At 41.1% G+C, this 576,716-nt stretch overlaps 4 protein-coding genes, 9 long non-coding RNA genes and 3 pseudogenes across 17 annotated transcripts; 13 read left to right on the top strand and 3 right to left on the bottom strand.

Moving 5' to 3' along the window:
* The first annotated feature begins 123,457 nt into the window (after positions 1-123,457).
* Positions 123,458-448,961, top strand: LOC144299281 (uncharacterized). The gene is made up of 4 exons (XR_013365989.1): positions 123,458-123,625; positions 445,249-445,369; positions 446,104-446,275; positions 448,438-448,961. It is a non-coding gene; the product is annotated as an uncharacterized LOC144299281 (long non-coding RNA).
* Positions 130,953-137,329, top strand: LOC144299280 (uncharacterized). Its single transcript, XR_013365988.1, has 5 exons — positions 130,953-131,132; positions 133,217-133,273; positions 134,369-134,454; positions 135,055-135,267; positions 136,764-137,329. It is a non-coding gene; the product is annotated as an uncharacterized LOC144299280 (long non-coding RNA).
* LOC144299286 (uncharacterized) lies at positions 152,157-154,182 on the top strand. Its single transcript, XR_013365994.1, has 4 exons — positions 152,157-152,230; positions 153,508-153,650; positions 153,889-153,993; positions 154,081-154,182. It is a non-coding gene; the product is annotated as an uncharacterized LOC144299286 (long non-coding RNA).
* Positions 154,321-156,052, top strand: LOC144299288 (uncharacterized). Its single transcript, XR_013365996.1, has 3 exons — positions 154,321-154,390; positions 154,785-154,883; positions 155,955-156,052. It is a non-coding gene; the product is annotated as an uncharacterized LOC144299288 (long non-coding RNA).
* On the top strand, positions 157,184-162,087 carry LOC144299285 (uncharacterized). Its single transcript, XR_013365993.1, has 4 exons — positions 157,184-158,820; positions 158,921-159,076; positions 160,225-160,323; positions 161,881-162,087. It is a non-coding gene; the product is annotated as an uncharacterized LOC144299285 (long non-coding RNA).
* Positions 171,359-173,433, top strand: LOC144299274 (nebulin-related-anchoring protein-like). Its single transcript, XM_077874796.1, has 3 exons — positions 171,359-171,479; positions 171,567-171,675; positions 173,149-173,433. Exons 1-3 carry the CDS (start codon positions 171,460-171,462, stop codon positions 173,428-173,430), a joined length of 411 nt encoding a protein of 136 aa, XP_077730922.1. The 5' UTR covers positions 171,359-171,459; the 3' UTR covers positions 173,431-173,433.
* Positions 173,693-191,950, top strand: LOC144299612 (nebulin-related-anchoring protein-like). The gene is made up of 8 exons (XM_077875009.1): positions 173,693-173,770; positions 176,806-176,910; positions 177,625-177,730; positions 179,559-179,874; positions 180,591-180,695; positions 181,618-181,725; positions 189,633-189,740; positions 191,810-191,950. The coding sequence occupies exons 5-8, from the start codon at positions 180,648-180,650 to the stop codon at positions 191,948-191,950; spliced, it is 405 nt and encodes a 134-aa protein (XP_077731135.1). The 5' UTR covers positions 173,693-173,770; positions 176,806-176,910; positions 177,625-177,730; positions 179,559-179,874; positions 180,591-180,647.
* LOC144299282 (uncharacterized) lies at positions 207,059-209,597 on the top strand. The gene is made up of 4 exons (XR_013365990.1): positions 207,059-207,236; positions 207,409-207,579; positions 209,080-209,149; positions 209,510-209,597. It is a non-coding gene; the product is annotated as an uncharacterized LOC144299282 (long non-coding RNA).
* Positions 283,361-284,013, bottom strand: LOC144299268 (large ribosomal subunit protein uL1 pseudogene; annotated as a pseudogene).
* LOC144299276 (uncharacterized) lies at positions 422,476-439,519 on the bottom strand. The gene is made up of 3 exons (XR_013365984.1): positions 439,334-439,519; positions 438,285-438,384; positions 422,476-423,273 (listed from the first exon to the last, which is right to left on the bottom strand). It is a non-coding gene; the product is annotated as an uncharacterized LOC144299276 (long non-coding RNA).
* Positions 448,962-453,615: 4,654 nt separating the features above from the next.
* LOC144299283 (uncharacterized) lies at positions 453,616-459,483 on the top strand. Of its 2 annotated transcripts, XR_013365992.1 has the most exons (5): positions 453,616-453,795; positions 455,889-455,945; positions 457,037-457,122; positions 457,723-457,935; positions 459,431-459,483. It is a non-coding gene; the product is annotated as an uncharacterized LOC144299283 (long non-coding RNA). The 2 variants fall into 2 exon arrangements; XR_013365991.1 differs by lacking the exons at positions 457,723-457,935; positions 459,431-459,483 and having other exon boundaries at positions 457,037-457,236.
* A 14,325-nt stretch (positions 459,484-473,808) lies between these two features.
* On the top strand, positions 473,809-486,801 carry LOC144299448 (nebulin-like; annotated as a pseudogene).
* A 2,944-nt stretch (positions 486,802-489,745) lies between these two features.
* On the top strand, positions 489,746-496,982 carry LOC144299273 (nebulin-related-anchoring protein-like). Its single transcript, XM_077874795.1, has 5 exons — positions 489,746-489,770; positions 492,064-492,171; positions 494,902-495,006; positions 495,094-495,202; positions 496,677-496,982. The coding sequence occupies exons 3-5, from the start codon at positions 494,987-494,989 to the stop codon at positions 496,956-496,958; spliced, it is 411 nt and encodes a 136-aa protein (XP_077730921.1). The 5' UTR covers positions 489,746-489,770; positions 492,064-492,171; positions 494,902-494,986; the 3' UTR covers positions 496,959-496,982.
* A 183-nt stretch (positions 496,983-497,165) lies between these two features.
* Positions 497,166-519,654, top strand: LOC144299275 (nebulin-like). 3 transcript variants are annotated; one of them, XR_013365982.1, is made up of 9 exons: positions 497,166-497,298; positions 500,347-500,451; positions 501,166-501,271; positions 503,099-503,414; positions 504,131-504,235; positions 505,158-505,265; positions 513,332-513,439; positions 514,042-514,149; positions 519,549-519,654. XR_013365982.1 is itself a non-coding variant. In XM_077874798.1 (8 exons), exons 5-8 carry the CDS (start codon positions 504,188-504,190, stop codon positions 514,060-514,062), a joined length of 285 nt encoding a protein of 94 aa, XP_077730924.1. In that variant the 5' UTR covers positions 497,166-497,298; positions 500,347-500,451; positions 501,166-501,271; positions 503,099-503,414; positions 504,131-504,187; the 3' UTR covers positions 514,063-514,371. The 3 variants fall into 3 exon arrangements, 1 of the variants encoding a protein (XP_077730924.1); XM_077874798.1 differs by lacking the exon at positions 519,549-519,654 and having other exon boundaries at positions 514,042-514,371; XR_013365983.1 differs by lacking the exon at positions 497,166-497,298 and having other exon boundaries at positions 500,122-500,451.
* Positions 519,655-530,659: 11,005 nt separating this feature from the next.
* On the top strand, positions 530,660-533,608 carry LOC144299278 (uncharacterized). 2 transcript variants are annotated; one of them, XR_013365986.1, is made up of 4 exons: positions 530,660-530,718; positions 530,891-531,061; positions 532,562-532,631; positions 533,167-533,608. It is a non-coding gene; the product is annotated as an uncharacterized LOC144299278 (long non-coding RNA). The 2 variants fall into 2 exon arrangements; XR_013365987.1 differs by lacking the exons at positions 530,660-530,718; positions 530,891-531,061 and adding an exon at positions 532,172-532,251 and having other exon boundaries at positions 532,491-532,631.
* Positions 533,609-570,020: 36,412 nt separating this feature from the next.
* Positions 570,021-574,805, bottom strand: LOC144299447 (uncharacterized; annotated as a pseudogene).
* Positions 574,806-576,716: the final 1,911 nt, after the last annotated feature.

Raw genomic sequence — 576,716 nt, 5'->3', positions numbered from 1 at the left:
GAAAGCAAGACACTTCACCAACTATGTTTCTAAGGTACCCCAATTACAAGCTTTTTTAAAATTAAATTTTAAAAACTTTAATTTCAGTATAGTTAATATACAGTGTTAATATTCTTTTCAAGTGTAGAAATAGTCATCAACAGATGTATATATGACTCAGCGCTAATCATGATAATTGTACTATTTAATCCCCATTGCTTATATCACCCATTCCCACCCCACCCCACCACTGGTAATCATCAGTTTGTTGTCTCTAGTTAAGACACTGTTTCTTTGTCCCTCTCTCTCTCTCTCTCTCCTTTGCTCATTTTTTTATTTCTTCAGTTCCACTCATGAGTGAAATCATATGATATTTGTCTTTCTCTGTTTTATTTTGATTGGCATAATACTCTAGCTTTATCCATGTCATTGCAAATGGCAAGATTTTGTTCTTCTTTATGGCTCAGTAATATATATATTACTGATATATATTATATATTAATATATATTAAAAATATATATTAATATATATTTATTAAAATATATTTAGAAATATATTATATATAATATATAAATATATTATATATTAATATATTATATTTATATATTATATGACCATATATTACATAATCATATAAATTATGTATTATATAAATGTGTATTAATATATTTAATATAAATATATATTAATATATAAAATATATAAAGATATATTAATATATTATATATATTTTTATATATAAAATATGTTCCTGATTCATTCATCAGTCCATGGCACTTGGAATGGTTTTGTGAAGAATGCTGCAGTAAACATAGTAGTGCATGTACCTCTTTAAATTAGTGTTGTATTTTTTGGGTAAATACCCAGCCATTACTGAATCATAGAGTAGTTCCATTTTTAACTCTTTGAAGAGCTTCCATATTGTTTTCCACAGTGGCTATACAAGTTTGCATTCCCACAAACAATGCACAAGGGTTCCTTTTTCTCCACATCCTTGTTAACACATGTTATGTCCTGTGTTTTTTACTTTAGCCATTCCGACAGGTGTGAGGTGATATCTTATTGTAATTCTGATTTCCATTTCCCTTATGATGAGCGATGGTGACCATCTTTTCATGTGTCTGTTGGCAATTTGTTTATCTTCTTTGGAGAAATATCTATTGACATCTTCTCATTTTTAATTGGATTACTTGTGTTTCTTTGGTGTTGAGTTCTATCTATCTATCTATCTATCTATCTATCTATCTATCTATATTTTGGATACTAACCCTTCATTGGATGTGACTTTTACAAGTATCTTCACCCATTAAGTAGCTTGTCTTAGTTTTGTTGACTATTTTCCTCTTGACACAAAAGCTTTTTATTTTGATGTAACTCAAAGTTTATTTTTAGATTTTACTTCCTTTGCCTCCAGAGACATATCTACAAAAATGTCATTATAGCCAATGTCAGAGAAATTAGTGCCAGTCCTGCCTTCTAAGATTTTCATAGTTTCAAGCCTTACATTTAGGTCTTCAGTACATTTTGTTTACTTTTGTATATGAAGCTGGTCTGCTTACATTGTTTTACATGTGGCTGTCCAGTTATCCCAACACCATTTATTGAAGAAACTGCCCTATTCACACTAGATATTCTTTTCTCCTTTACTAAAGTTTAACTGACCATATAATTGTGGGTTTATTTCTGGGTTTTCTATTCTAATGATCTATCTGTCTATTTTTGTACTGGTACCATACTGTTTTGGTTATATTAACCTTATAATATAATTTGAAGTCTGGAATTACAATGCCTCCAGTTTTGTTCTTCTTTTTCAGGATTGCTTTGGATATTCAGGGTATTTTGTGGTTTCATACAAATTTTAGAATTATTTGTTCTAGTTCTGTGAAAATGTTATTGATATTTTGATAGAGATTGCATTAAAATTGTAGATTGCTTTGAGTAGTACAGACATTTTAACAATATTCATTCTTCCAATCCATGATCATAGAATGTCTTTCCATTTCCTTGTGTCATCTTCAATTTTTTTCAGCAATGTTTTATACCTGTCAGATTACAGGTCTTTCATTTCTTTGGTTAAGTTTATTTCTAGGAATTTTATTATTTTTGGTGCAATGCCAAGTGGGATTTTGCTAATTTCTCTTTCTGCTGCTTCATGATTAGTGTATAGAAATCCAAGATTCCTATACATTAATTTTGCATCCTGTTTCTTTACTGCATTCATGTATAAGTTCTGGTAGCATTTTGGTGGAGTCCTGTGGATTTTCTATAGAGAGTATCATGTCATCTGCAAATAGTGAAAGTTTGACTTCGCCCTTACTAATTTGAATGCCTTTCATTTCTTTTTGTTGTTTGATTGTTGTGGCTGGGACTTCCAGTACTATGATGAATAAAAGTGATGAGAGTGGACACCTTTTTTTGTTGTTCTTCCTGATCTTAGGGGAAATCTCTCAGTTTTTCCCTATTGAATATGATGTTAATTGTAGGTTTTTCACTTAAAGCCTTCATTATCTTGAGGTATGTTCTCTCTAGACCTACTTTATTGAGAGTTATTATCATGAATGGATATTATACTCTGTCAAATGCTTTTTCTGCATTTATTGAAATGATCATACAGTTTTTATATTTTCTATTATTGATGTGGTGTATCACATTGATTGATTTGAGAATATTGAACCACCCTTACATCCAAGGATTAATCCCATTTGATTTGTCTTTTTATTCTTTTTTTTTTATTTGAGAGAGAGAGAGAGAGCATGAGCAGAGGGAGGGCAGGGAGTGAGGGAGGGAATCTCAAGCAGACTCCACACTGAGTGCAGAGCCTTATGTAGGGCTAGGTCTCATGACTCTGAGATCATGACCTGAGCTGAAACCAAGAACCAAATACTTAATTGACTGAGCCACCCACATGCTCCTGATTTGGGTTTTAGCAAATGATGAATGATTTTTTTCTAATGTCTTAGATTCAGTTTCTGGTATTTTGTTGAGGATTTTTTTTTTTTTTTGCATCTACATTCATTAAAGATATTAACTTCTAGTTTCCTTTTTTGTAGTGTCTTTATTTTGGTTTGGGCATGGGTTTCTTTCTTTTTTTTAATAATAAGTTTATTTTTTATTGGTGTTCAATTTACCAACATACAGAATAACACCCAGTGCTCATCCCGTCAAGTGTCCCCCTCAGTGCCCGTCACCCACTCACCCCACCCCCACCCTCCTCCCCTTCCACCACCCTTAGTTCGTTTCCCAGAGTTAGGAGTCTTCATGTTCTGTCTCCCTTTCTGATATTTCCCACACATTTCTTCTCCCTTCCCTTATATTCCCTTTCACTATTGTTTATATTCCCCAAATGAATGAGAGCATACAATGTTTGTCCTTCTCTGATTGACTTACTTCACTCAGCATAATACCCTCCAGTTCCATCCACGTTGAAGCAAATGGTGGGTATTTGTCATTTCTAATGGCTGAGGAATATTCCATTGTATGCATAGACCACATCTTCTTTATCCATTCATCTTTTGATGGACACCGAGGCTCCTTCCACAGTTTGGCTATTGTGGACATTGCTGCTAGAAACATCGGGGTGCAGGTGTCCCGGCGTTTCATTGTATCTGTATCTTTGGGGTAAATCCCCAACAGTGCAATTGCTGGGTCGTAGGGCAGGTCTATTTTTAACTCTTTGAGGAACCTCTACACAGTTTTCCAGAGTGGCTGCACCAGTTCACATTCCCACCAACAGTGTAAGAGGTTCCCTTTTCTCTGCATCCTCTCCGACATTTGTGGTTTCCTGCCTTGTTAATGTTCCCCATTCTCACTGGTGTGAGGTGGTATATCATTGTGGTTTTGATTTGTATTTCCCTGATAGCAAGTGATGCAGAGCACTTTCTCATGTGCATGTTGGCCATGTCTATGTCTTCCTCTGTGAGATTTCTCTTCATGTCTTTTGGGCATGGGTTTCTACTGGTCTTCTAGGGAAGAGGCCTAGCACAGTGGATATAAAGATAATACTGGCCACATAGAATGGATTTGGAAGTTTTTTTTTCCAATCTCATTTTTTGGAATAGTTTGGGAAAAATAAGTACTCTTCTTTAAAGGTTTGATAGAATTTACCTATGCCAAGCCCTGTTCCCCTGGGGTCTGGCAAGACAGCTCCTCTATCAAGCTTGCTTCAGAACTACCACAGCAGGCTCCTCCTCCAGAAGGTCAGAACAAGCCCCAATCTACCCCATGTCTCTAAAGTCTCCAGTTTTATAGGTCAGCAGGTGTGGCTGGGATAGAGCCCAGAGGGCACTGCCCCACTCCTGGAGAGAAGGCTACTGTATGGAAATGACAATCTAAAACATTTAGGACATGCAGCAGGAAGATCATTTACTCTTCTCAGAGGGCTTCCCTGAGAGGCAGCATTCAGGGAGTTCCTCTCCAGGGACAAAGTAGCTGGCTCACATCATTTCACTCCCTCACTCTTCAGCATGAACACAGAGCCACCTGCAGGAAGCCACACAGGCTACCTAACTTGTTTCCAACCAAGTCCCACACCCCTGATCTCTGGAAGGACTCCCCTTCTCAGTCAAGCTTGCCTCAGTCCCAGCATGATGGGCTTCCTCTTCAGATGACCAGTAAAAGCCTCTGCCCATAGCACATCCCCAGCCAGAAAGTCCTGCAGGGCTTCGGTTCTAGTGGAAATAGTCAGGTCTCATTTAACAAGCACACCAGAGCACACCTAATTGAACCAACCACATCCTGTCCAAGGACAAAACAGTACCCACTGCAGGCAAGGAGAGCCTCAGCACATGACAATGGACAAGAGCAGAGCACCTGCAGCACACACCAGAGATATTCCCTGAAGTGCCAGGCCCTGGATACTAGATGACCTCTTCTTCATAAAGCCACTACTCTCAAAAACAGGAAACATAACTTTTTTCTAACACACAGAAGAAGGAGGTATTTAGATAAAATGCCAAAGGGACAAATTCATCCCAAATGAAAGAATAAGATAAGGCTATGGCCAGATATCCTATTAAAAGAAGTATAAGTAACATCCTTGATGGAGAATTTAAAGCAACAATCATAAGGCTACTCATTGGGCTTAACAGGAGAATGGAAGACATTAGGGGATCCTTATCACAGAGGTCCTAATTAAAAAAGAATCAGTCAGAGATGAAGAATACAATAACTGAGATTGGAAACAGGCTTAATGCAATGAATAGTAGGCTAGAAGAAGAAGAGGAATGAATTAGTGACCTAGAGCACAACAAAATGGAAAATAAGGAAGCTGAGCAAAAGAGAGAAAGAAGAATTAGGGAACATGAGAATAGATTTAGGGAATTCAGTGACTTTACCAAATGTAATAGCATTCCTGCTATAGGGAATCCCAGAAGAAGAAGAGAGATAAAGAGCAGAGAAAATTTATTGGAAGAAATAATAGCTGAAAACTTTAACCCATGTTAAAAAGGGAGGGAAACAGACATCCAGATCCAGGATGCACAGAGAACTCCCATCAAAATCAACAAGAGTGGCCCACACCAAGACATATTGTAATTAAATTTCCAAAATACACTGATAAAGAACAAGTCATAAAAGTAGCAAGACAAAATAATTCCTTGATGTACAAAGGGTGACCCATAAGGCTAGCTGGAGTTTTCTCAATAGAAACTCTTCTGGCAGACCAGGAGAAAGTGCATGTTATATTCAAAGTGCTGAATAATTCAATCAAATAAATAAGTAAATAATATCAGTGTGAGGGGAGAAATCACAACCAACACAACAGAAATACAAACAAGTAGAAGAGAATATTATGAAAGACTATATGCCATCAAATTGAACAACCTCAAACAAATGAAAAAATTCCTAGAAACTTAAAAAGTACCAAAACCAAAATAGGAGGAAATAGAAAACTTGAGCAGACCCATATCCAGCAAAGAAACTGAATCAATAATCAAAAATCTCCCAACAAACAAAAGTCCAGGACCAGATGGCTTCACAGGCAAATTCTACCAAATATTTAAAAAAGAGTTAATACCTGTTCTTCTCAAACTATTCCAAAAAATAGAAAAGGAAGGAAAACTTCAAACTTCATTCTACAAGGCCAGCATGACCCTGATATCAAAACTGGATAAAGACTCTAATAAAAAAGAGAACATGGATAGGAAATAAAATCTCAATAAAATACTAAGCAAACTGAATCCAACAGTACAGTAAAAGAATCTTTCACCATAATCACATGAAATTTATTCCTGGCCTGCAAGGGTGGTTCAATATTTGCAAATCAATCAGTGTGCTACACAACATTAATAAAAGAGAGGATAAGAACCATATGATCATTTCAATAGATGCAGGAAAATCATTTGACTAAGTACAACATCCATTCATGATTCAAAAAAAGAATCCTTAACAAACTAGGGTTAGAGGAGACATACCTTACCATAATAAAGGCCATCTATGAAAAACCCACAGCTAATATCCTCATGGGGAAAACTGAGAGCTTTTCCTCTACGATCAGGAACAAGACAGGGATGTCCACTCTCGCCACTATTGTTCAACACAGTCCTGGAAGTCCTACCCTCAGTAATCAGACAAGAAAAAGATAAAAAGCATCCAAATAGGCAAGGAAGAAGTCAAACTTTTGCTCTTTGTAGATGACATGATGTTTTACATAGAAAACCTAAAAAACTGAACCAAAAATTGCTTAAGCTGATACATAAATTCAGTAAAATCACAGGATACAAAACCAACATATAGAAATCCACTGCATTTCTATGCACCAACAATAAAGCAGCAGAAAAAGAGATCAGGGAATCAACCCATTTACACTTGCCACAAAAACCATCAAGATAACCTAAGAATAGACCTAACCAAAGAGGTAAAAGACCTGTACTCTGAAAACTATTAAACACTGATGAAAGAAATTGAAGTAGATACAAAGAAATGGAAAAATATTCTATACTCATGGATTGGAAGAACAAATACTATTAAAATGTCTATACTACTCAGAACAATCTGCAAATGTAATGCAATCCCTATCAAAATACCAACAGTTTTCACAGAGCTAGAGCAAATAATTCTAAAATCTGTATGGAACCACAAAAGATGCTGAGTAGCCCAAACAATCTTGGGGAAAAAAAGAAAAGAAAAAAGAAAAGCCAGAGGCATCCCAATTCTGGACTTTATGTTATAACACAAAGCTGTAGTGATCAAGATAGTATGGTACTTGCACAAAAACAGACACATAGACAAATAGAACAAAAGAGAAAACTCAGAAATTGACCCACAACTATATGATCAATCTTCTTCAAATCAGCGAAGAGGGAGAGTTTGACTTCTTCTTTGCCAATTTGAATGCCTTTAATGTCTTTATGGTCAACTAATATTCGATAAAGGAGGAAAGACTATCCATTGGAAGAAAGACAGTCTCTTCAATAAATGGTGCTGGGAAAATTGGACATCCACATGCAGAAGAATGAAACTAGACCCCTCTCTTGCCCCATACACAAAGATAAACTCGAATTACAGACCAATATCCCTGATGAACATGGATGCAAAAATTCTCAACAAGATACTGGCCAATAGGATCCAATAGTACATTAAGAAAATTATTCACCATGACCAAGTAGGATTTATCCCTGGGACACAAAGCTGGTTCAACACCCATAAAACAATCAAGGTGATTCATCATATCAGCAAGAGAAAAGCCAAGAACCATATGATCCTCTCATTAGATGCAGAGAAAGCATTTGACAAAATACAGCATCCATTCCTGATCAAAACTCTTCAGAGTGTAGGGATAGAGGGAACATTCCTCGACATCTTAAAAGCCATCTACGAAAAGCCCACAGCAAATATCATTCTCAATGGGGAAGCACTGGGAGCCTTTCCCCTCAGATCAGGAACAAGACAGGGATGTCCACTCTCACCACTGCTATTCAATATAGTACTGGAAGTCCTAGCCTCAGCAATCAGACAACAAAAAGACATTAAAGGCATTCAAATTGGCAAAGAAGTCGTCAAACTCTCCCTCTTCGCCGATGACATGATACTCTACATAGAAAACCCAAAAGTCTCCACCCCAAGTTTGCTAGAACTCATACAGCAATTTGGTAGCGTGGCAGGATACAAAATCAATGCCCAGAAATCAGTGGCATTTCTATACACTAACAATGAAACTGAAGAAAGAGAAATTAAGGAGTCAATCCCATTTAAAATTGCACCCAAAAGCATAAGATACCTAGGAATAAACCTCACCAAATACGTAAAGGATCTATACCCTCAAAACTATAGAACACTTCTGAAAGAAATTGAGGAAGACACAAAGAGATGGAAAAATATTCCATGCTCATGGATTGGCAGAATTAATATTGTGAAAATGTCAATGTTACCCAGTGCAATATACACGTTTAATGCAATCCCTATCAAATACCATGGACTTTCTTCAGAGAGTTAGAACAAATTATTTTAAGATTTGTGTGGAATCAGAAAAGACCCCGAATAGCCAGGGGAATTTTAAAAAAGAAAACCATATCTGGGGGCATCACAATGCCAGATTTCAGGTTGTACTACAAAGCTGTGGTCATCAAGACAGTGTGGTACTGGCACAAAAACAGACACATAGATCAGTGGAACAGAATAGAGAATCCAGAAGTGGACCCTGAACTTTATGGTCAACTAATATTTGATAAAGGAGGAAAGACTATCCATTGGAAGAAAGACAGTCACTTCAATAAATGGTGCTGGGAAAATTGGACATCCACATGCAGAAGAACGAAACTAGACCACTCTCTTACACCACACACAAAGATAAACTCAAAATGGATGAAAGATCTAAATGTGAGACAAGATTCCATCCAAACACTAGAGGAGAACACACGCAACACCCTTTTTGAACTTGGCCACAGTAACTTCTTGCAAGATACATCCACGAAGGCAAAAGAAGCAAAAGCAAAAATGAACTATTGGGACTTCATCAAGGTAAGAAGCTTTTGCACAGCAAAGGATACAGTCAACAAAACTCAAAGACAACCTACAGAATGGGAGAAGATATTTGCAAATGACGTATCAGATAAAGGACTAGTTTCCAAGATCTATAAAGAACTTATTAAACTCAACACCAAAGAAACAAATAATCCAATCATGAAATGGGCAAAAGACATGAACAGAAATCTCACAGAGGAAGACATAGACATGGCCAACATGCACATGAGAAAATGCTCCACATCACTTGCCATCAGGGAAATACAAATCAAAACCACAATGAGATACCACCTCACACCAGTGAGAATGGGGAAAATTAACAAGGCAGGAAACCACAAATGTCGGAGAGGATGTGGAGAAAAGGGAACCCTCTTACACTGTTGGTGGGAATGGGAACTGGTGCAGCCACTCTGGAAAACTGTGTGGAGGTTCCTCAAAGAGTTAAAAATAGATCTGCTCTACGACCCAGCAATTGCACTGTTGGGGATTGACCCCAAAGATTCAGATGCAATGAAACGCCAGGACACCCGCACCCCGATGTTTCTAGCAGCAATGTCCACAATAACCAAACTGTGGAAGGAGCCTCGGTGTCCATCGAAAGATGATGGGTAAAGAGGATGTGGTCTATGTATACAGTGGAATATTACTCAGCTATTAGAAATGACAAATACCCACCATTTGCTTCAACGTGGATGGAACTGGAGGGTATTATGCTGAGTGAAATAAGCCAATCGGAGAAGGACAAACATTATATGGTCTCATTCATATGGGGAATATAAACAATAGTGAAAGGGAATATAAGGGAAGGGAGAAGAAATGTGTGGGAAATATCAGAAAGGGAGACAGAACATGAAGACTCCTAACTCTGGGAAACGAACTAGGGGTGGTGGAAGGGCAGGAGGGCGGGGGGTGGGAGGGTATGGGTGATGGGCACTGAGTGGGGCACTTGACAGGATGAGCACTGGGTGTTATTCTATATGTCTTTATTGAACACCAATAAAAAATAAATTTATTTTAAAAAATAAATAAATAAAATGAAAGAGCCTGTGAAACCCTGTGATCCTTGACTTTTGGTTTGTTTTGTTTGTTTTTTTACAGATGCAACGCCCTTGCTGATAATCAGTCTGTTCTAATTTTCTATTTCTTCGTGTATCAGTTTTGGTAGTTTCTGTGTTTCTAGGAATTTATCCATTTCCTCTAGGTTGTCCAATTTGATGACACACAGTATTTCATAACATTCTCTTAAAATGTCTGTATTTCTGTCGTGTTGGTTGTTATTTCTTTTCTCTCATTTGTGGTTTTGTTTGAGTCCTTTCTCTCCCTCCCTCTCTCTCTCTCTCTCTTTCTCTCTCTCTCTCCTTTTGTTGAGTAGGCCTAGAAGTTTAATTTTGTTAAACTTTCATAAAAATCATCTCCTGGTATCATTGATCTGTTCTATTGTTTGTTTGTTTTTAGTTTCTATTTCGTTTATTTATGCTCTAATCGTTATTATTTCCCTCCTTCTGCTAGTTTTGGGTTTTGTTTTTCTTCTTTTCCTAGCTCTTTTAGTTGTAAAGTTAGGTTATTTGAGATTTTTCTTGCTTCTTGAGGTAGGCCTGCATTGCTAAACTTCCCTGTTAGTACTTTTGCAGCATCACAAAGATTTGCATTGTGTTTTCATTTTCATTTATTTCCATGTAATTCTGATTTCTTTAATTTCTTGGTTGACTCGTTCATTATTTAGTAGCATGTTATTTAGCTTCCATAAATTTGTGGTCTTTCCAGATTTTTTTCTTATGATCTTTCTAGTTTCATAGTGTTGTGGTCAGAAAAGATGTATGGTAAGACTTCAACTTTTTGAATTTTTTGAGACTTGTTTTGTGACCTAATGTGTGCTTTATTCTGGAGAATGTTACACCTGTATTTGAAAAGATTGTGTATGCTTCTGTTTTGGAATGTTCTGAATATATGTTAAATCCATCCAGTCATTGAAAGCCACAATTTCCTTGTTGATTTTCTGTTTGGATGATGTGCCCATTGATGTAATGGGGTAATAAAGTTCCACTATTATCATATAACTAATGATTAGTCTTTTCATGTTTGTTATTAGCTATTTTTTGAGTTTGAGTTCTCCCAATGTTGGGTGCATAAATATTTACAATTTTTATCCCTCTTATTGGATTGTCTCCTTTTTTATTATATAGTGTCCTTCTTTGTCTCTTATTACAGTCTTTGTTTTAAAGTTTAATTTGAACAGATGAATGACTGAACTCTACATCTAACACTAATGATACACTGTATGTTAACAATTGAATTTTTTTTTTAACAATTGAATTTAAATAAAATAAGTTGGGCAGCCCTGGTGGCGCAGCGGTTTAGCATTGCCTGCAGCCTAGGGTGTGATCCTGGAGACCTGGGATCGAGTCCGACGTCAGGCTCTCTGCACGGAGCCTGCTTCTCCCTCTGCCTGTGTCTCTGCCTCTCTCTCTCTCTCTCTGTCTCTATGAATATAAATTTAAAAAAATCTTAAAAAAAAATAAATAAATAAAATAAGTTGTGCTCGCTTCGGCAGCACATATACTAAATAAAATAAGTTAAAAGAAAAGAATATTGGGATATCATCTTACACCTGTCAGAATGGCTGGTATCAAAAATATACGAAATAACAAGTTTTGGTGAAGATACAGAGAAAAGGGCACACTCTTGCACACTCTTGGTGGGAATGCAAATTGGTGCAGCCACTCTGGAAAAGTATCAAAGTTTCTCAAAAACCAAACCAAACCAAAACAAAACAAAACAACAAAACCTTCCATATGATCCAGCAATCCACTTCTAGATCTATCTGAAGAAAATAGTCTATTTTGTTTGATGTAAGGATTACTACTCTGGTTTTCTTTGACATCCATTTGCATGATTAATGTTTCTCTATCCCCTCACTTACAATCTGCAAGTGTCTGTAGGTCTGAAAGAGTCTCATGTAGGCAGCACATAGGTCTTGGTTTGCTTTGGTTTGGTTTTGGTTTGGTTTTGTTTTTTTCTTTCACCACTGTCACCCTATGTCTTTTGATTGTAGAGGTTAGTCCATTTACATTCAAAGTAATTATTGACAGATATCTATTTATTGCCATTTTGTTATTTGTTTTGTGGGGATTTTTTGTTTGTTTCTCTCTGATCCTTTCTTCTCTTGCTCTCTTTCATGGTTTGTAGGCTTTCTTTAGTGATATGTTTAGATTCTCTTTATTTATTGTATATCTATTACTTTTTTTAAAATTTGTGATCATCATCAGATTTATATATAACATTTTCTGTAGATAGCCGTCTATACAAAATTGATGATCACTTAAGCTTGAATTCATTCTTTCCTCTTCTCCCTCCACTCCGAGTTTTAGGTATACAGTGTCATATAGTATATGCTTTATTTTGTGAAACCCCTGACTGATTTTTACAAATATACTCATTTTTATTGCTTTTTTTGCTTCCAATGTTTTATGCTCTTATGGTCTTACCTTTCCACTCAAAGAGTCACTTTTAATATTTCTTGCAGGGCTGGTTTAGTGGTCATGAACTCCTTTAGTTTTTGTTTTTCTGGGAAATTCTTCATCTCTTCTTCTATTTTGAATTATAGCCTTGCTGGATAGAGTATTCTTTTTAAAAATTTTTTTTATCTAAATTCAATCTGCCAACATATAGTATAACACCCAGTGCTCATTCCATCAGGTGCCCTCCTTAATTTCCATCACTCAATTACCTCATCCCCACACCTAACACCCCTTCCAGTACCCTTTTTTGCTTCCCAGAGTTAGGAGTCTCTCATGTTTTGTATCCTTCTCTAATTTTTCCCCACTCAGTTTCCCTCCATTTCCTTATAATCCCTTTCACTATTTCTTATATTCCCCATATGAGTGAATAGAGTATTCTTGATGCCAGATTTATTCCTTTCAGCACTCTGAATATACCATGCCACCTTCTGGCCTGCAAAGTTACTGCTGAAAAATCAACTGAGCCTTAAGAGATTTTCCTTGTGTGTAACTACCTTTTCTCTTTCTGCTTCCAAAATGTTTTCTTTATCGCTCCTTTTGCCATTTTAATTACTTTGTGTCTTGCTATGGACCTGCTTGGGTTGATTTTGTTAGGGGACCACTGCCTCTTGGATCTGAAAGTCATCTGTTTCCTTCCTCCAGATTACCAGATTAGAGAAGTTTTCAGGTTTTATTCCTTTAAAAAAGTTTTCTGCTCCTTTTCATTATGTTTCTTCTTCTGGGATCCTTATAATGCACGTGTTATTACACTTGATGGAGTCACCAAGTTCCCTAAGACTATTCTCATTTTGCATGATTTTTTTTTTCCTCTCATCGGCTCAGTTTGATTACTTTCTATTATTCTATCTCTAAGGTCATCAATTCATTCCTCTGCTTCCTCTAGCCTGCTATTGATCCGATCAAGTGTATTTGAAATTGCATTTGGTGTTTTTTTTTTTCATCTCTGATTGATTATTTTTAAAAATCTCTTTGTTAAAGATCTCACTGATATCTTCCACTCTTTTCTCAATTGCAGTGAGTTTCTTTATGATCATTGCTTTAAATCTCTTTCTGGAATACTACTTATATCCATTTTTCTTAGGTCTCTTGCTGTGGCTTTGTCCTGTTGTTTCATTTGGGACAAATTCTTGTCTCTTTTCATTCTGTCTCTCTGTGTCTGTTCCTGAGTGTTTGGGAAGTGAGCTCCATCTCCTCTTCTTGAAGGTAATGGCCTTATGAATAAGACGTCCTGTAGTGCCCTGCAGTGCAGGTTCCCTGTCCCTCAGGACCTGGCAGTTCAGGGAGTGTCTCTTATGTGTCTCACGTCTGCCCTGCTGAGGGGTCCTGGCCACTTTTTCCTTCAGTCCAGTTGTCTGAAGAGGCTCTCCTTGCCTCCTGTGGGCAGTGCTGTTCCTGGCTGGGTGCAGTGTATTTTAACAAGACCAGTGTGCTGGTTTGTTTGCAAAATGAGACCTGCTGCCACTAGAATTTCTTCATTGTGGTGTCTTCCCTACCTTTCATTGTGGAGTATTTTCTGCTAGTCTTTGGGTTGTTTTCTGAGTTATTTACACTGATGTGAGTGTTATCTAGCTTTATCCATTGGACGAGGTGAACTTGGGTCCTCCTATGCCATCTTCCCAGACTTCCCCCAGTTATGAGCTTTGCTGAAATATTCTGATTCATTGGGGGAACTCTGATCTCAGCATTGTTAAGTCTCATAAGAAAAGACTCCATTCCAAATTATTTTATTATCCTATTTGGATGATATAACCTTTACTTCCAATTTTCTAGAAATCAAGTGAGCAAGGATACAGAGTCTCCATAGTCACTGTGTAAATTTTCACTCTGTCCTCATTTCTAGTATGTAAACTGTACCTCGCATTGTGCCTTTTGCTCTCAGTCTAGAGATCTGTTTATGCTCTTCAGAGAAATCTCAATAATAAATCTTTATAACTTTGGCAGGAGACAGCATGGCAGTCATTTAGGTTAAAGAATAGGGATAGGATATGGGTCTTGTAAACAGACCTTAAAACAAGGCTCCTCTCATTAGTCTTAACTTTATCCATCCTTCACATAGGTCTTGAATTCTAGCAATCCCAGAGCCTTTTAGAGATTCTAAGGGGGACATAGTTTGACTTTACCCATTGCCAGGTTAGAATCCAACCTTCTTGGACATGCTAAATCATCACAGTCATCATCTTCCTTCTGAATCTTCCTTCTTGTACTCTGTCATGGTCAAGCATCTTAAAAATCCTTTTCTTTCACTTTAGTGGTGTTTCTTTTTTTTAAGATTTTATTTATTTGAGAGAGAGAGAGAGACCGGGACAGAGAGTGTGAAAGAGAGAGTATAAACAAGGGGAACAGCATAGGAGGAAAGAGAAGCAGACTCCCCGCTGAGCAGGGATCCCAATGTGGGGCTCAATCCCAGGACCCTGATATCATGACCTGAGCCAGCAGATGCTTAACTGGCTGAGCCACCCCTTTCAGTGGTTTCATGAGAGAAAAGGCATAAATGTGTTTGTTCAAACCACTACTTTAAAGCGAACCAATCCAACTTATCTTAGAAAAAAGTTCTGGCACGTTGGCAAAAATGTTCAGTGTCTTAAGCTCAGAGAAATGATGTGGTTGTAGTCATGCATTTCCCAGAATGCCAAGCAGGACAGCATGAAATATAATCATTTCAAAGATGCTTCTGAAATCCTTCCACAAAAACTCTATTTATTGGATCTGTTAATCTGTAATGTGTCCCAGAAGCCCTAGTAAAAGCAGAGTCCATAGACTTTTTTATATTAGAAGACTTAGCTTAGGGAGGGAAAATTTTCCATTATAAGAATAGTGATTAAATCCTGTGCCATGTGTACCAGTGTATCAGTGTCTTGAAAATCGAAATTACGAGGCACCAGTTGTTGGCTCTAACATTTAATATCTTTGCAATAAAAAATGGTACAAGATGTAGGACAGTACCGGCTGTGAATATATATGCATGGCTTTTGAATGGTTTTCAGTCACTGCAAACAGATAATTCTTGTTAAGTACACATGACATATTTCTTATGTAACTCTATGTTGTGGCCAATATGAAAGCTTTGAAGTTATACATGTTACATGAACTTTAAATATTTTGTTAGTAGGATTTCTTACTACAGGACTGAAAAGTAAAACTGGATTTGAGCAGTATGATCTTTATTTATTTATTTATTTTTGAGCAGTATGATCTTTAAATCCTGTCCAATTTGATCAAATAGCAGTTATTTCAATGTAAAAACCTTCTCAAGTCTTTTTTTTTTTTTGCAGCATTTAAAGCAACATCTGTTTGAACTTTTTAAAATCTGATTTCAAATTGATTTCCCTGATTTCATGAAAACAGCAAACCACACTTTCCAATCCTCAGTCCACAGGGGTCAGATCTTCAAATTATACTTGTGTCTAGCTGCCAATAAGTATTAAGTCAGCAAGAAGCTAGGTAAGAAAAATTAAATATTAGAGATGTTGCTTTTTTAAAGTATTGCTTTCTAGCAGGATCTACACTGGATCTACTATTTATGAAAACAAATAATAGGGCAGCCCCTCTTGCTCAGTGTTTTAGCACCACCTTCAGTCCAGGATGTGATCCCGGAGACCTGCGATCGAGTCCCATGTCAGGCTCCCTGCATGGGGCCTGCTTCTCCCTCTGCCTGTGTCTGTGCCTCTTTCTCTGTGTGCATGTAAAATCTTAAAAAAGAAAAGAAAAGAAAGAAAAGAAAAGAAAAAATAAATTATAAATAAAAAGTAACTAAACAACTTTCCCACTGTTTTTAGAGATTAAACACTGTTGCTATAAGGCAAAGTCTTCACAAACGCTTTCAGATTAATGTTGCTATAATTAATCCTTATAAAGGTGGAATTACAACAAAAATATGAATTACATGGGACGCCTGGGTGGCTCAGAGGTTGAGCGTTTGACTTTGGCTCAGGTCATGATCCCGGGTCCCAGGATTGAGTCCCGCATCGGGCTCCCTGCAGGGAGCCTCCTTATCCCTCTGCCTGTGTCTCTGCCTCTCTCTCTCTCTGTCTCTTATGAATAAATAAATAAAATCTTTAAAAAATATGAATTACAACCATAGGAACTAATAAAGAAAGCACTTTAGTGGGATTCTACTTTATTGCCTTTGAGGCTTACAACAGATTTTAAATGTGATTCAATTTAAATTACAGGTGAATATTAGCAATCTTTATCATCCATAAATAGTCTGATGTTTTGATAAGGTTGAATGACCTATAACAAGTTAAAAAGTAAGGCTTTTCAAAAATTTAACATCGTCAATCTTGCTGACTCTATCCCGGACCTAGATGTTAATTAACACATCTTTTATTTTGATCTGCTCTTTATCTTTGTTGGGGTTTTAATATTCACTCACCTTTATTAATTTTATCCTGAATGCCCATACAACGTGTTCTAGATGGAAAACAGGTTATCATTGTATACTTAAAAATAATGACCACATGATTCCTCACATCAATTCTTGCCCCGAAGGTGATGCAATGAAAGCCAAGTCAGATATCCTACATAAATTTAAAAGTCTATATTACAGGTGGGTATTGGAGAAAATTTATTTTTTATCTGCTTATCTACAAGAGAAAGAGACAGTTACCGCCTTCTCCCTCCTTGAAAGGCAGGAGAAAAACCTTTGCTCTTTGGTGACAGGATGTAAAGGATCCTGAGATCTCACTCTAAACTTTTGGGATATAAATATATATCTCCAAGGGCCAGATAAAGCCAGTGTCTCTGGCTTTTCTGACCTAAGATGGCTCCACGATTCTGAGCCTTATCTTCCCTTAAGAGATTAAGTATATACCTCTGGAGTTAGAAAAACCTGTCTGGAGTTCTCTCAGTACCTATACAGTTGTGAATTAACTTCCCACATCTTGTTCTTAGCCTAGCCTCACAGGATTTCAGCGAAATTTATTCAAAAAGCTGTACGTCTACAGAAACACAAAAATATTTCTTCATATCTCACACTCTTGATAGCTCCAATTATTGGCACTATGAACTCTTTTTTGCATTACTGATAGTGTTTCTCACATAAGTAATAAACAAGCATATACAGTCCTTCCTTTAGAAAATTCATATGTTATACATGACATATTTACTTCCTATCATTAACAAAAGTCATTTTTAACCTAATAAATCAAAGTAAGTTATCATTATCTTATTTTATCTGACAGGATTTCCAGACTTCAGAAGGAAATTTGTGAAATAATGCATAATGTTACTAAAGAGACCTTTTTAAACCTCCACCAGCAGGTTTTCCTCATTTTGAATCAGTTCATTTTTTCCTTTCACATGAATTTGACAATGACATGCCTTTTCTCTTTTTCTTTATTATAATTAACTTATTTCTGAATTTGTCATAACTATGACATTTTTGGAACAGCTAACATATTCTTTCTTTAATTAAGACTTGAAGGCTTATTCCTGCTCTTTTTAGCAGTTCATTTCATTACCTTTTTCAAATTTCTATGTGACTAAAAATTATATTTTCTAAGTTTCATAAAACTAAATTTACATTTAAATATAATTCATTTTGCAGAAAAAAATGACAATCCTTTAGAAGTATGGTTTAGTCTAGCTTCAAATGTACAGTTACAAGATTATGTCAAATGTATAAAATGGAGCATTTTTTATTAAATGTAATATATTTCTGCATAGTGCTACCCAAGCTAATCGAGTGATTACCTCTAATTCATGATTTAGCAAACTATGCCAGATTAGTCTTTGAAAGGAACTCAGTGCCAACAATAAGAAAAATATAAATATCACACAGTTTGTCCAGAAATGTTATATTTCACAGAAGGTAAAGAAGATGCTGATATATTCAATCTTATCAAACAATAGATCTTTGGCTGCAAATTTATCTTCTAATTTATCTTTAGATTCAACATTTGAAAACAATTAAGCGCTTTGATGTATACTTAATTAGTGTGATTCTAGTGGCTTATATAAATATACCAGTTGAAAATAATAACTTTTTAATAATCTTACCTGGAAACAAAATCAGTAGAATCAAAGACATGGACCTAGCTAAGTTTTATATGTCATATGTCTATTATGTAAATGTGATCATGATAGAAAACAACATTTAAAACCAAGCAATAATAGGAGTCAATTATAGATAATCAAGTATAATACATAATTCCCAAATAAATTCAATAAAAAGTTTGCTATTTTCTCTCAAGTGAATGATACACTGACATTTACTTTTATAAAATGAGGATATCTTAGTTTGCAAGGAAGACATGTACAAACACTTATTTCTATTAAGTGGTTATTATAAGGATTTGTGGATATAGGAGATCATTAAGATGTTGGATGAGTAGTTGTCTGGTCCCTGAAATTTGGCTACATAGTTATCAAATCATCTGAACACCTGAAAAATCAACCAGAAATCAGAGGAAAGAACTGCTACAACTCTACAAATAGAAAGTGACCACATTTTGTAAGACAGGAGCTGCAAAGATGTGCATCTGAGGCAATATATCTGAAGGCAAACCACAGGGGAAGGGAGCCTCCATAAGCTGAGTACCAGAAAGTGTTATTAGCCACAGAGTGCAAAATGAGAAGGTTTAGAATTTTGCCTGAAAAGCGCCCAGGAGGCAAAGCAGAATAGTATCCCAGGTGGTACAGCATGTTCTCAGGATCCTAGGGGTAACAAAAAGAAAAGGGGTGTCTGAGTACAGTGCAGTTCCCAAGCACTGGAGGGGGAGGCTGGCTGAAAATAGTGAGCCCAGGTGCAGACTTTCTGTCCAGTGTTGCTGTAAACCCAGAACTGTTGCACAGTCAGGTGACTGCTCTCCCAGCGAGGGCCCAGCAAAAGGCAGAAGCAGAGACACCCCCCTCCTTCCCTGGAGGAGCAGCCTGGGTTCTTATCACAGGAGTCCTTAAGGTTTGGACACTCAGCATGGGATCCTGTGCCTGAGATAAAAACACTGGATCACAGGCTGGACGAACACAGAGATTGGATGGAAACCAGGAGAAAAGAGTGGTTGACTGCTTTTCTGGGAGGGCTCGCTGAGGAATGGGGGGCACAAACTTTCAGCTCTGGGCTAGAGCTTGGGGCAAAACCATTTTCACCCCCCACACCAGTTCCAAAGCTGCCTACACTCAACCCAGCCTTGGGGGTAAGGGTGGTGCCAGTTCCGCCAGGGAAGACACGTGAAAATCAATGCATGGGGTACCACCTGCAGAAGACCAGCGGGAGATTCCAGCATACAGATGGGCGTTTGGTGGGTAAACTTTCACTGTGTACATATTTAGGTTTTTCTTTCTTTCGTATTTGGGATCTGTTTTTTTTTTTTTTTTCCTAAAAAACAAACCAAAATACACCCAAGATCTAGTTTATTATTCTGTTCAACTTCTGGCTTGATCTTATCTCTCTCTCTCTCTCTCTTTTTATCCTTTTCTTTTTATTTTCTTCTTGGTTTCTGTTCACTTCTGATTTGTGTAGTAAATTTTTTCTGGTGTCATTATTGCTATTTTTTTGTATTTTCTCTCTCTTTCACCTATTCTTTTATGCAAATAATGATAAGAACTCAGCCCAAAAAAGAGAACAAGAGGCACTGCTCACTGCCAAGGATTTTTTTTTTAGGTTTGATTTATTTATTCATGAGAAACACAGAGAAAGAGAGGCAGAGACAAAGGCAGAGGGAGAAGCAGGCTCCATGCAGTAAGCCCAATGTGAGACTCGATCCAGGGACTCTGGGATCATGACCTGAGCCAAAGGCAGATGCTCAACCACTGACCCACCCAGGTACCCCCCTGCCAAGAATTTAATAAATATGGATGTAAGTAAGATATTGGAATTAGAATTCAAAACAATAATTATAAAGATACTAGTTGAGCTTGAAAAAAGGATGGAAGATACTAGAGAATCACTGGAGAAATAAAAGAACTAAAATCTATTCAGGCTGAAATTTAAAAATGGTATTACTGAGATGCAATAAAAAATGGAGGCTTGCCACCCCTGGGTGGCTCAGTGGTTGAGCACTTGCATTCAGCTAGATAGTGATCCTGGGGTCCTGGGATCTAGTCCCACATTGGGCTCTCCACAGGGAGCCCCCTTCTCCCTCTGCCTATGTGTCTGCCCATGTCTCTCCTGAATAAATATATAAAATATATATTTTTTTAAGTGGAAGCTTAACCATTATGATAAATGAGACCGAAGAGATAGTCAGTGAAATAGAAAATAAAATGATGCAGTATAAAGAAGTTGAGAAAAGGAGAGACAAACAACCAGTGGATTGTGAGGGCAGAATTTGATAGTTCAACAAGAGCATAAAGCAAGACAATATTAGAATAATTGGGGTCTGAGAGGAAGGGCAAAGAGAGAGAGGGCCATAAAGTATATTTAAACAAATTATGGCTAAAGCGCTCCCCTAATCTGGGTAAGGAAACAGGATTCAAGACCAGGAGGCACAGAGAACCCCCCTCAAAATTAATAAAAATAGTTTGACACCTCAATATGTAATAGTGATTTTTGCAAATTTCAAAGATAAAGAGAAAATCCTGAGAGCTGCACAGGACAAGAGGTCCTTAACCTACAAGAGTAGAAACATTAGACTGGTATCAGACCTATCCACAAAGATCCAGAAAGGGCTAGTATGGTATATTCAAGGTGCTAAATTAGAAAAATAAGCAGCCAGGAATACTTTATCCAGCAAGACTGTCATTCTTTTTTTTTATACTAGCTCTGTAACTTTATTTTCTTAAAGATGTATTTATTTATGATAGACATAGAGAGAGAGAGAGAGGCTGAGACACAGGAGGAGGGAGAAGCAGACTCCATGCCGGGAGCCTGACATGGGACTCGATCCCGGGACTCCAGGATCGCGCCCTGGGCCAAAGGCAGACGCCAAACCACTGAGCCACCCAGGGATCCCCAAGACTGTCATTCTGAATAGAAGGAGAGATAAAGAGCTTCCAGGCCAAACAGAAACTAAAAGAATTTGTGATCACTACACCAGCCCTGCAGGAAATATTAAAAGGGATCCTTTAAGTGAAAAGAGAGCCCAAAAGTAACATAGACCAGAAAGGAACAGAAAATCTACAGAAACGTTGACTTTACAGGTAATACAGTGGCACTAAATTCATAACTTTCTATTGTTACTCTGAATGTAAATGAGTTAAATGCCCCAATCAAAAGACACAAGGTATCAGATTAAAAAAAAAAAAAAAAGCAGGACTCAAGACTCACCAATATGCTGTCTGTAAGAGACTCATTTTATTTTATTTTTTAAAATATTTTATTTATTTTTTTTGACAGAGAGAGAGCACAAACACATTGAGAGGGAGAGGGAGCAGCAAAGGAAGAGGGAGATGCAGACTTCTGCTGTGCGGGAAGCCCAGATGTAGGGCTTTCTCCAAGGACCCTGGTATCATGACCTGAGCTGAAGGCAGACGCTTAACCAATTGAGACACCCAGACACCCTAAGAGACTCATTTTAGACATGAAAATACCTGCAGATTGAAAGTGAGAGGTGAAGAACCATTTATCATGCTAATGGATATCAAATAAAGCTGTGGTAGCAATTCTTATATCACACAAATTGGATTTTAAATCAAAGACTATTATTTGCAAAGTATATATCAGATAAAGAACTAGTATGAAATATCCAAAAGAACTTATAAAACTCAACAGCTCCTTCCAAAAATAATCCAGTCAAGAATTGGGCAGAAGGCATGACAGACATTTCATCAAAGAAGACCTACATGTGGCCAACAGACACATGAAAAAAATGCTCCACCTCACTTGCCATCAGGGAAATACATTTCAAAGCCACAATGAGAATACCAGTGAGAATACCAGTGAGAATGGATAAAATTAACAAATCAGGAAATGACAGATGCTGATGAGGATGTGGATAAAGGGGAACCCTCCTACACTGTTGGTGGGAATGCAAACTGGAGCAGCCACTGTGGAAAACAGTGTGGAGTTTCCTCAAGAAGTTGAAAATACAGCCGCCCAATGACCCAGAAATTGCACTACTAGGTATTTACCCCAAAGATACAAATGTAGTGATATGAAGGGGCACCTGCACCCCAATGCTTATAGCAGCAATGACCACAATAGCTAAACTACGGAAAGAGCTTTAATGTCCATTGACAGATAAAGAAGATGGATAAAGAAGATGTATCATATTTATGTGTGTGTGTGTGTGTGTGTATGTGTGTGTATATAATGAAATATTACTCAGCTTTCAGAAAAATGAAATCTTACCATCTGCAATGAAGTGGATATAACTAGAGGATATTATGCTCAGTGAAAATGGTCAACTAGAGAAAGATAATTATCATATGATCTCACTCATGTGGAATTTTAGAAACAAAACAGAGGATCATAGGGGCAGGGAGGAAAATAAGTAAGATGAAATGAGAGAGGGAGACAAACCATAAGAGACTCTTAATTACAAGAAACAAACTGAGGGTTGCTGGAAGGGAGATGGGCGAGGGGATGGTGTCACTAGGGGATGGGCATGAAGGAGGGCACATGATGTAATGAGTACTGAGTGTTATATCCAACTGATGAATCACAAAACTCTACCTCTGAAACTAATAATACACTATATGTAATTTAATATAGAATTTAAAATAAATAAATAAATAAATAAAGTTTTAAAAAATAATTTGGGGATATAAGAAAGGAAGCAAACAAGTTCTCTCAAGAAACAGAATATATTATGAGTTAATTTCCCAATATCTCTAATCTTAGAGGAGTTCTGATGGCTGAAGTATCATTATAAAAAAATTAAAAAGAAAGAAAAAAAGAACAACTCTAGCTACTGTGTTTTCTAAGACAGGTATCTACTATTCCCTAGACTCAGCCCATCACTATGGTGATAAACTTTTTCCCTCTCTCTGTCTTTCTGCCCACCAACTATTCATTTAGCTAAGATGTTTGCTATTTAATTTTTTCTTATAATATATAAAAAATTAGTTCAAGTCTTCAGGTACATGATTATTTTCTCAATTTATTTTAATTAAAAGATGTTAACACACTCAATATTCATCTCATTATAGTATGTTATCCTTGATTTTTTTTGTGTTCCATGTAGCAGTCAGTAACTCAGGCTCACTTCCTGGATGTTGAGTCCACTCACTCAACACACAATTGAAATCTTAATTTTGTTTTTTGTTTTGTTTTGATTTTTCCATAGGATCGCGTTTTCCTTCTCTCTTTTTTTTTTTTTTTTTTTTAAATTAGGTTTTGGTTATCATGGTCACTGAGAAGCTTTAACCATTTCTTTTACTGTTTCCTTAAGAGAGAAGACATTTATTTCCCATATTATATTCTTTAGATATTTCAGTTAGATACTCTATTTGTAAAAGTCATCTAAAAAATCGGCAATGATCAGACAATCAGATGTAGGCAGTAATTTCATTTTATGCACTACTGATTATAATAAATATTCCCTTTACTCTTCTCTATATAACACCTTGGTTGGGGGGTGTAGTGGGAGTTACAACACTTGTTTACTTGTTTATATTTTCCCAGTGTGACTGAACTCAAAGTCACCAAAAAATAAATAAATAAATAATGAATAAATAAATGTAATAAAATATCTGTGAATAGCAAATGAAAGACATTCTAGTCCAGTTCTGTTGCTTGTTGAATTTTAGTACCAAATTTATGAGAAAAAAATGTATTACAGAACTATTCAGATTATGGAGTGGTTCTCATGTACTTGAAGCAGGAAATGAAATTACTATCTCCATTTTACAGATGAAGAAACCAATATAGAAAAATTAATTAAATTATCTTCATCATGCACACAGTATACACTGTAGAGCCAATCTTCAAACTCAGACAATCTGGCTCCACTGACCTGTTCTATGGAGGGTCTATGTCTCTCCAGCCATTTTAATTTCTCTGTTTTCCCTGGTTGTTTCTTTATCATGTTCCTCAATGGTCCAGGAAGTCAACACTCTTACCTTTCACTGTGCCCATGAAAGTGATTTAGGATATGACCACATTCAAGACAACACTTACTGAATTTTACATAATAACTGATTATCATTTAGCACAAACAATAGTTTGGGTTTCATTTCCATTTAAGTACACAGATATCTAGGTTTGATTTTCAAATTTTTCTATCTATGAACGTATAGACATGTAGGTTATGATTTGGAAGGTAAAGAAGAAATATAGTGATACAAAACAATCCCATAACTGAATATTAATATGGGAGAATTAGAGGGTCAGCTTTTGCATATTCTAAAAATCATGAGGAAAAATCAGATGCTCATGCAATGATATAGGCCTACAGTCCTGTTCCTACTTTTATGCTATCAAGAAACTTCTATGCCATTCCATTTCTTTTTATTCATAATACTAATAAGCGTGCACACAAACCCACACACAAAGAACATACAAAATATGTATACATTTTGCCACACAATAGCTCTCATTTTTTTTTTTTTTTTTTTTTAGCTCTCATTGATTTGAAATGTAATACTTATGTATTTGGACTCTCTAAACTTTGGATTTCTAGGTCTTGTTTAAAAGGTTATCAGTATTTTTTTTAGGTTATCAGTATTTTATGGAAGGTAATATACTGTTTAAATTTTTATACTGATACAATTAATCTCTAAATTTTAGAACATATTGCCTTCAAATACCATCATTGTTAATCTCCTGCTATTGCAGAATGACAACACATAACTTTTTAAGAAAAAGCATGTTATTATGGAAAATACATGGAAATAAGTTTGGGTTCTCACCTTTTATCCTAATACTGCTACCAACTAGCTACGTGAACCTTCTCTCTGAGCAATTTAGTTAATACTATGATTTCATTTTATTAAAAATGAAACTTGCCTACAAAACATAATAAAATATATTATGTTATGATTATTAAAGTAATGCAGGACATTTGGAGAATATATAAAAGCATAAATTAAACCATTAAAAAATAAATGAGCTATTTTTAATAAAACAGAAGCCCCAGATAATCAAAAGAAAAATACAGTACGATAATATATACTTTTTGTTTTATCTTCCTCTCTATTTTCCCTATTCAGTTTCCCTCACTCTCTTATGGTACCTTTCACTATTTCTTATATTCCACATTTGAGTGAGACCATATGATAATTGTCTTTCTCTGATTGACTTATTTCACTCAAAATAATGCCCTCCAGGTCCATCCACATCAAAGCAAATGGTAGGTATTCATCCTTTCTGATGGCTGTGTAGTATTCCATTGTGTGTGTATGTGTGTGTGTGTGTATACCACATCTTCATTATCCATTCATCTGACAAAGGACATCTCAGCTCCTTCCACAGTTTGGCTATTTTGGACATTGCTGCTATGAATATTGGGGTGCAGGTGTCAACATCAGTTCCATTCATGTATTTTTATACATCTACCTTAGTCAACTCAGTTGCCAAAACAAAATACTACAGACCAGATGCCTAAAACAAAAGGAACTTATTATGCAAACTCTGGAGGCTGGGAAGTCCAAGGACAACCAGGGGATTAGGTTCCCTGGTCAGAGTCTCCTCTGGGCTTGCTGATGGCCACCTTCCCATGCTGTCATCTCATGGCAGAAAGAAAGAGAAAGAAATCTTGTTGGTATGTCTTCTTATAAAGGCACTAACCTGATCATGATGGCTTCGTCTTCATGATCTCATCTAAACCTAATTATCTTCCAAAAGCTTCATCTCCAAATGCCATCACATTGGGGGTTAGGGCTTCAACATATGGAGTTTGAGGAACACAATTCAGTCCATAGTCTTCTGTTTCTGACCCCCTGAGTTCATGTCTTATCACTTGCATTCCATCCCAATATCCACAGAAGTCTTAATTCATTCCAGCATCAGCTCTAAAATCTAAAGCCCAAAGTCTTATTTAAATAAAACATAAGTTATATAAAATGAGTGAGATTCCAGATCTGAGGCAAGATTCCTCTCCAGTGATGCACCTGTGAAACAAGAGCTGTGCTTCTAAAATATAATGGTGGAACAGACATAGGATGGACATTCTTTTTCAAAATAGAAAAAGGGAAAGAAAGAGGGGTGATAGGTCTCAAGCAAGCCCAAAACAGAAGGTTAATTGCTAGATCTTGAAGCTTGAAAATAACCCTCTTTGGTTCTGTACTATACGTTCCAAACCCACTGGAGCAGGTCTTATTTCCCGAAGGCTCTGCTAGGCCATGGGCAAACTCCTGAGATTCCAAGAAGCTCACCTCTCAGTGTTCCAAGTGGCAATCGTCTCACCTATTGAAACCAAAACAGCCCCCTCCTCTCTCATACACACACACACACACACACACACACACACACACACACACTTTGAAATCATGAGGGCAGCTCCAGTGATCTCTAAATTCCTTGGTTCATTTTTCCCCTTGTCTTGGAAAAGCACACACAATCACATCCAAATAGCCCCATGGCCCAGCCCTGTCATATCTAAGAAGTCTGACAACCTCCCTTCACTTTATCCCGTCTCTGTCCCCTTCAGTTCAAATGCACAGTGTTTCTGATGGGATGACCCCATAATCTACTTATCAAGTGACAGTCCAACATCTTCGGTGCTGTCTTCCAGACACACTTTCTCATTTTCTGCAATATAAATAGAATTATTTATTATAATAATATAATAATTATTTATTATTAATTTATTTATTTGAGAAAGAGGGAGAGAGAGAGGGAGAGAGAGGCAGAGACATAGGCAGAGGGAAAAGCAGGCTGCATGCAGGGAGCCCGATGCGGGACTTGATCCTGGGGCTCCAGGATCATGCCCTGAGCCAAAGGCAGACACTCAACCACTGAGCCACCCAGGCGTCCCCAGATTGAATATATATATTTTAAAATAGTTAGTTCTGATTTCTTTTTATTTAATAATTCCTTCTTCAATTTATTTTTTTCTTCATGTATTTTACTAAAAGCAGTTAGGAGGAACCAAATGATTCCTTCAACACTTTAACATCCACATTTCTAACTTGCACTTCAAAACTCTTCATTATCTAGCTCCAGTCATTTCCACATATTGAGGTATTTGTTACAGCATTGCCACACTTCTCAGTACCAATATTTTAATCTGCTCAGGCTGCTATATAACAAAATACCAAAGACTGAGGGGCATAAGAAACAGGAATTCATTTCTCCCAGTTCTGGAAGCTGTCTAAGATCCAGATGCTGGCCAATCCAATTCCCCAGTGAGGACTCTCTTAGGATTGCAGAAAGCAACCTTCTCCTTTTGTCCTGTCCTGGCAGAAAGAGAGAGAGAGAGAGGAAAGCTCTTTGGTGTCCCTCCTCACAAGAGCAGTAATCCCATCCTGAAGTCCCCTCACTCATGATCCCACTTAAATCCAATAACCTCTCAAAGGCCTCAACTCCAAATAACATCACACTATGGTTACTCCTTCAACACAAAAATGTGGGGACAAAATTCAGTTTATAGCAATGCCTAATAAGGCTTTCATTTTATTTTTTTCTCTTTTTTATTTTAAAACTTAATTTTACTTCATTATAAACATGTTTACATTCAATTTTAGAGGCATAAAATTTTCAGAAAGTCAATGGTATTCCTTAACCTCTTCAATCCCACTGCGAGTACCTAAAGTTGACAGGTTGGACTGCGTTTTGTTGTTGTTGTTGTTCCACGGGCTTTATATATTTTCACTAACATAGAGAATTATGTATACACTTCTGCAGGAGATTTTATTTAATTTTTTAATGGAATCATGATTTACATAGTTTTCTATAACATTTATGTACATTTAGTTCTCATTCTTTTTTAATAGTTGAATGATAATCCTTACTGTGAATGTAATAAAACTGCTCAATCTTTCTCCGTCGCCATTTAAAATAATTTCAAACTGTTTTCAGTGTTGCTACTAAAAATCCTTATACACAATAAAAATCTTTATATACATATACTTAGAAGAATATTTTAAGCCAAATGAATATGTCTTACCCTTGTATTTAATGTACTTAATCTTTTCTCCAGTAATCAAGATGTATTTATCTCTTGATGGATAGGGTTAGGGGGTGATTAGAATTGCTCAAACAAGAATTCAAAGAGGGGGAATTACTATTGAGTTTCTTATACGTAACATAAAGCTGTTGAATCCTCAGCAAGGTAATAGATTTGAAAGATGTTTCATTCCCTCTATAGAGACAGACTAGAAGATTGGATTATAGAGTTCTATTATACACCCAGAATCCAAAGGAGGAAAATATGAAATGTAGAGATGGAAACCCAAAGCTTTCCTCTTATGCTTCACTTTTATTGTAGAGAGAAAAGGGAAAGAAGAACGGGGGAGGGTTCCCTTTCCCCCTGGAGCTGAGCTTCCAGGCATGCTGGGAGGTAGGAAGATTTATTCTCTAACCTACAGATAGGTAGGGGAAAGTCCAAATTGTTGGGTCTGATGGCAAACTTGACTGGATTTGGTAGGGGAAGCTGGTAAGCTTTTGGAAAAAAAAACAACTGTGGCTATTTCACACATGACCTAAGGCGGTGGCACACCACCCATAGTAGAAGAGGTAAAATGGAAGCCCTGTTCTTAAATTTTCAGTGGCCATATAGATCAAAAGACTTAGAAGATGATATCAGTATAGTAAAGAAAAGAATAGTAAAGAAGCCCAGAGGTATGGGAGGCCCATAAACCCTCAGAAGCCTAGAGTTAGCTTGAAGAAGCCACTTTAGAATGAGAGTCAATGCCTGGACCATCCAAATGTCCTTTAACAGGTGACTGGATAAACAAGCCATGGTCTACCTTTTAGCTCCCCAAATTCTAACACTGTTTTCTGAATCACCTCTCCCATGGCTTTACTATCTACTCTTACCCACTTTGCAGTAGCTCAAACTCACTCTGTCTGCCACTTTATTTTATTAAAGCCACATTAATAGCAACATTCAATGAATTAACAAGAATCACTTTCATCCCTCATTCCTACCTGCACAATATTTTACATGGCCATGATTGAAGTGCTCTGGCTGCTACTTCTTCCCACATAATACAGCTGATATGGCTGACACTGAGAGTCTATCTGCTTTCCCAGCTGTCTCACTGTGATAACACAGCAGCCTCAGATCCATACATAAAACTGCACATTCAGTCACTTGCTTCAGAAGAAGAAAAATCACCTTATATCTCAAAGACCAAGAAAATAAAGGTTTCTTTCTTAATAGAAAAGATTGTATATTGCTATTACGCAGCAAGCACTAGGTTGCAAAAGGACTTTACTATAGGAGACAACTAACTTTTAGGATCCATACTTTCTGCACCAATAAAATTAAAGTATGTTTTTAAAAGCATTAATTGAAAAAAATAAAATAAAAGCATTAATTGTTAATTATCAAGGCCAAATATATTAAGACAAAATGCCTCTTAAAAATGTATTGCCAGGGATCCCTGGGTGGCGCAGCGGTTTGGCGCCTGCCTTTGGCCCAGGGCGCGATCCTGGAGACCCGGGATCGAATCCCACGTCGGGCTCCTGGTGCATGGAGCCTGCTTCTCCCTCTGCCTGTATCTCTGCCTCTCTCTCTCTCTCTGTGTGACTATCATAGATAAATAAAAGTTAAAAAAATGTATTGCCAGACAAGGTATAACCTATTCTCAATATTATATTGTCAAAGGTGTTCAAGTTCACTATGGTGATATATTTAATTAGAAACACATTTTTTTATGTTTCCAGAGGTTGGATCAAAGATATTTTTTTTTCAACTGAAAAATTTGTATTTTCTAGTTCTCCACTGTCTTTCTAAATTAACAACTGTTACTTAGGAAAAAAAAGTATAGCTTATTTAAAATGAAATACCAGCATATTTTAAGGCTTGGATATTGTTGAATATAGTCATTATTAAGTCAGCCCAGCATGGAGCCCAACACAGGGCTCGGTTTCATGATCCTGAGATCATGACCTGAGCCCAAATCAAGAGATGCTTAACTGACTGAGCCATCCAGATGCCCAACAAAGTTTAATCATTTACAATTTTCAAAATGCCAGTATTTGTTTAAAAAAAAACACTGTATTATCATCATATAATGTATTACATATAAGTGTAACAGATATAGTTTTTAATTTGGCATATACTCCCTCTTCTTGTATTGCCATTTGTTGCTGGTTGCTACTTGAGAAACTGGGAATCTCTGCTTAAAAAAAAACAAAGAATTTCTTGTAAAAGAAATAATCATAACATCTAAACCACCTTTTTTTTTCCTTCCAGAGTTCAATGTTGTAGAATTTCTTTGAGAGCTTAAGGTAGTCTAAAATGGAATCATCCACAGGAAAGGATTGTGATACCTTCTTCCCACTGCTCCCAAAGAAGGGAAGCACCGGCACCCAGGGACCTGTTACAAACTCAGTATATTGCTGAGGTTGCAAAGCTCTTTTTCCAGCACTGTGGCGCTGTTGGCAAGCCCAGGGCTCAGGAAGTCAACAGTGTTCCTCAAACCCTCAAAACCATATCTCACAGGGAACTAAACGGGTTAGGTGAGGGGGATCCTTTTCTTCCTTCTCCTTCCTACACCACTCAGACCACTGATGCTAGCAGAGACCCCATCTCAGCAGACCCGAGACTCTATTTCCCTCTGTACAATGCTGATTCTTTTCAGGATCACTTCTACCCAGGAGCAACACAGTCGACAACTTCCCTTTCTTCAAGTTTTCTTCTGTGAAGGACACTTAAAATGTGCTCTTTCATAGGAAGTTCTAAGAAGCCCCGACAGTGGTGTTGGGCAGACATGGAAGGGGTCCTTGCTTATTTTCTACTTGTTGGCAGCAAGACTCTGGCCAGAGACTTGGCCAAGGGTCCTTTTAGAAGCAAATATTCATAAAATGGCAGGCTGTAGCACCTACTCCAATAGATAGGAAGGAATATTTGAGAGTGAAATGTTGGGTTTAGGAACCTCAAAGATTATTACTCCAGACAGGCTATCCATCTGAAAGAGAATATTCTCTCAGATAAGGCTAAAAGTATGGAGCCACTGATATTATTATTATTATTATTATTATTATTATTATTATTTTAAATTTTTATTTATTTATGATAGTCACACACACAGAGAGAGAGGCAGAGGCACAGGCAGAGGGAGAAGCAGGCTCCATGCACTGGGAGCCCGACGTGGGATTCAATCCTGGGTCTCCAGGATAGCGCCCTGGGCCAAAGGCAGGTGCCAAACCACTGCACCACCCAGGGATCCCTAATATTATTAATGTAAATAGGATTTCATTTTTACCGTAAGCTAGCACATGGGACATAAGTTTATAATAGTATTTCTTAACTCTAATTCTGCCCCATAATAAAGATAATGGGAAAATTTCTTGGCAGACAATTCATTGAAAACTGAAAAAAAAATAATTTTTAAAAAAGATTTTATTTATTTATTCATGAAAGACACACAGAGAGAGAGAGACAGAGGCAGAGACACAGGCAGAGGGTGAAGCAGGTTCCACGCTGGAAGCCTGATGTCCTGGGACTCCAGGATCACGCCCTGGGTCAAAGGCAGGCACCAAAGCACTGAGCCACCCAGGAATCCCCTAAAATAATTTTTAAAAATATGCAACCACAGTATAATTAATTGAAAAAAGATACAGATATGGAATCAGAAAACTCAAGCTTAAATCCCAATTTTACTGACAACTCAATGAGATTTGAACAAATCACTTAAACTCTATAAGCTCAGATTCTTGGTCAATAAAATGTGAATGTGAGTTACTATTCTGAATGTTTTTTATAATATTTAAATGAGATAGTCAGCTCTTGAAATATATATTAGTTTTCTTATCTAGTTTTCCAAACATATTGTACTTCAAAATAATCAGCACTTTTTCTTTACATTTCATGTGCCATCAGTAAGGAAATGTGTTATAGTAACACTTAGTAGTAGATGCTTAATATTTATATAATAAGTTTTAATACCAGAGTTGGAAGCAGAATTACCTGGATACCCCTGCTATATTTACCAATGAAAATATTAACTCCTACTTTGGTCCAGATTCAATCACAATCTGAAGCAACACTGTAGATTGAACTCCTTCATGCTAAAAGCACACAGAGCATTGAGCCAAAGAGTTGTAAATCTTATAAAATCATATTAAGTGCGATTAAAACCGAAACCCATGTAAAATCAAGAAGTCACTGGTACACCCACTCTCAATATCACCATGATAGAAGCCAAATTTTTAGAAACTAAAATTTTCCTACAGAGTTGAGGATTTTAGACTTCAGCTCAGATTTGGGCTGGCTTAGAGGACAATGTGATATTAGTTCAGCGACCTTCATGCAAAAAAACCTGTGCCTTCTTCACTTAGCAAGGAAGAAGGAATTTAATTAAGGTTATCTTTTAATCCTTTGAGTTCCAGCAAGTGGTGGGAAACATGGAGGGATACCAGGACCATGGAGAGAGCCCAAACATGGAGAAAGCCCAGCGTGAATCCAACTCTCCAACCCTAATCACATGCACAAGCATGTTCTCATGCCAACCCAAGATAGGAAAAAGGTCTGTTATCTGACCTGTTGGATCTCTATGCAATTGGAAGGGGAAAGGTGGTTAGAAATAAGAGAAACAGTGTGACAAATAACTGATATGTTTTTCTTTTTCCAAGTATTCTTAATAGATAAAGAAGGAAAGTAACTGCAAGTTTGCACTTGTTGCCTTAGGTAGTAGTGGTTTTTGTCTGTTTTAGTTCATTGATTGGTTTTAACTTGATGCCTGAGATGAAATTTACATAGCCAACAAACAATAAAATCCAGAACACAGGAGACTAAAATTAAGACAGTTGAAGTTTAGTGCAGAAGACAACCAATAGATAGGTAGATGATTGATTGATGGATAGATAGATACATAGACAGACAGACAAATGATGTAGAGATAACCACAAATATGCTACTTTCATCTACTGCAGACTTTTGATCATCACCCCCTCATCATGTTCAGCTAAAGGACACTGACAGAGCACCTAAGTTTGTATTTGCACAGCTTTCAAAAGGTATTTATTATATTCATCTTTTAAAGGGAGATAATGAAACATTCATAGTGAAAAAAAACATTGATATAAAATTGAAAATGACGATGTCCCTCTGTTAATTAAAGACATTTGTTTTTTTCTATGAAACTTTTATAATCCCCCTTTTTAAATCCTTTTCCATTCCTAGCTTATCATTTAGCAATGCTACCCTTAATAAAACCTGTTTAACTAAAGTTTTCATTAAACTGTATGTTGTAAAAATCATTTATCTACCAGAGTTTTTAGACATGACTATTCTGTGAGGACTGTTTTGTCAAGTTCTGCCAGTCTTTGGTTTGCTCACTTTTACACATCAAGCAATTGGTGAAGTGTCTAGTGTAGAGTTTTCCTGGATGGATGGATGGATGGATGGATGGATGGATGGACGGATTGGTAGATGGTGATGTACTACCAAAATAACCACATTATATTTTCTAGGTTTAGTCTCCCACTAACAGGATTTTGGGGACTCCCCTCCATATAGGTTTCCGAAGTTCCCAGAGGCCTCTCACACAGGTGCCCATGTTGCTCTGTTTTCCTTCCTGTTACACTGGAAGAATTGCTGATGCTCCCTTACTTACGGCCTTCTGTCCTTGTGTATTACACCCCATCCCCTCTGACCTTGTTGCCCTGTATCAATGGGTTTTCCCTCTTGACCAGATTATTCCTATCAGTTTAACAGCACACTATATTTTGTTCTCATCTAAATTAATGGTTAATCAATCAACCAATCTACTTTATTGCTACTGCCTCGATTTCTCTGTACATACAAAATGCTTTGTGTGGTCTATTACTGGTTAAGGATGATGACGGGCCCATCCCTCTTGTCATTCCCCATTCCCACCCCTGCTGACACTATTGCCTTACCTCTTTAACTCAAGGGGTAGAGAGACTATCACACATCCCTCCTAATGCTGAAAGATTCTACTCTCTTCTCTCTCCATGCTTGGTGTATAGTATGTAGTGCTCTGGCATCTACACAGCCATGATGTCCTTTTGCTCCTAAAGTTGACTCTTTAGGCCAACTGGCCTCTTGGTGGGGTGGTCCTCTGCTTTTAACACTGTTCTCTTCCTCCACCATCTTATTACTTTTTTTTTAGATTTTATTTATTTATTTATTTATTTATTTATTTATTTATTTATTTAGCTTTCTTAGGTTAGCAAACCTTTTTCTTTTTTCCCCCACCACCTCCCAGTACTGTCCACTCTTGATTAATCTGTTTCTTTGGTATGGAACCCTGGCAGTCCTGCCCCTTCCCTAGGATCTGCCTCTGCATTGTAGCTTGCTTAACAGAGCACTTCCCCTTTTTCCAAAGGTCTACATTCTAGGGTATGGGCCAAGTTCTTCTGTAAAGAGATGAACGTGATGCCAATAAAATGTAACAAGAAAAAAATAAAATAAAATGTAACAAGAACAAAAAAAAGAGAGAGAAAGATACAGAGAGAGAGAGAGAGAGAGAGAGAGAGAGGCAGAGACACAGGCAGAGGGAGAAGCAGGCTCCATGCAGGAAGCCTAACGTGGGACTTGATCCCGGGACTTCAGGATCACGCCCTGGGCCAAAGGCAGGCGCTAAACCGCTGAGCCACCCAGAGATCCCCCACCTTATTACTATCAATGAGCTCCAACAGCCCCCTCTGAAATAAAGAATATCTCCTACACACTGTGTTTTGATTAAAGAATACTGTCAGTTGCTCCCAGGTATCTAAAAGGTCAATGTTTCTCAACATCTTAAACTCTGGCTTCTTCTTGATATATTACATGAGAGCTCTTAGAGATTTTTTTTCATATTATATTGAATTTAAAATTAATCAAACATAAATAATGATAAATCTAAAATAAATACAAATATAAAAGCCATAATTTTGTTTTCAAGCTAATTTGCTGTCCGTCATCATGACCTGAGTCTCCTTAGCAGAGCATGACCTTTATACATTGTTCTACATTCTACTTATGCATAACAATCAGAAAAAGAGAGTTATTCATAGAAATGGAGTTGAAAGACTACAGGAGAAGAAGCTTCAGTAGACAAAGCAAGGTAGAGACAGAAGAGCCCAACCAAATTATTGACCGTAATACCAAATAGGTACAGAGGAATGGATACTAAAGAACTTTCAGGTGGACTTTTTTTTCCAGGCTTCAGATAAAAGGGATATGGTCATGGATAACACTATGATAACAGCAAAAGTCGTGAGCATAGGCTCTTCCTGCTTTTCACAGAATTCATCAGGTGCACTAGGTGTGTGAAGCTTGTGATCTTATAATTCACAGACCGGTACCAGCACTTCAGGGCTTTACCTTACATGGGCCCTTCTCATCTTTCTGGGGTGAAATTCTGTCCTCAGAGAAACATGTTTGTTTTTAGAAATAAAGTCTAAATAAAATGAGACATTTTTGATAACGTGTAGAAGTAAAAGTGGAGGAGCTATCATTCAAAACAAACACTCAATGATCAACTGAACAAGACATACACAAGGTAATAGAGGAAGTCAGAAAGGCATTACACTGGTGAAAATATTAGACCAATAAATTCCAGAGTGAATTATATCACATAAAATGAATACATGCATTGATACAGCAGGATAAGGAATTGTAGCACTGTACTGGCATTACATCAAATCTTGGTTTTACCAATTTTTTCTTTGAATATAGTTGACACACAACATGACATTAGTTTCAGGTGTACAACATAGTGATTCAACAAGTCTATGCTGTGCTCACCAGAAGTGTAGCTACCATGTGTCAACACACAATGCTCTTACAGTATTGCTGACTGTATGCCCTACACTGTACCTTTAATTCCCGGGACTTACTCATTCCCTAACTAGAAGCCACTATCTACCACACACCCTCACCCATTTTGCCCTTCCCCCCCCTTCCCCTCTGGCAACCATCAGTTCATTATCTCTATGTATAGGTCTGATTCTACTTCCTGTTTACTCATTTATTTTTATTTTAGATTCCACATAGGAGTGGAATCAAATGGTATTTGTCTCTCTTAGTCTGGTTCATTTCCTTTAGCATATGCCAATTATTTTAACCTCAGACAAAGTATTTTACCTTTTTGCACCAGTATTTTTCATTTTAAGTTGAATTAATACCTATCTTATATAGTTGTTGGGTGTTTAAGTGGGGTGATATATTTAAAAGTACCAGGCCGACTCAAACTATGATTACTGGTATTACTGCTGTTGTTAATTTTCACTTTTCCATATTTATATCCAGTTCTACACTCTAGAACCTGAAAAAAATTGAAGGCAATTTCAGATTTTTTAAATTTATTTATTCATGAGAGACAGAGAGGCAGAGACACAGGCAGAGGGAGAAGCAGGCCCCCTGTGGGGAGCCCGATGCGGGACCCAATCTCAGGACCCTGGGATCATGTCCTGACCCAAAGGCAGATGCTCAATCGCTCAACTGCTGAGCCACCCAGGTGTCCCGAATGCAATTTCAAAATAACCATAGTTGTACAAGCCTGTGAATATACTAAGAATCAATGAATTACACACTACATGAGGATCAATTCTACAGTGTGTATTATATCTCAATAAAGCCATTCTATACATACACATATGCACACATACAGAAGTCCATGCACGTATGCATACATATTTATGCATACACATTCTTCTACATTTATAACACACTCACTGACACTGAGGGATCCAAAAGCAGTTCCAGTACCCCCTTAGTATGTTAATGAGGAGAAGAATTTCAGGCGCAAGAAAATGAACCTGGGTCATGAGGACAAGCTATAGGGTTGAAAGGAATTCATCCTCCAAATGAACTAAAGCAGCTTCTATCCAGGCCAAATCATAAAAATGATCTGTTCTCACAGGCAGTTGTACAGACCTCACCGCCCTAAAAATTGGAATAATGATTCTGGTACTGAGAATCCACGTGTCCTATGGACGTAAAGTACCATTATGTCACCATGTGTGGCCCACAGGCCTCATCACTGATATGTACAGCAACAAAAGCAGTTTTTCCGCATCCTGCTGCTGAATGAATACTGAAAAAGCAATATGCTGCTGTTATTATTACTGTTAATCCATCTGTAACCTGTTATATTTCATCCTCAAATGACGTACGTGTTCCCTAAGCATCTGACTAGTGTTACAATATTGCATTGTGCTAGTATTTTAAGATTACTCTATAAGTGAGAGAATTATGTAGGCAGTCAGTATTTTGGTCTTGGCTTGTCATCTTATGATATGTCATGTCATGTCAGCATAAACATGTTATTTTCTTAGTTTTACTATCATAGGCTGTCACCCTAACCTGATAATAATACCTGGTAATTATGCTCCCTAGAACATGTGTCAGCTGTTGTAATTATGTCACTTATTTTAGAGTCCAAGACGGTGGAGGAGTAGGTGGCCTTAGTCTGGTCTGGTCCCAGGAATTCAGGGAAGTAGCTATCAAATCATTCTGAACCCATGTGAATTCAACTGGAAATCTAAGAGAGGAGTAGCTGCAATTCTACAAATAGAAAAGTGACCACTTTCTGCGAGGTAGGAGGTGCAGAGAAGTGAATCTGAGGCAATATATGCGAAGATAAAGCGTGGGGAAGGAGCCTCCCAGAAAGAAAGCTGGCTACCCAGAAAGTGATAGAGCAGCAGAGCACAAAATCAGAGCTTTTAGAAGTCTGCTCAGTGAGGGACACCCCTGCCTGGAAGGTGCTCAATTGGTGAAGTGGGGTGGGATCCTAGATGGGAGAGTGTGGTCTCAGGATCCCCAGGGTCCCAGGATGGCTGGAGATGACTGAGTGTGGTAGAGTTCCCAGGCATCAGAGCGGGGAAGCTGGCTGCAGTCAGTGAGCCCAAGAGTGGACTTTCAGCTTGGGATTGCCATAAACTGTGAACCCTGGCACAGTTGGCAGGGCTGCCCTCCCAAGCAGGGGCCCAGCGAGCAGCAGAGTCATGGCAAGACCCCTCCTTCTCCCCCAGAGAGGAGCGGCAAGGGTGCACACTACAGGAGTCTGCAGGGTTTGGGGACTCGAAGAGAAGTTTCATGCCTGGGCTAGTGTTTACTCAGTCACAGGCTGGGTGAGCATGGAGCGTGGATGGACACCAGGGAGGTAGGAATGATGGACTGATTTCCCCTGATCATGCTTGGAGGAGTGGGGCTCTGAGCTTTGGCTCTGGGGCTGGGGGTTGGGAAGCTGCCATTAGGACTCTCATCTTCTACAGCGAGGCAGGTGGAAAGCCTTCAGGAAACAAAAGCCACAGAGAGCAAACCTGAGCAGATTACTTAGCCTACCCTTTAGCAAGGGTGGTGCAATTCTCCCCTAGGCAAAGACATCTGATAATCAGTGCAAGAGGCCCCTCCCCCAGAAGACCAGCAAGAACATCTGGCCTAGACCAAGTTACCAATCACTGAGAACTGCAAAACTCCAGTGCTAGGGGAATATAGCATATAGAATTCATGGGTTTTCCTATGATGCTTTAGTCTTTCAATTTTAATTTTTTTCATTCCTTTTTCAACCAATTTCTTATTTTATCGATTACTTTTTAAAATCTTTTTCAATTTTCATTTTTACAATTATCCTTTCATTTGTATTTAATTGTATTTTTGTATATATGTACATTTTTCTTTCTTTGAAATTTTGAGAAGTAGTTTCTTCTAACACATGGACAAAACTACACCAAGAATCTAGATCATGGCTCTGTTCTCTTCACCTGTCTGATTATATTCTCTCTCTCTCTCTCTCTCTCTCTCTCCCCCTCCCTCTTTCTCTTTGGTTTTGGATCTCTTCTGATTTGTTTAGTGTATATTTCTCTGGGGTCATTGTTGCCATTTTAGCATTTTTATTCTCTCATTCATCTATTTTTCTCTGGATAAAATGACAAGACTGAGAAACTCACCTCAAAAAAGAGAACAAGAGGCAGTACTGAATTCCAGGACCTAATCAGTATGGAGACAAGTAAGCTGTTGGAACTAGAGTTCAGAATAATGATTATAGAGATACTAGCGGGGCTTAAAAATCATAGAAGACACTAGAGAATCCCTTTCTGGAGAAATGAAAGAACTAAAATCTAATAAAGTCAAAATCAAAAAGGCTATTAATGAGATGCAATAAAAATGGAGACTCTAACTCCTAGGATAAATGAGGCAGAAGAGAAAATTAGTGATATAGAAGATAAATGATGGAGAATAAAGAAACTGAGAAAAAGAGAGATAAAAAAAAAACTCCTGAATTATGAGGGGAGAATTCCAGAGATAAACAATACCATAAGGCAAAACAATATTAAAATAACTTGGATTACAGAAGAGGAAAGAGAGAGGAGCGCAAGGTATATTGGAGCAAATTAGAGGTGACAACTTCTCTAATCTGGGGAAGGAAACATTCATTCAAGTCCAGGAGGCACAGAGAACTACCTGAAAAATAAAAAAAATAAAAATAGGTCAACACCTCGAGATATAATAGTGAAGCTTGCAAATCTCAGAGACAAAGAAAAAATCCTGAATGCAGATCAGGACAAGAGGTCTGTAATCTACCAGGGCAGAAACATAGGATGGAAGCATACCTGTCCACAGAGACTTGGCAGGGCAGAAAGACCTGGCATGAAATAGGGTGCTAAATGGGAAAAACATGCAGCCAAGAATACTTTATTCAGCAAGGCTGGTCATTCAGAATAGAAGGAGAGACAAAGAGCTTTCAGAACAAACAGAAGCTAAAAGAATTTGTGATCACTAAACCAGCCCTGCAAGAAATACTAAAGGGGATCTTTTAAGCAAAGAGAGAGCCTGAAAGTAACACAAGCCAAGAAGAGCAGAGGCAATCTATAGAAACAGGGACTTTATATGTAGCACAATGTCATTAAATTCATATCTTTCAATACTATGAATGTAAATGAGCTAAATGCTCCAATCAAAAGACATAGGGTATCAGGTTGGATAAAAAAGTAAGACTCACCAATATGCTGTCTGCAAGAGACTCATTTTAGACCCAAAGACACTTCCAGATTGAAAATGAGGGGGTGGAAAAATATTTATCATCCTAATGGACATTGAAAGAAAACTGGGGTGGCAAACCTAATATCAGACAAATTAGATTTTACCAAAGACTGTAATAAGAGATGAAGAAGGACACTATATCATAATTAAAGGGTCTATCTGAAAGAAGAATTAACAATTGTAAATATTATGCCTCTAAGATGAGACAGTCAATTGTATATACCAGTTAATAACAAAATTAAAGAAACCCATTGATAATAATACAATCATAGTAGAGGACTTGAAAACCCCACCTATTGCAATGGACAGATAATCTAAGCAGAATATCAGCAAGGAGACAATGGCTTTGAATGACACACTTGAACAGATGGGCCGCACACATATTCAGAACATTCTATCCTAAAACAACAGAATACACATTCTTCTCGAGTACACATGGAACAATCTCCAAAATAGGTCACATACTGGGACACAAATCAGGTCTCTACTGCTACTGAAAGATTAGGATCATTCCCTTTATATTCTCAAACCACAATGCTATGAAACTGGAACTCAATCACAAGAGAAAATTTGGAAAGACTCAAACACATGGAAGGTAAAGAGCATCATACTAAAGAATGAATGAGTTAAAGAAGAAATTTAAGAAGAATTTTTTTTTAATTCATGGAAACAAATGAAAATGAAAACATAACTGTTCAGAACCTTTGGGATGCAACAAAGGCAATCCTGAGAGGGAAATAGATAACAATACAAGCCTTTCTCGAGAAACAAGAAAGGTCTCAAATACACAAGTTAATCTTACGGCTAAAGGAGCTGGAGAAAGAATAGTAGATAAGCCTAAACCTAGCAGGAGAAGGGAATCAATAAAGTTTAGAGCAGAAACAATGAAATAGAAACCAAAAAACCAGTAGAACAGACCAACAAAACTAGGAGCTGGTTTCTTGTTTGTGTTTTTACTTTTTAAAGATTTTATTTATTTATTCATGACAGATAGAAAGAGAAAGGCAGAGACAAAGGCAGAGGGAGAAACAGGCTCCTTGTAGGGAGCCCAATGTGGTACTCAATCCCAGACACTGGGATCATGACCTGAGCCAAAGGCAGATGCTCAACCACTGAGTCACCCAGGTGTCCCCGGAGCTGGTTCTTTGAAAGAATTAATGAGATTGATAAACCCCTGGCCAGACTTATAAAAAGAAAACAGAAAGGTCACAAATAAATAAAATCATGAATGAAAAAGGAGAGACCACAAGCAACACCAAAGAAATATAAACGATTATCAGAACATATTATGATAAATTGTGCTGGGGAAAATTGGACAATCACACGCAGAAGAATGAAACTGGACCACTTTCTTACACCATACACAAAGACAAACTCAAAATGGAAGTAAGACTTAAATGAGAGACAGGAATCCATCAAAATCCTAGAGAACAGGCAGAAACCTCTGACCACAGTAACTTCTTGCTAGACATGTCTCCAAAGGCAAGAGAAACAAGAGTAATAATGAACTATTGGGACTGCATCAAGAGAAAAAGCTTCTTCACAGCATAGGAAACAGTTGACAAAATGAAAAGACAACCTACAGAATGGGAGAAGATATTTGTAATGACATATCAGATCAAGGGCTAGTATCCAAGATCTATAAAGAACTTATCAAACTCAACACTCAAAGAACAAATAATCCAATCAAGAACTGTGCAGAAGACATGAACAGACATTTCTCCAAAGAAGACATATGAATGTCTTGAATGACATATGAATGACCAACATATACATTAAAAAAATGCACATCAGGGAAATACAAATCAAAAACCCCAAGGAAGTACAAGTCAGAACGGCTAAAACTAATAAGACTGGAAACAATAAATCTTGGCAAGGATGTGGAGAAAGGGGAACTCTCTTACGCTGTTGTTAGGAATGCAAGCTGGTGCAGCCACTGTGGACAACAGTGTGGAGAGTCCTCAAGAAGTTAAAAATAGAGCTACTCTATGACTAAGTAACTGCCCTACTGGGTATAGACACCAAAGATACAGATGTGAAATGAAGGGGCAACTGCACCCCAATGTTCATAGCAACAATGTCCACAACAGCCAAACTGTGGAAAGAGCCTCGACATCCGTTGATGTGTGTGTGTGTGTGTGTGTGTGTATAGAGAGAGAATATTCATATATTCATATATTGAACATTCATATTGAATTAATATATATTCATACATATATATATATGAATACTGCTCAGCCATCACAAAAATGAAATCAACCATTTGCAACAATGTGGATAGAACTAGAGGATATTATGCTAAGCAAAATAACTCAATCAGAGAAAGACAATTATCATATGGTCTCACTCATATGTGAAATTTAAGAAACAAAACAGAAGATCACAGGACAAAAGAGGGAAAAATAAAACAAGATGAAATCAGAGAGGAAGACAAACCATAAAAGACTCTTAATCATAGGAAACAAACTGAAGGTTGCTGGAGGGGAGGTTGTTGGGGGATGGGGTAACTGGGTGATGGACATGAAAGAGGGCATGTAATGTAGTGAGAACTGGGTATTATATTAGACTGATAAATCACTAACCTCTACCCCTGAATCTAATAACACATTATAGGGATCCCTGGGTGGCGCAGCGGTTTGGCGCCTGCCTTTGGCCCAGGGCACGATCCTGGAGATCCAGGATCGAATCCCACGTCAGGCTCCCAGTGCATGGAGCCTGCTTCTCCCTCTGCCTGTGTCTCTGCCTCTCTCTTTCTCACTGTGTGCCTATCATGAATAAATAAAAATTAAAAAAAATAATAACATTATATTTTAGTCATTTGAATAAAAATAAAAATAAAATAAAATGAGTAAAAATTATTTCTTACTCCTCCATATTTGTTACCCATTCTTCTCTTATTCACATATCCCAGTCCTGACTGGTTTTCTTTAATCCAGCCTGGCCTTTCCCACAACTTGCAGCTGACAACACATACCCCACCACCCTCATCTTTCTTTCTTACCTCCCCTCATTTTTAAATCTATCTTCTCCCAGGTTCAAGCTTCCTTTATGCTCCTGCATTCTATCTCCAGTTGGTTTTGGTGGTAATAAAATTTTTCCCTTCTCTCTTTTTTCAGACTAGTCAACTGATCTTCATTTTTCCCATATTGATCTGCAGTCTTCTCTAAAATATTTTTCCTCTGATACTTTCCACTCCTGGCTGCTGCAAGGAATTTTACTCACACCAATTCAGGTATTATAACATAATAAAACCCAGGGCTATTTCCCATAGCCAGCAATCTTCAGTCAATACAGGGGAAGGAAGAAGGGAAAATCCAAATAAATCTTTTCATTTGCCAAAAGGCCTTTTTCTTCTAATTCCGAATCTGCAAGTCCAACATATTAATCTGGGTCAGATTTATTTGACTAGTGTCAGTATGCTCCTGGTGCAACACTGGCTATCCAAGTAACTGCTCTGCATAACCCACCCCAAAGCCTCAGGTTCAGTCTTGAACATGTCTGACACTTGATTTTACCTTTCCACCATCAGGTTGAGCTCTGTGGGCTCCAAGCACTGTATGCTCCTGGTACCTGACTACTACATATCCTCTCATATCTCTGTGCCTTTGCAGGGGACTCTGCTGCAGACTAAGCCTGAACACAACTCAGCATTCACTGAATGTTCTATGTTTGGGACACTGTGTTTAGTCCTTGGGATAAGAAAATCACTAGGATTAAAATCCTGTTCTCAAGTAGGTCACAGTCTGGAAAAGGAAAATAGGTGCATCGAAAGTATGTAAATTACAAAAAGGAGTTGATATCTGACCCAAATATTGGGAGATGAGTAGAAATTTGTAGAAATCCAAATTCAATAGGCATTTCTCTTACTGTGCCTTGAGTTCTCTGAAGAATTCAACTTGATTTAATTCTTAAAACAAGGCCATCCTTTTGGTATAGCAGAAAATAGAAGTTATGGCTTAAGAGGTAAAGTAGAGTGAGCGATACTGAGCCATAATGAAGAGTACCTCTGAAAAGGCAAGGTCTTCCAAAGAAAAGAGATAGATCAGGAAATGGCCAAAAGAGCTGAAAGGTAACATGATGCTTTACATAGCTGTGTGCAAATGAGATTTAAAAATATATTTCAACTCATGATTTCTTTAATTGAGAAGAAATTGTACCATTAGAGAATCTCTTTTTGATTACTGTATTTATCCCACTAGCACTTTCTCTAACTAGGGATAATATTTATATTTGAGCAAAAAAATAAAAATTTTAGTGATTCTTTTCTAAAACCTTCAAGAAAACATAAATAAAGTGGTACATTTTTAAAATATGATTACTCATCTACAACAGGAAATATGATTCAAGTTTTTTATACTTAATACACGGATTATTTTATCAGATCAACCTGCATAGGCCAAAGCTGAGATGCCTGCCCTGCTGGGTGAGATATTTTGTATACAAGTTTATTGCCAAACTACCAACATAAAAGCCAAGACCCTTTAATGATTTCTTTCCTAATTTAAAACTGCTCACTCTGTTGAAGGGTTCTTACTTGATTCATATTCAGTTATTATCTGATTAGGACCATTTCCCTAACTTAAAGAAGAAATAAATCCTGAGCAAATTCAGTCAATTCTTATTCTGGTTCAGAAATCTTCAGTCTTGTCAGCCAAATGGCATCCCTTCTCCCATCTGTGTTTCTACAGTAGCTACAAAAAGCTTACCTGGCCCCACCTCTGGTTTTTTGAATGGTCCTGGGAATGGCCTCTGGTTAAAGCTGAGCCAATCAAGTCTTTCATCAAGGACTTGCTACCTGGCGATGAGGGAAGGGATTCAGTGAGCAAAGAAGCTGTGAGGTTTGCTGCTTGAGAATGCTTGATGCAACCTCTCCCACCAGGTAGGTGAAGTTGGCCTGCAGGTGAGAAAGTGGGTGGAACATAGGTGGAAAGTAAGGCTGCACATGGAGTGTGCACAACATTCCCCACCTTGCACCTGGTTTCATGGGCCCCTAAGGTTTAACTCTATCACTACACTTCCTGGTGCAGGAACCCACAATTTTCCATGTTTGTTTTTCCATGTTTTAATTTTATTTTCTTTATTTACAGCCATAAGAGTTGTGAATAATAACCATTCAAACACTTAAAGGATAATTGTATTCATTATCACAAAACCTGAAAGTAAGTTACAATCTCATACCTTTATTATATAAGGTCACCGGTACTACGATATGTTATTAGATATTGTATCTATGATTTATTTTAAGAAATTGGCTCAGATGATTATGGAGGTAGAAAATCACAGGCCAGCAGGCTGAAAGCCAGGCAGTATTTGATGCTGCAGCTTTAAAGCAGAATTCCTTTTCCAGGAAACCCTAGTCTTTGCCCTTAAGGTCTTCAAATAACTGGATAAGGCCCTTTCATGGGGCCTTGTTATGGAGGGAAATCTGTTTGTTTTTTTTTTTTAAGTCCACTGATTGTAAATATTAGCTATGTCTATGAAATTGGTGTTGGATCAAACAACCATGTACTTACTACAATCTGGCCAAGCTGGCACATAAGACTTACTATCATGCTGTCTTTATTCCACAAATATCTAAATAATTGGACAACTTTTAAGTATCTTTTTTTAAAGACTCATTTATTTGAGAGAGAAAGAGAGAGAGAGAAGGGGTGAAGGGTGAGGGGCAGGGGGAGAGAGAATCTCCAGCAGACTCCACATTGAGCAGAGAGCCTAACGTGGGGGCTCTATCCCAGGACTCTGAGATCATGACCTGAGCCTAAACCAAGAGTCAGAAACCACTAAGGCTGCATCATCTAGGCACCCCAACTTTTAAGTGTCTTTCCTGTTCCCTAATTTGGGTAAATAAAATATGTCCATAGACCTAATACTCTAGAGCTTTAAATTGAGCCTTATGATTCTGAAGCTAGTAATAAAGCACTCAGATAGTATTTATGCAATGTATAAGGTCAGCAAAAATCCCTGAAGTGAATTACATCCCTGTAGGCACAACAGGACCATCAGTGATTATTCTGAATATAAATATCAAGTATTTACTCAGTAACAGGTAAAAGCTTTTGTGTAATGTTGTTTTGCTGCTGAGCATTATAGGTAAAAACATGAATATTCCTTCTGAAATAATGAGGTGCTAAATCAGCATCCACCAAAAAATATTTTAGAGAATCGATATTCATTTATTTAATCTTGCTGCCTTTCCTAACCAACACCCGAAAGCAAGGTTACTTTAAAACATTTGATAAATAGTGTAACATCAAATGGGAAAATTAATCAGTGCTTTTCTTCTAACGCATAGCAATCCATCATGCATGGACGATTTCCTTTCTTTTAAAATGCTGCTTATGTACTACTGTTCAAATATTTACAGGTGTTCTTCTTTATATAGTGTTACTTGATCCATGGGGTGGATATTCAGTAGATTGACTTTGGATCAATAATTTAGCATAATAATCTTTAAATAATACAGCAAGACCAGAAAAAAAAGTCAGAATAGAAGTCAGGAGATGGATGTGCTTGTTTAGACCTTGGGCAAATTATTTCATCTTAAAATAGGTCAAGAACATTTGATGGAAGAAAAACTGGGTTTAAGTTCACACTTAAACTCTCGCTAGCCGTACAATCTATGGAAAGGTTAGACCTTCATTTTTTCTCCACTGTAAAACTTTGATAGCTGTAGCAGCTTTCCAGAGTGGCCGTGAATATGAAATATGAAGGCATTTAGCACAAGGCCTGGCACAGACGGCATTCAGGAAATGCAGACTAGTTTAATTTTCCTCTCTTGGTGTTAGTTTTTCTCATCACTATAATTTAGAGGATGGGCCAAATGACTCCTTAGGTGCAGTCTTCTCCCAAATTTGTGTGTTCTAAAGACTAATGATAAATTTATTTGCACTTTGAATAGTCAGTTCCATGAAGTTTTCTATTCAACTGTGCCCTTTTCAGAGAAGGCTTAGGATAAAGACCCAGCAAAGACTCCTAACGTGTCCCTTGTTAGGAGACAGTGCTATGGAAGATATTTAGTACTTTATTTATGACAGCAGGCAGCTATCTTAACTGAATTAGTCTCTGATAACATGAAAAACATGGCTTTGTAGTGAGTTGCTTTGGAGCATGAATATGTCTGGCTCCAGCTATTCCTGATTTTAACCAATGACTTATGTTCGCAAAATCTTAGTGCTTTTTCTATTAATCACCAATGTCTCTTTATAGATAGTAAAGCAGAAATCAAAGTTAACCAATTAGTCTTATAAATCAAGGATGAATGAGCCTACCTCTTTGAAAATAACAAACTTGTCCAACTACCAGGGTGATGCTCTGGTCATGGTTACAAGAACTTGGGAAAGTTAAATTAAGAAAATCATTGTGAAATTTCTGTTCATGTCTTTTGCCCATTTCATGATTGGATTGTTTGCTTCTTTGCTGTTGAGTTTAAGAAGTTCCTTATAGATCTTGGAAACTAGCCCTTTATCATCATTTATCGTCATTTGCAAATATCTTCTCCCATTCTGTAGGTTGTCTTTCAGTTTGGTTGACTGTTTCTTTTGCTGTGCAGAAGCTTGTTATCTTGATGAAGTCCCAATAGTTCATTTTTGCTTTTGTTTCTCTTGCCTTCATGGATGTATCTTGCGAGAAGTTGCTGTGGCCAAGTTCAAAAGGGTGTTGCCTGTGTTCTTTAGGATTTGGATGGAATCTTGTCTCACATTTAGATCTTTCATTCATTTTGAGTTTATTTTTGTGACTGGTGTAAGACACAAAATTTCATTCTTCTGCACGTGGCTGTCCAATTTTCCCAGCACCTATTATTGAAGAAATTGTCCTGCTTCCAGTAGGAATGTGAACTGGTATAGCCACTCTGGAAAACTGTGTGGAGGTTCCTCAAAGAGTTAAAAATAGAGCTGCCCTATGACCCAGCAATTGCACTACTGGGGATTTACCCCTAAGATAAAGATGCAGTGAAAAGCCGAGACACATGCACCCCGATGTTTATAGCAGCCATGTCCACAATAGCCAACTGTAGAAGGAGCCTTAGTGTCCATCGAAAGATGAATGGACGGGGATCCCTGGGTGGCTCAGCAGTTGAGCACCTGCCTTCAGCCCAGGGTGTGATCCTGGGGTCCCGGGATCAAGTCCCACATCGGGTTCCCAGCATGGAGCCTGCTTCTCCTTCTGCCTGTGTCTCTGCCTCTCTCTCTCTCTCTCTGTGTGTGTGTGTGTGTGTCTTTCATGAATAAATAAAAAAACTTAAAAAAAGAAAGATGAATGGATAAAGAAGATGTGGTCTATATATACAATGGAATATTCCTCAGCCATTAGAAACGACAAATACCCACCATTTGCTTCAACGTGGAGGGAATTGGAGGGTATTATGCTGAGGGAAGTAAGTCAATCAGAGAAGGACAATCATTATATGGTTTCACTTATATGGGGAATATAAAAAAATAGTGAAAGGGATTAAAGGGGAAAGGAGAGAAAATGAGTGGCAAAAATCAGAGTGTGACAAAACATGAGAGACCCCTAACTCTGGGAGACAAACAAGGGGTAGTGGGCAGAGGGATGAGTGATGGGCACCGAGGGGGGCACTTGACAGGATGAGCATTGGGTGTTATACTATATGTTAGCAAATCGAACTCCAATATAAAAGTATACATATATATGAAAAAAAAAAGATGGGGATCCCTGGATGGCTCAGTGGTTTGGCAGCTGCCTTTGGCCCAGGGCACGATCCTGGAGTCCCAGGATTGAGTCCCGCCTCAGGCTCCCTGCGTGGAGCCTGCTTCTCCCTCTGCCTGTGTCTCGGCCTCTCTCTCTCTCTCTCTCTCTCTCTCTATGTCTATCATGAATAAATAAATAAATAAATCTTAAAAAAAAGAAACTCATTGTGATCAACTGCACATAATTTTCTAAGTGTAATCCCGCATTAATTTCCAATCTGAAAACAAATGAAGAAGTCACAAAGTGTTAGCTCTTGGAGTCCCTTCACCCATCAAGTAAAACCTCCTCTAGCCCATCTTTTGAAATTCTATGTCTGCTGAGATTTCCTCGTCCTGGAGACATAGGAGCCATGGAACAGAACCACATCTCTCACCCATGGAAGGTAGGTACAGTCTCAGGGTCACTCGCTGGCCCACAGACTGTGTCCTCCTGTCACTCTTGGGTATGTTCTTCTGAAGCTGCACCATGTCATATCGTCAGTAAGTATAGTCACTGTCCACAACTCTCAAATAAATTATGCAAACAAAATATGTGTATAGGGGGGCACGTGGGTGGTTCAGTGGATAAGTGTCTGCCTTCAACCCAGTGTGTGATCCTGGAGAGCTGGGATCGAGTCCCACATCAGGGTCCCTGCATGGAGCCTGCTTCACCTTCTGCCTGTGTCTCTGCCTCTCTCTTTGTCTCTAATGAATAAATAAATATAATCTTTAAAAAATATATGTATAGAAATGGAAATGGAGGAACAGTACATTTTAAAATGGTGACTTGTGATTTGAGGGATATTTGCAATATTCAGGGGGAAGGGGGCTTGTCAGGTAGGCCACCCTTCCCCTGGCCTTGATATTGATGGCAAAAAAAGTTTCAAGGGAAAGACTTTCTTATTCACTATATGCTTCTGCTCTTGTGGTCTGTCTTTCTGAATTATTGCACAGCTGCTCCTAACCAATAGCACTTTTAAGTGTGGGGAACAAATGATCTTCCAATTTTGAAATGTCCTGGGACATTCTTTCCCAGAGTTCATTTCTCAGAATGAGTTAATAGATGTTATATATGTTTAAAGGGGGCAGTTTCCTGGGCATGTGCATTTAGTAAACATAAAAGTTTTGTTGTTGTTGTTGTTTTCTAGAACTTCTCAGAACCTAGAACATGCAGACCTTTTTTTTTATAAATTTATTTTTTATTGGTGTTCAATTTGCCAACATACAGAATAACACCCAGTGCTCATCCTGTCAAGTGCCCGCCTCAGTCATGCAAACTTTCATTATGAATATCTAAGAAAAAGATAAAGAATATTTCCAAAGTTTATTTGGCCATTGTTGTGGGTTGAATCATGTTCCCCAAAAAGATTTATTGAAAGCTAAATCCCTGGTACTTGTGAATCTGATCTTATTGGAAATAACCTTTATAGATACTATGCTCTGAATTGTGTCCCAATATTTAAATGTTAAAGCCCTAACTACTAATGTGACTGTATTTGAAGTAAGAAAGTAATTAAGGTTAACTGAGTCCAGTAGGACTAGTACCCTTATAAAAAGAAGCACCAGACATGCTTCCTCTTTCTCTCTCCTTCTCCCCCTCCCACTCCCACCCTCCTCTTCGTCCTAATTCTTCCTCCCTTCCCTCTCCTTTTCTCTCTCCACCATAGGAGGGCACAGCAAGGAGGCACCCATCTGCAGGCCAGGAATAGCACTTTCACTAGACACAGAATCTGCCCATCCCTTCATCTTGGACTTCCCAGCCTCCAAAACTATGAGAAAATAAACTTTGGTTTATGCCTCCCAGCCTATAAGTGTGTTATATCAGCTAGAGCTAAGACGCCAGTTCTAATCAAGCTACAATGAGGTCACACTAGATTACGGTGGGCCTGAATACAGTGACTGTGTCCTCATTAGAGGGAGGTTTAGACACAACCCACACAAAGGGTACATGACCTTGTGAACTTAGGGGAGGAGAATGGAGTTATGTGACACAAGCCAAAGAACATGAAGGATTGCTTCAACCAGCAGAAGCTAAACTAGGCAGGTGGATGATTAGTTTTGGAGGAAGCACAGCCCTGTTGGCACCTTGATTTTAGACTTGTAGCTTCCAGAGCCATGAGAGAATAAATTTCTGTTATATAAATCTATCCAAGTTTGTGGTACTTTGTTATGGCAGCCCTCGAAAATTAACTAAGCCATGGAAACACCTTGCTCTGTGGAAAAATCTAGAGAATTAAGAATCCATGGAAAAGTGTTGGGAAACATTGTCTTTAAGCCTACAACCCCTCCACACCATAACTGCCCTTTAAGACATATATTAGTTCCTTTAGGTTTACTCTAACCCACTTACACTCTCCCTCCTCTGAACTCTTATCATCCCATATCATTGGCCATCTTCTCATTGCTTTGTAATATTCTTGAATTATTTTATCTTAGTAAATCTTACAGCTGTCCTTGATGCAAGCTTGCAATTTGGAATTTAGCTCAACACATCCTTACATGAGCATGCCAGTTCACTCTGCTCCCACGCACTCAGATTGTTCCATCTTAAATGCCCTGTCTTTGTTCTCTCATCTCCCACTCTCCACTATCCATTTCCATAACTCTAAAGTTTTCCAAAGTCCAACTGAACTGTCACTCCCTGAAATCCCTCAGCATTCCTAGTCAGAAATAAACTCTTCCATCTCTGAAGCCACAAAGCACGTATTCCTTTGATATAGCACTTTTTACCGTGTTGTATTTGGACTGAATGAACTGGCCCCGTGTATCATTATCTGTGGAACATGAGGTCGCATCTGCTCATTTCTATGGTTTTGCTTTGCCGAGTACAATATGCAGGGTGGAGAAAAGCCCAGTGCTCTGGAACAGGACAAACTTTGCAGAAGAAAAGAAAACTGAAAGTGATGACTGGACACTTGTATGGCTAATTAGAGAGAAACATGGAAAACAGAACAAATGGCTAACTATCCACGTGAATTCACGATGTGCTATGTAAACTTCTCCAGCTCCTAAAGAAAACATCAGTAAAGTTTACGTGAATCACCAATGCAAGAATGTCCCTGTGTGTATGTGAATTGACAGATGAAGCAAAAAGCAAAGTTAAACTCTAAGATGGGTGAGAAGTAAAAATAAAGGTTATCAGCTGTGTTGAGGTTGCACATATTATTTATATGTTTTCTGTATAAACTGTAAACTACCAGAGGTTGCGGTAGTTTCTGAAGGAACTTTAGATTCCTCACAGTTGCTAGCATGATCTTATTGCATATTAGTAAACACTTTTAGTGTTCCCATGAGCTAGATGCTATAACGATAATTTGATTCTTGATGCATGAAGTGTTTGTAAGGAACAAAGATGGCTCAGGTGAATCACCCAAGTTATATGGATTATAAGTGGCAGATGAGGGTTTTGGACCCATACAATGACACCAGATCTTCCACACTTGGCCAGCTGTCCTGAGCCCCAGTGTGTAAGCAGCTGCTGAATAAGTGAAATGAATAAATATTCAATGTTTATTAAATGCATGCTGATGGATTGATATTTAGGGCTTGTTCCTGGCCTTTTTAGATAAAATCATAGGAAAAGATTAGGTATTTTCCTCCAAATACTTTCATGGTAGAGGTAGAGTATTGGCCAAAAAGAGCGGTGGTTCTGATTCTGGTCCTCATGTTTATATTCCCTACTGGAATTTCTATTGCAGCCTCAACAAGAAGCTGCTAAGAATAAGGTTTACTTATGATACGGCATAATAAGCAATGAAAATGGGTAATGACTTAATTTCCAGCACAAATCAGAAGTCTGGAGTAAAACCACAGGACCCATGAAATCTAGCAGAACCAGTCAAGTGAATAATTATTTGACTACTTGATGCAAGGTATGGGGTGAACTCTGAGACATCAGTGATTGTCATAAGTTATCCATCTTCCTTTTTTTCCACATTTCAATCACTTCAATATTACTAAAAAATAGAGGATTGAGGCAGGCAGAACATGCCCAGAAACTAAATAAATCACTAGTATAATGACTCAAAAAGGAAAGAAAAAAATTAATATAAGCCAAGAGAAATTTTGGATTAGTTCTGAAAGACAAATAATAATCAAAAAGAGGGATCCCAGGGTGGCGCAGCGGTTTGGCGCCTGCCTTTGGCCCAGGGCACGATCCTGGAGACCCGGGATCGAATCCCACGTCGGGCTCCCGGTGCATGGAGCCTGCTTCTCCCTCTGCCTGTGTCTCTGCCTCTCTCTCTCTCTGTGACTATCATAAATAAATAAAAATTTTTAAAAAAATAATCAAAAAGAAAAATAACTTAGCTAAAAGCTAACTAATCAGATTAATTAATAACTCTCCCTGCATTAGATTATTTGTTCCAATAAGGATATAGCAAAAATAAAGTGAGGGGACACTATATCTTATCTGGACCTGCTTTAGAAAGGTTTGCATAAAATTGAGAAATTTATCTTACTGATAAAATACTAGAAACATAAAGAAGGAAAAATATTTTAAGATAATGGAAATATAAATTAAAAATTAGACTCAAAGAAAATTTAGATCCCACCCCCAGGTCTTATAGCTCTGAGTTTTTCACATTAATATTATTTTCTACACTTGTACAAAAATTAATAATTACATTTAAAATACTTTTTATTTTACTGGTTTAAGTCCAAGATGTTACAATTTTCATACAATGTGTTCCACAAATATTAAGGCCTTGTTTTCAGAGATATGGTTATTAAAAAAAAAATTCTAAGGGCACATGGGTGGCTCAGTGGTTAAGTGACTAACTTTGCCTCCGGTCATGATCCCGGGGTCCTGGGATTGAGTCACGCATCAGGCTCCCTGCGAGAAGCCTGCTTTCCCTCTGCCTATGTCTCTGCCTCTCTCTGTGTGTCTTTTGTGAATAAAAAAATAAAATCTTAAAAAATAAAAAAATCTGAAAAGAGCAAAAAAGAAGAGTTGACTGAAGATTTTATTAAATAATGACTGGCACAGTGTTCTTGTCTCCACTTCCTGAAAATAAGATCACGCATTCTTGTTAAAGATTAGCTTTTTCAAAATAATGCTATCGTGAGACTCTAGAAGCTGGAGATATTGGGAGAATGTTAATCATAAGCACTCTCCAGAAGAACTAGACTCCCAGGGCAATCCTCCTTATCCAGAAAACCCTGCCTCGCTTTGTAGAGCAACAGGGATTTATTACCCACTGGACACTCACACTTCAAAATCTACTTAGATTCAAGAGGTGAGGCTGGCAGTCATCAGCCTAGGATCAAGTTAAGGACCACCTGCTGACTGTAGCATGGGTGAAGTCATTGCATGATCCTGGCCCTTCATAGTCTGAGCAGAAAAAATCTGAATTTTATCTCTTTATTGATGTTGGAGCCTCCTACATACCTTGAATATTTAGATACTGCAGTCAAACCTGTAACAAAACTATGTCTCTTCAGTTTTGTTTAATCCTAGGTATGTCACTGTTTTTGGTGCAATTGTAAATGGGATCAATTTCTTTTTTTTTTTTTTTTACTGCCTCATCATTCATTGGTGTCTAGAAATCATGCTCCTTCCCCAATGTAGATCCATAAAGTCAATCCCAGCTTATAGGTTAGACTGCAAATTTGCCCATATTTAACAATGTTGTTTAAATTCTGACCTTTCCAAACTTGAAGCTATACACATGTGACCCAGACATAGTTTGTGATTAATGAAACAATTATTAACTGTACTACGACCCAATGTCACTCAATAAAGAAAATTACTATTTCAAATCAAATTAGTAGATAAGCAGCACCTTTGAGGTGCCCCAGGGTAAGAATGAGAAGACTCCTGACTGATACTTATAAAAATTCAGCTTCCTGAGCACGGTTCATCTCTAAATAGTCTCTAAATAGATTATTTTAATTTATTTGCACAGGTTTCATATTTGCATTCCCATTTTAGGCAGGATAGAACAGATTTTAAGGCAACTTGTATTAGGGAAATAACATGTGATTAATTGAATGAATATTAAGATAAGGTAAAAGAATGTTTCCCAGGCTCATAAACTCAACTATATCTGGACACAGGTTTTACTTTATCTAAAGAAAAATGTATACCTTAAAGAGGGTGACCTGCTCATAAAAAGAAGTCAAAAGAATTAAACGTGGTCAATATTTATTGACCTGAAAGTATAGTTTTCAAGATAATTGAAAACATGACTCTCAGACAAATGAAAAGTTAGCAAAGTTGACTAAAATTTACTAATTAAGGAAACAGCTAAATAGTATCCTAGTACAAAGAATTTAAGACAATGGATATTTATTTTAAATGGAAAAGGTAATGCTAAAATAGGATTGCAAAGTTAGATGTAAAACTGGTTAATATTGATGATGATAATAATTATAGTCCAAACAACATCCTACAGTAATTATTTAATTAACTTCAAATATTGCTCCAAAAAAAGTTCAAAAACTATCTGCCAAGATGATGTTTCAAAAAGATGGCAACATAGGAGGCTCTGGAATTTCCTTTCTTCCATGGACATCTCAAATATACATCTACACACAGAGCAATTCTCTCTGAGAAAGATCCAGAAGCTAGTTGAGTGGCTCCTACATGTCAGGTAACTGAAAAGGAACTAGTATCAAAATGGATAGAAAAGGCTAAGACAAACTCTTGCCATCAATTATACCTCTGGTCCACAGTCATAAAGTCAGGAAAGAACTCCAATTCTCAGCTTCTCCCGGAGGAGCAAAGGGTTTGGAACACACATATAGCACCTCAAACTTTGAGTCTCCTGCTCAGGGTGATGGCAAGCAAAGAAACAGTTTTTAAATGCACACAGAATGTGGCTCACAGCTATAAACCAGGGCTCAGCTCCAGAGAACAGGCAAAAATGTCAACAAGGTCGGGAGAACAATGCACGAACAAAGTGAGAATTTTGACAAAGAGAGAAAATATTTTAAAAGAACTACCAGATAAAGTATTCTTGGTTGCATGTTCTTCTCATTTAGGACCCTGAATATATCCTGCCAGCCCTTTCTGGCCTGCCAGGTCTCTGTGGAGAGGTCTGCTGTTACCCTAATATTCCTCCCCATAAAAGTCCGGGATTTCTTGTCTCTTGCTGCTTTAAGGATCCTCTCTTTATCTTTGGAATTTGCAAGCTTAACTATTAAATGTCGAGGTGTTGAACGGTTTTTATTGATTTTAAGGGGGGATCTCTCTATTTCCTGGATCTGAATGCCTGATCTTTGTACACTGTGTCCTAGATGGCAGTAGAGTGTAGTGGTTAAGGGCTGAGTTCTGCAGCAAAGCCACAGCTGCCTGCACATCATGGGCCTGCCTCTTGTGTCACCCGACTGCTTCCTCACCTATAAAATGTGAACAGTAGAACTTTATCTACTTCTCAGCAATAACTGAAGGATTGAATCTAGTGTGCCTGGCACTCAGTTAATACTGATGATTATTATTCATCTTGATTCATTTTGATTTTTCCTCCATATTTCCCTTTAATGTCAAATGGTCAAAAGCCAAAAAAAAATTTTTTTTAAATAAAAATTCAGGCCTTTCTCTTTAAAAAAAAAAAAAAGTACTACCAGAAATCTCAGAGCCTAGAATGTATGAACTGAATTAAAAATTCAATAGAGAAAGTTGATAACAGATTTGATTAATTAGAAGAAATGTTCAGCAAATTTGAAGACAGGAGAGTAGAATTCATTCAATCGGAGAAGCAAAAACAAAGAAGTGAAAAAGAGTGAAGATGGCTTAAAGGATTTACATAATATCATCAATATAGTCATCATAGGGATACCAAAATGAGAAGAGGGAGAGAAAGGGGCAGGAAGTTATTCACAGAAAAAAAATGGCTGGGGGATCCCTGGGTGGCTCAGCGGTTTGGCGCCTGCCTTTGGCCCAGGGCATGATCCTGGAGTCCCAGGATCGAGTCCCACATCGGGCTCCCGGCATGGAGCCTGCTTCTCCCTCCTCCTGTGTCTCTGCCTCTCTCTCTCTATGTCTATCATAAATAAATAAATAAATAAATAAATAAATAAATAAATAAATAAATAAATAAATGATTTTTAAAAAAAGAAAAGAAAAAAATGGCTGAAAATGTCCCTAACCTAAAGGGTAAAATAGACATTCAGATTTAAGAAGCCCAAAGAGTATCAAATAAGATGAAAACAAAGATATCCACACTAAGGCACTTTATAATTAAATTGTCACAATTTAAAGACAAAAGACTTGAATGTAAACCTGAAACCATGAAAATCCAAGGAGAAAATGCATGCATAGGGATAAACTCCTTGACACTGGTCTTCGTAATGATTATTTGGATTTGACATCAATAGCAAAGGAAAAAAGCAAAATTAAACAAGTGGGACTGCATCAAACTAAAAAGCTTCTGCACAGCAAAATAAACCACCAACAAAGTGAAAAGGCAGTCTATGGAGCAGGAGCAAGTATTTGCAAATCACATATCTGATAAACAGTTAATATCCAAAATATACAAGGAGCTCATAGAACTCACTAGGAAAAAACAACCCAATTTTAAATGGACAGAGGAACTGAATAGACGTTTTTCCAAAGAAGATATTTAAAAGTGGCCAAGAAGTACATGGAAAAGTGTTGACCAGCCCTCATCTTCAGGGAAACACAGAATAAAACCACAATGAGATGTCACCTCACACCTGTGAGGATCGCTGTTACCAAACAGAACAGAGATGACTCATGCTGCCAAGGGCACAAGGTAAAGGGAATCCTTGTACACTGTTGATGGGAATGTAAACTGATAAGGCCACTATGAAAAACAGCATAGAACTTTCTTAAGAAATTAAAATTCAGTTAATTAAAAATTAACTACCATAGATCCAGCAATCCCACTTCTGGATATACATCTCATGAAAATGAAATCATTAACTTAAAAAGGTGTCTGTACTCCTGTGTTCACTCCAGAATAATCCATAAATAGCCAAGACATGGAAACAACTTAAGTATTTGTCAAAGGATAACTGGATAAAGATGAGTGGGTATATACATATACATTACCCTGGAATATTATTTAGCCTTCAAAAAAGAAGGAAATCTTGGCATTTGCAACAACATGGATTAACCTGTAGGGAATTATGCTACGTGACAGAAGCCAGAGAAAAACAAATATTGCATGGTGTCACTTCCATGCCAAATATAAAAAAGAAAAAAACCTAAAACCATAAAGAGAGTAGAGTGGTGGTTGCCAGGGCTGAGGGACGGGGAAAAATAGGAGATATTGGTTAAGGGTACAAGCTTTCAGTTACAAGATAAAGTCTGAGGATCTAATGCATGACACAGCATTTTAATTGTTAACAATGTTTTGTATTGTATAATTAAAAATTGCTAAGAGAGTCGAACTTAAGTTCCTACACACACATAAAAGGTAGAAAATCCATTGATATCTGCTCCCCCTCCATTGATATCTAATAATAGGTAAGACCAAAGTATGACCTTTTCCCAAATATCAATCTTTAAATATAAACCTGTTTCTAGGTTTCCGATTTTGTAAAAAAGAAATTTAAAAAAATTCCTACCTCATTGGAAGATTGTAAAAATTAAAGACATTACATATAAAGGGCTCAGAATCTGCCTCACATATTATATTGTTTGCAATACATATGAGTTTTAATGATTATTTTATATTATTGCCATTATTATTAGAATATCATCATTTAATTATAATGCATGTTCAAGTCCCACAAACTCAGAGTACTGTTTATTATGACAGGATATACACAAAAATATATACAGGGCATTCACTTGAGCATCAGTTTGCTTTTATTCACTTGCTGGTCCTGTTTTTTTTTTTTTATTCTTGCATAAATAATACTTCCTGTATTTGACATGTTTTGGTGACTTGATGAATAATGAGCATCATGTATATGGGTTCAAAGGTGCTCATAATACCTTATGCCATACTAATTTCTAATTCACCTCCCTAGAGAACTGGCTACTTGTACGGTATCTCAAATCCCACCTTTCATGTTGTCAACACCGTAGTATACTTGTTAAATGACAGGTCTATCATTAAGCCTTTACTAATTGGGACATAAATATGAAATATTTTTTTTTCCAATCACAGTTCCCCATGTGAATGGTATCAACTCCTCCTTTCAGACTCTTTAACTTGGACGTTTATAAATTCCCATTGTTTTGTTTTGGTTTTTTTTTAAGATTTTATTTATTTATTCATGAGAGACAGAGAGAGAGAGAGAGAGACAGGCAGAGGGAGAAGCAGGCTCCATGCAGGAAGCCTGATACAGGACTCGATTCCGGATCTCCAGGATCATGCCCAGGGCTGAAGGAGGCGCTAAACCGCTGAGCCACCCGGACTGCCCAATTCCCATTGTTTTGACTTATCAACTCATGTTCACTTACTCTATAGTATTTCTATATATTCCTTGGAAATATCATTTTGCATTGTCATCATTCTAGCCAACGACCATGTGTTCATAATTGCCCACCCCTGTCTTGTCTTGACCTGTTTGGTCAGGCTTCCCTCCTCCCAACAGGTCTCTGCACTTTGGTCCACCACACCCCTGAGGATAAGAAAGGGTTTAAATGCAAAACATGCCCCTCTTCCCATTAATGGTACAAAGAGCCTGCTGACCATGAGGACACACAACTTACTGTCAGGTCAAACCCCATCATGCTGTCTGCTCATTCTCTCTCACTTGCCAATGTCCCTTCAAAGTTTCCACTAGTCGTGTTTACTTCTGTTTCATTCTTGCATGATTGCACATTTCTGAGATCAGAATGCTCTCCATATTGTGACATCCTTTTTGGATTTTTTGTGGGGAAGTGGGTTGTTTTTAATTTTTTGTTTAAATTCAACTTTGTCAACATGTAGTGGATTATTAGTTCAGGGGTAGAATTTAGTGATTCATCAGTTGTAAATAACACCCAATTCTCATTACATTAAGTGCCCTCCTTAATGCCCATACCCCATCCCTCCACCTACCTACCTCAGTTTGTTTCCTATAGTTGATAGTTTCTTATGATTTGCCTCTCTGTTTTTATCTTGTTTTATTTTTCCTTTCATCCCCCTCTGTTCTTCTGTTTTGTTTCTTAAATTTCACATATGAGTTAAATCATATAGTATTTGTTTTTCTCTGACTTATTTTGCTTAGCATAATACCCTCAAGTTCCATCCACATCATTGCAAACAGCAAGATTTCATTCATTTTTGTGGGATATATATATATATATATATATATACACACACACATATACATATATACATATATACATATATACATTCTATTATACATTCTATTATATCTATATATCTATATATCTATATATCTATATCTTTATCTATATCTATATCTATATATCTATATATCTATGTATATCATGTCTTCCATTCATCAGTCAATGAACACCGGGGCTCTTTTCATATTTTAGTTTGTGGACATTGCTGCTGTAAACGTTGGGATGCAGGATCTCCTTCAGATCAGTATGTTTGTATTCTTTTTTTTTTTTTATTGGTGTTCAATTTACTAACATACAGAATAACCCCCAGTGCCCGTCACCCATTCACTCCCACCCCCCGCCCTCCTCCCCTTCTACCACCCCTAGTTCGTTTCCCAGAGTTAGCAGTCTTTACATTCTGTCTCCCTTTCTGATATTTCCCACACATTTCTTCCCCCTTCCCTTATATTCCCTTTCACTATTATTTATATTCCCCAAATGAATGAGAACATATAATGTTTGTCCTTCTCCGACTGGCTTACTTCACTCAGCATAATACCCTCCAGTTCCATCCATGTTGAAGCAAATGGTGGGTATTTGTCATTTCTAATAGCTGAGTAATATTCCATTGTATACATAGACCACATCTTCTTTATCCATTCATCTTTCGTTGGACACTGAGGCTCCTTCCACAGTTTGGCTATCGTGGCCATTGCTGCTATAAACATCGGGGTGCAGGTGTCCCGGCGTTTCATTGCATTTGTATCTTTGGGGTAAATCCCCAACAGTGCAATTGCTGGGTCGTAGGGCAGGTCTATTTTTAACTGTTTGAGGAACCTCCACACAGTTTTCCAGAGTGGCTGCACCAGTTCACATTCCCACCAACAGTGTATGAGGGTTCCCTTTTCTCCACATCCTCTCCAACGTTTGTTGTTTCCTGCCTTGTTAATTTTCCCCATTCTCACTGGTGTGAGGTGGTATCTCATTGTGGTTTTGATTTGTATTTCCCTGATGGCAAGTGATGCAGAGCATTTTCTCATGTGCATGTTGGCCATGTCTATGTCTTCCTCTGTGAGATTTCTGTTCATGTCTTTTGCCCATTTCATGATTGGATTGTTTGTTTCTTTGGTGTTGAGTTTAATAAGTTCTTTATAGATCTTGGAAACTAGCCCTTTATCTGATATGTCATTTGCAAATATCTTCTCCCATTCTGTAGGTTGTCTTTGAGTTTTGTTGACTGTATCCTTTGCTGTGCAAAAGCTTCTTATCTTGATGAAGTCCCAATAGTTCATTTTTGCTTTTGTTTCTTTTGCCTTCGTGGATGTATCTTGCAAGAAGTTACTATGGCCGAGTTCAAAAAGGGTGTTGCCTGTGTTCTTCTCTAGGATTTGGATGGAATCTTGTCTCACATTTAGATCTTTCATCCATTTTGAGTTTATCTTTGTGTATGGTGAAAGAGAGTGGTCTAGTTTCATTCTTCTGCATGTCGATGTCCAATTTTCCCAGCACCATTTGTTGAAGAGACTGTCTTTCTTCCAATGGATAGTCTTTCCTCCTTTATCGAATATTAGTTGCCCATAAAGTTCAGGGTCCACTTCTGGATTCTCTATTCTGTTCCACTGATCTATGTGTCTGTTTTTGTGCCAGTATGTTTGTATTCTTTGGATAAATATCGAGTACTGTAATTGCTGGGTCATAAGGTAGTTCGATTTTCAACTTTTTGAGGAATTTCCATACTGTTATCCACAGTGGCTGCACCAGTTTGCAGTCCCACCCACAGTGTAAGAGAGTTCCCCTTTCTCCACATTCTCACCAACATCTGTTGTTTCCTGACTTGCTAAGTTTAGCCATTCTGACAGGTGTGACGTAATATCTCATTTTGGTTTTGATTTATATTTCCCTGATGATGAGTGATGTTGAGCATCTTTACATGTGTCTGTTGGTCATATGGATGCCTTTTTTGGAGAAATGTCTGTTCATATCTTCTGCCCATTTCTTGACTGGATTTCTTGGGTTTTGGGGTTTTGAGTTTGATAAATTCTTTATAGATTTGAAATGCTACCATTTTATCTGATATGTGACATACTCTTTTTTTAAAAAGATTTTATTTATTTATCTGATGGTGAGAGAACACAAGCACGGAGAGTGGGAGAGACTCCCCCCTGAGCAGGAAGCCCAATGTGGGACTTGATTCCAGAACTCTGGGAACATGACCCAAGCTGAAAGCAGACATAACTGTCTGAACCACCCAGGTGCCCCGTGACATGTTTTTTGAATAAAATCTCTCCTTATCTAAGTTGGCTTTGCTTTTATTTTATACCAATTCTTACAATATTTCTTTCTGGGGCATATCCTTTATTAGATTTTATTATAGAATAAAAGAATTAATTAGGCAAATTAACTCTACTCTCCACTCTAATAAATCCATATTAAACTGTCTTTTCCCACCATCCTAAAATACTCTCATAAAAATTGCTCTAGAATATTTAACAACATTACACAAGACATATTAATGTACCAAATGTATGGTTTAATTTTGTTTTATGTGACCTCTCTGAGCTTTTGGATTATACTATACAATGTAGGGGAACATATTCTCTCTCTTTCTTTCTCTCTGTCTCACTTTGTCTCTGAAGAATACGATGTTAATTCCTGAGTTCTGGTTCTTTATAATAATCCCTTCATCCTCTCTCAATTTTCAGGTAATTGTCAATATACCCAGGCCTCATTCATTTGTGGTGTTCCTTCATCAAACATGTCTTGAAGCTTTATCATGTTGCCTAGCATTTAGATAGGAGCTACGGGTACTATTATAAACAACACAGACAACACAGGTCTTCATGTGGGGGTAAAAAATTACAGAAAGACTTGTACTTTTCTCTATTATTGTTAAATCTCCTAGGTATCCCTCTCCTTTTTAAGCTAAGCTCTGTTGCATATTTTAAAGAAAATTGTTTTTAAGATACTTCACAAAGGTTACTTCAAAAGTTCTTTTTGTCATCTACCATTAAATTAATTCTGCTTTATGATGAGTTGGCATAACAGTTTTCCTTGATTTGTGACTTTTATTCTTATAGATGTAACATTGTCACAATTATCATTTTGTGGAGTTAAAAGTGACAGAAACTAACAAAAAAGGTTAATCATAGCCTCACATTCAGATTCAGTTAAAGCACAGCTCAGGTGTTCAGATGTCATTTAGCATCTATCTTCCTGTCTGCTCTGATTTTCTCTGCAATAATTTTTATATAAGAGAATCTTTCCACAAAATAGGATAAAAAGAACAAAACCACTTCGATTATATAATCTATGAACCAAGCAAATTTCACTTAGATAAAGTTTATTTTTTGAAAAAAATCTGGGATTATATGGGCTATAAATTTGCCAATAAGATGTTGGCACTCTGGGAAAAAAAAGGAAGGAAAGAAGAAAGAAGGAAGGAAGGAAGGAAGGAAGGAAGGAAGGAAGGAAGGAAGGAAGGAAGGAGAAAGAAAGAAAAAAGAAAGAAAGAAAGAAAGAAAGAAAGAAAGAAAGAAAGAAAGAAAGAAAAAAGAAAGAAAGAAAGAAAAAAGAAAGGAAGGAAAGAAAGAAAGAAAGAAAGAAAGAAAGAAAGAAAGAAAGAAAGGAAAAGAAAGGGAAAGAAAGAAAGAGAAAGAAAGAAAGGAAGGAAAGAAAGAAAGAAAGAAAGAAAGAAAGAAAGAAAGAAAGAAAGAAAGAAAGAAAAATAGATATTGGTGCTCCAGTTAGCGGAGTGTGTGCCATTTTAAAGTCATGGGTGAGTGAGTTGGCATTAACCATGCTAGAGGCATGTTGACCAAGAGTGGAAGAGATGTAGTTTCAATGAGAGATGTGAGTCACTGTTAGGAGAAGAGAAATAAACAATCAGTGAAATGGGCACATCTGAGTATAGGGTACCAAGGTGACCCAGAGTGGACACTGCATATTGCCTTTTCCGGGATTGGTTATGTCACTTCCAAGAAAAAAGCCATAAAGATGTGTGAACTTCTACTTTTCTTCCAGATGAGCATGTGTTTTTGCACAGATATTGGTAACAGTATCTTCATAGGATGTAACAATATACAGGAGCTACAACTTTTGAACAAGTGTCTTGTGTGATGAAAATATCATTATCTTCATAACAGATTCAATACACAGGGATACTTGTTGGGACAGAAATGCTAAGATCACCCTTCCTGTTCTTAGCACTAGCGCTGCTATTCCTACACTCAATCTCAGGCCAACTCCAACTTCCACTTCAATGAGCGTCATTTATTTGCACTATAGGAGACATAAAGAAGGGTCAGAGCAAAGACAGAGGAAAAAAAGGCTGAACATACCTGCAGAACATCGCGCAAACAATTTAATTTTACTTGTATAGGAGTTATATATACAACACTATTGAGAGAGAATCCTGGAAAACTAGATACACATCAAATTTTGCAAGATCCTGAGTGGTGCAGATAAGGAACTGCTAATGATTTCTGAAGAGACTGTATAATGAGAACATCATTTTAGGAACAAGGATCTGAGAACAGCAGGTTGGTGGTAAGGGGAGAAACTAGAAATGGAGAAACGGGATCCCTGGGTAGCGCAGCAGTTTGGCACCTGCCTTTGGCCCAGGGCGCGATCCTGGAGACCCGGGATTGAATCCCACGTTGGGCTCCCGGTGCATGGAGCCTGCTTCTCCCTCTGCCTGTGTCTCTGCCTCTCTCTCTCTCTCTCTCTGTGTGACTATCATAAGTAAATAAAAATTAAAAAAAAAAGAAATGGAGAAACAACAGTTTGTTAGAATAAAACTGAGGTTGAAGGGGAACCGAATGAGTCTGGTGACAGAGAAAGAGAACAAGACAAATATCAGAAAGTTAAAGAGATAATTAAAAGGATTTAAGAACTCTCTCCATTCCTTGTAGGCAAATTTACTCCATCAGAACCTTTTATTTAGAATATCCACCTCTGGATCTCACACCCACAACTCCGTCCACTGGAGTTTTATCCCTACTTCTACCCATGGTTTCCAAAATGTCCAATGATTGTCTTATTGCTCCAGCCAAGTTACCTTTTTGACTATTCTTCTGAGGCTTCACACTCTGCTCTTCCTAAGAGCTATCATGGTATAATATTCTCATCATTCTTCTCACACTTCTCTGGAGAATATTTTAATTCCACCACCTTCATAGAAGCCCTTCCTTCTGCTCATACCTTAGACTGCAAGTTGGCCTTGTTCTATAGCTGTTTATAGTTATGTTATTGTTTTTTCTGTCCATTCTTACTATTTAAATAATTATTGTATAATTTTATGTAAAACTCTATAATCTATATCTCTGTCTATATTCTGAACACTTTCTAATCTCTACATTGACAAAACACTTCTAAATGTGTCTACTGGCTAACATATACACTAGTACTTCACACTTAATAAATCTAAAACTCAAAACTTCAGATTGCTTAAAATCAGATTTTCCTAATTTTAATCCAGTCTCAGTTAATAAAACTACTATACATCTTGTCACGCAGGTCAGAACCTAGGAATGTCATTGATTAATCTTTTTATCCTAAATGAAATAAAAGATGAAAGCATGTTAATTTCACTTCCTACACATTGCTCCAACATAACCATTCCTCTCATCATTTTTCACATGGACTATGCTATAATCTAATAATTGGTATTTAAGCATCTTGTTTTGATCAAATCAAATGTCTTCCACCCCTAAACCAAAGAGATCAATGCAAAATATGAGTTTGTTCATACCACTCTTCCATTTAAAACATTCAAAGACTGTTTATTCCTTTTCGAATAAAATCCAAGACCAAGGTGTAAAATATCCTCAAAGAAGTGACTCTACTCATGTCCAAGACTCATGACTCATTACTTAAATTTAATTAATGAAAATGTAAGTGGATTTCTTTTCTTTTTTTTTTTAATTTTTTATTTATTTATGATAGTCACACAGAGAGAGAGAGAGGCAGAGACATAGGCAGAGGGAGAAGCAGGCTCCATACACTGGGAGCCCGACATGGGATTCGATCCCGGGTCTCCAGGATCGCGCCCTGGGCCAAAGGCAGGCACCAAACCGCTGCGCCACCCAGGGATCCCTGGATTTCTTTTCTTTATGATTTTATTTATTTATTCATGAAACAGAGAGAGGCAGAGACACAGACAGACAGGCTTCCTGCGGGGAGCCCAGTGCGGGACCTGATCCCAGACCCTGGGATCACACCCTGAGCAGAAGGGAGACGCTTAACTGCTAAGCCACTCACACATCCTTGTAAATGGATATCTTAAAGATCATGGGTTTATTCTTTAAATACTAGTAGAACTTTGAAAGTTGCTAGGACAGTAGATCTTTAAAATTCTCACCACAAGAAAAAAAAGGTACTTGTCACTATATGTGGTGATAGAAGTTAATTAGGCTAATTAGAGTGATCATTTCACAATATATACAAATATCAAATCATTATATTGTACATTTGAAACTAATATGCTATATGTAAATTATATCTTAATTTTAAAATACACTAGTATACATGTAACTCAGTAAATTTCAATTGTGATTTAGATTCATCTTTTTCTGCTATATTTTTAAAATTTTTATAAATATTGTTTATTCAAGAGAGATTTTTCATAAAGTTATATATCTAGCATATTTCCTCTTGATAGTCATACTTAAAATATATTTATATAACTATCTCAATGTTATTAATATTTGGGACACCTGGGTGGCATAGTTGGTTTAGTGTCTGACTCTTGATTTTTGGCTCAAGTCATGATATCGGGGTCATGAAATCAAGCCCTGCATTGGGCTGTGCTTTCAGTATGGAGTCTGCTTAGACTTCTCTCTCCCTCTCCCTCTGCCCCTTCCACTCATGCTCTCTCTACCTCAAAATAAATAAATAAATCTTTAAAAAAGAATTTATTATATTTATTCTGGATATGAAATGTACAGCTTTCAGAAACCATCAACTATTTCAGGATTATACTATTGCAATGATAAATATACATTTTACTTTAACATACAGAATTTCAACATACAGAGGCATCTGGGTGGCTGTGATGTGCCTTAGGGAAAAATATGAGTGTGACATAAGCTTTGTTCAGGCTGAGTTACAGCGCTGTTGTCATGAGTTCAATGTTAATTGAATCAACAACACATACTAAATAAGATGTTTGTAAACAGAAACATACGTAAAACAAAGTCATGTGCTACTCAGCTGATGAAAATGTGTGACCAGAAGCAATTCACAGGAACTTAGGAGTGATGGTTCAGTTATTTACTAATTTAGTGTTTGTGAGGACTTTATAGAACATAAGTACCTTGAATAATGAGAACTGGCTATAAATATTCTGCATTGTGCTAGATTTATTATTATTAGAAGTGAAAAAGAAGGTAGTGATATTTTAGAAAATAATCATAGGGGAAGAAGCATATTTTAGAGTGGAGGTAAGAAAACTAAACTTCTCTAAAGAATTTCCCAAAGAAGGAACTGAAATCTAAAGGATATGAAAAAACATTAGCCATTATTTTGGAAAACAGATGACAGACTTATTTCTAAATAAGATTCTGTTGTAACAAGATGCTAAATATAGGAAGAACTGAGGGGAGCATCCACCAGCAGGAGCCAGATGACCATTTCATGTTTATTCCTCATCACTGATTTTTTTGACTTTATTGAGGAATAATTGACAAACATAATCATATATATTTAAAGTGTACATGATGATTAGATGTACATCTATACTTTAGAATGATTACCAAGATCAAGATAATTAACATATCTTCACTTCAGGTAATTAACACATCTATCACTTCACATAATTAACTTTTTTTGTGTGTATATGTGGTAGGAAGGCTGAAGATCTACTCTCCACAACTTTCAAGTGTGTGACACCATATTATCAACTATAGTCACCATGCTGTACAGTAGATCCTCAGAACTTATTTTTCTTATAATTAAAAAGTTGTATCCTTTGATCTATACCACCCCATTCCCCCTCCCCTGAACCCTAGCAACCACCATTCTATCCTCTGTTTCTATGAAATCAGTTTTGTTGTTGTTTGTTTTTAAGATTTCACATACAAACAATATCATACAGTATTTGTCTTTCTCTCTCTCGGACTTATTTCATTTCCAGATTCATCCATGTTCTACAAAAGGTGAAATTTCCTTCTTTTTTTGTGGCTGATTCATATTTCATTGCATGTGCATGCCACATCTTCTTTATCCATTCATGAGCATGAGAAGGTCAAAGCAAGAGGCAGACTCTTCACTGAGCAGGGAGCCTGACTCAGGGCTTAATCCTGAGAGTCTGGGATCAGGGTCTTAGCTGAAGGCAGATGCCTAACTGACTGAGCCACCCAGGTGCCCCTTAACTCACTGATTTTTAAAGTTTCTCTTTCTACATGAGGACAGCCAACCACCACCACTCCCCATCCTACCGTCACTAAATAAGATTTATAAATCATTTCATTTACGGCAACTCCCTCCACAACACACAATTCAGGAAGGTGGAAAGTAAAACCTAGAAAAAGCAAGTGATGTTTTCCAACCTCCCACACTCAGGAACTTACCTCATCAAGGGTAGGGTGGGCTTGTTATTCAACCTAAATCAGAATTCTACCAATGGGTCTGGAGTCTTATTAACATATCCAAAACAATCTGAGTCCAAGCCCACTACGAGCAAATCGTGGAGCCTGGTTTTTCCTAACATCCATCTAAAGAGACAAGTTTTAAAATATTTTTCCAGAAAAAAAATGTTGGCCAAAAGAAAATGAAAGTGGGCTTTTACATGCATACTAAAACAAAACAAATGCAAAATCCAAAAGATTTCAGGAGACCGGCAGAGAATTATATTAGAATTTAGATTCAAATGAAGGCACTGGTTATTATTTCAATCTTTTAATTATTTCCTCATCAATTTAACAGCTGATAACAGATTCAAAGCACTACATAATTAGGAGTTACCTGTAGACCCAAATTCCTGGCCAACAAATCAAAGTAATTCACACAGAGGTTTTCTTTCAAAATTAGTAAGGAAAATGGAAATTCCAACCATTGCATTACACCTAAATAACCGAGGAGTTACCATCTTCATGAGAATTTTGACTAAAATATTGAACCAGGAACCCACCAAGTTTTGTGTAGGGAAGCATTACAGCTACTTGTGAAATGTATATGCAGGTAATTCATTCTGCCTGGATTCAAATCTTGGTTTCATAACTTACTAGTTAGATGAACTTGCAAATGCGGACTGTGCGAGATGTAAAGCCAAAGAGTGCTAAATGTTAAATAAACATTATCCATTATTAATATATACTTTAAAGGCTTTTATCCAAATACACTGTTGGAGAAATATAATTTAAAAAACAAGTTTCCTCCTAGGGGTGCCTTGGTGGCTCAGTCAGTGAAGCATCTGCCTGCAGCTCAGGTCATGGTCACAGGGTCTTAGGATTGAGCCCCACATTGGCCTTCCTGCTCAGTAGGGAATCTCCTACTGGGAGTAGCTTCTCCCTCTCCCTCTGCCCCTCCCCTTTCCTGTGCACACACTCTCTCTCTCTCTCAAATAAATAAATGAAACCTTTATAAATAAATAAATAAATAAATAAATAAATAAATAAATAAATAAATAAATCTCCTCCTAAACCAGAAAATCTCTCCCTGAAGGCAGAAGACAATATTACTATTGAATAAGCATTAAAGCATAATATGATGCACATCACAGGACATCTGCTAAGAGATCGCAAAAGGCAGAAAGAAATAGCACCCTTTTATATTACTAATAAAAACATTCATTTACATACATGTTCTCAAAAACAAAAACTATCACTAGTCCTTAAGTTAGAGGACTTGACAGCACCATTTGTCACACACAGGTCATCCTAAATTCACCTGATAATGGGTGATAATATGTGTTTGCTAACTGTCTTTGTCCAGAGGAAAAACCTATCTAATATCTTTATGACAGTAGTTTCACATCTTGGAGGTAGGCACCTGCTAAAGTTAGGTTCTTATCTCCACAGTAGCTGGTGCTCTATCTTCCCCAATGGCTACATTTCAAGGAGGTGGTTCCCAGGTCATTTTTTTTTTTTTTTTACCCCAGGCCCCCTTCTCAGGGAGAGACTCACCCACCGTGCCACTCCCAGATATGTAAGGCCACCCATCGCTCTCGGGAGGCTCCCTGTGGGATGGCCAAGACACCCCCCCCTCACCTCCCACAAGTGGGCAGCACACTCACTTGTTTCGTTTTCTGTTTATTACTTGCAATCATGGTGTTTGTATAGGTTTATCTTTCCCAATTTTGTTTTCATACAGGAAACTCACGCAAGGTGCTGGGACACCCCGAGGGTGGGTAATGCTTTCTTGGGGGAGACCTGGTGAGGATAGAGGGGGAACCAGAGGGCTGGTTCCTGCCTGGGGCCTCCACCCTCAGACCTGCAGAGGCATAGGTGTTATTTAAAAATCGTTAAAGAAAATTTCAATTTACAATCTTGTTTTGTAAAGCTAGTAAGACACTTATTTAGCTTTTTAAAAAATTAATATACATTTCAAAGAGACAGTAAAAGACCTTGAAATCACAATTTTTTTAAGTAAATATTCTAGGAAAAGGGAAGGGGTGGGAAGACTCTTCCCTTATTTTCAGTTATAAGAATTAAATCTCTTATTTTTAATTTGCATTTGCCTTCATAATCTCAAAATTTGTAAAGGAACCAATATTGCTTATTTATTTAAAAATGCAGGGCAGCCCTGGTGGCTCAGCGGTTTAGCACCTGCCTTCAGCCCAGGGCCTGATCCTGGAGACCCGGGATCGAGTCCCATGTCGGGCTCCCTGCATGGAGTCTGCTTCTCCCTCTGCCTGTGTCTCTGCCTCTCTCTCTTTCTGTGTCTCTCATGAATAAATAAAATCTTTAAAAAAATTTAAACTAACATTCTACAAGGTTCTCCTTTCTGAAGTTCTATTTGATTTCTTTTATTTCTTTCTTTTTTTTTTTAGAAAAAAAAAATCAATGTTTCTGAGCCCAATAATAGCCAGGCCCAACTGTTACTCTTAAAGGTGGAATGAGTGTCATATGTTATTCAATTCAATTTAGCTATACATTAACTATAATTTCTGCAATTTTTGTCATGCTGCTTCCTATAGATATACTTTCTTATCTTCCCTTATTTTTTATGAGCGCTTTCATCATGGGCTCTGTGAGCAGTGCTGAGGGCCTCTTGGGTCTGGGAGAATGAGAACGTGAGGAGGTAAATGGGTAAAAGAATGAGCAGTTCCTGTCTTCCTTTCCACATTCCTGGAACATATTCATCGAATACATATTTCATGAGATTTCAAAATCAACACGAGATAGCTAATTTCTTTTGACAAACCTGCCAGCCCTTCTATTTCTCTCTACTTTGTACCTTGGCCTATCCTCCTGTGTCTATTAGGAGGTTCACAACTATATGTACAGAAATACTCACAAGAGCAAGCGCCTACACCCAGCTCTCTGTCTAAAATTATACAGGAAACTATTAAAATTCAATTTTAGGGATGCCCAAAAAAGCAAAGAAAAGTAAGCCGTTTGTACTAGAATACATTATTTTAAAACAGAAGACACTAAACATGTTTAAATAGATTATGGAAAAGTCATTCATAACCTCCCCTTCCCTTCTTTTCTTCAACAAACCTGATAGTGGGATGATTTGATTTACTCATCAGCACTAATATCTGACTTTGGCAGGAACAACATCATAGTCAGAAAGAATAAACCGAAACTGATGCGGTATAGTTTGGAAAGCACATTGAGAATTACTTCTCTCAGCTCAGCCTGGAAATTTGCCTGAAATTATACCACTAGAGCTTTATTCTTTTAACTTTTTAGGAATACCAATTAAAATGTATAGACCTCAAGCAATGATTGCATGAGGTTACATTTGTGGTCATGTGATTCTTAGGGAGACCAATATCACAAGATATCTACAGCAATGAAGCAAAGTGGAGAAGCAATGATATAAGTGGGTTTTCAGAGGCAAATGCACTCCTTGGGTAAGTTCTGAGGCATATGCTTTATTTCTGATGGAAAGTAGCAGGAAACCCTCAATGAGACATGTGAGGTATCTAGCACATGTGAGGGAGATGTTTCTAGTATGAAAGAGGAGAAAACAATGACCATAACCCAACCTTGCCATCTATATCATTTTGCTTTTATGGATAAGGTAATTCAGAACAAAGTACGAAAGATATATGGTCCTTGTCCTTCTAATAGTCACACAGTCAGATGAGTGGGTTCTGAAAACACTAAAAGACAAGTGTACAGAGGATATAATTTTCACTATAAAAATAAAGTAATATTACTACATTTACCCTGTAGACAAAATGGCTTAAAAGATCACTTTATATTTTCCTTAACAGATGTTTCAACTACCTTTGGAAATATTCAAGATTTAAAGGAAGTTTTTTGTGTGCTGTTTTAATGCAAAATATTCCAGGTTCATCTTACACTTTCTGAAATTACCATTTATCCAGCCACACTTGGGTCTTGGTGGGAGGAAGGGAATAGGTTTAGAAAACAAGTTATAGACTCTAGGGGTATTTTCTGGTTCTGGAATTCATTACTGCTAGGCCCTCTCAGAACTATGAAAAAAACCCAGATACATATGTTTGTACATGCTTATGCATTTCTCTATTTTACACATATATAAAACCTTGATTTTATATATGTATAAATATATACAGAGATGAATAGCTGCAATTCTAAGCCAACTACACAGGATTCAGTCTAACCTTTCTCTTTTCCTTGTAATTATCATTTATGTTTTCCCCATTGTACAGATGGAGAGACTGAGGTCTTGGGAGATTATCCACGGTCACATGGCTAGTAAGTGGTAAAGTCAGAATTCAAATCCAAGCTTTCTCACTTCAAAGCTCTTCATCACTAGACTTTACTACAACTCTAACAACAGAAGCAGGAACACTCCCCTGAGAGCTCTGTCTCTAAATCATTTTGGATGATTTAGTGGCATTCAAAATGGCTTTAGGATGCCATGCCAACTACAAATTAGACCAAAAATTTGCCCAGTAGAAAACACAAAGTCCTGTTCCAGTTCTGGTTTACAATTGCAGAAATCAAGCAAGTATGTTCATCTTCAACAACCTACAGTCTGTTATTTCCTGAAAGTGTCCCTAAATGCATTACCATTGCAGTAAAAACATAGACATAAAAGATACACTAGTGTTTTTCTTGACTTCAAACAATAAAACATTTCACAGAATGAAACTACTCACTTGGAGAAAAAATTTCAGTCCTACTTTTGAGTTCTTCATGATCCAAGCCTTTCTTTTCTTTCAGCATTTCAGAAAACTATCTACGGCCAATTAAGAATAGTAAAAAGCAAAAAAAAAAAAAAAAAAGGAATAGTAAAAAGCTGTCAACAATACCCATACTCATCTGAGTCCCTTGACTTTATGTTCATGAACTACCATTTACATTTTTTTATTTGTTTCAGTCTTTATTCTTGGAATCCAATTCTTGGAATCTAGTAAATAATGTTCCTTTAAATATGTTGTAATGCTTTCAGAATGTGGCATAAAATTCAAGGAATGCTTTGCCAACTAAAGATGATAATTTTGCTAGAAAAAAATCTAAAATCATACTATTTACTCCAAGATATGCATATATATAAAGTTTAACATACATGTCATAAATAATAGATCACATATGGCATAATTCATACTTCATATAATTGAAGGAGCAATCCCAAATGAATTACAGATAAAAATAACTTAGATGAGCAGCAGTAATTCTTTAAGTTATTCTTTCTAGTATGATTCAATCTGATGTACTTGTTTCATTTAAGGAAAATAAGTCCTTTTCTGGCTTCCAAAACTTAGTTGGTATTAATAAATACTTACTTTCACTATTCAATCTGCCCAAGAGATAGTTTAAATAAAACACAATTTAAGATCATCAAAATAGACACCAGAAATGTAAAAAATTCTTACGAAGAGATAGATTTGAAACACTTGTCAAAATTTATACCTTATAAATGCATCCTAAAGAAATATTAGCTCAGAACCTTTCCATTTTGGAAGAATGAGATAAAATCATAAAAGTGAGAGTCAAAATTGTTAAAATTGACAAGAGAAATTTTTCCTCCCCAAAGATTTAAATGTTCTTAAACTCAAATATAACCAATTCAATTCTTATGAAACTCATAAAAGAGCAGTTCCCATTAGATAAGTAAACTTTTATTTATTATATGATATATTCTCTGAATTTGCTGGAGTACAAAATAGGATCAGAGTTGATATAATATACATAGTAAATAATTCTAAATCTATGTCCCACTGACGAAGTCTGTTACCACTTCAGTTATGGTAAGTAAAATAATTCCAAGCGTGACTATCCAGCCCAGGTGAGATAAAGCCTAGTTAATACTGCTTTTCAGAGAAGAGGCAGAAAATTAGATTGATCCACTGAAAGCCCTTTTTCCCTCTAATGTTGCTGACATTGCTTAGTATCCCTGCTGGAACAAGGATTCCAGAAGTCTGGCGCAAACATGAAACATGGAAAGCATGTCCCCAAAACTGGAGATGTAGAATTTAGAAGGGAAAGCCTACTTACTGCATTGTCAGTTTGATAGTTGAGGCTCTTTCCATTTATTTTAGAATTCTGGAATCACCAAGTATCTGTTGGGTGGGTAGAGGAATAGGAATGAAGCATCTCTCTTCCAGTAGTGACACTAGCTAGGTAAGGGAGGATTCCAGCACCAGGAAACGTGGAGCTCAGAACTAGCCTTAACCTCACTGCAGTAACAGGACTCTGGTTGTTAGTTCTTAGTCATCTCAGTGTTTGCTAGACTGTTAGAATCCTTCCCTTGAGGCTGATAATTATATCATTAATACTCATTTCCTTTGCTTCATGTAGCAGCAATACAGAATTTTGGGAGCATTACTCATAGCCTGTTTCCTCCCCACCAGGTCTGAGTCACTGATGAAAACGTTCAGTCTGCCTCCATAGCCCAGAATATAAAGAAAGTTCTCTCTCACTGTGCCAGTATTAGCTTCCAAGATAGCTTCTTTCATGGCAAAAGTCCACACTGATATACAAGAGAAGGAAATTTCTTGAATCCAAGTCACTAAGACTAGATGGTTAAAATTAGCAGACCCCAACATGCACTAGTCTTAGAAAAAACAGTTTTGAGTGTAATATGGGAATAATAATAATGGTCTCATTACCTTCAAAGATTGTTTTGAGAGAATGAAATCAGATAAGACAGATTTAAAAAATCAAGGTTGAAATAATTATAGCATTACATTATCTTCAAACTCTTCTCATTTCATGATAAATATTAATTTTTTAATTACCAAACATTTGTACTCAATTGGTAAATTGTGTTTAAACTGACTAGGGGTGGAAAGGTTATCATTTTACATAGTACCTAATAAATTTAAGTAACAAAACCCACAAGGACACATATAAAATTTATGGCACATGTTCCAATATTGGTGTTAGGCTTGCACTTACCACACTCACCCCTCTATTTCATAGTATTGTGTTTCATTTTTCTCCTTTATTCCTTCTTTATTAATTCCTTGTTCCAAGCAGTACCCAAGTTATTGCTTAACTACACCACGATCTTCAATAAAAAGGTATCTGGCCACTGAAAGAATATAATTTACTCCCAGTTAAATGTGGTAACTATTGTCTTTTCTGTCTATAAACCAAATTCACAAAACAAGTCCATATATATGTAGTATTTTTTTTTTTTTAGTGGAGAAGGAAAGATACACTCTACAAGTTTTACATTACATTACCTCCTACACAGCAACGTGGTAACTTTCATGTGAGAGTAAAAACGATTTACCAAGCAACTGATCCCAAGGTAAAATAAATAGTGTGCATTGGTCCAGTTTATAAATGTTCAATGTTCAGAACAAAGAATGTTTCATGGTAAGTAAGGCTAAAGTTCAAAGTGACCTCAGGAGGAGAGGTACCTACAGTCATTCTTCAGGAGAGATGGAAAGTGTTTGGGCATTGGCTGGAAATGCCAGGCATGGACATGGTCTGCGTGAAGACACTAACCAAAGTAGCTCTCAAAGCAGCAAGTCTGGAGCCCTCAAGACCTGCTGATCCTTGGAGGAGACACAGAGAAGCAGGATGAACAAGCCACAGGCCACCAATGTCCCATTTAGAAGAAGATGTGAACTTTAAAGGCATCACGATGAACCTCACCCAGGAGAATGGGACAGCTCTAGATGGAGATGTAAACTGAAGAACTACAAGTCCTCTGGACCAGCTCCCCAAAGTCACTTGCCACAAGCTGGGCATTAGCTTCAAAACAGACAATCTCCCAGGTGGAGCAAGAGGAAAAACTATGAAGAGAAACAAGAAAAATTTCTCAGGGCAACTACCCAGATGTGGCAAACGGACTTTAAAAGAGAGAGAGAGAAATAAAAAAATAAATAAAAAATAAATAAAAGATAGAGACATCTTCAAAGCACAGGAATTATGACTGCCTGTTTTCTTTTCTTTTTTTTTTTTTTATTTATTCATGATAGTCACAGAGAGAGAGAGAGAGGCAGAGACACAGGCAGAGGGAGAAGCAGGCTCCATGCACCGGGGGCCCGATGTGGGATTCGATCCCGGGTCTCCAGGACCGCGCCCTGGGCCAAAGGCAGGTGCCAAACCGCTGCGCCACCCAGGGATCCCTGTTTTCTTTTCTTATTCTCATTTTTAAATAAATATAGAAATGAATAACGACCAAAGCCAGAGTGATAGCAGTTAAAAACTAGTTCCACTTACAAATAGTAAGAATATTCTGAGGGTTATTTCTGTATAAACTTTGAGTCTTTATCTATTTGTTCTTCTTTATTAATATTCTCCATTATAAAATCAGTTAAACCAATGTGCTGGCATGTGTCTTGTCCCACATTTGTTTATACTATGAATGAATCATGAATACTCATGATCTGAGCTGAAGTCAAGAGTAGGATGCTCCACTGGCTGAGCCACCCAGGCACTCCCAAACCACATTTTTAAAATATTATACTTATCCAAGAAAATAATCTAATTCACATATCAACTCTTCTAGGAAATATTTATGAGACTCCAGAAAAACTTGATTTTTCCGTTCTCTGGTTTGTGTCTATTGGACTTGTTGTCTATACCATGCTATGCCAACCAGTTCTGTAACATTCTATAGAGATTGGTCATCAGCCTTCATGTAGTCATAAAGAAATAAAAATTATTCTGAAGCTAAATAATATGCAATGTAAAAAAATGTAATATTAATTGTGGGTTGCTATTCAATAAATAAAAGTAGTTCTATGCAGATTTGAGGAAAAAAACTCCAAATATTCATCAACTTTGATAACCCATGACATATTATATGCAATAATGAATCTCTCTTATGGAGTGAAAATAGTCAAGTTGATAAAAGATGATCCTACGTCATTTTCAAGTGAAGTAACCCAGGAATTGTAAGGATCAGTTAAAGAGGCACCAGTAAAACCAAAGGGAGGATGTTTGAAGGAAGTAGCAGTCATCCAAATGAAAATTATACTTCATGATGGGGTTTGTGGAAAGGAGGAATTTAAGAAAAAGAATGTTTGGGGATCCCTGGTTGGCTCAGTGGTTTGGCGCCTGCCTTTGGCCCAGGGCGCGACCCTGGAGACCCGGGATCGAATCCCACATCGGGCTCCCGGTGCATGGAGCCTGCTTCTCCCTCTGCCTATGTCTCTGCCTCTCTCTCTCTCTCTCTGTGACTATCATAAATAAATAAAATTAAAAAAAAAAAAGAAAGAAAAAGAATGTTTGAGGCACCTGGGTGGCTGCTAAGTTAAGTGTCAGAGTCTTGATTTCAGCTCAGGCCATGATCTCAGGGTCCTGAGATCAAGCCCTGTGTTGGACTCTGCACTGGGCATGGAGCCTGCTTAAGATTCTCTCTCTCTCTCCCTCTGCCCACCCCTCACCCCCACCACTCTCATTCTCCGTCTCTACAGAAAAAAAAAAAAAAAGGCTTGATTTCCAGTCTTCTCCCCAAATATAGTCAGTTAAGGAAGCATTTTCATGGACATTTTTTGAATATTAATATTTGTATTACAATTTTATTTTTAGTAGTCATTGGAAGAACAATGATAGTGAACATACATGTGAACATAAATGTGAAACATTTACCTTATTCATCTTACAAAAACTCAAATAGAAGGTAAATAATACATATATGCTGATAGTGTTCAATGTTTTGACCATGATGATCCCTTAAATATATACTTAAAGATACATATTCTTAAGGAGAAATACTCTTTAAATACAAGGAATATGGTTAAATTTTTATCTGCTATTTTGAAATTATATAAAAAACCATTTAGTGTATTTTCTTTCTGCACTTAGAAAACTCACAATTATAAGAACTTCAGCTGATATATGTGAAGTGAAAGTGTTGGTTTACGATGGATGTAGCCATTTATCCTAAACAAGTCATCAAATGAAATTTAATACATTTTTGAAGAAAACATATTGCAATAATTATTACTTTGGGGAGATTTATGAATAGAGTAGTGTATCTTGCCATGAATCCCTCCCTTTTTAGTGCTCTTTTAAAATGTGTTCCAAAATAATATCAAATGTAATTATGCCTATTCCTTTAAAACTCACAATAGTGAGATAGTCACTTAGTAGATGCTCTTGGGTTACTTCAGGTGAAAATGACAAAGGATCATCTTTGGTCATTTTGGTTTGATTATTTTAACTTCATAGGATTCATTACTGCACATAATATATCATGGGTTATCACATGTCAATATTCTCTAATCTTTGAGAAATTTTAAATTCATTTTCTCAACAGATTAAAGGGAATCAAACACATTTTTTTCCACTTGAGCATGAAGATATTCGTTTCTTTCTGGGTTCCATTAGCCATTTAACAGGTATTTTCCCCCAGGAAAATAAAATCAATAAATGTCTATAATTTATTATGAAGTACCATGGCCAGATAAAATATACTTGAAGCAAAAGCTGAAAAAAAAAGTCTTACTAAAGAACAAAAGTTGGTTTTATAAACACTTTCTAGAAATGGCTATTTTTCAAAAGGAAATAGACTTCTAACCAATCTTTGCTATCAAATCCAATGTTATTGCCTTGATGTCAGGGAATGTCAAAGAAATATTCATCAAAAAAAAAAGAACAAAATAGATAAAATAGAATAGATAATCTGAAACAAAGTAAACAAAAGGGGGGAAATTGAAATCATAAATCAGAGCAAGAAGAATGAAATAATTTGGAACTGACAATTGAGATATAAAACACTGAAAAAGGGAAGTAAGTTCATATATTTCCTGACATGGTACAAAGGGCAACATTCAGAATAGAAACAGGCACTATTTTGATCAATCATTTGACAATGAGTTTATAAACAAGAATAGCAGGATAGAAAGGAACCCAAAAAGGGCCTGATAGAATTTAGGATGGCTTTCAAGATAGACCCAAAACTTTACTACTTTCTCCTAATTTTGAGAGTATTAAGTACACATTTCCCCTAGAATTGCATTTTTAAGTACACATTTTCCCAAAATAAAAAAACTAGAATAAATTCTACACATAGTAACGGCTCAATAAATGTTTGATTAAAGAATGAATTTAGAAGATCATTATATTTTATACATATGTTCATTCAAACAAGTGCTTGAGATGTTTCCCTAACTTTCAACTCCATTTTGCTGATGCTGCAAGAATCTAAATGATTGTGATCTTGACACGTATCAATAGCTCCAAAAAGGGTTTTTCTTTTCTTTTTTTAATTTTTATTTATTTATGTATGATAGTCACAGAGAGAGAGAGGGAGAGACACAGGCAGTGGGAGAAGCAGGCTCCATGCACCGGGAGCCCGATGTGGGTTTGGATCCCGGGTCTCCAGGATCGTGCCCTGGGCCAAAGGCAGGCGCTAAACCGCTGCGCCACCCAGGGATCCCCCAAAAAGGGTTTTTCTATGTGGACTCAAGGAAGCACCATTTCACAATGTCTTTGATAAACTATACAAATAATGTCTAAGTCATCTTCATATCATAATATTTTTACAAAGCATTTTTTTTCTCTATAATTTTTAGAATGTAAGTTAATAATAGGAGGCTAAAAATCTTGAATGGCAATTTTTCTTTATATTAGGAAATATTACTGTTCAATAAACAATAAACAAACCAAATAACAAAGGTACCCAGGGATTCAGTTATATTAGTTTCTGTCCAAGTTTTACTGTTAATTTTTTGTATAATTACAGGTGACTCACTTAACCTCTCCCTATCCTTCATTTCCTCATCAGTAAAATTAAGATTAACAAAACTGTCTTAATTTGGGGTTACTTTGATAGTTATGATTGCCACATACTTTTTAAAGATGAAGGCTGAATGAACACCATGGTTTTTCAATTTTCAATTCCTTCTTAATTTAAATTAGGCTTAGTTTATCATATGAAAAGATAGGCGTGAATCCCAAGAGATTTGTATTAGGGGAAATATGTTTAGGAAAAGCAGCCATTTTTTACATGATTATATAGTATGGCCCACCAGTTATATACATGTAAAACTCCTGGAAATATTTCATCAATAAGCAAATAATTCCGGGTTGTGTCTTTGTGTTGCCTGCAGAATGAAGACTCTACAGAATTAAGCTTTATATCCACAGCAAAATCAGATGTCCCCAGGCCTTTTCCTTAATTATGGACTTGCCTTACCATGAAATTGAAGGCAAGAAAGGAAACAAAACTCGTATCCTGTTACTAACAACTGGTCTAATGGCCAACCCTCAGGCCATTTACCTCTAATCCCTTAGACTATAAGGGCTCCACTAACATATCAAAGAAGAACCCCATAGGCTTGTCTGAGGGTAAAGGGTGAAAAGATACAGGACGTCTGGTCCTGGGACAATGAAAAAGCATTAAAGAGAAGGATCAAATGTGTTTATACTCCCTTGAGTCAACCAGACTTTTAGCCCAGCCCAAGGTACCTTGTAAGAGAGTCCTTGGGAAAAGAGGCAAGAGGAAGGAAGGTATCCATAAATTGTGTCTTCAGGTATCTTCAAAATAAGAAGAGAAAAGAACATGGAAAAAAGGATAAGAAAAGAAATAGGGTATGGTGTCCACTAAATTTGAGGGGGAAAAAAATCTGAGTCAGTGTCATCAACCAGAAATCCTGTCCTAATCTGGGAGCCAACAGGATGATGAAAGAGACAACAGAAACAAATTTCCCACTGGAACTGAACACAGTGATCAGAAAACAAGTGGATTATGTCTTCAGTGTCAGAGGAAAAGATAAAAAATATGAGGTGTAAAACAATTGATTTAAAAAAAAATGTGTTGATTGCAAGGACACAGAAGACATTGGGGTTGCTCCCTTAAACAAGCAAGGGAAAATCTGAGTCTGTTATTTTCAGCTATTTTGCTTCTGACAACTAAACCAGAGTGATCAACTTTACTATTATTATTATGACTGAATTTTATGGGATGCTAGGAACAAGAACAAAAAAGCACTGAATTTTGTGGAAATATGACAAGGAAAGGGGACCAAAAAAAAAAAAACGGGAATGAACTTCTATATTAAGGTTTTGTTTAGAGCCATTTATTTACTTAACAGGTGGCATATAAAAACTATATTATACTACTGAAGCTCCATGACTTAAAACTGTAGGTTTTATAATAAATTTGGACACTTTTGTTTTCTATAAAGCATTTGCCTTGTCTGCTGAATCTGAAAGTAAAATGAATTTACTTAGTTGTGAGTTGATCTCACAAGTCTATTTAGTTACAACTTCTAGTTCTCCAAACTAATTATTATGAATCCTAAAAGCCAATTTTCACCATGCTTGATGATTTAACATGCTTTATGATTAATTTTTCTACTTAGGCAATTGCCTCATCTTTTGAGAAGAAACAATTTAGCGTTAAGCGACAGTGCTTTTTCTCATGTGGCTCTCTTTAATATCTGTGCCTGGATGACTCTTGCACTTCTTATCATTTCCACTACAGTAGTCAAATATCTGCAGAAATCTGGATTCTTTTATGAATTTAACAGGGACAGAGTTGGGAAAATGAATCAGTTTGACAAATGCATCTTTATTGGATTTTATGACTTATCCATAACTCTTCTAGAGACACTCTTCGGGAGATAGGAGAAATAAGCAGAGCATAAAAATATACCATTAAAATTCAAAATGTTGGATATAGAGTGAATATAAAACATCTAAGGGATTGTACAAGTTAGGGAGAAGAGTTAATAAAAATGAAAAAGATGAACAAAGTCCTTGGAGTCAGTTAATAATAGTAAAACAATTCAACACGAGGACAACAGGGTATGGATATACATGTTTATGATGAAATTATCTTTCAAGATGCCAAATTTAAATTAAATGAAACCAGCAAAAGATTGCTTCTTATATCCTCAAACTCAAGATTGATGGAGAAAGATAGTGAAAGGATTGATAGAAGCATATGTAGCATTTGTAGAAGCATACGCTACTGCAAAAATTAATGGGGAAACAATGAAACTAAACGTTAGAGCTCTGCAGAGATGGAGAAGCTTCCAGACTCAGGGAAAATCACTCCTACCCTGATAATCAATAATGACAGTATTGTTTTCCATATGGAAAGAAAACCTGTGGTTTTAGTCATAGACTTATCATTGAAGTAAAGGCAACCAAAACAAACAAAAACCCCCAAAACCTGTCCTTTCATAATGATGAAATGAGTTGGTTAAATGTCTAAGGACCCTCCTGAAGATTTCCCACATGAGAAGAACCCTCTTCCTTTCTGAAATTTGTCCCACAGACGTCCGCTTGGATCTATGTTTTGTGTAACTGCTCTAGGTTTTCTTATGCTCATACTAAGGCAGCGCGAAGAATTCCTGACTAGAATTTTTAAAACTCCTTTTCCTTATTGAATTTATTTTTTTCTTTGTGAAAGTTAGTTCTGGGGGCACCTGGGTGGTTCAGTGTTGTCTAGTGTTTGAGCATCTGCCTTTGGCTCAGGGCGTGATCCTGGGGTCCTGGGATCGAGTCCTGCATCGGGTTCCTCACAGGGAGCCTGCTTCTCCCTCTGCCTGTGTCTCTGCCTCTCTGTGTGTCTCATGAATAAATAAATAAAATCTTTAGAAAAAAATTTTCAGTTAGTTTTGTACTGTTTGTATCTAATTACATTTCCAATTTTAAGCCTTTCTGATGGACGCAACAGACAAATCTGTAGTTAAATGTATATTTGTTATAAAATAAACCCGTTTTCTTTCTTTAAGTCACATTCAATGAACAAATACTTCAACAATACTCTAAAAGCATAGTTGCTTTTCAGTTATATCGGCAATATTAATAATTTTCAAACTAATTTGAGTTTAAGTTTTCTTTTATGCCCACCCACCAATTGTCAGGGGAAAAATATATGTAACATAGCAAGAGGGAAATTAGCCTATTATTTGCAAACCAAGGAGTGTTGCATGCTAGTACTTGTGGAAAAGAAGAAAGAAGTCTGTTGTGCTCCTTCATGTGTGAATGCCTTCACTCCACAACAGCAAATGCACCCTCCAGAAGAAGGACTTCCGTTTATGGCTCTAATCAATTTTGTCCTTATGTTCTCTTCCTCCCAGCAACAGCTACTCCTTCTGACAGTCTCAGGACCACTGGATAACTTAGCACTCTCCTTTCTCCAACAGGATTTTCTTTTACAACCAGAAGAAAAACAGCCCCTTTTAGTGGAAGACTCTGCTTTTCAGTGAGCTTTGAAATCATCCTTGTTAGGATTTTTACAGTTATTTGCACAGAAAACCCTTTCTTCATCCCCAAATCTCCATAACACTAGCCCCCTATGCCTGTGGTTTTGCCTTGTTTAATCTAACAAGAGACTTGTTTTTCATGTTAACACACCTTTCTCTATTTGTAAATAACCCTGTGCAGGGCACCCGTCCCCCCTCTAGCATGATTTTATTCTACTTGCTGGGAAATTGATTCTTCTCTGGAGAAGAAGAATACTCCTATGAAAAGCAGTTAGCAATCTTTTAGATTTCGTTCCTGAGGTTCCAGAAAGCAAGCCAGTTTACCGAGAGCTAATTTGCCAAAAGTCAATTCACCCAGTATGTACTAAATGCCCAATTTATGGAACTTCCTCTTGACAGTCTCCCACAGATGAGGGATCCCCCTTTCGTAGCCTCAGCTCTCACAGTGTGGTAGAGAAGTAAATGCAATAAACCTTAAAAGACTCTTAGCAAAATAAAATGGGAGCCAGATAACTAAACTTTATAGAGATCTTCAAAAGTTTCAGAAATCAAAAAAAAATATATGCATTGCTCTAAATGTTATAAATGTTTAAAGAAACGTGCAAATGTATCTAATAGGTCATTCAGAAATTATCCCAATTGATAAACTTGATTTTGGTGAGTTGAATTTAGGCAAATAGATTTATATTTGAAGTTTCAAGGTTTTGGGTGTGGGGGGGTATATATTATCAATCTATAATTTTGAGGTTATCTATGTGAGAAGCTAAAGTGAAGACGAGGTCATAGGGTTCTTACCCAGAATACATGCGTACACCACTCCAGGTATCTCCTAATATCAAAATCAGAGCCTCTCATTTCCCCCAGGGTGGAGAAGGAAGGGAAACAGGAGAGCATAGGGTACTTCCTTGCCCTTCCTCTGTACCTTGGGGACCACACAAGCTCCTTTCCTTGCTGTAGGAAGACTGTGTTCATGAGAACACTCATCTAGCATCCACTGCTCAAACAACTTTCCCAGTGCAAGAAGCACACAACTAGCTCAGCTCTGGGGACAAGGCTGCTTCAGGTGAGCAGAGTCCACTGGAAGCCCCCTCCCCCTGGGAGGCCAACTGTCCAGCTGAGTCCCTGGCCTACTCTGCTGGGTCTTTACTCCAAAGGATCAAGTTTGTTCCCTTGCTGGCTTTCTCTCTATTCTCCTTCCACTTCTCTAGTATCTAAATCTTAGTTCATTGCACCTTCAGATGGTGCAGTCATGTGACCAAATGCCTAGTATATCTAACTACTCATCCTACCAACCAGCGACCCTCTGTACCCTGCGCACACCAGGGCCACCCATCATGAGTCCTTAGGTTTATTCATCCATTCATTTTTACACTTTGAAGGACAAGCTTACTGTCCATCAGTTGTTACTGAAAGAGGCAATGAATTTCCAAGGCCACAGGCCTCCGCTCTAAGAGCCTGGCTGCTAGAATTTGGCTGCTTTGTATAACATTTGTTTTGGGGACGATAGACATAATCCTCCTACTTCTAGGACAAATATATCTTTTTGGTACTCAATTAAGGTGTGATAGTACTTCCTAGAAAGATGAAAGCCAGGGTATCTCTCATCCAACCAAAAATAAATGAGCAAAATCAGCCCTCTAATACCAAAATGTCAAAATATTAGCACGAGAGAATTACCATATAGCATTAGGCTAAAAAACAGAGGCAAATACTAACCAAAAAAAAAAAAAAAAAAAAAAGATCTTTTTGGTTTGCATATGGCTTGCCATCTTCTTTAGTAATTGTTTTGGTTTGAATCTTTGCTTTTTCTTCTCCTCCTTCTTCTTCTCCTTCTTCTTCTTCTTCTTCTTCTTCTTCTTCTTCTTCTTCTTCTTCTTCTTCTTCTTCTTCTTCTTCTTCTTTCTCCATCTCTTATTTTCTGACCCAAATCATACCACTCTCTCCCTTATACTTATTTCCTGAGTAACAGGAAAAATAACAACAGGAATAGTAATATATGAGCCTAATGAATATCAGGCCATAATCTTCACTAGAGCCCTCTGAGATAGATGTTGTAGTTTTATTTGCTGATAAGCAAACAACAGCACAGGAAGGATGTGTAACTTGCCTTTGGTCACACAGCAACTAAGACCAAAGTCAATGTTGGAAACTAGATGTATGTGAGCCAAAAGCCTGTGGTCTAAACTTGGTTTTTACCATCTCTCAAGACTATAAACTTGAGATCTTTTACCAACTTCCATAACACTGGAAGTAAATATATTTAAGGTAAAGTTTTTCAAGAATCATCTTTGTCAGATATGCTTTCTGTTTGCTCTATTACAGGTATGCTGCTCCAGCGAATGCACAATATCCCCCAGTGTAGTCCAATATAAGCCTATCCTATTTTTGAAATTGCATCTGAGCAGTGGATGTTTTTAGAGATAGTTTGTAATCAGCCAATGCTGGTGGCTCTGCTGGTTATGAGTGGTCCACTCTGACACCAAGAAAATGCACTCCAATTCCTTTGTTGCTGCAGAGCAGTAGCTTGGTGTAGAGCATCAACTCCATGTAGAGCATCAGTCAGAAAGGAAGAAGCAGCTATGTGACTTCCATGTCCATCCAGCAATCTCAAAGACAAGCACATGTTGAAAACACTATTTTCTGATCAACTTTCTGAAGCAGTCATAATAAGGCTTCTACTTAGAGTTTTTATTTCCCCTGGTTTGTTTAAGTGTTTCATAGCTTGGAGATGGTCACATCCCTCCCAATAAGAGAATCTGAAAGAACCAGGAGAGTCAGTAAGCGTGAAGTGGTTATGTAATTTCAATCTTTGAGGTTTCTGTTTCAGATTATTTGTGAGTGAAGGTTTGGTCCTTTTCTGAGCAACTGAGGCAGAAAATCAACATTCACTGTGTCTTCTCTCTCAAAAACTATTGTTTAAATAGTATTAGAATATGGTGCAAACATATCTACTCTTTCTTCAGGTTTGTTGGACCTGGGATTCTTCTTAGGTCATGGGGTTAAATATATGCATGGACTATAACTGATAAACTACACAAGTGTTATCAGAGTAAAATACTGGTATTTTCCACAACCAGCAATCAACTGTTATCAACAACGTCACATCAGCAGAAAAAACTTCTATCAAGATAGGCACAGTCATCTGGCAAAATGCCTAAGATAGCAGAGGAGGAAATAGAAGACGTGCAAATGAAGGGACCTGTTAACAGACAGGTTCTGGATGCAAGTGCCAGAGTAAGCATGAATGCAAGAAGAAGAAGAGATAAGAAAGAAAAAGAGGATTAAGGAGAATGGAGAAGGGTCTGCATGAGGAAAATGAGTGCAGACTCTGGGAGAAAATATTAGAGACGTGATAAAACCAGCCCCTTCTGTAAATTCATGGTCCCCATCATCTCCTTTGTTAGCCTGGGAACACGCCCTCCTCATCGTAGAGGCTGGAGTGAATATCCCTCCGTTGTGAGGTGTCTTGTAGCCCACGACCCCTTCATCCCTCTCACGTGTGAACCCTGTAAAAAGGATCCTGGTCCACTTTCCTATTCCCAGCCCTTCCCTCTTGCTGCTCCGTGGTGCTGCCATGTGCTCACCTGCATCACCACCACCCCACGGTCTTCTCTACCCATCCCTATGATCTCTCAGTTACTGCCTTACTCTCGTCCTGCAGAATTTCACACTGTTGGCTCCTCACTTCCTTTTCAAAACTGCTCATTCTTGATTTCCTCTTCTCTCCATTGTCTTCTGATGATCTGATGGCTCAGTTTGTTCTTCAAGTCTTCCTGCCTCACCCCTTACATATTGTTTCTGACAATTCCACCTTCGACCTGTGTTATTTCCCGTTAGCTTGAGGCGTGGGGATCACCCGACCTTTAACTCTCACTATATTTCCGATGAATTCCAATCAGTGACCGTAGCCCAACCATGCTAGCTCCAGGTTGAACTGCGTATGGTACACATCTACCAGTGGAATTGGCATAGGAAGCCAATTCCTTTGCCAGGTTCCTTCCTATTCTCTATGTAGGAGAGAAAGGAAGGATCAAGTGTCCTCAATCATCTGATTCACCAACATCAATGATTTCATGCCAACCAGAATTCAATTTCCTCTATCCCATCTGCAAGTGACCTAGAAAAGTTGCTTAACCCTCCTTGCTGTAAGTTTCCTACCTCCAGTGATTGCAGTAAGAACTAATGAGGAAATGCTTGTAAAGGTAAATAGCTCATTACTTGACACATAGAAAACACTCATCGTAATTATTAGTCATTCGTGTTTTAGAAATCGGGATGGGGAGGAGGAAGAGGAAAAGAAGCAAGGATACTATGGAAGTCTAATTTAAGTAAATCCATTATAATGCAGGTTTCATTTTGGGGATCCAAACACCATAAATCTGTAACCCATGAGTGAAAACCACTCAGGTAACATTATGATGGTCTCGTATCCAGTTCTGAGCTCCAGCATCTACATATCTCATGAGCACTCACACTAAGTTCCATCTGCAGGAAAGATAAAATTGGCCAAGCCAGGAGAATGTTTAGGACTCTCCAGTGTCCAAGACTCTGCATCCAAGTGATTAAGTTCCTCATGAAAGCCTTGATCCCCTTTCCTACTATTAGTGAAGCTCCACTTTCTATCCCACTGCGAAGTTCTCCCTTCCAAGAAGCTGAAGCTGATTGAAGTCAAAAGGACTTGGGTATAAGTGAACAGACAGCAGCTCTTTGCTCCCACTTTCTACCTTCTCTCCACCCAAGGGCTTTCTTCTCTCCTTTCCTTTGAAGACAGAGGTGCTGTACACTGATGAGGCAAGCCTTCAACCAACATCTGTGATGAAATTTGGAGAACTCATTTGGATTTCAAATACACTGTCTGCATTATCAGCCATTAGGTAATCTGCCAAAAATAATAAGAGATTCCTTTCCACAGAAAGAAGGCGCTAATGATTATCTTCAGATTTCTACCACTTGCTTTACTGGGATGTAGCTTGTCTCTTTTTGCTACTCCAATTTCATTTTCATGAACTCTGCTTTTTGAAGTTTTTGTCAAATAGTAAAAGATTCAAATAGAATACCATTGAAGAGAGCAGAGAACAGCAAAATAGAGTCATCACCAGCTCCTGATACATTAATTCAGGCTTCTGTCTTTGTGTTATATCCTCACCATCTTTCAGGAAGTAGAGAAAAGCACCTATACTCACACTTCCCAAGATTATGTCAGAGATAATGATCACTTGGATGATTTTCTCCTCATCTGAAGGGAAAGCTTCAGAAGTGTTCTATATTGCTACAAAACAATCAATATTGGGCAAAACTGAACTATTTGAAATAGCCAAAAAGAAGTAAGGAGTCAATTATTATTTTTTATAAAGATTTTATTTATTTATTCATGAAAGACACACAGAGAGAAAGGCAGAGACATAGGCAGAAGGAGAAGCAGGCTCCATGCAGGGAGTCCAATGTGGGACTTGATCCAGGACTCCAGGATCACGCCCTGAGCTGAAGGCAGACGCTTAACCGCTGAGCCACCCAGGCATCCCAGTAATGAGTAAATTAAACTGCATTTGGTCCCCATGAGTAGAGAGATGAACATGTTGCTTGTTTGAAAAGGGATGAGCAAGCAGAACAATGGGCAGGCACCAATACTGTGCTGCATTTGTCAAAGGCATGGGCTTTTGCAAACACTCAAACTGTGACCCAAATATGAAATGTGTAGTTTGATTGAAGAGTGGATCCTGTGAATGTTTTCTTTAGTGATAACTGGTCTATTCTCTTCTTTTTCTCTAATCTTAAAGGAAGGAGGGTTAGGATGCTTTTCCCGAACAGAACCAGTTGTGGCTTGATCTATCATCCCATATAACCCAGCCATGGGGAATCCATCTTACTTGATTAATGAGAATAATAATATGCCACTCTCCTGGAGAAAATAAATGAAATTGGATAATGACCTATCATATGATGGTATTCTGCATAGAGTCCTGCTAAAGTAGTCATTGGAATAACACCTGATAATTAAAATGTGTCTCTAGCTTAAAGAGCATAATAGTAATTGTTTCTGCCCTTTACTTTCCTTCAAAGTTCAACTTTATTTTTTAATTTATTTTTATTTTTTTATTTTTCAAAGTTCAACTTTAATTTCACCTCCTCCGTGAAGCATTCTGTGATTTTCCTAATATTGACTGTGAATTTTTCTTCCTGTAAAGATCACACGATATTAATGACACCATTGATATGATTGTTGTTCATCCATTTATCAGCGGATGGACAGGAGGGTTGTGTTCACTCTTTGGCTACTATGAACCTTCATGTGCAAGTTTTTACATAGATGTATGTCTTCCCTCCTCTTGGGTGTGTGCTTAGGAGTGGAAGTGCAAGTGTGGTAGACAGAAACAGAGATCCTCAGATATGTTCACAGCCTAATTCCCTAATCTGTGATTACATTCAGGTAAATGGGAAGGGTTGCCCATGAAAGTAAGATTGCTAATAAATTGATCTGAAGATAGATTATCCTAGATTACCCGTGAGCCCAATCTAATCACATGTCCATAAAAGTGGAGGAAAGAGACAGAAGAGGCTGAAATAACCTATTATGAAAAGAATTCAACCTAGCACAGCTTACTCTAAAAATGGGGACGTGGGGAGGACGGGCAGGAGCTTAGGAATGCAGACAGCTTCTAGAAGAGGAAAAGCCGAAGGAAGTGGTTCACCCCTGGAGCTCCTATAGAAGACATGCAGAACGTGAGTTGTGTGAGAATTCAGAGCAGTAGGATAATAGTGTATGTACTTGATAAACCACCACGTTTGTGGTGATTTTTTTGCAGGGGCAATGGGGAATAAGACACAGGTAATATAACACCTGTAAGCATAACTGCAAAGGAATTGCTAAACTTTTTTCAAAGCAGCTGCGCCATTTTGCATTCCCACCGACAGACAAGAGTTACATTTCTTCTTACATTTCTTCACCTCTTCACCAAAGCTCATTATTGCTGGTCTTTTTGAAGATAGCTGTCCTCATGGGTATAAAGTGCTATGTTGTCATTTTGATTTTTTTTTTCACATTTCTTTAGCAGGGGGAGGGAGTTTGTACTTTTTTCCTCTTAAACACCAGCACCAAGTATTTTTCTAGGAAATAAAAAAAAATGTACTTTCAAAGATAAATAACAATTTAAAAAGTAAAAGTAAGCTTTTATAAAAATATGGAAAAATATCTAAACAATTTGCAAAATTTGTCACTATCAAGAGTGGACTTTATTGAACACTGTTTCCTGCAGGAAATCTCTCTGTGAGAGATTCACTGTCTTACTGGCCCCATCTCTTTAAATCTCCTGGATTCATACTCTCTTATGTAATGTTTCAGTTTCTCTCAATAAAGAGGGGTGCCTATTTTCCCAATCCTTGTTTCCTCGTGACTTGCCAACACAATGTGGCAGAGGAGGCAGCGTGTCCTTCCCAACCCTAGGACTCAGGAGGCTTTGTGCGGTGCTGTGTGTTTCTGTCCCTCAGCCATTGCTAGGAGGATGAGAAACATGTGGAGTATAACCAAGGGTATTTAGGCATGTGCTTCAAAACTTCCTGAGGTTTTTAAAGCACATTTTCCAGATTTAAATTGTCAGTGAAGTCTTTGACTAACCAGGCTTGTTTATTCGGTATGTTAAGTTACTCGGGAAGCCCAATAAGGATAGACCTTATTAATAGACCTTAATAAGTCAAACCAATAAGGATAGACCTCAGGTTATGTTTGGGTAAATGCTCTAATTATCCCAGAGATATGACATGCAATTCCTAAAGTTTTAATATGTTCTGGTGAAAGATCATCTCTTAACATTCCAATTATTAAAATGTTACATGTCACAGAAATACCGGGATTTCCTTGCCAACTATATATGAGCTCTCATCAGATCTTTAACCATGTCCATTTCAGAGTTTTTGTCATTTGTAATTGTACTTATTCTCTTGCAAAATGTGCTTCATCTTCAAGGGGATTTATAAAAAGGACTTTTAGGACAAATACAGGTTTTTAGTATCATTAAAATCATAAAGCTAAAATGGGTAAGAATTTCCAGAACTAACTAAACTGAGGAAGATTATAGTTTGTGACTCTTGTTTGAAACATTACTGATTCTCTAATCTTTGCTCTTCCAGAATCTCTAATCTTTGCTCTTCCAGAATCTTGCTCTTAAGATATCTATGACTTACAGAAATGTGATAGAATATTCATTTTTGAACAAATTGAAGCATTTAACTTTTCTCCCTACCTGAACTCTCTGAAATTCAAGAAGTCTCTGAATATTCCTTCTTCCATAGCAACCATGTCGTTTGCATAGTTCTCCTTGTAACAGGACACCCTTGGAAACATTGGTTATTATACCAAGGCTTTGACTGGAATGTCATATTTGAGAGAGAGAAGCATAGACTCAGATATGATCAGACAGCTTTAAGGAACTGAGGTTGACTTTGACACCTGGAGCCATAAGTCCCCTTGGAAATATTGGCCTGATACCTGGTTACAGAGATCCCAGCGGCAGGTGAGTAACGACTCTTATTCCTGGCAGGTACAGGGACCTCAGGATGCTTTGGGTACCTCGTGAAGAGGAATTCCCCCAAATCTACAGGTATTGCAGGCACATCTGATGGCAAGTACTGGGCTTGGCTTCTGGCCTGGAGAGGATACTGAGAGTTCAATCTAGATTCCTTATAAAAGATTCCAGCCAAGCAGATTCTGAATCTACATGATCAAACGTTATTCTTGCTGAGCTTATAAAAATAATTAGAACAAGTTTGTTAAAATTGGACTTGTTTCACAAACAAATTAGTCTTGATTTGGCTATCTCTGGAAATGAAAGTGATTATAGAGAAAAATTGTTTCAGTAGCACATCTTTGTAAATATTAAATTTTTTCTTAAATATCTGGCTATGGCTCTCCAACTAAGGTTTCCAGTCTTCTCCCATCTCTTGAGTTAAAGTCACTAAAAACTAAAACGTCTTTTTCCTAAAAGCTCTAAAAACAAATGATGGAAAACTTGTAAAATTTCAGAGAAATTGCCACAATAGCTCATGTATGGATAATCTTCTTGCTTGTTATTCAGTGGGGATAATAACAGGACCCCAGTGGCATATGATTATTTGAACTGAAAAATAGGATTCTCCAACAATTGTATAACTCAACCATCACCTTGACCAGTTCTATGTAGCTGGGATAACAAAATCGCTCCTTAAAAGCCAGAGTGTACCCCCGCCCCGTGGGGCTAACCACGGACTTGTGGAGATGTTGGATGATCCCACTTTCCTTATGATTGCATTGGATGATGCACTTGGGGATGTCCTCATCTCCTGAGACAAGTCTTCTTCCATTTGCCAGAGATTTCTTGTAATTAGGATATTGTTAACGCTGGACCTCAAACAAAGGGGGCTTCTGGATGGTTTTATTCCTTAGTCATATTTATCCTGAAGCAACCTCTATTGATATAAAATTGCAAATGGAAGCTTTAGCCAAGTGTACAACAGCCACCTTTAACCAGACCCAACTCGTGGTCACCCACACATTCAAAGGGTGGCCATCCAAAACCAAATTGCGTTTGATATTTCACCGCAGTTCAAGGAGGCCCAGAATTAAATGACTGGCTCCTGACAGGACCCAGTGGCTCTGTTCCTCTAACTTGTGGCCACAGCTTCCTCCAGGCTGGTAGGCCACTGGATTCTGTGTTTCGCCTGGATGCACAGATATATTATTAAAACCATTACCAACCCAGCCAACCTTCCAAATTTAAAACAACGGTGGTGACCCTCTGTATTTCATTGATTTGACCGCCTAGCATCCATCTTTGTTCCCTCTTTGGGACTGGATGATGTTGTTTGGAACATGGAAACTCTTGATAAGTACACAGTTGAAGCCCTCAATGACGCTAGGAATAGTATTTCCCTATTAAAGACTAAAATAACGCAAATACATAAAAATACATAGATTGGCATGAGATGCTCTAACTGCTATACGCAGTGAAACGCATGCTAACATAACAACAGGATGCTATGTGGATGTTCCAGATTACCGCAGAAATATTTCTGGATTTCTAACTGACGTGGATACTCAAGATGGTGCTTTAAGCAATCCCTCTCTTTCCTTTTGTGACTGGTTAAAACTCCTGGACTTCAGGAAAGTTGTGGTCAACTATCAAAGGTCTTATGCAGGCTTCTCTTTCTCATAATATTATTAATCTAATTTTGTTGTCATTTCCATTGTCTCCCTGCCTGGTGCCAAGACTTTCCCAGACATGACTTCCAACTACTCAGGGAGGCTCATGTGTGTTTTCCATGTGGGATCCAACTGCCTCTCTCATTCCCAACTCCCCGATATGGTTCCTGACTGACACACAGTGACGCACAGGCAGGGACCTCTCTGCCCCTGTTCAGCAGGAAGAAGGTACAGAAGATGAGAACTCCCGCCTTCAACAACTTTAATGATTTAAGGGTCAGAATTTTTCAGGGGGAAATGATGAGGGAGCAGAAGGCCTCTGAGGACCAAGCCCAGGCTGACATTCCACAAACTCCCACTCCCAGGTGGGATGCCTGTGATGTTCCCCAGCGCCCCCTCCCCTCCCCCCGCTGGCTGCCCTAAAGCCAAGGGAAGGGACAACAAACACTTGTGTGAATCTTGACAGATTGTCTTCATTCAGCCAGCCTTCCCTTCCCCCAAGCTCGGTGGGGGTCTGAGACCACAAGGGCTCCTCAGATGTTTTCTGAGCTTGCCTTGTACTTTTTCTACATGTGCCTGCAGGCTTCTAAATTCCTCAGCACATAGAAGTGCTTTGAAATTCCCTAATGTCTCCAGGAAATCCTCCCAGGCTCTTCTTCTCTGGCTTTAGGATGGGCTGGGAAACATCTCAAGGACAGCCCCAAGCAGTTGCAAGTTGTCCCCTCCACTTCCAAAGCTCCCAGCAGCACCTGCACTTTTCCAGCCCGGATGAGGTCTGAGTTAGTGAAACAGAAACAGGTGCCTGTGTGGGAACTTCCGGTGAGAGCAAACAAGGCCACCGTGTGTGCACAAGGCAGGCTCTGCTCCTAGAACCAGGGCCAGCGTTCCCATTGGGCTCTCCATCCAGCTGGGGGGACAGGCTGGGGGCACATGGAAACATCACGGAACTTTTCTACCAGCTCGAAGTTGCCTTTTTCTGAATCCAGCAGTAATTAGCTTGGTTGCCGTAAACTTTGTCTCCTAGACTTTTGACAAAGTTGGCTATGACAGTTTCTGGATACTTTTCAACGTTTTTGTATTTTTTGTATTGGTTTAAGGGAAGTAGGAGCTGCCTTTTCTGTCATTTTTCTGATGTCACTGACATCTTTTTTTTTTTTTTTTGAAAGGCAAAATTTTATGCCCAAATCATTTATTATTGTATGGTAAAAAAAAAAAAAAAATCTGTGAAGTCATCTGTTTCCAGGGATATTAAAATGGAAATACACATTTTCCACCCTGTTCAGGGCCATAAAAATAAAAGATAATAGTTACCAATCGTGCCCAAGTAACCTCAGAATTTTGCAATATTGACAGCCTTTAAAAATTCAGACTCTTTCTATTACCCTTGTATGTCATGTTAGCCTTAAGAAGGGAATCATTTATCACAAGTATCTTATCATAAAAATCAAGACAGAAGTATGAAATAGTAACAAATATGTGATGACAAACATGTTCGAGTATGAACTGGCACGTGGGCACATGTACCCTGTTTATACCCAAGGTCAACCCTTGTGGCGAGGAGCAAACACCCAGCACGTGCACACCTGCCTTCAGGAAACTGTCTTCACTGGGTATATACAGAGTATGATGTGAGTTATGCTCAGCACTAACTGGGAAGATAGGATTTTGATCCCCTCGTTAATACATTTGAGAACAACATGGCTTTTGAATTACCAGCATTCTCTCATCATGGGCCCAAGGTTTGGATCTGCTAATGGATATTGGAGAATATTTCATCTTGGTCTGGCCACTCTCCTCCCTTTCTGAGAGAGGGGACGAGGAGGCCCGGACAGGTAGCCTGGAAATCGATGGTGATGGTTTGGGCAGGAAGAGCTGCACCCTGCCCTCTCTCGGGGCGTCCCAGGCAGGGGTGCTGGCCAGGCCCAGGGGGGCCTCAAGAGCTGCCCTGGCCTCTGCACGTGCTGTGACATCAGAGAGGTGAGACTGGCCCAGGCGACACACGACGTTCCCGTTTGTCTTCATGAGGCAATAGCTTATAGTTTTTACACCTCCAAGAAAGCTGGAGGTGTTGGCCAAGAAGGAGCAAGAGGGTGGGAGAAAGAGAGAAGATGTGTGGCATTGTCTTGGGTCATGACAGGAGGGACTGTGGAGGAGTGACTGTGAGGACCAGGCCGGAGACTGTGGAGCTTGGGCACGCACTACCTCGGGCAGACGCCCACAGATGGTCAGGTGAGCCCACCTGACAGCCCAGCCACAGTGAGTGACAATGATGGGACAGTCAGTGACGGGTTTACATGTCACTAAACAAAATCCAGCACATACATCAAAGATACTGTCTGGCCTTGGCAGAAGAGGCACTTCGCAACAATTGACAGAAAAAGAATATTTCTTTTGCACACCTGGGTACACGCTTTATAAAAGTAAAACATTCTGGACTAGAAGAAATCTTAAAGCTTGGATTTAGCCCATAAAGGAGCCCAAGCCTGGTGAGGTCAGGAGACTTCACAGACCTCCTCAGGGAGTTAGCGACCCCGGGGCCTAGTGTCCTGTCCCCACTTCACACTGTCCTCTGTCCTCTGCAAGCTGCACCACAATCATCTGTTCACAGAGAGGCCTGGCAGCAGCTGTGAAGACACTACCCCAGCTCACCAGCTTTCTCCTCACTTCCAGACTGTTCAGAACGTGCCATCTGGGTATTAGAAGCCATGTCTAGTTCCAGGCTTGCCAGAGGCAAGGAAGAGGACACATTGGTATCATCATGACTCAAAACAAGCAGTTAAGACCACTTTTGAATATTTTATCATCAACCTGTCTAATGGATACTTTTAAATTGGGTAGAAAGTCAATCTAGAATAACTGTGACTTAAATCTGAAATGACAAATGTACTTGGCAAAAATGCAAATTGCAACTAGAAAGCAATCAGACCAGATATTTTTCTAGACACTTGTTAAAAAAAATATTTTTTATATAAATGCTTTCATACATGCCATTTCAAAGTTTTATTATTAGACTGTTTCTTGCAGGTAAGAGTGAATAAAACCCTTTCCTGTCCTTCTGATTATTTGTTACAATTGTGTAACTTTGTACAGAATTGTACAATTCTGCATAAGCAGAAGTATGAGCATGTGCAAAATCTTATAAATTTTGTGCATTTTTTTGTATTTTATATCATACTAATTTTGATAATTTTTCTGATCTAATAACCTTCATTTCCTAACTTCAAGTCTGACTTTTTTCCTACTTTTAAGCTTTACGTGTTTCACATGTGGCTCCTTCTAAGCCATTCTTTCCTAAAATTGATAAATGGATATTTTATCTTATGTAGTCAATAATACTTAATTTAGTTTTCTTTTGGCATATTTCTAGAAGTCGCCTATTCATTCTACTAACCACAGGAACCATAAGTAACAGTGAATAAAAATCAGCTCATGCAAATAATTTTTATACCCATCAGGACATTTGATACTCAAAACAATCTAGTAAGGTGGAAATCATTGAAAAAATAAGAATAACAGTAGTTAACATCAGAGTATTATTGACAGGTGAGTTTATTTATCATTCTCAATTAAAGATGATTAAAAAAATTGGGGGGACTTTAAATTGCCAAGGTCAGATAGCTGATATCCCATACATATTTCAACTCAAGTGTTAACAGAGAATATTATTTTAGAATAAACGCATCTTCAACATAAACTTAAGAAAAATACTTAATGAATATAAAGTGATAATGAAAAAATTCAAGGTGACATTCTTCAATCATGAGTAGAGGGAAAAAACCTGAGTTAGCAGTATTGCCCAGAAGATGTGCGTCCACTTCTCTGATCATGCCAAGAGGCCACCACAGGCTTTGAGAGTGATGTGGTGGTAGGAGATGCTCACGAGGAAAATGAAGTCATAAAGCCTGTCCTGGGAGTACTGTTCTGAAAAAGGCAGCTATGTGCTTAGATAGACAGCTGCGAGGGCCCAGTGGTTAGATTCGAGGATATTTAACCTCTCTACATCTGAACTTTGAAAGAAGCGTGTATTGGGATCCTGCTTTGGGGTAAGATGCAGCAGGGTGCAGTATCCCAAAGTTGCCCTGCAGAACACAAATGCACAACAAAAATAAATCTTATTTTAACGACACTGGAGAGCTGTAAATGCAGCAAGGATCCAATGCACTAAATTCAGGAAAGGAAAGAGCCCTTCCAGGCACTTCCTGTCACTTTCCCTCCTTTATTTTTATTCATAAGATTTATCACTGCCCACATTACACAGGGCAGACACTTACTTGAAACCCTTACAGCCAAATATCTTTGAGAATTCAGGCGTTTTCTACCTTAGAAAAGCAATACAGTGCATATATTCTACTTTTATTGTGTGCCCCACAGGACCAGGGGCAGCAACCCCAGATCAAGCGCATTAATATTTCTGTAACTAAGATATGACTATTCACTGTAATTGTGAGGAATAAAGATTATAGATGGCCTTTTGTTGACTTAGGCCAGGAGAAGCCAGATGAATTATGCAGAAGTTTTGGTCTTCTGGGGTTTTTTATTTCAGAATTGTGCCATAGAGAGCATGGAGCATGATATTTTTATCGTTGTCATTAAATGTCCATCTGTCCCACTAAATAAATGCATGTCCTGTGGGGACAGGGACCTTTCGAATGTGAACTGTGTAGCCCAGATTCTATGACAGCCCATGACTCGTGAGAAGCTCTTAGTACATGAATAGATGACACTTTGCAAAAGGGACGCCCAGGAAACTAACAAAAAATGGAGCTGCTTTGTCAACCACAAAACAAATCTGAGTGCTTTTCATTTCTTCATCAGTATTGAGTCATGAGTAACAAGACTTTTCAGCTCAGCAGATTTGGGTATCTTGAAAAGTTACAGTCCTCGTTTATATTGAGACATGAACAACTCAAATGCTTGATGTAGATGGAGCCTGGAGAATCATGGCAAAATAACGTCTCTAACATTTCCTGCTAAAAAGAGGGAAGTAATTTCCTTGTGAAGATGATCTCTATAAGAGCTCTTCACTTAAAATGCACCAATTCTTCCTGAAGAATGGTGGTTTATAAACAGGATTCTATCAACTGTTTATGTAGTAAAATTACAAGGAATAGGGGTCATCCCAAAACAGAAATATGTACTAACAGCACATTCAGCAAGAGAAAATTGGATGAATATAAGATTCACATTGTATCCATTAAAAGACATTTCTTAATACAAAATATCTCAGCTTTTCATTCTATTGCAATCTTCCTGTTAAATTAGATCCTGAGAGGTCACAGAACTTATGCCTAAATCACACGGCACTGGAAAGTGGAAAAGCTATAGGAGTCAATTTTTTAAATAAACATAAATGAGCAAAATTTATAAAAATGCACCAATCAACGAGTCTTCATTTTACCTTCTGGGAGTGTATAAAGTCTGTTGCCAAGATACACAGATGAAGATAATGCCCGTGATGTTGTCCCCGAGTTTGCAGCACATGTTTTTCTCTTCTTAAGCAGGCAAAAATGATACAAGAACGTCAACTGCCACAAAAGCACATTTTTCTGGTAATAAGAACTGAGACAGGAAGAGAGCCAGTCTGAGCTGGTAAAGAAGTTGGGGCTTGAACAGAACTGTCACTGCTGCTCAGGGCTTGGTCAGTGGGAGCCATAGAAGGAAGTCTCCTGAGGAAGAGAAAGCATGTGCAGATGTACCACCAGCAAGCCCAGCATGACAGAAGGCAGAGGCCTAAGCCAAAAACAGCACTCAGCTCTGGTTTCTGGTGTGTCCACCTAGGGAAGGACAATACCAGAGGTTAAGCATTTACATCTCCCAGACCTTTCCCAGGTTTTGTCACAGTGCTTTGCATGTACTTACGCCCTTGCTGGATGAGCAGCCTGTAACTGAACAACCCTACTGTATATTCTCTTTGCCAACATAGCCTTCTTCTGACCACACTGATTTGGGGGATAATCAGTAGAAGAAGAAATGCAAGATAGCCTTGAAACAGTATTTAAATAGCATCATCCCTATGAAAAAGGCATCTGATCCCGTCCACATTTACAAACGTAATGCAGCGTTTGCTGTATACTGCTCTACGTACACATCATGTTGCTTAGAAAACCCAAGACCCAAGCAGAAAGCACATGATGGGAAGGCGGCAACGCAGTGAATGTGGCCTCTGGAAGTTGACCAGTAGGAGTCCCAGAAAGGCATTACTGAATTAGTAATCATAAGCAAATGACCTGATTTCTCAAAGCCTCAATGTATCTTACATGACAATTATAAATAAATCCAATGAAGCACTCAGGACAGAGTCTGGCCTATAGTTTGAGTTCAACGTGTGTCAGCTGTTGGTATTATCACTACGAATCGGCTTTCCTGCTATTTTTTTTTAAGATTTTATTTATTTATTCATGAGAGACACAGAGAGAGAGAGACAGACAGAGACACAGGCAGAGGAGAGGGAGAAGCAGGCTCCATGCAGGGAGCCCGACGTGGGACTCGATCCCAGGTCTCCGGGATCAGGCCCTGGGTTGAAGGTGGCACTAAACTGCTGAGCCACCAGGGCTGCCCTCCTGCTGAATATTGTTCAATACTTTGTAACAATTTCTAAATATTTTAAGTTTAATTAGCGACATTAAAATAATAGAATTTACTAATTGGAATTGGAATCGTCTTGTCATTTTAATAATTCATACAGTCTTATATAAGTTTCTACTTCATAACAAAAATTATTTTCAAATGTCACATCCGTTATCCTACTATGCAGGAATGAACTCACCTTTTTTACTCCTTATCTTAGAGCATGCTACATGAGGTCACCAATGTGCAAAGCAGCTCCTTCCCCGGGCAGCCCTTGCAAAACAACACACCTGCTTCAGAAACATCAATGCCAGCAACAGACCTCAGGAATTGCAGTTATTTTACAAGAAATGGGTAGCTTGAAGAAATGAGAGGTAATGAAGGTGGCTGCAAAGACTCATCTTATTTTGCAGCCAATGAAATTGCTTAAGTGTCAAGTCTGGATGTTTCTCTATTAATAAACATTTCCAATTACTGAGGAATTTGGGTATTGGCTTCAATTTGACCTTTATAGTAGAAACGCATATAGCTTCCAGGACTTGACAATAATGACAACTTCTAGAACTTCAACACGGATTTCTTAGGATCCTCATTTTGACACCATGATACGTAGGACATGTCTTGCCCAGTGGGAAGGAAACATCTTTCAGATAGAAAGCCGTTTCAGCTGCCAGAACAAAGTATGTCTCACCCTAGCAGCAGCCCTGTATGCCTCTCCTGCTCTGGACTGCTCGAAGGGGAACATAAGTGTCATGTATCCCATATTTTGAGGGAAAATCCCAACCACACACACCAAACCTTCTGACAATAAATCCATCAGTTCTCATGCACTATAATACTAAATAGAAATGAAATTTTCATTATAAGATACCAAAATCACATTATTTTCTACTCACTAATATTAACCCACAAGTCTGCCGCAAGAATTATGTGAGGATTTTTGCTCATGGTTGTGAAGAGAAGTGGGACTTATGTGTGTGGAATTCTAGGTTTCTATGACCTTTAATTATTGTTAAATATGTTGAGAATAAACACAAATTATTATTTGTGGACTTTCCTTAATCTGTATCTAACAGTTACCTTCTATGTCACTTACTACTGCAAACTGTTGAGAGATTTCCTCTTAGTTAACCTTGACTCTATCAGCATCATCTATAAGAAAAAAAAATAGTAACTAACTATAGGCATTAATATATTTCTTATTGGATTTATACTGTTAGTCCCTTTCCAAAAAAGGCTCTGAGGAAGCTAGCCTTTAAACAATTCCTTTCAATTTATAGAACAGCTTCATACGACTTTTTTCTTAGATGGTCACAACAGCCCTATGAATGAATTTCTTATTATTGTGAGAAATTTGTGATTGGAAAAATGTCTTGGAGTGGTCAAGTGGCTGGTCCAAGATCATATGGTCTCCAAATTCCACAGCCAGAACTCCAGTCAGGGTTGGCTTAATCTGGAGGCTGTACTGGATGCTTTCCACTCCACCATACCCCTCCACACATTGGAGATTAGATCTTTCCTATGTAATTAAGCTTGAGTCCATCACCAGGGACTCAGAATTACCAAGAATCTAAGAACATGCTAAATTTCTAATCATCCTACAAGCCTTAGACCTTACTTTGTCCCAAGTAACAAAGTCATCACCGGACAGCTGGCACCAAACTCTTCCAACACAGCAGCAAAACCTGCTCTTGAATCAGTCAGAAGCCCTTATGATCCTGGCTTGGGACATGGTGACCAATATATCCAAGCAGAGCTAGTAGACTTCTACAATCTCAAATTCTTCGTCTAGTACATTTGGATATGAATCTGATTGCTTCCAGCTTTGTCAGCTATGTTAGTAGAATCATTCATGACTTTAAAATCCCCCAAATAGTATGGTAGGCCAGTTCCAGGGAAATATAGTGTATTGTCTAACAATAGCAACCAAGACTGGGATTGATGAGTACAATGAGGTGCAAGAAGCTCTGGATCATTCCAGAGAAGTTTCAGATAACTTGTGTTCTTTGATTTGTCATGATTCAGGGCTCAGAACTCCCGCACAATATAGAGTCTACACTCTTTATTAAAATATAGATCACATGGATTTAGTTTAGAGGAAACTATGCTTACTCGGATAATGAACCAGTATATAAAACAACAGGATCATGAGCCAGTTTCTTGAGGATAACTTATAACTGGAAATAAATCAATTAGGGGAAATAGAACAAGATAAAATGCAATCTCAGGAGATATCTTGTTGTAATTGAAACCTAAGTCATTTTACCATGTCTAGATCTTTCTACTGTTAAGCAGTCTTCAAATATGTCTCCTCATCTAAAAGCTTCCATTGAAAAAAAATCTATGTGGGTCTACATGTCAGACAGATTTGGATTCAAAGCAGAATTTCCTAATTTCTCAGTTTGCAGAAGTTACCTAACATCACAGGATCTCCACTTCTCATCTGAAAATAAGAATTAATGTTTGTGGTTTTTAATATTATTCTATTTGTCATCTCTAGCCCATAGAAAAAAATCAAAAGTATAAGTTAGGCTATAATTTCAAGTATGAAAGTGTTACAAGACTCTGATATCTTGATATGTGGTGTCCTCAGACCACTAGAACTATGATGTCCATTTTCAGTTTTTTTCTAAATCTGTAAAATAAGAGTCTCTACAGTTTGTAGAGAGTTGACTAATGTTCCTAAAAGTTGGCCAGCTCCAAGAAAATGTGATGTTTGTGAATAAGTTTTTGGAGATCCTCTCTTTACCTTTCAAGGGGTGTTGTACCCTGTGGGCTAATCCCCAAATGCCCCTCACCTCATGTGCCATTGTGGAGCTATAAAGACCAGAAGGGATGAGTAATGCAGTGTCAACACTTCAAAGCCTGGATGGAGGGAACATCTTTATATATGACAAATGGTATGGCTATACACAGATGGCTTAGTCCTAAGTACCCTCCAGGGTCCACACATTTCACAATAATCTTTTCAAAGTAATTGCTGCCACTTGAGTAGTACCCTCAGAAAATTACCACGTTGTCAATTTATTCTCTAGCTTTTGAAATTCCGTCTCCCATTTCCCTAAGGTAACAGACTCTAATGTCTTAAATCTCCAAACATGGGAAGATACATTTGTGTTATATATTACATTAATATTTTCTTCACTCCCTTAGCTTATTTTTTAGAAAGTAAGTGTAGACTTTGGGTTCATATTAAAGGAGTTTATGATTAATTATTTTCTACCTCATTAGGTTTTCTTTTTATTGGCAAAATGGACGTCAATGTTGAAGGAGGTCTAGTAGGGTAGAGAATTTTTACACCCGTGTGCCACAAAGTATCCTCTTTATAGCTTCCTAGAAAAAGGGAACTATTTTCCTATAATGTTGAGGTTGCCTGCTTCTTTTTCAAAATCAAATTTTGTCTTAGTGTGCAGTTTGCATGTTTATCACTCAAGCACTTGATATAGGTTTTTAAAATAGTATGCACAGAATAGCTACTTAATGCATTGTTCTGTAGCACTGCCATGCTTAGCATATGGAAGGTGGTATCTGATTATTATTTTTTATTGTATTTTTATCATTGTGGGAAAGAAAGACCTCTGGTCTTTTCAGCACTGCTCCTAAACTGCAGGGATAGCAGGGTATTATTTACACTTAAGCTTTATCCCTGAAATATCTAATAAAATAAAGGAGTTCATTTGATCCTGAAAAATGTCAAATTATTAATGTCATTTTTATTCAATGTATGTAACAAATATTTGTTGTGTCTATCATTAGTTAACTTACCCTTGAACTAGAATTTGTATTTGTTTACTTTCTTTTCAAGCTGGATCACTCAATTTTTTTTCATGAGAATCCATCTCCACAACCAGGAAGGTACTTACTGGTAAAAAGTGTAAAGGGAAAAACAGCTTCTGTGAAATGACTGGATCACCAGGAGATGTGTGGCCATTAATTCAGCCCGGAGACATCCTTCAGTAAGTCAGAAACCAGATAGCTAACCAACCAGGATCATGCAGACCAGAGACACTTATTCTGTTTCTCCACAGTTCAGCTTGTGTTACTGGGAAGTATGAAGCGCTATCAGGCAAATCTTTTGTTAGAGATGATGTAAACAAATAATGCTTATTTTCTTGTTCCAAAAGAATCATTTCCTCACAAACAGAGCTTACTATTAAATATACTACACAGGGGTGATGGGTGGCTCAGTCAGCTAAGCATCCCAACTCTTGACTTCCACTCAGGTCATGACCTCAGGGTTGTGAGACTGAGCCCAGTGTCAGACTCTGTGCTCTGTTCAGCACAGTCTGCTTGAGATTCTCTCTCTCCATCTCCCTCTGCCCCTGCTCATGCTATGCTCTCTTCAAATAAATAAATAAGTAAAATCTTAAAATACAGTGGATAGTAACCTGAAATATAACTCCACATAAACTCTTAATAAGCTCATTGTACCAAATGCAGGTGCTAATATCCCTCCCTTTCAATCCATCAAAAAAAATATTATCCTATGAGTACACTGTTTGCACTAAAATTTTATATTAAGTTATGTTGGATATTCATATATGAAAGGAAAGGACTAATGATAAGAAACTGAGGAGTGTATAAAACTAGCCAAATCAGGGACACCTGGTGGCTTAGCAGTTAAGCATCTGCCATCAGCTCAGGGCATGATCCTGGAGTCCCAGGATTGAGTCCCACATTGGGCTCCCTGCATGGAGCCTGCTTCTCCCTCTGCCTATATCTCTACCTCTCTCTCTCTCTCTCTCTCTCTCTCTGCCTCTATCTCTCTCTCTCTCTGTCTCTCATGAATAAATACATAAAATCTTAAAAAAAAACTAGCCAAATCAGATAAGCCAGAGATATCTCTCATGGGAATATAGAACAAAAAAATACTTGTGTATTTGAGTCATAAGAGCAGAAAAGAGCATTCATGAGCATTTATTTATCCTTGATGTTACTTGGGGACAAGGCAATTATGTCTCCACCATCATTAGCTGGAGTATGTACAGAGCAAAGAGGAATGCCCTGTTCTCATGTTTTAGTACAGTTTATCCAGAAGACTGGAATACTCCACTCAAAATGAATCATCCTTTAATGCAAAACCAATCCTAGGAAAATTAACAGGACAACCAGAAATGTGTTATTCCAAAGACATTGCCCAAAGGCCTGCAACATAGTATATTTTCACTTTTGTTTGTAGAATGGTCATATGACAGTCAACGAAGAAAGCACCAAAGAATTGCAAATACACAAATATGAGTTAGTCACAAGTTTAATGAAGGGCTATCCAAGAAATCATATATGGCAAGTAAGCATCCCAGTTAAGGGGTAAGAATGTGATAATAGCAGTACTTTATACACATTTCATTTATCTCTCCTGACCACCCCATGAACCAATATTCTCACCCAGATGAGAACACTGAGCTTTCATAAGGTTGTGGATTTGTCCAAACTTACAGAGAATGCATAATGCAGTCACCATGGTACACTGAATCACAATAGCAACAAAAGCAAGGGCATATAACAAATTCAGAGAGATCAAGTCAACCCTTTAATGACTTTTGAAATGACTAATACTAATGCCAAGAGGCACCTGGGTGAAGCAGTCGGTTAAGCATCCTGCTCTTGGTTTCAGTTGTGATCTCAGGGTTATGAGATCAAGGCCCCACATTGGGCTCTGTGCTCAATGCACAGTCTGCATTAAAAAAAAAAAAAAAAAAAAAAAAGGGATCCCTGGGTGGCGCAGCAGTTTAGCGCCTGCCTTTGGCCCAGGGCGCGATCCTGGAGACCCGGGATCGAATCCCACGTCGGGCTCCCGGTGCATGGAGCCTGCTTCTCCCTCTGCCTGTGTCTCTGCCTCTCTCTCTCTCTCTGTGACTATCATAAATAAATAAAAATTAAAAAAAAAAAAAAGATGCTCTCCTGCTCCTCTCCACTGCATGGCCTGCATGTGGGTGTGTACCCTCTCTCTAAAATAAATAAATAAAATCTGAACAAAAACTGCCAACTACCCTTTTTTATATGGAACTGACCACAGCTCTTCCATAGTGGACAATGATACTAAAGATCAATAGATTTAAAACTCATAATTAAGTATAATATTTTAGCAATTTTTTGACTTTGGTGGAAACAGAAACAACTTCTCTCCTAAGAAATATTAGAGACATCCACATAAACACAATTTATGACAAACCATAGTACTTCTTTATAAATGTAATAATTTTTGATTTACTGACCATAAGTACTATATTACATTTGTGTGTTATTTTGTTTAGTTACCATGTGTTTTACTTTGTTTAAGTGCCATGCTTACAAGTGCCATATTATACTCACAGGGGCAGTGTACCTTAGTGGTTAAGATTAAAATAAAAAAAAAAAGATTAAAATCAGATTATCTGGACTCTACTAATTTCCAGCTGTGTATCCCTTAAAAAAAAGTCCTTGATTTCTCCATACATGTTTCCCCTTTTATAAATGAAGAAAATAATAATAATTACTCCATAGAATTGTTGAAAGGATTATATAACTTAACACATGTAAGGTACTTAGGATAGGATGTAGCCTATATTAAGGACTCAGTAAATTTTTGTAATTATCATAATTATTACCCAATCTAAATATAAGTAAGCTACATTATGATGGAGTTCTATTCTGTTTCTAAAACGTAAGTGGATTCACTAGCATTAAATAATATCGGTTATTAAAAAATAGAAGATTAGTGCATCTACAATGTACCCAAACTGGAAGTATATGTCTTGTGCATCTTTGCACATGGCATTTCTTACTGAAATCGAACCCCTGAACTTCTTTCCAATCACATAAGAAATAGTGCAGGGTATATATTAACCAATTTGTGAATTCTATCCTGATTTATTTGGGTCCCACTCACCAAACAAATGCTCCTTCTCTGCTTAACCTGAGTCACATTACACAGTGTATGGAAAGTGTTGGAGTGCATATTTTCATGTCATCTGTTGGATTCATCACATAATATTTTAACACCCAAACTATACTCTCTAGTTCACAAAACATCACAGTTGAAACCATGTCAGGGACTCAGATGGAAGAACTTTTCTCCCTTCGACTGGTTCACAGGAGCTAGCCCGGCAAGTCAGTTAATTTCTGTAGCACACATGCATGGTCTCTACAGGCTCCTCATTGGCCATAACTCATGAGCAAATGTACATTAGCTCATTGGCTGCTCTGAGGAGTTAAATTCAGAGTATTTTCACTCAGAATAAATTTTTGGCACAGTGTAGAAAAACAATTGGGTAAGACAGAGTTTTACCTGGGGTGCCTGGGTGGCTCTGTTGGTTGAGCATCTGACTCTTGGTTTCAGCTCAGCAACTGATCTCGGGGTCATGAGTTCCAGACGCACGTGGGCTCCATGCTCAGTGCAGTCTGCTTTGGAATCTTCCTCCCTCCTCCTTCCCCTTGGTCCCTCTCCCCACTTTCACACTCTCGAAATGATTAATTAATTAATTAATAACTAATTAATTAATTAATTAATTATAGTTTTACCTAACACAATTTACAGAAAAAGTGAAACTTAATGATACTGAAAATCAAGCTTGTTTCGTGTCTTAGAGTAGGCTGGTGAGTCTGAAGAGGGATGCCCAGATGGCTTTTAACTGACCCCAGCCCTGCCCTCTTGGATCTGCCCCCAGCACCTGGGAGGACTTGCACAGTCAAAAGATCACTTCAGAAAAGACTTGTTTTAGCCCTCACCTCATTGTGGGGTCCCGCACATGGTTACGAGCCCTCCTGAGTATAATATTTGACCTCTTCTCAGGCAGAAATGACTAGTATTTTGCTGGGGAGAGTAATGAATCAATACTTATGGCACTGACCCCCTTTGCCATGTCCTTCCTCATCCCTGTCCTCAAGCTCCTGCTCAGACTTGTCATCAGCACACAGCAAAAGCACTGTGGAGTAATTATCCTGTCACTTAGGGAGCAAACACAATTTTCTGTGGATGCAATCTCAGTCTCTACATGCAATGAAGAAAGTCTGAGAAGGCAAAGCTCCTGTTGATTAAGATAAAGACGTGATGATGGCTTGTTTCTCCAGGGTAACATGTAGAGTCACTACAAATGAAGACCATTAGTGGTCACTACAAATGCAGTCATTAGTGGTCAAAGGTAAGCTGCAAAGAACTGAATGCCAGGGAAATCAAGCCCATTTTTATTAATTTCCTTACCTTTTTCCCACTAAATATTATTATTAAGCTGCCAACAAGAAATCAACTTACTGTTTGATATTTCCACATTTAAATTCACCAGGAGGGAGAGAACACACACACACACACACACACACACAAATAAGGCTGTGTATTAACAGAAGGAAGGTGGCCAAAGGGAGAAGTAGACACTTTTGGGAGCCTGGACAATGTTGCTTCAGGAGGAAATTACGTCAGAAAAATGTAAATGAGAAAACATGTCTTAAGTCATCAGTAGATGAAATGCGGTTGATTATATAAAATTGAGAACTAAATATACTTAAAATTATGATTCTATTGATGTCAAAAACCAGATTCTTGAAGAAAGTGATTGAAATGAAGTTGGATGAAAATCCATTTTTAAGGACTTTTTTTTAAACCCATCAGATCAAATAAGAGTGAATGTTTGAGAAGGGATAATTTTCCTCACAAGGAAGGGACTAATTGACCTCATAGGTTTTCCTAAATATACACACTTTAGGTGTCTTTTCGGACAATATTTAGCTCACGAAGTTGATTTTATACTTAGAAATTATTTAGCAAGAGGGCCCCTTGGTGGCTCAGCGGATGAGCATCTGTCTTCAGCCCAGGGTGTGATCCCGGGGTCCTGGGATCAAGTCCCACAACAAGCTCCCTGCATGGAGCCTGCTTCTCTCTCTGCCTGTGTCTCTACCTCTGTGTGTGTGTGTGTGTGTGTGTGTGTGTGTGTGTCTCATGAAGAAATAAATAAAATCTTTAAAGAAAAAAGAAAGAAATTATTTAGCAAGTTACATTTATTTATTTATTTATTTATTTTATTGGTGTTCAATTTACCAACATACAGAATAAAACCCAGTGCTCATCCTGTCAAGTGCCCCCCTCAGTGCCCATCACCCATTCACCCCTACCCCCCACCCTAGTCCCCTTCCACCACCCCTAGTAGTTCGTATCCCAGAGTTAGGAGTCTTTATGTTCCGTCTCCCTCTCTGATATTTCCCACACACTTCTTCTCCCTTCCCTTATATTCCCTTTCACTATTATTTATATTCCCCAAATGAATGAGAACATACACTGTTTGTCCTTGTCCTATTGACTCACTTCACTCAGCATAATACCCTCCAGTTCCATCCAGGTTGAAACAAATGGTGGGTATTTGTCGTTTCTAATGGCTGAGGAATATTCCATTGTATACATAAACCACATCTTCTTATCCATTCATCTTTCATTGGACACAGAGGCTCCTTCCACAGTTTGGCTATTGTGGACATTGCTGCTAGAAACATCGGGGTGCAGGTGTCCCGACGTTTCATTGCATCTGAATCTTTGGGGTAAATCCCCAACAGTGCAATTGCTGGGTCGTAGGGCAGGTCTATTCTTAACTCTTTGAGGAACCTCCACACAGTTTTCCAGAGTGGCTGCACCAGTTCACATTCCCACCAACAGTGCAAGAGGGTTCCCTTTTCTCTGCATCCTCTCCAACATTTGTGGTTTCCTGCCTTGTTAATTTTCCCATTCTCACTGGTGTGAGGTGGTATCTCATTGTGGTTTTGATTAGTTTTTCCCTGATGGCAAGTGATGCAGAACATTTTCTCATGTGCTTGTTGGCCATGTCTATGTCTTCCTCTGTGAGATTTCTGTTCCTGTCTTTTGCCCATTTCATGATTGGATTGTTTGTTTCTTTGGTGTTGAGTTTAAGAAGTTCTTTATAGATCTTGGAAACTAGCCCTTTATCTGATACGTCATTTGCAAAAATCTTCTCCCATTCTGTAGGTTGTCTTTTAGTTTTGTGGACTGTATCCTTTGCTGTGCAAAAGCTTCTGATCTTGATGAAGTCCCAATAGTTCATTTTTGCTTTTGTTTCTTTTGCCTTCGTGGATGTATCTTGCAAGAAGTTACTGTAGCTGAGTTCAAAAAGGGTGTTGCGTGTGTTCTCCTCTAGGATTTTGATGGAATCTTATCTCACATTTAGATCTTTCATCCATTTTGAGTTTATCTTTGTGTATGGTGCAAGAGAGTGGTCTAGTTTCATTCTTCTGCATGTGGATGTCCAATTTTCCCAGCACCATTTATTGAAAAGACTGTCTTTCTTCCAGTGGATAGTCTTTCCTCCTTGATCGAATATTAGTTGACCATAAATTCAGGGTCCACTTCTGGGTTCTCTATTCTGTTCCATTGATCTATGTGTCGGTTTCTGTGCCAGTATCACACTGTCTTGATGACCACAGCTTTGTAGTACAACCTGAAATCTGGGATTTTGATGTCCCCAGATATGGTTTTCTTTTTTAAAATTCCCCTGGCTATTCGGGGTCTTTTCTGATTCCACACAAATCTTAAAATAATTTGTTCTAACTCTCTGAAGAAAGTCCATGGTATTTTGATAGGGATTGCATTAAACGTGTATATTGCCCCGGGTAACACTGACATTTTCACAATATTAATTCTGCCAATCCATGAGCATGGAATATTTTTCCATCTCTTTGTGTCTTCCTCAATTTCTTTCAGAAGTCTTCTATAGTTTTTAGGGTATAGGTCCTTTACCTCTTTGGTTAGGTTTATTCCTAAGTATCTTATGCTTTTGGGTGCAATTGTAAATGGGATTGACTCCTTAATTTCTCTTTTTTCAGTCACATTGTTAGTGTATAGAAATGCCATTGATTTCTGGGCATTGATTTTGTATCCTGCCACGCTACCGAATTTCTGTATGAGTTCTAGCAATCTTGGGGTGGAGTCTTTTGGGTTTTATATGTAGAGTATCATGTCATTGGTGAAGAGGCAGAGTTTGACTTCTTCTTGCCAATTTGAATGCCTTTAATGTCTTTTTGTTGTCTGATTGCTGAGACTAGGACTTCCAGTACTATGTTGAATAGCAGTGGTGAGAGTGGACATCCCTGTCTTGTTCCTGATCGTAGGGGAAAGGCTCCCAGTGCTTCCCCATTGAGAATGATATTTGCTGTGGGCTTTTCGTAGATGGCTTTTAAGATGTCGAGGAATGTTCCCTCTATCCCTACACTCTAAATAGTTTTGATCAGGAATGGATGCTGTATTTTGTCAAATGCTTTCTCTGCATCTAATGAGAGGATCATATGGTTCTTGGTTTTTCTCTTGCTGATATGATGAATCACATTGATTGTTTTACGAGTGTTGAACCAGCGTTGTGTCCCGGGGATAAATCCTACTTGGTCATGGTGAATAATTGTCTTAATGTACTGTTGGATCCGATTGGCTAGTATCTTCTTGAGAATGTTTGCATCCAGGTTCATCAGGGATATTGGTCTGTAATTTCCTTTTTGGTGGGGTCTTTGTCTGGTTTTGGAATTAAGGTGATGCTGGCCTCATAGAACAAGTTTGGAAGTACTCCATCTCTTTCTATCTTTCCAAACAGGTTTAGTAGAATAGGTATGGTTTCTTCTTTAAACGTTTGATAGAATTCCCCTGGGAAGCCATCTGACCCTGGACTTTGTGTCTTGGGAGGTTTTTGATGACTGCTTCAATTTCCTCCCTGGTTATTGGCCTGTTCAGGTTTTCTTTTTTTTTTTTTAAAGATTTTATTTATTTATTCATGAGAGACAGACAGACAGAAAGAGAGACAGGCAGAGGGAGAAGCAGGCTCCACGCAGGGAGCCCGATGTGGGACTCGATCCTGGGTCTCCAGGATCAAGCCCTAGGCTAAAGGCGGCGCTAAACCGCTGAGCCACCGGGGCTGCCCCTGTTCAGGTTTTCTATTTCTTCCTGTTCCAGTTTTGGTAGTTTGTGGTTTTCCAGGAATGCGTCCATTTCTTCTAGATTGCCTAATTTATTGGCGTATAGCTGTTCATAAGATGTTTTTAAAACCGTTTGTATTTCCTTGGTGTTGGTAGTGATCTCTCCTTTCTCATTCATGATTTTATTAATTTGAGTCTTCTCTCTCTTCTTTTTAATAAGGCTGGCTAATGGTTTACCTATCTTATTAATTCTTTCAAAGAACCAACTCCTGGTTTTGTTGATCTGTTCCACAGTTCTTCTGGTCTCGATTTCATTGAGTTCTGCTCAAATCTTAATTAACTCTCTTCTTCTGCTGGGTGTAGGATCGTTTTTTGGAGATGTTGTGCTTAGAAGACCTATCGAGTATAGAAAGAGCTACATTGAAGTCACCAAGTATAAGTGTATTATTATCTAAGTATTTCTTCACTTTGGTTATTAATTGATTAAAATATTTGGGAGCTCCCACATTCGGGGCATATATATTGAAGACTGTTAAGTCCTCTTGTTGGATAGATCCTTTTACTATGATAAGTGTCCCTCTTCATCTCTCACTACAGTCTTCCGGGTAAATTTTAGTTTATCTGATATGAGGATGGCTACTCCTGCTTTCTTTTTAGGACCATTTGAATGGTAAATGGTTCTCCAACCTTTTATTTTCAGGCTGTAGGTGTCCTTCTGTCTAAAATGAGTCTCTTGTAGACAGCAAATAGTTGGGTCCTGCTTTTTTATCCAGTCTGAAACCATGCGCCTTTGGATTGGGTATTAAGCCGGTTCACGTTCAGTGTTACTATTGAAAGATATGAATTTAGTGTCATCATGATATCTATTCAGTCCTTTTTTTGTGGATTGTACCACTGAACTTCTTCTTAAAGGGGAATTTTAAGAGTCCCCCTTAAAATTTCTTGCAGAGCTGGTTTGGAGGTCACAGATTCTTTCAGTTGCTGCCTGTCTTGGAAGCTCTTTACCTCTCCTTCCATTTTGAATGAGAGCCTTGCTGGATAAAGTATTCTTGGTTGCATGTTCTTCTCATTTAGGACCCTGAATATATCCTGCCAGCCCTTTCTGGCCTGCCAGGTCTCTGTGGAGAGGTCTGCTGTTACCCTAATACTCCTCCCCATAAAAGTCAGGGATTTCTTGTCTCTTGCTGCTTTAAGGATCTTCTCTTTATCTTTGGAATTTGCAAGCTTCACTATTAAATGTCGAGGTGTTGAACGGTTTTTATTGATTTTAGGGGGGGGGATCTATTTCCTGGATCTGAATGCCTGTTTCCCTTCCCAGATTAGGAAAGTTTTCAGCTATGAATTTTTCATATACATATTCTGGCCCTGTGTCCCTTTCGGCGCCCTTGGGAACCCCAATTAAACGTAGGTTTTTCTTCCTCAGGCTGTTGTTTATTTCCCTTAATCTATCCTCATGGTCTTTTAATTGTTTGTCTCTTTTTTCCTCAGTTTCCCTCTTTGCCATCAACTTGTCTTCTATGTCACTCACTCGTTCTTCCACCTCGTTAACCCTCGTCGTTAGGCCTTCTAGTTTGGATTGCATCTCATTCAGTTGATTTTTAATTTCTGCCTGATTGGGTCTAAATTCTGCAGTCATGAAGTCTCTTGAGTCCTTTATGCTTTTTTCTAGAGCCACCAGTAGCTGTATAATAGTGCTTCTGAATTGGCTTTCTGACATTGAATTGTAATCCAGATTTTGTCACTCTGTGGGAGAGAGGACTTTTTCTGATTCTTTCTTTTGAGGTGAGGTTTTCCTTCTAGTCATTTTGCTCAGTGCAGAGTGGCCAAAAACAAGTTATATTGGGAAAAGGAGAAAAAGAGAGAGAAAGAAGGAAAGAAAAGAGAAAAAGAAAAAAGAAAAAAGGAAAAAAAACGAGAAGAAAAAGAGAAAAAAAAAGAAAGGAAAAAAAAAGGGTGGGGGAAGCAATCAGAAATCAAAAACAAACAAACAAACAAACAAACAAAAAAACCCACGGGGGAGTATCTTCTGATTCTGTATACTTTAAGTCCCTTGACTTCCCCTGGAACTTGTCCTTCTAGCTGGTCTTCTGGGGGAGGGGCCTGTTGTGATTTTCAGGTGTTAGCACTTGGGGGAGCTGCTCTGCCCCCTGCCTGGTGCAGGACTCAGTGGGGGTTGTTTACCCTGTGAGGCCCCAGGAGGAACAACCACAGTGGCTTCTCTGGAAACCTGGATTCAGCCCCCACAGTAACTACGGTGCTCTCTGTCTGCAGGGCCTGGAGGCTCTGGGGGGCGGGGCCGCCGCTCTGCTCAGCTCGGGGCAGGAGCATCCTTGCTATCCTGGGCCCTCCCGGCCTCTGCCTGTCCTGGGGGGAGCCCGGATCCTGGGCTGTGTCCGGTGCCCTGTGCTCCTGGTCTGCGCTGTTGGATTCGCGCTCCCGGGCCGCGTAGCCCCCTCCGCGGAGCCGCCGCCCGAGCCCCTCCGAGCTGCTCCGGGTCCCGCCGTGCGCGCTGCAGCCCTTTCGGAGCTCGGGGTACTCTCCTGGGCGCGCAGGTGTCTTGTTAGTGTCCCAGGGAGCCCGAGGGCATCTCCGCCCTCCTGGGGTCCTGCTCCTACTCCCTGCGGGTGCCCTTCCGCCAGGGAAGGTTGGTGCAGCTCCTGCTTCTCCCGGACGGAGCTTTCCTGTCCTGGGGGCACTCGGCCCGGCCTTACCCCGGCTCCTCGCGGGGCCCCTCCCCTTTGGAGGCCTTTTGTTTCTTTATTTCTTTTTCTCCCTCCTTCCTACCTTGAGGGAATCGGGAACTCTTCTCACTGTAGCATTCCAGCTGGTCTCTCTTTCAATCTCAGGCCGAATTCGTAGATTTTCAGGATGATTTGAAGGTTATCTAGGTAATTTGGTGGGGACAGGTGATTTGGGGACCCTACTCTTCCACCATCTTGCCCCTCCTCCCTTTGTATCTTTAAATAAAAACTGTGTGCACACACGTGTGTGATGAACTACAGCTTATGTTTGCTTGTGAACCCCTCAGACCTACCTATTCTAGAGTAAGTGTGTAATTAACATTTACTGTTGGTCCTTCCACACTTTGCTCTCCTATTTCCCAACCATTTCCAACTGTTAGCATGGCTATGCTTCGCTCAAACCTCTCAGATGGCAGTAATCATGACAAGTGCTTACATAGGACATGTTTTGTGACAAACATTCCTCTACATGACATATATATTTCGCTTAATCCTCACAACCACCATATGAAACGGATACTATTATCATCTCTATTTTACAGATGGAAAATAAATCTCTCTATTTTACAGAGAAGTCAGGAAACTTGCCCAAAGTCATGCACCCAGCCGATGGCAGAGGGAGGACTTGAACCCTGAGGTCTGAGCCCGTTCTACATAATTACTCTCCTGGCCCTGTCACCAGCTCATTCTCTTTAGCTGTGACCAATAGTTTTTAATTTTGATTATTTGAAGTTATTTTCATTTTCAAAAATTCCTTGACAATTCAAATCCCAATCCTCTGAAAAGATTTTCTCAATCAAATAAATGTATAAAGTACAAAGCAGGGGTGCCCGAGTGGCTCAGTTGGTGAAGCATCTACCTTCAGCGAGATCACGATCTCAGGTTCCTGGGGTGGAGCCCAATGTCGGTCTCCTAGTTCAGTGGGGCGTCGGCTTCTCCCTTTGCCCCTCCCACTGTTTGTAATCTCCCTCTCTCTCTCTCTCTCTCTCTATGTGAATATGCATATATATATAAATATCAGAGGCCCCGAAGGGGTTGCCGGCGCGGCCCCTCAAGCTCAGGCCGCAGTCTCCGCCCCGCGGCCCCACACTCACGTCACCCAGGTGGAGGGCGTTGACCTGGGCCTGGACCAAGGGCGGCTGCGGGGACCCAGGCTGTGCGTGCGCTTCCCTCTCCGGCGCCTGGCGGGGAGGTGCGGCGCGAACCCGGCGGGCGCGGCCGTCAGCAGCGGGAAGCGGCCTCCCCAGGGCGGCCACGGCCCCACTCGCGGCCCCACACGCGGCCCCACACGGGCCGTCGCTCCCCACCGCGCGCCAGGGCGGCCCGGCCCCCTGCGTCTCCCGGCGGGCCTTGCGGCGGCGGCCTCCGCACAAGGGGCCCCGAGGCCGCCTGGGCCCCGGAAGGCCGCGCGGACGCGCCCGGAAGCCGGAAGCCCGCGCCGGACCCGGAGCCGCGTGCGCGGTGGGCGGCGACGGCAGAAGCTTCGGGAAGGCGCCCGCGGAGGCGCAGAGGCTCTCCGGGGAGGCCCCACTACCCCGACGGGTCGCCGAAGCCGGCGCGGGACACGCAGTCGTCCCCTGAGGGGTAAGCCGAGGCCGGGCCAACCCGAACCCCCGGGGCGGCGGTGCGCGCGGCTGCGGCTGCACGAAGCTCGGGGTCCGCCCCAGAGACCCCCGCACACATGCCCCGGGGTGGAGGCCGGGTCGGGGCGTGAGGGGGGCGGGGGGGGGCCCGTGGGGGGCACCGTGGGGGGCACCGTGGGGGGCGGGGGGACCGCGAGGGGGGCCGTGGGGGGCGGGGCGACCGCGAGGGGGGGCCGTGGGGGGCGGGGCGACCGCGAGGGGGGCCGTCGGGGGCGGGGCGACCGCGGGGGGGGGCGTGGGGGGCGGGGCGACCGCGAGGGGGGCCGTGGGGGGCGGGGCGACCGCGGGAGGGGCCGTGGGGGGCGGGGCGACCGCGGGGGGGGCGTGGGGGGCGGGGCGACCGCGGGGGGGGCCGTGGGGGGCGGGGCGACCGCGAGGGGGGCCGTGGGGGGCGGGGCGACCGCGGGGGGGGCCGTCGGGGGCGGGGCGACCGCGAGGGGGGCCGTGGGGGGCGGGGCGACCGCGAGGGGGCGGGGGGGGCGGCCGCGAGTCCCCGGAGCCCTCCGCGCCGCGCGGCCACCTGCCGAGTCTGCGAGCGAGTCGGGGCCTCGAGGCCTTGGCGCCCGGCGGTCCCGGCCGCGACGTGAGGCGGGAAGGCGCCGAGGGCAGGCTCAGGCCCGCAGCCGCAGGTGCAGCCCCCGCCCCCGGGGCCTCCCGGCTCCCGGGTACGTCGTCCGTCCGCAAGTGGTTTCTCGTGCTCTGCGTCATGCGGACATTGTCGCCTCTTACACGGTTTCTTTCAGGTTTTATTTGCTCAATCGTGAGAGACACAGGGAGAGAGGGGCAGAGACACAGGCAGCGGGACAAGGCGGCTCCTCGCAGGGAGCCCGTCTGGGACTCGATCTGGGACCCCGGGGTCACGGTCACGCCCTGGGCCGGAGCAAGACGCTCCACCGCCCGCACCCCGCGTCCACAAAGTTGTTTCAAATGTTGAACAGAAAAGTGTTCCTTTCGCGTCTATGCGTATAGTTGACTTTAGGTAACATGCCCCTCGTTGTTGTTTCTGAAGGATTCCTTTATTGCCGAGCGAGCGAGCGAGCGTGCGAGCAGCGGGCGGGCAGGGACGGCGCCTAAAGCAGAGCCCAAGGGGCGCCCGTCGGGGATGCCAGGCCCTGTGGGGCCCGCTCAACCCTGACACGGTGACCTGAGCCAGAACCCGGAGCCCCATCGTGCCTCGACCATTGAGCTTGAGGCGTGGTGATCGCGCTGCGGGCAGTTCAGGCGGTGGCAGGAGCTGCTTTTCCTTTTGGCGTCCGACCTGCAGGTCACCGCCCCGAGTGCTGGGATTTTCTGGATCTTCCCTCAGGCAGTGTGGGAAACAGATGGTGAGCACATAGGCCTCCCCCTTCCCGACTGATGCTCTGGGCAGCTCTTCAGGTGGACTGGATGGTCCCAATGTCAAGGCACCACGGTTCCGTGACAAATAACTCGATTTGCAGCTAAGGGCAAGTAACAAAACACAGCTTTTTTTTGAGCGAGGTAAAAATGGGATATCTTTGAAGTAATACATTCGGAGGAATTTTAAATGTCCAGCATTGAAAACACATGACCTTTAACGATCTGAAGAATCACCGTGGTTTTCCTTTTCTTATTAAGTTCCTCTTAATGTGACGGACATATTGGATGACAACGTGATTATTTCCATCCAAATGATTGGGATCCCTGGGTGGCGCAGCGGTTTAGCCCCTGCCTTTGGCCCAGGGTGCGATCCTGGAGACCCGGGATCGAATCCCACGTCGAGCTCCCGGTGCGTGGAGCCTGCTTCTCCCTCTGCCTGTGTCTCTGCCTCTCTCTCTCTCGCTCTGTGATGTGACTATCTTAAAAAAAAATAAAAATAAAAATAAATCCAACCAAATGATCATCGCCTTAGCGTCACGTTAAAAGTCAGAACGTGTCACATCCAATGGTGTTGACAGCAACACCAGAAATGAATACACACACACACGCACATGTAAGTGTGCTTAATGGTTGGAGAGGAGCAAACCCACGTACAGTGGACATTGTCCCCGGGATGTGTGCCAAACATGAAGTCACACTCATTTTTAATTTTAACGAGTTGTTTCGCAGGCAAAGCAGTGAGGCAGCCAACAGTCTGTGACTGACTTCTTTTTTTTAAAGATTTTATTCACTTACTCATGAGAGACCTGAGAGAGAGAGAGAGAGAGAGAGAGAGAGAGGGGCAGAGACACGGACAGAGGGAGAAGCAAGCTCCATGCAGGGAGCCCGATGTGGGACTCGATCCCAGGTCTCCAGGACCACGCCCTGGGATGAAGGCAGCACTAAACCACTGAGCCACCCGGGCTGCCCTGTGACTTACTTTTAAAAAGACCCAAGGGCCGCGTGTGTGCTCAGGGCTGGGGGTGGGGGGCACATGTCCAGGCCCGTGGTTACCCCCCCCCATCAGGCACTTGCCGCCTCTCCATCCTCACTAAGCCGAGGGTGTAGTTAATTAGCGGGAGGCTGGGGTGGCGTTGGACCCGCCGGCAAATCCCGAGGGGCTCTGGTGTCCTGTTACAGGCAAACCCACCCTGCGGTCCGGTCCGGTCCGTAGACTAAGGGAGCCTGGGCCTAACGGAGGCTGGGGATGTAACTGAATCAGGAACATCTTGCGCTCGCTGGCTCGATGTCAGATATGTAAAAGCTTAAGAAAAAAGATTTTTAGAAAACGTTGTAGCAGGGTTGGTGACGTCGTGCAATGGCATAAACAGGGTGGGACATTTGGTGTCACCAATCGGCAAAGTAACCTGTGCCACAAAATAGTTTTCAAAGCTTCTTAAAGTATTTTCTCATTCGAGGGGCACCTGTCTGGTTCAGACGGATGAGCACGGGACTCTTGACCTTGGAGTTGTGAGTTTGAGCCCCACACCAGGTGTACAGGTTACTTAACTAAACACATGAACTAAATAAAAAAAGAGAGTGTTCTCATTTCAGGCTCCACCAGCCCTGTGTGATAGAGAAATGTGCAAGCATTTATCTCCAGTTCGCAGAGGGCAAATTTATCTCCGGAGAAATCCTGGAGCCAAAGAGAATAGTGCAGAAAGGGCTAGAGCCACAAGGCGTGACGGGGCCCCAGGGCCGCGAGGGGGTAAGACCTTCCCTGAGGAAGACTACGGAGGCAGAGAAAGACCTAGCTCCGGCCCCTCCCCATTCTCCTCCTGAACAGAGTCCTGCCTGTGGGCCAGAGAGCCTGGCCAAGGTTGACGTTGCCTTCCAGCCTCGTCCCCTCGTACCCACGGTGCCTTCAAAGATGGGCCCTGGAGGGGCCACTGAGACCCTGAGGAATTGAAGCGCTAGGGATGTGCATTTGACACACGCAAACCTGGTGGCAGATGGAGAGGAGGTGGGGGGGCCTGCGGGGAGGCTGCGTTGACCAGCTGGTGAGCAGTGGAAGCCATGGAGAAGAGAAGCCGCCAGGGGAGAGGAGAGGTCTACCGGGGAGCGCTGGCGGTCTCAGGCACTGAGTAGATGTGGGCGCCTAGTGGGAGCAGGAGCAGGACATTGTCACAGCCACGAGGGAGGTCGGGTGCCAGGACAGACCTCCTGCAAGGGTAGTTCTCCAACTTTGGCCTTCTCGAATCTTGTGGGATACTTGGAGGGCCTATGAAAATAGGGAGGTTAGGTCCCTACCCAGCAATGTCTGATTCCAGAGGCTGGAGCAAGACTCCATGTCCACGTTTCTAGCAAGTTCCTGGGTGATCCTAATGCTGCTGGTCCTGGGATCACACTTTGAGAACCACGGCCCTAGAGGGGCAGTGTGCTCTCTCGTGTTGACCCAAGTCCTAGGAGGGAGGTAGACACAGCAGCTGGGACGCAGGACTGCAGGTGCGCCAAAGGGCGGCAGCGAGTCGGGTCCGCGGTGCAGTGACTTCCCGGTGGGGTGCCCTCCTGAGACCTAGGCAGGTGCAGGGGAGGCTTGCCTTCAGAGCCACGCCCCCTCTGCAGTGCCACCTGTTTCTGGGGACTTCCCTTCCTCCTGTTGGGGAAGGGCCGTGGGATATGTAGAGCCCAGCCCAGAGAGCGGGGAGGGACCTCAGTGGAGGTGCTCTAAGTGCAGGCAGCTCCTTCGGGGAAGGGGAGGTGCCACCATGGTGCGGCGGGCACGCTTCAGGTGTGCAGGGCAGCAGGTGCAGCCAAGCAGGGTGCAGGGACCGTCGGGTGTGCAGACGGAGGCTGCGTGGTCTCTGGCGCTCCAGGCGGCAGCTGCCGGGGCAGCCCCTGAGTCCTGAGCTGCAGCTCGGGGGGCTGCGGCTGGACTGTGTCCTGGGCGGGTGCGCGGTTGGGAGGGGGGGCACCTGCCTATGAGTCTGCGCTCACTTCCTCCTTGTGCAACTGCACAAACAGTTCTCGAGGTGAACCGAGCTGGAGGGAGCGGGACGGGGGCTCCTCTGGCTTTTCTGAGGATGCTCAGGGAACATGTCCAAGTTCCTCTTCTCTGACCATTCGCTGCATGTAGGACGGTTGTTTAGTTGTCCCCGTTCTGGAGGAACATTCTCTGCTGGTTCCAGAAAGTAGGAGCCAGTCACAAACCGCGAAGAGGGCCGGGTTCTGGGCGGGATGTGCCCTGGAGGCTGATGCATCGCCAGAGCCTCTTGCAGGGTCTCCTGTTCAGTTGCCCGGAATACCCTGACTGAGGTCGCCCTGTCCTCTTCCTGAAGGTCCAGCCTCCTGGGCACCTCAGGTGCATTTGCATTCCGCTCCCAGGCCCTCCCAGTCTCTGCAGCCCTGGATTCCTTTTTGAGATCCCTTGGAATGTTGCTCTGTCACCACCATGGGGGGTTAACCACAATGGCACAGAAACCAAAGGTCTCTGCTGCTTGTTAAACTCCTGGGCGTGTCGGTATAGATGTGACCAGTCAAGAAATCACACGTAAGGGTTTTTATATTTTTTGTTTTTTTAATAATAAACTTATTTTTTATTGGTGTTCAATTTTCCAACATACAGAGTAACACCCAGTGCCCATCCCGTCAACTGACCCCCTCAGTGCCCGCCACCCATTCACCCCCACCCCCCACCCTCCTCCCCTTCCACCACCCCTAGTTCGTTTCCCGGAGTTAGGAGTCTTCCATGTTCTGTCTCCCTTTTTGCTATTTCCCCCTTATTTTTTCTCCTTTCACTGTTATTTATATTCCCCGAATGAATGAGACCATATAATGTTTGTCCTTCTCTGACTTATTTCATTCTGCATAATATCCTCCAGTTCCATCCACGTCGAAGCAAATGGTGGGTAGTTTTGAGGCCACATTCATTTGTGAAGTACCACTGGCGATGGGCAATAAGTTGTAGATGCTGATAATTTATTTGCATAGCCATTCAATAACTGGCATAGTGGGTTCATTTTTTGAAATGATTTTTATTTATTCACGAGAGACACACAGAGAGAGGCAGAGACACGGGCAGAGAGAGAAGCAGGCTCCGTGCAGGGAGCCCGATGTGGGACTCGATCCCGGATCCCGGGATCACGCCCTTAGCCCAAGGCAGGCGTGCTCAACCGCTGAACCACTCAGGCATCCCAGGCATAGTGGGGTTCAAAGAACAATTTTAGATCGGGTTGCGGAGAGGGGAGACTAGAAGCCAAACACACAAAACATCCTTGCCTGTTCTCATTCCAGGGCAGAGATTGAGAGACATGTTGCCTCAAAGTCAGGACTCTTCTGCAATAAAACGTAAAGAAGAGCTCACACAGAAAACAAGCCTCTGAGTCCTACAAGAAATCAGGGAAATGGGTCACAGGTAATTTAACATTTTAAATCTCCCTCTTTCATGTTTATGTGTTTTTCGTGGCGTCTGACTTTAGGCAACATCAGTAGGAAGAGATCGTATTTAGAGGAAGTATTTCCAAAGACGAGTATGCAACCCAGGTGAAACTTACTCTGTTCAATATAGATTTTGGAAAGCAGATAGCACCTGGGTGTTTTGATAATTTGAGAAAGCTCTTATTCGTATCTCTATATCCTGCTGTGTTACTGGATCTGCATGTCCCACATTGAATATGTTTAACTCTGTATGCTGTATGATGTACATTTGTGATGTATTTCTGCTCTGCTAATGTGTGACTGACAGCTCTACACCATATGAAGAGAGGAGCAATTTGAAATGCCAGTCTGTATCACTGTGTCCCGCTTAGCTAGGCATTCAGGGTCCTCCACAGCAGAGCTTCTACTCTGTAGTCCTCCATTATATCTCCACATATACCTTTCTTGACCTAAACCACATCAATCTTCATTCCCCACATATGCCACAAACTTTCCCCCCTTTATGTGATTGCTCGTCCTGTCTATAATCCTGGAATGCTCTTCGTCCTGTCATTTCCAGCTCTTCAAGTCCTATCCAAAATTTGCTCCAAATGCTGTGTCCGTGCTTGGGGTTCAAGATGGCTGACTAAGCACCCACTTTTATATTCACCTTTCTCAAAATCCTAATGAATTTCATGAAAAAGTTTATTTAATAATTTTTTTTTTATGATAGTCACAGAGAGAGAGAGGCAGAGACACAGGCAGAGGGAGAAGCAGACTCCATGCACCGGGAGCCCGACGTGGGATTCGATCCCGGGTCTCCAGGATCGCGCCCTGGGCCAAGGGCAGGCGCTAAACTGCTGCGCCAGCCAGGGATCCCCATGAAAAAGTTTATAATACCAAAGGTAAATCAATAGTAACAAAAAAAGAAACTTGATAAGTACTATTAGAAATTCTATACAAAGGAATGATTGACTTATTTCACTCAGCATTATACCCTCCAGTTCCATACATGTTGAAGCAAATGATGGGTATTTGTCATTTCTTATGGCTGAGGAATATTCCATTGGATACATAAACCACATCTTCTTTGGGGAATATAAGTAATAGTGAAAGGGGATAGAAGGGAAGGGAGAAAATGGGTAGGAAATATCAGAAAGGGAGACAGAACGTGAAGACTCCTAACTCTGGGAAATGAACTAGGGGTGGTGGAAGGGGAGGAGGTGAATGGGTGACGGGCACTGAGGGGGGCACTTGTCGGGATGAGCACTGGGTGTTATTCTGTATGTTGGGTAATGAACACCAATAAAAAATAAATTTAGTATAAAAAAAGGAAGTTCTATACAAAATCTTGTGTACCGTGAAAATGAATGTTTAATATACCTATGAATTCACTTGTCCCGCTTAATGTGCAAGATCTATATAAAGAAAACAGAAAACTTTGCTGATGGATGTAAACTAGGATCCGGATGGGAAGATTAAAGTGTGAAAGTGTCAATTCTTACAAAATAAATCCATGAATTCAATGCAATCCTAAAAAACTCAAGGATAATTTTCATGAAACTTGATAAGCTATTTCTTAGTACTTCTAAAAGTAAGGAAGTATAAATAGCCAAGTGAATCTTAGATGAGTGAGGACTGCTTACCCTACAGATATCAAAACATACTAAAGAGCTATAATGGATTTTTTTTAGTAAAAGATTCTGGCAAAATTGGCTATCCACATGCAAAAAAATAAAATAAAACTCTCGTTTATATCATATCCAAGAACATAATAATTTCCAGGTAAATTAAGGACTATATGTGAAGGATAAAAGTCCCAAGTTTTTTAGAAGTTTATATATGATATAAATATATCATATATGAAGTTTATATATGATATATCATATATGTATGTTTATATATATATGTCTTCATGACCTTGTGGTAGAAGGATTTTTACTCTCCTAGTCACAAAGGAGAACCTTGATGAAGTTGACTACATGACAATTAAGAACAACTGTTCATCAAATGCCAGTACGAAAATAATAAAAAGACAGAGAGGGTGAGGATATTTACAACACACATTAACTATCAAAGGATTATTATCCAGAAAAAGAGGATTTATAGATGAGTGAGCAAAAGGCCAGCGACTTAACAGAAAAATAGGCAACAGAATTAAACAGACACTTCTCAAAAAACAATAGAATATGCAAATATCTAATAAACATATGAAAAGGAGTTCAACTTTACTAGCAAGTCACAAAATTGCAAATTAAAACCACAAGATGATACCGTTACACACCTACAAGATGAACAAAGTTTAGAAAGCTTTATCTCAAGTGGTAGCAAAGTTAGGAGGACACACAACTGATGAGAATATAAATTGATACCAATATTGGGAAGCAGGTAGCATGTTTTATTAAAGTTGAAGATGAGCATACTCCTTACTTACTTACATGGTCTCATCATTTAATTGTTTATGATTACCAGAATCAACATGCGAGAATGTTCATCTCATCTTGTTCTTAAATGACAAAAGCTGGAAATACTCCATTCTGCCTCAACAGTAGAATGGGTAAAACGGAAGTGTAGTCATACAATGGAATATTGTACAATAATAACAACAACAACAACAAAATAATAACAATCAACAAACATGATAGTAAGTAAAAAGTGAAGTTACAAAATTGCATATAGCATGAATATTATATAAAATTTAAAAACAGACAAAACTAAACGATACTGTTTAGCAATGCTTCAGGCCATGGTAAAACTAAAAATAAAAGCAAGGAAATAAATACCATCAAGGTCAGGATAAAAATGACCTTTTTGTACCTGAGTGGTCATTATATGGATGCTTTTTTTACCATCATTTGCTAAACTGTACACATAAGATTTAGATAGTTGTCTGTTTATTATACCTCATAAAGTAAAGAATAAAAAACCCAGAAAGTAAAAAAAAAAAAAGAAAAAAGAAAAAAAAACATGAAAGCCACTAGACGAACATACATGCTATTTCAATGGGTTGCTAAAAGTAATATTTCAAATTCAAATTCCAAATTCAATTCATTCAACAGGGAGTGTCAAAACTGGAAAGAAGGGATCGCCAAAGTTGACTGCAAATACATTTAAAACATCTCTATGGCCGCAGATACAACAAACAACTTGGAGAAAATATTCACAACGTCTACAAGACACAAAAGCTAATATCCATAGTATATGAAGAATGCCTACAAATCAATGTAAAAGAGATGTGGAAGGGCAGGCAATACACAGAGTGAAAGTTGCAAAGGATCGATAAGCATGAAAAAGTAATACATTTTATTAGGATTTGGTAAACTGCAAAATAGAAAAAATAATATGTAAAATGTAGGGTCATTTAAAGTAATCAGAATATAATCATCTATAAAATACAGATATACAAAACGTATTAAGCTATAAAATTATCACAAAATCTAAGAACTAAGGAAGTCATTAAAGGCTAAGTCTCCTTCTGGCTTTACCATTCTTAATGTACAACTTATCCTCATAGTCTCAAGATGGCTGCTGTGTCCCAGACATTACACCTGGGTTCTAGGCATAGAGAAGGGAAGAATGGCAAGAGGAGAACCGTACATGCCAGCTGGATTGGACCTACACATCAGTAAACTTGTACCTTTCCTAGAAGCCTAATCTCTAGAATGACACTTCAACCTTACTGGCAAAACTGTGACATAGTTTACTCCTAACTCTTGGGATTTGAGGAGGAGCATATCTTTTAAATGAAGATATTTTTGTGCCAAACTAAAATGTGGTTTTGTTAACAAGCAAGAAGTGGAACATATATCTTGCTTGGTCAACTAGTGATGCTGTGGGAAGGAAGCACCGAGACTAGTCCTTGGTACGTTGAACATGCTCAATAAACATTAGTTAAAGAAATGGGATTTTTTTATATTATCATCTACACAATCCCCCAGAATGACAGTGAAGGGGGGGACCAAGATGAGAGCCGAGCATCAGCTACAGAGGAAACGAGGGCCCACGGAACAGAAGGCTCCTTGAGATCAAGGATGAGGTGGGTACAGTGATGCCATGCTTGCTGCCTGAGGTCACTGAAAACCCTGAGAGCAGAGTCAGATACAAAGTATGAGATAGTTGTGATCCGTCTCTGGAATTGCGCTGTTCAGTGCCACCACCACCAGCCACATGTGGCTGTTTAGGTTTAGATTAAATAAAAAGTAGAACAACTCAGTTCTGCAGTCACATTTTGAATGTTCAGTAGTCACTCGTGGCTGGTGGCTTCCGTGGTGGATGGCGCTGGTATGGAATGTTCTTGTCGTTGCAGAAAGTTCTGTTGAGGATTGCTTGCCTAGAAGAATGGAGCCAAGGGAAAAGAGAGAAAGAGAAGGAGAGAAATCCCAATTTGCAGAAAAACAAACTTGTGCAGGAAAAGAAAAATAATCATAGTGTATGGGGTTCCTCTGTGAATAGCCTTTGCTAATCATAAGCATTGAATTCTGAGTTCCACAAATAGAAAGGACTTTCTGGGGAGGAAGCTGGGCTGAGATGAGGCGTATGTCTGGTAAGAGTGGGGGTTCGTAGGGAAGAGCTGTAAAGCCTCACATTCCAAGGTGGGAAGTTAACAGATAATGTCTGTGAGATATCAGAAATATCAGGAAAAAGTTACAGAGACAGTTTGTTAAATGTGTACAGACAAATCATGAAAGGTTCAACTAAAAGAGTTAAAACGATGGTCTGTGTGGAGGGAGAAAGTAGAGGAATGGTGGGAACAGGGAGCATCAATTTAGGAACAAGCCTCACAAAAACTATTTGATTCTTAATGATATGTAGGTATGATTTGATTAAAATTATAAATAGAAGAGAATGAACTGCAAAAGCAGGTGCACCTGGGTGGCTTGGTCAGGTCAGCCTCTGACTCTTGATTTCGGCTCAGGTCCTGCTCTCAGGGCTGTGAGATGGGCTCCACGCTCAGCACGGAGTCTAGTCTGCATGAGATTCTCTGCCTCTGGGTCTCCTTCTCGTGTGCTCTCATTCTCTCTCTCTCTCCCCCCCCCCCTCAAATAAATAAACCTTAAAAAAGAAGAGGAAACTGCAAAGACAAAAGCTCTGTTACAGTGCCATCTTGTGCATCAGGTCTACTCTGGTCCCCAGACAGGATACTTCTGTTGTCTGACATTTAGGGACACGTTGTCTGAAACTCTGCTCCTGGCACCTAACTTCACCCTGCCTTGCTCTTGTCAATTGTGTAGGCTTATCGTCAAACTCCTGTTGGTTCATAAATTCCTGGACAAACTACTGTCTGATTTCAGAAGTGTCACAATATTTCAGTTTAATACAGAGTAAAGCATGAAGATTCCAATAAAATGTCGTAAAACGCTAATAATAAGGGACGCCTGAGTGGCTCAGTGGGTTCAGCGTCTGCCTTCGGCTTAGGTGTGCCTTGGCCTTAGTGCTCATCCAGGAGCCTGCTTCTCCCTCTGCCTCTGTCCTTCCCTTGCTCACCCTCTTTTTCTGAAATGAATAAATGAAATATTTTAAAATGGTGATTATAATTATTGCTAATAATATTGATTATTAGCTAGAATATATATCAAATAAAATAACTATTAAATATGATAATAAAAATAATAATAGCTAATGTTTATGGAGCACTTACTACGTGCAAGGCGTGTGATAAGAGCCCATCAATAGATCAGGGATCATTTATTCTTTTTCCACGGGAAAGGTCATACATAGGACAGAAATATAGACTGGCTCTTTCATGCCTAGGGGACAGAGTTCCAGGTTAGCATTCGAGTGTCTATGCTTATTTTTCTACTTTATATGGTTTTATCCTATGTGTCATAGAAAATGGGCCTGAATTCTTTTCCGATTTAACACCATCTTTTAAAACATAATGAAGAGTAAGTCAGTTCTAGTTTACATCTGCCAATGGAATGGTGTCCTATTACACACATATCCCTTGGTCATAAAACCTGTGAGAACATAGGAAGTGAACAAGGTTTAATTGGTTTAGATGGTTAAAAGTCCTGTTCAATTTTATTTACCACCATCTGAATCACAGAAGGCGGAGAGGTACATATGTTTGAAATGTGGCAATGCTTCCTAACGTTTAGCTAAAAAAAGAACATGTTTAATTTTAAACCCATGTCAAGAAACCAGTGACCAAAAGGGGTTTTGCTTTAGTACAGAGGTTTAGAGAGAGACCAAGTCAGTGAAAATTGTCTTCAGATGGAAAATTGCTGGGTCAATTTTGTCAACTCAGTGTCATACACTCAGACTTACCTAATAGGGCATTATCTTCTCCTAGTAATTGACTGATTTAGATTGTATCTGCTTCTGCTGTTTGAAAATTGAACGCTTTTGTGCTTGTGTTCACACTCTGCCTCTAGAAGCTACCTGGCTGAATTGTAAATCAGAAGCTGGGTTACCTAGGAAAGCGGCTCGGTATTGCTAGCAGGCAGCCTTACCCAGGGAGGGAGAAGATAATCAGTAAGGTCTCCGCATCCCTTTCTGGCTTAGTAACAGAAAAAGGATGGAGCCCATTCTCTCTAATTACGCTCTGTGGCCAGCTTATCTAGGGTCACATCAACCATTTCCCACTGTCATTTCTTTTGTTCATGATTTTAGACATTGGTTTTGCCAACTTGAGGTTTCATGGATTTTATTCCTTTCTTGCACCTGTAACTTACCTGTAGCTCACCTGGGGAGCTGTACAAGAGGGAATAGGTTTACCTCCATGAAAATGAGGCAAGTGACCTTAGGAAAGCAGCTACAGAAGGGTCACAGCCCCTCAAAGACATGCTTATTTTATCCTAGATTCTTTTGCATGAATGTGGTATTAAACAGGGTTGCAGGAAATGAGAGATGAAACCTAAACTGGAAGCCCGTATGCTGGAAGTTAAGTGCAATTCCATTACGTTTGAGTAGTTCTAAGCAAGCAGTCTGTTACCCTTTATCCTTTACTGGAATTGATGAACAGCTGCTTTTCAGGGGATCACTCAGTATATTTAGCTTCTGAAATTCGAGCGACTCAGGGTCTGATTGGCTGCCGCGGCCGTGTGGTCACCTGGAGACTGGGCATCACGCTGGCTCTGCCTGGGGCTCTCGGGAGGGGAGAGTCTGGAGAGGCTTTGCTGCTGAGGAAATTGATGTGCTAGAGGACAGCGAAGGCTGCTTGGTGGCTTTTTCTCGTAATGTTCTTGCTGGAGACGTTCTGCAGCTTCCCTTGAAGTGTTTTCCAAAGCTTGGTATCCTAACTGGGGAAATCGCGATGGGAACATGACTAGCGAAGTCTGTGGCCCTGTCGCCCTCCCGGGCCCTACTCGCATCTGCCCTGTGCTGTGAGGTTAGTCAGGCCCTGGACTATCCCCTGGTTGCTTGACCCGGTGGACTTTCTCATTTAACAGAAAAAAATCTCAAAAATTTTTGCCTTTTTTTTTTTTTCTAAATGTATGAGTATGAAAAGGGCTCTAAGATCTGGCTTCCTATATATTTATCCCATCCTACTGGGCCTCATCTGCCTCAGAAGGGGCGGCGGTTTCGCTAGCTTAACAAAACTAGCCATGGTGGGGTATTGGTCTACACGGCAAATATCTTTAGGCAATGAAAGGGACAGCTGCTCCAGGTCATCATCCACTTTTATCAAGCACGTCCCACTCTCTGGCATCAACCTAAGAGGCCCCGGGAGACCCTTTCCCTAGCTCCCGAATTAGAAGCTTAGACCCAAGGCCCACGATCTTTGATGCGCTTCAGTCAATGGTGTAAACGTGTCTTGTTTTTCAGGTTTGAGGAAGGGCTACAGACACAAAAGAGAAAAATCCATACAACCCAATGGTGTTTAGGAAAAGAATAACCCCATTGCCTTGAGGTTTCCATTTTTCTTTTAAAGCTACTGACAGATTGTTTGTATGTGTCTGATTTCAAGTAGGAAAGCATTTTAGAGACCTACGGCACCCTCGTAGCATCCTGGTGCTGGCCCAAAACTAACTTCTGGAAGCCGAGCTGACCTCCCTTTAACTAATACTTTGCTTAAAAGTGTTTTTCTGCAAGTATTTAGCAATTTAAATAACGTTTCTCTGGATCCAAACTCTCGCTTTCTTACCTCCACTTCCTTTCACAACTTGAACTAAATTGATCGTGTAGCTAGAAGTAGCCATACCTGGCATGTTGCTGAGGGAATCCAGAGAAAGGCATTTGGGGCCCGAGTTCTTTAGACCTGTACTCAGATCTCTCCTTTCACTTAGCCTACAAAGATCTAGGGATGTGTAGCGTGGATACGTCTTAAATTCTTTTTTTCTGATGTTCTGATTTCAGTCCGAGGGTAGATTCTAATGTATCTTTCATTTGTCTGGAACCTGAAAAGTTTGTAGGTGCCACTACTACTCAGGGAAAATGGCAGCTGACGAAGAATATGAGGAGGTGGTGGAGGTAAGATGAGAAAAACGGACTCTGACAGCCAAGTATTTTATGTAGCGACAATCAAAGCCGTACTGTAGGTGAATCAATCATTTGCAAAATAAAATACATCATCTATTATAACTTCACAAAGCATCGTTAGGAGAGCATGAGAAGGGAATATTTTACGTTCAGTTTTACTGTAATCATGTGGGATTTAGAATTGCAAAGAAATAATCAGAATAATCTGAAAATCAGAATAATCACGATTAAGCGCTGACACAGTTATAAATTAAATTGCCTTCCCTCTGGTAGTAATGCCAGTAATACTTTGTAGCCTTCAACTTAAAAAATTCCCTTGTTTTTCTTAAAATAACGGCGTTCAGTGGTCATTGGAAGTTGTCCTCGGTGTTAGACTTGAGTGATTTAACTAGATGCCAAAAAAATGGAAGGGGCTCTTTTTCGGCATCTCATCCTCGCCATTTTGTTCCTATTACTGACCAGCAGTTGCTTAACTGCTAGACTCCCTGCCTGGGAGTGTTCACCCAAGGTCTCCCTGACCTCAGAAAAGATGTCACAGAGAATGGAATGGTGGCAAATCTGGGAAGATGGTCAGGGAAGAGTTCAAAACCAGGAACTAGCTTTAAAAACCTCTGTTAGGGGTCTCAGACATCTAAATAAAATCATACTATCACTCTTGACTCCAGTTGAAATTTGGACAGAAAGGAAAAGAAGCAAGGATGCACTAACCAATTAGGGACATAGCTCTAAAAACTATGTGGGATTTGGCACGTAAGTTAATGCCAACCATTTGGGTATTGTTGCTTTTTTATCAGCTTATTTCTAAGCTTCATCTGCCAAGGGTGAGAGTCCCACAAAGGTAAAGTTGGATAGCTACCAAAGGACTGCTTTTCCCTGGGTGCTAAGAAAATCCAAAATCGTGAATCCTTCACTCTGATGTAACATCCCTTCTCAAGTCACTGACAATGCTTTGTATGGCCAGAGGCGGGGTTCTCTGTGGCTCACCACCAAACAGCCGCCCCCAAGCGGCCAAATGCTATTTCCCATGTGATGAAGGCTGAGCCCGTCATGGAGGAACCCGGTGTCCTGCAGGAGCCCAGGCATCTCTGGCTCTGCCTAAGGACCCAGATGGGTATTGGGGTCGAAGTTAAGAAATGGTGCGGGAGCAGGGGAAGCACAAGACGGGGGACCCTGGGCGAGTCCCTGCTGATGGACTAGAGCTGGTGGCCTCGGGGCAAAGGCCAAGTAACTTGAAAGAGTTGGCTGACCCGGGGGACAGGCGGGACCCTGGCTGCAGGAGGTCTGGTCCTTGGCTTTCCCCTCTCCCCGAGCGTCTTCTTTGGTGGCAGAGAAGGGACACTTGAAGCATAGAACGAGGTGCACTGTGTGGCCTGAGAGAGCGAGCCGAGTGGCCCGCGTGCCTGTCCCGGGGGCCTGGGTGGCGGGGCCGGGACTGCGGCCCCCCGTGTCTGCGGCCACCCGACCGCACCTGCTCCTGCGGCGGGCGGTGACGCCGGGAGTACAGAGTGGCTCTGACCTTGGGTGGGGCCTGGGGCACCTTGCAGGTGGCGGCCTGGCCTGCCCGCACCTTGTGCCACACGGTCCCTGCCGCCCTCATACCCGGCCTCGGGGCTCCGTCTCCTCGCCCCGGAGGGCCACTCGTCCCTGGGACATCTGGGGGCCTTGGGGACGAGGGTGGTCTGGGTGCTGCGTTCCTCTGGCTCTCCTCTCTGTGCCGCCCTCGTCCCCGGCCCTGTGACCGCCGCCTTGTTGGTCACAGCGCGTTACCCGAGGTCCTTCCTGTGCAGACAGCAGCCTCCCGCATCGTCCTGCCGCCTCGCTGCGAACAAGGCCCTGGCTCCCAGAAGAGGTTTTCCTGGCCTCCAGGGAAATTGCCGCCCATTAACGATGCACCCGGGGAGCCCCTTCCTCCCCCTGCACCCCACCCAGGCTGGCGGCCCTCACGGGACCGCCAGCCGCCCCAAGTCGCCTGGGCTCAGATAATGCCCCTCCCTGCGGGAGGCACGCGGGAGGCGCCCCCAACTGCCGGCAGTGGACAGGGCCGCCTGCTGTGTTCTCACTGCCTCTGTTTGCAGTACTAGGTGGAGGACGCCATATACGAGGAGGTGCCGGGGCAAGTAAGGGCCAGACAGGTAAGGTGCCTGAGGTGCACGCTGAGGCCGCCAGCACCTGCCACGGGCTCCCGGGGCTCTGAGCTGGCACGCGCGGGGTCGGGGGGCAGCGACCGTTCCTTGCCTGCGCCCCACAGCTGCGGGAGCCGGCGAGAAATGCTGCCCCTGACAGGCCGTGTCCCTGCTCTTGCTCTCCAGCACACCCAGGGTGCTTGGGCATCATTCCCCACCATTCGTGGGGCGCTGTTGGCGCAGTGGGTGCTAATTGCAATAATGCCAGAGGCTGCCAGCACGTGGTACCCATCGCAATCCCAGGGCCTCGGACGGGTGACTTGCAGGGTGACCAGCAGCTTTGTCGTAGAGAGCTGTAACCTGTTGGGTGCCATCTCTGCCTTTGCCCCCGATGGTGCAACGAAACGTTACTGAGGTTTTAGCACAAAGCCTTTCCCGTGAATATTCCAAGGTGGAACTTTTTTTAGGGTGAAAAAGCTCACTCATGCTTCCTTTCTGGATAGATCTGTTTCTCTTGAGCACGGCACACAGAGGATGGCTGTCACAGGGCTTGGAGCTGCATGAGACCTAACATTTGCAGCTGCTGCCAGTCGGTTAGTTTCTCCCCATCCCTGTTTGCCAGCAACGGCAGCAGAAAGCAGCCCATCAGCAACGACCTCATGACACTAGGGGAAGTTGTCCCAGATGTCGGTTTCCTTGTTGGTTCAGCTTCCCTTTCCATAATTGATGCAAGGACTCTTGCTTTGGTAGAGATGATACTAGCTGTGAAGGAAGTCCTGCCATCACATGGATGGACCAGTTGCCTGCTTACCATTTTTTCTTACATACGGTACTTTTAACCTTGGTCCAGACCTAAACTTTGGCCTTAGTTTCTTCTGTACACCCTGGCGTAAGAAACCGTAATTTCCCACCTACTGCATGTGTACGACTGTTACAAGGATGATTACCCCCTTATGTTGCCGTCCTTATCCTGGTCCACCTAAGCATTTGTTAGCATAAATGGCACTCTAGTTCACATTAACTAACTGACTAAGCCAAAAGGATGGTAGTCACTTGTGATACTGATGTGATTCATTCCTTTAAAGTTCATTATTCTTTGCCTAGGACTGCAGGGGAGAGGCCTGAAGACCTGTGGAAAAAGCAAGCAGGTTTTTCATAGACTCATTTAGAGTTAATATGAAGTCAACAAGGTGAGCTTTATTTGATCTTCTTAATTGTTTGTTCCCTGATGCCAAGTTTGCTTTGGCTCTACCCAAACGATTTGAGAAGATTGTAAATGTTTAAGAAGATTGTGTTTCAGGATCCCCGGGTGGTGCAGCGGTTTAGCGCCTGCCTTTGGCCCAGGGTGCAATCCTGGAGACCCAGGATCAAATCCCATGTCGGGCTCCCAGTGCATGGAGCCTGCTTCTCCCTCTGCCTGTGTCTCTGCCTCTCTCTCTCTCACTGTGTGCCTATCATAAATAAATAAAAATTAAAAAAAATATTGTGTTTCTGAGTTTTATCCAACCTGAAAGTGTTTGGGTTCCTTCCTACCAATGGAATTTTAAGGCACTGTAGCAAATGAAGAGGGAGTGACCTCTTGATTCCACACCCTCCTGAGCAATCAGCATTCAGATTTCTGTAATGTGATGTATACAGTACATGGCTTGCCGCCTTGGTCTGTTTCAGACATGTTGAAGCACCCCTAGGGTGCAAGTCTGACTTGAGGTCAGGATAATGCGTATGCAACTAGATCATGCCATCACCATTTTTATTTCCATAACCATTGGAACTGCATGTCTCATTTTCAGACAATAACAGAAATCTTTGAAACTACTACCACAAGGACGACCACATTGGACTATGAACCATCAGGACCTTCCAAACCGGCATTGGTGTTGCACAGCCAGTACCAGCCAATCCAGCGGAGAGGAAGAAGGTTATCTGGAAGAAATTGGATTCTTTGAAGTTCATGACCTGTGTACATTGTACACAGCCAGAAGATGCAGGACCTCTTTGGCCCGGTGAGTTTCTAACATCTTGTGCCAATCTGGTTTTATTATAGAGAAATTACTGATCTCCAGTGACTCTGTTTTGGGCGCCAGCTAGATTGTTCTTCAACCTTGTAGGAGACAAAAACTTATCTGCAGAAACATAAGCTCTTGTGACTCTTGAATCTTCCCTTCATGTAATTCATTTGCACCATTGCAGTTTCAGAGAAACCTCCTTACTGAAATCATTCCCACAAAATAAACAGGAGGCCTATTATGAGGCATTTATTGATATTTATTCACAGTTTTCTGGCTAATCTAGAATCCTGAAGTCCTAAATACAGATTCAACTGAAATCCATTCACAGAAGCTAAAGAACACCTCTTTACACTGTGTCTGAGCAGGATGCCCCTTAAGTAGACTAGTTAAAAATATATAAAAAGGTCTTTAAGAGTCATATAGGGAAGAAGAACCTGTAGTTTAGAAAACCAGGGTCAGGTGCATAATCACCGCTGCTGAAAGTCCCCGGTCCTTAACTTTCCATGTACAGTTACGGTGCGGCCAGAGAAATGGACACACACTCCTCCGTTCCCTCAAATGAAGGCTTTGTCAAATTTCCCTCCAAACTTAGACCTCTCCATTCAGGGAGGTCTGAGGTAACGTTTTCCAGAAATTACAGTGAAGACACGGACACTCCCAAGCAACATTTGGGCCCTCCCAAGCAACATCACACTAGAAAAAATCCTTTTGCCCCCAAAGGGCCCTGTCTTTGCTGGTTACTAGGCATCTGCAGCCCCTACTGGCAGAGGGAGAGGCCCCCGACAGCAGTACAACAGGCCCAAAGCTCTCTGCCACTTGCAACCTCAGCCACTGACCATCAAAAACTTGCCATGGGCAGTATAGAGAGGTCTGACACACATGCACAAAGATGAACCTAAATCCACATGCCTTTTGGTCAATCAGAGGTTCTGCTCCTACAGATTAGACTGACAGCTCTTAGTGTTTTATTTATTAGAACTCATTGTATATGTAGCAGAAATAATAAAATTGCATTCCTTTTCAAAATACTCCATAATTCAGACTTGCCATTAATTCAGCTGGTGTCTCAGCTATCCAAGCCATCGAGATTCAGCTGCAACGTCAGCATTGAGTATTTTTGCATTGTGTTATCAATCAAATCTTTTCAATTTCTATATATATATTTTCTAAAACTGTTGAGGTTCAGGCTTTTTATGTGTGCATTCAGACAATAAAAACTTTGAATCATATTAGGGCATTTTCGAGACCATAGCTTGTAATAAAATTTCTACTGTCTTAAGTATCCAATCATGTTAGGAATAACAAATAACAAATCTATTATAATTTTTGCTGTGAATCGAGTAGGGGACAAAAAGAAAGCTGTTATAACTGATAATTGTTGGAACTTGCTGGATTTTTTTTTTTTTTTATCACAAGGGGATGAATGCATTGCCTGAAATTTCTGCTACCGTCTTGTCAGGTTTTAGGCTAATCTCTGCTATTCTTTTCAGAATAAATATAGGGAGAACTGTGAGAAAGCAAAAGGACAGCCATATGCCATCACGACGGATACACCAGAACTTCCCCAAATGAAGAAACTTCAAGATCGAGGCGGGACAAGATGGTGGAAGAGTAGGGCCAAGTCACCTGTCCCCACCAAATTACCTAGATAACTTTCAAATCATCCTGAAAACCGATGAATTTGACTTGAGATTTAAAGAGGGAACAGCTGGAATGCTATAGTGAGAAGAGTTCATTCTTCAGGTAGAAAGATGGGGGAAAAAAAGAAAGAAATAAGAGGAATCCAAGGGAGAGGAGCCCCACCAGGAGTCGGGCTAAGGCCCCAGCGAGAGCCCCCAGGGCGGGAAAGCCCTGTCCTGGAGAAGCAGGAGCTGCACCAATCTTCTCGGACAGAAAGGAGGTCGCAGGGAGTTGGAGCAGGATCCCAGAGCAGTCGGGATGCCCTCAGGCTCCCTGGGACACTAACAGAGGACCTGCACCCCAGGAGAGCACCCCACACCCCGTGGTCGAGCTCCCTAAAGGGCTGCAGCACGCGCCCGGCTGGACCCAGAGCAGCTCGGAGGCGGCTGGGGAAGAGGCTCCGCATGGAGGGGGCTGTGCGACCCCGGGAGCAGCTCAGAGGCAGCTCCGGCAGAGGCTCCACACGAAGGGAGCTGTGTGGCCGGGAGTGCAATTCCAAGAGCGCAGGCCCGGGAGCACAGGGCACCGGGGACACAGCCCAAGATCCCGCGCTCACCCCCGAATAGGCAGAAGCCAGGAGGGCACAGGACAGCAAGAATACTCCTGCCACTCGGCAGCCCCGAGCTGTGCAGATTGGTGACTCCCGCCCCTGGAGCATCCAGGCCCCTGCAGACTGAGAGCTCCGTAGTTACTGTGGAAGCTGACTCCAGGGCTGGAGAGCTGGCCGCCACCAGTATTGTTCCTCCTGGGGCCTCCCAGGATAAACAACCCCCACTGAGCATAATCACAGGCTCACAGTGGCCTCACAGGATAAAAAGGTTAAACAACTTTCACTGAGCCATGCACCAAGCATGGGGGCAACTCCCCCAAGTGCTGACACCTGAGAATGAGCACAGCAGGCCCCTCTGCCAGAAGACCTGCTAGACGGACAGGGGAAAAACAAATTATTGACCAAGCAGCACTGGAAATTTCCAGGGGAAGTTGAGGGATTTACAGTATACAGAATCAGAGGTTACTCCCTCTTGTTTTTTGTTTTCTTGTTTTCTGTTTTGCTTCCCCCCTTTTTTCTTCTCTTTTTTCCTTCTTTTTTTTTCTTTTTCTATTCTTCTTTCTCTTCGCTCTTTTTCTCCTTTTCCCAATACAAATTGTTTTTGGCTGCTCTGCACTGAGCAAAATGACTAGAAGGAAAAACTTACATCCAAAGAAGGAATCAGAAACAGCCCTCTCAAAAAAAAAAAAAAAAAAAAAAAAAAAGAGAAACAGCCCTCTCTCCCACAGTTACAAAATTTGGATTACAATTCAGTGTCAGAGAGCCAATTCAGAAGCACAATTATAAAGCTACTGGGTGGCTCTCGAAAAAAGTATAAAGGACTAAAGAGACTTAATCTAGATGTAATCAGGCTGAAATTAAAAATCAATTACATGAGATGCAACCCCTACTAGAGGTCCTAACGACGAGGGTTAATGAGGTGGAAGAACAAGTGAGTGACATAGAAGAAAAGTTGGTGGCAGAGAGAGAAACTGAGGAAAAAGAAAAACAAAAGATCATGAGGATAGATTAAGGGAAATAAATGACAGTCTGAGGAAGGCAAATTTATGTTTAATTGGGGTTCCAGAGGGCGCTGAAAGGGACAGAGGTCCAGAATATGTATTTCAACAAATCATAGCTGAAAACTTCCTAATCTGAGAACGGTAACAGGCATTCAGATCCAGGAAATAGAGAGATCCGCCCCTAAAATCAATAAAAACCGCTCAACACCTGCACATTTAATAGAGAAGCTTGCAAATTCCAAAGATAAAGAGAGGATCCTTAAAGCAGCAAAGACAAGAAATCTCTAAATTTATGGGGAGAAATATTAGATTAACAGCAGACCTCTTCACAGAGACCTGGCAGGCCAGAAAGGGCTGGCAGGATATATTCAGGGTCCTAAAAGAGAAGAACCTGCAGCCAAAATACTTTATCCAGCAAGGCTCCCAATAAGAATAGGAGAGAGAAAGAGCTTCCAAGATAGGCAGAAACTGAAAGAATATGTGACCTCCAAACCAGTTCTGCAAGCATATTAAAGGGGACCCTGTAAAAGAAAAAGGAAGTCCAAGGAAACAATCCACAAAAACTGGGACTGAATACATGTCATGATGACACTAAACTCCTATCTTTCAATAGTAACTCTGAATGTGAATGGGCTTAATGACCCCATCAAAAGGCGCAGGGTTTCAGACTGGATGAAAAAGCAGGACCCATCTGCTTGCTGTCTACAAGAGACTCATTTTAGACATAAGGACACCTACAGCCTGAAAATAAAAGGTTGGAGAACCATTTACCATTCAAATGGTCCTCAAAAGAAAGCAGGGGTAGCCATCCTTAGATAAACCAAAATATATCCTGAAGACTGTAGTGAGAGATGAAGAGGACACTACATCATACTTAACGGATCTATCCAACAAGAGGACTTAACAATTCTCAATATATATGCCCCGAATGTGGGAGCTGCCAAATATATCAATCAATTAAAACCAAAGTTAAGACAAACTTAGATAATCATACACTTATACTTGGTGAGTTCAATGTAGCGCTTTCTACATTCGATAGGTCTTCTAAGCACAACATCTCCAAAGAAACAAAAGCTTGAAATGATACACTGGACCAGATGCATTTCACCGATATCTACAGAACTTTACATCCAAATGCAACTGAATACACATTCTTCTCAAGTGCACATGGAACTTTCTCCAAAATAGACCACATACTGGGTCACAAATCAGGTCTTAACTGATACCAGAAGATTAGGATCATCCCCTGCATATTTTCAGACCATAATGCTTTACAAGAAGAAGAAGGTTGGAAGGATTTCAAACACATGGAGGTTAAGGACCATCCTGCTGAAAGATGAAAGGGTCCACCAGGAAATTAAGGAAGAATTTAAAAGATTCATGGAAACTAATGAGAATGAAGATACAACCATTCAGAATCTTTCGGATACACCAAAAGCAGTCCTCAGGGGGAGATACATCGCAATACAAGCATCCATCCAAAAACTGGAAGGAACTCCAATAAAAAAGCTAACCTTGCACCTAAAGGAGCTAGAGAAAGAACAGCAAATAGATCCTACACCCAGCAGAAGAAGAGAGTTAATAAAGAATCCAGCAGAAGTCCATGAAATCAAGACCAGAAGACCTGTGGAACAGATCAACAAAACCAGGAGTTGGTTCTTTGAAAAATTAATAAGATAGATAAACCATTAGCCAGCCTTATTAAAAAGAAGAGAGAGAAGACTCAAATTAATAAAATCATGAATGAGAACGGAGAGATCACTACCAACACCAAGGAAATACAGACGATTTTAAAAACATGAGCAGCTATACGCCAATAAATTCGGCAATCTTAGAAGAAATGGACGCGTTTTTGGAAAGCCACAAATTACGAAAACTGGAACTGGAAGAAATAGAAAACCTGAACAAGGTGATAACCAGGGAGGAAATTGAAGCAGTCATCAAAAACCTCCCAAGACACAAAAGTCCAGGACCAGATGGCTTCCCTGGGGAATTCTATCAAACGTTAAAGAAGAAACCATACCTATTCTAACTAAACCTGTTTAGAAAGATAGAAAGAGATGGAGTACTTCCAAACTCGTTCTGCGAGGCCAGCATCACCTTAATTCCAAAACCAGACAAAGACCCCACCAAAAAGGAGAATTATAGACCAACATCCCTGATGAACATGGATGTAAAACTCTCAACAAGATACTAGCCAGTAGGATACGACAATACATTAAGAAGATTATTTACAATGAGCAAGTGAGATTTATCCCTGGATGCAAGGCTGGTTCAACACTCATAACACAATCAATGTGATTCATCATATCAGCAAGAGAAAAAACAAGAACCATATGATCCTCTCAGATGCAGAGAAAGCATTTGACAAAATACAGCATCCATTCCTGATCAAAACTCTTCAAAGTGTCGGGATGGAGGGAACTATCCTCAACATCTTAAAAGCCATCTACGAAAAGCCCACAGCAGATACCATCCTCAATGGGGAAATACTGGGAGCCATTCCCCTCAGATCAGAAACAAGACAGGGATGTTTCCAGTCTCACCACTGCTATTCGACATAGTCCTAGAAGTCCTAGCCTCAGCAATCAGACAACAAAAAGACAGGAAAGGCATTCAAATTGGCAAAGAAGAAGTCAAACTCTCCCTCTTCGCCAATGACATGATACTCTACATAGAAAACCCAAACGCCTCCACCCCAAGATTGCTAGAACTACAGCAATTTGGCAGTGTGGCAGGATACACAATCAATGCCCAGAAATCAATGGCATTTCTATACACCAACAATGAGACTGAAGAAAGAGAAATCAAGGAGTCAATCCCATTTACAATTGCACCCAAAAGCATAAGATACCTAGGAATAAACCTAACCAAAGAGGTAAAGGATCTATACTCTAAAAACTATAGAACACTTCTGAAAGAAATTGAGGAAGACACAAAAAGATGGAAAAATATTCCATGCTCACGGATTGGCAGAATTAATATTGTGAAAATGTCAATGTTACCCAGGACAATATACACGTTTAATGCAATCCCTATCAAAATACCATGGACTTTCTCCAGAGAGTTGGAACAAATTATTTTCAGATTTGTGTGGCATCACAAAAGTCCCTGAATATCCAGGGGAATTTTAAGAGAGAAAGCCAGGCCTGGGGGCATCACAATGCCAGATTCCAGGTTGTACTACAAAGCTGTGGTCATCAAGACAGTGTGGTCTTGGCAGAAAAGCAGACACATAGATCAATGGAACAGAATAGAGAATCCAGAAGTGGACCCTCAACTTTATGGTCAATGAATATTGGACAAAGGAGGAAAGAGTATCCACTGGAAAAAAGACGGTCTCTTCAATAAATGGTGCTGGGAAAATTGGACATCCACATGCAGAAGAATGAAACTAGACCACTGTCTTGCACCATACACAGACACAAACTCAAAATGGATGAAAGATCTAAATCTGAGACAAGATTCCTTCAAAATCCTAGAGGAGAACACAGGCAACACCCTTTTTGAACTTGGTCACAGTAACTTCTTGCAAGATTCATCCATGAAGGCAAGAGAAACAAAAGCAAAAATGAACTATTGGGACTTCATCAAGATAAGCTTTTGCACAACAAAACCAACAGTCAACAAAACTAAAAGACAACCTACAGAATGGGAGAAGATATTTGCAAATGACATATCAGATAAAGGGCTAGTATCCACGATCTACAAAGAACTTCTTAAACTCAAGAGCAAAGAAACAAACAATCCAATCATGAAATGGGCAGGAGACAGGAACAGAAATCTCACAGAGGAAGACACAGACATGGCCAACAAGCACATGAGAAAATGCTCCACATCACTTGCCATCAGGGAAACACAAATCAAAACCACAATGCAATACCACCTCACACCAGTGAGAATGGGGAAAATTAACAAGGCAGGAAACTACAAATCTTAGAGAGGATGTCGAGAAAGGGGAACCCTCCTGCACTATTGGTGGGAATGTGAACTGGTGCAGCCACTCTGGAAAACTGTGTGGAGGTTCCTCAAAGAGTGAAAATTAGATCTGCCCTACGACCCAGCAATTGCACTGCTGGGGATTGACCCCAAAGCTACAGGTGCAATGAAACGCCAGGACACCCACACCCTGATGTTTCTAGCAGCAATGTCCACAGTAGCCAAACTGTGGAAGGAGCCTCGGTGTGCATCGAAAGATGAATGGATAAAGAAGATGTGGTCTGTGTATACAATGGAATATAACTCAGCCATTAATTAGCCATTACCCACCATTTGCTTCAATATGGATGGAACTGGATGATATTATGCTGAGTGAAATGAGTCAATCGGAGAAGGACATACATATGGTCTCATTTGGGGAATATAAAAAATGGTGGACAGGAATAAAGGGGAATGGAGAAAAAATGAGTGGGAAATATCAGAAAGGGAGACAGAACATGAGAGACTGCTAAGTCTAGGAAATAAACTAGGAGTGGTAGAAAGGGAGGCGGGTGGGGGCTGGGGGTGACTGATTGACAGGCACTGAAGGGGGCACTTGATGGGATGAGCACTGGGTGTTATTCTATATGTTGGCAAATAGAACACCGATAACATACAAATTTATATGAAAAAAGAAAGTACAAGATCAACTCAGTGAGGTGGGTGGCATTGCTAAAATAAAGGGGAGGGAGAGGTGGAAAACATGCTCACCACTGGGAATTGAGGGCTTTAACAGGTGTAGAGGAAACGAGACAGATTAGTCTGAGACAGTCGAGAAATCTAGAGGAAGCTTTGGCTATAGATTATGTGGCTCTAAATGAGAACCCCCCAGAGATTTCCAAAAGCTTGGCTAAGTAGGTTAGCTTAAGAGATGATAGGAGATGGGAAGTTTGAATTCACTGTGGTCCTCCACAGAGGAGTGCAGGGAGGCTGGAATTCCACCAGGAAAGCAGATATACAGCGAATGCAGGTGCTCCACAGATCTTTGGGGATCATAGTTTTCTACTATGATAGTTTTCTACTATGATAGTTTTCTACTTTCTAAGAGTGCAGAAACTTCACTTTGCGGCACAGACGTTGAGTCATTGGGTTAATGCTGTTTGGTTGTAAGATAACCTTTAATCTACTCACATTGGCACGCCCGTCACGAATGCTGTGCTTGATTTCTGCGGGTTAAGTATCGAATGGATGGCGATGTTGCTAAAACTGTGTGTCACGTGGACGAAAAAGCAAAGGACATTGAACATGCGAAGAAAGTGTCGCAGCAAGTCACTAAGGTGAGGTCACAGTGTGGATGTTTGGGATGCATGTGGGTTTCCTCTATCTGACCTAAGAAAACGCGACAGGCCTGATCCTGCTCGCCAGTCTTCCCTGAATCTCAGGGCATCATGAGCTCGGTGCCCACACCTGTCAGGGAGACTGCACGGATGACTGAAGTGGGTTGTCAAACCTCTGCCCTGCAACTCGGTCCAGGCAGTTGCCGTGCCGAATGCAATCCCAGGGTTGCCAGAGGCTCCTACTTCTTTTTAGAGAAGTCAGGGAGCTTAATTTTTACAAGAAATCCTTAAATTTCAAATGTAAATAACTAATCAAAAACATGGAAAAAATACCACATAGGTCAAGAGGAACATGCCCCCTCTCCAGAATCGGCCAATGACTTTCAAAGGTTGCAGCCCTTAAAAGGAATCTATGGAGAATCATGATCATGACTTAGTTTAAGAGATCAGACTTTTCAAGTAAAAGCTTACAATGCAGGGGAAGTATCGTGGGATGTTGACATGGTCACCGCTCGCACAGTCAGTGCTGGTGACAACTGGCACAAGGGCAGCCCCTCCATGAGAGCGCTTTGACTGTGAAAGACTCAACAGCACTCTGTTCTCTGAACCCTCATAGCTCGTGGGTGGCCTCAACCACGGGTCCTCTTCCCTGTCTGTCTAGGTTTTATACAAGCAGAACTGGGAAGACACCAACGATGAGTACCTGCGTCCCCCTGATGCCCCTGAGCTTGTCCAGGCAGTTAAGAACACAGCCATGTGTGGGAAGGTGAGGGCTTCTGCTCTGTCATGAACTCTGTCCTCCTCCACCTAATTCAGAGGAATCCCTGGTGCTTGTGCGGACCTGGCGCGTGGGGGCCCAGCCTTTCTGCGAGTGTCCTTGAGCCGTGTGGGCTGCAGGGGTTGTGGCTGGCAAGGGGGAACTGAGGGGAAAGCTCTTGAGTGGGAGGGAGGGTCCTGGTGGGAAGCTGAACACGTGGGGAGAAGGGAGATGTGCCGGAGACCTGGCTCTTAGAGACCGGGGCTACACTTCGAGTTATTTCTGACTATCGCTCTTACGAAATGTTTATTTCGTGACAAGGAACTATGCGAGGTGCCTCCTGCCTCCTTCCGCTTGCATTCATAGTTGTTGTGGGAAGCAGATAAGGCCCCAGAGAGGAGATGAAACAAAATCCGACACATCTACCCTCCTGAAAACATGATTTGTCAGGAGAAGCAGGACACGCTATTAATGAAGATGACTTGGACTGAGTGGAATGGGGGAGGCTATCTGGAGATTCCATTTGCCTTTGCTCTTACCCTGCCCTCGGTTCTTCTTGCTATTGATGGATGAATTCAAAATTGTGTATTTCGTATAAGTGGGAGCTCCTATCTCATAACTTCTCGCTCTTTTCTGATTTAGAAACTGTACACTGAGGACTGGGAAGCTGACAAAAGCTTGTTTTACACGTACAACGATAGCCCAGAGCTGAGACGGGTGGCCCAGGCCCAGAAAGCCCTCAGTGATGTAAGTCAAGTGCAGTCAACATTGTTTGGGAGTGTGGAATCGGGACGCTTCCAGTTAGGTCTTCTGGCCAAATGTTCTTTGCAATTCCTCTTTCAAAAAGACTAAATGTCATAATAGCAGATGAATACATCTAGAATCGTTGTAATTTATGATGTGTACTTAGATGTATAATTTATATTAGATATAATTAAACCCAATCTTGTTTTTTATTAGTTGAAGAACCTGAGTCTAAGACCTAGGTCATTAGTGGGCAAAACCCAGATTAGAAACCTGATCTTGTGATCCCAAGACCGGTGTTCTTTCCACTGTAGCCTGTGCCCTCTGTTCCCTTGGCTGGAGTTGAAGTTCTTCAGTGACAGTAGAGTGGCACTTAAAAAAAAAACCTGTTGGGATCGTAGCCATTTCCCGAAATATATTAAGTGAAAAATGTTATTGAAGGAGTTTGATTTGCTTCCTAATTTTAAAGTGTGAATTGTGATGTGTCCCCCTTTGTCTACATGAACTGACACACTTGTCCAAACATGGCTTGTGTAGTTACCCCACAAAAGCTCTTGCCGTAAGGTATACACAGAGGATATTTCAAAGACATGGAGGATATTTCAAAGTTAGTAAAAAGAAAAATCAGCTGTCTCCACTGACCAGAATTTTAGTGTCTTTTATCTTGAAAACAGTTTTAGAGGGACTTAAAAGGCCTAAGAGACTCCTTAGGTTGAAAGCTATATCCGCAGCAGAGAACTCCACTTGATTCTAGCACTTCCCCTTGTTTTGAGGAGCTTTATTTCTTGACCTCTGGATTTGCTAGAGGCTATATTGAAAATCCAAAGGCTACTGTTCTAGTCTTCAGGAGAGCACTCTTGTATAAAACAACAAGTTGTTTTTGATTCAGTTGTCAATCAGACCCCTAGAACTTCTTACATTCACTATGGACTTAACAAGTCAGTTGGCGTCTTGAAAATTACTGGGATTTATTTCCAGTGGGTCTTAGGATCCTATCTTGCCTTGTACTGGAATTATGCAGACTCATTTGATGGTGTCTCCGACTTTTGAGGTCTTGATCTTTTATTGCCTCTCACTCGATGTCATTTGCAAATTTAGGGGATATATTTTTATCTGTTTTCATATAATTCGCTAAAATATAGCATAGATTATGCTCCAGTCTTTCCATAGAGTAACATAGGAACTAGAGAAGCCATAACAAAAACTTAAGGCTCTCTAGTACACGGTACCAATTTTAATGTGTAGGGACTTCTTGCTTCTAAGTTCATTTTCTGGTTCTGTATCTTATGAATATATAATATTGTGTAACCTTCTGTATCTATGAATATGTATTACTGTGTGACCTTTATCAAGTGATCAGTAGTTACTTGTTGAAAGTCTATGCATGGACAGCTGGCAGGATAGAAAAGAAGTTTTCATCCTTTCCCTTGAGATTTTATAATCAGGCTGGTAAGATGAAATTGTTATACATGAAACAATAAGAAAACAGTTTTCAAAAATCTTAGGGAGCAAATTCTACAGTCTAATACTTGCTGAAAAGACACATGCAAGTAATTAGAGAAGGCCTCGTGGAAGTGGTAATCCCAAGGGAAAGGGCAATTATGACCAGAAAAGGCATTCCACGTAGAGAGTACACTTGAAACGAGGGACAGAGGTGGAATGAGTCTGGTGAGGAGAAAGAAACTGAATGCTGTGGACACCTCATTAGGAGGGTGCTTTTAAGGAAGTGGTGGCAGGACCTTGAAAATCAGACCAAATAGCTTTGACATGATATGGTAGTCCTTAAGAGATACCCTGTGATTTTTTGGGGGGCAAACAGTATGGTAAAAGTAGGATATGGAAAAACTTTGATGGACAATATAGTGGATTGGGACTAGGAATAATTGTGATACATTGAAGAAGACTATTTTAATAATATCATGGAATGAAAGGGAGGACAACGGAGAGGAAGAAAGGAATCTGAGGGCAATAGGTATTTTAAAAGTGTTAAGGACATTGGATATTGGAGATGAGAGAGTGAAAGGAGCCATCAAGGAGCTTACAACAGAGACTGGTAGTCTGGGTGTATAGGGGTACAACTGTACTAGTGAACGGAGGAATGGAGTTGAGATGCCTCATCCATAAGATGCCTTGATCTGGATCTTCCATTAGAAACTTTGTCCTATTGCACAGGCATAAGAACAGGACAAAAGATTAATATTGGAGAGTCATCGGAATAAAAGTGATAGCTGAGGACATGAAAATATATGAAGGGGGGGTGGAGTAGTGTATGGCCAAGGGCAGAGTTTTGGAGGATACCCCTACTTAGGACATCTGGAAAGCAGCCGGCAGAGTAATGAGAGAACAAATGGTCAGAGAAGTTGAAGGAGAACCAGGAAATGCCGTGTCACGTGAGCTCAGGAAGAGTGTCCAAGAAGATACTTAATTTCCCGTCTCCCTTTACCCATAAGATGGACAGATGAAGGGAAACCTCCATGCCACTTTGGTGCTAGGGACTTCAAACAGGTACAGTTGACCACATGTCTTGAGATACCTCAACAGAATACATAATGGAGACTGCATAGTGAAGTAAAATCTTCCCATCCTTCCTCAGAAAAACGTGGCACTTAAGATACGGGTTGTAACTTTATTGCAGACTAACTGCACCAAGCATCAGGTTCCCAGCCTGCCTATTAATACTGTTGTCCACACCATGAGCTCCTACAGTTCTTGGGCACAGAGGCTCCCCCCGCCCCCGCCGCGGGCTGTTGTTCACAGAACATTCCGCTGCCTAGGCACGGAGATCTCAACTGAGGGCTTGGGTTTGGAGGCTTTCTGTCCCCCTCACCTGTGCCTTCTTCCAGTTTCTCTGAAACCCACTTACTAGGTTTCTCTTGTTATCTGAGCCGAAACAAATATTTGGCAAATACCAAGAGAGACTTTAAGTGGATCCAGAGTACAGAATTCTAACAAGACAGAATTCTGAAGAAAGTTCCTGAGAAATGAGGACTTCTAGATCCGGTTTCTCTGGAGCTTCCTGACAGGATGCCCTACTTAGTAAACATTCATTCTGATAGGACTTTGCTCACTCTGAGGACTCGGCCAGCCATGGAAAATACCAATCGCCCTATGCCTAAAATAAAGCCTTCGCTCCTTAAAGACTGAGTAGAGGAACTAATATAACTGCATCTTAAAACTGGTCTTTTGTATCTCCATTGACCCTTGGATATTCGTAAAAGCTTTTGTTTTAGGCAGTAGGTAGACGTTGTTAGGATGGGACATAGTTAGACTTGGTTAAAGCATGAAGATGACTGGGACCTTGGAACTATCCAGCTTCTTTTTTTAAAAGGTTTTTATTTATTCATGAGAAACAGAGAGGCAGAGACCCAGGCAGAGGGAGAAGCAGGCTCCCCACAGGAGGCCTGATGCGGGACTCGATCCCGGGTCCCCAGGGTCACACCCTGAGCCAGACACATGCTCAACCACTGAGCCCCCCAGGTGCCCCAGGAACTATCCAGCCTCTGTATGTTGTAAATAAGAATACTGCCACCTGGAAGGAGAAGTAATTTGTGTAAGTCTCACAAGTGAGTAGTAGCAGAGTTGGCACAGTAAGTCTCCTAATGAGATTTCCCTCCATGGCGTCAGTATATAAAACATAGATTCAGAAATCCATCATTGAACCTTTGCTCTGGTCAGGGTCTGCCCAAGCCACGAGGGCTCCCAAATGAGAGGTTACGTTTGCTGTCATCAGATCTGACAGTCCAAGGAGGGGCAGATAGGTAAACAACCAGTCATGGCATCATCCGACAGTTCCTTCCAAGGAGCTAACGGTCACATTGAGTGAGACCCCAGGAGAAGGTCTTCAGGTCAGGGAGGGCTCAGGAGGGGATCTTGTGCTGACCCAGGGCCATGGAGAATGAGCAGCAGCCTGTAGGCAGATGGGGAGAGTCTGGAGCTGGGGCATGTTGAAGAAAGGGAACAGCAGGTACAAGGTCCACAGGCGTAAGAGGGCTTCATGTATCTGGGGATTGACAAATCGTCCTGCTTTTTTGGAGGCAGGGTTCAAGGTTGACGGAAGGAAAGCCCTGAGTAGTCAGTAGTGAAGGAAAAAGAGGGCAAGGGTGAAGGGGCTGCTGCATGCTTAATGGACATGATACTTTAACAACAGAGAGGCCTTTAGTAAGTTAAAGGAAAGGAGCTAATGAAGAGCGAGTGGTTGAAGCTGTCGAAAAAGAAGGGGTGACTGTGGACATGGCACAGGGGGCTGCTGGTGGGAATAGCAGTACGAAGGGAGAGCCAGATATTCTTAGGTTGAAAAAGTGACCCTTTCCTTTATGACTTCTGGCCCTCAGCTGCACCTGCAGGTTTACAAGTACATTGGAGTCCAGGTTCCTCTTCATGGGGACAAGACCTGTGTAGAGTTCCTGCTGACAAAGAAATCTCTCCATCTTTCTTTTTTTGAGAAATACTGTTTTGATTAAATTCCATTATGCTTGCCTCAATTTTCATATCAACAATATGTTTTCAAAGTGAGTACAGGTTAAAGGGGCCCTTGTTAAAGTACTATTTGCCTGGAGAACCCAACCAGTACATTTTATGAAACTGATTCGTTTCTTCCCAGAGTTTCTTCACTGTAAAAGTGCTCTTTTTTTTCCCTCTGAAGTTCTCTGCCCCTGGTCTTTGAGAGCTCTTTAGAGGCTGGTTTTCAGCCTCTTGTAAGTGCTCCAAATCTCTGTTGAGTTGCTAATTGTTTTGATGATGGCACTACCATCTCTCATTGTAACCGGACCCATGTGTAAGCCAAGAGGAGCACGGCTGTGCGTGAGCTCTTGAAGCGGCCCCTGTCCTCCCATGTGAACCCTTTCATAGTCTGTGCTCATGGCAATTCTCCAGTGTGTGTAATGTCTTACAGAGGAAATACCAGGAAGACTTTGAGAATATGAAAGACCAGATCTACTTCACGTAGACCGAAACACCAGAGTACAAAGTGAATAAACAAGCTGGAGTGGCAGCTAGCAAGGTATGAAGAAATGCTCTTATTTGTCATGATGGTCTTATTGTGGGTGAGTCTCTTAGAAATTTTGCTTTTGTATGTAATGAAAAAGAAGAGGGTTCTTGGGGCTCAACAAAAAGTGCAATTTGGTGGGATCCCTGGGTGGCGCAGCGGTTTGGCGCCTGCCTTTGGCCCAGGGCGCGATCCTGGAGATCCGGGATCGAATCCCACGTCGGGCTCCCGGTGCATGGAGCCTGCTTCTCCCTCTGCCTGTGTCTCTGCCTCTCTCTCTCTCAGTGTGTGCCTATCATGAATAAATAAAAAATTAAAAAAAAAAAAAAAAAAAAAAAAAAAAAAAAAAAAAAAAAAGTGCAATTTGGGGTTATCATAAGGCTACCAAATTTTTGAAAAATTTTCCTATGTCTGACCTTTAACAATAGTCAGGTATCATCTTCAGTATTTGTTAAAGGACCTTTTGATACCTGCAATTAGAAAGGTTGTGCTCTCAGACAGAAGGACCCCTCAAGAAAGGACAGCTGTCAACCTTCTCTGAATATGGAAACTCCCACACAATCTATTACCATGATTTTTCTTATTTTCCTTCAGCAATTGCTGAACATCTAGACACAGACAAGATACACAAATCCATGGATATGCTCCTATACTCTGTAGAGTAGACTTTGGTAAGAAGAATCCTGGACGTTCTAAAGCACTAGAAATAAACTTCAAAGCCAATCAGACTTGGTTGAAACCCTAGCCTTGGCCCTGCTGAGGGAGTGAAAGCAAGGATATCACACCACCAGGAAGCCATTTAGTATCCAGGTGCAAAATAGTGATGATTTAGATCAGGAGGGGAGCAGGGCTGATGGATGAAATGGACTTTGAGAATAGAGCTGACCTGGTTTGCTATTGGGTTGGATGTGGGATATGAGAAGAATGGGTCTAAGCAACTGGAGGATGGGATTTCTCTTTATTAAGAGAGAAGAGTGTGGAAGGAGGGCATAATTATTTTTGGAGGGAAAACGTGAGCTAAGCTTCCAACATGTAGGATTTGAAATGCGTTTTAGACATCGAAGTGGAAATGTTAAGTGGGCAGTTGATTGTACAAGTCTGAAGTTTCAGGGGAGATATATGGGAGGGTTGTATAAATTTGGGAGTCATCAGTATATGGAGAGTATTTAATGTCCAAAGACTGGAGGCCATCAAGGGAGCAAGCATAGACAGAAAACTCTAAGGACTGAACTCTGGAGTATCTCCATGTGAACACATCAGCGAGATGAGGTAGGAGTAGAGTGAGGAGAGAGTGAGAAGTGAGTGAAGGGAGAAAGGAGCGATCCGCTATTTAAAATGTTTCTGAATTGAAATTACCAACGTACAGTCACTTCTGCACGCACGTGAACTGCACACATGCTCACACACAGTCAATGAGGCATCAGAGGATAGATTTTGATGATGCTTCTGGCTTGCTTTCTTGAAAAAATGTGTTGGCAGTTAGGTCACTGGTGGCTAAGTTAAATGAGAGTTGTGGAGTAGCAAGTGTCTGAGACATGATACACTGCCATTATTTGTGTATGTCTTTTTCTCTTTGAGGGCAAGGACCAGATGTTATTCTTTCATGTATTTGTCCCAAGGCCAGCATGTAATGAATACCCTATGGATGTTTTTGAGTGAATAAATGAATGGGAAGAAAAATTATCCTGGAGATTTATGCAGTTTCTTTGCTGCTGTTATGAGTTACTATGAGTATTTTGTTTATAAAATGTCAAGCTGCCACTTTTCTAGAGAGAAAATTGATTTGTAGCACTATGTCATAATATCCATAATAGAGACAAGAACAAAAGTAACCCAGTTACTTTATCATTTCACTCCTACAGGTAAAATACAAAGAAGACTCTGAAAAGAATAAAGGAAAGTCTGATTATAATGTACTTCCTGCCTCAGAGAACCCACTGCTCAAGCAGCTGAAGGCGGCAGGAAATGCCCTGAGTGATGTAATAAGTACGTTCTTGTCAGAAAGTGTTTTTTTTAACTTTAGCTGCTAGAGAGATGAACTATCTCTCTTTCTATAATGACTAAATGCATACATAATTTTGCAAATAATTTAGGATTCTAGTGTAGCAGTTTCCCTGGAACTATATAACCACAGGAAGACAGGAATGCCCCCTGAGTATGATGTGTGTTAGTTTGGGAGGGGGGGTGCCTGTGGATTTAGCTCAAGGGGCAGAGAAAACCTCATTTGCTTATAGGTTCTAGTGCTTGTGCTTCTTTGGGATCCTGACACAGAAAGAGGCTTTGCAAGGGGCAGAGAGTGAGAGGTGAAGTTGTGTGTGCACCCTGCCCTTGTGTTCTTCAAGCAGGGCAAAGACAAATGTCCTGGGTTCCACAGGTTCTTCCCCTCACCTCTGTCATTCTCTGTGCAAATCTTGGCCCTAGAAACCATCATTTGCAGAAAGCACGACTTAAAAGATGGCTCCCCCAAAAGACAAACAAACAACAACAACAAAAAATAAAAGGTGGCTCCCTAAGTCTTCACAGGAGTTTCTACTTGTAGAATTAAGAGTCTGACCAATCCATAAGATTTAAAATAAAACAGATCGGATAAGTGAGAGATGCATTAAGAGACTAACAGCCCAAGACCACTTTGACTATATAAATAAGAGGGAACATGTGATCAATTAAGTTATTCCCACAGTATTAAGCTTTCCCAATATTTGAGGATTATACATGGTGTTCCCCCCTGTGGGTTAGTTATCTTTTCTTTGTCCCTCAAATTAAGTCAGCACCATAGAAATGTGTACCTGTGATTGAGGAATGAGGCGAGTGGAGTTGGAGTGGCAGGTGAGAGAGCGTGAGTGGATCTGTCCAAATAGCCCTGTTGGGAAATCAATGCAAAGCATGTTTTCTGTTTCCTAAATAAAGGTCATCTTTATCAAACATAGCAAAGCTCAGGTTCAAACCTACTTTGTTGATAAAGAGAACAATATAAATTTTTAAAAACCAAAAAGCACCATGTACAACCTCAAAACCTAACATGAGAAAGGGACAAGACTCTCACTTTATCAGTTGTGCATTTAAAATCCAGTGGTTGTTTATTGTCAGTATTAGAGCTAAATTTGGGTCATAGCTGAGAGGAAGAGTGAGTAGCTTTATCATCTGAGTTCCTGTATATACCTATATACAGGATATACTATCTGTTTGTGTAAGGAGGTTTTTTCCTTGGTGGAAGGAGGAAGAGAGAGTGTATTTCTCAACTTATACTAAACATTTTTGTGAAGGTTTGTTTCAAAAAGAATTCACTGTTGCTCAGAAGATTCCTGTCTGTTGCACCATCAGTGAAAGACGAGTCTGAGTTGAGGGAGAGCGGATGTAGCAGTCCTGAAGTACACACAAATCTCCACAACTAAGGGCTTGGTCTGAGGTAGAGTACTGGTTTCTTGACTTTTTTTTGGTGAATGTTAAAAACCTAAACTTTACAGTAATTGCTAATAGAAGAAACTTTTCATTCACTACACCCCAATATTGATTGTCAGTTTTTAAGACCGTTGACAGGATATATCTTTTTATCTTCTCCTTCTTATTTATTGTTGTTGAGAAATACAAGCACTATAATCAGTGTGGGAGTGACAAGAATCTACTTTGATTTTTTTCTTCGACAGGAACCATACAAGGAAAACTATGAAAAGACCGAGGCAAAGAGCATAAATTACTGTGAAACCCCCAAATTCCAACTTGATACAGTTCTGCACAACTTCACTAGTGATGTAAGCAATTCTGTGGTTACTTCTTCTGTTAAGAAAAGATCCATTATTCTCCCCCAATAAATACATGAAATATGTTTTGTCTTTCAGACCAAATACAAAGATTCCTACTTAAAGAATATTTTGGGACACTATGTGGGCAGCTTTGAGGATCCATATCATACACACTGCATGAAAGTTGCAGCTCAAAACAGCGATGTAAGTTCTAAGACAGTTGTTTAGCTTTCCACTTAACACATCTTTAGGGCATGGATAAAATGGTTGCATCCTTGTGTCTGATTTTTCTTCCTCGTAGAACAACTACAAAGCAGAATTCAAAGAAGACCGAGGCAAAGGCTTCTTCCCCCAGAGTATAACTCAAAAAAATGAAACAATCGAGAAGCTGGATCCATGTAAAGATGTGAGTCTGTAGTATGACCTTCAAACATCCTGGCCTCCAGAGCATCTAGCGGTTCAAGAGAAATTTAAAATTTTAACACTTTTCAAATATATGCAAGCAAGGAAATTATAAGAAACAAAATCTATCTTGTAGGTGATGAACTGTTTTCCCTAGCTGTCATCCATACTTTTCAAGAGCTAATTCTAGTTCATTTCCCCAAAGAGGAGTTATCAGAAATCTGAAGAATGAGAAAGTTTCTTGTACAGCTGCGAAAGCATCTCTAAAACACTGCAGTCTAATTAGAAAAGAGCCTTGTGTTTTATTAACTACAAGTTTCTTTTCTTTTGGGGAATGGGTTCTCCTTGCTTGGACTATAGGATTTGATTGCTAAGACTATTCCTTTTTTCCTCCACAGCACACCTACAAAGTCCATCCAGATAAAACAAACTTCACTCAAGTCACCGACTCTCCTGTGCTGGTGCAAGCCCAAGTCAATTCCAAGCAACTGAGTGATGTAAGTTCCTTTAAATAGGCAGGAAATCCAATTTTGAGGGATAACCTATCATAACTCTGTATATAAAATCCAGTGACTTGTCACATTTACCAAAAAAAAAAAAAAAGGCTAAGTGAGTGTATCAAATTTAACTTGTCTATATTTGTAATCACCTAAAAGATCTCCTTATTTAGTTGCCTTGCATCTTCTGGGATGTATAGCAAGGATAGCAGAATGGTTCTCTAAGGGGGCCTAATATAGCTTACCATGCTGGAAGGAACATGAGGTCTTTAGCCAGGCAAATCTGGGTGAAATTCCAGCTCTGTCGTTTATAACCCGGCACCCTAGGCAAATTGTTTAACCTCGTTATGCCTCGTGTTAGTTACCCTTTTGTAATTTGCAGTTGTTTTGAAGAGTAAACGAAAGGAGATCTGAGCATAGTAAATACCCTGGCCCGGAGTTGATGTTTAATACACGGTATGTCTCTGTCTCCAATAAGTTTTGGAAAATGGAGCTTTGGAGATACTTTTATCACATGACTTTTAAGTATGAACTTCCAAACTTGTGCTGAAGTAAGCAAAGCAATAAAAGTAACCTCAGTCAATTGATGGCCAGAAATAAAGTCTTCAGATAAAGAGTATTAACAAAGCATAATGTATGTGAGGGGACGTAACCAGGTTTGTTAGAACGTGTTTCTCCGGAAAGTGAGCGTTGACAATGGAAAGAGAGAAAAGGCTGTGAGTCTCAAGAATCTGCTGATTCTGGGGGCCGGTTGTGATGTGCCTGGAGAGGGAGCATATATGAAAGAGCCACCTCCTTCCAGGATAGTCCTACCACGGTGACAGACGTGCTTTCATGCAGGTTGTCAGTTGTGCAGGGTGGACTACCCTCGCTCTGGACTTCTGTATTGATCTCAACAGCATTGTCAGTTGTTAATTAACATAATGTATTTTACGTTTTATTCTATGAAATGTACCACCCGAGATTTTGTATTTTGGGACAATTCTTCTTTCGAGCTAATGGTCTCCTTTTTTGTCTGTCTCTCCATCTGTCTTTGTCTCTTTCACTCTCTATCTCTGCTGAACTACAAAGGAAAGCATGAAAGTGAAAAGTTCAAGTGCCACATACCTCCAGATACTCCTGCCCTCCTCCAGCACAAAGTCAATGCTTATAACCTGAGTGATGGAAGCTTCTATATACTATGGTATGGGATATCCTGACAACCTGTGCTTTTATTTCTGGGTTGTTTCACTGCATAAACACTTCAGTGTTAAAAATGGGAAGAACAGGGATCCCTGGGTGGCTCAGCAGTGTAGCGCCTGCCTTTGGCCCAGGGCATGATCCTGAGTCCTGGGATCGAGTCCCACATCAGGCTCCTGCATGAAGCCTGCTTCTCCCTCTGCCTGTGTCTCTGCCCCTCTCCCTCTCTCCCTCTCTCCTTCTCTCTCTCTCTCTCTCTCTCTCTCAATAATAGATAAAATCTTAAATAAAGATGGGAAGAACATTTAGCATCTGCACCATGCCCTTATGCCTCTACCCATGTATCTTTCAATTCACCTTATAAATGTGTGTAGCAATGTTGTAGGTAGCTTCATACAATTAGACAATCTCGATATGTTTTAACCAACCTCCAAAATGCCACCACTCATGTAGGTTTGACTGCAAATCATAATGTGAGATATTTTAGCCATATATTCATTTATGTCATACAATGATTAATTTTCACCCAGGACCTGTTTCTTCAGATACAGTTTCATTTTATTTACTACTCAGACGTATAATATCCCTTATTTCACATAAACGGTGCTTATTTCTACATGTAAGAGAGCTTGCATAAAAGGCATAAGGCCAGGTAGGTATCCATTGCTACCTTTCATTTTCAAAACTTAATTTTATAGAAAGTGCAAATACCCCTTTGAAGGGGAGATCTCATTTCTTCAACAATTCTATAAATAAGTCCTTAGATTATCTAGCATCAATGAGTATTGTAATGATTCAGGAAATAACCTTTCAAAGGACCTTGAGATCAAATGAAAGTGATATCTTTAGATCATAAAAAGTAAATTAACTGTAGAATATTTGGTGCCACTCTGTGAAAGGCTCAGTAACAGGAGTTAGGTATTAGTATGGTAACTAGGATTAGGTTAATTTAATGAAAGATTCTAATGAGGAGGAGAGCACCTTGATCTTGGAAAATTAGAAGCTTCAGTTTGAAGAAAAATAACTAAAATATACATGATTTTCTTTTTTTATGCATGATTTTCTATAGTGAAAATGGTTCATTTGTTTCATATTAAGACAGAGTATTGAGATACTCATTAGTCTTAACAGTATGATAATATGCATATCACCTTTGCCAATTCCTTTGTTAAAATTTTCCGGTTAGGATGTCTATAAGCAAGACTGGTAGAAGAGCAAAGCAAAGAAGTTAGACATGAAAGTGGACGCCATCCCCCTGCTGGCAGCCAAAGCCAACAGCAGGATCGCCAGGGATGGGAGTATGGCCTGGGCACCCTGGGAAGGGGCTGCCAGTAAAGCTGCCTGATGGGTGGGATCTGGCACGTGTGATGTTATCACAGGTGATGTACAAGAAAGACTATGATAAAAGCAAAGGAAAGATGATTGGAGCCCTGAGCATTAATGATGATCCCAAGAACCAGAGTGACGTGAGTGTCTTTGTAAAATCATGCTTACTTTCAGATATGGCTACATTTACTGTTTACTATAACTTTGGATGAGATGTTTAGCCTATATGAAATCTCCAATTCAGGATGACAAGTCACACACAAAAGCCCAGGAGTAAAAAATGATTAAGTTCCTTATTCTTATAACAACTCTGTACTTCGAGACATCAGTGTATATTGTAAATGTTTCCTTAATTTCTTTAATGCCCTCTGTTTTATTAGGGGGAAAATATACTAGCAATAGCCTTTTCTTTATCATTTCCTAGAAATAGATTTAATATCTCAGTATGTCATAAACACATATTCATTCCATGTAATGATCTGACTTCAGGTACTTTGCAAAAATATATATAGAAAAATAAAAGGCAAAAACTGAGAAAATCAGGCTAAAGACAATAAAGTAGGAAAACTAGATGATGAAGCATAACCTCAAGAACAAAGTATTTTAAGAATTGTATAAAACACTGATCTCATTTCAAAGACTAAAATATTAAAAATTCCTTATAAAAATTGCTTCTCTAACTCATGGCATTAAATAAATATTCCCTATCCTGTATCATTTATAAGTATGCTTGTCTGTCCTGCGTATATTTTTGGATTTCTGCACGGTAAAATTAAGGAGAATGTGTAAGAATACATGATACCTATAATAAAATGGAAAAAAACTATTTTTGCATATTACTATAAAGAAAAATATTAGAACTCAAGGAGAAAATCCAGCTTCCAAAGTTATTGTAAATAAAATGCGTTTCCATCAAGTAATGAGCTGAAGACTTTTCTGGGACTGTGCCTAAGTATTTAAGGTCCACGTTATACCTTTTACCTAATTTTGTACTATTTAAAAAATTCATTTTCCTTCAAATGCATTCAAGTGGATAGAATTACATTAAGACAAAAAAGTTGCTCAAGCAGCATTGTTATGTCATGGAATATCCTGGCTCAGCAATGTTAGGATAAATAACACAAGCGCATATATGGTTGTTAGCAGACTAGATTATCTAAGATGTGAGCCTCTACCATAGGAATACTGCCTTTTTCGCCGTATGGAAAATAAATTCTGAAAAAGTACAAAATTTTTCTTTGTGGTTAAGTATAGCAATGATGGGAATGGCTTCTACACCATGACATAGATTTTTCTTCTCTGTTTAATTTTCTTCTTCCTTTGACAGAGAGATTATAGAGGGGAAAGCTATGAGAAGACAAAAGCAAAGAGCAGGAACTACTGTGAGACCCCTAAATACCAACTTGACACTCTGCTGAAGAACTTCAGCGAGGTTGGAAAGGCCGTGGTTGCTCCTGGGGTTTGAGGGCTTTTCTACGATGTGACAAATAACGTACCTAATTGGCATATTTGTCAATATGCTTCTCTTTCAGACTAAATACAAACATTCCTATGTACAGAACGTCTTGGGCCATTACGTGGGCAGCTTCAAGGACCCATATCAAATACACTGCATGAAAGTCTCCACTCCCAACAGTGACATTAAGTTGAAGACCATTGTTCCTGTCTCTCGATGACATTCTTTGGGGGTAATAACAATCATGATCTATTTTAGTTCTTTCTCATTATAGAAAAATTACAAAGCCAGGTATGAAGAAGATAAGGGAAATGCTTTTTCCCTCAGAAAATCACACAAGAATATGAAGCAATCACGAAGCTAGACCAGTGTAAAGACAGAAGTCAGCTGCCCAGAGTTCTCCAAATGGGGTTTGGGATTCCTGTGCCATCTAGTGGTGAACTCAGCAGGAGTTTACATGCTAATGCCTAGTGGTTAGCAGATGTTAAATTTTAAATTTGGGGTGGAACTGGGGAGCACAAAAATTATTGTGAAGAAACCGATCTGTTACAGAATAGTTTGTGGTCTTAATAAAGCTTTACTTTCAGTAGTTTATGTACACGTGGCTTAGTGGAGGGAAAGGTAAGATAGATTTGTGAGAGAGGGGTGTTCATTCATTTCACAAATTTACACGAGGAGCTAGCTTATGTCAGGCACTGTCCTTGATGCTGAGAAAGAAAAGGGAACAAGGTGGGCTGCCTCTGGGGGAGCATGCATTTGAGAGGGATAAATAGATAACAAAAAACGTATAAAGAAGGAAGGTACTAGACAATGATAATACAACCTATGAAGAATGATGCTATAGGATTGAAATAGGATGAAGTGGGAGTGAGACTGGATGGGCTCCATAGGCTGGGTGCTCTGAGAGAGTTCTAAGGCAGGAATGTGCAGTCATGCCAAGATCAAGGTGAGAGCAACTAACTGGAAGAACGGTCTAAGGAGAGAAGAGCTGGGCACTTAAGGAATTGCAAAGATGAAGTAGCAGAAGCGTTCTGGAGACGGAGACAGTGGGAAGAAGTGAAATGGTAGGGGATGGGGGTGGGCAGATTCTGTAGGGTAGGGCTCATCAGCCACAGCACAGTTTAGGTCAAGTCATATGGAGGGCTGTTGTAAGGTGTCAGCCGGAGGAAGATTAATCTGGTTGCTGAATTGTGGCGGGGAGACCAATTTAGAGGCAACATCAGGGGATGGAGATTGAGAGAGAGAAGTGACAACATATCAACCAAGTTTTCAGAAAATAAATTCTATTTTTAACTGGAAACTCTTTATATGTAGTATGTATATAAACAAGAATATAAAGATCCGTTATTATGATATTTTATTAAAGAACATCTTTTCTAGCATACGTGGAAAGTTCATCCAGATAAGACCAAATTCACGGCCGTCACCGACACTCCTGTACTGTTGCAAGCCCAACTCAACACGAAACAGCTTAGCGATGTAAGTGCCTTGATTTGTGCAAGTGTGGATGACCTGGAATGCTGTGTTTATTTGAAACATAAGCATTTTCACGGGCTCATCTATCTACCCAACACTGTCATTTTTCAAGATTTAATAAGATGCAAATGAAGCTGCTTGACTGAATTGCAGCCTTGGGAAAAGTGGTATTAGACGATACTAAAAATAATATTTCTTCAATAAGTCACCAATTTTTAGTGGGGAATTTGCCCATTGGGATCTGACACACACCCAAAATAATGCATACTAAATTTCATGAATTTGAAAACAACAAAAGCATGTATTTGTGTAGGTAACAAGGCAAGCATTTCCCATTGTGAGTTTGCTGACAAAGGCAATACAAAAAGATACGAAGAGTGCAGAAACAAGAAAGACATCAGGTAGTAATAAGAAAATGAATACAGGATACCGATACAGAATTCAAACAGAATGGTGAGAGAGAGAGAGAGAGAGGGTGGTCAAGGGTGATCTAAAGCAGAACGGTCCAGCCGGGTGAAGATCGGGGAAGAGCAGCAGTGCTTCTCGGTCACACTCGTGTGGGTCACCCAGCGACCTGGTTAGAGTACAGATTCTGATTCAGTTGGTCTGGAGAGAGATGCTGACTCTCTCTCAAGCTCCTCAGCGATGCCCATGCTGCTGCTGCTAGACCACACTTTGGGCTGCACGGTGCCAGCAGCTAAGAGCGGCACAACCTTCTCAGGAAGGAAAATACATCCTGTCCTACGATAAAATGTGTTTTAGTATCACAGCTCATTTGCAGTTGGTAATGAAGTGAATGACATCGCTATACCCCAGGAGTCCTGTCAGTTCATCATGCGGCATTTCTAGCATATTAATATTTTATGCCACAAGAAGGAACAGCTAAACGCTGGCCAGTTACCAACATCACTGGCCCAGCTGAACTCGGTAAGCTGACGAGGGACAGAGTGTTGTAGGCAGTGTCTTCTCACAGCATGATCTTCTCATTGGCCTGGACCAGCCACGGGCACTGTTCTCGAGGTGGTTATTGCTGACGTTCAATCGTGCATTTGCCTTTAGCTCCAGAATTCAACAGCCTCATTCTGTCTCTATCCCCTTCCTTCCACCTATGTCAGCTTTAAATTTTTTAAATACAGTGCTGTACTTTACATTTTTAATAATCAGAATATATGTATCTTTTTGACTGTACTAGGATTTTAGTTATTTAGGATTATTTCTATTTTTGTTATTTCTCTGATCATAGAATTTAATAGACTTTCAGTGTCCGTGTCCTGAAGTCACAGCCTAAAAGTTTAGATCCATCAATGAGTTTCCCACACATACATTGTGATAGCGTTTATAAAAATGACAACCCAAACTGGATTACACCACAATCCTGAAAGAGGGAGTCAGAGTCTAGGCCTTGTAACAGACTTTGACTGGATGGATATACCATCACTTTGAGGCGTGTTTCAGAAAAGGGTAGAAGTATAGAAGTAATTCAGTCATTTATATACACTCTCCCACATGCCCTCAAGGAAATCCTGACCCTGAACTGTTTGGATATCTTCTGTTTTCCAGCTGAATTACAAAGCAAAACGTGAAAGTGAGAAGTTCAAGTGCAGCGTACCAGCAGATGCTCCACAGTTTATCCAGCACAGAGTCAATGCCTATAACTTAAGTGATGTAAGTATCAAAGCTACAGAAATCTACCATTATGTGCCCACGTGAAGGGGAAATGTTATGGGTATTTAAAAAGACCAGATTAGGAGTTATGCAATTAAACAATGGTGGCAATTGTTTCCAGAGTATAAGTGGAGCTTTTAAGGCTGAACTGCTCAGAAGGCTCTTACTTTGCTCTTCTAATTAATTTTCCACATTTTCTGTTACCATCAGAAACATCCTCTTAATTACCCTCAGCTAATCTCTGTAGCATTGGCAAGCTCCTGTGAATGTCCCATTTCACTTTCTCTAAGTGGTTGTCTTTCTACATCGTCCTTTATACATCGGCATAGCCGAAACTTTAGAGAGTTCATAGGATATTAAGAAAGCGTATTATCCTTATGTGGTGGGAGGGGAGAAGCAAGATGACAGGCTTATGAATAATTATACTATCATTTGGGAAGTATAGTGTTTGAAGGTGAAAAGAGTCTACATGTAGAAATTTTCAGTCTGTTTCTTATTGTTACTGAATGATTCTGAGTTAGATGTTGTTCTAACCATTTTTCTGCTGAAACCTCCTGTTCAGAATATCTATAAACATGACTGGGAGAAGAGCAAAGCAAAGCAGTTTGACATGAAAGTGGACGCCATCCCCCTGCTGGCAGCCAAAGCCAACAGCAGGATCGCCAGGGATGAGAGTATGGCCTGGGCACCCGGGCAGGGGACCCCAGTGACGCTGCCTGATGGGTGGGATCTGGCATGTGTGATGTTTTCATAGGTGATGTACAAGAAAGACTATGATAAAAGCAAAGGAAAGATGATTGGAGCCCTGAGCATTAATGATGATCCCAAGATGCTGCATTCTTTGAAGAGAGCCAAAAAACCAGAGTGATGTCTTTGTAGATCTATCTTGCTTTCTTTTTTTTTTTTTTTTTAAAGAGATTTATTTATTTATTTATTCATGAGAGACACAGAGAGAGAGGCAGAGACACAGGCAGAGGGAGAAGCAGGCTCCATCCAGGAAGCCCGATGTGGGACTCGATCCCGGATCTCCAGGATCACACCCTGGGCTGAAGGCAGGCACTCAACCGCCGAGCCACCCAGGCTCCCTCTATCTTGCTTTCAAGGTGACGTCCCTCTTAATATGCCCAAGGGGTTGGTAGCACGTAAAAGGATTCCATATCCATGGGCTCTATCATGTTCACAACAGACTGCTGGGAATGAACATTAGAAGTAGAATGGTTTCCCAGATTCTTGTACCTTTGGGGAGAGGTATTTCTGATTACTTGATTCTATTTCAGTTTGAAAACCGTTTGTTTCAATATGTAATAGAATATTGATTTTAATTCTCAATATTGCAATCGGTAAAGAAGTGATTTTAATTCTCAAAACTTCCTGAAAACATCACTAGATGGTTTCATATTTTCTTCTGATTGAAAAATAAACTTTAAATGATGATTTTGAAACTGTCTTTATAGTGGAAGAAAACCATGAGTCAGAGATAAAAATCTTATTGTTAATTATCATTGTTTTTTATTGACTTTAGTAATTAGTACTGGTATAGGTTCAAGAAAAATACTCCATTGATTATAGGCTCCTTTGAGCCTCTGATTAAAGACTTGATCACTCGTCTAGAAAATTGAACTTTTTCTTTTGTCTGAATTTCAGAGAATATAAATTCCCTACAGCTTGTCTATGGGCCAAGTCTCATCTTTTGGGTAAAGTTCTTACTAGAGAGGGGAAAGATCTATTGCAAATCACAGTATATGCTGTGTTTAAAAAATGATTAGAGAATTCCTTAAAGAGTGGTAAGAGTGTTCAGCATAGCTTGCAAATATTATTTTTTCAAAATTAAATAGAAGGATGTTTGTATCCTTTACTTTCATTTCAACCATGTATTCATATAATGATCTATATCTTCATTAATTCATTTTGCATGTGCTGTGTAGTCCTATGGCAGTTTAAAGCATCCCGTAGTCAGTAGTTTTCTCTAATAACTTCACGCTGATTTATATCTGTATATAGTGATCACATACATCATATTATGTTTTTTAGTAGCTCCTTATCCTTTCTCAGTTCAGAAGGTTTCATATCTGTCTGTTGACAGAACATGTCTTTATCCTATCACAGTACCCATTAGAACACGAAGCACGTAGTATCTTCGGTAAATACTTGTTAATTGATTGATACTGGTAACCAAAAGAGCTAGTCAATGATGAATCATTTTCATATACATCCAGGCTAAGAGCTAAGCTACAGGTATAGAACATGCATGGCTTTTAAAGAGAATCTTTTAGGGGATGCCTGGGTGGCTTGGTGGTTTGGCGCCTGTCTTTGGCCCAGGGCGTGATCCTGGAGTCCCGGGATCGAGTCCCGCGTCGGGCTCCCGGCATGGGGCCTGCTTCTCCCTCCTCCTGTGTCCCTGCCTGTCTCTCTCCCTTTCTCTCTCTCTCTCTCTCTCTCTCTCTCTGTCTCTCATGAATAAATAATTTTAAAAAATAAAGAGAATCTTTTAAAGCCATTTGGACCTTTGACAACATTGTACAGATATGTATGAACTGGTATAAACATGAACAAAAGAATCAAATGGTTTAGTCAAAAACACTTCCACACACCAATGCTGTGGCAACATTACTTTATCAGTTTGTTTGTTTATTCATTAAAGATTGACTTATTTATTTTATTTTATTTTTTTTTTATTTAATTTTTTTTTTATTTTTTTTTGACTTATTTATTTTAGAGAAGGAAGGAGAGAGCATGAGCGGGAGGGGCAGAAGGAGAAGGAGAGAAAAACTCAAGTGGACTCCACATTCAGCGTGGAGCCCAACGTGGGGCTCAGTCCCACAACCCAAAAATCATGACCTGAGCTGAACCTATAGTCAGACTCTCAACCAACTGCACCAATAGGCACCCCATCAGCTTATTTCTAATAAAGACAAACTATTTTTTCAATGTTCTTACATACGATCAGAAAGTTTCCATATTTTATTTTCATAAACCAAAGGCTAGATTTTACAATTAAGTGATGTTTATTCAGTGAGGGTGATTGCCCACAAAGTATTTAGGAGGAAGATCACATTCCCTAAGGGAGCTAAATGATCAGATTGTTTGCAACAGGAATTTCTACAGAAGATTCATAAGGCACATGTCTACTTGCTAGCTTGGGTCACCGTCTTTAATGCTTATGTGATTATGGGGAGATATAAGGGTTTAGAATTTTCCTACAGGCACTGGGGTAGAATTTTTCTCTCTGTTAAGGTAATTGGTTGAGTGGGCATGATGAAGCTGGGACCTTGACCCCTTGACCTAATTAGCACCCTGTCTAACATTCCGGAAAACCAGCCAGTGAAAGTGCCTTCTGAGGCCCAGTCAAGACATTTGGTTTATGAGAACACTGTAATAAGTGCCAAGGTTACTTGAATGGTTCAGTGTCACAAACTTTTCTCCTTTGAGGTCTTATTACTGCTGCAATCTGAAGCTGCTTTTAAATTGTTACCAAAATTAAACTTGGTATGAAAGAACCTTTGGGATTCTCAGTGGAGCTTATCTACTGTCAAAAGTAGAATAGTCAGGTTGAAAAACTCAGTGACCACTTAAACATGCTGTTAGAAAAGCCAAGTAGTCAAGTGGACAGCTTTATTCATGAAGTGGTCGTTTTATGAAATTAGAAGCATGAAATGATTGTTCTATAGTCTTCATCAATTAAAAAAGTACTTCTTTATTGGAACACAATTAAAAGATTAGATTACTTTGGTAAAAATAATGCTTCTTAATGGTCTTGAAAAAACCCTGTGTTAAAATAAAATGCCTTCCTGAAGTAGAAACTGTGGCCCCCTCCTGTTGTCTGACAGTTGCTCTTTGATCTAAAAGTAGATTTGATAACATATGTCCATGTCTGAGGTTTTTGGAGGGAAAGGGTTCAATAATGTGTAACAGATGAACAAATTTTAGGAAAAAAAAAAAAAACTACTCGCACGTTTGAATGTGTTTCTCTAACTCGTGTCTGTTGTTTATGAGAGATTTCTGTGCTTGTCCGGAAATTCCATTGAGGATTTATGGTAATAAATGGAAAATTCCTATTCACAGCGTGAATATCGTAAAGACTATGAGAAGTCAAAGACTATCTACAGGACACCTCTTGATATGCTCCAAGTTACTCGAGCTAAGAAATCTCAGGAAATTGCCAGTGCTATGGACTATAAGCACATCTTACACAATTGCAGCTACCCACCCGATAGCATCAACGTGGATCTTGCCAAGGAGGCTTATGCACTGCAGAGTGATGTGAGTAATCACATTTTCTCATTTCCGTTTTTCTAAGGTGGAAAAGGAAATAATCTTTAAGTGGAATGGTGTTTTTGGCCATTCTCAGAGGTGTTGGCATTGTCTTCTGTATGTAGCTAGTATGTAATGGGGAAATGACCCTTGTGGCTTGATGAGAGCATGCCCCTCAGAGTTAGACCTAGATCTAGCATGAACTCATCACTATATCCCTCCGGGAAAGCTACCAACCAAGTGTGCCGTTGAGTAGCAGCTAATTATATTCACATTGTTGTGCACTCATCTTCAAAACCTTTTCATCTTCTAAAACTGAAACTCTAGCAGTTATCTTCCTGTTTTTCCCCTCTCCCTAGCTCCTGCAACCACCCTTGTACTTGACCTGGGCTGCTCTGTAGACCATGTATATGTAGAGTCATTCAGTATTTGTCTTCTTGTTACTGGCCTATTTCACTTAATGAAATGTCCTCAAAGTTCATTCGTGTTGTAGCATGTATCATAATTTCCTTCCTTCTTGAGGTTGAATAATACCGCATTGTATGTGTATACCACATTTTGTTTGTCCCTTTATCCATCAGTGAACGTTTGTGTTTCTTCCATCTTTTTGGCTATTCTGAATAATGCTTCTACAAACGTAGGTGACAAATATTTCCTTTGAGAGCCTGCTCTCCATTCTTCTGGGTATACACTCAGAAATGGGTTTGCTAGATCACATGGTAATTCTATTTTTAACTTTTTGAGGACCCAATCTACTCTTTTCTACAGCCCCTGAACGATTTTAAATTTCCATCACTAACAATCCTGTATCATGCGTGGTTATTTACTTTTTTAATTTTGCTATGTTTCTTTCTCCCAAGTAGATGGTAAGCCTTTCAAAGGCAGGAACCAAATAGTTTCTTGATTTTTTATTCCAATTAAAAGGCCCACACTAAAGAACAATGGTTTGAAATTTGTATCTAGAATATAAGTTTTACGTACCACATATAGCCAGACAATAAGAGTAGTCTATTATTTTATTTTACTGTTTTATTTTATTCTTTTAGAGAGAGGGAATAGGGTGTGTGTGAGGAGGGCTGAGGAAGAGGGGAGAAGGGAGAGTGAGAGAGAGTCCCAAGCAGGCTGCACACCCAGCACAGAGCCTGACATGGGGCTTGATTCCACAACAGTGAGATCATGACCAGAACCAAAATCAAGAGTTGAACGTGTAAGCAACTGAGCCACCCAAGCACCCCAAGACTGGCCTATTACTTTAATGGCATCAAGTGTGTCCCCAAAATAGGAAAAATTCCAAATAGTAAGAGCCTTGTACAAGCAAATCGATTGTAACTATTTTATTTTTTAAATACTTTATTTATCTATTTATTTAAGCAGACAGTGAGCAGCAAGGAGGGGCAGAGGGAGGTAGAGAAGCAGACTCCCTGCTGAGCAGGAAGCCCGACGTGGGGCGAAGCCCGACATGGGGCTCAATCCCAGGACCTGGGGATCACAACCTGAACCAAAGGCAGACGCTTAACCAGCTGAGCCACCCTGGTGCCCCTAGCATAACTATTTTAAAGTGCATTGTTAACTGATATGGGGACACTCAAAGTTAACCATTACACATGAAGGGCAACATGTGCAAACCTATAGTACGAATAACCATTATCAAGTCTTCTCAGAAGGTGAGCAAAATTACCTACCTTCAATGTGGCCACCAGTCCTAATTTGACCAAAGAAACATAATACTTAGAGTTCCAGGGAGCAAACACCTCACCTTTGATTATCTACATATAAATTTTTTTTTATTCTTTGAAGTAGAGCTTTAAATGTAGTATTTGTCCATATTGGAATTAGAGTTCCACATACTTCCTTTCATTTGGAAATAAGGAGGAGATGGACTACATGCCAGCTAGAAGAACACTGATAACCTAAGGGCTGTTAAAATCTCCCACCAAGGAAATACTTAACATAATCTCAATGTGGGGCATCTGGGTGGCTCAGTCAATTAAGGATCCGACTCTTGATTTTGGCTCAGGTCATGATCTCTGAGTGTGAGATTAAGCTCTGTGTTGGGCTCTGTGCTCCATGTGGGATCTGCTTGCGTTTCTTTCTCTCTTCCTTTGCCCCACTGATGTGCGTGCTCTCATCATTCTCTCAGATAAGTAAAATCTTAAAAAACAAAAACAAAAAGAAACCTTAGGATATATGAAGTAAGGAAGCTGGTCAGAAATCTTAACACTGTTTTGGGTAAAATGTTAATGATTTCATGAATAAGGATGATGCTGAACAAAAAACCTGTAACCTTCCTCTTGGTGTTTTAGGTTGAATACAAGGCTGACTACAACAGCTGGATGAAAGGTTGTGGCTGGGTGCCTTTTGGATCCTTAGAAATGGGAAAGGCAAAGAGAGCTTCAGATACCCTAAATGAGGTAAAGACATCTCATGTGCCACAGAGGGGGTTGGGATTGTGCCGTGTTAAGGCCCCCAGAACCGTGGAATCACCTTCTTTTCCCTCTTCATTCTCTCATGGTTGTTACTGAGAAAAGAGCCCTTACCACATGCATGAATTATCCAGACAGATAAGCTTTACATCATCAAAATCCTTTATATTAACCATTCATGATAAAAATATTTTTGACAACTGTATCAAAGTATAATTTGCATGCCACAAAATTCATCTATTTTTAATAAGTTCATGTAGTTTTTATGGTCATCACTATAATTGAATTTTAAAATGCTGCTAGTATGCGAAAGTTTCCTTGAAAACTCCCCCTCCCATCTGCAATGCCTGGCAACCAGAGATCTTGCTTTTTGTCCCTATAGTTGTACTTTCCTAGAAATCTCTTTTGTAGGAGACTTCCTTCATTTAGCACCATGCTTTAGAGGCTCATCTATATATCTGCACATATCTACAATTCATTCCTTATTATTATTGAGTAGTATTCCTTTGCATAGCTATATTTTTGGCTGTCCAGTGGTACACATGTGGATTCATAATTGCCAGTTTTGGCAATTATGAATAATGCATAGAATGAATACTACAGAAATTTTCCTTTAACTATTATACCATGTGTCTTATTCTTGATCATTTTGAAGTACCAGATAAGTTGTTATTCAGTCTAAGAAAAAAGCAGCGATGATCTTTCACTCTAAATGGCCAGGTGATCTGACCCTTCCCCTCCGACAGAGGCACATTCCCATGGCTGTCAGGTGAACACATCAGGGAGGTTAGCCTACATAAAGGAGGGACGGAGGTACTGAGTGAAGGTTCTTGTTTCTGTTGTTCTGGGCTTTTGCTTGCTTTTAGGAAACAACATTTTATATCCTCCGATTTTTCACAAAAGTTCCTCTGAGTTGGTGGTTTTTAGATGTCTAAAGCTGAGTGATGCCACTTCATACACAGAAGTGGGATGTAGAAGATGCACAAGGGAAGAAGAGTGGGAGACTAGAGGGAGGAAAATCTAGGAATGTAGCTAGAAGGTCCCGTCGGAACACCTTCCACTCTCTTCTCTCCTGTAGCTAGCTCCTCAGTACTTTAGTGACAAGCTGTGGACTAGTCACATGGAGGCTGCAGAGCAGAAGTTCTCCCTTTCTTATAGGAACCCCTAGCCATTGCCTAATTCCCCAGTTCCTCCTCCCTCAACCAAAGAGCTGCGTTACCTCTGTTCAACTGACAGGAATCTGAGAGCCTGTTAGTGTCACACAAAAGACACTCCAAATTTCCTTGCATGCTTTTCTGATACTTTAGAAAACTTTGTGGTGTTTCTGGGTTCTGTTTAGCTAAGAGTACCCTCTTTTCATTTCATAAGCAAGAGGTAGCCTGGTTCCTGAAAGTTATCTTGGTCTGTAATGCCCCAGACCATCCAAAATTGAGCCAATTTTTGGAACATCATCTCTTGTACTGTATTCATCTTTTCCCCCAAGCCAACCAAGAAGCTAGTATCTAAAAATTTTTAAATCAGGAAAAAAAAACCCTTGTCCCTCCAAAATAAATCTCAAGGATTTTTATGTATTAGCCTTAAGTGAAAGTATTATTGCTGTTTATCTTGTTTCAATTCACCAAACAGAAAAAATGCAGCCAACATCCAGACGCTCTCAATTTTACTTCGATTGAGGATGCTCCGATTATAGTACAGTCCAAAATCAACCAGGCCCAAAGAAGTGATATGAGTGCTAATTCTATCTGTAGTTTAATAACGGAAACAAATACATTTGGTTCTAAACGTGCTGATCACCTGTGGTTATTCTGCAAACCAAAGAGACTCAGTTCCATGAGCAATTCTGTAACTCTCCCAGCTTTTCACTAATAAGGCACACCTACGTCACGTCTTCAGGGTGTTATGGATGCTACGCTGACCGTCCTTCCAGCCATTTAACACTGAAGGTCAGGGGCTTCTCTTGATGACAAGACACACTATAAGCCTATTTTTAGGAAAGACCAAGAAAATGAATGTATGCGGCACACCTTCTGGAGGAGCTACGTTGTAAGTCAGAGCTAAGACAAAAATCATGTAGAGTAAAAACCACCCCAAAGTCCCATCAGTCACCCACCAAGTGTAAGATAGATAGTGTGTGTATCCCACCCAGTTAGCCTTTTCGGTGCTCAGGGAAGTATCTGCAGGTTAACATTTTCATCAGGCCCTCTCCCGGGGCTAACTTCTGTGAGGTGCCCCTACCGCACGAAGCTCAGAGGTTCCTAGCACATACCAAGGGACCTTTGCCAAGGCTGAACGGGCACTAGGATGGGACTCTGTGCATTGCATGTGAGACCTTGAAGGCCCACAGATCTGCACAGGTGAATGTGAAGGTGACCCAGAGAACGTCTTTCAAGAAAAGCACCTCTGTGTAATGTGATCTGTTCTGAAATTATTTTCCTGTGTCGTTAAACCCTTTTCCCTCCTTTGTTTTGTTCATGCATTTCTTTTTTTTAATTTTTATTTATTTATGATAGTCACATCAGAGAGAGAGAGAGAGAGAGAGAGAGAGAGGCAGAGACACAGGCAGAGGGAGAAGCAGGCTCCATGCACTGGGAGCCCGACGTGGGATTCGATCCCGGGTCTCCAGGATCGCGCCCTGGGCCAAAGGCAGGCACTAAACCGCTGCGCCACCCAGGGATCCCCTTTGTTTTGTTCATGCATTTCTTTTCATCTCTCAAGGTAGCATACAAAGCCAGAGGAGAAGAACTTCTTCACAAGTACAACCTGCCAGCCGACCTGCCCCAGTTCATCCAGGCTAAAGTTAATGCCTACAGTATCAATGAGGTATGCACGTGAGCTCAGCTGCTGATTGCGTGTGAAGGCCTTTCTAAATGTGGCCTCAGTTATATGCAAGGGACTTTTTTCTTTCAGAATATGTACAAAAACAGGCTTGAAAGATTTGAGCAAGAAGGGCTATGACCTGAGAACGGACACGATTCCCATCAGAGCCTCCAAAGCTGCCTGGCAGGCAGCAAGTGAGGTAAGTGCCGGTGGTGGGGTCACTGGTGTGTTGTAACTAGGAAGTATGGGTGGGGTGGATTCGTTATGCAGAAGTTGCCGTGTCTGCTGTCCCCAGCACGAAATGAGTCCTGTTGAAAACTATTTAGAAAAGAAAGTTCCCTAAAAAGGTCTGAATTTTCCTGGCAGTAAGGATTTGTAGAACCTTTACTAACCTGTTCTAGTGCAACACTCTAAGTTTAAGGTCTCCTCTGCATTTTTGTACAAATTCACATTATTCTCCTCATGGAAGTAAACAAATCAGTCACTATTTAAGTCCTAATCACCTCCTGGGGGTAAGATTTTTGTCTCAAAATTTTCTTAATTTACATGGATTCCCTCTTTCCCTTATTTCTTTTTAATTAATTGCTTCCAGAGATGGATTAATTGGCTCCAAGGTCCATAGCAGTCATTAGGCTCCATGAAAGTTAAAAATTTTGTCTTTTTTCTTTTCCTTATCATACTTGTAACTATGAACTAGTTACTTTCCTCTTTGAGATTCAAATCAAATTGACTCAAACCCCTACCAGCTAACCTCTAGGAAGTAGGATACCCTTCCTCCTGCTCAATGCAGATATTCTGAGATTTGTCTTTCCATTACCTCTGGCTCCTACTTTGTACACAGTGGTTTTGCTCATGCTCACCTGGACTCTCCTGCCCTGGGTTCACTTTTTTCTGGTCTGCATGGTCCAGAGATGGAACACAGCAGTCCAGAACCATCTTTTAGTCCCCCGAACCCAAGTCCCAAGCACAACCTCATCGATGGTTTGAAATGAAGTTGACATTGCGCCGATGTAAATAAGTTACAATTGAGTAATAAATACTGGTATCATCAAAGCGCTGATGATACCCATTCCCTTTCTCTCTGGGTGCACTCTTCCAGCTCCTCCCCACCCCAACACACACATTAGCTTTCCTTCACATCTCTGCTTCTCAGTTTCCCATGCTTCTTCCAGATCTCCCCAAGCAAGTTCAGTTCTTCTCCCTTTATAATTTAGATCCAATTCATGTTTACACACAACTGGCTCTGGGTCTTCCTTTGAATATCCAAATACTCATTAAAATTCTACTACAACTAAGATAGCCAGCTATTTGGGGAGGGGTCTCCTGGAGCAGCACAATATAACTGGTAATGATTGCAGAATGTTTATCTTTTCATTTGTCTCTACCAGTGTATAAGTAGAAAGGAACTTACTACCTTGTCTCTGACATGAATTATGGAAACGTTCCCCACCCCAATCTCTCTCAGGTGGCTGAGGCAGCTACAGACAATTAAATGGGCTCTAAGTAACATTTTAATTTTACCAGGCTACATTTCAAACTATATACAAATGAATACATCTAACTGGTTGTTGAAGTAATTCCTGGGAAGCTCAATTGCTTTAAATCATAGTCTTATTGATCAGTAAAATCTTCATAACTACATTTTAAAATATACCCACTTTGTTTCCAATAGGTTCAATACAAAAAAGATTATGAAAACACCAAAGGGAAAATGGTTGGCTTCCAAAGTCTCCAAGATGATCCTAAACTGGTTCACTATATGAATGTAGTCAAGATACAATCCGACCGGGAGTATAAAAAAGACTATGAGAAGACAAAAACAAAATACAACACACCCCATGATGTGTTCAATGTTGTGGTAGCCAAGAAAGCTCAGGATGTTGCCAGCAATGTCAACTATAAGCATACACTCCATCATTACACCTATCTGCCTGATGCCATGGACCTGGAGTAGTCTAAAAACATGATGCACATACAGAGCAATGTAAGTGACACTTATTTCACAGGATAATCCTCTCCTAAAGTCAGAAAGTGCATGAGAACCCACTGCTTGGGGCACTTACTCCTTTTTTTTCCCTTTGCAATAGAATGCCTGCAAGGAAGACTACAACACCTGGATGAAACGCATAGGCTGGATACCTATTGGCAGTCTAGATGTAGAAAACGTTAAGAAAGCAGGTGATGCCCTGGATGAAAAGAAGTACAGGCAGCATCCAGACACCCTCAAATTTACCAGCACCGTGGACTCCCCAGTTATGGTCCAGGCAAAACAGAACACAAAGCAAGTCAGTGATGTAAGTACAAAAGAGGGGGCCAAGAATGGAGGGAGGAGGCTTCAACAAAATAAATAGCAGCTCAAAAGTTTAATTCTTCTGAGCCATTAATTTTCCTTTTACTTCATGTATTTTAAAATTACAATTACAATTATTTTTAGTTTGGGGGTCACCTGACTGAGTGGCTGAGTTGGTTAAGTGTCAGACTCTTGCTATCTCAGATCAGGTCTTAATCCCAGAGTCATGAGTTCAAGCCCTGCATTGGGCTCCATTAGGAATACAAACAAGAACAACCACAACAATTATTTTTAGTTTGGGCACTAACATTTTCTTTTTCTTCTATATTACTATTTATCTTCCTTTTTATAACATCTTCCTTTTTAGCTGCCTTTGAAATACTGTGTTATGGGATAAATTTGTTGTGATGAAAAAGTTCTACTCTTGTACTACACCTGTATATACACACACAAAATTTAAACTTGAATTCCAGACACTTTAACAAACTCATCACCTTCAGATCCATATTAAGTTGCATATATTTGCTGTTCGTATATAAAATACTAGTACAGGGAAATAACTCACATGCGTATATGGTTTTACTTCTCAGAATTCATCATACACAAATATTATAGAGGCTTTTGAAAACTTAGGTCTTGGGGATCCCCGGGTGGCGCAGCGGTTTGGCGCCTGCCTTTGGCCCAGGGCGTGATCCTGGAGACCCAGGATCGAGTCCCACATCAGGCTCCCGGTGCATGGACCCTGCTTCTCCCTCTGCCTGTGTCTCTGCCTCTCTCTCTCTCTCTCTCTCTCTCTCTCTGTGACTATCATAAATAAATTAAAAATTTAAAAAAAAGAAAACTTAGGTCTTGGAGATTAGTATGTTATTTGCCTGGCTGTCCATGAGCGATGTGTATGACCTGGCTAAGGTCAGACCTAAAGGGAAGCTTAGTGTGTAGAAGAACTAAAGGGACATGGAAAGCATTTATTTATTAATCCATTGAATGAACGTTTTTGAACTCCTTCCCTGAGCCGGGCATTGTATTATATGCTGATGCTATAAAGACGCCATAGATGATGAGTGGTGAGATAGATAGGAGATGACAAGGATATAAGAGTGTAAGACAAAGGCATGGATGGAACCAGAGCATTGCCACACCAAGAGGTGAATGCTACAGGAGAGGTATGTGCCAAGTACAAGAGAAGAGGGTAACCCCCCACCAAGGCTTCCCTGGCAAATAAGGGAAGGGTGCATTCCTGGTGAAAGAAAAAATCATGATGACCAACAAGAGCTAATGAACTGGAAGGACGGTGAAGGGTTCGGGATTATTATGTGATCATTGAGGATCTTGTGTGCTTATACTCTGGAGATTGTGGGGTAGGTAATGGGAGGTGTTGAAGATCTTAATCCATGGAGTTGGATTATCAGATCTGTGTTCTAAAAGATACTTCTGACCAAGAGTGCTGAGATGGCATTGATGAGGGAAGAGATGGAGGTAAGAAGATGGATTAAAAGCGCTTACAGAAACCTAGCAGAAGACTCCTTTGGACTTCAACTAAAGCACTAGCAATGGCAGAAGAGATGTGTAGAGGGTAGAATCGGTGAGACTCTGTGAATGCCTAGCTATGGTTTCTAAAGGCAGTGAGGGAATAACGTTAGCTCTTGGATGCCTAGAAGAAATTATTTAGGATTTGAGAATTCAAATAGATATCAGCCTCTTTAGACTTTGTGATACATAGACAACAGTTTACATGTGATAATCTGCTTAAAGGTTTATGTGATAAATGACAGTCAAGAGACTGGAAATCTAGTGGTTCCAGTTGTATTTTAGATTTTAGAAATCAAGCAATTTCTTTTCTATTACCAAGAGGAGGATACAATCTAAGTTCTACATCCTGGACCTAGCTGTCTTCCTGACATCTGTAAAAGGATAACATAGGGTAAGTATGAAATGGTAAACCTCTTAAGTACACTGGGTTTATGTAGAAGCGCCCTCATAGCATGAGGAAATTATTATATGGTTTTAGTGCTACAATTGTAATTGGAAAGTTTTTTTTTTTTTTTTTAGCAGAAGTGAAAGTCTCATTCTAAATGCCATTTTCTAAGAATCAAAAACCCAAAACAAAAACAAGACCGGTTTACTCCACTAGCAAAGATTGGACTTTTCTGACTTTGGTAAACTCCATTTATTCAAATTAGGGTTTTGCATTTGAAATGATTTCCATTCATCTCTAGCCATCAAAGATCACTGTTTTCTACTTTTCTGTCTATTTTAATACACGGAGTTTTTAGGTCTTTCTGAAAATGACAAAAATGCTTGACTTTTTTAAAAATAGGAGAATACCTTTGATTTTTAACAATAGAAGTAGTAGAGGGACTGTGCTGGGAATAACTCCTTTAAGTGTACAATTGAAGCATTTTATTTTGCTTTTAACAACTTTATTTTTAGAAGATAACAGCAAAGTAATGTTTGCCCTTTGGCAAATGTAAGATGACAATTTTAATTGCTGATTTTTGAGGATTTTGGGGAGTTTTGTGGGAAGAGGTCAGTGTGTGGGGTGTGAAAACACAAGCTATTGAGAGTATTTTAGTGGCTCATAACATTGGAAGGATTTCTGATAAATGACTTCAAAAGACATTTGAAGACATCTTCTAGTATACCTAGAACTTTTTCCTTTGGAATATTTTTTCTTTTATTTTAAAACATACTTTATTTAAATCCAATATGTTAGCATAGGGTATAACATACAGAGCTCATCTCACCACTGCCCTACTTAATGCTTGTTACCCAGTTACCCCATCCCCCCACCCACCTCCCCATCGGCAACCCTTTATTTGTTTCGTAGAGTTTGGAGTCTCTCATGATTTGTATTTTTCTCTAACTTCCCCCCCACACACTCAGTTTCCATCCTTTCCATTGTAGTTCCTTTCATGATTTATTCCAAATACTCCTTTTTTTATTTTTTATTTTTTAATTTATTTTTTATTGGTGTTCACTTTAAGCATTTTTTTTTGTACTCTCTGTGATACATGTTATTTTTGTGATTGCGTATTGCAGATCTTCTACAAAGCTAAAGGAGAAGATGTGAAACATAAATACACTATGAGTCCTGATCTTCCTCTGTTTCTCTAGGCCAAGTGCAATGCTTACAATATGAGTGACGTAAGTAGGGTTTTCAATGGGGTGTGAAACCCAGACAAGGTGGTACAGTAATAGAATCTCAGAGTAGGATGGGGCCTTGATAACTATTTAGGTTGGTTTCCCACACACACACTGGATGGAGCCTATCTCATGACGATGGCTCTCTGCCTCTTAAGTCGGCCTCTTCCAGGGCAGGATAATTCCAAAAGGATGTGACATTCTCCCTTACGTGGAGCCCAACATCTATTCCTCTCAAACTTCGAGTTGGTTTTCCTCATTTTGCAAGTGGAGAGAGTTATTATCCTGCAGAAAAATAAGAATGAATGAAATCCTTTTATTACAGCAGACCTGAAATTTCTAAAGCTAACCACCAGGTCTTCCCTTGACCTTCCTTCCATAAGAGTGGACAACTTCATTTTCTCTAGTTGGTCCTCACACGCCAAGGTTTCCAGAAAGAACCTTTATTCCTCTCTTCCAGATCCACTCCAGTTTCTCAGTATCCTGCTTTGCTCTGTACTCAAACCAGGTTTGGGTGTATAATTGGTGCAGCATCCTGTAATGTCATGCTACACAAGGTGTAATGTTTTGCTAATGTGACTTCCCAAAATAAAATGTACTGTAGAAGATTCCTTTAGCTTATATCTGGAAACGAACGAAACAGTCCCAGCAATTGGGGACTCACTTCAGCTGATCCATGTACAGCATGCTGACCTCCTTCTTTCCCTCATACCTCAGGTCTGCTACAAACGGGACTGGCATGATTTAATAGCCAAGGGCAACAATGCGCTAGGTGAGGCTGCACATCACTGCAGCCAAAGCATCCAGAAACATTGCCAGTGATGTGAGTAAACATTTTTGGTGAAATGTGGGTGCATTGCCTTTTAAAAAACTAATCAAATGTGTGCTTGTCTAAATGTTGCCACATTGAAAACAATATGTCGAGTTAATGACGTTGAAATTCTCCACAAGATACTGTTTTGAGGAGCTGTCATTTTTTCAAAATTCCGTGATTCTTTTCCATTGACCCCACTTGGTAGAGCTATCGTAAATCTGACAACCACTTTCTCCCCTGATTCGTAGGCCAGATTACCCCTAGTGACACATTTCCTTGACAGCCTACATTAATTTTCAGTGAGAACACCCTCCCTGACAGTAACACATTAAATTCAAATGACTGCCTGCATAATAATTGTATTAAGAAGATTGAAAAGATGATGTATAAAATGTAAGGATTTTGTAAACCAAATGGGTAAAGGTGTGGTCCATTTTTCTTGAATTTAATTTTCATGTATGTAAATCAATGCCATTTCATCTGCAATAGGAAAAGTATACACTTCCACTTCTTATCATTGCAGATCAAAAATGTCAAACAGCACACATGCCCCGTAGACTTCACTGTCACCTACTATTCTGAGGGCTACAGTTACGGTTTGGGAAAGGAGAAGAAATAAGATGCCCATGTGTGCAGTCCACAGGGGAGCTCAGGATGGAAGAATTCTACAGCTTTCCTTAGAGGTCCCTGAAAATGCGTCCCTCAAAGATGTGCACACCACGAGGAAGTACATTTCTCGGTTAAGGACAAAATGAAAGTCTAAATGTGACTTTATCATTCTTTAAGGCCTTGTGCAGGGCTCTTTCTAACATACCTAGAAATGTCTCAGTGACCCTTTTGTCTGCTGAGCTCTTGTTTATAAATCAGTGCATGCTAAGCTCTTGTTTATAAATCAGTGCATAAATGGCACGAGCAGAGTTTCTGCAGAATTTAAGTGGATTTGAGTTCTCTTCTATAAAAATTGAGGTTTTGACCTGTTACCTACCGTACAACTCTATCTATACACCATTGCTGGGTCCAGCAGTGAGAGAGCTTGGGCTGTGGAGCATTGTGCTGAGGTTTTTACTGCCAGGGGAAGCTCCCAGCCATTCCTGCCCTTCCTGTTCCTGAACTCATCGGCAGCTGCTTCAGCAGGGGGCTTGGAAAGTGGCTGCCGAGAAATGGGGGGGGGGGAAAAGGCCTGGCTACCTGCTTATGCAGTATCTAAATTGATGCCCCCTAGAAAGAAGAGGGGTTTGTTCTAACCTTACTCCAGCAGCCTGAGACAACATAGTAAAGTTTTCCACCCCCTACTCCCAAGAAAAACTGTGTGTGAACTCACAGAGTTCTTTGGATTTTCTTCTGCGTCAGTTGCATACGTATCACTCAGTCAATGGGAGCAGTAAATGGAAGGTTTTCACACTAATTTCTAACGTCCTGTGATGTATGATAACATTCTGTGGTGGTGGTGCCATATTGGATTGGGAAAATTCACAACCCTAGGAAACCAAGAGGTACTGGCCTTATGTTTGGAATGTCTTGTTGCATTAAGGATGAACATTCAGATGGGTTGTTTAAGTGAAGTCCGACATACAAAAGCATTTGTAGGATTTATAGCAAAGAAAAAAACTGGTCCTGAATTTATCATGATACCTACCTATTTCTATCCCAGCAGTGTTGGAAATAACTGTTTTCACTCTGAATATTCTGGGGCACATAGGAGTGGGCAGGTATGGTTTGGATTTCTTGTAGTCTTCCAGAAAGTCACAGTGTCAAAGTGCCTTTGTGTGTGGCTATTCTTGCTATACCTAATGTTATCAACGCCGAGGACTTTGCTAACCAAATTTTACCTTCGCAGTATAAATACAAGGAAGCTTATGAGAAGTCAGAGGGAAAGCATGTGGGTTTTAGAAGCCTTCAGGATGATCCCACGCTGGTCCATTACATGAATGTGGCAAAACTGTAGTCGGATCATGAACACAAGAGGAACTATGAGAACGTCAAAATGAGCTACCATACCCCTGGGGACATGCTTAGCATTACAGCTGCGAAGTTGTCCCGGGATGTTGTCAGCGATATCAACTACAAACAGCCCGTACACCATTACATGTACCTACCCGATGCCATGAGTCTCAAGCAAGCACACCAGGAATGTGAATCAAATTCAGAGCGATGTGAGTGTGACAGGCCCAGGAATGTTGGCACTTCAGGGGTGATTCTCTTCCTGTCTTAGTAGGCTTCACAATACAGGAAGATATTTGAGAAATGCACCTTTACCAAAAAGCATGGTAGATGATCAGGGTTTTTGCTGGCTTTGTGTTCTCCTGTTACAGTCACTGACAGTGTCTTTATTAACTCACAGGCCAAAGGTAAAACCATATTCCACTAAGTATATAAACCACCTTGATTCCCAGCAAGAGGGCATGGTCACTCTTGGCAGACCCATTTCATTGGTGACATGTAGAATGATAAATAGTATTCTCTACTCTTTCTGAATTCAGGAAAGTTTTTTTCTTTTTTTAACTAAAACTCACATTCTCATGCATGTTAATCTATGTGGTGAGTCATCTTAAATGAACCAGGGAGGTTTTGTGATTGTAGCATGATTCATGGAGAGCTGCATGTGGAGGCTATTTAATATTCAGGGCATTTCCTTCTGCAGGAACCAGATTTCTGTAAGAATCATCCTCTGTAAGGAAAGATATGGCGTCCATTTATTGTCACTCAATGAAGATGTCTTTCCCCAGCCGAAATGTCTCTCCCCAGGAATAGCCTAGGGGGACTGTCATGGATGAAATTCAAAGTTGTGGGGTTTTCAGTGAAATCACAATGAAAGCCCAATTTATTGTCTATATCCACTACTCAAATAACATTTCCCTTCTCTCCACAGAAACTATATCAAGATGCATGGAATAAAGATAAAACCAACATCACCATTCCTTCTGACATGCCAGGCATGCTGCAGGCCCCTATAAATGCCCTGCAAATCAGCAATGTAAGAGGCATAAATACGAATTGAAAATACCTTCATAGGATAATATATGTCAGCTTTGGGAGTGTGGTATAATGAAATGGACAAATTACCTATCTTAGAAATGTGTACAGCTTTTGGTGCTAAACATTTTTTCTTTAGCTTTCTATTCCTAATGCAGTATGAATGAAATTCTCCCTTTTAAATGTTAGTTTAAATACATGGCTGGGTCCCAGGACTACAAAGAGTTGGGATATCTGTATTCTATCGGTGTCTTCCTTTCAATCTTGAAAGCATTGTTCGATATCCAATGTTCACAGCTCAGTTTCATCATATATTAATAGAGAATATTGAAATACCTAGTTGAATTTCTCTTACTTGAGGGAGTATGAGGTGACAGTCTCCTTTATCTTTATAAATTTTTGATTGATCCAGAGCATTCTTGTTTGATATTACAAAGCCATTAGCTTTGTGTCTTATTTTCCACATCAGAAAGTTAAAAGATTTTAAATTATTAAGATCATATCTAAACGATAACATATCTATGTCATGTCCCTTGAGCAGGGACCTCTGAAAAGTCAAAAGGCAACATTAGGAAAAAAAATATCTTACCGGACCTTACATGAGACCTTGATGAAGCTTTTCTAGCTTCACAGTTGATTCTTAGTTTCCATGTTTTGCGTGTTGCGGTATTTTCAGATGTGTACCATATTGTGATGAAGACAAGCATTCAAACATTTACTAGGTCTAGATGTTTAGCTTTAAAATCTTAGTCAGAAGTATCCTGCACTCCATTAAGGAAATAGCCAACAACCAGAGGAACTCAGAAATCCCTGTTTTTCCTTATCCTGTCTTCATTCACATTTTGTCATATTCATATTTTGAGTACTTGGAGTATTCACTTATTTTCAATGTTTGTAAACAAACCTGAGTTTTCCCTCAACAGAAATTTTACCAAAAAGACTGGAATGAGACCAAGCAGAAAGGCTATGACTTCAAAGCAGATGCCATTGAAATCAAGCAAGCCAAAGACTCCAGAGATATTTCCAGTGAGGTATGGCCTCTATTTCCTTGTGGTTTAGCTTTTCTTGTAACGAACACAGTAGTGTTTTTAACAATCGACGAGGGGGGTTAAAAAATCTATGTAAACAATTTTATTTTGTTTTGCACTAACTAAAGACTTTCTCTATTTAAAAACATTAGAATGGGGACACCTGGGTGGCTCAGTCAGTTAAGCATCTCCCTTCAGCTCAGGTCATGATCTCAGGGTCTTGGGATCAAGCCCCATGTCAGGTTTTGTGCTCAATGAGGAGCCTGCTTCTCCCTCTCCCTCTGCCTGCTGCTCCTCCTGCCTGTGTTCATGCTCTCTCTCATTCTCTCTCCCTGTCAGATACATCTTCAAAACAATAAAAACATTAAAACCGAATGAAGCACATTAAGGTTAGCATAGATGAGGTATATGTATAACTTCTTGGTTGTTTCCAAGTAGAAGTGAAAAAAAAAACATGAAGAATCTATGCAGAATTCTTGGGAAAAATTCAGGAAACAATCTATTTGATTATTGACCAGTGTCATTTTATCCCCCAAATATTTATGACATTCTCCATAAATCTAGATCACAGTTGAAAGTTTCATATCAGACAAGACCGAAATCACATTCTATACATAAGATTTTATACTGGAGGCTTATGTATAATGCTCTCAGCAACCTTTTGAAGTTCATTTAATAGTAATTTAAAAACTTAGTCAAAATAATTATCCTACCAAGCTCCCTACCTCCCACCCTCAGCTCCAAATCTTTAAGCAATCCTGTTCCCTTTATCTGGGCTCTTCTCTATTTTTTATCTTGTGTATCCACCTGTTTCTTCCCTCTTATTTCTCATTTTTGTCTCTAAATACAGTAGCCAGTCTATAGGATCTGCCTTATTCCCAGGTGTCTCTCCCTCCCTTTTGTCCAAACTTTTCTATGTTATCCAAATATAGAAAAGATATTACCTTAGTCTAGTCCTAAGACACTTTTAGGACAAGTCTGAACAAGATGGAAACTCTTGTTCCAGGGCTTTTGTTGTCATCTAATTCAAACCAATCACCTTGCTTTCCATTCCTGTGAAATATGCGCCATTTTTACCTGTCTCCCAAACCACACAAATAACTTTTTCCTACTGAGGTATTGTTAGTCCTCTTGGGGGACCAGATAATTTATTAATGTTCCACCATTCAGGCGGCCTTTGGAGACCCATGATTACACCCACTGTGTCTTATTTTCCACATCTGAAAAATGTAATAATAATAGCATGCACTTCACAGAGATGTTGGGAAGATTAAATGGGATTGTAGTTGCTACTACTCAACTATTTTTTGCTAAAAAACACAGCAGTTTCACACGGATCAGCCTGATACATATGAAGCACTCATAATAGTGTCTGGCATATATAGTCATTGCTCAGTAAATGTCAGCTATAATTTTTTGTAATGACTCTTATTCACCATCCTATTGCCCTCCTGATTTATTCCCATTCTCTATCAAACTACCTAAAATAGCTCTATTTTGCTCAGAGTGAACTGAAATATAAAATGACTGCCAATATTCGGAAAACATTTGTTCAAAAGACCGTACTACATTATTTTCATATATCTGTTTATCTGATTTTTCACCACTTTAGTACAAGTACAAAGAAGGTTAGCATAAGCAACTGGGCCACCACGTGGGTTTCCGCACCCTACAAGATGACCCCAAATTGGTATGGTCTATACACACTGCCAAGATCCAGAGTGACAGAAAATACAAGAAAGCTTATGAGAAGTCTGAAAGAATTCCCAATACACCATTGGACATGATGTCACTTGTTCAGGCTAAGAAGTGCTAGGTCCTGGTTAGTGATATTGATCATTGTAATTATCTGCACCAGCGGACATGTTTGACAGGACAGAATGATGTGATCTGGCAGGCTAATAAGGCCTACGAACTGCAGAGTGATGTGCATGTATTTGTCACCAGACTCTTGGGGGAGACGTGTGTCTCTGTGAATAGTGTCACGGTGTACTACCTAGGGATATAATTTAAGTGGTGATTTTAATAGAACCTTACATAATCTGTATATTTCATGGTAAAAGAATCATTTGGAACATTGTTTTATGGAGGATTCCTTATGGGGCAATTCTTTTTTCTTAAGACAAAGAAAATCTCTCTTACTCTATGTAATTAGGTAGAAAATTTCAGTCCCAATTGTTTCTTTTTCCTTTTGTTTAATAATAATTTTATTTTTTATTGGTGTTCAATTTGTCAACATACAGAGGAACACCCAGTGCTCATCCCGTCAAGTGCCCACCTCAGTGCCCATCAGTCACCCAGTCATACCCACCCCCCGCCATCCTCCTCTTCGACAACCCCTAGTTCACATTTCCCAGAGTGAGGAGTCTTTCATGTTCTGTCTCCCTTTCTGATATTTCCCACTTTTTTTTCTCCTTTCCCCTTTATTCCCTTTCGCTATTTTTCATATTCCCCAAATGAATGAGACCATATAATGTTTCTCCTTCTCCGACTGACTTACTTCACTCAGCATAACACCATCCAGTTCCATCCACGTCGAAGCAAATGTTGGGTACTTCCGTTTCTAATGGCTGAGAAATATTCCATTGTATACATAAACCACATCTTTATCCATTCATCTTTTGATGGACACCGAGGCTCCTTCCACAGTTTGGTATTGTGGACATTGCTGCTATAATCATCGGGGTGCAGGGTTCCCGGAATTTCACTGCATCTGTATCTTTGGGGTAAATCCCCAGCAGTGCAATTGCTGGGTCATAGGGCAGATATGTTTTTAACTCTTTGAGGAACCTCCACCCAGTTTTCCAGAGTGGCTGCACCAGTTCTCATTCGAACCAATAGTGCAGGATTGTTCCCTTTCTCCATATACTCTCCCACATTCGTGATTTCCTGTCTTGTCAATTTTCCCCTTACTCACTGATGTGAGGTGGTATCTCATTGTGGTTTTGATTTGTATTTTCCTGATGGCAAGTTATGTGGAGCATTTTCTCATGTACTGGTTGGCCATGTCTGTGTCTTCCTCTGTGAGATTTCTGTTCCTGTGTTTTGCCCATTTCATGATTGGATTGTTTGTTTCTTTGCTGTTGAGTTTAAGAAGTTCTTTATAGATCTGGGAAACTAGCCCTTTATCTGATACGTCATTTGCAAATATCTTCTCCCATTCTGTAGGTTGTCTTTGAGTTTTGTGGACTGTATCCTTTGCTGTGCAAAAGCTTCTTACCTTGATGAAGTCCCAATAGTTCACTTTTGCTTTTGTTTCTCTTGCCTTCGTGGATGTATCTTGCAAGAAGTCGCTGTGGTCGAGTTAAAAAAGGGTGTTGCCCATGTTCTGTAGGATTGTGATGGAATCTTGTCTCACATTTAGATCTTTCATCTGTTTTGAGTTTATCTTTGTGTATGGTGCAAGAGAGTGGTCTAGTTTCATTCTTCTGCATGTGGATGTCCAATTTTCCCAGCACCATTTATTGAAGAGACCATCTTACTTCCAGTGGATAGTCTTTCCTCCTTTGTTGAATATTAGTTGACCATAAAGTTGAGGGTCCACTTCTGGATTCCCTATTCTGTTCCATTGATCTGTGTCTGTTTTTGTGCCAGGACCACACTGTCTTCATGACCACAGCTTTGTAGTACAACCTGAAATCTGGCATTGTGATGCCCCAGCCCTGGCTTTCTTTTTTTTTTTTTAATTCCCCTAGGTATTCGGGGTCTCTTCTGATTCCACACAAATCTTAAAATAATTTGTTCCAACTCTCTGAAGAAAGTCCATGGTATTTTGAAAGGGATTGCATGAAACGTGGTAATGGCCCTGGGTAACATTGACATTTTCACAATATTAATTCTTCCTATCCATGAGCATGGAATAATTTTCCATCTCCTTTGTCTTTCTCAATTTCCTTCAGGAGTGGTCTGTAGTTTTTAGGGTATAGATCCTTTACCTCTTTGGTTAGGTTTATTCCTAGGTAACTTATGCTTTTGGGAGCAATTGTAAAGGGGATTGACTCCTTAATTTCTCTTTCTTCAGTCTCATTGTTAGTGTCTAGAAATACCACTGATTTCTGGGCATTGATTGTGTATCCTGCCACACTGCCAAATTGCTGTATGAGTTCTAGCAATCTTGGGGTGGAGACGTTTGGGTTTTCTATGTAGAGTATCATGTCATCGGCGAAGAGGGAGAGTTTGACTTCTTCTTTGCCAATTTGAATGCCTTTTCTGTCTTTTTGTTGTCTGATTGCTGAGGCTAGGACTTCTAGGACTATGTTGAATAGCAGTGGTGAGAGTGGACATCCCTGTCTTGTTCCTGATCTTAGGGGAAAGGCTCCCAGTGCTTCCCCATTGATAATGATATGTGCTGTGGGCTTTTCATAGATGGCTTTTAAGATGTCGAGGAAAGTTCCCTCTCTCCCTACACTCTGAAGAGTTTTGATCAGAATGGATGCTGTATTTTGTCAAATGCTTTCTCTACGTTTATTGAAAAGATCATATGGTTCTTGTTTTTTCTCTTGCTGATATGATGAATCACATTGATTGTGTTATGAGCGTCGAACCGGCCTTGCATCCCGGGGATAAACCCCACTTGGTCACGCTGAATAATCTTCTTAATGTACTGTTGGATCCTATTGGCTAGTATCTTGTTGAGAATTTTTTCATCCATGTTCATCAGGGATATTGGTCTACAACTCTCCTGTTTGGTGGGTTCTTTGTCTGGTTTTGGAATTAAGGTGATGCTGGCCTCATAGAACGAACGAGTTTGGAAGTACTCCATCTCTTTCTATCTTTCCAAACAGGTTTAGTAGAATAGGTAAGGTTTCTTCTTTAAACGTTTGATAGAATTCCCCTGGAAAGCCATCTGGCCCTGGACTTTTGTGTCTTGGGAGGTTTTTGATGACTGCTTCAATTTCCTCCCTGGTTATTGGCCTGTTCAGGTTTCCTATTTCTTCCATTTCCAGTTTTGGTAGTTTGTGGCTTTCCAGTAATACGTCCGTTTCTTCTAGATTGCCGAATTTATTGGCGTATGGCGCTCATAATATGTTTTTAAAATTGTTTGTATTTCCTTGGTGTTGGTAGTGATTTCTCTTTTCTCATTCACGATTTTATTAATTTGAGTCCTCTCTCTCTTCTTTTTTATAAGGTTGGCTAATGGTTTATCTATCTTACTAATTCTTTCAAAGAACCAACTCCTGGTTTTGTTGATCTGTTCCACAGGTCTTCTGGTCTCGATTTCCTTGAGTTCTGTTCGTATCTTTGTTAACTCTCGTCTTCTGCTGGGTGTAGGATCTATTTGCTCTTTCTTCTCTAGGTCCTTAGGTGTAAGGTTAACTTTTGTATTTGAGCTCTTTCCAGTTTTTGGGCTACTTGTATTGCGATGTGTCTCGCCCTCAGGATTGCTTTTGCTATATCCCAAAGATTTTGAATAGTTTTATCTTCATTCTCATTAGTTTCCATGAATTCTTTTAATTCTTCCTTAATTTCCTGGTGGATCCTTTCATCTTGTAGCAGGATGGTCCTTAACCTCCACGTGTTTGAAATCCTTCCAAACTTCTTGTTGTGATTTAGTTCTAATTTCAAGGCATTACGGTCTGAGATACGCAGGGGACGATCCCAATCTTTTGGTATCGGTTCAGACCTGATTTGTGACCCAGTATGTGGTCTATTCTGGAGAAAGTTCCATGTGCACTTGAGAAGAATGTGTATTCAGTTGCGTTTGGACATAAAGTTCTGTAGATATCTGTGAAATCCATCTGGTCCAGTGTATCATTTAAAGCTCTCGTTTCTTTGAAGATGTTGTTTTTAGAAGACCTATCGAGTGTACAAAGCACTATACTGAAGTCACCAAGTATAAGTGTATGATTATCTAAGTTTGTCTTAACTTTGGTTATTAATTGATTGATATACTTGGCAGCTCCCACATTCGGGGCATATATGTTGATGATTGTTAAGTCCTCTTCTTGGATAGATCCGTTAAGTATGATATAGTGTCCCTCTTCATCTCTCACTACAGTCTTCAGGATAAATTTCAGTTTATCTGACATAAGGATGGCTACCCCTGCTTTCTTTTGAGGACCATTCGAATGGTAAATGGTTCTCCAACCTTTTATTTTCAGGCTGTAGGTGTCCTTCTGTCTAAAATGGGTCTCTTGTAGACAGAAAATAGATGGGTCCTGATTTTTCATCCAGTCTGAAACCCTGTGCCTTTTGATGGGGTCATTAAGCCCATTCACGTTCAGAGTTACTATTGAAAGACACGCGTTTAGTGTCATCATGATACCTATTCCTTCCAACTGTTTTGTTTTTAACCCATTACGGTTGCATGATGAAATATCTAAATTTCAGAAACAAATATAAACGTAAGGAAATGTTGGATTTTAAGTTTATCTGGTACATACATTTATAGATAGAGTGGTGTATACAGGTAGAAGTATATATTTTTCCTCGTTATATATGCCTCTGAAGACCTTATTCTCTCAAGTTCTTACAGATGTGATTCTCAGTAGTGCAAAAAAGGCAGATTTCAAGTGGTGAGCGCAGATGGTCAACCTTGTATAAAAACAAAACAATGTGCCATTGCTGTCATTCCACATGGGTCACTTGTCAGCCCTGCTCCAATTCCTGTAGGATTATGTGAACTTCTCCCAGAGATGTGTGTCAGAGATGTAACACCAAATATTAATATTTACTGTTGATCCTTCCATTCCATGGGACTGGCCACCCAGCTAGTTTAAATAGAGGTAGTGTGTGGCCTGCTGGCATCATGGTGATACAGTGAGCAGACTTGACTCCTTTGAACTCTGTGGTCCTTTCCTTCATACGGAACATGTACAGATCAGACCTGGAACGTTTGAAGGGTATAGGATGGTGGCCAGAGGGTTCTGTGGAAGTGATGAGAGTGAAGAATGCCCATTCAAGAACCTCTTGAATGAGAGGTTGTATAAAGCCGGAGGACTTCAAATTCACCAGCATTGTTGATACCCCTGAAGTCATCCAGGCAAAGATCAGTGCTATACAGATCAGTGAGGTGAGTGGGGTTGATGATGTGTTCGGACGTGTTGAAGAAGTCTCCATAAGAATTGTGTGACATTTAAGTTGCTACTACCAGGATTAGAACCTTGAACATTCATGTATCCAGATACACTTTCGTAGTCAATAAGTTAATGGTATCTACAGTTCAGTTACCTAGATGACACTTTGACATAGATGCGGTCGGCATCTTTATATCCTGCAGACTCGGATACCCATTCTTGAATACATTTTGAGGTCTTGCTTGTAATGCAAGTCTCCCAGGTAATACCATGATCACAGAACTGCCACCTTTTATTGCTTTTCAATCATGAGGGAAATTGAAAAGTCCAGGGATGGCCTCAATATTCGATACCATGATAGTTATTTGGGCTAAGAAAGCCAGGATTTGATTAGTGATGTGGATTATCATAGTTACCTGCAATGTAGGTTTTCCTGCCAGATGATTACATGTGACTTGATGAAAAAGGATCATTTTACTACTGTATTTCGGATTCATTTTCCAGTTATATTCTATCACACATCAATGTATTCTTCTTGTTGGAGTCATTATTGGCACCTTTTAAATAAAAACAGAAATGAAGGGGTGCCTGGGTGGTTCAGTCAGTTGAGCATTCGATTTTTGATCTCAGCTCGGGTCTTGATCTTAAGGTCGTGAGTTCAAGCCCCATGTTGGGCTCCATGCTGGCTGTGGAGAGTACTTAACAACAACAACAACAACCAAAAAAAAAAAAAAAAAACCCAGAAAATTCACACAATGAAAACAAAATGTGATCTAGATTTATATCATTCATATCTGAGAACATCCAAAGAGAACCGTTAACTGTCCCTATAATTTTATTCGTGCGGTAATTGGCCTATTTACTTATCAACCATCTCTCGTTTTTCGTTTTTAGCAGCCATTGTGTCGTGATGCCTGGGAGAGAGAGAAGGCGAATGTGAATGTGCCAGCGGACACCCCAGGGATGCTGCAGTCCAAGATCAATGCCGTACAGATCAGTGATGTAAGGAGCTACACGCTCACTTGCGTTACACAATATTTTCTGCCTAACTGAAACTTAAGTTGATATGTTCCAGAGGAAATTTAGCAAAAGGCATTTCCCTACCATTCCTTTGATTTCTAGTATTTAAACTAATGAGAAGTGCCACGTGTGAGCACCCACGTACACGGGCACGCATATGCATATGCACGTTGTGTTTATAAATAGAGATGTGTGTCCTTATCTTTGTTGGAAGGAAACATGCACTGCTTTCACCAAAAGCACCACAGAAAAACATACATATATGCAAGTATAGTATTACTTGGTTCTCTTTTCAGTGGCCCATCACTGAGTTTTCCTTTTAAAGCCAAACGCTATCTATTTTTCTCATTTTTTACTTGATTTACTGTCTCCTAATTTCTTTCTTGAAAAGAATGAACTTTACTAAATTTCATTTAAAAAACCTACTAGAACTTAATTTCAGTATGAAACCAGCCTCTTTTATAAGTCTTAACAGGAGACTAATTTTCCATGTGACTTATTAACAGGTTTTCTTACACATCAGTAAGGCTGACTCAGTGGCTCCCTCTTCAGATTAACTGTGGCATTGCAATCTCCATTTGCAGAAACATTGTAACCAAGCTTGAGAAGATGTCAAGATGAACGGTTATGACCTGCAGGAAGATGCCATCCCAATTCAGCACGCCAGGGAGATCGCCAGTGATGTGAGAGCTCCTTTTTTCCCAGCCTTAACCAATGCTAATAGATGTCATATGGGAGTGAATATTTTTCTGATCTTTAGCTTAATTCCCCATTAATACACTTAAGTAGAAAGGAGATCATCGTGATTAGTGTCTTGCTTTGAAATCGCAAAACCAAGAATAACTTGTACAACAGTTTGGTGCCCCTTCTGCATCGGGCTTGGTTCTGTTGTTCTTATGTTTAAGCGCAGGTTTTTTTTTTTTTTTTTTATATTTTATTTATTTATTTAGGATAGTCACAGAGAGAGAGAGAGAGAGAGAGGCAGAGACACAGGCAGAGGGAGAAGCAGGCTCCATGCACCGGGAGCCTGACGTGGGATTCGATCCCGGGTCTCCAGGATCACGCCCTGGGCCAAAGGCAGGCACCAAACCGCTGCGCCACCCAGGGATCCCAAGCGCAGGTTTTTATTTTCTTTTCACTGTCATCTCAAAATCATGTAATTTACAAGCACTTATAAAAATTCAATGAATACAAAAAGTTCTGTTGTTTCTTGAAGTGCAGCATACATAAAGTTTCTCCTGTGAGAATTTTAAACATACAGGATGTTCTTGTCCAGTGGATGGACAAGCCTTTTTTAAAAGTTATATGTTAATATGTGCTAGAAATATATTTTTCCATTTAAATGAGATTATAAATTTTAGAATACAACTATTTCAAAGTTTATACTTTAGTTTATTGACTAGATTTTTTTGTTTATTAAATTTAAAGTGTGAGGTACGGTGCTACTTGATTGTGGCAGAAGGTGAAGGTAGTAGACAGTGACTCAAGGTTGGGAAACACTAGATAAGCCTGTATTGGGGATTATCCAGAAGAACACTTCTTGCCTTAGAAATGCTTATAATGTGTTCATGCATGTAGACATAGAAGACAAACCAATGGGTTAGGAATCCTAAATCTTAGAGTATGGACTTCATGAAAAACAGTGCCCAAAAAAGGCTAATGTAAGGGAGGTGGACATACTTGGAGCAGACTGTTTAGAAAAAGTGAATTGAGAAACATGACTCTTCTTTTTTGTTCACGTATACCAGTATCTATGGAAAACCGCTTACGAGAAACAGAAAGGCCATTATATTGGATGTCGCAATACCAAGGAAGACCCTAAGCTGGCTTGGGCAGCAACTGTGTTAAAAATGCAGAATGGGGGATCCCTGGGTGGCGCAGCGGTTTGGTGCCTGTCTTTGGCCCAGGGCGTGATCCTGGAGACCTGGGATCGAATCCCACATCAGGCTCCCGGTGCATGGAGCCTGTTCCTCCCTCTGCCTGTGTCTCTGCCTCTCTCTCTCTCTGTGTGTGACTATCATAAATAAATAAAAAATTAAAAAAAAATGCAGAATGGCAGGCTGTACAAAAAGGTCTACAATAACCACAAGGCCAAGATCTCCATCCCAGTGGACATGGTGTCCATCAAAGCTGCCAAAGAAGGCCAGGCCTTAGCAAGTGATGTGGATTATCGCCAGTATCTGCACCACTGACTGGTCTTGCTTTCCTGACCAGAACAATGTGATCCAAGCCGGGAAAGCCCACTACCTGCAGAGTGATGTAAGTTGTTGCTTGTGCAGAGAGGACCAGCCGAGGTGCCTGAGTCATGAGCTGTTCTCTGGGGAGAAAGCCTTCCACAGCTTTGCCTGGTCATTCCTCCTAGGCCTTGGGAAAACGCAACTCTCCCTAATAAGCACTTCCCTTTAGCATTTTACCAAGTTTACTGAATGTCTACCTTACAGCTAGGCTTATTTAGAAAGTTTTATTTTTTACTCTTGGTGGTGCTACCAGAATTTTTCGTAGATTCTTGAACGTGTGCTGTGTGTTTCCTAAACATGAAAATTGCCATGGCCTCTCAATTGAAGAATGACAGGGATACTTCCTTAAAATTAATTTCAAAGGTTAGCAGCATGCTCCAAACTCACTAGTTTCCCTTAATGTAGTAGTCTCCACACTGTGGTGTTTCATTAGTTTACCTGAAATATTTTTAGATTTATTCATATTTTTTGCCCATTCTACTGGAAATCATGGGTTCTTTTAATTATTTAAACTTGGTTCCCAGAGCTTCAAGGAATGCTTTCTCCTAATGAATACATTTGTTATAGAAAAGTGTACCCATACCCATCCTTGACATGAGTTGCCAAGTGGTAGATTTAGGCCAGTTTTTAGAGAAATGTAAACTCTGCATTAACCTGAATAACATTAGTATACAAAGGAATGCATATGAATCAAGTTTCTAAAGAATGAGAAAGGGAAACTTCAAAATCTGTATGTAATCCTTTTTGAGAATCCCTTCTTTTGAATTTTGGATATCCATCATACTTTACACGCTAAAATATAAAATGTTCTTCACTAAGATAGAAATTTTACTCCACAATTCACTCCTCATATATCTTTCTAGCTTGTTATTTGTATGCTATTAACTAGTTACTAAAATATCATTTTTTATCATGTCATCGGCATGAAATCATGTCATCAGCAAAGAGGGAGAGTATGACTTCTTCTTTGCCAATTTGAATGCCTTTAATGTCTTTATGGTCAACTAATATTCGACAAAGGAGGAAAGACTATCCATTGGAAGAAAGACAGTCTCTTCAATAAATGGTGCTGGGAAAATTGGACATCCACATGCAGAAGAATGAAACTAGACCACTCTCTTGCACCATACACAAAGATAAACTCAAAACGGATGAAAGATCTAAATGTGAGACAAGATTCCATCACAATCCTAGAGGAGAACAGAAGCAACACCCTTTTTTAACTCGGCTACAGTAACTTCTTGCAAGATACATCCACGAAGGCAAAAGAAACAAAAGCAAAAATGAACTATTGGGACTTCATCAAGATAAGAAGCTTTTGCACAGCAAAGGATACAGTCCACAAAACTAAAAGACGACCTACAGAATGGGAGAAGATATTTGCAAATGATGTATCAGATAAAGGGCTAGTTTCCAAGATCTATAAAGAACTTCTTAAACTCAACAGCAAAGAAACAAACAATCCAATCATGAAATGGGCAAAACACAGGAACAGAAATCTCACAGAGGAAGACACAGACATGGCCAACCAGTACATGAGAAAATGCTCCACATAACTTGCCATCAGGGAAATACAAATAGAAACCATAATGAGATACCACCTCCCACTCGTGAGTAAGGGGAAAATAAACAAGGCAGGAAACAATGAATGTGGGAGATGATATGGAAAAAGGGGAACCCTCCTTCACTGTTGGTGGGAATGTGAACTGGTGCAGCCGCTCTGGAAAACTGTGTGGAGGCTCCTCAAAGAGTGAAAAATAGATCTGCCCTACGACCCAGCAGTTGCACTGCTGGGGATTGACCCCAAAGATACAGGTGCAATGAAACGCCAGGACACCCACACCCTGATGTTTCTAGCATCGATGTCCACCATAGTCAAACTGTGGAAGGAGCCTCAGTGTCCATCGAAAGATGAATGGATAAAGAAGATGTGGTTTATGTATACAATGGAATATTACTTAGGCATTAGAAACGACAAGTACCCACCATTTGCTTCAATTGGATGGCACTGGAGGGTATTATGCTGAGTGAAATAAGTCAATCAGAGAAGGACAAACATTATGTGGTCTCATTCATTTGGGGAATATAAATTATAGTGAAAGGGAATAGAAGGGAAGGGAGAAGAAATGGGTAGGAAATATCAGAATGGGAGACAGAACACGAAGACTACTAACTTTAGGAAATGAACTAGGGGTGGTGGAAGGGGATGAGGGCAGGGGCTGGGGGTAAATGGGTGACGGGCACTGAGGTGGGCACTTGACGGGATGAGCACTGGGTGTTATTCTGTATGTTGGCAAATTGAACACCAATAAAAAATAAATTTATTATTTAAAAAATATTACAGGAAAGTGAAAAAAAGAAACAAATGACCAAGAAAATGTAAATCCTAATTCAAAAGGAAGAGATATCTAGGGAAAATGAAAAGCCAACTGTGATCGAAATTGTGGAACCAGGGATTGAATTCTTTGTTTTAAAATTACAGTTTACACCTAATGGCACATTAGTTTCACGAGTAAAGCATAGTGATTCAACCAGAAGAGTAGCTACTATCTGTGACCATACAATCCTATTTCAACTCCGTTGACTATATTCCCCATGCTGTACCTTTCTTCGCAATGACTTATTCATTCCATAACTGGAAGCCTGTATGCCCCACTCCCTTTCACCCACTTTGCCCAACCCCCTACCCCTTCCCTCTTTATAATCGTCAGTGTTTTTCTATATCTATTGATCTGTTTCTTCTTTTTTTTTGTTTGCTTGTTTTTATTCATTTGTTTTTGTTGTTTAGATTCCAAATATAAGTGAAATCATGTGGTATTTGTCTTTCTCAGTTTGACTTATTTCACTTAACAGAATATCCTCTAGGTCCATCTGTGTTGTCACAAATGGCAAGATCTCATCCTTTTTTGTATCCTGAGTAATATTTCATGCATGCGTGCATGTGTGTGTATACATAAACCATATCTTCGTTATCCATCCATCTCTTGATTGCTTCCATACCTTGGCTATTGTCAGTAATGCTACAGTAAACATTTAGGTTGCATGTATGTTTTTGAATTAGAGTTTTCATTTTCTTTGGGTAAATACCCAGTAGTGGAATTACTGGAGCATACAGTATTTCTATACTCAATTATTTGAACAACCTTGTTACTGTTTACCACAATAGGATTGGATTCTTAATTATCCCTTTAAAATACACCATGTGCCAGGTATTGTGCTAAGCACTGAAGATCCAATGGTGAAGGAAGAGGAAGAACCAAGACAAAGTTTCAGACTTTAGGGAATTTACATTGCTAGCAAATAAACAGATATTAACTAGAGAATATCAATAAAAAATCTGATGGATGAGAAATAATGATCAATGGTGCTATGAAAAAGTGAGGTGGGGAAAGATTATCTAAGGAAATACTACATTAATAGGGATTGCAAGGGAGGACAGGAGCTGGTTCTGTGAGGAAGACACAGGGATTCCTACAGAATGACCAATATATGCAAAAGGAGAGGGCTGTGTACGAATCACAAACCAAAAAACCAGTGTGGACAGAATCCGTAGGTCAAAGGGAAGCATATAAGATGGTGCTAGATTATCCTCACCTTCTAGTCCATGTAAAGAATTTGATCTTTTTCCTAAGGCCAATGGGAAGCCATGTGATGAGAGGAATGTTGTGGTGTCAGATTTGAATTGTGAATTTTATAAAGATCGTTCTGCCTGCTGTATAGAAAACTTACTGGAAAGCCTGTTATTATTGCTTTAAAAGTCCACCCGAGCTAGTATGAGGTTACTTAAATATTATTGAAAACCTTCCATGCATCCCATAGAGAGAGAGCTCCTTCTGCATCATTCTTCTTTATGAGTGCATAGGTGCCCCGCCACAGAAAAAGCAGACTAGAACGTTGCTGGGCTCTAATGCATCCTGCTCTACACATGATGAATTGTGTTTGTCGGGCCAATGCTCAATTTTAATTAGTTTGTGGGAGGTAAAATATACCATGAAACTGCTTTCTTATCATAATTAAAGAAAAAAAACGCTTCTATCTAACTTTGTTTTCTTTCCCAGGCCATCTATAAGGCTGACTTGCAGGGTCTCCTGAAGAGTTGAGAGTCAAAAATGCTCAGAAGATCCTACTAGACAGTGTCTATCGGACACCTATAGAGAGCCTCAGGTAGACACGTATTGTTGACACACCAAAAGTTGTCCTTGCTAAGTTGAATGCTGAGAATATTAGTATTGAAAGTCACTTTTCCCCATCTATGTTAAAATTAAGTCATGCTTGTAAGTGACTGATAATTAACCCAGTAATCTCTTTGTAAAATGATACCATTGATGATTTTAGGTTTTAATATGTAATGTTAGTAGGATTGTTTTATTGTTGTTTATAAGTTTTAAACAAAAATATATTAATATTAATTTCATATTAAATTTGAGTAATGTGGAAAGCTTTTAGATGTTTTTCCTTAATATGAAAAAATTTAAGATCAGAAAAGTTGAAAGTAGTGCACTGAACTAGAAGAATTACAAATTGCAAAGTAATGTTGTTATTGTGTTTTCTTCCACAGCCAAAGCACAGAGAATTTTGGGACAAGGATAAAACTTCAGTCCACCTCATGCCAGATACTCCAGAAATTAATCTCGCTGGAGCCAATGCTTTTAATGTGAGCAATGTAAGTACCACAACAGACTCCCTTTTGTTTAGAAAGTCACCCATTTGGTGTTATGATATCCCTGGGGAGCTATTATAGGCAAGAGAGAAAAGATTGGCTGGTTGGGGATGGGGAAAACTCTTTATTATCAGTCCTCTGACCAGGGGTGAGGAAAGGAGCAGATCCCAGGCTCTGAGTCACCCAGCAAGGTCAGCGACCGACCCGGTGAACTAATGTCAACGTGACAAAATGGAGAAGAGAATAAGTTACAGGAAAGCTGAAAGAGGAATGAATGAAGAGACATGTGAACAAGGAAGGGGCATTAATGACAGACGAACACAAAATAATTATGGGAATTCTTTGCAAAACTCTATACAAATTAACTTTAAAGCCTGGATCTGTAGGGGATTTTCTTTTTTTTTTTAATTTATTTTTTATTGGTGTTCAATTTACTAACATACAGAATAACCCCCAGTGCCTGTCACCCATTCACTCCCACCCCCCGCCCTCCTCCCCTTCTACCACCCCTAGCTCGTTTCCCAGAGTTAGCAGTCTTTACGTTCTGTCTCCCTTTCTGATATTTCCCACCCATTTCTTCTCCCTTCCCTTATATTCCCTTTCACTATTATTTATATTCCCCAAATGAATGAGAACATATAATGTTTGTCCTTCTCCGACTGACTTACTTCACTCAGCATAATACCCTCCAGTTCCATCCATGTTGAAGCAAATGGTGGGTATTTTTCATTTCTAATAGCTGAGTAATATTCCATTGTATACATAAACCACATCTTCTTTATCCATTCATCTTTCGTTGGACACCGAGGCTCCTTCCACAGTTTGGCTATCGTGGCCATTGCTGCTATAAACATCGGGGTGCAGGTGTCCCGGCGTTTCATTGCATTTGTATCTTTGGGATAAATCCCCAGCAGTGCAATTGCTGGGTCGTAGGGCAGGTCTATTTTTAACTGTTTGAGGAACCTCCACACAGCTTTCCAGAGTGGCTGCACCAGTTCACATTCCCACCAACAGTGTATGAGGGTTCCCTTTTCTCCACATCCTCTCCAACATTTGTTGTTTCCTGCCTTGTTAATTTGCCCCATTCTCACTGGTGTGAGGTGGTATCTCATTGTGGTTTTGATTTGTATTTCCCTGATGGCAAGTGATGCAGAGCATTTTCTCATATGCATGTTGGCCATGTCTATGTCTTCCTCTGTGAGATTTCTCTTCATGTCTTTTGCCCATTTCATGATTGGATTGTTTGTTTCTGTGCTGTTGAGTTTAATAAGTTCTTTATAGATCTTGGAAACTAGCCCTTTATCTGATATGTCATTTGCAAATATTTTCTCCCATTCTGTAGGTTGTCTTTGAGTTTTGTTGACTGTATCCTTTGCTGTGCAAAAGCTTCTTATCTTGATGAAGTCCCAATAGTTCATTTTTGCTTTTGTTTCTTTTGCCTTCGTGGATGTATCTTGCAAGAAGTTACTATGGCCGAGTTCAAAAAGGGTGTTGCCTGTGTTCTTCTCTAGGATTTTGATGGAATCTTGTCTCACATTTAGATCTTTCATCCATTTTGAGTTTATCTTTGTGTATGGTGAAAGAGAGTGGTCTAGTTTCATTCTTCTGCATGTGGATGTCCAATTTTCCCAGCACCATTTATTGAAGAGACTGTCTTTCTTCCAATGGATAGTCTTTCCTCCTGTATCGAATATTAGTTGCCCATAAAGTTCAGGGTCCACTTCTGGATTCTCTATTCTGTTCCACTGATCTATGTGTCTGTTTTTGTGCCAGTACCACACTGTCTTGATGACCACAGCTTTGTAGTACAACCTGAAATCCGGCATTGTGATGCCCCCAGATATGGTTTTCTTTTTTAAAATTCCCCTGGCTATTCGGGGTCTTTTCTGATTCCACACAAATCTTAAAATAATTTGTTCTAACTCTCTGAAGAAAGTCCATGTTATTTTGATAGGGATTGCATTAAACGTGTATATTGCCCTGGGTAACATTGACATTTTCACAATATTAATTCTGCCAATCCATGAGCATGGAATGTTTTTCCATCTCTTTGTGTCTTCCTCAATTTCTTTCAGAAGTGTTCTATAGTTTTGAGGGTATAGATCCTTTACATCTTTGGTTAGGTTTATTCCTAGGTATCTTATGCTTTGGGGTGCAATTGTAAATGGGATTGACTCCTTAATTTCTCTTTCTTCAGTCTCATTGTTAGTGTATAGAAATGCCACTGACTTCTGGGCATTGATTTTGTATCCTGCCACGCTACCGAATTGCTGTATGAGTTCTAGCAATCTTGGGGTGGAGACTTTTGGGTTTTCTATGTAGAGTATCATGTCATCGGCGAAGAGGGAGAGTTTGACTTCTTCTTTGCCAATTTGAATGCCTTTAATGTCTTTTTGTTGTCTGATTGCTGAGGCTAGGACTTCCAGTACTATGTTGAACAGCAGTGGTGAGAGTGGACATCCCTGTCTTGTTCCTGATCTTAGGGGAAAGGCTCCCAGTGCTTCCCCATTGAGAATGATATTTGCTGTGGGCTTCTCATAGATGGCTTTTAAGATGTCAGGGAATGTTCCCTCTATCCCTACACTCTGAAGAGTTTTGATCAGGAATGGATGCTGTATTTTGTCAAATGCTTTCTCTGCATCCATTGAGAGGATCATATGGTTCTTGGTTTTTCTCTTGCTGATATGATGAATCACATTGATTGTTTTACGGGTGTTGAACCAGCCTTGTGTCCCAGGGAAAAATCCTACTTGGTCATGGTGAATAATTTTCTTAATGTACTGTTGGATTCTATTGGCCAGTATCTTGTTGAGAATTTTTGCATCCATGTTCATCAGGGATATTGGTCTGTAATTCTCCTTTTTGGTGGGGTCTTTGTCTGGTTTTGGAATTAAGGTGATGCTGGCCTCATAGAACGAATTTGGAAGTACTCCATCTCTTTCTATCTTTCCAAACAGCTTTAGGAGAATAGGTATGGTTTCTTCTTTAAACGTTTGATAAAATTCCCCTGGGAAGCCATCTGGCCCTGGACTCTTGTGTCTTGGGAGGTTTTTGATGACTGCTTCAATTTCCTCCCTGGTTATTGGCCTGTTCAGGTTTTCTATTTCTTCCTGTTCCAGTTTTGGTAGTTTGTGGCTTTCCAGGAATGCGTCCATTTCTTCTAGATTGCCTAATTTATTGGCGTATAGCTGTTCATAATATGTTTTTAAAATCGTTTGTATTTCCTTGGTGTTGGTAGTGATCTCTCCTTTCTCATTCATGATTTTATTAATTTGAGTCTTCTCTCTCTTCTTTTTAATAAGGCTGGCTAATGGTTCATCTATCTTATTAATTCTTTCAAAGAACCAACTCCTGGTTCTGTTGATCTGTCCCACAGTTCTTCTGGTCTCGATTTCGTTGAGTTCTGCTCGAATCTTTATTAACTCCCTTCTTCTCTTGGGTGTAGGATCTATTTGCTGTTTTTTCTCTAGCTCCTTTATGTGTAAGGTTAGCTTTTGTATTTGAGTTCTTTCCAGTTTTTGAATGGATGCTTGTATTGCGATGTATTTCCCCCTTAGGACTGCTTTTGCTGCATCCCAAAGATTTTGAACGGTTGTATCTTCATTCTCATTAGTTTCCATGAATCTTTTTAATTCTTCCTTAATTTCCTGGTTGACCCTTTTATCTTTTAGCAGGATGGTCCTTAACCTCCACGTGTTTGAGGTCCTTCCAAACTTCTTGTTGTGATTTAGTTCTAATTTCAAGGCATTATGGTCTGAGAATATGCAGGGGATGATCCCAATCTTTTGGTATCGGTTCAGACCCGATTTGTGACCCAATATGTGGTCTCTTCTGGAGAAAGTTCCATGTGCACTTGAGAAGAATGTGTATTCAGTTGAGTTTGGATGTAAAGTTCTGTAGATATCTGTGAAATCCATCTGGTCCAGTGTATCATTTAAAGCTCTTGTTTCTTTGGAGATGTTGTGCTTAGAAGACCTATCGAGTATAGAAAGAGCTAGATTGAAGTCACCAAGTATAAGTGTATTATTATCTAAGTATTTCTTCACTTTGGTTAATAATTGATTTATATATTTGGCAGCTCCCACATTCGGGGCATATATATTGAGGATTTTTAAGTCCTCTTGTTGAATAGATCCTTTAAGTATGATATAGTGTCCCTCTTCATCTCTCACTACAGTCTTTGGGGTAAATTTTAGTTTATCTGATATAAGGATGGCTACCCCTGCTTTCTTTTGAGGACCATTCGAATGGTAAATGGTTCTCCAACCTTTTATTTTCAGGCTGTAGGTGTCCTTCTGTCTAAAATGAGTCTCTTGTAGACAGCAAATAGATGGGTCCTGCTTTTTTATCCAGTCTGAAACCCTGCGCCTTTTGATGGGGTCATTAAGCCCGTTCACATTCAGAGTTACTATTGAGAGATATGAGTTTAGTGTCATCATGATATCTATTCAGTCCTTGTTTTTGTGGACTGTTCCACTGAACTTCTTCTTAAAGGGGAATTTTAAGAGTCCCCCTTAAAATTTCTTGCAGAGCTGGTTTGGAGGTCACATATTCTTTTAGTTGCTGCCTGTCTTGGAAGCTCTTTATCTCTCCTTCCATTTTGAATGAGAGCCTTGCTGGATAAAGTTTTCTTGGTTGCATGTTCTTCTCATTTAGGACCCTGAATATATCCTGCCAGCCCTTTCTGGCCTGCCAGGTCTCTGTGGAGAGGTCTGCTGTTACCCTAATACTCCTCCCCATAAAAGTCAGGGATTTCTTGTCTCTTGCTGCTTTAAGGATCTTCTCCTTATCTTTGGAATTTGCAAGCTTCACTATTAAATGTCGAGGTGTTGAACGGTTTTTATTGATTTTAGGGGGGGATCTCTCTATTTCCTGGATCTGAATGCCTGTTTCCCTTCCCAGATTAGGAAAGTTTTCAGCTAGAATTTGTTCAAATACATATTCTGGCCCTCTGTCCCTTTCGGCGCCCTCGGGAACCCCAATTAAACGTAGGTTTTTCTTCCTCAGGCTGTCGTTTATTTCCCTTAATCTATCTTCATGGTCTTTTAATTGTTTGTCCCTTTTTTCCTCAGTTTCCCTCTTTGCCATCAACTTGTCTTCTATGTCACTCACTCGTTCTTCCACCTCGTTAACCCTCGTCGTTAGGCCTTCTAGTTTGGATTGCATCTCATTCAATTGATTTTTAATTTCTGCCTGATTAGCTCTAAATTCTGCAGTCATGAAGTCTCTTGAGTCCTTTATGCTTTTTTCTAGAGCCACCAGTAGCTGTATAATAGTGCTTCTGAACTGGCTTTCTGACATTGAATTGTAATCCAGATTTTGTAACTCTGTGGGAGAGAGGACTGTTTCTGATTCTTTCTTTTGAGGTGAGGTTTTCCTTCTAGTCATTTTGCTCAGTGCAGAGTGGCCAAAAGCAAGTTGTATTGGGAAAAGGAGAAAAGAGAGGAGAGAAAGAAGGAAAGAAAAGAGAAAGAGAAAAAAAAGGAAGAAAAAGAAACGAAAAAGAAAAAAAAGGGAAGAAAAAGAGAAAGAAAAAGAAAGGAGAAAAAAAGGGGGTGGGGGAAGGAAAGAAATCAAAAAGCCAAACAAAACAAAACAGAACAAAAAAAAAAAAAAAAAAGAACCACGGGGGAGTATCTTCTGATTCTGTGTACTTTAAGTCCCTTGGCTTCCTCTGGAAGTTGTCAGTCAGTCTAGCTGGTCTTCTGGGGGAGGGGCCTGTTGTGCTGATTTTCAGGTGTTAGCAGTTGGGGGAGCTGCTGTGCCCCTGCCTGGTGCAGGGCTCAGTGGGGGTTGTTTACCCCGTGAGGCCGCAGGAGGGACAGCCCCAGTGGCGGGGCAGCTCTGGAAACCTGGATTCAGCCCCCGCAGGAACTCCGGAGGTCTCCGTCTGCAGGGCCTGGAGGCTCCAGGGGCGGGGCAGCTGATCTGCTCAGCTGGGGCAGGAGCGTCCTTGCTGTCCTGGGCCCTCCCGGCCTCTGCCTGTCCCGGGGGAGGCGGGATCCTGGGCTGTGTCCCGGCGCCCTGTGCTCTGGAGCCTGCGCTGGTGGATTCGCGCTCCCGGGCCGCGCAGCCCCCTCCGCGGAGCCGCCGCCTGTGCACCCCGAGCTGCTCCTGGAACCGCGCAGGCCCCTCCGCACGGAGCCTCTTCCTCTGCCGGAGCCCCTCCGAGCTGCTCCTGGGTCCGCGCAGCCCCCTCCGCGGAGCCGCCGCCCGAGCCCCTCCGAGCTGCTACGGGTCCGCCATGCGCGCTGCAGCCCTTAGGGAGCTCGGCGCACTCTCCTGGGCGCAGGTCTCTGTTAGTGTCCCCGGGAGCCCGAGGGCATCCCCGCCCTCCTGGGTCCTGCTCCAACTCCCTGCGAGCCCCTTTCCCCCGGGAAGGTCGGTGCAGCTCCTGCTTCTCCGGGAAGGGGCTCTCCTGTCCTGGGGACACTCGCCCCGGCCTCAGCCCGGCTCCTCGCGGGGCCCCTCCCCCTTGGAGGCCTTTTGTTTAATTCTTTTTTCCCCGTCTTCCTACCTTGATAGAAGCGCGAACTCTTCTCACTGGAGCATTCCAGGTGTTCTCTCTTTAATTCTCAGGCCGAATTCATAGATTTTCAGGATAATTTGAAGGTTTTCTAGGTAATTTGGTGGAGACAGGTGATTTGGAGACCCTACTCTTCCGCCATCTTGCCCCTCCTCCTCGCATTTTATTTTTTAACAACTGGCTTGGCTTCTCATATCTTCCGTGGATTTTAAAATAGCAGGTTTGCTTAGCTCCTGAAGTCCTGTAATATATCATCCTATGCATCATGTTACTCAATACATTTTTTTCAACTGAACAAACTTCTCCCACATGTATTGCCATTGCTGACAAAAGAAGTTTTCAATTCATACAGTTCCAAGCAACATCTGAATACAGTGGATATTATACCGCGGTTGTGTTTTCCTGATGTGACAAGGACACAGAGGATCGTTTTGGGTAAAGGTATGTCTGACATAAATGACAGCAATTGTGATTGTTAAAATGGCTGATGGGGAACGGCTGCATTTTGGCTTGTACATTTTTGATCAGTCTCCCGGGAAATGCACTGAATGGCAGGGTAAGATATTGTAATACCTCACTGAAGATGTCCGCAGCATGTTCGGCATGACTGACAGAAACAGAATCCTTTGGCATCCACCCGATTCCACGTAACCATTCCAAGTCCGCCTTGTAGACAGCCTTGTAGACAGATAGAGAACCTTGTAGACAGATAGAGAACCGCCTTGTAGACAGATAGAGAACCCAGAAGTGGACCCTGAATTTATGGTCAACTAATATTCGATCAAGGAGGAAAGACTATCCACTGGAAGAAAGACAGTCTCTTCAATAGATGGTGCTGGGAAAATTGGACATCCACATGCAGAAGAATGAAACTAGACCACTCCCTTGCACCATACACAAAGATAAACTCAAAATGGATGAAAGATCTAAATGTGAGACAAAATTCCATCAAAATCCTAGAGGAGAACACAGGCAACACCCTTTTTGAACTCGGCCACAGTAACTTCTTGCAAGATACGTCCACGAAGGCAAAAGAAACAAAAGCAAAAATGAACTATCGGGACTTCATCAAAATAAGAAGCTTCTGCAGGTAAAAGAAACAACAGAACTAAAAGACAACCTGCGGAGTGGGAGAAGATATTTGCAAATGACGTATCACATAAAGGGCTAGTATCCTAGATCTATAAGGAACTTATTAAACTCAACAGCGGGCAACCCTGGAGGCTTAGCGGTTTAGCGCCGCTTGCAGCCCAGGGTGTGATCCTAGAGACCCAGGATCGAGACCCACGTCAGGCTCCCTGCATGGAGTCTGCTTCTCTCCCTCTCCCGCTGCCTGTGTCTCTGCCTCTCTCTTCCTCTCTCTGTGTCTCTATAAATAAATAAATAAAATCTTAAAAAAAAATAAATTCAACAACAAGGAAACAATGTGATCATGAAATGGGCAAAAGACATGAAGAGAAATCTCACCGAGGAAGACATAGACATGGCCAACATGCACATGAGAAAATGCTCCGCATCACTAGCCATCAGGGAAATACAAATCCAAACCACAATGAGATACCACCTCACACCAGTGAGAATGGGGAACATTAACAAGGCAGGAAACCACAAATGTTGGAGAGGATGTGGAGAAAGGGGAACCCTCTTACACCGTTGGTGGGAATGGGAACTGGTGCAGACGCTCTGGAAAACTGTGTGGAGGTTCCTCAAAGAGGTAAAAATAGACCTGCCCTACGACCCAGCAATTGCACTGCTGGGGATTTACCCCAAAGATTCAGATGCAATGAAACGCCGGGACACCTGCACCCCGATGTTTATAGCAGCAATGTCCACAATAGCCAAACTGTGGAAGGAGCCTCCGGTCAAGAGCTGTGGTCTACGTATACAATGGAATATTCCTCAGCCATTGGAAACGACAAATACCCACCGTTTGCTTCACGTGGATGGACCTGGAGGGTATTATGCTGAGTGAAGTAAGTCAATCGGAGAAGGACAAACATTGTATGTTCTCATTCATTTGGGGAATATAAATAATAGTGAAAGGGAATATAAGGGAAGGGAGAAGAAATGTGTGGGAAATATCAGACAGGGAAACAGAACATAAAGACTCCTAACTCTGGGAAACGAACTAGGGGTGATGGAAGGGGAGGAGGGCGGGGGGGTGGGGGTGAATGGGTGACGGGCACTGAGGGGGGCACTTGATGGGATGAGCACTGGGTGTTACGCTCTATGATGGCTAATTGGCCACCAAAGAACCCACAAGCGCAGGCCCTCCCCGCAGGGGACCCACGGAAGGGGCGGAGCTGTGCCCGCTGCCGACCGCGTGACCCGGGGAGGGGCGCAGGCTCTTCCCTCCCACACCCCACGTGACTCAGGGAGAAGCCGCCCCTCCCGGCGCCGCCCTGGGAGCCAGAGGAAGCTTCGAGGCGCCGCGGTCAGGCTCTGAGCCTTCCGTTCCGGGCTCTTGGGACGACTCGGGTCCCCACGTCGCCATGGTCAGCGGCGGGGGGCTCCGGGGTCACCGGGCCTCGCCACGTGGAGCAGGAGCCCCGAGCCCACCTGCGAGGCCGCGGGACGGCGGGGTGTGCCGCAGCCTGGCCCAGGCTCCCCGCGCCCCCGGGTGTGACGGGACGGCGGACGGTCGGCCCCGGGGGTGCGGGCGGCGGCACCACGGGCCGGGCCGGCGGAGCCGTTCTCTCCGGCTCGAGCCGCCTGCGCCACCTGCGCGGCCTGGTAGCCTTGACCCGAGGCCCGAGGGCACGTGCTAGGCCCGGTCGCAGCCGCCCCGCCCCCCCCCCCCGCCCCCCGCGGGGCCTCGCCTCGGGCTGCGGATGCGCAGGCCCCACGGTCAGGGTCAGGGCGTCAGCGGCGCTGAATCGCTGACTCGGGAGGGCGGCCCGCGGACGGAGGGCACGAGCCCGCGCACATCACGCGCTCTGGGGAGCGTCCTGACGAGTAAGTGGTTAGCGAGGGGGACCCCGGCGTTGGACGGCTGTGCTGGGCCGGGCGCACGGAGGCAGGGAGCCGACTGGCGATCGAGAGCCCGCCTCGGGAGCTGCTGGGGAGCGGCCAGGACGCCTTCCTCTCGGCTGGTGGGCGCGGGGGATGCGGGCCGAGCAGCTAAGGGTCTGCCTGGGACCTACTGCCCAGGGAAGCGGAGTTCCCGAGAAGCCTCAACTCCCAGCCACGGCGGGTTTGCTGTGCTAAAGTCCTCCCGTTCGGGAAAGACTGGCCCCTGGGCGTGTCGATGGAGTTACCTGCATTGAGGCCCCTGTGATCTGAAATCGTCCTTAACCCTCTGAGCCCATGGGACTGAGTGGGCCAAGCCACTCTAGTTTTTTTAAATTTTATTTATTTATGACAGAGAGAGGGGCACAGTCAGAGGCAGAGGCAGGCCCCTTGCAGGGAGCCTGACGTGGGACTCGATCCCGGGTCTCCAGGATCAGGCCCTGGGCTGATGGCGCGCCAAACCACTGAGCCACCCGGGCTGCCCTCCCACTCTATTAAAAACTAAAATCGGGACGCCTGGGTGGCTCAGTAGTTGGGCATCTATCTGCCTTCTGTTCAAGGCTTGATCCTGGGGTCCTGGGATCAAGTCCTGCATAGCGCTCCTGGCACGGAGCCTGCTTCTCCCTCTGCCTAGGTCTCTGCCTCTTTCTCTGTCTCTCTCAAGAATAAATAAAATCTTAAAAACAAAACGAGCAAAGCTAAAATCTTTAGGGCACTTGGGTTGCTCTGTTGGTTAAGCATTGCACTTGATCTTGGCTTAGTTCTTGACTTTGGGGGGTGAGTTCTGTCCCCATACTCGGCATGAGGCCTACCTAAAAAGACAACAACCAAAACACAAAACCAAAAAAAAAAAAAAAAAAACCATCCCCCTAAGAAACAAAAACCCCATCAAAGTCTTTTATTTGAATACTTGCAGAGCTATCCTTCACTGAGACAGGATTTGCTCTTCTTGCCCTCTTCTCCAGTTTCTCCCCTTGTGTGTAACTGGGGCTATGTTCCAGCATAACAGAGCAGGAGATGCGCTCAGGCTGAGAAGGCAGATGAAGGTACTACACCCTAAGGAGGCTGAACGACCTAACCAGCAAGTACCAGCTTGGGGACTGTGTTTGGGACTGGATTATAGGTGCTTGATAAAGGAGAGGGGGATTCAGATTGGGTAGGGTGAATTTACTGCTTTGGGAGTATTCTTCTGAGATACAAGGTTTGACATTCTGTCAGGGACCGCAGGAGTTTGTGTGAACTTGCTACAAGGATGGCTTCTAGAAGCATGAAAGGAAGCTACGGCCCGTGCTCAGTGAGGTTGAAATTGCTGGACCCCTGACAGATGGCAGCTGAAGGCTAAACCGCTCAGGGATTGTGAAGCTGGGATACATATGATGACTTTCTAAGGTAAGAAAACCCAAGCAAATGGATATATTCCACAGGAAGCACCGACAAACACATCATTTACCAAGGCTCTAGGAATATGCTGATGAGAGGGACAGCAGCGTCGTTAAACAGTTCAGTGGTGGGGTACGTGCATAGGCCAGTGCTGACAAACAGTAAGAGTGGCTGTCATAGAAACGGATGACAGGACCCTGCAGCACTTGAGGTCAGGCGGTGGCATTGAACCATCAGAGGCCAGGTTTACACCATTTACTGTGAGCCATGAGGTTGGAGTGGCAGCCAAGGCACCAACCCACAAAGGGTTCCAGAAATGGTTTGAAGAGCCCAGTGTTTTTCGTACAAAATGGAAGGTCAGCCACCAGGAGTAGTACTCTTATTATCAAAAGAAATCAAGGCTGGATGATGGGAGGCCGAAGACGGCTCAATACAAAGGCATGATCCCTTGCCAAGTTCTAGTCAGTGTTCAGGCCTGGGACTGTCTAGTCTTTGAAGAGGAGGCCAGGTCCCCAGAACAAAGGACCATGTATGTATGGCAAGGGGATAAATATTCTTCCAGGAATTTTCGTACAGTTATTCAGCATATCTTTTACCTGTAGCTGTGCAATAAGTTACCCCAAAACTTAGTAGCATAATTGACTATTTTTGTTATCTCACGTGGTTTCTGTGGGTCAAAAATCTAGTTAAAGCTTAGCCAGATAGTGCTGGCTCATGGTATCTCTGAGGATGCACACAAGATGTGGGTTGGGGCTGTAGTCATTTGAAGGTTGAGCTGAGCCTGGGATGTCCACTTCCAAGGCAGCTTACTCACATGCACAAGCAGGGGGAGCAGCAGGCTCCCTGCTGAACAGAGAGCCTGATGTGGGGCTTGACCCCAAGACCCTGGGATCATGACTTGGGCCACCCCGGTGCCCGGCCAGTAAGTTTTTGACCAGAGGCCTCAATTCCTTGCCTCATGGATGTTTCCATAAGGCTACTTGGGTGTTTCCATGACGTGAAAGCAAGTGATCCAGGGGAAGCAAAGCGGAAGTCACAATGCCTTTTATGACCTAACGTTGGAAGTCACACATTGTAATTGTCACAGATTGTCACAGGTCTGCCTTACTCAGTGAGGCAGGGGACTTCACAAGGGAATGACTGAATACCAGGAGGCTAGAATCATTGTGGCCATTTGGGAGGCTGCCTACCACATTTGGGTAAATGTAAATAAACAAGGGGGATTGGACTCTAGGAGTAATTTGAGGAGTGGACTGGGGAAGGGGGAATATACCAAGAATTTTAATATTGTTGGATGTAGGGTCAGAGTTAACATTAGTTTCTGGATATACAAAACATAATCGTGGCTCACCGTTAGGATGGGGCCTATGGGGAGCCAAATAAATAGAATCCCAGGTCAGGATCCAGCTCACAATGGTAACCGTGTGACATTACTCAGTTTGCAGATGTGTAATGGAATAGAATGTTTGAAAATCCATGCAGAACACACATTGCGTCTTTCATTTGTAGGATCAGAACTATCATGATTGTGGAGGCCAAGTGGAGGCCTCTGTACCTGTTTCCATCCCTGGTCAAAATAGTAAGTATAAAACAATATCACAATCTAGGAGGAATGACGGATATTTTTATTACTCTTTTGTTGTTTTGTTTTGTTTGGTGTTTTTTTTATTCCTTTGTTTTTAAAAAAGATTTTATTTATTCACATGAGACAGAGAGAGAGAGGTAGAGACATAGGCAGAGGGAGGAGAAGCAGGCTCCATGCAGGGAGTCCAATGTGGGACTGGATCCTGGGACCCCAGGATCACTCCCTGACCCTAAGACAAATGCTCAACTACTGAGCCACCCAGGCATCCCTAATTTTATTCCTCTTAAGGATATAAAGGATTCAAGTGATGGTCCTTGTCACATTTCCATTTAATTCACCTGTCTACCCCTGCAGAAACCAGATTCATCCTGGAGGTTGGCCGAAATTTCCATAAATTCACCCAGATAGTAGCCCCAACTGAGGCTGCTATGCCAGATGTAGTCTCTTTGCTCAAGCCAGATTCATGACTTCTCAGGTACATGGTATACAAACATTAGTTGGCAAATGTGTTTCTTTCTATCCCTATCAGATACCGTTTGGATTCACATGGAGCAGACAACGGTATGCATTTCCCATTGCTCCAGGGTTGTACCTTTCCAGTCTGTCATAGTTCACGTACCACCTGGGTATCTGAAGAACATTGTGCCGATTTGCTCCTCTGATAGCTTGTCAATGGAGTTAGATTACAGGAAATGTCTGGCACATTGGAAGCCTTGGTAAGAAACGTGCATTCCATTGTTGGAGAAGATGCCTGTGAAGATTCGATTATCTGCCACATGAGAACAATTTTGAGTGCCCCAACAGTTGGGGACATGCTGGGTCCTATCATCCAAAGTAAAACATGAGTTTTACCACTTGAATCTCCTGCAGAGAAGGAAGCACAATGCCTGAGAGGACTTTTCAGGTTTTGGAGACAACATATTCCACATCTCAGAACACTTCTCTGCCTTGTATACCAGGTGACACAAAAGACTGCCACTTAAAAAAAAAAAGGTTTTATTTGTTAAAGAAGGAGAGCACAGGGCAGGAGCAGAGGGAGAGGGAGAAGCAGGTTCCCTGCTGAGCACGGATCCCAACACAGGGCACGATCCCAGGACATTGAGATCACAACCTGAGCCAAAGTTCCCAACGCAGGGCTCCATTCTAGGACGTTGAGATCACGACCTGACCAAAGTCAGACTCTTAACTGACTGAACCCAAAAAGACTTCGACTTTTGAGTGTATCCCAGGATAGGAAAGTTCTCTGCAGAGCAGCAGAGTCTAAGCTGCAGTTGAAAGCAGCCTTGTTACTTGGGCATAAGACTGAGCAGATCTCAGAAGATTGGGTGTATCATGGGTAGGGAACGATACCTTCCAGGAGTCTGGAGCAAACCCATGCTGTCCACAGAGGTGGCTCGGATATGTTTCATAAAGCCGTTCCTGTAATGCTGCTGGGCCCTGGTGGAAGACCGTTGGACATGACATGACCGCATGCCCAGAACTGCATCTTGTGAGGTAAGTTCTGTCAAACCCACCAAGTGATAACGTTGGTTAGGTTCCACAACTATCCACTGGTGAGCGGAGGAGTCCCACAGAGTTAGAAGCCACGGCTGCCACCTGAAGACTTTATCCTCTTTGTGTCTAGCACCGAGTTGGCAAGCAAAGGAGCCCCCATTCTTGGTTGGAGTGAATGACCCAGGTTAGGAAAGGATAGGGCTGCTTTTAAACCGGGACAAAGAAGGACGCCTGGGTGGCTCAGCAGTTAAGCACCTGCCTTCAGCTCATGGCGTGATCCTGCACTTCTTGGATCAAGTCCCACATCGGGCTCCCCGAGGGAAATCTTCTCCCTCTGCCTCTGTCTCTGCCTCTCTTTCTGTGTCTCTCATGAATAAATAAATAAAATCGGAAAAAAAATTAAAACCAGGGCATAAAGAGCAATAAGTTTGACTCCCAGGAGATTCATCCAAGACCCTCTTGGTATTCCCTTGCCCCGTTGTGACAGTAAAAAGACAAGTGCCACAACCCTTGCCAAGAGAGGCCTGGTGAGCTGGGGCTCAGAAATTTTAGAGATGAAGGTGTGAGGAAGGCCACCTGGCAACTTAGCGAGGAGGACAGCAGAGTTTGTAGGGACCTTGAGGGGAATCTGCAACAAATAATGCAGGGAGGACAAGATGAGTATCCATCATAGCCCAAGACCAGCTGCAGTGGCCAAGGCCATCATTTACTCACTGGTCTTCCTCTTCTGAGTCTTCCCCAGGATTAGAGGCCACTGGAATCTCAGGGGAGACCCTTCCCACATAGGTGAAGTGCATTCAGGCGGTGCACGTGGTCCGTTGGCCAGCAATAGATCCTGGATTTTGTGGAGGAGAAGAGGAGTGACCCATTGTTGGCTGCACTCAGAAGCCAGAGGCCTCATCTCCTCCTACCTGCTGGGCAGAGGCCCGAGGCCTTGGGCTGAGAATCTCCACAAAGGGAGAAAGCAGAAGTCAGTGTGACAAGTAGACTGTGCTTAAACAGCCACCTCAACTACAGAGGGAGGTTGATGAGGATCGTTCAGGTGCAGGTGCGCATCGGGGAGATGCTTAGTGGCTTCAGGTGGGAGCAGCTGTAGGTGGGAATGGCTCCTCCTCAGAAAGGCATTTGGGAGGAAGGCTGACAGGCTGAGGGGGAGGGGAATGGAGGTCGCCTCAGAGTGTGGGAGTTCTCACTGCCGACCTTTGGAGAACCTCTTTTCTGTGTCCTCTGCAGCCATCAGTAGGATATACATCCCTCATGAGGAGTCAAGTAGTTGGACTGACTTTTTTGCTGAGTGAGAGGGGCATGAGGGAGGGGCAAGGGCAGAGACACCCCTCTGGGTTCCAGGCATGTGGCTGTTCTTGGGCTGTTCCTTCAGAGAAATGGGACATTTCAGAAGCACAGGGGAGGGTTCACACATAGCCACTTCTGCAGCAAGGGCCCTCCTGCTTCCGAGGAGCTCTGCCATCAGAACAGTTGGTGGTTGTGACAGGGGCCTGGTGTGCCCTCCTGTCCTGCCTGCTCCATAAGCTGCCTCCCGGGCCTCAGCTCTGAGCAGGTGCCCCTTCCTGCTCATACATAAGTGGAGCATGCTCAGTTGGGTCATAGTCCAGTGTTTTGGTGGTTCTAAATGCTCACGTACCAAACCTGCCCCAGCGCATTCCCCTTGTGCCCCACAGAAGAGCAGCCTGCCATGGGATGTGAGGGCTGAGCACTGCTCCAGGGAGCAGCAGAGCAGTCGGGGTGGGAAGTAGAGGAAGGTCGGGCCCGGGTGTGGATTGCTGGCCGTGGTGGTGGTGGAGGTAAACGCATGTGGTTGTAGAGCCTCCTCGAGTACCACAGTGCTGGCGGGTGGCTCTGGCCCTCGCCTGGGGCCCTGCCTGCGGCTGTTGCTCCTGAGGCCTCGTGGGTTCTGCAATTGATTTCTGATTTCACCACCTGTATAGGCTTAGGTGTTGGCTTCTGTAGTCTGCACACTAGTTTCCCAATCCACCTTTTTCAGATTCTAAAAGTTGGCTTTTCTTGAAGAGGGGGCTAATTCATTCTCCTTGACTTTCTGGTCTTAGCTATTCCTTTACTTCATTTAGGGTTTCAGGAGGCAGCTGAGAGCACTCAGGCTCAGTTGTCCATGTGTCATCAGAAGTTCACTGAGAGATTCTCAAATGTGTCAGTCTGCTCTTGTTCCTAGAAGAAATGCTTTGTGATTCTGTTCAAAGAACGCCAATTAGTTCTTCTTAGTAATGTTTTAGTAACGACCTTTGTATCTACTTATACTTGAGATGGTACATTTTAAAGAAGGATTATTTACTTGAGATAGGACAAGCGGGGAAAGAAGGGCAGAGGGAGAAGCAGACTCCTCGCTGAGTGCAGGGAGCCCCATTCGGGGCTCAATCCCAAGACCCTGGGATCATGACCTGAGCTGAAGGCAGCCGCAGAGCTGAGCCACCCAGGCACCCCACGATGGTGCTTTAATGTTCCCTTCTCTTGTCTTTTTCTGACATTTTATGTCAAAAATTCACTAGCCCCATAAGAGGGGTTTTTTTATGTCTTCTTGATTTTTTAAAAATAATTTTCTAGTCTCTGAATTGCTCTGAGCTTGGTAGAATGTGAATAGGAACGTATTCCATAGAGCAGGAAGGAGGACAGATCTGAACTTGTGGAAAGTTGCCGTTACTGTTTTAGAAGCTCTGCTTGCCAGAGAAGGCAAACAAAACCTCAGGACCCGACCTCTTACCACTGGACTGGGGTAAGAGATGGGTTATTCTGTCCGGCTCCTTGAAATCACCTTGGAGATGGTGATGATCTTTGGGAAAGTTCAGGAAATTAGGTTTGGAACAATTTATACTCTCTGAAGTCCAATAAAGAATGGAGATGAAGCCATAATTGTTTTCCTTCACTTAGCTGGTATTAAGGGACACTGGGTGAACCTAGCAGAGAAAGAGCTGAAGATTTAGGACTAGAAGTTGTAGGATGGCAGGAGAGGTGGAGGACCGCCTAGGGTCTCACTTCCTGCTAAGATGGGTGGTTGAGGCTGAGTGTCCTGTGCCAACAGGAGGAGGCTGAGCCCTGTGAAAATCTACTTAGGCTTTTCCCTTAACCTTGTGCCAGGTTGGTGGAGATGAGTGGACAAGACCCTCTCAATCTCTTGGATCTTGCAGCACAGAGCCTGCGGAATGAGAAGGCCTCAGCTGTACGTGACCTGGAAGAGCTCCCTGTGGGCCTTTTCCCAACTCTGTCCACAGCAGCCTTTGATGGGGGACACACGAAGACTGTGACAGCAATGGTGCAGGCCTGGCCCTTTCCCTGCCTCCGTCTGGGACCGTTAAGAGATCAGTCAAGAACTCAAGACCTCTTGGAAGCCGTCCTGGATGGGCTGGAATTGGTTCCTCCTAACGCAGTTTGGCCCAGGTAACTGGAGAGTTGGGGTGCTGGTAGGGGCACAGTGAATTGCAGAAGTGGGAGCTGGATTCAGGGATGTGGAGTCCAAGCATGTGCTAGCCTCTCCTGGTGGTGCAGCATCTGTCATCATGAGGCCCTGAGGCCATTGTCAGAGTCCCTCCGTGAAGAGAGTCCTGGCATAGTTCAGAGCTGATCATGCTACTGAGGTGGTTAAGAGTGTGGCTGGGTTCCTGGGTGGTATCCCGGCAACGTATAATGTGGGGAAGCAAGGAGGGCACCTAGAAGGCGTAGTGGACGGCAGAGGGCAGGGCTGCTGGTTGGCACAGTGGTGGGTCCCCAGGGTCTGCCGCTGCTGCTGGGTCTCCTGCCGGCCCCGCTCTACAGGCCTGAAATTCCTCATGTCTGCTCTCCTCCTCATTCCCCACAGGAGATCAAAGCTGAAGGTGCTGGATTTTACCCATGACGTTGAGCACTCCAACTGGGAGGAGTGCTCGGAGGCTACTCCTGCACCCTTTGTCATCACTCACATGCTAGAAGAGCCGGAGGCGGACAAGCTGACACCCAGTTACAAAGAACAGCCTTAGCATCACCGAGAACCCGAGGAAATACACAGAGACCTTTTCCTAGGTGGTTTGTTCGGCTTCTTCCACCTGTCTGGGTTCCCCTCGTACATACTCCAGAGAGTCGAGAAGAACCATGGCGGTCTGCGCCTCCACTGTCAGACACTGGTCATTGTCCAAGTGCCATTCCTCAGCCTTGTCGAGATCCTGGGGATGCTGGAGCTGGAGACCATCCGGGAGCTGAGGCTTCATTACAGGAGTACGTTCTGCTCCCGTTCTGACCTAATCCAGTTTTTTTACCCGCGCAAGGGTAAATGAGCAACCTGGGCAACCTCATCATGAACGACATCCCCTGGGATTTCCCTGCAGACTGTTTCTTTTTGCTGAGTCCACTGGGCCGCCTCTAGAAGCTCCATCTCATCTTTGGCTGTCTCTCGGGCCAGCTGCATAAGATGCTGAGTGAGTGTGCGACAAGTCCCTCTGAAGGGCCAGGGGCCAGGATCCCTGGAGTCTTCCCTGAACCCCGCTGCGTCGGAGCAGAGACAAGCCTGGATTTCCAATCCTGTGAGGCCGCAGAGTCACTGAGGACACAGACTGCAAGGTTGAGGTCTTGGACCAGCCAGTGGCTGTCGATTGCTATAGAAGAGAAAGATGCAGGTCTGAAATTGGCCTGTCATTCACTCATTCATTTTCACGCACTCAGTCCGTGCCAAGCAGACAGCTAAGAATGGATATGAAACTCTGACCAAACTCAGGGTCTCGTCTTCCTAGAGCTTATGTAGAGAAAGTGAACCAGGATGGTAGGTTGTCAGGGTGGTGTTTGAGGGAGGGAACTGCCCCCTCACCAATGTCTAAGCTCAGCTGATTTGATGAACTCCTTCCTCTCTTTTGTGTCTCACAGACTTCTCTGTAGCCTGCCCCCCCCTACCCCCCCGAATACAGAGCTGTTCTCCTGGGGCCTGGTCTTTGAGTAAATAGAAGCATGGGGAACCATCTTCCCAAATTCTCCAGCCAGTAAAACCTATGCTTTACCATGTGTAGGAGCTATAGCTAAATTTCATTAATTCAGCCACACTTTGTGGAGCATGTGCGATAATTGTGTTGATGGGGCTTATTAGGAAGCTAAGGCTGAGAGGTGCCTGACTCCATAGTCTGCAAACAGAGAGGTCCCATGGCCAGCGGGGATGGGTTTCACTCCACACTCTGTGGTCTTAACCACTACAGAAGCCTGGCTCCCACCATGTGCATCCAGACTCGGGTAGGCATTGTGCCAATTTCTCAGGCCAGATTTCTGGATCTTTCCCAAATGTATCTAGTGGGACACTCGAGTTTCCAAGAAGTGACTGTGTCTGTCTGTCCACAATGGCCTGCAAAACCACTGGAGACGCTGGTGATCAATGGATGCAGGCTCATTGAGAATGACATCACCTACTTGTCCCAGAGCATTCGTGCCACCTGCCTGAAGGAGTTGGTTCTCTGTGGCAATAACCTGTCCCACACGGTTCCTGGGCCCCTCCAGGTTCTGCTGGGGGAGGTGTCTGGCACTCTACAGCACCTGAACTTGTGCAGCTGCCGGCTGAAGGAAGCCCAGCTCCGAACCCTGCTTGCCTGCTCTGTGCTGCTGCTCGAGCCTCCCCTCGCTCGTGTTCTACGACAATGTCATCTCCACATCGGGCATCACGAACGTGCTTCAACAGTTAGGAGGGTTGAAGGAGCTGAAGCGTGTGCAGTCCCCTGTTCCTGCTGAATGTGTTGTATACTTGGATGAATACAGGTGGGGGAAGCTCAACAGAGTGGAACTTGCCCGGGTGCATGCCAAGTTGCAGGAAATGTTGCAACCACCCCAGCAGGCCGACATGGAGTCAACTAATTCTACCTCAGTGGCCTGACAATGAAAACGCACAGCTGACCTGATGGGGAAGAGGAGCAGCATCTGTCCTGGAGCTGTGGTTGTGGATTTCCCGGATGGTGTGGCTTCAAGGAAAACTATCAAAACAAGAAAACACAACCAACGCTCCAGTGGGGACTGCTGTTTCTGGATCCAGCTGGGGCTCAATTCTTCATGAAATCAACAAGCACTGGTCAAACATGGACACTGTGCAAGTGTTCTGATGCTGCGTATAAAAGGACAACTTCGCCTGACACTGGTACTTCTAGTCTGTTTACCCAGTTTCCCTTTCATTATGCTTCAGTATTCCCACTTTGAACAACACGCAGTTGGGTGAGTGAATTCTCAAAACATTAGTTTATAAAGTGAGGTCAATGAAATGTTCATCAAAGGAATAGGTGAACGTGATACGATCAACACGGAGCGTTCATTCAACTATTTATTCAAATATTTGTTGACTTCCTGTTTTGTTCAGAAACTGCTCTCACCGGGAAGACGGTGTAAACATTCGGGGTGTCTGCTCTCCAAGAACTTAGCTTTGAAAGAGGATGGGGCCCACTAAACCAAGTCAGCAGACCCGTAAGAAAGCTGGTTTCAAAGGAGCGCTGTAAGAATGACAGATGGAATACCAGTCTGATGAGGGCTTATTGGAGTTAGGAGCACTATGAGATGATTGAGAATATGCATCAGTCTCTGCCCTCAGTTGCTGGCACAGAGCTCCTGAAACCTTGTCATTTCCTAAGTAATAACACTAGGAACATCCTCTGTTCCAGCATTTGGTCTTTGACCCCCATCCCTGACAGAGGGCTTTTGTTCTTTTAAGATTTTATTTATTCATGAGAGAGACAGAGAGAGAGAGAGAGGGGCAGAGACACAGGCAGAGAGAGAAGTAGGCTTCCGCCCAGGGAGCCCGATGTGGGACTGGATCCTGGGACACTAGGACCACGCCCTGGGCCAAAGGCAGGGTAACCCACTGAGCCACCCAGGAGTCCCCAGAGGGCTCTTGAAAGCTTTATAAATTCCCAAGTGATAAGGGTGCTAGGATCATCTTTTGTTCTAATGAGGTGGCTCAGGCTGTGCTCTCAGATGGCTCCCAGATGGGACTGGTCCCCAGAAAGATGAGGCCATGATTACGAGCTTGGAATTTTAGGCCCCATCCCTCATCTTCCAGAGCAGGGAAGAGGGGCTGGAAATGGAATGATTGATCATGCCTATGTGAGGAAACCTCCCTAAAACCCCAGTCATAGGGGATTTGGAGAGCTTCCACCTAGATGTACCCCAACACCACAAGGACAGAAACTCCTGCACGTCCTCCCCCCGCCAGGACTTCACCCTGTGTAAGTCTTCATCCGGCTCTTCATCTGTATTGTTTGTCCTTTTATAACTGGTAAATGTGTTTTCCTGAGATCTGTGAGCCGCTGTAGCAAATTACTCCAACCCGAGGGGGTGCTCATGGGAGCCTCTGATTTGCATCCAGATCAGACAAGTTGTATAACCTGGGGACTTAACTACTATTGGCATCTGAAGTAGGGCGGGGGCGGTCTTGTGGGACTGGGCGGGTAAGTTGGGATCCGCCACTATCTCCAGGTGGATGGTATCAGAGATGTGATGTGACTGAGTTCTCATTGCAGGGAAAAATCGCCTCACGCCTAAAGTGTCAGAAGTCACTTGTGTGAAGAGTAACGGAGACACAGGAGAGACTCCCAGCAGGGAAGCCCCAGGTTTTTCCCTTTGAAGGAGGTAGACAGAACTGGGGTTTTCCTTTATAGCCCCTATTCTTTTTGAGGGGGGTTGTGGTGGGGAAGATCAGGGAATTGAGGCTTCTGTGTGAACCTTCTGATGACTCATAGGTGAGTGTTGAGAAGCACCCAGATATGAGGAGAGCTGGGGACACCCCTCCCAGGCGGAGAAATGAGAGAGACGGTGAGAAGGAGTCAAGGAGATGGAGGCTTCACTTTGAGTAGTATGGATAGGTTAACAGTATTTTTCCAATCCAGGAACTTGGAATGTCTTTCCATTTATTTGTGTCTTTGAAAATTTCCTTCATCAGTGTTTATAATTTTCAGCATACGAGTCTTGCACCTCTTTTGGTTCCTAAGTATTTTATTCTTGCTGTTGTTATGGTAGATGGAATTGTTTTCTTAATTTCTTTTTTAGATATTTCATTGATAGTCTTTTGAAATGTCTCCAATTTTTATATGTTGATTTTATATTGTGCAAGTTTACTGAATTTTAGTAGGTTTTTGTGGAAAGTCTTTACACTTTCCTACATATATGATCTTTCCACCTGTGAATAGATAATTTTACTTTTTTCTTTATGACTTCTATACCTTGTGTTTCTGTGTCTTGCCTGATTGCTCAGGCTAGGACTTCCAGAACAGTGTTGAGTAGCAGTAGTGAGAGTGGAGATCGTTGCCTTGTTCTTTCAGGTTTAACGCACTGGTTATATTAGCTGTAGAGTTTTCATAGATGGGCTTTATTGTGTTGAGGTTTTAGAAGTTTTACTGAACATGAGTTGGTGTTGAAGTTTGTCACATGTTCTGCGTCTGTTGAAATGATGATGATGTAATATTTGTGTCTCATTGTTTGTATTGTGTCTCACATTGATTTGCATTGATTTTGCATGTGTGAGGCCAACTTTGAATCCCAAGGATAAATCCCACTTGGTCAGGGTATAGGACTCTCTTGATGTGCTGTTGAATTTAGTTTGTTAGTACAGTTGACCCTTGAGAACAGCATGGTGGATACGGATGCCAACAGTGAGAAATCTGTATATAACTTTTGTCTTCCCCCAAAACGTAAGTACTAATGGCATACTATTGTGAGAAGCCTTACCGACAGGAATAACACATATTTTATGTTATATGTATGATATACTGTATTTATATAGTAAAGTAAACTAGAGAAAAGGAAATATTAAAAAAAATCACAAAGAAGAGAAAATAGGGGTGCTTGGGTGGCTCCTTCAGTTAAGAGTTCAACTCTTGATGTCGGCTCAGGTCTCAATCTCAGGGTCATGAGTTCAGGCCCTGCATTGGGCTCCACGCCCAATGGAGTCTACCTTCAAGGGTGTGGGGGCACCTGGATGATTCAGTTAAGCATCTGACTCTTGATTTCAACGTAGGCCATACATGATCTCAGGGTCATGAATTCAAGCCCCAGTGTAGACTCCATGCTGGGCATAGAGCCTGCTTAAGATCCTCTCTCCCACTCCCTCCCGCAACTTGCCCACCTGCACTCTAATAAAAAAGAGAAGATAGGGTCAGGGTACTGTATACATACTTACGTGAGTGTACTGGCTCGTGACAGGAATGGTGGCCCCGAGATGGCCATGTCCTGCAGCCTGGTAGCCTTGGCTCATCAGTAGGTCACTGGGTGGGTCTAAAGGTGGCAGCAGTATCTTGGAGGTTCAGTATAGCTGCCCCATCTGCCTGCTGGTGTACCACAAGCCATGGTCAACAGCTACTGTAGCCAAACTTGAGTGTGCTGGCCTCCAGGAGGCCATGGGGCCAGGGCACCACTAGGAGGAGGAGTCCACACCCAGCCCAGGAGGGGCCCAAGGCCTGCAGTCACACCTACTGCATGGAGGACTTGGGAGGGATGAGGGCACCAGGGGTGTGGGGCTCTCTTTGCGGCACTGTCTCTGCCCTCTGGGCACTTTCTACTTTAGCCCAGCCTCCTACCTGCCAGCCCCAGGAGTTCAGCCCAATCACCCCATTAGTACATGATGTGACCTGCCCAGTCCTGGGACCTCCTGTGGTGGGCGGATGCTGGCAGCCTCACTGAGCCTCTCTAGGTACTCAGAAGGCAACAACAGATGGGACGTCTGTGCTAAAGGCCTTCAGTTTGGTCCTATGCAGTTGTAAATAAATGCCTTGTGGCTTAATGTTGGCAGCTCTTTGAGAAGCTACATTTAAGTGAACCCATGCAGTTCAACCCTGTGGTGTTCACAGATCAACTGCATATCCTGTTTTTTTCTTAAACATCTATTTCTATGATAAAGGTTACTTTATGAATTAGGTACCGTGAGATATTAACGATAAAGCTAATATACAAAAAATTGTAACAACATGGCCTAAAAAAAGTTATGTGAATGTCTCTCTCTCACAAAATACCTTATTGTACCGTACGCACCCCTTTTCTTTTTTTTTTTTTTTTAATTTTTATTTATTTACTTATGATAGTCACAGAGAGAGAGAGAGAGAGGCAGAGACACAGGCAGAGGGAGAAGCAGGCTCCATGTATCGGGAGCCTGATATGGGATTCGATCCCGGGTCTCCAGGATCACGCCCTGGGCCAAAGGCAGGCGCCAAACCGCTGCGCCACCCAGGGATCCCCGTCCCCCTTTTCTTATGATGATGTGAGGCGACGCAATGCCTGTGTGATGAGATGAAGTAGGTGAATAACGTAGGCCTTGTGAAGTAGTGTTAGGCTACTGTTGATCTTCTGATCTTACCTCAGAAGGAGGAGGGTCATCTGCTTCCAGATCACAGTTGATCACAGGTAATTGAAACCATGGAAAGCAAAACCGTGGGTGAGGGGGATTACTGTCTATCACTGTGATGCTATGATGTGGGGTGCATGTATATTTACAAGTCTTATGTTTTACTTCTGGGTTAACCCTTTTATCATTACATAATGGCATTCTTCGTTTCGTGAGACCATTTTTAACTTAAAGTCCATTTTGTCTGACATAAGCAGAGCCACCCTTTCTTTTAGTTACCATTTGCATGGAATATTTTCCATTCCTTCACTTTCAGTCTGTGTGTATTCTTCAATATATCACAAGTCTCTTATGACAGCATGTTACTGGTTCTTGTTTTATTTATCCATTCAGCCACTCTATGGCTTTTGAGTAAAGAGTTTAATGCTGGGGCACCTGGGTGGCTCAGTCGGTTGAGCATCTGACTCTTGGTTTTGGCTTAGATCTTGACCTCAGGGTCAGGAGATCAAGCCCCATGTCTGGCTCCGCGTTCAGGAGAGAGTCTGCTGGGATTCTCTCTCTCTTCTTCCTCTGCCCTTGACCTGCTCACATGCATGTGCACTCTCTCTGGAAAAATACATCTTTTTCTTTCTTTCTTTCTTTTTTTTTGTTTTTTTTTAATGAGTTTATGGGCAGCCCCGGTGACTTAGCAGTTTAGCGCCACCTTCGGCCCAGGGCGTGATCCTGGGGACCCAGGGTCGAGTCCCATGTCGGGCTCCCTGCATGGAGCCTGCTTCTCCCTCTGCCTGTATCTCTGCCCCCTTCTCTCTAACTCTCAGGAATACATTAATAAAATCTTTAAAATATAAAATAAAAAAGTTTAATTTTTAACATTTCAATAATTATTGATGGATAAAGACTTAGTATTGCCATTTTGGTTGTTTTCTTTTGCTATTGTGTTCCTTTCTTTGTCTTTTGCTGTCTTTATTATTTGGTCATTTTTTTTTATAGTAATTTGCTTTCATCTTTTGTGTCTCTATTCTGGATTTTTTTTCTGCATTGGTACCATGAGAGTGTTCTCAATGGCATCTAGAATGGTGAACCCTTCCCAGAAGTTTTCAGTTTACTTAGCCTATATCCATCAGAGGAATCACTGTGGAAGCTGTAGCCTTACAAATTTATTTATTATTATTTTTAGGTTTTTTAAAGAAATCTCTAGACCCAACATGGGGCCTGAACTCACAACCCTGAGATCAAGTCACATGTCTTCCAATTGAGCCAGCCAGGCACCTCCAAAATTTGTTTCTTAAATAATAAGACCTGAAAGTCATACTTACTCCTTGATCCATGCACTACAGAGCAGATGTGTAGCAGTCAGGAAAACATTAATGCCATTGTACAACTCCCATCAGAATGTGTCTCCAAGTGTATCGTCAGCGGTGATATTTTGAAAGGAATCTTTTTTTTTCCCCCTTGAGCAGTAGGTCTCAACAGTGGGTTTCAAATATGCAGTAAACCATGTTGTGAACAGGTGTGCTGTCATCCAGGCTCCATTTGTCGAGTACACTTAGCATAATTCCTAAAGGCACTAGGATTTTTGGAATGGTAAATGGGCTTAGATTTCTACTTCAAGTCATCAGCTGCATGAGCTCCTAATAAGGGAGTCATCCCCTCCTTTGAAGCGTGCCATGACTTCTCTTGTGTAGCCATGAAGTCCCAAATGACATCTTCTTCCCATATGTCTGTTTGGTCTCTGTTGAAAATTTATTGTGGGGCTCCTGGGTGGCTCAGTCTGTTAAGCATCCTACTCTTGGTTTCTGCTCAGGCCGTGATCTCAGGGCTGTGAGATTGGGCCTTGTGTTGGTCTCTGTGCTCGGCGTGGAGTCTGCTTGTAGTTTCTCTCTCGCTCTCCTTCTTCCCCTCCCCACTGTGCACTCACGAGTGTGCGGGTGGGTGCTGTCTCTCTCAAATCTTAAAAAAAATTTGTTTAGTGTAGGCACCCTCATGAGTTGTCTTAGCTTGATCTGGGTAATTTGTTACCGCTTCTGCATCAGTACTTGCTGCCTCACTTTGCACTTTTATGTTATAGAGATGGTTTCCTTCCTTCAATCTTAGGAACCAACCTCTGCTAGCTTCAGTCTTTTATTCTACAGCTTCCTTATATCTCTCAGCCTTCCCAGAATTGAAGAGCGATAGGGCCTTGCTCTGCATTAAGTTTTGCGTTGAGAATTTGTGGCTGGTTTGATGTTCCATCCAAACCACTAAAATTTTCCCCATATAAGTGGTAAGATTCTTTTGCTTTCTTAGGATTTATGTGTTCTCTGGAATAGCCCTTTCAATTTCCTTTAAGAACTTTTCCTTTACATTCACAATTTGGCTCACTGGCACAACACACCAAGCTTTTGACCTCTTCTCTAGGGATTCAACATGCCTATTAAGTTTAATTGTTTCTAGCTTTTGGTTGAAAGTGAGAGATGAGGGACGCCTGGGTGGCTCAGCGGTTAAGCATCTGCCTTTGGCTCAGTTCATGATCCTCGGGTTCTGGATTTGAATCCCACTTCAGGATCCCTGTCGTATTCCTGATCTTAGGGGAAAGGCTCCCAGTGGTTCCCTACTGAGAATGATATTTGGGGTGGGCTTTTCATAGATGGCTTTTAAGATGCTGAGGAATGTTCCCTCTATGCCTACAGTGTGAAGAGTTTTGATCAGGCATGGATGCTGTATTTTGTCAAAAGCTTTCTCTGCATCTATTGAGAGGATCCTATGGTTCTTGATTTTCTCTTGCTGATATGATCAATCACATTGATTGTTTTAGGAGTGCTGTACCAGCCTTGCGTTCCGCGGTGAAATCCCACTTGGTCATGGTGAATACTCTTCTTAATGTATCATTGGATCCTATTGGCTAGTATTTTGTTGAGAATTTTTGCATCCGTGTTCGTCAGGGATATTTGTCTGTAATTTCCTTTTTGGACAGGTCTTTGTCTGGTTTTAGAATTAAGGTGATGCTGGCCTCATATAACGAGTTTGGAAGTATCCCATCTCTTTCTATCTTTCAAACAGCTTTAGTAGAATCTGCATGGTTTCTTCTTTAAACATTTGATAGAATTCCCCAGGGAAGCCATGTGGCCCTCGTATTTGTGTCTTGGGAGGATTTTGATGAGTGCTTCAATTTCCTCCCTGGTTATCGACCTCTTCAGGTTTTCTCTTTCCTCCTGCTCCAGTTTTGGTAGTTTGTGGTTTTCCAGAAATGCGTCTATTTCTTCTCCATTGCATAATTTATTGGTGTATAGCTGCTCAGCTCATAATATGTTATTATAATCCTTTGTATTTCCTTGGTGTTGGTGATCGCTCCATTCTCATTCCTGATTTTATTAATTTGGGTCTTTTCTCTCTTCTTTTTAATAAGGCTGGTTAATGGTTTATCTATCTTATTCTTTCAAAAACCAGCTCCTGGTTTTGTTGATGTGTTCCACAGTTCTTCTGGTCTCTATTTTGTTAAGATCTGCTCAAATCTTTATTAACTCTCTTCTTCAGCTGGTGGAAGGTTCATTTGCTGTTCATCTCCAGCTGCTTTAGGTTCAAGCTTAGCTTTTGTATTTGAGTTCTTTCCAGTTTTTGGATGGATGCTTGTATTGTGATGTATTTCCCCCTCAGAACTGCTTTTCTGTATCCCAAAGATTTTGAGTGGTTGTATCTTCATTCTCATTAGCTTCCATGAATTTTTTAATTCTCTAATTTCCTGGTTGACCCTTTCATCTTTTAGCAGGATAGGAACTCCAGTTTGGATTGCATCTCATTTAATTGATTTTTAATTTTGGACAGATTAGATCGAAATTCTACAGTCATGAAGTCTCTTGAATCCTTTATGCTTTTTTCCAGAGCCACCGGTAGCTTCATAATTGTGCTTCTGAATTGGCTTTCTGACATTGAATTGAAATCCAAATTCTGTAGCTCTGTGGGAGGGAGGACTGTTTCTTATTCTTTCTTTTGTGGTGAATCCTTCCTCCTAGTCATTTTGCTCAGTGCAGATTAGCTAAAAACAACTAGTACAGGAAAAAGAAGAAAGGGGGCGGGAAACAAAAAACAAGAAGGGGTATCCTCTGATTTTATATACTGTAAGTACCTAGACTTAGCCTTGAACCTTCTAGCGCTGCTTGGACAGGAACTTGCTCTTCCCCTGTCCTTCCAGCTGGTCTTCTGGGGGAGGGGCCGGCCATGCTGATTCTCAGGTGTGTGCACATGTGGGACATGCTTCGCCCCCTAGCAGGTGCAAGGCTCCGTGGGAGCTGTTTATCCCGTGAGGCCTCTGCTCACTGGCGGCCCCTATCTGTCCGAGGTACTAAGTGACACTAGGAGGAACAACAGAAGCGGCGGCCAGGGCATCTCCCGCAGTAACTCAGTCTGTACAGGCCTGGCCATTCCAGGGGCGGTTGAGAATCGGTGGTTGACAATAAGTGCTGAAAATTCCCCGGTGCCAGGTTTCTGTCATGTAAACGTCCACCTAAACAAGGGTCAGTGGTGGAGTAACTAGGAGGTAGGACCAGGAGGAGGAGGATGGAGCTTTGAAAGCAGTATTGGAGTAGGTCCCAAAGGTGGTCCTGCGCATCCGTGTCGTGAGGGGCCTCGCTTTCACTTAGAGCTGTGTACCCCGCGGGTGGTGTGCTAGGAGTTTGGCGGCCGTGGGGGTCATAAGGGCCACCGTATCGGGACCGGTGCACTTAGGCTGTAAGGTTTTTGGGTATAGTTCTTGTAGCAGGACGCGATCCCCTGGGGCCAGGGCTTGGGGAGTATCTGCTGTGGGTTCCCCTGGAGTCGGGCTGACTGAGTCGCATGGGCCCGCAGGAGGGCTCTTAGAAGAGTTAGGTAAGGTAGGCAAGATAGGAGCAGAGGAGGCGGTGACGGGAAGATTTTGAGTGACCAGGAAGGGCCGCCCAAGAGAAGCTGAAAGGGACTAAGACCCCACGGCCCTCTAGGGGAAGCTCTGAGCCTTGTTAAAGCCAGCGGGAGGAGGGTGGCCAGGACGGGCGGGCTCCAAGGGCAGTTTGTGGAGATGTCCCTCGAGAAGGCCGTCGACCCGCTCTCCCTTACCCGAAGACTGGGGTTTCCAGGTAATATTTAGGCTCTCGGAGACTTGCTGGGTGATGCTGGAGATGAGGCCGGGCCGTTGTCAGATGGTAGGGTCCGCGGGAGGCCAAACCTCGGAATGATGTGTTGGAGGGCTATGGTGGCCGCCGCCTCCGCAGTGTCCCGAGGTATGGAGAAAGCCCCTATCCACCGTGTAAAGGTGTCCACTGAGGCTAACAGGTAGGGAAAGGATTTATGGCGTGGCACGTGGGAAAAGTCAGGCTGCCAGTCCTCGCCAGGTTGGTGTGCGCAGAGCTGGGGATTGGGCCCCGCCGGGCCTGCAAATTCCCCCTCGAGCGTTGACCGTGGAGCAGGGTTTGCAAGACTTCGGCGCCTCTCCGGTAACTTGTCGCACATGTGGAGGGTGGAAAAGGGGTTGTAGGAACTGGTGTAAGGCCTTGGGCCCGACGTGTAGGGACTGCCGTATGTCTGAAACGATCATGGGGGCTGAATGGTCTGGAAGAGCGAGTTTCTTTGGAATGAAGATGCAGCCTTTGTCCCTGGCGATTCCTCCCATCCTTTTGGGTGTCTGTCTGAGTTTCCTGGTGTGTGTAAGAGGGGGACTGTGGTGTGTGGAGGAAGAGGAGGGGAGCTGGTGGGGGTCTAAGGCAGTGGAGAGTTGGCTTTGTTGTTGCCTCGGGACACCAGGTCCTTGGAGGGTCGGTCCACGACAGTGGACAGTGGCTACTTGAGTGAGGTTGGGGGGTCTGAGGGTCTGGGCTGAGGGTCTCCAGTAGTTGTGAAATGAGGTGCCCATTGATTATGGGTGGTACCCTTGGTGGTAAGACACCCTCGCTCTTGCCAGAGGAGAGAATGTGTGTGTGTGTGATGAGGGAGGCGTATTTGGAGGCAGTGTATGTGGTGTCCCGAGGGGGAGGGCAGCCGCCTCCAGGACGGCATCGAGGGTAAGCAAGTACGGCGTAGGCCGCGTGTCTCTCTCTGGCCGTCCGGGGCGATGAGAGAACTACCATCCACAAAGAGGATTCGGTCAGGCTTCGGGAGGGCTTGATAGGAAAGTCCCGACGTGGAGGAGTCAGCTCCTGCAGGAGTTGAGGGCAGGAATGGGAGGGTTCTGAGTGAGTCGCGGGGGGAGTACCCACCCGCAGGAGGGGAGCAGGATTTAGACGAGAGGTTGGTGGGTGGTAGATGTCCGGGTTTTCGATGAAGAGGAGAAGATCAAGTTGGAGTCTAGAGGGGTCCAGATGAGAAACAGATTTCTGGCTCAGTAGATCTGTGTCCCAGGTGGTGAGAGGAGAAAACGGTGAGGGGCCTTGTAGAGTGAGTCTAAGGGCCTCCATATGCACAAGCTTTGTAAAAAGGAACATTGTTTGGAAGGAAGACAGGTATTTGCACTTGGGGAATTTCATACTAATTGATGCCTGAGAATTCCCTGACATATTTGAAATACTTCACCTTTACCCCTCTTGAGAAAGCATAGAGCTTAAAAGGTTAACACAAGCAAAAAATAATAATAATAATAAATAGAAAAGTTACTTACTGAAAGAAATCAGTCTTGTCTGTAAATTTTGACTTATTAAGAGATTTCCCACACACAGATGAAATACTTAGGAAGCCCTGTTTATGAAATGGGGATGAAGGTTATTCATCAGGCTAAAATGAAAGGATAAGAAAACTTTTAGGTTTTGATTAGTTTTAGAATATAAGATATTGGGGCACCTGGATGACTCAGTGGTTTAGTGTCTGCCTTTGGCTCAGGTCGTGATCCCGGGTCCTGGGATTGAGTTCTGTCTCCCTCTGCCTGTGTCTCTGCCTCTCTCTGTGTGTCTCTCATGAATAAATAAATAAAATATTTTAAAAAAGAATATATAGGATATCATTCCATGAAGGTTGCATATTGATATATCCATTGTTTTCCTGATTCGTCAAAGATTTAGGCAACATTAAGCTGATCTTATGATGTCAACTGTAAAAAGGAAAAAAATGCTAAATACTTTACTTTTAGCAGTGATATTTTGATAATCCCTTGAATTAAATATTTAATTACGCATTTATTTTTTTCATGTATTCAGTAGGTGCTTATCACTGCCTATTTCTTTTTTGTGTTTGCTTTTGTTTTGAGAGAGAGCATGCCATCGAGCAGGCAGGGGGGAAGGGCAGGAGACAGGATCTCAAGCTGACTCCAAGCAGAGCACAGAGCCTGACCTGGAGGGCTCCATCCCAGGACCCTGAGATCAGGACCTGAGCCGAAACCAAGAGCCAGACGCTGAACTGACTAGCCACCCCAGCACCTAATTCTATTTTCTCATTGTGGCCAAGTCACCTCTTTTCTCATTTTATTTCTTTGACCCTTAACTGCCATAGCATTAGGTTAATTTTAAGCATTCCAGCTGATCTCAACATGATAATTTTGCTTTCCCCATTAGCTATGGGCTTCTCCAGAAGGATAATGGCTACATCTTTTACTGAGAATAACTTTAAAAAGTTATTCTCATCAAGTAGGGAAAGGATGGGACTGTAGATAGGGGAAGAGAAGGGTCCCCAACTAGGCTCTGGGGTTTTTCAGGTGTGCAGATACTGAGACAGAACAAAGACATAGATCAGGAAAATTTAGACCACCTTATCCTAATTACTAGGGTTAAGATGTTTTTCTAAGAATTGCATTGTAACCACAGAAAAGAAAAATAACCACAAAACCTCATCAGGCCTCAAAGGAAAAGTTCACTGTAAAGAATAACCAGACCTACAACACATACCTATAGATCATAGAACCAGACCTACAACACATATCTGTGGCTCACAGATGTCACAGGAACAAAAACTCTCATGATCTATGAGCATCATATCTAGTTCCAGGCCACTGACCTAACCACCAGCGAGCTTGGTAAAGTCCTAATGAAAGGCCAGAGATGAAAAGCCCTCACTGGCCACTCGATTGGGACCACCTCACTCCTGAGAGGTCACTCTGTGTCCATGTTTAATGGAACTCTATCGCTTTGCCTGCTCTCCTTTGTGAAATTCATTCTTCGACTCTGTGAGACAAGAACCTCACTCTCCTGCTTCCGTATCACCACATGTAGGGCATTGACCGAAAGTAGTTGCTTCTTATTCCCTTGCCTCCTTTTTTTTTTTTTTTAGTGAAAACAAATATCTTTTAGCTGAGCTAAAAAATATATATTTCCAGGTACCACTTGCAGTTAGGTGGAATGAGGAGATTGTGGATGAGACTATAGGATAAAAAAGAAAATGTGATTTGTTACTCCCAGGAAGGAGTCTTTAAAACTGAGGAGAAGTTGGGATCCCTGGGAGACGCAGCGGTTTGGCGCCTGCCTTTGGTCCAGGGCGCGATCCTGGAGACCTGGGATCGAATCCCACATCGGGCTCCCGGAGCATGGAGCCTGCTTCTCTCTCTGCCTGTGTCTCTGCCTCTCTCTCTCTGTCTGTGACTATCATAAAAATAAATAAATAAATAAAAAATAAAACTGAGGAGAAGCAAGAAGAATCAATGAACTTCTTTTGTTAATGGCAGCATGGTTTACACAACACTAACATCCTGTCAGTAACAGTATAAATCCTACATATCCAGCCAATTCCACATATCCCCCATAGGTTCTGTACAGACACAAACCCTAATTACACTTATACTTACTCGCTGGGAACACTGAATTATTGCTCTGAGGGAGAGTAAGCGTGTGTGAGAGAAAATATATACGTATCTGATGATCTCAAATCCTAAAATCTACTTACCCTGGTAGTTTCTGATTTCCTTGTCATACAAGAGAGTGAACAAGGCTCAGAAGTACTGAGTGACTAGCTAAGATAGCCCTGCTAACAGGGATGGCCAGCACTGGAATCCATTCCTGGTCCGCTGTCCCCGGATCCCACAGAGTGATCTGCAGACAGTGAAGTCTTACTAATCTAAGAAGCGAGAGGTCCAAATTCAGAGCTACCAGAAGAGCTGGAAAATAAATAGGATCCCTAAATTAGGAACCCGTAAGTGGGAAAGCCGCAATATTTGAATAGAAATCCCCCTCAAGTCTTTCGGCAGAATTCTTAACTGAGTAATGCAAGAGTGTGCTTAAATTCATCACAAATAAACAATGGAAAAGCTTAGAAGTCTAAACAGAGATTTCAGAAACTCCTGAGTAGGATAAACTAAAATTCATAGAATTCTTGTCCCAGCATAATCATACCACCAGTAGTAAATACTAAGTGAAGATCTACAAGCAAAAAGGAAATAATAGATAAGAATTCATATCTGGAGGAAGGAATGATGAAACGGTAAATATATGGGTAAATATAAATAACTGCTTTCTTTCTGTCTTTAAATACTATAAAGAAAGTCAATGGTTTAAGGCGAAAGTTATAATAATGTGTTCTCAGGCCTATAATATAAGTTTAAGTTAAAGCATGACAACAGTAGTGAAAGAAATGGAATAGATTGTTAAATATGATTATGGGACAAATAGATAACAAATAGTAAGAAGAGCAGGCATATCAATAATTATATTTTTGCAGTAAAATCTCCAAAATAAAAAGCAGATATTGATAGACTAGATTAAAAGTAAGACCTAATTATGTCAACATGTTGTTTATAAGAAAAGACTTTGAATATAAAGACACAGGTCGGGATCCCTGGGTGGCGCAGCGGTTTGGCGCCTGCCTTTGGCCCAGGGCCCGATCCTGGAGACCCGGGATCGAATCCCACGTCGGGCTCCCGGTGCATGGAGCCTGCTTCTCCTTCTGCCTATGTCTCTGCCTCTCTCTCTCTCTCTCTCTCTCTCTCTCTGTGACTATCATAAATAAATAAAAAAATAAAAAAATAAAAAAAAAATAAAGACACAGGTCACTAAAACAATGGAATACCATATAAAGAATGGAAAGGAAAAGATTTTGAAAAAACATTCCATGCAAACACTAATGGAAGGAAAATGGCCTATGTTGCTATCAATGAGTTTCAAGAAAAAGAACCATAGGAAATATACAAAAGTCATTTCAAAGTGAAATCAAGCAGCAGATCATCAATAAGATCTAACAGCCCTGAATGTGTGCATAGCTAGTAACAGTGAAAATTAATAAAAGGAAAGGAAGAAGGAAACAAATGTACACTCCTAGTTGGAGAATTTAGCAATCCACTATTGGGAGTTGATGAAACAGCAAAAACAAGTAAGAATAGAAAATATTTTAATAATACTATCAGCCAAGTTGATCTCATTGGTGCTTACACAACACTCTCACCAGCTACTGTTGCACATAGTCCTTGCCAGTAGAACCATGCACAAAATAAGCTGATGTAAAAGGCATAAACAAAATCTCAATAAATTTCAATGAATTTTTAAAATATAATCTTATTTCTAAGCACTTAGTTAAATTGCAAATCAAAATAAAAAGATATCCAAACCAAACAAATATTTGGCAATTGGGCATCACTTCCAAATACCACAATCAGAAGAAAATTAGAAGCAAAAATTAGAGGTGAGAATTTTTTTTTCACTTTGAAGTGAAAGAAAATTAAAGAGAGCGAAAAGACAAAATCAAAATACTCAAAATGTATAGAATATAGGTGACACCTATACAGAGAAATGTATTGCATTATGTGCTTATAACAGCTAAAAAGGCAATAATAATCTAGAATCTAACCTAGTTTAGAAGAAAAGAGCAAATCAAATTGAGATAAGAAACAGATAATAAGCAAATAATAAAGACAAGAGAATAGATCAATGAAGTACAACACAAACGTAGAAAAATAAATATTAATTGTGAAAAAAATAGTAAAGTTGATTAAACTCTTAGAAATAATAATCATAAAAAGAAAAAAAGAAAAATATAAATTCATAATACCAAAAATGAAAGAAACCTTATATTCTGAAGACATTTGGGGATAAAGAGATTATTCTAAACATGTTTATACTAACAAAAAATTTAAATAAAACTGACAAAAGATGAAATAGGAAATATGAATAACTTCATAATTTTATTATAGCTAATACAATGTATGAAAAGGTACATCCCAAAAGAGATACTCAAATGAATCATTGGGGACAGCCCAGGTGGCTCAGTGGTTTAAGCGCCGCCTTCAGTCCAAGGCGTGATCCTGGAGACCCAAAATCCAGTTCCACATCGGGCTCCCTGCATGAAGCCTGCTTTTCCCTCTGCCTATGTCTCTGCCTCTCTCTCTCTCTCTCTCTCTCTCTCTCTGTGTGTCAAATAAATAAATAAATAAATAAATAAATAAATAAATAAATAAATAAAATCTTTAAAAAAATGAATGATTGGGACATGAAAATAAGCTCAACAGTACCAGTCATTAAGAAAATGTGAATTAAAACCACGAGATATCACTATAAACCAGTAGAATAGAATTAGAAAGACCGTATTTCAATGATACGGTGCTTCCAGAACTTTCATGCTTTGTAGGCAGTACAATTTCTTTGGAAATGATTACTTGTTTTGTTTTGTTTTTATGAGGTTACACAGACTCTTATTATATTATATGAACTATCCATTTTATTCTTAGGCATTTACCCAAGGGAAATAAAATTATATGCCCATAGGGGAACTTCTACAAGACTGTTGATAGAAGTTTTAACTTATAATACTTCCAAGTTGGAAGAAAGCCTAATTTTCATCCAGAGGTGAATCGACAAACTATATGCATGCAATGGAATGCTATTGATAAATCGAAAGAACAGACAATTTATACTGATACAGACAACAGGAATGAGGAATATACACTGATTTTCATTAATATGAAATTATAGAGCAGAGAGAGGCAATCTGTACAATGGAAGGCAGATCAGTGGTCATCTGGGGCAGTGCCTGGGTTGGGGAGGGGGTACTCATTGATAATGGACCATGTAGGAATATTTTGAGACGATGAAAATGTTCTGTATCTTGATTTTGATGGTGATTTAATATGTTTATATTTATAAAAATTCATCAAACTGCATACTTACAAGTCATTGCATTTTATTTTCTGAAAACTTTATTCAATATTGTTAAATAAAATATTTAACTATATACAAATAACACTTTAAATGCAACTTTACACAGCAATCAGGATGAATGGTCATATTTTGCTCCTTTTTTTTTTTCCACTGGAGGATTGGAAAGATAAAAAAAAATCTTTCTGGCTAAAGATGGAGACTATAGTCGGGACACCTGGGTGGCTCAGCAGTTGAGTGTCTGCTTTCAGCTCAGGGTGTGATCCTGGAGTCCCAGAACTGAGTCCCGCATCGGCCTCCTTGCATGGAGCCTGCTTCTCCCTCTGCCTATGTCTCTGTCCCTCTCTGTGTGTCTCTCATGAATAAATAAATAAAATCTTAAAAAAAAAAGATGGAGACTACAAACCTAAAGACTATATATTCTAAATAAGACAATCAGATGGATAATTCCCTGTGAGTCATTAAGCAACTAATTTAAATCTCTCCGATCCTAGGTTTGCTGAGTGATGGCTACCAGACTCACCATGTAGCAAGTACCTGTTTTAATTATTAAGCAGAACTCCATACCTAGCTAAAACAACTAAGAGTACAAAATAAGACATAAGTGTCTTAGGTCAAAGTAGTCCTCATGATGCATTCTTTACAACTAAAATATCTGGCATATGTGTATACAACATATAAACTGTACTGAAAGCCCCATTTTCAATAAAATGGGCCTATGTCAAGTACACTCATCTTTAGAGTAGAAACAAAATCTAGGTAGGAAAGCCTATAGCATGCCTTGTTCAAAGATTTTCTAAATTTAGCTGTTCTAAACTATATGATATGTATGAATGATTAAAACTCTGACCCATGTTTTCTCCGTATCAAAGTTTTTGTCTGGGAGTGAGCTACAGGAACTAAATCGAACTATTCTGGATGTGTGACCTCCATGAGCTCCCAAAGTGAGGGCTAATTTGCTAAGAATCAGGCCAGAGGAAAAGTCACTGGCCTAAGAATAAAGAGACCCATGCCCTACAATAAACAAAACAAAACAAACAAAAAAAACTCTCAGTAAGAAAAGCAGTGGCTAGCTTCATAATAAACAAATCACAGCCAATTTAAAACCTATTAAAGTAATAATCTCTTAATGAAGAATGCAGATAAACCCTTCTAATGGTTTTTGAAAAGATGTATCCAAAAAGGTTTATCAGTAACCTCAAAGTTTTAAGATGAGATAGTTCTATGAAGAAAAAGTAATGCAAGAAGGAAACAGAGCTAGGGAAGAAGAGATGGAGACCAAGAGGCAGAGGGGACACATCAGGGCAGATAGTGGGGAGGACGCTGCCCTGCCCTATGCATCACTTCCCACATACACACTTCACTGAAACCTCAAAAAAAAAAAAAAAAAAAAAAAGCAAAAACTTGCATGTTTCCAAGGATTAGTTGCTTTTTATGGATGTGAGATACACACACACACACACACACACACACACACACACATCCAGGGTTTTTAAATTACTTCTACTGAAAAGTTCAGTCACTGATTTCAATGGGATGTAGAAACATTTACTACAGGTGATGGAGAGATTATGTTGTCTCATACAAAACAAAATGATATATATATATATATATATATATATTGTTATTTATGAAGAGGATGCTACATGTTAAAATTATTAATAGTGTAAGTATAATTTTCCATTCCATAATTTCTATCATAATAATCATAAATACTATAGGCCTTCTATCTAGTTTAAATTTTTAAAAAACCAGTAAAAAGTTTAAGACTGGTGTCTATATAGAATCTTTGAGATTCTTTAAATCTCAGACGAAGATGTGAAGTAAATTATCTGTGGCATTTTTACAAAGTACATGGTTTTGATACAATATGGATTTTTTTTTTCAGGAGACTAAGTGACTAAAATGCAAAATTGGACTGAATCTCCAGTGAAAATATGTTTGAGTGGCATATGGCAACCTAATATATTCCCATTGCTTTGGAAAAATTAATTTTGGATTTGTATGCTTGTTTTCCTTTAGTCTCCACGAGCTCTGATTTGCATTCCAGATAAATCAGTCGACTAAGCATAAACAATTTCTGATGTTTGGACATCGCCCTGCTTTGTAACGGTGATGTGAAGATGGAAGAGCCGCAAATGTCTGTGTTCTCCCCGCAGCATGCCCCATTATCTGAACAGTATGGAGAGAGGAGCGGGAAGGATCTGTAATTGCAGCCTGTGACATCCACGGAGATGAGGAAGGGTGGGACTGTCCTGCACAGTTGCCCAAGCCTTGTTTCCGACTTCCTACACCACTCACTGGGAAAGTCTCCCAGGAAGGGGAGTCTTGAGCTCTGGGGAGAAGTAAGTATTTGTTGGTCACACAGGAAGACAGATATACCGGGGAAGAGCCAGAATGTTCCGGATGAGACACTAACTCCAATTTAAGGTTCCTGCAATTAGCACCTGCCTATTGACATATATCACTCTGCTATCTTCCCATAAGAGAACCCAGGAAAGATGCCAAGCCTTCCCTTGGGAATTAGCCAGGTCCTTTGTTGGTCACCAGATTTGATGGGAGTTTGAGAACTAGTGGTCTACATGAGACAAAGGGGCACTTGTCCTAACCCCTAACGTTATGTAGCTAACAGCACTGCCCTGCTCTAACAAAGTACCAAAACTTGGCAGTTTAGAAGCAACATAAATTTATCATATAGTTCTTAAGATCAAAAATCAGGATTGAATCTTGTTTGGTTAAGATGTAAACAAGATGTTCCTTCTGGAAGTTCTAGGAGAAATAGATGCTTTCCTTTCCCAGCTTCTAGCCCCCTATCTCCCATCTTCAAAGGCAGCAGCGATTGGGCCAAGTCCTTTTTAGCTGTATCACATCATCATTGACTATCCTGGTCCTTCTTGCACTTGTAAGGACAATTGTGATTGCTTTGGGCCCATCCAGAAGATGAGGAATAATCCTCCGATCTCAGGTCAGCTGGTCTACAACCTTAATTTTACTTGCAACCATAATTCCTCTTTGCCATCTGATATATCATATTTATATGGTCTGGAGATTAAAATTGGGATGCCTTGGAGGAGAGGGAATTATTTGCCTGCCACACCCACTAACATTCTAAAAACCTGAATAACTGAGTGATATGGAAAGTGAAGATTTAAAATGCTCTTTTAAAGGTTCTTGCACTCAGAACCTTGCCAAGTGTCACTGAACCACTGCCAGAGATGAGGCACAGGAGGTACAATTCATTTTAATAAGCTTCTCCTTCCCATGTAATGTATAAAGATAGAAAGCAGATGGGGGTCTGTCTAGGGCTGAGGTTGGGAGCAGGGGTTAACTGTATGTGCACAAGAGAATTTTGGAGGGAAGATGATGGAAAGGTGCTGAAACAGGATTGGGGTAGTGATTGTGTAACTATATACATTTAATTTAAAAAAAGATTAAATTGTAAATTTTATAGGAAATAAATCGTACCTCAAAAAGGATATGAAAATTTTCACTTTGCTTTCTCACACATACATTTTATTAGAATTGTAAGGCTATCATTTGTGACATTATTTGGAATTATTTGCGTATCTGAAAAGCATGAAACTGAGGCACTGTCCTTGAGATTGCTTAAGTGTGTCCATTTCTTCCATTTTTTGCTAAAATTACTCTATCTTCCCTCAGACTTAAAGACACGAACAGACATTGATATTTAAAGAACTTATAAATGTTTTCCACGATTTAGGGAAATTCTAGTAGGTGTCCTTGATGGCAAAATACAGTTCTTGGGAAAATGATGTGAAACGCCATGCTGTCATCCCCTGAGAGGGCTTCTGGAGTGTTCTGTCTGCAAACAATCATGTGAGCCAAGCACATGTAGACATCTGCTAACACTGACCCTTCTCTTCACCTGAGATGACCGAGCCCTGCCAGTGGCACAGGAACAGCAGGGAGGCATGGCAAGCCTTGATGACTATGGTTCTTTAACCATGTGCAGAAATGGCACCAAACCTAAGCCCTTTCCATGCCCCTTCCCACCTGTCCTGTCATACATTGTCAGCTACATCACACTACGCATGGATAGACGGTGAGGTTGTGAAAAGGCCTGGTGGGAGCTGAGACCCAGATCCAGGCCCACATTCCCCCACACACCATTCCAGTCTGGCTTAGTGGCAGCTGGGATCATCCAAGAAGACTCCACACCCCAACCTCTCTTGTCTCCTTATTCATAGATTTCTACTTTCTGCCCAGAATTCAGTTACTTGGAAAGGTCTTTACGTGTTACTGTGTCATTTATTCCATGTGTCACCCAATATAATTATGTATTTACTTATCTAATTAGATTTACTGTCCACGTTCCTCACCTTGTTCATTTTTATACACACAATGTGTTGTATACGGCCCAAAACAGAGTATGTTACGTACGCTACTTACAGATGGAAAGAATGGACGAGTAAATGGAAAGTGTCCGAAGGCATGACTCTGCCAGTTACTTGGTGTGGACACTGAGTAAATCGCTCGCCATCTCAGAGCTTCAGGTCCTCTTCTCTCTAAGATGGGAAAATAATAACTTCCCTGCTTTCCTCAAAGGATGACATGGGGGTGAACTTGCACACATCTAAACCTCGCAGAAATATAAGAAATTGACCTCCTGTGAAGAAAGAAAGTGGAGAAGTTAATCCAACAGAGTGATAAGATGCTCATTGTTGCAATTAGGCTACATTTACTAAACTGAGGGAAACGACTGTGGATGACATTATATAGATCTCAGCCGGGCACAGAGATGTTTCCCTCTTCCCTCTGATGTGCAGCTTATCCAGAAGTTCAGTTGGACTGAATTAGCAGTCTCCCCTCCACCCCAGGTGTGTCTCCCCGAGTTCTCCCAAGAGGTGGAACTAGGCCTCTGATCAAGCCTCAAAGGCCTTCTTACAGGATCTACGGCTCAGGAACCTGCAACCAGCTCACCGTCCCCGTATTTAATGATTGAGAGCCAGAACCTGATATCAGGACTCCAAGCCTTGACGTTAGTCACAAGAATATTGTGTAATTAAAACAATTCCACTGAAACTAACCTCATTTTTCTATCAAGTGGTAGAAAATACAGGGAGAGAGGATCTTTACGATCATTGCCTTTATATATTGTAATTGCAAATCAAAGCAAGACCAAGTCATTTTTGTAGTATCTTTTCAACTCCCAACCATTTCTCTGAATTTGCCCACAACCTATTGGTAAAGCTGTAGGATGAATTCGGAAATGGTGGGTATCAATTGTGAGAGGTAATGGCAGTTCAGAAAAAATGTTGTCTGTGTGAATTCCAATTATGGAATTCCTACCCCAGGTATACTCGGTGGCTCTGTCATTCATCTTACTTTGTGCTGCCCACAAGTCCATTGCCTAGAGGAATAAAAATAAAGGAATGCAGTGTCTTTGGTTAAGGCCTCTGAGGCAATTTTTTTATTGAATCAAACTAAGAATATCTTTCCCATTTAATGCATAATAAAAGCCACGGGTAATGTATGTCCCGATTGCTATATAAATATAGTGTATGCTATTTTCAAGGGAACAATTATTTAACCCATGATGAGAATATATATACAAAAACTATGTCAGCCAGCGAACTTTATCCACTCCATGGAGTGCAGGCTATAATATGCATCTAATTTGATATGCAGCCAATTAGCTTTGCTCAGAGTAGTCCTACCTCCTTATTGTTTTGTTGGCAATCCAGGGACCCAACGCCATCATTCACCAGAGGACAATCTTAACACTGAGAATGCCACTTGGACAGCCAACGACAGAATTAACCTAAGTCTCCACATGTTCTCTCAACTAGCCAAATTTCAGTGTAAGTGGTTCATTCTCTTCATGACATCAGTTGCACTAAAAAGTTTGATACTTGAAATTAATTATCAGCTCATAGTACATGAACTTATCCAATCACTTCCCATTGAGAAACATAGTATAAGGGCACATGGGTGGCTCAAGCAGTAAAGCATCTGCCTTTGACTCAGGTCATGGTCTCAGGGTCCTGGGATCGAGTCCTATATCAGGCTCCCTGCTCATCAGGGAGCCTACTTCTCCCTTTGCCCCTCCTCCTGCTTGTGCTCTGTCTCTCTCTCTCTGTCTTTTAAAAAAGAGAAGAAACATAGTAGAGAAATCTTAAGGGAGTGAGAAAATACTCATCAGATATTCAATAAATAATTGCTAACAAAAACTCTATTCCAGGCATTGTTTGAGGTGCTTGAACAAAATATAATGATGAAAAATATTAAGTCCACACCAAGCAGCCCTGCAATAGTGGTATAGAGTGGCTAGAAAAAACTTACTTAGAGGTTTCTGGGTACAACAGGGAATGATCTATAAAATTAATCATCCGGTTTCCATATAGTAACTGTTGTCATCAGGCTTCCTAGAATCTGCTTATAAAAGTTTCCAAAATTCAAATAATAATAATAAAACTTCCAGGTTTTCACTAGCAGCTGAAATGAACTCACTATTCCAAGAAGAAATGCATCAGTTCTATTCCCTTTCATGCAAATAAGAATAACTGTAATAAGATTTGTTGCGAATTCATAATCTCTCCTTTTATGGTTACTCTTTTGAAACGTTTACTTGGTTTAAGTCTAGACAGAACCAAAATCTCCAGTTTTTCAGTAAATTAGCCATTGGAATGTCTGGAAGAAACAGACAGATCACATCCCTTTTATAGGTCATGTCAGGATTGTGCCCAATAATGCCAGTATTAAGTAATGAATTTGGCAGTTTCGGTATTTTCAAGGTATGAGTGCTGTCCTATGTGTGCGGTGTTTAGATTTATTTCCTCAAGCTATCTCTAGAACAACATATATGTTTGAATATAGTGCTTAAACAATAAAAGCAAACAGTGATACTTAAAAGTGTACTTGCGCATGTTTCTGTATAATTTCATCCTTCCAATAATTGAAAAAAAATATATTTTTAAGATTTGATTTATTTATTCATGAGAGACACAGAGACACAGGCAGAGGGAGAAGCAGGCTCCACGCAGGGAGGCTGAGGTGGAACTTGATCCCAGGACCCCGGGATCATGCCCTGAGCCAGAGGCAAAAACACTCAACCGCTAAGCCATCCAGGTGTCCTGAAAATATTATTAAAAACTTTTAATTTGTACTGTGGAATGCTTCAAAAAATCTTAAAAAGTTGCTCCAGGTGGTTTCAACAATGATAAATTCACAGCCAATATTGTTTCATTGTGTCTCTAACTAAACTACTCTTACTACTCCCTGGATTATTTTGAAACAAATGTAACTCACGTCATTCCATATCAGTATGTGTCTTAAAGATAACACTTTTTCATCATAAACACAATACTGTTATCCCACCTGAAATAAAATCATCAATTTCTTGGGATGCCTGGGTGACTCAGCGGTTGAGTACTTGCTTTTGGCCCAGGGTGTGATCCTGGAGACCCTGCATGGAGCCTGCTTCTCCCTCTGCCTGTGTCTCTGCCTCTCTCTCTCTCTCTTTCTCTCTCCCTGTGTGTGTGTCTCTCATGAATAAATAAATAAAATCTTTAAAAAATAATTAATTTTTTCACTTTGTCAAATACCAGATTATGTTCAAATTTCTCTGAATGCCCCCATTTTTCTGTTTGTTTTATCAAGATGTAAATATAGTCTGTAACTCTGAACTAATAGTTGTGTCTCCCCAACTCTTCTCATCTACATAGCTCCCTCCCTTTATTTTACTTTTCCTTGTAATTTTTTGTGGTTGTTGTTAAAGAACCAGGTAATTTTCCCTAGGAGGTTTTCCATAGTCTGAATTTTCAGAGAATATCAACCACAGGAATACTTCTCTAAGACTGTATTTCCCATGTATTTATTGTTATATCCAAAGATGTGATCAAGTTTTTTATGGGAAAAAATCCGTAGGTATTTTGTATGCTTCCCTGAACATCCGTGTAAATTTTGTCTTTTTCTAAGGTTAAGTGCTATCGATATCATTGCCAAGATGCTCTACATCATGAGGGCTGGATAGTATTAATATCACAATTCTGCTGCATCTTCTTTATCAGCTGGGATACCTTTATTGAGGCATACTTCACTTATCAGTTATATGGTTAAACAGAGGCATAGTTTCCACACACACAAAAAGCAAAATAAATGGTTCTTTATTGTTTTCTTCCAGTTTTAAACAGTGACCTGGAGATGAATACCTTTGAGGATCTAATGTACAGCATGGTGATGAGGGTTCCTCATTCTGTATCGTATACTGGGCATTTGCTGAGAGGAGAGCTGATGTGTTCTCACACACAAGACAAGGATAAGTATGTAAGGTGATGGGAGTGTCAACTTCAATGTGGTCATCATTTCACTATATATACAGATCAAATCATCACATTGTACATTTGAAATACAATTTTATTTGTCAATTAGACATCAATAAAGCTGAAAGATATAAAATAAAGTCATGAATTGATTGTCTAGTATGATCGAAGCTAGTTATGTATCATTTTAAACTCCTGCCCTTAATCATATCTGATGAGTTCAATCCATTGCAATTATTCTTATTGATGATTGAATTATCTGCTTGGTGACAGGAGATATTTTCCACAAATTTGCCTCTGAATAGTCTTGCTGTGACCCTAGCAGAAGTCTTTGATAACTTTCTTACTACTTGATATGACAATGTGTTCTGGGATTATCTCATAAACTTCTTAATATCCTGAACCAGAATTGAAAGAAACCATTTCTCCAGGAAGCACTATTCCTTTTACTGGACAATGTTTTATAGATACTATAACAGGTGGCTAAGGGTTCCTGTGGTTGGTGGTTATTTTTCCTAGTTTTTTTTTTCCAGTGAACAGACATGAATAAATATTAATTTTAATTAGTAAAATATAAAGTTCAGGCTAACAAAAATATAAGATTTTTACTATAATTTTTGGTTTTATGTATATCATCATCTTCTTTCATTTAAAATCTACCCTCCACATCAACCTAAATATTTGTTTTACTGCACAACAGACACACATACACACATAGAGTGTAATATCTATCTACCTATCTATATGTATCAAATGTATACACAACACTCAGAATAGCAATAACAGCACTTAAAGTAACACTATCATTGCTAAAACAATTTGTTTTACTTTTGGCTTCTTACATCATGGAATACTCCACCAGGCATATCAGGAAAAGTATTGGAGTTAGAATCATTTCAAGTTACCACTTCCTGTGTGTGTTAAAGCTCCAATTTGATACACGGGCTCATTCATTCCATTTGGCCTTCAATGTTAGGTGTGTCTTTATTTAAATTTGTCTTGTAATTATTAAAATAGTAACAGGTTTCTAAAGTCAAGACTAGAAAAAAAGATGTCTTCAGAAAAAGGAGCCACTCTCCCTTCCAGCGTGTTCCATTCTTATGACCCATAGTAACCACTTTTAGATTGTTTTCTTCCATTTTGAAACATGCAAATCTATTCATGCACACACACAAGGACAGTTATCCCTTTAGGCAGCGTGCTATGCATACGGCTCCCCACCTCCCCTTCTACAGTTAATCATGGGTGTTGGAGGCCACTCTTACTCTGAATAGTCCTCATTTCTGCTTGGTGCTTCAATATATGCATGCACCACAGTTGATTTAACTGGTTCTTGGAGGATGACCATTTGGGTTGTTTCCAGAGTTAAAATGTTGCTATAACGCACAGCTTTGTCTATGTATCTTTCTGTAATGCTGTCAAGTGACAGGGGTTCCTCAGGGTGGAATCTCTGGATCAAAGGGTAACTGTGACATACTGTTAGAAATTGCCAGGTCGGGATCCCTGGGTGGCGCAGCGGTTTGGCGCCTGCCTTTGGCCCAGGGCGCGATCCTGGAGACCCGGGATTGAATCCCACGTCAGGCTCCCGGTGCATGGAGCCTGCTTCTCCCTCTACCTGTGTCTCAGCCTCTCTCCTCTCTCTGTGTGACTATCATAAATAAATAAAAATTAAAAAAAAAAAAAAAGAAATTGCCAGGTCATCCACAGAAATGTGCCTTTTATATTCTTACCAGAAATTTTAAAATATACTCACTTTCTGTTATTGATATGGAAACATGCTCAAATTCAAAATTAATAATTCGGAAATTCAAAATATAATAAAATATAAATAAAGTTATATATAACTATATCATATATAAATATATAATAATATATGTGCAAATAAATTCAAAAATAAAAAATAAAATAAATAAAAAATAAAAAATAAAAAAATAAATTAAAAAATATAAGTGAGTTTTCCAAATTCAGTCTTTTCCTAGTCTTCTTATGGTCTGCCACAGAAGTGTCCATTTGGAGATATATTATATATAATTTAAAATTCTAGCTCACGTAATGGAAGCTACAAGATAAGACCAGATGTATCTTAGACTCACTTAGCCTCACAAAGGAGTAGATGCAGCCAGTCCTCTGTGCACTCATTGAATGATGTTAACAAAAAAGTGACATGATTGGGTTCATATTTAAAGAAATAGTTCTAAAAATACCTCACATGCTTAGGGTTGCATTGTACAGAAAGAATTAGTTTGGTACAGAGAAGATGTGGTTCTTAATAGAGGTGAGAGGACTCGGGGCGCCCTGGCGTCTCCGTCGGTAGAGCATCTGCCTTCAGCTCAAGTCATGATCTCAGGGTCGTGGGATCGAGTCCCACGTCCAGCTCTCTGCTCAGTGCGGAGTCTGTTTCTCCCTCTGCTCCTGCTCATGCTCTCTCTCATTCTCTTTTCAAATAAATAAATCAAATCTTAGAAAAAGAAGGAGAAGCAAGAGGACTCATAGGTAGCAGAACTGACGGTTATGAACTGAATTGTCCCCTTTCCCCCCCACTGCCCAGATTCATATGCTGAAGTCCGAACCTTCAATGTGACTACATGTGGAGATAGGGATGCAATTGAGATTAAATGACTTCTGGGGCGCATGGTGGCTCAGTCAGTTAAGCATCCAACTCCTGAGTTCAGCTCAGGTCATGATCCCAGGGTCCAGAGATGTGCCAGTGTGGAGTCTGCTTCAGATTCTCTCTCCCTCTCTGGCCGTCCTCCTCCCCCATCAACAAAAGGAGATTAAAGGACTTCTGAGGGTGGGATCCTAATCTGATAGGATTGGTGACCTTCTAAGAAGAAGAAGAGAGAGAAGCAAACAGGATCTTCCCCTGATGCATTAAATTGGGCCCTCCATCCCTGCTCCTCCCCCCTCCATCCTTGCCCCTCCCCCCTCCATCCCTTCCCCTATTGCCCCCTACCCTCTCTGCCTCCCCCTCTCCCTCTTCCTCCCATCTTTCTCTTCCTCACTCCTTCTCTTCTTCTCTCTCTCTGTCTCTCTCTCAGTGTGTGCACTAAGGAGGCCACATGAGAACACAAAAGGAAGGTAGCCACCTCTCTTGAACCAAGGAGAGAGTTCTCACCAAGAACCAGATTTGCTGCATCTTAATCTTGGACTTCCCAGCTCCCAGAAATTAAAGATATAAATGTCTATTGTTTAAGACACCCAGTCTGTTTTTTGTTTAAACAGCTCAGGCTGATGAATGCAGTGACTGAATTACTGGATTCCATAGTCCCAATGCTCCTCTGTTCTGGGAGACACAGTGTATTCACCAGAGGAAGAGGGTGTGTGGTCCTCTCGATGCCTGCTTCCCACTCAGAGTGTGGAAGAGCCTGGAGTTTCAGGGACCCCTCCACTATCTGTCAGTTATCCTGCTGCCTCTGGGTTTCCAGATTATTGGGGTCTATCAATTCATTCAAAAGTACTTACTAGACATTTCCTACTTTCCAGAGACTATATTGCTTTTTTTTAGTATGACAAAGGCAGTCTATTCCCTTTTAGAGATTGAGAAAAATTCGTTGCTGCTCCTGGCTCACTTAAGTGTATATAATTTTAGTGCTTCCAATTTTTTCAGATATTTTGTCAATTCCATTGGAGAATGAGTATAGAAAGGAGGTAAAATATTGTAGTATCTTCTTCTACTTAGATCAAGAACGGAAGGGACTCCACACTACTGCAGCATCCCAAACTCCTCTAACTTCTAAGTATAGGAAAAGTCCATGAAATCCCATTTATTTCCTTCATGAAACTAGGGCCTGGGGATAGATTTATGACTAAGAAAGAAAACACTAATTTAAATGTGATTTTTTTATTATTAGGAAATTTGTATTTGAATGGCAATTTTCAAATTGACTGCAGACATTTGCTAGTAAGAGGGCAGTAAGTTACTTTTGCCTGGATCATCTGTTAATTGGGCTTTAAAAACCTTGGATTCTCAGTCAATACAAATTCTCATTTGCATTTTTTTTATAATAAATTTATTTTTTTATTGGTGTTCAATTTGCCAACATACAGAATAACACCCAGTGCTCATCCCGTCAAGTGCCTCCCTCAGTGCCTGTCACCCATTCACCCCCATCCCCCGCCCTCCTCCCCTTCCACCACCCCTAGTTCATTTCCCAGATTAGGAGTCTTTATGTTCTGTCTCCCTTTCTGATATTTCATTTGCATTTGGATGAGGAGTCAATGTGCATACTGGGTTCTTTCCTTGAAAAGGTTGAAACCAAAAAAAAAAAAAAAAAAAGGTTGAAACCAACATGTCCCATTGTAACTGCGAACAAGAAAGGGCCTTCCATGAGATTTGTTCCTTGAAGGACAATCATAGACTGTTATGCTTTTAACAATGTAATATCTGCTTTTATCACCTAATGAAGAGGTAGAAGTACTATATTTACAGCTCTTTCTAAATGAAAAAAAAAACATTGTCAGTTCACCTTATGTTTCCCTTTCTGTTTCCAGTGTGTTTCTACTCAACCAATGAAAACAGAAAGTTTAAAAAAGAGGAGATTAATCAGCATGAGAGACATGGATATACCAGCCCTGCCATATGGGAACAGTCATTGTGATGCTGTGATAACACTGCTCCATCAGGGGCCACAAGCTCATGTGAGACAGAGATGCCACTGTCCATCCAGAGGCTGGTGTCCCCAAGGCCAGGCGCTGGGCTGCACACAGGTGCTCATCAAGCATCCCAACTACAAAACAAGCACACAGGGAGGAGCCCTAGCACTTCACATGACTTCACATGTGCCCTTTCTCCTTTTACCATCAAGATGGTTTGAGATTGAAACTCAAGCAATGTAGAATCATAAAAAAGAAAGTTGATGTATTTCATTACAAACCGGTAGCTCTGACTTTTTTAAAACCTCAAACCTTACTCCTGGAAAGGAAAGGAAGTACTCTGGGACATATTGGACTTAGCTTTGCCCTCTGACACACCCACGATCCTGACTGAATTCTTCCAAACAGGGAAGCCCGCATCGGTCTCTATTCTTCCCACCCAGCTCTTCTCAGGGAACACCTCATCTTGGTCCTGGTAGCCAGCCATCCTCAGGATCCTCAGGGTTAAATGTAAGGATTCTTGAGATGGACCATCTGAGCTTGACTCTCGGACCCACTACCTCCTACTTGACCTGGGGCGAGTGGCTTCACTGCTCAGTACCTCAGTCTCCCCATCTGGAAATCTGGAACAATAAAAGGCAGCTAGGACAATATCAGATCAAATATTACAGTTTCCTGTAGCTGTACTTCTTGACATGTTGCTTAGAAAGAGGCTCCGTTAAATTCTGGCCTTTACTTTATCCAGAGTGTATCAGATATAAACGAGTAATCAAGTCAGTGGCATTTGAGATATATCTCCACTATACAAAGATATCTCTTCTTAGTCAAGGGAAAAGCCCCTTGGAGAAACATCTTGGGTCTGGAGTCAAACAGTTCTGAGTTACAGTCATGGTGCTACCATCACCAGCAAGGGAACCCTGTGCAAATCTATTCGCCTCTATAAGCATCAATTTCCTCAGGAGGAGAAAAGAAAAGAAGGCTAATTCTCATAATTCTTATCTCACATAGAGTTTTTGTGGGTTTTCTTATGAAAAGAACTATGTCACATGGAGGAGCTTACTAAATTTCTAGCATGTGAAGGTTAATCCATTTCTACCTGTTTTTATATCACAGACATGTTGTATATTTGAGTCTAGGGCACACGTTAATATCCTCTCCAATTATGAGATGACACAAAATATGGACAGAGAGCAAGAAGATATTTGAAATGAAAAAGCAAAGAGACTGCACCATTGCTATGTCCTCACTCTGCTGCATCTCAGCTTAGAGGAGCTCAGAGCCCTGACGTCTGTGGACAAGTAATCCCTGGACAGTTAAGAGGTCCGGAATTGTCCCTCAGTCTGCAAGGGCCTTTGACTGAGGACAGCTAACGGTCATCACCAGGTCATCACCCACACCAATATGAACCTCAGTGCCATATTTGTCGGTGCTGTGGGGTCCCTTCTGTGGCCATGCTTGCAGGCTCAGGGATTGCCATCTGGAGTCCAGTAATCGAACCTGGTCAGTCAGAAACAAGCCTGCACGAAGAATATTAGAAACCAAACTCTGGCAGCGCCACCCTGGCCAGCTTTTGCATTTATTACTGAGCTGGGAGTTGTTGAAGGAGTCATCTGACATGCACAGTGCTGCAGGTACCAAAGATACTGTGCTGAGGGAGGTGGACAGGAATACTATTCCATGGAATCTCACTGAGGCAGGGAAGAGGAATCCACATCTGAGTAGAACCTGAGACATACAGAGGGATGATGCCATATATTGTGAGGCTACCTGAAGGATAGTAAATACCTGACATGCTAGAAGATATTGAGACAGGAAGAAAACAGTGGAGATGAGGTCACCAAGGCAGCTACAGGACAGTCCATGTAAGGTCTTGTAGGTCTGGGCAAAGAGGTTAAACTGTGTACTCCATATGAAAAGAAGCCATTAAGATGTTTTAAGAAAATGATGTGCTCGAATGTGCATTTTAAAAAAGATAACTTGAGTTGTGTGTAGAAAAGGATGTTAACAATAAGTATGAAAGCAGTACGAATAGTCAGAGGCTACCTCAGTGACAATGGCCCGGCAAGGTTGGTAAAGAGAGGGATCCCATAGATGTTGTAACTAAACCTTCCTAATGGCTTGGATTTAGGGAGTGAGGAAAGAGAAGTGGAGTCCAAATCCTATATGACCATGAGCAAATGGACGAATTGAGTACAGAGATTGCAGATGGGGAAATCTAGAAGTGGGGAAGATTTTTCTTTGAGGAGTAATCCCAAGAGTTACCTTTGAACATGTTGAGACAGTAATTAGATTTCTAAGAAGAGGGTTAGATAGAAACCTAGAGAGTACTTATTTGGCTAGAAATAAATTTGGAAACTATTAGTACTCAGTATATAAAATCATGAAGCTAAATGAGATCACTCTAGGTAAGGACATGTAGGTTCTGAGAATCTCAAATATTTCAATGTTAGAATAAGGACACAGCAAATTAGAACAATATAGACTGACTCATGGAATGAGAAGGAAACGGGGAATGTGGTAATCCTGAAGCAATGTGAAGAAAATATTTCAGGGAGAAGACCAAATGATAAGACAGGTCAAGTAAGATGAGAACTCAGAAGTGTTAAGACAACAGAAAATTGCCCATTTTTATAAAAATAGTTTTGGTGGAGTGATAAAGATAAAAACTTGGTTAGTATGCAAAGTGAGCTATAAGAAACTGGAAATATACACAAATATTCTTGTTTAAAGATTTTAAAGTTTATTTTAGAGAGGGAGAGAGCAGAGCTAAGTGGGTACAAGTGGTGGGGAGCAGAGGGAGAAGCAGACCCCCCTCTGATCAGAGAGCCTGACATGGGATTCGATCCCAGGACTCCAGGATCGTGACCTGAACCAAAGACAGATGCTCAACCCACTGAGCCACCCAGTTGTCCCTATACACAAATATTTCAAGAAATGTTCTTCTAAAGGGAAACTGAGACACACATCAGCCTGGACAGTGGTGTGAGTCAAAGGAAAGAGGTTTAAGATGAATGATAATAAAAAGTTTGTATTTTGATGGGAATGATGCAGGGAAGAGGGGAAATATAAATTGAGAGAGGAGACAGTGACAAACGGAGCACTCTTGAGTAGGTATGCTTTGTTTCAGCCATCCTGCAGGTAGTTGCCAGGAGGCTAGAGAAATCCTCATGATTGCTTGTGTTTGTTTGTGAAATAAAAATTTGTCCCTGGCAAGAAGTGGAGGAAAATGTGGTTTGAGGAATTAGGCTGAGATGTGAAACAGTTGTCTCCAAGTATGAAAAGGGACATTACCAGGGAAGAGTATTAGCTGGTTGGGTAGCACTGAGGATCTCCTGATTGTTGGGATGTTAAATCAAAGGTAAGGGTGTATTATATCTTTTTAGCTTCCACTTACTTCCACATAAGTGAAAATGCGGAATAGTAAGAAATTTGGATATAACTGCAATCCTGGAATTAAAATTTGAGTATTATTAAGAGAGAAAGAATCCAGGTAGTTATGGGTGTATGCATTAGAGTAATTAATGTGACGGGTCTCAAATTGAAGAGAGTGAAGAGGAAGAAAGAACTGGCCAGGGCATAAAATAAAAGCCGTTGAGTCAATAGGTACTAGATCTTGGCAAGATCGTATGTGTTAGTGTTCACGCTAGAATATATGAGCTGGAGAAATAGGAGATGGTGTTGGAAATGGAGATTTCAGAGGCAGATATTGAAAATGACTGTGGGAATGGGAGAATGAGGTGGAGTTGAACAAAACTTTTATTGAACAATGAGGAAGAGTCCAAAGACCAAACAACTTATGTGGACGTCAAAGTCTCTTTACAGATGAATAGAATAGAATAGAAAGAATAATAATAGAATAGAATAGAATAGAATAGAATAGAATAGAATAGATCATAGAAGAGTGAAAAAGAAGACACCAAGCAAGAAGTTAAAATTTCCAGTGAAGAAGGAGGTGTTTGCAAGAATGTTAGTGACCAATCTTGACCCGCATGAGGCAAAAGTTTCTAAGGGATGGAGTTTCGTTAATGAAGGAAAAAAAATCAGGAAAGGGTGATTATTAGCATGAAGAATAACTGCTCCACCTTTGGGACTTGTCAGAAGAAAAAAAAAGACAGACCCCACTTGAAAGAGATGACCTAGACCAAAATGATTCAATATGCGAGGCAGAAGTTAAAAGTATAGAGCTTTTTGTTATTGAGTTTGGAGTTTCAGGGATCCATCAAAGTCTTTAGAATATCAGGAAGGAACAGGAAATTGAGGTAGTCTAGGGACCTCAATGTATCTTTTTAAAAAGTAATACTGAGTAAATTTTTATCCCTAAGTGAACTGTTATATATTTCTAAAATCATAATTAATGAAAAGTAAGTGGCCTCATGGAAATGTCCTTTTGATACAGTATTACAGTGGATAAAGCAGTGAACAGAATTGCACGGGTGTTCAATGTGGGAATACTCTCCCGTGTGTGGAAAATCCCTCAGAGAGAACACGCAACATTGTCTATGTTCATGACTATGAAAATAGTCATGCTGAGGTGTGAAGGTATTGAACTCTTCTTCCGTTTTTATCCAGCAAAATTTAAGGTCAACATTCTATCTTTGAATAATTGCCCCTACCCTGTTAAATATCTTCAATGGAAACAACTAGAGTCTCTTAAGGACTATATACTCAAATAGTAACCCTCGCTTTCTATAACACAGACGTAAAATGATGGAAATTGACATTTCTCACTGTTGCAATTATAAAAACTTAACCATAGGTTAAGTTGACTCTTCAAAGTGACTAGTGAACTCTTACTACTAACAGAATAGAAATAGGAATGAAGTGAGACAATGTCTTCAAACTGTAAGAAATTATGTCTAACATGAAAAGATGCTCAACATCACCTGTCATCAGGGAAATACAAATCAAAACCACAATGAGATACCACCTCACACCCGTGAGAATGGGGAAAGTTAACATAGTCAGGAAACAACAGCTGTTGGTGAGGATGAAGAAAGAGGAACCCTCTTATACTGTTGCTGGGAATGCAAACTGGTGCAGTACTCTGGAAAACAGTGTGGAGGTTCCTCAAGAAGTTAAAAATAGAGTCACCCTATGACCCAACTGCACTACTGGGTATTTATCCAAAGGATACAAACACAGGGATTAGAAGGGGCACCTGCACCCCAATGTTCACAGCAGCAATGTCCACAATAGCCAAACTGTGGAAGGAGCTGACAAATTGACAAATGATTGGATAAAGAAGATGTGATCTATCTATACAATGGGATATGACTCAGCCATCAGAAAGGATGAATACCCACCATTTACATTGACATAGATGGAACTGGAGGGTATTATGCTGAGTGAAGTAAGTCAATCAGAGAAAGACAATTATCGTATGGTTTCACTCATATGTGGGATTTAAGACACAAAACAGAGAATCATGGGGAAAAGAAAAAATAAGACAAAATCATAGAAGGAGACAAACCATAAGAGACTCTTAACTATAGGAAACAAACTGAGGGTTGCTGGAGGGGAGAGGGTTGGGGGGATGGGGTAACTGGGTAATAAGCAAGAAGGAGGGCACTGGGTGTTGTATAAGAGTGATGAATCACTGAACTCTACCTCTGAAACTAATAATACACTATACGTGAATTAATTGGATTTAAATAAAATAAGATAAAAATGTTTCTAAAATTAAATCACCCACCTCTAGTTTTCTTTGCCACTTTTCCTAGCTAATGAACACAGACAGTTCTTACATTGTTTCCTCTCTAAAACTACACGGGTATCTGTACTCCCAACATCCCAGAAAGATAATACAAACAACAACTGACTAAAAAAATTAAGTATCAGCTTAGAATCATGAATCATCAGGTCGATAGCATCAGAAAAATTCCCTTGTTTGTAGGATTTGTTTTATCCACTTGTAATAATTTAAATTTGCTTCAAAAAGTACAGAGATGTAAAAACATGTGCTTAGAATAAAATATAGTTTTAACTAAAACCTTCTAAATGTTTCACTTCAGCATGCACTGCATTTTAAACTCCTTGTTTGGGACGCGTAGGTGGCTCAGCAGTTAAGCATCTGCCTTTGGCTCAGGTTGTGATCCCGGGGTCCTGGAATAGAGTCTCCCATCAGGCTCCCTGCAGGGAGCCTCCTTCTCCCCGTACTTATGTCTCTGCCTTTCTCTCTATGTCTCTCATGAATAAATAAATTAAAACAAATTTAAATTCCTTGTTTGTTTGTATATGAGGAGTTTATACCTGAGCCAAAGTGAAATGACTCTGCAAGTGACGTTGGGGTCTAGGATTAGAGCTCCGTGAACAGTCCCTGAGACTTCATATCCTAGATACCAAGCTAATGAAGAAAAACCACAAGTTACAAAACTTGTCATTTTGATGTATTTGTGACATCAAACTCATAAGTAATACTTGCCTAAGACATTTTCCTCTTATGGGCCATAATTATTAATTGGCTATCGTCCAAAGTAATAAACACTTTAAAATATTTCATTATTTGCGACATGCGGGATGGCACATATTCATGAAAAAGTCAATACACAGGAGCACCTGGGTGGCTCGGTCGGTGAAGAGTCTGCCTTCAGTTCAGGTCATGATCTCAAGGTCCTGGGATCGAGTCCTGCATCCAGCTCCCTGCTCAGCAGGGAGTCTGCTTCTCCCTCTCCTCCCCTGCTCACACTCCTCTCTCATAATTAAGTAAGTAAGTAAGTAAATAAATAAATAAATAAATAAATAAATAAAATATTTAAAAACAATGCCAACACACTTTTGGGTACAGTGTGTGCAACAAGGAAAGCCATGGTTTGTACTCTGAGTGGTAAAGTGAGATCACTGAAGTCTGTCCACATAGAGAACCAGGCTATGGATTAAGTGCAAACTGTGGGACATACTTTGCATTATCTTTATTCACATAAAGTAACCGGATATGAAATCATTTTTAACTATGCAAGTGGTTCCCAGATTTTTAATTTTAAGTTTTATTAAGGCTTTTAGTGATGTACAAAGAAGCTTGAACTTCATTTTATCCAGTGTTTGAATTCATTCCCTTTCTAACTTTATCTTCTAAGCACCCTCCCAAACCAAGAAGTGTTTGTTGGATTTTGTAGTCTATATTCAAGCACAGAGGGGCATAAAATACATTATATTGATACATCAGGTCTATTAAATATGTCTTTACAGACTCTACTGCGCTACCTCGAGACCTGCATTGGAGGTGGCATTACTTTCTGTGTTTGTTTCCAATTACTGTTGTAACAAATTATTTAAAACTCGGTGGTACAGCACAACAGATTGATTATTTTATAGTTCTGGAAGTCAGAGTCTAAAATCAACATTCTGGAAGGAACACCCATCTCCCTGTGTTTTCTAGCTTCTAGAGACCAGTTGCATTTCTGGGCCTCTGCTCCCACCCTACATCTTCGAGCCAGCCCTTGTACCTTCCCCATTCCATTGCTGAACTCTGCTTCAATCCTGGAATCTCCGCATGATTTTCCCTTCTCTCTTGTGATTACACCAAACCCACTTAGATAATCTAATCTCAAAAAAAAAAAAAGATAATCTAATCTCTCTCAAGATCCCTAATCACACTGCCATATAAGATAACATATTCACAGATTCTGGGAATTACATAGCAGAGACCATTAAGGCCATTATTTAGCCACCGTGGGAACATAAAGATAGGGTACCATTTGCCGAAAGCAGTACCTATGTTAACAGCTGTCTTGACCTGGGTTCATTGCTGTAGTTTTCAAATAAGCAAAAATTACTTTTTCCTAGGATAGTCAGGCCATCTTTTTGACTCTCATACTTGTCGTGAATTACTCGTGTTTATCAACTATTTTAGGCACTGTGACTTTTCCCCATACAGAAAAATCAATGCTACAATATAGTAAGTAGTAAATGGTTAAGAAATATTTTTAAATGAGCTGATACTTCATCTTGAAACTCCCAGAAAAGACAGATACAATAACAACCTCAACCAGTATAAATCTCCTTGGAAAATAGCTGTTGTTAACATGTACAATTCAAATTTGGGCATTTTATTTCTGCTAACAATTGATAGCTATATTTTTACCTAATACATGATACTTGAGCCTACCATCACTTTTTCCTCGAATTTAGGCCATTAACGATTTTTCCTAAATTTTCTGGTAAAAAAAGGTATTTATTTTGAAGACAAAATTATTGTTTTAAATGCTTTATTGAGCTCACAGGTCTAATTAATTGAATCTTCAGCTTTGGTATTTAAAATTAGGTCAGAGAAAATGTCTTCAGTTATAGGTTTTATTATTAAAGATTTATGAAATACTTTAATAATTAAGCCCAAAATTCTCATTATATGGAAAGGTTTTCTGGCCAGCCTGTGCTTAACCTCCTACAAAGTTGAACAACAGAACATTCCATGATGAGCTGAGATGGTAAGAGGTGACGAGGGACCTAAATACAGGAGATGTCAGATTCTCTTTATAATTTACCATCTCCCCAGAGAGACGTTTGCAAATTCCATGTCTTCTAAAATATGACAGTAACACTTTGGGCAAATGTCATTCTTCCTCATAAGTAGTAGATGCTATAAAAATTTCAGCAAGCGATGGCCTATAAGACAAACCCGGTGCATCTCCTGTATGTAAGACCCATGAGTTAAGAAGAGTTTTTACATTTTAGTCTATAATCAATCAACATACAATCAACATACATAGAATCAACTCACATATACCAGGTAAAGGTACTGGTATCACCAATTTTAGTACTTTAAAAAAATTCTAGAAGACAAATTTAAAGCCCTTATTACAGAAGTTGGAACCAATGGAAACTGGATTGAATTTTAAATCAGTAATTATTTAGAAATATGTTAGTTGCTTAACATTTAAGAGCCAAAATCTCTCTTCTTAAGTAATTTTTATGGGAACGGGATGAGTACTAAAGATGATTGTTCACTGCTCAACCATTAAATCTTCCTGTAAAATAATAATAACAGCTGAGCTACATCCTGGAAACTGGATAAATCAGGTACTTCCGTCCTCATGCAATAGTTAAAAGACAAACAAGCAAGGATTTTCTTCTCTTTTCTTTTTTACTGCATAATTCATTTGCTGTAAAAGAGAATACTCTCATTTTTGTATGGTAAAAAGAAAGATTTTAACTGAGGTAATTCCTTCATAGACCTCAGATATATTTTAAGAAGTAGTTGTCCTAATAGATGAAAATTATACATTATACATAGATACATTATATAGAATAATCTGTTCATTGTAATATATAATTATCTACTAACAGATAGAGATACAGACATACACACAGATATAGACATATACCTACAGATATACAAAAGATACACATATAGAAATACAATTTATATAGATACAAGTTGGTACAATATAAAGATACACACTAAAGCAGCCAAAGGCACACAGATTAAACCAGCGCTAATGGAAAATATATTTTCTCTATAGAAATGTTAAAATCAAAGCTCTGGCAAGGCTGAATTAGATTGCTATTACTAAATAAATGGCTTTCAAACTTTGGCAGACATCTAGAAATGTCTGTAGAAATTATAAATAAAAAGTGGTATCACTATCTTAACAGATTCTGAAGTAGTAGACCTGGGTAGGTTCTGGTCATCCCTATTTCTTCTATTTTCATAATGATTCTGAAGTGATCCAAAGTTTAAGAAGCCTTGAATTAGAAACAATGCTATATTTGGTATTTAGATCTGTCACTGTCTCTCCATAACAACTGGAACAGAAACTCTGAGTTTGGGGTCCAGGAATCCACATTTTTTAAAGATTTTATTTATTTACTTTTAGAGAGAGAAAAAGAGAGTCCTGAGATGGAGCCCTGTGTTGGCTCTGCACATGGCTCCCAGTCTGCTTGAGATTGTCTCTCTTTCTCTGTGTGTGTCTCAAAATAAATAAAGAATCTTTAAAAACAAAAACTATACCAGATACCAGGAAATTAGGGAATTCTCACAGAAACATAATCAGAGCAGTAGACCTGAAAAAGCTTAAGTAATAAGGATAATCCTGTGGCTAAAGCAAATAAAATGATTACATAAAACATGAGTTATCAACAATCACCCTGATCAAAAGAATTACACTGAGAAGTAATTTCCATGTGGCAGAGCCCAGAAGAAAACTGAAGGACAGAAGCTGAAGCCCAAATCCAGTCAACTCCCAAGATGGGGAGCCCAACATAGGACTTGATCCCTGTACCTGGGATCACACCCTGAACCAAAGACAGACGCTCCACTGCTGAGCCCCCAGGCATTCCAAAAATGTGTATTTCTTGAACATGGGATGCCATGTAACGTCACATCGAAGAACCTGCTTTACATAGCAACAAAGATTCAATAATGGGTGAGCCCCCAAATACAGAACTGGTTAGTCACACTGCTCAGCCCCTGTCAATCTTATGGAACAGAGTGTTATAGGCACAGCCTTCTTCCAGGATGCAATTTGCTCTAGTTCAGAATTGTATATGGTGAGAATGAACGGGTGTGGGAGGAAAGAGGTTGGGGCAAGAGTGGCCTTACTCATTGTCATGTGCAACATCCCTGTTGGAGAACATGTTTCCCATCCTCACAAGTCTGGGCCCTGTAGCTTCAGAGGTCTGGTTTACTAAATCAGAATGCACAGCAAGAGTTTCTTTAAACTTAAGAAATGTGTGCTTCCTGGGCTCTTGGGACTCTGTGACAACCTAACAGGTAAGGAGCTGTCACCTTAGTATATTTCCTAGACAGTGGTCATCAGGATTGGGGGCAGGAAGAAATATGTTGACACACAAGTGACCCACTTGGGACCCTTGGGACCCCTTGACCAGCTATGCTGGTAAAAGCAGAGTCATAGCTTGAGAAGAGAATGGTGACTAGGAGCTCAGGCCTCTCAAGAAGAGGTCTGGGTGACACTACCACGTACGTCCCTGAGACCAGCAGAGATACTGAGAGTGAGAGCACTTCTGAATTGACAGAGGAGGAGGAAGACAAGCATCAGCTGTGAGCCCTAGTCTATATTCACCAGGGAGAGCTATCATTCATCCAACTATCATCCCTCTCCTAAGTGTTTCTGTGAATAAAGTCTCCCTGGAATATTAGAGGAACTATTCTCTAGATTTATGTCAGAAAATGTACCCTGGAAACACAAGGGGCTCATGATAACATCTGCAGTGCTACCTGCCCGGATTCCACCCTGGGGTGAACAACTTACCACCCCGCCATTGTTGGGTTGTTGGGGGTGCACCAGCAGTCAGTCTTCAGTTATAGATGTGCTTCAGAACTGCCTCATTTAAAATCAGCTACCCAGCCCAACGACATGTTCCCAGGTTTCTGCTCCTCAACCTTCAATATATCGGTATATTATGTGGTGGGTTTTTTAAAATTTTAAATGAAAAATATATATGCCTGCTGAGATCCTAAGGCATTAATTTTATGAGAAGCCCATGGAATCATCTGACCAGATTGCCATTTTTCCCTCTCTACAGTCATGCCATTATTGTGTGGCAGCCAGAGCATCCACATTCAATATTGTTCCTTTTCAGGCTGTAACACATTGGTCAGAAGAGAGTGTCTTCCCTAACTGGACCAATCAATCCCCGAGGATGGTCCCTCTGTCTTCCTTGTGACTGGCGCTATAAAATATGAACCTTGGGATCTCTCTCAAAACTTGTGATCTATTGGTTTATCAATAATAATCTCTATATAAGAGTATGGAACCGCAAATGTTGGAGAGGATGTGGAGAAAGGGGAACCCTCCTGCACTGTTGGTGGGAATGTGAACTGGTGCAGCCACTCTGGAAAACTGTGTGGAGGCTCCTCAAAGAGTTAAAAATAGACCTGCCCTATGACCCAGCAATTGCATTGCTGGGGACTGACAACCAAAGATACAGATGCAGTGAAATTCTGGGACACCTGCACCCCGATGTTTCTAGCATCAGTGTCCACAATAGCCAAACTGTGGCAGGAGCCTCGGTGTCCATTGAAAGATGAATGGATAAAGAAGATATGGTCTATGTATAGAATAGAATATTCCTCAGCCATTATAAATGACAAATACCCACCATTTGCTTCCATGTGGATGGAACTGGAGGGTATTATGCTGAGTGAAATAAGTCAATTGGAGAAGGACAAACATATGGTCTCATTCATTTGGGGAATATAAAAAATAGTGAAAGGGAATAAAGGAGAAAGGAGAAAAAATAAGTGGGAAATATCAGAAAGGGAGACAGAACATGAGAGACTTCTAACTCTGGAAAATGAACTAGGGGTGGTGGAAGGGGAGGTGGGCGGGGGTGACTGGGTGATGGGCACTGAGGGGGGCACTTGATGGGATGAGCACTGGGTGTTATTCTATATGTTGGCAAGTTGAACACCAATAAAAAATAAATTAAAAGGAAGAGTATGGATTTGAACCAAATGAAAAATGTGTCATCATTCATTCATGCATTCACTTTGCTTTACAATCTTTCAATTACATGGATAATATTTTTCTACCCTGGAATAAATAATTCAGTTATAATCTTCATGCATATTAGTCATTAAATTATAAATGTATTATAAATATGTATATGTTAATATACATATTTGATACATGTAAAATAAATAAGTACATTACATTGCTTTATTATTAACTTATTTTAATCTAAGAGTACTAGAATTCTCAGTTTTTATCTGAAAAGTTCCTTTCAAGTCTAATGATTTCTTTGTGTGATTCATAACTTTTTACTAGTTTCCTAACATTTTATATCATTTGAGAAATAGTCACAATTTATACTTATTGACACACCATTAAAAGTCATAAGAGAGTAAATGTTGACATGTTGATCCAATAGTCATATTAATGGATACTACTAAAGCTTAACCATTTACTGCAAAACTTTTAATAACTAATTTGTGTTCAGTTATCTATATATACAAATATATTTATTATACTTATTTATATTAGTTTTAAGTACTTATAGATTCTGCTGTTTACTTTTATCACAGTATAAAATTAAATATTTGTCTTTAATTTTCCTTAAATTGAGAGAGAACTATTCCTATTCATGCTAAAAAGTACTCATTTTTTACATTAGACTCAAAAAATGGACATGCAAACACAAGAACAAAAGCAAATGATGTGCTCTCTATGCTAAACACATGAAGTTCTACAAGAAAGAGGACTAAATCATGATTAAATGTTGTTTAAATCCTATAAAACACCACACAGTATCTGGCATAAATTTCTCAAAAAATATAGCTAACATACAATTTGAAGTCATCCAGTGGGAGGTGGGACTATTTGGATGCCTTATATCTCTTGAGCACTGCAGTGCAACTCCCAAGAGATCATGTTTTAAATTAAATATTACCTATGAATATACAGTGTGGCAGCACGGTGCCAGCAACGCAGCAGCCCTGACTGACCTCCACTTAGAGTTCTCCCATCACGGAGATCTAGGCTCTCAAGGGAATAGAATAAATCCAGAAGCTGTTTCCCAGTGGTTAAAGCAAACTGATAGAGCTTGGAAATCACGCTGTTTAAAATTGTATTGATACCAACTATGTAAAACACATGGTATGTGCTTGGTGAAAGCATACAATTGTGAAGCAAATATGAATTCCATTCTCAACAACAAATTTTTAATTGAATGAGAGATCAAAAAGTTTACATAAATGGTCACTAGATTTAATAAACGCTGTCCAAATCGGAAAAGAGTTGCACCTGCTGCACTGAGCAGAAAAATCAAGCACGGCAGGAGAGCAGTCTTGCCCACAGCTGGTTGGGGAGGGACCGCCACAGAGTCTGTAGGGATCATAAAGCCAAAGAGAGGAACTGATTTACATTTTAAAGCTTTATGGGAGTTTGCAATATTTTGTTTTTATTACTGACTTTATTCAAAAGCATACTAAAGATTGTTCCCCATCCCCAATTTGGAGCACTTTGTTAAAAACACAACAGTGAACTGTACGTAAGAGAGAAACACGTACTTATCTTCCAAGAGCAGAAGAAAGGATTCCAGTGGTGTGTTGTTTTAAGTGTATTTTCCCTGGTAAGTAACTGTAACCAAGGGAAGCAGTTATTGATCTGAAGAGGAGGGAGAGGGAGGGGGGTGGTTGTTGAAATTGGAACAAGCTGGCCTATTCCAGCTTGTAGCTCTCTAGGGCAGCAGACCTCCTCTTGCTCCGCTTCGCTCTTGTTAAAATACAGTTCAATGCTGCCTCCTAGCTTTTGGAAATGCTTTCACCTCTCCTGCACTTGCTTCCCTCAGGCCACAGTTATCTATGATCTGGCACCAGGTCCAGCTCTTGCAGAAAGCACTGGAGCAACTGCTAGGTCACAGTCCCCTTTCCTCACCTGAGTAGCCTACTGAATCTCCTCCCCAGGCCAGAAATACCATCCTTACCCTAGGACTTAAAAATATTTAAAACTAATAACTCTTTCTGTTTTTTTTTTTCCTCGAAACTTCTCTCAAACATCTAGTTTTTTCTCTTCCAGACAGTGGTAATTATATAAGCTTGAGCCTTGGTCTCATAAACTCTTATTCCAAACCTTCCCTTGTTCCTCAGTTCCAGTATCCAGGCTCCTCCCTGGCTCAGGACCCTCTGAGCCACAGCCTACACTACTACACTACCCATTGCCCTGTGTTGTTTCACCCATCAGCTGCCAAGTCTGCCCGGATATATTCAGGCAGCCTTAAAAATATTTATACTAATGAGGAGCCCAGAAATAACTTGACACTTGTGTTTTCTATGTTTACTTGTTAATTTTTATGGCTTCAGCAATACAAGCCCAGCTAATAGTCTCTGCTTTGGCTTTTTGTGAACATGCTTCTTTAAGGAATTTTATAGTCCCACTAATAAATCAAAATAACATTTAACCAAACGTATGAATGCTGTTGGCAACCATGGGCTTGGACTTAACTACCTATAAGTTTAATGTGTGATTTTGCATGCTGAATACCAACATTTCCTTGTGGTTGGGTTCTACATATTTCTGTGTGTGTGTGACATTAAGATCTTCTCAACTCCAAAGTAATAAAAGCAAATGCTGACCACATCAATAGGGAATATTCAGAAAGCAGTGTACGTTTAAAGAGGATTCATTTATCCAATTTTTCCCATTAGACTTCTGTTAAAATCTTTCCATTAATGTGTGTATGTGTGTGTGTATAACTTATAGTTTCAGTCTACATCTCTGTATTAGTGCTGTGTCAGTGCTGCGAGCCTGTTGGAGACAGAGGGCAGTAAAGTCTAAGGCTTCAAAAAAGGTTTACTTAGAATTAAAACAATAAAGGTCACAATTTACTTTGAGAAAAAAATCTTCAAGTGTTTACATACGCAGGCAGACACACACAAAATAAACCGCAAAGGAAAAATTTAAACGGCCATTAAGGAAATTATCCTTGTGACATGTTTTTGCTCTTCCCAATTTTCAAAACAATGCCATGACCAATAGAATAGAGATGATAAGTGCCAGAAGATATCATCCATGAATATGAACACAACAGTTAATCAGATCATTATAATATCCTCTTAGGCAGTCTTGCAAGAACATAAACATACACAAACTCTAACAAATGCAAAATGTGTTTAAAAAGCCCAAATGCAAACAATGCATTCTAGAGAAAAATCAAAAGAGGTATTATCTTAAAATAGCAAATTCTATAAATTAACAGCTAAATTCGTCCTCTTTGGCAAGAAATGTAAGACTTCTTTTGGATTATAAACCATTGCCTATGGGCAGCCTGGGTGGCTCAGCAGTTTAGCGCTGCTTCAGCCCAGGGCGAGATCCTGGAGACCTGGGGATCGAGTCCTGCGTCAGGCTCCCTGCACGGAGCCTGCTTCTCCCTCTGCCTGTGTCTCTACCTCTCTCACTCTCTCTGTGTGTGTCTCATGAATAAATAAATAAAATATTTAAAAAAATATATAAAATAAACCCTTACCTATCCATATGCAATTAAGAAAAGAAATACAGTTAACCTTCGAGCAACAGTTTGAAGAGCACAGGTACTCATATACATGGATATTTTTTCAATACAGGAGAGCGCTGGAAATGTATTTTCTCTTCCTTTCTATTATCTTAATAATAATTATTGTCTAACTTTATTATAAGAATACAGTACATACAGAATATATATGTGTTTTTTTAAAGATTTTATTTATTTATTCATGAGAGACAGGTGAGAGAGAACGAGAGAGAGGCAGAGACATAGGCAGAAGCAGGCTCCATGAAGGAAGCCTGATGTGGGACTCGATCCCAGGACTCCAGGATCACACCGTGAGCCAAAGGCAGATGCTGAACTGCTGAGCCACCCAGGCGTCCCTATATAACATGTGTTAATCGACTTTGTGTTATCCTTCCTTACCTTTTCTTACCTTATTTCAGTAAAGCTTCAATTCAACAACAGTAGGCTACTTGTAGTTAAGTTTTGGGGAGTCAAGAGTCATAGGTGGATGGGGTGAGTGTCATAACCCCTATGTCGTCCGAGGATGCCCTGTAGATATACAGCTTCCACCTTCCCTCCCTTTTCCCTGAGATGCACCAATTTCCTCCTGCATTTGGGTGTTTTCATGGCTGCCCCCTCCTTGTCACTGCCCTATCTCCTGTCCTTGGATTAGGATGGCCTGCGAAACATGTGTCCGAAAGTATCCTAAGACTCATGCGAATTAGGATATGTGATCTATTGGAAATAAAATGGTACCTTATGGTCTTGCTCCTTCTAGTACAACATCTGTTCTATCATGCCAAGATAAGATTTCAGCAGGTGCTTACTTTGCTTTTGAGCATAATGAATGATGGCTTTTCTGCTAACAGAATTTTGAAGGCCATTAATTTTATCTGTGCCCCCCTTTCAAACTTTCCTCAATATTAAGTTTGTACCTTTCCCTATAATCACAACTCCATATGCACCTGAATCACTGTATTCCTCCCATCACATTTATTCGGGCTCAGCCTCCTCTTCCATTTCCCAGGAGACACACTGACAAAGTACAAAGCTTTAATTTTATTTTTTTTCTTGATGGGAAAATTATGATATGATGGATAACTTACATCCTCCTTTCAGCCAGCATTAAATCGTGGACCTGAATGCTATAGCAGTTTGGAGGCCTCTCTTGTCTAGACTCTATAGTATATATAGACTTTGTTTAGAAAAAATAAGTTTAAACAAAAGACATCAAGTACAAAAATGTGATTTCATTCTATAAAATACATGCACTGTATCTCACTAGAAAAAGTTGATTAGGACTTCACATCCTCTCCTTATTTAAAAAAAATATTTTAAGGCTCCTAGAGTATGGGTCAAAAATATTAAGTCAGAGGCACTGTACTTTTCCACAAGCTTGGGTCTTAGCTTCTCAGTCTCAAGGCAGCTGGTGAAAAATAAGATTGAACAAACATGCTTCTTTCTTTTCTGTTATAATTCCCCTAAAATGATAATAATAGTGAATACGGATATAAACCTCTAGTCAAGGAGAGATGAGAAGACCAGCAGGATGAGGTAATACAGAAATACGTTTCTAGAAAGAAAGACCAGAAACAGTAACAGTAACCAGAGAAATTGGCCTGAAAAATGTGTCTTTGAGTTTGTAAGATAGATATACTCCAGATGGAGCAGGTGCATCTGACAAAAACCCGGGAGCTTTAGTTATTCAAAGTCCATTTTTAGATGCTCAAGAAAGTGAGACTGAGTAGAGACACAAAGCATGTTGCTGCTCTACATGCAGAAGCTGACCAGCACCTTTTCCTCACCAGCATCTAGATTTCTGCAGAGATGGAATAATGTGAGAGAAAAATTCTACTGAGGACAACATGAATATTTCTGGAACTGGGGGACAGTCCCTGGAGACACACATGGAGGCCAGGCCCCCACAGGGTCAACTCCACCAAGAAGGGCAGACTCCCAAGCCAAGGCTGTCCAGTGAGCAGAGAATGGGGGGAAAACCGTAGGAAGCATCCTCAAGGAGATTCAACCCATAAAACAACAACAGCATGTTAATGAAAAAAGAACAAAAAGCAAACAAAAAAAAACCTTTCTCTAGAAAATTTATAGAAATTATAAAATAAACAGTACTTTAAAATAAATGGAGGGGCACATGGGGCTGGATACTCAGCATGGAGTCTGCATGAGGTTCTCTCTTTCCCTCACACATGCTCTCCTCTCTCTAAATAAATACATAATAAATAAAATTCTTTAAAAAATAACGGGAAACAAATGTTGACAAAATTGTGGAAATGAGAGAAATAAATGTAAAACCGAGATGATCTCAGCACACCATCTAGGGTAGGAGCTAATATATAGATCCTCATTCTCATTTCTGTCTCTTTCAACTTTCAGGACTGGAATGTGTGTTCTTCAATCAGTGATCTACTTTGTATCAACTACATAGATACTCACATCAAATATCCCCAAGAAACCACATTATTAAACACTTCTCTTCTAAAAATATTATATATATATATATGTATAACACATACATACCCAATATACAAATGCATTTGCTATATGGAAAATATTTTATATACAAATTTTCTTATAATTCTGTATATATTTTTGCAAAAATACATATTTTATAAATTTCAAAATATTTATAATTATTGTTTGCAATATGCAATTGTGAGCATCTCATTAAAGGCAAATTAATCAGGCATAACAGGTGGTGAATGTTGTGTGTGTTTTGCGGTCTGTTGGACTGGAAGTCTTCTCCTCCACACACTCCTGTAGTCCATGAAGCTTTGCTGCTCTTAGTTCTCTAATCCTCCTGAAAAGGGGCATTCCTGTATATATAAGATGCAAACAAACGTGTGTGTATACACATCTACAAACATATGTATTTATACGTTTTATTCGAAACAATAATCTTGAAGACCTATGCCATGAAGATAGATGTGAACTGCTCATTAAATGCTAATTCACTTCTAAGGCCCTACTGAGAACTATGCGGAAGAGAGGAATGAAGGAAAAGACGACAATGAAACGACTACAAAGCTCCAGTGCTCTGGAAGTGTTGTGTGAGCTTCTTCCATGTGTACATGTCTACAGAACTCATCTGTGTGACACTCAACCATAGAATAAGAATTTCCACTTTTAAAATATCAAATTTTAATTATCTGAATGTGACTAAAGGACATAACCAAGGTAAGGAGTTTTCTTAATATTTTCCCACAAAATTATGGTAACTTCTGAAAATAAGTATTTCTGATATTAAAAAGGAAGCGAGACTGAAATATTGACCAAGCTATTTTTGTTTTTCTTTTCTTGTTTTAAATATTTTATTTATTTATTCATCAGAGACAGAGAGAGGCAGAGACATAGGCAGAGGGAGAAGCAGACTCCATGTAGGGAGCTGGATGTGGGACTTGATCCCGGGTCTCCAGGGTCACGCCCTGAGCCAAGGGCAGATGCTCAACTGCTGAGCCACCCAGGCATCCCAGACTAAGATATTTTTGGACTCAGGTTCATATTTCTTTCACACGTCAATACTGATGGGAAGGCATGAAAATTGAGAAGATTGCCTGTTATAATTCTCCCCAACTTCCCATCTCTTACCTTCTAATCTGTTTGGAAATTCATCATTATTTCTACTTTGTCAAATTTGGAACATTTAAGTTGTTCTCTAATGAGATTTCTCCTAAAAATTAAAGGTTATTCATGTACTACCAGTCATTTTATTCACATTCAGTTTGAACAACCTGAAGTGGATTGCATTTCATTTTAAGCAGTATTTTTCCCTTCAGAAGGGCACATGAATGCAGAGTTTTATAAAAATCTTATTAATTCTCTTTCAATTATGAAATGTAATATGCACAGAAAAATACTGAAATCATGAAGTATAATAAATGAATAAAGTCAATATCCTTATAACCATGTCAAAAAATAGGTCATAACACTAACTCCAGACTTCCTTCTCTTTCCTTTTTTATCCACTATAGTGACAAGAATGATAACCATTTATTGATTTTTAAAAAATATTCTGCAATTTAAATATGTAGCCCTAAGACAGTATATATTTTTCTGTTTTAGAATTGTATACAGATTGACTCAAACTATCTTGTTTTGTGTCTTGTTTCTTTCACTGAAACATATAATTGACAGACTTAATCCATGTTGTTTTGTGAAGTGGTAATTTGTTTCCATTGCTGTTCAGTATTCTATTATATGACTCATCCACTCTATTTTTGATGAAAATTTTTGCTGATTGCAATTTTTACCGTGCACAGCTCTGCTGTGAACATTCTTCTATACCCATCCTGGCGTCCTGGTTGGGTTATACACATGCGTTGCTTTCACTTAACTAGATAATGACAAAAGGCTCACCAGGGTCCTCATACAAGGTTACACACCACAGGGAAGTGTCCAAGAGACACTCTCACTCCACATCCTTGATTTTCCTGGTCACAAATGAAATTGAATAACTTTTCAATTCATTCATTGGGTATTTGGATTTTTTTCTATGTAAAGTGCCGCTTTTCCTCTTGGTAATCTCTTTCTCTTAATGGTTTATTTCTTCTGTTCAAAAAACAACAATTAGTTGGCTAATTCCTTCTTATCTTTTTAGATTTCCAACATAGAAAGATTTTGTTTTCTGTTATTTGTTTTTTTTTTTTTTTGAGAGAGAGAGTGTGAGCAAGCAGAGTGAGGAGGGGCAGAGAGAGAATCTCAAGCAGACACCCTGCTGTATGTGGGGCCTAATGTGGGGCTTGATCTCAGGATCCTGAGATACAACCTGAACCAAAATTGAGAGTCAGACACTTTTTTTTAATAATAAATTTATTTTTATTGGTGTTCAATTTGCCAACATACAGCATAACACCCAGTGTTCATCCCGTCAAGTGCCCCCCTCAGTGCCCGCCACCCATTCACTCACACCCCCGCCCTCCTCCCTTTCCATCACCCCTAGTTCGTTTCCCAGAGTTAGGAGTCTTTATGTTCTGTCTCCCTTTCTGATATTTCCCACACATTTCTTCTCCCTTCCCTTATATTCCCTTTCACTATTATTTATATTCCCCAAATGAATGAGAACATACAATGTTTGTCCTTCTCCGATTGACTTACTTCAGTCAGCATAATACCCTCCAGTTCCATCCACATGGAAGCAAATGGTGGGTATTTGTCGTTTCTAATGGCTGAGGAATATTCCATTGTATACATAGACCACATCTTCTTTATCCATTCATCTTCCGATGGACACCAAGGCTCCTTCCACAGTTTGGCTATTGTGGACATTAAGAAAATTATTCACCATGACCAAATAGGATTTATCCCCAGAACACAAGGCTGGTTCAACACTCGTAAAACAATCAATGTGATTCATCATATCAGCAAGAGAAAAACCAAGAACCATATGATCCTCTCATTAGATGCAGAGAAAGCATTTGACAAAATACAGCATCCATTCCTGATCAAAACTCTTCAGAGTGTAGGGATAGAGGGAATATTCCTCGACATCTTAAAAGCCATCTACGAATCGCCCACCGCAAATATCATTCTCAATGGGGAAGCACTGGGAGCCTTTCCCCTAAGATCAGGAACAAGACAGGGATGTCCACTCTCACCACTGCTATTCGACATAGTACTGGAAGTCCTAGCCTCAGCAATCAGACAACAAAAAGACATTAAAGGCATTCAAATTGGCAAAGAAGTCGTCAAACTCTCCCTCTTCGCCGATGACATGATACTCTACATAGAAAACCCAAAAGCCTCCACCCCAAGATTGCTAGGCTCATACAGCAATTTGGCAGTGTGGCAGGATACACAATCAATGCCCAGAAGTCAGTGGCATTTCTAGACACTAACAATGGAACTGAAGAAAGAGAAATTAAGGAGTCAATCCCATTTACAATTGCACCCAAAAGCATAAGATACCTAGGAAAAAACCTCACCAAATACGTAAAGGATCTATACCCTCAAAACTATAGAACACTTCTGAAAGAAATTGAGGAAGACACAAAGAGATGGAAAAATATTCCATGCTCATGGATTGGCAGAATTAATATTGTGAAAATGTCAATGTTACCCAGGACAATTTACATGTTTAATGCAATCCCTATCAAAATACCATGGACTTTCTTCAGAGAGTTAGAACAAATTATTTTAAGATTTGTGTGGAATCAGAAAAGACCCCGAATAGCCAGGGGAATTTTAAAAAAGAAAACCATATCTGGAGGCATCACAATGCCAGATTTCAGGTTGTACTACAAAGCTGTGGTCATCAAGACAGTGTGGTCCTGGCACAAAAACAGACACATAGATCAATGGAACAGAATAGAGAACCCAGAAGTGGACCCTGAACTTTATGGTCAACTAATATTCGATAAAGGAGAGTCAGACTCTTAACCAACTGAACCACCAGGCAGCCCTAAATAAATTTTTTTGAATTAATATGTAAGGGGTAATTATTGTCATGACAAGGATGATCTAAACAACTTTCAGTACTCTTTTTTTGCTCTCTGGAAACTTTTAGAATCTTCTCTTAAGCTAAATGTTCTGAAATTTCACAATGATTTGCCATAGCACAAGGTTCTGTGCAGGGCATTTGGTGTAATCTCTCATTCTAAAGGGTCATATCCTTGGATTCTAATACAGTTGATCCATATTATGTGCATATCCCATATTTAAAAATAAGTTTAGTCACTGAAATTTATTTGTACTTTCCAAATCAATACTCGGGCACTTTGTGGTTATTCACGGACATTCACAGAATAGCAGAAACTTGAGTTACTGGGCACAAACATTCCCAGTCAAACAAAGCAAAGCTCTCATGCTGTAAAAAAGTGTCCTTTTCTCACTTTATTTATTGCCACATCTTTTTTACTTTTACTTGGTGATTTAACTGTTCAAAAAGTCTCCTAAGTCTAATGTTCAAGTGTTGTGTGATGTTTCTAAATACAAAGCTGTGATATCTGTGGTTTATGGAAAAAAATGCATGTGTTAGATAAGCTTCACTGATGCATGAGTTACAGTGTTGTTGGTGAGGAGTTCAACGTTAATGAGTCAATAAGCTCCATTCAAAAAGAAAAAAAAGAAAAAAGAAATCCACCGATCAATGAGACCATTCCAGAAAGTCTGCAAATAACATCTATACTGCATGATGAAGCTACAGAAAAGAAGAGAAGGTATGAATAAGTTTGTGAATTCATGAGGTAATGACCCATTTTTTTTAAAAAGCATAGTGGATGGCATTATTGTGAAGCTGAAAGCAAAGAAAATTATAGTCACATTATCCCGAATCAGGAAAACGTTAGACTCTTCTCAGAGAGTGCTGGCTGACTTGGACATTTCAAAACGTAATGCAACATGAAAAATGTGAAACCCACAGGTGAGGCTAGTTCTGCAACCCAAAAGACAGTGGAGAAATCTTTAAAATGCCTGCTAAGTGCTATTCAGGGAAAGGGTTTTATGGAAGAATAGGCTTTCAACAATGAAGAAACGAACATAAATGGTGTTTTAGTCGATAAAATCATCATGACTAGAGGCTTGTAAGCACTTAAGCCTGTATTCCCCCAAGGAGCCCAAGTCCAGCACTCACCGACCTTCTAGAACATTACTATGGGGCACCATGAGAATCAACGACATGCATGGTAGAAGTTCCAGCTAAAACTAAGCTTTACAATTCCTATTCCAGGTTGAGCAAGATATAATATCAACTTATAACTAATGCTATTAATTAGAAAAAAACACAGCAAAGAAATAACAAGTATGCAAGATTTATAGAAGAGATCTTTATGAGATCCAATTCAGCAAAGACTGACTTAAACAAGGTTGTACACAAAACAGAGATCAAGAGAGGAGGACAGAACTTGTTTGTCAAGAGACCACAGAGAGTCTATGATGTCGGAAAGCATCTTGGGTATTTCAGGAGTCTATACAGTGATCGGTGTCAACAATCCAGTACTCATGAATCTGTTCCTGACTCAAACTTGTCCATGCACCTTGTGCGCAGGAGGCGAAGCTGCCTTGCACTGTTGAGTTTGGGGACAGCTTGCATCCATGAGAGCTGGGTAAGAGGTTTCTTGAGACCATGGTGGTGGGGAGGGGTCTTGAAACAATCCAGAGGTGTATGCTTAGTGACTGAGAAGGTGCTATCAGGACCTGGTACACTCAGTTACCCAGTAGATTTCTAATCAGTGGGTAAACAGGAAGCAGAGATAAAGAAGGCAAATTAGTGATTGATTGAGCATAAGGTTAAGAGGTGTATAAAATATAATTAAGTAGGGAACAAAACTGAACATGGAGCTAAGTTAATAATGCAACTAATAACAACTATAGTCATGCTGGTGCTTTAAAAACAGGTCCAGGAACCAAGAGTCCAGCTTCAAATCCATAATCATAATTCATCGGAATCAATACAGGGAAAGATCAATGACTAGCTCGTTATCCTGGTGGCATGTGTGAATTGTCGTGTTTGCTGTCAATGTAGCAGCCTATAGCCAGGGAATATTTCTGCTGCCTCTTACTGAGGAAAAACAATCTGAGTCCATTGAGAAAGGGGTAAGATGTACGTTAAGAGTATCTGAGAGAAAATTGGGGAGAGTTAGCCCAAGGAGCCTTTGGCAGCACACAAAGGGCATCCTAACATCTGAGCACATGGCATGCTGTGTATCTAACATTTTTTTTCTTAAGATGTTAGACCTAGAAGCAATGTTTGAAAAGTTACAAAGAGAAAAACTTCAACTAACTGTTGCAGTAATGTTAAACTTACGCATTCATCCAATAACAAAAGTGGATGCACCCAGGTAGTCTGTATTCCCTTCATTGACATAATTAATCAGATACAGAGCAGTGCTTTGTCAGGGAGGCGTGGGGGGAATCTTCCTTTGGGCACAAGGACGTACCAAAGGATGTTCAAGTTCCTCCTAGTGCTAATTCTCCACAACGGTGTATATTACACTCATTATGAAATGTACTAGTACAAGGAAGTAAATAAATAATTAGGTAATAATGTGAGTGAGCAGAAAAAAATGTCAATTAGGTAAATCTGACCTTTACTAAAACTCACTTGCTTTATATAAATAATTTGCCATGGAATTGTGCTACATTATTTGGAATAAAGATACAACTCTTCTTTTAAATATGGTTCAGTAGAGAACTATAAAGCACAACAGCATTGAATGGTGTATAGCAACAGTAGCCACAGGGGCAATTGGTAGAAAGAAAGGATGGATGCCCAGGATTAATTAAATTACAAATGCAATCACCTCAGGGGAAACTAAACACGGGCTACAGAACAAATAGTCATTCATCAACAATTGTATTTAATTAGTTATTCTAGAAGTTTAAGAGATTGGCCCTCTGGAGTTAAACAGAACTAAATTCATATACTGGTGCCACCATTTCTGGTTTTGTATCCTCATCTCTAAGAGTGACAACATGTTGGTTTCCTCATTTGTAAAAACAAATAAATAGTAATAATAACATCTCATTGAGTTTCTATAAAGATCATATTAGACAATTAATGTAAAAGACTTAGTTTAATACCAAGAAAAGAGTATAACCACCAAAAATGTTAGTAATAATAGTAACATCAATAATAGCACCACCATCATCCTAACAGGTTGGGGATAACAGAGATGATTTTGTTGAAGAGAAAGCATAAGAGTAGGTTCTTAAGAAAGGCTAAGCATCAGATATGAAATGGTAGTCAGGGAATATTCCTGGGGACCAGCATACTATGGGGGAAAAACTCATAGATAGTATGTAAGACAAGACATGGTTTGACTGCTAATCTGATGACCAGTTCTATGAAAGTAAAGTTAATAAAAACCCCAGTTTTCCCATTGGTCAGATTTATAAAAAAAAAAAAAAAGATTTAACATCTTCGCTGACTCCTCTCATTCTCTAATACTCCACAGTTGTTAAATCAGTAAGGCTTTTCTGCTTACCTTTATTTTTTTTAATTTTAATCTAAAATATATTTTTAAAACTTGGACTACTTGTCATCATCACCATGACCACCACCATTGTCATGAGAGAAATCATTTCCCACTTTATGTGATGTTTTTAAATAAACTAGGCTATGAAAAAGAAACTTATCCAAAACTTACAAATCACAAAGAAGTTCAGCAGGTCCATTCAATGTCATAGAGGATCATTGTTTAACAAGCATATAAGGAATATTTAGTTTGACCAAGATGGCCTTAGGTTCCTGTCAGCTTGACTGAACACTAGGCTGGCTCCTTCCAGAGTTTGGGCTCCTGACGCCTTTCCATAGAGCATTTACTGCAGAAAAGCTGTCATTGTAAATTCCTTCTCAGTCTGTTTTGTGATGTATGTAAAAGGTTTTTAAAGCCTCTAGCCAGTTTTATGACCCAGGAATATTTTTCTCAAGGTCCTAGGAGCCATTCTTTTGGAATATAAATTTAAGGAAGATAGAGCCTCTTTCTCCCAGTCTCTGTGAGAGGGTAGCAGTGGAACTTCAATGGGTGACAATTAGCAAAAACATTTGAAAACTCAGGGATGACAGACTACATTGATCAATCTCCACACTAACATCTTCCAGTATTTTTCCACTCAATCAGCTCAGAATTAAAACTCTTCTACTTTTTTTTCTCAGTGGTGCTAAGTGCAGACGTTAGCTCTGGCTCTCTACCTTACTGCAATAGCCTTGAATAAAACTTTCCCTGCCTATATAACTTGGGTGCAGATTTTGCTTTGCCATCCTCCAAGATTTTGTACCTGTCTTTGATTTTATTATATTTTGTTACAGTTCAGACACCATAATATATATTAACTTGTGGATTTCCCTAAACCTAATAAAGGCATCTACCAAAATCCTGGAGCTAATATTATACTTAATGATGAAATACTGAAATTTTGTTCCTAGTAACAGGAATAAGACAAGGATGTCTGCTCTGACCACTTCTATAAAATGGTACTGAAGGTTTTAGCCAGTGCAATAGGACAAGAAAAAAAAAAAACTAAAAAGTCATCAAAGTTAGAAAGATATAAAATTGTCTATATTCAAAGATGACACAGTTATAATTCTAGAATATCCTGAGAATCTAGGAATTAAGTATTGGAACTGAGAGTCAGTTTAGTAGGGTCTTAGGATTCAAGATCTGTATTCTAAAATTAACAGCATTTTATCCAGTAATAACAGACAAGTAAAAATTTTATTTTTTAATTTTTTTGAAAATTTATTTATTTATTCATGATAGAGAGAGAGGGGCAGAGACACAGGCAGAGGGAGAAGCAGGCTTCATGCTGGAAGCCCAACTCGGAACTCGATCCTGGGACTCCAGGATCACTCCTCAGGCCAAAGGCAGGCGCTAAACCGCTGAGCCACCCAGGGATCCCCACAAGTAGAAATTTTAAAATATCACTTATAATAGTGCTAAACATACCCAATACTTAGGGGGAAATTTTCCACAAGATGTGAAAGACCTATACATTGAAAACTCCCAAACTTTGCTATGAGGAACTTAAGATGACCTGAATAAATGGAGATAAATACCATGTTCATGGGACAAAAAATCAATATTATCAAGAAAGCACTTCTCTCCAAATTGACCAATAGCTTCAATGCAATCCCAATAAATATTACACCAGGCTTTTTTCTTTCTTTTTTTCACAGATGTTGACAAATGTATTCTAAATTTATAACAGAAATGCAAAGACCCTAGAATGCCATATAACTCTGTCATCTTTATCCCTCAATATTTCCTTCCCCTGTCTCTTCCATCCTTTCTTCTGTTTTGTCTTCCCATCTTTTCTTTCTGTAATTTCCATGTGACATATGTTAAATAATCTCATATTATCTTACATGTGTCCATTCTCCTTATTCTCTCATACTTGTAAAATATTTATTTCTCTTTTACATCTTTTATTTTTTTAATTTTTTTTAATTTTTTAATAAAATAATTTTTATTGGTGTTCAATTTACCAACATACAGAATAACACCCAGTGCTCATCCCGTCAAGTGTCCCCCTCAGTGCCCTTCACCCACTCACCCCCACCCCCCACCCTCCTCCCCTTCACCACCCCCAGTTCGTTTCCCAGAGTTAGGAGTCTTTATGTTCTGTCTCTCTTTCTGATATTTCCCACACATTTCTTCTCCCTTCCCCTATATTCCCTTTCACTATTATTTATATTCCCCAAATGAATGAGAACATACACTGTTTGTCCTCCGATTGACTTACTTCACTCAGCATAATACCCTCCAGTTCCATCCACGTTGAAGCAAATGGTGGGTATTTGTCGTTTCTAATGGCTGAGGAATATTCCATTGTATACATAGACCACAGCTTCTTTATCCATTCATCTTCCGATGGACACCGAGGCTCCTTCTACAGTTTGGCTATTGTGGACATTGCTGCTATAAACATCGGGGTGCAGGTGTCCCAGCTTTTCTCTTTTACATCTTTTAGTAATGACATACAGAGAGAGCTCATAAAACTCAATTTGTGCATAGGAATGAAATATAAACCTATTCATCTCTGAGAACATAAAACCAAAAGTATAAAAAACAGAGGGTAGATGTTATAACATGATAAAACCAGTGGTGGAATTGTAAGGGCAATGATCCACAACTTATCCAATGAGGAATTATAACAGCCACAGTGGAGGGTATTGGTGAGAAGAACAAAGTACCTAATTGCAATATTTGGAGTTACTGAAATAATCAATAAGAAGAAAGAATAATTTGAAAGCATTCAAGCAGGGGTCCTTTTTCCATGTTTGAAAAAAAAGCAAAATTAACAATATACCTCAAAAATAAAGGGAGTAAATGGGGGGAGCGTCAGAGTGAGAAACCCTATTTCTCACAGCTAGAATCTATACAAAATGCCAATATTCTTAAATAACTATAGAAGAGTATCATTGAGGTACCTGGTGGCTCAGTTGGTTAAGTGTCCAACTCTTGATTTCAGCTCAGGTTATGATCTCAGGGTCATGGGATGGAGTCCCACTTTGGGCTCTGTGCTGAGCAAGGAGTCTGCTTGAGATTCTCTCCCTCTGTCCCTCCCCTTGCTCTCTCTCTCTTTCTTAAATAATTAATAAATAAATATATTTTACAGATCATTAGCATTATAGAATTAATCACAAGAACTAAAAACAAACTATTGAAAGTTTTATTTATTTTATGGGAGGCTCATTTTTGGACAAAATATTAGATAAATATGTTTAATATTTAACAAATATTTTAATTATTTTAATATTTAATAAATTTTAATATTTAATGAATATTCCAACATGTATTTCTGTATCATAATTTATATCATTATGTTAATATACTGGTTCAATTTTAAGAACTGAACTGAAATAATTTATATCTATTTTTCAATGAACCAATTTTGGTATTATGCATACTTGAATAAAAGAAAAAAAATAAAAGAAAAATACGGTTTTCAAAAAAATAAAATACAGTATTCCAATAGGAAGTAAATATAATTCAAAAAATAATACTGTTTTAAAAAATCAGTCATAAGTAATATTCAGAAAGTCAGGCAAATATATATATACAATAATGTTCCTTCCTCTAATAAATAAAAAAGTAAATGTTCACCAATGAAGAAATTGTTAAATATATTATGAAATACTATGCAGCTGTTTAAAGTCATGCTTTTGAAAAACTTTAGATTACATTAGAAAAAAATGACTCTGGTAGCAGGTTAAAAATTACTGCCAAAATTTATATACACATAATACCTTAGTTAATACTTATTTTCTCAAAATATTCCAAAGAACAGGAAGCATACCTGAACATAATAAAAGGCATATGTGAAAAACGCACAGCTAACCTCATACTCTGTAGTGAAAAGCTAAGAGCTTTTTCTCTAAGATCAGAAGGAAGAAAAGGATGTTTACTCTTACTACTTTTATTCAACATAATCCTAGCCACAGCAGCCAGACAAGAAAAAGAAATAAAAGACATCCAAATTAGTAAGGAAGAAGTTAAACTGTCACTATTTGCAGATGACATGATACTTTCTATATTTGCATACATAGAAAAACCTCAAGACTCCACCAAAAACTATTAGAAGTAATAAATGAATTCAGTAAAGTTGCAGCATACAAAATTAACATATACAAATTGGCTGTGTTTCTTTTCACCAAAGACAAAGCAGCAGAAAGTAAATTAAAAAACAAACCAACAGAAAACAATTCCATTAACAACTGCACCACAAAGAATGAAATAATTAGGAATAACTCAACCATGGAAGTGAAAGATGTTTACTCCTGAAAACTATACAATTTTGTTGAATAAAATTGAAGACAATAAAAATTTAAAAAACATGCCATGCTAGATTAAAGAACTAATACTGTTAAAATGTCCATACTACCCAAAGCATTCTACAGATTCAATGTCATCCTTATCAAAATACCACAGCATTTTTCGCAGAACTAGAACAAATAATACTAAAACATGTATGAAATCACAAAACACCTAAACAGACAAAACTATCTTGAAAAACAACAAAAAAGCTGAAGGCATCACAAATCCCAGATTTCAAGGTATACTATAAAGCTATGGTAACCAAAACAGTATGATATTGACACAAAAACAGACATTGATCAAAGTGAGGACCCAGAAATAAACCCACACCTTCATGGTCAATTAATTTATGACAAAGCAGGTAAGAATATGCAATGGTGAAAGGGCAACCTCTTCAAAAAAATGAAGTTGGGATAACTGGACCGCTATCCCAAGCATACACAGCTTTCTCAAACCATATACAAAATAAATTCAAAGTGGATTAAAGACCTAAATGTGAGACCTGAAGTCATAAAACTTCAAGCAGAAAATATGGGTAGTAATCTCTTTAACATCAATAATAGAAATATTTTTCTAGATATGTCTCCTTATGCAAGGGAAATCAAAGCAAAAACAAACTACTGGGACTATCTCAAAATGAAAAGCTTTTACACAGCAAGGGAAACCATCATCAAAACAAAAAGACATCTTACTGCATGGGAGAAGATATTTGCAAATGATATATCTGATAAAGGGTTAACATGCAAAATAGGTAAAGAATTTACACATCTCAATACAAAAAAAACAAAAAACAAAAAACAAAAAAAACCCAAATAGTCCAATTAAAAATGGGCATAGGACCTGAATAGACTTTTTTTTCCAAAGAAGACGTCAAGATGGCCACCAGACACACGAAAAGATGTTCAACATTAGTCATCGTTAGGAAAATGCAAATCAAAATCTTACACCTGTCAGAATGTCTAGTATCGAAAAGATAAGCAATAGCAAGTGTTGGTGAGAATGTGAAGAAAAAAAAAGGAACCCTGCTGCACTGTTAGTAGGAATGCAAATTGGTACAGCCACTGTGGAAAACAAGTATGGAGGTTCTGCAAAAAATTAAAAATAGAATTAACATGCGATCCAGTAATTCCACTACTTGGATTTACCCAAAGAAAATGAAAACACTAATTTGAAAAGATATATTCACACCTGTTTATTGCAGCATTATTTATAATAGCCAAAATGTAGAAGCAACCCAAGGGTTCAAAAATAGATGAATGGATCAAGACCTGGCATATATAAAATGTTACTCGGGCATAAGAAAAAATGAGATCTTGCCATTTGTAACAACATGGATGGAGCTAGAGTGTAGTATGCTAAGTGAAATAAGTCAGACAAAGACAAATATCACTTGATTTCACTTAAATGTGGAATCTAAAAAAACAAAACGCGTGAAGGAACACATGAATAAGCCAAAGGGAGAAACAGACCCATAAATATAGAGAACAAAGAGATGGTTGCCAGAGCAGAAGCAGGGGATGGATGAAAGGGATGGAGGGGAGGGGGGAACAGGCTTTCAGTTACGAGAAGAATGAGTCACAGGGTTGAATGGTACAGTACCAGGAACATTGTCCATGCATTGTAATAGCCTTGTGTGGTGACAAATGGTAGCTACCCTTGTGAGCATAGCATAATGTATAGACCTGTCAAGACCCTATGTTGTACACCTGAAGCTAATGTAACATTGTGTGTCAATTATACTTCAATTTAGAAATAGGGGGAAAGGGGAGGAGGGCGGGGGGGTGGGGGAGAATGGGTGATGGGCACTGAGGGGGGCACTTGACGGGATGAGCATTGGGTGTTATTCTGTATGTTGGTAAATTGAACACCAATAAAAAATAAATTTATTAAAAAAAAGAAATAGGGGGAAAAATGAATCCCAAGGGAAAAAAATGTATGTACGTACATAACACCAATAACACACATACCTTTGACTGGATACAATCTTGCAAACAGCTATGTTAGGTGGTAAGAATACATGTGATTCTCATTTTAATCATGATGGCTTTCTATAATTCTAAATTTGTATATGATGATCATGTTATGGTTTTATAGGAAAAATAATAAAAAATACTGTGAGTGGTGTCTAGAGCTCACCATGATGCCACAAATCAGTCAGCATTTCTCATCAACAGGCCAAGATGCTATTGATCCCTCATCCTGCCAACTGCCTAACTCAATTTGGTATCACTGGGTGCTTTATGTATGCACTTTATTCACAAGACAGTGGTTAATTTTCTCAGTGAACTCTGTGTCCTTGATGTTTCTCAAGTTCTAAATTGCAAAAGAGCTTGTGAATTAGACAAGAACTAGTTCTCTGCTGTCCTGACACTATGATGCAGACTTTGAATTAAATTCAGAAGAAGCTATGAAGCATGGGTAACAATGACCTTTTTAAAATATTGATATAGAAATTGAGTTTTGTCCAACAATTGAGCTGAGAAGAAGCCAAGGAGATTTGGCAGTTAGGGAGTAAGAATCTTATTTTTTATATACATAAATATAATTCTTAGAGAAAAAAGGAAAATGAGACATTCAAATAGAAAGGCTAAGTAACAGACAGCCATATATAATTTTTTAAATATTTTGTGGCCTCGATATTTCAGGTGAACCTTTAGTTTGGACTGAATTTTGTATTCTGTAGATTATTACTTTACAAACTCTGCAATCTAGGATCTTGTGTGTGTGTGTGTGTGTGTGTGTGTGTGTGTGTGTGTGTGTTGTTTCAGTTCCAACCCATGGTGGACTGATACTTTTAAAAATATAACAAAGTATTTTTTTAAGGTTTTATTTATTTTCATGAGAGACACAGAGAGAGAGGCAGAGACATAGGCAGAAGGAGAAGCAAGGATCTGGATGTGGAACTTGATCCCAGACACTGGAATCATGTCCTGAGCTGAAAGCAGATGCTCAACCGCTGAGCCACCCAGGCGTCCCAAAATATAATAAAGTATTAGGAAAATGACCTCATGCATATGTATAATGACAATGGTAATTTCAGTAACAGTTTCCAAGTGCCTATTCTCACTTTCTAAACTCATCATGTGAGCCAGTGACAAACAGTTCACATCTCATGGTGGTCCATGACCAGCCCTCCAGAAGTACTACTCTCAAACACTCTGGACATTCTTCCTTGCACAAATTAATATACATCCCACTATTAATCTGTGTATTGAGTTTTAAAATGGTAAATTCAAAGACTACATGCATTTAAAAAACAATCCATTTGTGTCTGATACTAATCCCCAGTTTTCGAAATCCTATATAAATACCTTCACTTGAATTGAAAGTATCACTAGCTGTGGATTAAGACATAAATAATGCATATACAGAGAAATACCTTCTCTGGATAAGTATTAGCAAATTATCATTCTCTGTAGTGTCCATACATGATAACATAAAAACTAAATAATAGTTTTCCTTTATGATACATAGAGTCTTGTTCTCAGGCAATAAAAACAGGTAACCCTTTTAAAAACTTAAATGTAGGGATGCCTGAGTGGCTCACTGGTTGAGTATCTGCTTTTGGCCCAGGGTGTGATCCTGGAGTCCCGGGATCGAGTCCCACATTGGGTTCTCTCTCTGCCTGTGTCTCTGCCTCTCTCTTTGTGTCTCTCATGAATAAATAAATAAAACCTTTAAAAATATAAATAAATAAATAAATAAATAAATAAATAAATAAATAAATAAATAAAGACTTACATGTTTCCCATGAGTGCCTAAAATCCGTATACCTCCTAGGCCTCTATCTAACAACTATCTATCTATCTATCTATCTATCTATCTATCTATCTATCTATCATCTATCTATATCTATTTCTATTATCTATCATCATCTGTTTCTATTATTTATCTTTCTATCATCTATCTATATTTATATCTATGCTTCTATGTTTCTATCTACCTATGCATCTATTATCTATCGTCTATCTATGTATCAATCATCTCTCATCTCTCTATCCATGTTTCTATCTATTTTTACCACATGCACACAGTGTATATGCATTCGTATGTCTCTAGAGGATGAATTACTTCTAAAAGAAGTGCCACAGTATGTAGCACTAAAAACATGATATTTGGAGTTGGTTCTGTCCTGTGTGACCATGAGCTGGTAATTTGACCATGTTGAACTTTAATAAAATTATTATAATTCTCAAGGACAAGGCATGATCAATGGAATGAAATATACACATCCTAAGCATAGTGTTTGGCACAAGAAAACATTCAATAAGTGACAACTGCTATTACTATTATTAATACATTCACTGATTACCAGTGACTAAGCTTGCTCCAATTCAGAAATAAATATCACAGTGCCATGGACACTGAATAAATGGATAACATATGGATACAAATAATGTCTGGGATGTTCTTACAGCACAATCTCAATATAATCCCTTCAGTTAAAATATCTAAGGTTCTAAAGTATTCTTGGGAAAGGGTTGATGCCAAGTCAAGTTTCTGTATAGATAAGATGAGTCTGGTCATATTATTATATTAGAAAATAAAGAACCACTCAAAAAAGTAATAGGGATGTGCCCACGGATGTAGCAGAGATGCTCCCTAGAATAAAAATAAAATGCCACCAAGAACATTATTAGGTCAAAAACTGGACTATAAATAACATATTTGATAAAACTGTTATATCAAAGATAAATGTGCTTCAGTTGATAACTACGAGAGTACTCTTATTCTTAAGAACCACCCAATGACATATCCAGGGAGGGGATATAATTTTCACGAATGATTCAGAAAAATAAGAGTATTGTGAATACGACACTTATAAGCTAGTTCTGGTTGTAAGAGCATAGGAAGGGCCATTCCTCCCTCCTGTCAGCCAGGAAAATCTTAGGTCTTTAGAGCCACTCACATTCCTTTGTGTACAACTGGGTTCAAATCCACAACAACACACTGAATTCTCACGCTTTGAGTCTTTCTAATCCCCTTTCTACTCTCTCCGACTTCTGACTTTTAGAGGGCTCACGTGATCATATAAGATCTACCAGGGTAAGGTCTGTATCTCAAGGTTAAAGGACTTAGGACTTTAATTACAGCTGCAAAATCTCTTCATAGCAGCAGCACCTATATTAACGTTTGATCGAATGACCAAGAAACAGGAACCTGGGAGCTGGAAGGAGGGATTTTTAGAATTCTGCTTACTATAGACAGAGACAGAAATATGATGATAAATTACAATAGATTGATAAATAATGATAGAGCAAAAATCATAAAGCAAAATCAGTAAAATGTTAATAAGTGCATCTGGTAAAGTGGATAAGAATGTTTCTGTACTACACTTAGAATCTCCTTTTAAGTTTGAAATTATTTTCAAATAAAAACAATCTCAAAAGCTATTTAGAATTTTATAGTCATCAATATCATCAATAATATGTCCTAAACTATCTTTTCTACTTTTAGTGACAGTTACTTCTGTGAGTTATTTGTAAATGCCCAGGAGAAAACTCATGCTCTCCTGTCACCCTATTTTCCTCATATTCTTTTCAGGTTGTGGTGGTTGATGTATTCCTAACACAAATCATCATCATCATCATCATCATCATCATCACCTCTGGGTGGAGAGGAACATAAGAAATAGTAAAGTCATCAAAATTCTATTTTAACACTGTGGGAGATCAAAACATAGAAAGGTATACTTAGTTTATCCATGTGCCATAATATTCTTGATGTGTAAAAAATGGGATTCTTTTCCTACTGAATAATTTTGGCTGGTAATCCAAACCAAAAACTACTGATTTCAAAGCATAGCTCTGCTCCAAATACAGTTGTTGCTGAGAAGGAGCAATACCCAGCACCTCATTAGCCCATTATCCATTTTTATCCTAAAAGACAAACAACTTGAGATTCATTATGAAATATCTTTAAACTCAGCCATCTATCTAAAGTGTGCTGTCCATGCCCTTCCTCTCCTGTGGCTGAATACGTCTGTGTTTTCATAAGAGGAGGGGATTCTCCTCGTACCCCTTTCACTGTCATAGACAGGAAGACAGGCACCTCAACTTTGAGCATGATTGTGCACATGAGAGAGGTCACAGGTGGACTAGACATTGCTCAATTAGGGAGATAGATCGAGATTTGGAGCACGCTGAATTTTGAGGGACATGGGACAAAAATGTGTGACATTGTAAATGGTTTATCGTAGAAGACTCAAGTGACCTTTCCCCTTGAACCAGTTCTCACCCCTCAGAACCCTACAAAGTATGTGCGATAGGGTGAGGTGACTCCAGTAGGACTCCACAGTGTGTCAACAGTCATGAAAAAGTCAGGCCTAGAACTTGGTGGGAGGCTGAATCAGAGACTGCCTATGGGAAAGACTCAACTTTGGGGGACGCTGAGACCAGCAAGGAAATGGGTGCCCAGAGAAATTTAATGGTAAAAATAGCACTAGAACTCAGAGTTTATGATTCTGATTTCCATACAGTTTCTAATAAAGTTTTAATCTAGATAACAAATATTTTTTAAATCTTTAAAAAATTAGACTACCCATTAAAATTCAAAATCAAACCAAGCAAAACAAAGCAAAATTTCCTTCTAAGATAGTATGATTATATCAATTAAAGTTTGAAAACATTTTTTTTGTAAAACAAAGGAATTTTGGTGGAAAGACAAAATGAACTATTTTTTTCTTTTTTTTTTTTACTTTTTTTTTCTTACATTTTGTGAGCCATGGCTCATTTAGCCATGGCTAAATGTTTGCTTCTTTTTAAAGAAAAACTAAAACCCAGAAATGAATTTTCAGATGGAATTTTAAATAAAAAGATTGTTTGAATTTGGTTTGCACAAGCTGTTTTGTAATGAAATCACAAAATAAAACCCAACATTATTGAAATGTGCCTAAGCTATTAAAACACAACAAAGTTGATGTGTGAAGATGTTAAATTGTGTTAGGTGGAAGATAAAACATCTTTTCAGATTTATAACAATAAGTATATTTAAGAAGTACATTATTAATTCAAGAATGGAAAACTTGTTTAAAGCTGCCTATCAGAAGAGTCTAAAGCAAATAGACTGATATTTTTAGGGTAGTTTTTCAATTTTTTACAAGTTATCTTTTTGGAAGGTCTCCAGTATTCTAATTTGTAGAAGTTTTCCCACTGTGCAGAATAATTTAAGAATTGAAATGTATCAAGCAATTTGTTTTAGAAAATGAAATTATGTTAAACATTATATTAACAAATTAAAAGACAGTTTCTTATGGAACATTATTTTCCAAACATTTTTAGCAATGGAATCTTTCTTCATTTCTTCAATTTTTTTTTTTTTTTTTTTTTTTTTTTACGGTAGCACTAGGATTTATTAAACCGTTAGCGAAGGCACTGGGGTTTGCCCATGGTGCTCTTGATGTACAAAGCCCGGACGTTCTGCCAATTCTTCTTGAGCAAGGACACCAGGAAATTGACAGCTAAATGGATGTTGTACATGAGCTCATCTTCCGTCATCTTCACGTGGCCAACACCACTGCCAGACATAGCACCTTCTTCATCTGGAATTTGATGGTGGACTTCAATTCCTCCACTTTGGCCACCATGTTCTCATTGTAGGTCAGCAAGGAAGGGAACTTGCCAGCTTTATTCAGGTCTGGACCCAGGATTCGTGGGATCTGCTTGATCAGAGATTCTGAAGCCAAAAAGGCATCATACTTCTTGGCCAACTTCTTGACTAGTTTTTTATTCTTGTTGAGTTTCTTCAGCGCTTCAATGTCCATGTGGGGAATGTCCACTGCCTTGGCCTCATCACAGTGCTGCTGGTCCTCCAAAACATACACGGAGAACTTGGGGCGGGGGGTGGACTTAAGCCTGATGGTGCCCGAGAAGCGTTTGTCCTTCTGAGGGTCATAGTTCTTCAGGCCGATCTGCAGCTCCACCATCTCCAGAAACTTCTGGTGCTTGCACTGGTTCCCATGCAGGACCTCGTACAGGGTGTTGCAGGAGACTTTGTTTCTCATGGCTCGCTTACATTTTCCTCAAATTTGTGAGGTATAACATTAGATGCAGACAAGTCCTCAAATCATATGCACAGTCCATGTGTTTCCAGAATGGATAGGGGAGTGAGATCAGAAATAAGACAATCACCAGCACCGGGGACCTCCCCCTGCTGTGTTCAGTTACTACGTCCCCAAGGATAGTATCCTGACTCCTAACACCATAAACTAGACTTGGAACTTTATGTGAATGAAAGTATGAAATTAATTTGTGTACAGTTCTCCAATCTATATAATCTACCCCCAAAATACCATTTCTTCTAGAAGTAACTATATATACAATATGTCCTATATATTCAATGCTTTGTTGTTGTCTAAGATCTGTCTTCAAATGTTAGACAAAGTATTTGCTTCCCAAATCTATTTTATTTAGATGACTCCATTGAGAGGACACATTGTTCTGTGGGTCTCTAATACTTTTCCTCCCGTGTTCACAGGACCAGACCACCTCCTGCCCAAATCGGGACAATCCAAGCATTAGACACCCAACTCTACTTCCCATTACAACCCTATTCATCGAGACTGTTTTAGTCATTTTCTTTATTTCACAACATTATTTTAGGTATTATCCCTTCCAAAAACTAGTATTTGTTTAACAAGGATTTGTCCTGCCCACATTAGGAGATAATATTCTGGGAATTTCTAGCAATGTCACAAGATAAAGATGAAAAGTGAATTCAAGAAAGAAGAATTTCAGATGCTACTAATTTATAACTAAGAGTAGATTCTTTCTGATTTCTCATCTCACCCTGAAAATCGTTCATAGGGAATCACAAATCAGAATAATTCTCATTAGCTTTATATATTGGTTGACTGGTCACCTACTGAAGGTTGCAAATGCCTAGATCATAAGCAAAAACGATCAAATCATTCTTGTGGCATTTAAAAAATTGCCAAGATGCTCACATAAGCTGTTTCACTGACCCCACCATACTGAGGTTTCAGGACTTGAATTCTGCAAGATTGGCCCAGTAAGATCACAAAAGTTATAATTAGAACCTTAAGGTTTTTCTTGCCCTGATTCTGAATCCATTTCCTCCTAGCTTTTAGCAGTTGGCATTTCCTGATCCAAATGTACATCGATGACGCTGGTGATGAAGGTACATCCCACCAGCATATGAATGACCATATTTTTTACTAAAAATACAACTCACACCTTCAAAATATATTAAAGAATGGTTATACAAACAAAAAAAATTAAAGCAACACACGCAATTGGTCAGTTTATCTCCTGTTCATATGCATAGTCCTAAAGCCCCAACTTGGATCAACACTGGCATACTTATAAAAGAAGGAGGAGGAGGAGGAAGAGGGAACCAATATGTTCATATTTGGAGTTCTGAAGACCTGAGGAAAAATGCAACAATATTTGTTTCCATGTAGAAGCTTGAAATGTACACCCAGGGAGCTTGTCTCCATCTCAGAAGAACTTCAGGGCAGGGTAGAGATGAAGTAACGTCTCAGCTCTGAAGTGAATGCACCTGTTCAGTAAAAGCATGGACCAGCCCACTTGAGGGGACAGGGGCTTGCTCTCCGGATGTTTAAGCTGAGCAATTTAACGTGTTTAACGTGTATTTTTACCTTTCCTGATGGAAACCTTTTTCATGTAGACTGTTCAGTGTTCTTAGACAATTGTTAACAGTATTTAACGATTTTTGATGATTTGGAGTCATTTGAGGTATATTTTATACAATATTCTCAGAGGTCATCGCTTCTTGAGTGAACAGCGACGTAGTGGGATCAGAAGATCCTCTTGTGGACATACCAAATAATTAGCTAAACATGACCCAGTTCCTTTTAAGAGAAATCCAGAAACTGGATGAGTGATTCCTACCCAGGGTCCCTGAGAAAACATCCACGTGCCTAGGCAGGAAAAGCTGAGACCCACTCCTAGCACATCAGCAGGAGGGGGTGCCAGGAGAAAAGATCTGGGAGCCGACGACATTCAGCTTTCCAGAGTCCTCCAGGCCCACGAGAACAAAGCAACAGTTAGTTTAATACCCCTACGAGCACTTCCCATGGCTTGTCCTTCCAGCCTCAGCTCAGAGCAAACACCATCTGCTCCAGGTTGAATCACCGTGGTCCCCATGATAAAATGTAGTTACCACCCACCACCATCCAAAGTTACTAAGTATTATTGACTCTATTCCCTGTGCTGTACTTTCCATCCCCAGGACTTATTTATTTCACAACTGGAGGTTTGTACCTCTTAATCTCCTTCACCTATTTTGCCCAGCCCCCTTCTCTCTGGCAACCACAAATTTGTCCTCTGTTTCTGTTTCTGTAGGGTTTGCTCCTTTGTTTTGTTTTTTAGATTCCACATATAAATGAAATCATATGGTATTTGTCTTTTTCTATATTATTTCACTTAGCATAATACCCTCTGGGTCCACCCATGTTGTCACAAATGAAGATATCTCCTCTTTTCATGGGTGAGTAATATTAAATTGTGTGGGTGCGTGTCTGTATACATGTGTGTCTGTGTTTGCACACGCACACATGGCAAGCTATTTTTTTTTAATTTTTGGAAGGTCTCCATACTGTGTTCCATAGCAGCTGCATCAGTTTACATTCCTACCGACAGCACAAAGAGGGTTCCCTTTTCCACACATCTTTGCCAATACTTGCTTTTTCTTATCTTTTTAATACTTGCCATTCTGACAGGTGTGTGGCAGGATGTCACTATAGTCTTGATTTGCATTTCTCTGAGATGAGTGATGGGGAGCATCTTTCTTATGTGTCCATTGGCCATCTGGATGTCTCCTTTGAAAAAGTGTCTATTCAGATCTTCTGCCCATTTCTTAATTGGATTATTTTGGAACAGTGTTTAGCTTTGCCTCTAAGAGCTTAGGTTTAATTTGTTAGACAAGAGAAAATCACTGAAAATTTGTGACAGCTAGTAATAAAGAAAGTGTTAATGTAAGAAAATCAATATGAATAAAGAAAAATCCTTAAGATCCAGTGGGGTATTCCAGGGCTGTTGCAGTGATACAGGATTAAGGAAATGGCTGAATCATAATATATTACGCTACCATAAGGCTTTGGTAGGTACAATAATGGTATTAACAGCTGGCATTGATTGGCTTGTTACAATATGTCTGGGACCATGCTAAGTATTTTGCATATATAATCTCATGAAATTGTTGGAAGAGTCCTTCAGGATGGGTACTATCATTCTCCTTTTTCCAATTTTTTGTGTGTGGATATAAGAGAAGCACCATCCATTAGGAGCAAAATCAGCTGGGATCAGATGGAGACAGATCATAATTAGGAAAAGATAAATGACATTTTTCCTTCTTGGAGATGGGTAAAGAAACCCTAGCTGCTGGTCCACTTTGACATTTTTCTCCTTTCTATTTATGAACTTGGCCTTTTTCAGTATACCGTGCTGTGGCTGAGAAGTTGACATTCCCCTCGTTCAGGCAGTAATTGGCCTTGGCTCCTTCCATTAACAGCAATAAACATGGCTCAGAGACTGACCCAGGCCACTGCATCTTAGACTTTTGTCACAATACAGTAGAAACAGTTTTTGTTATCAGACAATTAAAATTTCCAACTGTATAATACAAAATTGACCTAGGTAGACTGTAACATTCAAATTCTATTAAATGACTTAGAAATGAGATTTTAAATAAGAAAATATAAAAATTACACACCTTTCATGGTGGCTAATACATGCAAGTTGCCACTTCGGCTTCCAATCATGACATATGTCACATTAGATCTTGCTGCTCTTTGTCCTTAGAACCAGGATGAGACTGATACTCCCTAAATAGCTAATGCTCATTCCATAGATGAATTTCGCCTGTCACTGCTGCTCCAGACCACACTAGAGAAATCCAAATACAAACCAGGTAGGACAAGTTTTTTTTTTTTATAAATAGTTTACTTGTTTATTCATGAGAAACACAGAGAAAGAGAGGCAGAGACACAGGCAGAGGGAGAAGCAGGCTCCATGCAGGGAGCCTGACGTGGGACTCGATCCTGGGTCTCCAGGATCAGGCCCTGGGCCGAAGGTGGCACTAAACAGCTGAACCACCCGGGCTGCCCCAGGTATGACAAGTTAAAAGGCAAATTTGTATGTTTTGAGATATTTAGACACACAATCCTGAAAAAGTCAATGGAATCAAGAGATATTTCCTAATGTTTAATCACTGAACTAACCAAATAAATAAATAAATAAATAAATAAATAAATAGGCTATTCCAAAAAATTGCAGCAGATAATTTGCACAGCATGCGTATCCCATTTAAGTGGGGATATTTGATGATTAAAACTAATATCCTGAGTTGACATTGCCAGAGCATGTATTTAATGGAGGGAAGCAAAAGCTTCAAGAAAAATCAATTGTAAAATAATCAATACTAAACGTCTATACACTGAGTGCATATTCATGCAAATACTAAGATTTGGTAATAAGAGCCAAAAGCGAAAACAGACATCAGCATCCATCACCTGTCTAGGAAACCCAGAAAAGGATCTCAAATAGGTAAGCATAAACTATTTGAGGCAAATTATATCTAGTGAAAATAAAGATGAGCACAGATTTCAAGAATGTTATGTCTTTTATATTTCATTGTATGTGAAGAAGGTTGTAGAATGTATATGTTTTTAAGGGATTAATTTCAGTAACATTACAATATTTTGCTTCATAATGTCTTGCATTTCATAAATCCCCTAGGACATAACATACTGATTCGAGGATTGTATGGACTGTTTCTGATTGTCACAGTCAGTATTATAGGTCCACAATCCTATATTGCACTGAGCAAATACAATAAAACAGAATCTGATGAAGAATTTCAGCATCTATTGATACCACGTGCTACCCACGTGCCAACAAGCTATGAACTGGTAGGACTGCCAAAAAGAACCAAAACAGTTGCAGGGGATAAATAATCTGCTGAAGTGTGAACTTTGAGAGAATGCACAAACCAAGATGAACCCTAGAAAAGGAAATCTGGATTTCTCCCCGGTTTCTGTTAATTCAGGTGACCAGTGTTGGCAGGTTAAGTGTACTGAATCCAGAAACATGAAGTGAGTTCAACTACAGTTACGTGATCTCAGCAGAGTAATTTAAAATTGTTCATTCTTAGTTTCCCATTCTTAGAGCAGGAAAATAATGGTATATGCCTCATAGGTTTGTTGTGAGGTTTGAATGAAACAGTGTTTAAAACACTTGAGTATATCTAGGGAAGTGTTCAGAAATTTTAGCTGCCCATGGCTGTTGATACTACCCGTGGAAGACCTCTCCTCTTTGCCTCTAAAGCACCATTTATGGGGCATTCCGGATGGCTCAGCGGTTTAACGTGGCCTTCGGCCCAGGGCGTGATCCCGGGGACCCAGGATCGAGTCCCACATCGGGCCCCCTGCATGGAGCCTGCTTCTCCCTCTGCCTCTGTCTGTGCCTCTTTCTCTCTATGTGTTTCTCATGAATAAATCAATAAAAATCTTTAAAAAATAAAAATGAAATAAATAAATCACCATTTATGGCCACTTCTTATCAACCTGGCTCTCTTTTTGTGTTCTAGATCTATAGAAGGGGTGCAAAACTAAGAAAACTAAGAAGTTAACGCTTGGCATACCGCTTTTAACCAACACACAGAGTTTATTCAGATTTTGCCTCTTCTCCCATGAACTGACACCACACTGCATTCACTTGTCATGTCTCCTTAATCTCCTCCTTCTACAAAAGTCCTTCAGACTTCCATGTCCTTATCACCATTGAAGAACACTGGGTCATTGCCTCATAGAAAGGCACTCAACTTGGGTCTATTCTAATGTTTTCTCATGACATTTTGCATTATTTGGAAGAATAGCACAGAGGTGGTGCTTTTGAGGGTACATGATGTTGATATGTTTTATTGGAGATATCGACTTTGATCACTTATCTAAGGTGGCGACTTGCAGGATTTGCCCCTGGAAGTTTCCCCTTCATAATCACTAAATATTTCAGGGTACAAAATATAAGACTATGCATATATCCTGTTTTGGCTTCAATTTTTACATGTTCTTTTAGTTCCCCTCCATGGATTTTGCCTATGGCAATCCCAATGGTGATTTTATACTTTTTCTCATTCCTTATATACTTATTAATTATAATTTTCATAGGGGATTTTTGTTCATTCCTCCATCATTTATTCAGTTATTTATATGAACTTGTGTATATTTATTTTATTCTTTGTTTTGAAATCCATGGCTATATTTATTTTGTTACTCAAGTAGTTCTAGCTTTGGCATTTGAGAGCTCTTTAAGATTAGTTTTTTAGCTCTTTTAATGCACCTCCACTTTTCAGGCACTTCTTTATATTCTGTTATCACAAAATGCTCCAAAACCATCTTATATTTTCCATGCTCTACTCCTGAAACAAACCAGTGTTCCAAAAAGCCATGATTCTTTTTATCATAAAATAGTATTTAGAAATTATGATCTCGGTTCTAGGTGTGCTCATTGCTACTGGGACATCACTGATTTACACTGTTCTCAGTATATAGAGCTGGGAAATATATGTATATATATACATATACATATACGCCAACTTGTGCACAGACACATATCCATATTTCTATACATTATACATAACTTTTAAAAAATGAATCCATATTGGTACCTCCCACTCCAGTCTAGCATGACAGGGCGTTTTCTAGCCTTCCTGTTTTCTTATTTGTAATTTCTTTCTCAAACAATGAGAAACTTCCCTCTCTTTATCTATATTTACTTATTTGTTCAGTACTAGTATACAAATAAAATAACTTCAGAATTCCTAACCTAGATTCCTAAAAACTTTTTTTTTTCAAACTAGGGTCTATTTTTTGGATATACTTCTTTTTGCCTTTTGCTTTATAGTAACCAGTCAAAACACTGTTTTCCAATGTTATTCACATCAGTTGTTGGAGTTCTTGTTATGATTTCTTCAATGAAGGGCACTGACCACATCCATGTGTTTTGTGTGGTTATGTGATTACTGTATAGTGCAGTACCATTCATTTTGCCACAGTCTGCATTCCCCTCCTCTACCAAATATAGGTTTTGGTTTTGTGTTCATTTAGCAAACATCACATTTTGTGGTGGGCAGTTCTGTAGATTTTAACAAATGTATAGAGGCACATATCCACCACTACACCTCCATCCATAAGGGTATCCTTCCCCCAGATTTTTGCCATGCTATATACAACTGCTCTCCCCATTCCCAATCCCCACAACCATTCGTGTTGTCCTCCTTACAGTCTTGCCTTTTCCAGTGTGCCATATAGTTGGAATCAGGCAAGAAGGAGTCTTTCTGTGTAAGATTAAGATTAGTTTCTGAGCTCTTTTAATGCACCTTAGCGAAATGCATTGAAGACTCATCAGTGTCGATGCGTGAATCAAAAGCTCATTCAGTTTTCTTGCTCGATGGTATTCCATTATATGGATATACTACATTTTGTGTATCCAGAGAAAGAAAAAATCAGGCCCTGAAGTTCAGGAACTGATGTTCATCGCTAGGTGGTGATGTTATTTCAGACTCGTCTGGTATTTGCAGCTGAGCTATACTGTTCTCCTGTTGACAAAAGCAATCTTACAAATATCCACTTCAGGCAGTTACTGTGCAAACCACAAAATACAAAACACTCCCTTCTCTCCCTAAATGAGTAACTACCACTTCTTTACCAATTTCAGCTTAAGCTTTCTCTTTCCTCTCCTCTCTATAGACAAGTTTTATTGAGATGCCCAATCGTAGAACCACCCCTTTTACCTATAATACTAGAGTGAACTTCGCTTTCCTAAGACTCCCCAGAATCAACCAAATCATGTCAGGTTTTCCTGACATCTTGGGCTCAGTTACCTCACAGTTCCCTGGTAAGTATTTTCCTCACTTCAATGAATAATAAAGCCAGCTTGTTCACCTGCAGGTGTGTTCCAAGTGTCTTTGTGTGAAGGCACTGACAATCCCATCATTGGCTGAATGACATGTGGATTCGTATCCAGTTTTTAGTGATTATGAATAAAGCTGCTATAAACAGTTGCTAGGACCTGCTGTATACATACAAGTTTCCATTTCTCTGGGGAATATTTCTAGGCGCGGGATATAGCAAGTGAGTGTATGTTTGTAAGGAATCATCAAATCATTTTCAAAGTGAATGTGACATTTGGTATCTTCATCTGCAATGTCTGAGTGTTCTAAAAACTCACTACTATTTGGCATGGCCAGTTTTTTCATTATGGACATTCTTCTAACTATGTAAAAGCATCTCATTTTGGTTTTAAGTTGTACTTATGTAATTATTCATGATATTGAATATCTTTTTATATGCCTTTTCATGTCACATCTTTTTTTAAATGTCTATTCAAATTTTTACCCATTTTTTAAAAAATTGGATTATTTTCTGTTTCATCTTGAAAATTCTTCACATATTCTAGATAGAAATACTTTGTCAGAAATATAACTTGCAAATATTTTCTCCTACTCTGTGGCTTATCTTTTCATTCCCTTACACAGATGTGTTTAACGTCTGCAATTGTTGAGCTATTCTTATGGCTTTTACATATTTCTGAATAATTGTATTCAGTTAGCAAAAACAATAGACTAGACATTTACAGAACGCATACCTTTCCAGGATAGTTTTTTTTTTTTTTTAAGTCTTAATCGGAAAGTCAGAGGAAGTCCTAAGGTAGGAAAAATAAGAATAGAAATTAGAAAGGAATGAAGATTAATAAATTAGTGTGTAAAATAACCACCACCAATCCAACAACAACACAACATGCCAATGACCCCCAAGAGCATGACCTACAATAGCTTCCTTTTGCTCCTAGAGGAGAATCCAAATTCATACTGTACATAGCTCCTACACACCTTTCTGCTGTCCTCTGTCACTATTGACAGATATATTACCTTTACTCTTGTCTCTCATACAAGATTGAAAGTCTCAGGCCTTCCTTTTAGCCTCTGGCTCTGCTAGAAGACCACATCCCCAGGCCTGCTTCCTGCTGTCACTTAATTGTCAGTACATAGGCATCTTTCTTGACATCCCAACAAGAAGCATCTGCACCTGCTTTTCGCTCCTGTTCACATCATCTTGTTTTATCAGCTTCATAGTACATATCACCATTTGACATCTTGCTCTTTGGTGGTCTGCTCATTGTCTTGCTCCGTACATTTATGCTCATCAGAATGACAGCTCCTCAAGAGTGAGGAAGCACTGTTGTGAGCCAGACACCAAACTCAGTGCCATCACATAATAAACACTCAGTAAATAATTGTTTAATGAATAAGTAACTGAATGAATGATTAGGTGATTTAAAAACATCTAGCACAATGCTGCATCATGTTCCTAATTTCCTGAACAGAACCCTAATAACAGATGTTAGAACACGCACGCAGTAGCTTTTACTAAGAATTGTGAGCATCTACACTCCAAAATTTCAACTGCTCAATTATTCTTGTTGTTAAAGTAATACATTATCTATTATAGTAATTAAATGAATAACTATAACACTTTGGTATCCAACGTATTAAGTGCTAACTTTAAACAATCCATACGTACTATTCAGGTGCATTTTACTCCTTTGAGACATCAAAATCACTATTTTCCTTATGTTTTATGTAGCTGTTCTAGTTTAAGATGCCTTAAAACTCAGTGATCTAAGGCAGTCAGTTAACATTTCATGAATGATATAACAGAGTTGGGATTGAAATTTATTCATTTAGATCAAGACGTTGAGCCTCTCTTTCAGATATTTTTTTTTGAATTGTTCTTTTAGTTCATTTGTCAGTTTCACCAAATGCCCATTCAGTTTTCTGAAGTGGCAAGTAATTCAAACTGACCAGTTAACAGTGAGGCACATACATTATGTATATAAAGACATTTGGGGAGACTTTAAATCATATTTTTACAGTGATGATGAATATTTCCTTTAAAAAAACACGATTTGAAAAAATAAAAAAATAAAAAAAACACAATTTAGAAAATAGTTTTAAAGATTTTCATTAGGACTCAATGAATTCATTTTTATGTCATAAAGTTGATATGTTGTCCACATTTGTCCCAAGAGATAGGATGTCAATTATTCAATCATATGTTGTCCACATTTGTCCTAAGAGATAGGATGTCAAGTATTCAATCATTCACTATACACACACAGAAGGTTAAGAGGCACCTGGATGCCTGATACATACAGTTTCTCTCCTCTTGTGTAGTTATACCTTATTTATCTATGCAACATAATCTTGTTTGTGACAGAACAAATTGAAGGCTCAATTAATAAAATTTACCTCTTTGTGCATAATCTTGAGCCAATTAATTCATCTTTCTGATTCTCATGGCCATATTAATCTTCATTCAATCTTTGACAACATTTCACACGATCATTTCAATCTGCTATAGCCCACTGATCTGGTAATCCCATATTTAGGGCTCTATACTGAAGAGTTAATAAAAGTTGGGAACTAGCATTTATAATCAAAGATATTTATTTCAGTCTTTCTGTTTGCTATTGTGAAGAATTAGAAATAGATAATAAAGAGCAGTTAATAATGCTTTTTATACACAAAAATGAAATCATATGATAAAATTGTATTTTCAAACAATTTTAATTATAGGAAATACTCATTTGAGTTTAGGTAAAAATAAATAAATAGCAAAGTGGAATGTGACATAAAACTAATCAGAGAGAAAAAAAATTTATATATTTAGAATATGAATAGGTATATATACACTCATGCACAATTTACCAATAAAATTTTTAAAATAAACAAATAATGTTAATACAGTTTTTGCTCTAGATAGTGGGGTTATGAATGACTTTAAAACTTTTTTCTTGTTTTGCATATTGCATTAAGTTTTTATAACTTAGATTTTCTACTTTAGAATTAAAAATAAAATAACTTTAAGACTCTCTCAATTGCAAAATTAATCCATTGTTCCAGTCTTTACTCATTTCATTGTGGTTTGAATTAGATCTACATAATATGACCTGGTTCATTTCTGGAGATATTTTTAAATACAGATTCCAGAGTCCCATCCCTGAAGTAATGAATCATCTGCTTTGGGGATGGAGACTGGGAACCAATGTTTTACTAAGCTCCCAGAGGTTTTAATTAGCAAACTGATTTTTAGAACAGTGATCTAAATAACAGATGCAAATGCCTCATGCCCTAATCATGGAACACCAGCGCTGGCAGGCATATTAGATGCCATCTATTACAGAAACCACAGTGTATCAGAAATTAAGTCACACAGATAAATCATCACATCATATCAAGTCTTCTAATTTCAAATACTCACTGTTTTCAATATCATGCATTCTTTTTTTTGGGGGGATTTTGTTTATTTATTCATGAGGGCAGAGAGAGGCAAGACACAGGCAGAGGGAGAAGCAGACTCCCTGTGGGGAGCCTGATGTGGACTGGATCCCAGGACCCCGGGATCACACCCTGAGCCGAAGGTAGATGCTCAACCACTGAGTCACCCAGGCATGCCTATCATGCATTCTCAAGTTAAGCCATTTAGTTCATAACTCTTATTTATTTTATTTAATTTTTATTTATATTTTTAGATTTTATTTATCTACTTGAGAGAGAGCACAAGCAGGAGTGGAGCCAGAGGAAGAGAGTGAAGCAAACTCCCTGATGAGCAGGAAGCCCAACATGGGGCTTGATCCCAGGACCCTGAGATCATGACCTGAGCCAAAGGCAGACACTTAACCAACTGAGTTAGGTGCCCCTATAACTCTTTCAAAAAGTATTTATAATTTGGTTCCTTTCCTAAAACAGCAAAAAGATGTTTGCCCATTTATTGCAGCCATAAGTGTTCTTTGAAGGATGGAATAGAAACAAAACCTCACAGCATTTCAAGCAGTTGCCAGTCATTAGGCAGTGATGACTCTTATGAATATTATCTCCTTGGGTCAAACCCAATTCTCTGGAAATAAAAAGGCTCTTGCCTTTATAGACATTCAAAACATGACTAAAAGTAGAACATGAAGTAACTAAAAGTGATCTTGATATATTTAATGTATTATTTATGTCCTATAAAGGGTATTGATAGAAAAAATTAAAAGCCTCTATCAAAATGGAAAATTTTAAAAACTATTTTCTATTTTAACCAATAGTGAATTGAAAGTGATATCCCTGACCTACCCACATTACTTCACTTGTTTTCCATACAAGAAAAGTCTCTATTATTGTAAACTTGGCAGAAGGAACTATGCTTATCAGGCTCACCTCCTGTCCATCTTTTGGAATCAGATTTCCTGCTTGCTCCTTGAGAGTATTCTTTTTGATGTTCTATGCCACATTTGTATAGGTCTGCCAGTGTTCTTCATGACTGCATAGAAAACTTAATTAAGTAATATAATATAAAATAAGACCACTTAGCTAACATATCAAGTTGTATTTCTAACCTCATCTTTAAAAACAAATCATATACTATTTTGATCTCCACATATCTGACTAAATAAATGTATTTATCTCTAACTAGTTTTAACTCTGTTGTGTGATGTAATAACAAAATGCATAATATATAATGCTATATATAATATAATAATAATCTAACATTTAGTTTTACGTGTCACTTCTTTATATCTCATATTGTATTAAAAATCATTAGAGACTGTGTATATGTTATCTATTGCTTAATGGACAAAGGACAGAATACAGGGTGAATAGATAAGAAAGAGCACCTAACAGTGTCCTGAAGGGTGAGACAAATTCTGCAGAAGAAAAATCTTAGTTAATGGACAGAAAGGGACTGTGTCTAATTTAAAGTCCTCAAAGTCTGAAAGATCATCTCTTCAGAGGAAAGATGGTGGAGTAGGAGGACTCTAAACTCACCTCGTCCCACCGACACACTTAGATAACACCCAAATCAGTGTAAATAACCCATAAAATGGCACAAAGCCTGGCGAACAGACTCTCCACAGCTGAACAAAAAAGGCCACCTCCACAAGGGTAGGAAGGGCAGAGATGCAGTTGGAAATCAAACTGACCTCCAAGAGTGTCTGGGGAAGGAGAGCTACTACAGCCACAGTGATGGAAGAGGAGCAGACCCCAGCCCAGGCACAGGGGACTCACACTAGGAAGATTAATCCCCATGACATTTGGTTTTGAAAACCATAGGGGCTTACCTGTGTGAGTTCTTATGATTAGAAAGGTTAATGCCTGAGACTTTGAAAACCAGTGGGCCCTGCTCTGAGAATGCTGGAGAGCTGTAAGAAACTGGGTTCCTACACTTTAAGAGCCAGCATAACAAACAGCCCCACTGAGATATAGCACTGAGGCAGCAGTTTGAAAACTCTAAGGTGTATGGGAGGGAGATTTATTTATTAATCTCAGAACATGTGCTGGAGGGGCAGGGATCATTAGGAAATTTTTCCAAAACCAAAAGAGCTGGTAGGTACCACTTCTTTCCCCACCTCCCATCCCACTATCTGTCTGAATACAGGTACATCTGCAAAAACCAGCACAGCACAAACACTCTCTACCTCAGCGTGTCCCACTCCCACACTCTTCTGCAAACTCCCCCTCACCTCAGCCCTCAGCAATTCTCCAAAGCAAATACAGGTATCATCTTCCTACAGTATACCAGAACACACCTTGCTAACACGGCCTGGCCCCCTCCCATGCTCTTCTATAGACATGCCTTCCACAGTTCTCTAAAAAACACAAGGACAAAGCCATGCCCACAATTAGCAAAGAGAGCCATTGCAGAAGATTGGACTGAAGGCAAATGCAGCTCAGCCACAACAGCAAGGGCACACACTACACCCATAGGAGACACCCCTGAAGCACCAGGTTCTGGTAAATGGGGGACACTGTGCTGCAAGGCACTACAGGACCTCTTCTTCATAGAGTCACTACCTGCAAGAATAGGAGAATTAGCTGACTTTTCTAACACATAGAAACAGACACAAGGAGTGAGGCAAATGAAGATACAGAGGAATGTGTTCCAAATGAAAGAAGAGGACAAAACGCAGCAAGGAAAGGGAGATAATATGCTTGACAGAGAACTTAAAATGAAGATCTCTGGAAAACTGTGTGGAGGTTCCTCAAAGAGTTAAAAATAGAGCTACCCTATGACCCAACAATTGCACTGCTGGGGATTTACCCCAAAGATACAGATGCAGAGAAACGGCAGGACACCTGGACCCCAATGTTTATAGCAACCATGTCCAGAATACCCAAACTGTGGAAGAAGCCTTGGTGTCCATCAAAAGACGAATGGATAAAGAAGATGTGGTCTATGTATACAATGGAATATTCCTCAGCCATTAGAAATGACAAATACCCACCATTTGCTTCAACGTGGTTGGAACTGGAGGGTATTATGCTGAGTGAAGTAAGACAATCGGAGAAGGACAAACATTATATGGTCCCATTCATTTGGGGAATATAAAAAATAGTGAAAGGGAATAAAGGGGAAAGGAAAGAAAAAGAGTGGGAAATATCAGTGAGGGTGACAGAACATGAGAGACTCCTAACTCTGGGAAATAAATAAGAGGTAGTGGAAAAGGACGTGGGCAGGGAGTTGGGGTGACTGGATGAAGGCACTGAGGGGGGCACTTGACAGGATGAGCACTAGGTGTTATGCTATATGTTGGCAAATTGAACTCCAATATTTTTTTTTTTAAATGAAGGTCATAAAGATACTCATTGGACTTGGGAAAAGATGGAGGATCTCAGTCAGGCTCTCAAAAAAGAGATAGAAAACATAAGAAAGAACAATTCAGAGATAAAGAACTCAATAACTGAAATTAAAAATATACTAGACGTAAAGAATATTAGATGAAACTAAAAACAGATGAGCAACCTAGAGGACAGAATAATGGCAATCAAGCTGAAGGAGAGAGAAAAATGAGAATGACAAGTGAGAATAGAAGGGAATTCAGCAACATCATGAAGCATAATAATATTCACATTATAAGGATCCCAAAAGGAAAAGAGAGATAAAAGGGAACAGAAAATTTATTTGAAGAAATAATAGCTTAAATTTCCCAAATCTGGAGAAAGAAACAGAAATCCTCATCGGGGAGCCACAGAAAGCCCCAAACAAAATCAATCCAAGAAGGTCCACATCAAGATACATAGTTACTAAACTAAAATGGCAAAAACTAGTAAGAAAGAAGAAAATTTAAAGCAGCAAGAGCAAAGAAAACAGCTATATACAAAAGAAACTCCAAAAGGCTATCAGCCAATTTTTCAGCATAAACTTTGCAGGCCAGAGGAGAGTGACATGATATTCAAAGTACTGAAAGAAAAAAAAATGTTCAAGGAGATTCGTTGAGTGGTAAGGAAAGACTGTAAGCAGGAGTATGAAAAGTAGGAAACACAAAAGCAGTAAAGTTAAGTATATCTTTGAAAATTAGTCAATGGATTCATAAAATAAAAGGTTGGAAAAGTGTGACACCATATACCTAAAATGTGGGGGGAGAAGAGTAAAAATTTAGTTTTTAGAATGCATTCGAACTTAAGCAACCATCAACTTGATATAGACTGTTATATGCATAAGATGTTATATATAAACTAATGGTAATAGCAAATAAAAAGCCGGTAATAAATATGTTAAGAATAAAGAGAAAGTAATCCAAGTATAATAACTAAAGAAAGCCAGCAAACCAGGAGAGAAGAGAGCAAGAGAAGAAAAAAAGCAAGAGATGAACTTAAAAAAATCATAAAACAAGTAACAAAATTACAGTAAGTACAAACCTATCAATAGTTTCCCCTGAATATAAATGGACTAAACACTGCAATTAAAAGACATAGGATGGCAGTATGGAATAAAACACAAGACCCATCTATATGCTGTGTGCAAGAGATACATTTTTTTACTTAAAGAGACCTGCAGATTGAAAGTGAAGGGATAGAAAAGCTTTTATCATGCAGATGGAAGTGAAGAGAAAGCCAGGGTTGCAATGTGTATATTGGACAAAATAATCTCTAGAACAAAGATTGTAACAAGAGATAAAGAGGATGCTATATAACAATAAAGAAAACAAAACAGGAAGTCACAATTATTGTGAATATTTATGCATCCAACATGGGAACACCCAAATACATTAAAACACTGATTAAGAAACATGAAGGAGGGACACCTGGGTGGCTCAGTGGTTGAGCATCTGCCTTTGGCTCAGCGTGTGAACCCGGGGTCCTGGGGTGGAGTCCTGCATCAGGCTCATGCAGGAAGCTTACTTTTCTCTCTGCCTATGTCTCTGCCTCTCTCTGTGTGTCTCTCAAGAATAACATAAATAAAATCTTTAAAAAAATAAGAAAGAAACATGAAGGAAAAAATCAATAGTAATACAAATAATAGGAGATTTTGACATCCCACTTACATCAATGGATAAATTGTCCAAACAGAAAGTTAACAAGGAAACAGTAGCTTTGAATGGCACACTGGACCAGATGGATCTAAAAAAATATATTCAGAACATTACATCCTAAAACAGCAGCATAAACATTCCTTTTAAGGTCACATGGATTATTCTCCAGAATAGATCATATAATAGGCCACAAAACCAGTCTCAACAAATTAAAAAAGACAGAAGTCATGCTACACGTATTTTGTGACCACAATGTTACAAAACTAGCAATGAACCACAAGAAAAAATCTGGAAAGAAAACAAATATATGAAAGTTAAATGACATGTTATTAAACAAGGAATATGTCAACTAAGAAATCAAAGAGGAAATCAATACACACATGGAGACAGAAGAAAATGGAAACACAATGGTCCAAAATCTTTGGGATGAAGCAAAAGGTGTTTTAAGAGGGAAGTTTATAGGAATACAGGCCTACCTCAAGAAGTAAGAAATATCTCAAATAAGCAATCAAATCTCATACCTAAAGGATCTAGGAAAAGAAGAACAAACAAAACCCAAAACTAGTAGGATGGAAATAAGATTGTAGCAGAAATAAATGAAATAGACCTTAAAAACAATAGAACACATCAATGAAACCAAAAGCTGGTTCTTTGAAAAGATCAACAAAATTGATAAACCTCTAGCCAAACCCATAAAAGAAAGAGGGGAGGGTGGGATTCAAATAAGCAAAGTCACAAATGAAAGAGAAGAAATAAAAACTGACACCCCAGATATACAAACAATTGTAAAACAATATTGTGAAAAAAATCAATAAACTGGACAACGTAGAAGAAATGAATAAATTACTGGAAACATAAAACTTCCCAAAACTGAATCAGGAGGAAGTAGAAAAATTTGAACAGACCAATAAAGAGCAATGAAATTGAATCAGAAAACAAAACCTCCCAACAATCAAAACTATGGGACCCAATGACTTCACAGGTAATTTCCATCAAACATTTAAAGAAGAATTAATACCTATTCTTCTCAAACTATTCCAAACACTAGAAGAGAAAGGAAAGTTTCCAAATTCATTCTGTGAGGTCAGATTACCCTGATTCCAAAAACACATAAAGATACCACATAAAAAGAGAACTACAGGACAGTATTTCTGATGAACATAGATGCAAAAACCCTCAACAAAATATTAACAAATTAAATTGAAAAAATATATTAAAAAATCATTCACTGTGATCAAGTGACATTCATCCCTGGGATGAATGGGTGATTCAATATTCCAAATTAATCAATGTGATTCATCACACTAACAAAGGAAAGGATAAGAACCATATGATTATTTCAATAAAATCAGAAAAAGCACTTGACAAAGTGCAGCATTCATTCATGATAAAATCCCTCAACAATATAGGTTTAGAGGGAACATAAGAAAGGTCAAATATTGGGGATCCCTGAGTGGCTCAGCGGTTTAGCGCCTGCCTTCGGCCCACAGCGTAATCCTGAAATCCTGGGATCGAGTCCCACATCAGGCTCCCTGCATGAAGCCTGCTTCTCCCTCTGCCTGTGTCTTTGCCTCTCTCTCTCTCTCTCTCTCTCTCTCTCTCTGTGTCTCTCATGAATAAATAAATAAAATCTTAAAAAAAGAGACACCTAAATTTATGAGGAATAAGTAAAAGTTCCACTATTTGCAGATAACAGATACTGTATGTAGAAAACCTTAAAGTCTCCACCAAAATACTACTAGAACTTATAAGTGAATTCAATAAAGTCTCTGTATACAAAATCAATATACAAAAGTCTGTTGCATTTCTATACCCTAATAAGTAGCAGAAAGAGAAATTAAGAAAACAATCCCCTTTACAGTTGTACCAAAAATAATAAGATATCTAGAAATAAACTTAACCAAAGAGGTGAAAGACTGATGAGATAAATTAAAGACAATATAGACAAATGGAAAGATATTCCATCTCCATGGATGAGTAGAATGGATATTGTTAAATGTCTATACTACCCAAAGCAATCTACAGATTAACTACAATCCTTTTCAAAATAGAATTAGAACAAATAATCCTAAAGTTTTTATGGAACCATAAAAGACCATGAGTAGCCAAAGTAATCCTGAAAAGGAAGAACAAAACTGGAGATATCATAATCCTAGACTTCAAATTCTATTACAAAGCAGAATATTCAAAACAATATGGTTCTGGCACACACACACACAAAGACACATCAACTGAACAGAATAGAGAGCCCAGAAATAAACCCAGGGTTATATGGTCAATTAATCTATGACAAAGGAGACAAGAATATGGAATGGAAAGAAGTCTCTTCAACAAATGGTGTTGGGAAAATTGGACAGCTATATACAAAAACGAAGATGAAGGAGAAGGAGAGGAAGAAGAAGAAGAAGAAGAAGAAGGAGAAGGAGAAGGAGAAGGAGAAGGAGAAGGAGAGAAGAAAAAGGGGAAGAGGAAGAGGAAGAAGGAGGAGGAGGGGGAAGAGGAGAAGGAGAAGAAATAGGGCCATTTTTTTTACACCATACACAAAAATAAGCTCAAAATGGATTAAAGACCTTGAGACTTGAAACCATAAAAATCCTAGAAGAGAGCACAAGCAGTAATTTCTCTGACATTAGCTATACCTACATTTTTCTACATATGGCTCTTCAGGCAATGGAAACAAAAGTAAAAGTAAACTATTAGGACTACATCAAGATAAAAAAAAGAGCTTCTGCACAGCAAGAAAAATACTCAACAAAACAAAAAGACAACCTACTTAATTGGAGAATATATTTGCAAATAATATATCTGGTAAGGGGTAGTATCCATGATATATAAAAAACTTACACATCCACATCAAAAAACCCAAATAATCCAATTAAAAATGAGAGAAGACATGAGCATTTATCCAAAGAAGACATCCAGATGGCCAGCAAACACATGAAAAAATGCTCAACATCACTCATCATCAGGGAAATACAAATCAAGACCACAATGAGATATCACCTGACACTTGTCATAATAGGTAAAATAAAAAACAAGGAACAACAAGTGCTGGTGAGGATGTGGAGAAATAGGAATGTTTGTGCCCTGTTGGTGGGAATGCAAACTGGTGGAGCCATTTGTAAAATTCTGAAGCTCCATACTGTGGAGGTTCTTCAAAAAATTAAAAATTGAATCACCATATGATCCAGTTATTCCACTATTGGTCATTTACTCAAAGAAAATGAACATAATGTCAAAAATATATATACTCCTTGTTTATAGCCTAATTATTTATAATAGACAAATTACAGGAGTGACCCAAGTGTCCATCCATAGATGAATGGATAAAGAAGAATATGTTTATATATAAATATATATATAGGGATCCCTGGGTGGCGCAGCGGTTTAGCATCTGCCTTTGGCCCAGGGCGCGATCCTGGAGACCCGGGATTGAATCCCACGTCGGGCTCCCGGTGCATGGAGCCTGCTTCTCCCTCTGCCTGTGTCTCTCCCTCTCTCTCTCACTGTGTGCCTATCATAAATAAATAAAAATTTAAAAAAATAAAAAATAAATATATATATAGAAGATTAGATAGATGATAGATAGATAGATAGATAGATAGATAGATAGATAGATAGATAGATTTAAGCATCTGCCTTTGGCTCAGGTCAAGACCTCAGGGTCCTGGGATGGAGCCCTGAGTCAGGCTCCCTGCTCAGCAGGGAACCTACTTCTCCTTCTCTGTCCCTGCCCCTGCTGCTGTGCTCTCTCTCAAATAAAAAAAAAAAAAATCTTCTAAAAAGAGAAATAAAAAATAAAAGCAGATTGCTGACTTGGCTGGATAAAGGATGAAGGCGCCTAAACAGGGTGGTAGCAGCGGGATACAGAGACCTGGAAGGAGTCTCAACATGCATAGGAAATGAAATTAATAATCCTTAGGAGAAGGGGTGAAGTAGTAAGAATGATACCCAGCTTTCTGGATGTATGGGGTGGCCCCTATCTATGGAGATGAAACACACGGGAGGATTCCACTAGGGCTAGTAGGGTATCGTGAAATTCTGGGAGCTCACAGCTTCTGTTTTAGGATAAGCTTTAAGTGTCTTTGTGACATTTTAGAGACTCTGACAGAAAAGCAGTGGGAAATTAATTTCTATTCAGCACTGATCTTCCAAGCAGCTGCTATGTATTATACTCTGTGCTAGACACTCTGGATGCAGAATAGGGAGTAAGAAGATGCAGAAAAATAAAATAAGGCAAGCTATTTATTTATTATTTTCTAAGACAGAAAGAGTGGAGGGAAAGGGCAGAGAGAAGGGGAAAGAATCTTAAGCAGACTCCACACCCAGTCCAGGGCCTTAGGTGGTTCTTGATCTCATTACCCTGAGATCAGGACCTGAGCCAAAATTAGGAGTCGAATACATAACCCACTGAGTCACCCAAGCACTTCAAAATAAAGCATGTTTTCTTTTTATCTTTTTTTTTAATCTGTCCTCATGATTCCTACTATCTCAGAAGGTTGGAATAAGTAGAATGACTAATCCCAAATGTACTGAAAAATGCTATAAAAGGTAAAGTATAAAATTATGCAGGAGATGTAACCTAATTTGAAGGAAGGGGTCAAAGAGGCCTCCTTAAAACAAAAAATAGATCTTAAATTATAAATAAATGTCATGCCCACTTGTTAAGTTTTATTTTAAAATTTACTTTCAGAATATGACCCATCAAACTAGTAAGTTATTAAGCTTTGAAAGATGCTGTAGTTCATAAGCCTGGTGGCAAGAAATCGAAAGGGATGGGTATAAACTAACTTGCTTTTTGCAATTTAACCATTACCTAAGCTGTTTATGTGTCAAAAGTAGTTTTGAATGACTTTTATCAGTTAGTTGTATAGTTCTGAGAGAGTATCAAAGATGTTATTCAAGTAGTAAGAGATAAGATTGGAGCTAAATTCTTGGAGCTTTGCTACAGAATGTAAGTCACTGATTTGGTCAGATCGACATTGTGGAGTCCTGAGAAGTGTGTGAGCTGGTAATTGTCATGGTCAGAACTCTGACATAGAAAGATCGACTTGGAAAAGCTTTCCTGACAACCACATGCTAGCCTGAGGGTGTTTTGATGTGTTTTAAACCTGTATCCATCTCACACCATTGTCTAATATTATTTTTGTGGCATGTGGCACAAAATTTTAATTATAATTATACTTCCACATTCCTTACCAATTTGATCATTCATTTCAGAAAATTCATTAACAGTGCTTATCATGAAGGCATACACTTAATTTTATTATTGATATTCATGTAGAGATCTAATAATAAAATGCAACAGGTGTGTGTTGGAAGGGGCTTTCCCCCCTTAGTTCAATGCTCAGCAGAATATCAGGAAAAATAAAGGGTGTGCTTTCTTGTTTCATGCCCAGCTAACTAACCAGAGTTCCTCTCTTAAAAGGCATACATAAGACCTTCGAGTGAGTTCCAGCACCTCTGTACACAGGCCAGAGATGATGGGAAAGTAAAGATTCTGCATCTTTTCATATGTGGCCTATGAATGAATGATTTTTAGGACTTGTCATAAAGTCCTTAAGAGATCTAGGTCAGATTCTTGAGGATTCTATGTGGTGCCAAAGGTCATGAAGTTCAATAACGTGTTAGTATTAGCAAGGATCAGAGACCACTCAGACAAGAGTGACAGCTGTGTCAATTACCACACAGGTAGGGTGGAGAAAGTATGGATAGAGTATCAAGAGTGGAATGGTATAGGTGAAGACCTGGGAGTTTGGAATCATATAAAACCTCATGAAATTCTTGCTCTCTGATCAGGTTGGACCTGACCCTTTCTTGACTTCATCAATGGCACAGAGGACAGTTTAGAGCAAACTTAAATCTCCTAACCCCTTGTATATATATATATATATATTTTTAGATTTATTTATTTGAGAGAGAGAGCGAGAGCATAGGAGCACGCTAGCAGGGGTGGGGGCAGAGAGGAAATCTCAAGCAGTCTCTGTGCTGAGCATGGACCCCAACACAGGGCTCAATCCCACAACCCTGAGATCATAACCTGAGCTGGAATCAAGAGTCAGATGCTTAACCGACTGAGCCACCCAGGTGCCCCTAACCTCCTCTATTCTATATTTAATTATCCAGGACAGGAGGAGACCTGATTATAGGAAAATCGTTTCTCTAACCATGGGATTAGGGAGATTTCTATTTTTGTCACCTGTCTTCTTCATTTAAATTTTATACAATGAACTTATGATTCTTTTATAAACAGGGGAGAGATTAATTCATTTAAGATTCCCTCTGTCACTTAGCATATATAAATATTTCAAAAGACTCAAAATTATCTACAAGTCGCTTAAGGCTACTATAATGTTAATAAATTCCTAGGGGCAACATTTTATTTTTTGAATAGTTTAAAATCATAACCTGGACAGAGTATACTGTGACAATACAAATGAAATAGCAAGCGATTTGGAAGCATTATTAATAGAATGTTTTACCTTGGAGGGAAAAGAAGAAAACTGTCTCAGAAACAAAATTAAACGATAGTAGGTACCAGAACTCTCCATTTGATTGAAAATTCTAAAATTTTGTGTTTTAAAATGTGATAAATTATCTGGCTCTTCAGAGACTCACCCAAACTATGCAATAGAACAGTTACTAGGCAATGAACTTAAAGATCCATGATTAATAGAAATGGTCTCTCTGTTTTGAGAAGAGGATGAAAACAGCATAGTTTGTACACTTGTAACAAGAACATTAATATTTTTATGAACGTACAAAGATCTAACCATTATCCCTAGTGTAGATTTTAGGCCTCATCTCGATTAATCTTCACCACAATCATATGAAGAGGTTATTTACTCCCTCCCTGTGTTACAGATATAGAAACTGAGGCTTAAAATAAATGAATGAGTTGCCCAAAGTAGGGCACAAATAGTTAAGGAGTACAAAAGGGATTTGAACCAGGCTCTAATTCTTGACCCCACTATCTAAATCACTATTATCACTTAAATGTGTAGGGAGAATTAGTAGATCAAAAAATATGTTTATTTACCATTATTTAGGATCTTAAAAAATCCATTCATAGTTGAATTGGTGACATTTCAGTGACTGATAAGTTGGAAACTCTCTGTAACTTACATGTTTACATATAAAAGTATTCATAAGTCAATGATTTGCATATGTTCTTTGCTCAAGTCATGTTTCTTCTGTGACTTTTTCTGATACTCCACTATTCCTTCATTTCTTAAAGAGTATCTCAAACTAGAAGTTCTTAAATGAAAAAAAAGAAGTTCTTAAATGTTCTTTGAAAATAGACCTGTTTTAAAAGTTGTGTAAAGATTGGAATATTCTCCATGAATCTGTAAATATACAAACAAACATAAAAACACAGTGCTTAGAATATTTCAGGTGGTTTATGGCTCCCCTGAAATGACACATAACATATAACTGGTTTGCCCAAAACACCTTCCCAAATTATGTGAACTCCTTCCCTAAAAACTGCTCAGGTTAAAAATACATATCCATTCCTATTTTAATTTTCTACCTGGTCAAGATTGTCTTTGCCTTTCTTCTCATGTTATTGTCATCCATTGGTATAAAGTAAAGATGTGAACAATGGAAAAGCATTAATCAAGATGAAGAAATAAGTATCTGAGGTCATCACCCTTGTTGCCAGACTCTTCAAAATGTATCCCTACTTTGTCAATTTTCTGAATATCTTAATATTATCAGCTGAATTGTATCTATCCAAAAATTCATTAGGCTGAGTCCTAAACTCCAGCACTTCAAAATGTAACATTTGGAGAAAGGGTTTTTAAAGAGGTAATTAAGTTAAAATGAGGTCATTAGGGTGGACCCTAATCCAAAATGAGTTGGTGTCCTTGTAAGAAAAGAAAATTTGGACACAGCCTAGTGCAGAGAAGATGATGTGAACAAAGATGGAGACGATGCCATCTATAGGAGAAGGAAAGAAGTCTCAGAAGAAAACACCCCTACTAACACCTAGATGTTGGATTTCTCAAAATTCTGAGAAAATAAATAAACTTTTTTTATTTTAGTGTCAGCCAGTCTGTTATGACAGCCCTGACAAAATAATCCACTTAACAATTGATCTTTATGTCTCTCATTATAAATACAGTTATGAAAATTCTTTTTTGGATAACCAAAGCTCAGTGTTGAACTAGATAATAAAAGTTTGGTAGCTGTCTTTTTTGTGTTAAAGGATGATTTACTTCCCTCATTTCCTAGGCTTCAGATCTTGTACCTGATAGGATATTGAGCCTGAAGTATTTAAGGTTGTAATAAGCTTTAGGTGCTGAAATGCTTAATACTACTACAGAGAAAGTATCATAGTGGGACATTTTTCAGTGCTAATTTTGAATAGGAAATAGTTTTTTTCCATTGAAGATTTTTAAATAGGACTATCATCAATCTCTGGGCAGAGGATGCTGATCAGGACTGCGGAAACCCCGTTGGCCAAGAGCACAGAGAGGAACAAAGGCTAAAGCTTCATGTAGACATTCTTGACATCAGCCAAAGAGCTAGCATCCAGAATTTTGAAAATTATATTTGAATGTAGCAAAAACCTTTCTTACAAATTCCTCTCAAAAATTGTGCTAAAAGGGAGAAAAAATAAGACAAAATCAGAGGAGACACAGCATAAGAGACTCTTAACTCTAGGAAACAAACAGGGTTGCTGGAGGGGAGGTGGGGGGAGATGGAGTAACTGGGTGATGGGCATTAAGGAGGGCACATGATGGAACGAGCACTGGGTGTTATGTGCAACCAATGAATCACTAAACTGTACCTCTGAAACTGATAATACACTATATGTTAATTAATTGATTTTAAAGAAAATAAAAAATAAAGTTATTTAAATTCCCCCCAAAAAATTGTGCTAAAAGAAAAATTTGCTGTAGCAAATGCCTCTAGGTAAGTTATGCAAGTGTAAACCAAGTATTTACCTCTCATAAAAGACTGGCAGATAAACAGACATCTGAAATAAATAGTAATGAACATGGCAATGTGTGATTCACAAGAGACAGAAGATAAATCTACTTCAGCATGGAAATATTTGCTTAATAACACTGGTTAAGGGGTATCATCTAATTTCAAGTAAGGAAAACCAGACTCATAACAAAATCTATATCCTTGATGTGTTATTACATATATATCTGAGTTTTAAATAATATATAATTGTCATTAAAGAGGATGGCAAAATTATCTTCTCACATATTCTTAAAATCCCAAGACACCTTCCAAATATCATAAGAAGATGTCAACATTCTGTCTTGACCATGAAGGCTTGTGCCCATACACGGCAAAATCAGATAAGCAGACTTCTTCATGGATTCATATCTTGACAAATGAGATAGACAAAGCAGGGGGAAAATCACTAAATGCCTGAATATGCCTCTGTGGAATCTGGAAATAACCACTGTCAATTTCATAGAGAAATGGCCCTGTATATTATAGAGGTAATTTTATTAATGAATTTATTTTCCTTAATGTTAATGAATAACTTTGAGAAGCAAAATTTACTCTCCTGTCTCAGAAAATAATGTGCATCATTGCATATTCTGGCTTTACTTAATATTTTGTGCTCTTGAACATTTTTTCTCAACTTTTCACAGTAAAAGTTCTCTACAGTGGAAAATCCGATCAAGTTTCAGTTCAGTAACCAAGTTCTCCCATTCTGATCATTTCACCTTGTTCCTAGATGTACTTTCAACTCACTTCTAATTGCGTAAGAACTCCCACATTTCCTACCAACATATCTGTGTTTAATCACAATAATGTGATTGTTAGGCCCTTAAAAACTTCAATTTGTGATTTCTTTTTAAGCTTCTTACAAATGCAGATAGGATAATGACTTGAATTAACCTTCAAAATAAGATTTAAACATTTTAGAGTAAAGTTTATTTTTTATACATTTGAATGAGACACAATGACATTTTATTTTTCTAAAGATTTTATTTATTTGACTGAAAGAGAGCGTAAGTAGGTGGAGAGGGGTAGGGAGAAGCAGACTCTCTGCTGAGCCGGGAGCCTGATGCAGGGCTTGATCCCAGGACCTTGAAATCACGACCTGAGCTGGAGGCAGATACTTCACCAACTGAACCACCCAGGCTCCCGGAGACACAAAGACATTTTAGACAAAGCCTGAGCAAGCACTAATTTTGGCATAAATACTTTACAGTCAGTCTGAATTTGTTAAACATTTCAACTATCTCAACTTAAAGCTGAGAATTTCCCTGTCCACAACTTAGGAATGTAGTTTTTTTGCAAGTTTAAAGGAAAAAGGGTAACAATTTTTTACCAATAGCCAAAGAAGGAGGAGGATGTCGAGGATGGAAACAGTGACTAACACATACTTTATATTTATTACATGCTAAACATTATTCTGACATTTATAAATATTAAGCCATTCTTTCCTCTCAACAGCCCTGTGATGAGTAACTTCATTATTTTCCTTTTGGAAAAGAGGAAACTGAGGGAAAGAAAGACTTAATAGCCTACTCAAGTTCACAGCAAGAATAGAACAAGAAATCCTCTCTATTCCCAAGAAAATCTCTCTCCAGTGCCCTGAGATATCCTCTCTTCAGCTCCTTCTGCAGGATCTGCTCTCGTGAAACTCACTTCCCTTAGTATAATGTCAAAGTCAAATCCCCTTACTATGAAAAGGTCATTAATTGCAGAGTGAATCATAAAGGTAATAAGTTTTTCAGGAAACAAAAATAAGAGAAATAGCTAGCAAGTTTCCTTTGACAACAATTTTAAAATAATCTTGGTTTATGAAAAATTTTAAATGTAAAACCATGTGCAAAAGAAATGATGCAAGTCACATTTTGTATTTCCAGATTTCTTAGTGAGAAAAAATACGGGAAACTGTTGCTCTACTAGCTATTTGAATTAAGCTGCCATTTTGATTAATCAGGAAATTTCCAATTTCTTAGTACTTATTAAAAAGGACAGGACAAAATGGCAGAGACGAGGAAAGGAGGAAGGAAATGAAGAGGGTGAGAAGAAGAGGAAACTACATCAAGTTCCCAGGGGCTTCCCATTTCTGTTGCACAATAATCAAATTATACCATAATATTCAGAGTCATAAAGAAATAGTGACAACATAAAATCTTTTTAAAAAAGGGGGGGAGGGCAGCCTGGGTGGCTCAGCAGTTTGGCGCTTGCCTTTGGTCCAGGGTGTGATCCTGGAGACCTGGGATCAAGTCCCACATCGGGCTCCCTGCATGGAGCCTGCTTCTCCCTCTGCCTGTGTCTCTGCCTCTCTCTCTTCTGTGTCTCTCATGAATAAATAAATAAAATCTTAAAAAAAAAAGAAAGAAACAGTGACAACAGTAGCAATATCTGAGAACTATTTGAATGATGACTCAAAACTAACAAAACTGAACCCTTAAGACAGACATACTCATGACTACATTAAACACTGGGTTACCATATTCTGTTATCTCTGGGGTGTGAGTGTGTGTTTTCATAACTAAAACAATATTTTCCTGTGAATTCTCCAGCTCTCACACATCAGTAAAAAGTTACTTTACTTAACTTTGGTGAAACCCAACTTTGCTTGGGGAGGCTGCTGGGACAACTCAGACTTTTTTTGAGCTTTAATGTTCAGGAAAAGTACTAGTGACAATAGGTTATCTTATTCTACCCAATGTCTTTTCCTATTCAAACACTTCAAAACAATTCTCAAACTCTACCCACTACTCCCCACACACACACACACACACACACACACACACACACACACACACACACACATTTCTTTTGGGGAACTGTTCCTCCCACACCATCCATACTCATGTCATTCTGGCAGGGCTTCTAATCATTTTATCATATTCATTAGCCATTGTAGTTATTCCAGAGTTTGGGCTGATGTCTCAAGAAAGAAAGATCTACACCCCTTACCCCACATTTTTTATACTGATTCTGAGAAGGATGTTTTCTGTGTAAGGTCTGAGGCTACCTAATTGTAACAATGCAAGTTCGGGGCTATGTGCATCCATTTCTTCCCTTCCACCTGTTTCATATAGAATCATCTGTCGGCAGTAGAGAAGTTAAAGGATGAAAAGAGTTTAGGGGCAAAAATATTAGTCAACTGCCCTAAATTAGAGGGCACACAGCTCTCCACAAAGTACCTTCACTCTTGACACCAACTGTAAACTCTCGGTTTTGAAAACCACCCACATTTTGGGGGATGCACAGAATTCATAGGATAGGATTCTCACAGTTGTGTTTATTTATTTTTATTTTTTTTATTGGAGTTCAATTTGCCAACCCAGTGCTCATCCCATCAAGTGCCCCCCTCTGTGCCCGTCACCCAGTCACCCCCACGCCCCGCCCACCTCCCCTTCCACCACCTCTAGTTTGTTTCCCAGAGTTAGGAGTCTCTCATGTTCTGTCTCCCTTTCTGATATTTCCCACTCATTTTTTCTCCTTTCCCTTTTATTCCCTTTCACTATTTTTTATATTCCCCAAATGAATGAGACCATATAATGTTTGTCCTTCTCCGATTGACTTATTTCACTCAGCATAATACCCTCCAGTTCCATCCACGTCGAAGCAAATGGTGGGTACTTGTCGTTGCTAATGGCTGAGGAATATTTCATTGCATAAATAGACCACATCTTCTTTATCCATTCATCTTTCGATGGACTCCGAGGCTCCTTCCACAGTTGGAAAGGAGCCAGAGGGCAGCCCCGGTGGCTCAGCGGTTTAGCACCGCCTTCAGCCCGGGGCCTTATCCTGGAGACCTGGGATCAAGTCCCACATTGGGCTCCCTGCATGGAGCCTGCTTCTCCCTCTACTTGTGTCTCTGCCCCCCACCTCTGTCTCTCATGAATAAATGAATAAAATATTTTTAAAAATCTTTTAAAAAGGAGCCAGATTAATATCAGCTAAGGAAGAAGTGCATAGGACAGAGTCCAGAAAGGTTACAAATGAAGGGTTTCTATTGTCCTAAGCCCCAGAATCGGTATGCATTACTCTCCTGGCACAATGTTTGACAAGATGCACAGAGAATTGCCAACCAGGCAAGCTGACCTGGGCATCAGTATTGAATTTTTTTGGATCCTCATTATGTAGGCATGATTGACTGTCCATGTGGGTGATCTCAATCTCCAAGAAGACTACACTATTATTACCTAAAGCCCCTCATCCTCAACATACACAGCAACTCACATTGTTGGTCATCCTGGCATGGCCACCCCCACCCTAAAACTACACAGGTGTGTTCCACCTCCACCTTAAATCACATTTCTAAGGCTACTCATATGATTCCCAGCAGATGAAGATATTCCTCTCAGGCATACATTCCAAGAGCCCAGTTATTACTTCCCAGAAACTGTGGACAAAGGCCAGACTTCTCTTTGGGCAAGGCTAAATTGTTTATTACCTAGAGGCCCACATACAGTGAGAAGTGAGAGAGAGAAGCAGAGAAAGAGAGCATTTTGGGGGTTCTGTATATCAGTGCTTAAAGACCGTACTACTTCTATCATTCCAAGTTACATGTCAGCAAATTCCCTAAACAAGTCTCAGTTGGGTTTCTTCTACTTTTGAACAAAAGTAAAGAGAAAGGAAAAAGTAGAGAAGGAGGGTATTTAATTGTAATCAAAGGTTACTGTGACATCCCTGCCCAATAATGGTATTTTAATATCTTTTCAGAAAGTTATTGTATAGTTGTCTGTCTGATGTACAAATAGCCATAACCATAAAACCAGTTAAGAAATATCTTGCATATAAGTTAAAAAGTGAAACAGAAATGAACTCCATAGATTTATTCTCATTATAAGAAAATAAAGTGTTAACTACTCTTATCCATTGGACATTCCTCAGTATTTCTACCCAAAAAATCAAGATTTCCCTGAATGTTATAGAGTCCTCCATGCTCCCAATAACTGAGCAACTGAAAGAATCCTAACCACTCATTGACCAGGTACCTCTTTACTGTTATGTTTATGGTCACATCACAGTGATGAAGTGTGGGAGTGGAAAAGCACCAAAGGACTTTAGAGCCTTCCTAACTGGAATGCCTGAGAATACAGAGTTCGCTTTTAATCAGGGTTGTGTGTGTCAATCACCCGAGGAGATTCTGTAAAGTGCATATTCTTTAGGTTGCACTCCAGACTTTTTAAGTCAGTGGACATATGTGTGCTGGTAAAGCTCACTCAGTAATTTCACTGTCCTCCTCAAGAACACCTGCCAGGTATTAACTGATTTTTCTCTATGTAGGCATCTCAGCAGAGATACAGAAAAACTTCACTGTGGGACCAGGGGCACTTTCAAAAGCAGTAAGTGACCTAGTGGCCAGTGTGTTGTAAGCCTTCAACAAATGTGTCTTATAAATGAACAGATAATATATAAGGAAGTTATATGCCATTATAGGGTCATATGTCATTTATCTATCACAAGCTCTATTATGAATTTCCTTAATACACAAGCAAACAATAGAATTATTGGTGCTGCCAGGTGTTTTCATCAAATCTAACGCTGGCTCTAGGATTGGGATCCTCTTCTCAAATGTTTGCATCCACAGAACATTCGAGACTCTAAGACACCTTTCAGTTCCACCTATATTCACTAATTATTCACTGTGTGTGATGTAAGGTAAAAGGACCTAGTGGGACAGGGTATGGGGTGACACAGAAGGCTTAAAGTTATAGGGCAGAGTCATGACCTCCAAGGTTTAAAGTTACAGGGCAAAGCCATGATCTCCAAGGAGCTTCCAAGGAAATCTCCAATTTCCTTCCACTGCCTGTGTCCACCCTTGCTAGATCGAGTCTGGCCTGGATAGAAAGCAAAGGGTTTATTTCCCAAAACTTCAGTGTTTTGATCCAGGAAGTGATCATGGAACCACTTCTAAGTGAGAAGGCCAGGGTTGCTCGAATTCACCTAAGTGCACTGTAGTAGACAGAAAAATGGCTCTTCCAAAAATACCGATGTCCTAATTCCTGGAACCTGTGAATATGTTAGTCTACAAGGCAAAAAGAACTCTGACAATGTGATGAAGTTAAGGATCTTGACTTGAGAAGATTATCCTGAATTATCCAGATACTTCAGAGAGGCCTAAAATAGACACAAGGGTCTTTATAAGAGGGAAGCAGGTGGAGGAAAGTACAAGAAGATGTAAGGATGAGAGCAGAACTTTGACTAATTAACTTGGAAGAGGCAGGAGGGGTAATGAGCCAAGGAACACAGACAACCTCTAGAAGGTAGAAAAGGCAAAGAAACAACTTCTCTCCTGGAGCCTCCAGAAGGAACACAGTCCTACCGACACTTGCTTTTACTCCCATAAAGTTTGTTTTGGATTTCTGATTTTTGCAACTGTAAGATAATAAGTTTGTGTGGTTGGAAGCTCTTAGTTTCTGACATTCTGTTTTGGCAGAAATTGCAAATCAATCCACTTGCACAAACTCAGTCTTTAGAGCAAGAGGCCCGAAGTAGTATTCCACACTTTGAGGAAGCCCTAGGATGCCTGTGACCCTTCCAGTGTAGAACGTTGGGCCATGACGGGCACTCATTTATACCACTTGTAGGAAAATAACACCCTTTTAGTTTACACTTCTTCTCTCTCCCTCATTCCATATTTTCTTCTATTAACCAAAGCAGCAGAACAGTGAACAGCATGTGTTTGGTTTGTTTCCCGGTGATGTTTTGCCCACCATTCACTGGCCATTCTTTATTTTTATCTTCTTTAAGGGAAACGCTCCTCTTCAACTTCTGTCTGTGTTCTCAAGCTGCTGCCGGTCCTGCTATAAAGCTCCAGAGATAGGCACATGATTCCGTGTGTGTATAATCAGAACATTCTGTACCTTGGCCTACAAGGATGGTAGGGATTAGCATGTGATCCCACTTAGTCCAGGGAAAATCGTCCTTAGACTTTTAGCTGGTGCCAAAGGAAGACTGCAGTGCTCAGGTTGCCAGGGACTTTCTTTATCCCTTTCTGAGAAATGAAAGTCATGCCAGGAAAAACCTGGGAAAAAGACAGGGAGCAGGAGACAGAGAAACAGAGAGACTGAAGCTCAGGTGCCAGCTGTGTCCAGACAACAGCACGTCTTTGAACTCCAAGTTAGGAACCTCAAAATTCAATTCCTTTCTTGGATTAAACAAACGCTGAATGTAGGTTTTGTCATTTGAATGGCGAGAGACTGACTAACACAAGTGATACAAGTGCCCTCAGATCACAGCCGTGGAAGGCAGGTTCAGGGCACGGCTGTATCTCAGGAAGTGCAAAAGATGCCAGTTTCTCCATCTTCAGCTTCAGCTTTCATGGAAATAGTCACAGGCATCCCTTCCACAAATGAACAAGCACTTATTCATTGATGCCTGAAATTTCTTTACAGAATGAGGAGTTTTGCTAAACTAGAGATAACAGCTTATCATTGAACACCATGAGAGGGGAGAAATTTTTTTTTTTTGAGGTCACACAAGAATTCTGTTTATTATGATAGCAAACACATTCATGGCATTTGACAAAACTCAGAAGTATCCCTGTGAGATGGTTTCAGATCTATGAAACTAACCCAGCCAGGATGAAGTCTTCACTTAGGGAAAAAAAGAGAAGAAAGAAAGAAAGAAAGAAAGAAAGAAAGAAAGAAAGAAAGAAAGAAAGAAAGGAAAAGTAATAAACAACCAAAAGATACACTTCACATAATAGCAAAATATAAAAATAGAAGCAAAGTGACAGAATGAAAAACACCGCAAAGCAATGGATTTAAGAAACTCTGATTCTATTCATCTCCCCCATTGAGAATGGTCCTCTTTGTCCTCTCATAGTTGTAAATGTAAAACAGGTGGGAAAATAATTAAAGAAAGGCCTTGCAAGACTTCTAGGAGGTTAAAAGGAATTACTGAAAAAGTGTTCAAATACTTTATAAATAATATTAACAAAAATATCTACTTTATTAGGCTTTTTGTCTTCCTTCAGTGAAGGTGTCCTTTGAAAATCACACTGAAAAAAAAAATAAAAAAAAAATAAAAAAAAAAGAAAATCACACTGATTCTTAATACTGTTCCAGATTCTTAGCTAGAGAGATGTTAGCTTTCCTCCAGAGCAACAGTCCCAGGGCACCCGATAACTCTGCTGAAGAAGGATGACATCAGAACTGAGAGGGGAGAAATTTATGGAGATTTCATTAATGTTGCCAACATGACTTTATCATTCAAACTTGGACACTTTGGAAATGAAAAGGGACACTAATCATCATCATGGCAATACAGTCAGGCGACAAGCATCCTGGGGTACAGGCTATGGTCCTCCTACCCAGAAAGAGAATGGCATGCAAATTGCTTTTTGTGTCAGAGGCTTGAGTTCAAAACCTGCCTCCGTCACTGATGGGTTGTGAGCACTTTTATTCCCTCATTTCAAAGGAGTGGAGATAAAACTGCCTTAAATGTTGGTGTGAGGATGGAAAGCTCTTACTGAAATGCTTACCAGCCACGAAGCCTTAGGCCGATTATTTTTCTCCTTATTAATTAAAATCTGAATTTATTAGAAGAAGGGTGGGTACTTCAGAGAGGAACTGAGACAACAGAGGATGAAAGGTGGTCCAGGGCTGCTCTAAACACCTGCTCAGCACAGATGTCTTGCCCGTGGCCCCTGTGGCCTCTCTTGAGGGCAGAGGGTGCCACCTGGAGGCTTCGCAGGTACACGAAGCTGCATTGGCACAGCTACCATGTCCCCAAAATGGGGCATTTTGTAGCAATCCCATCAAAGGAATTAATCGTTGAAACATGGGCAGTGTGCTCAGCACCAACAGCAGGGAACTCTGGCACCGTTCTGACCCATTTAAATGTGATGTGATCATCTCGAGAAAGCACCTCTCAGCAAGTCTCTGATTGCACTTTCATCCTCTTCACTGAGGTGCAAACCCCAGCTCTCCAGCCTGTAAGCTGTAAAACACTGTCTCCTAAAGTAAGGGCATATCAGAACTGTTAGCAGAACATACTGCGTTCCGACTTCAGTTCAACATCTGGCTCCCTAATTAGCCTGCGAACATTATTCGCCCTTAAAACCTTTGTTTCCTCAGCTATAAGGTGCGAATAACAGTAGTCCCTATCTCATAAATTGTTAGGAGGATGAATGGGATCCTGGATCTAATGCAGGCAGCACACCACCTGCCTAATGGAACCCGTGCTCGGTGGCTGATTATTTTCTTTCCGGGGTCCCTCCCAGCCAAAACCTTCTACGTGTAAAATAATTTCATCTAAGCTAATACAGTGGAATTTATCTAGTTTTTACAATTTTTGTGGCCATTGGCTTAACAAGCCCAGCTTGCTCAACAGAATTCTCTTTTTTATTTTTCCTTCTTGGCTGACTTGATGTGTTAGCTTGTCAACTGCTGACGTACAGACTCATGACCTGCACCCCTCAGGACAACTATTTAGCATTGGAGCAAACCTAATTATACAAGTAAGCTCAAATAAAACATCCAAGGAGAAGCCCATCTGCCTCCAAATAATCTCTGCCTCTTAATTTCATGCAGATCAGAATTTACAATGGAAATGAGATCAGTGCCTTGTGTATTTTTAGTTCAGATTGTCCAAATGAGTATATTTCTTTGGATTTAGCATGTACAGTATTTTAAACAAAAACAGTTATTTAATAGAAGAGTTCAAATTTCTTAATGTAGCTGCTCCTTTCAGCTGCTATAAAATAAGAAATTTTAATTATACGATGAAACATTTTCATTAGGAGCATCTTAAAAATATCTTTTCCAGTATAAAAGTTGTCTATTTGTGCTATTTCATCTCATTGCTCACTATTGAAAATTATTTGAAGTCCAATGCAAGTTACGTAACTTAAAATAGGTTGAAATAGTGAGTCAACGGGCAGCCCGGGTGGCTCAGTGGTTTAGCGCTGCCTTGGACCCAGGGTGTGATCCTGGAGACCCGGGATCCAGTCCCATGTCGGGCTCCCTGCATGGAGCCTGCTCCTCCCTCTGCCTGTGTCTCTGCCTCTGTGTGTGTGTGTGTGTGTGTGTGTCTCATGAGTAAATAAATAAAATCTAAAAAAAAAAAAAAGAAATAGTGAGTCAAAAAATATGAGGACCCAATTCAAGCTATTTAGATTTTTTTTTTCTTTTTGCTCTAGCCCCCACTATTCCATCACTCAACATTGATTGAGCAATTAGTGTGTTCGATCTTATGGAGTTGGGCCTGCAAGGTTCCTTGTAAGCATAACTTTTAAAAGCATAACTTTTCTTTTAAAAAGTGGGAAGGAAAACAACACAAGAAATTTCAGCATTATTTTCATCTTTTCTGTTACATTTATTATATGGAGCAAACCAGTGATCACAATTTACTCAAAATATGAAAGAATTTCTGTAGTTTTTAAAAGTGTAGAGACAAAAGCTAGTCTTTTCAAATAAACTAAAAAAGAGAAAAATCAAGGAAAATTTGTCTCTTAAGAGAGAAAAGCCCTGCAGATACACAGAACTATCCATTTAAACTCAATTTTAGAAACCCATATAAAAAATGGAAGATCTGAAATTTTGAAAATTAACTCAGGCTAAGGATGCCTTTTTTCTGGGTTAATTATTTCTTTCTTTCTTAGATATGTTTAAAAGCTAACTATACAGAGCTTAATAAATATATGTTGTTTGTGCAAGTACTTTTCATTTATGTCCATCTGACTATGCCTTATTGTACATCCACCCCAAACCTGACATTAACCTAAGAAAGATGAAACTCTGGTGGTTAGCGGAAAAAACCCAAACTGACCAAGAAATGGGTGGAACTACCATCTAATGAGAGACCATAACGGATAGAAAGAATGATGACGTAAGCATGATGCAAAGTCTATGAAGGCACAGCCAGGGCCTTATGAGCCCTATGATCACATAGTAAGACAACTGACATTTGACTGTTTGGAGAACACCTGGTATTATAAAAGGCGTTGATTCTGAAGTCAAGTTATAAAGGTTACACTCCTAAGGCCCAGATTAATTAGAAGTCTATTCTAAACAAGTTGTTTGACTTTGTTTGACCTCAGACACCACTTACATCAGTCAGTCGGGGTAGCTTTCTTTGAATTTTAACTCAAGGAACAAGGAGGGATTTAACTGTATCAAAGAGAAAAAGCAGCGGTGTTCTGAGGCCATTTACAACCTCTCTAGATGACATAAACTAGAGCAAATGTGCTGTTCCACAGTGGATCCCATGGTGGTTCTCTAATAAACCATTCAGTCTAGCAAAGCATATGTATTGATTAGGATGGAAACTGAATACAGAATACGGAAGTCATGGATGTGAACATTTTATGAGAACAGTGGGCCCCTCCCAAAGACATTTCCCCAGATGTCTAGGATAATTGTTGGTTGTTTGTCATGAGAAGACTGACCTATACTTGTAAAACATACCAGCAGATACAACTTAGTGCTCGGCAAAATTCCAGAGTCCACTGTAATGCTGTTGTCATTTGTAAGCTTGTATTCACGTGACACTCCTGCTGTTTCCCGTAAGAGTCTTTCTGACTCTTTGGATGAGACTCAAATCCAATTATGTCTTCAAATAGCTGCCCAGTGGCTGTATCTGAAGAAGAAAAATCCTGCAAAATCATTTCTACACACAGTGGCTGCTATAAAACACAAAACTCCCATTCCTCTGATTTAAATTAGAATTTCCATTACTTTGTTCTCAACGTATAAATTTCCAGATTTTACCTAATACTGTGGCAGCTTTAAAATATACTTTACTTTTCTCATATGTCACCTAGGACTTACTTATGTGATCCCTAAGAAAAGGAGAGTATGTGAATGTAGCTATATATTGCATATTTGAAAGTTGCTAGGAGAATAAATCTTAAAAGTTTCTCATCACAAGAAAAAACAGTATGCACCTCTGTATGGAGAGGGATGTTAATGAGACAGGATGGTAATCGTTTCACAATATTTACAAATATCAGTTCATTATATTCTACATATGAAACTAATCTAATGTTGTATGTCAATTACATCTCAATTAAACAACAACAACAACAACAACAAGGAGTACGGTTGATTTGAGCACCCTTCCCATTGCTTCACTGCTCACCAGTTACCCTCCTGACTCACTCGAGCCAGCACACTGTATATCAGTGTCTCCGATGAAAAAATAACCATCCGCGGCAATATAACAATTGAGAAGGTGACTTATCCCATTTCAATTTAAAAAACTGTCTTTCACGGGCACCCGGCTGGTTCAGATGGTGAAGCCTTTGTCTTGGGCTCAGGTCAGATCTCCGGGTCCTGGGATTGAGCGTAGGGTCAGACTCTGTGCTCTGCAGGGAGTCTGCTTCTCCCTCTCCCTCTGCTGCTCCCTGGGCTCATTCTCTCTCTCTCTCTCTCTCTCTCTCTCTCCCAAATAAATAAATAAAATGTTTTACAAAAAAACTGTCTTTTAAGCAGATCACAGCTTTTCTCTGAAATACTTTTTTAAAGGCCCTGAAAGAAAACAGTTGAACGAAGCAAAAATAAAGTGTGGAAAACGGTTGTAAGAATAAGGAGGATAAAGTGTTAGTTCCTTTTCTCCAATTGTTTTAGTTCACTCCTTCATTTTCTATATCCCTACTGCCAAGCCAAACAGAAAAAACAAAAAATAAAAAATATTCCAGGAAATCTACCTCCCCAGAGCCATGTGCTCTGAAGAAACACTAAAATGTTTAGTTTTGTGCAAGAAAACATGAATGAACAAAATTTTTCAGTGCTTCTATCACAATGGCACCATGACATTGTACATCCTTGCCCTTACATCTAGAAATTCCTCTACTACCACGTCCACGAGCAAAGACGTTCCTCCTTCAGAACTCAAACATTCAGTATCTCTTCTAGAAATGAGTTCTCAACACTCCATCAGGGTTTTCCAGGGCAATAAACTGACTGTGTTCACCCCCAGATCCATATGTTAAATCCTCACACCCAATGTGATGGCATTTGGATGCAGGGCTTTTGAGAGGTGATTAGGTTTTGAAGGCAGAGCTCTCAGGAATGGAATTAGCGCCCTCATGAAAGAGGCCCCAGAGAATGACCTTGCCACTTCCAACCTGGGAAGACCCAACAAAAAGGGAGCTCTCTGTGGACCAGGAAGGTGGCCACACCAACCAACAAATCTACAGGTGCCTGGGTCACCAGAGACATGACAAAACAAATTTATTTTGTTTGTAAACCACCTAACCTAGGTATATTGTTATAGCAACCTAAACAGATTAAGACCAGCAGTGAGACTAGAACTACTCATTTGGGCATCTTCAATCATAGCATTTGTATTATTTTATTACAATAATACATTCATTGTTATCTCTCCAACTAGATTATAAACTCTTGAGTAGTTTATCTTACCCATTTTTTCTACCCTAGAGTTTTACACTATACCTGGCATGGAGTTGGTATTCCATAATTATAGAATAAATTATACCCCAAAATGCGGTGAAACCATCATAATGAGCAAATTTATATTCAACTTTTTATATATATTTTTTATTATTATTTATGATAGTCACAGAGAGAGAGAGAGAGAGAGAGAGAGGCAGAGACATAGGCAGAGGGAGAAGCAGGCTCCATGCACCGGGAGCCCGATGTGGGATTCCATCCTGGGTCTCCAGGATCTCGCCCTGGGCCAAAGGCAGGCGCCAAACTGCTGCGCCAACCAGGGATCCCTATCCCTATATTCAACTTTTTAAAAGTTTTTTTCAAAACTCATGAATTGTAAACATCTTCAAGGTCCTTTAGTTCTACCCTTTGTGTTATACACAAGAAATTTGAGGCCAAGAAAATGTACATGATTTGCTAATGGAATACTCCTGTTTGGGATTGATCTCCATTAACTACTACACCACATTTTCTTTCCCCTTGTCATTAGATTTGGAAAATCCTTAAAATAATATGGAAATTAAAATCTTTTTGTCATTTTTTAAGAAATATTTTCTCATTAAAAATGATTTTTTTGAGAGTTTACCAAGAGCAAAGTACTAAACTAATCCCTAAGAAGTGAATGAAATGAAAAAAGTATAATAATCCATTGTCCCTGAGCTCAAAGTAGTCATCATTGTGGCTGAATAAAAACTCTGCTTTGACTTGTATGCTGGTTTCTCTATAGCCATTATTGTAGTAACTAAGGGAAATTATCTGGGCATTTCTTCTTATGACATCCTTAAATCAATGTCATCATGTTTACGTGTCATAAATGACATAGCTATTTATCATTTCACATTACAGAAAAAGGGTGGAATGAAGGGGAGAAAGGAGGAAAAGACAGAGGAAGGGAGGAAGGAAAACAGTGAGTTCTTTCTTTCAAGTCTTAAAATAAAGACCTGGCAGGGCACCTGGGTGGTTCAGTTGGTGAAGCGTCTGCCTTCCGCTCAGGTCGTGATCTCATGGTCCTGGGATGAAGCCCAACATCAGGTTCCTTGCTCAGCGGGGAGTCTACTTTTCCTTCTCTCTCTGCCCCTCCCTCAGCTCGTGCTCACAGTCTCTTGCATACTCTGTCTCTCTCTCAACTAAGTAAATAAAATCTTAAAAAAAAATAGACCTGGCATAGAAATTTATTTGTTTTTGTTTTAACCTGTTTTTTTTTTATTTTATGTTTGTTTCCTATTTCCTGTTCCCTTACCTCTTAATTAATTAATTTTTTTCTCGTAGCAATAACAGTCGATTATATTGCTACCCGTGCTGTCAAAATTTGTATACTTTTCTCCCTATTTGGAACTTCACAGTAAATATAATTGCTTCCTCTTATCGATGTTTACTGTTGTGTTGAAGTAGCTCATTTATATGCATATTTCCTTAAATTATTTTCTTGCTTGAGATTTGGAGAGTAATTAGATTACATTAGTTTACATCGACAAATATTAATTAAAAGAATAATTATAAAATATATTGATGACAACTCTTCCCTAAGAAACTTAAGTATATTTACCATCCAACTAATCATCCCAGAGAAATAACTCACTGCTTTCCAAAATCTGTAAATTATTGAGAAAAGAGGATATAAATATAATAATAGAATGGACTTGGAGAAAATCAGTTAGCATAACATAGTCAAAATGAGAAAAATAATTTAAAAGTCTATGTCTTTTGTAACAAATACATTGAAGTGCATTAAAATGCCATAAATTTTATTGAACTTTAGTGTGAAATATGAGAATGATTAACATAGGAAAATAATTTAACCAAGTTCTCTTTAAGTCACAAACATTGATTATATACATAGTAAGCCCTTTCTTTACTACATATTATGCACAAAATTAACCCTTATGGAAATATTGAAGGTCTATTAACTATTGTCATTCTTTTACAAAGTATTTAAGGGATGCCTAGGTGGCTCAGCGGTTGAGCATCTGCCTTTGGCTCAGGTTGTGATCCCAGAGTCCTGGGATAGAGTCCCACATCGGGCTCCCTGCAGGGAGTCTGCTTCTTCCTCTGCCTATGTCTGTGCCTCTCTGTCTCTCATGAATAAATAAATAAAATCTTTAAAAAAAAAGTATTTAAAATAGGTGGCTGAAAAGTTCCTTGACCATAACAGTTAAGGAACATAGAATGTAATAAAATAGATACAACTAATGTCAGTGAGAAATGGCACACTATTGCTCTTCTATACTATTCTCAAGTTCCCTTTTTCAAACAAAAAGGACAATGCCCAGGGTGAGAGGACACCCATACATGAGACGATAATGTTGCTGCATAATATACTTCATTGAAAGAGGCTTGTGTCTGTGGTCACACAACGGTCTCAGGCAATGCTGTGTTGTTCTTTTGTCCATGAAAATTCTTAAGATAAAATATAATGTTAATATTAACAAGTCAACCAGATGAGATTATTTCCTGGAATCATAGTTATGTATGATTGGTAACAACAGCATATTTTTCTTGTGTAAAAATATCACATTGATCCGGTATGACCTTAAAGAAATGGGATGAACTTTTAACAACTCTTCTACTCTGCTTCTAAATGGGCACCAACTTTTTACAGGCAGGGAAAGCTGAGAAAACTGCTCAGATTGCAGTAGTGCCCTAGTCCATGTGGCAAGGAGCAGGGAAAACAACAACCCAGAGGATTAAGAGAAGAGCTGTGGAAAACAGTGAGCTGCAGAGCCACCCCCGAAATCAGAACTGGGTCTTTTCAAGAAATAGTCTCCAACCTCAGAGTAGGAAGACTCAGCTAGATTTCAGAATTACTATGGACAAATGTCTCCTAGTTTTCTTTCTTCCTTTTTTTGAATGGATATGTCTCTCGTGATTATACTGCCCTGGGTGTATGTGGTATTAACAAGCTTGTCCATAGGTCTCTGGATTAAGAAGAACACATCCTGACTTAAAATATACCATAAAATACTGGACTCTTAGCCTTATTTTGTAATTGGATAAGATTCTGTGAGGACTTGAAGGGGATAAATGTATTCTACATATAAGAAGCAATAAATAATTTTGAACAAAAGATGGACTATGGCAGGTTGATTGCCTAATGCCATCAATTAATGTTGTCCCCATATCCACACACTTTGTCCTGTAAATTCATAATGCCTTCCGTTTCTGACTCTGAGATCAGCATGTGAGTTGCTTTGGCCAATGAGATATTTAAAAAAATCTACTGTAATCAGAAAACTAAAAAGCACATGTGCATTTCCATTTGCTATTTTACACAATGATGCTTGCTCTGTCTCTCTCTCAACCTCTGTCATCATCAAAGGAACAAGCAAGCCTGCCAGAAGTGTATGACAAGCACTTGGAAAAAAAAGCTGAGGTCGTTATAGACAAGTCAACAGCCAGCAGACAGCAAAACATGTGAGAGAACACAGCCAAGACCAGTTAATCTCAGCCCCGTTCAGCCCAGTACATTATACCAAGCTAATACATAGAATTGTGAGGAATAATAAAGGTGGTTGTTTTAAGTCACTAAGCTTTGAGGTAGTTTGTTAAGAAGTAATAACAACTCAAAAAAAAAAAAAGAAGTAATAACTAACTCATGTATCTTCACTGGCATCACCCGGGATTAAAGTTCCAAGCCCTATGGCTAACCCGGATTAATTATTAGACTATAGCCAGTTTCCACGGAGTTTTGTTGATTAACCCGGATTAATTATTAGACTATAGCCAGTTTCTACGGAGTTTTGTTGATTCAAACGAACGATATCAACACGAACCTCTCAGTCCGCTACCCTGATCACAGAATGTGTCCTCTACGCAGAATAACCCATTCCATTATCAATCTCCTAAAAACTGTGAGAGTAAGCACTGAATTTTCCAAAGAAGATACTAGAGGATTGTTAGCAATGCCTGAAAACCACCCTCAGGGTGTAGATTATTTCCCCTAAGATTATTTCCTCTAAGAAAGAGGGTAAGACCATTTTTATGAACAGTCCAAAAGGCATCCACTACCTCGTATGGAAAGGATTAACAAGTCTTCGAACCAGATATAGCATGAAGGTTGAGAAGAGTCTTCTGAAGACTTCTGCATCTGCAATGATCTCTATCACTCTGGAGAAAGAGGGAGCCATTCCAAATGACTTTCCCTTAAACCTTAGGATCTAAGATCCACCTCTGACAATCACTTTCATTTGTCATTCTAGGATATATAGATCAAGTTTGCTAGGAAGTTTTAGAAGCACAGTAAGTGTCATTGCAGGTGCTGGAAATGTTCTCTCTCCCTCCCCCTTGTTGAAAGCTCAGAGACAGATGAACAAAAATGTCACCACCCATTAAAATTTCAAGAATTGGGGATGGTCTCATGGCAGTTCTGGAGAAATCCAAGGGCAAGACAGTGTGTGCCCATTTCTAGCCTCCAGTGAATTCAGTGATCCTGTCTTACTAGGCAAGGGTCTTTTTCTTCTTTAGAATTTACCCATAGCCTCATTTCCATGCCCAGAGCGGTCACCTACATGGGGATTAGTAGCTCCTTTATTATTATTCTTGCTCTCTCTTTGACCTCTGCCATCACCATAAGAAAAAGCCAGCCTTCTGGAAGCATGTATGAGGCATCTAGAAAAAAGCTGAGGTCATTCTAGACAAGCCAACAGCCAGCGGACACCCAAACATGTGAGAAAACAGTGCCAAGACCAGTTAATCTCAGCCCAGATCAGTTAACCTTTGCTACACTAATTTGAACTCATCCTACAATGAGACAAGCCAGTATCGTGCTTACATGGCATAATGTTTGGACCTGGAAAAAAAAACTATCATATAAAACAGGACAGAGGTATGGACACACCCTTAATGAGTATATTCCATCCAAGAAGGGGTCATCAGGAGTGTTTCTTCTTATGGGGGTACCCTTAGTCTCCATCTACTTCATGGCCCAGGATACAGCCAGACTTCTGCCATAATCAAAGTCTCCAGAGACAAGGTTCTGATGAGACATATTACCATTGTTTCTTAGTCACTAATCACACCAGAGGGGCTGGAGCTTCCCTAATCATAACTTAAAATTCCACTGCCAAATTGTTAGAGTGCCTCTTGCCAAGTCCGATTTCCACCCCAGCTGAATTCTTGGCACTGGCCTAGAATTCAATGAGCAACAGGAGACTCACACACTTCTGTTACTGCTGTCTCCATAAATTTTCCCTGATAAATGCCGTTCCAGCACATTTAGTATGTGTGCACTCTTGCCATTTCCCCTCATTTCTATGAAATTTAGCAAGGTGAAATATATATCTGGGCAGGCATTCACTACGGCTTTCTAGAAATGGGCTGACCCCCCATCCAGGTGATACCCACCACCATTGAAGATGGGAAGAGTCCAATTTCAGCCAGATCAAAGTCCAAATCACCCAGCCTTTGGGATTTGTAGCTAAGGTATGCTCACAAGAACCAGCCCCCACTTAATTTCTAAACATAGGAAACTGATGGGGCACCAGGGTGGCTCCACTGGTGAGGCGTCTGCCTTTGGCTGGGGTCATGATTCTACGGTCCTGGGATGGAGTCCTGCACTGGGCTCCCTGCTCGGTGGAAAACTCTGAGCTTTCCTACTCTCCCTGCTCCTGTGCTCGCTCTTGCTCTCTCACTCTCTGTCAAATAAGTAAGTAAATAAATCTCTAAAAATAAATAAACATAGGAGATCGTGACCACTGAGATCACCTGAAATAAAATTCCTTAGCTGTGATTAACTGTTGAGAGAAGTCCTTCTGAGAAATTGTGTGCATGTGCAAATCTTTCTGTGTGCACACCAGCAGAGAGAGTGCGCAGGCCACGGTGACTAACGGTAGGCTCACACTGATGGCTTTGTACCCAACAGACTACCTGGAAGTGAGACACAGGAAGAGATCTTAAAATTGCCCAGTTACCCTATGAGATCAGTGCTGAGTCTGAAGTCGTAGTCTCTATGGCTTCGCTGTCCCACACCTCTGTGTACATAAAGTCACTCAAGAATCAGATGCTAAAGGAAAGTCAATGTCTCTCCAATGACACACTCTGCGGCACATGAATACAGGAAGGGTACTTCATACCATGGATCACTCAGCCAACCAATGAAAGTCCCTTCAGTACCCAAGAAACCCAACAGTAAGTATGTCTTTATGGGATTAATAGTTTCTCCTTGTCCCTTACCACATGCATAGTGAGCATACAGAAGACCCATCAGAGCCAGGTGTTTTCTTCTCTCCCTACCTCCATTTCTTCTTTCCCTTGTTCCTTGATTTCTCTTTCTCTCTTTTCCCTATATTTCATCTGCAATTTTCTTCTCCCTGAACACTCTGCTTCCAGTGATTTTTTTGCTTGCTTTCTTTGCCTTCCATATGTAAGGTATCCTCAAATGTCTGGTAATTCTTGCTTACCTCTTCTTGTATAGTGGTTCGATAAAAAGTAGATTAGAATTTCCATGTCCATGAGTGCGGTGTATTGATTATGAGCTTTTGGGGTTTCTTTTTAGAGATTTACATATTGATTGACATAACTAAAGAGAGAGAGAGAGAACAGGAGGGGCAGAGGGTGAGGAGGGAAAATCTCCAGCAGACTCCCTACTGAGCAGGGAGCCCAACTTGGAATTTCATCTTACGACCCTGAGATCACAACCTGAGCTGAAAGCAAGACACTTCACCAACTATGTTTCTAAGGTACCCCAATTACAAGCTTTTTTAAAATTAAATTTTAAAAACTTTAATTTCAGTATAGTTAATATACAGTGTTAATATTCTTTTCAAGTGTAGAAATAGTCATCAACAGATGTATATATGACTCAGCGCTAATCATGATAATTGTACTATTTAATCCCCATTGCTTATATCACCCATTCCCACCCCACCCCACCACTGGTAATCATCAGTTTGTTGTCTCTAGTTAAGACACTGTTTCTTTGTCCCTCTCTCTCTCTCTCTCTCTCCTTTGCTCATTTTTTTATTTCTTCAGTTCCACTCATGAGTGAAATCATATGATATTTGTCTTTCTCTGTTTTATTTTGATTGGCATAATACTCTAGCTTTATCCATGTCATTGCAAATGGCAAGATTTTGTTCTTCTTTATGGCTCAGTAATATATATATTACTGATATATATTATATATTAATATATATTAAAAATATATATCAATATATATTTATTAAAATATATTTAGAAATATATTATATATAATATATAAATATATTATATATTAATATATTATATTTATATTTTATATGACCATATATTACATAATCATATAAATTATGTATTATATAAATGTGTATTAATATATTTAATATAAATATATATTAATATATAAAATATATAAAGATATATTAATATATTATATATATTTTTATATATAAAATATGTTCCTGATTCATTCATCAGTCCATGGCACTTGGAATGGTTTTGTGAAGAATGCTGCAGTAAACATAGTAGTGCATGTACCTCTTTATTTTTTTTTTTTTTTTTTTTTTTTTTGCATGTACCTCTTTAAATTAGTGTTGTATTTTTTGGGTAAATACCCAGCCATTACTGAATCATAGAGTAGTTCCATTTTTAACTCTTTGAAGAGCTTCCATATTGTTTTCCACAGTGGCTATACAAGTTTGCATTCCCACAAACAATGCACAAGGGTTCCTTTTTCTCCACATCCTTGTTAACACATGTTATGTCCTGTGTTTTTTACTTTAGCCATTCCGACAGGTGTGAGGTGATATCTTATTGTAATTCTGATTTCCATTTCCCTTATGATGAGCGATGGTGACTATCTTTTCATGTGTCTGTTGGCAATTTGTTTATCTTCTTTGGAGAAATATCTATTGACATCTTCTCATTTTTAATTGGATTACTTGTGTTTCTTTGGTGTTGAGTTCTATCTATCTATCTATCTATCTATCTATCTATCTATCTATCTACCTATCATCTATCTATCTATATTTTGGATACTAACCCTTCATTGGATGTGACTTTTACAAGTATCTTCACCCATTAAGTAGCTTGTCTTAGTTTTGTTGACTATTTTCCTCTTGACACAAAAGCTTTTTATTTTGATGTAACTCAAAGTTTATTTTTAGATTTTACTTCCTTTGCCTCCAGAGACATATCTACAAAAATGTCATTATAGCCAATGTCAGAGAAATTAGTGCCAGTCCTGCCTTCTAAGATTTTCATAGTTTCAAGCCTTACATTTAGGTCTTCAGTACATTTTGTTTACTTTTGTATATGAAGCTGGTCTGCTTACATTGTTTTACATGTGGCTGTCCAGTTATCCCAACACCATTTATTGAAGAAACTGCCCTATTCACACTAGATATTCTTTTCTCCTTTACTAAAGATTAACTGACCATATAATTGTGGGTTTATTTCTGGGTTTTCTATTCTAATGATCTATCTGTCTATTTTTGTACTGGTACCATACTGTTTTGGTTATATTAACCTTATAATATAAATTGAAGTCTGGAATTACAATGCCTCCAGTTTTGTTCTTCTTTTTCAGGATTGCTTTGGATATTCAGGGTATTTTGTGGTTTCATACAAATTTTAGAATTATTTGTTCTAGTTCTGTGAAAATGTTATTGATATTTTGATAGAGATTGCATTAAAATTGTAGATTGCTTTGAGTAGTACAGACATTTTAACAATATTCATTCTTCCAATCCATGATCATAGAATGTCTTTCCATTTCCTTGTGTCATCTTCAATTTTTTTCAGCAATGTTTTATACCTGTCAGATTACAGGTCTTTCATTTCTTTGGTTAAGTTTATTTCTAGGAATTTTATTATTTTTGGTGCAATGCCAAGTGGGATTTTGCTAATTTCTCTTTCTGCTGCTTCATGATTAGTGTATAGAAATCAAAGATTCCTATACATTAATTTTGCATCCTGTTTCTTTACTGCATTCATGTATAAGTTCTGGTAGTATTTTGGTGGAGTCCTGTGGATTTTCTATAGAGAGTATCATGTCATCTGCAAATAGTGAAAGTTTGACTTCGCCCTTACTAATTTGAATGCCTTTCATTTCTTTTTGTTGTTTGATTGTTGTGGCTGGGACTTCCAGTACTATGATGAATAAAAGTGATGAGAGTGGACACCTTTTTTTGTTGTTGTTCCTGATCTTAGGGGAAATCTCTCAGTTTTTCCCTATTGAATATGATGTTAATTGTAGGTTTTTCACTTAGAGCCTTCATAATCTTGAGGTATGTTCTCTCTAGACCTACTTTATTGAGAGTTATTATCATGAATGGATATTATACTCTGTCAAATGCTTTTTCTGCATTTATTGAAATGATCATACAGTTTTTATATTTTCTATTATTGATGTGGTGTATCACATTGATTGATTTGAGAATATTGAACCACCCTTACATCCAAGGATTAATCCCATTTGATTTGTCTTTTTATTCTTTTTTTTTTATTTGAGAGAGAGAGAGAGAGCATGAGCAGAGGGAGGGCAGGGAGTGAGGGAGGGAATCTCAAGCAGACTCCACACTGAGTGCAGAGCCTTATGTAGGGCTAGGTCTCATGACTCTGAGATCATGACCTGAGCTGAAACCAAGAACCAAATACTTAATTGACTGAGCCACCCACATGCTCCTGATTTGGGTTTTAGCAAATGATGAATGATTTTTTTCTAATGTCTTAGATTCAGTTTCTGGTATTTTGTTGAGGATTTTTTTTTTTTTTGCATCTACATTCATTAAAGATATTAACTTCTAGTTTCCTTTTTTGTAGTGTCTTTATTTTGGTTTGGGCATGGGTTTCTTTCTTTTTTTTAATAATAAGTTTATTTTTTATTGGTGTTCAATTTACCAACATACAGAATAACACCCAGTGCTCATCCCGTCAAGTGTCCCCCTCAGTGCCCGTCACCCACTCACCCCACCCCCACCCTCCTCCCCTTCCACCACCCTTAGTTCGTTTCCCAGAGTTAGGAGTCTTCATGTTCTGTCTCCCTTTCTGATATTTCCCACACATTTCTTCTCCCTTCCCTTATATTCCCTTTCACTATTGTTTATATTCCCCAAATGAATGAGAGCATACAATGTTTGTCCTTCTCTGATTGACTTACTTCACTCAGCATAATACCCTCCAGTTCCATCCACGTTGAAGCAAATGGTGGGTATTTGTCATTTCTAATGGCTGAGGAATATTCCATTGTATGCATAGACCACATCTTCTTTATCCATTCATCTTTTGATGGACACCGAGGCTCCTTCCACAGTTTGGCTATTGTGGACATTGCTGCTAGAAACATCGGGGTGCAGGTGTCCCGGCGTTTCATTGTATCTGTATCTTTGGGGTCAATCCCCAACAGTGCAATTGCTGGGTCGTAGGGCAGGTCTATTTTTAACTCTTTGAGGAACCTCTACACAGTTTTCCAGAGTGGCTGCACCAGTTCACATTTCCACCAACAGTGTAAGAGGTTCCCTTTTCTCTGCATCCTCTCCGACATTTGTGGTTTCCTGCCTTGTTAATGTTCCCCATTCTCACTGGTGTGAGGTGGTATCTCATTGTGGTTTTGATTTGTATTTCCCTGATGGCAAGTGATGCAGAGCACTTTCTCATGTGCATGTTGGCCATGTCTATGTCTTCCTCTGTGAGATTTCTCTTCATGTCTTTTGGGCATGGGTTTCTACTGGTCTTCTAGGGAAGAGGCCTAGCACAGTGGATATAAAGATAATACTGGCCACATAGAATGGATTTGGAAGTTTTTTTTTCCAATCTCATTTTTTGGAATAGTTTGGGAAAAATAAGTACTCTTCTTTAAAGGTTTGATAGAATTTACCTATGCCAAGTCCTGTTCCCCTGGGGTCTGGCAAGACAGCTCCTCTATCAAGCTTGCTTCAGAGCTACCACAGCAGGCTCCTCCTCCAGAAGGTCAGAACAAGCCCCAATCTACCCCATGTCTCTAAAGTCTCCAGTTTTATAGGTCAGCAGGTGTGGCTGGGATAGAGCCCAGAGGGCACTGCCCCACTCCTGGAGAGAAGGCTACTGTATGGAAATGACAATCTAAAACATTTAGGACATGCAGCAGGAAGATCATTTACTCTTCTCAGAGGGCTTCCCTGAGAGGCAGCATTCAGGGAGTTCCTCTCCAGGGACAAAGTAGCTGGCTCACATCATTTCACTCCCTCACTCTTCAGCATGAACACAGAGCCACCTGCAGGAAGCCACACAGGCTACCTAACTTGTTTCCAACCAAGTCCCACACCCTGATCTCTGGAAGGACTCCCCTTCTCAGTCAAGCTTGCCTCAGTCCCAGCATGATGGGCTTCCTCTTCAGATGACCAGTAAAAGCCTCTGCCCATAGCACATCCCCAGCCAGAAAGTCCTGCAGGGCTTCGGTTCTAGTGGAAATAGTCAGGTCTCACTTAACAAGCACACCAGAGCACACCTAATTGAAACCAACCACATCCTGTCCAAGGACAAAACAGTACCCACTGCAGGCAAGGAGAGCCTCAGCACATGACAATGGACAAGAGCAGAGCACCTGCAGCACACACCAGAGATATTCCCTGAAGTGCCAGGCCCTGGATACTAGATGACCTCTTCTTCATAAAGCCACTACTCTCAAAAACAGGAAACATAACTTTTTTCTAACACACAGAAGAAGGAGGTATTTAGATAAAATGCCAAAGGGACAAATTCATCCCAAATGAAAGAATAAGATAAGGCTATGGCCAGATATCCTATTAAAAGAGGTATAAGTAACATCCTTGATGGAGAATTTAAAGCAACAATCATAAGGCTACTCATTGGGCTTAACAGGAGAATGGAAGACATTAGGGGATCCTTATCACAGAGGTCCTAATTAAAAAAGAATCAGTCAGAGATGAAGAATACAATAACTGAGATTGGAAACAGGCTTAATGCAATGAATAGTAGGCTAGAAGAAGAAGAGGAATGAATTAGTGACCTAGAGCACAACAAAATGGAAAATAAGGAAGCTGAGCAAAAGAGAGAAAGAAGAATTAGGGAACATGAGAATAGATTTAGGGAATTCAGTGACTTTACCAAATGTAATAGCATTCCTGCTATAGGGAATCCCAGAAGAAGAAGAGAGATAAAGAGCAGAGAAAATTTATTGGAAGAAATAATAGCTGAAAACTTTAATCCATGTTAAAAAGGGAGGGAAACAGACATCCAGATCCAGGATGCACAGAGAACTCCCATCAAAATCAACAAGAGTGGCCCACACCAAGACATATTGTAATTAAATTTCCAAAATACACTGATAAAGAAAAAGTTATAAAAGTAGCAAGACAAAATAATTCCTTGATGTACAAAGGGTGACCCATAAGGCTAGCTGGAGTTTTCTCAATAGAAACTCTTCTGGCAGACCAGGAGAAAGTGCATGTTATATTCAAAGTGCTGAATAATTCAATCAAATAAATAAGTAAATAATATCAGTGTGAGGGGAGAAATCACAACCAACACAACAGAAATACAAACAAGTAGAAGAGAATATTATGAAAGACTATATGCCATCAAATTGAACAACCTCAAACAAATGAAAAAATTCCTAGAAACTTAAAAAGTACCAAAACCAAAATAGGAGGAAATAGAAAACTTGAGCAGACCCATATCCAGCAAAGAAACTGAATCAATAATCAAAAATCTCGCAACAAACAAAAGTCCAGGACCAGATGGCTTCACAGGCAAATTCTACCAAATATTTAAAAAAGAGTTAATACCTGTTCTTCTCAAACTATTCCAAAAAATAGAAAAGGAAGGAAAACTTCAAACTTCATTCTACAAGGCCAGCATGACCCTGATATCAAAACTGGATAAAGACTCTAATAAAAAAGAGAACATGGATAGGAAATAAAATCTCAATAAAATACTAAGCAAACTGAATCCAACAGTACAGTAAAAGAATCTTTCACCATAATCACATGAAATTTATTCCTGGCCTACAAGGGTGGTTCAATATTTGCAAATCAATCAGTGTGCTACACAACATTAATAAAAGAGAGGATAAGAACCATATGATCATTTCAATAGATGCAGGAAAATCATTTGACTAAGTACAACATCCATTCATGATTCAAAAAAAGAATCCTTAACAAACTAGGGTTAGAGGAGACATACCTTACCATAATAAAGGCCATCTATGAAAAACCCACAGCTAATATCCTCATGGGGAAAACTGAGAGCTTTTCCTCTACAATCAGGAACAAGACAGGGATGTCCACTCTCGCCACTATTGTTCAACACAGTCCTGGAAGTCCTACCCTCAGTAATCAGACAAGAAAAAGATAAAAAGCATCCAAATAGGCAAGGAAGAAGTCAAACTTTTGCTCTTTGTAGATGACATGATGTTTTACATAGAAAACCTAAAAAACTGAACCAAAAATTGCTTAAGCTGATACATAAATTCAGTAAAATCACAGGATACAAAACCAACATATAGAAATCCACTGCATTTCTATGCACCAACAATAAAGCAGCAGAAAAAGAGATCAGGGAATCAACCCATTTACACTTGCCACAAAAACCATCAAGATAACCTAAGAATAGACCTAACCAAAGAGGTAAAAGACCTGTACTCTGAAAACTATTAAACACTGATGAAAGAAATTGAAGTAGATACAAAGAAATGGAAAAATATTCTATACTAATGGATTGGAAGAACAAATACTATTAAAATGTCTATACTACTCAGAACAATATGCAAATGTAATGCAATCCCTATCAAAATACCAACAGTTTTCACAGAGCTAGAGCAAATAATTCTAAAATCTGTATGGAACCACAAAAGATGCTGAGTAGCCAAAACAATCTTGGGGAAAAAAAGAAAAGAAAAAAGAAAAGCCAGAGGCATCCCAATTCTGGACTTTATGTTATAACACAAAGCTGTAGTGATCAAGATAGTATGGTACTTGCACAAAAACAGACACATAGACAAATAGAACAAAAGAGAAAACTCAGAAATTGACCCACAACTATATGATCAATCTTCTTCAAATCAGCGAAGAGGGAGAGTTTGACTTCTTCTTTGCCAATTTGAATGCCTTTAATGTCTTTATGGTCAACTAATATTCGATAAAGGAGGAAAGACTATCCATTGGAAGAAAGACAGTCTCTTCAATAAATGGTGCTGGGAAAATTGGACATCCACATGCAGAAGAATGAAACTAGACCCCTCTCTTGCCCCATACACAAAGATAAACTCGAATTACAGACCAATATCCCTGATGAACATGGATGCAAAAATTCTCAACAAGATACTGGCCAATAGGATCCAATAGTACATTAAGAAAATTATTCACCATGACCAAGTAGGATTTATCCCTGGGACACAAAGCTGGTTCAACACCCATAAAACAATCAATGTGATTCATCATATCAGCAAGAGAAAAACCAAGAACCATATGATCCTCTCATTAGATGCAGAGAAAGCATTTGACAAAATACAGCATCCATTCCTGATCAAAACTCTTCAGAGTGTAGGGATAGAGGGAACATTCCTCGACATCTTAAAAGCCATCTACGAAAAGCCCACAGCAAATATCATTCTCAATGGGGAAGCACTGGGAGCCTTTCCCCTCAGATCAGGAACAAGACAGGGATGTCCACTCTCACCACTGCTGTTCAATATAGTACTGGAAGTCCTAGCCTCAGCAGTCAGACAACAAAAAGACATTAAAGGCATTCAAATTGGCAAAGAAGTCGTCAAACTCTCCCTCTTCGCCGATGACATGATACTCTACATAGAAAACCCAAAAGTCTCCACCCCAAGTTTGCTAGAACTCATACAGCAATTTGGTAGCGTGGCAGGATACAAAATCAATGCCCAGAAATCAATGGCATTTCTATACACTAACAATGAGACTGAAGAAAGAGAAATTAAGGAGTCAATCCCATTTAAAATTGCACCCAAAAGCATAAGATACCTAGGAATAAACCTAACCAAAGATGTAAAGGACCTATACCCTCAAAACTATAGAACACTTCTGAAAGAAATTGAGGAAGACACAAAGAGATGGAAAAACATTCCATGCTCATGGATTGGCAGAATTAATATTGTGAAAATGTCAATGTTACCCAGGGCAATATACACGTTTAATGCAATCCCTATCAAATACCATGGACTTTCTTCAGAGAGTTAGAACAAATTATTTTAAGATTTGTGTGGAATCAGAAAAGACCCCGAATAGCCAGGGGAATTTTAAAAAAGAAAACCATATCTGGGGGCATCACAATGCCGGATTTCAGGTTGTACTACAAAGCTGTGGTCATCAAGACAGTGTGGTACTGGCACAAAAACAGACACATAGATCAGTGGAACAGAATAGAGAATCCAGAAGTGGACCCTGAACTTTATGGTCAACTAATATTTGATAAAGGAGGAAAGACTATCCATTGGAAGAAAGACAGTCACTTCAATAAATGGTGCTGGGAAAATTGGACATCCACATGCAGAAGAACGAAACTAGACCACTCTCTTACACCACACACAAAGATAAACTCAAAATGGATGAAAGATCTAAATGTGAGACAAGATTCCATCCAAACACTAGAGGAGAACACAGGCAACACCCTTTTTGAACTTGGCCACAGTAACTTCTTGCAAGATACATCCACGAAGGCAAAAGAAGCAAAAGCAAAAATGAACTATTGGGACTTCATCAAGGTAAGAAGCTTTTGCACAGCAAAGGATACAGTCAACAAAACTAAAAGACAACCTACAGAATGGGAGAAGATATTTGCAAATGACGTATCAGATAAAGGGCTAGTTTCCAAGATCTATAAAGAACTTATTAAACTCAACACCAAAGAAACAAATAATCCAATCATGAAATGGGCAAAAGACAGGAGCAGAAATCTCACAGAGGAAGACATAGACAGGCCAACATGCACATGAGAAAATGCTCCACATCACTTGCCATCAGGGAAATACAAATCAAAACCACAATGAGATACCACCTCACACCAGTGAGAATGGGGAACATTAACAAGGCAGGAAACCACAAATGTTGGAGAGGATGTGGAGAAAAGGGAACCCTCTTACACTGTTGGTGGGAATGTGAACTGGTGCAGCCACTCTGGAAAACTGTGTGGAGGTTCCTCAAAGAGTTAAAAATAGACCTGCCCTACGACCCAGCAATTGCACTGTTGGGGATTGACCCCAAAGATTCAGATGCAATGAAACGCCGGGACACCCGCACCCCGATGTTTCTAGCAGCAATGTCCACAATAACCAAACTGTGGAAGGAGCCTCGGTGTCCATCGAAAGATGATGGGTAAAGAGGATGTGGTCTATGTATACAGTGGAATATTACTCAGCTATTAGAAATGACAAATACCCACCATTTGCTTCAACGTGGATGGAACTGGAGGGTATTATGCTGAGTGAAGCAAGTCAATCGGAGAAGGACGAACATTATATGGTCTCATTCATATGGGGAATATAAACAATAGTGAAAGGGAATATAAGGGAAGGGAGAAGAAATGTGTGGGAAATATCAGAAAGGGAGACAGAACATGAAGACTCCTAACTCTGGGAAACGAACTAGGGGTGGTGGAAGGGCAGGAGGGCGGGGGGTGGGAGGGTATGGGTGATGGGCACTGAGTGGGGCACTTGACAGGATGAGCACTGGGTGTTATTCTATATGTCTTTATTGAATACCAATAAAAAATAAATTTATTTTAAAAAATAAATAAATAAAATGAAAGAGCCTGTGAAACCCTGTGATCCTTGACTTTTGGTTTGTTTTGTTTGTTTTTTTACAGATGCAACGCCCTTGCTGATAATCAGTCTGTTCTAATTTTCTATTTCTTCGTGTATCAGTTTTGGTAGTTTCTGTGTTTCTATGAATTTATCCATTTCCTCTAGGTTGTCCAATTTGATGACACACAGTATTTCATAACATTCTCTTAAAATGTCTGTATTTCTGTCGTGTTGGTTGTTATTTCTTTTCTCTCATTTGTGGTTTTATTTGAGTCCTTTCTCTCCCTCCCTCTCTCTCTCTCTCTCTTTCTCTCTCTCTCTCCTTTTGTTGAGTAGGCCTAGAAGTTTAATTTTGTTAAACTTTCATAAAAATCATCTCCTGGTATCATTGATCTGTTCTATTGTTTGTTTGTTTTTAGTTTCTATTTCATTTATTTATGCTCTAATCATTATTATTTCCCTCCTTCTGCTAGTTTTGGGTTTTGTTTTTCTTCTTTTCCTAGCTCTTTTAGTTGTAAAGTTAGGTTATTTGAGATTTTTCTTGCTTCTTGAGGTAGGCCTGCATTGCTAAACTTCCCTGTTAGTACTTTTGCAGCATCACAAAGATTTGCATTGTGTTTTCATTTTCATTTATTTCCATGTAATTCTGATTTCTTTAATTTCTTGGTTGACTCGTTCATTATTTAGTAGCATGTTATTTAGCTTCCATAAATTTGTGGTCTTTCCAGATTTTTTTCTTATGATTTTTCTAGTTTCATAGTGTTGTGGTCAGAAAAGATGTATGGTAAGACTTCAACTTTTTGAATTTTTTGAGACTTGTTTTGTGACCTAATGTGTGCTTTATTCTGGAGAATGTTACACCTGTATTTGAAAAGATTGTGTATGCTTCTGTTTTGGAATGTTCTGAATATATGTTAAATCCATCCAGTCATTGAAAGCCACAATTTCCTTGTTGATTTTCTGTTTGGATGATGTGCCCATTGATGTAATGGGGTAATAAAGTTCCACTATTATCATATAACTAATGATTAGTCTTTTCATGTTTGTTATTAGCTATTTTTTGAGTTTGAGTTCTCCCAATGTTGGGTGCATAAATATTTACAATTTTTATCCCTCTTATTGGATTGTCTCCTTTTTTATTATATAGTGTCCTTCTTTGTCTCTTATTACAGTCTTTGTTTTAAAGTTTAATTTGAACAGATGAATGACTGAACTCTACATCTAACACTAATGATACACTGTATGTTAACAATTAAATTTTTTTTTTAACAATTGAATTTAAATAAAATAAGTTGGGCAGCCCTGGTGGCGCAGCGGTTTAGCATTGCCTGCAGCCTAGGGTGTGATCCTGGAGACCTGGGATCGAGTCCGACGTCAGGCTCTCTGCACGGAGCCTGCTTCTCCCTCTGCCTGTGTCTCTGCCTCTCTCTCTCTCTCTCTCTCTCTCTCTGTCTCTATGAATATAAATTTTAAAATATCTTAAAAAAAAATAAATAAATAAAATAAGTTGTGCTCGCTTCGGCAGCACATATACTAAATAAAATAAGTTAAAAGAAAAGAATATTGGGATATCATCTTACACCTGTCAGAATGGCTGGTATCAAAAATATACGAAATAACAAGTTTTGGTGAAGATACAGAGAAAAGGGCACACTCTTGCACACTCTTGGTGGGAATGCAAATTGGTGCAGCCACTCTGGAAAAGTATCAAAGTTTCTCAAAAACCAAACCAAACCAAAACAAAACAACAAAACCTTTCATATGATCCAGCAATCCACTTCTAGATCTATCTGAAGAAAATAGTCTATTTTGTTTGATGTAAGGATTACTACTCTGGTTTTCTTTGACATCCATTTGCATGATTAATGTTTCTCTATCCCCTCACAATCTGCAAGTGTCTGTAGGTCTGAAAGAGTCTCATGTAGGCAGCACATAGGTCTTGGTTTGCTTTGGTTTGGTTTTGGTTTGGTTTTGTTTTTTTCTTTCACCACTGTCACCCTATGTCTTTTGATTGTAGAGGTTAGTCCATTTACATTCAAAGTAATTATTGACAGATATCTATTTATTGCCATTTTGTTATTTGTTTTGTGGGGATTTTTTGTTTGTTTCTCTCTGATCCTTTCTTCTCTTGCTCTCTTTCATGGTTTGTAGGCTTTCTTTAGTGATATGTTTAGATTCTCTTTATTTATTGTATATCTATTACTTTTTTTAAAATTTGTGATCATCATCAGATTTATATATAACATTTTCTGTAGATAGCCGTCTATACAAAATTGATGATCACTTAAGCTTGAATTCATTCTTTCCTCTTCTCCCTCCACTCCGAGTTTTAGGTATACAGTGTCATATAGTATATGCTTTATTTTGTGAAACCCCTGACTGATTTTTACAAATATACTCATTTTTATTGCTTTTTTGCTTCCAATGTTTTATGCTCTTATGGTCTTACCTTTCCACTCAAAGAGTCACTTTTAATATTTCTTGCAGGGCTGGTTTAGTGGTCATGAACTCCTTTAGTTTTTGTTTTTCTGGGAAATTCTTCATCTCTTCTTCTATTTTGAATTATAGCCTTGCTGGATAGAGTATTCTTTTTAAAAATTTTTTTTATCTAAATTCAATCTGCCAACATATAGTATAACACCCAGTGCTCATTCCATCAGGTGCCCTCCTTAATTTCCATCACTCAATTACCTCATCCCCACACCTAACACCCCTTCCAGTACCCTTTTTTGCTTCCCAGAGTTAGGAGTCTCTCATGTTTTGTATCCTTCTCTAATTTTTCCCCACTCAGTTTCCCTCCATTTCCTTATAATCCCTTTCACTATTTCTTATATTCCCCATATGAGTGAATGGAGTATTCTTGATGCCAGATTTATTCCTTTCAGCACTCTGAATATACCATGCCACCTTCTGGCCTGCAAAGTTACTGCTGAAAAATCAACTGAGCCTTAAGAGATTTTCCTTGTGTGTAACTACCTTTTCTCTTTCTGCTTCCAAAATGTTTTCTTTATCGCTCCTTTTGCCATTTTAATTACTTTGTGTCTTGCTATGGACCTGCTTGGGTTGATTTTGTTAGGGGACCACTGCCTCTTGGATCTGAAAGTCATCTGTTTCCTTCCTTTAGATTACCAGATTAGAGAAGTTTTCAGGTTTTATTCCTTTAAAAAAGTTTTCTGCTCCTTTTCTTTATGTTTCTTCTTCTGGGATCCTTATAATGCACATGTTATTACACTTGATGGAGTCACCAAGTTCCCTAAGACTATTCTCATTTTGCATGATTTTTTTTTTCCTCTCATCATCGGCTCAGTTTGATTACTTTCTATTATTCTATCTCTAAGGTCATCAATTCATTCCTCTGCTTCCTCTAGCCTGCTATTGATCCGATCAAGTGTATTTGAAATTGCATTTGGTGTTTTTTTTTTTCATCTCTGATTGATTATTTTTAAAAATCTCTTTGTTAAAGATCTCACTGATATCTTCCACTCTTTTCTCAATTGCAGTGAGTTTCTTTATGATCATTGTTTTAAATCTCTTTCTGGAATACTACTTTTTTTTTTTTTGGAATACTACTTATATCCATTTTTCTTAGGTCTCTTGCTGTGGCTTTGTCCTGTTGTTTCATTTGGGACAAATTCTTGTCTCTTTTCATTCTGTCTCTCTGTGTCTGTTCCTGAGTGTTTGGGAAGTGAGCTCCATCTCCTCTTCTTGAAGGTAATGGCCTTATGAATAAGACGTCCTGTAGTGCCCTGCAGTGCAGGTTCCCTGTCCCTCAGGACCTGGCAGTTCAGGGAGTGTCTCTTATGTGTCTCACGTCTGCCCTGCTGAGGGGTCCTGGCCACTTTTTCCTTCAGTCCAGTTGTCTGAAGAGGCTCTCCTTGCCTCCTGTGGGCAGTGCTGTTCCTGGCTGGGTGCAGTGTATTTTAACAAGACCAGTGTGCTGGTTTGTTTGCAAAATGAGACCTGCTGCCACTAGAATTTCTTCATTGTGGTGTCTTCCCTACCTTTCATTGTGGAGTATTTTCTGCTAGTCTTTGGGTTGTTTTCTGAGTTATTTACACTGATGTGAGTGTTATCTAGCTTTATCCATTGGACGAGGTGAACTTAGGTCCTCCTATGCCATCTTCCCAGACTTCCCCCAGTTATGAGCTTTGCTGAAATATTCTGATTCATTGGGGGAACTCTGATCTCAGCATTGTTAAGTCTTTTCTTCATAAGAAAAGACTCCATTCCAAATTATTTTATTATCCTATTTGGATGATATAACCTTTACTTCCAATTTTCTAGAAATCAAGTGAGCAAGGATACAGAGTCTCCATAGTCACTGTGTAAATTTTCACTCTGTCCTCATTTCTAGTATGTAAACTGTACCTCGCATTGTGCCTTTTGCTCTCAGTCTAGAGATCTGTTTATGCTCTTCAGAGAAATCTCAATAATAAATCTTTATAACTTTGGCAGGAGACAGCATGGCAGTCATTTAGGTTAAAGAATAGGGATAGGATATGGGTCTTGTAAACAGACCTTAAAACAAGGCTCCTCTCATTGGTCTTAACTTTATCCATCCTTCACATAGGTCTTGAATTCTAGCAATCCCAGAGCCTTTTGGAGATTCTAAGGGGGACATAGTTTGACTTTACCCATTGCCAGGTTAGAATCCAACCTTCTTGGACATGCTAAATCATCACAGTCATCATCTTCCTTCTGAATCTTCCTTCTTGTACTCTGTCATGGTCAAGCATCTTAAAAATCCTTTTCTTTCACTTTAGTGGTGTTTCTTTTTTTTAAGATTTTATTTATTTGAGAGAGAGAGAGAGACCGGGACAGAGAGTGTGAAAGAGAGAGTATAAACAAGGGGAACAGCATAGGAGGAAAGAGAAGCAGACTCCCCGCTGAGCAGGGATCCCAATGTGGGCTCAATCCCAGGACCCTGATATCATGACCTGAGCCAGCAGATGCTTAACTGGCTGAGCCACCCCTTTCAGTGGTTTCATGAGAGAAAAGGCATAAATGTGTTTGTTCAAACCACTACTTTAAAGTGAACCAATCCAACTTATCTTAGAAAAAAGTTCTGGCACATTGGCAAAAATGTTCAGTGTCTTAAGCTCAGAGAAATGATGTGGTTGTAGTCATGCATTTCCCAGAATGCCAAGCAGGACAGCATGAAATACAATCATTTCAAATACCCACCATTTGCTTCAACGTGGATGGAACTGGAGGGTATTATGCTGAGTGAAGTAAGTCAGTCGGAGAAGGACAAACATTATATGTTCTCATTCATTTGGGGAATATAAATAATAGTGAAAGGGAAAATAAGGGAAGGGAGAAGAAATGTGTGGGAAATATCAGAAAGGGAGACAGAACGTAAAGACTGCTAACTCTGGGAAACGAACTAGGGGTGGTAGAAGGGGAGGAGGGCGGGGGGTGGGAGTGAATGGGTGACGGGCACTGGGTGTTATTCTGTATGTTAGTAAATTGAACACCAATAAAAAAAAAAAAGAAAATAAATCACAAAGTAAAAAAAAAAAAATGTTGATAGGCATGAATACAGGATGGCCCCAAGGGCTGTGAAAAAAAAAAAAAAAAGATGCTTCTGAAATCCTTCCACAAAAACTCTATTTATTGGATCTGTTAATCTGTAATGTGTCCCAGAAGCCCTAGTAAAAGCAGAGTCCATAGACTTTTTTATATTAGAAGACTTAGCTTAGGGAGGGAAAATTTTCCATTATAAGAATAGTGATTAAATCCTGTGCCATGTGTACCAGTGTATCAGTGTCTTGAAAATCGAAATTACGAGGCACCAGTTGTTGGCTCTAACATTTAATATCTTTGCAATAAAAAATGGTACAACATGTAGGACAGTACTGGCTGTGAATATATATGCATGGCTTTTGAATGGTTTTCAGTCACTGCAAACAGATAATTCTTGTTAAGTACACATGACATATTTCTTATGTAACTCTACGTTGTGGCCAATATGAAAGCTTTGAAGTTATACATGTTACATGAACTTTAAATATTTTGTTAGTAGGATTTCTTACTACAGGACTGAAAAGTAAAACTGGATTTGAGCAGTATGGTCTTTATTTATTTATTTATTTTTGAGCAGTATGATCTTTAAATCCTGTCCAATTTGATCAAATAGCAGTTATTTCAATGTAAAAACCTTCTCAAGTCTTTTTTTTTTTTTTGCAGCATTTAAAGCAACATCTGTTTGAACTTTTTAAAATCTGATTTCAAATTGATTTCCCTGATTTCATGAAAACAGCAAACCACACTTTCCAATCCTCAGTCCACAGGGGTCAGATCTTCAAATTATACTTGTGTCTAGCTGCCAATAAGTATTAAGTCAGCAAGAAGCTAGGTAAGAAAAATTAAATATTAGAGATGTTGCTTTTTTAAAGTATTGCTTTCTAGCAGGATCTACACTGGATCTACTATTTATGAAAACAAATAATAGGGCAGCCCCTGTTGCTCAGTGTTTTAGCACCACCTTCAGTCCAGGATGTGATCCCGGAGACCTGCGATCGAGTCCCATGTCAGGCTCCCTGCATGGGGCCTGCTTCTCCCTCTGCCTGTGTCTGTGCCTCTTTCTCTGTGTGCATGTAAAATCTTAAAAAAGAAAAGAAAAGAAAGAAAAGAAAAGAAAAAATAAATTATAAATAAAAAGTAACTAAACAACTTTCCCACTGTTTTTAGAGATTAAACACAGTTGCTATAAGGCAAAGTCTTCACAAACGCTTTCAGATTAATGTTGCTATAATTAATCCTTATAAAGGTGGAATTACAACAAAAATATGAATTACACGGGACGCCTGGGTGGCTCTGAGGTTGAGCGTTTGACTTTGGCTCAGGTCATGATCCCGGGTCCCAGGATTGAGTCCCACATCGGGCTCCCTGCAGGGAGCCTCCTTATCCCTCTGCCTGTGTCTCTGCCTCTCTCTCTCTCTGTCTCTTATGAATAAATAAATAAAATCTTTAAAAAATATGAATTACACGGGACGCCTGGGTGGCTCAGAGGTTGAGCGTTTGACTTTGGCTCAGGTCATGATCCCGGGTCCCAGGATTGAGTCCCGCATCGGGCTCCCTGCAGGGAGCCTCCTTATCCCTCTGCCTGTGTCTCTGCCTCTCTCTCTCTCTGTCTCTTATGAATAAATAAATAAAATCTTTAAAAAATATGAATTACAACCATAGGAACTAATAAAGAAAGCACTTTAGTGGGATTCTACTTTATTGCCTTTGAGGCTTACAACAGATTTTAAATGTGATTCAATTTAAATTACAGGTGAATATTAGCAATCTTTATCATCCATAAATAGTCTGATGTTTTGATAAGGTTGAATGACCTATAACAAGTTAAAAAGTAAGGCTTTTCAAAAATTTAACATCGTCAATCTTGCTGACTCTATCCCGGACCTAGATGTTAATTAACACATCTTTTATTTTGATCTGCTCTTTATCTTTGCTGGGGTTTTAATATTCACTCACCTTTATTAATTTTATCCTGAATGCCCATACAACGTGTTCTAGATGGAAAACAGGTTATCATTGTATACTTAAAAATAATGACCACATGATTCCTCACATCAATTCTTGCCCCGAAGGTGATGCAATGAAAGCCAAGTCAGATATCCTACATAAATTTAAAAGTCTATATTACAGGTGGGTATTGGAGAAAATTTATTTTTTATCTGCTTATCTACAAGAGAAAGAGACAGTTACCGCCTTCTCCCTCCTTGAAAGGCAGGAGAAAAACCTTTGCTCTTTGGTGACAGGATGTAAAGGATCCTGAGATCTCACTCTAAACTTTTGGGATATAAATATATATCTCCAAGGGCCAGATAAAGCCAGTGTCTCTGGCTTTTCTGACCTAAGATGGCTCCACGATTCTGAGCCTTATCTTCCCTTAAGAGATTAAGTATATACCTCTGGAGTTAGAAAAACCTGTCTGGAGTTCTCTCAGTACCTATACAGTTGTGAATTAACTTCCCACATCTTGTTCTTAGCCTAGCCTCACAGGATTTCAGCGAAATTTATTCAAAAAGCTGTACGTCTACAGAAACACAAAAATATTTCTTCATATCTCACACTCTTGATAGCTCCAATTATTGGCACTATGAACTCTTTTTTGCATTACTGATAGTGTTTCTCACATAAGTAATAAACAAGCATATACAGTCCTTCCTTTAGAAAATTCATATGTTATACATGACATATTTACTTCCTATCATTAACAAAAAGTCATTTTTAACCTAATAAATCAAAGTAAGTTATCATTATCTTATTTTATCTGACAGGATTTCCAGACTTCAGAAGGAAATTTGTGAAATAATGCATAATGTTACTAAAGAGACCTTTTTAAACCTCCACCAGCAGGTTTTCCTCATTTTGAATCAGTTCATTTTTTCCTTTCACATGAATTTGACAATGACATGCCTTTTCTCTTTTTCTTTATTATAATTAACTTATTTCTGAATTTGTCATAACTATGACATTTTTGGAACAGCTAACATATTCTTTCTTTAATTAAGACTTGAAGGCTTATTCCTGCTCTTTTTAGCAGTTCATTTCATTACCTTTTTCAAATTTCTATGTGACTAAAAATTATATTTTCTAAGTTTCATAAAACTAAATTTACATTTAAATATAATTCATTTTGCAGAAAAAAATGACAATCCTTTAGAAGTATGGTTTAGACTAGCTTCAAATGTACAGTTACAAGATTATGTCAAATGTATAAAATGGAGCATTTTTTATTAAATGTAATATATTTCTGCATAGTGCTACCCAAGCTAATCGAGTGATTACCTCTAATTCATGATTTAGCAAACTATGCCAGATTAGTGCCAACAATAAGAAAAATATAAATATCACACAGTTTGTCCAGAAATGTTATATTTCACAGAAGGTAAAGAAGATGCTGATATATTCAATCTTATCAAACAATAGATCTTTGGCTGCAAATTTATCTTCTAATTTATCTTTAGATTCAACATTTGAAAACAATTAAGTGCTTTGATGTATACTTAATTAGTGTGATTCTAGTGGCTTATATAAATATACCAGTTGAAAATAATAACTTTTTAATAATCTTACCTGGAAACAAAATCAGTAGAATCAAAGACATGGACCTAGCTAAGTTTTATATGTCATATGTCTATTATATAAATGTGATCATGATAGAAAACAACATTTAAAACCAAGCAATAATAGGAGTCAATTATAGATAATCAAGTATAATACATAATTCCCAAATAAATTCAATAAAAAGTTTGCTATTTTCTCTCAAGTGAATGATACACTGACATTTACTTTTATAAAATGAGGATATCTTAGTTTGCAAGGAAGACATGTACAAACACTTATTTCTATTAAGTGGTTATTATAAGGATTTGTGGATATAGGAGATCATTAAGATGTTGGATGAGTAGTTGTCTGGTCCCTGAAATTTGGCTACATAGTTATCAAATCATCTGAACACCTGAAAAATCAACCAGAAATCAGAGGAAAGAACTGCTACAACTCTACAAATAGAAAGTGACCACATTTTGTAAGACAGGAGCTGCAAAGATGTGCATCTGAGGCAATATATCTGAAGGCAAACCACAGGGGAAGGGAGCCTCCATAAGCTGAGTACCAGAAAGTGTTATTAGCCACAGAGTGCAAAATGAGAAGGTTTAGAATTTTGCCTGAAAAGCGCCCAGGAGGCAAAGCAGAATAGTATCCCAGGTGGTACAGCATGTTCTCAGGATCCTAGGGGTAACAAAAAGAAAAGGGGTGTCTGAGTACAGTGCAGTTCCCAAGCACTGGAGGGGGAGGCTGGCTGAAAATAGTGAGCCCAGGTGCAGACTTTCTGTCCAGTGTTGCTGTAAACCCAGAACTGTTGCACAGTCAGGTGACTGCTCTCCCAGCGAGGGCCCAGCAAAAGGCAGAAGCAGAGACACCCCCCTCCTTCCCTGGAGGAGCAGCCTGGGTTCTTATCACAGGAGTCCTTAAGGTTTGGACACTCAGCATGGGATCCTGTGCCTGAGATAAAAACACTGGATCACAGGCTGGACGAACACAGAGATTGGATGGAAACCAGGAGAAAAGAGTGGTTGACTGCTTTTCTGGGAGGGCTCGCTGAGGAATGGGGGGCACAAACTTTCAGCTCTGGGCTAGAGCTTGGGGCAAAACCATTTTCACCCCCCACACCAGTTCCAAAGCTGCCTACACTCAACCCAGCCTTGGGGGTAAGGGTGGTGCCAGTTCTGCCAGGGAAGACACGTGAAAATCAATGCATGGGGTACCACCTGCAGAAGGCCAGCGGGAGATTCCAGCATACAGATGGGCGTTTGGTGGGTAAACTTTCACTGTGTACATATTTAGGTTTTTCTTTCTGTCGTATTTGGGATCTGTTTTTTTTTTTTTTTTTTCCTAAAAAACAAACCAAAATACACCCAGGATCTAGTTTATTATTCTGTTCAACTTCTGGCTTGATCTTATCTCTCTCTCTCTCTCTCTTTTTATCCTTTTCTTTTTATTTTCTTCTTGGTTTCTGTTCACTTCTGATTTGTGTAGTAAATTTTTTTCTGGTGTCATTATTGCTATTTTTTTGTATTTTCTCTCTCTTTCACCTATTCTTTTATGCAAATAATGATAAGAACTCAGCCCAAAAAAGAGAACAAGAGGCACTGCTCACTGCCAAGGATTTTTTTTTTTAGGTTTGATTTATTTATTCATGAGAAACACAGAGAAAGAGAGGCAGAGACAAAGGCAGAGGGAGAAGCAGGCTCCATGCAGTAAGCCCAATGTGGGACTCGATCCAGGGACTCTGAGATCATGACCTGAGCCAAAGGCAGATGCTCAACCACTGACCCACCCAGGTACCCCCCTGCCAAGAATTTAATAAATATGGATGTAAGTAAGATATTGGAATTAGAATTCAAAACAATAATTATAAAGATACTAGTTGAGCTTGAAAAAAGGATGGAAGATACTAGAGAATCACTGGAGAAATAAAAGAACTAAAATCTATTCAGGCTGAAATTTAAAAATGGTATTACTGAGATGCAATAAAAAATGGAGGCTTGCCACCCCTGGGTGGCTCAGTGGTTGAGCACTTGCATTCAGCTAGATAGTGATCCTGGGGTCCTGGGATCTAGTCCCACATTGGGCTCTCCACAGGGAGCCCCCTTCTCCCTCTGCCTATGTGTCTGCCCATGTCTCTCCTGAATAAATATATAAAAAATATATATATATTTTTAAGTGGAAGCTTAACCATTATGATAAATGAGACCGAAGAGATAGTTAGTGAAATAGAAAATAAAATGATGCAGTATAAAGAAGTTTAGAAAAGGAGAGACAAACAACCAGTGGATTGTGAGGGCAGAATTTGATAGTTCAACAAGAGCATAAAGCAAGACAATATTAGACAATATTAGAATATTAGAATAATTGGGGTCTGAGAGGAAGGGCAAAGAGAGAGAGGGCCATAAAGTATATTTAAACAAATTATAGCTAAAGCGCTCCCCTAATCTGGGTAAGGAAACAGGATTCAAGACCAGGAGGCACAGAGAACTCCCCTCAAAATTAATAAAAATAGTTTGACACCTCAATATGTAATAGTGATTTTTGCAAATTTCAAAGATAAAGAGAAAATCCTGAGAGCTGCACAGGACAAGAGGTCCTTAACCTACAAGAGTAGAAACATTAGACTGGTATCAGACCTATCCACAAAGATCCAGAAAGGGCTAGTATGGTATATTGAGTATATTGAGTATGAGAAAAATAAGCAGCCAGGAATACTTTATCCAGCAAGACTGTCATTTTTTTTATACTAGCTGTGTAACTTTATTTTTTTAAAGATGTGTTTATTTATGATAGACATAGAGAGGGAGAGAGAGGCAGAGACACAGGAGGAGGGAGAAGCAGGCTCCATAACAGGAGCCTGACACAGGACTCGATCCTGGGACTCCAGGATCGCGCCCTGGGCCAAAGGCAGGTGCCAAACCGCTGAGCCACCCAGGGATCCCCAAGACTGTCATTCTGAATGGAAGGAGAGATAGCTTCCAGGCCAAACAGAAACTAAAAGAATTTGTGATCACTACACCAGCTCTGCAGGAAATATTAAAAGGGATCCTTTAAGTGAAAAGACAGCCCAAATGTAACATAGACCAGAAAGGAACAGAAAATCTACAGAAACGTTGACTTTACAGGTAATACAGTGGCACTAAATTCGTAACTTTCTATTGTTACTCTGAATGTAAATGAGTTAAATGCCCCAATCAAAAGACACAAGGTATCAGATTAAAAAAAAAAAAAAAAGCAGGACTCAAGACTCACCAATATGCTGTCTGTAAGAGACTCATTTTATTTTATTTTTTAAAATATTTTATTTATTTTTTTTGACAGAGAGAGAGCACAAACACATTGAGAGGGAGAGGGAGCAGCAAAGGAAGAGGGAGATGCAGACTTCTGCTGTGCGGGAAGCCCAGATGTAGGGCTTTCTCCAAGGACCCTGGTATCATGACCTGAGCTGAAGGCAGACGCTTAACCAATTGAGACACCCAGACACCCTAAGAGACTCATTTTAGACATGAAAATACCTGCAGATTGAAAGTGAGAGGTGAAGAACCATTTATCATGCTAATGGATATCAAATAAAGCTGTGGTAGCAATTCTTATATCACACAAATTGGATTTTAAATCAAAGACTATTATTTGCAAAGTATATATCAGATAAAGAACTAGTATGAAATATCCAAAAGAACTTATAAAACTCAACAGCTCCTTCCAAAAATAATCCAGTCAAGAATTAGGCAGAAGGCATGACAGACATTTCATCAAAGAAGACCTACATGTGGCCAACAGACACATGAAAAAAATGCTCCACCTCACTTGCCATCAGGGAAATACATTTCAAAGCCACAATGAGAATACCAGTGAGAATACCAGTGAGAATGGATAAAATTAACAAATCAGGAAATGACAGATGCTGATGAGGATGTGGATAAAGGGGAACCCTCCTACACTGTTGGTGGGAATGAAAACTGGAGCAGCCACTGTGGAAAACAGTGTGGAGTTTCCTCAAGAAGTTGAAAATACAGCCACCCAATGACCCAGAAATTGCACTACTAGGTATTTACCCCAAAGATACAAATGTAGTGATATGAAGGGGCACCTGCACCCCAATGCTTATAGCAGCAATGACCACAATAGCTAAACTACGGAAAGAGCTTTAATGTCCATTGACAGATAAAGAAGATGGATAAAGAAGATGTATCATATTTATGTGTGTGTGTGTGTGTGTGTATGTGTGTGTATATAATGAAATATTACTCAGCTTTCAGAAAAATGAAATCTTACCATCTGCAATGAAGTGGATATAACTAGAGGATATTATGCTCAGTGAAAATGGTCAACTAGAGAAAGATAATTATCATATGATCTCACTCATGTGGAATTTTAGAAACAAAACAGAGGATCATAGGGGCAGGGAGGAAAATAAGTAAGATGAAATGAGAGAGGGAGACAAACCATAAGAGACTCTTAATTACAAGAAACAAACTGAGGGTTGCTGGAAGGGAGATGGGCGAGGGGATGGTGTCACTAGGGGATGGGCATGAAGGAGGGCACATGATGTAATGAGTACTGAGTGTTATATCCAACTGATGAATCACAAAACTCTACCTCTGAAACTAATAATACACTATATGTAATTTAATATAGAATTTAAAATAAATAAATAAATAAATAAAGTTTTAAAAAATAATTTGGGGATATAAGAAAGGAAGCAAACAAGTTCTCTCAAGAAACAGAATATATTATGAGTTAATTTCCCAATATCTCTAATCTTAGAGGAGTTCTGATGGCTGAAGTATCATTATAAAAAAATTAAAAAGAAAGAAAAAAAGAACAACTCTAGCTACTGTGTTTTCTAAGACAGGTATCTACTATTCCCTAGACTCAGCCCATCACTATGGTGATAAATAAACTTTTTCCCTCTCTCTGTCTTTCTGCCCACCAACTATTCATTTAGCTAAGATGTTTGCTATTTAATTTTTTCTTATAATTTATAAAAAATTAGTTCAAGTCTTCAGGTACATGATTATTTTCTCAATTTATTTTAATTAAAAGATGTTAACACACTCAATATTCATCTCATTATAGTATGTTATCCTTGATTTTTTTTGTGTTCCATGTAGCAGTCAGTAACTCAGGCTCACTTCCTGGATGTTGAGTCCACTCACTCAACACACAATTGAAATCTTAATTTTGTTTTTTGTTTTGTTTTGATTTTTCCATAGGATTGCGTTTTCTTTCTCTCTTTTTTTTTTTTTTAAATTAGGTTTTGGTTATCATGGTCACTGAGAAGCTTTAACCATTTCTTTTACTGTTTCCTTAAGAGAGAAGACATTTATTTCCCATATTATATTCTTCAGATATTTCAGTTAGATACTCTATTTGTAAAAGTCATCTAAAAAATCGGCAATGATCAGACAATCAGATGTAGGCAGTAATTTCATTTTATGCACTACTGATTATAATAAATATTCCCTTTACTCTTCTCTATATAACACCTTGGTTGGGGGGTGTAGTGGGAGTTACAACACTTGTTTACTTGTTTATATTTTCCCAGTGTGACTGAACTCAAAGTCACCAATAAATAAATAAATAAATAATGAATAAATAAATGTAATAAAATATCTGTGAATAGCAAATGAAAGACATTCTAGTCCAGTTCTGTTGCTTGTTGAATTTTAGTACCAAATTTATGAGAAAAAAATGTATTACAGAACTATTCAGATTATGGAGTGGTTCTCATGTACTTGAAGCAGGAAATGAAATTACTATCTCCATTTTACAGATGAAGAAACCAATATAGAAAAATTAATTTAATTATCTTCATCATGCACACAGTATAGACTGTAGAGCCAATCTTCAAACTCAGACAATCTGGCTCCACTGACCTGTTCTATGGAGGGTCTATGTCTCTCCAGCCATTTCAATTTCTCTGTTTTCCCTGGTTGTTTCTTTATCATGTTCCTCAATGGTCCAGGAAGTCAACACTCTTACCTTTCACTGTGCCCATGAAAGTGATTTAGGATATGACCACATTCAAGACAACACTTACTGAATTTTACATAATAACTGATTATCATTTAGCACAAACAATAGTTTGGGTTTCATTTCCATTTAAGTACACAGATATCTAGGTTTGATTTTCAAATTTTTCTATCTATGAACGTATAGACATGTAGGTTATGATTTGGAAGGTAAAGAAGAAATATAGTGATACAAAACAATCCCATAACTGAATATTAATGTGGGAGAATTAGAGGGTCAGCTTTTGCATATTCTAAAAATCATGAGGAAAAATCAGATGCTCATGCAACGATATAGGCCTATAGTCCTGTTCCTACTTTTATGCTATCAAGAAACTTCTATGCCATTCCATTTCTTTTTATTCATAATACTAATAAGCGTACACACAAACCCACACACAAAGAACATACAAAATATGTATACATTTTGCCACACAATAGCTCTCATTGATTTGAAATGTAATACTTATGTATTTGGACTCTCTAAACTTTGGATTTCTAGGTCTTGTTTAAGAGGTTATCAGTATTTTTTTTAGGTTATCAGTATTTTATGGAAGGTAATATACTGTTTAAATTTTTATACTGATACAATTAATCTCTAAATTTTAGAACATATTGCCTTCAAATACCATCATTGTTAATCTCCTGCTATTGCAGAATGACAACACATAACTTTTTAAGAAAAAGCATGTTATTATGGAAAATACATGGAAATAAGTTTGGGTTCTCACCTTTTATCCTAATACTGCTACCAACTAGCTACGTGAACCTTCTCTCTGAGCAATTTAGATAATACTATGATTTCATTTTATTAAAAATGAAACTTGCCTACAAAACATAATAAAATATATTATGTTATGATTATTAAAGTAATGCAGGACATTTGGAGAATATATAAAAGCATAAATTAAACCATTAAAAAATAAATGAGCTATTTTTAATAAAACAGAAGCCCCAGATAATCAAAAGAAAAATACAGTACGATAATGTATACTTTTTGTTTTATCTTCCTCTCTATTTTCCCTATTCAGTTTCCCTCACTCTCTTATGGTACCTTTCACTATTTCTTATATTCCACATTTGAGTGAGACCATATGATAATTGTCTTTCTCTGATTGACTTATTTCACTCAAAATAATGCCCTCCAGGTCCATCCACATCAAAGCAAATGGTAGGTAGGTATTCATCCTTTCTGATGGCTGTGTAGTATTCCATTGTGTGTGTATGTGTGTGTGTGTGTATACCACATCTTCATTATCCATTCATCTGACAAAGGACATCTCAGCTCCTTCCACAGTTTGGCTATTTTGGACATTGCTGCTATGAATATTGGGGTGCAGGTGTCAACATCAGTTCCATTCATGTATTTTTATACATCTACCTTAGTCAACTCAGTTGCCAAAACAAAATACTACAGACCAGATGCCTAAAACAAAAGGAACTTATTATGCAAACTCTGGAGGCTGGGAAGTCCAAGGACAACCAGGGGATTAGGTTCCCTGGTCAGAGTCTCCTCTGGGCTTGCTGATGGCCACCTTCCCATGCTGTCATCTCATGGCAGAAAGAAAGAGAAAGAAATCTTGTTGGTATGTCTTCTTATAAAGGCACTAACCTGATCATGATGGCTTCATCTTCATGATCTCATCTAAACCTAATTATCTTCCAAAAGCTTCATCTCCAAATGCCATCACATTGGGGGTTAGGGCTTCAACATATGGAGTTTGAGGAACACAATTCAGTCCATAGTCTTCTGTTTCTGACCCCTGAGTTCATGTCTTATCACTTGCATTCCATCCCAATATCCACAGAAGTCTTAATTCATTCCAGCATCAGCTCTAAAATCTAAAGCCCAAAGTCTTATTTAAATAAAACATAAGTCATATAAAATGAGTGAGATTCCAGATCTGAGGCAAGATTCCTCTCCAGTGATGCACCTGTGAAACAAGAGCTGTGCTTCTAAAATATAATTGTGGAACAGACATAGGATGGACATTCTTTTTCAAAATAGAAAAAGGGAAAGAAAGAGGGGTGATAGGTCTCAAGCAAGCCCAAAACAGAAGGTTAATTGCTAGATCTTGAAGCTTGAAAATAACCCTCTTTGGTTCTGTACTATAAGTTCCAAACCCACTGGAGCAGGTCTTATTTCCCGAAGGCTCTGCTAGGCCATGGGCAAACTCCTGAGATTCCAAGAAGCTCACCTCCCAGTGTTCCAAGTGGCAATCGTCTCACCTATTGAAACCAAAACAGCCCCCTCCTCTCTCATACACACACACACACACACACACACACACACTTTGAAATCATGAGGGCAGCTCCAGTGATCTCTAAATTCCTTGGTTCATTTTTCCCCTTGTCTTGGAAAAGCACACACAATCACATCCAAATAGCCCCATGGCCCAGCCCTGTCATATCTAAGAAGTCTGACAACCTCCCTTCACTTTATCCCGTCTCTGTCCCCTTCAGTTCAAATGCACAGTGTTTCTGATGGGATGACCCCATAATCTACTTATCAAGTGACAGTCCAACATCTTCGGTGCTGTCTTCCAGACACACTTTCTCATTTTCTGCAATATAAATAGAATTATTTATTATAATAATATAATAATTATTTATTATTAATTTATTTATTTGAGAAAGAGGGAGAGAGAGAGGGAGAGAGAGGCAGAGACATAGGCAGAGGGAAAAGCAGGCTTCATGCAGGGAGCCTGATGCGGGACTTGATCCTGGGGCTCCAGGATCATGCCCTGAGCCAAAGGCAGACACTCAACCACTGAGCCACCCAGGCGTCCCCAGACTGAATATATATATTTTAAAATAGTTAGTTCTGATTTCTTTTTATTTAATAATTCCTTCTTCAATTTATTTTTTTCTTCATGTATTTTACTAAAAGCAGTTAGGAGGAACCAAATGATTCCTTCAACACTTTAACATCCACATTTCTAACTTGCACTTCAAAACTCTTCATTATCTAGCTCCAGTCATTTCCACATATTGAGGTATTTGTTACAGCATTGCCACACTTCTCAGTACCAATATTTTAATCTGCTCAGGCTGCTATATAACAAAATACCAAAGACTGAGGGGCATAAGAAACAGGAATTCATTTCTCCCAGTTCTGGAAGCTGTCTAAGATCCAGATGCTGGCCAATCCAATTCCCCAGTGAGGACTCTCTTAGGATTGCAGAAAGCAACCTTCTCCTTTTGTCCTGTCCTGGCAGAAAGAGAGAGAGAGAGAGGAAAGCTCTTTGGTGTCCCTCCTCACAAGAGCAGTAATCCCATCCTGAAGTCCCCTCACTCATGATCCCACTTAAATCCAATAACCTCTCAAAGGCCTCAACTCCAAATAACATCACACTATGGTTACTCCTTCAACACAAAAATGTGGGGACAAAATTCAGTTTATAGCAATGCCTAATAAGGCTTTCATTTTATTTTTTTCTCTTTTTTATTTTAAAACTTAATTTTACTTCATTATAAACATGTTTACATTCAATTTTAGAGGCATAAAATTTTCAGAAAGTCAATGGTATTCCTTAACCTCTTCAATCCCACTGCGAGTACCTAAAGTTGACAGGTTGGACTGCGTTTTGTTGTTGTTGTTGTTCCACTGGTTTTATATATTTTCACTAACATAGAGAATTATGTATACACTTCTGCAGGAGATTTTATTTAATTTTTTAATGGAATCATGATTTACATAGTTTTCTATAACATTTATGTACATTTAGTTCTCATTCTTTTTTAATAGTTGAATGATAATCCTTACTGTGAATGTAATAAAACTGCTCAATCTTTCTCCGTCGCCATTTAAAATAATTTCAAACTGTTTTCAGTGTTGCTACTAAAAATCCTTATACACAATAAAAATCTTTATATACATATACTTAGAAGAATATTTTAAGCCAAATGAATATGTCTTACCCTTGTATTTAATGTACTTAATCTTTTCTCCAGTAATCAAGATGTATTTATCTCTTGATGGATAGGGTTAGGGGGTGATTAGAATTGCTCAAACAAGAATTCAAAGAGGGGGAATTACTATTGAGTTTCTTATATGTAACATAAAGCTGTTGAATCCTCAGCAAGGTAATAGATTTGAAAGATGTTTCATTCCCTCTATAGAGACAGACTAGAAGATTGGATTATAGAGTTCTATTATACACCCAGAATCCAAAGGAGGAAAATATGAAATGTAGAGATGGAAACCCAAAGCTTTCCTCTTATGCTTCACTTTTATTGTAGAGAGAAAAGGGAAAGAAGAACGGGGGAGGGTTCCCTTTCCCCCTGGAGCTGAGCTTCCAGGCATGCTGGGAGGTAGGAAGATTTATTCTCTAACCTACAGATAGGTAGGGGAAAGTCCAAATTGTTGGGTCTGATGGCAAACTTGACTGGATTTGGTAGGGGAAGCTGGTAAGCTTTTGGAAAAAAAACCAACTGTGGCTATTTCACACATGACCTAAGGCGGTGGCACACCACCCATAGTAGAAGAGGTAAAATGGAAGCACTGTTCTTAAATTTTCAGTGGCCATATAGATCAAAAGACTTAGAAGATGATATCAGTATAGTAAAGAAAAGAATAGTAAAGAAGCCCAGAGGTATGGGAGGCCCATAAACCCTCAGAAGCCTAGAGTTAGCTTGAAGAAGCCACTTTAGAATGAGAGTCAAAGCCTGGACCATCCAAATGTCCTTTAACAGGTGACTGGATAAACAAGCCATGGTCTACCTTTTAGCTCCCCAAATTCTAACACTGTTTTCTGAATCACCTCTCCCATGGCTTTACTATCTACTCTTACCCACTTTGCAGTAGCTCAAACTCACTCTGTCTGCCTCTTTATTTTATTAAAGCCACATTAATAGCAACATTCAATGAATTAACAAGAATCACTTTCATCCCTCATTCCTACCTGCACAATATTTTACATGGCCATGATTGAAGTGCTCTGGCTGCTACTTCTTCCCACATAATACAGCTGATATGGCTGACACTGAGAGTCTATCTGCTTTCCCAGCTGTCTCACTGTGATAACACAGCAGCCTCAGATCCATACATAAAACTGCACATTCAGTCACTTGCTTCAGAAGAAGAAAAATCACCTTATATCTCAAAGACCAAGAAAATAGGGATCCCTGGGTGGCGCAGCGGTTTGGCGCCTGCCTTTGGCCCAGGGCGCGATCCTGGAGATCCGGGATCGAATCCCATGTCGGGCTCCCGGTGCATGGAGCCTGCTTCTCCCTCTGCCTGTGTCTCTGCCTCTCTCTCTCTCTCTCTCTCTCTCTGTGTGTGTGTGACTATCATAAATAAATAAAAGTTAAAAAAATTTTTAAAAAAAGACCAAGAAAATAAAGGTTTCTTTCTTAATAGAAAAGATTGTATATTGCTATTACGCAGCAAGCACTAGGTTGCAAAAGGACTTTACTATAGGAGACAACTAACTTTTAGGATCCATACTTTCTGCACCAATAAAATTAAAGTATGTTTTTAAAAGCATTAATTGAAAAAAAAATAAAATAAAAGCATTAATTGTTAATTATCAAGGCCAAATATATTAAGACAAAATGCCTCTTAAAAATGTATTGCCAGGGATCCCTGGGTGGCGCAGCAGTTTGGCGCCTGCCTTTGGCCCAGGGCGCGATCCTGGAGACCCAGGATCGAATCCCACGTCGGGCTCCTGGTGCATGGAGCCTGCTTCTCCTTCTGCCTGTATCTCTGCCTCTCTCTCTCTCTGTGTGTGACTATCATAGATAAATAAAAGTTAAAAAAATGTATTGTCAGACAAGGTATAACCTATTCTCAATATTATATTGTCAAAGGTGTTCAAGTTCACTATGGTGATATATTTAATTAGAAACACATTTTTTTATGTTTCCAGAGGTTGGATCAAAGATATTTTTTTTTCAACTGAAAAATTTGCATTTTCTAGTTCTCCACTGTCTTTCTAAATTAACAACTGTTACTTAGGGAAAAAAAGTATAGTTTATTTAAAATGAAATACCAGCATATTTTAAGGCTTGGATATTGTTGAATATAGTCATTATTAAGTCAGCCCAGTATGGAGCCCAACACAGGGCTCGGTTTCATGATCCTGAGATCATGACCTGAGCCCAAATCAAGAGATGCTTAACTGACTGAGCCATCCAGATGCCCAACAAAGTTTAATCATTTACAATTTTCAAAATGCCAGTATTTGTTTAAAAAAAACACTGTATTATCATCATATAATGTATTACATATAAGTGTAACAGATATAGTTTTTAATTTGGCATATACTCCCTCTTCTTGTATTGCCATTTGTTGCTGGTTGCTACTTGAGAAACTGGGAATCTCTGCTTAAAAAAAAAACAAAGAATTCTTGTAAAAGAAATAATCATAACATCTAAACCACCTTTTTTTTTTCCTTCCAGAGTTCAATGTTGTAGAATTTCTTTGAGAGCTTAAGGTAGTCTAAAATGGAATCATCCACAGGAAAGGATTGTGATACCTTCTTCCCACTGCTCCCAAAGAAGGGAAGCACCGGCACCCAGGGACCTGTTACAAACTCAGTATATTGCTGAGGTTGCAAAGCTCTTTTTCCAGCACTGTGGCGCTGTTGGCAAGCCCAGGGCTCAGGAAGTCAACAGGTTCCTCAAACCCTCAAAACCATATCTCACAGGGAACTAAACGGGTTAGGTGAGGAGGATCCTTTTCTTCCTTCTCCTTCCTACACCACTCAGACCACTGATGCTAGCAGAGACCCCATCTCAGAAGACCTGAGACTCTATTTCCCTCTGTACAATGCTGATTCTTTTCAGGATCACTTCTACCCAGGAGCAACACAGTCCACAACTTCCCTTTCTTCAAGTTTTCTTCTGTGAAGGACACTTAAAATGTGCTCTTTCATGGGAAGTTCTAAGAAGCCCCGACAGTGGTGTTGGGCAGACATGGAAGGGGTCCTTGCTTATTTTCTACTTGTTGGCAGCAAGACTCTGGCCAGAGACTTGGCCAAGGGTCCTTTTAGAAGCAAATATTCATAAAATGGCAGGCTGTAGCACCTACTCCAATAGATAGGAAGGAATATTTGAGAGTGAAATGTTGGGTTTAGGAACCTCAAAGATTATTACTCTAGACAGGCTATCCATCTGAAAGAGAATATTCTCTCAGATAAGGCTAAAAGTATGGAGCCACTGATATTATTATTATTATTATTATTATTATTATTATTATTTTAAATTTTTGTTTATTTATGATAGTCACACACAGAGAGAGAGAGGCAGAGGCACAGGCAGAGGGAGAAGCAGGCTCCATGCACTGGGAGCCCAAAGTGGGATTCAATCCTGGGTCTCCAGGATAGCGCCCTGGGCCAAAGGCAGGTGCCAAACCACTGCGCCACCCAGGGATCCCTAATATTATTAATGTAAATAGGATTTCATTTTTACCATAAGCTAGCACATGGGACATAAGTTTATAATAGTATTTCTTAACTCTAATTCTGCCCCATAATAAAGATAATGGGAAAATTTCTTGGCAGACAATTCATTGAAAACTGAAAAAAAAATAATTTTTTAAAAAGATTTTATTTATTTATTCATGAAAGACACACAGAGAGAGAGAGACAGAGGCAGAGACACAGGCAGAGGGTGAAGCAGGTTCCACGCTGGAAGCCTGATGTCCTGGGACTCCAGGATCATGCCCTGGGTCAAAGGCAGGCACCAAAGCACTGAGCCACCCAGGAATCCCCTAAAATAATTTTTAAAAATATGCAACCACAGTATAATTAATTGAAAAAAGATACAGATATGAAATCAGAAAACTCAAGCTTAAATCCCAATTTTACTGACAACTCAATGAGATTTGAACAAATCACTTAAACTCTATAAGCTCAGATTCTTGGTCAATAAAATGTGAATGTGAGTTACTATTCTGAATTTTTTTTATAATATTTAAATGAGATAGTCAGCTCTTGAAATATATATTAGTTTTCTTATCTAGTTTTCCAATCATATTGTACTTCAAAATAATCAGCACTTTTTTTTTACATTTCATGTGCCATCAGTAAGGAAATGTGTTATAGTAACACTTAGTAGTAGATGCTTAATATTTATATAATAAGTTTTAATACAGAGTTGGAAGCAGAATTACCTGGATACCCCTGCTATATTTACCAATGAAAATATTAACTCCTACTTTGGTCCAGATTCAATCACAATCTGAAGCAACACTGTAGATTGAACTCCTTCATGCTAAAAGCACACAGAGCATTGAGCCAAAGAGTTGTAAATCTTATAAAATCATATTAAGTGCGATTAAAACCGAAACCCATGTAAAATCAAGAAGTCACTGGTACACCCACTCTCAATATCACCATGATAGAAGCCAAATTTTTAGAAACTAAAATTTTCCTACAGAGTTGAGGATTTTAGACTTCAGCTCAGATTTGGGCTGGCTTAGAGGACAATGTGATATTAGTTCAGCGACCTTCATGCAAAAAAACCTGTGCCTTCTTCACTTAGCAAGGAAGAAGGAATTTAATTAAGGTTATCTTTTAATCCTTTGAGTTCCAGCAAGTGGTGGGAAACATGGAGGGATACCAGGACCATGGAGAGAGCCCAAACATGGAGAAAGCCCAGCATGAATCCAACTCTCCAACCCTAATCACATGCACAAGCATGTTCTCATGCCAATCCAAGATAGGAAAAAGGTCTGTTATCTGACCTGTTGGATCTCTATGCAATTGGAAGGGGAAAGGTGGTTAGAAATAAGAGAAACAGTGTGACAAATAACTGATATGTTTTTCTTTTTCCAAGTATTCTTAATAGATAAAGAAGGAAAGTAACTGCAAGTTTGCACTTGTTGCCTTAGGTAGTAGTGGTTTTTGTCTGTTTTAGTTCATTGATTGGTTTTAACTTGATGCCTGAGATGAAATTTACATAGCCAACAAACAATAAAATCCAGAACACAGGAGACTAAAATTAAGACAGTTGAAGTTTAGTGCAGAAGACAACCAATAGATAGGTAGATGATTGATTGATGGATAGATAGATACATAGACAGACAAATGATGTAGAGATAACCACAAATATGCTACTTTCATCTACTGCAGACTTTTGATCATCACCCCCTCATCATGTTCAGCTAAAGGACACTGACAGAGCACCTAAGTTTGTATTTGCACAGCTTTCAAAAGGTATTTATTATATTCATCTTTTAAAGGGAGATAATGAAAACATTCATAGTGAAAAAAACATTGATATAAAATTGAAAATGATGATGTCAATTCACTGTTCAATCTTTTAAGCAAAGAGAGAGCCTGAAAGTAACACAAGCCAAGAAGAGCAGAGGCAATCTATAGAAACAGGGACTTCATATGTAGCACAATGTCATTAAATTCATATCTTTCAATACTCTGAATGTAATGAGCTAAATGCTCCAATCAAAAGACATAGGGTATCAGGTTGGATAAAAAAGTAAGACTCACCAATATGCTGTCTGCAAGAGACTCATTTTAGACCCAAAGACACTTCCAGATTGAAAATGAGGGGGTGGAAAAATATTTATCATCCTAATGGACATTGAAAGAAAACTGGGGTGGCAAACCTAATATCAGACAAATTAGATTTTACCAAAGACTGTAATAAGAGATGAAGAAGGACACTATATCATAATTAAAGGGTCTATCTAAAAGAAGAATTAACAATTGTAAATATTATGCCTCTAAGATGAGACAGTCAATTGTATATATCAGTTAATAACAAAATTGAAGAAACCCATTGATAATAATACAATAATAGTAGAGGACTTGAAAACCCCACCTATTGCAATGGACAGATAATCTAAGCAGAATATCAGCAAGGAGACAATGGCTTTGAATGACACACTTGAACAGATGGGCCGCACACATATTCAGAACATTCTATCCTAAAACAACAGAATACACATTCTTCTCGAGTACACATGGAACAATCTCCAAAATAGGTCACATACTGGGACACAAATCAGGTCTCTACTGCTACTGAAAGATTAGGATCATTCCCTTTATATTCTCAAACCACAATGCTATGAAACTGGAACTCAATCACAAGAGAAAATTTGGAAAGACTCAAACACACGGAAGGTAAAGAGCATCATACTAAAGAATGAATGAGTTAAAAAGAAATTTAAGAAGAATTTTTTTAAATTCATGGAAACAAATGAAAATGAAAACACAACTGTTCAGAATCTTTGGGATGCAACAAAGGCAATCCTGAGAGGGAAATAGATAACAATACAAGCCTTTCTCGAGAAACAAGAAAGGTCTCAAATACACAAGTTAATCTTACAGCTAAAGGAGCTGGAGAAAGAATAGTAGATAAGCCTAAACCTAGCAGGAGAAGGGAATCAATAAAGTTTAGAGCAGAAACAATGAAATAGAAACCAAAAAACCAGTAGAACAGACCAACAAAACTAGGAGCTGGTTCCTTGTTTGTGTTTTTACTTTTTAAAGATTTTATTTATTTATTCATGACAGATAGAAAGAGAAAGGCAGAGACAAAGGCAGAGGGAGAAACAGGCTCCTTGTAGGGAGCCCAATGTGGGACTCAATCCCAGACACTGGGATCATGACCTGAGCCAAAGGCAGATGCTCAACCACTGAGTCACCCAGGTGTCCCTGGAGCTGGTTCTTTGAAAGAATTAATGAGATTGATAAACCCCTGGCCAGACTTATAAAAAGAAAACAGAAAGGTCACAAATAAATAAAATCATGAATGAAAAAGGAGAGACCACAAGCAACACCAAAGAAATATAAACGATTATCAGAACATATTATGATAAATTGTGCTGGGGAAAATTGGACAATCACATGCAGAAGAATGAAACTGGACCACTTTCTTACACCATACACAAAGACAAACTCAAAATGGAAGTAAGATTTAAATGAGAGACAGGAATCCATCAAAATCCTAGAGAACAGGTAGAAACCTCTGACCACAATAACTTCTTGCTAGACATGTCTCCAAAGGCAAAAGAAACAAGAGTAATAATGAACTATTGGGACTGCATCAAGAGAAAAAGCTTCTTCACAGCATAGGAAACAGTTGACAAAATGAAAAGACAACCTACAGAATGGGAGAAGATATTTGTAATGACATATCAGATCAAGGGCTAGTATCCAAGATCTATAAAGAACTTATCAAACTCAACACTCAAAGAACAAATAATCCAATCAAGAACTGTGCAGAAGACATGAACAGACATTTCTCCAAAGAAGACATATGAATGTCTTGAATGACATATGAATGACCAACATATACATTAAAAAATGCACATCAGGGAAATACAAATCAAAAACCCCAAGGAAGTACAAGTCAGAACAACTAAAACTAATAAGACTGGAAACAATAAATCTTGGCAAGGATGTGGAGAAAGGGGAATTCTCTTACGCTGTTGTTAGGAATGCAAGTTGGTGCAGCCACTGTGGACAACAGTGTGGAGAGTCCTCAAGAAGTTAAAAATAGAGCTACTCTATGACTCAGTAACTGCCCTACTGGGTATAGACACCAAAGATACAGATGTGAAATGAAGGGGCAACTGCACCCCAATGTTCATAGCAACAATGTCCACAACAGCCAAACTGTGGAAAGAGCCTCGACGTCCATTGATGTGTGTGTGTGTGTGTGTGTGTAGAGAGAGAATATTCATATATTGAACATTCATATTGAATTAATATATATTCATACATATATATATATGAATACTGTTCAGCCATCACAAAAATGAAATCAACCATTTGCAACAATGTGGATAGAACTAGAGGATATTATGCTAAGCAAAATAAGTCAATCAGAGAAAGACAATTATCATATGGTCTCACTCATATGTGAAATTTAAGAAACAAAACAGAAGATCACAGGACAAAAGAGGGAAAAATAAAACAAGATGAAATCAGAGAGGAAGACAAACCATAAAAGACTCTTAATCATAGGAAACAAACTGAAGGTTGCTGGAGGGGAGGTTGTTGGGGGATGGGGTAACTGGGTGATGGACATGAAAGAGGGCATGTAATGTAGTGAGAACTGGGTATTATATTAGACTGATAAATCACTAACCTCTACCCCTGAATCTAATAACACATTATATTTTAGTCATTTGAATAAAAATAAAAATAAAATAAAATGAGTAAAAATTATTTCTTACTCCTCCATATTTGTTACCCATTCTTCTCTTATTCACATATCCCAGTCCTGACTGGTTTTCTTTAATCCAGCCTGGCCTTTCCCACAACTTGCAGCTGACAACACATACCCCACCACCCTCATCTTTCTTTCTTACCTCCCCTCATTTTTAAATCTATCTTCTCCCAGGTTCAAGCTTCCTTTATGCTCCTGCATTCTATCTCCAGTTGGTTTTGGTGGTAATAAAATTTTTCCCTTCTCTCTTTTTTCAGACTAGTCAACTGATCTTCATTTTTCCCATATTGATCTGCAGTATTCTCTAAAATATTTTTCCTCTGATACTTTCCACTCCTGGCTGCTGCAAGGAATTTTACTCACACCAATTCAGGTATTATAACATAATAAAACCCAGGGCTATTTCCCATAGCCAGCAATCTTCAGTCAATACAGGGGAAGGAAGAAGGGAAAATCCAAATAAATCTTTTCATTTGCCAAAAGGCCTTTTTCTTCTAATTCCGAATCTGCAAGTCCAACATATTAATCTGGGTCAGATTTATTTGACTAGTGTCAGTATGCTCCTGGTGCAACACTGGCTATCCAAGTAACTGCTCTGCATAACCCACCCCAAAGCCTCAGGTTCAGTCTTGAACATGTCTGACACTTGATTTTACCTTTCCACCATCAGGTTGAGCTCTGTGGGCTCCAAGCACTGTATGCTCCTGGTACCTGACTACTACATATCCTCTCATATCTCTGTGCCTTTGCAGGGGACTCTGCTGCAGACTAAGCCTGAACACAACTCAGCATTCACTGAATGTTCTATGTTTGGGACACTGTGTTTAGTCCTGGGGATAAGAAAATCACTAGGATTAAAATCCTGTTCTCAAGTAGGTCACAGTCTGGAAAAGGAAAATAGGTGCATCGAAAGTATGTAAATTACAAAAAGGAGTTGATATCTGACCCAAATATTGGGAGATGAGTAGAAATTTGTAGAAATCCAAATTCAATAGGCATTTCTCTTACTGTGCCTTGAGTTCTCTGAAGAATTCAACTTGATTTAATTCTTAAAACAAGGCCATCCTTTTGGTATAGCAGAAAATAGAAGTTATGGCTTAAGAGGTAAAGTAGAGTGAGCGATACTGAGCCATAATGAAGAGTACCTCTGAAAAGGCAAGGTCTTCCAAAGAAAAGAGATAGATCAGGAAATGGCCAAAAGAGCTGAAAGGTAACATGATGCTTTACATAGCTGTGTGCAAATGAGATTTAAAAATATATTTCAACTCATGATTTCTTTAATTGAGAAGAAATTGTACCATTAGAGAATCTCTTTTTGATTACTGTATTTATCCCACTAGCACTTTCTCTAACTAGGGATAATATTTATATTTGAGCAAAAAAATAAAAATTTTAGTGATTCTTTTCTAAAACCTTCAAGAAAACATAAATAAAGTGGTACATTTTAAAAATATTATTACTCATCTACAACAGGAAATATGATTCAAGTTTTTTATACTTAATACACGGATTATTTTATCAGATCAACCTGCATAGGCCAAAGCTGAGATGCCTGCCCTGCTGGGTGAGATATTTTGTATACAAGTTTATTGCCAAACTACCAACATAAAAGCCAAGACCCTTTAATGATTTCTTTCCTAATTTAAAACTGCTCACTCTGTTGAAGGGTTCTTACTTGATTCATATTCAGTTATTATCTGATTAGGACCATTTCCCTAACTTAAAGAAGAAATAAATCCTGAGCAAATTCAGTCAATTCTTATTCTGGTTCAGAAATCTTCAGTCTTGTCAGCCAAATGGCATCCCTTCTCCCATCTGTGTTTCTACAGTAGCTACAAAAAGCTTACCTGGCCCCACCTCTGGTTTTTTGAATGGTCCTGGGAATGGCCTCTGGTTAAAGCTGAGCCAATCAAGTCTTTCATCAAGGACTTGCTACCTGGCGATGAGGGAAGGGATTCAGTGAGCAAAGAAGCTGTGAGGTTTGCTGCTTGAGAATGCTTGATGCAACCTCTCCCACCAGGTAGGTGAAGTTGGCCTGCAGGTGAGAAAGTGGGTGGAACATAGGTGGAAAGTAAGGCTGCACGTGGAGTGTGCACAACATTCCCCACCTTGCACCTGGTTTCATGGGCCCCTAAGGTTTAACTCTATCACTACACTTCCTGGTGCAGGAACCCACAATTTTCCATGTTTGTTTTTCCATGTTTTAATTTTATTTTCTTTATTTACAGCCATAAGAGTTGTGAATAATAACCATTCAAACACTTAAAGGATAATTGTATTCATTATCACAAAACCTGAAAGTAAGTTACAATCTCATACCTTTATTATATAAGGTCACCGGTACTACGATATGTTATTAGATATTGTATCTATGATTTATTTTAAGAAATTGGCTCAGATGATTATGGAGGTAGAAAATCACAGGCCAGCAGGCTGAAAGCCAGGCAGTATTTGATGCTGCAGCTTTAAAGCAGAATTCCTTCTCCAGGAAACCCCAGTCTTTGCCCTTAAGGTCTTCAAATAACTGGATAAGGCCCTTTCATGGGGCCTTGTTATGGAGGGAAATCTGTTTTTGTTTTTTTTTAAGTCCACTGATTGTCAATATTAGCTATGTCTATGAAATTGGTGCTGGATCAAACAACCATGTACTTACTACAATCTGGCCAAGCTGGCACATAAGACTTACTATCATGCTGTCTTTATTCCACAAATATCTAAATAATTGGACAACTTTTAAGTATCTTTTTTTAAAGACTCATTTATTTGAGAGAGAAAGAGAGAGAGAGAAGGGGTGAAGGGTGAGGGGCAGGGGGAGAGAGAATCTCCAGCAGACTCCACATTGAGCAGAGAGCCTAACGTGGGGGCTCTATCCCAGGACTCTGAGATCATGACCTGAGCCTAAACCAAGAGTCAGAAACCACTAAGGCTGCATCATCTAGGCACCCCAACTTTTAAGTGTCTTTCCTGTTCCCTAATTTGGGTAAATAAAATATGTCCATAGACCTAATACTCTAGAGCTTTAAATTGAGCCTTATGATTCTGAAGCTAGTAATAAAGCACTCAGATAGTATTTATGCAATGTATAAGGTCAGCAAAAATCCCTGAAGTGAATTACATCCCTGTAGGCACAACAGGACCATCAGTGATTATTCTGAATATAAATATCAAGTATTTACTCAGTAACAGGTAAAAGCTTTTGTGTAATGTTGTTTTGCTGCTGAGCATTATAGGTAAAAACATGAATATTCCTTCTGAAATAATGAGGTGCTAAATCAGCATCCACCAAAAAATATTTTAGAGAATCGATATTCATTTATTTAATCTTGCTGCCTTTCCTAACCAACACCCGAAAGCAAGGTTACTTTAAAACATTTGATAAATAGTGTAACATCAAATGGGAAAATTAATCAGTGCTTTTCTTCTAACGCATAGCAATCCATCATGCATGGACGATTTCCTTTCTTTTAAAATGCTGCTTATGTACTACTGTTCAAATATTTACAGGTGTTCTTCTTTATATAGTGTTACTTGATCCATGGGGTGGATATTCAGTAGATTGACTTTGGATCAATAATTTAGCATAATAATCTTTAAATAATACAGCAAGACCAGAAAAAAAAGTCAGAATAGAAGTCAGGAGATGGATGTGCTTGTTTAGACCTTGGGCAAATTATTTCATCTTAAAATAGGTCAAGAACATTTGATGGAAGAAAAACTGGGTTTAAGTTCACACTTAAACTCTCGCTAGCCGTACAATCTATGGAAAGGTTAGACCTTCATTTTTTCTCCACTGTAAAACTTTGATAGCTGTAGCAGCTTTCCAGAGTGGCCGTGAATATGAAATATGAAGGCATTTAGCACAAGGCCTGGCACAGACGGCATTCAGGAAATGCACACTAGTTTAATTTTCCTCTCTTGGTGTTAGTTTTTCTCATCAGTATAATTTAGAGGATGGGCCAAATGACTCCTTAGGTGCAGTCTTCTCCCAAATTTGTGTGTTCTAAAGACTAATGATAAATTTATTTGCACTTTGAATAGTCAGTTCCATGAAGTTTTCTATTCAACTGTGCCCTTTTCAGAGAAGGCTTAGGATAAAGACCCAGCAAAGACTCCTAACGTGTCCCTTGTTAGGAGACAGTGCTATGGAAGATATTTAGTACTTTATTTATGACAGCAGGCAGCTATCTTAACTGAATTAGTCTCTGATAACATGAAAAACATGGCTTTTTAGTGAGTTGCTTTGGAGCATGAATATGTCTGGCTCCAGCTATTCCTGATTTTAACCAATGACTTATGTTCGCAAAATCTTAGTGCTTTTTCTATTAATCACCAATGTCTCTTTATAGATAGTAAAGCAGAAATCAAAGTTAACCAATTAGTCTTATAAATCAAGGATGAATGAGCCTACCTCTTTGAAAATAACAAACTTGTCCAACTACCAGGGTGATGCTCTGGTCATGGTTACAAGAACTTGGGAAAGTTAAATTAAGAAAATCATTGTGAAATTTCTGTTCATGTCTTTTGCCCATTTCATGATTGGATTGTTTGCTTCTTTGCTGTTGAGTTTAAGAAGTTCCTTATAGATCTTGGAAACTAGCCCTTTATCATCATTTATCGTCATTTGCAAATATCTTCTCCCATTCTGTAGGTTGTCTTTCAGTTTGGTTGACTGTTTCTTTTGCTGTGCAGAAGCTTGTTATCTTGATGAAGTCCCAATAGTTCATTTTTGCTTTTGTTTCTCTTGCCTTCATGGATGTATCTTGCGAGAAGTTGCTGTGGCCAAGTTCAAAAGGGTGTTGCCTGTGTTCTTTAGGATTTGGATGGAATCTTGTCTCACATTTAGATCTTTCATTCATTTTGAGTTTATTTTTGTGACTGGTGTAAGACACAAAATTTCATTCTTCTGCACGTGGCTGTCCAATTTTCCCAGCACCTATTATTGAAGAAATTGTCCTGCTTCCAGTAGGAATGTGAACTGGTATAGCCACTCTGGAAAACTGTGTGGAGGTTCCTCAAAGAGTTAAAAATAGAGCTGCCCTATGACCCAGCAATTGCACTACTGGGGATTTACCCCTAAGATAAAGATGCAGTGAAAAGCCGAGACACATGCACCCCGATGTTTATAGCAGCCATGTCCACAATAGCCAACTGTAGAAGGAGCCTTAGTGTCCATCGAAAGATGAATGGACGGGGATCCCTGGGTGGCTCAGCAGTTGAGCACCTGCCTTCAGCCCAGGGTGTGATCCTGGGGTCCCGGGATCAAGTCCCACATCGGGTTCCCAGCATGGAGCCTGCTTCTCCTTCTGCCTGTGTCTCTGCCTCTCTCTCTCTCTCTCTCTCTCTGTGTGTGTGTGTGTGTGTGTGTCTTTCATGAATAAATAAAAAAACTTAAAAAAAGAAAGATGAATGGATAAAGAAGATGTGGTCTATATATACAATGGAATATTCCTCAGCCATTAGAAACGACAAATACCCACCATTTGCTTCAACGTGGAGGGAATTGGAGGGTATTATGCTGAGGGAAGTAAGTCAATCAGAGAAGGACAATCATTATATGGTTTCACTTATATGGGGAATATAAAAAAATAGTGAAAGGGATTAAAGGGGAAAGGAGAGAAAATGAGTGGCAAAAATCAGAGTGTGACAAAACATGAGAGACCCCTAACTCTGGGAGACAAACAAGGGGTAGTGGGCAGAGGGATGAGTGATGGGCACCGAGGGGGGCACTTGACAGGATGAGCATTGGGTGTTATACTATATGTTAGCAAATCGAACTCCAATATAAAAGTATACATATATATGAAAAAAAAAAAGATGGGGATCCCTGGATGGCTCAGTGGTTTGGCAGCTGCCTTTGGCCCAGGGCACGATCCTGGAGTCCCAGGATTGAGTCCCGCCTCAGGCTCCCTGCGTGGAGCCTGCTTCTCCCTCTGCCTGTGTCTCGGCCTCTCTCTCTCTCTCTCTCTCTCTCTATGTCTATCATGAATAAATAAATAAATAAATCTTAAAAAAAAGAAACTCATTGTGATCAACTGCACATAATTTTCTAAGTGTAATCCCGCATTAATTTCCAATCTGAAAACAAATGAAGAAGTCACAAAGTGTTAGCTCTTGGAGTCCCTTCACCCATCAAGTAAAACCTCCTCTAGCCCATCTTTTGAAATTATATGTCTGCTGAGATTTCCTCGTCCTGGAGACATAGGAGCCATGGAACAGAACCACATCTCTCACCCATGGAAGGTAGGTACAGTCTCAGGGTCACTCGCTGGCCCACAGACTGTGTCCTCCTGTCACTCTTGGGTATGTTCTTCTGAAGCTGCACCATGTCATATCGTCAGTAAGTATAGTCACTGTCCACAACTCTCAAATAAATTATGCAAACAAAATATGTGTATAGAGGGGCACGTGGGTGGTTCAGTGGATAAGTGTCTGCCTTCAACCCAGTGTGTGATCCTGGAGAGCTGGGATCGAGTCCCACATCAGGGTCCCTGCATGGAGCCTGCTTCACCTTCTGCCTGTGTCTCTGCCTCTCTCTTTGTCTCTAATGAATAAATAAATATAATCTTTAAAAAATATATGTATAGAAATGGAAATGGAGGAACAGTACATTTTAAAATGGTGACTTGTGATTTGAGGGATATTTGCAATATTCAGGGGGAAGGGGGCTTGTCAGGTAGGCCACCCTTCCCCTGGCCTTGATATTGATGGCAAAAAAAGTTTCAAGGGAAAGACTTTCTTATTCACTATATGCTTCTGCTCTTGTGGTCTGTCTTTCTGAATTATTGCACAGCTGCTCCTAACCAATAGCACTTTTAAGTGTGGGGAACAAATGATCTTCCAATTTTGAAATGTCCTGGGACATTCTTTCCCAGAGTTCATTTCTCAGAATGAGTTAATAGATGTTATATATGTTTAAAGGGGGCAGTTTCCTGGGCATGTGCATTTAGTAAACATAAAAGTTTTGTTGTTGTTGTTGTTTTCTAGAACTTCTCAGAACCTAGAACATGCAGACCTTTTTTTTTATAAATTTATTTTTTATTGGTGTTCAATTTGCCAACATACAGAATAACACCCAGTGCTCATCCTGTCAAGTGCCCGCCTCAGTCATGCAAACTTTCATTATGAATATCTAAGAAAAAGATAAAGAATATTTCCAAAGTTTATTTGGCCATTGTTGTGGGTTGAATCATGTTCCCCAAAAAGATTTATTGAAAGCTAAATCCCTGGTACTTGTGAATCTGATCTTATTGGAAATAACCTTTATAGATACTATGCTCTGAATTGTGTCCCAATATTTAAATGTTAAAGCCCTAACTACTAATGTGACTGTATTTGAAGTAAGAAAGTAATTAAGGTTAACTGAGTCCAGTAGGACTAGTACCCTTATAAAAAGAAGCACCAGACATGCTTCCTCTTTCTCTCTCCTTCTCCCCCTCCCACTCCCACCCTCCTCTTCATCCTAATTCTTCCTCCCTTCCCTCTCCTTTTCTCTCTCCACCATAGGAGGGCACAGCAAGGAGGCACCCATCTGCAGGCCAGGAATAGCACTTTCACTAGACACAGAATCTGCCCATCCCTTCATCTTGGACTTCCCAGCCTCCAAAACTATGAGAAAATAAACTTTGGTTTATGCCTCCCAGCCTATAAGTGTTGTGTTATATCAGCTAGAGCTAAGACTCCAGTTCTAATCAAGCTACAATGAGGTCACACTAGATTACGGTGGGCCTGAATACAGTGACTGTGTCCTCATTAGAGGGAGGTTTAGACACAACCCACACAAAGGGTACATGACCTTGTGAACTTAGGGGAGGAGAATGGAGTTATGTGACACAAGCCAAAGAACATGAAGGATTGCTTCAACCAGCAGAAGCTAAACTAGGCAGGTGGATGATTAGTTTTGGAGGAAGCACAGCCCTGTTGGCACCTTGATTTTAGACTTGTAGCTTCCAGAGCCATGAGAGAATAAATTTCTGTTATATAAATCTATCCAAGTTTGTGGTACTTTGTTATGGCAGCCCTCGAAAATTAACTAAGCCATGGAAACACCTTGCTCTGTGGAAAAATCTAGAGAATTAAGAATCCATGGAAAAGTGTTGGGAAACATTGTCTTTAAGCCTACAACCCCTCCACACCATAACTGCCCTTTAAGACATATATTAGTTCCTTTAGGTTTACTCTAACCCACTTACACTCTCCCTCCTCTGAACTCTTATCATCCCATATCATTGGCCATCTTCTCATTGCTTTGTAATATTCTTGAATTATTTTATCTTAGTAAATCTTACAGCTGTCCTTGATGCAAGCTTGCAATTTGGGATTTAGCTCAACAGATCCTTACATGAGCATGCCAGTTCACTCTGCTCCCACGCACTCAGATTGTTCCATCTTAAATGCCCTGTCTTTGTTCTCTCATCTCCCACTCTCCACTATCCATTTCCATAACTCTAAAGTTTTCCAAAGTCCAACTGAACTGTCACTCCCTGAAATCCCTCAGCATTCCTAGTCAGAAATAAACTCTTCCATCTCTGAAGCCACAAAGCACGTATTCCTTTGATATAGCACTTTTTACCGTGTTGTATTTGGACTGAATGAACTGGCCCCGTGTATCATTATCTGTGGAACATGAGGTCGCATCTGCTCATTTCTATGGTTTTGCTTTGCCGAGTACAATATGCAGGGTGGAGAAAAGCCCAGTGCTCTGGAACAGGACAAACTTTGCAGAAGAAAAGAAAACTGAAAGTGATGACTGGACACTTGTATGGCTAATTAGAGAGAAACATGGAAAACAGAACAAATGGCTAACTATCCACGTGAATTCACGATGTGCTATGTAAACTTCTCCAGCTCCTAAAGAAAACATCAGTAAAGTTTACGTGAATCACCAATGCAAGAATGTCCCTGTGTGTATGTGAATTGACAGATGAAGCAAAAAGCAAAGTTAAACTCTAAGATGGGTGAGAAGTAAAAATAAAGGTTATCAGCTGTGTTGAGGTTGCACATATTATTTATATGTTTTCTGTATAAACTGTAAACTACCAGAGGTTGCGGTAGTTTCTGAAGGAACTTTAGATTCCTCACAGTTGCTAGCATGATCTTATTGCATATTAGTAAACACTTTTAGTGTTCCCATGAGCTAGATGCTATAACGATAATTTGATTCTTGATGCATGAAGTGTTTGTAAGGAACAAAGATGGCTCAGGTGAATCACCCAAGTTATATGGATTATAAGTGGCAGATGAGGGTTTTGGACCCATACAATGACACCAGATCTTCCACACTTGGCCAGCTGTCCTGAGCCCCAGTGTGTAAGCAGCTGCTGAATAAGTGAAATGAATAAATATTCAATGTTTATTAAATGCATGCTGATGGATTGATATTTAGGGCTTGTTCCTGGCCTTTTTAGATAAAATCATAGGAAAAGATTAGGTATTTTCCTCCAAATACTTTCATGGTAGAGGTAGAGTATTGGCCAAAAAGAGCGGTGGTTCTGATTCTGGTCCTCATGTTTATATTCCCTACTGGAATTTCTATTGCAGCCTCAACAAGAAGCTGCTAAGAATAAGGTTTACTTATGATACGGCATAATAAGCAATGAAAATGGGTAATGACTTAATTTCCAGCACAAATCAGAAGTCTGGAGTAAAACCACAGGACCCATGAAATCTAGCAGAACCAGTCAAGTGAATAATTATTTGACTACTTGATGCAAGGTATGGGGTGAACTCTGAGACATCAGTGATTGTCATAAGTTATCCATCTTCCTTTTTTTCCACATTTCAATCACTTCAATATTACTAAAAAATAGAGGATTGAGGCAGGCAGAACATGCCCAGAAACTAAATAAATCACTAGTATAATGACTCAAAAAGGAAAGAAAAAAATTAATATAAGCCAAGAGAAATTTTGGATTAGTTCTGAAAGACAAATAATAATCAAAAAGAGGGATCCCAGGGTGGCGCAGCGGTTTGGCGCCTGCCTTTGGCCCAGGGCACGATCCTGGAGACCCGGGATCGAATCCCACGTCGGGCTCCCGGTGCATGGAGCCTGCTTCTCCCTCTGCCTGTGTCTCTGCCTCTCTCTCTCTCTGTGACTATCATAAATAAATAAAAATTTTTAAAAAAATAATCAAAAAGAAAAATAACTTAGCTAAAAGCTAACTAATCAGATTAATTAATAACTCTCCCTGCATTAGATTATTTGTTCCAATAAGGATATAGCAAAAATAAAGTGAGGGGACACTATATCTTATCTGGACCTGCTTTAGAAAGGTTTGCATAAAATTGAGAAATTTATCTTACTGATAAAATACTAGAAACATAAAGAAGGAAAAATATTTTAAGATAATGGAAATATAAATTAAAAATTAGACTCAAAGAAAATTTAGATCCCACCCCAGGTCTTATAGCTCTGAGTTTTTCACATTAATATTATTTTCTACACTTGTACAAAAATTAATAATTACATTTAAAATACTTTTTATTTTACTGGTTTAAGTCCAAGATGTTACAATTTTCATACAATGTGTTCCACAAATATTAAGGCCTTGTTTTCAGAGATATGGTTATTAAAAAAAAAATTCTAAGGGCACATGGGTGGCTCAGTGGTTAAGTGACTAACTTTGCCTCCGGTCATGATCCCGGGGTCCTGGGATTGAGTCACGCATCAGGCTCCCTGCGAGAAGCCTGCTTTCCCTCTGCCTATGTCTCTGCCTCTCTCTGTGTGTCTTTTGTGAATAAAAAAATAAAATCTTAAAAAATAAAAAAATCTGAAAAGAGCAAAAAAGAAGAGTTGACTGAAGATTTTATTAAATAATGACTGGCACAGTGTTCTTGTCTCCACTTCCTGAAAATAAGATCACGCATTCTTGTTAAAGATTAGCTTTTTCAAAATAATGCTATCGTGAGACTCTAGAAGCTGGAGATATTGGGAGAATGTTAATCATAAGCACTCTCCAGAAGAACTAGACTCCCAGGGCAATCCTCCTTATCCAGAAAACCCTGCCTCGCTTTGTAGAGCAACAGGGATTTATTACCCACTGGACACTCACACTTCAAAATCTACTTAGATTCAAGAGGTGAGGCTGGCAGTCATCAGCCTAGGATCAAGTTAAGGACCACCTGCTGACTGTAGCATGGGTGAAGTCATTGCATGATCCTGGCCCTTCATAGTCTGAGCAGAAAAAATCTGAATTTTATCTCTTTATTGATGTTGGAGCCTCCTACATACCTTGAATATTTAGATACTGCAGTCAAACCTGTAACAAAACTATGTCTCTTCAGTTTTGTTTAATCCTAGGTATGTCACTGTTTTTGGTGCAATTGTAAATGGGATCAATTTCTTTTTTTTTTTTTTTACTGCCTCATCATTCATTGGTGTCTAGAAATCATGCTCCTTCCCCAATGTAGATCCATAAAGTCAATCCCAGCTTATAGGTTAGACTGCAAATTTGCCCATATTTAACAATGTTGTTTAAATTCTGACCTTTCCAAACTTGAAGCTATACACATGTGACCCAGACATAGTTTGTGATTAATGAAACAATTATTAACTGTACTACGACCCAATGTCACTCAATAAAGAAAATTACTATTTCAAATCAAATTAGTAGATAAGCAGCACCTTTGAGGTGCCCCAGGGTAAGAATGAGAAGACTCCTGACTGATACTTATAAAAATTCAGCTTCCTGAGCACGGTTCATCTCTAAATAGTCTCTAAATAGATTATTTTAATTTATTTGCACAGGTTTCATATTTGCATTCCCATTTTAGGCAGGATAGAACAGATTTTAAGGCAACTTGTATTAGGGAAATAACATGTGATTAATTGAATGAATATTAAGATAAGGTAAAAGAATGTTTCCCAGGCTCATAAACTCAACTATATCTGGACACAGGTTTTACTTTATCTAAAGAAAAATGTATACCTTAAAGAGGGTGACCTGCTCATAAAAAGAAGTCAAAAGAATTAAACGTGGTCAATATTTATTGACCTGAAAGTATAGTTTTCAAGATAATTGAAAACATGACTCTCAGACAAATGAAAAGTTAGCAAAGTTGACTAAAATTTACTAATTAAGGAAACAGCTAAATAGTATCCTAGTACAAAGAATTTAAGACAATGGATATTTATTTTAAATGGAAAAGGTAATGCTAAAATAGGATTGCAAAGTTAGATGTAAAACTGGTTAATATTGATGATGATAATAATTATAGTCCAAACAACATCCTACAGTAATTATTTAATTAACTTCAAATATTGCTCCAAAAAAAGTTCAAAAACTATCTGCCAAGATGATGTTTCAAAAAGATGGCAACATAGGAGGCTCTGGAATTTCCTTTCTTCCATGGACATCTCAAATATACATCTACACACAGAGCAATTCTCTCTGAGAAAGATCCAGAAGCTAGTTGAGTGGCTCCTACATGTCAGGTAACTGAAAAGGAACTAGTATCAAAATGGATAGAAAAGGCTAAGACAAACTCTTGCCATCAATTATACCTCTGGTCCACAGTCATAAAGTCAGGAAAGAACTCCAATTCTCAGCTTCTCCCGGAGGAGCAAAGGGTTTGGAACACACATATAGCACCTCAAACTTTGAGTCTCCTGCTCAGGGTGATGGCAAGCAAAGAAACAGTTTTTAAATGCACACAGAATGTGGCTCACAGCTATAAACCAGGGCTCAGCTCCAGAGAACAGGCAAAAATGTCAACAAGGTCGGGAGAACAATGCACGAACAAAGTGAGAATTTTGACAAAGAGAGAAAATATTTTAAAAGAACTACCAGATAAAGTATTCTTGGTTGCATGTTCTTCTCATTTAGGACCCTGAATATATCCTGCCAGCCCTTTCTGGCCTGCCAGGTCTCTGTGGAGAGGTCTGCTGTTACCCTAATATTCCTCCCCATAAAAGTCCGGGATTTCTTGTCTCTTGCTGCTTTAAGGATCCTCTCTTTATCTTTGGAATTTGCAAGCTTAACTATTAAATGTCGAGGTGTTGAACGGTTTTTATTGATTTTAAGGGGGGATCTCTCTATTTCCTGGATCTGAATGCCTGATCTTTGTACACTGTGTCCTAGATGGCAGTAGAGTGTAGTGGTTAAGGGCTGAGTTCTGCAGCAAAGCCACAGCTGCCTGCACATCATGGGCCTGCCTCTTGTGTCACCCGACTGCTTCCTCACCTATAAAATGTGAACAGTAGAACTTTATCTACTTCTCAGCAATAACTGAAGGATTGAATCTAGTGTGCCTGGCACTCAGTTAATACTGATGATTATTATTCATCTTGATTCATTTTGATTTTTCCTCCATATTTCCCTTTAATGTCAAATGGTCAAAAGCCAAAAAAAAATTTTTTTTAAATAAAAATTCAGGCCTTTCTCTTTAAAAAAAAAAAAAAAGTACTACCAGAAATCTCAGAGCCTAGAATGTATGAACTGAATTAAAAATTCAATAGAGAAAGTTGATAACAGATTTGATTAATTAGAAGAAATGTTCAGCAAATTTGAAGACAGGAGAGTAGAATTCATTCAATCGGAGAAGCAAAAACAAAGAAGTGAAAAAGAGTGAAGATGGCTTAAAGGATTTACATAATATCATCAATATAGTCATCATAGGGATACCAAAATGAGAAGAGGGAGAGAAAGGGGCAGGAAGTTATTCACAGAAAAAAAATGGCTGGGGGATCCCTGGGTGGCTCAGCGGTTTGGCGCCTGCCTTTGGCCCAGGGCATGATCCTGGAGTCCCAGGATCGAGTCCCACATCGGGCTCCCGGCATGGAGCCTGCTTCTCCCTCCTCCTGTGTCTCTGCCTCTCTCTCTCTATGTCTATCATAAATAAATAAATAAATAAATAAATAAATAAATAAATAAATAAATAAATAAATGATTTTTAAAAAAAGAAAAGAAAAAAATGGCTGAAAATGTCCCTAACCTAAAGGGTAAAATAGACATTCAGATTTAAGAAGCCCAAAGAGTATCAAATAAGATGAAAACAAAGATATCCACACTAAGGCACTTTATAATTAAATTGTCACAATTTAAAGACAAAAGACTTGAATGTAAACCTGAAACCATGAAAATCCAAGGAGAAAATGCATGCATAGGGATAAACTCCTTGACACTGGTCTTCGTAATGATTATTTGGATTTGACATCAATAGCAAAGGAAAAAAGCAAAATTAAACAAGTGGGACTGCATCAAACTAAAAAGCTTCTGCACAGCAAAATAAACCACCAACAAAGTGAAAAGGCAGTCTATGGAGCAGGAGCAAGTATTTGCAAATCACATATCTGATAAACAGTTAATATCCAAAATATACAAGGAGCTCATAGAACTCACTAGGAAAAAACAACCCAATTTTAAATGGACAGAGGAACTGAATAGACGTTTTTCCAAAGAAGATATTTAAAAGTGGCCAAGAAGTACATGGAAAAGTGTTGACCAGCCCTCATCTTCAGGGAAACACAGAATAAAACCACAATGAGATGTCACCTCACACCTGTGAGGATCGCTGTTACCAAACAGAACAGAGATGACTCATGCTGCCAAGGGCACGAGGTAAAGGGAATCCTTGTACACTGTTGATGGGAATGTAAACTGATAAGGCCACTATGAAAAACAGCATAGAACTTTCTTAAGAAATTAAAATTCAGTTAATTAAAAATTAACTACCATAGATCCAGCAATCCCACTTCTGGATATACATCTCATGAAAATGAAATCATTAACTTAAAAAGGTGTCTGTACTCCTGTGTTCACTCCAGAATAATCCATAAATAGCCAAGACATGGAAACAACTTAAGTATCTGTCAAAGGATAACTGGATAAAGATGAGTGGGTATATACATATACATTACCCTGGAATATTATTTAGCCTTCAAAAAAGAAGGAAATCTTGGCATTTGCAACAACATGGATTAACCTGTAGGGAATTATGCTACGTGACAGAAGCCAGAGAAAAACAAATATTGCATGGTGTCACTTCCATGCCAAATATAAAAAAGAAAAAAACCTAAAACCATAAAGAGAGTAGAGTGGTGGTTGCCAGGGCTGAGGGACGGGGAAAAATAGGAGATATTGGTTAAGGGTACAAGCTTTCAGTTACAAGATAAAGTCTGAGGATCTAATGCATGACACAGCATTTTAATTGTTAACAATGTTTTGTATTGTATAATTAAAAATTGCTAAGAGAGTCGAACTTAAGTTCCTACACACACATAAAAGGTAGAAAATCCATTGATATCTGCTCCCCCTCCATTGATATCTAATAATAGGTAAGACCAAAGTATGACCTTTTCCCAAATATCAATCTTTAAATATAAACCTGTTTCTAGGTTTCCGATTTTGTAAAAAAGAAATTTAAAAAAATTCCTACCTCATTGGAAGATTGTAAAAATTAAAGACATTACATATAAAGGGCTCAGAATCTGCCTCACATATTATATTGTTTGCAATACATATGAGTTTTAATGATTATTTTATATTATTGCCATTATTATTAGAATATCATCATTTAATTATAATGCATGTTCAAGTCCCACAAACTCAGAGTACTGTTTATTATGACAGGATATACACAAAAATATATACAGGGCATTCACTTGAGCATCAGTTTGCTTTTATTCACTTGCTGGTCCTGTTTTTTTTTTTTATTCTTGCATAAATAATACTTCCTGTATTTGACATGTTTTGGTGACTTGATGAATAATGAGCATCATGTATATGGGTTCAAAGGTGCTCATAATACCTTATGCCATACTAATTTCTAATTCACCTCCCTAGAGAACTGGCTACTTGTACGGTATCTCAAATCCCACCTTTCATGTTGTCAACACCGTAGTATACTTGTTAAATGACAGGTCTATCATTAAGCCTTTACTAATTGGGACATAAATATGAAATATTTTTTTTTCCAATCACAGTTCCCCATGTGAATGGTATCAACTCCTCCTTTCAGACTCTTTAACTTGGACGTTTATAAATTCCCATTGTTTTGTTTTGGTTTTTTTTTAAGATTTTATTTATTTATTCATGAGAGACAGAGAGAGAGAGAGAGAGACAGGCAGAGGGAGAAGCAGGCTCCATGCAGGAAGCCTGATACAGGACTCGATTCTGGATCTCCAGGATCATGCCCAGGGCTGAAGGAGGCGCTAAACCGCTGAGCCACCCGGACTGCCCAATTCCCATTGTTTTGACTTATCAACTCATGTTCACTTACTCTATAGTATTTCTATATATTCCTTGGAAATATCATTTTGCATTGTCATCATTCTAGCCAACGACCATGTGTTCATAATTGCCCACCCCTGTCTTGTCTTGACCTGTTTGGTCAGGCTTCCCTCCTCCCAACAGGTCTCTGCACTTTGGTCCACCACACCCCTGAGGATAAGAAAGGGTTTAAATGCAAAACATGCCCCTCTTCCCATTAATGGTACAAAGAGCCTGCTGACCATGAGGACACACAACTTACTGTCAGGTCAAACCCCATCATGCTGTCTGCTCATTCTCTCTCACTTGCCAATGTCCCTTCAAAATTTCCACTAGTCGTGTTTACTTCTGTTTCATTCTTGCATGATTGCACATTTCTGAGATCAGAATGCTCTCCATATTGTGACATCCTTTTTGGATTTTTTGTGGGGAAGTGGGTTGTTTTTAATTTTTTGTTTAAATTCAACTTTGTCAACATGTAGTGGATTATTAGTTCAGGGGTAGAATTTAGTGATTCATCAGTTGTAAATAACACCCAATTCTCATTACATTAAGTGCCCTCCTTAATGCCCATACCCCATCCCTCCACCTACCTACCTCAGTTTGTTTCCTATAGTTGATAGTTTCTTATGATTTGCCTCTCTGTTTTTATCTTGTTTTATTTTTCCTTTCATCCCCCTCTGTTCTTCTGTTTTGTTTCTTAAATTTCACATATGAGTTAAATCATATAGTATTTGTTTTTCTCTGACTTATTTTGCTTAGCATAATACCCTCAAGTTCCATCCACATCATTGCAAACAGCAAGATTTCATTCATTTTTGTGGGATATATATATATATATATATATATACACACACACATATACATATATACATATATACATATATACATTCTATTATACATTCTATTATATCTATATATCTATATATCTATATCTTTATCTATATCTATATCTATATATCTATATATCTATGTATATCATGTCTTCCATTCATCAGTCAATGAACACCGGGGCTCTTTTCATATTTTAGTTTGTGGACATTGCTGCTGTAAACGTTGGGATGCAGGATCTCCTTCAGATCAGTATGTTTGTATTCTTTTTTTTTTTTTTATTGGTGTTCAATTTACTAACATACAGAATAACCCCCAGTGCCCGTCACCCATTCACTCCCACCCCCCGCCCTCCTCCCCTTCTACCACCCCTAGTTCGTTTCCCAGAGTTAGCAGTCTTTACATTCTGTCTCCCTTTCTGATATTTCCCACACATTTCTTCCCCCTTCCCTTATATTCCCTTTCACTATTATTTATATTCCCCAAATGAATGAGAACATATAATGTTTGTCCTTCTCCGACTGGCTTACTTCACTCAGCATAATACCCTCCAGTTCCATCCACGTTGAAGCAAATGGTGGGTATTTGTCATTTCTAATAGCTGAGTAATATTCCATTGTATACATAGACCACATCTTCTTTATCCATTCATCTTTCGTTGGACACCGAGGCTCCTTCCACAGTTTGGCTATCGTGGCCATTGCTGCTAGAAACATCGGGGTGCAGGTGTCCCGGCGTTTCATTGCATTTGTATCTTTGGGGTAAATCCCCAACAGTGCAATTGCTGGGTCGTAGGGCAGGTCTATTTTTAACTGTTTGAGGAACCTCCACACAGTTTTCCAGAGTGGCTGCACCAGTTCACATTCCCACCAACAGTGTATGAGGGTTCCCTTTTCTCCACATCCTCTCCAACGTTTGTTGTTTCCTGCCTTGTTAATTTTCCCCATTCTCACTGGTGTGAGGTGGTATCTCATTGTGGTTTTGATTTGTATTTCCCTGATGGCAAGTGATGCAGAGCATTTTCTCATGTGCATGTTGGCCATGTCTATGTCTTCCTCTGTGAGATTTCTGTTCATGTCTTTTGCCCATTTCATGATTGGATTGTTTGTTTCTTTGGTGTTGAGTTTAATAAGTTCTTTATAGATCTTGGAAACTAGCCCTTTATCTGATATGTCATTTGCAAATATCTTCTCCCATTCTGTAGGTTGTCTTTGAGTTTTGTTGACTGTATCCTTTGCTGTGCAAAAGCTTCTTATCTTGATGAAGTCCCAATAGTTCATTTTTGCTTTTGTTTCTTTTGCCTTCGTGGATGTATCTTGCAAGAAGTTACTATGGCCGAGTTCAAAAAGGGTGTTGCCTGTGTTCTTCTCTAGGATTTGGATGGAATCTTGTCTCACATTTAGATCTTTCATCCATTTTGAGTTTATCTTTGTGTATGGTGAAAGAGAGTGGTCTAGTTTCATTCTTCTGCATGTCGATGTCCAATTTTCCCAGCACCATTTGTTGAAGAGACTGTCTTTCTTCCAATGGATAGTCTTTCCTCCTTTATCGAATATTAGTTGCCCATAAAGTTCAGGGTCCACTTCTGGATTCTCTATTCTGTTCCACTGATCTATGTGTCTGTTTTTGTGCCAGTATGTTTGTATTCTTTGGATAAATATCGAGTACTGTAATTGCTGGGTCATAAGGTAGTTCGATTTTCAACTTTTTGAGGAATTTCCATACTGTTATCCACAGTGGCTGCACCAGTTTGCAGTCCCACCCACAGTGTAAGAGAGTTCCCCTTTCTCCACATTCTCACCAACATCTGTTGTTTCCTGACTTGCTAAGTTTAGCCATTCTGACAGGTGTGACGTAATATCTCATTTTGGTTTTGATTTATATTTCCCTGATGATGAGTGATGTTGAGCATCTTTACATGTGTCTGTTGGTCATATGGATGCCTTTTTTGGAGAAATGTCTGTTCATATCTTCTGCCCATTTCTTGACTGGATTTCTTGGGTTTTGGGGTTTTGAGTTTGATAAATTCTTTATAGATTTGAAATGCTACCATTTTATCTGATATGTGACATACTCTTTTTTTAAAAAGATTTTATTTATTTATCTGATGGTGAGAGAACACAAGCACGGAGAGTGGGAGAGACTCCCCCCTGAGCAGGAAGCCCAATGTGGGACTTGATTCCAGAACTCTGGGAACATGACCCAAGCTGAAAGCAGACATAACTGTCTGAACCACCCAGGTGCCCCGTGACATGTTTTTTGAATAAAATCTCTCCTTATCTAAGTTGGCTTTGCTTTTATTTTATACCAATTCTTACAATATTTCTTTCTGGGGCATATCCTTTATTAGATTTTATTATAGAATAAAAGAATTAATTAGGCAAATTAACTCTACTCTCCACTCTAATAAATCCATATTAAACTGTCTTTTCCCACCATCCTAAAATACTCTCATAAAAATTGCTCTAGAATATTTAACAACATTACACAAGACATATTAATGTACCAAATGTATGGTTTAATTTTGTTTTATGTGACCTCTCTGAGCTTTTGGATTATACTATACAATGTAGGGGAACATATTCTCTCTCTTTCTTTCTCTCTGTCTCACTTTGTCTCTGAAGAATACGATGTTAATTCCTGAGTTCTGGTTCTTTATAATAATCCCTTCATCCTCTCTCAATTTTCAGGTAATTGTCAATATACCCAGGCCTCATTCATTTGTGGTGTTCCTTCATCAAACATGTCTTGAAGCTTTATCATGTTGCCTAGCATTTAGATAGGAGCTACGGGTACTATTATAAACAACACAGACAACACAGGTCTTCATGTGGGGGTAAAAAATTACAGAAAGACTTGTACTTTTCTCTATTATTGTTAAATCTCCTAGGTATCCCTCTCCTTTTTAAGCTAAGCTCTGTTGCATATTTTAAAGAAAATTGTTTTTAAGATACTTCACAAAGGTTACTTCAAAAGTTCTTTTTGTCATCTACCATTAAATTAATTCTGCTTTATGATGAGTTGGCATAACAGTTTTCCTTGATTTGTGACTTTTATTCTTATAGATGTAACATTGTCACAATTATCATTTTGTGGAGTTAAAAGTGACAGAAACTAACAAAAAAGGTTAATCATAGCCTCACATTCAGATTCAGTTAAAGCACAGCTCAGGTGTTCAGATGTCATTTAGCATCTATCTTCCTGTCTGCTCTGATTTTCTCTGCAATAATTTTTATATAAGAGAATCTTTCCACAAAATAGGATAAAAAGAACAAAACCACTTCGATTATATAATCTATGAACCAAGCAAATTTCACTTAGATAAAGTTTATTTTTTGAAAAAAATCTGGGATTATATGGGCTATAAATTTGCCAATAAGATGTTGGCACTCTGGGAAAAAAAAGGAAGGAAAGAAGGAAGGAAGGAAGGAAGGAAGGAAGGAAGGAAGGAAGGAAGGAAGGAGAAAGAAAGAAAAAAGAAAGAAAGAAAGAAAGAAAGAAAGAAAGAAAGAAAGAAAGAAAAAAGAAAGAAAGAAAAAAGAAAGGAAGGAAAGAAAGAAAGAAAGAAAGAAAGAAAGAAAGAAAGAAAGAAAGAAAGAAAGGAAAAGAAAGGGAAAGAAAGAAAGAGAAAGAAAGAAAGGAAGGAAAGAAAGAAAGAAAGAAAGAAAGAAAGAAAGAAAGAAAGAAAGAAAGAAAGAAAAATAGATATTGGTGCTCCAGTTAGCGGAGTGTGTGCCATTTTAAAGTCATGGGTGAGTGAGTTGGCATTAACCATGCTAGAGGCATGTTGACCAAGAGTGGAAGAGATGTAGTTTCAATGAGAGATGTGAGTCACTGTTAGGAGAAGAGAAATAAACAATCAGTGAAATGGGCACATCTGAGTATAGGGTACCAAGGTGACCCAGAGTGGACACTGCATATTGCCTTTTCCGGGATTGGTTATGTCACTTCCAAGAAAAAAGCCATAAAGATGTGTGAACTTCTACTTTTCTTCCAGATGAGCATGTGTTTTTGCACAGATATTGGTAACAGTATCTTCATAGGATGTAACAATATACAGGAGCTACAACTTTTGAACAAGTGTCTTGTGTGATGAAAATATCATTATCTTCATAACAGATTCAATACACAGGGATACTTGTTGGGACAGAAATGCTAAGATCACCCTTCCTGTTCTTAGCACTAGCGCTGCTATTCCTACACTCAATCTCAGGCCAACTCCAACTTCCACTTCAATGAGCGTCATTTATTTGCACTATAGGAGACATAAAGAAGGGTCAGAGCAAAGACAGAGGAAAAAAAGGCTGAACATACCTGCAGAACATCGCGCAAACAATTTAATTTTACTTGTATAGGAGTTATATATACAACACTATTGAGAGAGAATCCTGGAAAACTAGATACACATCAAATTTTGCAAGATCCTGAGTGGTGCAGATAAGGAACTGCTAATGATTTCTGAAGAGACTGTATAATGAGAACATCATTTTAGGAACAAGGATCTGAGAACAGCAGGTTGGTGGTAAGGGGAGAAACTAGAAATGGAGAAACGGGATCCCTGGGTAGCGCAGCAGTTTGGCACCTGCCTTTGGCCCAGGGCGCGATCCTGGAGACCCGGGATTGAATCCCACGTTGGGCTCCCGGTGCATGGAGCCTGCTTCTCCCTCTGCCTGTGTCTCTGCCTCTCTCTCTCTCTCTCTCTGTGTGACTATCATAAGTAAATAAAAATTAAAAAAAAAAGAAATGGAGAAACAACAGTTTGTTAGAATAAAACTGAGGTTGAAGGGGAACCGAATGAGTCTGGTGACAGAGAAAGAGAACAAGACAAATATCAGAAAGTTAAAGAGATAATTAAAAGGATTTAAGAACTCTCTCCATTCCTTGTAGGCAAATTTACTCCATCAGAACCTTTTATTTAGAATATCCACCTCTGGATCTCACACCCACAACTCCGTCCACTGGAGTTTTATCCCTACTTCTACCCATGGTTTCCAAAATGTCCAATGATTGTCTTATTGCTCCAGCCAAGTTACCTTTTTGACTATTCTTCTGAGGCTTCACACTCTGCTCTTCCTAAGAGCTATCATGATATAATATTCTCATCATTCTTCTCACACTTCTCTGGAGAATATTTTAATTCCACCACCTTCATAGAAGCCCTTCCTTCTGCTCATACCTTAGACTGCAAGTTGGCCTTGTTCTATAGCTGTTTATAGTTATGTTATTGTTTTTTCTGTCCATTCTTACTATTTAAATAATTATTGTATAATTTTATGTAAAACTCTATAATCTATATCTCTGTCTATATTCTGAACACTTTCTAATCTCTACATTGACAAAACACTTCTAAATGTGTCTACTGGCTAACATATACACTAGTACTTCACACTTAATAAATCTAAAACTCAAAACTTCAGATTGCTTAAAATCAGATTTTCCTAATTTTAATCCAGTCTCAGTTAATAAAACTACTATACATCTTGTCACGCAGGTCAGAACCTAGGAATGTCATTGATTAATCTTTTTATCCTAAATGAAATAAAAGATGAAAGCATGTTAATTTCACTTCCTACACATTGCTCCAACATAACCATTCCTCTCATCATTTTTCACATGGACTATGCTATAATCTAATAATTGGTATTTAAGAATCTTGTTTTGATCAAATCAAATGTCTTCCACCCCTAAACCAAAGAGATCAATGCAAAATATGAGTTTGTTCATACCACTCTTCCATTTAAAACATTCAAAGACTGTTTATTCCTTTTCGAATAAAATCCAAGACCAAGGTGTAAAATATCCTCAAAGAAGTGACTCTACTCATGTCCAAGACTCATGACTCATTACTTAAATTTAATTAATGAAAATGTAAGTGGATTTCTTTTCTTTTTTTTTTAAATTTTTTATTTATTTATGATAGTCACACAGAGAGAGAGAGAGGCAGAGACATAGGCAGAGGGAGAAGCAGGCTCCATACACTGGGAGCCCGACATGGGATTCGATCCCGGGTCTCCAGGATCGCGCCCTGGGCCAAAGGCAGGCACCAAACCGCTGCGCCACCCAGGGATCCCTGGATTTCTTTTCTTTATGATTTTATTTATTTATTCATGAAACAGAGAGAGGCAGAGACACAGACAGACAGGCTTCCTGCGGGGAGCCCAGTGCGGGACCTGATCCCAGACCCTGGGATCACACCCTGAGCAGAAGGGAGACGCTTAACTGCTAAGCCACTCACACATCCTTGTAAATGGATATCTTAAAGATCATGGGTTTATTCTTTAAATACTAGTAGAACTTTGAAAGTTGCTAGGACAGTAGATCTTTAAAATTCTCACCACAAGAAAAAAAAGGTACTTGTCACTAGATGTGGTGATAGAAGTTAATTAGGCTAATTAGAGTGATCATTTCACAATATATACAAATATCAAATCATTATATTGTACATTTGAAACTAATATGCTATATGTAAATTATATCTTAATTTTAAAATACACTAGTATACATGTAACTCAGTAAATTTCAATTGTGATTTAGATTCATCTTTTTCTGCTATATTTTTAAAATTTTTATAAATATTGTTTATTCAAGAGAGATTTTTCATAAAGTTATATATCTAGCATATTTCCTCTTGATAGTCATACTTAAAATATATTTATATAACTATCTCAATGTTATTAATATTTGGGACACCTGGGTGGCATAGTTGGTTTAGTGTCTGACTCTTGATTTTTGGCTCAAGTCATGATATCGGGGTCATGAAATCAAGCCCTGCATTGGGCTGTGCTTTCAGTATGGAGTCTGCTTAGACTTCTCTCTCCCTCTCCCTCTGCCCCTTCCACTCATGCTCTCTCTACCTCAAAATAAATAAATAAATCTTTAAAAAAGAATTTATTATATTTATTCTGGATATGAAATGTACAGCTTTCAGAAACCATCAACTATTTCAGGATTATACTATTGCAATGATAAATATACATTTTACTTTAACATACAGAATTTCAACATACAGAGGCATCTGGGTGGCTGTGATGTGCCTTAGGGAAAAATATGAGTGTGACATAAGCTTTGTTCAGGCTGAGTTACAGCGCTGTTGTCATGAGTTCAATGTTAATTGAATCAACAACACATACTAAATAAGATGTTTGTAAACAGAAACATACGTAAAACAAAGTCATGTGCTACTCAGCTGATGAAAATGTGTGACCAGAAGCAATTCACAGGAACTTAGGAGTGATGGTTCAGTTATTTACTAATTTAGTGTTTGTGAGGACTTTATAGAACATAAGTACCTTGAATAATGAGAACTGGCTATAAATATTCTGCATTGTGCTAGATTTATTATTATTAGAAGTGAAAAAGAAGGTAGTGATATTTTAGAAAATAATCATAGGGGAAGAAGCATATTTTAGAGTGGAGGTAAGAAAACTAAACTTCTCTAAAGAATTTCCCAAAGAAGGAACTGAAATCTAAAGGATATGAAAAAACATTAGCCATTATTTTGGAAAACAGATGACAGACTTATTTCTAAATAAGATTCTGTTGTAACAAGATGCTAAATATAGGAAGAACTGAGGGGAGCATCCACCAGCAGGAGCCAGATGACCATTTCATGTTTATTCCTCATCACTGATTTTTTTGACTTTATTGAGGAATAATTGACAAACATAATCATATATATTTAAAGTGTACATGATGATTAGATGTACATCTATACTTTAGAATGATTACCAAGATCAAGATAATTAACATATCTTCACTTCAGGTAATTAACACATCTATCACTTCACATAATTAACTTTTTTTGTGTGTATATGTGGTAGGAAGGCTGAAGATCTACTCTCCACAACTTTCAAGTGTGTGACACCATATTATCAACTATAGTCACCATGCTGTACAGTAGATCCTCAGAACTTATTTTTCTTATAATTAAAAAGTTGTATCCTTTGATCTATACCACCCCATTCCCCCTCCCCTGAACCCTAGCAACCACCATTCTATCCTCTGTTTCTATGAAATCAGTTTTGTTGTTGTTTGTTTTTAAGATTTCACATACAAACAATATCATACAGTATTTGTCTTTCTCTCTCTCGGACTTATTTCATTTCCAGATTCATCCATGTTCTACAAAAGGTGAAATTTCCTTCTTTTTTTGTGGCTGATTCATATTTCATTGCATGTGCATGCCACATCTTCTTTATCCATTCATGAGCATGAGAAGGTCAAAGCAAGAGGCAGACTCTTCACTGAGCAGGGAGCCTGACTCAGGGCTTAATCCTGAGAGTCTGGGATCAGGGTCTTAGCTGAAGGCAGATGCCTAACTGACTGAGCCACCCAGGTGCCCCTTAACTCACTGATTTTTAAAGTTTCTCTTTCTACATGAGGACAGCCAACCACCACCACTCCCCATCCTACCGTCACTAAATAAGATTTATAAATCATTTCATTTACGGCAACTCCCTCCACAACACACAATTCAGGAAGGTGGAAAGTAAAACCTAGAAAAAGCAAGTGATGTTTTCCAACCTCCCACACTCAGGAACTTACCTCATCAAGGGTAGGGTGGGCTTGTTATTCAACCTAAATCAGAATTCTACCAATGGGTCTGGAGTCTTATTAACATATCCAAAACAATCTGAGTCCAAGCCCACTACGAGCAAATCGTGGAGCCTGGTTTTTCCTAACATCCATCTAAAGAGACAAGTTTTAAAATATTTTTCCAGAAAAAAAATGTTGGCCAAAAGAAAATGAAAGTGGGCTTTTTCATGCATACTAAAACAAAACAAATGCAAAATCCAAAAGATTTCAGGAGACCGGCAGAGAATTATATTAGAATTTAGATTCAAATGAAGGCACTGGTTATTATTTCAATCTTTTCATTATTTCCTCATCAATTTAACAGCTGATAACAGATTCAAAGCACTACATAATTAGGAGTTACCTGTAGACCCAAATTCCTGGCCAACAAATCAAAGTAATTCACACAGAGGTTTTCTTTCAAAATTAGTAAGGAAAATGGAAATTCCAACCATTGCATTACACCTAAATAACCGAGGAGTTACCATCTTCATGAGAATTTTGACTAAAATATTGAACCAGGAACCCACCAAGTTTTGTGTAGGGAAGCATTACAGCTACTTGTGAAATGTATATGCAGGTAATTCATTCTGCCTGGATTCAAATCTTGGTTTCATAACTTACTAGTTAGATGAACTTGCAAATGCGGACTGTGCGAGATGTAAAGCCAAAGAGTGCTAAATGTTAAATAAACATTATCCATTATTAATATATACTTTAAAGGCTTTTATCCAAATACACTGTTGGAGAAATATAATTTAAAAAACAAGTTTCCTCCTAGGGGTGCCTTGGTGGCTCAGTCAGTGAAGCATCTGCCTGCAGCTCAGGTCATGGTCACAGGGTCTTAGGATTGAGCCCCACATTGGCCTTCCTGCTCAGTAGGGAATCTCCTACTGGGAGTAGCTTCTCTCTCTCCCTCTGCCCCTCCCCTTTCCTGTGCACACTCTCTCTCTCTCTCTCAAATAAATAAATGAAACCTTTATAAATAAATAAATAAATAAATAAATAAATAAATAAATAAAATAAAATAAATCTCCTCCTAAACCAGAAAATCTCTCCCTGAAGGCAGAAGACAATATTACTATTGAATAAGCATTAAAGCATAATATGATGCACATCACAGGACATCTGCTAAGAGATCGCAAAAGGCAGAAAGAAATAGCACCCTTTTATATTACTAATAAAAACATTCATTTACATACATGTTCTCAAAAACAAAAACTATCACTAGTCCTTAAGTTAGAGGACTTGACAGCACCATTTGTCACACACAGGTCATCCTAAATTCACCTGATAATGGGTGATAATATGTGTTTGCTAACTGTCTTTGTCCAGAGGAAAAACCTATCTAATATCTTTATGACAGTAGTTTCACGTCTTGGAGGTAGGCACCTGCTAAAGTTAGGTTCTTATCTCCACAGTAGCTGGTGCTCTATCTTCCCCAATGGCTACATTTCAAGGAGGTGGTTCCCAGGTCCTTTTTTTTTTTTTTTTTTACCCCAGGCCCCCTTCTCAGGGAGAGACTCACCCACCGTGCCACTCCCAGATATGTAAGGCCACCCATCGCTCTCGGGAGGCTCCCTGTGGGATGGCCAAGACACCCCCCCCCTCACCTCCCACAAGTGGGCAGCACACTCACTTGTTTCGTTTTCTGTTTATTACTTGCAATCATGGTGTTTGTATAGGTTTATCTTTCCCAATTTTGTTTTCATACAGGAAACTCACGCAAGGTGCTGGGACACCCCGAGGGTGGGTAATGCTTTCTTGGGGGAGACCTGGTGAGGATAGAGGGGGAACCAGAGGGCTGGTTCCTGCCTGGGGCCTCCACCCTCAGACCTGCAGAGGCATAGGTGTTATTTAAAAATCGTTAAAGAAAATTTCAATTTACAATCTTGTTTTGTAAAGCTAGTAAGACACTTATTTAGCTTTTTAAAAAATTAATATACATTTCAAAGAGACAGTAAAAGACCTTGAAATCACAATTTTTTTAAGTAAATATTCTAGGAAAAGGGAAGGGGTGGGAAGACTCTTCCCTTATTTTCAGTTATAAGAATTAAATCTCTTATTTTTAATTTGCATTTGCCTTCATAATCTCAAAATTTGTAAAGGAACCAATATTGCTTATTTATTTAAAAATGCAGGGCAGCCCTGGTGGCTCAGCGGTTTAGCACCTGCCTTCAGCCCAGGGCCTGATCCTGGAGACCCGGGATCGAGTCCCATGTCGGGCTCCCTGCATGGAGTCTGCTTCTCCCTCTGCCTGTGTCTCTGCCTCTCTCTCTTTCTGTGTCTCTCTGTCTCTCATGAATAAATAAAATCTTTAAAAAAATTTAAACTAACATTCTACAAGGTTCTCCTTTCTGAAGTTCTATTTGATTTCTTTTATTTCTTTCTTTTTTTTTTTAGAAAAAAAAAATCAATGTTTCTGAGCCCAATAATAGCCAGGCCCAACTGTTACTCTTAAAGGTGGAATGAGTGTCATATGTTATTCAATTCAATTTAGCTATACATTAACTATAATTTCTGCAATTTTTGTCATGCTGCTTCCTATAGATATACTTTCTTATCTTCCCTTATTTTTTATGAGCGCTCTCATCATGGGCTCTGTGAGCAGTGCTGAGGGCCTCTTGGGTCTGGGAGAATGAGAACGTGAGGAGGTAAATGGGTAAAAGAATGAGCAGTTCCTGTCTTCCTTTCCACATTCCTGGAACATATTCATCGAATACATATTTCATGAGATTTCAAAATCAACACGAGATAGCTAATTTCTTTTGACAAACCTGCCAGCCCTTCTATTTCTCTCTACTTTGTACCTTGGCCTATCCTCCTGTGTCTATTAGGAGGTTCACAACTATATGTACAGAAATACTCACAAGAGCAAGCGCCTACACCCAGCTCTCTGTCTAAAATTATACAGGAAACTATTAAAATTCAATTTTAGGGATGCCCAAAAAAGCAAAGAAAAGTAAGCCGTTTGTACTAGAATACATTATTTTAAAACAGAAGACACTAAACATGTTTAAATAGATTATGGAAAAGTCATTCATAACCTCCCCTTCCCTTCTTTTCTTCAACAAACCTGATAGTGGGATGATTTGATTTACTCATCAGCACTAATATCTGACTTTGGCAGGAACAACATCATAGTCAGAAAGAATAAACCGAAACTGATGCGGTATAGTTTGGAAAGCACATTGAGAATTACTTCTCTCAGCTCAGCCTGGAAATTTGCCTGAAATTATACCACTAGAGCTTTATTCTTTTAACTTTTTAGGAATACCAATTAAAATGTATAGACCTCAAGCAATGATTGCATGAGGTTACATTCGTGGTCATGTGATTCTTAGGGAGACCAATATCACAAGATATCTACAGCAATGAAGCAAAGTGGAGAAGCAATGATATAAGTGGGTTTTCAGAGGCAAATGCACTCCTTGGGTAAGTTCTGAGGCATATGCTTTATTTCTGATGGAAAGTAGCAGGAAACCCTCAATGAGACATGTGAGGTATCTAGCACATGTGAGGGAGATGTTTCTAGTATGAAAGAGGAGAAAACAATGACCATAACCCAACCTTGCCATCTATATCATTTTGCTTTTATGGATAAGGTAATTCAGAACAAAGTACGAAAGATATATGGTCCTTGTCCTTCTAATAGTCACACAGTCAGATGAGTGGGTTCTGAAAACACTAAAAGACAAGTGTACAGAGGATATAATTTTCACTATAAAAATAAAGTAATATTACTACATTTACCCTGTAGACAAAATGGCTTAAAAGATCACCTTATATTTTCCTTAACAGATGTTTCAACTACCTTTGGAAATATTCAAGATTTAAAGGAAGCTTTTTGTGTGCTGTTTTAATGCAAAATATTCCAGGTTCATCTTACACTTTCTGAAATTACCATTTATCCAGCCACACTTGGGTCTTGGTGGGAGGAAGGGAATAGGTTTAGAAAACAAGTTATAGACTCTAGGGGTATTTTCTGGTTCTGGAATTCATTACTGCTAGGCCCTCTCAGAACTATGAAAAAAACCCAGATACATATGTTTGTACATGCTTATGCATTTCTCTATTTTACACATATATAAAACCTTGATTTTATATATGTATAAATATATACAGAGATGAATAGCTGCAATTCTAAGCCAACTACACAGGATTCAGTCTAACCTTTCTCTTTTCCTTGTAATTATCATTTATGTTTTCCCCATTGTACAGATGGAGAGACTGAGGTCTTGGGAGATTATCCACGGTCACATGGCTAGTAAGTGGTAAAGTCAGAATTCAAATCCAAGTTTTCTCACTTCAAAGCTCTTCATCACTAGACTTTACTACAACTCTAACAACAGAAGCAGGAACACTCCCCTGAGAGCTCTGTCTCTAAATCATTTTGGATGATTTAGTGGCATTCAAAATGGCTTTAGGATGCCATGCCAACTACAAATTAGACCAAAAATTTGCCCAGTAGAAAACACAAAGTCCTGTTCCAGTTCTGGTTTACAATTGCAGAAATCAAGCAAGTATGTTCATCTTCAACAACCTACAGTCTGTTATTTCCTGAAAGTGTCCCTAAATGCATTACCATTGCAGTAAAAACATAGACATAAAAGATACACTAGTGTTTTTCTTGACTTCAAACAATAAAACATTTCACAGAATGAAACTACTCACTTGGAGAAAAAATTTCAGTCCTACTTTTGAGTTCTTCATGATCCAAGCCTTTCTTTTCTTTCAGCATTTCAGAAAACTATCTACGGCCAAGTAAGAATAGTAAAAAGCAAAAAAAAAAAAAAAAAAAAAAAAAAAAAAAGGAATAGTAAAAAGCTGTCAACAATACCCATACTCATCTGAGTCCCTTGACTTTATGTTCATGAACTACCATTTACATTTTTTTATTTGTTTCAGTCTTTATTCTTGGAATCCAATTCTTGGAATCTAGTAAATAATGTTCCTTTAAATATGTTGTAATGCTTTCAGAATGTGGCATAATAATTCAAGGAATGCTTTGCCAACTAAAGATGATAATTTTGCTAGAAAAAAATCTAAAATCATACTATTTACTCCAAGATATGTATATATATAAAGTTTAACATACATGTCATAAATAATAGATCACATATGGCATAATTCATACTTCATATAATTGAAGGAGCAATCCCAAATGAATTACAGATAAAAATAACTTAGATGAGCAGCAGTAATTCTTTAAGTTATTTCTTTCTAGTATGATTCAATCTGATGTACTTGTTTCATTTAAGGAAAATAAGTCCTTTTCTGGCTTCCAAAACTTAGTTGGTATTAATAAATACTTATTTTCACTATTCAATCTGCCCAAGAGATAGTTTAAATAAAACACAATTTAAGATCATCAAAATAGACACCAGAAATGTAAAAAATTCTTACGAAGAGATAGATTTGAAACACTTGTCAAAATTTATACCTTATAAATGCATCCTAAAGAAATATTAGCTCAGAACCTTTCCATTTTGGAAGAATGAGATAAAATCATAAAAGTGAGAGTCAAAATTGTTAAAATTGACAAGAGAAATTTTTCCTCCCCAAAGATTTAAATGTTCTTAAACTCAAATATAACCAATTCAATTCTTATGAAACTCATAAAAGAGCAGTTCCCATTAGATAAGTAAACTTTTATTTATTATATGATATATTCTCTGAATTTGCTGGAGTACAAAATAGGATCAGAGTTGATATAATATACATAGTAAATAATTCTAAATCTATGTCCCACTGACGAAGTCTGTTACCACTTCAGTTATGGTAAGTAAAATAATTCCAAGCGTGACTATCCAGCCCAGGTGAGATAAAGCCTAGTTAATACTGCTTTTCAGAGAAGAGACAGAAAATTAGATTGATCCACTGAAAGCCCTTTTTCCCTCTAATGTTGCTGACATTGCTTAGTATCCCTGCTGGAACAAGGATTCCAGAAGTCTGGCACAAACATGAAACATGGAAAGCATGTCCCCAAAACTGGAGATGTAGAATTTAGAAGGGAGAGCCTACTTACTGCATTGTCAGTTTGATAGTTGAGGCTCTTTCCATTTATTTTAGAATTCTGGAATCACCAAGTATCTGTTGGGTAGGTAGAGGAATAGGAATGAAGCATCTCTCTTCCAGTAGTGACACTAGCTAGGTAAGGGAGGATTCCAGCACCAGGAAACATGGAGCTCAGAACTAGCCTTAACCTCACTGCAGTAACAGGACTCTGGTTGTTAGTTCTTAGTCATCTCAGTGTTTGCTAGACTGTTAGAATCCTTCCCTTGAGGCTGATAATTATATCATTAATACTCATTTCCTTTGCTTCATGTAGCAGCAATACAGAATTTTGGGAGCATTACTCATAGCCTGTTTCCTCCCCACCAGGTCTGAGTCACTGATGAAAACGTTCAGTCTGCCTCCATAGCCCAGAATATAAAGAAAGTTCTCTCTCACTGTGCCAGTATTAGCTTCCAAGATAGCTTCTTTCATGGCAAAAGTCCACACTGATATACAAGAGAAGGAAATTTCTTGAATCCAAGTCACTAAGACTAGATGGTTAAAATTAGCAGACCCCAACATGCACTAGTCTTAGAAAAAACAGTTTTGAGTGTAATATGGGAATAATAATAATGGTCTCATTACCTTCAAAGATTGTTTTGAGAGAATGAAATCAGATAAGACAGATTTAAAAAATCAAGGTTGAAATAATTATAGCATTACATTATCTTCAAACTCTTCTCATTTCATGATAAATATTAATTTTTTAATTACCAAACATTTGTACTCAATTGGTAAATTGTGTTTAAACTGACTAGGGGTGGAAAGGTTATCATTTTACATAGTACCTAATAAATTTAAGTAACAAAACCCACAAGGACACATATAAAATTTATGGCACATGTTCCAATATTGGTGTTAGGCTTGCACTTACCACACTCACCCCTCTATTTCATAGTATTGTGTTTCATTTTTCTCCTTTATTCCTTCTTTATTAATTCCTTGTTCCAAGCAGTACCCAAGTTATTGCTTAACTACACCACGATCTTCAATAAAAAGGTATCTGGCCACTGAAAGAATATAATTTACTCCCAGTTAAATGTGGTAACTATTGTCTTTTCTGTCTATAAACCAAATTCACAAAACAAGTCCATATATATGTAGTATTTTTTTTTTTTTAGTGGAGAAGGAAAGATACACTCTACAAGTTTTACATTACATTACCTCCTACACAGCAACGTGGTAACTTTCATGTGAGAGTAAAAACGATTTACCAAGCAACTGATCCCAAGGTAAAATAAATAGTGTGCATTGGTCCAGTTTATAAATGTTCAATGTTCAGAACAAAGAATGTTTCATGGTAAGTAAGGCTAAAGTTCAAAGTGACCTCAGGAGGAGAGGTACCTACAGTCATTCTTCAGGAGAGATGGAAAGTGTTTGGGCATTGGCTGGAAATGCCAGGCATGGACATGGTCTGCGTGAAGACACTAACCAAAGTAGCTCTCAAAGCAGCAAGTCTGGAGCCCTCAAGACCTGCTGATCCTTGGAGGAGACACAGAGAAGCAGGATGAACAAGCCACAGGCCACCAATGTCCCATTTAGAAGAAGATGTGAACTTTAAAGGCATCACGATGAACCTCACCCAGGAGAATGGGACAGCTCTAGATGAAGATGTAAACTGAAGAACTACAAGTCCTCTGGACCAGCTCCCCAAAGTCACTTCCCACAAGCTGGGCATTAGCTTCAAAACAGACAATCTCCCAGGTGGAGCAAGAGGAAAAACTATGAAGAGAAACAAGAAAAATTTCTCAGGGCAACTACCCAGATGTGGCAAACGGACTTTAAAAGAGAGAGAGAGAAATAAAAAAAAAATAAAAAATAAATAAAAGATAGAGACATCTTCAAAGCACAGGAATTATGACTGCCTGTTTTCTTTTTTTTTTTTTTTTATTTATTCATGATAGTCACAGAGAGAGAGAGAGAGGCAGAGACACAGGCAGAGGGAGAAGCAGGCTCCATGCACCGGGGGCCCGATGTGGGATTCGATCCCGGGTCTCCAGGACCGCGCCCTGGGCCAAAGGCAGGCGCCAAACCGCTGCGCCACCCAGGGATCCCTGTTTTCTTTTCTTATTCTCATTTTTAAATAAATATAGAAATGAATAACGACCAAAGCCAGAGTGATAGCAGTTAAAAACTAGTTCCACTTACAAATAGTAAGAATATTCTGAGGGTTATTTCTGTATAAACTTTGAGTCTTTATCTATTTGTTCTTCTTTATTAATATTCTCCATTATAAAATCAGTTAAACCAATGTGCTGGCATGTGTCTTGTCCCACATTTGTTTATACTATGAATGAATCATGAATACTCATGATCTGAGCTGAAGTCAAGAGTAGGATGCTCCACTGGCTGAGCCACCCAGGCATTCCCAAACCACATTTTTAAAATATTATACTTATCCAAGAAAATAATCTAATTCACATATCAACTCTTCTAGGAAATATTTATGAGACTCCAGAAAAATTTGATTTTTCCGTTCTCTGGTTTGTGTCTATTGGACTTGTTGTCTATACCATGCTATGCCAACCAGTTCTGTAACATTCTATAGAGATTGGTCATCAGCCTTCATGTAGTCATAAAGAAATAAAAATTATTCTGAAGCTAAATAATATGCAATGTAAAAAAATGTAATATTAATTGTGGGTTGCTATTCAATAAATAAAAGTAGTTCTATGCAGATTTGAGGAAAAAAACTCCAAATATTCATCAACTTTGATAACCCATGACATATTATATGCAATAATGAATCTCTCTTATGGAGTGAAAATAGTCAAGTTGATAAAAGATGATCCTACGTCATTTTCAAGTGAAGTAACCCAGGAATTGTAAGGATCAGTTAAAGAGGCACCAGTAAAACCAAAGGGAGGATGTTTGAAGGAAGTAGCAGTCATCCAAATGAAAATTATACTTCATGATGGGGTTTGTGGAAAGGAGGAATTTAAGAAAAAGAATGTTTGGGGATCCCTGGTTGGCTCAGTGGTTTGGCGCCTGCCTTTGGCCCAGGGCGCAACCCTGGAGACCCGGGATCGAATCCCACATCGGGCTCCCGGTGCATGGAGCCTGCTTCTCCCTCTGCCTATGTCTCTGCCTCTCTCTCTCTCTCTCTCTGTGACTATCATAAATAAATAAAATTTAAAAAAAAAGAAAGAAAAAGAATGTTTGAGGCACCTGGGTGGCTGCTAAGTTAAGTGTCAGAGTCTTGATTTCAGCTCAGGCCATGATCTCAGGGTCCTGAGATCAAGCCCTGTGTTGGACTCTGCACTGGGCATGGAGCCTGCTTAAGATTCTCTCTCTCTCTCCCTCTGCCCACCCCTCACCCCCACCACTTTCATTCTCCGTCTCTACAGAAAAAAAAAAAAAAGGCTTGATTTCCAGTCTTCTCCCCAAATATAGTCAGTTAAGGAAGCATTTTCATGGACATTTTTTGAATATTAATATTTGTATTACAATTTTATTTTTAGTAGTCATTGGAAGAACAATGATAGTGAACATACATGTGAACATAAATGTGAAACATTTACCTTATTCATCTTACAAAAACTCAAATAGAAGGTAAATAATACATATATGCTGATAGTGTTCAATGTTTTGACCATGATGATCCCTTAAATATATACTTAAAGATACATATTCTTAAGGAGAAATACTCTTTAAATACAAGGAATATGGTTAAATTTTTATCTGCTATTTTGAAATTATATAAAAAACCATTTAGTGTATTTTCTTTCTGCACTTAGAAAACTCACAATTATAAGAACTTCAGCTGATATATGTGAAGTGAAAGTGTTGGTTTACGATGGATGTAGCCATTTATCCTAAACAAGTCATCAAATGAAATTTAATACATTTTTGAAGAAAACATATTGCAATAATTATTACTTTGGGGAGATTTATGAATAGAGTAGTGTATCTTGCCATGAATCCCTCCCTTTTTAGTGCTCTTTTAAAATGTGTTCCAAAATAATATCAAATGTAATTATGCCTATTCCTTTAAAACTCACAATACTGAGATAGTCACTTAGTAGATGCTCTTGGGTTACTTCAGGTGAAAATGACAAAGGATCATCTTTGGTCATTTTGGTTTGATTATTTTAACTTCATAGGATTCATTACTGCACATAATATATCATGGGTTATCACATGTCAATATTCTCTAATCTTTGAGAAATTTTAAATTCATTTTCTCAACAGATTAAAGGGAATCAAACACATTTTTTTCCACTTGAGCATGAAGATATTCGTTTCTTTCTGGGTTCCATTAGCCATTTAACAGGTATTTTCCCCCAGGAAAATAAAATCAATAAATGTCTATAATTTATTATGAAGTACCATGGCCAGATAAAATATACTTGAAGCAAAAGCTGAAAAAAAAAGTCTTACTAAAGAACAAAAGTTGGTTTTATAAACACTTTCTAGAAATGGCTATTTTTCAAAAGGAAATAGACTTCTAACCAATCTTTGCTATCAAATCCAATGTTATTGCCTTGATGTCAGGGAATGTCAAAGAAATATTCATCAAAAAAAAAAGAACAAAATAGATAAAATAGAATAGATAATCTGAAACAAAGTAAACAAAAGGGGGGAAATTGAAATCATAAATCAGAGCAAGAAGAATGAAATAATTGGGAACTGACAATTGAGATATAAAACACTGAAAAAGGGAAGTAAGTTCATATATTTCCTGACATGGTACAAAGGGCAACATTCAGAATAGAAACAGGCACTATTTTGATCAATCATTTGACAATGAGTTTATAAACAAGAATAGCAGGATAGAAAGGAACCCAAAAAGGGCCTGATAGAATTTAGGATGGCTTTCAAGATAGACCCAAAACTTTACTACTTTCTCCTAATTTTGAGAGTATTAAGTACACATTTCCCCTAGAATTGCATTTTTAAGTACACATTTTCCCAAAATAAAAAAACTAGAATAAATTCTACACATAGTAACGGCTCAATAAATGTTTGATTAAAGAATGAATTTAGAAGATCATTATATTTTATACATATGTTCATTCAAACAAGTGCTTGAGATGTTTCCCTAACTTTCAACTCCATTTTGCTGATGCTACAAGAATCTAAATGATTGTGATCTTGACACGTATCAATAGCTCCAAAAAGGGTTTTTCTTTTCTTTTTTTAATTTTTATTTATTTATGTATGATAGTCACAGAGAGAGAGAGGGAGAGACACAGGCAGTGGGAGAAGCAGGCTCCATGCACCGGGAGCCCGATGTGGGTTTGGATCCCGGGTCTCCAGGATCGTGCCCTGGGCCAAAGGCAGGCGCTAAACCGCTGCGCCACCCAGGGATCCCCCAAAAAGGGTTTTTCTATGTGGACTCAAGGAAGCACCATTTCACAATGTCTTTGATAAACTATACAAATAATGTCTAAGTCATCTTCATATCATAATATTTTTACAAAGCATTTTTTTTCTCTATAATTTTTAGAATGTAAGTTAATAATAGGAGGCTAAAAATCTTGAATGGCAATTTTTCTTTATATTAGGAAATATTACTGTTCAATAAACAATAAACAAACCAAATAACAAAGGTACCCAGGGATTCAGTTATATTAGTTTCTGTCCAAGTTTTACTGTTAATTTTTTGTATAATTACAGGTGACTCACTTAACCTCTCCCTATCCTTCATTTCCTCATCAGTAAAATTAAGATTAACAAAACTGTCTTAATTTGGGGTTACTTTGATAGTTATGATTGCCACATACTTTTTAAAGATGAAGGCTGAATGAACACCATGGTTTTTCAATTTTCAATTCCTTCTTAATTTAAATTAGGCTTAGTTTATCATATGAAAAGATAGGCGTGAATCCCAAGAGATTTGTATTAGGGGAAATATGTTTATGAAAAGCAGCCATTTTTTACATGATTATATAGTATGGCCCACCAGTTATATACATGTAAAACTCCTGGAAATATTTCATCAATAAGCAAATAATTCCGGGTTGTGTCTTTGTGTTGCCTGCAGAATGAAGACTCTACAGAATTAAGCTTTATATCCACAGCAAAATCAGATGTCCCCAGGCCTTTTCCTTAATTATGGACTTGCCTTACCATGAAATTGAAGGCAAGAAAGGAAACAAAACTCGTATCCTGTTACTAACAACTGGTCTAATGGCCAACCCTCAGGCCATTTACCTCTAATCCCTTAGACTATAAGGGCTCCACTAACATATCAAAGAAGAACCCCATAGGCTTGTCTGAGGGTAAAGGGTGAAAAGATACAGGATGTCTGGTCCTGGGACAATGAAAAAGCATTAAAGAGAAGGATCAAATGTGTTTATACTCCCTTGAGTCAACCAGACTTTTAGCCCAGCCCAAGGTACCTTGTAAGAGAGTCCTTGGGAAAAGAGGCAAGAGGAAGGAAGGTATCCATAAATTGTGTCTTCAGGTATCTTCAAAATAAGAAGAGAAAAGAACATGGAAAAAAGGATAAGAAAAGAAATAGGGTATGGTGTCCACTAAATTTGAGGGGGAAAAAAATCTGAGTCAGTGTCATCAACCAGAAATCCTGTCCTAATCTGGGAGCCAACAGGATGATGAAAGAGACAACAGAAACAAATTTCCCACTGGAACTGAACACAGTGATCAGAAAACAAGTGGATTATGTCTTCAGTGTCAGAGGAAAAGATAAAAAATATGAGGTGTAAAACAATTGATTTAAAAAAAAATGTGTTGATTGCAAGGACACAGAAGACATTGGGGTTGCTCCCTTAAACAAGCAAGGGAAAATCTGAGTCTGTTATTTTCAGCTATTTTGCTTCTGACAACTAAACCAGAGTGATCAACTTTACTATTATTATTATGACTGAATTTTATGGGATGCTAGGAACAAGAACAAAAAAAGCACTGAATTTTGTGGAAATATGACAAGGAAAGGGGACCAAAAAAAAAAAACGGGAATGAACTTCTATATTAAGGTTTTGTTTAGAGCCATTTATTTACTTAACAGGTGGCATATAAAAACTATATTATACTACTGAAGCTCCATGACTTAATACTGTAGGTTTTATAATAAATTTGGACACTTTTGTTTTCTATAAAGCATTTGCCTTGTCTGCTGAATCTGAAAGTAAAATGAATTTACTTAGTTGTGAGTTGATCTCACAAGTCTATTTAGTTACAACTTCTAGTTCTCCAAACTAATTATTATGAATCCTAAAAGCCAACTTTCACCCTGCTTGATGATTTAACATGCTTTATGATTAATTTTTCTACTTAGGCAATTGCCTCATCTTTTGAGAAGAAACAATTTAGCATTAAGCGACAGTGCTTTTTCTCATGTGGCTCTCTTTAATATCTGTGCCTGGATGACTCTTGCACTTCTTATCATTTCCACTACAGTAGTCAAATATCTGCAGAAATCTGGATTCTTTTATGAATTTAACAGGGACAGAGTTGGGAAAATGAATCAGTTTGACAAATGCATCTTTATTGGATTTTATGACTTATCCATAACTCTTCTAGAGACACTCTTCGGGAGATAGGAGAAATAAGCAGAGCATAAAAATATACCATTAAAATTCAAAATGTTGGATATAGAGTGAATATAAAACATCTAAGGGATTGTACAAGTTAGGGAGAAGAGTTAATAAAAATGAAAAAGATGAACAAAGTCCTTGGAGTCAGTTAATAATAGTAAAACAATTCAACACGAGGACAACAGGGTATGGATATACATGTTTATGATGAAATTATCTTTCAAGATGCCAAATTTAAATTAAATGAAACCAGCAAAAGATTGCTTCTTATATCCTCAAACTCAAGATTGATGGAGAAAGATAGTGAAAGGATTGATAGAAGCATATGTAGCATTTGTAGAAGCATACGCTACTGCAAAAATTAATGGGGAAACAATGAAACTAAACGTTAGAGCTCTGCAGAGATGGAGAAGCTTCCAGACTCAGGGAAAATCACTCCTACCCTGATAATCAATAATGACAGTATTGTTTTCCATATGGAAAGAAAACCTGTGGTTTTAGTCATAGACTTATCATTGAAGTAAAGGCAACCAAAACAAACAAAAACCCCCAAAACCTGTCCTTTCATAATGATGAAATGAGTTGGTTAAATGTCTAAGGACCCTCCTGAAGATTTCCCACATGAGAAGAACCCTCTTCCTTTCTGAAATTTGTCCCACAGACGTCCGCTTGGATCTATGTTTTGTGTAACTGCTCTAGGTTTTCTTATGCTCATACTAAGGCAGCACGAAGAATTCCTGACTAGAATTTTTAAAACTCCTTTTCCTTATTGAATTTATTTTTTTCTTTGTGAAAGTTAGTTCTGGGGGCACCTGGGTGGTTCAGTGTTGTCTAGTGTTTGAGCATCTGCCTTTGGCTCAGGGCGTGATCCTGGGGTCCTGGGATCGAGTCCTGCATCGGGTTCCTCACAGGGAGCCTGCTTCTCCCTCTGCCTGTGTCTCTGCCTCTCTGTGTGTCTCATGAATAAATAAATAAAATCTTTAGAAAAAAATTTTCAGTTAGTTTTGTACTGTTTGTATCTAATTACATTTCCAATTTTAAGCCTTTCTGATGGACGCAACAGACAAATCTGTAGTTAAATGTATATTTGTTATAAAATAAACCCGTTTTCTTTCTTTAAGTCACATTCAATGAACAAATACTTCAACAATACTCTAAAAGCATAGTTGCTTTTCAGTTATATCGGCAATATTAATAATTTTCAAACTAATTTGAGTTTAAGTTTTCTTTTATGCCCACCCACCAATTGTCAGGGGAAAAATATATGTAACATAGCAAGAGGGAAATTAGCCTATTATTTGCAAACCAATGAGTGTTGCATGCTAGTACTTGTGGAAAAGAAGGAAGAAGTCTGTTGTGCTCCTTCATGTGTGAATGCCTTCACTCCACAACAGCAAATGTACCCTCCAGAAGAAGGACTTCCGTTTATGGCTCTAATCAATTTTGTCCTTATGTTCTCTTCCTCCCAGCAACAGCTACTCCTTCTGACAGTCTCAGGACCACTGGATAACTTAGCACTCTCCTTTCTCCAACAGGATTTTCTTTTACAACCAGAAGAAAAACAGCCCCTTTTAGTGGAAGACTCTGCTTTTCAGTGAGCTTTGAAATCATCCTTGTTAGGATTTTTACAGTTATTTGCACAGAAAACCCTTTCTTCATCCCCAAATCTCCATAACACTAGCCCCCTATGCCTGTGGTTTTGCCTTGTTTAATCTAACAAGAGACTTGTTTTTCATGTTAACACACCTTTCTCTAATTGTAAATAACCCTGTGCAGGGCACCTGTCCCCCCTCTAGCATGATTTTATTCTACTTGCTGGGAAATTGATTCTTCTCTGGAGAAGAAGAATACTCCTATGAAAAGCAGTTAGCAATCTTTTAGATTTCGTTCCTGAGGTTCCAGAAAGCAAGCCAGTTTACCGAGAGCTAATTTGCCAAAAGTCAATTCACCCAGTATGTACTAAATGCCCAATTTATGGAACTTCCTCTTGACAGTCTCCCACAGATGAGGGATCCCCCTTTCATAGCCTCAGCTCTCACCGTGTGGTAGAGAAGTAAATGCAATAAACCTTAAAAGACTCTTAGCAAAATAAAATGGGAGCCAGATAACTAAACTTTATAGAGATCTTCAAAAGTTTCAGAAATCAAAAAAAAAAAATATATGCATTGCTCTAAATGTTATAAATGTTTAAAGAAACGTGCAAATGTATCTAATAGGTCATTCAGAAATTATCCCAATTGATAAACTTGATTTTGGTGAGTTGAATTTAGACAAATAGATTTATATTTGAAGTTTCAAGGTTTTGGGTGTGGGGGGGTATATATTATCAATCTATAATTTTGAGGTTATCTATGTGAGAAGCCAAAGTGAAGACGAGGTCATAGGGTTCTTACCCAGAATACATGCGTACACCACTCCAGGTATCTCCTAATATCAAAATCAGAGCCTCTCATTTCCCCCAGGGTGGAGAAGGAAGGGAAACAGGAGAGCATAGGGTACTTCCTTGCCCTTCCTCTGTACCTTGGGGACCACACAAGCTCCTTTCCTTGCTGTAGGAAGACTGTGTTCATGAGAACACTCATCTAGCATCCGCTGCTCAAACAACTTTCCCAGTGCAAGAAGCACACAACTAGCTCAGCTCTGGGGACAAGGCTGCTTCAGGTGAGCAGAGTCCACTGGAAGCCCCCTCCCCCTGGGAGGCCAACTGTCCAGCTGAGTCCCTGGCCTACTCTGCTGGGTCTTTACTCCAAAGGATCAAGTTTGTTCCCTTGCTGGCTTTCTCTCTATTCTCCTTCCACTTCTCTAGTATCTAAATCTTAGTTCATTGCACCTTCAGATGGTGCAGTCATGTGACCAAATGCCTAGTATATCTAACTACTCATCCTACCAACCAGCGACCCTCTGTACCCTGCACACACCAGGGCCACCCATCATGAGTCCTTAGGTTTATTCATCCATTCATTTTTACACTTTGAAGGACAAGGTTACTGTCCATCAGTTGTTACTGAAAGAGGCAATGAATTTCCAAGGCCACAGGCCTCCGCTCTAAGAGCCTGGCTGCTAGAATTTGGCTGCTTTGTATAACATTTGTTTTGGGGACGATAGACATAATCCTCCTACTTCTAGGACAAATATATCTTTTTGGTACTCAATTAAGGTGTGATAGTACTTCCTAGAAAGATGAAAGCCAGGGTATCTCTCATCCAACCAAAAATAAATGAGCAAAATCAGCCCTCTAATACCAAAATGTCAAAATATTAGCACGAGAGAATTACCATATAGCATTAGGCTAAAAAACAGAGGCAAATAGTAACCAAAAAAAAAAAAAAAAAAAACGATCTTTTTGGTTTGCATATGGCTTGCCATCTTCTTTAGTAATTGTTTTGGTTTGAATCTTTGCTTTTTCTTCTCCTTCTTCTTCTTCTTCTTCTTCTTCTTCTTCTTCTTCTTCTTCTTCTTCTTCTCCATCTCTTATTTTCTGACCCAAATCATACCACTCTCTCCCTTATACTTATTTCCTGAGTAACAGGAAAAATAACAACAGGAATAGTAATATATGAGCCTAATGAATATCAGGCCATAATCTTCACTAGAGCCCTCTGAGATAGATGTTGTAGTTTTATTTGCTGATAAGCAAACAACAGCGCAGGAAGGATGTGTAACTTGCCTTTGGTCACACAGCAACTAAGACCAAAGTCAATGTTGGAAACTAGATGTATGTGAGCCAAAAGCCTGTGGTCTAAACTTGGTTTTTACCATCTCTCAAGACTATAAACTTGAGATCTTTTACCAACTTCCATAACACTGGAAGTAAATATATTTAAGGTAAAGTTTTTCAAGAATCATCTTTGTCAGATATGCTTTCTGTTTGCTCTATTACAGGTATGCTGCTCCAGCGAATGCACAATATCCCCCAGTGTAGTCCAATATAAGCCTATCCTATTTTTGAAATTGCATCTGAGCAGTGGATGTTTTTAGAGATAGTTTGTAATCAGCCAATGCTGGTGGCTCTGCTGGTTATGAGTGGTCCACTCTGACACCAAGAAAATGCACTCCAATTCCTTTGTTGCTGCAGAGCAGTAGCTTGGTGTAGAGCATCAACTCCATGTAGAGCATCAGTCAGAAAGGAAGAAGCAGCTATGTGACTTCCATGTCCATCCAGCAATCTCAAAGACAAGCACATGTTGAAAACACTATTTTCTGATCAACTTTCTGAAGCAGTCATAATAAGGCTTCTACTTAGAGTTTTTATTTCCCCTGGTTTGTTTAAGTGTTTCATAGCTTGGAGATGGTCACATCCCTCCCAATAAGAGAATCTGAAAGAACCAGGAGAGTCAGTAAGCGTGAAGTGGTTATGTAATTTCAATCTTTGAGGTTTCTGTTTCAGATTATTTGTGAGTGAAGGTTTGGTCCTTTTCTGAGCAACTGAGGCAGAAAATCAACATTCACTGTGTCTTCTCTCTCAAAAACTATTGTTTAAATAGTATTAGAATATGGTGCAAACATATCTACTCTTTCTTCAGGTTTGTTGGACCTGGGATTCTTCTTAGGTCATGGGGTTAAATATATGCATGGACTATAACTGATAAACTACACAAGTGTTATCAGAGTAAAATACTGGTATTTTCCACAACCAGCAATCAACTGTTATCAACAACGTCACATCAGCAGAAAAAACTTCTATCAAGATAGGCACAGTCATCTGGCAAAATGCCTAAGATAGCAGAGGAGGAAATAGAAGACGTGCAAATGAAGACCTGTTAACAGACAGGTTCTGGATGCAAGTGCCAGAGTAAGCATGAATGCAAGAAGAAGAAGAGATAAGAAAGAAAAAGAGGATTAAGGAGAATGGAGAAGGGTCTACATGAGGAAAATGAGTGCAGACTCTGGGAGAAAATATTAGAGACATGATAAAACCAGCCCCTTCTGTAAATTCATGGTCCCCATCATCTCCTTTGTTAGCCTGGGAACACGCCCTCCTCATCGTAGAGGCTGGAGTGAATATCCCTCCGTTGTGAGGTGTCTTGTAGCCCACGACCCCTTCATCCCTCTCACGTGTGAACCCTGTAAAAAGGATCCTGGTCTACCTTCCTATTCCCAGCCCTTCCCTCTTGCTGCTCCGTGGTGCTGCCATGTGCTCACCTGCATCACCACCACCCCACGGTCTTCTCTACCCATCCCTATGATCTCTCAGTTACTGCCTTACTCTCGTCCTGCAGAATTTCACACTGTTGGCTCCTCACTTCCTTTTCAAAACTGCTCATTCTTGATTTCCTCTTCTCTCCATTGTCTTCTGATGATCTGATGGCTCAGTTTGTTCTTCAAGTCTTCCTGCCTCACCCCTTACATATTGTTTCTGATAATTCCACCTTCGACCTGTGTTATTTCCCGTTAGCTTGAGGCGTGGGGATCACCCGACCTTTAACTCTCACTATATTTCCGATGAATTCCAATCAGTGACCGTAGCCCAACCATGCTAGCTCCAGGTTGAACTGCGTATGGTACACATCTACCAGTGGAATTGGCATAGGAAGCCAATTCCTTTGCCAGGTTCCTTCCTATTCTCTATGTAGGAGAGAAAGGAAGGATCAAGCGTCCTCAATCATCTGATTCACCAACATCAATGATTTCATGCCAACCAGAATTCAATTTCCTCTATCCCATCTGCAAGTGACCTAGAAAAGTTGCTTAACCCTCCTTGCTGTAAGTTTCCTACCTCCAGTGATTGCAGTAAGAAATAATGAGGAAATGCTTGTAAAGGTAAATAGCTCATTACTTGACACATAGAAAACACTCATCGTAATTATTAGTCATTCGTGTTTTAGAAATCGGGATGGGGAGGAGGAAGAGAAGCAAGGATACTATGGAAGTCTAATTTAAGTAAATCCATTATAATGCAGGTTTCATTTTGGGGATCCAAACACCATAAATCTGTAACCCATGAGTGAAAACCACTCAGGTAACATTATGATGGTCTCGTATCCAGTTCTGAGCTCCAGCATCTACATATCTCATGAGCACTCACACTAAGTTCCATCTGCAGGAAAGATAAAATTGGCCAAGCCAGGAGAATGTTTAGGACTCTCCAGTGTCCAAGACTCTGCATCCAAGTGATTAAGTTCCTCATGAAAGCCTTGATCCCCTTTCCTACTATTAGTGAAGCTCCACTTTCTATCCCACTGCGAAGTTCTCCCTTCCAAGAAGCTGAAGCTGATTGAAGTCAAAAGGACTTGGGTATAAGTGAACAGACAGCAGCTCTTTGCTCCCACTTTCTACCTTCTCTCCACCCAAGGGCTTTCTTCTCTCCTTTCCTTTGAAGACAGAGGTGCTGTACACTGATGAGGCAAGCCTTCAACCAACATCTGTGATGAAATTTGGAGAACTCATTTGGATTTCAAATACACTGTCTGCATTATCAGCCATTAGGTAATCTGCCAAAAATAATAAGAGATTCCTTTCCACAGAAAGAAGGCGCTAATGATTATCTTCAGATTTCTACCACTTGCTTTACTGTGATGTAGCTTGTCTCTTTTTGCTACTCCAATTTCATTTTCATGAACTCTGCTTTTTGAAGTTTTTGTCAAATAGTAAAAGATTCAAATAGAATACCATTGAAGAGAGCAGAGAACAGCAAAATAGAGTCATCACCAGCTCCTGATACATTAATTCAGGCTTCTGTCTTTGTGTTACATCCTCACCATCTTTCAGGAAGTAGAGAAAAGCACCTATACTCACACTTCCCAAGATTATGTCAGAGATAATGATCACTTGGATGATTTTCTCCTCATCTGAAGGGAAAGCTTCAGAAGCGTTCTATATTGCTACAAAACAATCAATATTGGGCAAAACTGAACTATTTGAAATAGCCAAAAAGAAGTAAGGAGTCAATTATTATTTTTTATAAAGATTTTATTTATTTATTCATGAAAGACACACAGAGAGAAAGGCAGAGACATAGGCAGAAGGAGAAGCAGGCTCCATGCAGGGAGTCCAATGTGGGACTTGATCCAGGACTCCAGGATCACGCCCTGAGCTGAAGGCAGACGCTTAACTGCTGAGCCACCCAGGCATCCCAGTAATGAGTAAATTAAACTGCATTTGGTCCCCATGAGTAGAGAGATGAACATGTTGCTTGTTTGAAAAGGGATGAGCAAGCAGAACAATGGGCAGGCACCAATACTGTGCTGCATTTGTCAAAGGCATGGGCTTTTGCAAACACTCAAACTGTGACCCAAATATGAAATGTGTAGTTTGATTGAAGAGTGGATCCTGTGAATGTTTTCTTTAGTGATAACTGGTCTATTCTCTTCTTTTTCTCTAATCTTAAAGGAAGGAGGGTTAGGATGCTTTTCCCGAACAGAACCAGTTGTGGCTTGATCTATCATCCCATTTAACCCAGCCATGGGGAATCCATCTTACTTGATTAATGAGAATAATAATATGCCACTCTCCTGGAGAAAATAAATGAAATTGGATAATGACCTATCATATGATGGTATTCTGCATAGAGTCCTGCTAAAGTAGTCATTGGAATAACACCTGATAATTAAAATGTGTCTCTAGCTTAAAGAGCATAATAGTAATTGTTTCTGCCCTTTACTTTCCTTCAAAGTTCAACTTTATTTTTTTATTTATTTTTATTTTTTTATTTTTCAAAGTTCAACTTTAATTTCACCTCCTCCGTGAAGCATTCTGTGATTTTCCTAATATTGACTGTGAATTTTTCTTCCTGTAAAGATCACACGATATTAATGACACCACTGATATGATTGTTGTTCATCCATTTATCAGCGGATGGACAGGAGGGTTGTGTTCACTCTTTGGCTACTATGAACCTTCATGTGCAAGTTTTTACATAGATGTATGTCTTCCCTCCTCTTGGGTGTGTGCTTAGGAGTGGAAGTGCAAGTGTGGTAGACAGAAACAGAGATCCTCAGATATGTTCACAGCCTAATTCCCTAATCTGTGATTACATTCAGGTAAATGGGAAGGGTTGCCCATGAAAGTAAGATTGCTAATAAATTGATCTGAAGATAGATTATCCTAGATTACCCGTGAGCCCAATCTAATCACATGTCCATAAAAGTGGAGGAAAGAGACAGAAGAGGCTGAAATAACCTATTATGAAAAGAATTCAACCTAGCACAGCTTACTCTGAAAATGGGGACGTGGGGAGGATGGGCAGGAGCTTAGGAATGCAGACAGCTTCTAGAAGAGGAAAAGCCGAAGGAAGTGGTTCACCCCTGGAGCTCCTATAGAAGACATGCAGAACGTGAGTTGTGTGAGAATTCAGAGCAGTAGGATAATAGTGTATGTACTTGATAAACCACCACGTTTGTGGTGATTTTTTTGCAGGGGCAATGGGGAATAAGACACAGGTAATACAACACCTGTAAGCATAACTGCAAAGGAATTGCTAAACTTTTTTCAAAGCAGCTGCACCATTTTGCATTCCCACCGACAGACAAGAGTTACATTTCTTCTTACATTTCTTCACCTCTTCACCAAAGCTCATTATTGCTGGTCTTTTTGAATATAGCTGTCCTCATGGGTATGAAGTGCTATGTTGTCATTTTGATTTTTTTTTTTTCACATTTCTTTAGCAGGGGGAGGGAGTTTGTACTTTTTTCCTCTTAAACACCAGCACCAAGTATTTTTCTAGGAAATAAAAAAAATGTACTTTCAAAGATAAATAACAATTTAAAAAGTAAAAGTAAGCTTTTATAAAAATATGGAAAAATATCTAAACAATTTTCAAAATTTGTCACTATCAAGAGTGGACTTTATTGAACACTGTTTCCTGCAGGAAATCTCTCTGTGAGAGATTCACTGTCTTACTGGCCCCATCTCTTTAAATCTCCTGGATTCATACTCTCTTATGTAATGTTTCAGTTTCTCTCAATAAAGAGGGGTGCCTATTTTCCCAATCCTTGTTTCCTGGTGACTTGCCAACACAATGTGGCAGAGGAGGCAGCGTGTCCTTCTCAACCCTAGGACTCAGGAGGCTTTGTGCGGTGCTGTGTGTTTCTGTCCCTCAGCCATTGCTAGGAGGATGAGAAACATGTGGAGTATAACCAAGGGTATTTAGGCATGTGCTTCAAAACTTCCTGAGGTTTTTAAAGCACATTTCCCAGATTTAAATTGTCAGTGAAGTCTTTGACTAACCAGGCTTGTTTATTCGGTATGTTAAGTTACTCGGGAAGCCCAATAAGGATAGACCTTATTAATAGACCTTAATAAGTCAAACCAATAAGGATAGACCTCAGGTTATGTTTGGGTAAATGCTCTAATTATCCCAGAGATATGACATGCAATTCCTAAAGTTTTAATATGTTCTGGTAAAAGATCATCTCTTAACATTCCAATTATTAAAATGTTACATGTCACAGAAATACCGGGATTTCCTTGCCAACTATATATGAGCTCTCATCAGATCTTTAACCATGTCCATTTCAGAGTTTTTGTCATTTGTAATTGTACTTATTCTCTTGCAAAATGTGCTTCATCTTCAAGGGGATTTATAAAAAGGACTTTTAGGACAAATACAGGTTTTTAGTATCATTAAAATCATAAAGCTAAAATGGGTAAGAATTTCCAGAACTAACTAAACTGAGGAAGATTATAGTTTGTGACTCTTGTTTGAAACATTACTGATTCTCTAATCTTTGCTCTTCCAGAATCTCTAATCTTTGCTCTTCCAGAATCTTGCTCTTAAGATATCTATGACTTACAGAAATGTGATAGAATATTCATTTTTGAACAAATTGAAGCATTTAACTTTTCTCCCTACCTGAACTCTCTGAAATTCAAGAAGTCTCTGAATATTCCTTCTTCCATAGCAACCATGTCGTTTGCATAGTTCTCCTTGTAACAGGACACCCTTGGAAACATTGGTTATTATACCAAGGCTTTGACTGGAATGTCATATTTGAGAGAGAGAAGCATAGACTCAGATATGATCAGACAGCTTTAAGGAACTGAGGTTGACTTTGACACCTGGAGCCATAAGTCCCCTTGGAAATATTGGCCTGATACCTGGTTACAGAGATCCCAGCGGCAGGTGAGTAACGACTCTTATTCCTGGCAGGTACAGGGACCTCAGGATGCTTTGGGTACCTCGTGAAGAGGAATTCCCCCAAATCTACAGGTATTGCAGGCACATCTGATGGCAAGTACTGGGCTTGGCTTCTGGCCTGGAGAGGATACTGAGAGTTCAATCTAGATTCCTTATAAAAGATTCCAGCCAAGCAGATTCTGAATCTACATGATCAAACGTTATTCTTGCTGAGCTTATAAAAATAATTAGAACAAGTTTGTTAAAATTGGACTTGTTTCACAAACAAATTAGTCTTGATTTGGCTATCTCTGGAAATGAAAGTGATTATAGAGAAAAATTATGTTTCAGTAGCACATCTTTGTAAATATTAAATTTTTTCTTAAATATCTGGCTATGGCTCTCCAACTAAGGTTTCCAGTCTTCTCCCATCTCTTGACTTAAAGTCACTAAAAACTAAAACGTCTTTTTCCTAAAAGCTCTAAAAACAAATGATGGAAAACTTGTAAAATTTCAGAGAAATTGCCACAATAGCTCATGTATGGATAATCTTCTTGCTTGTTATTCAGTGGGGATAATAACAGGACCCCAGTGGCATATGATTATTTGAACTGAAAAATAGGATTCTCCAACAATTGTATAACTCAACCATCACCTTGACCAGTTCTATGTAGCTGGGATAACAAAATCGCTCCTTAAAAGCCAGAGTGTACCCCCGCCCCGTGGGGCTAACCACGGACTTGTGGAGATGTTGGATGATCCCACTTTCCTTATGATTGCATTGGATGATGCACTTGGGGATGTCCTCATCTCCTGAGACAAGTCTTCTTCCATTTGCCAGAGATTTCTTGTAATTAGGATATTGTTAACGCTGGACCTCAAACAAAGGGGGCTTCTGGATGGTTTTATTCCTTAGTCATATTTATCCTGAAGCAACCTCTATTGATATAAAATTGCAAATGGAGGCTTTAGCCAAGTGTACAACAGCCACCTTTAACCAGACCCAACTCGTGGTCACCCACACATTCAAAGGGTGGCCATCCAAAACCAAATTGCGTTTGATATTTCACCGCAGTTCAAGGAGGCCCAGAATTAAATGACTGGCTCCTGACAGGACCCAGTGGCTCTGTTCCTCTAACTTGTGGCCACAGCTTCCTCCAGGCTGGTAGGCCACTGGATTCTGTGTTTCGCCTGGATGCACAGATATATTATTAAAACCATTACCAACCCAGCCAACCTTCCAAATTTAAAACAACAGTGGTGACCCTCTGTATTTCATTGATTTGACCGCCTAGCATCCATCTTTGTTCCCTCTTTGGGACTGGATGATGTTGTTTGGAACATGGAAGCTCTTGATAAGTACACAGTCGAAGCCCTCAATGACACTAGGAATAGTATTTCCCTATTAAAGACTAAAATAACGCAAATACATAAAAATACATAGATTGGCATGAGATGCTCTAACTGCTATACGCAGTGAAACGCATGCTAACATAACAACAGGATGCTATGTGCACGTTCCAGATTACCGCAGAAATATTTCTGGATTTCTAACTGACGTGGATACTCAAGATGGTGCTTTAAGCAATCCCTCTCTTTCCTTTTGTGACTGGTTAAAACTCCTGGACTTCAGGAAAGTTGTGGTCAACTATCAAAGGTCTTATGCAGGCTTCTCTTTCTCATAATATTATTAATCGAATTTTGTTGTCATTTCCATTGTCTCCCTGCCTGGTGCCAAGACTTTCCCAGACATGACTTCCAACTACTCAGGGAGGCTCATGTGTGTTTTCCATGTGGGATCCAACTGCCTCTCTCATTCCCAACTCCCCGATATGGTTCCTGACTGACACACAGTGACGCACAGGCAGGGACCTCTCTTTGCCCCTGTTCAGCAGGAAGAAGGTACAGAAGATGAGAACTCCCGCCTTCAACAACTTTAATGATTTAAGGGTCAGAATTTTTCAGGGGGAAATGATGAGGGAGCAGAAGGCCTCTGAGGACCAAGCCCAGGCTGACATTCCACAAACTCCCACTCCCAGGTGGGATGCCTGTGATGTTCCCCAGCCCCCCCCCCGCCAGCCCCCCCCCCCCCCCCGCTGGCTGCCCTAAAGCCAAGGGAAGGGACAACAAACACTTGTGTGAATCTTGACAGATTGTCTTCATTCAGCCAGCCTTCCCTTCCCCCAAGCTCGGTGGGGGTCTGAGACCACAAGGGCTCCTCAGATGTTTTCTGAGCTTGCCTTGTACTTTTTCTACATGTGCCTGCAGGCTTCTAAATTCCTCAGCACATAGAAGTGCTTTGAAATTCCCTAATGTCTCCAGGAAATCCTCCCAGGCTCTTCTTCTCTGGCTTTAGGATGGGCTGGGAAACATCTCAAGGACAGCCCCAAGCAGTTGCAAGTTGTCCCCTCCACTTCCAAAGCTCCCAGCAGCACCTGCACTTTTCCAGCCCGGATGAGGTCTGAGTTAGTGAAACAGAAACAGGTGCCTGTGTGGGAACTTCCGGTGAGAGCAAACAAGGCCACCGTGTGTGCACAAGGCAGGCTCTGCTCCTAGAACCAGGGCCAGCGTTCCCATTGGGCTCTCCATCCAGCTGGGGGGACAGGCTGGGGGCACATGGAAACATCACGGAACTTTTCTACCAGCTCGAAGTTGCCTTTTTCTGAATCCAGCAGTAATTAGCTTGGTTGCCGTAAACTTTGTCTCCTAGACTTTTGACAAAGTTGGCTATGACAGTTTCTGGATACTTTTCAACGTTTTTGTATTTTTTGTATTGGTTTAAGGGAAGTAGGAGCTGCCTTTTCTGTCATTTTTCTGATGTCACTGACATCTTTTTTTTTTTTTTTGAAAGGCAAAATTTTATGCCCAAATCATTTATTATTGTATGGTAAAAAAAAAAAAAAAATCTGTGAAGTCATCTGTTTCCAGGGATATTAAAATGGAAATACACATTTTCCACCCTGTTCAGGGCCATAAAAATAAAAGATAATAGTTACCAATCGTGCCCAAGTAACCTCAGAATTTTGCAATATTGACAGCCTTTAAAAATTCAGACTCTTTCTATTACCCTTGTATGTCATGTTAGCCTTAAGAAGGGAATCATTTATCACAAGTATCTTATCATAAAAATCAAGACAGAAGTATGAAATAGTAACAAATATGTGATGACAAACATGTTCGAGTATGAACTGGCACGTGGGCACATGTACCCTGTTTATACCCAAGGTCAACCCTTGTGGCGAGGAGCAAACACCCAGCACGTGCACACCTGCCTTCAGGAAACTGTCTTCACTGGGTATATACAGAGTATGATGTGAGTTATGCTCAGCACTAACTGGGAAGATAGGATTTTGATCCCCTCGTTAATACATTTGAGAACAACATGGCTTTTGAATTACCAGCATTCTCTCATCATGGGCCCAAGGTTTGGATCTGCTAATGGATATTGGAGAATATTTCATCTTGGTCTGGCCACTCTCCTCCCTTTCTGAGAGAGGGGACGAGGAGGCCCGGACAGGTAGCCTGGAAATCGATGGTGATGGTTTGGGCAGGAAGAGCTGCACCCTGCCCTCTCTCGGGGCGTCCCAGGCAGGGGTGCTGGCCAGGCCCAGGGGGGCCTCAAGAGCTGCCCTGGCCTCTGCACGTGCTGTGACATCAGAGAGGTGAGACTGGCCCAGGCGACACACGACGTTCCCGTTTGTCTTCATGAGGCAATATCTTATAGTTTTTACACCTCCAAGAAAGCTGGAGGTGTTGGCCAAGAAGGAGCAAGAGGGTGGGAGAAAGAGAGAAGATGTGTGGCATTGTCTTGGGTCATGACAGGAGGGACTGTGGAGGAGTGACTGTGAGGACCAGGCCGGAGACTGTGGAGCTTGGGCACGCACTACCTCGGGCAGACGCCCACAGATGGTCAGGTGAGCCCACCTGACAGCCCAGCCACAGTGAGTGACAATGATGGGACAGTCAGTGACGGGTTTACATGTCACTAAACAAAATCCAGCACATACATCAAAGATACTGTCTGGCCTTGGCAGAAGAGGCACTTCGCAACAATTGACAGAAAAAGAATATTTCTTTTGCACACCTGGGTACACGCTTTATAAAAGTAAAACATTCTGGACTAGAAGAAATCTTAAAGCTTGGATTTAGCCCATAAAGGAGCCCAAGCCTGGTGAGGTCAGGAGACTTCACAGACCTCCTCAGGGAGTTAGCGACCCCGGGGCCTAGTGTCCTGTCCCCACTTCACACTGTCCTCTGTCCTCTGCAAGCTGCACCACAATCATCTGTTCACAGAGAGGCCTGGCAGCAGCTGTGAAGACACTACCCCAGCTCACCAGCTTTCTCCTCACTTCCAGACTGTTCAGAACGTGCCATCTGGGTATTAGAAGCCATGTCTAGTTCCAGGCTTGCCAGAGGCAAGGAAGAGGACACATTGGTATCATCATGACTCAAAACAAGCAGTTAAGACCACTTTTGAATATTTTATCATCAACCTGTCTAATGGATACTTTTAAATTGGGTAGAAAGTCAATCTAGAATAACTGTGACTTAAATCTGAAATGACAAATGTACTTGGCAAAAATGCAAATTGCAACTAGAAAGCAATCAGACCAGATATTTTTCTAGACACTTGTTAAAAAAAATATTTTTTATATAAATGCTTTCATACATGCCATTTCAAAGTTTTATTATTAGACTGTTTCTTGCAGGTAAGAGTGAATAAAACCCTTTCCTGTCCTTCTGATTATTTGTTACAATTGTGTAACTTTGTACAGAATTGTACAATTCTGCATAAGCAGAAGTATGAGCATGTGCAAAATCTTATAAATTTTGTGCATTTTTTTGTATTTTATATCATACTAATTTTGATAATTTTTCTGATCTAATAACCTTCATTTCCTAACTTCAAGTCTGACTTTTTTCCTACTTTTAAGCTTTACGTGTTTCACATGTGGCTCCTTCTAAGCCATTCTTTCCTAAAATTGATAAATGGATATTTTATCTTATGTAGTCAATAATACTTAATTTAGTTTTCTTTTGGCATATTTCTAGAAGTCGCCTATTCATTCTACTAACCACAGGAACCATAAGTAACAGTGAATAAAAATCAGCTCATGCAAATAATTTTTATACCCATCAGGACATTTGATACTCAAAACAATCTAGTAAGGTGGAAATCATTGAAAAAATAAGAATAACAGTAGTTAACATCAGAGTATTATTGACAGGTGAGTTTATTTATCATTCTCAATTAAAGATGATTAAAAAAATTGGGGGGACTTTAAATTGCCAAGGTCAGATAGCTGATATCCCATACATATTTCAACTCAAGTGTTAACAGAGAATATTATTTTAGAATAAACGCATCTTCAACATAAACTTAAGAAAAATACTTAATGAATATAAAGTGATAATGAAAAAATTCAAGGTGACATTCTTCAATCATGAGTAGAGGGAAAAAACCTGAGTTAGCAGTATTGCCCAGAAGATGTGCGTCCACTTCTCTGATCATGCCAAGAGGCCACCACAGGCTTTGAGAGTGATGTGGTGGTAGGAGATGCTCACGAGGAAAATGAAGTCATAAAGCCTGTCCTGGGAGTACTGTTCTGAAAAAGGCAGCTATGTGCTTAGATAGACAGCTGCGAGGGCCCAGTGGTTAGATTCGAGGATATTTAACCTCTCTACATCTGAACTTTGAAAGAAGCGTGTATTGGGATCCTGCTTTGGGGTAAGATGCAGCAGGGTGCAGTATCCCAAAGTTGCCCTGCAGAACACAAATGCACAACAAAAATAAATCTTATTTTAACGACACTGGAGAGCTGTAAATGCAGCAAGGATCCAATGCACTAAATTCAGGAAAGGAAAGAGCCCTTCCAGGCACTTCCTGTCACTTTCCCTCCTTTATTTTTATTCATAAGATTTATCACTGCCCACATTACACAGGGCAGACACTTACTTGAAACCCTTACAGCCAAATATCTTTGAGAATTCAGGCGTTTTCTACCTTAGAAAAGCAATACAGTGCATATATTCTACTTTTATTGTGTGCCCCACAGGACCAGGGGCAGCAACCCCAGATCAAGCGCATTAATATTTCTGTAACTAAGATATGACTATTCACTGTAATTGTGAGGAATAAAGATTATAGATGGCCTTTTGTTGACTTAGGCCAGGAGAAGCCAGATGAATTATGCAGAAGTTTTGGTCTTCTGGGGTTTTTTATTTCAGAATTGTGCCATAGAGAGCATGGAGCATGATATTTTTATCGTTGTCATTAAATGTCCATCTGTCCCACTAAATAAATGCATGTCCTGTGGGGACAGGGACCTTTCGAATGTGAACTGTGTAGCCCAGATTCTATGACAGCCCATGACTCGTGAGAAGCTCTTAGTACATGAATAGATGACACTTTGCAAAAGGGACGCCCAGGAAACTAACAAAAAATGGAGCTGCTTTGTCAACCACAAAACAAATCTGAGTGCTTTTCATTTCTTCATCAGTATTGAGTCATGAGTAACAAGACTTTTCAGCTCAGCAGATTTGGGTATCTTGAAAAGTTACAGTCCTCGTTTATATTGAGACATGAACAACTCAAATGCTTGATGTAGATGGAGCCTGGAGAATCATGGCAAAATAACGTCTCTAACATTTCCTGCTAAAAAGAGGGAAGTAATTTCCTTGTGAAGATGATCTCTATAAGAGCTCTTCACTTAAAATGCACCAATTCTTCCTGAAGAATGGTGGTTTATAAACAGGATTCTATCAACTGTTTATGTAGTAAAATTACAAGGAATAGGGGTCATCCCAAAACAGAAATATGTACTAACAGCACATTCAGCAAGAGAAAATTGGATGAATATAAGATTCACATTGTATCCATTAAAAGACATTTCTTAATACAAAATATCTCAGCTTTTCATTCTATTGCAATCTTCCTGTTAAATTAGATCCTGAGAGGTCACAGAACTTATGCCTAAATCACACGGCACTGGAAAGTGGAAAAGCTATAGGAGTCAATTTTTTAAATAAACATAAATGAGCAAAATTTATAAAAATGCACCAATCAACGAGTCTTCATTTTACCTTCTGGGAGTGTATAAAGTCTGTTGCCAAGATACACAGATGAAGATAATGCCCGTGATGTTGTCCCCGAGTTTGCAGCACATGTTTTTCTCTTCTTAAGCAGGCAAAAATGATACAAGAACGTCAACTGCCACAAAAGCACATTTTTCTGGTAATAAGAACTGAGACAGGAAGAGAGCCAGTCTGAGCTGGTAAAGAAGTTGGGGCTTGAACAGAACTGTCACTGCTGCTCAGGGCTTGGTCAGTGGGAGCCATAGAAGGAAGTCTCCTGAGGAAGAGAAAGCATGTGCAGATGTACCACCAGCAAGCCCAGCATGACAGAAGGCAGAGGCCTAAGCCAAAAACAGCACTCAGCTCTGGTTTCTGGTGTGTCCACCTAGGGAAGGACAATACCAGAGGTTAAGCATTTACATCTCCCAGACCTTTCCCAGGTTTTGTCACAGTGCTTTGCATGTACTTACGCCCTTGCTGGATGAGCAGCCTGTAACTGAACAACCCTACTGTATATTCTCTTTGCCAACATAGCCTTCTTCTGACCACACTGATTTGGGGGATAATCAGTAGAAGAAGAAATGCAAGATAGCCTTGAAACAGTATTTAAATAGCATCATCCCTATGAAAAAGGCATCTGATCCCGTCCACATTTACAAACGTAATGCAGCGTTTGCTGTATACTGCTCTACGTACACATCATGTTGCTTAGAAAACCCAAGACCCAAGCAGAAAGCACATGATGGGAAGGCGGCAACGCAGTGAATGTGGCCTCTGGAAGTTGACCAGTAGGAGTCCCAGAAAGGCATTACTGAATTAGTAATCATAAGCAAATGACCTGATTTCTCAAAGCCTCAATGTATCTTACATGACAATTATAAATAAATCCAATGAAGCACTCAGGACAGAGTCTGGCCTATAGTTTGAGTTCAACGTGTGTCAGCTGTTGGTATTATCACTACGAATCGGCTTTCCTGCTATTTTTTTTTAAGATTTTATTTATTTATTCATGAGAGACACAGAGAGAGAGAGACAGACAGAGACACAGGCAGAGGAGAGGGAGAAGCAGGCTCCATGCAGGGAGCCCGACGTGGGACTCGATCCCAGGTCTCCGGGATCAGGCCCTGGGTTGAAGGTGGCACTAAACTGCTGAGCCACCAGGGCTGCCCTCCTGCTGAATATTGTTCAATACTTTGTAACAATTTCTAAATATTTTAAGTTTAATTAGCGACATTAAAATAATAGAATTTACTAATTGGAATTGGAATCGTCTTGTCATTTTAATAATTCATAGTCTTATATAAGTTTCTACTTCATAACAAAAATTATTTTCAAATGTCACATCCGTTATCCTACTATGCAGGAATGAACTCACCTTTTTTACTCCTTATCTTAGAGCATGCTACATGAGGTCACCAATGTGCAAAGCAGCTCCTTCCCCGGGCAGCCCTTGCAAAACAACACACCTGCTTCAGAAACATCAATGCCAGCAACAGACCTCAGGAATTGCAGTTATTTTACAAGAAATGGGTAGCTTGAAGAAATGAGAGGTAATGAAGGTGGCTGCAAAGACTCATCTTATTTTGCAGCCAATGAAATTGCTTAAGTGTCAAGTCTGGATGTTTCTCTATTAATAAACATTTCCAATTACTGAGGAATTTGGGTATTGGCTTCAATTTGACCTTTATAGTAGAAACGCATATAGCTTCCAGGACTTGACAATAATGACAACTTCTAGAACTTCAACACGGATTTCTTAGGATCCTCATTTTGACACCATGATACGTAGGACATGTCTTGCCCAGTGGGAAGGAAACATCTTTCAGATAGAAAGCCGTTTCAGCTGCCAGAACAAAGTATGTCTCACCCTAGCAGCAGCCCTGTATGCCTCTCCTGCTCTGGACTGCTCGAAGGGGAACATAAGTGTCATGTATCCCATATTTTGAGGGAAAATCCCAACCACACACACCAAACCTTCTGACAATAAATCCATCAGTTCTCATGCACTATAATACTAAATAGAAATGAAATTTTCATTATAAGATACCAAAATCACATTATTTTCTACTCCCTAATATTAACCCACAAGTCTGCCGCAAGAATTATGTGAGGATTTTTGCTCATGGTTGTGAAGAGAAGTGGGACTTATGTGTGTGGAATTCTAGGTTTCTATGACCTTTAATTATTGTTAAATATGTTGAGAATAAACACAAATTATTATTTGTGGACTTTCCTTAATCTGTATCTAACAGTTACCTTCTATGTCACTTACTACTGCAAACTGTTGAGAGATTTCCTCTTAGTTAACCTTGACTCTATCAGCATCATCTATAAGAAAAAAAAATAGTAACTAACTATAGGCATTAATATATTTCTTATTGGATTTATACTGTTAGTCCCTTTCCAAAAAAGGCTCTGAGGAAGCTAGCCTTTAAACAATTCCTTTCAATTTATAGAACAGCTTCATATGACTTTTTTCTTAGATGGTCACAACAGCCCTATGAATGAATTTCTTATTATTGTGAGAAATTTGTGATTGGAAAAATGTCTTGGAGTGGTCAAGTGGCTGGTCCAAGATCATATGGTCTCCAAATTCCACAGCCAGAACTCCAGTCAGGGTTGGCTTAATCTGGAGGCTGTACTGGATGCTTTCCACTCCACCATACCCCTCCACACATTGGAGATTAGATCTTTCCTATGTAATTAAGCTTGAGTCCATCACCAGGGACTCAGAATTACCAAGAATCTAAGAACATGCTAAATTTCTAATCATCCTACAAGCCTTAGACCTTACTTTGTCCCAAGTAACAAAGTCATCACCGGACAGCTGGCACCAAACTCTTCCAACACAGCAGCAAAACCTGCTCTTGAATCAGTCAGAAGCCCTTATGATCCTGGCTTGGGACATGGTGACCAATATATCCAAGCAGAGCTAGTAGACTTCTACAATCTCAAATTCTTCGTCTAGTACATTTGGATATGAATCTGATTGCTTCCAGCTTTGTCAGCTATGTTAGTAGAATCATTCATGACTTTAAAATCCCCCAAATAGTATGGAAGGCCAGTTCCAGGGAAATATAGTGTATTGTCTAACAATAGCAACCAAGACTGGGATTGATGAGTACAATGAGGTGCAAGAAGCTCTGGATCATTCCAGAGAAGTTTCAGATAACTTGTGTTCTTTGATTTGTCATGATTCAGGGCTCAGAACTCCCGCACAATATAGAGTCTACACTCTTTATTAAAATATAGATCACATGGATTTAGTTTAGAGGAAACTATGCTTACTCGGATAATGAACCAGTATATAAAACAACAGGATCATGAGCCAGTTTCTTGAGGATAACTTATAACTGGAAATAAATCAATTAGGGGAAATAGAACAAGATAAAATGCAATCTCAGGAGATATCTTGTTGTAATTGAAACCTAAGTCATTTTACCATGTCTAGATCTTTCTACTGTTAAGCAGTCTTCAAATATGTCTCCTCATCTAAAAGCTTCCATTGAAAAAAAATCTATGTGGGTCTACATGTCAGACAGATTTGGATTCAAAGCAGAATTTCCTAATTTCTCAGTTTGCAGAAGTTACCTAACATCACAGGATCTCCACTTCTCATCTGAAAATAAGAATTAATGTTTGTGGTTTTTAATATTATTCGATTTGTCATCTCTAGCCCATAGAAAAAAATCAAAAGTATAAGTTAGGCTATAATTTCAAGTATGAAAGTGTTACAAGACTCTGATATCTTGATATGTGGTGTCCTCAGACCACTAGAACTATGATGTCCATTTTCAGTTTTTTTCTAAATCTGTAAAATAAGAGTCTCTACAGTTTGTAGAGAGTTGACTAATGTTCCTAAAAGTTGGCCAGCTCCAAGAAAATGTGATGTTTGTGAATAAGTTTTTGGAGATCCTCTCTTTACCTTTCAAGGGGTGTTGTACCCTGTGGGCTAATCCCCAAATGCCCCTCACCTCATGTGCCATTGTGGAGCTATAAAGACCAGAAGGGATGAGTAATGCAGTGTCAACACTTCAAAGCCTGGATGGAGGGAACATCTTTATATATGACAAGTGGTATGGCTATACACAGATGGCTTAGTCCTAAGTACCCTCCAGGGTCCACACATTTCACAATAATCTTTTCAAAGTAATTGCTGCCACTTGAGTAGTACCCTCAGAAAATTACCACGTTGTCAATTTATTCTCTAGCTTTTGAAATTCCGTCTCCCATTTCCCTAAGGTAACAGACTCTAATGTCTTAAATCTCCAAACATGGGAAGATACATTTGCATTATATATTACATTAATATTTTCTTCACTCCCTTAGCTTATTTTTTAGAAAGTAAGTGTAGACTTTGGGTTCATATTAATGGAGTTTATGATTAATTATTTTCTACCTCATTAGGTTTTCTTTTTATTGGCAAAATGGACGTCAATGTTGAAGGAGGTCTAGTAGGGTAGAGAATTTTTACACCCGTGTGCCACAAAGTATCCTCTTTATAACTTCCTAGAAAAAGGGAACTATTTTCCTATAATGTTGAGGTTGCCTGCTTCTTTTTCAAAATCAAATTTTGTCTTAGTGTGCAGTTTGCATGTTTATCACTCAAGCACTTGATATAGGTTTTTAAAATAGTATGCACAGAATAGCTACTTAATGCATTGTTCTGTAGCACTGCCATGCTTAGCATATGGAAGGTGGTATCTGATTATTATTTTTTATTGTATTTTTATCATTGTGGGAAAGAAAGACCTCTGGTCTTTTCAGCACTGCTCCTAAACTGCAGGGATAGCAGGGTATTATTTACACTTAAGCTTTATCCCTGAAATATCTAATAAAATAAAGGAGTTCATTTGATCCTGAAAAATGTCAAATTATTAATGTCATTTTTATTCAATGTATGTAACAAATATTTGTTGTGTCTATCATTAGTTAACTTACCCTTGAACTAGAATTTGTATTTGTTTACTTTCTTTTCAAGCTGGATCACTCAATTTTTTTTCATGAGAATCCATCTCCACAACCAGGAAGGTACTTACTGGTAAAAAGTGTAAAGGGAAAAACAGCTTCTGTGAAATGACTGGATCACAAGGAGATGTGTGGCCATTAATTCAGCCCGGAGACATCCTTCAGTAAGTCAGAAACCAGATAGCTAACCAACCAGGATCATGCAGACCAGAGACACTTATTCTGTTTCTCCACAGTTCAGCTTGTGTTACTGGGAAGTATGAAGCGCTATCAGGCAAATCTTTTGTTAGAGATGATGTAAACAAATAATGCTTATTTTCTTGTTCCAAAAGAATCATTTCCTCACAAACAGAGCTTACTATTAAATATACTACACAGGGGTGATGGGTGGCTCAGTCAGCTAAGCATCCCAACTCTTGACTTCCACTCAGGTCATGACCTCAGGGTTGTGAGACCGAGCCCAGTGTCAGACTCTGTGCTCTGTTCAGCACAGTCTGCTTGAGATTCTCTCTCTCCATCTCCCTCTGCCCCTGCTCATGCTATGCTCTCTCTCTTCAAATAAATAAATAAGTAAAATCTTAAAATACAGTGGATAGTAACCTGAAATATAACTCCACATAAACTCTTAATAAGCTCATTGTACCAAATGCAGGTGCTAATATCCCTCCCTTTCAATCCATCAAAAAAAATATTATCCTATGAGTACACTGTTTGCACTAAAATTTTATATTAAGTTATGTTGGATATTCATATATGAAAGGAAAGGACTAATGATAAGAAACTGAGGAGTGTATAAAACTAGCCAAATCAGGGACACCTGGGTGGCTTAGCAGTTAAGCATCTGCCATCAGCTCAGGGCATGATCCTGGAGTCCCAGGATTGAGTCCCACATTGGGCTCCCTGCATGGAGCCTGCTTCTCCCTCTGCCTATATCTCTACCTCTCTCTCTCTCTCTGCCTCTATCTCTCTCTCTCTGTCTCTCATGAATAAATACATAAAATCTTAAAAAAAAACTAGCCAAATCAGATAAGCCAGAGATATGTCTCATGGGAATATAGAACAAAAAAATACTTGTGTATTTGAGTCATAAGAGCAGAAAAGAGCATTCATGAGCATTTATTTATCCTTGATGTTACTTGGGGACAAGGCAATTATGTCTCCACCATCATTAGCTGGAGTATGTACAGAGCAAAGAGGAATGCCCTGTTCTCATGTTTTAGTACAGTTTATCCAGAAGACTGGAATACTCCATTCAAAATGAATCATCCTTTAATGCAAAACCAATCCTAGGAAAATTAACAGGACAACCAGAAATGTGTTATTCCAAAGACATTGCCCAAATGCCTGCAACATAGTACATTTTCACTTTTGTTTGTAGAATGGTCGTATGACAGTCAACGAAGAAAGCACCAAAGAATTGCAAATACACAAATATGAGTTAGTCACAAGTTTAATGAAGGGCTATCCAAGAAATCATATATGGCAAGTAAGCATCCCAGTTAAGGGGTAAGAATGTGATAATAGCAGTACTTTATACACATTTCATTTATCCCTCCTGACCACCCCATGAACCAATATTCTCACCCAGATGAGAACACTGAGCTTTCATAAGGTTGTGGATTTGTCCAAACTTACAGAGAATGCATAATGCAGTCACCATGGTACACTGAATCACAATATCAACAAAAGCAAGGGCATATAACAAATTCAGAGAGATCAAGTCAACCCTTTAATGACTTTTGAAATGACTAATACTAATGCCAAGAGGCACCTGGGTGAAGCAGTCGGTTAAGCATCCTGCTCTTGGTTTCAGTTGTGATCTCAGGGTTATGAGATCAAGGCCCCACATTGGGCTCTGTGCTCAGTGCACAGTCTGCATAAGATGCTCTCCTGCTCCTCTCCACTGCATGGCCTGCACGTGGGTGTGTACCCTCTCTCTAAAATAAATAAATAAATAAAATCTGAACAAAAACTGCCAACTACCCTTTTTTATATGGAACTGACCACAGCTCTTCCATAGTGGACAATGATACTAAAGATCAATAGATTTAAAACTCATAATTAAGTATAATATTTTAGCAATTTTTTGACTTTGGTGGAAACAGAAACAACTTCTCTCCTAAGAAATATTAGAGACATCCACATAAACACAATTTATGACAAACCATAGTACTTCTTTATAAATGTAATAATTTTTGATTTACTGACCATAAGTACTATATTACATTTGTGTTATTTTGTTTAGTTACCATGTGTTTTACTTTGTTTAAGTGCCATGCTTACAAGTGCCATATTATACTCACAGGGGCAGTGTACCTTAGTGGTTAAGATTAAAATAAAAAAAAAAAAAGATTAAAATCAGATTATCTGGACTCTACTAATTTCCAGCTGTGTATCCCTTAAAAAAAAGTCCTTGATTTCTCCATACGTGTTTCCCCTTTTATAAATGAAGAAAATAATAATAATTACTCCATAGAATTGTTGAAAGGATTATATAACTTAACACATGTAAGGTACTTAGGATAGGATGTAGCCTATATTAAGGACTCAGTAAATTTTTGTAATTATCATAATTATTACCCAATCTAAATATAAGTAAGCTACATTATGATGAAGTTCTATTCTGTTTCTAAAACGTATGTGGATTCACTAGCATTAAATAATATCGGTTATTAAAAAATAGAAGATTAGTGCATCTACAATGTACCCAAACTGGAAGTATATGTCTTGTGCATCTTTGCACATGGCATTTCTTACTGAAATCGAACCCCTGAACTTCTTTCCAATCACATAAGAAATAGTGCAGGGTATATATTAACCAATTTGTGAATTCTACCCTGATTTATTTGGGTCACACTCACCAAACAAATGCTCCTTCTCTGCTTAACCTGAGTCACATTACACAGTGTATGGAAAGTGTTGGAGTGCATATTTTCATGTCATCTGTTGGATTCATTACATAATATTTTAACACCCAAACTATACTCTCTAGTTCACAAAACATCACAGTTGAAACCATGTCAGGGACTCAGATGGAAGAACTTTTCTCCCTTGGACTGGTTCACAGGAGCTAGCCCGGCAAGTCAGTTAATTTCTGTAGCACACATGCATGGTCTCTACAGGCTCCTCATTGGCCATAACTCATGAGCAAATGTACATTAGCTCATTGGCTGCTCTGAGGGGTTAAATTCAGAGTATTTTCACTCAGAATAAATTTTTGGCACAGTGTAGAAAAACAATTGGGTAAGACAGAGTTTTACCTGGGGTGCCTGGGTGGCTCTGTTGGTTGAGCATCTGACTCTTGGTTTCAGCTCAGCAACTGATCTCGGGGTCATGAGTTCCAGACGCACATGGGCTCCATGCTCAGTGCAGTCTGCTTTGGAATCTTCCTCCCTCCTCCTCCCCCTTGGTCCCTCTCCCCACTTTCAGTTTTACCTAACACAATTTACAGAAAAAGTGAAACTTAATGATACTGAAAATCAAGCTTGTTTCGTGTCTTAGAGTAGGCTGGTGAGTCTGAAGAGGGATGCCCAGATGGCTTTTAACTGACCCCAGCCCTGCCCTCTTGGATCTGCCCCCAGCACCTGGGAGGACTTGCACAGTCAAAAGATCACTTCAGAAAAGACTCGTTTTAGCCCTCACCTCATTGTGGGGTCCCGCACATGGTTACGAGCCCTCCTGAGTATAATATTTGACCTCTTCTCAGGCAGAAATGACTAGTATTTTGCTGGGGAGAGTAATGAATCAATACTTATGGCACTGACCCCCTTTGCCATGTCCTTCCTCATCCCTGTCCTCAAGCTCCTGCTCAGACTTGTCATCAGCACACAGCAAAAGCACTGTGGAGTAATTATCCTGTCAGGGAGCAAACACAATTTTCTGTGGATGCAATCTCAGTCTCTACATGCAATGAAGAAAGTCTGAGAAGGCAAAGCTCCTGTTGATTAAGATAAAGATGTGATGATGGCTTGTTTCTCCAGGGTAACATGTAGAGTCACTACAAATGAAGACCATTAGTGGTCACTACAAATGCAGTCATTAGTGGTCAAAGGTAAGCTGCACAGAACTGAATGCCAGGGAAATCAAGCCCATTTTTATTAATTTCCTTACCTTTTTCCCACTAAATATTATTATTAAGCTGCCAACAAGAAATCAACTTACTGTTTGATATTTCCACATTTAAATTCACCAGGAGGGAGAGCACACACACACACACACACACACACACACACACACACAAATAAGGCTGTGTATTAACAGAAGGAAGGTGGCCAAAGGGAGAAGTAGACACTTTTGGGAGCCTGGACAATGTTGCTTCAGGAGGAAATTACGTCAGAAAAATGTAAATGCGAAAACATGTCTTAAGTCATCAGTAGATGAAATGCGGTTGATTATATAAAATTGAGAACTAAATATACTTAAAATTATGATTCTATTGATGTCAAAAACCAGATTCTTGAAGAAAGTGATTGAAATGAAGTTGGATGAAAATCCATTTTTAAGGACTTTTTTTAAAACCCATCAGATCAAATAAGAGTGAATGTTTGAGAAGGGATAATTTTCCTCACAAGGAAGGGACTAATTGTCCTCATAGGTTTTCCTAAATATACACACTTTAGGTGTCTTTTCGGACAATATTTAGCTCACGAAGTTGATTTTATACTTAGAAATTATTTAGCAAGAGGGCCCCTTGGTGGCTCAGCGGATGAGCATCTGTCTTCAGCCCAGGGTGTGATCTCGGGGTCCTGGGATCAAGTCCCACAACAGGCTCCCTGCATGGAGCCTGCTTCTCTCTCTGCCTGTGTCTCTACCTCTGTGTGTGTGTGTGTGTGTGTGTGTGTGTGTCTCATGAAGAAATAAATAAAATCTTTAAAGAAAAAAGAAAGAAATTATTTAGCAAGTTACATTTATTTATTTATTTATTTATTTATTTATTTATTTATTTATTTTTTATTGGTGTTCAATTTACCAACATACAGAATAAAACCCAGTGCTCATCCTGTCAAGTGCCCCCCTCAGTGCCCATCACCCATTCACCCCTACCCCCCGCCCTAGTCCCCTTCCACCACCCCTAGTAGTTCGTTTCCCAGAGTTAGGAGTCTTTATGTTCCGTCTCCCTCTCTGATATTTCCCACACATTTCTTCTCCCTTCCCTTATATTCCCTTTCACTATTATTTATATTCCCCAAATGAATGAGAACATACACTGTTTGTCCTTCTCCTATTGACTCACTTCACTCAGCATAATACCCTCCAGTTCCATCCAGGTTGAAACAAATGGTGGGTATTTGTCGTTTCTAATGGCTGAGGAATATTCCATTGTATACATAAACCACATCTTCTTATCCATTCATCTTTCATTGGACACAGAGGCTCCTTCCACAGTTTGGCTATTGTGGACATTGCTGCTAGAAACATCGGAGTGCAGGTGTCCCGGCATTTCATTGCATCTGAATCTTTGGGGTAAATCCCCAACAGTGCAATTGCTGAGTCGTAGGGCAGGTCTATTCTTAACTCTTTGAGGAACCTCCACACAGTTTTCCAGAGTGGCTGCACCAGTTCACATTCCCACCAACAGTGCAAGAGGGTTCCCTTTTCTCTGCATCCTCTCCAACATTTGTGGTTTCCTGCCTTGTTAATTTTCCCATTCTCACTGGTGTGAGGTGGTATCTCATTGTGGTTTTGATTAGTTTTTCCCTGATGGCAAGTGATGCAGAACATTTTCTCATGTGCTTGTTGGCCATGTCTATGTCTTCCTCTGTGAGATTTCTGTTCCTGTCTTTTGCCCATTTCATGATTGGATTGGTTGTTTCTTTGGTTTGAGTTTAAGAAGTTCTTTATAGATCTTGGAAACTAGCCTTTTATCTGATACGTCATTTGCAAAAATCTTCTCCCATTCTGTAGGTTGTCTTTTAGTTTTGTGGACTGTATCCTTTGCTGTGCAAAAACTTCTGATCTTGATGAAGTCCCAATAGTTCATTTTTGCTTTTGTTTCTTTTGCCTTCGTGGATGTATCTTGCAAGAAGTTACTGTAGCTGAGTTCAAAAAGGGTGTTGCGTGTGTTCTCCTCTAGGATTTTGATGGAATCTTATCTCACATTTAGATCTTTCATCCATTTTGAGTTTATCTTTGTGTATGGTGAAAGAGAGTGGTCTAGTTTCATTCTTCTGCATGTGGATGTCCAATTTTCCCAGCACCATCTATTGAAGAGACTGTCTTTCTTCCAATGGATAGTCTTTCCTCCTTGATCGAATATTAGTTGACCATAAATTCAGGGTCCACTTCTGGGTTCTCTATTCTGTTCCATTGATCTATGTGTCGGTTTCTGTGCCAGTATCACACTGTCTTGATGACCACAGCTTTGTAGTACAACCTGAAATCTGGGATTTTGATGTCCCCAGATATGGTTTTCTTTTTTAAAATTCCCCTGGCTATTAGGGGTCTTTTCTGATTCCACACAAATCTTAAAATAATTTGTTCTAACTCTCTGAAGAAAGTCCATGGTATTTGATAGGGATTGCATGAAACGTGTATATTGCCCCGGGTAACACTGACATTTTCAAAATATTAATTCTGCCAATCCATGAGCATGGAATATTTTTCCACCTCTTTGTGTCTTCCTCAATTTCTTTCAGAAGTGTTCTATAGTTTTTAGGGTATAGGTCCTTTACCTCTTTGGTTAGGTTTATTCCTAGGTATCTTATGCTTTTGGGTGCAATTGTAAATGGGATTGACTCCTTAATTTCTCTTTTTTCAGTCACATTGTTAGTGTATAGAAATGCCATTGATTTCTGGGCATTGATTTTGTATCCTGCCACGCTACCAAATTGCTGTATGAGTTCTAGCAATCTTGGGGTGGAGTCTTTTGGGTTTTATATGTAGAGTATCATGTCATAGGTGAAGAGGCAGAGTTTGACTTCTTCTTGCCAATTTGAATGCCTTTAATGTCTTTTTGTTGTCTGATTGCTGAGACTAGGACTTCCAGTACTATGTTGAATAGCAGTGGTGAGAGTGGACATCCCTGTCTTGTTCCTGATCGTAGGGGAAAGGCTCCCAGTGCTTCCCCATTGAGAATGATATTTGCTGTGGGCTTTTCGTAGATGGCTTTTAAGATGTCGAGGAATGTTCCCTCTATCCCTACACTCTAAATAGTTTTGATCAGGAATGGATGCTGTATTTTGTCAAATGCTTTCTCTGCATCTAATGAGAGGATCATATGGTTCTTGGTTTTTCTCTTGCTGATATGATGAATCACATTGATTGTTTTACGAGTGTTGAACCAGCCTTGTGTCCCGGGGATAAATCCTACTTGGTCATGGTGAATAATTGTCTTAATGTACTGTTGGATCCGATTGGCTAGTATCTTCTTGAGAATGTTTGCATCCAGGTTCATCAGGGATATTGGTCTGTAATTTCCTTTTTGGTGGGGTCTTTGTCTGGTTTTGGAATTAAGGTGATGCTGGCCTCATAGAACGAGTTTGGAAGTACTCCATCTCTTTCTATCTTTCCAAACAGGTTTAGTAGAATAGGTATGGTTTCTTCTTTAAACGTTTGATAGAATTCCCCTGGGAAGCCATCTGACCCTGGACTTTGTGTCTTGGGAGGTTTTTGATGACTGCTTCAATTTCCTCCCTGGTTATTGGCCTGTTCAGGTTTTCTATTTCTTCCTGTTCCAGTTTTGGTAGTTTGTGGTTTTCCAGGAATGCGTCCATTTCTTCTAGATTGCCTAATTTATTGGCGTATAGCTGTTCATAAGATGTTTTTAAAACCGTTTGTATTTCCTTGGTGTTGGTAGTGATCTCTCCTTTCTCATTCATGATTTTATTAATTTGAGTCTTCTCTCTCTTCTTTTTAATAAGGCTGGCTAATGGTTTATCTATCTTATTAATTCTTTCAAAGACCAACTCCTGGTTTTGTTGATCTGTTCCACAGTTCTTCTGGTCTCGATTTCATTGAGTTCTGCTCAAATCTTAATTAACTCTCTTCTTCTGCTGGGTGTAGGATCGTTTTTTGGAGATGTTGTGCTTAGAAGACCTATCGAGTATAGAAAGAGCTACATTGAAGTCACCAAGTATAAGTGTATTATTATCTAAGTATTTCTTGACTTTGGTTATTAATTGATTAAAATATTTGGGAGCTCCCACTTTCGGGGCATATATATTGAAGACTGTTAAGTCCTCTTGTTGGATAGATCCTTTTACTATGATATAGTGTCCCTCTTCATCTCTCACTACAGTCTTCCGGGTAAATTTTAGTTTATCTGATATGAGGATGGCTACTCCTGCTTTCTTTTTAGGACCATTTGAATGGTAAATGGTTCTCCAACCTTTTATTTTCAGGCTGTAGGTGTCCTTCTGTCTAAAATGAGTCTCTTGTAGACAGCAAATAGTTGGGTCCTGCTTTTTTATCCAGTATGAAACCATGCGCCTTTGGATTGGGTTATTAAGCCGGTTCACGTTCAGTGTTACTATTGAAAGATATGAATTTAGTGTCATCATGATATCTATTCAGTCCTTGTTTTTGTGGACTGTTCCACTGAACTTCTTCTTAAAGGGGAATTTTAAGAGTCCCCCTTAAAATTTCTTGCAGAGCTGGTTTGGAGGTCACAGATTCTTTCAGTTGCTGCCTGTCTTGGATGCTCTTTATCTCTCCTTCCATTTTGAATGAAAGCCTTGCTGGATAAAGTATTCTTGGTTGCATGTTCTTCTCCTTTAGGACCCTGAATATATCCTGCCAGCCCTTTCTGGCCTGCCAGGTCTCTGTGGAGAGGTCTGCTGTTACCCTAATACTCCTCCCCATAAAAGTCAGGGATTTCTTGTCTCTTGCTGCTTTAAGGATCTTCTCTTTATCTTTGGAATTTGCAAGCTTCAATATTAAATGTCGAGGTGTTGAACGGTTTTTATTGATTTTAGGGGGGGGGGATCTATTTCCTGGATCTGAATGCCTGTTTCCCTTCCCAGATTAGGAAAGTTTTCAGCTATGATTTTTTCAAATACATATTCTGGCCCTGTGTCCCTTTCGGCGCCCTCGGGAACCCCAATTAAACGTAGGTTTTTCTTCCTCAGGCTGTCGTTTATTTCCCTTAATCTATCCTCATGGTCTTTTAATTGTTTGTCTCTTTTTTCCTCAGTTTCCCTCTTTGCCATCAACTTGTCTTCTATGTCACTCACTCGTTCTTCCACCTCGTTAACCCTCGTCGTTAGGCCTTCTAGTTTGGATTGCATCTCATTCAGTTGATTTTTAATTTCTGCCTGATTGGATCTAAATTCTGCAGTCATGAAGTCTCTTGAGTCCTTTATGCTTTTTTCTAGAGCCACCAGTAGCTGTATAATAGTGCTTCTGAATTGGCTTTCTGACATTGAATTGTAATCCAGATTTTGTAACTCTGTGGGAGAGAGGACTTTTTCTGATTCTTTCTTTTGAGGTGAGGTTTTCCTTCTAGTCATTTTGCTCAGTGCAGAGTGGCCAAAAACAAGTTATATTGGGAAAAGGAGAAAAAGAGAGAGAAAGAAGGAAAGAAAAGAGAAAAAGAAAAAAGAAAAAAGGAAAAAAAAACGAGAAGAAAAAGAGAAAAAAAAGAAAGGAAAAAAAAGGGTGGGAGAAGCAATCAGAAATCAAAAAAAAAAAAAAAAAAACAAACAAACAAACAAAAAACCCACGGGGGAGTATCTTCTGATTCTGTATACTTTAAGTCCCTTGACTTCCCCTGGAACTTGTCCTTCTAGCTGGTCTTCTGGGGGAGGGGCCTGTTGTGATTTTCAGGTGTTAGCACTTGGGGGAGCTGCTCTGCCCCCTGCCTGGTGCAGGACTCAGTGGGGGTTGTTTACCCCGTGAGGCCCCAGGAGGAACAACCACAGTGGCTGCTCTGGAAACCTGGATTCAGCCCCCGCAGTAACTACGGTGCTCTCTGTCTGCAGGGCCTGGAGGCTCTGGGGGGCGGGCCGCTGCTCTGCTCAGCTCGGGGCAGGAGCATCCTTGCTATCCTGGGCCCTCCCGGCCTCTGCCTGTCCTGGGGGTAGCCCAGATCCTGGGCTGTGTCCGGTGCCCTGTGCTCCCGGTCTGCGCTGTTGGATTCGCGCTCCTGGCCGTGCAGCCCCCTCCGCGGAGCCGCCGCCCGAGCCCCTCCGAGCTGCTCCGGGTCCCGCCGTGCGCGCTGCAGCCCTTACGGAGCTCGGGGCACTCTCCTGGGCGCGCAGGTGTCTTGTTAGTGTCCCAGGGAGCCCGAGGGCATTCCCGCCCTCCTGGGGTCCTGCTCCAACTCCCTGCGGGTGCCCTTCCACCAGGGAAGGTTGGTGCAGCTCCTGCTTCTCCCGGACGGAGCTTTCCTGTCCTGGGGGCACTCGGCCCGGCCTTACCCCGGCTCCTCGTGGGGCCCCTCCCCTTTGGAGGCCTTTTGTTTCTTTATTTCTTTTTCTCCCTCCTTCCTACCTTGAGAGAATCGGGAACTCTTCTCACTGTAGCATTCCAGCTGGTCTCTCTTTCAATCTCAGGCCGAATTCGTAGATTTTCAGGATGATTTGAAGGTTATCTAGGTAATTTGGTGGGGACAGGTGATTTGGGGACCCTACTCTTCCGCCATCTTGCCCCTCCTCCCTTTGTATCTTTAAATAAAAACTGTGTGCACACACGTGTGTGATGAACTACAGCTTATGTTTGCTTGTGAACCCCTCAGACCTACCTATTCTAGAGTAAGTGTGTAATTAACATTTACTGTTGGTCCTTCCACACTTTGCTCTCCTATTTCCCAACCATTTCCAACTGTTAGCATGGCTATGCTTCGCTCAAACCTCTCAGATGGCAGTAATCATGACAAGTGCTTACATAGGACATGTTTTGTGACAAACATTCCTCTACATGACATATATATTTCGCTTAATCCTCACAACCATCATATGAAACGGATACTATTATCATCTCTATTTTACAGATGGAAAATAAATCTCTCTATTTTACAGAGAAGTCAGGAAACTTGCCCAAAGTCATGCACCCAGCCGATGGCAGAGGGAGGACTTGAACCCTGAGGTCTGAGCCCGTTCTACATAATTACTCTCCTGGCCCTGTCACCAGCTCATTCTCTTTAGCTGTGACCAATAGTTTTTAATTTTGATTATTTGAACTTATTTTCATTTTCAAAAATTCCTTGACGATTCAAATCCCAATCCTCTGAAAAGATTTTCTCAATCAAATAAATGTATAAAGTACAAAGCAGGGGTGCCCGAGTGGCTCAGTTGGTGAAGCATCTACCTTCAGCGAGATCACGATCTCAGGTTCCTGGGGTGGAGCCCAGTGTCGGTCTCCTAGTTCAGTGGGGCGTCGGCTTCTCCCTTTGCCCCTCCCACTGTTTGTAATCTCCCTCTCTCTCTCTCTCTCTCTATGTGAATATGCATATATATATAAATATCAGAGGCCCCGAAGGGGTTGCCGGCGCGGCCCCTCAAGCTCAGGCCGCAGTCTCCGCCCCGCGGCCCCACACTCACGTCACCCAGGTGGAGGGCGTTGACCTGGGCCTGGACCAAGGGCGGCTGCGGGGACCCAGGCTGTGCGTGCGCTTCCCTCTCCGGCGCCTGGCGGGGAGGTGCGGCGCGAACCCGGCGGGCGCGGCCGTCAGCAGCGGGAAGCGGCCTCCCCAGGGCGGCCACGGCCCCACTCGCGGCCCCACACGCGGCCCCACACGGGCCGTCGCTCCCCACCGCGCGCCAGGGCGGCCCGGCCCCCTGCGTCTCCCGGCGGGCCTTGCGGCGGCGGCCTCCGCGCGAGGGGCCCCGAGGCCGCCTGGGCCCCGGAAGGCCGCGCGGACGCGCCCGGAAGCCGGAAGCCGGAAGCCCGCGCCGGACCCGGAGCCGCGTGCGCGGTGGGCGGCGACGGCAGAAGCTTCGGGAAGGAGCCCGCGGAGGCGCAGAGGCTCTCCGGGGAGGCCCCACTACCCCGACGGGTCGCCGAAGCCGGCGCGGGACACGCAGTCGTCCCCTGAGGGGTAAGCCGAGGCCGGGCCAACCCGAACCCCCGGGGCGGCGGTGCGCGCGGCTGCGGCTGCACGAAGCTCGGGGTCCGCCCCAGAGACCCCCGCACACATGCCCCGGGGTGGAGGCCGGGTCGGGGCGTGAGGGGGGCGGGGGGGGCCCGTGGGGGGCACCGTGGGGGGCGGGGCGACCGCGAGGGGGGCCGTGGGGGGCGGGGGGACCGCGAGGGGGGCCGTGGGGGGCGGGGCGACCGCGGGGGGGGGCCGTGGGGGGCGGGGCGACCGCGAGGGGGCGAGGGGGCGGCCGCGAGTCCCCGGAGCCCTCCGCGCCGCGCGGCCACCTGCCGAGTCTGCGAGCGAGTCGGGGCCTCGAGGCCTTGGCGCCCGGCGGTCCCGGCCGCGACGTGAGGCGGGAAGGCGCCGAGGGCAGGCTCAGGCCCGCAGCCGCAGGTGCAGCCCCCGCCCCCGGGGCCTCCCGGCTCCCGGGTACGTCGTCCGTCCGCAAGTGGTTTCTCGTGCTCTGCGTCATGCGGACATTGTCGCCTCTTACACGGTTTCTTTCAGGTTTTATTTGCTCAATCGTGAGAGACACAGGGAGAGAGGGGCAGAGACACAGGCAGCGGGACAAGGCGGCTCCTCGCAGGGAGCCCGTCTGGGACTCGATCTGGGACCCCGGGGTCACGGTCACGCTTGGGCCGGAGCAAGACGCTCCACCGCCCGCACCCCGCGTCCACAAAGTTGTTTCAAATGTTGAACAGAAAAGTGTTCCTTTCGCGTCTATGCGTATAGTTGACTTTAGGTAACATGCCCCTCGTTGTTGTTTCTGAAGGATTCCTTTATTGCCGAGCGAGCGAGCGTGCGAGCAGCGGGCGGGCAGGGACGGCGCCTAAAGCAGAGCCCAAGGGGCGCCCGTCGGGGATGCCAGGCCCTGTGGGGCCCGCTCAACCCTGACACGGTGACCTGAGCCAGAACCCGGAGCCCCATCGTGCCTCGACCATTGAGCTTGAGGCGTGGTGATCGCGCTGCGGGCAGTTCAGGCGGTGGCAGGAGCTGCTTTTCCTTTTGGCGTCGGACCTGCAGGTCACCGCCCCGAGTGCTGGGATTTTCTGGATCTTCCCTCAGGCAGTGTGGGAAACAGATGGTGAGCACATAGGCCTCCCCCTTCCCGACTGATGCTCTGGGCAGCTCTTCAGGTGGACTGGATGGTCCCAATGTCAAGGCACCACGGTTCCGTTACAAATAACTCGATTTGCAGCTAAGGGCAAGTAACAAAACACAGCTTTTTTTTGAGCGAGGTAAAAATGGGATATCTTTGAAGTAATACATTCGGAGGAATTTTAAATGTCCAGCATTGAAAACACGTGACCTTTAACGATCTGAAGAATCACCGTGGTTTTCCTTTTCTTATTAAGTTCCTCTTAATGTGACGGACATATTGGATGACAACGTGATTATTTCCATCCAAATGATCGGGATCCCTGGGTGGCGCAGCGGTTTAGCCCCTGCCTTTGGCCCAGGGTGCGATCCTGGAGACCCGGGATCGAATCCCACGTCGAGCTCCCGGTGCGTGGAGCCTGCTTCTCCCTCTGCCTGTGTCTCTGCCTCTCTCTCTCGCTCTGTGATGTGACTATCATAAAAAAAATAAAAATAAAAATAAATCCAACCAAATGATCATCGCCTTAGCGTCACGTTAAAAGTCAGAACGTGTCACATCCAATGGTGTTGACAGCAACACCAGAAATGAATACACACACACACGCACATGTAAGTGTGCTTAATGGTTGGAGAGGAGCAAACCCACGTACAGTGGACATTGTCCCCGGGATGTGTGCCAAACATGAAGTCACACTCATTTTTAATTTTAACGAGTTGTTTCGCAGGCAAAGCAGTGAGGCAGCCAACAGTCTGTGACTGACTTCTTTTTTTTAAAGATTTTATTCATTTACTCATGAGAGACCCGAGAGAGAGAGAGAGAGAGAGAGAGAGAGAGGCAGAGGCAGAGACACGGACAGAGGCAGAAGCAAGCTCCATGCAGGGAGCCCGATGTGGGACTCGATCCCAGGTCTCCAGGACCACGCCCTGGGATGAAGGCAGCACTAAACCACTGAGCCACCCGGGCTGCCCTGTGACTTACTTTTAAAAAGACCCAAGGGCCGCGTGTGTGCTCAGGGCTGGGGGTGGGGGGCACATGTCCAGGCCCGTGGTTACCCCCCCCATCAGGCACTTGCCGCCTCTCCATCCTCACTAAGCCGAGGGTGTAGTTAATTAGCGGGAGGCTGGGGTGGCGTTGGACCCGCCGGCAAATCCCGAGGGGCTCTGGTGTCCTGTTACAGGCAAACCCACCCTGCGGTCCGGTCCGGTCCGTAGACTAAGGGAGCCTGGGCCTAACGGAGGCTGGGGATGTAACTGAATCAGGAACATCTTACGCTCACTGGCTCGATGTCAGATACGTAAAAGCTTAAGAAAAAAAAAAGATTTTTAGAAAACATTGTAGCAGGGTTGGCGACATCGTGCAATGGCATAAACAGGGTGGGACATTTGGTGTCACCAATCGGCAAAGTAACCTGTGCCACAAAATAGTTTTCAAAGCTTCTTAAAGTATTTTCTCATTCGAGGGGCACCTGTCTGGTTCAGACGGATGAGCACGGGACTCTTGACCTTGGAGTTGTGAGTTTGAGCCCCACACCAGGTGTACAGGTTACTTAACTAAACACGTGAACTAAATAAAAAAAGAGAGTGTTCTCATTTCAGACTCCACCAGCCCTGTGTGATAGAGAAATGTGCAAGCATTTATCTCCAGTTCGCAGAGGGCAAATTTATCTCCGGAGAAATCCTGGAGCCAAAGAGAATAGTGCAGAAAGGGCTAGAGCCACAAGGCGTGACGGGGCCCCAGGGCCGCGAGGGGGTAAGACCTTCCCTGAGGAAGACTACAGAGGCAGAGAAAGACCTAGCTCCGGCCCCTCCCCATTCTCCTCCTGAACAGAGTCCTGCCTGTGGGCCAGAGAGCCTGGCCAAGGTTGACGTTGCCTTCCAGCCTCGTCCCCTCGTACCCACGGTGCCTTCAAAGATGGGCCCTGGAGGGGCCACTGAGACCCTGAGGAATTGAAGCGCTAGGGATGTGCATTTGACACACGCAAACCTGGTGGCAGATGGAGAGGAGGTGGGGGGGCCTGCAGGGAGGCTGCGTTGACCAGCTGGTGAGCAGTGGAAGCCATGGAGAAGAGAAGCCGCCAGGGGAGAGGAGAGGTCTACCGGGGAGCGCTGGCGGTCTCAGGCACTGAGTAGATGTGGGCGCCTAGTGGGAGCGGGAGCAGGACATTGTCACAGCCACGAGGGAGGTCGGGTGCCAGGACAGACCTCCTGCAAGGGTAGTTCTCCAACTTTGGCCTTCTCGAATCTTGTGGGATACTTGGAGGGCCTATGAAAATAGGGAGGTTAGGTCCCTACCCAGCAATGTCTGATTCCAGAGGCTGGAGCAAGACTCCACGTCCACGTTTCTAGCAAGTTCCTGGGTGATCCTAATGCTGCTGGTCCTGGGATCACACTTTGAGAACCACGGCCCTAGAGGGGCAGTGTGCTTTCTCGTGTTGACCCAAGTCCTAGGAGGGAGGTAGACACAGCAGCTGGGACGCAGGACTGCAGGTGCGCCAAAGGGCGGCAGCGAGTCGGGTCCGCGGTGCAGTGACTTCCCGGTGGGGTGCCCTCCTGAGACCTAGGCAGGTGCAGGGGAGGCTTGCCTTCAGAGCCACGCCCCCTCTGCAGTGCCACCTGTTTCTGGGGACTTCCCTTCCTCCTGTTGGGGAAGGGCCATGGGATATGTAGAGCCCAGCCCAGAGAGCGGGGAGGGACCTCAGTGGAGGTGCTCTAAGTGCAGGCAGCTCCTTCGGGGAAGGGGAGGTGCCACCATGGCGTGGCGGGCACGCTTCAGGTGTGCAGGGCAGCAGGTGCAGCCAAGCAGGGTGCAGGGACCGTCGGGTGTGCAGACGGAGGCTGCGTGGTCTCTGGCGCTCCGGGCGGCAGCTGCCAGGGCAGCCCCTGAGTCCTGAGCTGCAGCTCGGGGGGCTGCGGCTGGACTGTGTCCTGGGCGGGTGCGCGGTTGGGAGGGGGGCACCTGCCTATGAGTCTGCGCTCACTTCCTCCTTGTGCAACTGCACAAACAGTTCTCGAGGTGAACCGAGCTGGAGGGAGCGGGACGGGGGCTCCTCTGGCTTTTCTGAGGATGCTCAGGGAACATGTCCAAGTTCCTCTTCTCTGACCATTCCCTGCATGTAGGACGGTTGTTTAGTTGTCCCCGTTCTGGAGGAACATTCTCTGCTGGTTCCAGAAAGTAGGAGCCAGTCACAAACCGCGAAGAGGGCCGGGTTCTGGGCGGGATGTGCCCTGGAGGCTGATGCGTCGCCAGAGCCTCTTTCAGGGTCTCCTGTTCAGTTGCCCGGAATACCCTGACTGAGGTCGCCCTGTCCTCTTCCTGAAGGTCCAGCCTCCTGGGCACCTCAGGTGCATTTGCATTCCGCTCCCAGGCCCTCCCAGTCTCTGCAGCCCTGGATTCCTTTTTGAGATCCCTTGGAATGTTGCTCTGTCACCACCATGGGGGGTTAACCACAATGGCACAGAAACCAAAGGTCTCTGCTGCTTGTTAAACTCCTGGGCGTGTCGGTATAGATGTGACCAGTCAAGAAATCACACGTAAGGGTTTTTATATTTTTTATTTTTTTAATAATAAACTTATTTTTTATTGGTGTTCAATTTGCCAACATACAGAGTAACACCCAGTGCCCATCCCGTCAACTGACCCCCTCAGTGCCCGCCACCCATTCACCCCCACCCCCCACCCTCCTCCCCTTCCACCACCCCTAGTTCGTTTCCCGGAGTTAGGAGTCTTCCATGTTCTGTCTCCCTTTTTGCTATTTCCCCCTTATTTTTTCTCCTTTCACTGTTATTTATATTCCCCAAATGAATGAGACCATATAATGTTTGTCCTTCTCTGATTGACTTATTTCATTCTGCATAATATCCTCCAGTTCCATCCACGTCGAAGCAAATGGTGGGTAGTTTTGAGGCCACATTCATTTGTGAAGTACCACTGGCGATGGGCAATAAGTTGTAGATGCTGATAATTTATTTGCATAGCCATTCAATAACTGGCATAGTGGGTTCATTTTTTGAAATGATTTTTATTTATTCACGAGAGACACACAGAGAGAGGCAGAGACACGGGCAGAGAGAGAAGCAGGCTCCGTGCAGGGAGCCCGATGTGGGACTCGATCCCGGATCCCGGGATCACGCCCTTAGCCCAAGGCAGGCGCGCTCAACCGCTGAACCACTCAGGCATCCCAGGCATAGTGGGGTTCAAAGAACAATTTTAGATCGGGTTGCGGAGAGGGGAGACTAGAAGCCAAACACACAAAACATCCTTGCCTGTTCTCATTCCAGGGCAGAGATTGAGAGACATGTTGCCTCAAAGTCAGGACTCTTCTGCAATAAAACGTAAAGAAGAGCTCACACAGAAAACAAGCCTCTGAGTCCTACAAGAAATCAGGGAAATGGGTCACAGGTAATTTAACATTTTAAATCTCCCTCTTTCATGTTTATGTGTTTTTCGTGGCGTCTGACTTTAGGCAACATCAGTAGGAAGAGATCGTATTTAGAGGAAGTATTTCCAAAGACGAGTATGCAACCCAGGTGAAACTTACTCTGTTCAATATAGATTTTGGAAAGCAGATAGCACCTGGGTGTTTTGATAATTTGAGAAAGCTCTTATTCGTATCTCTATATCCTGCTGTGTTACTGGATCTGCATGTCCCACATTGAATATGTTTAACTCTGTATGCTGTATGATGTACATTTGTGATGTATTTCTGCTCTGCTAATGTGTGACTGACAGCTCTACACCATATGAAGAGAGGAGCAATTTGAAATGCCAGTCTGTATCACTGTGTCCCGCTTAGCTAGGCATTCAGGGTCCTCCACAGCAGAGCTTCTACTCTGTAGTCCTCCATTATATCTCCACATATACCTTTCTTGACCTAAACCACATCAATCTTCATTCCCCACATATGCCACAAACTTTCCCCCCTTTATGTGATTGCTCGTCCTGTCTATAATCCTGGAATGCTCTTCGTCCTGTCATTTCCAGCTCTTCAAGTCCTATCCAAAATTTGCTCCAAATGCTGTGTCCGTGCTTGGGGTTCAAGATGGCTGACTGAGCACCCACTTTTATATTCACCTTTCTCAAAATCCTAATGAATTTCATGAAAAAGTTTATTTAATAATTTTTTTTTATGATAGTCACAGAGAGAGAGAGGCAGAGACACAGGCAGAGGGAGAAGCAGACTCCATGCACCGGGAGCCCGACGTGGGATTCGATCCCGGGTCTCCAGGATCGCGCCCTGGGCCAAGGGCAGGCGCTAAACTGCTGCGCCAGCCAGGGATCCCCATGAAAAAGTTTATAATACCAAAGGTAAATCAATAGTAACAAAAAAAGAAACTTGATAAGTACTATTAGAAATTCTATACAAAGGAATGATTGACTTATTTCACTCAGCATTATACCCTCCAGTTCCATACATGTTGAAGCAAATGATGGGTATTTGTCATTTCTTATGGCTGAGGAATATTCCATTGGATACATAAACCACATCTTCTTTGGGGAATATAAGTAATAGTGAAAGGGGATAGAAGGGAAGGGAGAAAATGGGTAGGAAATATCAGAAAGGGAGACAGAACGTGAAGACTCCTAACTCTGGGAAATGAACTAGGGGTGGTGGAAGGGGAGGAGGTGAATGGGTGACGGGCACTGAGGGGGGCACTTGTCGGGATGAGCACTGGGTGTTATTCTGTATGTTGGGTAATGAACACCAATAAAAAATAAATTTAGTATAAAAAAAGGAAGTTCTATACAAAATCTTGTGTACCGTGAAAATGAATGTTTAATATACCTATGAATTCACTTGTCCCGCTTAATGTGCAAGATCTATATAAAGAAAACAGAAAACTTTGCTGATGGATGTAAACTAGGATCCGGATGGGAAGATTAAAGTGTGAAAGTGTCAATTCTTACAAAATAAATCCATGAATTCAATGCAATCCTAAAAAACTCAAGGATAATTTTCATGAAACTTGATAAGCTATTTCTTAGTACTTCTAAAAGTAAGGAAGTATAAATAGCCAAGTGAATCTTAGATGAGTGAGGACTGCTTACCCTACAGATATCAAAACATACTAAAGAGCTATAATGGATTTTTTTTAGTAAAAGATTCTGGCAAAATTGGCTATCCACATGCAAAAAAATAAAATAAAACTCTCGTTTATATCATATCCAAGAACATAATAATTTCCAGGTAAATTAAGGACTATATGTGAAGGATAAAAGTCCCAAGTTTTTTAGAAGTTTATATATGATATAAATATATCATATATGAAGTTTATATATGATATATCATATATGTGTGTTTATATATATATATCTTCATGACCTTGTGGTAGAAGGATTTTTACTCTCCTAGTCACAAAGGAGAACCTTGATGAAGTTGACTACATGACAATTAAGAACAACTGTTCATCAAATGCCAGTACGAAAATAATAAAAAGACAGAGAGGGTGAGGATATTTACAACACACATTAACTATCAAAGGATTATTATCCAGAGAAAGAGGATTTATAGATGAGTGAGCAAAAGGCCAGCGACTTAACAGAAAAATAGGCAACAGAATTAAACAGACACTTCTCAAAAAACAATAGAATACGCAAATATCTAATAAACATATGAAAAGGAGTTCAACTTTACTAGCAAGTCACAAAATTGCAAATTAAAACCACAAGATGATACCGTTACACACCTACAAGATGAACAAAGTTTAGAAAGCTTTATCTCAAGTGGTAGCAAAGTTAGGAGGACACACAACTGATGAGAATATAAATTGATACCAATATTGGGAAGCAGGTAGCATGTTTTATTAAAGTTGAAGATGAGCATACTCCTTACTTACTTACATGGTCTCATCATTTAATTGTTTATGATTACCAGAATCAACATGCGAGAATGTTCATCTCATCTTGTTCTTAAATGACAAAAGCTGGAAATACTCCATTCTGCCTCAACAGTAGAATGGGTAAAACGGAAGTGTAGTCATACAATGGAATATTGTACAATAATAACAACAACAACAACAAAATAATAACAATCAACAAACATGATAGTAAGTAAAAAGTGAAGTTACAAAATTGCATATAGCATGAATATTATATAAAATTTAAAAACAGACAAAACTAAACGATACTGTTTAGCAATGCTTCAGGCCATGGTAAAACTAAAAATAAAAGCAAGGAAATAAATACCATCAAGGTCAGGATAAAAATGACATTTTGTACCTGAGTGGTCATTATATGGATGCTTTTTTTACCATCATTTGCTAAACTGTACACATAAGATTTAGATAGTTGTCTGTTTATTATACCTCATAATCAAAGTAAAGAATAAAAAACCCAGAAAGTAAAAAAAAAAAGAAAAAAGAAAAAAGAAAAAAAACCATGAAAGCCACTAGACGAACATACATGCTATTTCAATGGGTTGCTAAAAGTAATATTTCAAATTCAAATTCCAAATTCAATTCATTCAACAGGGAGTGTCAAAACTGGAAAGAAGGGATCGCCAAAGTTGACTGCAAATACATTTAAAACATCTCTATGGCCGCAGATACAACAAACAACTTGGAGAAAATATTCACAACGTCTACAAGACACAAAAGCTAATATCCATAGTATATGAAGAATGCCTACAAATCAATGTAAAAGAGATGTGGAAGGGCAGGCAATACACAGAGTGAAAGTTGCAAAGGATCAATAAGCATGAAAAAGTAATACATTTTATTAGGATTTGGTAAACTGCAAAATAGAAAAAATAATATGTAAAATGTAGGGTCATTTAAAGTAATCAGAATATAATCATCTATAAAATACAGATATACAAAACGTATTAAGCTATAAAATTATCACAAAATCTAAGAACTAAGGAAGTCATTAAAGGCTAAGTCTCCTTCTGGCTTTACCATTCTTAATGTACAACTTATCCTCATAGTCTCAAGATGGCTGCTGTGTCCCAGACATTACACCTGGGTTCTAGGCATAGAGAAGGGAAGAATGGCAAGAGGAGAACTGTACATGCCAGCTGGATTGGACCTACACATCAGTAAACTTGTACCTTTCCTAGAAGCCTAATCTCTAGAATGACACTTCAACCTTACTGGCAAAACTGTGACATAGTTTACTCCTAACTCTTGGGATTTGAGGAGGAGCATATCTTTTAAATGAAGATATTTTTGTGCCAAACTAAAATGTGGTTTTGTTAACAAGCAAGAAGTGGAACATATATCTTGCTTGGTCAACTAGTGATGCTGTGGGAAGGAAGCACCGAGACTAGTCCTTGGTACGTTGAACATGCTCAATAAACATTAGTTAAAGAAATGGGATTTTTTTATATTATCATCTACACAATCCCCCAGAATGACAGTGAAGGGGGGGACCAAGATGAGAGCCGAGCATCAGCTACAGAGGAAACGAGGGCCCACGGAACAGAAGGCTCCTTGAGATCAAGGATGAGGTGGGTACAGTGATGCCATGCTTGCTGCCTGAGGTCACTGAAAACCCTGAGAGCAGAGTCAGATACAAAGTATGAGATAGTTGTGATCCGTCTCTGGAATTGCGCTGTTCAGTGCCACCACCACCAGCCACATGTGGCTGTTTAGGTTTAGATTAAATAAAAAGTAGAACAACTCAGTTCTGCAGTCACATTTTGAATGTTCAGTAGTCACTCGTGGCTGGTGGCTTCCGTGGTGGATGGCGCTGGTATGGAATGTTCTTGTCGTTGCAGAAAGTTCTGTTGAGGATTGCTTGCCTAGAAGAATGGAGCCAAGGGAAAAGAGAGAAAGAGAAGGAGAGAAATCCCAATTTGCAGAAAAACAAACTTGTGCAGGAAAAGAAAAATAATCATAGTGTATGGGGTTCCTCTGTGAATAGCCTTTGCTAATCATAAGCATTGAATTCTGAGTTCCACAAATAGAAAGGACTTTCTGGGGAGGAAGCTGGGCTGAGATGAGGCGTATGTCTGGTAAGAGTGGGGGTTCGTAGGGAAGAGCTGTAAAGCCTCACATTCCAAGGTGGGAAGTTAACAGATAATGCCTGTGAGATATCAGAAATATCAGGAAAAAGTTACAGAGACATTTTGTTAAATGTGTACAGACAAATCATGAAAGGTTCAACTAAAAGAGTTAAAACGATGGTCTGTGTGGAGGGAGAAAGTAGAGGAATGGTGAGAACAGGGAGCATCAATTTAGGAACAAGCCTCACAAAAACTATTTGATTCTTAATGATATGTAGGTATGATTTGATTAAAATTATAAATAGAAGAGAATGAACTGCAAAAGCAGGTGCACCTGGGTGGCTTGGTCAGGTCAGCCTCTGACTCTTGATTTCGGCTCAGGTCCTGCTCTCAGGGCTGTGAGATGGGCTCCACGCTCAGCACGGAGTCTAGTCTGCATGAGATTCTCTGCCTCTGGGTCTCCTTCTCGTGTGCTCTCATTCTCTCTCTCTCTCCCCCCCCCCTCAAATAAATAAACCTTAAAAAAGAAGAGGAAACTGCAAAGACAAAAGCTCTGTTACAGTGCCATCTTGTGCATCAGGTCTACTCTGGTCCCCAGACAGGATACTTCTGTTGTCTGACATTTAGGGACACGTTGTCTGAAACTCTGCTCCTGGCACCTAACTTCACCCTGCCTTGCTCTTGTCAATTGTGTAGGCTTATCGTCAAACTCCTGTTGGTTCATAAATTCCTGGACAAACGACTGTCTGATTTCAGAAGTGTCACAATATTTCAGTTTAATACAGAGTAAAGCATGAAGATTCCAATAAAATGTTGTAAAACGCTAATAATAAGGGACGCCTGAGTGGCTCAGTGGGTTCAGCGTCTGCCTTCGGCTTAGGTGTGCCTTGGCCTTAGTGCTCATCCAGGAGCCTGCTTCTCCCTCTGCCTCTGCCCTTCCCTTGCTCACCCTCTTTTTCTGAAATGAATAAATGAAATATTTTAAAATGGTGATTATAATTATTGCTAATAATATTGATTATTAGCTAGAATATATATCAAATAAAATAACTATTAAATATGATAATAAAAATAATAGCTAATGTTTATGGAGCACTTACTACGTGCAAGGCGTGTGATAAGAGCCCATCAATAAATCAGGGATCATTTATTCTTTTTCCACGGGAAAGGTCATACATAGGACAGAAATATAGACTGGCTCTTTCATGCCTAGGGGACAGAGTTCCAGGTTAGCATTCGAGTGTCTATGCTTATTTTTCTACTTTATATGGTTTTATCCTATGTGTCATAGAAAATGGGCCTGAATTCTTTTCCGATTTAACACCATCTTTTAAAACATAATGAAGAGTAAGTCAGTTCTAGTTTACATCTGCCAATGGAATGGTGTCCTATTACACACATATCCCTTGGTCATAAAACCTGTGAGAACATCGGAAGTGAACAAGGTTTAATTGGTTTAGATGGTTAAAAGTCCTGTTCAATTTTATTTACCACCGTCTGAATCACAGAAGGCGGAGAGGTACATATGTTTGAAATGTGGCAATGCTTCCTAACGTTTAGCTAAAAAAAGAACTATGACAACATGTTTAATTTTAAACCCATGTCAAGAAACCAGTGACCAAAAGGGGTTTTGCTTTAGTACAGAGGTTTAGAGAGAGACCAAGTCAGTGAAAATTGTCTTCAGATGGAAAATTGCTGGGTCAATTTTGTCAACTCAGTGTCATACACTCAGACTTACCTAATAGGGCATTATCTTCTCCTAGTAATTGACTGATTTAGATTGTATCTGCTTCTGCTGTTTGAAAATTGAACGCTTTTGTGCTTGTGTTCACACTCTGCCTCTAGAAGCCACCTGGCTGAATTGTAAATCAGAAGCTGGCTTACCTAGGAAAGCGGCTCGGTATTGCTAGCAGGCAGCCTTACCCAGGGAGGGAGAAGATAATCAGTAAGGTCTCCGCATCCCTTTCTGGCTTAGTAACAGAAAAAGGATGGAGCCCATTCTCTCTAATTAGGCTCTGTGGCCAGCTTATCTAGGGTCACATCAACCATTTCCCACTGTCATTTCTTTTGTTCATGATTTTAGACATTGGTTTTGCCAACTTGAGGTTTCATGGATTTTATTCCTTTCTTGCACCTGTAACTTACCTGTAGCTCACCTGGGGAGCTGTACAAGAGGGAATAGGTTTACCTCCATGAAAATGAGGCAAGTGACCTTAGGAAAGCAGCTACAGAAGGGTCACAGCCCCTCAAAGACATGCTTATTTTATCCTAGATTCTTTTGCACGAATGTGGTATTAAACAGGGTTGCAGGAAATGAGAGATGAAACCTAAACTGGAAGCCCGTATGCTGGAAGTTAAGTGCAATTCCATTACGTTTGAGTAGTTCTAAGCAAGCAGTCTGTTACCCTTTATCCTTTACTGGAATTGATGAACAGCTGCTTTTCAGGGGATCACTCAGTATATTTAGCTTCTGAAATTCGAGCGACTCAGGGTCTGATTGGCTGCCGCGGCCGTGTGGTCACCTGGAGACTGGGCATCGCGCTGGCTCTGCCTGGGGCTCTCGGGAGGGGAGAGTCTGGAGAGGCTTTGCTGCTGAGGAAATTGATGTGCTAGAGGACAGCGAAGGCTGCTTGGTGGCTTTTTCTCGTAATGTTCTTGCTGGAGACGTTCTGCAGCTTCCCTTGAAGTGTTTTCCAAAGCTTGGTATCCTAACTGGGGAAATCGCGATGGGAACATGACTAGCGAAGTCTGTGGCCCTGTCGCCCTCCCGGGCCCTACTCGCATCTGCCCTGTGCTGTGAGGTTAGTCAGGCCCTGGACTATCCCCTGGTTGCTTGACCCGGTGGACTTTCTCATTTAACAGAAAAAAATCTCAAAAATTTTTGCCTTTTTTTTTTTTTCTAAATGTATGAGTATGAAAAGGGCTCTAAGATCTGGCTTCCTATATATTTATCCCATCCTACTGGGCCTCATCTGCCTCAGAAGGGGCGGCGGTTTCGCTAGCTTAACAAAACTAGTCATGGTGGGGTATTGGTCTACACGGCAAATATCTTTAGGCAATGAAAGGGACAGCTGCTCCAGGTCATCATCCACTTTTATCAAGCACGTCCCACTCTCTGGCATCAACCTAAGAGGCCCCGGGAGACCCTTTCCCTAGCTCCCGAATTAGAAGCTTAGACCCAAGGCCCACGATCTTTGATGCGCTTCAGTCAATGGTGTAAACGTGTCTTGTTTTTCAGGTTTGAGGAAGGGCTACAGACACAAAAGAGAAAAATCCATACAAGCCAATGGTGTTTAGGAAAAGAATAACCCCATTGCCTTGAGGTTTCTATTTTTCTTTTAAAGCTACTGACAGATTGTTTGTATGTGTCTGATTTCAAGTAGGAAAGCATTTTAGAGACCTACGGCACCCTCGTAGCATCCTGGTGCTGGCCCAAAACTAACTTCTGGAAGCCGAGCTGACCTCCCTTTAACTAATACTTTGCTTAAAAGTGTTTTTCTGCAAGTATTTAGCAATTTAAATAACGTTTCTCTGGATCCAAACTCTCGCTTTCTTACCTCCACTTCCTTTCACAACTTGAACTAAATTGATCGTGTAGCTAGAAGTAGCCATACCTGGCATGTTGCTGAGGGAATCCAGAGAAAGGCATTTGGGGCCCGAGTTCTTTAGACCTGTACTCAGATCTCTCCTTTCACTTAGCCTACAAAGATCTAGGGATGTGTAGCGTGGATACGTCTTAAATTCTTTTTTTCTGATGTTCTGATTTCAGTCCGAGGGTAGATTCTAATGTATCTTTCATTTGTCTGGAACCTGAAAAGTTTGTAGGTGCCACTACTACTCAGGGAAAATGGCAGCTGACGAAGAATATGAGGAGGTGGTGGAGGTAAGATGAGAAAAACGGACTCTGACAGCCAAGTATTTTATGTAGCAACAATCAAAGCCGTACTGTAGGTGAATCAATCATTTGCAAAATAAAATACATCATCTATTATAACTTCACAAAGCATCGTTAGGAGAGCATGAGAAGGGAATATTTTACGTTCAGTTTTACTGTAATTATGTGGGATTTAGAATTGCAAAGAAATAATCAGAATAATCTGAATAATCAGAATAATCACGATTAAGCGCTGACACAGTTATAAATTAAATTGCCTTCCCTCTGGTAGTAATGCCAGTAATACTTTGTAGCCTTCAACTTAAAAAATTCCCTTGTTTTTCTTAAAATAACGGCGTTCAGTGGTCATTGGAAGTTGTCCTCGGTGTTAGACTTGAGTAATTTAACTAGATGCCAAAAAAATGGAAGGGGCTATTTTTCGGCATCTCATCCTCGCCATTTTGTTCCTATTACTGACCAGCAGTTGGTTAACTGCTAGACTCCCTGCCTGGGAGTGTTCACCCAAGGTCTCCCTGACCTCAGAAAAGATGTCACAGAGAATGGAATGGTGGCAAATCTGGGAAGATGGTCAGGGAAGAGTTCAAAACCAGGAACTAGCTTTAAAAACATCTGTTAGGGGTCTCAGACATCTAAATAAAATCATACTATCACTCTTGACTCCAGTTGAAATTTGGACAGAAAGGAAAAGAAGCAAGGATGCACTAACCAATTAGGGACATAGCTCTAAAAACTATGTGGGATTTGGCACGTAAGTTAATGCCAACCATTTGGGTATTGTTGCTTTTTTATCAGCTTATTTGTAAGCTTCATCTGCCAAGGGTGAGAGTCCCACAAAGGTAAAGTTGGATAGCTACCAAAGGACTGCTTTTCCCTGGGTGCTAAGAAAATCCAAAATCGTGAATCCTTCACTCTGATGTAACATCCCTTCTCAAGTCACTGACAATGCTTTGTATGGCCAGAGGCGGGGTTCTCTGTGGCTCACCACCAAACAGCCGCCCCCAAGCGGCCAAACGCTATTTCCCATGTGATGAAGGCTGAGCCCGTCATGGAGGAACCCGGTGTCCTGCAGGAGCCCAGGCATCTCTGGCTCTGCCTAAGGACCCAGATGGGTATTGGGGTCGAAGTTAAGAAATGGTGCGGGAGCAGGGGAAGCACAAGACGGGGGACCCTGGGCGAGTCCCTGCTGATGGACTAGAGCTGGTGGCCTCGGGGCAAAGGCCAAGTAACTTGAAAGAGTTGGCTGACCCGGGGGACAGGTGGGACCCTGGCTGCAGGAGGTCTGGTCCTTGGCTTTCCCCTCTCCCCGAGCGTCTTCTTTGGTGGCAGAGAAGGGACACGTGAAGCATAGAACGAGGTGCACTGTGTGGCCTGAGAGAGCGAGCCGAGGGGCCTGCGCGCCTGTCCCGGGGGCCTGGGTGGCGGGGCCGGGACTGCGGCCCCCCGTGTCTGCGGCCACCCGACCGCACCTGCTCCTGCGGCGGGCGGTGACGCCGGGAGTACAGAGTGGCTCTGACCATGGGTGGGGCCTGGGGCACCTTGCAGGTGGCGGCCTGGCCTGCCCGCACCTTGTGCCACACGGTCCCTGCCGCCCTCATACCCGGCCTCGGGGCTCCGTCTCCTCGCCCCGGAGGGCCACTCGTCCTCGGGACATCTGGGGGCCTTGGGGACGAGGGTGGTCTGGGTGCTGCGTTCCTCTGGCTCTCCTCTCTGTGCCGCCCTCGTCCCCGGCCCTGTGACCGCCGCCTTGTTGGTCACAGTGCATTACCCGAGGTCCTTCCTGTGCAGACAGCAGCCTCCCGCATCGTCCTGCCGCCTCGCTGCGAACAAGGCCCTGGCTCCCAGAAGAGGTTTTCCTGGCCTCCAGGGAAATTGCCGCCCATTAACGATGCACCCGGGGAGCCCCTTCCTCCCCCTGCACCCCACCCAGGCCGGCGGCCCTCACGGGACCGCCAGCCGCCCCAAGTCGTCTGGGCTCAGATAATGCCTCTCCCCGCGGGAGGCACGCGGGAGGTTCCCCCAACTGCGGGCAGTGGACAAGGCCGCCTGCTGTGTTCTCACGCCCGCTCTGCCTCTGTTTGCAGTACTAGGTGGAGGACGCCATATACGAGGAGGTGCCGGGGCAAGTAAGGGCCAGACAGGTAAGGTGCCTGAGGTGCACGCTGAGGCCGCCAGCACCTGCCACGGGCTCCCGGGGCTCTGAGCTGGCACGCGCGGGGTCGGGGGGCAGCGACCGTTCCTTGCCTGCGCCCCACAGCTGCGGGAGCCGGCGAGAAATGCTGCCCCTGACAGGCCGTGTCCCTGCTCTTGCTCTCCAGCACACCCAGGGTGCTTGGGCATCATTCCCCACCATTTGTGGGGCGCTGTTGGCGCAGTGGGTGCTAATTGCAATAATGCCAGAGGCTGCCAGCACGTGGTACCCGTCGCAATCCCAGGGCCTCGGACGGGTGACTTGCAGGGTGACCAGCAGCTTTGTCGTAGAGAGCTGTAACCTGTTGGGTACCATCTCTGCCTTTGCCCCCGATGGTGCAACGAAACGTTACTGAGGTTTTAGCACAAAGCCTTTCCCGTGAATATTCCAAGGTGGAACTTTTTTTAGGGTGAAAAAGCTCACTCATGCTTCCTTTCTGGATAGATCTGTTTCTCTTGAGCACGGCACACAGAGGATGGCTGTCACAGGGCTTGCGACTGCATGAGACCTAACATTTGCAGCTGCTGCCTGTCGGTTAGTTTCTCCCCATCCCTGTTTGCCAGCAATGGCAGCAGAAAGCAGCCCATCAGCAACGACCTCATGACACCAGGGGAAGTTGTCCCAGATGTCGGTTTCCTTGTTGGTTCAGCTTCCCTTTCCATAATTGATGCAAGGACTCTTGCTTTGGTAGAGATGATACTAGCTGTGAAGGAAGTCCTGCTATCACATGGATGGACCAGTTGCCTGCTTACCATTTTTTCTTACATACGGTACTTTTAACCTTGGACCAGACCTAAACTTTGGCCTTAGTTTCTTCTGTACACCCTGGCATAAGAAACCGTAATTTCCCACCTACTGCACGTGTACGACTGTTACAAGGATGATTACCCCCTTATGTTGCCGTCCTTATCCTGGTCCACCTAAGCATTTGTTAGCGTAAATGGCACTCTAGTTCACATTAACTGACTAAGCCAAAAGGATGGTAGTCACTTGTGATACTGATGTGATTCATTCCTTTAAAGTTCATTATTCTTTGCCTAGGACTGCAGGGGAGAGGCCTGAAGACCTGTGGAAAAAGCAAGCAGGTTTTTCATAGACTCATTTAGAGTTAATATGAAGTCAACAAGGTGAGCTTTATTTGATCTTCTTAATTGTTTGTTCCCTGATGCCAAGTTTGCTTTGGCTCTACCCAAACGATTTGAGAAGATTGTAAATGTTTAAGAAGATTGTGTTTCAGGATCCCCGGGTGGCACAGCGGTTTAGCGCCTGCCTTTGGCCCAGGGCGCAATCCTGGAGACCCAGGATCAAATCCCATGTCGGGCTCCCAGTGCATGGAGCCTGCTTCTCCCTCTGCCTGTGTCTCTGCCTCTCTCTCTCTCACTGTGTGCCTATCATAAATAAATAAAAATAAAAAAAAAGATTGTGTTTCTGAGTTTTATCCAACCTGAAAGTGTTTGGGTTCCTTCCTACCAATGGAATTTTAAGGCACTGTAGCAAATGAAGAGGGAGTGACCTCTTGATTCCACACCCTCCTGAGCAATCAGCATTCAGATTTCTGTAACGTGATGTATACAGTACATGGCTTGCCGCCTTGGTCTGTTTCAGACATGTTGAAGCACCCCTAGGGTGCAAGTCTGACTTGAGGTCAGGATAATGCGTATGCAACTAGATCATGCCATCACCATTTTTATTTCCATAACCATTGGAACTGCATGTCTCATTTTCAGACAATAACAGAAATCTTTGAAACTACTACCACAAGGACGACCACATTGGACTATGAACCATCAGGACCTTCCAAACCGGCATTGGTGTTGCACAGCCAGTACCAGCCAATCCAGCGGAGAGGAAGAAGGTTATCTGGAAGAAATTGGATTCTTTGAAGTTCATGACCTGTGTACATTGTACACAGCCAGAAGATGCAGGACCTCTTTGGCCCGGTGAGTTTCTAACATCTTGTGCCAATCTGGTTTTATTATAGAGAAATTACTGATCTCCAGTGACTCTGTTTTGGGCGCCAGCTAGATTGTTCTTCAACCTTGTAGGAGACAAAAACTTATCTGCAGAAACATAAGCTCTTGTGACTCTTGAATCTTCCCTTCATGTAATTCATTTGCACCATTGCAGTTTCAGAGAAACCTCCTTACTGAAATCATTCCCACAAAATAAACAGGAGGCCTATTATGAGGCATTTATTGATATTTATTCACAGTTTTCTGGCTAATCTAGAATCCTGAAGTCCTAAATACAGATTCAATTGAAATCCATTCACAGAAGCTAAAGAACACCTCTTTACACTGTGTCTGAGCAGGATGCCCCTTAAGTAGACTAGTTAAAAATATATAAAAAGGTCTTTAAGAGTCATATAGGGAAGAAGAACCTGTAGTTTAGAAAACCAGGGTCAGGTGCATAATCACCGCTGCTGAAAGTCCCCGGTCCTTAACTTTCCATGTACAGTTACGGTGCGGCCAGAGAAATGGACACACACTCCTCCGTTCCCTCAAATGAAGGCTTTGTCAAATTTCCCTCCAAACTTAGACCTCTCCATTCAGGGAGGTCTGAGGTAACGTTTTCCAGAAATTACAGTGAAGACACGGACACTCCCAAGCAACATTTGGGCCCTCCCAAGCAACATCACACTAGAAAAAATCCTTTTGCCCCCAAAGGGCCCTGTCTTTGCTGGTTACTAGGCATCTGCAGCCCCTACTGGCAGAGGGAGAGGCCCCCGACAGCAGTACAACAGGCCCAAAGCTCTCTGCCACTTGCAACCTCAGCCACTGACCATCAAAAACTTGCCATGGGCAGTATAGAGAGGTCTGACACACATGCACAAAGATGAACCTAAATCCACATGCCTTTTGGTCAATCAGAGGTTCTGCTCCTACAGATTAGACTGACAGCTCTTAGTGTTTTATTTATTAGAACTCATTGTATATGTAGCAGAAATAATAAAATTGCATTCCTTTTCAAAATACTCCATAATTCAGACTTGCCATTAATTCAGCTGGTGTCTCAGCTATCCAAGCCATCGAGATTCAGCTGCAACGTCAGAATTGAGTATTTTTGCATTGTGTTATCAATCAAATCTTTTCAATTTCTATATATATATTTTCTAAAACTGTTGAGGTTCAGGCTTTTTATGTGTGCATTCAGACAATAAAAACTTTGAATCATATTAGGGCATTTTCGAGACCATAGCTTGTAATAAAATTTCTACTGTCTTAAGTATCCAATCATGTTAGGAATAACAAATAACAAATCTATTATAATTTTTGCTGTGAATCGAGTAGGGGACAAAAAGAAAGCTGTTATAACTGATAATTGTTGGAACTTGCTGGATTTTTTTTTTTTTTATCACAAGGGGATGAATGCATTGCCTGAAATTTCTGCTACCGTCTTGTCAGGTTTTAGGCTAATCTCTGCTATTCTTTTCAGAATAAATATAGGGAGAACTGTGAGAAAGCAAAAGGACAGCCATATGCCATCACGATGGATACACCAGAACTTCCCCAAATGAAGAAACTTCAAGATCGAGGCGGGACAAGATGGTGGAAGAGTAGGGCCAAGTCACCTGTCCCCACCAAATTACCTAGATAACTTTCAAATCATCCTGAAAACCGATGAATTTGACTTGAGATTTAAAGAGGGAACAGCTGGAATGCTATAGTGAGAAGAGTTCATTCTTCAGGTAGAAAGATGGGGGGAAAAAAGAAAGAAATAAGAGGAATCCAAGGGAGAGGAGCCCCACCAGAAGTCGGGCTAAGGCCCCAGCGAGAGCCCCCAGGGCGGGAAAGCCCTGTCCTGGAGAAGCAGGAGCTGCACCAATCTTCTCGGAAAGAAAGGAGGTCGCAGGATCCCAGAGCAGTCGGGATGCCCTCAGGCTCCCTGGGACACTAACAGAGGACCTGCACCCCAGGAGAGCACCCCACACCCCGTGGTCGAGCTCCCTAAAGGGCTGCAGCACGCGCCCGGCTGGACCCAGAGCAGCTCGGAGGCGGCTGGGGAAGAGGCTCCGCGTGGAGGGGGCTGTGCGACCCCGGGAGCAGCTCAGAGGCAGCTCCGGCAGAGGCTCCACACGAAGGGAGCTGTGTGGCCGGGAGTGCAATTCCAAGAGCGCAGGCCCGGGAGCACAGGGCACCAGGGACACAGCCCAAGATCTGGCGCTCACCCCCGAATAGGCAGAAGCCAGGAGGGCACAGGACAGCAAGGATACTCCTGCCACCCGGCGGCCCCGAGCTGTGCAGATCGGTGAATCCCGCCCCTGGAGCATCAAGGCCCCTGCAGACTGAGAGCTCTGTAGTTACTGTGGAAGCTGACTCCAGGGCTGGAGAGCTGGCCACCACCAGTATTGTTCCTCCTGGGGCCTCCCAGGATAAACAACCCCCACTGAGCCTTACAGTGGCCTCACAGGATAAAAAGGTTAAACAACTTTCACTGAGCCATGCACCAAGCATGGGGGCAACTCCCCCAAGTGCTGACACCTGAGAATGAGCACAGCAGGCCCCTCGCCAGAAGACCTGCTAGACGGACAGGGGAAAAACAAATTATTGACCAAGCAGCACTGGAAATTTCCAGGGGAAGTTGAGGGATTTACAGTATACAGAATCAGAGGTTACTCCCTCTTGTTTTTTGTTTTCTTGTTTTCTGTTTTGCTTCCCCCCTTTTTTTTTCTCTTTTTTCCTTCTTTTTTTTTCTTTTTTTCTTTTTCTATTCTTCTTTCTCTTCGCTCTTTTTCTCCTTTTCCCAATACAAATTGTTTTTGGCTGCTCTGCACTGAGCAAAATGACTAGAAGGAAAAACTTACATCCAAAGAAGGAATCACATCAAAATCCTAGAGAAGAACACAGGCAACACCCTTTTTGAACTCGGCCATAGTAACTTCTTGCAAGATACATCCACGAAGGCAAAAGAAACAAAAGCAAAAATGAACTATTGGGACTTCATCAAGATAAGAAGCTTTTGCACAGCAAAGGATACAGTCAACAAAACTCAAAGACAACCTACAGAATGGGAGAAGATATTTGCAAATGACATATCAGATAAAGGGCTAGTTTCCAAGATCTATAAAGAACTTATTAAACTCAACACCAAAGAAACAACCAATCCAATCATGAAATGGGCAAAAGACATGAACAGAAATCTCACAGAGGAAGACATAGACATGGCCAACATGCATATGAGAAAATGCTCTGCATCACTTGCCATCAGGGAAATACAAATCAAAACCACAATGAGATACCACCTCACACCGGTGAGAATGGGGCAAATTAACAAGGCAGGAAACAACAAATGTTGGAGGGGATGCGGAGAAAAGGGAACCCTCTTACACTGTTGGTGGGAATGTGAACTGGTGCAGCCACTCTGGAAAACTGTGTGGAGGTTCCTCAAACAGTTAAAAATATACCTGCCCTACGACCCAGCAATTGCACTGCTGGGGATTTACCCCAAAGATACAAATGCAATGAAACGCCGGGACACCTGCACCCCGATGTTTCTAGCAGCAATGGCCACGATAGCCAAACTGTGGAAGGAGCCTCGGTGTCCAACGAAAGATGAATGGATAAAGAAGATGTGGTTTATGTATACAATGGAATATTACTCAGCTATTAGAAATGACAAATACCCACCATTTGCTTCAACGTGGATGGAACTGGAGGGTATTATGCTGAGTGAAGTAAGTCAGTCGGAGAAGGACAAACATTATATGTTCTCATTCATTTGGGGAATATAAATAATAGTGAAAGGGAAAATAAGGGAAGGGAGAAGAAATGTGTGGGAAATATCAGAAAGGGAGACAGAACGTAAAGACTGGTAACTCTGGGAAATGAACTAGGGGTGGTTGAAGGGGAGGAGGGCGGGGGGTGGGAGTGAATGGGTGACGGGCACTGGGGGTTATTCTGTATGTTAGTAAATTGAACACCAATAAAAAAATAAATTAAAAAAAAAAAGAAGGAATCAGAAACAGCCCTCTCAAAAAAAAAAAAAAAAAAAAAAAAACAGCCCTCTCTCCCACAGAGTTACAAAATTTGGATTACAATTCAATGTCAGAGAGCCAATTCAGAAGCACAATTATAAAGCTACTGGGTGGCTCTCGAAAAAAGTTTAAAGGACTAAAGAGACTTAATCTAGATGTAATCAGGCTGAAATTAAAAATCTATTACATGAGATGCAACCCCTACTAGAGGTCCTAACGACGAGGGTTAATGAGGTGGAAGAACAAGTGAGTGACATAGAAGAAAAGTTGGTGGCAGAGAGAGAAACTGAGGAAAAAGAAAAACAAAAGATCATGAGGATAGATTAAGGGAAATAAATGACAGTCTGAGGAAGGCAAATTTATGTTTAATTGTGGTTCCCGAGGGCGCTGAAAGGGACAGAGGTCCAGAATATGTATTTCAACAAATCATAGCTGAAAACTTCCTAATCTGAGAACGGTAACAGGCATTCAGATCCAGGAAATAGAGAGATCCGCCCCTAAAATCAATAAAAACCGCTCAACACCTGCACATTTAATAGAGAAGCTTGCAAATTCCAAAGATAAAGAGAGGATCCTTAAAGCAGCAAGAGACAAGAAATCTCTAAATTTATGGGGAGAAATATTGGATTAACAGCAGACCTCTCCACAGAGACCTGGCAGGCCAGAAAGGGCTGGCAGGATATATTCAGGGTCCTAAAAGAGAAGAACCTGCAGCCAAGAATACTTTATCCAGCAAGGCTCCCAATAAGAATAGGAGAGAGAAAGAGCTTCCAAGATAAGCAGAAACTGAAAGAATATGTGACCTCCAAACCGGTTCTGCAAGCATATTAAAGGGGACCCTGTAAAAGAAAAAGGAAGTCCAAGGAAACAATCCACAAAAACTGGGACTGAATACATGTCATGATGACACTAAACTCCTATCTTTCAATAGTAACTCTGAATGTGAATGGGCTTAATGACCCCATCAAAAGGCGCAGGGTTTCAGACTGGATGAAAAAGCAGGACCCATCTGCTTGCTGTCTACAAGAGACTCATTTTAGACATAAGGACACCTACAGCCTGAAAATAAAAGGTTGGAGAACCATTTACCATTCAAATGGTCCTCAAAAGAAAGCAGGGGTAGCCATCCTTAGATAAACCAAAATATATCCTGAAGACTGTAGTGAGAGATGAAGAGGACACTACATCATACTTAACGGATCTATCCAACAAGAGGACTTAACAATCCTCAATATATATGCCCCGAATGTGGGAGCTGCCAAATATATCAATCAATTAAAACCAAAGTTAAGACAAACTTAGATAATCATACACTTATACTTGGTGAGTTCAATGTAACGCTTTCTACATTCGATAGGTCTTCTAAGCACAACATCTCCAAAGAAACAAAAGCTTGAAATGATACACTGGACCAGATGCATTTCACCGATATCTACAGAACTTTACATCCAAACGCAACTGAATACACATTCTTCTCAAGTGCACATGGAACTTTCTCCAGAATAGACCACATACTGGGTCACAAATCAGGTCTTAACTGATACCAGAAGATTAGGATCATCCCCTGCATATTTTCAGACCATAATGCTTTACAAGAAGAAGAAGGTTGGAAGGATTTCAAACACATGGAGGTTAAGGACCATCCTGCTAAAAGATGAAAGGGTCCACCAGGAAATTAAGGAAGAATTTAAAAGATTCATGGAAACTAATGAGAATGAAGATACAACCATTCAGAATCTTTCGGATACACCAAAAGCAGTCCTCAGGGGGAGATACATCGCAATACAAGCATCCATCCAAAAACTGGAAGGAACTCCAATAAAAAAGCTAACCTTGCACCTAAAGGAGCTAGAGAAAGAACAGCAAATAGATCCTACACCCAGCAGAAGAAGAGAGTTAATAAAGAATCCAGCAGAAGTCCATGAAATCAAGACCAGAAGACCTGTGGAACAGATCAACAAAACCAGGAGTTGGTTCTTTGAAAAATTAATAAGATAGATAAACCATTAGCCAGCCTTATTAAAAAGAAGAGAGAGAAGACTCAAATTAATAAAATCATGAATGAGAACGGAGAGATCACTACCAACACCAAGGAAATACAGACGATTTTAAAAACATGAGCAGCTATACGCCAATAAATTCGGCAATCTTAGAAGAAATGGACGCGTTTTTGGAAAGCCACAAATTACGAAAACTGGAACTGGAAGAAATAGAAAACCTGAACAAGGTGATAACCAGGGAGGAAATTGAAGCAGTCATCAAAAACCTCCCAAGACACAAAAGTCCAGGACCAGATGGCTTCCCTGGGGAATTCTATCAAACGTTAAAGAAGAAACCATACCTATTCTAACTAAACCTGTTTAGAAAGATAGAAAGAGATGGAGTACTTCCAAACTCGTTCTACGAGGCCAGCATCACCTTAATTCCAAAACCAGACAAAGACCCCACCAAAAAGGAGAATTATAGACCAACATCCCTGATGAACCTGGATGTAAAACTCTCAACAAGATACTAGCCAGTAGGATACGACAATACATTAAGAAGATTATTTACAATGAGCAAGTGAGATTTATCCCTGGATGCAAGGCTGGTTCAACACTCATAACACAATCAATGTGATTCATCATATCAGCAAGAGAAAAAACAAGAACCATATGATCCTCTCAGATGCAGAGAAAGCATTTGACAAAATACAGCATCCATTCCTGATCAAAACTCTTCAAAGTGTCGGGATGGAGGGAACTATCCTCAACATCTTAAAAGCCATTTACGAAAAGCCCACAGCAGATACCATCCTCAGTGGGGAAATACTGGGAGCCATTCCCCTCAGATCAGAAACAAGACAGGGATGTTTCCAGTCTCACTACTGCTATTCGACATAGTCCTAGAAGTCCGAGCCTCAGCAATCAGACAACAAAAAGACAGGAAAGGCATTCAAATTGGCAAAGAAAGGTCAAACTCTCCCTCTTCGCCAATGACATGATACTCTACATAGAAAACCCAAAAGTCTCCACCCCAAGATTGCTAGAACTACAGCAATTTGGCAGTGTGGCAGGATACACAATCAATGCCCAGAAATCAATGGCATTTCTATACACCAACAATGAGACTGAAGAAAGAGAAATTAAGGAGTCAATCCCATTTATAATTGCACCCAAAAGCATAAGATACCTAGGAATAAACCTAACCAAAGAGGTAAAGGATCTATACTCTAAAAACTATAGAACACTTCTGAAAGAAATTGAGGAAGACACAAAGAGATGGAAAAATATTCCATGCTCACGGATTGGCAGAATTAATATTGTGAAAATGTCAATGTTACCCAGGGCAATTAACACGTTTAATGCAATCCCTATCAAAATACCATGGACTTTCTCCAGAGAGTTGGAACAAATTATTTTCAGATTTGTGTGGCATCACAAAAGTCCCTGAATATCCAGGGGAATTTTAAGAGAGAAAGCCAGGCCTGGGGGCATCACAATGCCAGATTCCAGGTTGTACTACAAAGCTGTGGTCATCAAGACAGTGTGGTCTTGGCAGAAAAGCAGACACATAGATCAATGGAACAGAATAGAGAATCCAGAAGTGGACCCTCAACTTTATGGTCAATGAATATTGGACAAAGGAGGAAAGAGTATCCACTGGAAAAAAGACGGTCTCTTCAATAAATGGTGCTGGGAAAATTGGACATCCACATGCAGAAGAACGAAACTAGACCACTGTCTTGCAAAATACACAGACACAAACTCAAAATGGATGAAAGATCTAAATCTGAGACAAGATTCCTTCAAAATCCTAGAGGAGAACACAGGCAACACCCTTTTTGAACTTGGTCACAGTAACTTCTTGCAAGATTCATCCATGAAGGCAAGAGAAACAAAAGCAAAAATGAACTACTGGGACTTCATGAAGATAAGCTTTTGCACAACAAAACCAACAGTCAACAAAACTAAAAGACAACCTACAGAATGGGAGAAGATATTTGCAAATGACATATCAGATAAAGGGCTAGTATCCAAGATCTACAAAGAACTTCTTAAACTCAAGAGCAAAGAAACAAACAATCCAATCATGAAATGGGCAGGAGACAGGAACAGAAATCTCACAGAGGAAGACATAGACATGGCCAACAAGCACATGAGAAAATGCTCCACATCACTTGCCATCAGGGAAACACAAATCAAAACCACGATGCGATACCACCTCACACCAGTGAGAATGGGGGAAATTAACAAGGCAGGAAACTACAAATCTTAGAGAGGATGTCGAGAAAGGGGAACCCTCCTGCACTATTGGTGGGAATGTGAACTGGTGCAGCCACTCTGGAAAACTGTGTGGAGGTTCCTCAAAGAGTGAAAATTAGATCTGCCCTACGACCCAGCAATTGCACTGCTGGGGATTGACCCCTAAGATACAGGTGCAATGAAACGCCAGGACACCCACACCCTGATGTTTCTAGCAGCAATGTCCACAATAGCCAAACTGTGGAAGGAGCCTCGGTGTGCATCGAAAGATGAATGGATAAAGAAGATATGGTCTGTGTATACAATGGAATATAACTCAGCCATTAATTAGCCATTACCCACCATTTGCTTCAATATGGATGGAACTGGATGATATTATGCTGAGTGAAATGAGTCAATCGGAGAAGGACAAACATATGGTCTCATTTGGGGAATATAAAAAATGGTGGACAGGAATAAAGGGGAATGGAGAAAAAATGAGTGGGAAATATCAGAAAGGGAGACAGAACAGGAGAGGCTGCTAAGTCTAGGAAATAAACTAGGAGTGGTAGAAAGGGAGGCGGGTGGGGGCTGGGGGTGACTGATTGACAGGCACTGAAGGGGGCACTTGATGGGATGAGCACTGGGTGTTATTCTATATGTTGGCAAATAGAACACCGATAACATACAAATTTATATGAAAAAAGAAAGTACAAGATCAACTCAGTGAGGTGGGTGGCATTGCTAAAATTAAGGGGAGGGAGAGGTGGAAAACATGCTCACCACTGGGAATTGAGGGCTTTAACAGGTGTAGAGGAAACGAGGAGTCAGATTAGTCTGAGACAGTCGAGAAATCTAGAGGAAGCTTTGGCTATAGATTATGTGGCTCTAAATGAGAACCCCCCAGAGATTTCCAAAAGCTTGGCTAAGTAGGTTAGCTTAAGAGATGATAGGAGATGGGAAGTTTGAATTCACTGTGGTCCTCCACAGAGGAGTGCAGGGAGGCTGGAATTCCACCAGGAAAGCAGATATACAGCGAATGCAGGTGCTCCACAGATCTTTGGGGATCATAGTTTTCTACTATGATAGTTTTCTACTATGATAGTTTTCTACTTTCTAAGAGTGCAGAAACTTCACTTTGCAGCACAGACGTTGAGTCATTGGGTTAATGCTGTTTGGTTGTAAGATATCCTTTAATCTCACATTGGCACGCCCGTCACGAATGCTGTGCTTGATTTCTGCGGGTTAAGTATCGAATGGATGGCGATGTTGCTAAAACTGTGTGTCACGTGGACGAAAAAGCAAAGGACATTGAACATGCGAAGAAAGTGTCGCAGCAAGTCACTAAGGTGAGGTCACGGTGTGGATGTTTGGGATGCATGTGGGTTTCCTCTATCTGACCTAAGAAAACCCGACAGGCCTGATCCTGCTCGCCAGTCTTCCCTGAATCTCTGGGCATCATGAGCTCGGTGCCCACACCTGTCAGGGAGACTGCACGGATGACTGAAGTGGGTTGTCAAACCTCTGCCCTGCAACTCGGCTCCAGGCAGTTGCCGTGCCGAATGCAATCCCAGGGTTGCCAGAGGCTCCTACTTCTTTTTAGAGAAGTCAGGGAGCTTAATTTTTACAAGAAATCCTTAAATTTCAAATGTAAACAACTAATCAAAAACATGGAAAAAATACCACATAGGTCAAGAGGAACATGCCCCCTCTCCAGAATCGGCCAATGACTTTCAAAGGTTGCAGCCCTTAAAAGGAATCTATGGAGAATCATGATCATGACTTAGTTTAAGAGATCAGACTTTTCAAGTAAAAGCTTACAATGCAGGGGAAGTATCGTGGGATGTTGACATGGTCACCACTCGCACAGTCAGTGCTGGTGACAACTGGTGACAGCCCCTCCATGAGAGCGCTTTGACTGTGAAAGACTCAACAGCACTCTGTTCTCTGAACCCTCATAGCTCGTGGGTGGCCTCAACCACGGGTCCTCTTCCCTGTCTGTCTAGGTTTTATACAAGCAGAACTGGGAAGACACCAACGATGAGTACCTGCGTCCCCCTGATGCCCCTGAGCTTGTCCAGGCAGTTAAGAACACAGCCATGTGTGGGAAGGTGAGGGCTTCTGCTCTGTCACGAACTCTGTCCTCCTCCACCTAATTCAGAGGAATCCCTGGTGCTTGTGCGGACCTGGCGCGTGGTGGCCCAGCCTTTCTGTGAGTGTCCTTGAGCCGTGTGGGCTGCAGGGGTTGTGGCTGGCAAGGGGGAACTGAGGGGAAAGCTCTTGAGTGGGAGGGAGGGCCCTGGTGGGAAGCTGAACGTGGGGAGAAGGGAGATGTGCCGGAGACCTGGCTCTTAGAGACCGGGGCTACACTTCGAGTTATTTCTGACTATCGCTCTTACGAAATGTTTATTTCGTGACAAGGAACTATGCGAGGTGCCTCCTGCCTCCTTCCGCTTGCATTCATAGTTGTGGGAAGCAGATAAGGCCCCAGAGAGGAGACGAAACAAAATCCGACACATCTACCCTCCTGAAAACATGATTTGTCAGGAGAAGCAGGACACGCTATTAATGAAGATGACTTGGACTGAGTGGAATGGGAGAGGCTATCTGGAGATTCTATTTGCCTTTGCTCTTACCCTGCCCTCGGTTCTTCTTGCTATTGATGGATGAATTCAAAATTGTGTATTTCGTATAAGTGGGAGCTCCTATCTCATAACTTCTCACTCTTTTCTGATTTAGAAACTGTACACTGAGGACTGGGAAGCTGACAAAAGCTTGTTTTACGCGTACAACGATAGCCCAGAGCTGAGACGGGTGGCCCAGGCCCAGAAAGCCCTCAGTGATGTAAGTCAAGTGCAGTCAACATTGTTTGGGAGTGTGGAATCGGGACACTTCCAGTTATGTCTTCTGGCCAAATGTTCTTTGCAATTCCTCTTTCAAAAAGACTAAATGTCATAAGAGCAGATGAATACATCTAGAATCATTGTAATTTATGATGTGTACTTAGATGTATAATTTATATTAGATATAATTAAACCCAATCTTGTTTTTTATTAGTTGAAGAACCTGAGTCTAAGACCTAGGTCATTAGTGGGCAAAACCCAGATTAGAAACCTGATCTTGTGATCCCAAGACCGGTGTTCTTTCCACTATAGCCTGTGCCCTCTGTTCCCTTGGCTGGAGTTGAAGTTCTTCAGTGACAGTAGAGTGGCACTTAAAAAAAAAAACCTGTTGGGATCGTAGCCATTTCCCGAAATATATTAAGTGAAAAATGTTATTGAAGGAGTTTGATTTGCTTCCTAATTTTAAAGTGTGAATTGTGATGTGTCCCCCTTTGTCTACATGAACTGACACACTTGTCCAAACATGGCTTGTGTAGTTACCCCACAAAAGCTCTTGCCGTAAGGTATACACAGAGGATATTTCAAAGACATGGAGGATATTTCAAAGTTAGTAAAAAGAAAAATCACCTGTCTCCACTGACCAGAATTGTAGTGTCTTTTATCTTGAAAACAGTTTTAGAGGGACTTAAAAGGCCTAAGAGACTCCTTAGGTTGAAAGCTATATCCGCAGCAGAGAACTCCACTTGATTCTAGCACTTCCCCTTGTTTTGAGGAGCTTTATTTCTTGACCTCTGGATTTGCTAGAGGCTATATTGAAAATCCAAAGGCTACTGTTCTAGTCTTCAGGAGAGCACTCTTGTATAAAACAACAAGTTGTTTTTGATTCAGTTGTCAATCAGACCCCTAGAACTTCTTACATTCACTATGGACTTAACAAGTCAGTTGGCGTCTTGAAAATTACTGGGATTTATTTCCAGTGGGTCTTAGGATCCTATCTTGCCTTGTACTGGAATTATGCAGACTCATTTGATGGTGTCTCCGACTTTTGAGGTCTTGATCTTTTATTGCCTCTCACTCGATGTCATTTGCAAATTTAGGGCATATATTTTTATCTGTTTTCATATAATTCGTTAAAATATAGCATAGATTATGCTCCAATCTTTCCATAGAGTAAGATAGGAACTAGAGAAGCCATAACAAAAACTTAAGGCTCTCTAGTACATGGTACCAATTTTAATGTGTAGGGACTTCTTGCTTCTCTTTTAAGTTCATTTTCTGGTTCTGTATCTTATGAATATATAATATTGTATAACCTTCTGTATCTTATGAATATGTATTACTGTGTGACCTTTATCAAGTGATCAGTAGTTACTTGTTGAAAGTCTATGCATGGATAGCTGGCAGAATAGAAAAGAAGTTTTCATCCTTTCCCTTGAGATTTTATAATCAGGCTGGTAAGATGAAATTGTTATACATGAAACAATAAGAAAACAGTTTTCAAAAATCTTAGGGAGCAAATTCTACAGTCTAATACTTGCTGAAAAGACACATGCAAGTAATTAGAGAAGGCCTTGTGGAAGTGGTAATCCCAAGGGAAAGGGCAATTATGACCAGAAAAGGCATTCCAAGTAGAGAGTACACTTGAAACGAGGGACAGAGGTGGAATGAGTCTGGTGAGGAGAAAGAAATTGAATGCTGTGGACACCTCATTAGGAGGGTGCTTTTAAGGAAGTGGTGGCAGGACCTTGAAAATCAGACCAAATAGCTTTGACATGATATGGTAGTCCTTAAGAGATACTCTGTGATTTTTTGGGGGGCAAACAGTATGGTAAAAGTAGGATGTGGAAAAACTTTGATGGACAATATAGTGGATTGGGACTAGGAATAATTGTGATACATTGAAGAAGACTGTTTTAATAATATCATGGAATGAAAGGGAGGACAACGGAGAGGAAGAAAGGAATCTGAGGGCAATAGGTATTTTAAAAGTGTTAAGGACATTGGATATTGGAGATGAGAGAGTGAAAGGAGCCATCAAGGAGCTTACAACAGAGACTGGTAGTCTGGGTGTATAAGGGTACAACTGTACTAGTGAACGGAGGAATGGAGTTGAGATGCCTCATCCATAAGATGCCTTGATCTGGATCTTCCATTAGAAACTTTGTCCTATTGCACAGGCATGAGAACAGGACAGAAGATTAATATTGGAGAGTCATCGGAATAAAAGTGATAGCTGAGGACATGAAAATATATGAAGGGGGGGCGGAGTAGTGTATGGCCAAGGGCAGAGTTTTGGAGGATACCCCTACTTAGGACATCTGGAAAGCAGCCGGCAGAGGAATGAGAGAACAAATGGTCAGAGAAGTTGAAGGAGAACCAGGAAATGCCGTGTCACGTGAGCTCAGGAAGAGTGTCCAAGAAGATACTTAATTTCCCGTCTCCCTTTACCTATAAGATGGACAGATGAAGGGAAACCTCCATGCCACTTTGGTGCTAGGGACTTCAAACAGGTACAGTTGACCACATGTCTTGAGATACCTCAACAGAATACATAATGGAGACTGCATAGTGAAGTAAAATCTTCCCATCCTTCCTCAGAAAAACGTGGCACTTAAGATACGGGTTGTAACTTTATTGCAGACTAACTGCACCAAGCATCAGGTTCCCAGCCTGCCTATTAATACTGTTGTCCACACCATGAGCTCCTACAGTTCTTGGGCACAGAGGCTCCCCCCGCCCCCGCCGCGGGCTGTTGTTCACAGAACATTCCGCTGCCTAGGCACGGAGATCTCAACTGAGGGCTTGGGTTTGGAGGCTTTCTGTCCCACTCACCTGTGCCTTGTTCCAGTTTCTCTGAAACCCACTTACTAGGTTTCTCTTGTTATCTGAGCCGAAACAAATATTTGGCAAATACCAAGAGAGACTTTAAGTGGATCCAGAGTACAGAATTCTAACAAGACAGAATTCTGAACAAAGTTCCTGAGACATGAGGACTTCTAGATCCGGTTTCTCTGGAGCTTCCTGACAGGATGCCCTACTTAGTAAGCATTCATTCTGATAGGACTTTGCTCACTCTGAGGACTCGGCCAGCCATGGAAAATACCAATCGCCCTATGCCTAAAATAAAGCCTTCGCTCCTTAAAGACTGAGTAGAGGAACTAATATAACTGCATCTTAAAACTGGTCTTTTGTATCTCCATTGACCCTTGGATATTCGTAAAAGCTTTTGTTTTAGGCAGTAGGTAGACGTTGTTAGGATGGGACGTAGTTAGACTTGGTTAAAGCATGAAGATGACTGGGACCTTGGAACTATCCAGCTTCTTTTTTTAAAAGGTTTTTATTTATTCATGAGAAACAGAGAGGCAGAGACCCAGGCAGAGGGAGAAGCAGGCTCCCCACAGGAGGCCTGATGCGGGACTCGATCCCGGGTCCCCAGGGTCACACCCTGAGCCAGACACATGCTCAACCACTGAGCCCCCCAGGTGCCCCAGGAACTATCCAGCCTCTGTATGTTGTAAATAAGAATACTGCCACCTGGAAGGAGAAGTAATTTGTGTAAGTCTCACAAGTGAGTAGTAGCAGAGTTGGCACAGTAAGTCTCCTAATGAGATTTCCCTCCATGGCATCAGTATATAAAACATAGATTCAGAAATCCATCATTGAACCTTTGCTCTGGTCAGGGTCTGCCCAAGCCACGAGGGCTCCCAAATGAGAGGTTACGTTTGCTGTCATCCAGATCTGACAGTCCAAGGAGGGGCAGATAGGTAAACAACCAGTCATGGCATCATCCGACAGTTCCTTCCAAGGAGCTAACGGTCACATTGAGTGAGACCCCAGGAGAAGGTCTTCAGGTCAGGGAGGGCTCAGGAGGGGATCTTGTGCTGACCCAGGGCCATGGAGAATGAGCAGCAGCCTGTAGGCAGATGGGGAGAGCCTGGAGCTGGGGCATGTTGAAGAAAGGGAACAGCAGGTACAAGGTCCACAGGCGTAAGAGGGCTTCATGTATCTGGGGATTGACAAATCGTCCTGCTTTTTTGGAGGCAGGGTTCAAGGTTGATGGAAGGAAAGCCCTGAGTAGTCAGTAGTGAAGGAAAAAGAGGGCAAGGGTGAAGGGGCTGCATGCTTAATGGACATGATACTTTAACAACAGAGAGGCCTTTAGTAAGTTAAAGGAAAGGAGCTAATGAAGAGCGAGCGGTTGAAGCTGTCAAAAAAGAAGGGGTGACTGTGGACATGGCACAGGGGGCTGCTGGTGGGAATAGCAGTACGAAGGGAGAGCCAGATATTCTTAGGTTGAAAAAGTGACCCTTTCCTTTATGACTTCTGGCCCTCAGCTGCACCTGCAGGTTTACAAGTACATTGGAGTCCAGGTTCCTCTTCATGGGGACAAGACCTGTGTAGAGTTCCTGCTGACAAAGAAATCTCTCCATCTTTCTTTTTTTGAGAAATACTGTTTTGATTAAATTCCATTATGCTTGCCTCAATTTTCATATCAACAATATGTTTTCAAAGTGAGTACAGGTTAAAGGGGCCCTTGTTAAAGTATTATTTGCCTGGAGAACCCAACCAGTACATTTTATGAAACTGATTCGTTTCTTCCCAGAGTTTCTTCACTGTAAAAGTGCTCTTTTTTTTTCCTCTGAAGTTCTCTGCCCCTGGTCTTTGAGAGCTCTTTAGAGGCTGGTTTTCAGCCTCTTGTAAGTGCTCCAAATCTCTGTTGAGTTGCTAATTGTTTTGATGATGGCACTACCATCTCTCATTGTAACCGGACCCATGTGTAAGCCAAGAGGAGCACGGCTGTGCGTGAGCTCTTTTTTTTTTTTTTCCATTTATGATAGTCACAGAGAGAGAGAGAGAGAGGCAGAGACACAGGCAGAGGGAGAAGCAGGCTCCATGCGCCGGGAGCCTGATGTGGGATTCGATCCCAGGTCTCCAGGATCACGCCCTGGGCCAAAGGCAGGCGCCAAACCACTGCGCCACCCAGGGATCCCCTGTGCGTGAGCTCTTGAAGCGGCCCCTGTCCTCCCATGTGAACCCTTTCATAGTCTGTGCTCATGGCAGTTCTCCAGTGTGTGTAATGTCTTACAGAGGAAATACCAGGAAGACTTTGAGAATATGAAAGACCAGATCTACTTCATGTAGACCGAAACACCAGAGTACAAAGTGAATAAACAAGCTGGAGTGGCAGCTAGCAAGGTATGAAGAAATGCTCTTATTTGTCATGATGGTCTTATTGTGGGTGAGTTTCTTAGAAATTTTGCTTTTGTATGTAATGAAAAAAAAGAGGGTTCTTGGGGCTCAACAAAAAGTGCAATTTGGGGTTATCATAAGGCTACCAAGTTTTTGAAAAATTTTCCTATGTCTGACCTTTAACAATAGTCAGGTATCATCTTCAGTATTTGTTAAAGGACCTTTTGATACCTGCAATTAGAAAGGTTGTGCTCTCAGACAGAAGGACCCCTCAAGAAAGGACAGCTGTCAACCTTCTCTGAATATGGAAACTCTCACACAATCTATTACCATGATTTTTCTTATTTTCCTTCAGCAATTGCTGAAAATCTAGACGCAGACAAGATACACAAATCCATGGATATGCTCCTATACTCTGTAGAGTAGACTTTGGTAAGAAGAATCCTGATCGTTCTAAAGCACTAGAAATAAACTTCAAAGCCAATCAGACTTGGTTGAAACCCTAGGCTTGGCCCTGCTGAGGGAGTGAAAGCAAGGATATCACACCACCAGGAAGCCATTTAGTATCCAGGTGCAAAATAGTGATGTTTTAGATCAGGAGGGGAGCAGGGCTGATGGATGAAATGGACTTTGAGAATAGAGCTGACCTGGTTTGCTATTGGGTTGGATGTGGGATATGAGAAGAATGGGTCTAAGCAACTGGAGGATGGGATTTCTCTTTATTAAGAGAGAAGAGTGTGGAAAGAGGGCATAATTATTTTTGGAGGGAAAACGTGAGCTAAGCTTCCAACACGTAGGATTTGAAATGCGTTTTAGACATCAAAGTGGAAATGTTAAGTGGGCAGTTGATTGTACAAGTCTGAAGTTTCAGGGGAGATATATGGGAGGGTTGTATAAATTTGGGAGTCATCAGTATATGGAGAGTATTTAATGTCCGAAGCCTGGAGGCCATCAAGGGAGCAAGCATAGACAGAAAACTCTAAGGACTGAACTCTGGAGTATCTCCATGTGAACACATCAGCGAGATGAGGTAGGAGTAGAGTGAGGAGAGAGTGAGAAGTGAGTGAAGGGAGAAAGGAGCGATCCGCTATTTAAAATGTTTCTGAATTGAATTTACCAACATACGGTCTCTTCTGCATGCACATGAACTGCACACATGCTCACACACAGTCAATGAGGCATCAGAGGGTAGATTTCGATGATGCTTCTGGCTTGCTTTCTTGAAAAAATGTGTTGGCAGTTAGGTCACTGGTGGCTAAGTTAAATGAGAGTTGTGGAGTAGCAAGTGTCTGAGACATGATACACTGCCATTATTTGTGTATGTCTTTTTCTCTTTGAGGGCAAGGACCAGGTGTTATTCTTTCTTGTACTTGTCCCAAGGCCAGCATGTAATGAATACCCTATGGATGTTTTTGAGTGAATAAATGAATGGGAACAAAAGTTATCCTGGAGATTTATGCAGTTTCTTTGCTGCTGTTATGAGTTACTAGGAGTATTTTGTTTGTAAAATGTCAAGCTGCCACTTTTCTAGAGAGAAAATTGATTTGTAGAACTATGTCATAATATCCATAATAGAGACAAGAACAAAAGTAACCCACTTTATCATTTCACTCCTACAGGTAAAATACAAAGAAGACTCTGAAAAGAATAAAGGAAAACCCGATTATAATGTACTTCCTGCCTCAGAGAACCCACTGCTCAAGCAGCTGAAGGCTGCAGGAAATGCCCTGAGTGATGTGATAAGTACGTTCAGGTCAAAGTGTTTTTTTTTTAACCTTAGCTGCGAGAGATGAACTATCTCTCTTTCTATAATGACTAAATGCATACATAATTTGCAAGTAATTTAGGATTCTAGTGTAGCAGTTTCCCTGGAACTATATAACCACAGGAAGACAGGAATGCCCCCTGAGTATGATGTGTGTTAGTTTGGGAGGGGGGTGCCTGTGGATTTAGCTCAAGGGGCAGAGAAAACCTCATTTGCTTATAGGTTCTAGTGCTTGTGCTTCTTTGGGATCCTGACACAGAAAGAGGCTTTGCAAGGGGCAGAGAGTGAGAGGTGAAGTTGTGTGTGCACCCTGCCCTTGTGTTCTTCAAGCAGGGCAAAGACAAATGTCTTGGGTTCCACAGGTTCTTCCCCTCACTGTGCAAATCTTGTCATTCTCTGTGCAAATCTTGGCCCTAGAAACCATCATTTGCAGAAAGCACGACCTAAAAGATGGCTCCCCCAAAAGACAAACCACAACAACAAAACATAAAAGTTGGCTCCCTAAGTCTTCACAGGAGTTTCTACTTGTAGAATTAAGAGTCTGACCAATCCATAAGATTTAAAATAAAACAGATCGGATAAGTGAGAGATGCATTAAGAGACCAGCAGCCCAAGACCACTTTGACTATATAAATAAGAGAGAACATGTGATCAGGTAAGTTATTCCCACAGTATTAAGCTTTCCCAATATTTGAGGATTATACATGGTGATCCCCCTGTGGGTTAGTTATCTTTTCTTTGTCCCTCAAATTAAGTCAGCACCATAGAAATGTGTACCTGTGATTGAGGAATGAGGCGAGTGGAGTTGGAGTGGCAGGTGAGAGAGTGTGAGTGGATCTCTGCAAATAGCCCTGTCGGGAAATCAATGCAAAGCATGTCTTCTGTTTCCTAAGTAAGGGTCATCTTTATCAAACATAGCAAAGCTCAGGTTCAAACCTACTTTGTTGATAAAGAGAATAATATAAATTTTTAAAAACCAAAAAGCACCATGTACAACCTCAAAACCTAACATGAGAAAGGCACAAGATTCTCACTTTATCAGTTGTGCATTTAAAATCCAATGGTTGTTTATTGTCAGTATTAGAGCTAAATTTGGGTCCTAGCTGAGAAGAACAGAGTTCCTGTATATACCTATATACAGGATATACTATCTGTTTGTGTAAAGAGGTTTTTCCCTTGGTGGAAGGAGGAAGAGAGAGTGTATGTCTCAACTTATACTAAACATTTTTGTGAAGGTTTGTTTCAAAAAGAATTCACTGTTGCTCAGAAGATTCCTGTCTGTTGTGCCACCATCAGTGAAAGACGAGTCTGAGTTGAGGGAGAGCGGATGTAGCAGTTCTGAAGTACATACAAATCTCCACAACTAAGGGCTTGGTCTGAGGTAGAGTACTGGTTTCTTGACTTTTTTTTTGGTGAATGTTAAAAACCTAAACTTTACAGTAATTGCTAATAGAGGAAACTCTTCATTCACTACACCCCAAGATTGATTGTCAGTTTTTAAGACCGTTGACAGGATATATCTTTTTATCTTCTCCTTCTTGTTTATTGTTGGGAGATACAAGCACTATAATCAGTGTGGGAATGACAAGAATCTACTTTAATTGGTTTTTTTCTTCGACAGGAACCATACAAGGAAAACTATGAAAAGACCAAGGCAAAGAGCATAAATTACTGTGAAACCCCCAAATTCCAACTTGGTACAGTTCTGCACAACTTCACTAGTGATGTAAGCAATTCTGTGGTTACTTCTTCTGTTAAGAAAAGATCCATTATTCTCTCCCAATAAATACATGAAATATGTTTTGTCTTTCAGACCAAATACAAAGATTCCTACTTAAAGAATATTTTGGGACACTATGTGGGCAGCTTTGAGGATCCATATCATACACACTGCATGAAAGTTGCAGCTCAAAACAGTGATGTAAGTCCTAAGACAGTTGTTTAGCTTTCCACTTAACACATCTTTAGGGCATGGATAAAATGGTTGCATCCTCGTGTCTGATTTTTCTTCCTCGTAGAACAACTACAAAGCAGAATTCGAAGAAGACCGAGGCAAAGGCTTCTTACCCAGACTATAACTCAAAAATACGAAACAATCGAGAAACTGGATCCATGTAAAGATGTGAGTCTGTAGTATGACCTTCAAACGTCCTGGCCTCCAGAGCATCTAGCGGTTCAAGAGAAATTTAAAATTTTAACACTTTTCAAATATATGCAAGCAAGGAAATTATAAGAAACAAAATCTATCTTGTAGGTGATGAACTGTTTTCCCTAGCTGTCATCCACACTTTTCAAGAGCTAATTCTAGTTCATGTCCCCAAAGAGGAGTTATCAGAAATCTGAAGAATGAGAAAGTTTCTTGTACAGCTGTGAAAGCATCTCTAAAACACTGCAGTCTAATTAGAAAAGAGCCTTGTGTTTTATTAATTACAAGTTTCTTTTCTTTTGGGGAATGGGTTCTCCTTGCTTGGACTATAGGATTTGATTGCTAAGACTATTCCTTTTTTCCTCCACAGCACACCTACAAAGTCCATCCAGATAAAACAAACTTCACTCAAGTCACCGACTCTCCTGTGCTGGTGCAAGCCCAAGTCAATTCCAAGCAACTGAGTGATGTAAGTTCCTTTAAATAGGCAGGAAATCCAATTTTGAGGGATAACCTATCATAACTCTGTATATAAAATCCAGTGACTTGTCACATTTACCAAAGAAAAAGGCTAAGTGAGTGTATCAAATTTAACTTGTCTGTATTTGTAATCACCTAAAAGATCTCCTTATTTAGTTGCCTTGCATCTTCTGGGATGTATAGCAAGGATAGCAGAATGGTTCTCTAAGGGGGCCTAATATAGCTTACCATGCTGGAAGGAACATGAGGTCTTTAGCCAGGCAAATCTGGGTGAAATTCCAGCTCTGTCGTTTATAACCCGGCAGCCTAGGCAAATTGTTTAACCTCGTTATGCCTCGTGTTAGTTACCCTTTTGTAATTTGCAGTTGTTTTGAAGAGTAAACGAAAGGAGATCTGAGCATAGTAAATACCCTGGCCCGGAGTTGATGTTTAATACACGGGATGTCTCTGTCTCCAATAAGTTTCGGAAAATGGAGCTTTTGAGATACTTTTATCACATGACTTTTAAGTATGAACTTCCAAACTTGTGCTGAAGTAAGCAAAGCAATAAAAGTAACCTCAGTCAATTGATGGCCAGAAATAAAGTCTTCAGATAAAGAGTATTAACAAAGCATAATGTATGTGAGGGGACGTAACCAGGTTTGTTAGAACGTGTTTCTCCGGAAAGTGAGCGTTGACAATGGAAAGAGAGAAAGGGCTGTGAGTCTCAAGAATCTGCTGATTCTGGGGGCCGGTTGTGATGTGCCTGGAGAGGGAGCATATATGAAAGAGCCACCTCCTTCCAGGATAGTCCTACCACGGTGGCAGACGTGCTTTCATGCAGGTTGTCAGTCGTGCAGGGTGGACTACCCTAGCTCTGGACTTCTGTATTGATCTCAACAGCATTGTCAGTTCTTAATTAACATAATGTATTTTACGTTTTATTCTATGAAATGTACCACCCGAGATTTTGTATTTTGGGACAATTCTTCTTTCGAGCTAATGGTCTCCTTTTTTGTCTCTCTCTCCATCTGTCTTTGTCTCTTTCACTCTCTATCTCTGCTGAACTACAAAGGAAAGCATGAAAGTGAAAAGTTCAAGTGCCACATACCTCCAGATACTCCTGCCCTCCTCCAGCACAAAGTCAATGCTTATAACCTGAGTGATGAAAGCTCCTATATACTATGGTATGGGATATCCTGACAACCTGTGCTTTTATTTCTGGGTTGTTTCACTGCATAAACACTTCAGTGTTAAAAATGGGAAGAACAGGGATCCCTGGGTGGCTCAGCAGTGTAGCGCCTGCCTTTGGCCCAGGGCATGATCCTGAGTCCTGGGATCGAGTCCCACATCAGGCTCCTGCATGAAGCCTGCTTCTCCCTCTGCCTGTGTCTCTGCCCCTCTCCCTCTCTCTCTCTCTCTCTCTCTCTCTCTCTCTCAATAATAGATAAAATCTTAAATAAAGATGGGAAGAACATTTAGCATCTGCACCATGCCCTTATGCCTCTACCCATGTATCTTTCAATTCACCTTATAAATGTGTGTAGCAATGTTGTAGGTAGCTTCATACAATTAGACAATCTCGATATGTTTTAACCAACCTCCAAAATGCCACCACTCATGTAGGTTTGACTGCAAATCATAATGTGAGATATTTTAGCCATATATTCATTTATGTCATACAATGATTAATTTTCACCCAGGACCTGTTTCTTCAGATACAGTTTCATTTTATTTACTACTCAGACGTATAATATCCCTTATTTCACATAAACGGTGCTTATTTCTACATGTAAGAGAGCTTGCATAAAAGGCATAAGGCCAGGTAGGTATCCATTGCTACCTTTCATTTTCAAAACTTAATTTTATAGAAAGTGCAAATACCCCTTTGAAGGGGAGATCTCATTTCTTCAACAATTCTATAAATAAGTCCTTAGATTATCTAGCATCAATGAGTATTGTAATGATTCAGGAAATAACCTTTCAAAGGACCTTGAGATCAAATGAAAGTGATATCTTTAGATCATAAAAAGTAAATTAACTGTAGAATATTTGGTGCCACTCTGTGAAAGGCTCAGTAACAGGAGTTAGGTATTAGTATGGTAACTAGGATTAGGTTAATTTAATGAAAGATTCTAATGAGGAGGAGAGCACCTTGATCTTGGAAAATTAGAAGCTTCAGTTTGAAGAAAATAATAACTAAAATATGCATGATTTTCTTTTTTTATGCATGATTTTCTATAGTGAAAATGGTTCATTTGTTTCATATTAAGACAGAGTATTGAGATACTCATTAGTCTTAACAGTATGATAATATGCATATCACCTTTGCCAATTCCTTTGTTAAAATTTTCCGGTTAGGATGTCTATAAGCAAGACTGGTAGAAGAGCAAAGCAAAGAAGTTAGACATGAAAGTGGACGCCATCCCCCTGCTGGCAGCCAAAGCCAACAGCAGGATCGCCAGGGATGGGAGTATGGCCTGGGCACCCTGGGAAGGGGCTGCCAGTAAAGCTGCCTGATGGGTGGGATCTGGCACGTGTGATGTTATCACAGGTGATGTACAAGAAAGACTATGATAAAAGCAAAGGAAAGATGATTGGAGCCCTGAGCATTAATGATGATCCCAAGAACCAGAGTGACGTGAGTGTCTTTGTAAAATCATGCTTACTTTCAGATATGGCTACATTTACTGTTTACTATAACTTTGGATGAGATGTTTAGCCTATACGAAATCTCCAATTCAGGATGACAAGTCACACACAAAAGCCCAGGAGTAAAAAATGATTAAGTTCCTTATTCTTATAACAACTCTGTACTTCGAGACATCAGTGTATATTGTAAATGTTTCCTTAATTTCTTTAATGCCCTCTGTTTTATTAGGGGGAAAATATACTAGCAATAGCCTTTTCTTTATCATTTCCTAGAAATAGATTTAATATCTCAGTATGTCATAAACACATATTCATTCCATGTAATGATCTGACTTCAGGTACTTTGCAAAAATATATATAGAAAAATAAAAGGCAAAAACTGAGAAAATCAGGCTAAAGACAATAAAGTAGGAAAACTAGATGATGAAGCATAACCTCAAGAACAAAGTATTTTAAGAATTGTATAAAACACTGATCTCATTTCAAAGACTAAAATATTAAAAATTCCTTATAAAAATTGCTTCTCTAACTCATGGCATTAAATAAATATTCCCTATCCTGTATCATTTATAAGTATGCTTGTCTGTCCTGCGTATATTTTTGGATTTCTGCACGGTAAAATTAAGGAGAATGTGTAAGAATACATGATACCTATAATAAAATGGAAAAAAACTATTTTTGCATATTACTATAAAGAAAAATATTAGAACTCAAGGAGAAAATCCAGCTTCCAAAGTTATTGTAAATAAAATGTGTTTCCATCAAGTAATGAGCTGAAGACTTTTCTGGGACTGTGCCTAAGTATTTAAGGTCCACGTTATACCTTTTACCTAATTTTGTACTATTTAAAAAATTCATTTTCCTTCAAATGCATTCAAGTGGATAGAATTACATTAAGACAAAAAAGTAAAAAAAAAGTAAAAAAAAAAAAAAAATAAAATAAAAAAATAAAAAAAAAAAAAAAAAAAAAAAAAGACAAAAAAGTTGCTCAAGCAGCATTGTTATGTCATGGAATATCCTGGCTCAGCAATGTTAGGATAAATAACACAAGCGCATATATGGTTGTTAGCAGACTAGATTATCTAAGATGTGAGCCTCTACCGTAGGAATACTGCCTTTTTCGCCGTATGGAAAATAAATTCTGAAAAAGTACAAAATTTTTCTTTGTGGTTAAGTATAGCAATGATGGGAATGGCTTCTACACCATGACATAGATTTTTCTTCTCTGTTTAATTTTCTTCTTCCTTTGACAGAGAGATTATAGAGGGGAAAGCTATGAGAAGACAAAAGCAAAGAGCAGGAACTACTGTGAGACCCCTAAATACCAACTTGACACTCTGCTGAAGAACTTCAGCGAGGTTGGAAAGGCCATGGTTGCTCCTGGGGTTTGAGGGCTTTTCTACGATGTGACAAATAACGTACCTAATTGGCATATTTGTCAATATGCTTCTCTTTCAGACTAAATACAAACATTCCTATGTACAGAACGTCTTGGGCCATTACGTGGGCAGCTTCAAGGACCCATATCAAATACACTGCATGAAAGTCTCCACTCCCAACAGTGACATTAAGTTGAAGACCATTGTTCCTGTCTCTCGATGACATTCTTTGGGGGTAATAACAGTCATGATCTATTTTAGTTCTTTCTCATTATAGAAAAATTACAAAGCCAGGTATGAAGAAGATAAGGGAAATGCTTTTTCCCTCAGAAAATCACACAAGAATATGAAGCAATCACGAAGCTAGACCAGTGTAAAGACAGAAGTCAGCTGCCCAGAGTTCTCCAAATGGGGTTTGGGATTCCTGTGCCATCTAGTGGTGAACTCAGCAGGAGTTTACATGCTAATGCCTAGTGGTTAGCAGATGTTAAATTTTAAATTTGGGGTGGAACTGGGGAGCACAAAAATTATTGTGAAGAAACCGATCTGTTACAGAATAGTTTGTGGTCTTAATAAAGCTTTACTTTCAGTAGTTTATGTACACGTGGCTTAGTGGAGGGAAAGGTAAGATAGATTTGTGAGAGAGGGGTGTGCATTCATTTCACAAATTTACACGAGGAGCTAGCTTATGTCAGGCACTGTCCTTGATGCTGAGAAAGAAAAGGGAACAAGGTGGGCTGCCTCTGGGGGAGCATGCATTTGAGAGGGATAAATAGATAACAAAAAACGTATAAAGAAGGAAGGTACTAGACAATGATAATACAACCTATGAAGAATGATGCTATAGGATTGAAATAGGATGAAGTGGGAGTGAGACTGGATGGGCTCCATAGGCTGGGTGCTCTGAGAGAGTTCTAAGGCAGGAATGTGCAGTCATGCCAAGATCAAGGTGAGAGCAACTAACTGGAAGAACGGTCTAAGGAGAGAAGAGCTGGGCACTTAAGGAATTGCAAAGATGAAGTAGCAGAAGCGTTCTGGAGACGGAGACAGTGGGAAGAAGTGAAATGGTAGGGGATGGGGGTGGGCAGATTCTGTAGGGTAGGGCTCATCAGCCACAGCACGGTTTAGGTCAAGTCATATGGAGGGCTGTTGTAAGGTGTCAGCCGGAGGAAGATTAATCTGGTTGCTGAATTGTGGCGGGGAGACCAATTTAGAGGCAACATCAGGGGATGGAGATTGAGAGAGAGAAGTGACAACATATCAACCAAGTTTTCAGAAAATAAATTCTATTTTTAACTGTAAACTCTTTATATGTAGTATGTATATAAACAAGAATATAAAGATCCGTTATTATGATATTTTATTAAAGAACATCTTTTCTAGCATACGTGGAAAGTTCATCCAGATAAGACCAAATTCACGGCCGTCACCGACACTCCTGTACTGTTGCAAGCCCAACTCAACACGAAACAGCTTAGCGATGTAAGTGCCTTGATTTGTGCAAGTGTGGATGACCTGGAATGCTGTGTTTATTTGAAACATAAGCATTTTCACGGGCTCATCTATCTACCCAACACTGTCACTTTTCAAGATTTAATAAGATGCAAATGAAGCTGCTTGACTGAATTGCAGCCTTGGGAAAAGTGGTATTAGACGATACTAAAAATAATATTTCTTCAATAAGTCACCAATTTTTAGTGGGGAATTTGCCCATTGGGATCTGACACACACCCAAAATAATGCATACTAAATTTCATGAATTTGAAAACAACAAAAGCATGTATTTGTGTAGGTAACAAGGCAAGCATTTCCCATTGTGAGTTTGCTGACAAAGGCAATACAAAAAGATATGAAGAGTGCAGAAACAAGAAAGACATCAGGTAGTAATAAGAAAATGAATACAGGATACCGATACAGAATTCAAACAGAATGGTGAGAGAGAGAGAGAGAGAGGGTGGTCAAGGGTGATCTAAAGCAGAACGGTCCAGCCGGGTGAAGATCGGGGAAGAGCAGCAGTGCTTCTCGGTCACACTCGTGTGGGTCACCCAGCGACCTGGTTAGAGTACAGATTCTGATTCAGTTGGTCTGGAGAGAGATGCTGACTCTCTCTCAAGCTCCTCAGCGATGCCCATGCTGCTGCTGCTAGACCACACTTTGGGCTGCACGGTGCCAGCAGCTAAGAGCGGCACAACCTTCTCAGGAAGGAAAATACATCCTGTCCTACGATAAAATGTGTTTTAGTATCACAGCTCATTTGCAGTTGGTAATGAAGTGAATGACATCGCTATACCCCAGGAGTCCTGTCAGTTCATCATGCGGCATTTCTAGCATATTAATATTTTATGCCACAAGAAGGAACAGCTAAACGCTGGCCAGTTACCAACATCACTGGCCCAGCTGAACTCGGTAAGCTGACGAGGGACAGAGTGTTGTAGGCAGTGTCTTCTCACAGCATGATCTTCTCATTGGCCTGGACCGGCCACGGGCACTGTTCTCGAGGTGGTTATTGCTGACGTTCAATCGTGCATTTGCCTTTAGCTCCAGAATTCAACAGCCTCATTCTGTCTCTATCCCCTTCCTTCCACCTATGTCAGCTTTAAATTTTTTAAATACAGTGCTGTACTTTACATTTTTAATAATCAGAATATATGTATCTTTTTGACTGTACTAGGATTTTAGTTATTTAGGATTATTTCTATTTTTGTTATTTCTCTGATCATAGAATTTAATAGACTTTCAGTATCCGTGTCCTGAAGTCACAGCCTAAAAGTTTAGATCCATCAATGAGTTTCCCACACATACATTGTGATAGCGTTTATAAAAATGACAACCCAAACTGGATTACACCACAATCCTGAAAGAGGGAGTCAGAGTCTAGGCCTTGTAACAGACTTTGACTGGATGGATATACCATCACTTTGAGGCGTGTTTCAGAAAAGGGTAGAAGTATAGAAGTAATTCAGTCATTTATATACACTCTCCCACATGCCCTCAAGGAAATCCTGACCCTGAACTGTTTGGATATCTTCTGTTTTCCAGCTGAATTACAAAGCAAAACGTGAAAGTGAGAAGTTCAAGTGCAGCGTACCAGCAGATGCTCCACAGTTTATCCAGCACAGAGTCAATGCCTATAACTTAAGTGATGTAAGTATCAAAGCTACAGAAATCTACCATTATGTGCCCACGTGAAGGGGAAATGTTATGGGTATTTAAAAAGACCAGATTAGGAGTTATGCAATTAAACAATGGTGGCAATTGTTTCCAGAGTATAAGTGGAGCTTTTAAGGCTGAACTGCTCAGAAGGCTCTTACTTTGCTCTTCTAATTCATTTTCCACATTTTCTGTTACCATCAGAAACATCCTCTTAATTACCCTCAGCTAATCTCTGTAGCATTGGCAAGCTCCTGTGAATGTCCCATTTCACTTTCTCTAAGTGGTTGTCTTTCTACATCGTCCTTTATACATCGGCATAGCCGAAACTTTAGAGAGTTCATAGGATATTAAGAAAGCGTATTATCCTTATGTGGTGGGAGGGGAGAAGCAAGATGACAGGCTTATGAATAATTATACTATCATTTGGGAAGTATAGTGTTTGAAGGTGAAAAGAGTCTACATGTAGAAATTTTCAGTCTGTTTCTTATTGTTACTGAATGATTCTGAGTTAGATGTTGTTCTAACCATTTTTCTGCTGAAACCTCCTGTTCAGAATATCTATAAACATGACTGGGAGAAGAGCAAAGCAAAGCAGTTTGACATGAAAGTGGACGCCATCCCCCTGCTGGCAGCCGAAGCCAACAGCAGGATCGCCAGGGATGAGAGTATGGCCTGGGCACCCGGGCAGGGGACCCCAGTGACGCTGCCTGATGGGTGGGATCTGGCATGTGTGATGTTTTCATAGGTGATGTACAAGAAAGACTATGATAAAAGCAAAGGAAAGATGATTGGAGCCCTGAGCATTAATGATGATCCCAAGATGCTGCATTCTTTGAAGAGAGCCAAAAAACCAGAGTGATGTCTTTGTAGATCTATCTTGCTTTCAAGGTGACGTCCCTCTTAATATGCCCAAGGGGTTGGTAGCACGTAAAAGGATTCCATATCCATGGGCTCTATCATGTTCACAACAGACTGCTGGGAATGAACATTAGAAGTAGAATGGTTTCCCAGATTCTTGTACCTTTGGGGAGAGGTATTTCTGATTACTTGATTCTATTTCAGTTTGAAAACCGTTTGTTTCAATATGTAATAGAATATTGATTTTAATTCTCAATATTGCAATCGGTAAAGAAGTGATTTTAATTCTCAAAACTTCCTGAAAACATCACTAGATGGTTTCATATTTTCTTCTGATTGAAAAATAAACTTTAAATGATGATTTTGAAACTGTCTTTATAGTGGAAGAAAGCCATGAGTCAGAGATAAAAATCTTATTGTTAATTATCATTGTTTTTTATTGACTTTAGTAATTAGTACTGGTATAGGTTCAAGAGAAATACTCCATTGATTATAGGCTCCTTTGAGCCTCTGATTAAAGACTTGATCACTCGTCTAGAAAATTGAACTTTTTCTTCCTGCCTTTTGTCTGAATTTCAGAGAATATAAATTCCCTACAGCTTGTCTATGGGCCAAGTCTCATCTTTTGAGTAAAGTTCTTACTAGAGAGGGGAAAGATCTATTGCAAATCACAGTATATGCTGTGTTTAAAAAATGATTAGAGAATTCCTTGAAGAGTGGTAAGAGTGTTCAGCATAGCTTGCAAATATTATTTTTTCAAAATTAAATAGAAGGATGTTTGTATCCTTTACTTTCATTTCAACCATGTATTCATATAATGATCTATATCTTCATTAATTCATTTTGCATGTGCTGTGTAGTCCTATGGCAGTTTAAAGCATCCCGTAGTCAGTAGTTTTCTCTAATAACTTCACGCTGATTTATATCTGTATATAGTGATCACATACATCATATTATGTTTTTTAGTAGCTCCTTATCCTTTCTCAGTTCAGAAGGTTTCATATCTGTCTGTTGACAGAACATGTCTTTATCCTATCACAGTACCCATTAGAACACGAAGCACGTAGTATCTTCGGTAAATACTTGTTAATTGATTGATACTGGTAACCAAAAGAGCTAGTCAATGATGAATCATTTTCATATACATCCAGGCTAAGAGCTAAGCTACAGGTATAGAACATGCATGGCTTTTAAAGAGAATCTTTTAGGGGATGCCTGGGTGGCTTGGTGGTTTGGCGCCTGTCATTGGCCCAGGGCGTGATCCTGGAGTCCCGGGATCGAGTCTCGCGTCGGGCTCCCGGCATGGGGCCTGCTTCTCCCTCCTCCTGTGTCCCTGCCTGTCTCTCTCCCTTTCTCTCTCTCTCTCTCTCTCTCTCTGTCTCTCATGAATAAATAATTTTAAAAAATAAAGAGAATCTTTTAAAGCCATTTGGACCTTTGACAACATTGTACAGATATGTATGAACTGGTATAAACATGAACAAAAGAATCAAATGGTTTAGTCAAAAACACTTCCACACACCAATGCTGTGGCAACATTACTTTATCAGTTTGTTTGTTTATTCATTAAAGATTGACTTATTTATTTTAGAGAAGGAAGGAGAGAGCATGAGCGGGAGGGGCAGAAGGAGAAGGAGAGAAAAACTCAAGTGGACTCCACATTCAGCGTGGAGCCCAACGTGGGGCTCAGTCCCACAACCCCAAAATCATGACCTGAGCTGAACCTATAGTCAGACTCTCAACCAACTGCACCAATAGGCACCCCATCAGCTTATTTCTAATAAAGACAAACTATTTTTTCAATGTTCTTACATACGATCAGAAAGTTTCCATATTTTATTTTCGTAAACCAAAGGCTAGATTTTACAATTAAGTGATGTTTATTCAGTGAGGGTGATTGCCCACAAAGTATTTAGGAGGAAGATCACATTCCCTAAGGGAGCTAAATGATCAGATTGTTTGCAACAGGAATTTCTACAGAAGATTCATAAGGCACATGTCTACTTGCTAGCTTGGGTCACCGTCTTTAATGCTTATGTGATTAGGGGGAGATATAAGGGTTTAGAATTTTCCTACAGGCACTGGGGTAGAATTTTTCTCTCTGTTAAGGTAATTGGTTGAGTGGGCATGATGAAGCTGGGACCTTGACCCCTTGACCTAATTAGCACCCTGTCTAACATTCCGGAAAACCAGCCAGTGAAAGTGCCTTCTGAGGCCCAGTCAAGACATTTGGTTTATGAGAACACTGTAATAAGTGCCAAGGTTACTTGAATGGTTCAGTGTCACAAACTTTTCTCCTTTGAGGTCTTATTACTGCTGCAATCTGAAGCTGCTTTTAAATTGTTACCAAAATTAAACTTGGTATGAAAGAACCTTTGGGATTCTCAGTGGAGCTTATCTACTATCAAAAGTAGAATAGTCAGGTTGAAAAACTCAGTGACCACTTAAACATGCTGTTAGAAAAGCCAAGTAGTCAAGTGGACAGCTTTATTCATGAAGTGGTCGTTTTATGAAATTAGAAGCATGAAATGATTGTTCTATAGTCTTCATCAATTAAAAAAGTACTTCTTTATTGGAACACAATTAAAAGATTAGATTACTTTGGTAAAAATAATGCTTCTTAATGGTCTTGAAAAAACCCTGTGTTAAAATAAAATGCCTTCCTGAAGTAGAAACTGTGGCCCCCTCCTGTTGTCTGACAGTTGCTCTTTGATCTAAAAGTAGATTTGGTAACATATGTCCACGTCTGAGGTTTTTGGAGGGAAAGGGTTCAATAATGTGTAACAGATGAACAAATTTTAGGAAAAAAAAAAAACTACTCGCACGTTTGAATGTGTTTCTCTAACTCGTGTCTGTTGTTTATGAGAGATTTCTGTGCTTGTCCGGAAATTCCATTGAGGATTTATGGTAATAAATGGAAAATTCCTATTCACAGCGTGAATATCGTAAAGACTATGAGAAGTCAAAGACTATCTACAGGACACCTCTTGATATGCTCCAAGTTACTCGAGCTAAGAAATCTCAGGAAATTGCCAGTGCTATGGACTATAAGCACATCTTACACAATTGCAGCTACCCACCCGATAGCATCAACGTGGATCTTGCCAAGGAGGCTTATGCACTGCAGAGTGATGTGAGTAATCACATTTTCTCATTTCCGTTTTTCTAAGGTGGAAAAGGAAATAATCTTTAAGTGGAATGGTGTTTTTGGCCATTCTCAGAGGTGTTGGCATTGTCTTCTGTATGTAGCTAGTATGTAATGGGGAAATGACCCTTGTGGCTTGATGAGAGCATGCCCCTCAGAGTTAGACCTAGATCTAGCATGAACTCATCACTATATCCCTCCGGGAAAGCTACCAACCAAGTGTGCCGTTGAGTAGCAGCTAATTATATTCACATTGTTGTGCACTCATCTTCAAAACCTTTTCATCTTCTAAAACTGAAACTCTAGCAGTTATCTTCCTGTTTTTCCCCTCTCCCTAGCTCCTGCAACCACCCTTGTACTTGACCTGGGCTGCTCTGTAGACCATGTATATGTAGAGTCATTCAGTATTTGTCTTCTTGTTACTGGCCTATTTCACTTAATGAAATGTCCTCAAAGTTCATTCGTGTTGTAGCATGTATCATAATTTCCTTCCTTCTTGAGGTTGAATAATACCGCATTGTATGTGTATACCACATTTTGTTTGTCCCTTTATCCATCAGTGAACGTTTGTGTTTCTTCCATCTTTTTGGCTATTCTGAATAATGCTTCTACAAACGTAGGTGACAAATATTTCCTTTGAGAGCCTGCTCTCCATTCTTCTGGGTATACACTCAGAAATGGGTTTGCTAGATCACATGGTAATTCTATTTTTAACTTTTTGAGGACCCAATCTACTCTTTTCTACAGCCCCTGAACGATTTTAAATTTCCATCACTAACAATCCTGTATCATGCGTGGTTATTTACTTTTTTAATTTTGCTATGTTTCTTTCTCCCAAGTAGATGGTAAGCCTTTCAAAGGCAGGAACCAAATAGTTTCTTGATTTTTTATTCCAATTAAAAGGCCCACACTAAAGAACAATGGTTTGAAATTTGTATCTAGAATATAAGTTTTACGTACCACATATAGCCAGACAATAAGAGTAGTCTATTATTTTATTTTACTGTTTTATTTTATTCTTTTAGAGAGAGGGAATAGGGTGTGTGTGAGGAGGGCTGAGGAAGAGGGGAGAAGGGAGAGTGAGAGAGAGTCCCAAGCAGGCTGCACACCCAGCACAGAGCCTGACATGGGGCTTGATTCCACAACAGTGAGATCATGACCAGAACCAAAATCAAGAGTTGAACGTGTAAGCAACTGAGCCACCCAAGCACCCCAAGACTGGCCTATTACTTTAATGGCATCAAGTGTGTCCCCAAAATAGGAAAAATTCCAAATAGTAAGAGCCTTGTACAAGCAAATTGATTGTAACTATTTTATTTTTTAAATACTTTATTTATCTATTTATTTAAGCAGACAGTGAGCAGCAAGGAGGGGCAGAGGGAGGTAGAGAAGCAGACTCCCTGCTGAGCAGGAAGCCCGACGTGGGGCGAAGCCCGACATGGGGCTCAATCCCAGGACCTGGGGATCACAACCTGAACCAAAGGCAGACGCTTAACCAGCTGAGCCACCCTGGTGCCCCTAGCATAACTATTTTAAAGTGCATTGTTAACTGATATGGGGACACTCAAAGTTAACCATTACACATGAAGGGCAACATGTGCAAACCTATAGTACGAATAACCATTATCAAGTCTTCTCAGAAGGTGAGCAAAATTACCTACCTTCAATGTGGCCACCAGTCCTAATTTGACCAAAGAAACATAATACTTAGAGTTCCAGGGAGCAAACACCTCACCTTTGATTATCTACATATAATTTTTTTTTATTCTTTGAAGTAGAGCTTTAAATATAGTATTTGTCCATATTGGAATTAGAGTTCCACATACTTCCTTTCAGTTGGAAATAAGGAGGAGATGGACTACATGCCAGCTAGAAGAACACTGATAACCTAAGGGCTGTTAAAATCTCCCACCAAGGAAATACTTAACATAATCTCAATGTGGGGCATCTGGGTGGCTCAGTCAATTAAGGATCTGACTCTTGATTTTGGCTCAGGTCATGATCTCTGAGTGTGAGATTAAGCTCTGTGTTGGGCTCTGTGCTCCATGTGGGATCTGCTTGCGTTTCTTTCTCTCTTCCTTTGCCCCACTGATGTGCGTGCTCTCATCATTCTCTCAGATAAGTAAAATCTTAAAAAACAAAAACAAAAAGAAACCTTAGGATATATGAAGTAAGGAAGCTGGTCAGAAATCTTAACACTGTTTTGGGTAAAATGTTAATGATTTCATGAATAAGGATGATGCTGAACAAAAAACCTGTAACCTTCCTCTTGGTGTTTTAGGTTGAATACAAGGCTGACTACAACAGCTGGATGAAAGGTTGTGGCTGGGTGCCTTTTGGATCCTTAGAAATGGGAAAGGCAAAGAGAGCTTCAGACACCCTAAATGAGGTAAAGACATCTCATGTGCCACAGAGGGGGTTGGGATTGTGCCGTGTTAAGGCCCCCAGAACCGTGGAATCACCTTCTTTTCCCTCTTCATTCTCTCATGGTTGTTACTGAGAAAAGAGCCCTTACCACATGCATGAATTATCCAGACAGATAAGTTTTACATCATCAAAATCCTTTATATTAACCATTCATGATAAAAATATTTTTGACAACTGTATCAAAGTATAATTTGCATGCCACAAAATTCATCTATTTTTAATAAGTTCATGTAGTTTTTATGGTCATCACTATAATTGAATTTTAAAATGCTGCTAGTATGCGAAAGTTTCCTTGAAAACTCCCCCTCCCATCTGCAATGCCTGGCAACCAGAGATCTTGCTTTTTGTCCCTATAGTTGTACTTTCCTAGAAATCTCTTTTGTAGGAGACTTCCTTCATTTAGCACCATGCTTTAGAGGCTCATCTATATATCTGCACATATCTACAATTCATTCCTTATTATTATTGAGTAGTATTCCTTTGCATAGCTATATTTTTGGCTGTCCAGTGGTACACATGTGGATTCATAATTGCCAGTTTTGGCAATTATGAATAATGCATAGAATGAATACTACAGAAATTTTCCTTTAACTATTATACCGTGTGTCTTATTCTTGATCATTTTGAAGTACCAGATAAGTTGTTATTCAGTCTAAGAAAAAAGCAGCGATGATCTTTCACTCTAAATGGCCAGGTGATCTGACCCTTCCCCTCCGACAGAGGCACATTCCCATGGCTGTCAGGTGAACACATCAGGGAGGTTAGCCTACATAAAGGAGGGACGGAGGTACTGAGTGAAGGTTCTTGTTTCTGTTGTTCTGGGCTTTTGCTTGCTTTTAGGAAACAACATTTTATATCCTCCGATTTTTCACAAAAGTTCCTCTGAGTTGGTGGTTTTTAGATGTCTAAAGCTGAGTGATGCCACTTCATACACAGAAGTGGGATGTAGAAGATGCACAAGGGAAGAAGAGTGGGAGACTAGAGGGAGGAAAATCTAGGAATGTAGCTAGAAGGTCCCGTCAGAACACCTTCCACTCTCTTCTCTCCTGTAGCTAGCTCCTCAGTACTTTAGTGACAAGCTGTGGACTAGTCACATGGAGGCTGCAGAGCAGAAGTTCTCCCTTTCTTATAGGAACCCCTAGCCATTGCCTAATTCCCCAGTTCCTCCTCCCTCAACCAAAGAGCTGCGTTACCTCTGTTCAACTGACAGGAATCTGAGAGCCTGTTAGTGTCACACAAAAGACACTCCAAATTTCCTTGCATGCTTTTCTGATACTTTAGAAAACTTTGTGGTGTTTCTGGGTTCTGTTTAGCTAAGAGTACCCTCTTTTCATTTCATAAGCAAGAGGTAGCCTGGTTCCTGAAAGTTATCTTGGTCTGTAATGCCCCAGACCATCCAAAATTGAGCCAATTTTTGGAACATCATCTCTTGTACTGTATTCATCTTTTCCCCCAAGCCAACCAAGAAGCTAGTATCTAAAAATTTTTAAATCAGGAAAAAAAAACCCTTGTCCCTCCAAAATAAATCTCAAGGATTTTTATGTATTAGCCTTAAGTGAAAGTATTATTGCTGTTTATCTTGTTTCAATTCACCAAACAGAAAAAATGCAGCCAACATCCAGACGCTCTCAATTTTACTTCGATTGAGGATGCTCCGATTATAGTACAGTCCAAAATCAACCAGGCCCAAAGAAGTGATATGAGTGCTAATTCTATCTGTAGTTTAATAACGGAAACAAATACATTTGGTTCTAAACGTGCTGATCACCTGTGGTTATTCTGCAAACCAAAGAGACTCAGTTCCATGAGCAATTCTGTAACTCTCCCAGCTTTTCACTAATAAGGCACACCTACGTCACGTCTTCAGGGTGTTATGGATGCTACGCTGACCGTCCTTCCAGCCATTTAACACTGAAGGTCAGGGGCTTCTCTTGATGACAAGACACACTATAAGCCTATTTTTAGGAAAGACCAAGAAAATGAATGTATGCGGCACACCTTCTGGAGGAGCTACGTTGTAAGTCAGAGCTAAGACAAAAATCATGTAGAGTAAAAACCACCCCAAAGTCCCATCAGTCACCCACCAAGTGTAAGATAGATAGTGTGTGTATCCCACCCAGTTAGCCTTTTCGGTGCTCAGGGAAGTATCTGCAGGTTAACATTTTCATCAGGCCCTCTCCCGGGGCTAACTTCTGTGAGGTGCCCCTACCGCACGAAGCTCAGAGATTCCTAGCACATACCAAGGGACCTTTACCAAGGCTGAACGGGCACTAGGATGGGACTCTGTGCATTGCATGTGAGACCTTGAAGGCACACAGATCTGCACAGGTGAATGTGAAGGTGACCCAGAGAACGTCTTTCAAGAAAAGCACCTCTGTGTAATGTGATCTGTTCTGAAATTATTTTCCTGTGTCGTTAAACCCTTTTCCCTCCTTTGTTTTGTTCATGCATTTCTTTTTTTTAAATTTTTATTTATTTATGATAGTCACATCAGAGAGAGAGAGAGAGAGAGAGAGAGAGAGAGGCAGAGACACAGGCAGAGGGAGAAGCAGGCTCCATGCACCGGGATCGCGACGTGGGATTCGATCCCGGGTCTCCAGGATCGCGCCCTGGGCCAAAGGCAGGCACTAAACCGCTGCGCCACCCAGGGATCCCCTTTGTTTTGTTCATGCATTTCTTTTCATCTCTCAAGGTAGCATACAAAGCCAGAGGAGAAGAACTTCTTCACAAGTACAACCTGCCAGCCGACCTGCCCCAGTTCATCCAGGCTAAAGTTAATGCCTACAGTATCAATGAGGTATGCACGTGAGCTCAGCTGCTGATTGCGTGTGAAGGCCTTTCTAAATGTGGCCTCAGTTATATGCAAGGGACTTTTTTCTTTCAGAATATGTACAAAAACAGGCTTGAAAGATTTGAGCAAGAAGGGCTATGACCTGAGAACGGACACGATTCCCATCAGAGCCTCCAAAGCTGCCTGGCAGGCAGCAAGTGAGGTAAGTGCCGGTGGTGGGGTCACTGGTGTGTTGTAACTAGGAAGTATGGGTGGGGTGGATTCGTTATGCAGAAGTCGCCGTGTCTGCTGTCCCCAGCACGAAGTGAGTCCTGTTGAAAACTATTTAGAAAAGAAAGTTCCCTAAAAAGGTCTGAATTTTCCTGGCAGTAAGGATTTGTAGAACCTTTACTAACCTGTTTTAGTGCAACACTCTAAGTTTAAGGTCTCCTCTGCATTTTTGTACAAATTCACATTATTCTCCTCATGGAAGTAAACAAATCAGTCACTATTTAAGTCCTAATCGCCTCCTGGGGGTAAGATTTTTGTCTCAAAATTTTCTTAATTTACATGGATTCCCTCTTTCCCTTATTTCTTTTTAATTAATTGCTTCCAGAGATGGATTAATTGGCTCCAAGGTCCATAGCAGTCATTAGGCTCCATGAAAGTTAAAAATTTTGTCTTTTTTCTTTTCCTTATCATACTTGTAACTATGAACTAGTTACCTTCCTCTTTGAGATTCAAATCAAATTGACTCAAACCCCTACCAGCTAACCTCTAGGAAGTAGGATACCCTTCCTCCTGCTCAATGCAGATATTCTGAGGTTTGTCTTTCCATTACCTCTGGCTCCTACTTTGTACACAGTGGTTTTGCTCATGCTCACCTGGACTCTCCTGCCCTGGGTTCACTTTTTTCTGGTCTGCATGGTCCAGAGATGGAACACAGCAGTCCAGAACCATCTTTTAGTCCCCCGAACCCAAGTCCCAAGCACAACCTCATCGATGGTTTGAAATGAAGTTGACATTGCGCCGATGTAAATAAGTTACAATTGAGTAATAAATACTGGTATCATCAAAGCGCTGATGATACCCATTCCCTTTCTCTCTGGGTGCACTCTTCCAGCTCCTCCCCACCCCAACACACACATTAGCTTTCCTTCACATCTCTGCTTCTCAGTTTCCCATGCTTCTTCCCAGATCTCCCCAAGCAAGTTCAGTTCTTCTCACTTTATAATTTAGATCCAATTCATGTTTACACACAACTGGCTCTGGGTCTTCCTTTGAATATCCAAATACTCATTAAAATTCTACTACAACTAAGATAGCCAGCTGTTTGGGGAGGGGTCTCCTGGAGCAGCACAATATAACTGGTAATGATTGCAGAATGTTTATCTTTTCATTTGTCTCTACCAGTGTATAAGTAGAAAGGAACTTACTACCTTGTCTCTGACATGAATTATGGAAACGTTCCCCACCCCAATCTCTCTCAGGTGGCTGAGGCAGCTACAGACAATTAAATGGGCTCTAAGTAACATTTTAATTTTACCAGGCTACATTTCAAACTATATACAAATGAATACATCTAACTGGTTGTTGAAGTAATTCCTGGGAAGCTCAATTGCTTTAAATCATAGTCTTATTGATCAGTAAAATCTTCATAACTACATTTTAAAATATACCCACTTTGTTTCCAATAGGTTCAATACAAAAAAGATTATGAAAACACCAAAGGGAAAATGGTTGGCTTCCAAAGTCTCCAAGATGATCCTAAACTGGTTCACTATATGAATGTAGTCAAGATACAATCCGACCGGGAGTATAAAAAAGACTATGAGAAGACAAAAACAAAATACAACACACCCCATGATGTGTTCAATGTTGTGGTAGCCAAGAAAGCTCAGGATGTTGCCAGCAATGTCAACTATAAGCATACACTCCATCATTACACCTATCTGCCTGATGCCATGGACCTGGAGTAGTCTAAAAACATGATGCACGTACAGAGCAATGTAAGTGAAACTTATTTCACAGAATAATCCTCTCCTAAAGTCAGAAAGTGCATGAGAACCCACTGCTTGGGGCACTTACTCCTTTTTTTTCCCTTTGCAATAGAATGCCTGCAAGGAAGACTACAACACCTGGATGAAACGCATAGGGTGGATACCTATTGGCAGTCTAGATGTAGAAAACGTTAAGAAAGCAGGTGATGCCCTGAATGAAAAGAAGTACAGGCAGCATCCAGACACCCTCAAATTTACCAGCACCGTGGACTCCCCAGTTATGGTCCAGGCAAAACAGAACACAAAGCAAGTCAGTGATGTAAGTACAAAAGAGGGGGCCAAGAATGGAGGGAGGAGGCTTCAACAAAATAAATAGCAGCTCAAAAGTTTAATTCTTCTGAGCCATTAATTTTCCTTTTACTTTATGTATTTTAAAATTACAATTACAATTATTTTTAGTTTGGGGGTCACCTGACTGAGTGGCTGAGTTGGTTAAGTGTCAGACTCTTGCTATCTCAGATCAGGTCTTAATCCCAGAGTCATGAGTTCAAGCCCTGCATTGGGCTCCATTAGGAATACAAACAAGAACAACCACAACAATTATTTTTAGTTTGGGCACTAACATTTTCTTTTTCTTCTATATTACTATTTATCTTCCTTTTTATAACATCTTCCTTTTTAGCTGCCTTTGAAATACTGTGTTATGGGATAAATTTGTTGTGATGAAAAAGTTCTACTCTTGTACTACACCTGTATATACACACACAAAATTTAAACTTGAATTCCAGACACTTTAACAAACTCATCACCTTCAGATCCATATTAAGTTGCATATATTTGCTGTTCGTATATAAAATACTAGTACAGGGAAATAACTCACATGCGTATATGGTTTTACTTCTCAGAATTCATCATACACAAATATTATAGAGGCTTTTGAAAACTTAGGTCTTGGGGATCCCCGGGTGGCGCAGCGGTTTGGCGCCTGCCTTTGGCCCAGGGCGTGATCCTGGAGACCCAGGATCGAGTCCCACATCAGGCTCCCGGTGCATGGACCCTGCTTCTCCCTCTGCCTGTGTCTCTGCCTCTCTCTCTCTCTCTCTCTCTCTCTCTCTCTCTCTGTGACTATCATAAATAAATTAAAAATTTAAAAAAAAGAAAACTTAGGTCTTGGAGATTAGTATGTTATTTGCCTGGCTGTCCATGAGCGATGTGTATGACCTGGCTAAGGTCAGACCTAAAGGGAAGCTTAGTGTGTAGAAGAACTAAAGGGACATGGAAAGCATTTATTTATTAATCCATTGAATGAACGTTTTTGAACTCCTTCCCTGAGCCGGGCATTGTATTATATGCTGATGCTATAAAGACGCCATAGATGATGAGTGGTGAGATAGATAGGAGATGACAAGGATATAAGAGTGTAAGACAAAGGCATGGATGGAACCAGAGCATTGCCACACCAAGAGGTGAATGCTACAGGAGAGGTATGTGCCAAGTACAAGAGAAGAGGGTAACCCCCCACCAAGGCTTCCCTGGCAAATAAGGGAAGGGTGCATTCCTGGTGAAAGAAAAAATCATGATGACCAACAAGAGCTAATGAACTGGAAGGACGGTGAAGGGTTCGGGATTATTATGTGATCATTGAGGATCTTGTGTGCTTATACTCTGGAGATTGTGGGGTAGGTAATGGGAGGTGTTGAAGATCTTAATCCATGGAGTTGGATTATCAGATCTGTGTTCTAAAAGATACTTCTGACCAAGAGTGCTGAGATGGCATTGATGAGGGAAGAGATGGAGGTAAGAAGATGGATTAAAAGCGCTTACAGAAACCTAGCAGAAGACTCCTTTGGACTTCAACTAAAGCACTAGCAATGGCAGAGGAGATGTGTAGAGGGTAGAATCGGTGAGACTCTGTGAATGCCTAGCTATGGTTTCTAAAGGCAGTGAGGGAATAACGTTAGCTCTTGGATGCCTAGAAGAAATTATTTAGGATTTGAGAATTCAAATAGATATCAGCCTCTTTAGACTTTGTGATACATAGACAACAGTTTACATGTGATAATCTGCTTAAAGGTTTATGTGATAAATGACAGTCAAGAGACTGGAAATCTAGTGGTTCCAGTTGTATTTTAGATTTTAGAAATCAAGCAATTTCTTTTCTATTACCAAGAGGAGGATACAATCTAAGTTCTACATCCTGGACCTAGCTGTCTTCCGGACATCTGTAAAAGGATAAGATAGGGTAAGTATGAAATGGTAAACCTCTTAAGTACACTGGGTTTATGTAGAAGCGCCCTCATAGCATGAGGAAATTATTATATGGTTTTAGTGCTACAATTGTAATTGGAAAGTTTTTTTTTTTTTTTTTTTTTTAGCAGAAGTGAAAGTCTCATTCTAAATGCCATTTTCTAAGAATCAAAAACCCAAAACAAAAACAAGACCGGTTTACTCCACTAGCAAAGATTGGACTTTTCTGACTTTGGTAAACTCCATTTATTCAAATTAGGGTTTTGCATTTGAAATGATTTCCATTCATCTCTAGCCATCAAAGATCACTGTTTTCTACTTTTCTGTCTATTTTAATACACGGAGTTTTTAGGTCTTTCTGAAAATGACAAAAATGCTTGACTTTTTTAAAAATAGGAGAATACCTTTGATTTTTAACAATAGAAGTAGTAGAGGGACTGTGCTGGGAATAACTCCTTTAAGTGTACAATTGAAGCATTTTATTTTGCTTTTAACAACTTTATTTTTAGAAGATAACAGCAAAGTAATGTTTGCCCTTTGGCAAATGTAAGATGACAATTTTAATTGCTGATTTTTGAGGATTTTGGGGAGTTTTGTGGGAAGAGGTCAGTGTGTGGGGTGTGAAAACACAAGCTATTGAGAGTATTTTAGTGGCTCATAACATTGGAAGGATTTCTGATAAATGACTTCAAAAGACATTTGAAGACATCTTCTAGTATACCTAGAACTTTTTCCTTTGGAATATTTTTTCTTTTATTTTAAAACATACTTTATTTAAATCCAATATGTTAGCATAGGGTATAACATACAGAGCTCATCTCACCACTGCCCTACTTAATGCTTGTTACCCAGTTACCCCATCCCCCCACCCACCTCCCCATCGGCAACCCTTTATTTGTTTCGTAGAGTTTGGAGTCTCTCATGATTTGTATTTTTCTCTAACTTCCCCCACACACACTCAGTTTCCATCCTTTCCATTGTAGTTCCTTTCATGATTTATTCCAAATACTCCTTTTTTTATTTTTTATTTTTTAATTTATTTTTTATTGGTGTTCACTTTAAGCATTTTCTTTTTTGTACTCTCTGTGATACATGTTATTTTTGTGATTGCGTATTGCAGATCTTCTACAAAGCTAAAGGAGAAGATGTGAAACATAAATACACTATGAGTCCTGATCTTCCTCTGTTTCTCTAGGCCAAGTGCAATGCTTACAATATGAGTGACGTAAGTAGGGTTTTCAATGGGGTGTGAAACCCAGACAAGGTGGTACAGTAATAGAATCTCAGAGTAGGATGGGGCCTTGATAACTATTTAGGTTGGTTTCCCACACACACACTGGATGGAGCCTATCTCATGACGATGGCTCTCTGCCTCTTAAGTCGGCCTCTTCCAGGGCAGGATAATTCCAAAAGGATGTGACATTCTCCCTTACGTGGAGCCCAACATCTATTCCTCTCAAACTTCGAGTTGGTTTTCCTCATTTTGCAAGTGGAGAGAGTTATTATCCTGCAGAAAAATAAGAATGAATGAAATCCTTTTATTACAGCAGACCTGAAATTTCTAAAGCTAACCACCAGGTCTTCCCTTGACCTTCCTTCCATAAGAGTGGACAACTTCATTTTCTCTAGTTGGTCCTCACACGCCAAGGTTTCCAGAAAGAACCTTTATTCCTCTCTTCCAGATCCACTCCAGTTTCTCAGTATCCTGCTTTGCTCTGTACTCAAACCAGGTTTGGGTGTATAATTGGTGCAGCATCCTGTAATGTCATGCTACACAAGGTGTAATGTTTTGCTAATGTGACTTCCCAAAATAAAATGTACTGTAGAAGATTCCTTTAGCTTATATCTGGAAATGAACGAAACAGTCCCAGCAACTGGGGACTCACTTCAGCTGATCCATGTACAGCATGCTGACCTCCTTCTTTCCCTCATACCTCAGGTCTGCTACAAACGGGACTGGCATGATTTAATAGCCAAGGGCAACAATGCGCTAGGTGAGGCTGCACATCACTGCAGCCAAAGCATCCAGAAACATTGCCAGTGATGTGAGTAAACATTTTCGGTGAAATGTGGGTGCATTGCCTTTTAAAAAACTAATCAAATGTGTGCTTGTCTAAATGTTGCCACATTGAAAACAATATGTCGAGTTAATGACGTTGAAATTCTCCACAAGATACTGTTTTGAGGAGCTGTCATTTTTTCAAAATTCCGTGATTCTTTTCCATTGACCCCACTTGGTAGAGCTATCGTAAATCTGACAACCACTTTCTCCCCTGATTCGTAGGCCAGATTACCCCTAGTGACACATTTCCTTGACAGCCTACATTAATTTTCAGTGAGAACACCCTCCCTGACAGTAACACATTAAATTCAAATGACTGCCTGCATAATAATTGTATTAAGAAGATTGAAAAGATGATGTATAAAATATAAGGATTTTGTAAACCAAATGGGTAAAGGTGTGGTCCATTTTTCTTGAATTTAATTTTCATGTATGTAAATCAATGCCATTTCATCTGCAATAGGAAAAGTATACACTTCCACTTCTTATCATTGCAGATCAAAAATGTCAAACAGCACACATGCCCCGTAGACTTCACTGTCACCTACTATTCTGAGGGCTACAGTTACGGTTTGGGAAAGGAGAAGAAATAAGATGCCCATGTGTGCAGTCCACAGGGGAGCTCAGGATGGAAGAATTCTACAGCTTTCCTTAGAGGTCCCTGAAAATGCGTCCCTCAAAGATGTGCACACCACGAGGAAGTACATTTCTCGGTTAAGGACAAAATGAAAGTCTAAATGTGACTTTATCATTCTTTAAGGCCTTGTGCAGGGCTCTTTCTAACATACCTAGAAATGTCTCGGTGACCCTTTTGTCTGCTGAGCTCTTGTTTATAAATCAGTGCATGCTAAGCTCTTGTTTATAAATCAGTGCATAAATGGCACGAGCAGAGTTTCTGCAGAATTTAAGTGGATTTGAGTTCTCTTCTATAAAAATTGAGGTTTTGACCTGTTACCTACCGTACAACTCTATCTATACACCATTGCTGGGTCCAGCAGTGAGAGAGCTTGGGCTGTGGAGCATTGTGCTGAGGTTTTTACTGCCAGGGGAAGCTCCCAGCCATTCCTGCCCTTCCTGTTCCTGAACTCATCGGCAGCTGCTTCAGCAGGGGGCTTGGAAAGTGGCTGCCGAGAAATGGGGGGGGGGGAAAGGCCTGGCTACCTGCTTATGCAGTATCTAAATTGATGCCCCCTAGAAAGAAGAGGGGTTTGTTCTAACCTTACTCCAGCAGCCTGAGACAACATAGTAAAGTTTTCCACCCCCTACTCCCAAGAAAAACTGTGTGTGAACTCACAGAGTTCTTTGGATTTTCTTCTGCGTCAGTTGCATACGTATCACTCAGTCAATGGGAGCAGTAAATGGAAGGTTTTCACACTAATTTCTAACGTCCTGTGATGTATGATAACATTCTGTGGTGGTGGTGCCATATTGGATTGGGAAAATTCACATCCCTAGGAAACCAAGAGGTACTGGCCTTATGTTTGGAATGTCTTGTTGCATTAAGGATGAACATTCAGATGGGTTGTTTAAGTGAAGTCCGACATACAAAAGCATTTGTAGGATTTATAGCAAAGAAAAAAACTGGTCCTGAATTTATCATGATACCTACCTATTTCTATCCCAGCAGTGTTGGAAATAACTGTTTTCACTCTGAATATTCTGGGGCACATAGGAGTGGGCAGGTATGGTTTGGATTTCTTGTAGTCTTCCAGAAAGTCACAGTGTCAAAGTGCCTTTGTGTGTGGCTATTCTTGCTATACCTAATGTTATCAACGCCGAGGACTTTGCTAACCAAATTTTACCTTCGCAGTATAAATACAAGGAAGCTTATGAGAAGTCAGAGGGAAAGCATGTGGGTTTTAGAAGCCTTCAGGATGATCCCACGCTGGTCCATTACATGAATGTGGCAAAACTGTAGTCGGATCATGAACACAAGAGGAACTATGAGAACGTCAAAATGAGCTACCATACCCCTGGGGACATGCTTAGCATTACAGCTGCGAAGTTGTCCCGGGATGTTGTCAGCGATATCAACTACAAACAGCCCGTACACCATTACATGTACCTACCCGATGCCATGAGTCTCAAGCAAGCACACCAGGAATGTGAATCAAATTCAGAGCGATGTGAGTGTGACAGGCCCAGGAATGTTGGCACTTCAGGGGTGATTCTCTTCCTGTCTTAGTAGGCTTCACAATACAGGAAGATATTTGAGAAATGCACCTTTACCAAAAAGCATGGTAGATGATCAGGGTTTTTGCTGGCTTTGTGTTCTCCTGTTACAGTCACTGACAGTGTCTTTATTAACTCACAGGCCAAAGGTAAAACCATATTCCACTAAGTATATAAACCACCTTGATTCCCAGCAAGAGGGCATGGTCACTCTTGGCAGACCCATTTCATTGGTGACATGTAGAATGATAAATAGTATTCTCTACTCTTTCTGAATTCAGGAAAGTTTTTTTCTTTTTTTAACTAAAACTCACATTCTCATGCATGTTAATCTATGTGGTGAGTCATCTTTAATGAACCAGGGAGGTTTTGTGATTGTAGCATGATTCATGGAGAGCTGCATGTGGAGGCTATTTAATATTCAGGGCATTTCCTTCTGCAGGAACCAGATTTCTGTAAGAATCATCCTCTGTAAGGAAAGATATGGCGTCCATTTATTGTCACTCAATGAAAATGTCTTTCCCCAGCCGAAATGTCTCTCCCCAGGAATAGCCTAGGGGGACTGTCATGGATGAAATTCAAAGTTGTGGGGTTTTCAGTGAAATCACAATGAAAGCCCAATTTATTGTCTATATCCACTACTCAAATAACATTTCCCTTCTCTCCACAGAAACTATATCAAGATGCATGGAATAAAGATAAAACCAACATCACCATTCCTTCTGACATGCCAGGCATGCTGCAGGCCCCTATAAATGCCCTGCAAATCAGCAATGTAAGAGGCATAAATACGAATTGAAAATACCTTCATAGGATAATATATGTCAGCTTTGGGAGTGTGGTATAATGAAATGGACAAATTACCTATCTTAGAAATGTGTACAGCTTTTGGTGCTAAACATTTTTTCTTTAGCTTTCTATTCCTAATGCAGTATGAATGAAATTCTCCCTTTTAAATGTTAGTTTAAATACATGGCTGGGTCCCAGGACTACAAAGAGTTGGGATATCTGTATTCTATCGGTGTCTTCCTTTCAATCTTGAAAGCATTGTTCGATATCCAATGTTCACAGCTCAGTTTCATCATATATTAATAGAGAATATTGAAATACCTAGTTGAATTTCTCTTACTTGAGGGAGTATGAGGTGACAGTCTCCTTTATCTTTATAAATTTTTGATTGATCCAGAGCATTCTTGTTTAATATTTCAAAGCCATTAGCTTTGTGTCTTATTTTCCACATCAGAAAGTTAAAAGATTTTAAATTATTAAGATCATATCTAAACGATAACATATCTATGTCATGTCCCTTGAGCAGGGACCTCTGAAAAGTCAAAAGGCAACATTAGGAAAAAAAATATCTTACCGGACCTTACATGAGACCTTGAGGAAGCTTTTCTAGCTTCACAGTTGATTCTTAGTTTCCATGTTTTGCGTGTTGCGGTATTTTCAGATGTGTACCATATTGTGATGAAGACAAGCATTCAAACATTTACTAGGTCTAGATGTTTAGCTTTAAAATCTTAGTCAGAAGTATCCTGCACTCCATTAAGGAAATAGCCAACAACCAGAGGAACTCAGAAATCCCTGTTTTTCCTTATCCTGTCTTCATTCACATTTTGTCATATTCATATTTTGAGTACTTGGAGTATTCACTTATTTTCAATGTTTGTAAACAAACCTGAGTTTTCCCTCAACAGAAATTTTACCAAAAAGACTGGAATGAGACCAAGCAGAAAGGCTATGACTTCAAAGCAGATGCCATTGAAATCAAGCAAGCCAAAGACTCCAGAGATATTTCCAGTGAGGTATGGCCTCTATTTCCTTGTGGTTTAGCTTTTCTTGTAACGAACACAGTAGTGTTTTTAACAATCGACGAGGGGGGTTAAAAAATCTATGTAAACAATTTTATTTTGTTTTGCACTAACTAAAGACTTTCTCTATTTAAAAACATTAGAATGGGGACACCTGGGTGGCTCAGTCAGTTAAGCATCTCCCTTCAGCTCAGGTCATGATCTCAGGGTCTTGGGATCAAGCCCCATGTCAGGTTTTGTGCTCAATGAGGAGCCTGCTGCTCCTCCTGCCTGTGTTCATGCTCTCTCTCATTCTCTCTCCCTGTCAGATACATCTTCAAAACAATAAAAACATTAAAACCGAATGAAGCACATTAAGGTTAGCATAGATGAGGTATATGTATAACTTCTTGGTTGTTTCCAAGTAGAAGTGAAAAAAAAAAAAAACATGAAGAATCTATGCAGAATTCTTGGGAAAAATTCAGGAAACAATCTATTTGATTATTGACCAGTGTCATTTTATCCCCCAAATATTTATGACATTCTCCATAAATCTAGATCACAGTTGAAAGTTTCATATCAGACAAGACCGAAATCACATTCTATACATAAGATTTTATACTGGAGGCTTATGTATAATGCTCTCAGCAACCTTTTGAAGTTCATTTAATAGTAATTTAAAAACTTAGTCAAAATAATTATCCTACCAAGCTCCCTACCTCCCACCCTCAGCTCCAAATCTTTAAGCAATCCTGTTCCCTTTATCTGGGCTCTTCTCTATTTTTTATCTTGTGTATCCACCTGTTTCTTCCCTCTTATTTCTCATTTTTGTCTCTAAATACAGTAGCCAGTCTATAGGATCTGCCTTATTCCCAGGTGTCTCTCCCTCCCTTTTGTCCAAACTTTTCTATGTTATCCAAATATAGAAAAGATATTACCTTAGTCTAGTCCTAAGACACTTTTAGGACAAGTCTGAACAAGATGGAAACTCTTGTTCCAGGGCTTTTGTTGTCATCTGATTCAAACCAATCACCTTGCTTTCCATTCCTGTGAAATATGCGCCATTTTTACCTGTCTCCCAAACCACACAAATAACTTTTTCCTACTGAGGTATTGTTAGTCCTCTTGGGGGACCAGATAATTTATTAATGTTCCACCATTCAGGCGGCCTTTGGAGACCCATGATTACACCCACTGTGTCTTATTTTCCACATCTGAAAAATGTAATAATAATAGTATGCACTTCACAGAGATGTTGGGAAGATTAAATGGGATTGTAGTTGCTACTACTCAACTATTTTTTGCTAAAAAACACAGCAGTTTCACACGGATCAGCCTGATACATATGAAGCACTCATAATAGTGTCTGGCATATATAGTCATTGCTCAGTAAATGTCAGCTATAATTTTTTGTAATGACTCTTATTCACCATCCTATTGCCCTCCTGATTTATTCCCGTTCTCTATCAAACTACCTAAAATAGCTCTATTTTGCTCAGAGTGAACTGAAATATAAAATGACTGCCAATATTCGGAAAACATTTGTTCAAAAGACCGTACTACATTATTTTCATATATCTGTTTATCTGATTTTTCACCACTTTAGTACAAATACAAAGAAGGTTAGCATAAGCAACTGGGCCACCACGTGGGTTTCCGCACCCTACAAGATGACCCCAAATTGGTATGGTCTATACACACTGCCAAGATCCAGAGTGACAGAAAATACAAGAAAGCTTATGAGAAGTCTGAAAGAATTCCCAATACACCATTGGACATGATGTCACTTGTTCAGGCTAAGAAGTGCTAGGTCCTGGTTAGTGATATTGATCATTGTAATTATCTGCACCAGCGGACATGTTTGACAGGACAGAATGATGTGATCTGGCAGGCTAAGAAGGCCTACGAACTGCAGAGTGATGTGCATGTATTTGTCACCAGACTCTTGGGGGAGACGTGTGTCTCTGTGAATAGTGTCACGGTGTACTACCTAGGGATATAATTTAAGTGGTGATTTTAATAGAACCTTACATAATCTGTATATTTCATGGTAAAAGAATCATTTGGAACATTGTTTTATGGAGGATTCCTTATGGGGCAATTCTTTTTTCTTAAGACAAAGAAAATCTCTCTTACTCTATGTAATTAGGTAGAAAATTTTAGTCCCAATTGTTTTTTTTTCTTTTGTTTAATAATAATTTTATTTTTTATTGGTGTTCAATTTGTCAACATACAGAGGAACACCCAGTGCTCATCCCGTCAAGTGCCCACCTCAGTGCCCATCAGTCACCCAGTCATGCCCACCCCCCGCCATCCTCCTCTTCGACAACCCCTAGTTCACATTTCCCAGAGTGAGGAGTCTTTCATGTTCTGTCTCCCTTTCTGATATTTCCCACTTTTTTTTTTCTCCTTTCCCCTTTATTCCCTTTCGCTATTTTTTATATTCCCCAAATGAATGAGACCATATAATGTTTCTCCTTCTCCGACTGACTTACTTCACTCAGCATAACACCATCCAGTTCCATCCACGTCGAAGCAAATGTTGGGTACTTCCGTTTCTAATGGCTGAGAAATATTCCATTGTATACATAAACCACATCTTTATCCATTCATCTTTTGATGGACACCGAGGCTCCTTCCACAGTTTGGTATTGTGGACATTGCTGCTATAATCATCGGGGTGGAGGGTTCCCGGAATTTCACTGCATCTGTATCTTTGGGGTAAATCCCCAGCAGTGCAATTGCTGGGTCATAGGGCAGATATGTTTTTAACTCTTTGAGGAACCTCCACCCAGTTTTCCAGAGTGGCTGCACCAGTTCTCATTCGAACCAATAGTGCAGGATTGTTCCCTTTCTCCATATACTCTCCCACATTCGTGATTTCCTGTCTTGTCAATTTTCCCCTTTCTCACTGATGTGAGGTGGTATCTCATTGTGGTTTTGATTTGTATTTCCCTGATGGCAAGTTATGTGGAGCATTTTCTCATGTACTGGTTGGCCATGTCTGTGTCTTCCTCTGTGAGATTTCTGTTCCTGTGTTTTGCCCATTTCATGATTGGATTGTTTGTTTCTTTGCTGTTGAGTTTAAGAAGTTCTTTATAGATCTTGGAAACTAGCCCTTTATCTGATACGTCATTTGCAAATATCTTCTCCCATTCTGTAGGTTGTCTTTGAGTTTTGTGGACTGTATCCTTTGCTGTGCAAAAGCTTCTTACCTTGATGAAGTCCCAATAGTTCACTTTTGCTTTTGTTTCTCTTGCCTTCGTGGATGTATCTTGCAAGAAGTTGCTGTGGTCGAGTTAAAAAAGGGTGTTGCCCATGTTCTGTAGGATTGTGATGGAATCTTGTCTCACATTTAGATCTTTCATCCGTTTTGAGTTTATCTTTGTGTATGGTGCAAGAGAGTGATCTAGTTTCATTCTTCTGCATGTGGATGTCCAATTTTCCCAGCACCATTTATTGAAGAGACCGTCTTACTTCCAGTGGATAGTCTTTCCTCCTTTGTCGAATATGAGTTGACCATAAAGTTGAGGGTACACTTCTGGATTCCCTATTCTGTTCCATTGATCTGTGTCTATTTTTGTGCCAGGACCACACTGTCTTGATGACCACAGCTTTGTAGTACAACCTGAAATCTGGCATTGTGATGCCCCAGCCCTGGCTTTCTTTTTTTTTTTTTTTTAATTCCCCTAGGTATTCGGGGTCTCTTCTGATTCCACACAAATCTTAAAATAATTTGTTCCAACTCTCTGAAGAAAGTCCATGGTATTTTGATAGGGATTGCATGAAACGTGGTAATGGCCCTGGGTAACATTGACATTTTCACAATATTAATTCTTCCTATCCATGAGCATGGAATAATTTTCCATCTCCTTTGTCTTTCTCAATTTCCTTCAGGAGTGGTCTGTAGTTTTTAGGGTATAGATCCTTTACCTCTTTGGTTAGGTTTATTCCTAGGTAACTTATGCTTTTGGGAGCAATTGTAAAGGGGATTAACTCCTTAATTTCTCTTTCTTCAGTCTCATTGTTAGTGTCTAGAAATACCACTGATTTCTGGGCATTGATTGTGTATCCTGCCACACTGCCAAATTGCTGTATGAGTTCTAGCAATCTTGGGGTGGAGACTTTTGGGTTTTCTATGTAGAGTATCATGTCATCGGCGAAGAGGGAGAGTTTGACTTCTTCTTTGCCAATTTGAATGCCTTTTCTGTCTTTTTGTTGTCTGATTGCTGAGGCTAGGACTTCTAGGACTATGTTGAATAGCAGTGGTGAGAGTGGACATCCCTGTCTTGTTCCTGATCTTAGGGGAAAGGCTCCCAGTGCTTCCCCATTGAGAATGATATGTGCTGTGGGCTTTTCATAGATGGCTTTTAAGATGTCGAGGAAAGTTCCCTCTCTCCCTACACTCTGAAGAGTTTTGATCAGAATGGATGCTGTATTTTGTCAAATGCTTTCTCTACGTTTATTGAAAAGATCATATGGTTCTTGTTTTTTCTCTTGCTGATATGATGAATCACATTGATTGTGTTATGAGCGTCGAACCGGCCTTGCATCCCGGGGATAAACCCCACTTGGTCACGCTGAATAATCTTCTTAATGTACTGTTGGATCCTATTGGCTAGTATCTTGTTGAGAATTTTTTCATCCATGTTCATCAGGGATATTGGTCTACAACTCTCCTGTTTGGTGGGTTCTTTGTCTGGTTTTGGAATTAAGGTGATGCTGGCCTCATAGAACGAACGAGTTTGGAAGTACTCCATCTCTTTCTATCTTTCCAAACAGGTTTAGTAGAATAGGTAAGGTTTCTTCTTTAAACGTTTGATAGAATTCCCCTGGGAAGCCATCTGGCCCTGGACTTTTGTGTCTTGGGAGGTTTTTTTTTTTTATTTTTTTTTATTATTTATTTATTTATTTATTTATGATAGTCACAGAGAGAGAGAGAGAGAGGCAGAGACACAGGCAGAGGGAGAAGCAGGCTCCGTGCACTGGGAGCCTGATGTGGGATTCGATCCCGGGTCTCCAGGATCGCGCCCTGGGCCAAAGGCAGGCGCCAAACCGCTGCGCCACCCAGGGATCCCCGTCTTGGGAGGTTTTTGATGACTGCTTCAATTTCCTCCCTGGTTATTGGCCTGTTCAGGTTTCCTATTTCTTCCATTTCCAGTTTTGGTAGTTTGTGGCTTTCCAGTAACACGTCCATTTCTTCTAGATTGCCGAATTTATTGGCGTATGGCGCTCATAATATGTTTTTAAAATTGTTTGTATTTCCTTGGTGTTGGTAGTGATTTCTCTTTTCTCATTCACGATTTTATTAATTTGAGTCCTCTCTCTCTTCTTTTTTATAAGGTTGGCTAATGGTTTATCTATCTTACTTAATTCTTTCAAAGAACCAACTCCTGGTTTTGTTGATCTGTTCCACAGGTCTTCTGGTCTCGATTTCCTTGAGTTCTGTTCGTATCTTTGTTAACTCTCGTCTTCTGCTGGGTGTAGGATCTATTTGCTCTTTCTTCTCTAGGTCCTTAGGTGTAAGGTTAACTTTTGTATTTGAGCTCTTTCCAGTTTTTGGGCTACTTGTATTGCGATGTGTCTCGCCCTCAGGATTGCTTTTGCTATATCCCAAAGATTTTGAATAGTTTTATCTTCATTCTCATTAGTTTCCATGAATTCTTTTAATTCTTCCTTAATTTCCTGGTGGATCCTTTCATCTTGTAGCAGGATGGTCCTTAACCTCCACGTGTTTGAAATCCTTCCAAACTTCTTGTTGTGATTTAGTTCTAATTTCAAGGCATTATGGTCTGAGATACGCAGGGGACGATCCCAATCTTTTGGTATCGGTTCAGACCTGATTTGTGACCCAGTATGTGGTCTATTCTGGAGAAAGTTCCATGTGCACTTGAGAAGAATGTGTATTCAGTTGCGTTTGGACATAAAGTTCTGTAGATATCTGTGAAATCCATCTGGTCCAGTGTATCATTTAAAGCTCTCGTTTCTTTGAAGATGTTGTTTTTAGAAGACCTATCGAGTGTACAAAGCACTATACTGAAGTCACCAAGTATAAGTGTATGATTATCTAAGTTTGTCTTAACTTTGGTTATTAATTGATTGATATACTTGGCAGCTCCCACATTCGGGGCATATATGTTGATGATTGTTAAGTCCTCTTCTTGGATAGATCCGTTAAGTATGATATAGTGTCCCTCTTCATCTCTCACTACAGTCTTCAGGATAAATTTCAGTTTATCTGACATAAGGATGGCTACCCCTGCTTTCTTTTGAGGACCATTCGAATGGTAAATGGTTCTCCGGGTCTCTTGTAGACAGAAAATAGATGGGTCCTGATTTTTCATCCAGTCTGAAACCCTGTGCCTTTTGATGGGGTCATTAAGCCCATTCACGTTCAGAGTTACTATTGAAAGACAACGCGTTTAGTGTCATCATGATACCTATTCCTTCCAACTGTTTTGTTTTTAACCAATTATGGTTGCATGATGAAATATCTAAATTTCAGAAACAAATATAAACTTAAGGAAATGTTGGATTTTAAGTTTATCTGGTACATACATTTATAGATAGAGTGGTGTATACAGGTAGAAGTATATATTTTTCCTCGTTATATATGCCTCTGAAGACCTTATTCTCTCAAGTTCTTACAGATGTGATTCTCAGTAGTGCAAAAAAGGCAGATTTCAAGTGGTGAGCGCAGATTGTCAACCTTGTATAAAAACAAAACAATGTGCCATTGCTGTCATTCCACATGGGTCACTTGTCAGCCCTGCTCCAATTCCTGTAGGATTATGTGAACTTCTCCCAGAGATGTGTGTCAGAGATGTAACACCAAATATTAATATTTACTGTTGATCCTTCCATTCCATGGGACTGGCCACCCAGCTAGTTTAAATAGAGGTAGTGTGTGGCCTGCTGGCATCATGGTGATACAGTGAGCAGACTTGACTCCTTTGAACTCTGTGGTCCTTTCCTTCATACGGAACATGTACAGATCAGACCTGGAACGTTTGAAGGGTATAGGATGGTGGCCAGAGGGTTCTGTGGAAGTGATGAGAGTGAAGAATGCCCATTCAAGAACCTCTTGAATGAGAGGTTGTATAAAGCCAGAGGACTTCAAATTCACCAGCATTGTTGATACCCCTGAAGTCATCCAGGCAAAGATCGGTGCTATACAGATCAGTGAGGTGAGTGGGGTTGATGATGTGTTCGGACGTGTTGAAGAAGTCTCCATAAGAATTGTGTGACATTTAAGTTGCTACTACCAGGATTAGAACCTTGAACATTCATGTATCCAGATACACTTTCGTAGTCAATAAGTTAATGGTATCTACAGTTCAGTTACCTAGATGACACTTTGACATAGATGCGGTCGGCATCTTTATATCCTGCAGACTCGGATACCCATTCTTGAATACATTTTGAGGTCTTGCTTGTAATGCAAGTCTCCCAGGTAATACCATGATCACAGAACTGCCACCTTTTATTGCTTTTCAATCATGAGGGAAATTGAAAAGTCCAGGGATGGCCTCAATATTCGATACCATGATAGTTATTTGGGCTAAGAAAGCCTGGATTTGATTAGTGATGTGGATTATCATAGTTACCTGCAATGTAGGTTTTCCTGCCAGATGATTACATGTGACTTGATGAAAAAGGATCATTTTACTACTGTATTTCGGATTCATTTTCCAGTTATATTCTATCACACATCAATGTATTCTTCTTGTTGGAGTCATTATTGGCACCTTTTAAATAAAAACAGAAATGAAGGGGTGCCTGGGTGGTTCAGTCAGTTGAGCATTCGATTTTTGATCTCAGCTTGGGTCTTGATCTTAAGGTCGTGAGTTCAAGCCCCATGTTGGGCTCCATGCTGGCTGTGGAGAGTACTTAACAACAACAACAACAACCAAAAAAAAAAAAAACCCAGAAAATTCACACAATGAAAACAAAATGTGATCTAGATTTATATCATTCATATCTGAGAACATCCAAAGAGAACCGTTAACTGTCCCTATAATTTTATTCGTGCGGTAATTGGCCTATTTACTTATCAACCATCTCTCGTTTTTCGTTTTTAGCAGCCATTGTGTCGTGATGCCTGGGAGAGAGAGAAGGCGAATGTGAATGTGCCAGCGGACACCCCAGGGATGCTGCAGTCCAAGATCAATGCCGTACAGATCAGTGATGTAAGGAGCTACACGCTCACTTGCGTTACACAATATTTTCTGCCTAACTGAAACTTAAGTTGATATGTTCCAGAGGAAATTTAGCAAAAGGCATTTCCCTACCATTCCTTTGATTTCTAGTATTTAAACTAATGAGAAGTGCCACGTGTGAGCACCCACGTACACGGGCACGCATATGCATATGCACGTTGTGTTTATAAATAGAGATGTGTGTCCTTATCTTTGTTGGAAGGAAACATGCACTGCTTTCACCAAAAACACCACAGAAAAACATACATATATGCAAGTATAGTGTTACTTGGTTCTCTTTTCAGTGGCCCATCACTGAGTTTTCCTTTTAAAGCCAAACGCTATCTATTTTTCTCATTTTTTACTTGATTTACTGTCTCCTAATTTCTTTCTTGAAAAGAATGGACTTTACTAAATTTCATTTAAAAAACCTACTAGAACTTAATTTCAGTATGAAACCAGCCTCTTTTATAAGTCTTAACGGGAGACTAATTTTCCATGTGACTTATTAACAGGTTTTCTTACACATCAGTAAGGCTGACTCAGTGGCTCCCTCTTCAGATTAACTGTGGCATTGCAATCTCCATTTGCAGAAACATTGTAACCAAGCTTGAGAAGATGTCAAGATGAAGGGTTATGACCTGCGGGAAGATGCCATCCCAATTCAGCACGCCAGGGCTTCCAGGGAGATCGCCAGTGATGTGAGAGCTCCTTTTTTCCCAGCCTTAACCAACGCTAATAGATGTCATATGGGAGTGAATATTTTTCTGATCTTTAGCTTAATTCCCCATTAATACACTTAAGTAGAAAGGAGATCATCGTGATTAGTGTCTTGCTTTGAAATCGCAAAACCAAGAATAACTTGTACAACAGTTTGGTGCCCCTTCTGCATCGGGCTTGGTTCTGTTGTTCTTATGTTTAAGCGCAGGTTTTTATTTTCTTTTCACTGTCGTCTCAAAATCATGTAATTTACAAGCACTTATAAAAATTCAATGAATACAAAAAGTTCTGTTGTTTCTTGAAGTGCAGCATACATAAAGTTTCTCCTGTGAGAATTTTAAACATACAGGATGTTCTTGTCCAGTGGATGGACAAGCCTTTTTTAAAAGTTATATGTTAATATGTGCTAGAAATATATTTTTCCATTTAAATGAGATTATAAATTTTAGAATACAACTATTTCAAAGTTTATACTTTAGTTTATTGACTAGATTTTTTTGTTTATTAAATTTAAAGTGTGAAGTACGGTGCTACTTGATTGTGGCAGAAGGTGAAGGTAGTAGACAGTGACTCAAGGTTGGGAAACACTAGATAAGCCTGTATTGGGGATAATCCAGAAGAACACTTCTTGCCTTAGAAATGCTCATAATGTGTTCATGCATGTAGACATAGAAGACAAACCAATGGGTTAGGAATCCTAAATCTTAGAGTATGGACTTCATGAAAAACAGTGCCCAAAAAAGGCTAATGTAAGGGAGGTGGACATACTTGGAGCAGACTGTTTAGAAAAAGTGAATTGAGAAACATGACTCTTCTTTTTTGTTCACGTATACCAGTATCTATGGAAAACCGCTTACGAGAAACAGAAAGGCCATTATATTGGATGTCGCAATACCAAGGAAGACCCTAAGCTGGCTTGGGCAGCAACTGTGTTAAAAATGCAGAATGGGGGATCCCTGGGTGGCGCAGCGGTTTGGCGCCTGTCTTTGGCCCAGGGCGCGATCCTGGAGACCTGGGATCGAATCCCACATCAGGCTCCCGGTGCATGGAGCCTGCTCCTCCCTCTGCCTGTGTCTCTGCCTCTCTCTCTCTCTCTGTGTGACTATCATAAATAAATAAAAAATTAAAAAAAATGCAGAATGGCAGGCTGTACAAAAAGGCCTACAATAACCACAAGGCCAAGATCTCCATCCCAGTGGACATGGTGTCCATCAAAGCTGCCAAAGAAGGCCAGGCCTTAGCAAGTGATGTGGATTATCGCCAGTATCTGCACCACTGACTGGTCTTGCTTTCCTGACCAGAACAATGTGATCCAAGCCGGGAAAGCCCACTACCTGCAGAGTGATGTAAGTTGTTGCTTGTGCAGAGAGGACCAGCCGAGGTGCCTGAGTCGTGAGCTGTTCTCTGGGGAGAAAGCCTTCCACAGCTTTGCCTGGTCATTCCTCCTAGGCCTTGGGAAAACGCAACTCTCCCTAATAAGCACTTCCCTTTAGCATTTTACCAAGTTTACTGAATGTCTACCTTACAGCTAGGCTTATTTAGAAAGTTTTATTTTTTACTCTTGGTGGTGCTACCAGAATTTTTTGTAGATTCTTGAACGTGTGCTGTGTGTTTCCTAAACATGAAAATTGCCATGGCCTCTCAATTGAAGAATGACAGGGATACTTCCTTAAAATTAATTTCAAAGGTTAGCAGCATGCTCCAAACTCACTAGTTTCCCTTAATGTAGTAGTCTCCACACTGTGGTGTTTCATTAGTTTACCTGAAATATTTTTAGATTTATTCATATTTTTTGCCCATTCTACTGGAAATCACGGGTTCTTTTAATTATTTAAACTTGGTTCCCAGAGCTTCAAGGAATGCTTTCTCCTAATGAATACATTTGTTATAGAAAAGTGTACCCATACCCATCCTTGACATGAGTTGCCAAGTGGTAGATTTAGGCCAGTTTTTAGAGAAATGTAAACTCTGCATTAACCTGAATAACATTAGTATAGAAAGGAATGCATATGAATCAAGTTTCTAAAGAATGAGAAAGGGAAACTTCAAAATCTGTATGTAATCCTTTTTGAGAATCCCTTCTTTTGAATTTTGGATATCCATCATACTTTACACGCTAAAATATAAAATGTTCTTCACTAAGATAGAAATTTTACTCCACAATTCACTCCTCATAAATCTTTCTAGCTTGTTATTTGTATGCTATTAACTAGTTACTAAAATATCATTTTTTATCATGTCATCGGTATGAAATCATGTCATTAGCAAAGAGGGAGAGTATGACTTCTTCTTTGCCAATTTGAATGCCTTTAATGTCTTTATGGTCAACTAATATTCGACAAAGGAGGAAAGACTATCCATTGGAAGAAAGACAGTCTCTTCAATAAATGGTGCTGGGAAAATTGGACATCCACATGCAGAAGAATGAAACTAGACCACTCTCTTGCACCATACACAAAGATAAACTCAAAACGGATGAAAGATCTAAATGTGAGACAAGATTCCATCACAATCCTAGAAGAGAACAGAAGCAACACCCCTTTTTAACTCGGCTACAGTAACTTCTAGCAAGATACATCCACGAAGGCAAAAGAAACAAAAGCAAAAATGAACTATTGGAACTTCATCAAGATAAGAAGCTTTTGCACAGCAAAGGATACAGTCCACAAAACTCAAAGACGACCTACAGAATGGGAGAAGATATTTGCAAATGACATATCAGATAAAGGGCTAGTTTCCAAGATCTATAAAGAACTTCTTAAACTCAACAGCACAGAAACAAACAATCCAATCATGAAATGGGCAAAACACAGGAACAGAAATCTCACAGAGGAAGACACAGACATGGCCAACCAGTACATGAGAAAATGCTCCACATAACTTGCCATCAGGGAAATACAAATAGAAACCATAATGAGATACCACCTCCCACTTGTGAGTAAGGGGAAAATTAACAAGGCAGGAAACAATGAATGTGGGAGATGATATGGAAAAAGGGGAACCCTCCTTCACTGTTGGTGGGAATGTGAACTGGTGCAGCCACTCTGGAAAACTGTGTGGAGGCTCCTCAAAGAGTGAAAAATAGATCTGCCCTACGACCCAGTAGTTGCACTGCTGGGGATTGACCCCAAAGATACAGGTGCAATGAAACGCCAGGACACCCACACCCTGATGTTTCTAGCATCGATGTCCACAATAGTCAAACTGTGGAAGGAGCCTCAGTGTCCATCGAAAGATGAATGGATAAAGAAGATGTGGTTTATGTATACAATGAATATTACTTAGGCATTAGAAACGACAAGTACCCACCATTTGCTTCAATTGGATGGCACTGGAGGGTATTATGCTGAGTGAAATAAGTCAATCAGAGAAGGACAAACATTATGTGGTCTCATTCATTTGGGGAATATAAATTATAGTGAAAGGGAATAGAAGGGAAGGGAGAAGAAATGGGTAGGAAATATCAGAATGGGAGACAGAACACGAAGACTACTAACTTTACGAAATGAACTAGGGGTGGTGGAAGGGGATGAGGGCAGGGGCTGGGGGTAAATGGGTGACGGGCACTGAGGTGGGCACTTGACGGGATGAGCACTGGGTGTTATTCTGTATGTTGGCAAATTGAACACCAATAAAAAATAAATTTATTATTTAAAAAATATTACAGGAAAGTGAAAAAAAGAAACAAATGACCAAGAAAATGTAAATCCTAATTCAAAAGGAAGAGATATCTAGGGAAAATGAAAAGCCAACTGTGATCGAAATTGTGGAACCAGGGATTGAATTCTTTGTTTTAAAATTACAGTTTACACCTAATGGCACATTAGTTTCACGAGTAAAGCATAGTGATTCAACCAGAAGAGTAGCTACTATCTGTGACCATACAATCCTATTTCAACTCCGTTGACTATATTCCCCATGCTGTACCTTTCTTCGCAATGACTTATTCATTCCATAACTGGAAGCCTGTATGCCCCACTCCCTTTCACCCACTTTGCCCAACCCCCTACCCCTTCCCTCTTTATAATCGTCAGTGTTTTTCTATATCTATTGATCTGTTTCTTCTTTTTTTTTGTTTGCTTGTTTTTATTCATTTGTTTTTGTTGTTTAGATTCCAAATATAAGTGAAATCATGTGGTATTTGTCTTTCTCAGTTTGACTTATTTCACTTAACAGAATATCCTCTAGGTCCATCTGTGTTGTCACAAATGGCAAGATCTCATCCTTTTTTGTATCCTGAGTAATATTTCATGCATGCGTGCGCGTGTGTGTATACATAAACCATATCTTCGTTATCCATCCATCTCTTGATTGCTTCCATACCTTGGCTATTGTCAATAATGCTACAGTAAACATTTAGGTTGCATGTATGTTTTTGAATTAGAGTTTTCATTTTCTTTGGGTAAATACCCAGTAGTGGAATTACTGGAGCATACAGTATTTCTATACTCAATTTTTTGAACAACCTTGTTACTGTTTACCACAATAGGATTGGATTCTTAATTATCCCTTTAAAATACACCATGTGCCAGGTATTGTGCTAAGCACTGAAGATCCAATGGTGAAGGAAGAGGAAGAACCAAGACAAAGTTTCAGACTTTAGGGAATTTACATTGCTAGCAAATAAACAGATATTAACTAGAGAATATCAATAAAAAATCTGATGGATGAGAAATAATGATCAATGGTGCTATGAAAAAGTGAGGTGGGGAAAGATTATCTAAGGAAATACTACATTAATAGGGATTGCAAGGGAGGACAGGAGCTGGTTCTGTGAGGAAGACACAGGGATTCCTACAGAATGACCAATATATGCAAAAGGAGAGGGCTGTGTACGAATCACAAACCAAAAAACCAGTGTGGACAGAATCCGTAGGTCAAAGGGAAGCATATAAGATGGTGCTAGATTATCCTCACCTTCTAGTCCATGTAAAGAATTTGATCTTTTTCCTAAGGCCAATGGGAAGCCATGTGATGAGAGGAATGTTGTGGTGTCAGATTTGAATTGTGAATTTTATAAAGATCGTTCTGCCTGCTGTATAGAAAACTTACTGGAAAGCCTGTTATTATTGCTTTAAAAGTCCACCCGAGCTAGTATGAGGTTACTTAAATATTATTGAAAACCTTCCATGCATCCCATAGAGAGAGAGCTCCTTCTGCATCATTCTTCTTTATGAGTGCATAGGTGCCCCGCCACAGAAAAAGCAGACTAGAACGTTGCTGGGCTCTAATGCATCCTGCTCTACACATGATGAATTGTGTTTGTCGGGCCAATGCTCAATTTTAATTAGTTTGTGGGAGGTAAAATATACCATGAAACTGCTTTCTTATCATAATTAAAGAAAAAAAACGCTTCTATCTAACTTGTTTTCTTTCCCAGGCCATCTATAAGGCTGACTTGCAGGGTCTCCTGAAGAGTTGAGAGTCAAAAATGCTCAGAAGATCCTACTAGACAGTGTCTATCGGACACCTATAGAGAGCCTCAGGTAGACACGTATTGTTGACACACCAAAAGTTGTCCTTGCTAAGTTGAATGCTGAGAATATTAGTATTGAAAGTCACTTTTCCCCACCTATGTTAAAATTAAGTCATGCTTGTAAGTGACTGATAATTAACCCAGTAATCTATTTGTAAAATGATACCATTGATGATTTTAGGTTTTAATATGTAATGTTAGTAGGATTGTTTTATTGTTGTTTATAAGTTTTAAACAAAAATATATTAATATTAATTTCATATTAAATTTGAGTAACGTGGAAAACTTTTAGATGTTTTTCCTTAATATGAAAAAATTTAAGATCAGAAAAGTTGAAAGTAGTGCACTGAACTAGAAGAATTACAAATTGCAAAGTAATGTTGTTATTGTGTTTTCTTCCACAGCCAAAGCACAGAGAATTTTGGGACAAGGATAAAACTTCAGTACACCTCATGCCAGATACTCCAGAAATTAATCTCGCTGGAGCCAATGCTTTTAATATGAGCAATGTAAGTACCACAACAGACTCCCTTTTGTTTAGAAAGTCAGCCATTTGGTGTTATGATATCCCTGGGGAGCTCTTATAGGCAAGAGAGAAAAGATTGGCTGGTTGGGGATGGGGAAAACTCTTTATCATCAGTCCTCTGACCAGGGGTGAGGAAAGGAGCAGATCCCAGGCTCTGAGTCACCCAGCAAGGTCAGCGACCGACCCGGTGAACTAATGTCAACGTGACAAAATGGAGAAGAGAATAAGTTACAGGAAAGCTGAAAGAGGAATGAATGAAGAGACATGTGAACAAGGAAGGGGCATTAATGACAGACGAACACAAAATAATTATGGGAATTCTTTGCAAAACTCTATACAAATTAACTTTAAAGCCTGGATCTGTAGGGGATTTTCTTTTTTTTTTAATTTATTTTTTATTGGTGTTCAATTTACTAACATACAGAATAACCCCCAGTGCCCGTCACCCATTCACTCCCACCCCCCACCCTCCTCCCCTTCTACCACCCCTAGCTCGTTTCCCACAGTTAGCAGTCTTTACGTTCTGTCTCCCTTTCTGATATTTCCCACACATTTCTTCTCCCTTCCCTTATATTCCCTTTCACTATTATTTATATTCCCCAAATGAATGAGAACATATAATGTTTGTCCTTCTCCGACTGACTTACTTCACTCAGCATAATACCCTTCAGTTCCATCCACGTTGAAGCAAATGGTGGGTATTTGTCATTTCTAATAGCTGAGTAATATTCCATTGTATACATAGACCACATCTTCTTTATCCATTCATCTTTCCTTGGACACCGAGGCTCCTTCCACAGTTTGGCTATCGTGGCCATTGCTGCTATAAACATCGGGGTGCAGGTGTCCCGGCGTTTCATTGCATTTGTATCTTTGGGATAAATCCCCAACAGTGCAATTGCTGGGTCGTAGGGCAGGTATATTTTTAACTGTTTGAGGAACCTCCACACAGTTTCCAGAGTGGCTGCACCAGTTCACATTCCCACCAACAGTGTATGAGGGTTCCCTTTTCTCCGCATCCTCTCCAACATTTGTTGTTTCCTGCCTTGTTAATTTTCCCCATTCTCACTGGTGTGAGGTGGTATCTCATTGTGGTTTTGATTTGTATTTCCCTGATGGCAAGTGATGCAGAGCATTTTCTCATATGCATGTTGGCCATGTCTATGTCTTCCTCTGTGAGATTTCTCTTCATGTCTTTTGCCCATTTCATGATTGGATTGTTTGTTTCTGTGCTGTTGAGTTTAATAAGTTCTTTATAGATCTTGGAAACTAGCCCTTTATCTGATATGTCATTTGCAAATATTTTCTCCCATTCTGTAGGTTGTCTTTGAGTTTTGTTGACTGTATCCTTTGCTGTGCAAAAGCTTCTTATCTTGATGAAGTCCCAATAGTTCATTTTTGCTTTTGTTTCTTTTGCCTTCGTGGATGTATCTTGCAAGAAGTTACTATGGCCGAGTTCAAAAAGGGTGTTGCCTGTGGTCTTCTCTAGGATTTTGATGGAATCTTGTCTCACATTTAGATCTTTCATCCATTTTGAGTTTATCTTTGTGTATGGTGAAAGAGAGTGGTCTAGTTTCATTCTTCTGCATGTGGATGTCCAATTTTCCCAGCACCATTTATTGAAGAGACTGTCTTTCTTCCAATGGATAGTCTTTCCTCCTGTATCGAATATTAGTTGCCCATAAAGTTCAGGGTCCACTTCTGGATTCTCTATTCTGTTCCACTGATCTATGTGTCTGTTTTTGTGCCAGTACCACACTGTCTTGATGACCACAGCTTTGTAGTACAACCTGAAATCCGGCATTGTGATGCCCCCAGATATGGTTTTCTTTTTTAAAATTCCCCTGGCTATTCGGGGTCTTTTCTGATTCCACACAAATCTTAAAATAATTTGTTCTAACTCTCTGAAGAAAGTCCATGGTATTTTGATAGGGATTGCATTAAACGTGTATATTGCCCTGGGTAACATTGACATTTTCACAATATTAATTCTGCCAATCCATGAGCATGGAATGTTTTTCCATCTCTTTGTGTCTTCCTCAATTTCTTTCAGAAGTGTTCTATAGTTTTGAGGGTATAGATCCTTTACATCTTTGGTGAGGTTTATTCCTAGGTATCTTATGCTTTTGGGTGCAATTGTAAATGGGATTGACTCCTTAATTTCTCTTTCTTCAGTCTCATTGTTAGTGTATAGAAATGCCACTGATTTCTGGGCATTGATTTTGTATCCTGCCACGCTACCGAATTGCTGTATGAGTTCTAGCAATCTTGGGGTGGAGACTTTTGGGTTTTCTATGTAGAGTATCATGTCATCGGCGAAGAGGGAGAGTTTGACTTCTTCTTTGCCAATTTGAATGCCTTTAATGTCTTTTTGTTGTCTGATTGCTGAGGCTAGGACTTCCAGTACTATGTTGAACAGCAGTGGTGAGAGTGGACATCCCTGTCTTGTTCCTGATCTTAGGGGAAAGGCTCCCAGTGCTTCCCCATTGAGAATGATATTTGCTGTGGGCTTTTCATAGATGGCTTTTAAGATGTCAGGGAATGTTCCCTCTATCCCTACACTCTGAAGAGTTTTGATCAGGAATGGATGCTGTATTTTGTCAAATGCTTTCTCTGCATCCAATGAGAGGATCATATGGTTCTTGGTTTTTCTCTTGCTGATATGATGAATCACATTGATTGTTTTACGGGTGTTGAACCAGCCTTGTGTCCCAGGGAAAAATCCTACTTGGTCATGGTGAATAATTTTCTTAATGTACTGTTGGATCCTATTGGCCAGGATCTTGTTGAGAATTTTTGCATCCATGTTCATCAGGGATATTGGTCTGTAATTCTCCTTTTTGGTGGGGTCTTTGTCTGGTTTTGGAATTAACGTGATGCTGGCCTCATAGAACGAATTTGGAAGTACTCCATCTCTTTCTATCTTTCCAAACAGCTTTAGGAGAATAGGTATGGTTTCTTCTTTAAACGTTTGATAAAATTCCCCTGGGAAGCCATCTGGCCCTGGACTCTTGTGTCTTGGGAGGTTTCTGATGACTGCTTCAATTTCCTCCCTGGTTATTGGCCTGTTCAGGTTTTCTATTTCTTCCTGTTCCAGTTTTGGTAGTTTGTGGCTTTCCAGGAATGCGTCCATTTCTTCTAGATTGCCTAATTTATTGGCGTATAGCAGTTCATAATATGTTTTTAAAATCGTTTGTATTTCCTTGGTGTTGGTAGTGATCTCTCCTTTCTCATTCATGATTTTATTAATTTGAGTCTTCTCTCTCTTCTTTTTAATAAGGCTGGCTAATGGTTCATCTATCTTATTAATTCTTTCAAAGAACCAACTCCTGGTTCTGTTGATCTGTTCCACAGTTCTTCTGGTCTCGATTTCGTTGAGTTCTGCTCGAATCTTTATTAACTCCCTTCTTCTCTTGGGTGTAGGATCTATTTGCTGTTTTTTCTCTAGCTCCTTTATGTGTAAGGTTAGCTTTTGTATTGGAGTTCTTTCCAGTTTTTGAATGGATGCTTGTATTGCGATGTATTTCCCCCTTAGGACTGCTTTTGCTGCATCCCAAAGATTTTGAACGGTTGTATCTTCATTCTCATTAGTTTCCATGAATCTTTTTAATTCTTCCTTAATTTCCTGGTTGACCCTTTTATCTTTTAGCAGGATGGTCCTTAACCTCCACGTGTTTGAGGTCCTTCCAAACTTCTTGTTGTGATTTAGTTCTAATTTCAAGGCATTATGGTCTGAGAATATGCAGGGGATGATCCCAATCTTTTGGTATCGGTTCAGACCCGATTTGTGACCCAATATGTGGTCTCTTCTGGAGAAAGTTCCATGTGCGCTTGAGAAGAATGTGTATTCAGTTGAGTTTGGATGTAAAGTTCTGTAGATATCTGTGAAATCCATCTGGTCCAGTGTATCATTTAAAGCTCTTGTTTCTTTGGAGATGTTGTGCTTAGAAGACCTATCGAGTATAGAAAGAGCTAGATTGAAGTCACCAAGTATAAGTGTATTATTATCTAAGTATTTCTTCACTTTGGTTAATAATTGATTTATATATTTGGCAGCTCCCACATTCGGGGCATATATATTGAGGATTGTTAAGTCCTCTTGTTGAATAGATCCTTTAAGTATGATATAGTGTCCCTCTTCATCTCTCACTACAGTCTTTGGGGTAAATTTTAGTTTATCTGATATAAGGATGGCTACCCCTGCTTTCTTTTGAGGACCATTCAAATGGTAAATGGTTCTCCAACCTTTTATTTTCAGGCTGTAGGTGTCCTTCTGTCTAAAACGAGTCTCTTGTAGACAGCAAATAGATGGGTCCTGCTTTTTTATCCAGTCTGAAACCCTGCGCCTTTTGATGGGGTCATTAAGCCCGTTCACATTCAGAGTTACTATTGAGAGATATGAGTTTAGTGTCATCATGATATCTATTCAGTCCTTGTTTTTGTGGACTGTTCCACTGAACTTCTTCTTAAAGGGGAATTTTAAGAGTCCCCCTTAAAATTTCTTGCAGAGCTGGTTTGGAGGTCACATATTCTTTTAGTTGCTGCCTGTCTTGGAAGCTCTTTATCTCTCCTTCCATTTTGAATGAGAGCCTTGCTGGATAAAGTTTTCTTGGTTGCATGTTCTTCTCATTTAGGACCCTGAATATATCCTGCCAGCCCTTTCTGGCCTGCCAGGTCTCTGTGGAGAGGTCTGCTGTTACCCTAATACTCCTCCCCATAAAAGTCAGGGATTTCTTGTCTCTTGCTGCTTTAAGGATCTTCTCCTTATCTTTGGAATTTGCAAGCTTCACTATTAAATGTCGAGGTGTTGAACGGTTTTTATTGATTTTAGGGGGGGATCTCTCTATTTCCTGGATCTGAATGCCTGTTTCCCTTCCCAGATTAGGAAAGTTTTCAGCTAGAATTTGTTCAAATACATATTCTGGCCCTCTGTCCCTTTCGGCACCCTCGGGAACACCAATTAAACGTAGGTTTTTCTTCCTCAGGCTGTCGTTTATTTCCCTTAATCTATCTTCATGGTCTTTTAATTGTTTGTCTCTTTTTTCCTCAGTTTCCCTCTTTGCCATCAACTTGTCTTCTATGTCACTCACTCGTTCTTCCACCTCGTTAACCCTCGTCGTTAGGACTTCTAGTTTGGATTGCATCTCATTCAATTGATTTTTAATTTCTGCCTGATTAGCTCTAAATTCTGCAGTCATGAAGTCTCTTGAGTCCTTTATGCTTTTTTCTAGAGCCACCAGTAGCTGTATAATAGTGCTTCTGAATTGGCTTTCTGACATTGAATTGTAATCCAGATTTTGTAACTCTGTGGGAGAGAGGACTGTTTCTGATTCTTTCTTTTGAGGTGAGGTTTTCCTTCTAGTCATTTTGCTCAGTGCAGAGTGGCCAAAAGCAAGTTGTATTGGGAAAAGGAGAAAAGAGAGGAGAGAAAGAAGGAAAGAAAAGAGAAAGAGAAAAAAAAGGAAGAAAAAGAAACGAAAAAGAAAAAAAAAAGGGAAGAAAAAGAGAAAGAAAAAGAAAGGAGAAAAAAAGGGGGTGGGGGAAGGAAAGAAATCAAAAAGCAAAACAAAACAAAACAGAACAAAAAAAAAAAAAAAGAACCACGGGGGAGTATCTTCTGATTCTGTGTACTTTAAGTCCCTTGGCTTCCTCTGGAAGTTGTCAGTCAGTCTAGCTGGTCTTCTGGGGAAGGGGCCTGTTGTGCTGATTTTCAGGTGTTAGCATTTGGGGGAGCTGCTGTGCCCCTGCCTGGTGCAGGGCTCAGTGGGGGTTGTTTACCCCGTGAGGCCGCAGGAGGAACAGCCCCAGTGGCGGGGCAGCTCTGGAAACCTGGATTCAGCTCCGGCAGGAACTCCGTCTGCAGGGCCTGGAGGCTCCAGGGGCGGGGCCACTGATCTGCTCAGCTGGGGCAGGAGCGTCCTTGGTGTCCTGGGCCCTCCCGGCCTCTGCCTGTCCCGGGGGAGGCGGGATCCTGGGCTGTGTCCCTGCGCCCTGTGCTCTGGAGCCTGCGCTGGTGGATTCGCGCTCCCGGGCCGCGCAGTCCCCTCCGCGGAGCCGCCGCCTGTGCACCCCGAGCTGCTCCTGGAACCGCGCAGGCCCCTCCGCACGGAGCCTCTTCCTCTGCCGGAGCCCCTCCGAGCTGCTCCTGGGTCCGCGCAGCCCCCTCCGCGGAGCCGCCGCCCGAGCCCCTCCGAGCTGCTACGGGTCCGCCATGCGCGCTGCAGCCCTTAGGGAGCTCGGCGCACTCTCCTGGGCGCAGGTGTCTGTTAGTGTCCCCGGGAGCCCGAGGGCATCCCCGCCCTCCTGGGTCCTGCTCCAACTCCCTGCGAGCCCCTTTCCGCCCGGGAAGGTCGGTGCAGCTCCTGCTTCTCTGGGACGGGGCTCTCCTGTCCTGGGGACACTCGCCCCGGCCTCAGCCCGGCTCCTCGCGGGGCCCCTCCCCCTTGGAGGCCTTTTGTTTAATTCTTTTTTCCCCGTCTTCCTACCTTGATAGAAGCGCGAACTCTTCTCACTGGAGCATTCCAGGTGTTCTCTCTTTAATTCTCAGGCCGAATTCATAGATTTTCAGGATAATTTGAAGGTTTTCTAGGTAATTTGGTGGAGACAGGTGATTTGGAGACCCTACTCTTCCGCCATCTTGCCCCTCCTCCTCGCATTTTATTTTTTAACAACTGGCTTGGCTTCTCATATCTCCCGTGGATTTTAAAATAGCAGGTTTGCTTAGCTCCTGAAGTCCTGTAATATATCATCCTATGCATCATGTTACTCAATACATTTTTTTCAACTGAACAAACTTCTCCCACATGTATTGCCATTGCTGACAAAAGAAGTTTTCAATTCATACAGTTCCAAGCAACATCTGAATACAGTGGATATTATACCGCGGTTGTGTTTTCCTGATGTGACAAGGACACAGAGGATTGTTTTGGGTAAAGGTATGTCTGACATAAATGACAGCAATTGTGATTGTTAAAATGGCTGATGGGGAACGGCTGCATTTTGGCTTGTACATTTTTGATCAGTCTCCCGGGAAATGCACTGAATGGCAGGGTAAGATATTGTAATACCTCACTGAAGATGTCCGCAGCATGTTCGGCATGACTGACAGAAACAGAATCCTTTGGCATCCACCCGATTCCACGTAACCATTCCAAGTCCGCCTTGTAGACAGCCTTGTATACAGATAGAGAACCTTGTAGACAGATAGAGAACCGCCTTGTAGACAGATAGAGAACCCAGAAGTGGACCCTGAATTTATGGTCAACTAATATTCGATCAAGGAGGAAAGACTATCCACTGGAAGAAAGACAGTCTCTTCAATAGATGGTGCTGGGAAAATTGGACATCCACATGCAGAAGAATGAAACTAGACCACTCCCTTGCACCATACACAAAGATAAACTCAAAATGGATGAAAGATCTAAATGTGAGACAAAATTCCATCAAAATCCTAGAGGAGAACACAGGCAACACCCTTTTTGAACTCGGCCACAGTAACTTCTTGCAAGATACGTCCACGAAGGCAAAAGAAACAAAAGCAAAAATGAACTATCGGGACTTCATCAAAATAAGAAGCTTCTGCAGGTAAAAGAAACAACAGAACTAAAAGACAACCTGCGGAGTGGGAGAAGATATTTGCAAATGACGTATCAGATAAAGGGCTAGTATCCTAGATCTATAAGGAACTTATTAAACTCAACAGCGGGCAACCCTGGAGGCTTAGCGGTTTAGCGCCGCTTGCAGCCCAGGGTGTGATCCTAGAGACCCAGGATGGAGACCCACGTCAGGCTCCCTGCATGGAGTCTGCTTCTCTCCCTCTCCCGCTGCCTGTGTCTCTGCCTCTCTCTTCCTCTCTCTGTGTCTCTATAAATAAATAAATAAAATCTTAAAAAAAAATAAATTCAACAACAAGGAAACAATGTGATCATGAAATGGGCAAAAGACATGAAGAGAAATCTCACCGAGGAAGACATAGACATGGCCAACACGCACATGAGAAAATGCTCCGCATCACTGGCCATCAGGGAAATACAAATCCAAACCACAATGAGATACCACCTCACACCAGTGAGAATGGGGAACATTAACAAGGCAGGAAACCACAAATGTTGGAGAGGATGTGGAGAAAGGGGAACCCTCTTACACCGTTGGTGGGAATGGGAACTGGTGCAGACGCTCTGGAAAACTGTGTGGAGGTTCCTCAAAGAGGTAAAAATAGACCTGCCCTACGACCCAGCAATTGCACTGCTGGGGATTTACCCCAAAGATTCAGATGCAATGAAACGCCGGGACACCTGCACCCCGATGTTTCTAGCAGCAATGTCCACAATAGCCAAACTGTGGAAGGAGCCTCCGGTCAAGAGCTGTGGTCTACGTATACAATGGAATATTCCTCAGCCATTGGAAACGACAAATACCCACCGTTTGCTTCACGTGGATGGACCTGAAGGGTATTATGCTGAGTGAAGTAAGACAATCGGAGGAGGACAGACAGTGTATGTTCTCATTCATTTGGGGAATATAAATAATAGTGAAAGGGAATAGAAGGGAAGGGAGAAGAAACGTGTGGGAAACGTCAGAAAGGGAGACAGAACATGAAGACTCCTAACTCCGGGAAACGAGCTAGGGGAGGTGGAAGGGGAGGAGGGCGGGGGTGGGGGTGACTGGGTGACGGGCCCTGAGGGGGCACTTGACGGGATGAGCACTGGGTGTTACGCTCTATGATGGCTAATTGGCCACCAAAGAACCCACAAGCGCAGGCCCTCCCCGCAGGGGACCCACGGAAGGGGCGGGGCTGTGCCCGCTGCCGACCGCGTGACCCGGGGAGGGGCGCAGGCTCTTCCCTCCCACACCCCACGTGACTCAGGGAGAAGCCGCCCCTCCCGGCGCCGCCGTGGGAGCCAGAGGAAGCTTCGCGGCGCCGCGGTCAGGCTCTGAGCCTTCCGTTCCGGGCTCTTGGGACGACTCGGGTCCCCACGTCGCCATGGTCAGCGGCGGGGGGCTCCGGGGTCACCGGGCCTCGCCACGTGGAGCAGGAGCCCCGAGCCCACCTGCGAGGCCGCGGGACGGCGGGGTGTGCCGCAGCCTGGCCCAGGCTCCCCGCGCCCCCGGGTGTGACGGGACGGCGGACGGTCGGCCCCGGGGGTGCGGGCGGCGGCACCACGGGCCGGGCCGGCGGAGCCGTTCTCTCCGGCTCGAGCCGCCTGCGCCACCTGCGCGGCCTGGTCGCCTTGACCCGAGGCCCGAGGGCACGTGCTAGGCCCGGTCGCAGCCGCCCCGCCCCCGCCCCCGCCCCCCCCCCGCGGGCCTCGCCTCGGGCTGCGGATGCGCAGGCCCCACGGTCAGGGTCAGGGCGTCAGCGGCGCTGAATCGCTGACTCGGGAGGGCGGCCCGCGGACGGAGGGCACGAGCCCGCGCACATCACGCGCTCTGGGGAGCGTCCTGACGAGTAAGTGGTTAGCGAGGGGGACCCCGGCGTTGGACGGCTGTGCTGGGCCGGGCGCACGGAGGCAGGGAGCCGACTGGCGATCGAGAGCCCGCCTCGGGAGCTGCTGGGGAGCGGCCAGGACGCCTTCCTCTCGGCTGGTGGGCGTGGGGGATGCGGGCCGAGCAGCTAAGGGTCCGCCTGGGACCTACTGACCAGGGAAGCGGAGTTCCCGAGAAGCCTCAACTCCCAGCCACGGCGGGTTTGCTGTGCTAAAGTCCTCCCGTTCGGGAAAGACTGGCACCTGGGCGTGTCGATGGAGTTACCTGCATTGAGGCCCCTGTGATCTGAAATCGTCCTGAACCCTCTGAGCCCATGGGACTGAGTGGGCCAAGCCACTCTAGTTTTTTTTAAATTTTATTTATTTATGACAGAGAGAGGGGCACAGTCAGAGGCAGAGGCGGGCCCCTTGCAGGGAGCCTGACGTGGGACTCGATCCCGGGTCTCCAGGATCAGGCCCTGGGCTGATGGCGCGCCAAACCACTGAGCCACCCGGGCTGCCCTCCCACTCTATTAAAAACTAAAATCTTGGGACGCCTGGGTGGCTCAGTAGTTGGGCATCTATCTGCCTTCTGTTCAAGGCTTGATCCTGGGGTCCTGGGATCAAGTCCTGCATAGCGCTCCTGGCACGGAGCCTGCTTCTCCCTCTGCCTAGGTCTCTGCCTCTTTCTCTGTCTCTCTCAAGAATAAATAAAATCTTAAAAACAAAACGAGCAAAGCTAAAATCTTTAGGGCACTTGGGTTGCTCTGTTGGTTAAGCATTGCACTTGATCTTGGCTTAGTTCTTGACTTTGGGGGGTGAGTTCTGTCCCCATACTGGGCATGAGGCCTACCTAAAAAGAAAACAACCAAAGCACAAAACCAAAAACAAAACAAAAAAACCATCCCCCTAAGAAACAAAAACCCCATCAAAGTCTTTTATTTGAATACTTGCAGAGCTATCCTTCACTGAGACAGAATTTGCTCTTCTTGCCCTCTTCTCCAGTTTCTCCCCTTGTGTGTAACGGGCTATGTTCCAGCATAACAGAGCAGGAGATGCGCTCAGGCTGAGAAGGCAGATGAAGGTACTACACCCTAAGGAGGCTGAACGACCTAACCAGCAAGTACCAGCTTGGGGACTGTGTTTGGGACTGGATTATAGGTGCTTGATAAAGGAGAGGGGGATTCAGATTGGGTAGGGTGAATTTACTGCTTTGGGAGTATTCTTCTGAGATACAAGGTTTGACATTCTGTCAGGGACCGCAGGAGTTTGTGTGAACTTGCTACAAGGATGGCTTCTAGAAGCATGAAAGGAAGCTACGGCCCGTGCTCAGTGAGGTTGAAATTGCTGGACCCCTGACAGATGGCAGCTGAAGGCTAAACCGCTCAGGGATTGTGAAGCTGGGATACATATGATGACTTTCTAAGGTAAGAAAACCCAAGCAAATGGATATATTCCACAGGAAGCACCGACAAACACATCATTTACCAAGGCTCTAGGAATATGCTGATGAGAGGGACAGCAGTGTCGTTAAACAGTTCAGTGGTGGGGTACGTGCATAGGCCAGTGCTGACAAACAGTAAGAGTGGCTGTCATAGAAACGGATGACAGGACCCTGCAGCACTTGAGGTCAGGCGGTGGCATTGAACCATCAGAGGCCAGGTTTACACCATTTACTGTGAGCCATGAGGTTGGAGTGGCAGCCAAGGCACCAACCCACAAAGGGTTCCAGAAATGGTTTGAAGAGCCCAGTGTTTTTCGTACAAAATGGAAGGTCAGCCACCAGGAGTAGTACTCTTATTATCAAAAGAAATCAAGGCTGGATGATGGGAGGCCGAAGACGGCTCAATACAAAGGCATGATCCCTTGCCAAGTTCTAGTCAGTGTTCAGGCCTGGGACTGTCTAGTCTTTGAAGAGGAGGCCAGGTCCCCAGAACAAAGGACCATGTATGTATGGCAAGGGGATAAATATTCTTCCAGGAATTTTCGTACAGTTATTCAGCATATCTTTTACCTGTAGCTGTGCAATAAGTTACCCCAAAACTTAGTAGCATAATTGACTATTTTTGTTATCTCACGTGGTTTCTGTGGGTCAAAAATCTAGTTAAAGCTTAGCCAGATAGTGCTGGCTCATGGTGTCTCTGAGGATGCACACAAGATGTGGGTTGGGGCTGTAGTCATTTGAAGGTTGAGCTGAGCCTGGGATGTCCACTTCCAAGGCAGCTTACTCACATGCACAAGCAGGGGGAGCAGCAGGCTCCCTGCTGAACAGAGAGCCTGATGTGGGGCTTGACCCCAAGACCCTGGGATCATGACTTGGGCCACCCCGGTGCCCGGCCAGTAAGTTTTTGACAAGAGGCCTCAATTCCTTGCCTCATGGATGTTTCCATAAGGCTACTTGGGTGTTTCCATGACGTGAAAGCAAGTGATCCAGGGGAAGCAAAGCGGAAGTCACAATGCCTTTTATGACCTAACGTTGGAAGTCACACATTGTAATTGTCACAGATTGTCACAGGTCTGCCTTACTCAGTGGGGCAGGGGACTTCACAAGGGAATGACTGAATACCAGGAGGCTAGAATCATTGTGGCCATTTGGGAGGCTGCCTACCACATTTGGGTAAATGTAAATAAACAAGGGGGATTGGACTCTAGGAGTAATTTGAGGAGTGGACTGGGGAAGGGGGAATATACCAAGAATTTTAATATTGTTGGATGTAGGGTCAGAGTTAACATTAGTTTCTGGATATACAAAACATAATCGTGGCTCACTGTTAGGATGGGGCCTATGGGGAGCCAAATAAATAGAATCCCAGGTCAGGATCCAGCTCACAATGGTAACCGTGTGACATTACTCAGTTTGCAGATGTGTAATGGAATAGAATGTTTGAAAATCCATGCAGAACACACATTGCGTCTTTCATTTGTAGGATCAGAACTATCATGATTGTGGAGGCCAAGTGGAGGCCTCTGTACCTGTTTCCATCCCTGGTCAAAATAGTAAGTATAAAACAATATCACAATCTAGGAGGAATGACGGATATTTTTATTACTCTTTTGTTGTTTTGTTTTGTTTGGTGTTTTTTTTATTCCTTTGTTTTTAAAAAAGATTTTATTTATTCACATGAGACAGAGAGAGAGAGGTAGAGACATAGGCAGAGGGAGGAGAAGCAGGCTCCATGCAGGGAGTCCAATGTGGGACTGGATCCTGGGACCCCAGGATCACTCCCTGACCCTAAGACAAATGCTCAACTACTGAGCCACCCAGGCATCCCTAATTTTATTCCTCTTAAGGATATAAAGGATTCAAGTGATGGTCCTTGTCACATTTCCATTTAATTCACCTGTCTACCCCTGCAGAAACCAGATTCATCCTGGAGGTTGGCCGAAATTTCCATAAATTCACCCAGATAGTAGCCCCAACTGAGGCTGCTATGCCAGATGTAGTCTCTTCGCTCAAGCCAGATTCATGACTTCTCAGGTACATGGTATACAAACATTAGTTGGCAAATGTGTTTCTTTCTATCCCTATCAGATACCGTTTGGATTCACATGGAGCAGACAACAGTATGCATTTCCCATTGCTCCAGGGTTGTACCTTTCCAGTCTGTCATAGTTCACGTACCACCTGGGTATCTGAAGAACATTGTGCCGATTTGCTCCTCTGATAGCTTGTCAATGGAGTTAGATTACAGGAAATGTCTGGCACATTGGAAGCCTTGGTAAGAAACGTGCATTCCATTGTTGGAGAAGATGCCTGTGAAGATTCGATTATCTGCCACATGAGAACAATTTTGAGTGCCCCAACAGTTGGGGACATGCTGGGTCCTATCATCCAAAGTAAAACATGAGTTTTACCACTTGAATCTCCTGCAGAGAAGGAAGCACAATGCCTGAGAGGACTTTTCAGGTTTTGGAGACAACATATTCCACATCTCAGAACACTTCTCTGCCTTGTATACCAGGTGACACAAAAGACTGCCACTTAAAAAAAAAAAGGTTTTATTTGTTAAAGGAGGAGAGCACAGGGCAGGAGCAGAGGGAGAGGGAGAAGCAGGTTCCCTGCTGAGCACGGATCCCAACACAGGGCACGATCCCAGGACATTGAGATCACAACCTGAGCCAAAGTTCCCAACGCAGGGCTCCATTCTAGGACGTTGAGATCACGACCTGACCAAAGTCAGACTCTTAACTGACTGAACCCAAAAAGACTTCGACTTTTGAGTGTATCCCAGGATAGGAAAGTTCTCTGCAGAGCAGCAGAGTCTAAGCTGCAGTTGAAAGCAGCCTTGTTACTTGGGCATAAGACTGAGCAGATCTCAGAAGATTGGGTGTATCATGGGTAGGGAACGATACCTTCCAGGAGTCTGGAGCAAACCCATGCTGTCCACAGAGGTGGCTCGGATATGTTTCATAAAGCCGTTCCTGTAATGCTGCTGGGCCCTGGTGGAAGACCGTTGGACATGACATGACCGCATGCCCAGAACTGCATCTTGTGAGGTAAGTTCTGTCAAACCCACCAAGTGATAACGTTGGTTAGGTTCCACAACTATCCACTGGTGAGCGGAGGAGTCCCACAGAGTTAGAAGCCACGGCTGCCACCTGAAGACTTTATCCTCTTTGTGTCTAGCACCGAGTTGGCAAGCAAAGGAGCCCCCATTCTTGGTTGGAGTGAATGACCCAGGTTAGGAAAGGATAGGGCTGCTTTTAAACCGGGACAAAGAAGGACGCCTGGGTGGCTCAGCAGTTAAGCACCTGCCTTCAGCTCATGGTGTGATCCTGCACTTCTTGGATCAAGTCCCACATCGGGCTCCCCGAGGGAAATCTTCTCCCTCTGCCTCTGTCTCTGCCTCTCTTTCTGTGTCTCTCATGAATAAATAAATAAAATCGGAAAAAAAATTAAAACCAGGGCATAAAGAGCAATAAGTTTGACTCCCAGGAGATTCATCCAGGACCCTCTTGGTATTCCCTTGCCCCGTTGTGACAGTAAAAAGACAAGTGCCACAACCCTTGCCAAGAGAGGCCTGGTGAGCTGGGGCTCAGAAATTTTAGAGATGAAGGTGTGAGGAAGGCCACCTGGCAACTTAGCGAGGAGGACAGCAGAGTTTGTAGGGACCTTGAGGGGAATCTGCAACAAATAATGCAGGGAGGACAAGATGAGTATCCATCATAGCCCAAGACCAGCTGCAGTGGCCAAGGCCATCATTTACTCACTGGTCTTCCTCTTCTGAGTCTTCCCCAGGATTAGAGGCCACTGGAATCTCAGGGGAGACCCTTCCCACATAGGTGAAGTGCATTCAGGCGGTGCACGTGGTCAGTTGGCCAGCAATAGATCCTGGATTTTGTGGAGGAGAAGAGGAGTGACCCATTGTTGGCTGCACTCAGAAGCCAGAGGCCTCATCTCCTCCTACCTGCTGGGCAGAGGCCCGAGGCCTTGGGCTGAGAATCTCCACAAAGGGAGAAAGCAGAAGTCAGTGTGACAAGTAGACTGTGCTTAAACAGCCACCTCAACTACAGAGGGAGGTTGATGAGGATCGTTCAGGTGCAGGTGCGCATCGGGGAGATGCTTAGTGGCTTCAGGTGGGAGCAGCTGTAGGTGGGAATGGCTCCTCCTCAGAAAGGCATTTGGGAGGAAGGCTGACAGGCTGAGGGGGAGGGCAATGGAGGTCGCCTCAGAGTGTGGGAGTTCTCACTGCCGACCTTTGGAGAACCTCTTTTCTGTGTCCTCTGCAGCCATCAGTAGAATATACATCCCTCATGAGGAGTCAAGTAGTTGGACTGACTTTTTTGCTGAGTGAGAGGGGCATGAGGGAGGGGCAAGGGCAGAGACACCCCTCTGGGTTCCAGGCATGTGGCTCTTCTTGGGCTGTTCCTTCAGAGAAATGGGACATTTCAGAAGCACAGGGGAGGGTTCACACACAGCCACTTCTGCAGCAAGGGCCCTCCTGCTTCCGAGGAGCTCTGCCATCAGAACAGTTGGTGGTTGTGACAGGGGCCTGGTGTGCCCTCCTGTCCTGCCTGCTCCATAAGCTGCCTCCCGGGCCTCAGCTCTGAGCAGGTGCCCCTTCCTGCTCATACATAAGTGGAGCATGCTCAGTTGGGTCATAGTCCAGTGTTTTGGTGGTTCTAAATGCTCACGTACCAAACCTGCCCCAGCGCATTCCCCTTGTGCCCCACAGAAGAGCAGCCTGCCATGGGATGTGAGGGCTGAGCACTGCTCCAGGGAGCAGCAGAGCAGTCGGGGTGGGAAGTAGAGGAAGGTCGGGCCCGGGTGTGGATTGCTGGCCGTGGTGGTGGTGGAGGTAAACGCATGTGGTTGTAGAGCCTCCTCGAGTACCACAGTGCTGGCAGGTGGCTCTGGCCCTCGCCTGGGGCCCTGCCTGCGGCTGTTGCTCCTGAGGCCTCGTGGGTTCTGCAATTGATTTCTGATTTCACCACCTGTATAGGCTTAGGTGTTGGCTTCTGTAGTCTGCACACTAGTTTCCCAATCCACCTTTTTCAGATTCTAAAAGTTGGCTTTTCTTGAAGAGGGGGCTAATTTCTTCTCCTTGACATTCTGGTCTTAGCTATTCCTTTACTTCATTTAGGGTTTCAGGAGGCAGCTGAGAGCACTCAGGCTCAGTTGTCCATGTGTCATCAGAAGTTCACTGAGAGATTCTCAAATGTGTCAGTCTGCTCTTGTTCCTAGAAGAAATGCTTTGTGATTCTGTTCAAAGAACGCCAATTAGTTCTTCTTAGTAATGTTTTAGTAACGACCTTTGTATCTACTTATACTTGAGATGGTACATTTTAAAGAAGGATTATTTACTTGAGATAGGACAAGCGGGGAAAGAAGGGCAGAGGGAGAAGCAGACTCCTCGCTGAGTGCAGGGAGCCCCATTCGGGGCTCAATCCCAAGACCCTGGGATCATGACCTGAGCTGAAGGCAGCCGCAGAGCTGAGCCACCCAGGCACCCCACGATGGTGCTTTAATGTTCCCTTCTCTTGTCTTTTTCTGACATTTTATGTCAAAAATTCACTAGCCCCATAAGAGGGGTTTTTTTATGTCTTCTTGATTTTTTAAAAATAATTTTCTAGTCTCTGAATTGCTCTGAGCTTGGTAGAATGTGAATAGGAACGTATTCCATAGAGCAGGAAGGAGGACAGATCTGAACTTGTGGAAAGTTGCCATTACTGTTTTAGAAGCTCTGCTTGCCAGAGAAGGCAAACAAAACCTCAGGACCCGACCTCTTACCACTGGACTGGGGTAAGAGATGGGTTATTCTGTCCGGCTCCTTGAAATCACCTTGGAGATGGTGATGATCTTTGGGAAAGTTCAGGAAATTAGGTTTGGAACAATTTATACTCTCTGAAGTCCAATAAAGAATGGAGATGAAGCCATAATTGTTTTCCTTCACTTAGCTGGTATTAAGGGACACTGGGTGAACCTAGCAGAGAAAGAGCTGAAGATTTAGGACTAGAAGTTGTAGGATGGCAGGAGAGGTGGAGGACCGCCTAGGGTCTCACTTCCTGCTAAGATGGGTGGTTGAGGCTGAGTGTCCTGTGCCAACAGGAGGAGGCTGAGCACTGTGAAAATCTACTTAGGCTTTTCCCTTAACCTTGTGCCAGGTTGGTGGAGATGAGTGGACAAGACCCTCTCAATCTCTTGGATCTTGCAGCACAGAGCCTGCGGAATGAGAAGGCCTCAGCTGTACGTGACCTGGGAGAGCTCCCTGTGGGCCTTTTCCCAACGCTGTCCACAGCAGCCTTTGATGGGGGACACACGAAGATTGTGACAGCAATGGTGCAGGCCTGGCCCTTTCCCTGCCTCCGTCTGGGACCGTTAAGAGATCAGTCAAGAACTCAAGACCTCTTGGAAGCCGTCCTGGATGGGCTGGAATTGGTTCCTCCTAACGCAGTTTGGCCCAGGTAACTGGAGAGTTGGGGTGCTGGTAGGGGCACAGTGAATTGCAGAAGTGGGAGCTGGATTCAGGGATGTGGAGTCCAAGCATGTGCTAGCCTCTCCTGGTGGTGCAGCATCTGTCATCATGAGGCCCTGAGGCCATTGTCAGAGTCCCTCCGTGAAGAGAGTCCTGGCATAGTTCAGAGCTGATCATGCTACTGAGGTGGTTAAGAGTGTGGCTGGGTTCCTGGGTGGTATCCCAGCAACGTATAATGTGGGGAAGCAAGGAGGGCACCTAGAAGGTGTAGTGGACGGCAGAGGGCAGGGCTGCTGGTTGGCACAGTGGTGGGTCCCCAGGGTCTGCCGCTGCTGCTGGTCTCCTGCCGGCCCCGCTCTACAGGCCTGAAATTCCTCATGTCTGCTCTCCTCCTCATTCCCCACAGGAGATCAAAGCTGAAGGTGCTGGATTTTACCCATGACGTTGAGCACTCCAACTGGGAGGAGTGCTCGGAGGCTACTCCTGCACCCTTTGTCATCACTCACATGCTAGAAGAGCCGGAGGCGGACAAGCTGACACCCAGTTACAAAGAACAGCCTTAGCATCACCGAGAACCCGAGGAAATACACAGAGACCTTTTCCTAGGTGGTTTGTTCGGCTTCTTCCACCTGTCTGGGTTCCCCTCGTACATACTCCAGAGAGTCGAGAAGAACCATGGCGGTCTGCGCCTCCACTGTCAGACACTGGTCATTGTCCAAGTGCCATTCCTCAGCCTTGTCGAGATCCTGGGGATGCTGGAGCTGGAGACCATCCGGGAGCTGAGGCTTCATTACAGGAGTACGTTCTGCTCCCATTCTGACCTAATCCAGTTTTTTTACCCGCGCAAGGGTAAATGAGCAACCTGGGCAACCTCATCATGAACGACATCCCCTGGGATTTCCCTGCAGACTGTTTCTTTTTGCTGAGTCCACTGGGCCGCCTCTAGAAGCTCCATCTCATCTTTGGCTGTCTCTCGGGCCAGCTGCATAAGATGCTGAGTGAGTGTGCGACAAGTCCCTCTGAAGGGCCAGGGGCCAGGATCCCTGGAGTCGTCCCTGAACCCCGCTGCGTCGGAGCAGAGACAAGCCTGGATTTCCAATCCTGTGAGGCCGCAGAGTCACTGAGGACACAGACTGCAAGGCTGAGGTCTTGGACCAGCCAGTGGCTGTCGATTGCTATAGAAGAGAAAGATGCAGGTCTGAAATTGGCCTGTCATTCACTCTTTGATTCATTTTCACGCACTCAGTCCGTGCCAAGCAGACAGCTAAGAATGGATATGAAACTCTGACCAAACTCAGGGTCTCGTCTTCCTAGAGCTTATGTAGAGAAAGTGAACCAGGATGGTAGGTTGTCAGGGTGGTGTTTGAGGGAGGGAACTGCCCCCTCACCAATGTCTAAGCTCAGCTGATTTGATGAACTCCTTCCTCTCTTTTGTGTCTCACAGACTTCTCTGTAGCCTGCCCCCCCCCTACCCCCCCGAATACAGAGCTGTTCTCCTGGGGCCTGGTCTTTGAGTAAATAGAAGCATGGGGAACCATCTTCCCAAATTCTCCAGCCAGTAAAACCTATGCTTTACCACGTGTAGGAGCTATAGCTAAATTTCATTAATTTAGCCACACTTTGTGGAGCATGTGCGATAATTGTGTTGATGGGGCTTATTAGGAAGCTAAGGCTGAGAGGTGCCTGACTCCATAGTCTGCAAACAGAGAGGTCCCATGGCCAGCGGGGATGGGTTTCACTCCACACTCTGTGGTCTTAACCACTACAGAAGCCTGGCTCCCACCATGTGCATCCAGACTCGGGTAGGCATTGTGCCAATTTCTCAGGCCAGATTTCTGGATCTTTCCCAAATGTATCTAGTGGGACACTCGAGTTTCCAAGAAGTGACTGTGTCTGTCTGTCTCCACAATGGCCTGCAAAACCACTGGAGACGCTGGTGGTCAATGGATGCAGGCTCATTGAGAATGACATCACCTACTTGTCCCAGAGCATTCGTGCCACCTGCCTGAAGGAGTTGGTTCTCTGTGGCAATAACCTGTCCCACACGGTTCCTGGGCCCCTCCAGGTTCTGCTGGGGGAGGTGTCTGGCACTCTACAGCACCTGAACTTGTGCAGCTGCCGGCTGAAGGAAGCCCAGCTCCGAACCCTGCTTGCCTGCTCTGTGCTGCTGCTCGAGCCTCCCCTCGCTCGTGTTCTACGACAATGTCATCTCCACATCGGGCATCACGAACGTGCTTCAACAGTTAGGAGGGTTGAAGGAGCTGAAGCGTGTGCAGTCCCCTGTTCCTGCTGAATGTGTTGTATACTTGGATGAATACAGGTGGGGGAAGCTCAACAGAGTGGAACTTGCCCGGGTGCACGCCAAGTTGCAGGAAATGTTGCAACCACCCCAGCGGGCCGACATGGAGTCAACTAATTCTACCTCAGTGGCCTGACAATGAAAACGCACAGCTGACCTGATGGGGAAGAGGAGCAGCATCTGTCCTGGAGCTGTGGTTGTGGATTTCCCGGATGGTGTGGCTTCAAGGAAAACTATCAAAACAAGAAAACACAACCAACGTTCCAGTGGGGACTGCTGTTTCTGGATCCAGCTGGGGCTCAATTCTTCATGAAATCGACAAGCACTGGTCAAACATGGACACTGTGCAAGTGTTCTGATGCTGCGTATAAAAGGACAACTTCGCCTGACACTGGTACTTCTAGTCTGTTTACCCAGTTTCCCTTTCATTATGCTTCAGTATTCCCACTTTGAACAACACGCAGTTGGGTGAGTTAATTCTCAAAACATTAGTTTATAAAGTAAGGTCAATGAAATGTTCATCAAAGGAATAGGTGAACGTGATACGATCAACACGGAGCGTTCATTCAACTATTTATTCAAATATTTGTTGACTTCCTGTTTTGTTCAGAAACTGCTCTCACCGGGAAGACGGTGTAAACATTCGGGGTGTCTGCTCTCCAAGAACTTAGCTTTGAAAGAGGATGGGGCCCACTAAACCAAGTCAGCAGACCCGTAAGAAAGCTGGTTTCAAAGGAGCGCTGTAAGAATGACAGAAGGAATACCAGTCTGATGAGGGCTTATTGGAGTTAGGAGCACTATGAGATGATTGAGAATATGCATCAGTCTCTGCCCTCAGTTGCTGGCACAGAGCTCCTGAAACCTTGTCATTTCCTAAGTAATAACACTAGGAACATCCTCTGTTCCAGCATTTGGTCTTTGACCCCCATCCCTGACAGAGGGCTTTTGTTCTTTTAAGATTTTATTTATTCATGAGAGAGACAGAGAGAGAGAGAGAGGGGCAGAGACACAGGCAGAGAGAGAAGTAGGCTTCCGCCCAGGGAGCCCGATGTGGGACTGGATCCTGGGACACTAGGACCACGCCCTGGGCCAAAGGCAGGGTAACCCACTGAGCCACCCAGGAGTCCCCAGAGGGCTCTTGAAAGCTTTATAAATTCCCAAGTGATAAGGGTGCTAGGATCATCTTTTGTTCTAATGAGGTGGCTCAGGCTGTGCTCTCAGATGGCTCCCAGATGGGACTGGTCCCCAGAAAGATGAGGCCATGATTATGAGCTTGGAATTTTAGGCCCCATCCCTCATCTTCCAGAGCAGGGAAGAGGGGCTGGAAATGGAATGATTGATCATGCCTATGTGAGGAGACCTCCCTAAAACCCCAGTCATAGGGGATTTGGAGAGCTTCCACCTAGATGTACCCCAACACCACAAGGACAGAAACTCCTGCACGTCCTCCCCCCGCCAGGACTTCACCCTGTGTAAGTCTTCATCCGGCTCTTCATCTGTATTGTTTGTCCTTTTATAACTGGTAAATGTGTTTTCCTGAGATCTGTGAGCCACTGTAGCAAATTACTCCAACCCGAGGGGGTGCTCATGGGAGCCTCTGATTTGCATCCAGATCAGACAAGTTGTATAACCTGGGGACTTAACTACTATTGGCATCTGAAGTAGGGCGGGGGCGGTCTTGTGGGACTGGGCGGGTAAGTTGGGATCCGCCACTATCTCCAGGTGGATGGTATCAGAGATGTGATGTGACTGAGTTCTCATTGCAGGGAAAAATCGCCTCACGCCTAAAGTGTCAGAAGTCACTTGTGTGAAGAGTAACGGAGACACAGGAGAGACTCCCAGCAGGGAAGCCCCAGGTTTTTCCCTTTGAAGGAGGTAGACAGAACTGGGGTTTTCCTTTATAGCCCCTATTCTTTTTGAGGGGGGTTGTGGTGGGGAAGATCAGGGAATTGAGGCTTCTGTGTGAACCTTCTGATGACTCATAGGTGAGTGTTGAGAATCACCCAGATATGAGGAGAGCTGGGGACACCCCTCCCAGGCGGAGAAATGAGAGAGACGGTGAGAAGGAGTCAAGGAGATGGAGGCTTCACTTTGAGTAGTATGGATAGGTTAACAGTATTTTTCCAATCCAGGAACTTGGAATGTCTTTCCATTTATTTGTGTCTTTGAAAATTTCCTTCATCAGTGTTTATAATTTTCAGCATACGAGTCTTGCACCTCTTTTGGTTCCTAAGTATTTTATTCTTGCTGTTGTTATGGTAGATGGAATTGTTTTCTTAATTTCTTTTTTAGGTATTTCATTGTTAGTCTTTCGAAATGTCTCCAATTTTTATATGTTGATTTTATATTGTGTAAGTTTACTGAATTTTAGTAGGTTTTTGTGGAAAGTCTTTACACTTTCCTACATATATGATCTTTCCACCTGTGAATAGATAATTTTACTTTTTTCTTTATGACTTCTATACCTTGTGTTTCTGTGTCTTGCCTGATTGCTCAGGCTAGGACTTCCAGAACAGTGTTGAGTAGCAGTAGTGAGAGTGGAGATCGTTGCCTTGTTCTTTCAGGTTTAACGCACTGGTTATATTAGCTGTAGAGTTTTCATAGATGGGCTTTATTGTGTTGAGGTTTTAGAAGTTTTACTGAACATGAGTTGGTGTTGAAGTTTGTCACATGTTCTGCGTCTGTTGAAATGATGATGATGTAATATTTGTGTCTCATTGTTTGTATTGTGTCTCACATTGATTTGCATTGATTTTGCATGTGTGAGGCCAACTTTGAATCCCAAGGATAAATCCCACTTGGTCAGGGAATAGGACTCTCTTGATGTGCTGTTGAATTTAGTTTGTTAGTACAGTTGACCCTTGAGAACAGCATGGTGGATACGGATGCCAACAGTGAGAAATCTGTATATAACTTTTGTCTTCCCCCAAAACGTAAGTACTAATGGCATACTATTGTGAGAAGCCTTACCGACAGGAATAACACATATTTTATGTTATATGTATGATATACTGTATTTATATAGTAAAGTAAACTAGAGAAAAGGAAATATTAAAAAAATCACAAAGAAGAGAAAATAGGGGTGCTTGGGTGGCTCCTTCAGTTAAGAGTTCAACTCTTGATGTCGGCTCAGGTCTCAATCTCAGGGTCATGAGTTCAGGCCCTGCATTGGGCTCCACGCCCAATGGAGTCTACCTTCAAGGGTGTGGGGGCACCTGGATGATTCAGTTAAGCATCTGACTCTTGATTTCAACGTAGACCATACATGATCTCAGGGTCATGAATTCAAGCCCCAGTGTAGACTCCATGCTGGGCATAGAGCCTGCTTAAGATCCTCTCTCCCACTCCCTCCCGCAACTTGCCCACCTGCACTCTAATAAAAAAGAGAAGATAGGGTCAGGGTACTGTATACATACTTACGTGAGTGTACTGGCTCGTGACAGGAATGGTGGCCCCGAGATGGCCATGTCCTGCAGCCTGGTAGCCTTGGCTCATCAGTAGGTCACTGGGTGGGTCTAAAGGTGGCAGCAGTATCTTGGAGGTTCAGTATAGCTGCCCCATCTGCCTGCTGGTGTACCACAAGCCATGGTCAACAGCTACTGTAGCCAAACTTGAGTGTGCTGGCCTCCAGGAGGCCATGGGGCCAGGGCACCACTAGGAGGAGGAGTCCACACCCAGCCCAGGAGGGGCCCAAGGCCTGCAGTCACACCTACTGCATGGAGGACTTGGGAGGGACGAGGGCACCAGGGGTGTGGGGCTCTCTTTGCGGCACTGTCTCTGCCCTCTGGGCACTTTCTACTTTAGCCCAGCCTTCTACCTGCCAGCCCCAGGAGTTCAGCCCAATCACCCCATTAGTACATGATGTGACCTGCCCAGTCCTGGGACCTCCTGTGGTGGGCGGATGCTGGCAGCCTCACTGAGCCTCTCTAGGTACTCAGAAGGCAACAACAGATGGGACGTCTGTGCTAAAGGCCTTCAGTTTGGTCCTATGCGGTTGTAAATAAATGCCTTGTGGCTTAATGTTGGCAGCTCTTTGAGAAGCTACATTTAAGTGAACCCATGCAGTTCAACCCTGTGGTGTTCACAGATCAACTGCATATCCTGTTTTTTTCTTAAACATCTATTTCTATGATAAAGGTTACTTTATAAATTAGGTACCGTGAGATATTAACGATAAAGCTAATATACAAAAAATTGTAACAACATGGCCTAAAAAAAGTTATGTGAATGTCTCTCTCTCACAAAATACCTTATTGTACCGTACGCACCCCTTTTCTTATGATGATGTGAGGCGACGCAATGCCTGTGTGATGAGATGAAGTAGGTGAATAACGTAGGCCTTGTGACGTAGTGTTAGGCTACTGTTGATCTTCTGATCTTACCTCAGAAGGAGGAGGGTCATCTGCTTCCAGATTACAGTTGATCACAGGTAATTGAAACCATGGAAAGCAAAACCGTGGGTGAGGGGGATTACTGTCTATCACTGTGATGCTATGATGTGGGGTGCATGTGTATTTACAAGTCTTATGTTTTACTTCTGGGTTAACCCTTTTATCATTACATAATGGCATTCTTCGTTTCGTGAGACCATTTTTAACTTAAAGTCCATTTTGTCTGACATAAGCAGAGCCACCCTTTCTTTTAGTTACCATTTGCATGGAATATTTTCCATTCCTTCACTTTCAGTCTGTGTGTATTCTTCAATATACCACAAGTCTCTTATGGCAGCATGTTACTGGTTCTTGTTTTATTTATCCATTCAGCCACTCTATGGCTTTTGAGTAAAGAGTTTAATGCTGGGGCACCTGGGTGGCTCAGTCGGTTGAGCATCTGACTCTTGGTTTTGGCTTAGATCTTGACCTCAGGGTCAGGAGATCAAGCCCCATGTCTGGCTCCACGTTCAGGAGAGAGTCTGCTGGGATTCTCTCTCTCTTCTCCCTCTGCCCTTGACCTGCTCACATGCATGTGCACTCTCTCTGGAAAAATACATCTTTTTCTTTCTTTCTTTCTTTTTTTTTGTTTTTTTTAATGAGTTTATGGGCAGCCCCGGTGACTTAGCAGTTTAGCGCCACCTTCGGCCCAGGGCGTGATCCTGGGGACCCAGGGTCGAGTCCCATGTCAGGCTCCCTGCATGGAGCCTGCTTCTCCCTCTGCCTGTATCTCTGCCCCCTTTTCTCTAACTCTCACGAATAAAATAATAAAATCTTTAAAATATAAAATAAAAAAGTTTAATTTTTAACATTTCAATAATTATTGATGGATGAAGACTTAGTATTGCCATCTTGGTTGTTTTCTTTTCCTATTGTGTTCCTTTCTGTGTCTTTTGCTGTCTTTATTATTTGGTCATTTTTTTATAGTAATTTGCTTTCATCTTTTGTGTCTCTATTCTGGATTTTTTTCCTGCATTGGTACCATGAGAGTGTTCTCAATGGCATCTGGAATGGTGAACCCTTCCCAGAAGTTTTCAGTTTACTTAGCCTATATCCATCAGAGGAATCACTGTGGCAGCTGTAGCCTTACAAATTTATTTATTATTATTTTTAGGTTTTTTAAAGAAATCTCTAGACCCAACATGGGGCCTGAACTCACAACCCTGAGATCAAGTCACATGTCTTCCAATTGAGCCAGCCAGGCACCTCCAAAATTTGTTTCTTAAATAATAAGACCTGAAAGGCATACTTATTCCTTGATCCATGCACTACAGAGCAGATGTGTAGCAGTCAGGAAAACATTAATGCCATTGTACAACTCCCATCAGAATGTGTCTCCAAGTGTATTGTCAGCGGTGATATTTTGAAAGCAATCTTTTTTTTCCCCCTTGAGCATTAGGTCTCAACAGTGGGTTTCAAATATGCAGTAAACCATGTTGTGAACAGGTGTGCTGTCATCCAGGCTCCATTTGTCGAGTACACTTAGCATAATTCCTAAAGGCACTAGGATTTTTGGAATGGTAAATGGGCTTAGATTTCTACTTCAAGTCATCAGCTGCATGAGCTCCTAATAAGGGAGTCATCCCCTCCTTTGAAGCCTGCCATGACTTCTCTTGTGTAGCCATGAAGTCCCAAATGACATCTTCTTCCCATATGTCTGTTTGGTCTCTGTTGAAAATTTATTGTGGGGCTCCTGGGTGGCTCAGTCTGTTAAGCATCCTACTCTTGGTTTCTGCTCAGGCCATGATCTCAGGGCTGTGAGATTGGGCCTTGTGTTGGTCTCTGTGCTCGGCGTGGAGTCTGCTTGTAGTTTCTCTCTCGCTCTCCTTCTTCCCCTCCCCACTGTGCACTCACGAGTGTGCGGGTGGGTGCTGTCTCTCTCAAATCTTAAAAAAAATTTGTTTAGTGTAGGCACCCTCATGAGTTGTCTTAGCTTGATCTGGGTAATTTGTTACCGCTTCTGCATCAGTACTTGCTGCCTCACTTTGCACTTTTATGTTATAGAGATGGTTTCCTTCCTTCAATCTTAGGAACCAACCTCTGCTAGCTTCAGTCTTTTATTCTACAGCTTCCTTATATCTCTCAGCCTTCCCAGAATTGAAGAGCGATAGGGCCTTGCTCTGCATTAAGTTTTGCGTTGAGATATTGTGGCTGGTTTGATGTTCCATCCAAACCACTAAAATTTTCCCCATATAAGTGGTAAGATTCTTTTGCTTTCTTAGGATTTATGTGTTCTCTGGAATAGCCCTTTCAATTTCCTTTAAGAACTTTTCCTTTACATTCACAATTTGGCTCACTGGCACAACACACCAAGCTTTTGACCTCTTCTCTAGGGATTCAACATGCCTATTAAGTTTAATTGTTTCTAGCTTTTGGTTGAAAGTGAGAGATGAGGGACGCCTGGGTGGCTCAGCGGTTAAGCATCTGCCTTTGGCTCAGTTCATGATCCTCGGGTTCTGGATTTGAATCCCACTTCAGGATCCCTGTCGTATTCCTGATCTTAGGGGAAAGGCTCCCAGTGGTTCCCTACTGAGAATGATATTTGGGGTGGGCTTTTCATAGATGGCTTTTAAGATGCTGAGGAATGTTCCCTCTATGCCTACAGTGTGAAGAGTTTTGATCAGGCATGGATGCTGTATTTTGTCAAAAGCTTTCTCTGCATCTATTGAGAGGATCCTATGGTTCTTGATTTTCTCTTGCTGATATGATCAATCACATTGATTGTTTTAGGAGTGCTGAACCAGCCTTGCGTTCCGCGGTGAAATCCCACTTGGTCATGGTGAATACTCTTCTTAATGTATCATTGGATCCTATTGGCTAGTATTTTGTTGAGAATTTTTGCATCCGTGTTCGTCAGGGATATTTGTCTGTAATTTCCTTTTTGGACAGGTCTTTGTCTGGTTTTAGAATTAAGGTGATGCTGGCCTCATATAACGAGTTTGGAAGTATCCCATCTCTTTCTTTTTTTTTTTTTTTATCCCATCTCTTTCTATCTTTCAAACAGCTTTAGTAGAATCTGCATGGTTTCTTCTTTAAACATTTGATAGAATTCCCCAGGGAAGCCATGTGGCCCTCGTATTTGTGTCTTGGGAGGATTTTGATGAGTGCTTCAATTTCCTCCCTGGTTATCGACCTCTTCAGGTTTTCTCTTTCCTCCTGCTCCAGTTTTGGTAGTTTGTGGTTTTCCAGAAATGCGTCTATTTCTTCTCCATTGCATAATTTATTGGTGTATAGCTGCTCAGCTCATAATATGTTATTATAATCCTTTGTATTTCCTTGGTGTTGGTGATCGCTCCATTCTCATTCCTGATTTTATTAATTTGGGTCTTTTCTCTCTTCTTTTTAATAAGGCTGGTTAATCGTTTATCTATCTTATTCTTTCAAAAACCAGCTCCTGGTTTTGTTGATGTGTTCCACAGTTCTTCTGGTCTCTATTTTGTTAAGATCTGCTCAAATCTTTATTAACTCTCTTCTTCAGCTGGTGGAAGGTTCATTTGCTGTTCATCTCCAGCTGCTTTAGGTTCAAGGTTAGCTTTTGTATTTGAGTTCTTTCCAGTTTTTGGATGGATGCTTGTATTGTGATGTATTTCCCCCTCAGAACTGCTTTTCTGTATCCCAAAGATTTTGAGTGGTTGTATCTTCATTCTCATTAGCTTCCATGAATTTTTTAATTCTCTAATTTCTTGGTTGACCCTTTCATCTTTTAGCAGGATAGGACCTCCAGTTTGGATTGCATCTCATTTAATTGATTTTTAATATTGGACAGATTAGATCGAAATTCTACAGTCATGAAGTCTCTTGAATCCTTTATGCTTTTTTCCAGAGCCACCGGTAGCTTCATAATTGTGCTTCTGAATTGGCTTTCTGACAATGAATTGAAATCCAAATTCTGTAGCTCTGTGGGAGAGAGGACTGTTTCTTATTCTTTCTTTTGTGGTGAATCCTTCCTCCTAGTCATTTTGCTCAGTGCAGATTAGCTAAAAACAACTAGTACAGGAAAAAGAAGAAAGGGGGCGGGAAACAAAAAACAAGAAGGGGTATCCTCTGATTTTATATACTGTAAGTGCCTAGACTTAGCCTTGAACCTTCTAGCGCTGCTTGGACAGGAACTTGCTCTTCCCCTGTCCTTCCAGCTGGTCTTCTGGGGGAGGGACCGGCCATGCTGATTCTCAGGTGTGTGCACATGTGGGACATGCTTCGCCCCCTAGCAGGTGCAAGGCTCCGTGGGAGCTGTTTATCCCGTGAGGCCTCTGCTCACTGGCGGCCCCTATCTGTCCGAGGTACTAAGTGACACTAGGAGGAACAACAGAAGCGGCGGCCAGGGCATCTCCCGCAGTAACTCAGTCTGTAGGGGCCTGGCAATTCCAGGGGCGGTTGAGAATCGGTGGTTGACAATCAGTGCTGAAAATTCCCCGGTGCCAGGTTTCTGTCATGTAAACGTCCACCTAACAAGGGTCAGTGGTGGAGTAACTAGGAGGTAGGACCAGGAGGAGGAGGATGGAGCTTTGAAAGCAGTATTGGAGTAGGTCCCAAAGGTGGTCCTGCGCATCCGTGTCGTGAGGGGCCTCGCTTTCACTTAGAGCTGTGTACCCTGCTGGTGGTGTGCTAGGAGTTTGGCGGCCGTGGGGGTCATAAGGGCCACCGTATCGGGACTGGCGCACTTAGACTGTAAGGTTTTTGGGTATAGTTCTTATAGCAGGACGCGATCCCCTGGGGCCAGGGCTTGGGGAGTATCTGCTGTGGGTTCCCCTGGAGTCGGGCTGACTGAGTCGCATGGGCCCGCAGGAGGGCTCTTAGAAGAGTTAGGTAAGGTAGGCAAGATAGGAGCAGAGGAGGCGGTGACGGGAAGATTTTGAGTGAGCAGGAAGGGCCGCCCACGAGAAGCTGAAAGGGACTTAGAGCCCACGGCCCTCTAGGGGAAGCTCTGAGCCTTGTTAAAGCCAGTGGGAGGAGGGTGGCCAGGACGGGCGGGCTTCAAGGGCAGTTTGGTGAGACGTCCCTCGAGAAGGCCGTCGGCCCGCTCTCCCTTACCCGAAGACTGGGGTTGGTATGGGATATGGGGTTTCCAGGTAATATGTAGGCTCTCGGAGACTTGCTGGGTGATGCTGGAGATGAGGCCGGGCCGTTGTCGGATGGTAGGGTCCGCGGGAGGCCGAACCTCGGAATGATGTGTTGGAGGGCTATGGTGGCCGCCGCCTCCGCAGTGTCCCGAGGTATGGAGAAAGCCCCTATCCACCGTGTAAAGGTGTCCACTGAGGCTAACAGGTAGGGAAAGGATTTATGGCGCGGCACGTGGGAAAAGTCAGGCTGCCAGTCCTCGCCAGGTTGGTGTGCGCAGAGCTGGGGATTGGGCCCCGCCGGGCCTGCGAACTCCCCCTCGAGCGTTGACCGTGGAGCAGGGTTTGCAAGACTTCGGCGCCTCTCCGGTAACCTGTGGCACATGTGGAGGGTGGAAAAGGGGTTGTAGGAACTGGTGTAAGGCCTTGGGCCCGACGTGTAGGGACTGCCGTATGTCTGAAAAATACGGGGGGGCTGAATGGTCTGGAAGAGCGAGTTTCTTTGGAATGAAGATGCGGCCTTTGTCCCTGGCGATTCCTCCCATCCTTTTGGGTGTCTGAGTTTCCTGGTGTGTGTAAGAGGGGGACTGTGGTGTGTGAGGAAGAGGAGGGGAGCTGGTGGGGGTCTAAGGCAGTGGGTCGGGCAGTGGAGAGTCGGCTTTGTTGTTGCCTCGGGACACCAGGTCCTCGGAGGGTCGGTCCACGACAGTGGACAGTGGCTACTTGAGTGAGGTTGGGGGGTCTGAGGGTCTGGGCTGAGGGTCTCCAGTAGTTGTGAAATGAGGTGCCCATTGATTATGGGTGGTACCCTTGGTGGTAAGACACCCTCGCTCTTGCCAGAGGACAGAATGTGTGTGTGTGATGAGGGAGGCGTATTTGGAGGCAGTGTATGTGGTGTCCCGAGGGGGAGGGCAGCCGCGTCCAGGACGGCATCGAGGGTAAGCAAGTACGGCGTAGGCCGCGTGTCTCTCTCTGGCCGTCCGGGGCGATGAGAGAACTACCATCCACAAAGAGGATTCGGTCAGTCTTCGGGAGGGCTTGATAGGAAAGTCCCGACGTGGAGGAGTCAGCCCCTGCAGGAGTTGAGGGCAGGAACGGGAGGGTTCTGAGTGAGTCGCGGGGGGAGTACCCACCCGCAGGAGGGGAGCAGGATTTAGACGAGAGGTGGTGGGTGGTAGATGTCCGGGTTTTCGGTGAAGAGGAGAAGATCAAGTTGGAGTCTAGAGGGGTCCAGATGAGAAACAGATTTCTGGCTCAGTAGATCTGTGTCCCAGGCGGTGAGAGGAGAAAACGGTGAGGGGCCTTGTAGAGTGAGTCTAAGGGCCTCCTTTGTCAGGGAGGCGGCCCCAGCCAGGGCTCGGAGCCATGGTTGCCAGCCCTGAGCGGCGACATCTAGCTGTTGTGAGAGGTACGCCCGTGTCCGCTCCGTTGGTCCTGTTGGCTGTACCAGGAGGCGAGGGGCCGAGCGGGAACGTTCATCAGTCAATAAGTAGGGAGGTTTTGGGGGATCTGGAAGAGCTGAAACGGGTCCCAGAGTAAGGCAGTCTTCCCGTTTGGAGAAAAGGTGTTTGACAGGGGAGGGGTCTGTCCGTGGCCCCCGTGGGGTTGGTTTGGCTGCCCTGTGGAGGGGTCGTGCCAGGAGAGCGAAGTCAGGAATCCAGTAGCAGAGGAAACCCAGGAGAGCCAAGAAAGAGAGAAGGTTGTCGGCGTTCTGGCGGGGAAAGGGGAGGCCGGAGATGCTGGCGTTGTGGTAGGCGGAGGCGGTCTCCAGTGAGTGTTTTCGAGGTGTAGGGGTTAAGGATATACCCAGCTAGGTAACCGTGGCGGTGCAAAGTTGCGCTTTGGAGGGAGTGACGGGGTACCCTTTAGAACCAAGGAAGCTGAGGAGGAGAGCAGTGTCTTCCTGTGAGGAAGGTTGGGAGGGCCTACAAAGGGGAAGGTCATCGACTTCTTGGAGGAGCGTGCTCTGTGTGAAAGAGCATTGTTGGAGATGTCTAGAAAGGGCCTGGCCAAAGAGATGGGGACTATCCTTGGAGTCCCTGAGGCAGGACCGTCCAGGCCAGTCGTCCTGAGGTATGTGTGTCGGGGTCTTCCCATGGGAAGGCCAAGAGAACGTATGAATGTGGGTGTGGAGGAGCAGTGAATCAAGAAGGCGTCTTTGAGGCCTAAGCGTGAGAAGTGAGTAGCGGTGGAGGGAACAGTAGAAAGTGGGGCGTATGGGTTGGGCACCAGCGGGTGGAGAGGGCTAGCAGCCTCGTTGATGAGTCTTCAACCTTGTACTAGGCGATAGGCTCCAGAAGGTTTCCTGGCAGGGAGAATGGGGGTGATGCTCGGGCAGCTGTTGGGGATAAGGAGGCCGTGCTGGCCAAGTCGGTCTGTACTAGGTTTAAGTCCCCGTCGGTGAGTTTCCGAAATGGAGAATTGGGGCTGAGAAGGAGAGGAGGCGGGGAGGTTTGATCTTTTAAGTGGGTTTTGACTGGGGAGTGGTGAGTGGCCACCATTGGTTTAGAGGTGTCCCAGACTTGGGGGTTAAGGGGTAGAGGGAGACGGGGGGCGTGGAGTGGAGGGATCAGGAGAAATGAAGGGTAAGACGAGGTGAGCAGAGGCAGTGGGTGAGGGAGAAAGACGAACGGTGGCCTTGAGTTTGTGTAGGATCTCCCGGCCGAGGAGAGGAGCCGGGCAGGAAGGAGTTCTAAGGAAGGAGGGTGAGAGGGGAGCCCGTCCGTGGAGTAGATGGAGGTGCCATCAGTTCCCACCACCACCACCACTGGAGAGGGGAACCCGGCACCCGAGTGGAAGGCAGAATGGAGCCAGTCGCCCCGTGTCCAGCAGGAAAGAGATGGACTTCCCCGCTCCCGGGAGCAGGACCCCACGTTGTGCCCCAGGTAGCAAATCCGAGAAAGCCCCCAGGAGCCGACACCGATGCAAACACACGAGGGTTTCTTTACAAGCTCGAGCTTGGGTCCAAGTATACCCGACACGGCGGAGCAGGGACTTGGACCCCGGGGCTCAGAGGCGTAGCAGCTTTACGGGGGCCAGTGGCCCACGGGAGTGTAACACACACAGAAGGTTGCACAGTCATGTGAGTCCGCCCGCAACTGGGGGCCAGTTGACTCCCAGTTTACCGTACGTATGGTGACCGTTTGAACTGGCCTATCACTCTGGTCAGAATTGGCGCGCAGTGTTGGGGGGCACAAGCGGGGGTTACATTTTTATGATCTGATTTCGGGTAAGGGTGTGCTCAGTGGCTTGACTAGGGTGGGGCAGTGCCTTAAGCAATAAGCAGGTCCTGTGGGGGTCATAGCAGGAGGTGGCGGGTGCAGCAGAAAATGGAGTTAGTCCTGCTCCGCTTGTCCAGGGGCAGGGGATTTTTGTTAAATTCCCTGGGTCCCACACCCCAGGCTCGGCCTGGGTTAGGGGGTGTCCGAGTCTGGGCCCCGCGAGTCGTGGTCCAGTCCGAGTAGTCGGAAGGTTGGACTTTGCGGCTCAGGGTTGCCTCCGTGTGGAGGCGCCGAGGATGCCCCGAGACCAGGGCAGGCGGATTTCCAGTGGCCCGTCACTCGACATCGCGGGCCTGGCCGCGTCGGCTCCGTGATCCTGGGACATTGACGGGCCCGGTGTCCCTCGGTGCCGCGTCTGACGCAAGCCCCAGGCGGGATGCGGTGGGGTGCCCCTCTGTGTGCCTCCCGGAGCCCGCCGGCCGCAGGGCTGCCAGCGAGGCTGGGGTGTGGAGTTGCACCTGCAGCTGCAGCTGCAGTCTGGCCTGCGCCTGCGGTTCAGCCGCTCTTCGTCTCGGGTGTTCAAGACGTTCAATGCCATGGTCGGCAGGTCGGGAATGGGAGTTTGGGGACCCTCTTCGGCCTTCTTGAATTTTTTTTTCCGGGTATCGGGGAGGACTGAGAGAGAAAACGCGTCGCCACCACAGTAGCCCTGGACGGGGCCGGGGAGGCAGGGTCCAGGCGAGGCTACTGGGTTACAGCCTCAGCGAGCCTCTGAAGGCAAAGAGCAGGCTTCTCATCTGGGTTCTGAGCGACTTGCCGGACCCTAGCGTAGTTGACAGACAGCCCTGTTAGAGACCGCCCGCGTGCCAGCGTGGAGACAGTGGACGTGGGGCGGCGGCGGCGGCGGCCGCGGCCCCCCCCTCCTGGCCCGTCTGCTAAGGGCGTGCGGGATCCTCGGCGGGAACCGCCCGAGCGTCGATTGGCACAGCCCCGTCGGTGAAACGGACCCGGCCGGCGTGTTGTCGGGCGGCAGCCTGCATTCGCTCCCTGTCCTCTGGTGGAAGGGGGGTGGTCTGCAGCACATGCAAATCCTGCCAAGTCAAGCAAGCCCTCTGCCTGGGCCAAATACTGAATTCTTGGCTGCAGTCCCGGGTTAGCAGAGTAAGAGCCCAGCCCCCTTTTCCATGTGGGAAAGGTCCTGAAGGGAGAAAGCGTGGACCCGAACAATCCCTTCAGCTCCCACCACCTGTCGCAGGGGGCCGGCCAGGTCAGGGGAGGCGAGACCTTGTGGGATCTTGTGCACCTGGATCGGAGGGGAGGTAGGGGGGTGAAGGTTGGGGGTCAGAAACGGGTAAGGAGGTGTGTGGTTGGGAGGCAGGAGGAGGAGAAGGGGGCAGGGGGCAGGGCTGGCGTTCCCCTAGTAGGTGTTCGGGCCAGGGTGTCAGGGGACCCTGAGACAGGGGAAGGGGGAAAGGATTCGGGGGCTCTTGGAGCTGAGGGAATGGGTGGAGGGGGCGGAGGGAGCGGCTCCCGCGCCGAAAGGACCTGGGGGGTGGAACATTGGGAGCAGAGAGAGGGGTGAGAGCGGAGGTCCCAGAAAGCCTGCATGTCTGGGACCTTGGTCCGCTTGCCCTGAGGTCTAGAGATTGTCCTGGGCCGTGAGAATTTGGTAGTCAGAAGTACCCTCAGGGGCCATGGAGACTGATTGTCCAGGTAATATTGGGGCCGGGCCACCGTAGAGAAATGAATGAGGCTGAGGCGGCGCCTTTTCAGGTCCTGGGAAAGGCCCCGGGTTTTCTTTCTTTTCTTTTTTTTTAAGTTTTTATTTATTTATGATAGTCACAGAGAGAGAGAGAGGGGGTGGGGGGCAGAGACACAAGCAGAGGGAGAAGCAGGCTCCATGCACCGGGAGCCTGACGTGGGATTCGGTGCCGGGTCTCCAGGATCGGACCCTGGGTCAGAGGCAGGCGCCAGACCGCTGCGCCACCCAGGGATCCCGGCCCCGGGTTTTGAAATTGGACATTAGACAACCCGTCGGAGTTTCAGGGTCACATTGGGATTGGGCAGTTCCATGATTCGCACCGGGTAACCCGGAGACTGAAGACAGGCGTCCCCGTTTGCAGCCCAGGGTCACTAGAGAAACAGAGGTGGCCCTAAGGATGAGGACGTCTCCTGATCCCCAGGGAGCACCGGAGAGCCACCCGCTGGCTCTGTGGAGTTGCCCTGGCGCGGCCGCGGCTTCCGGCAGGACCAGCGGGACAGGGGCACGGAATCAGGGGGCACCTACCCGGCGTCTCGAGGCGTGGGGTTCAGTTCAGGTCCTGGTGGTGAGAGGAGAGGGGCTCCCTCCAGAGCGGGGCCTCGAACTCCTCCCGGGTTTCGGCACCAAATCTCAGGTTTCATGCGACTGGTAGGCAAATGAACTAGAGAGGCCAGGCAAAGGTGGGTCAAAAGAGGCTTTCAGTGGGCACATCTGGGGCGAGGTTCCCAGGCCCCGAGAGGGAGCAGAGCCGGGGAAGCCGGCTTTTGCAGGGGGAGTGCTAAGGGCTCGTGTCTGTACGGGCTGATAGGCACTGGGGCATGTGACTGGAGGAAGCGGTACGGGGCGATGAGCGCTTCTGCCTTTCTATGGGGTCTGGGTAAGTAAGGTATGGTTCAGGTTTCCTACTTGGGTCCTGTCTCGCCAGTGACATGTCCTTGGGCAGCCACCAGGGTTGAAGCCGGGGAGACCCCGATAAGTAGTGGGAGAAAGATCACTCGTTTGTGCTTCTCCGGGAGGCTGGCCAGGAGGGCTACTTCTGCCTGACTAGAGAGAGTTCGTCGCGGAACCAGGGAGACAGGCAGACAGAGGAGAGAGGCAGAGGTACCTAGAGATTCAGAAAGGCTGCCCGTTGCGCCAAGAGAGACCACGGATCGGGGCGTGATGAGAGGTAACATTTGACAGGGTGACTACACGCAGGGAAGACCTAAGGGTGGAGTAACACAAAGGGAAGTGGTGGTTGAGAGGCTCCGTGAATAAGGCATTGTCCAGGAGAGAGGGAGAATGCAATGCCCTGGAGGTGCGGGTGTGAGGTTGGCGCAGTTCAATGCGTTAGGGAGGGGAACGGCCACCAGGGAAGAGGGGGGCTTTGCCCCAGGCGGCACAGATAAAACAGTGGGACAGATTGCCCATGCCTGAAAGGCTGGAGAGGGAAGGAAGTGCCTTGTTGGCTAAGTTTCATCTAGGAGAAGGGGCCCCGCCCCGGGCCTGAGCTGGGGTAGCCTGTAGGTGGGTTTGGAGAAGTTGCTCCTGTGCACGTATGGTGGGAGTCTGGTTCCTTCGGTCGGGTTGGATTGGTGGAAGTGAGACCCGCACGTGTGTATGTCGTGTAGATGCGGGGAGAGAAGACGGTAGGGTAGGAGGAAAAGGGGCAGCGGTACAATTTTGCGGTTACCCCCGTCGCCCAGTGGGAATCCCAAGGGTCCAGAATAGTTAGGCTATAGTTACTGTGTGTTCTGTAGAAGCGGCCTCATGGGTCACTGGTTGCACAGGTGCCGGCGAAAGGGTCCCGGCACAAGTGGCCAAGGCGATGAATATTCCAGTAGCGATAAGGGCAGCATCCGTGGATTTCAACCGGGTAGGTTTGGCAGGTAGGATGGGTCTTGATCATAGGTGGAAGAGATTCTAGGATCAGATGTGGATACAGGAATTGACTGGAAATTGGGGATGGAGAAATTGATGAGGGCCTGGCAACCCAGTGGTTGACAATCAGTGGTGGACATTCCCCGGTGCCAGGTTTCTGTCATGTAAACGTCCACCTAAACCCAGGGTCAGTGGTGGAGTGACCAGGAGGTAGGACCAGGAGGAGGAGGATGGAGCGATAGCAGTATTGGAGTAGGTCCCAAAGGTGGTCCTGCGCATCCGTGTCGTGAGGGGCCTCGCTTTCACTTAGAGCTGTGTACCCCGCGGGTGGTGTGCTAGGAGTTTGGCGGCCGTGGGGGTCATAAGGACCACCGTATCGGGACCGGTGCACTTAGGCTGTAAGGTTTTTGGGTATAGTTCTTGTAGCAGGACGCTATCCCCTGGGGCCAGGGCTTGGGGAGTATCTGCTGTGGGTTCCCCTGGAGTCGGGCTGACTGAGTCGCATGGGCCCGCAGGAGGGCTCTTAGAAGAGTTAGGTAAGGTAGGCAAGATAGGAGCAGAGGAGGCGGTGACGGGAAGATTTTGAGTGAGCAGGAAGGGCCGCCCAAGAGTAGCTGAAAGGGACTTAGACCCCACGGCCCTCTAGGGGAAGCTCTGAGCCTTGTTAAAGCCAGCGGGAGGAGGGTGGCCAGGACGGGCGGGCTTCAAGGGCAGTTTGGTGAGACGTCCCTCGAGAAGGCCGTCGGCCCGCTATCCCTTACCCGAAGACTGGGGTTGGTATGGGATATGGGGTTTCCAGGTAATATTTAGGCTCTCGGAGACTTGCTGGGTGATGCTGGAGATGAGGCCGGGCCGTTGTCGGATGGTAGGGTCCGCGGGAGGCCGAACCTCGGAATGATGTGTTGGAGGGCTATGGTGGCCGCCGCCTCCGCAGTGTCCCGAGGTATGGAGAAAGCCCCTATCCACCGTGTAAAGGTGTCCACTGAGGCTAACAGGTAGGGAAAGGATTTATGGCGCGGCACGTGGGAAAAGTCAGGCTGCCAGTCCTCGCCAGGTTGGTGTGCGCAGAGCTGGGGATTGGGCCCCGCCGGGCCTGCGAATTCCCCCTCGAGCGTTGACCGTGGAGCAGGGTTTGCAAGACTTCGGCGCCTCTCCGGTAACCTGTGGCACATGTGGAGGGTGGAAAAGGGGTTGTAGGAACTGGTGTAAGGCCTTGGGCCTGACGTGTAGGGACTGCCGTATGTCTGAAACGATCATGGGGGCTGAATGGTCTGGAAGAGCGAGTTTCTTTGGAATGAAGATGCGGCCTTTGTCCCTGGCGATTCCTCCCATCCTTTTGGGTGTCTGTGTGAGTTTCCTGGTGTGTGTAAGAGGGGGACTGTGGTGTGTGGAGGAAGAGGAGGGGAGCTGGTGGGGGTCTAAGGCAGTGGGTCGGGCAGTGGAGAGTCGGCTTTGTTGTTGCCTCGGGACACCAGGTCCTGGGAGGGTCGGTCCACGACAGTGGACAGTGGCTACTTGAGTGAGGTTGTGGGGTCTGAGGGTCTGGGCTGAGGGTCTCCAGTAGTTGTGAAATGAGGTGCCCATTGATTATGGGTGGTACCCTTGGTGGTAAGACACCCTCGCTCTTGCCAGAGGACAGAATGTGTGTGTGTGATGAGGGAGGCGTATTTGGAGGCAGTGTATGTGGTGTCCCGAGGGGGAGGGCAGCCGCGTCCAGGACGGCATCGAGGGTAAGCAAGTACGGCGTAGGCCGCGTGTCTCTCTCTGGCCGTCCGGGGCGACGAGAGAACTACCATCCACAAAGAGGATTCGGTCAGGCTTCGGGAGGGCTTGATAGGAAAGTCCCGACGTGGAGGAGTCAGCCCCTGCAGGAGTTGAGGGCAGGAACGGGAGGGTTCTGAGTGAGTCGCGGGGGGAGTACCCACCCGCGGGAGGGGAGCAGGATTTAGACGAGAGGTTGGTGGGTGGTAGATGTCCGGGTTTTCGATGAAGAGGAGAAGATCAAGTTGGAGTCTAGAGGGGTCCAGATGAGAAACAGATTTCTGGCTCAGTAGATCTGTGTCCCAGGCGGTGAGAGGAGAAAACGGTGAGGGGCCTTGTAGAGTGAGTCTAAGGGCCTCCTTTGTCAGGGAGGCGGCCCCAGCCAGGGCTCGGAGCCATGGTTGCCAGCCCTGAGCGGCGACATCTAGCTGTTGTGAGAGGTACGCCCGTGTCCGCTCCGTTGGTCCTGTTGGCTGTACCAGGAGGCGAGGGGCCGAGCGGGAACGTTCATCAGTCAATAAGTAGGGAGGTTTTGGGGGATCTTGAAGAGCTGAAACGGGTCCCAGAGTAAGGCAGTCTTCCCGTTTGGAGAAAAGGTGTTTGACAGGGGAGGGGTCTGTCCGTGGCCCCCGTGGGGTTGGTTTGGCTGCCCTGTGGAGGGGTCGTGCCAGGAGAGCGAAGTTAGGAATCCAGTACGAGAGGAAACCCACGAGAGCCAAGAAAGAGAGAAGGTTGTCGGCGTTCTGGCGGGGAGAGGGGAGGCCGGAGATGCTGGCGTTGTGGTAGGCGGAGGCGGTCTCCAGTGAGTGTTTTCGAGGTGTAGGGGTTAAGGATGTACCCAGATAGGTAACCGTGGGGGTGCAAAGTTGCGCTTTGGAGGGAGTGACCGGGTACCCTTTAGAACCACGGAAGCTGAGGAGGAGAGCAGTGTCTTCCTGTGAGGAAGGTCGGGAGGGCCTACAAAGGGGAAGGTCATCGACTTCTTGGAGGAGCGTGCTCTGTGTGAAAGAGCATTGTTGGAGATGTCTAGAAAGGGCCTGGCCAAAGAGATGGGGACTATCCTTGGAGTCCCTGAGGCAGGACCGTCCAGGCCAGTCGTCCTGAGGTATGTGTGTCGGGGTCTTCCCATGGGAAGGCCAAGAGAACGTATGAATGTGGGTGTGGAGGAGCAGTGAATCAAGAAGGCGTCTTTGAGGCCTAAGCGTGAGAAGTGAGTAGCGGTGGAGGGAACAGTAGAAAGTGGGGCGTATGGGTTGGGCACCAGCGGGTGGAGAGGGCTAGCAGCCTCGTTGATGAGTCTTCAACCTTGTACTAGGCGATAGGCTCCAGAAGGTTTCCTGGCAGGGAGAATGGGGGTGATGCTCGGGGAGCTGTTGGGGATAAGGAGGCCGTGCTGGCAAAGTCGGTCTGTACTAGGTTTAAGTCCCCGTCGGTGAGTTTCCGAAATGGAGAATTGGGGCTGAGAAGGAGAGGAGGCGGGGGGGTTTGATCTTTTAAGTGGGTTTTGACTGGGGGGTGGTGAGTGGCCACCATTGGTTTAGAGGTGTCCCAGACTTGGGGGTTAAGGGGTAGAGGGAGACGGGGGGCGTGGAGTGGAGGGATCAGGAGAAATGAAGGGTAAGACGAGGTGAGCAGAGGCAGTGGGTGAGGGAGAAAGACGAACGGTGGCCTTGAGTTTGTGTAGGATCTCCCGGCCGAGGAGAGGAGCCGGGCAGGAAGGAGTTCTAAGGAAGGAGGGTGAGAGGGGAGCCCGTCCGTGGAGTAGATGGAGGTGCCATCAGTTCCCACCACCACCACCACTGGAGAGGGGAACCCGGCACCCGAGTGGAAGGCAGAATGGAGCCAGTCGCCCCGTGTCCAGCAGGAAAGAGACGGACTTCCCCGCTCCCGGGAGCAGGACCCCACGTTGTGCCCCAGGTAGCAAATCCGAGAAAGCCCCCAGGAGCCGACACCGATGCAAACACACGAGGGTTTCTTTACAAGCTCGAGCTTGGGTCCAAGTATACCCGACACGGCGGAGCAGGGACTTGGACCCCGGGGCTCAGAGGCGTAGCAGCTTTCCGGGGGCCAGTGGCCCACGGGAGTGTAACACACACAGAAGGTTGCACAGTCATGTGAGTCCGCCCGCAACTGGGGGCCAGTTGACTCCCAGTTTACCCTACGTATGGTGACCGTTTGAACTGGCCTTTAACTCTGGTCAGAATTGGCGCGCAGTGTTGGGGGGCACAAGCGGGGGTTACATTTTTATGATCTGATTTCGGGTAAGGGTGTGCTCAGTGGCTTGACTAGGGTGGGGCAGCGCCTTAAGCAATAAGCAGGTCCTGTGGGGGTCATAGCAGGAGGTGGCGGGTGCAGCAGAAAATGGAGTTAGTCCTGCTCCGCTTGTCCAGGGGCAGTGGATTTTTGTTAATTTCCCTGGGTCCCACACCCCAGGCTCGGCCTGGGTTAGGGGGTGTCCGAGTCTGGGCCCCGCGAGTCGTGGTCCAGTCCGAGTAGTCGGAAGGTTGGACTTTGCGGCTCAGGGTTGCCTCCGTGTGGAGGCGCCGAGGATGCCCCGAGACCAGGGCAGGCGGATTTCCAGTGGCCCGTCACTCGACATCGCGGGCCTGGCCGCGTCGGCTCCGTGATCCTGGGACATTGACGGGCCCGGTGTCCCTCGGTGCCGCGTCTGACGCAAGCCCCAGGCGGGATGTGGTGGGGTGCCCCTCTGTGTGCCTCCCGGAGCCCGCCGGCCGCAGGGCTGCCAGCGAGGCTGGGGTGTGGAGTTGCACCTGCAGCTGCAGCTGCAGTCTGGCCTGCGCCTGCGGTTCAGCCGCTCTTCGTCTCGGGTGTTCAAGACGTTCAATGCCATGGTCGGCAGGTCGGGAATGGGAGTTTGGGGACCCTCTTCGGCCTTCTTGAATTTTTTTTTCCGGGTATCGGGGAGGACTGAGAGAGAAAATGCGTCGCCACCACAGTAGCCCTGGACGGGGCCGGGGAGGCAGGGTCCAGGCGAGGCTACTGGGTTACAGCCTCAGCGAGCCTCTGAAGGCAAAGAGCAGGCTTCTCATCTGGGTTCTGAGCGACTTGCCGGACCCTAGCGTAGTTGACAGACAGCCCTGTTAGAGACCGCCCGCGTGCCAGCGTGGAGACAGTGGACGTGGGGCGGCGGAGGCGGCGGCCGCGGCCCCCCCCTCCTGGCCCGTCTGCTAAGGGCGTGCGGGATCCTCGGCGGGAACCGCCCGAGCACCGATTGGCACAGCCCCGTCGGTGAAACAGACCCGGCCGGCGTGTTGTCGGGCGGCAGCCTGCATTCGCTCCCTGTCCTCTGGTGGAAGGGGGGTGGTCTGCAGCACATGCAAATCCTGCCAAGTCAAGCAAGCCCTCTGCCTGGGCCAAATACTGAATTCTTGGCTGCAGTCCCGGGTTAGCAGAGTAAGAGCCCAGCCCCCTTTTCCATGTGGGAAAGGTCCTGAAGGGAGAAAGCGTGGACCCGAACGATCCCTTCAGCTCCCACCACCTGTCGCAGGGGGCCGGCCAGGTCAGGGGAGGCGAGACCTTGTGGGATCTTGTGCACCTGGATCGGAGGGGAGGTAGGGGGGTGAAGGTTGGGGGTCAGAAACGGGTAAGGAGGTGTGTGGTTGGGAGGCAGGAGGAGGAGAAGGGGGCAGGGGGCAGGGCTGGCGTTCCCCTAGTAGGTGTTCGGGCCAGGGTGTCAGGGGACCCTGAGACAGGGGAAGGGGGAAAGGATTCGGGGGCTCTTGGAGCTGAGGGAATGGGTGGAGGGGGCGGAGGGAGCGGCTCCCGCGCCGAAAGGACCTGGGGGGTGGAACATTGGGAGCAGAGAGAGGGGTGAGAGCGGAGGTCCCAGAAAGCCTGCATGTCTGGGACCTTGGTCCGCTTGCCCTGAGGTCTAGAGATTGTCCTGGGCCGTGAGAATTTGGTAGTCAGAAGTACCCTCAGGGGCCATGGAGACTGATTGTCCAGGTAATATTGGGGCCGGGCCACCGTAGAGAAATGAATGAGGCTGAGGCGGCGCCTTTTCAGGTCCTGGGAAAGGCCCCGGGTTTTCTTTCTTTTCTTTTTTTTTAAGTTTTTATTTATTTATGATAGTCACACAGAGAGAGAGAGGGGGTGGGGGGCAGAGACACAAGCAGAGGGAGAAGCAGGCTCCATGCACCGGGAGCCTGACGTGGGATTCGGTGCCGGGTCTCCAGGATCGGACCCTGGGTCAGAGGCAGGCGCCAGACCGCTGCGCCACCCAGGGATCCCGGCCCCGGGTTTTGAAATTGGACATTAGACAACCCGTCGGAGTTTCAGGGTCACATTGGGATTGGGCAGTTCCATGATTCGCACCGGGTAACCCGGAGACTGAAGACAGGCGTCCCCGTTTGCAGCCCAGGGTCACCAGAGAAACAGAGGTGGCCCTAAGGATGAGGACGTCTCCTGATCCCCAGGGAGCACCGGAGAGCCACCCGCTGGCTCTGTGGAGTTGCCCTGGCGCGGCCGCGGCTTCCGGCAGGACCAGCGGGACAGGGGCACGGAATCAGGGGGCACCTACCCGGCGTCTCGAGGCGTGGGGTTCAGTTCAGGTCCTGGTGGTGAGAGGAGAGGGGCTCCCTCCAGAGCGGGGCCTCGAACTCCTCCCGGGTTTCGGCACCAAATCTCAGGTTTCATGCGACTGGTAGGCAAATGAACTAGAGAGGCCAGGCAAAGGTGGGTCAAAAGAGGCTTTCAGTGGGCGCATATGGGGCGAGGTTCCCAGGCCCCGAGAGGGAGCAGAGCCGGGGAAGCCGGCTTTTGCAGGGGGAGTGCTAAGGGCTCGTGTCTGTACGGGCTGATAGGCATTGGGGCATGTGACTGGAGGAAGCGGTACGGGGCGATGAGCACTTCTGCCTTTCTATGGGGTCTGGGTAAGTAAGGTATGGTTCAGGTTTCCTACCTGGGTCCTGTCTCGCCAGTGACATGTCCTTGGGCGGCCACCAGGGTTGAAGCCGGGGAGACCCCGATAAGTAGTGGGAGAAAGATCACTCGTTTGTGCTTCTCCGGGAGGCTGGTTAGGAGGGCTACTTCTGCCTGACTAGAGAGAGTTCGTCGCGGAACCAGGGAGACAGGCAGACAGAGGAGAGAGGCAGAGGTACCTAGAGATTCAGAAAGGCTGCCCGTTGCGCCAAGAGAGACCACGGATCGGGGCGTGATGAGAGGTAACATTTGACAGGGTGACTACACGCAGGGAAGACCTAAGGGTGGAGTAACACAAAGGGAAGTGGTGGTTGAGAGGGTCCGTGAATAAGGCATTGTCCAGGAGAGAGGGAGAATGCAATGCCCTGGAGGTGCGGGTGTGAGGTTGGCGCAGTTCAATGCGTTAGGGAGGGGAACGGCCACCAGGGAAGAGGGGGGCTTTGCCCCAGGCGGCACAGATAAAACAGTGGGACAGATTGCCCATGCCTGAAAGGCTGGAGAGGGAAGGAAGTGCCTTGTTGGCTAAGTTTCATCTAGGAGAAGGGGCCCCGCCCCGGGCCTGAGCTGGGGTAGCCTGTAGGTGGGTTTGGAGAAGTTGCTCCTGTGCACGTATGGTGGGAGTCTGGTTCCTTCGGTCGGGTTGGATTGGTGGAAGTGAGACCCGCACGTGTGTATGTCGTGTAGATGCGGGGAGAGAAGACGGTAGGGTAGGAGGAAAAGGGGCAGCGGTACAATTTTGCGGTTACCCCCGTCGCCCAGTGGGAATCCCAAGGGTCCAGAATAGTTAGGCTATAGTTACTGTGTGTTCTGTAGAAGCGGCCTCATGGGTCACTGGTTGCAAAGGTGCCGGCGAAAGGGTCCCGGTACAAGTGGCCAAGGCGATGAATATTCCAGTAGCAATAAGGGCAGCATCCGTGGATTTCAACCGGGTAGTTTTGGCAGGTAGGATGGGTCTTGATCGTAGGTGGAAGAGATTCTAGGATCACATGTGGATACAGGAATTGACTGGCAATTGGGGATGGAGAAATTGATGAGGGCCTGGCAACCCAGTGGTTGACAATCAGTGGTGGACATTCCCCGGTGCCAGGTTTCTGTCATGTAAACGTCCACCTATACCCAGGGTCAGTGGTGGAGTGACCAGGAGGTAGGACCAGGGGGAGGAGGATGGAGCGATAGCAGTATTGGAGTAGGTCCCAAAGGTGGTCCTGCGCATCCGTGTCGTGAGGGGCCTCGCTTTCACTTAGAGCTGTGTACCCCGCGGGTGGTGTGCTAGGAGTTTGGCGGCCGTGGGGGTCATAAGGGCCACCGTATCGGGACCGGTGCACTTAGGCTGTAAGGTTTTTGGGTATAGTTCTTGTAGCAGGATGCTATCCCCTGGGGCCAGGGCTTGGGGAGTATCTGCTGTGGGTTCCCCTGGAGTCGGGCTGACTGAGTCGCATGGGCCCGCAGGAGGGCTCTTAGAAGAGTTAGGTAAGGTAGGCAAGATAGGAGCAGAGGAGGCGGTGACGGGAAGATTTTGAGTGAGCAGGAAGGGCCGCCCACGAGAAGCTGAAAGGGACTTAGACCCCACGGCCCTCTAGGGGAAGCTCTGAGCCTTGTTAAAGCCAGCGGGAGGAGGGTGGCCAGGACGGGCGGGCTTCAAGGGCAGTTTGGGGAGACGTCCCTCGAGAAGGCCGTCGGCCCGCTCTCCCTTACCCGAAGACTGGGGTTGGTATGGGATATGGGGTTTCCAGGTAATATTTAGGCTCTCGGAGACTTGCTGGGTGATGCTGGAGATGAGGCCGGGCCGTTGTCGGATGGTAGGGTCCGCGGGAGGCCGAACCTCGGAATGATGTGTTGGAGGGCTATGGTGGCCGCCGCCTCCGCAGTGTCCCGAGGTATGGAGAAAGCCCCTATCCACCGTGTAAAGGTGTCCACTGAGGCTAACAGGTAGGGAAAGGATTTATGGCGTGGCACGTGGGAAAAGTCAGGCTGCCAGTCCTCGCCAGGTTGGTGTGCGCAGAGCTGGGGATTGGGACCCGCCGGGCCTGCGAATTCCCCCTCGAGCGTTGACCGTGGAGCAGGGTTTGCAAGACTTCGGCGCCTCTCCGGTAACCTGTGGCACATGTGGAGGGTGGAAAAGGGGTTGTAGGAACTGGTGTAAGGCCTTGGGCCCGACGTGTAGGGACTGCCGTATGTCTGAAACGATCATGGGGGCTGAATGGTCTGGAAGAGCGAGTTTCTTTGGAATGAAGATGCGGCCTTTGTCCCTGGCGATTCCTCCCATCCTTCTGGGTGTCTGTGTGAGTTTCCTGGTGTGTGTAAGAGGGGGACTGTGGTGTGTGGAGGAAGAGGAGGGGAGCTGGTGGGGGTCTAAGGCAGTGGGTCGGGCAGTGGAGAGTCGGCTTTGTTGTTGCCTCGGGACACCAGGTCCTGGGAGGGTCGGTCCACGACAGTGGACAGTGGCTACTTGAGTGAGGTTGTGGGGTCTGAGGGTCTGGGCTGAGGGTCTCCAGTAGTTGTGAAATGAGGTGCCCATTGATTATGGGTGGTACCCTTGGTGGTAAGACACCCTCGCTCTTGCCAGAGGACAGAATGTGTGTGTGTGATGAGGGAGGCGTATTTGGAGGCAGTGTATGTGGTGTCCCGAGGGGGAGGGCAGCCGCGTCCAGGACGGCATCGAGGGTAAGCAAGTACGGCGTAGGCCGCGTGTCTCTCTCTGGCCGTCCGGGGCGACGAGAGAACTACCATCCACAAAGAGGATTCGGTCAGGCTTCGGGAGGGCTTGATAGGAAAGTCCCGACGTGGAGGAGTCAGCTCGTGCAGGAGTTGAGGGCAGGAACGGGAGGGTTCTGAGTGAGTCGCGGGGGGAGTACCCACCCGCAGGAGGGGAGCAGGATTTAGACGAGAGGTTGGTGGGTGGTAGATGTCCGGGTTTTCGATGAAGAGGAGAAGATCAAGTTGGAGTCTAGAGGGGTCCAGATGAGAAACAGATTTCTGGCTCAGTAGATCTGTGTCCCAGGCGGTGAGAGGAGAAAACGGTGAGGGGCCTTGTAGAGTGAGTCTAAGGGCCTCCTTTGTCAGGGAGGCAGCCCCAGCCAGGGCTCGGAGCCATGGTTGCCAGCCCTGAGCGGCGACATCTAGCTGTTGTGAGAGGTACGCCCGTGTCCGCTCCGTTGGTCCTGTTGGCTGTACCAGGAGGCGAGGGGCCGAGCGGGAACGTTCATCAGTCAATAAGTAGGGAGGTTTTGGGGGATCTTGAAGAGCTGAAACGGGTCCCAGAGTAAGGCAGTCTTCCCGTTTGGAGAAAAGGTGTTTGACAGGGGAGGGGTCTGTCCGTGGCCCCCGTGGGGTTGGTTTGGCTGCCCTGTGGAGGGGTCGTGCCAGGAGAGCGAAGTTAGGAATCCAGTACGAGAGGAAACCCACGAGAGCCAAGAAAGAGAGAAGGTTGTCGGCGTTCTGGCGGGGAGAGGGGAGGCCGGAGATGCTGGCGTTGTGGTAGGCGGAGGCGGTCTCCAGTGAGTGTTTTCGAGGTGTAGGGGTTAAGGATGTACCCAGATAGGTAACCGTGGGGGTGCAAAGTTGCGCTTTGGAGGGAGTGACCGGGTACCCTTTAGAACCACGGAAGCTGAGGAGGAGAGCAGTGTCTTCCTGTGAGGAAGGTCGGGAGGGCCTACAAAGGGGAAGGTCATCGACTTCTTGGAGGAGCGTGCTCTGTGTGAAAGAGCCTTGTTGGAGATGTCTAGAAAGGGCCTGGCCAAAGAGATGGGGACTATCCTTGGAGTCCCTGAGGCAGGACCGTCCAGGCCAGTCGTCCTGAGGTATGTGTGTCGGGGTCTTCCCATGGGAAGGCCAAGAGAACGTATGAATGTGGGTGTGGAGGAGCAGTGAATCAAGAAGGCGTCTTTGAGGCCTAAGCGTGAGAAGTGAGTAGCGGTGGAGGGAACAGTAGAAAGTGGGGCGTATGGGTTGGGCACCAGCGGGTGGAGAGGGCTAGCAGCCTCGTTGATGAGTCTTCAACCTTGTACTAGGCGATAGGCTCCAGAAGGTTTCCTGGCAGGGAGAATGGGGGTGATGCTCGGGGAGCTGTTGGGGATAAGGAGGCCGTGCTGGCAAAGTCGGTCTGTACTAGGTTTAAGTCCCCGTCGGTGAGTTTCCGAAATGGAGAATTGGGGCTGAGAAGGAGAGGAGGCGGGGGGGTTTGATCTTTTAAGTGGGTTTTGACTGGGGGGTGGTGAGTGGCCACCATTGGTTTAGAGGTGTCCCAGACTTGGGGGTTAAGGGGTAGAGGGAGACGGGGGGCGTGGAGTGGAGGGATCAGGAGAAATGAAGGGTAAGACGAGGTGAGCAGAGGCAGTGGGTGAGGGAGAAAGACGAACAGTGGCCTTGAGTTTGTGTAGGATCTCCCGGCCGAGGAGAGGAGCCGGGCAGGAAGGAGTTCTAAGGAAGGAGGGTGAGAGGGGAGCCCGTCCGTGGTGGAGATGGAGGTGCCATCAGTTCCCACCACCACCACCACTGGAGAGGGGAACCCGGCACCCGAGTGGAAGGCAGAATGGAGCCAGTCGCCCCGTGTCCAGCAGGAAAGAGATGGACTTCCCCGCTCCCGGGAGCAGGACCCCACGTTGTGCCCCAGGTAGCAAATCCGAGAAAGCCCCCAGGAGCCGACACCGATGCAAACACACAAGGGTCTCTTTACAATCTCGAGCTTGGGTCCAAGTATACCCGACACGGCGGAGCAGGGACTTGGACCCCGGGGCTCAGAGGCGTAGCAGCTTTCCAGGGGCCAGTGGCCCACGGGATTGTAACACACACAGAAGGTTGCACAGTCATGTGAGTCCGCCCGCAACTGGGGGCCAGTTGACTCCCAGTTTACCCTCCCTATGTTGACCGTTTGAACTGGCCTATCACTCTGGTCAGAATTGGCGCGCAGTGTTGGGGGGCACAAGCGGGGGTTACATTTTTATGATCTGATTTCGGGTAAAGGTGTGCTCAGTGGCTTGACTAGGGTGGTGCAGCGCCTTTTAATAAGCAGGTCCTGTGGGGGTCATAGCAGGAGGTGGCGGGTGCAGCAGAAAATGGAATTAGTCCTGCTCCGCTTATCCAGGGGTAGGGGATTTTTGTGCTCGCTTCGGCAGCACATATACTAAAACAGGGGTAGGGGATTTTTGTTGAATTCCCTGGGTGCCACATTCTCCTCTTTTCCTAGGATCCTAAGCAGGACCCAATTTCCGGTTCTGGGTTTCTGTCTAAAGAGGCAGTGGTTGTCATTGTTGCCTGAGTACCATAAGTTGGACTGTATTGACTCCGATCTTTGACAAGAAGCTACTCATCGATTAATGATGCAGGGTCTGAAGGTTAGAAGGAGGAGGCTGATGATGAGTGGGATGGCGGGAGGATAACATGGTAGTCAGCCAGGGGGAATGATTAAACCAGGGTTCGATCCAACCTTGTTCCTGTTCTCGCCCGATTTACATTTCAGCATAGAAGCAACAGCCTTCGTTTATGGCAGCACATAACCCCCCACCCTTTGTTGTAAGAAGACTAAGTATAATCGCCTTCTATTTTGAAGGACAACCTAAGACTAGGGAGTCTTGGAGGTGGGAAATAAGTGAGATTAGCTCAGTCTTAGCTTTCGGGGATTGACCTTTTCTGGTTGGCTTTTCCATTCTGGAACAAAGTCCTTGAGAAAGGCGTGTGGGTCAGCTGGCTGGTCGTGGGTGTAGTGGAACCAGGGCGTAATCCTGTCAACCTTGAGAGTGGTGAAGTGGTCACGATCACGATGTAAGGGTCCCTTCCAGGGAGGTTGAAGTGTCTGGTGTTGGTATCTCCACACGTACACCCAATCACCTGGCTGATATTGATGGGGGTCCGGGGGTGGCCCAGTCTCCTAGAGGGCCCTCAGCTTAGGCCACACCTGCTCATGGGTTCATTGTAACATTTGGAGAGTGAAAAGAAGTGGGTGATCATCCAATTCAGCAAGCACCTCAGGTTTTAAATTGGGGATAACAGGTGGAGGAAGACCGAACATGATCTCGTAGGGAGTCCGTCCCCCCTTATATGGGGAGTTCCTCACCCTATATAGGGCAAAGGGGAGGAGAGTCACCCAGTTCCCGCCAGTCTCCAGAGCTAATTTAGTTAAGGTCTCCTTGAATGTTCTGTTCCTCCTCTCTACCTGTCCTGAGCTTTGGGGCCTATATGCACAATGTAATTTCCAATCTGCCCCAAGTATTTGTGCCACTCCCTGTGTTACCTTAGAGACGAATCCTGGGCCATTGTCTGATCCAATTCTAACAGGAAAACCATACCTCGGTAAGATGTCTTTAGCAGTTTCTTGGTCAAGGTCTGTGCTGTTTCATGTTTGTTGGGAAATGCCTCTGTCTGCCCTGAAAAAGTATCCACAAACACTAGTAAATACTTGTCCCCGTATTTTCCAGGTTTTTCGTCAGTGAAGTCCACTTCCCAGTAGGCTCCTGGGCGGACCCCTCAGAGTCGTGTACCTGGGTGAGATCCACGGGCAGTGGCATTAACTGGTATGCGTGGCCGCTCGCCAATATCTGCTTGATCTTTGCTCTAGAGCCTTTAATAGTGATCTTTTCGTGCCGTTTGAGGTCTTCCATTTTCTTTGTTCCCATATGAGTACTCTGATGCATTTTGGATAGGCCTCGCCGTCCTAGTTCCTCTGGCTGGATGAGGCTGGAGTCTGCGGCCCTCCACCAGCCACGCAAGCATTGGGTCGTAGGCAAGCGTTTGATCCAGTGCAAGTCAGTGTCAGTATAGTTGGGAGTATCAGGCAGGGTTGCAGCCCCCGCATCAGGTAGTGTGGTTGTTAAAACCTGGGTCATCATAAGGGCCACGTCCTTAGCTTTGGAGTCGGCTACTCGGCTTCCCCTGGCTACTGGTAGTACTGCTCTGTGGCGTTCCGGACAATGAGTGATAGCTAGGTCCTTGGGCAGCCAGGGGGCCCTTAGGAGTTCAAGGATCTCTGTTTTATTTTTATTTTTTTAAAGATTTATTTATTTATTTATTCGTGATAGACACATAGAGAGAGAGAGAGAGAGATGCAGAGACACAGCAGGAGGGAGAAGCAGGCTCCATGCGGGGAGCCCAACGTGGGACTCGATCCAGGACTCCAGTATCGTGCCCTGGGCCAAAGGCAGGCGCTAAACCGCTGAGCACCCAGGGATCCCTGTTTTATGTTTAATAGTTTTTCCCTCTGCTGTCAGAAGCCCTCTCTCCCTGTGAAGGGCTCCGTGGATATCGCGGTGGCAAAGGCATACCTGCTGTCAGTATAAATGTTTATTCGTTTACCTTTCTCCACGGTTAGCGCCTCGGCCAGTGCGATCACTTCTTCCCGTTGAGCCGATATTCCGGCTGCCAATGGTGCTGCCCAGATGCTCTCCGTTTCCATGGTTACGGCTGCCCCCGCGAATCTGATTCCTTCTAGGACAAAACTGCTGCCGTCCGTGTACCAGGTGGTGTTCGCATTAGGCAGTGGCTGGTCCTGGAGATCAGCTCTGATTCCATGCACCTGTGCCACAATTTCTTGACACATGTAGAGGGGGGTCCCATTCTGGGTTAGGGAGTAGCTTTGCCGGATTCAGGGTTGTTGGTGCCTTAAATCAAATTCTGGTGGGGTTTAGCAGTAGGCTCTGATAATGGGTCAGACGGGCATTGCTGATCTAGAAGTCTGGGGCTGTTTAAGTACCCCTTCAATAGCATATGGGGTGGTAACATGCAGTTCTTGCCTCATGGCCGGTTTGTCTGCGTCCTTGACCATAGTGGCCACCGGCAATAATTTTGAAGCATGGGGGCCATCTAGTGGCTACCATGGCCAACTTTTTCGAGAGATAGGCTATCGGTCTCTTCCAGAGACCTAGGTACTGGACGAGGACCCCTTTTGCCACCCCGTCTTTCTCGTCCACATACAGGTAGAAGGGCTTGGTTAGGTCGGGCAACCCAAGAGCTGGGGCAGACAGCAAGGCCTGTTTAAGATCATCAAAGGCTTTGTTCATGGCCTCTATGCATTCAAAATTCTGCTGGTTCCTGGTGGCCTCATAGAGGAGGGTCTAGCCATCTTGGCAAAACCCGGAATGGATAATCGACAGAACCCTGCTGATCCCAAGAATTCATGTACCTGGCATACGGTTTGTGGCTGTGGGATCCTTAGGACGGTTTCCTTCCGTGCGTCTGTCAACCATCTTTGTCCATCCTTTAATGTGTACCCTAGGTTGCTCACCTCTGCTCTTCAGATCTGGGGTTTTTGAGCTGAGGCCGGTTATCCTAGAGCCGCTATTGTCTGGAGCAAGTCCCTGGTGCCTCGCAGGCATGTGTCCTGGTCTTCCGCTGCCAACAGGGTATCATGTACATATTGCAATAAGGTCAAATGAGGGTGCTCGGACTGGAACTCACCCAAGTCTTCGTGTAAGGCCTCATGGAAGATGGTCAGTGAATTTTTGAATCCTTGTGGCAGTCGAGTCCAGGTGAGCTGGCCATTGATGCCTTTCTCGGGGTCTGTCCATTCAAAGGCGAAAAGGTCTTGGCTCTTGGTTGCTAAAGGCAGGCTGAAAGAGGCGTCTTTTACATCTAATACAGTAAAGCAAAGTTTGTGTGGAGGCAGGGTGGAGAGGAAGGTGTATGGGTTTGGGACCGTAGGGTGCATATCCTCCACTCGCCAGCTGACTTCCCTTAAGTCCTGGACTGGCCTGTAATCATTAGAGTGCGGTTTCCGCACCGGCAGAAGAGAGTGAGTGTTCCATGCCGACTGGCAAGGTCTCAATATGCCCAAGTCCATTGGTTACCATATGTGGGGTGTGGTTCCCGTATGGGCTATGGGAGGCATGGGGTATTGGCGGACCCTGACAGATCTGCCCCTGGCTTTAGTTCTATGTAAATGGCCAGTCGGTGCCAGGCAAGCCCAGTTCTCCCAATTTCTGCCCATGCTTGGAGAAATTCCTGCATCCAACGGTCAATGTCAGTCACTGGGGCCGAGGGCATTTGGTGAAGACGATATTCGTTTTCTAAACTCAGGACAAGCACCTGAATCGGGTGCCCCTCCTTGTTTAGGATTTTTGCCCCTTCGGGGTGGAAGCAAATTTGTGCCCCCATCTTGGTGAGCAAGTCCCAACCTCACGATGGGTAGGGACACTCAGGGATGACCATGAAGGAGTAGGACACCCGGCCCATGCCTAGATCCACAGTTGTCCGGGTAGTCCATGAGTACTGTTTGGTGCCCGTGGCCCCTTGCACCCATGAAGTTTTGCTAGCCAATTTACCTTGGGGTTGTAATAAAACCGAATGTCGTGCCCCAGTGTCCACTAGGGATTCAGCGGGTTGCCCCTCCACTCTGAGAACTACCCTGGGCTCAGGGAGGGGCGCCAAACCCCGACTCCTCTAGTCGTCCATGTCCTCTATCTCCAAGTTTTTGGTAGGGGCCTTGGGTCTTTTGTTAGGGCAGTCTTTCACCCAGTGGCCCTCCTCCTTGTAATAAGCACATTGGCTTTTGTTCAGTTTAGGGCACTCCGGATGGGAACCAGGGCCATCGTCCTTACCTGTCCCTGAAGCCAGTTTCTTGAGGTGTCTCCGACTTTCCCGTGGGTCGTCCATGGTTGTGGCCAGGAGGATCTTGGCTAGGTTTCGGGTCTGCCGGTCACTTAGTTTGATGCTCTTCCAGACTTTATTATTATAGACTTTTTCTGCTACTATTACTAAGTCCTGCAAGCTCTTCTCCCCCGGTCTCTCTACTCTTTGCAATTTCTTTTTAATGTCCGGAGCGGCCCGGTTAACAAAGGCCATGATCATTGCGGCCTTCGTTTCTGGGGCTCCTGGGTTCATAGGGGTGTACTGCCTAAAAGCCTCTATGATCCTTTCTAAGAAGGCTGCTGGACTCTCATCCTTACCTTGTCTTACTTACATCATACACCTTGGCCAGATTTGTAGGCTTGCCGGGAGGACGGAAGTCGGCAGGCGTAAGGGATGTCTCCCAAGACCCTTGGTCGACGGTCTGCCAGCACAACTGCCTAAGCCAGTGTCGACCTAATACAGATTGGAATTCCTACAGGTAAAAATACAGTTTAGAGCTCTCGGGAAATATGCGCGCAAAAGGTGGAAAAAGTTGAGTATACTCTCCATGCCTGGCACCCTCCAGATGGGGTCCTAGGGGTCTCTTGGATCCCGGACGAGCCCCCAAATGTTGTGCCCAAGATTGCATATCTGAAAAACCACCAAGGAGCCGACAGCGATGCAAACGCATGAGGATTTATTTACAATCTCGAGCTTGGGTCCAAGTATATACCCGACACGACAGAGCAGGGGTTTGGACCCTGAGGTGGGTTACAGCTGGGTTTTTATGGGCTGGTCTAGGGGTTTAAGATGGTAGCCAGAGATCTTCTCTCTCTCGGCCTCCACAGAAAGAGGCTTGCTTTCAGTACTTGAGAGGGTCTAACTATAGCCCATCCGGCCTCACTTATTCCCTGCTCTACAAAGCATCTGCCATCAGTATACAGATTCCACTCAGGATTGTCTAGTGGAGTCTCCTGCAGATCCTGCCTGGCAGCATCATCTTGCATTATCATTTGTTCACAGTCGTGTTCCAGTTTAGCAGCCTCCTCTGGCAAGAAAGTTGCAGGATTTTAAGATGTACAAGTTGTAATGCAAATATGGGGTTTCTCTAGGAGTAAGGCTTGATATTTCAAGAGGCGACGACTATCAGCCAGAAGCCTCCTTTTGATTCCCATAGTCTTGTTACATTAGGAGGGGGGTAACCAGTTCTTTCTGCCCCCAAGGTTATCTTAGTAGCTCCAGGTATTAGAAGCTCAATGGTGCTGCCACCCGTAAACAAGCCGGCCCTCCTTTTGGCACCATGTCTGATTCTTTGCTTAGGTATCCTGTCGGTTGCTGAGTTGATCCCCTCGTCTGGGTCACAACTCCAAATGCTATTCCCTTTCTTTCTGTAACATACAAGTTAAACTCTTTTCCTACAGGAAATTAGAGCTGGAGCTTTTAATGAAGCTTGTTTAAGTTTGTAAAAGGCCCGGATGCCTGGGTGGCTAAGCTGTTGAGCATCTGCCTGCCTTTGGCTCAGGGTGTGATCCCAGGGTTCCAGAATAGAGTCCCGAATCCAGCTTCCTGAATGGAGCCTGCTTCTCCCTCTGCCTAGGTCTCCCCCTCTGTGTGTGTGTGTGTGTGTGTGTGTGTGTGTGTGTGTGTCTCATAAACAAAAAAATTTAAAAATCTTAAGAAAAAAAAAGGAATCAGCATTATATCTCTGCAATCAAATTCAAGCATTTGGCTTGTATTTTGACAGACTTCAGTATAGTGGTCAGGATTATCTACAAATTTGCCCAAATCACTCTTGATCTGTTTATAAAGTCTTGGAGAGAGAATGGCACGTGTACCTTACTTGGGCCAATTCTACTACGCGTGTCAGTTCATGGGTATAGCTAGTGCACCTTCCTCTCATTGGGAGGTTTCTCAGCTTGAGGCAAGCCTGGGTAAGGCCGGCAGGAAGGTTTGACAGGTACCTCTTGATGGGAGGGAGCCTCAGGGGGCAGGTTATCAGCATTTGCCCCTTGTGATCTTTTGCTTTGGCTAGGGAGGTGTTTTCTTTGCAAGATTTACAGAAGTCGGCCTGCTCTTGTAAGGCACAGGAGGGACTTTGGACCATTTAACTCCCCTTTTACAGTATGAATCTAATTGCAAGATAGCTTTGTTTCAATACTTCCCTCAGGGGGGACCAGGTCTCTCCATCCTCCAGATGATCCTGAAGCCAAGCCTGGGAACAGAAAAACATCATACACTTCCTTTTCAGTGTCAGTGGGTCAATTTCCCCAACTTTTCAGAATGCAGTGCACAAGCATCTCTGCAAAGGCTGATTGGTTCCCACCTCGAAATTCTCGTAGGAATCTCCTGCCCTGTACCTGTTCTAGAGAGGTGACCACTGATGGCATCCCTACAAGTCAGTTCTCACCTAAACCAAGGTGCCCCTTTGCTGCCTATCCAAGGTGATAGAGTGGCCTGACATCTTGGGATAAGGAGGGGTGAGGCCAGCGGGAGTAGCCACTCTCACCCGTCTGCCACCTAAATGATCCTGCTTCCTCTGGATCTTGTGAAAAACCGAGTCCTAATCCAGAGCTTAGCGAAGCTTAATATTTTTTTTTATTTTTATTTATTTATGATAGTCACAGAGAGAGAGAGAGAGAGAGAGAGGCAGAGACATAGGCAGAGGGAGAAGCAGGCTCCATGCACCGGGAGCCCGGCGTGGGATTCGATCCCGGGTCTCCAGGATCGCGCTCTGGGCCAAAGGCAGGTGCTAAACCGCTGCACCACCCAGGGATCCCTGAAGCTTAATAATTTAAACGGTGATATTCCTTTTAGAAGGCTGAGGAAGTAAGTGGAACACCTATGGTCTCTCAGCGGGAGGCCTGTGCTGCTTGTGGATGAGGCTTCCCAGGGTGTCACCCCCAGGGCCAGTCTCCTTTGTTTTTGTTTTTTTTTAAAGACTTAATTTATTTATTCATAAGACACACATACAGAGAGAGAGAAAGCGGCAGAGACACAGGCAGAGGGAGAAGCAGGCTCCTTACAGGGAGCCCGACCTGGGACTCAATCCCAGGTCTCCTGGATCAGGCCTGGGCTGAAGGCGGGGCTAAATGGCGGAGTCCCCGGGGCTGCACAGGTCTCCATCCTTTAACCTGTCTTGGGGACCCCAAGGCCACCAGAGGTAAGCAAAGGCAGGTTCAGAGTGCTGGATTGCCAGTCCTTATGTGCACTCTCCAGATGAACCTTAGGCTAGCAAGGAATCCTATTTTTGGGGGGTTTTTTGTATATTTTTTTATTGTAGTTTGATATGCCAGCATGTAGCATAACACCCAGTGCTCCTCCTAGCAAGTGCCCCCCTCGGCGCTCATCACCCAGTCACCCTGTTCCCCCACCCACCTCCCCTTCCACTACCCCTTGTTCATTTCCCAGAGTTAAGAGTTTCTCATGTGTTGTCACCTTCCCTGATATTTCCCACTCGTTTTCTCTTCCTTCCCCCTATAATGCCTTTCACTATTTTTATAGTCCCCAAACGAATGAGACCATATGATGATTGTCTTTCTCAGATGGACTTCACTTAGCATAATTAATACCCTCCAGTTCTATCCACATCAAAGCGAAGGGTGGGTATTTGTTGTTTCTAATGGCTGAGTAATATTGCATTGTATGTATAGACCACATCTTCTTTATCCATCCATCTTTCGGTGGACACCCAGGTGCAGGTATCCCGCCATTTCCCTGCCTCTGTATCATTGGGGTAAATCCCCAGCACTACAATTGCTGGGTCGTAGGGCAGGTCTATTTTTAACTCTTTGAGGAACCTCCACACAGTTTTCCGGAGTGGCTGTACCAGTTCACATTCCCACCAACAGGGCAAGAGGGTCCCACTTTCTCCACGTCCTCTCCCACATTTGTTGTTTCCTGTCCTGTTAATTGTCATCATTCTCACTGGTGTGAGGTGGTATTTCATTGTGTGTGTGTGTGTGTGTGTGTGTGTTTTAAGAGTTTATTCATTTATTCATGACAGACAGAGAGAGAGAGGCAGAGACACAGGCAGAGGGAGAAGCAGGCTCTATGCCAGAACCAGACATGGGACTCCATCCGGGTCTCCAGGATCACACCCTGGGCAGAAAGTGGCGCTAAACCGCTGAGGCACTGGGGCTGCCCTCATTGGGGTTTTGTTTTGTTTTGTTTTGTTTTTCATTGTGGTTTTGATTTGTATTTCCCTGATGGCCAGTGATGCAGAGCATTTTCTCTCGTGCTTGTTAGCCATGCCTGTGTCTTATTCTGTTAGATTTCTGTTCATGTCTTTTGCCCATTTC

The sequence above is a fragment of the Canis aureus genome, chromosome 27 (assembly GCF_053574225.1).
Source record: "Canis aureus isolate CA01 chromosome 27, VMU_Caureus_v.1.0, whole genome shotgun sequence".
In the NCBI taxonomy this organism is placed as follows: Eukaryota; Metazoa; Chordata; class Mammalia; order Carnivora; family Canidae; genus Canis; species Canis aureus.
Note: the sequence above shows the minus strand (reverse complement) of the source record. Positions and strands in the feature narration are given on the sequence as shown.

What these genes read in the sequence shown, in the direction of transcription:
- LOC144299612 (XM_077875009.1), top strand. Translation starts at nt 180,648, where the DNA reads ATGCCAGGCATGCTGCAGGCCCCTATAAATGCCCTGCAAATCAGCAAT. An exon ending in ATGCCCTGCAAATCAGCAAT is followed by an intron (nt 180,696 to 181,617) that starts GTAAGAGGCATA and finishes TTCCCTCAACAG; the next exon opens with AAATTTTACCAAAAAGACTG. An exon ending in ATGCCGTACAGATCAGTGAT is followed by an intron (nt 189,741 to 191,809) that starts GTAAGGAGCTAC and finishes AAAAAAATGCAG; the next exon opens with AATGGCAGGCTGTACAAAAA.
- LOC144299273 (XM_077874795.1), top strand. Translation starts at nt 494,987, where the DNA reads ATGCCTACAGTATCAATGAG. An exon ending in ATGCCTACAGTATCAATGAG is followed by an intron (nt 495,007 to 495,093) that starts GTATGCACGTGA and finishes TTTTTCTTTCAG; the next exon opens with AATATGTACAAAAACAGGCT. An exon ending in CCTGGCAGGCAGCAAGTGAG is followed by an intron (nt 495,203 to 496,676) that starts GTAAGTGCCGGT and finishes TGTTTCCAATAG; the next exon opens with GTTCAATACAAAAAAGATTA.
- LOC144299275 (XM_077874798.1), top strand. Translation starts at nt 504,188, where the DNA reads ATGCCAGGCATGCTGCAGGCCCCTATAAATGCCCTGCAAATCAGCAAT. An exon ending in ATGCCCTGCAAATCAGCAAT is followed by an intron (nt 504,236 to 505,157) that starts GTAAGAGGCATA and finishes TTCCCTCAACAG; the next exon opens with AAATTTTACCAAAAAGACTG. An exon ending in CCAGAGATATTTCCAGTGAG is followed by an intron (nt 505,266 to 513,331) that starts GTATGGCCTCTA and finishes TTTCGTTTTTAG; the next exon opens with CAGCCATTGTGTCGTGATGC.
- LOC144299274 (XM_077874796.1), top strand. Translation starts at nt 171,460, where the DNA reads ATGCCTACAGTATCAATGAG. An exon ending in ATGCCTACAGTATCAATGAG is followed by an intron (nt 171,480 to 171,566) that starts GTATGCACGTGA and finishes TTTTTCTTTCAG; the next exon opens with AATATGTACAAAAACAGGCT. An exon ending in CCTGGCAGGCAGCAAGTGAG is followed by an intron (nt 171,676 to 173,148) that starts GTAAGTGCCGGT and finishes TGTTTCCAATAG; the next exon opens with GTTCAATACAAAAAAGATTA.